At 40.6% G+C, this 571,881-nt stretch overlaps 18 protein-coding genes, 1 long non-coding RNA gene, 1 other non-coding gene and 1 pseudogene across 54 annotated transcripts; 9 read left to right on the plus strand and 12 right to left on the minus strand.

Moving 5' to 3' along the window:
• The first annotated feature begins 16,139 nt into the window (after positions 1-16,139).
• coro2b (coronin, actin binding protein, 2B) lies at positions 16,140-58,882 on the plus strand. 5 transcript variants are annotated; one of them, XM_012959071.3, is made up of 13 exons: positions 16,140-16,239; positions 16,338-16,409; positions 45,855-46,055; positions 46,747-46,863; positions 47,275-47,424; positions 48,950-49,114; positions 49,342-49,458; positions 54,678-54,782; positions 54,934-55,030; positions 55,537-55,649; positions 56,942-57,032; positions 57,625-57,764; positions 57,957-58,882. In XM_012959071.3, the coding sequence occupies exons 3-13, from the start codon at positions 45,855-45,857 to the stop codon at positions 58,086-58,088; spliced, it is 1,428 nt and encodes a 475-aa protein (XP_012814525.1). In that variant the 5' UTR covers positions 16,140-16,239; positions 16,338-16,409; the 3' UTR covers positions 58,089-58,882.
• Positions 58,883-62,220: 3,338 nt separating this feature from the next.
• On the minus strand, positions 62,221-79,113 carry anp32a (acidic nuclear phosphoprotein 32 family member A). Its single transcript, NM_001016746.2, has 7 exons — positions 78,994-79,113; positions 73,005-73,154; positions 71,496-71,618; positions 70,522-70,720; positions 66,207-66,304; positions 65,844-65,895; positions 62,221-64,350 (listed from the first exon to the last, which is right to left on the minus strand). Exons 1-7 carry the CDS (start codon positions 79,045-79,047, stop codon positions 64,292-64,294), a joined length of 735 nt encoding a protein of 244 aa, NP_001016746.1. The 5' UTR covers positions 79,048-79,113; the 3' UTR covers positions 62,221-64,291.
• An 8,508-nt stretch (positions 79,114-87,621) lies between these two features.
• On the plus strand, positions 87,622-123,042 carry nox5 (NADPH oxidase, EF-hand calcium binding domain 5). Its single transcript, XM_018092492.2, has 18 exons — positions 87,622-89,206; positions 89,617-89,703; positions 94,670-94,793; positions 94,957-95,107; positions 96,456-96,666; positions 98,407-98,641; positions 98,719-98,872; positions 102,942-103,117; positions 110,244-110,426; positions 112,594-112,726; positions 114,021-114,160; positions 114,840-114,992; positions 116,496-116,540; positions 117,777-117,901; positions 118,715-118,799; positions 120,606-120,705; positions 121,899-122,065; positions 122,885-123,042. The coding sequence occupies exons 2-18, from the start codon at positions 89,693-89,695 to the stop codon at positions 123,014-123,016; spliced, it is 2,325 nt and encodes a 774-aa protein (XP_017947981.2). The 5' UTR covers positions 87,622-89,206; positions 89,617-89,692; the 3' UTR covers positions 123,017-123,042.
• A 22,539-nt stretch (positions 123,043-145,581) lies between these two features.
• On the plus strand, positions 145,582-180,973 carry glce (glucuronic acid epimerase). Its single transcript, XM_002932947.5, has 4 exons — positions 145,582-145,750; positions 172,509-173,080; positions 176,193-176,432; positions 179,098-180,973. The coding sequence occupies exons 2-4, from the start codon at positions 172,522-172,524 to the stop codon at positions 180,120-180,122; spliced, it is 1,824 nt and encodes a 607-aa protein (XP_002932993.1). The 5' UTR covers positions 145,582-145,750; positions 172,509-172,521; the 3' UTR covers positions 180,123-180,973.
• Positions 180,974-193,098: 12,125 nt separating this feature from the next.
• On the plus strand, positions 193,099-220,101 carry paqr5 (progestin and adipoQ receptor family member V). 7 transcript variants are annotated; one of them, XM_012959271.3, is made up of 11 exons: positions 202,991-203,152; positions 203,538-203,721; positions 209,048-209,159; positions 209,245-209,372; positions 209,779-209,981; positions 211,739-211,865; positions 213,916-213,960; positions 214,467-214,563; positions 215,491-215,635; positions 218,176-218,446; positions 219,547-220,101. In XM_012959271.3, exons 2-10 carry the CDS (start codon positions 203,708-203,710, stop codon positions 218,415-218,417), a joined length of 1,113 nt encoding a protein of 370 aa, XP_012814725.1. In that variant the 5' UTR covers positions 202,991-203,152; positions 203,538-203,707; the 3' UTR covers positions 218,418-218,446; positions 219,547-220,101.
• LOC108646189 lies at positions 210,812-225,421 on the minus strand. Its single transcript, XR_001924265.2, has 4 exons — positions 225,336-225,421; positions 214,317-214,379; positions 211,171-211,246; positions 210,812-210,850 (listed from the first exon to the last, which is right to left on the minus strand). It is a non-coding gene; the product is annotated as an uncharacterized LOC108646189 (long non-coding RNA).
• LOC116409886 lies at positions 223,310-223,476 on the plus strand (annotated as a pseudogene).
• Positions 225,422-225,488: 67 nt separating the features above from the next.
• On the plus strand, positions 225,489-246,842 carry kif23 (kinesin family member 23). Of its 9 annotated transcripts, none has more exons than XM_012958903.3 (24): positions 225,489-225,627; positions 230,346-230,418; positions 232,184-232,312; positions 232,425-232,530; positions 232,615-232,751; positions 232,973-233,088; positions 233,168-233,338; positions 234,307-234,339; positions 234,599-234,711; positions 234,804-234,925; positions 235,444-235,546; positions 235,620-235,699; positions 235,862-235,981; positions 236,076-236,235; positions 237,134-237,301; positions 237,651-237,808; positions 237,919-238,092; positions 238,355-238,537; positions 241,155-241,418; positions 243,378-243,611; positions 244,521-244,609; positions 244,730-244,811; positions 245,808-245,878; positions 246,208-246,802. In XM_012958903.3, the coding sequence occupies exons 1-24, from the start codon at positions 225,617-225,619 to the stop codon at positions 246,221-246,223; spliced, it is 2,913 nt and encodes a 970-aa protein (XP_012814357.1). In that variant the 5' UTR covers positions 225,489-225,616; the 3' UTR covers positions 246,224-246,802.
• Positions 246,843-250,853: 4,011 nt separating this feature from the next.
• On the minus strand, positions 250,854-294,817 carry uaca (uveal autoantigen with coiled-coil domains and ankyrin repeats). Of its 5 annotated transcripts, none has more exons than XM_004912586.3 (19): positions 294,596-294,817; positions 268,854-268,987; positions 267,522-267,610; positions 267,218-267,282; positions 267,070-267,127; positions 265,968-266,038; positions 265,671-265,777; positions 264,020-264,201; positions 263,887-263,924; positions 262,232-262,291; positions 260,869-260,976; positions 260,686-260,718; positions 259,538-259,636; positions 259,286-259,316; positions 259,153-259,205; positions 254,085-256,802; positions 253,247-253,375; positions 252,258-252,323; positions 250,854-252,082 (listed from the first exon to the last, which is right to left on the minus strand). In XM_004912586.3, exons 1-19 carry the CDS (start codon positions 294,641-294,643, stop codon positions 252,011-252,013), a joined length of 4,161 nt encoding a protein of 1,386 aa, XP_004912643.1. In that variant the 5' UTR covers positions 294,644-294,817; the 3' UTR covers positions 250,854-252,010. The 5 variants fall into 5 exon arrangements, with proteins under 5 accessions (XP_004912643.1, XP_004912641.1, XP_004912642.1 ...); XM_004912584.4 differs by having other exon boundaries at positions 259,280-259,316; XM_004912585.4 differs by having other exon boundaries at positions 259,286-259,319.
• Positions 294,818-302,799: 7,982 nt separating this feature from the next.
• morf4l1 (mortality factor 4 like 1) lies at positions 302,800-320,343 on the minus strand. 5 transcript variants are annotated; one of them, XM_012958914.3, is made up of 14 exons: positions 320,227-320,343; positions 315,583-315,675; positions 314,708-314,782; positions 312,392-312,438; positions 310,474-310,541; positions 309,602-309,688; positions 309,045-309,125; positions 306,731-306,756; positions 306,540-306,628; positions 306,160-306,261; positions 305,259-305,347; positions 305,007-305,179; positions 304,631-304,715; positions 302,800-304,286 (listed from the first exon to the last, which is right to left on the minus strand). In XM_012958914.3, the coding sequence occupies exons 7-14, from the start codon at positions 309,101-309,103 to the stop codon at positions 304,202-304,204; spliced, it is 708 nt and encodes a 235-aa protein (XP_012814368.1). In that variant the 5' UTR covers positions 309,104-309,125; positions 309,602-309,688; positions 310,474-310,541; positions 312,392-312,438; positions 314,708-314,782; positions 315,583-315,675; positions 320,227-320,343; the 3' UTR covers positions 302,800-304,201.
• A 382-nt stretch (positions 320,344-320,725) lies between these two features.
• On the minus strand, positions 320,726-320,798 carry trnak-cuu. The gene has a single exon. It is a non-coding gene; the product is annotated as a tRNA-Lys (tRNA).
• Positions 320,799-328,864: 8,066 nt separating this feature from the next.
• Positions 328,865-380,559, plus strand: adamts7 (ADAM metallopeptidase with thrombospondin type 1 motif 7). Of its 3 annotated transcripts, XM_002932960.4 has the most exons (24): positions 328,865-329,240; positions 339,988-340,343; positions 341,764-341,923; positions 344,177-344,379; positions 345,468-345,551; positions 345,843-345,967; positions 346,447-346,596; positions 347,166-347,309; positions 350,522-350,666; positions 351,317-351,409; positions 351,830-351,975; positions 359,385-359,554; positions 360,212-360,345; positions 361,656-361,776; positions 361,917-362,161; positions 362,836-362,977; positions 363,062-363,188; positions 364,203-364,416; positions 364,661-366,394; positions 367,161-367,313; positions 367,594-367,767; positions 368,668-368,814; positions 369,060-369,219; positions 378,890-380,559. In XM_002932960.4, the coding sequence occupies exons 1-24, from the start codon at positions 329,186-329,188 to the stop codon at positions 379,051-379,053; spliced, it is 5,346 nt and encodes a 1,781-aa protein (XP_002933006.3). In that variant the 5' UTR covers positions 328,865-329,185; the 3' UTR covers positions 379,054-380,559. The 3 variants fall into 3 exon arrangements, with proteins under 3 accessions (XP_002933006.3, XP_031755119.1, XP_004912640.2); XM_031899259.1 differs by lacking the exon at positions 369,060-369,219 and having other exon boundaries at positions 378,890-379,162; XM_004912583.4 differs by lacking the exons at positions 328,865-329,240; positions 339,988-340,343; positions 341,764-341,923; positions 344,177-344,379 and having other exon boundaries at positions 345,529-345,620.
• A 7,097-nt stretch (positions 380,560-387,656) lies between these two features.
• ciao2a (cytosolic iron-sulfur assembly component 2A) lies at positions 387,657-399,260 on the minus strand. Its single transcript, XM_002932949.4, has 5 exons — positions 399,077-399,260; positions 396,652-396,816; positions 391,545-391,594; positions 389,589-389,634; positions 387,657-388,149 (listed from the first exon to the last, which is right to left on the minus strand). The coding sequence occupies exons 1-5, from the start codon at positions 399,171-399,173 to the stop codon at positions 388,052-388,054; spliced, it is 456 nt and encodes a 151-aa protein (XP_002932995.1). The 5' UTR covers positions 399,174-399,260; the 3' UTR covers positions 387,657-388,051.
• Positions 399,261-399,277: 17 nt separating this feature from the next.
• On the plus strand, positions 399,278-423,963 carry spg11 (SPG11, spatacsin vesicle trafficking associated). Of its 3 annotated transcripts, none has more exon segments than NM_203738.3 (41): positions 399,278-399,511; positions 400,366-400,569; positions 401,811-401,998; positions 402,122-402,349; positions 402,522-402,696; positions 402,782-402,919; positions 403,023-403,378; positions 403,501-403,646; positions 404,072-404,195; positions 404,401-404,556; positions 405,873-406,027; positions 406,873-407,049; positions 407,806-407,877; positions 407,973-408,106; positions 408,192-408,352; positions 408,430-408,646; positions 408,980-409,183; positions 409,461-409,567; positions 410,302-410,447; positions 410,540-410,704; positions 411,455-411,521; positions 411,618-411,783; positions 411,948-412,159; positions 412,274-412,373; positions 413,195-413,339; positions 413,444-413,692; positions 413,953-414,150; positions 414,602-414,709; positions 414,803-414,968; positions 415,058-415,272; positions 415,372-416,101; positions 417,705-417,838; positions 418,546-418,729; positions 418,954-419,091; positions 419,563-419,696; positions 419,776-419,883; positions 420,088-420,256; positions 420,340-420,428; positions 420,559-420,714; positions 420,803-420,954; positions 423,571-423,963. In NM_203738.3, coding segments are annotated over 41 exon segments (7,074 nt in total). In that variant the 5' UTR covers positions 399,278-399,491; the 3' UTR covers positions 423,752-423,963.
• A 1,976-nt stretch (positions 423,964-425,939) lies between these two features.
• Positions 425,940-438,601, minus strand: eif3j (eukaryotic translation initiation factor 3 subunit J). 3 transcript variants are annotated; one of them, NM_001276507.2, is given in 8 exon segments: positions 425,940-428,065; positions 428,471-428,544; positions 428,678-428,839; positions 430,580-430,691; positions 430,791-430,882; positions 431,539-431,599; positions 435,829-435,938; positions 438,518-438,601. In NM_001276507.2, coding segments are annotated over 8 exon segments (768 nt in total). In that variant the 5' UTR covers positions 438,540-438,601; the 3' UTR covers positions 425,940-427,930.
• Positions 438,602-445,611: 7,010 nt separating this feature from the next.
• On the minus strand, positions 445,612-458,509 carry LOC100491937 (stereocilin). Its single transcript, XM_018092491.2, has 17 exons — positions 458,474-458,509; positions 457,041-457,208; positions 456,173-456,313; positions 454,486-454,541; positions 454,096-454,216; positions 453,699-453,787; positions 451,747-451,882; positions 450,333-450,529; positions 449,243-449,333; positions 448,780-448,960; positions 448,289-448,458; positions 448,036-448,191; positions 447,788-447,930; positions 447,560-447,708; positions 446,483-446,580; positions 446,223-446,373; positions 445,612-446,113 (listed from the first exon to the last, which is right to left on the minus strand). The coding sequence occupies exons 1-17, from the start codon at positions 458,501-458,503 to the stop codon at positions 446,031-446,033; spliced, it is 2,160 nt and encodes a 719-aa protein (XP_017947980.2). The 5' UTR covers positions 458,504-458,509; the 3' UTR covers positions 445,612-446,030.
• Positions 458,510-460,392: 1,883 nt separating this feature from the next.
• Positions 460,393-469,913, minus strand: LOC108646281. 2 transcript variants are annotated; one of them, XM_031899260.1, is made up of 9 exons: positions 469,676-469,913; positions 465,757-469,240; positions 465,502-465,561; positions 465,305-465,415; positions 463,194-463,351; positions 461,319-461,499; positions 461,054-461,163; positions 460,827-460,959; positions 460,393-460,608 (listed from the first exon to the last, which is right to left on the minus strand). In XM_031899260.1, the coding sequence occupies exons 2-9, from the start codon at positions 469,234-469,236 to the stop codon at positions 460,417-460,419; spliced, it is 4,425 nt and encodes a 1,474-aa protein (XP_031755120.1). In that variant the 5' UTR covers positions 469,237-469,240; positions 469,676-469,913; the 3' UTR covers positions 460,393-460,416. The 2 variants fall into 2 exon arrangements, with proteins under 2 accessions (XP_031755120.1, XP_017948239.2); XM_018092750.2 differs by lacking the exon at positions 469,676-469,913 and having other exon boundaries at positions 465,757-469,393.
• A 9,068-nt stretch (positions 469,914-478,981) lies between these two features.
• ctdspl2 (CTD small phosphatase like 2) lies at positions 478,982-498,242 on the minus strand. 2 transcript variants are annotated; one of them, XM_012958878.3, is made up of 13 exons: positions 489,656-489,678; positions 486,457-486,673; positions 486,128-486,266; positions 485,512-485,658; positions 485,179-485,388; positions 484,994-485,072; positions 483,894-484,005; positions 483,629-483,715; positions 483,486-483,548; positions 482,473-482,552; positions 481,573-481,699; positions 480,956-481,051; positions 478,982-480,715 (listed from the first exon to the last, which is right to left on the minus strand). In XM_012958878.3, the coding sequence occupies exons 2-13, from the start codon at positions 486,649-486,651 to the stop codon at positions 480,650-480,652; spliced, it is 1,401 nt and encodes a 466-aa protein (XP_012814332.1). In that variant the 5' UTR covers positions 486,652-486,673; positions 489,656-489,678; the 3' UTR covers positions 478,982-480,649.
• Positions 498,243-499,120: 878 nt separating this feature from the next.
• casc4 (cancer susceptibility 4) lies at positions 499,121-517,603 on the minus strand (the record flags this gene model as incomplete). Its single annotated transcript, NM_001016088.2, is given in 7 exon segments — positions 499,121-500,446; positions 509,267-509,325; positions 510,475-510,607; positions 511,457-511,523; positions 511,623-511,725; positions 513,488-513,542; positions 517,148-517,603. Coding segments are annotated over 7 exon segments (780 nt in total). The 3' UTR covers positions 499,121-500,410.
• Positions 517,604-524,018: 6,415 nt separating this feature from the next.
• frmd5 (FERM domain containing 5) lies at positions 524,019-552,216 on the plus strand. Its single transcript, XM_002932962.5, has 14 exons — positions 524,019-524,240; positions 534,664-534,768; positions 535,579-535,621; positions 535,722-535,800; positions 536,836-536,933; positions 537,186-537,309; positions 540,089-540,176; positions 540,434-540,522; positions 542,272-542,335; positions 542,831-542,922; positions 543,908-543,982; positions 544,296-544,364; positions 546,056-546,162; positions 550,538-552,216. Exons 1-14 carry the CDS (start codon positions 524,139-524,141, stop codon positions 551,083-551,085), a joined length of 1,683 nt encoding a protein of 560 aa, XP_002933008.3. The 5' UTR covers positions 524,019-524,138; the 3' UTR covers positions 551,086-552,216.
• Positions 552,217-557,324: 5,108 nt separating this feature from the next.
• On the minus strand, positions 557,325-568,981 carry wdr76 (WD repeat domain 76). The gene is made up of 13 exons (XM_002932952.5): positions 568,722-568,981; positions 568,044-568,346; positions 567,400-567,486; positions 566,564-566,622; positions 565,263-565,389; positions 564,503-564,604; positions 564,361-564,407; positions 564,074-564,227; positions 563,457-563,615; positions 561,715-561,932; positions 560,196-560,345; positions 559,668-559,721; positions 557,325-559,210 (listed from the first exon to the last, which is right to left on the minus strand). The coding sequence occupies exons 1-13, from the start codon at positions 568,767-568,769 to the stop codon at positions 558,955-558,957; spliced, it is 1,764 nt and encodes a 587-aa protein (XP_002932998.2). The 5' UTR covers positions 568,770-568,981; the 3' UTR covers positions 557,325-558,954.
• Positions 568,982-571,881: the final 2,900 nt, after the last annotated feature.

Below are 571,881 nucleotides of genomic sequence, written 5' to 3' on the forward strand. Positions count from 1 at the left end.
TATTCTTTTATTGAGTGGGATGAGTTCCAAAATGGTCAGTAAGTAATGAAAGCTGTTTATACTGGGAAAAAATGCTCATATATTATTTCAGTGCTTTACAATGTTTTTCCATGCAATGTGACAATTATGCACTATACCCAAGTATTTGTACACAGGATTCTGTTATAATGATGCCATATAAAATCTGATTTATGCTGCATTGAGACACAAGAAAACACCCATTAAGCCCATCAGCTATGACAACCTGTTGCTCACACTGTAAGTAGCAGGAATTACAAACTACTACCTGCCACTACTTATAGCCCAGAACAAAGTGCCCCAAGTGTCATAGCCCTAAGAGGATCACCCAGTATGATTCTTAGGTTTTAAAAACTCAGCTGGCTAAAGGGAGGGAACATCTCCCATCTATTGTTGGTGCAGAATAGAACTTTGTGTTAGGTACTCATAGACAAGGTATTAAACTGTGTAAAATATGTGAAAACATGACTTGGGCAGGGCTAAATACCTGCCTTCCTTTTGCCACAAACTACTGGCCTAGAAATAATCACCACTTACAGCTTGTCCTTCGATTGGAAATTATATTGGCCACAGCTTTATTAAATAACATAAGCAATAAAATACATAATCATAAATATAAATAACAAGTAAATAATAACAGTGTTAACAAGTATATTAACAAATATTAAACATTAATACTTCGAGCTCTGAAGTCTCTGGCAATGGACCAAACTAAGTGCATGACAACCGTACCGGCCACCAGCCTCTCGTGCCTTCCAGCATGGTGGGTTCGCAGGATTGCATGCTTCAACCAAGGTATCAATCTATATATATATATATATTATGTTATATATAACGTAACACCTCCCAGAGACCCATCGCTCTTAGAAAGCAAAGATCCAAAACCATGTCCCATTGAACAAGTGGGACTTACTAAACTAAACTAAACTGACTTACTAAACTCAGCACTGCCAACAAAATCTGTCTCTATTGCCAGGGACCCGCCGCCCGGCTTTGACAACGGGCCATCCTCCCTTAACTTCTTGCTTCACCATATCCCCAAAATACTCACCTTCTTGGGTCAACTTAACCTGTATCCCATTACCCAGGCCACATTTGTGACAACTAACACAAAGGGTAACAATGGGAGAGCGGGTGGGACTCAGTTTTCTCTTTCCAAAATGGATGCCCTCCTTAACTGCGCCTGCTTCAAATACCAAATGCTCCACCTCCCAATGCTAAATACTAAGCACCAACTATTAACCCCTGTCTGGCAGTTTGTCCCGCCCAGTCATGAGCCGTTTTTCAGCAATTGCTGTATCGGGCTTCCCTAACTTCTGATAGCAAATATTTTATAATAATAATTCCAACCAACTGACCATATTTCACGATTCGTGTACATAGGGCACTATGGCCGTAATGATGGAAATATATGAGAGTCTTGGTATACATAGAAAGGTCTAGTAATTTGCCTGTGTCACCAAATGATATATGGCTGATCCAAGCATTTAGCCATCTGGATGTTTAGCCACGGACCTTATATACTAGGGACAGTTTTCAACCAATCAGATTTTCTGCCTGGGTATTTGAGCCCCATAAGATACGATAAGATACATACGAAGTGCTGCTAATCATTCTTTTCAATCTCTTCTATTCCTTATAGTGCTAAATTATTTTCAAGCTCGTAGACCTGTAGCACTGAGCCACTAAGTATAATCTTGGCATGAAAAATGTCAGTCATGTTTGATTTGCACCCAGTAGGCTGAGCTCAGGACCATTATTGACAATTGGTGCTGGCAGCAGTTTCATGGCTTTAGAGCTGACTGTGCCCATACTAAAGTCTTATGAGCAAGGAAACAATAGTCATTTTCTTTTTCTCTTTTTTAAGGTATTTCTATAGATAGATAAATAATATGTGGGATAACTTCCAACAAAGAAGTGCCAATTAGGGACAAATTTATCAAAATGTGAGATTAGAGCTCAGCACTGAAAAATCCCCTGCCATAGACAATACAGAGATGCCTCTGCTAAAACACACGTAGACATAGACAGTTATCAATAAATGATCAGAATTGTCTATTTTAGTAGCTGTGACAAGTAGCTGCTACTAGTAGCTCTGTGTGTCTTCCGAACTAAAGTTAGAACTTTTCAACAAATTGTAACCTCGTGGGAGGAGAAGAGCATGTAGAAGCTACCTTGTTGAAAGCAGTGACGGGATGCAAAAGCTAGAATTCCAAGGAAAGTTCCAGCCTTGAGTGTTGGAATGCAGAGTCCACAGCATGATGTAAGCACCACAGGGTGTCTATAGTGACCACCCGGTGTGTTTCCAGCCCACCTAGTGTGGCACCCAACATTGTGCTAAAGACACAGGGGGTACTATTTTCCAGCTGCCTCCAAACTTAATTATAACTTTCTCAGATACACTTTCACAAAGAATGGGGTGGATTGCTTGGAGCAGTGGTGGAAGAAAGGCCTTAGTTAGGGTAAGAGTTGTACAGAATATCCATTTTCTCTCCTAGATACAGTGATATGTTCCCTATCTGTATTAATTTCATAGAGATAGGCTGGACCTTCAATAGGGGGTCCTGGCTAAAGGCTGGACCTTTAAGTTTGGCTTGAACTGAAAAAGTTTGACATCCACTGCTGTATGATATGCATCCTACCTTACAGTGCTGGTTTCTCCTTACTGAGGGCTCCTACCTCAGGCCTTCCAGCATATCCACACTCTGGCTAAAAGTGGAATCCAAAGAGGCTAACTTTGGGAACCCTCCCATTTCATAGACGGAATCTCCACAAATCCTCTAGTTCAGTGGGAATGCATCCAAATCAGAGGAAGTTTAGTTCCTTCACGCCCTCTACATATACATTAATGCTTACTGTTTCACAAAAGATTTGACTAAATGCTGATTAAATCCATTTGAAATGTTAGAACGCCAAAAATAGGTTCATGTCTAAATAAAATGTTGTCAGTAGTGTTTTGGTGCATGTGTCCTGTCATTAAATCCCTAAACTTTAAACAAAGCAGTGACCGCTGAGCTTGAGACAGGGCACAAAAATATCACACAGAGAAACCAGATTAGCGGAACACGAAAAAGACACGGGGCAAAACAAACCGTTGTTGGTACTATTTACAGAGAGATGTTCCTAAGGGTTTTCCATAGGACTGCAATTAAAAGGTTCTCTCCTTCACTGCTGGTTGTAGGGTCTCGATAATGTGTTCCAAAACATTGTGGTTTCGGTGAACCGTCTGTCTGATTCATAAAATAGCCTTGAAAGTGTCCACTAATCCAGTAGAGACCTCTACAGGACAATAGACCCATCTGCACAAATGGGATGTGTTAGATCTAAAGTCTCATTTATCGCCTTTGATTGAATTTTTAGGGAAGGCTAAATGTAAGTGTAGTGGACATTTTTAATTGCCTTATTCAGGGGCATAACTACAGAGGAAGCAGATGCTGTAGTCATGGGGGGGGCCCAGGAGTGTAGGGGGCCCAGTGAAGCCCTAATTAGTGAGCAATTTCAATATATATTAATAAAATATATCAACCAGCATAATATTTAATAAATCTCCTCTGTATCTTCTACAATTAACATTTTACTTTTATACGAGTATATCCAGTCTTTATTAGCTGCCGGTGTTATCTATATGTTACTACTCTCATTTCCCCCCCACAATTCATAAAAGTGGAACCACTGCTTTTATAAAAAAAAATCACTGTACTGTTGTGGATGTTAAATAAATGTTAAAATGTTAAATACATTTGCATCCTAAGTAATTGCAGTGCATTTCAGTGGGTGAAATTTGTCAGTCACATTATGACTTGAAGAGATGTCAACTAACCTCCTGTCAGGTGAGTCTTGGCCATACCCCATTACAAAGCAATTAGGCCAACACTGCCTGTTTTTTGAGGAAATTTTGTTGTTTTGTGAGGAAATTCTGTTGTTCAAAGGTAGAGTTAAACTTGAACTTGGGTGCAAATACCCTGTTTGGGAGACAGGGTTGTTTATGTGGGTGACTGAGTAAGGGGGCAACACAGTTCTGAATCTGTACATTTAAGAAGTGGGAAAATATCTTTATTGTAATTACTGTTATTTCTGGACCAGTTAGGGACCCAGTGGAAGAGGACCTAGGTAAGATGGAGCCTACTAGTTCCTGCAACAAGTACTACAAGTTTCTGCTGTGACTGTGGTGTGTGCTACACAGCCAAGAATCCCGGAGGGCACAGGACACTGCGTAACTTTTGGCGTAATCAGCAGAATCAAATCATTATGGAGCGGGTATATGAGACTGCTCGGAAAGTAAACCAGCATGGGTACATGAGTCGTGACACTGTGGGTGGAAGTCTGAAAACGGTGAAGAAACCCTGAAAGTGTGGTGCAGCGGCACTAGTCTGGGCCCTAGCTTGGAAAAGCACTGGGCACTGTCTCTTCGCACCATAGAACCGCTGGAGAAGAACCAGCCTGGAACGGTGGGGGACGCAGGAACAGGAGCAATGCGACTTAGTAAATGACCATGGGTGTGGCATTGGTTGAGCCACTTACAACCTTTCCCTGTGACCATGGAAGGGCAGTGGGCTCGCCGTTGAGACTATGGTATGGGATCAGAAGGTCACACCCAAGGTAAAGAAGGACTTCTGGCCTGACATCTCTATATGCAATGTCAAAGGTTCAGAAGGTGGTCAATTGTTACGTATACATGAAGTGGGGGTTTTACATGCCCTATATGCCATATATGCCATATCTCCCAGCCTGGGCATATGAAGCAGCTGACCAAAAGTATGAGGACTAGTTGAATACTATTCCAGTGAAGAGAGAGAGGGCTGTACATTGCCCAGTGGAAGAGGGACCAGGTTAAGTAGGGCCTAATGTACGGTGAATGCAAGGCAGACCCCTATGCTGAAAGTCTGTAAAAGGTACAGCGTCCCTGAAAAACAGCAGGGAAGTAGGCATCAGGCTGAGGCCCAGTGGCCTAGAGAACCCTAACTGTCAAGCATTGTAAGAAGTGTCAGTTCAGAACTGTGCTGGTAGTTGTCAGTAAACTGTTCAATGTTGGTATGTGTGAAGCTCCAGATTATCCATATCTAAATTTTATACTGCAAGTCCCCTAAGCTGTGACTATGGTGTGTGCTACTCAGCCACGTATACCACCATATAGGACACCACGTAACATGTGGCCTGAAAGTGGAAGGGGCAGTTTACTAGCCAGTTTGCCTACACACAATGGCAATCTAGGCCTTTTTGTTCAGCAGTCCCCAACAAACAAGCAGAAAAGCTGATTATCCATTTGGCTACAATTTATGCATACAATGATATAATTACTGCACTTACTAGTATGTTTAGTAGCAATCAGCATGATTTCGAGCAGATTTCTCTCCGAAGGCTGTTTGGATGTGAGCACACACACTCAGATGTCAGCCAAAATTGGCCTTCTTTATCTGCTGGTGTCCTCAGCTTGAAAAGAAAGATAACAAAGATCTGTATACTGCTGTATTGTTACAGTTGTTTATCAGACAGAACAAACTCATTCTAAATTATAAAAAGTGATGGTTATAAATAGTGATGAGCGAATCTGTTCCGTTTCGCTTCGCCGAAAAATTCGCGAATCTTTGAAAAGATCCGCGAAACGGCGAAAAATTCGCGAAACGGCGAAAATGTCGTGCGACAAAAAAAATTGTCGCCCGCGGCTATTATTTCGTGTCGCGCGGCTATTGTTTCGTCTCCCACGGCTATTGTTTTGTCGCCCGCGGCTCTTGTTTCGTCGCGCGGCTCTTGTTTCGTCGCCCGCAGCTCTTGTTTCGTCGCCCGCGGCTCTTGTTTCGTCGCCCGCGGCTCTTGTTTCGCCGCCCGCGGCTATTGTTTTGTCGCGCGTGGCTCTTGTTTCGTCGCCCGTGGCTCTTGTTTCGTCGCACAGCTCTTATTTTGTCGCCCGCGGCTATTGTTTTGTCGCGCGGCTATTATTTCGTCGCCCGCAGCTATTATTTTGTCGCACGGCTATTGTTTCGTCGCGCGCGGCTCTTGTTTCGTCGCCCGCGGCTCTTGTTTCGTCGCACGCCTCTTGTTTCGTCGCGCGGCTTTTGTTTCGTCGCCCGCGGCTATTATTTTGTCGCGCGCTATTGTTTCGTCGCCCGCGACTATTCTTTTTTGACGCCGGCGACAATTTTTGGACGTGCGGCGAATTTTTCCGCTGCGAAATTTTTCATCCGTTTCGCGAAACAATCCGCCAATGGCGAAACACGGAAATTCGCCGCGAATCCATGCCTGGCGAAACTTTTAGCCCATCACTAGTGATGAGCGAATCTGTTCCGTTTCGCTTCGCCGAAAAATTAGTGAATCTTTAAAAAGATCCGCGAAACGGCGAAAAATTTGCGAAACGGCTATTATTTTGTCGCGCGGCTATTGTTTCGTCGCCCGCAGCTATTATTTTGTTGCGCGGCTATTGTTTCGTCGCACGCGGCTATTATTTCGTTGCGCGGCTATTGTTTCGGCGCCCGCGGCTACTACTTTGTTGGCTGCGGCTATTATTTCGTCGCGCGGCTATTATTTCGTCGCGCGGCTATTCTTTTGACGCCCGCGACAATTCTTTCTTGACGCCGGAGACAATTTTTGGACGTGCGGCGAATTTTTCCGCGGCGAATTTTTTCATCCGTTTCGCGAAACAATCCGCCAATGGCGAAATGCGGAAATTCGCCGCGAATCCATGCCTGGCGAAACATTTCGCTCATCACTAGTTATAAACATCATCATTATGTGAATTTGCTCTGAAGTTGAAAAAATATACGTATATGTAAAACTGGAGGATGAGCCTTTGGCTTTCAGTTTCCAATGAATCAGTTTTAGGCAGAGAAGGGAGAAAGGAATAGTTCTATAAAGTGCACAGGTGTTTCACTACATTCCTGCATTATGCATTTACCATGTGTTGCTTCTGATAAGCGCTCGTAAGTTAACCCTTTTGTGACAGAATAGGCAAACCTATTGTTAGGGATTAATGTTCTTTATAGACCCTAAGGGGCTGTTTTTCTTATGGTTTTTTTTCTGTTATGTGGCTGTGTGTGATGCTTTTGTTTAATCCCTTGATTAGAGTTAACACTTTTCAAATGTTGTTGCCTCATTTGTTTGGAACTTAAGGAAGAAAGCCTTCAGTAAAAGGGTTAACTGCTTTAATCACTCTTCTTGACTGGGGCACAGTTTTGCTGTGAGCGCTCAGGAAGCACATTGAGGAAAGTGGCTTACAGTAGCTTCAGCTGGTTGGCAGCTGTACCTTGTGGTTCTGCTGCCAGTGCATCTCGCACTAGACATTACTCAGCTGTTCCACATGGCCAATATGGAGAGCCTTCCAAGACAGCAAGCATTAGGATTTAATAGATTCTGCGGCTGTCCATAGTCTGGCTCAGGGGAGGGATAGCTGTGCACTGGCCTGACTCCTCCACTGGAGGGGGATTTCATTCATGAACAAAGCTCTATGTTACTGTGACTGTCTACGTCTGCCCCAAATTTTATAGGGTATCTGTATTAAGAAGGAATGAATTGTGGTGTATGCACATATACAGGTATGGGATCTGTTATCTGGAAACCTGTTATTCAGGTAGTTCCACACTACAGGAAGGCAGTATCTGATAAACTTCAGTCACACTTTACTGCTGCGCTGCGAGTTGGAGTGATATCACCCCTTCTTAGCAGCCAAAACTATAGGTTACCTGAAAGCAGTTCTAATGTGTAGCGCTGGCTCCTTATGGAAGCTCAGACTCAGGCACAATGCACTGAGATGGCGCCTACACACCAATATTACAGCTACAAAATATACATTTGTTGGTTCAAGAAGAAAATTTTAAATGAGTGAATACTTTGCTATGTAAACAGTGTAATTTAGAAAAAAAAGTACCCCATAAAAATCATGACAGTATCCCATTTATGTTTAGTAGACTTGGAGATTTAAATTATAAAAAGACCCCTTGTCTGGAAAAGCCAAGGTCCTGAGCATTCTGGATAATGGGTACTATACCTGTACCACATGATAAAGCCAATTTTAAGCACCAATGGGTACAAAGTGGGCACTCAGATTAGAAATATCAACTCTGCCTGTGTGCCATATGCTGACTCGATTGCCCTATGCCTGTGTGTGCCACACTCTGCCTGCCCTATGCTGCCTGTGTGTGCCATACTCTGCCTGCCCTATGCTGCCTGTGTATGCCATACTCTGCCTGCCCTATGCTGCCTGTGTGTGCCATACTCTGCCTGCCCTATGCTGCCTGTGTGTGCCATAGTCTGGCTACCCTGTGCTGCCTGTGTGTGCCATACTCTGCCTGCCCTATGCTGCCTGTATGTGCCATAATGTGCCTGCCCTATGCTGCCTGTGTGTGCCATAGACTTGCTGCCCTGTGCTGCCTGTGTGTGCCATACTCTGCCTGTCCTATGCTGCCTGTGTGTGACATACTCTGCCTGCCCTATGCTGCCTGTGTGTGCCATACTCTGCCTGCCCTATGCTGCCTGTGTGTGCCATACTCTGCCTGCCCTATGCTGCCTGTGTGTGCCATACTCTGCCTGCCCTATGCTGCCTGTGTGTGCCATACTCTGCCTGCCCTACCCTGCCTGTGTGTGCCATACTCTACCTGCCCTATGCTGCCTGTGTGTGCCATACTCTGCCTGCCCTATGCTGCCTGTGTGTGCCATACTCTGCCTGCCCTATGCTGCCTGTGTGTGCCATACTCTGCCTGCCCTATGCTGCCTGTGTGTGCCATACTCTTCCTGCCCTATGCTGCCTGTGTGTGCCATACTCTGCCTGTTGGACAGGAGTCTGGTAGGGGTTTGTTTGCTTAAATATAGTTATTATATGGTCCCTAAGGTGTGTAATTATGTTACTGTGCTATCCACGGGGGAGGAGGAGGCATATGGATTTACAGGTGTGTCTAAATATGACTTCAAGGTTATTTTTCACATATGAGTGATGGGTGATATCTCTGCAGTGAGCACCAACCATTTTTTTTTGCTGATATTGATATGGTCTTAAAAGTTATTGTGATAACATGGGTGTGGTTAAAAAAAGGGGAGTGGTCAAAACTGACTTCCATTATCGGCCCTCCACCATATAGGTCAGAAAAATTCCGGCCCTGAGTACCACAGAAGTTAGACAGCACTGATCTAAGGATGCAACATAACTAGAGATTTAAGCATGTAAAGGCTTTGTTTACCTTTAAGGGGGTATAAATTGCTTGTTCCATTTTAAATGAACAATAATTTAGTAATACAGAGCATTTCTTGAATTATCTAATGTATCTGCCAGAACTACTGTTTCAGGGAGAGAATTCCACAACTTCACAGCTCTCGCTGTAAAATTCTAGGCTGTAGTTCTGGCATTCACTTGGCACATCCAGGTTCTGGTGCTGTACTGTCTGACCACTGGAAACATAGCAAATTTCCCACTGAGCCCCATTCAAGTCTTTCGTATGATGGATTTTCCCAAGTTTGTACCAGCACAGTACAAACCTTACTGCTTCCTTGCATAATAGGTTTGCCATATTAGCAGCCCATTCAGAGAGCTCAGTTCATGTTTATATCCATCAGTGGCACAGGGTCAGAGCAGCAAGAAACGAAGACGAAGTCTGTGCAGACATTTGTGCAGAAAACCAAGGATTAGTTGGCAGCTCTAAGATCATCAGGATTATGGGAAGAGTTTAATGCAATCATCCTGCATTACCAGGACACTGTAATGAATTATGCTCCCTCTCCGTGGTGGGATAAAATGGTAGCCTTATCGCTTCTACGACCTGTTCCCCCAGCCCATTGTAGGGAGCTTGGTGGTCTTCTAACTGGTAGTGGGGGGAACTCTCAAGAATCTTACATTTTCACCTTTAATTCCATAGACACTGCTAATTCTTACTAGGAGTAATATTAGGCGCAACCATGCTTTATAGTTATTCCCTTGGATGGTACAGAATGCCATGCACCTAAGTAATGAAAGTATAGCAGCTCAAGTTAAATACTTTGTACCAAAGCACATTGCAAGTTTCTAATGATCATTATAATAAAAAAGGTACACTCATGTGCAGTAAGTATAAAAGAGTATTCAGGCATATGTTACAGTTTGTTACAGTTTTCTCACTTTACGAAACAAAATTTAATTCAATGCATCTTTCTAATGGAATTTTTTTTTAAACATTTTCAATGTCTGTTTGTAAATGTAATTGCTACTGTATACTACAGTACAAAGATCCGGCATGCCTCACAGTATACTCCTCTACACCTGTATGGATTGTGTGTGCCTGTTATCCATATACTGTACCTTGTATGAAATAACCAGATACAAATCTACTTTCTAAACATGTTCCATAAATCAACTTGAATCTTATGTGAGGTAAACTTTATTGGCCAGTAGAGGGCGCTAAGCCCTCTGCTAATAAACTGCCTAAGTGGATGGATAACACTGTGCCAGCTGACAGGGCTCTCATATTAACTACTTCTAAGCTTCTCTCATTCCATTCATGAACCACAGAGCTAGAATACCTAATCATTTAAGGCCAGTGAACATATAGGTAAGTGCAGAAACAGGCAGAACATACCAGTGTAAGGCAAGGCTTTTCAAATAGAGGTACAATCCAATCCAGGGACATGAAAATATGCAATTTAAGACAGTGTTTGCTCAGGTGAAAGGTATATATTGAAACAATTGTTTCTGTTGAATGTCAGGCCTACAAAAAAGTTCCCAGCCAGGGCTGTTTTAATAAATTGTCAAACGGGGATTTGCCCAGGGGCCTCCAGGACATGGGGCCCACCACCAGACTGTTCATCTGCTATAACATTTGACTGAAGCATCCCCCTGAAATAGCAGGCACATCATTAATTCACTGGAAGAGCATTACAAAACAGAATGTAAATGAAATTCTGACTTTTTACTTTTTATTGTGTTTTCCCATTTTGTTATTATGGGTCATCAGCTACCATGGCTGCCAAGGACATACATACTTCAGCTTGGGTAAATACAAACCATTGCTTTATTGCTTACTTTATTATATTCAAGTTTATTTTCCAGAGGGTAGTCTTATTACAAATTTATTGGGGCGGTGACAGGGGGCCTACAAATTAGATCTTTGCCCTGGGCCCACTGGCTCCTTAAATCAGCCCTGTTCCCAGCTCAGGACATTTTAGGTAGCGATATCCCACAGGTCCATTACATGCTGCTAGTTAAACTATGCATGAAGATCACATTATGTGCAACGAGCTGTGACACCTGCAAGTTGGTTATTCACCGGCACTGGACCCAGCAGTCAACATCAAGGTCAGACAGAGACAGGAATGTCAAGCTTGCTCCATTGGCAACTGTGTAGTACTATATTGCGTGATAAACCTTACACCTTTAATACATACCTGTACACAATCAGTGTCAGACTAGGGCACCAAGGACCCACTATCAAGAGCCTACTGACTACTAGAAAGCCCTAAAAGAATTTGTTCTTGTTAAGAAAAATACTGGTATCCTCATGTTAGAGAGATGTATTGTTCAAACCAAGGAGGAACCCATTTTTTTTTAAAACATTGCCTGAGAATCACACAGTTTTGAGTGAGTTTTGACCCGACACCCTGAAGCATTTGATTGTAGAAGTTATTTAACAAGATATAAAGCTCCCAGCTCTGCTCCACATGGCTGAATTAAAACCATAGTGACTGTGACACTATCAGACTTGCTATAGAGGGAGTCCCGTAATGTCAGCAGTGCTGCATAGCAATAAACATAAACAAAACATTTCCTAAGAGGAATGCTGTTAAACACTACAATATGGAATATTTCTGGGTAATTCAAATACAAGGAGAACCTGAAAAAATGTATTAAAAAGTTAATGCTCTGCAAAGGGGGAAGACCCAAAAAGCCCTATTGGTCCAGGGCCCACCGCGGATTTTGTCCACATCCCAACCACTCTCACCCACAAATTAGTTCTATAGCAGTCTGGTTACCTGCATATATGTGGGTAGGCTTCTCTGCCACACTTGCCATACTCCCCTGCCCTCAGATGGCACCACTTCAGGGATATGATGATTTCACTTTTGGTCTTGATGATATTACTTCCAGTTTTATGGTGGCCAACGGGTAGAGGGTAGAGTTGCAGATAAATGTGCAAAAAAGATCCAGTAATAAATTCCTTGCTTATCCCATGGTGTTAGTGCGTTGCTTCCGGAGATGCTTGGCATTAGCATCAAAACTTCCACTAGTAGTAAAAATGAAGAGCTTTATATGCCTTTTGTGTGATGTGCCTCATTTCACTACCATTGGATTACGGATAAAGCAGTTACAGGATTAATTGGCCAGCAGAACACTCTCTGTAGACAGTACACAAATTACAATGGCAACAACAAACAAACAATCTTGTTACAGCACCAATGGATGATCAAGGAGGTCCCTGATAAAAAAAAACCTTATAGGAAAATGGCAGATGACCCAATAAACAGCAATGGGCTATAGTGGAGGGAGTTCAAGTTACTGAACAGATACACTTGCAATTAGACAATAACAATATTGTCTAATATTGTTTATTATAACAACATAATTTCCTTGTAGTTACCATTTTCTTCCTACCTGAACCCTGATCCATGATTACCTTTAACATTATAATAAAACTATATGCTGTTATTTAAGATTAACAGTATAAATAATTGAAATAAGTAGAAATTCAGATTCTGAATAAAAGTTCTTGAAAGCTTTTACATATTCTATCAAACCAAAATTGCTACAAGTGATAAGAATCCCTGTAACACGGCACAGACTATCTCACTGCTGAAGCAAGACAAAATATAGATACGCTTAATAAAATCTGCCAGCCGTGGGTTGAGATAGCCCTTGAAAAAGAATGTATTTACACCCATAATGACAAAGGAGCATATGATTGATTTTTCCTATTCAGTCCGGATGGGCAGTTTTCCTTACCTTGGGATATTTTCTCTTCTATTGCTGATGTTTTTATAACCTGAATCTAGTAGCAGCAGGTCAAGTGATCTAAATTATTCTTGATGCATTGTCAGGCTGGTTCTCCTGTAAAAATGTAATTGGAAGCAATTGTATAGAATGTGCCAAATACAAACTCTCTGAAAGACGTGCATAGAGGGCTATCATGCTCATGTCTGTAAATGCACAACACTGAATTATGATGTTCTTGCAAAGACAGAATGCGTAGATTAAGAAAAGTTTTGAAGGAGACCTAAAATAATTTTCAGGAAGAATTATACTATATATATATATACAGTATATATATGAACCCTTTTAATTTACAGCAATGAATCAATAGTGACCTCCTCTCTTGAGAGGGAATTTTACAGCCTTCTTGACAGCAGCCTGAACCCCTTATTATGAAGTGATGGTGAAACCTCATTTATTCCAATCTAAATGGATTCCCTATTGTCATTTCTAATATCCTTACAAATACTTATGTTACATACATTTATACACACTGATCGTAACTAGTTTGGTTGATTTGTGTCTTTTTGTAAATTGGCTTCTCTTTCTGAATTATTTCCTGAATCAATAAAATAATATTATGCTATCACTCCACTTGACTACAGGATGAGATAATGGGTCTTTGATGGACCAAGCAACTGCCCAGAGACCCCCACCATACAGCGTATCCCTCCATGAAATATTAGAATACCCACCAGCTATTTATATTACCAATACAGAAAGCAGAGTTCCTTGAAGAGGTATGGAATACTAACTGAAAGGGGAAGGGCTTCCAGGAATTCCCACTGTTCTTTCTAAAGAAAAATAACAATCCCTGTGGTAGCCACGTTGGTCTGAATATTGTTTCAATCTGTTTCATTTTATACTCCTCTCCATCCACTTGGGATAAAGATTTCTTTTAAAAATATTATGATTGATAGAAGAGTTGGGTGGCCAAGAATATCACATTAGGGAGGGATGGGGAACAGAGGAGGTGAAGTGAATAGGCTCAACATTTGTAAATTTCTGTAAATGTGCCAGAAAATAAAATTCATTCTTTCTAGAGTATTAAATGATGGGGATGCTGTCTGTATGTACAAAATCTGTGTTTTTGTATTTTTTCATTTAGACCGCATAATGAATATATTCGAACACAAACAACTATAATCAGTATAACCACAGCTGGGCCTTCGGTATATGGCACCCAAGGCAAGAGTCCCTTCCACCATGCGCTGCAATATGCCGGAGCTAAAGGAAACCAGGAAAAAAAGGTATGTACCCTGTTATACATCACAACATACATCTTCTGCCTACCCCTAGTTCCAGTCAGTGACCTCTTTTGTTACCCTTGTATACAATTTTTTGTACTTGCTAATTATGTTGACGAAAAAGCTATCCAAGTGAACATATTGCTCTGAAATTCCCTTCAGGTGAATTTGTGCCAATCTCTGTTTCACCCAGTGATTTCTCTAGGTTATGTAGGTAAATGCTTTGCTGGGCTGTCTCTCAGCCTTTATATAAATGCAGGCCGAGAAACAGCTCTTCCACTCATATTTTCAGTCTCCTGTGTATTTTAATGCCGACATACTCTCAGTGTGTCTGCACCCATATGCAGACTGCAAATACGAGTGGAGGGGCTGTTTCAAGACTGTGAAAATAGTAAGTAGTATCTGTGCCTCTTTCCCCCAAGCATTGACAGCTCTTATAAAAAGTGTTTGGTCTGCAGGTTTAGCTAATGCATTATTATCTATTGTTGTGTTTTATCCTAATGTGTTTTTCTTTTCTATTTTGAAACAAACTCTATTTTCAAATTGCACACTTCTTCCTTTGAAAAAGTGATATTAAATCCATGTTATCATGCATGGCTAAAACTGGGTTTGCTGCACTGACCTCTTGCAGGTTGGGGTTCATATATTATTGAGATAGTTCTCCACCCTAAGCCATTAGCTCTCACCAGCTGCCTGAACTGAGTCTCTTGACAATTTCCGGGATCCTCCCCTTCCATTTCTGTAGAACAGTGAATTTTTGACAGCTCATAAGGCTTGAGATTGGGCAGAGAGTGATTGGAATGACAAACTGGAAGATGAATAAGAGAGGGCTGCAGCAGAAAGAGAACTAATAAATAATATAATTACTATACATAATAACTGACATGTCTTAAGTAAGGGCACATACCCAAAACATTCAAAAACCCAAAAGACAATCTACAGAGATACTTATATTTTCTTTTTACAAGATATGGACAGCTATGGGAAGGAAACATTGTTAGTTATTCTGCTTTAAGAAAGTGAATTAGCAAAACCTTTACAGCCAAATGATTGAATAGCATGGCATTACTTGGAGTGGTCTAGCCCTGTTGGCCACTGACCTACCACATCCATTGAAATGTCTGGAAGTGGAAACAAGTGAGTAGCACAATGTTTGTTTAAAAAAATGGTCACTCAGTGGATGCCACACACTGAATTGGAAGATTTTACAACCTTAAGGCAATACTGGTTGCTTTATTTGACCCTCTGCATCATTTAAACCGATCCTGGGCTTAATACAAATGCACTGAATTGGGGGTACACTATAGGATTTAGCCAAATAGGAATAAATATATTAGAGAGTAAAATCAAAAGGGCCACTTCTACCATGAAGCAAGTTGAGAAACCATCCCTACTAACGTTAAGAGCTAAAATACCCAGCAGCACCAGTCACACAGTTACCCAAAATCAAAGTAAATTCTATTTTAATACATATCATTGGTTTTCACCTATTTATTTCCAAATTTATAATTAATGAATTAACTTCAGCAGTATGTAACACAAAGTACTGCTGGGGTAATTGTATTCAGTTACTGAGCTGCAATTTAGGAGTGTCCTTTAGAACATTATTAGAAGCAAGTGTGATCTGACTCAAATTGTTTAAACTTATCCATTCATATTAATATGAGAAACTACTAGTAGGGGGGTATGAGTAACATACACGTACTCATTTACCAGGTACTTAGTGGCAAAACTGTCATTACCCATAGAAACCAATCAGCAATTAGATTTGATCAGCCTCCTACAAGTTAGAAAATGAAAGCAGAGATCCAATTGGTTGTTATAGGCAACTACACTGGCACAGCTTTATTAGATTTTCATGCACATAACAATGAACCCAATCATTGTGCTGCAAATATACAAATGGATTTATACCTTTTGCAAAAAAATAACCGATTTGTGCAAAGTGAGAGTTACTCTGTGTGACACAGGCCAGCAATGCAGTCTTCCATCTTCCCACTAGCATAAATGGATTCCAAGATTTGTATATTTTTTCACAAACACACTGGATTACAAAAGGTGGGCTGGGCACAGGATTTAGTCAGTTTGTTTCCATCACTGCTGAGTGGCAGCAAATGTAGCTCCCAAAATGTGCTGATTTGTCTGATTGTGTCTAGGAAAAGCATTGACTTACTGCACAGATCATCTCTAAACAGATAGAATATTGTGTATTTGGACCTACACAAAAGGTACGTAGAAGTTTGACAACTGTTACTTATAGTGTTACTCTAATAAATGCATGTTGCAGGGCTGAATTGATGGCATTTAAATTAACTTTACAATCAGATCAGCCCTCCCAGCTGGAGTTTCTAGACATGTCCCTAAATTTTCAAGTGATCTGGTTACCCTATTATGACCCAGTTCTTGCTAATATGAACGTTTGAAGTAGAAGGGCTGCAGAGCTATGACTTATGCAATGCATTTCATTCATATATCAATTAGGTTACTAGATCAGGTGAAAAACAAGGGATGCTTCAAAATCCAGCTGCAGTGATTCTATTAAATGTGGCCCAGCATCCATCTCACCCTACTTCCTGCTATCCCACTGCCACAACCCCTTCCCAGAGGCTATTATCCCCAATGACTAATAGTTAAAGGGGTTGTTAACCTTTTTAAATTAATTTTAAGTATGATGTAGAGAGTGATAGTCTGAGGCTATTTACATTGGTTTTCATTTTTTTTATTATTTGTGGTTTTTGAATTGTTTTTCTTTTTGTTTATCAGCTCTCCAATATGGAATATCAGCTATCTGGTTGTTAGGGTCCAAATTACTATAGCAACCAGGTAGTGGTTTTTAATGAGAGGTAACCATATGAATAGGAGCTAAGTACAGATAAGTAGTAACAATAACAATAGAATTGTAGCTTCAGAGAGCAATGCATTACCCAAATTTGAAAGATGAAATGAATCAGTAAAAGAAGGCAAATTATTAAAAAACAATAACAAATAAAAAAATTAACACCAATAAAAAAGTTGGTTAGTAAAATTTAAGTAATGAATGGGTAAAGCCAATCAAATACTCTCAATCAAGTTTCATTGAGCTAAAGGTGCCTTGTGTACACTTCTGTGAAACAAAATGCGAATATGTTTTGAGAAAAAACTTCAGGCAACTTCAGAAAATGAAGCGCCGCATATGCTTTCCCACTGACAATTTACTTTATTGCTGGTGGGAAAGCATTTTGGGGAGATTTGTCATTCATGGTAGCCAAGATTTAACTGCGGGTGACAAATCTCCCTGTGTGCCATTTACTAAGATAGGTGCTAGTTATTAGCAATTAGCAATTTGTTTTGTTCAGTCAAATGACAGAAAATTAAAGCTTTGATGCAACTTTGCCACTGTCTTAGTAAATCAGCCCCATAGTCTGAAAAAGCAGCTCAGAATAGAAGGAATGATATATACTTTCAATAAGTAGTATTCTCATTGTTGGGTTAGATACCCTTTAAAAGATAATGCAACATGCAGTTAGCAAGTATGATGTATAATTTACTACTTGTTCACACCCGTCCACAATTACAAAACCTTAGTACATACAGTTAACACTGCTTATACTGCGTGCAAACCAAGTCATTGTGGGTAAAGTAACCACACTATCCTGATCAGCAGCTCTGTATCCTGTCAGTGATGAGATCTGGGATTTTTGACTCCTGGCTCTTCTCTGCCCTATCAATATCACTGTGTTGGTGACGGACTAGATATTTCCTGGATTCCTTCAGCCCGTTGTCATTTTGCATTGTCATACAACTGAGATAAAATGTGGAGCTCAGCATTTTTTTGCATGGGGGGCGTGGGGTGGGGGAACTGTGTGAACCATACATTCTAAGCAACTTTCCACTATACATTAATTTTAACTTATTTTAAATTATTTGTAAGTGCAATTGCTGCTGAATGCAGTATCTGTCCCTTTCTGTTCTCTGCCCTGGGGGCCCTGCCTCTTGAAACAATGTAGCAGAATCCAGATGAAAAAGCACACATTTGATTTCTGCTACATTGTTTTAGGAGACAGAACCAGCAGCGCAGAAAGGGAACAATAGATCCTGCTTCCAGTTGCAATTACATTTACACATATCTTAAAAACCACTGATATTTTTTATTGAATGTATTTTGGAAAGATGCTTAGAAATACATGTTGCGGCAATAATTTTAGTGGAGTGAGGTACATGTGAGGTACATGCAAACTCTTGTGTGGTTTTGTCACAATTTGCTCATACAGGGTACAGATTGGACAGCACAGCCTAGGAACCCAAACACATACTCCTGTCACAATCCTTACTGTAGTTTAGCATGCTTCTGTGCCAGTCATTTAGGCCTATAGCAACTTGGGCATCAAATGACCGCATGTACCCTGGCACTTATGGTTGTGCCGGCAGACCTCGGGCAAGTAATGGGCTGCACAAGACAGGGACAGTAATTCCATACTCCAGACAGAACTTGGCAGCTGCAGCAAAAACCAGTATATGTGCCTTTCAGTACTAACAGACCTGCAAGCTGTTGAGGTACTTGTTTTGTAAATACACATAAGCAGATACAGATTCATACTGTAAGTGTTCATTGGCTTTTGCTGCCCTGCGAGTATCTCTCCTAGTACATCTTCCCTCTAATCCAGAGACTGACAGTGAGCGCCTGACACCTGCTTATCTAGAAAAACCCTGACTGCTTCGACTTGCTTGTTATATCTGCTCTTTGCTTAGAAAGTACCAATTAAAGCAAGCTTTATGCAATATACTTGCTTCTCAGATGAGAGCACCATATCCCTGCTGTGCTTCAGGTGAGAGCACCATATCCCTGCTGTGCTTCAGGTGAGAGCACCATATCCCTGCTGTGCTTCAGGTGAGAGCACCATATCCCTGCTGTGCTTCAGGTGAGAGCACCATATCCCTGCTGTGCTTCAGGTAAAAGCACCATATCCCTGCTGTGCCTCAGGTGAGAGCACCATATCCCTGCTGTGCTTCAGGTGAGAGCACCATATCCCTGCTGTGCTTCAGGTAAAAGCACCATATCCCTGCTGTGCTTCAGGTGAGAGCACCATATCCCTGCTGTGCTTCAGGTGAGAGCACCATATCCCTGCTGTGCTTCAGGTGAGAGCACCATATCCTTGCTGTGCCTCAGGTGAGAGCACCATATCCCTGCTGTGCCTCAGGTGAGAGCACCATATCCCTGCTGTGCCTCAGGTGAGAGCACCATATCCCTGCTGTGCCTCAGGTGAGAGCACCATATCCCTGCTGTGCCTCAGGTGAGAGCACCATATCCTTGCTGTGCCTCAGATGAGAGCACCATATCCCTGCTGTGCTTCAGATGAGAGCACCATATCCCTGCTGTGCTTCAGGTAAAAGCACCATATCCCTGCTGTGCCTCAGGTGAGAGCACCATATCCCTGCTGTGCTTCAGGTAAAAGCACCATATCCCTGCTGTGCTTCAGGTAAAAGCACCATATCCCTGCTGTGCTTCAGGTGAGAGCACTATATCCCTGCTGTGCTTCAGGTAAAAGCACCATATCCCTGCTGTGCCTCAGGTGAGAGCACCATATCCCTGCTGTGCCTCAGGTGAGAGCACCATATCCTTGCTGTGCCTCAGATGAGAGCACCATATCCCTGCTGTGCTTCAGGTGAGAGCACCATATCCTTGCTGTGCTTCAGATGAGAGCACCATATCCCTGCTGTGCTTCAGATGAGAGCACCATATCCCTGCTGTGCTTCAGGTAAAAGCACCATATCCCTGCTGTGCCTCAGGTGAGAGCACCATATCCCTGCTGTGCTTCAGGTAAAAGCACCATATCCCTGCTGTGCCTCAGGTGAGAGCACCATATCCCTGCTGTGCTTCAGGTAAAAGCACCATATCCCTGCTGTGCTTCAGGTGAGAGCACTATATCCCTGCTGTGCTTCAGGTAAAAGCACCATATCCCTGCTGTGCTTCAGGTGAGAGCACCATATCCCTGCTGTGCTTCAGGTGAGAGCACCATATCCCTGCTGTGCTTCAGGTGAGAGCACCATATCCTTGCTGTGCTTCAGGTGAGAGCACCATATCCCTGCTGTGCTTCAGGTGAGAGCACCATATCCTTGCTGTGCTTCAGGTGAGAGCACCATATCCCTGCTGTGCTTCAGGTGAGAGCACCATATCCCTGCTGTGCTTCAGGTGAGAGCACCATATCCTTGCTGTGCCTCAGGTGAGAGCACCATATCCCTGCTGTGCTTCAGGTGAGAGCACCATATCCCTGCTGTGCTTCAGGTGAGAGCACCATATCCCTGCTGTGCTTCAGGTGAGAGCACCATATCCCTGCTGTGCTTCAGGTGAGAGCACCATATCCCTACTGTGAGAGCACCATATCCCTACTGTGAGAGCACCATATCCCTGCTGTGAGAGCACCATATCCCTGCTGTGAGAGCACCATATCCCTGCTGTGAGAGCACCATATCCCTGCTGTGAGAGCACCATATCCCTACTGTGAGAGCACCATATCCCTACTGTGAGAGCACCATATCCCTACTGTGAGAGCACCATATCCCTGCTGTGAGAGCACCATATCCCTGCTGTGAGAGCACCATATCCCTACTGTGAGAGCACCATATCCCTACTGTGAGAGCACCATATCCCTGCTGTGAGAGCACATTATCACCACCACTCAAATGAGAGTACATTATTCCTGCTGCTCCTCTGACAGGTGACTACATGAAACAGTGCTACAGTACATAATGTTGTTAAGGGGGTCAAACCATGGTACATTGCATAAACCCTTCAGCAGTCTGTTAGTTTAGTGCCTTCCTTTAAATTACATAAGCCTTTGGCCAGGGAAGAGGTTAACAGAACTGCAGAGCCGCTTCCTGCCTGATCATTATGGATGCAAAGTGACATCACAATTCGCTAGCAAAGGATGGGAATAATGAGGAGGAGGGGAGGCAGCACAGGGAGAGTGTGTGGAGGCAGCCACCACGCACACAACTCTGCAGTCAGAATTCAGCAGCTCAGGCACCTGGTCTCTTTGCACTGACACTGCTCTGTATGACTGTCACCAAGGTAAGATGAGCAAGTGCTGTCTCACCTCCTGCTCAACATGGGAGGTGGGGAGTTTTGTTGGGAGGGGGACGGAGCGTGGCTCATTAGGGAGGAAAAGATTAAATAGGGGTTAGAGAGAGGAAGATAGAAGAATGACAGAAAGAGTAGCTCATAATATGCCTGTGTGTTGCTGTATGGGAACACTTACTGGCAATTGGAAAGGCAATATTTGTCAACATGCTGCATTGCAGTAATACATATGGGCTCAGGAATAGTCACAGTAAGGGGCCCAAGATACTTATTCCTCTCAATACTTATTCCATATTTATTATTGATAAGCTCTGGTATCTGAAATTTAGATTTATTATTTAGCATTACTGTTTTCATAGTGTGTTCATTAGAGCCCTGTGCTCTAAGCTTAACATACTGAGATGGGAGGATATATTCACAGTAATTTTGGTTGGGTGGGAGAGTGGGTGTGAAATAAGGAGGTGGGAATAGATACGTGTGGGTTACTGGCCACTGGATACTAAATGTGATGGCAAGGGTTGTGACTTGGGTAACTATGGTGCTTTTACTTTATAACTGGGTGTGACAGAAGTCGCTTGAGGTCAAATGCAGAAAATGAGGGCTCTGTGGGGTAGAGACAAGTCACTGAACATGGATGAGAAGGAACAGAAGTGACTGAGACAACTGTGACAGGATGGGAAGAGGGAGAATTGGGCTAGATGTTGATAAGTGCAGATAAGCAAGAAACAGAATCAATCAATGAAAGTGATGGGTGGTGACTGGGGGAGAGTGGTTGGAGTTAGTCTGGCTGAGTAGTTGTTGGTATAGACAAAATATGGTGACAAACTTTGGCCTTGGTTGAAATATAGGGTGTGGTTAGCAAATAAGAAACAAATGACTAGACTAGATTGGATGAGGGTTTTTTTTCTTAATGTTGTGGTGACATGTAGGAAATGTGTTTTAATAAGTCATGAATGGGCAAAATGGGCAAAGACTGGCATTGGGTTAGAGTGCAATGATGGTACCTGACTTATTGCTGGCTGATAATATGTTTGGTTCCTTGGGCACCTGAACCAAATGTGGTGCTGTTTAACTGCTTTAATGTTTGAGGGACACCTCTGCAGGAAACATTCATTCCCAAATTAGAAGCTCATCAAACAGGAACATAATTCTGAGATATCAAAAACTGATATTTACTTTTATAAGTATCAGTGTGTCCGGTTGCAAATAGGAGCATGTGTTTAGTGACTGTTTCCCATCATCTGAGCCTTTTATTATTGCTTTTGTAACTATGTCTAAGCTATTGGAGTACACTCATCCTTTTATTCAGGCACTTTTTAACGTAGGGCTGAAATGACTTTTGAACTGGACCCCCAACATCTCGTGGACCCCTTGAGGTGAAAAATAAAGATGCAAATACAGGTGACATAATAATACTGTGTATAGTATATCAGAGAGGTCAACCTTTGGTCTTTCAGCTGCTGTTGTTGTTAAAAGGCAGATTCCCGCACCTTTCTTATGGCTGAGGGTTGCTGGGAATGGAAGTGCAAAAACTGGAGGGCCACATTTTGTTTCATATGTTCATCCAGGATGAAATGCATAGGAGGGGGGATGCCTATAAGAAAACATACAATAGTTGTAACATTATACTGTGCTTAGGAGTTTCCTGGGATGCCCATTTAACCTTGCCCGAAGCACCAAGCTTTATTTCTGTGATTTATATGTTATGGGGGAGGATGCTGCAGTGGCGTGGTGGCGTACTGTGCCAGTGTGCAGCAATCAGGCAGAGTCAATCACACTGGATACAGAGCAGTAATGAAGGTAATTTACTGGCCTGTGACCCAGGCATGTGAGGATGCCCCAATTTCGCAGTTAGTATCAATGAGGCTGTTGTTAACTCCATACGTGCAGTTTTGTGGCACTAATAAATATGACTGAGCTCTTCCAGCAGTTACATAAAATGTAATTTGGTCAGGCCCAAATACAATCTTATTTGGCAATTTTTCCTTTTCCTGTCTGGCTGTAAGAGGTCCATTGTTTGCCCCTTCCACTGATTTCCCTCAAACTTCTTTGGTTACTGGGGGTTGAGCTGAATTCCAGAGGGAGACTGCACTTTCCACTGAACTATCTATTATGGGAAATTGCTTTGAATGGGATATTCATGTGAAGAGACTGGCTAGTAAACATCCATTAGCTCATCATTAAGTATGTATGGAGTTATTCTCTCTGCATTTCCTATCCAGAGGGACCACATCCCTTTTTGATGTGGGCTGAAGGTCACACAGTAACATGTTTTTTTGTCTTAAGTTTAATCCATAAAATATGCATCTTGTAACTGTATGTTGTATAAATATCTTACAAGGGGGTCCTGATTGTGTGTTTAGCTTATCAATACCTTCCATAAAAAAGAGATATGTCTGAAAGATATCATTTATGTTTGAGGATTGCCTGTTTGGATTATAACTTATTTGTTGTAATGTAATGTGATGACTGAGCCAATGTGAAAACAATTCTTTTTGGTTAATTGTACAGATAAAATCAAGTGTAGGTATTAGTGGATAACTAAAATGTTATGAACAGTCACTTAATATGAGCAGATTATGAAGACTGGAAAAGGGTGTGGTTATGGCATTAGCAGTCAACTGTTCCTAGGCTAAATGCTCCGATATTACAAGTGTAATTCTTCTCGGGACTGGCAATCTGTAGAATCTAGCAAATGCCAGAGGGGCTGCTGTAGATGCCATAGACCAGGGATCCCCAACCTTTTATACCCGTGAGCCACATTTAAATGGAAAAAGTGTTGGGGAGCAACACAAGCATGAAAAAGGTTCCTGGTGGTGCCAATAAGAGCTATAATTGGCTATTTAATAGACCCTATATGGACTGGCAGCCTACAGAAGGCTCTGTTTGGCATTATATTGGATTTTTATGCAACCAAAACTTGCCTCCAAGCCAAGAATTCAACAATGAGCACCTTCTTTGGGGCCACTGGGAGCAACATCCAAGGGGTTGGGAAGCAACATTTTGCTCACGAGCCACTGGTTGGGGACCACTGGCATAGACAGTCACTATTTATTGGGCTGGTAGGGCCTTTGTGTACCTGAAATGCCAGGGCATATTTTGAATGCCAGTCTGGGCCTGATTCTTAATAATGAACAGGGCTGATGGCCTAAGAAAGCATGGATCAGACTTGTTGAGTGAGGCTGAAATATATTACCAATGGGTCTAAAGAAAAAGCAGGACAGGATATGGATACTGCTTGAGTGATCATATTTGACAGAGATGAAGGGGAAGAAATCATTGGATCAGTACAGCGACCTGGGTTGTCTCTGTACCCTTTTGTTGTGATAAACTTCTGGTTAAAAGGAGCAGAGATGAATGAAAGAAGACCTTTCTGGCTATGTGGAAATAGACTGGGTTGCTGTGTTTACATTTGTGTGGACAAAAATAAGTACGGATGTTCCATTGAGAACGTACATTATTCTTAGAAACTGACACATAGCCAACAATTTAACAACTAACTTAGTCAGTCTAAATTGAAAAACCTTGGAGCACTACAACCTCCAGGACTTTTACATGGGGTTTAGATGTGTCTGGTTTGGGTTTGCTTGATTTCCATAAGCCACAGGAGATAAGTGAGGTCAAGATGAAACTTAAGAATAAGCTGGGTCACATAGGGAGATCCAAGAACACACTAGCCCTGGGGCAGGTTAAGCCAGCAGATCAAGTCTGGGTCAAGGAAGGCAAAATATATAAACTTTAGCAAAAAGAATATCAAGCAGCCACACAACAAGGCACATCTAGAATCCACACACCTAGACCTACACATTGTCTGTGCTGTTATAGAAGGGGGTTTAAAAATATATTATACCAGTTATTTATGGAAAATGAAAAAAGAGTGTTTGGTTGCGCAACGTTGTTTAAGTAGAAATCTAATTTTCTGGATTATTAACCCACAAGAGACCCTTCTTTTACTTAGCAAATAATAGTTTTCTTCAGCAAGTATGGAAAGGATGGTTTGAAGACAGTTGTACATTTGTGCATATTTTACTGATAGATGTCTTTGTGCTTTGTCAGCATTGTGCTACTGGCTGTATTGATTGTGCTTAGTTCTATTTACATGTCGTATACACAGCTGCCTTGTTCTGATTGCTGCTTTGTATATGACAACATACTGAATCCGATTTCTAAATTAATACATTTTTGCATTTACAGTACAGGTATGGAACCTGATATACAGAATACTTGGGACCTGGGGTTTTGTACATAATTGTATCTATTAGAAAATCATTTACACGTTTATTAAACCCAATATGACTGTATCTTAGGATCAAGTACAAGGTACTGTTTTATTATTATAGATAAAAAGGAAACCATTTTTAAAAATTAGAATTATTTGCTAAAAATGGTGTCAGTGGGAGGTGGCCTTCCCATAATTCAGAACTTTCTGAATAATGAGTATCCAGATAACTGATCCCATACCTATATTACTATTTAAGCTTATAAATTAGCTTTGTATTCAGCTATAATAAAATCAGGGTTTTGAAGAGAAGCAATGGTTCACTGGGGTCTCAACATGTGTTTTCTTTTGGTTAATGCTGTTATAGGCTGCACCGGTTTTCCAAAAACAGCGCTCAGAGGCCACCTCTGTCCCCAGCCATCTCCCTCCTCTGCCCCCCCCTCCCCAGGACCGCACATCCTTTTAACTCACACAAGGAGCACTGGGGACGGGATGTGCAGAAAACTTCAGCGCCTCTAGGCCCCAATGCTCCATATGTGAATAAAGCTCAGGTGCTGCTGGGCAGCATACCAACCCTAAATTTGTGCCGTCCTAGGTCCGGACCTTTGTGGCCTTAACATAAATATGGACCTGGTTATAGGTGCCTTATGTTGATATATAATAAGATACACATTTAGGCTGTAGAATTAGGGGTCTTTCTGGTGCTCACTCTAAAGTTAAGAGTACCAAGCATGAATGGTATCTGCCTGTTGGTAAAGGGATACTGGGCTAGTAAAACATATGAGTCTCCCACTGCAGAGAGAGTGGTCAATTAAATTATTCCTCCTGTAAATCAAAGGAGTTCTTTTACAGATTAATAAGGTAAGATAAGGGTCATATGTGTTCTGTAGCCAAAATTCAGATCCCAGTATGCTCCCTATAGAAGGATAGGGCAAGGCTTTGTTCTAGGCCAGTAGAATTATTGAGTAGCTACCATTAGGCTAACACTGTCAGTGCTCTTGGGCTGGTGCTAATATTAGCAAATGCCCTTAATTCTGCTAAATCTAATGGGAATATTTTGAGCGATAATAGCAAGATGAGATTTTTACCATAGGAATTGGGAAATTAGATCTTTAACATTATTTATCCATTCATATCAGCATGTCTTATTTTGCAAAGAGTGTTGTTCTTTGAATATTTGCATGTTTCGTCACAGGTCTGTTAATCAACTAGCTTGTGCTACATTGTTTCAGTAGTCAGAAGAACAGAGAATAACAAGGGACAGATTGATACTGCTATTAGTAGCAGTTACATTTACAAATAACCATAAAACATTGAGTGTTTGTTTCAAAGATAGTTATCTAGGTGAGGGTGATTTGACAATGGTGTGAAGTGCCACCTAGTGGCAGGCATCTTGGCTCCCTGAAATTCTTATTAACGCTTATGTTTCTGGCCTGGTGAGTATAGGCATAGTATCTTGTACTAATGTGAATTTGTATGTACTTCTAGTAAGAAAGTTCAGCTGAGTGTGTATGTAAGTCTGCTGGGGTGTTAGCTGTATATATCTACTTCTGCCAGTGCTAGTGTATTCAAGAAGGTGGATCTAAAGTAAGTAAAATTGTTTTGGTCTGTGCTTGCATCTATGAAGGCCAGATTTACAGTCAAATGTAATTTTATGGGGGAATATATACATATATATCTATCAAAATATATATATATCTGGCAAATGAATAATGTCTAGGCCAGAGTGGTGATAATGCCGGTTTTTACACCAACATTAAAAATATTTGCCTACTTGTTTATAGGAATTCACCAAGTCTAGTATTCCATTTGGGATTTAGCTGAATTGCATTGCTTAGTTGCTCTATTTTGGATCAGGCAAACTTTAAGAGCTCAGCCTAACTGCATCCTTAAATCAGGAGATTTATAATTGAAGTTGACTTTTTTTTCAGAGGCCATTTTGGTGGATTTTTCTTAAATCTGATTAAGCAAATTAGGGTTCCGATTTGCTTTGATTTTATCCCATGGATTTAGCATTGGGTGGGATTCAAAAATGATGGATTCAGACTATCCCTTGTTTAATATGGGAACATCAATAAGTGCTTATATTATTGCTGAATTGGCTGTAGGTGGGAATGAAGAAATAGGAATTCACTATGATTCAGTGTGTTTATTGGACTGTAAAAATTATATAGCATCCCAGTGGTGCCAGGAAAAAACAAGTCTAATGCATTCATGTGTTGGAAAAGAAAAGGGTTGTATAATGGAAACTTACCTTAGAGCTAGAATAAATATCAAGAGGCTTGGGGACTCTGGCTCAGTAGCAATTCAAATCAATTGAAATCATCAATATGGCATTTGGAGCAACAACTACTGGAAAAATAATAGGATTTATTTACTAAGGTGCAAATAGATCAAAGCATGGCTGTGCCTGCTTAATGTTTTGTAAAGCAGTTCATTAAGAAAGTTACTGACTTTGTACAGTTTAGTAATGTGACAACAGGAAGCCCTAAAGCTATACGTAATTTGAAGCATTTGAATATTATTGTGTTCCTGTCTAGCAACTAGTGCACTGTGGTAGCCAGGGGTGGAAGATAATGCCGACTGGCCCAGAGGTGTACATTTTAACCCTAGCAAACCTAGGGGCAGATTTAGCAAAATGTGAGTTAAGAGCTTAATACATAAAAACTCACTCATATTCAATTTATTCCTATTGAATGTTTAGAAGTGTATTTATCAATGGGTGAATGTTAGAACTCACCTTTTGATAAATACACTTCTAAAAATCCCATAGGAATAAAAAGAATATGGGTGAGTTTTTGTGTATAAAGAGCTAAACTCACATTTTGATAAATGTGCCCCCTAGTATCCCATTCCCAACAAATGTGGCATGTCAAGCAAGTTCATAGTGCAGAGGGAGAATGAAGACCTCTCAACATTCCTGGCTTTAAAAAACAGACTGATACTCTAAGCTGAAACAAAGGAAGGAAGACTAAGAAGACCTTATGTCCATATTGTTTAGAATGGGGCAATGTGGTACAGTACATTAACAAGGTATTTGAAGCTATTTCTACTACTTAATTTGGGTCGCCTGGGTAAAAAAAAAACACTACTATAGATGAATGGGATTGGGGGTGCTATTCCAGCTTGTCTTATTTAGCCAAAGGTTTCAGTAGGATGACATAGTCTTTTCATAATCACAATCTCTAATGGAAATAGACCAAGCAACTTCAGTGCATTAAGAGTCATCAAACAGCCTTGCAACTTTGCCTATGAGACTGATTGCTTCAGACAAATCCTTAAGTTATGGATGTGTAACTGCTGGCAAGGCAGAGAAAGGGCTAAAGACCTTGCAATGTCTTCTGGAAGAAAAATAACTGTCTAATAAGATCATATTATTCCTCCCAAAATAGCACTTATTGAGGTTGGACAGACACTAATAATGCCAATTGAAAAGGTGGGTACCTATTCAGGTTGCTTAGTTTACACTGATGGCTATAGAGGCTGTAAACAGGGGTCTCATTATGTTCAAAGGCTTTGGTTGGGATTATCTAGGGTCTTATGTCAAGATTTGCCTAATTATAAACAAATGCACACATGGCGTTTAAAAAGATGGATTTGCTTGTTTAGAAAGTTGAATTCATAATATAGGCATCTCTAATTTATGCATTCAAACATAACTTTAAGAGCCATGTTCCAACAGCCCTCATTCCATTCCAAAAATGCTGTTAATGGCATCAGTATATAAATTGTTCTGTAATCCATGTCATCTAAGCTGTTATAAGAAGAATAGCGATAGTGATGATGAAGTCTGGATAGTTTTGGTCTTGTGATAGAGCATTCACACTTCCAAAATATGTGCAAATAAGTGACAAGAGTCATATCAGGTCCTGCACATTGGGTTGAATAGGAATTCTGTTTAGTGAAGAAAAAAAAAACGCTGCATTTCTGGTCATGTGTAAGGATGTAATGAGCCTAACGGATGAACCCACACATATTGCTTGAATCCAAACAGAATGGATCTTATCCAAGTGGGTTTTTTAACAATGTTGCCTTTTTTATCATGTACTTGTAGCAACCAGCCAACAGCACCAGTTAGTTTCCTAGGAGCCTGCTGCAAATCACTCTAACTAAAAATACCTTATAGCCTGTTTAGCAGATATAGAAAAGATGCTTCTGAGCCTGTTCCATTTTAATCTGAAAAAGTGAAGGGAAAAATATGCAGTAGATACATGGGAAAAGACATCTTATAATTAGGGCAATGTCAGTCATAGTGGCAAATGGGAAGCTGTCTTGGGGGAAAAATGCAATGATCAAGACTTTGTTCATCATTAGTGTTGGTCCATGGGTCAGAAAGGCTAGCAGTACCCAGAAATAAAAATAGAAAGTATTCAAACCTGCCAACCGAATCTGGACATGTACAGTATGACCAAATTAAGGTTTCACTGAACCCATCTTTCAAACAGACCTAAAAAGTCCCATATATAATATGGGACTGGGGTTTGGATTGAAGTAAATGACCCACAGTCTCTATAAAGTTGTAAAATGTTGACACTACATAAATAACAGGATAATGAATATTTTTCCGAAACAAAGTACGCTCATCTTTAAATATTTCAAATCTTCATGTCAGCTTCAGACAGTGTCAGATTAAGGGAATAATTAAAAGAGCCTGGGAACATTGGTGAACCTGAACAACCTCACATAGTACAAAATATATTGGATTTTTGGAATATCAATAAAGGATTGAGACTTGTCTTCATGGTGGAGATGAAAAGGAAATGTAAGGCACAGGCTTACTGTAGCATTTCCATTTACTCTGTGAGCTCTGTGCATGCAGGGCAGGGGCATAAGTGCGCAGAACACCAGATGCCAGCATGTATATACCAATGCAGGGCTGCAAAAACACAGTCTGCCAGCCCCTGACCTCTAAAGTCACCTCATGGATAATCCCAGACAAAGCTCTTTATGTGTTCTGCACCCTGTCAAGCATATACCTGAGTCAGTCCACTCTGTTTTCCTAGGGCAGCAGACCCACCCACCCACACACCCATTATCAATCTGCCACTTTCTTTCTAAAGATTCTACCTAGGCCATTGGAAAGAATCCGTAAAGAAGCTAATATTTTCTCAAGCAGTTTGTACTTACTCACTCCGAAAAGATTAATGGTTCCGTATATATATCTCTTCCATTAGCTGATTGGAACTAAGAAGCTTGGGCTCAGTAAAGGTATCTAATCATCGTTAGTACTATTTAACGATAATTAGTTTTACTGCTCGAGTTAGAGAAGAATTAAGATGTCAAATGGTTTATAATGGCCCCTTTCCAAGAACAAGAAAATGAAAATGAAAACTGTAGTCTGTTTATTCTATTTAAATCTTACAGCACTGTCAGTGTTTGGCAGAAGGGTGATAATGTGCAAAGCTGCACAATATATGATCATATACAAGCACAATATATGATCATATACAAGCCCTCCAAGGACCATCTATCTGGTCAGGGGTGTAACTACAGAGGAAGCAGACCCTGCAGTTTCAGGGGGACCCAGGAGTAAAAGGGGGCCAGTAAAGCCCAAATTAATGTATGAATTTTGATATGTCTTGGTAGAATAAGTCAACTTACCAATGTTTTGGGGCCCTAAATTGAATTTGCTGTGGGGCCCAGTAACCTCTAATTATGCCACTGAACATAATCAAGACAAGGAGTCCCGGAAACCTCAAACATTTTATTTTGGGGCGTTTAACTGGATAATAAAACTCCTGATGAGAATGTTGCTAGATACCACAGGTTAGTTAGCTAGCAGCATGAATTAATAAACCCCCCTACCAGATGAGCAATAAGATAAGCTTCTTCTCAATGGCACACAGGCAGGAGGATAATGGGAAAATCCAGGTCAGGCCTGCTGTGCAAATCTAGAGGGATGTATGGCATTTAAAACCACTAATGATGCTACTTCATTATGTATTGTTAAATATAATCATTATCCTTTATTTACATCCTTTTTGTAGTGCTGACATGTTTACACAGGGCTTTGCTGAGACCAGTTGTGACGGCCCCTGCCTTAGCAGAGCTTCCACTCTAAATAAAGGGAATGTTAGAATATCTGCCTAATACATTTCAACAAAAAGAAATAATGAAGTTCCTCTCCAGATTTCCCCATATATAATAAATTAGTTTTCAAGATTTAAAACAGGCAAGCTTTTCTCATCAAACTGAATTTGGCCTTGTGTCCTTTATGATATGGATCGCCAACACACATTGATAATACACACTGTAATGTGAGCAACCTTTTGTATATATTTCCTGCCTTTGCAGTATCAAGAAAGCAAGTACAATTCCAGCCTTCTACATGCTCTGTACACTGAGCAGAAAATAACTCTCTCCCTCCTCTTCTCTCCTATTCTGTATGGCAAAAGCATTTCACTCTTGCCCAGTTTCACTGGTCTTCTTCCAGTTAAAGTTCAAGTGTGTTCCATTTTACAGCGAGGAGGAAGAATCAACCAATCAACCAGTTGGCAATCCATATTAAAGAGGAGTTTTGGCCAGCTTTTTATTATGATTGCAGTAGCATGTATGTACATTTCAGTTGTATTCACACACCCAGAGGTTTCATTGCAGAGAGGGGTAACACAATGCAAAGGATTCATGTGCTTCCTGTGTGTATTGTGTGTCAGTTTGTAAGGTACAAGTAAAGGAAGTCCGATGGAAGGAGTCACAGGAGAGTTCCTGCAATGCTATACAATCTTTTATTAGATATTGCGATATAGCAGACATCTATACAGGCTGGGCAAGCTGAGGAGATCCAGATGTTGTTTATAAATGAAGGCCATATGTATGTATATATTTATGATTATTATTATCTGTTATTTATATAGAGCCCCAGTGGAGTGTACAATAGAAGTGCCTATCATGTTCACTAGGGTCAGATTTATCAGGAGCCAGTTAACTTGCCTGTATGTTTTTGGTGGGTGGGTGAAACCTGAGTAGTCAGAAGAAACCCACACAAGCACTGGAAGAACATACAATCTCCTTGCAGACATTGACCCTGACTGAAATGAAACCTAGGGCCCCAACACCACAAGGCTGTAGTACTAACCATTGTAACATCATAGCTCTACTTGTATACACAGCACTGCAAACAGTTGCAATAAGTCAGTGTCAACAATTACAAGATTAAGTGCCACATGTTGACACAAAAGGAAGCAGGCCCCTGCCCCATAGGGCTTACAGACTTAAGTGTCCTATCCATACAGTACTGTGGGTGGGACGCTGATAGGTTTGCCAGGGAAATAGCAAAGAAAATTGCCTGAGTTGTTGTTCAATTATGTGGGAACTGTGTGTGTATTAGATATATTGGCTTTGGGGCCGGCCCCCTCTCACAGGTTTATTGCCTGCCAGGAAAATTTTGCTCTTGTCTTTTTAACAGATGTATCTCCGTGATCTTATGCCTAGAAATAAGTATTTAGTGTCTCCATTATTATAACCATGACCAGTAGGCAAGTCAGGTGTGGCACAATTCTCATGTGTCACAAATAAGGATCACATAGCCAGTGTGTATATTAACCAACGCTCTTTAGTTACATTCACTCCATATACTTAAAGGGGAATGCCACTCAAACATTTTTATTTGTGTAATTAAAAAAACTGCAGTATTCATTATTTGTAAATGTAATTGCCATTGAAAGCAATATCTGCCTGTCCCTTTCTGCACTGCTTCTTCTGACTTTTAAAACAATGTAACATGGCAGAAGCCAGCTCGCCTCCAGCCAAGCCTCCGTTTCCCAGAATTGTTGCATGAGTCAGAACCAGCAGTCTAGAGAACAAGAATGGACAGACAGTTACCAATAGCAGTTACATTTACAAATAACTGTAAAACCATTGATTATTATTAATTCATAATGAATTACATTCTCCATACACACACAGCACGAGATTGTTCTTTACTCATAAAGAAGGTTTGATACTGTGAGCCTGCAGGCTGTGTAATCCTCTGCTAGATAGACTGATTGTATGGGCTTGGCAGGGACCTACAGTGTCCCTCTTACCCAGCTGCAGTCCCCACAGTCACTGTGAAAAGGATGTTTCTCTGTCTGTCTGGGTACAGCGACTTCTCTGCACACTGCAGTCTTTGGAGGCCATTCCTTTCATGTAAGTTCAGAGGGGGAATTAGGAGGGGGACGGTTACTAACAAATTCCAGCTCTGTGCTTAAATCTTGCTGCACTCCTAGATCTCCTGCCATAGGATTTAAATTCAAGGAGCTCAAATACACTGTCTGGGCAGAACTTTCTGGAGTATAAAATCCACATTCAAACACTGGCAGAGATTAAACATAGACAGTCACCAATGAACACTGTAAAGGATTAGCAAACAAGTTATATCCAGGGGAAAAAGATGTGGAGGGCTTATGGAAAATATAATAGCTTAGTACAAAGGGTAATGAATACACTGGAGAGGAACACATAACATTATAGCTCAAAATGTGCTTTTGTACAAAGAGGTAATATTTTGCTTGAGTTTTCTTATATCATTTCATTCGATTTCCAAGTACCAAGTACAAAATAGTTGTAACCTGGTTATCTGCTAGTTGCTACAATTACAGCACAGTGCAGGTATAAGAATATGTGCTGATAAAAGGTATGGGTACATTACAAGCTAGGGTGTACCCTATTAGCTACCTAGAACATAACAGGAAAAGTGGAGTTTCCTAGCTACCAGTTGTATTTACATTAACATTTATTTATAAAGCGCCAACATATTCCGCAGCGCTGTACAATAAGTGGGTTACATACATTGGACATACAGAGTAACATATAAAGCAATCAATAACCGATACAAGAGGTGAAGAGGGCCCTGCCCAAAAGAGCTTACAATCTGTATTAAGTTCATATGCATAACTTTTTTGGTTTGGGGAAGCTAAATATAGAAGCTTTTCTACTGTAAAAGAATATTTCCTTTTGGGGCAGTCAACCCTCTTTAATTCATCATTATTCTCCACCAGTGTTGGGCACTTTTCATGGTTTATCTTCAGCTTAACTTTTAGTATGTTATAGAATTAACTTTTTTAATTATTTTTTATTTGTTATAGTTTTTTTTTTTTGCCTTGTTCTTCTGACTCTTCCCAGCTGTCAAAGGGGGTCACTGACCCCAGCAGCCAAAAACTATTGCTCTGTGATGGTATAATTGTTATTGTTACTTTTTATCGCTTATCTTTGTATTTAGGCTCTCCTCTATTTATATTCCTGTTTCTCTTTTAAACCACTGCCTGGGTGCTAGGTTAAATGAAACCCTAGCAACCAGATAGCTCCTGAAATTCCAAACTGGAGAGCTAATGAACAAAAATCTAAATAAATTAAAAAATACTGCAAATAATAAAACATGAAGACCAATTGCATATTGTCTCAAAATATATAATACTAAGGGGCTGATTTACTAAGACACGATTTCGAATTAGAAAAATTCCGATTGGAAACGAACATTTTGCGACTTTTTCGTATTTTTTGCGATTTTTTCGGCGTCTTTACGATTTTTGCGTAAAAACGCGAGTTTTTCGTAGCCATTACGAAAGTTGCGCAAAGTCGCGATTTTTTCGTAGCGTTCAAACTTGCGCGAAACGTCGCGCCTTTTAAGTTTTAATGCTACGAAAAAGGCGCGACTTTGCGCGCAAGTGTTAGCGCTACGAAAAAATCGCGACTTTGCGCAACTTTCGTAATGGCTACGAAAAACTCGCGTTTTTACGCAAAAATCGCAAAGACGCCGAAAAAATCGCAAAAAATACGAAAAAATCGCAAAATTACCGATCATTACGAAAAAAACGCAATTGGACGCATTCGGCCCGTTCGTGGGTTAGTAAATGTGCCCCTAAAAGTTAATTTAAAGTTGAACAACCAAAGTGAAAACAAAGTGAAAGATTCTTATACTATGGTCAGAGAAAATTAAATTATGTGCATAATTCATTCTAAACCAAATTTGAGTCCCCTAAAAAGGTTAAGAAATCCTGTGTTAAAGACTTGTATGCAGTTGATACCCTTACAGAGATACCTGGAACCCTGCACCACGCCAAAAAACTAGATGAGAGTAGGAACCATGATATTTACATTTCAGTATCATGTTGGCCTAGTTATAAATGTATCTAAAAACCATAAATCCAGGAATTTCCCCATGCAAGTTTGTTTAATAACAGCTAAAAGGCTTACTAAATCATCCCCTACCAAGTCCACATACACACAAATACAAAAACAATCAGGGGGATAAGAATGTATTTAAATGTATTTATAGAAAAAGCTTATCCAGTGGATTATGTTGAATAGTTCAAACGCTTTTTAACCTTTTATTAAAGCAGGAATATGTTCTACAAAAGGAAACCCAACACAACACGTTTAATTTAATGTTTGGTTATATGCCAAAATGACAGTTTTTTTGTTTCATGATAGAATAATTATGACTTAAGCACCCACCATAATGGCTTTTTTTCAAATCATAGTTTTTTTTGGCTTTGGCCATTACGCCTTCAGCCTACAATTAGTTCAGATCACCAATATGATTAATTGGCAGATGCAACAACAATTGCCTTTTTGCCCATTGCTTTAAGCCTAAGCACTGCCAAATTGCCCCCACCTCAGTATCTTGCGTGCATTTGATCACTGTTTGATCTCTTCCGCCTGCTCTTGCCTTGCTGCACTCCTCCCTCTGTCATTATGATTTTCTTACTCGCTCACTCACCTTCTGCTTGAAATCCTAAGCAACCCTTCCGAATTAGAGACACACGAGGCTGGAAGTAGCAGCACTGTCTTCCACAAAGCCACACAGAGGTAAAAAAAAAAGGCTAAAAAAAAAAACTTACTTTGTTAGAATTATTTATGGCAAAGGATGACAAAATAATGTATTTAGGCTCGTTGCTTTTTCATTGAGAATATACCTAGGCCAGTATTTAGTATATGGTACTAGAGTTGGTAATGGTTTTGGGTGTGGGTCGTAAGCAAATGTACATGGAAGTGAGTTGTACTCTACTGAAGTTTTTGCTATAGTAGAGCTTTAGGTTACGTGTATACCAATGCACATAGAGTTCATCACTGCCATGCCATAGAACTATTGTGTGTTACATGTTGAATGGATTTTTTTTTAAAAAAAGAATGAAATGAAAGGCCAAGTGTATTCCGGGGTGCAATGTGTTAAGCACGGCCATCTGTGCTGGAAGAAATGAGCACTGTGTGATATTTTTTTTTCATGTTAATTGCAGCAACATTGTATAAGGCACAGTTTTCAGTGAAATCCAAGATACAAGCTTATTGAGTGGGTTGACAGATGGAAGGATTGTGTTGCCATGGCTGAGAGAAGATAAGGGGGGGCTTTCCTACAGAAACTTGTAATCCCAAATCTGCAGTAAATGTTTTATATAATTATATTCACTATCTTTTGCAGTTGAAAAAAATAAAGCTGTGGTCTATAGAGTTGCTACCTGTTCCCTGAATTCCCAATCTGATACACTAGCATAGGCATAAGTAGAAAGAACAACGCAAAACCTATGAATCTTTGTAACCCATTCCCCCTTCTAGGCTAATAAGGATTTGGTTGATCTTGTGCTTACAGCACTCACAACCACCTGTTCTTGGTAACCCAAAGGAAAGAGCATGGGTTGTAAACAGTTGCAGTGTGCAGAGCAGCATTATTCTTTCTGGCTGCTGTGTAGGACTGGAAATGGTTGCTCTAGTTCACAGCTGCTTTTTCTTTACACCAGTGCTCATTCCAAAATGTATTTGCAGCTTGAATTTGTCGTATTGAATGAAAAGCTTAAAGTGGTGTGAAATATGGCATAAATGACCATGTTAGTTTTATACATAGCCTGATTAACCCTTCCTGATATGTTATGTCTGAATTGTGATGCTGGGCTTTAATTAACAAATTATAATTAAAAACTCCCTTATATTTTACAGTTTTGTTTTTGGACCATACATTATGCTTTTTAGGAAAAGGGTTTAAAAAAAAACATATATTTATACATTTGTCAGAGAGTTGTTCATAATGGGATCATACCTAGACCAAAACTGAATAGTGGTAAGGTGCATTATTATAGCTTTATTGTTGTACTGAAATGTATGCCAAGGTAGGATTTCATGTAAAATCTATACAGGTATAGGATCTTGGAGCTTGGGTCCTGGGGCTTTCTGCAGTGTAGTTGGGATCAAATAAAAGGTTCTGTTTTATTATTACAGAGAAAAGGGAAATCTGAATTATTTACTTGAAATGGAGATATGGGTTTCCTGTAAATCAGAGCTTTGTGAATAATGGGTTTCCGGAAAAGGGATCCCATACCTGTCCCACTAAACGTGACTCTATACAGGTATGGGATCTATTCCCCAGAAACCTGTAATCCAAAAACCTCTGAGATACATCATTTCCATTTCCCATACACAGTACCTTGTACTTGATCATAATTAATTCATACTGATGGGAAAAACCATTCTGTCCATTGATTTTTTTTAAATATCTTTTAATAACTGGCACAGTGCTCCAGATTACAAAGAAATTCCAATCTCAAGTATTCTGGATAGTAGATTCCAAATCTGTATTATTTTTTGCTCTAGTCATGTAATACATGTTTGAAAGGGTATAGAAGAGCTAAAATGAAGGCCCGATATGTTCCAGGTAGCAATGTACAGTCATCTGGATCAGAAGGAAGAAAAACTTTGGAAATATTTTGAAATGTAAATCTGAGATTTATAAAAGTCCCTTTCCCTGTTGTTGCATGCCTCTGAAAATAAAGGGTTTTCATTTAAAAAACTGGAGGGATCCAGGGGAGACAATATGCCTTTCTACCGACCACTTTATCAATGGGAGAGACCACCATACTTTCGTTTGAAGGTGGGTATTCATGTGTGTGTAGATAGATATATGGATGAGTGTACATAGACTAGACAAGATTAGATGGTAGATTTTAGAATTATAAGAACAAATCTGAAATGCTATTGCACTCAGGGAGATTTTTAGTGTATTTTACCCACATAAATTAGGATATCTGGAGGCCAAGACAAAATGTTCAAACATGGGTGCATTTGCATGTCAGGCAATTGTGGAATGGAAATATTAAAGGGGAACTCCAGCTTCTGAACCGCATTTTGTTAAAGAGCCCCACACAACACAGAAACCCCTAATATACTTATCATTGTAATGTGTTCACTTCAAAAAGTATGAATAAATAAATTTTTATATGCTGAAATCCAGCTGCAAAACAGTTCTTCTCTTTCTGCATCATTTGAAATCCTGATAGGGGAGGAGGGACTAAAACATTGATATTGCAAATTGTTACAGACAGCATGCAGTACCTACAAAGCCCACAATGCATTGCACTGTGATGTCCCTTTCCTTATTGACATTGTGTGTAGGGAATTGTGGGATTGGGAGGAAGCAGGCTGAGGACAGTAGTCAGCCAGATCAGCAAGAGAATTAGGGATGCACCGAATACAGGATTCATTTGGGATTTGGTCAAGTTTCACCTTTTTTTAGCAGGGTTCAGATCTGGCCAAATCCATGTGTCTGACCAGACTGAATCCAAACCCTTAAAATCACTTGACTTTTTATCACATAAACACGGTTGAAGTTGAAGATTTTTCACAGTGCGATTATTCTACATGGCTTAATTTACATATGATTCAGATTCAGATTGGTATTCGACCAACCTTTCACAAAAGATTTGGGGTTTGTCTGGATCCCAAAAAAGTGGTTTCAGTGCATCCCTAAAGAGAACAGCGGGCTAGACTTAGGTTACTGGTTCAAACCTTATTACATTCAACATCATGAAAAGTCATATTTTGTAATTCCTGTGTATAGCAAAGTTGCTTTATATATTATCAGGCCCAGATTTGGCCCGGGCCTGGGGCGGCATGCTGCCCTGCCGCAACCAAATTTTTACATTTTGCTCCCATACGGAGCAATGGGGACTTCTCCTCACTGCTCTGTATGGGAGTTTAAATGCCTTGCATCGGGTGGGGGGGAGAGAGGTTTGTTTGCGCATGCGTGGGGGGCGGCCTAGGGGGGCCCGGATTTGAAATCGGTCACTGTATATTAAGCTTTTGAAAAGCAAAGATAAGTTGGGTTTGGATAGACTTGGTCATTTTTGAATTTAAAAAAATAAAAATCAGTGCAACTAAAATAAATGCTAGGTATATTCTGTTAAATTTTGGCAACACTAGCCATTTATCCTTCTTTTCTGCAACCTGAGGGATTCGCTGTCAACATTGTCTGTTGTTGGAATGTACTCTACCAGTAAGCAGTGGTGCCAATGGCTCCCCAGTATGCAGGGGGTACCACACCCACCATCACATATCCTAAACTTGAATATGTATATTGTTTAATATAAACAGACAGCTGGTAATTTTGTGTGTGAGTAAATCTGTATGTGTCTGGGCAGATTTTGCAACCAACCTGAATTGCCGATGGGTTGGAGTAAAACAGATTCCCATCACTTTGCAAACCAATGTTATTTTGCAGATTTTTCTTGCAGTATGTTCTGACAGAAAAAAAGACTGTAGCATCTAAGCCATTGGCTATGCTTAGCGTGGGCTGTGAAAATAAAAGTGACTGCACACTGGAAATAATAGTGCCCCAATCACTCAGGCATTGTAACACATTGCATTTATTCTTCCTCCTCCGCTCTGATTATAGTAATGGCACTGTACCCTGGGAGCTGGCAGCTGAGAGGAAGGCAAAACTGATCACCAGGGCAATGTGTCTCAAGCAAAACAAAGTGACTTTATGTTCAGCTTTTTATGGCCATTTCAAAATAATACTGTGCTGCCCGGCAAGTTAATATATGCAGCATCAGTCAGTGCACTCTGGTCCTGCTGCAGCAATTGTAACTGTAAGAAGATATGTGTCAATACACTTACAATACACTAAAATAACACTGACAGAACCATATGTACATATAGCTAACAACATGACATTCATTTTTGTTCAATTGTCGTGTATTTACCACTGCAAGCTGGGAAGTATTTTTCTCTTTTAGGAAACGATATAACAAGAACATTGTGAATTTCCAACAGATGTCTGATAGAAAACAGTAATAGGACATGTAGGAACATTACTGCTTGCATGAGCCCAACAACAAATTAAATAGAGTTGGTTCAAATAATAGATATGACAAGAAAGGGGAATAATTTCTGGTTATCAGGATCTAATGATAACAGTACATAGGTGGATTTTTGGGAAGAAAATGTGAATTTTTTAGTGCTAAAATAGAATTTTTCAAAATTACTATGTGTCAAAAGGGCTAAAAATCAGAATCTGACAATTCTCCAGCTAAAACTTGCTGAGATCATGTAGAAGTCAATGACAGATGCCTCTTAACTTTCCTGGAAGATCCTTCTTTTGTCTCAAAACTTTAGAATTTTCGGATTTTTGACACTGGTTTTGGAGCGGCAATTTGGGAAAAGTCGCGGTTTTGAAATGACAACTCACGTAATTCGAGTTTTGCACTGACTTTTCTTTTCTGATTTTTTTAGTAAATGTTAGACATTTGAGGAAATGAGTTTAGTCAAGTTTGAAAATTACAAAAAAGTTAGAACTTATAGTTTTAGTAAATGTGCCCTTGTGAATACACTGAGATGAGATTCAGTGTGTATAACTGCTTTTTGGGGGTGAAGCTGAATCCAAGTAATGAATATTCTCCTCCCCTTAGAGTAGGTTTTAGTACTCCCAATGTCTTGCAACCCCCCTTTTTCACATTGTTCTATTGTAAAGTGATGGATTGTGGGACTTGATGTATCTCTGCTTTCAAGAGAATCTGTGTACTATGCACCAGTGTCGGACTGGCCCACCAGCATACCAGGAGTTAGTGGCCTGTTTCATGGTCATTCCCTATTACTGAATGGGAAAAAGAAGAGAAAGCGATGGAAGAATAGATGCTAGCATGTAAATAAAAGAGACTTGGAGAATAAAGGGGTTGGGTGAAGAGAGGAGGAAAAATCATTTGGAAAGCGGGCCTGGGGTCTAAGGTTTTCTGGTGGGCCCCTGCGTTCCCAGTCCGACACTGCTATGCACTATGGAAAGCAGTGGGACTTCAAGTTCCAGAAACCTCCTCTTCACAACGTATCAAAGAGAAGACAGGGTTGTGAACCTAAGTGGGGTTGGAAAATAGCCAGATATGCCTGTGAAAAACCTAGGACCAAATGAATGAACTTGTGTCAAAAAAGGAGTAAATCATAAGATTAGTTTATATGCAGATCCAATTAAGGCATTTTTATGAAATTCTGCAGAACCATAATGTACAGAACTAGTTAATTCTGATCTGTGTTTGTGGGAGATTCCTCAGAGAGAGAGGAGCATTGTTAGAAAGCTTTGGGAGAAAGAGGGAGGGTGATAGGCAGCAGACAGTGAAACCTTTGTCACCCCCCCATACCCTGTGCACCACATGTGCTACAATATGCATGTCTTTAACATTGTGATTATGATCAAAATGAGCAGTTTGGGAGTTCGATCCTGCTACTAACTTACATTTGTTCCCCAAAACATTTTGGGGTTTTGGTTATTGCTTGAATTCCCAGGCACTTTAATTCTATGGTCCTTCAACAATGGCTCTGCCAGTGAGATAGACAGTATATCCCATTACTTAAAGAAATTCTGTGCCTTTAATGTAGAGCATGTTTATTTCAAGGATATTGATTGTGCCACACTGTGCAATTAAATGAGGTAAAGTAATTACTCCTATGTAATAATCTGTAAAATAGTGATGTATTGACTCCCTCACTGCACTACACATGAAATCCAGTATTTCATCATATCATTCCGTCACCTCAAAAACTCTGGGAACAGTATGATACTGTAACGCAGAGATTCCTACAATGTACACTGTAATACTGTAACACAATGTCTCTTCCGTGTAGCACCAAGTCTCTACAACAGAATGCAAAGCACAGTGAAGACCCAAATGTGATATTGTGAACAGATGCCTGTCACATGTATTATTGAGTTGGTCAGGAACAGTAAGGGTCACAAAAAGAACATTCCTCATGTGACTGAAGCTGATCTGAACTTCAACTCTGCTTTTAATATACTTTATGTATCTGTAGCCTTGGTGCCCCTTTATTGCACTTTCCACTTTGTACCCCTTTTAAAAGCGAGCCTGTTTATCTTCTAATCGCATTGTCACACATAAAATCCCCTTTTTATTCATATAGCACCACAAATGTACGCAGTGCTTTATAAGATGTAAACACAAACAGGGGTATAGTTATTATAGACAGTAAGAATAATAGTTCAGTACTAGTTCAATAAACGGCTGGGATGTGGTTACTGGCCCCAAAGAGCTTACAGCCTACAGTATGTGTGACGTGGCTTTTCTCTGGAATTTTCTCCCCTTTCCCAACTCATCTTTTTAGAAAAGGTAAGGGCATTAGTAGGTCATATCAGGCAGAATATGAAGAATAATTAGCACATTATTATGACATAGCAAAATCAAAACAATGCCAAGCAGTTAGTCAGACTTGCAAAGACTACATGCAGATAATGAGTTAGCTGCATTGACTAAGGTAAAGCAGTTCATGCAAATGGACTATTGAAAGTAGCTGGTTTTTGAACAAAACAAACATGCATGAGATGAGGATGGCAGCTGACTGACTTAAACAGTAAAACAGTTTATGCAAAGAGCTGGTTTATTAGACATAGCAAGACATTCAAAAAATAGGCAAAATACTGTATGCAAAGCACTACGACAATGCTTTGAAGAGCATTCAGCTGGTATAAAGAGACAAGACAGTGTTTGATTCTCTAGGGATACCTGATTTTCTTTAACTGCAATTAGGTAGGTTTCCCTACTCGGTTATATCGAATGAGGGATTCTGGGCTTTATTTTTAGTTATGATTCTGATCTCAATAGACCTTTCTGAATCAATCTTATGTGGTAATTATCTAAGGAAAGCAGTAATTCTAGAAATGTAAATCAGGATTGATCACCCAGACATAAAAAGCTGTATAATAAAAGTCCTTTTCGAAATAAAACATGAAACCAAAATTCATTTTTAGATTAACATATTCAAATCCATTATAAATGCATATAAAATTTCCAGCTGTCAATCATATACTGCCTGCCCCACCTCAATGCCTAAGACATAGAGGCAGGGCAGGCAATTACTTAAAAGTTCCATTCAGCACTCACATTCCCTCTACCTTCTCACCATCTAATTGTGTAGCCAGTGCATGGGCATCCGGCCCCCCATTCTGGCACATACACAAGATTTTGGGACGATACAAAGCTTGCCTTAATAACAGTGCCCACAAAATGGCCTGCTAGCTGTGATTGTATATCCCCAAGGCTGAAGGAAACAAGATTTATATCATTTATATAGTTTGTGAAGTTAATTTTGCTTAACAAACACAATAGAAAAGAAATTGGAATTATTAGGTGACAGGTCCCCTTTAAATAATGAATCCTAAAGGCTCAAAATTGATAAATATGAATATAATTTGAATCAATTAGACTTGACTATCTATTTAACTCGGTCCCTTAGTTTTTCAATCTCCCATAGCAACCAATCAGCAATTTAGAATATAATGGTCACCTACAAGTTACAAAACAAAGCAAAGATCTTATTGGTTGCTATGGTACTATTTCTTAATTTGTATTTAAAATGTACTCTCTCCTTTCTGTAACAAATACTTTATTAAATGCTTTCTCTTATGGTTCTCCTAAACCCATGGGAACCTGTTCCTTTACTTCCTGTTTCTACAGCCTGCTCCTTTACTTCCTGTCTCTACAGCCTGCTCCTTTACTTCCTGTCTCTACAGCCTGCTCCTTTACTTCCTGTCTCTACAGCCTGCTCCTTTACTTCCTGTTTCTACTGCTGCTTTAGATTCTTCTTGTTTCTCTGATCTGCCTCTCTGTCTGCCTAATTCCAGTATCTGCACAAGTCTCTGCTCTGATAAAATTCCCTCTTTAGCCTGTTTCTAATAAAGCTGTTTACAGGGAGGGACCAGTATGTGCAGAAATATATTCTGCGTATGCTCAGACTGAATGCACAAGTGCTATTTACACATGCTGTGGGATGGGTGACATCAACACATGCCCTTAGCATTACATAGTTTCCATGGAAATCTGAAAATGCCACATACAGTAATTTCTCTGTAGCTCCTCACAATCACCTATTGTAATTGATGTTGACATGAATGTTTAATATATGCAGGGCCCTGGTGCACCCCACCCCTTACATAACATAATTCATATAGTGTCTAATTGTTGTTCCCAACTCAATATTCTAATGAGGACAAATACTGACATTTTTAAAATGACAGCTAAAATGTGCCCAACATTCTGGATTATATCACTGGGTTCTGTTCACTATAACTGCCGTTTAAAGATAGCGATTAATTTAGGCTTGACGAGAAACATGGCTATGATAGCTACAAAAAATAAGTGTTAAAATTGTAGGCTCTCTATTTGTGAGAGGTGTCTGGAGCACTATGAGAATTATTTACTTACTTTTCACTGTAAGACTATTTATTTGCACCTTGGGCACCTCCTTAGGCCAACATAGATACAGACATTAGCAAGTTCATTAATATACTAAGTTGTGCTTGTAAGACTTGACATAATTCAAGAATTATGTGAACAGGAGGCATTCTCAGTGTGAACTGTGGCATTCTGTTTTATTGAGAGCTGTTTCTCTGTTGTTAATATAGGAAAATCTATTCACCCATAAATGGTTGTTTATATATACAGTCCTATTTAATGAGACTTGCAAATAAATGTTGAATTGGGGTTTTTAGTAGGATGATGTAACTTGCAAATTTGAAACATATGGACTACTACAGGTTGTGCGCACCTGGGTTATGTTATAGTGGTAGAACAAAGCCATGGCCTAGCATCAATACAACTAAGGTATTAAAGAACTACAATGTTTGGGGGCTTCATGACCAACCTCATATCTTGAAGCTGTTATCTATCTACATAGTGGACATGCCTAGCATACCTGGATACTAAAAGCATCTATCAGTTAGTACAAAGTGTAATGATACCTATAGTTTCTCCTTAGAGCCCTGTGTGTGGCTGGGGCCAAGGACAAATTATACAAAATTTCTGGTAAGACTTGTGCTATTAAGATGCCTGTACTTAGAACTCAGAGTAGAGTTTGTCAGATGAGATCTTAAATGCTGTAGCTCATTGCAAGCCACAACTAAAATGCAGCTCAGTGAGACAAAGTAGTATAGATCATCTCTGCAATATGTACATATGTATATTTTTATTTATATAGTGCTGTACAACAGAACAATAAATTAATAGAACAAATGGGTCAGTTCAATAATAAATACAATTAAATCTAAATTGCTGTTACACTGAAGATTAAGAGTTTTGTTTCAAATAAACAAGTGGGTGGAGATCCCTGTCCTGTACAGCTAATGTTTCTAATCTCTGTAACCGTTTCTTGCAGATGTCATGGCGCCCACAGTATCGGTGCTCCAAATTCCGGAATGTGTACGGCAAAGTGGCAAGCCGAGAGAACTGTTATGATTGTATACCGATCACTAAGAATGTACATGACAATCACTTTTGTGCCGTTAACCCCAAGTTCCTGGCAATTGTCACCGAAACTGCAGGAGGGGGTTCATTCCTTGTAATTCCTTTGCAACAGGTGAGTGACATGTAGGGTTTATCTTGGTACGATGATAAAATAGAACAGTAAGAATTATCAGGCACAAGGCTGGCCGTGTCAAGACATTTTTGGATAGATTGCCTGAGGCTATTGCAGTGGGGCAAATATGCACTAGAAGCATATTAAGATAAACAGCCTGTGCAAATTTAAAGAGCAGTTATGCTTCAGTAGGCACTCTAATGGATCAATATACAGGCAGTACTGTGGCTGAGCCAGCCTGCCCCTTCCAACCTAAGTGCCATTTATATACTGTATGGTTTATATGAAATATTCATAACCAGGCCCAATATAAAATGTATGTATAATCTGATTTTAATGGAGAGAACTGTAGACCTTGTGTAATGGTGAATGGAAGAGAATGGTGATAAGGACATATTTCTAATGCACAGATTTGGGTAAAGCCTGTTTTGATGAATGCAGGTGTACAGGAATGTATATTTATGTATACATAATATATATAAGCTATACGTAATCATGTTTTACTGTAATTATGTGGGAGTCACAATAGGTGTACTGTATGCAGAAATAATAGAATTAAAATGTGGTATAGGGATATAGCATGTTCTTGGTTATGCAGTTTGTGGGAGGAGCCACTGACGTGTTTCTGTGCTCCTCCCACAGGACTGCAAGGTGGGGGAGTTCACCGTGCAATGTTCTGTACCTCCCCCAGACTGGCCGCATTGAACCTAATTACCCTAAAGTTTGTGGACACCAAGGCACTGTTTTGGACATTAAGTGGAACCCATTCATTGAGAATATCATCGCGTCCTGCTCTGAAGACACTTCAGTGAGTGAATATGCATTTCTTTACTGACTTATATGTTATTACAAGTAATAATTATGTTATTTTGTACACTTGAGGCTTAAAGTGCTTAACCCAAAACCTGATTGCAAGGCAGTATTCCCAGTTTGACATACTAGTATTTATATTTCCTGTGCATGTGCTGTAAATAACTCCCAGAGTTTCAGGAAAACAAACTTAGACCTTCTGTTTCACGACCCAGCAACAGATCAGAAAGGTTAATTTAAAGAAATGGCCAGTCTCTGGGTAAAGTCTCTCTCAAGAAATATCCCAAAAAAGATGAACTTCCCCATACTCTAAAGTAGTAGAGCGTGCCCTGTCCTGTGTACGCATCCCTCTGAGCTTATACGCTTTGCCCACCTCAGTATTGCACTTGATTTCTTTGCTGCTCCTTAGGTGAGAATATGGGAAATACCAGATGGTGGATTAAAACGGAATATGTCAGAGGCTGTCCTGGAGTTATATGGACACAGCCGGAGAGTGGGGCTGATAGAATGGCACCCAACAGCTATCAACATTCTCTTCAGTGCTGGCTATGACTACAAGGTCAGTGTAATTATGATATTGGTGTTACTGTATGTATTAAAATAAAGTATTTGCCTAAAGATTTTGTTGATTCCCCCTATCCTGTTAGAAGGAAAAGAAATGAAAATACATGGGAAAATAATGTCAAGTATAATAACATCAAGCTAACAAAGTAAAGCGATGTGTACGGTATGGTATATAAAGTAATATGGTCCTTGGTTAGATCTGCACTACAGTTCATAAACTAGTAGTTTGATCTGTAGAAGACAAAGGAAAAGTTTTTGTTTTGTCAAAGTTTTTTGCTATGTTTAAAGGGGAGTGCAGAGGACCTCTTGTCTAATGTATTGATTTTATGGTCACATCCTGATTGCACCATCCACCTAGAGATTTAACATTTACTGGTGAACACAAATTTTACATTTTTTGGTATAGTTTATACAGGAGCACTGGCCAGCACAATGTTGTAGCTCCCATCATCCCCAGCTACAGTCAGGTGATCCCAGTGGTGGCCAATAAAAGAACAACCATTTGGGAATTTTAACCTTTAAAAGCAAGCAAGTTGCAGGTCAAACTTAGTCCCTGTGAAAAATGGAAAATGAAGCAGTAGAATTCTTAAAGGAACAGTAACACCAAAAAATTAAAGTGTATAAAAGTAACTAAAATATAATGTGCTGCTGCCCTGCACTGGTAAAAGTTGTGTGTTTACTTCAGAAAGACTACTATAATTTATATAAATAAGCTGCTATGTAGCCATGGAGGCAGCCATTCAAAGGAGAAAAGGCACAGGCACATAGCAGATAACAGATAAAACACTATTGTATTCTACAGAACTTATCTGTTATCTGCTATGTAACCTGTGCCTTTTCTCCTTTTTTCCAGCTTGAATGGCTGCCCCCGTGGCTACACAGCAGCTTATTATATAAATTATAGTAGTGTTACTGTAGCAAACACACCAGTTTTACCAGTGCAGGGCAACAGTGCATTATATTTTTATTACTTTAAAGCTCTTTCATTTTTTGGTGTTACTGTTCCTTTAATGAAAGAGGTGAAAGTGAGTGTAGGACTGGCCAGACCAGGGATGACTTTGACTTTGTTGGCCAGTTTGAATATATTGCAATATATGGACAAACAATCCTTTTTGTTTAAAGAGGAGGGCATTATTTGGTAGCTAAATGCACAAAAGGCTTAATGACTGTAGCATATTGATACTGGGTGAGTGCAGAGGACTTTTTTCTTATTATTGATTTGCAGAGAGCCCATGGATGCAATAAAAATTATACAGTTAGACTAGATATTCGGATAATTGGTATTTTTATTTTACATTCTTTAACTTTGTATAGTATCTGAAATATTTGCCTTTCATAATCTAGCCTGAAATTGAAAATTGCTATCAGGTTGTCAGGGCCACAGACCCTGTAAGTTGTAACATTGCTAACAGTGTTATTAGTAGTGGGTAAAAACACCCCTCTTCTCTGTATTCTGTAACATTCAAGATCTATTTGTGCCCCTAGTGACATGTGAAATTCTTTCTTTGCTGTTGACACAGATCTTAATCTGGAACCTGGATATCGGGGAAGCAGTGAAAATGATAGACTGTCACAGAGATGTCATCCTCTGTATGTCATTTAATACAGATGGGAGTCTTTTGGCCACCACATGTAAGGACAAAAAGTTACGTGTTCTAGAACCTCGCTCAGGACGTGTCCTGCAGGTAAGGGTGCAGGTACTCGCTGATTAGTCTCTTATTTGGTGCAGACTTACCCTTAATCTATCAGTAAGACAACACCAAATCTCTTCTCTACACACATTGCATCTTGAGTTGTTGTCCCTCATATTTCCTTGCTATCATATTGCAAGTTGCTCCTTTCTGTATCCCTCCTCACTTCTGTTCCTATGGATTCTTTCACACAACTTTATATTCTCTTTTCTCTTCTTTAGGAAACAGCCTGTAAGACTCATAAGGTGACACGTGTTGTTTTCCTTGGGGATATGAAGCGTCTCTTCACAACAGGTGTCTCCAAATGGAACACAAGGCAGATGGCATTGTGGGACCAAGTGAGTAACTGAGGGGCATGCAAAGTGTTTCTTCATATTTTGGCACAATGATTAGTAGTAGTTATCATAAAGAGCCAACTAAATCTGCCGTATTACATATTTATAGATAGGGACAAAAATAGGTACAAACCACTTGACAGAATCTACCTTCTTTTCCATTAAAAGCCAATACAGGTATGGGACCTGCTATCCAGAATGTTTCGGGACCTTGGGTTTTCCGAATACAGGGATCTTTTCATAATTTAGATAACCATACTTTTATAACCATACTCATTTACACATTAAATAACTCCAACAGGAATGTTTTGCCCCAATAAGGATTAACTATATCTTACTTAGGATCAAGTACAAGGTACTTTTTTTATTATTACAGGGAAAAAGAGAATCAATTTTAAAAATGTAAATTATTTGATTAAAATAGAGTCTATGGGAGAAGGCCTTCCTGTAATTTAGAGCTTTCTAGATAACGGATCCTATACCTGTAATATACAATAATATGAACCACATAACTTGCTGTTCCTTTGAAGGCTACATATCACACTTAAAAAGAATATAAATCTAAGATGTACTAGTAGAGATCCAGCTTACCCGATTAAAGGTTTGGTCCGGGTGCTCATGCCCCAGACCCTCAGCATAGGGGAGCCGTATAGAAAACCAATCAGTAGGAAAGGCAGGCACTCTGGAGGTCCGAAAAGTAGAGTAGAAGCTCAAAATTGAAGTAAAATCATAAGTACTTTATTTTAATATACATACATGCTATAAAGAAGCCTTACGCGTTTCGTACCATTTAGGGTACTTAATCATAGGCTGAATGGTATCCTTTAGACACTCAGTATTTAAAGTTATACTGGCCAATCAGAGAGCGGCAGTGCTAACCAATTACAACATAGCATACAATGAAGACAATTAATTTGAACCAATAGTAAGAACAATGTGATTAGCTAGGTAATTACCAAATTTACACTAAAAGAAACACATAGCAATGTATGTAAAATAGTAGTATAAGTTCTGAAATACAAGTTTATGTACAATGTGCTTATCAATAAATAATTGTATATATTTTATAATTGACAAAGGAGGCCAAATAGTGATACTAAATAAGAAAGACTATCTCACAGAAGCCCAAAGGCAACTAACTAACTTTGATTCATATAAAAAATTGGATCATAATCCAACTATAATATATAAATCCGAATTAGATGCCCTTCTACAAAATGCTCTTAAATTTAACATCATTGATGATAGACTTTATTCCTTCTTAAAACCAGAAAACCCAAAAACTGCGATATTTCACTACTTACCCAAAGTACATAAGAAAGAAAGGCCTCCAATAGGTAAACCTATCATTGCAGGCATTGGCTCCCTAGGTGAAAATTTATGTGAATTTGTAGACTATCTCTTGCAACCTCTAGTACTTAGACTTCCAAGCTATCTTAAAGATAGCGGACATCTTATACACGCTTTAAGTAACTTTGTTTGGAAAAACGAGAACTATAAAAGGGCATCAATTGATGTAGTATCCCTTTATTCTTGTATTCCACATCACTTGGGTTTAGAAGCAAGTAAATACCACCTCAACCACTATAGCACTTATGATGCAAATATGATCACTTTCATTTTAAATGCCATCCACTTTTTGCTGACTCACAACTTTTTCATTTTTGATAACAAATACTATTTACAAAGCCGTGGCACCGCCATGGGGGCGAAATTTGCACCCTCCTATGCTAACCTTTTCCTAGGATGGTGGGAAGAGAGACACTTTTTTAATAACAATGCCTTTCAATCACATTTTGAATACTATGGTCGCTATATAGATGATATTATAGTGATATGGTCAGGAACTAAAAATCAAGTTGAAGATATCATTTCAGTAATTAACACTAACACTTACAACCTTAAATTTACTTTTGAAATTAATTCCTCCTCTCTTAATTATTTAGATATTACTCTTTCATCTGAAGAACACAATGTTATAACAACTATTTATAGAAAAGATTGTGCAGCCAACAACGCCACTTCCAGTCACCCTAGACACTTAATTAATAATATATCCTATAGCCAATTTTTGCGCCTCCGGCGTATCTGTTCTATCGAAAGTGATTTTTTTCACAAATCTAAGGATCTCTTTCAGAGATTAAGAGATAGAGGATATGCAACCGATATTCTAAATCGAGCTTTTCGAAAGGCTGCTTTAACTAATAGATAGTGATGTAGCAAACATCGCCGAAAATGTTCGCGAACCCGTTCGCGGACTTTCGCCAAAACTCGCGAATATTCGCGAACTTTGCGAACCCCATAGACTTCAATGGGAAGGCGAACTTTAAAACCTAGAAAAGCCATTTCTGGCCAGAAAACTGATTTTAAAGTTGTTTAAAGGGTGCCACGACCTGGACAGCGGCATGCAGGAGGGGGATCAAGGGCAAAAACTTCTCTGAAAAATACTTTGTAAAAAAAACGCCAAAAAAACGCGATGTTCGCGCGAATTAGTTCGCCGGCGAACAGTTCGCTACATCTTTACTAATAGACTGGATTTATTTGATAGATATAAGACTGACCTTGTAACAAGAACTGAATGTTGCATAAACCCTGTACATAGCAAACAGGAACCTAAACAGAAATCTTATAACAGAAAAAATGACCAAAAGAATTCTCCTCAAACTTTATCTTGCATACTCACTTTTAGTCCTCAATATAAGGAGATCAGAAACATTATAGAGAGAAATTCGGGAATCCTTAAATCAGACCCTATTCTTAAGGTGGCTACACACGTGGCGATTTCCGATCGTACAGTCGGCCACTAACTGTTCAGGGCTGAAACGGCAGATAAGGAGGTAGAAACAATAGGATTTCTACCTCCATCTGCCGATTCAGCCCTGACGGCAGATTTTGGTCAGGCGCCTTCTATGGCTCCCGATCAAAATCTTTTAACCCGCCCGATCGGCGAGTCGACTGATATCAGCAGCCTCCTGCGATATTGGTCGAGTCGCCGACTTGCCATATACGCACCAAATATCGTACGAAACGAGGTTTCGTACGATATTATCGGTGTGTGTATGGCCAGCTTTAGACAGATTTTAGATAATGGTCTGAACTTCGTTACAAGAAGAACAGAAACTATAGGTAATAGACTATCCCTGAGCCTCATTCAATCTAATAAAGCTTCAACCACATGGTTATCAACTAAAGGTACAGATGAGACGCTAAGCGCTGTATTACATGCAATTACATACAGACAACTCAATCCTTTAGCTCTACCGTTACTAACAGGTCTTATAATATTGATTATTACATTAACTGTAACACTAAGAATGTTGTATACCTGCTTATGTGTAAGAAATGTGGAATACAATACGTAGGCCAAACCAGCAGGAGATTAAAAGAGCGGATTAGAGAGCACATTTTAATTATCACTGATGTGAACAGTAATACCCCTGTCGCTAGACACTTCTTAGAGTGCCCTAATAGAACTCTCTCCTACTTATCTGTCATTGGCATTGATAAAGCTAATCCAGACCCCCGAGGAGGTAACACTACCAATATCTTAATCAAAAAAGAAACTAAATGGATCTTCTTCTTACACACCAGACAACCAGAGGGATTGAATTTTGATTATGATGTATCCTGCTATGTATAATTCTACTTCTAAAAAATGCTTTATTTATATTTACTACTATGTAATAACTTAATATTATACTTGTATTTATAATTATATACAATTATTTATTGATAAGCACATTGTACATACAGTAAACTTGTATTTCAGAACTTATACTCAGGCCCGGATTTGTGGAGAGGCCACAAAGGCCCGGGCCTAGGGCGGCAGAAGTTTAGGGCCACCGCAAGAAAATGTTTAAATTTGGCTCCCATACGGAGCAGTCGGGACCTCTCCCCACTGCTCCGTATGGGAGTTTAAAGGAGCGCATGCGCACTCGCGGCTGGGGGGGTGTTGTCGCGCGTTCGCACATGCGCACTGGGGGGGCCCACAGGGGCGGCCTCGGGGCGCCCAGGAGAGAAATCCGGCCCTGCTTATACAACTATTTTACATACATTGCTATGTGCTTCTTTTAGTGTAAATGTAGTAATTACCTAGCTAATCACATTGTTCTTACTATTACTATTAACAAATTAATTGTCTTCATTGTATGCTATGTTGTAATTGGTTAGCACTGCCGCTCTCTGATTGGCCAGTATAACTTTAAATACTGAGTGTCTAAAGGATACCATTCAGCCTATGATTAAGTACCCTAAATGGTAGGAAAAGCGTAAGGCTTCTTTATAGCATGTATGTATATTAAAATAAAGTACTTATGATTTTGCTTCAATTTTGAGCTTCTACTCTACTTTTCGGACTTCCGGAGTGCCTGCCTTTCCTACTGATTGGTTTTCTATACATATCACACTTAACTTAATTTTTCATTTGGAGTACCTTTTGATAGTAGTAAAGACTAAGAACAATAAGGAATACAAAAATAGATGCTTTTCTATATCATGGTCCCTATAGCATATATTTTAAGATTTGCTGCTAAGAGCAGGATCCCATTTCTCCATTTGGAAAGCATGAATTTGCTAAAGGTATCCAAATAACCTGTTGTTGGCTAGACTGACATCCTAAAGCCTGAATTGTCATCAGCTTTGCCCAATCTTAAAGGGGATCTGTTACCCTAAGAAATAAATCCAAATTATGTTCTATTGTGTTTGTCAAGAAAAAAACTTCACTTACGCTATATAAGTAATATACATTATGTTTCCTTCACGCTTGGAAACATAATCACAGAAAGAAGGCAGGTACCATTTTGTGGGCATTGGTATTAAGGCAAGCTTTGCACCATGCCAATATTGTCTTTATGTGCCTGAATAGGGGACCTGATGCCCATGCCTATGCACTGTTACACAATTAGATGTTGAGGAGGGAGGGGGAAAGTGAGTGCTGAATGGAAAGTGAAAGTAATTATCTGCCCCACCTCTATGCATAGAGGCAGTGCAGGCAATATATGATTGACAGCTGAGATTTTTAAATGCCTTTATTATGAATATGGATGTATTAATAAAAATAGGAAATTGGGTTTTATGTTTCATTTTAAAATAAGTTTTATTATACAGCTTTTTATGTCTGGGTGACAACACTTCTTTAAAGCACAAATTGTAGCAAGCTAACAAACGATGTGTGCATGTGTGGTGTTTCTATGACTTCACAACTGTAATTTATGATCTTGCAGGAGGACCTGTCCATGCCTGTGACTGAAGAGGAAATAGATGGCCTTTCTGGGCTGTTATTCCCCTTTTATGATGCAGATACACATATGTTGTACCTGGCTGGAAAGGTGAGCTATACGTGTTCCACATTCTACCCCATCTAATAATGGCTCCTTGTCTTTAGGCTTTTCATAGTATTTCATCACAACTCTTCCACTGATCAATACACATCTTCTAGTGCAGTCAGTTTTCTAACTGCCTACTTCTTTGTCACACCAGGGAGATGGTAACATTCGTTATTATGAGATCACAGCAGAAAAGCCATACCTGACTTACCTAATGGAATTCCGCTCCCCTGCCCCCCAGAAAGGGCTAGGTAAGGACCAACGTTATAGAGGATATGTCCCAGACCGACATGTATATTGCAATGGCTTTTAGGGCAGATTTTGGTGGTGGGAGGCTATTTCTATTGTAAAGGGTACTTTCCATTCTAAAACTTGCACTATTCCCTTACACAAGTTCCAACCAGTGTTATTTATTAAACTTACAATTATCCACCAGTTGATTGATCGTATATAATATATTATCAGATCTGCCACACTAAAGAGGGAGATTTGATCCCATTTTATCTTTTGGAAGTGGCAAAGCATAATAGCACAAAGTACATTAGACACTTATGCCTTGCTCAGAGAAATTTGGTATTGCAGGATTTTACTATAACATGCAATAACAAAAGGAGTTAGCGCAACACAAAAATGCAGAGCAGGAGCAAATTGGGCAATTGTACTCCATTTATTGAGAACATCTGTCACACTGGTATTCTGTATATCGGAGAGAATTATAGGGGGCATGGCACTGTATGATTGGACAATCTATTTTCAGGGGTGATGCCAAAGCATGGGCTGGACGTGTCTGCATGTGAGATTTTTCGATTTTACAAGCTAATCACCTTAAAGAACCAGATAGAGCCAATATCCATGATTGTTCCAAGAAGGGTGAGTAAAGCATTTCCTACAGCTGCTAACAATTCACTCATGCTCTTTAATAGTGGCAATACAACTTTTTTATGAAACAGATTTATAAAATGTCAGACACCGTTTGGATGCATGTTCCCTTTTTAAATGAACACTGAAGCTTGTAAAGTAAAAGGCTTTAAAAATGTCCACAGCAACACACCATCTTGGCTCTTGTTAGGTCATCTTTTGAGTGTCAGCGGCACTGCACAAGCATGGAGAACTCAGGCTGCTATTAAGGGTTCATTAGCAATCATCAAGCAGAAAATAAAGTTACATCTGTCACAGACGCTGATGCTAGAGGCAGAGAATTTTAATTATGATGCAGACTACACTAGTTATTGAGCTAGCATGTAATGTGAACACAAAATAATTACGAGTTAGCCAATAATTGGGACTATTATAGTTTGTGTGTGTGTACAGATATATATATATATATATATTTCTCCAAAAGTTATGTGCACTCCAGCGTAGATCAATTAGCTTTATTAATAACTTACATCATAGCTCAAACATCAACGTTTCGGTCCGGGTCTAGGACCTTGTTCACGATGTGCCCACATCAGTATATATATCTGTACACACACACAAACTATAATAGTCCCAGTTGATCCCAACTAAAATATAACGAATCCTTATTGGATACAAAATAATCCTATTGGGTTTAATTTATGTTTAAATGATTTTTTAGTAGACTTAAGGTATGAAGATCCAGATTACGGAAAGACCCCTTATCCGGAATACCCTTGGTCCCGAACATTCTGGATAATGGGTCCTATACCTGTATGTATGTGTATATATATATATATATATATATATATATATATATATATATATATATATATATAATAAATACACACAGTATTTTGTGAGTCGTCCCTAAGTTTAGGCAACTGGCTTTAACCAAAAGTATGTTCAGGTAATTAGCAAAAAAGACAGTGGGGAGCTACTGGGGGCATCTCCAGAATGTCAAATGTGCACTGCTAAAGGGCTGTTGTCGCTTTGGGCTTTTCCTTGTCTAGCCTAGGTCTCACTAACCCAGCTCTTCTCAAAAAATAGATTTTAATGTAATTCAGTGAAAGAAATCACAAATACAAAAGTAAAACCATGTGACTCAACCCGCCCCCCCCCAAAAAAAACAGAAATGGGTCACTTATCTTATAATGTCAGTAATTTAATTTTAAGCCATAACAGAGCCTCCCAGGAAATATGTGTCCTTTTATCAGGGGCTATAAGGAATTTTAGATAACAGTGATACCTATTTCTCATTTCAGTCAGAAAACTACCAAGAAGACATTTATCCAATGACGTCGGGCACAGAACCAGCACTGAGGCCAGAAGAGTGGCTGCGTGGAGTCAACAAAGGTTCTGAACAGATCAGTTTGCTAGAGACTGCTTTATGTTAAACTTGCCGTTAGCAGTCAATGTGTGAGATGCCAGGATGCCATGGGCACATTCCATTCACATTGCAATTTTAGAGCTGACATTTGCCTCTGCTTATAAAATTCCTACCCTTGTTAATGCAGAGGCAAGTCTATCAAGGGTTACACTTGCCTCTACAATACCCAGGGTAGGAATTTTATCCAGCGCATGAATATATAAGTAGAATTATACAATGCTTTTTTAAATAAAATTCAACTTATTTGTCTGCTGGCAAAAAAATATGTTGAATTGATTAAGTCCTTAAATGCTCCATAAATATAGCTCACCATGCTTTAGTAGAGTCTGGGTGGAGTGGCGCTGGGCATACAGCTTGGGAAGAGACTCTAAATACACTCTAAATGACCTTGATCATTTCTTTATTAACAAAAAAAAATGGTTCCTTATATTGTAATTCTTTTTTTTTTTTTTTTTGCTTGGTCTAGTTATTTAACTAATAATTAAGTAAATCTGTTCTATATTTGTAGTCTCCCTATTCAATTGCTTTTCCAGAACCTAATTAGTCCCATTTCTCTAGGCCCAGTTCTGATGAGCCTGAAGGAGGGTTATAGGAAAGAGAACAAAGCCATATTTATAGCTCCAGTAAAGGAGAAGAAGAGTTTAGTGGTGAATGGAATTGATCTTCTTGAGAATGTTCCACCTCGAACAGAGAATGAGGTAAGTAATTCAGTTTGCACTGAACCTTTGCTGTTTTTGTCCACTCTCTTTATCTTGCACCAATCACAGTGTCTCACCTGAACTCTCACCTGCACATACAAAAATCACAGTATACTCATACGTTAGCACTAACTGCCAATCACAGCTTCCACTGCACTCTCACTGTGCCCCTTGCTTACCTGTACCTTGCAGCTGCTCCGCATGTTCTTCCGGCAGCAAGAAGAAATTCGGCGCTTGAAGGAACAGCTGAGCCAAAGAGATCTTCTTGTTCGACAGTTAGAGCTGGAGCTTAAAAACCTGAGGAACAGCCCCAAGGACAGCTAGCTGCCCCCTACTCGTGGGCATTTTCCATTGCCCCAAGGACAGTCAATGGTCCCTGTTCTTGCCTTCTGGGGGGTCTTTGTTCATAAATGTACTAACTACCCATGTATTGCCTCTCTGTGGTAGTCAAAGAAACTGGGTTTAGATCGGCTCCATGGGTCTTGTATATTTGAAAATGCAATTAGACCTTCAGTATGTCCCCTGAGCTTTAACATCTATATTAACTTTCTGCACTCTTTCTCCTCTGCTTGGGAATCTGTCCAGCAGCAAGATAGCAAGAGAGGCTCCATGTCTGATACATGCACTTCCCCCAGAATGCATGCATTTATTGTGGTACACCTTCATATCTGGAGGAGATAGATCTGCTCAAGAGGGGAAAAGAGAGGAGCATGCTGGGTGAGGGGGTTTTCTGAGACCTATCTGACCTATCTTAAATGTGTGGGGCTAAATACACTTTACTCTAAATCCCAGTATAAAACATCCAGAAGGTATTTGTTCAGAAGTTTCAGGGATGTTGAAAATATAAAGCCATAATTGAATGTGCCGAATATACAGAATGAGCTATAAATAAAGCACTGTGCAGCTCCCCCTTCTTCCTCCATCCTCTCTTTGTTTCCAGCCTACTCGTTTCTTATTCTTTCCTCCTACTCACCCTTTTAACCACATAAAAACATCTCCTCTAGTGATCCACGTCTTTCCTCATCAATAGAGCCTTTTTGTGCAAAATGAGGCATATTTTATTTATTGCTAATCACTTCCTATGCAAAGTGTTATATTAAAGGTATTAACAACCAAAACTGCCAAGGAGCCATCTTTACATTATGGTATTCAATCAGTCAGTATCCCGCTCCGAAGCAGGTGACTCTATGGACCTCCTGCTCTTTATGAACATGATTGGTAAAACTCTATACTACTGGACATTGTGGGGTAAACCCACAGGGAAAAATACATCCAGTTTTATACAGCGCTGTAGGGAATATCTGTATTATTCTTCTCCCATGGCTACACAGCATTGTGAATAAATACAGCCATATTTGGTTTGTGTAAGTATTCTGGGCCACAAGAACAGAATAACTGGAAGATTTGAAACCTATAAACCTATTTGTCTGGTAAGTATTGTTACAAAAGTGGAGAGTTAAAGTACCCCTTTGGATCATATCATATACCTATAGACAGATAATGACCTTCTCCCAGTTCCATTAAAGGAGAACTACACCCCCCCTCCTAGGTATACACGCCCCCTTAACTGGCCTGCATCAACCCCCCCCTCTGTTCTCACATAGTCTATAACTTGAAAAACTGGCCCCATAGAAAAACCCAACCTAAATGAGTGAAGCAGCCCTGCAACGTACCTGGGCACCAACTTTCATTCATCTTGAAGGTATTAACAGAATGTGCCATCACAAAAATCACCCATTAGGGCATTTCCCAACCTCACTGCTCTCGCTGTGAAGAACAACTGCTTCAATTAAAAGGTCTGTTTCCCAAGTCTAAAGGGTGGCCTCTGGTTCTTTGTTCTTTCTTAGTGGGGAGAGGAATCTATTTTCCCCATATCTGTTTACAGTGTCCTCTAAGGTACTTGTAAGAAACATACCTTTTTCCTAAGGGTAAAGGAGAGCAAGTGTTATAGCAGAACAAAGCAGTTAGTCAAATGAGCCTTCTAGATGTATAATAAAAGCCTTTTCAAGGGGTTTGTTTATACATACTGTAGCTTATTATGTCTTATAATACAAACTCTCCTGATTACAGGGGAAGGTAGTAAGTGCAAAAACAAACCAGTGATCCAGAAGTGCTTTAGAAATAATTAGTCTCCTAGTTCTAAATGTATCTATAATAAGGTTAGGAAAGGCAAAGTAAGGTTTTGGAGAACAAGAGAGCATTTATTAAAGGGTGATTTTAGATGTGTAAGAAACTTACAACATTAAAATTTTTTAACAGAGTCTTACTTTGTTCCAAGTGTAACAAAATAATTCCCATAAAAAGAAGATGAACTAGGTTATAAAACCACTGACCCCATTTGTTGGCATGAATATTAGCAGAGAATATGGAAGTTCCCATAATGTAAAAACATACGCTATTATAACAAGCAATTAACTCAAAATTATAATTCACCCTTATTCTAGGGTAGCACCTGAGGGACCATATAAGTGATCATTCCACGAGGGGCCATGGTGTGGGAATGGAAGAATGTATATAGAGGCAATTACATTAAAGTGATCTAGAGTGAATATGCGAAACTATTCCCATTCAACCCAACAATTCTAATGCAATGCAGTGGCCAGGGGTTGCCACTTGGGTGGTATTAATGCCTGATGTCAGGAAAAAATATAGGAAGGTTGGTATTTTTTTCCAGAAAAGGTGGCAACCATACTAGTGGGTAAGCCATAGTTCATCTCTGGGTCTATCTATGCTAGCCTGATCCATGAAGGCAGAACTACTCTCTAGTAACTCACCAGAGACTGTCTTAGGAAACTGCACTTGTTTGTCTGGTCCCCATAGAAGGTAAGGAACTATTTCATGACACCAGGCTCCAAGGCTATGGTAAAATGCATTTATTCATTCTATTCTCTGGGTAAATATTATTTCTCCCTCAAACTTATAAATATGACCTCTTCCATTGATATACAGTATAGAATTCATTGTGCATAAGTACAGTTTTGTCACGGCCCACCAAGACATGAGAAAAACTCCCAGTGAGCCCTCGTGACCACCCAACCATTTTGTCTTGTATGCATATATCTTTGTCATTCCTCTTTTCTGTACTGGAACAAAGAAGAGGTTTGTAGAAAATGCTTGATGACAATAAGTAAGGAGAAGAGACCAGGACAATAAGGAAGCAGTAAAGAGAGGGAAAATATGTGGAGAAAGAAGAGGAACAATAGATTGTAACAAATCCATAAACTGTTTGCCACAGATCAGGCACAGAGACCTATGCCTCCATGCAAACCCTAATGGAAAATCAAGATGTAGACAATATTCCCCAGGCATAAAGACCATGTGTACTGCCAAACAGAGCCTCCTATAGTCTGCCCATTCACATTAGACTACCAAATAACACAGGCTTTATTGGCCATCCCCTAGGAACTTTTTTCACTTATTTATATTTAAATATTGCTCACAGGTTTAAAAAAAAAAAAAAAGGTTGGGGAGCCCTGCTCTATAGCAAACACCGGAGTTCACTCCATGGTATAACTGATTACATAGGAAAGGAAATGCACAGAGAGATGCCCATCTTACTAATCCTAAAACACAACAAAGTTCAGACAATGTAAAGCACCTGAGCAATAAAGGCAAATGGGGGAAATGCACAACAAATAACCTAATGTTGCCCCCTTTAGTTTGGAGGTAATGGAAAGATGGTTATAACCAACCAGGACAAGGACACAAGTGTACATGCTTAAATCTAAGTATGATTATGAAACATATGTAGTCTGTGTATAACAAGGTATGTGCAGTTACATCTGTGAAGTTTCATATGTGCTGTTTCATCTGGTCTGGTAAAATAGCAATAAATCCAATGGCTATATTCCTTTATTTCCTATTCTAACTGCTCCAGACCAGTAAAGCTAGCTGCTGGTTGGTGGTTCTGGATTATAAAGGGGAAAAAAGGACAGACATTTATTCACAGATTACAGACTTTTGCGTGATGGATAAATATTGAAATGAAATCTGTACAGAATCTAGAGCAGCATTTCTCTGCCTGATTTCACCCCATATTCTTCTTCACCTGGACTCACCTGACTTCATATGATCATGAAATGCCTTGTGGGCTTCTGATATCTTTAGATTTTTAAAAGTAATTAAACCTGGAACATTTCAGAGATTTTCAGTAGGAAAACAAAAATGTAAACCAATAGAATTACAAGGTTGAATGTAAGACCTGCCACAGCTCGAGTGCCACATACAGTATGCCAAAATCGAATCAAAAGTGTGTGTGTTTGTGAAACTACATCTCATTTGAGATACAACTGGTTACCCGAGTTACCTCCCTATTTACGAAGTCCTAATTAAATGTGAGGAGCCCAGTGCCGTATGCATTTAGCTAGAGAACCTCACTATTGGTGTAAAATGCTGTGTAACAGTGCTTAAAAGCGTAGTCACTATATATGCAGCCAATATGAAGAAATAAATTGGGAATTGTACAAAAAAACTGTTTTATTGAAATTTACCAATGACAAACAAACTGCAGTGTTTGGCTCTCCTGACAAAATGGAAGCCAATTATAATCTGCTAATTTATATAGAGGGCATAAAGAGTCACTCCTAAATAAGAAACAAGTTCTGAAAAACCACAGAAGCCTTGATGAATTGGAAAGAACCTCACTACAGCGACGAATCCAAATCTCAAATCGAATCCCGTACTCGGATAGAGGAAAGTGAAGTCATATTAAAAACGCAAAATGCATTTCTAAAATAATGAATTCAAATCCTGGCATTTCAAGGTGGAACCACTGTCCGCTTTATTTTAGCCTGACTCCACGCTGCACCACTGTTTGATACAGTTCCAAATGTGATGTTTCCAGGGCATAGTCCTGTCCCTGCCGCTATATTGAATTTCTTCAGCCATAGAAAATAATCATTAAGTCTGTCCTGTTTGTAGAGTTGATTAGGGCTAATGGACTGCTGGCCGCTTCATACATAGACATTGGGTATAAGAGTCATATAAAACTGGTTTACTATGGATATTAACATGATCTGTGGCTAAAGCCTGGTGCTTAACTTAAAATAGTTAACATAAAATCCTCATTTAATTACTTTTAAAATATTTTCAAAATCTATCCTGAAAATGGACTGCAGCCACCTACCCTCACTGAAAGGAAACTCTCTGAAAATGACATGTCAGTATTATGTATGCAGGTGTACACATCATTTCAGATAACCCTTTGTCTACATCATACTGAAGTTCACTGAAATTTACCCCTAAGTTTTCTCAATACACACTGTTGATTCAAGGTAACAGATATGGAGCACTAGCTAACCAAGGAAAGCCTCCAGCTATGTGAGGTCATCAGTGACATCACAACACTGTCGCTTTGTGCGGACAATCCGTGTTTTTGTACAGTAAACTACACATACTGCTGCTTGAGGACAGCTGCTAAACAAAAACTATAATAATCTCTGCTGCAGAAATTACAAAAACACTCACAAACATACATGGTTATGATTAATTACAGATATTTCTGAGGATACCTTTTAAAGGGAAAGTATACCCTTATTTATGAGAATGACTTACTTTCACATTTGATTTCTAGAAATGTTCAGTAAAACATGTACATGGTGATGGAATATTCTGCATATGCTTATTAATATATTCTATTTAATACGTGTAGACGTTTCTGTACTGCTTTCTCTGCTAAAGTCAAATGCATTTTTTAAAGATCCTGATGAAAAAGTGCACTGTGTGGGCAAATTATCATGAATATGGCAGAAAGCTCAATTAGCTTTACTAATGATTACACAAAGTATTGCTTAGATGTGAGGATGCCCAGCTGGAGAAGCCAGTCTTTCAATCTGTAAATGTAACACAATCGTGATCATTTAGGTGATCCTTGCTCAGCACCAATGAGAGCACAAATATTTCCTGTATCTTAAAATCTTACTGTTGGGTGCATGTTGTATGACTTTAGATAGCATTGTTGGGAAATGCTAGGTAAACTGTATGTGCCTGTTCTTTTTCGAGACTTCCCATCAGTAGTTTATTGAATAGGCTGAAATTGGCTCTGCAGTAGTATGTCAAGGAGTAGGTCATGACAGATTCAAATGTTTTTTTGGAAAAACATTTGGTGCTGCCACCAGGCCTGCTGCAAACCCACTGCTAGTGAAGTAAAATGTTAAGACTTCTTTTACTGGCAAAAAAAAACATTAGTGACATGAAACTAATTCAAACACATTAGTAAATAGGGCTTCTAACAAATATATGACTCAGATTGCACAGAATCTGCTAAGGAGAAAAACAGCTGAAGAACAAGTTGAAAGACTTGCAAAAGCAACAGTAGGAATACAAGGTGTGATTCTCCATTCTCAGTGTCTGTCCAGCTTAATTACAATGAAAAAAAAACAAAAAAAGAGATCTGGGAAATTCAAGGTAGAAACAGTCAAATTACAACAGAAAATTTGGAAAAGGTTTTAGGGTTTAGTCCTCTTTTTTTTTCTTTATCAAAATTTGGGTCTCAGTCCTCCATTCTTTCATTTTCAGAGAGTTTTTGATTAGTCGTCATCTTCCCCATCATCGTCCTGTTCTCGCTTTCTCTTTTGCCCATGTTCTGCTGTAAAGGAAGGAAATAGTTGGATATCAGAACGTTATAATAAGGTGTATTCCCTGCACATTCTATTGCTGTTCCTATTGTAGCTGACTACAGGTTGCTTTTATACTCACTATTTTTATACTCACTATGGAAAAGGATTCCAGTTGGAAAAGCTTTAGGCAGTTCTGACCCCGCAGTCCAATCATTAGGGTATGTATAGCACCTTAGGTGGCGATGGCTTTGTCTACAAAACTATAAAATATCTTCTGAAGAGCCTTCTCAGGAGTTCAATGGGTCATTGATAGGTGTGAAGTGAGAGTAGCTGCAGCTTCCTCATACTTAATAGCGATCAGGCCATCATCCTTGATCAATACTAATTAGTCATCCATAAGCCAATTGGTTGTGATAACTGTCAAACCATCATGTTTGGGTGCCCTAACTCAGAAGGCATTTTATTCACAGCACATGATCATCTACTGTACTATGGTTTAATTGAAGCAATTTATATGGCACAATTCCTTCCCAATTAAGAGTTATTAAAGGGTACCTATCACCCGAAAATTTCTTCCCCCCACTATGGTGCAGGCTAACAGAGCCCGCACTCCAGTTGGGAAAACAATAGTGTTTTTTAAAAGTTGTGACATGTGCATAACGAACAAGGGCCACAACTCGCTTATTATGCGCATGCGTGTGACGTAAGCAGTTGAGTCACATCCACCACCCCTACGTCAAACGCATGTGCATAATGAGCAGAAAGTCTCGCTCATTATGTGTGCTAAATAATATGGCCGCCCATACCAGAATCTCCAGAGGGAAGTGCCCGAGGCGATTGGCTTTTTAAAAAAAAAAAAATATATATATATATATATACTGCTGCCCGCACCTCTGGTGAGCAATTTTCGGGTGATAGGTGCACTTTAAGAGACCCCATACCAAGGTATGCAAAGGTACATAATAGTATTATTTTTAAAGATCATTTCAAATATTTTAGGCAATGCAATATTATTGTTATTCTGGAATTCTATTTTTATGGCCTACTAATGTGTTTTTTTCTGTGCATAGGCATGCTTGCTGTATGCTTTCCCATTTAAAGCAAATCCTATAGACTGAAGCTAACCAATACAGTGAAGACCAGATTGCAGTACTAGACAACTGAGGTTAATAAAATGACTAAAGCAGACGGTATCATACCTAAATATATGGTTAGTTACAGTTAGTTAGTTAGTTATAGTTATAGTTAGTTAGTTATAGTTAGTCACTCATTTTATCTGATTTAGTTACTGTGCAGGACGTAACTTATTCTCAGTATTTTGCACTGACAGACAAAAGTAAGCTGACCAATAAATGTAATATTGGCAATATACTGAATGGAAGCAGCACCTGCCGCGAGCTAAAACAATGCATTAAATAATAAAATAATAAAGACATGGCCTTATGTATAAAGAAGTCTGACATTAAAGCAAATAGAGTATTTTCAACAGAGATCCACCTGTGACTTGGAGTCAATCACATACCTTCTTCATCAGCTTCATCTTCCTCCCCTTCTCTGTAAGCATCCTCATCCTCCTTAAAAACAAAAAGCAGAAGATTAGTTAATGTACACAATGTGTGCTGGCAAGAGTTTAACTATGCATCCAACCACAAAAATTCTTGCGTTGTATGAAGTCGGCATTGCATCTTCCTTAATTTATTGAATCCATCTCTTCTAGGCATGACTTGGGCTTAGAATGTCAAGATGTTGATGAGCCCTTACATATAAAAATGTATGTAGGGGGATATACCAACTGTCACTTTAAGAAACGTACTTTAAAATACAAGAAGGCAAGAATAATGAGCAAATATGCTTAAACAATACAGTAAATTGTTAGTATTAGCACCTCTTCCTCTCCGCTCACTTCTTCTTCCTCCCCTTCCTCTTCATCCTCATCATCTTCACCTTCTTCACCTGGCGGTGCATCCTCATCATAATCGTCTTCTATGAAAGAGAAAGATGACTTTACATATTTATCATGAACTCAAATGTCTGCTTCAGCTTATGGTATAGGATATACAGTTGTGTTCAGAATAACAGCAGTGTGTTTAAAAAAGTGAATAAAGCTCAAAACCCTTATAATAGCTTTTATCTCCATACAAGCAAATGCACTGGGAGCATTTTACTTTCGACTTCAAAACCTGAAGAAATATTTATCAAATTTGAGTTATTCATTTACAGAAAGTGAAGAAAAGGGAATATTGGGCAGTGTCTGCATTCTTCTTTACAACCTGAAACATCCATTGTGTAAATTGAAAATTGATTTTCCTTATTTTTGAATCACAGAACTAATATTTAGTTGTATAACCTCCTGTTTCTGAGAAGTGTTGCACATCTGAGTTGCATGGAGTTGACCAACTTCTGGCACCTGTGAGCAGGTATTCCAGCCCAGGATGATTGGACTACATTACACGATTCTTCTACATTTCTTGGTTTTGCCTCAGGAACAGAATTTTTGATGTCACCCCATAAGATTTCAATTGGATTAAGGGGACTGGGCTGGCCACTCCATAACATCAATGATGTTGGCCTGGAACCAAGATGTTGCTCGTTTACTGGTGTGTTTGGTGTCGTTGTCTTGTTGAAACACCTATTTTAAGGGCATTTCCTCGGCATAAGGCAACATGACCTCTTCAAGTATTTTAATGTATTCAAACTAATCCATGATCCCTGGTATGCGATAAATAGGCCCACACCACAGTATGGGGGAGAAAAATCCCCATATCATGATGCTTGCACCATCATGCTTCACTGTCTTCACAGTGTACTGCGGCTTGAATTCAGTTTTTGGGGGTCATCTGCGGTCACGACCCAAAAAGAACAATCTTGCTTTCCATTTCTCTTTACACCAGTCACTGTGTTCTTTGACAAATTGTAGCCTCATCAGTACGTCTTTTTTCAACAATGGGACTTTGCGGAGACTTCTTGCCAATAGCTTGGCTTCATATAGGTGAGTAACAGTACTCACAGGTAACTTTAGATCTTCTTTGATCTTCCTGGAACTGATCATTGGCTGAATCTTCTTCTATCCATTCGAATGGTAGTTTTCAGTTTTCTTCCACATATTTCAGGTTTTGGTTGCCATTTTAAAGCATTTCAGATCATTTTAGCTGAGCAGCCTATTATTTCTGCACTTCTTTATATGTTTTTCCCTCTCATATTAACATTTTAATCAAAGTATGCTGTTCTTCTGAACAATGTCTGAAACAACCCATTTTTACTCACTATAACCAGCATGCACAACATTTTCTGTCTTCCTTCCTTAAATAAGGGCTGTAATTGACACCTGAATGAATGACCTCACTAACTGAACTCCACACTGCTATTATTTTGAACAATAATCTATGTAATTGAATCAATGAAAGATTCAATTACACAGAATCAGCAGCAGGCATGTCATGACTGTTGGGTCTGTTGGTTTTTTATTACTCTACTATACCTACTAGTAAATTATTTGCCATGTAGAAATAAAATTTCTACCAAAAACAGTGATTGATCAAGTTAGTGATGTCAGACACAGCTGTACAGGTTTAAAATGTTATCCAGAAAACAGTTATCAAGAAAGATCCAAAATTATGAAAAGGCCATCTCCCATAGACTCAATTTTAATCAAATAATTAAAATTCTTAAAAATGATTCCTTTTTTCTCTGTAATAATAACAACACATTAGTGTAAGCTTGATCCCAACTAAGATATAATTAATCCTTATTGGCGGCAAATCAATCATGTTGGGTATATTTAAATGATTTTTAGCAGACTTGTATTGTAATCTAAATTGTGGAAAGATCCCTTAGAATTATTCCTAGAATTTATAGCCTTCTCCTCTCTATTGCCACCAAGAATGAATAAATTGATTAACCTGAATGTATTGGTATTGTACTTCCTGAGTGAAATTATAGAAAAATTGGAGAAACTGTAAATATTTAATGGGATTATTATGAACTAAGAAATTAACTGCTGTAAGATTATGTTTATCCTATAAAGCAAAGCTCCTGGAATGTAAGCCCAGAGGGAAGGAAGGATTTCCCATAGTAGTCTGTAAAGGTGCCCGTACAGATATTAATGGGCAAATTTATCATCATTGCATTTTTGCGGTTTTAGGGTCTTTTGAAACCACAAAAAAAAAAAATTCACAAAAACCCTGAGCAGAAAGAGATGCATAAAAACCACTTAACTACATGAGAGATATTATCAGGTACATTTAATTGGCTCTTTTTTGGCATTTCCCGCTATTGACTAGTAGTCACTGGGTTTATAGGGCATCTTTACTAAGATTGAAGATAAATATCATTGGTGATATTGCCTATAGTAACCAATCAACAATTAAATTTGAACAGTCAACTAAAAGTTAGAAAACAAAAGCATAGGTCTGATTGGGTTGCTATAGGCAACATCACCGGTGATATTTATCTCCAATCTTAAAACACGCCCCTAAGTGTTCTGGTTGGCGTGCATTTTAATATTGTAAGTAAACAGGAATCCCATTATTCTGTTTCAAGAAATCACAAGTATGCTGACATATGATATTATGTCACAATCACTATATTCAATGCCGATAGGTAATAATTGCTGCTTTTATATTCAGTTAATAAACATTACGGAGTGTTGTGTTTTCTGGTTGATTGAATTTTAGCGCCATCTTTTATGTATATTTGTTTTGGTTTGTTCCCTTGAAAAAGGTCACAGTTTGTGACCAAAACATCGGGCTCCAGAATTAATCAATCAGCTTGTTGAATTAGAATAATATACAAGATAATTTAGCCGGCACATTTGGGGTGCATAATGTATCAGTGATTCAATGTGTAAAAGAACAAGAATAGGTTACTGTAGAAATGGGAATAGTTTCCAGGGTAACCAGTGAAAGGATTACATTGGGAAAAATTCTATACTGTGGTTGTGTCTAAAGTGCTGAGAATTCACTAGACTGGACTATTCAGCAACAGAACTTAATATGGAATTATAATGCAAGAAATTCAAGGCTAACACCATTGGTTTAAACAAGGCAAATATGTGTAATGGTGATATCTGAATAGTAATTGACATATGCAGTTTTAAAAACCAAAAGTATGGAACTTAAACACAAACTGCGGAGCATTTCTCCCAATTTGTATTTTTTTGAAAAAATACAATTTAGTATAACAAAAAAAAAACAAAGCAATTTTTTTTCACAATTTACTATGTAACAAAACGGCAACAAATCCATAAGCAAAAATACGCCATCTAAAAGCTGTCAAGATCATGTAAAAGTCAGTGGCAGGTGTCTTTATTTGCTTTGTGGTTTTAGAGGTTTTGGGGTTTTTTGGTTGCTGGCATTGGAGTGACAGTACAAAAAAATTGTGGTTTTCGTGTCTTTTTCCCGCTCGTGCTTTTTTAATTCAGATCTTTTAATAAATAACTAGATATTTATGGTTTTAGCGGAAATAAGTCTAGTTGTGGTTTCAAAAACCTCTCAAAAATGAGAATGATGATAAAAATAATGAATAGTGTTAGGTCTGTCACATGTGGTGTGTATTATGCCACCTTTGTAAAAATCCTTGCCATGTAAAAATGCCAGTGGCACTTATTTGCAAGGCATATTTTTACATTATCTGTGATTCATTCTACTCTTCCATATTCCTTTTCATAAATTCATGTCTTCCTCACACCCCACAACACAAAGTCTCCTCCAGCATCATTAGGATCATGTAATAACAAGCAGTGTTGCACATCACATATATTGCTAAAGCACTGAAGGCAGAAGCAGTATACCGATACAAGGAATTGCTGTGGCTGCATCTCATAAACTGGAACCAGGCTGAAACAAATAGTCACAGCATTGCTATCCTAAGCAAACTACAGTTTTGCATAAGGCTTTCTTGTTTTGCAGATAGCACAGCTATAAGAATGCAAGGTTGGTATTTTGTTGAAACCACATATATGAGCACTACTGCAGCAGTAATAAAGTAACATATTAGGTACCAGCAGATTCTGTATGTATAAAGAAAGCATAATATGGGATATGCCAGTTGGCAATGTCTCAGAAAAATCAGAAGACCCAGTAGGTAGTTATTATTAAATACTAAATTCAAAAGTATCATTAAAAATTACAGATTTTACAGGAAGAAGGAGACTTTACAGGAGTTTAAGAGGAGCTCATAGGGATCTTATCTCCAGCACTTACCATCTTCTTCATCGTCGTCATCATCCAAGCCCTCTACATAACCTTCAGCATCAGAATCAGGTGCTTCCTTGTCATCTCTGTCATACCCATCAAGGTATGTGAGTTGGGGAAGGAGCTTGAATACATTTTCTCTGTAGTCATTGAGGTTGGTAACCTCACAGTTAAATAAATCCAAGCTCTTTAGATGCTCTAACTTTTTCTGCAGATTAAAACATAGGATAAAAGGTAACAAAAGATTTTAATTCAAAGACTAAAAACACCAGGAGCTTGTTAAATAACCTACTGCTGTAACAGAATCTTAAATTCCCCAAATACTTATTCATATTTAGGCATATGTAACCAGGCACTATGCAAAATATTAATATATCATGGATCACATTTTAGCAATGACATTCAACAGTAATAAAAAATACAAAACACCCAGATCTTTCACAGCCCACCCCCTCCCCACTGTGTGCCGGGAATTAAGTCCAACACTCTAACCTGCTAAATGAAAAGAGTCTTACCCCATATTGTACTGAGGAAATGATGCAGTGCTCCCTCTTTATAGCACCACCCTTAAGTACTGAAAGGTAAATTCTCTTGACAAATATGAATTAAATCTTGTTAGTTCAGTTAAATGTCACCATGTTAATAATACCACCTCCTTTTTAATTCTGTCTTTGGCCTGTGTGTCAAGCAGGCAGTATACTAAGAGAGCCCTGTGTTATACTGTAGGTAGTTAAGAATTCAGCCATCATGTTTTATACATTGCTTACAATACACTGGCTCATTACCTGCATTAATGGAACAACCCAAATATTTTAGTCTCAGGCACAGTAGACAATCAGTATTATCCGGTCTACAAAATTTAACACTTGAAATATAAACACACTATAAAACATATATTTTTAGTGTAAGTCAGCTGAAGTAATTTGCTGTTTGATTAGTGGAAGCCCCAATGATGTAGTCCCCAAAAGGTTAAGCTGCCTCACCAGAGGTTCTATTGTGCTCAGGTCCTTTATCCTGTTCCCACTTAGGTTGAGGTGTGTGAGGTTTGGACATTTTTCTGCCAATACTTCCAGTCCACCCGAGATGTTGTTATCGCTCAACTCCAGCTGAAAGTCAAAGGAATACCCTAAGGATTGGAACACCAGCTGTACCACACCAAGCACCCACTTGGTGCAGGGTCTGCATCAAAAGACACACAAAGAAAAGGATGTTACATCCTGTATAGGTTAAATGCAATAAATAGGCTGCTGCAGGAGATTCCGATGATTCAACTGTTGAAGGCAGATCTTGGGGGTTGGGGCAGCCTTTATGTTTATTAAAAACCTTCCTAAATCTATATGAATGAATAAAGCAGTCACATTTGATCATTCACCAGTCTCGCTGAAAGTCTGGTGATCAAACAAATTCTACTAAATAATCTACCAAGTATCTTAATATATAATATTAAAGGAGACATATCATATAAAAATTAATAATGTACCAGTGAATTATGCTCCTCTAAATATAGAACGATTGTGCTTAAAAAAGTTGTGTTTCGGACTGATTTATTGAGAAATTCCACCAAAACCCCATTACACTTCCTACTGGCTGAATTCTCTGGATTTGCAGGGGAGCCAGCGACTCTCAGCACACACACTGTAGGATAGGAACCAATCAGCAGCTAGGCTGACCTGATAGGGAACTGAAGCCTGTCTTCGCTTGTGAGAGCAAGGCTGTGATTGGCTCTCCCCCTCCTACTGTGCTTCTGGCAGGGACACGCCCACCCTTCATTTGAAACATGGACAGAGAACTGATAGGATCTATAGGGAGCTCCAATAAAGGGGACATTTTTACAGATAGGATTAATTTTTAGCCCAAAGGGAAACCATCACCATATATTATTCATAATTGCCTACAAAATTATGGGTTTTTTTTCCATTTATTCAATATGTCTCCCTTAATATATTGCTATAATGCTATATTATATATAATATAGTATTATGAAATTTGATCATATTACTCATTAAAGTAGTTTGTTTCCAACTACATTAAAAGGGGTACACTTCCCTGACAACATTCATTGGCAGGGAAAAATGTTTTAAGTCTATATAAGAATAATAAAGTCATGCCACTGTCTTCTCTACAAAGCACCAGAGACTAGTGGAACTTATCTACAAGTCCATGAACAAAACCACCTGAAAGCAGAAAAATAAAACACATTTGCAGGGATGAAACCAAACCACCCATTTATAACATTATACTAATTTACCTGATGTCATGCACAGTTTACAAGTGAAGATGGAAACATGTTTCTTTGTTACAGAATCCTTTTCTTGTACGTCTAGTTCATTCTCCAAAACTCAGAGGCTTTCTTTTGCTAACTGCCAGTTTCAGAATAAATGCAATCTTTAAGATGATAATGATAGATTGATATAAAGTAGTGAGATGACTACTGTACAATAGTAAGAGGGCTCTTCTCCTATTCTCCTTTGTGGGGAATACAGGTGACTTACCTTTTTCAGCTTGTTTAACTTTGGTAAGTTTGCAATTGAGCTAAGGCAGACATTTATTGTGCTCAGAAATTCCAGTCCTTCGAATTCATCCGTCAGACCTTCAATTTTTCCTTCCTTTGACCGGCAGTTATCCAGGACAAGCTCTTTTACCTAGTAGCAAAGAAAATTTATTTCAGCAAGTTAATCACTAATATAAACTCTTGTTATTTGAGAAAATAAATATATATGTTCCAATTCTATTGTAGCGATCAATGAGCTAATATTCTTTTAAACAGCTTTTAAGTTAATATCATACCTAGGAATCTGTAGACATTACTCGTAGCTGGCTACCAATTAGGTTTGCTTGTTTTCTAAACAAATAAATAAATAGGGTTGAGGAGACTCATACAGACATAAGCAAACAAAAGGAATTCTGGGAATGAATGCCAAACTCTTAAAAAAAAATCCCATTTAAATGGGATTTTTTTAAAGAGTTTGGAATTCATTCCCAGAATTCCTTTTGTTTGCTTGTTTTCTAAGGAAGAAAATAAAAGCAGGACACATGGCTTGTTAAACCGGGGGCACTGAAACTACCGGTACTTTTAATTGTAGCCAGTTGCAATCTCGATGTGTGACATCACTTTACTGTATGATGTAGACTAATGCTGCAGGTGCTGGGAAAACATGGGCAAGGTGGGCTCAGGCTGACAATGAAAGACAAATACAAATGGAGTGACAGGTGTTTTTGTTTTTAAACAATGACAATTTTATTAGTCAAAATTCGACTGATCTGGACCCTTTAGACCAATTCATGCAGCTCTCCTGCCTACCCGACCAATATTTGCCCAAATATAGGCACGTCAATAGGTAGTTTTGATTTTCCCATCTGACTGCGGAATGCATCGGTACATTGATACGGCCCTTGCCCCAATGGTCTGTATCCTTTTTGTCACCCAACCTTCAGCCCAATATCACCCACCATGGATCTTCTAATGTATGCCCAGCTTAAGTCTTATATTATATGTCATTATTTAATAAATACATCAGTATACTTTAAAGACAGAGTAAAGCCCTACTAAGACTACACAGATTGCTAGGTAGGTTAATAGTAACAGTAGTTGTGTAGAAATTTTAGTAGGGGTATGTCAAAATATAGAAAGAACTTTTTGCAGTATTGTCATCTTGAATAGGCTGACACGTCTTATAAGGGACAGAGTCAACCTACCCCTCTGTACATAATAGGGGGTTGAGATTAAGGGCCAAACTTGAAACCAGTTATATTGGGGGCATCTCTAATGAAACAGGCCAGAGGCTCCATGGTAATAGTAAATAGTTAGGGTAACAGAGGGCACCCTTGTCTTGTGCCCGAGAAGTGAAGTCAGGAGACAACATATGGTTAATCTTAACACATGCCTTTGGGGTGTGGTAAAGAGCCCTGCTTATACAGTATTTGGGCCAGGGTTTTTAAAGTTCTTTGGTGATGTCACGACTCTTTTGGTGACATCATTAGGCATTATCCAAGTCGCCCTTCTTATGATGTCCCCACCTATCTCTGATGTCATAGGAGTGGGCATGTCATGCGTGGGTATATAAATCTATGAAAAAAAGGTAAGCCAAGCTGCACACAGGTCATGAAAGGGTGGGTTTGGGAAATTTCTGACATGGGCATCACTTTTGTAGACAAGTAAGTATTGTAGAAGTAATCTAATTAACTTTGCCTGTCCAAATGTAATTTCTGTGCCTCAAATGAAACACATATTTGTTCAAAAATTACAAAAAAGCACCCCCAAAAACAGGAGACCTATAATTAGTTGACCTCTATAATTTATTCTTTGCAAAATTTTTTAAGAGATGGTTATATGAAACCCCATTTATCCATCCATCCATGGATTTCACATGCAGTTACAATAAGAATGCTAATCAAAAACTTAAGCCTAGATGAAAGGAGCTGGAATCACCTGTTTCCAGGCATATCACACATACTGCACAGTAAATTCTAAATACCCTGAGATTTGCAGAGTACATATTGCATCAGCCTATAAGAATATGAGCTTGCAAGCAGTCTAAATGTGTGGTACCGCACACTCTGCTTTCTTTCCCTCTGATAAGAAGGAAACTGCTTCCTAAAATATTAAACAGCACCATCTGCACAATGCATGCTCGGCAGATAAAAACCAAGTCCTTTGAGAGCAGCCTCCTGTCTGCTTATCCAAGCTTTACCCATCATTGGTCTTTCAGATGCCTTTCTTTTCATGTGCATCACTGTGCCCTAATAACAGGGGTGGCTGAACTAGGAAGAAGTTACATACACAAACAGAACCGGGGGACATACATTTGTAATATGAGTAAAGGGGTCCCTAAAATTAAGTAAAGGGGTCCCTAAAATTATTACACTGTGGGTTCCAGTAAAGAGTATTTATGCCACTAAGCAAAACTTCTGCTGTTTTGCTAATTGCTAAGAAGAATTGACATTCCACCATCCCAGCTCTAAATACACGTGAAAAAGTGTTAAATTAGGCATTATTGGATAACCATACAGAAGAAAATCTCAATCTTTCCAAATAATAGGCAACTATCTTACCCCCCAAAGAACCATAAAAAACATGACTTCTTCCACAAACTAGGTACAAATTATAATACAGACTGACTCACAGAAGAGAAGGACAGATCCATTACCTAGCTGGCTACATTCCCAGCTAGCTCTGCATTCTAAGTTCCACACACTAAAAGTGGGAAAAGTCAGACTATAACCATTAACTACAGCAACATTATCACTTTCAATAAGGCGATTTAAGGATTATGGCAATATATTCAGCATTAGCCCTTTGGATACTGCATGCATATTTGAAAATAATTTCTGTATCACCAAATGTTATTACCCTTAAAGTTTATTTAATTAATTAGTTGCACATAAAGATATGCTGACAAGGCATCCTCCTCAGCCTTACTACTGGTGCCTGGCAAGCTCAAAAAAATGGTATGGCTACCGGTTAATCATTTGGGTTGAGGGTGTGGCTAAAGAGCCAATGCCACATGCTTCTGGCTGTACTGTGCAAGCAACAAATAGCCCACAGGATCCAGTCAGTTGCATAAATGAGTGAAGGATGAGAGCAACGCTGAATTGTGTAACCACTAAAGGTACAAAGATGCCAAGACAATGCTTTTAAATATTGGGTGGCGGTGCCAATTACACCACTGCCAACTCCTAAGTTTGTGTTCCCTGTTCTACTTGATGCTATTTTTGAGGATTTGTGGTGAGTTTTTAACGGTGGGGGTTGCACTTAAAAGGTCAAATAAGCATAATCAAAACAAATCAGCAGTTGACTGAGAAGCCCTCTGTATAAACACCCTTTCCCTTCTCCTAGCTGCAGCCTTTGTGGTAAGGTGCAGCTCATTATTCAGAAGGCTTTTGATTTGTTTTGATTCTGCTCCTATGGACAGGAAGTAAGTTGAGAGGAAAAGTCCACCCACAGGTATTATGTTTGACACCCAGTTGTGTAAAACTGAAACAATGTAATAGAAAACTGAATGAAAGGAGTTACACAGAGATTTACTACATAAATAAAATTGTCTGTGGCAGAACAGGAAATGAGTTCTATTGCTATACAAACATGTGCCCCAAGGTCAGAAAATCAATAAGATTATCTAATATTGGTTTGGCTGGCAATCTAAGATGTATTGCTTATGTTTGTAAATATATTTGTCTGCCAGTACTGCAGTCTAGGGCACCGAGATGGAAAAGTGATTAGTGCAAAAGCTGTGGGGTTAAAAGTGTGCGGGACTTTGGGGGGGGTCATGAATGAGTTTTGACATAATTGTGGACATTTCAGGGGTGCAGTGTGGGGTCAGGGCGCCAAGTTTCCCAGGTGACCAAGGGGCTAATAATTATGGCTTGCTGAGGAAGTGCCTTGCTTAGTATTATGGGAGCCCGTCTTCCTTATCATTACACAACAGCCTTTTAAGTAAGTTTGATTGCTTAGGGGGGGCTCCATTAAAGGAGACATATCCTATAAAAATTATGAAAGTACCAGGGAATTATACTCCTCTAGATATAGAAGGATTGTGCTTAAAAAAGTTGTGTTTCTGACTGATTTATAGAGAAATTCCCCCAAACCCCTCTAGCCCCGCCCATCTGTTCCACTTCCTGCTGGCTGAATTCTCTGGATGAGTTGGGGAGCCGGCGGCTCTCCGTACCCTGCACTGTAGGATAGGAACCAATCAGCAGCTAGGCTGACCTGATAGGGAACTGAAGCCTGTCTGTTCTTGTGTGACTGCTGGGTTGTGATTGGCTCTCCCCCTCCTACTGTGCTTCTGGCAGGGACCGTTAGGACACGCCCACCCCTTATGTGAAACCCAGACAGGGACCTGAGAGGATCTATAGGGAGCTCCAATAAAGGGGCCATTGTTACAGATAGGGTTAATGTTTAGCCCAAAGGGAAACCAGCACCGTATACTATTCATAATTGCCTACAAAATTAGGGTTTTTCCCAGTTATCCAATGTGTCTCCTTTAACGTTCATGGCAATTCCCTGCAAGCACAGTCATTAATCAGTAGATTATTGTGTGGTATTTTGTTCTGAGCCACTTATCACCATGGCCAACAAATGGCTTAAAAAATCTCCTTGTGTTCCATTGCTTGGGATTGAGTATTTTTCACTGCTGGGATTTGGCCTCTGTATTCTGCTTCTAAATTAAAATTCAAGACCCTGAATAGTATGTATAATTTAGATTGATGGGAGTTCACGCCCCTTAAGGTGCCAGACATATTTAGTCTCTGGCACATTTGGGAGGCTGCTGAGTACATTGGAGCAAGGCACCTGTTAGTGAGGGGCAGTAGGTGTAGCTGGCTGGGATCCTCCGCCCAGGAGAGGAGCTGCAGTGTATATAGCGCTTATAGGGAATAAAAGAAGCAAGTTTATAGGGCTGAGAGCCACACCGAGCAACAAGCATGTCACCCAGCTAAGAGCTCATATAGGGAGGGGTCAGTGAATAGGCAGAATGTCGGGGAGGCGATGTAAGACCGTCTATGTCACTACGTATTGTTCCTCTGCCCTTCCTGGGGACAGCTCACGGAAACAAAATGGCATCGCCGTATTGTCATGTGACTGGAATTCCGCCATTATCCCGTTCGGCTCGGCGCCCAACGCAATGCAGGGAGTTCCCCGGTGCCAGGGCGGCAGGTTAATGTGTCCTTATTGCCCTTTAACAATGCCAGGCATCCGCGCCAACATAAAGCCCGACGCCGCGGCCATGCTCTAAAGATGGCGGCGCTGCCTGATATCCGGACACATCATGGGACCAACATCCCTCCCTGCCCAAACCGCTAGGGACAGTGCAGAGGCGATGGCCACAATAAGACAGGTGGGTGTCCGGCACATGGATCGCTCCTCACACCCAAATACAGTATAGAAGGCGCCACAGGCACTAAATAGCCCCGCACGGAAAATGCCTGTGGGTGTATCACAGCGCGCAGTCCGCCCCCTCTATCGCTTCTATAAAAGTACTAAGGCTCCGGCCGGAGGGAATAACAGCGCACTCGGGGTGTAGGTGAGAGCGGCCAGGTGAGCAGCCACCAAGCTCTATCCGAGGGGCCGGGGCCACACGTACCGGCCAGCAGCGCACCGAGCGGAAGAGCCGCGCAATGTGGGCAGAGAGGAGCGACTAAAGCGCGCCGTGTGGGACTGCCGGGCACCATGGGAGCGCAATTAATGAGCGAGTAGCTGCCCCACAGTATGAGCGCTCAGTAAGGTGTGTGCCCCAGCGCTTGTGCCCATGGCAGCGCTCAATGGTGAGGAGGGTGGCGCGTCCATAAGCTACAAAGTTACCAACATGACCCCGCGATGCCCATCAAATCACCAGCGCCACAGAGCTCAGTGCCAACTGCGTGTGAGATGCCCCCTAAACCAAAAGCGACCCTCTTTCTACTCGCTGCCCCCTTCTTCCAGAGCCCACCTCTCCGCACAGCCCAGCTTTAACCCACACTGACACTAGCAAGCGCAGCGCTTCTTACATCAGCCGGCGTCCTGTTGCGCAGCTCCAGGTGGATCCTCTTCTTCATATCCATTGTGCGGGTTGTACTGTGCCCTCTATGCTCACCCGGGTACGGGCTCTGCGCTTCGCGGGTCCTGCGCTGCACCGCGGTAAACACTAACCTACTATTTCAAGGGGCGGGAGTTTCTTTACTGACAGCTCGCTAGCCCAATCAGAAGCAGGGATCAAGGGTAAGCAGCCAATAGCTCCCAGCGGTAGGGTCCTTCAGTGACTGGCAGTGGTGCCCTGCGCTGAGCTGAGTTGCCTAGAGAGAGGGTAAAGGAGGGAACGCGCACTGCAGGGAAGAGCCTGGCAATGTCGATCCGGACGGTATATTATCTGCCTGAAGCAGCTCCCTGTGCTTCCTTGGGAGAGACATGGCCGGAGCTGATCAAGTTTGAACCAAAGTGGGTGATGTAGATCGGGTGGGAAGCGCTACCTCGCTGCGTGCCAATGACTGGCACTCCGCCCCATGGGCAGCTGTTCCTGGGGAATGAACATTGTTTTCTGTGTGGAAGTGTGCGGATACGAGGTAACTGCTGCTCTCCTCACAACTGGCTGCAACTCTTTCAGCCCCCAGCGTCTCCTGGCACACTAACACCTCCCCCCCCATTCTCTCACAAATGGGGAGACCTCTCACCGGTTCTGCCATAGGAGGGTACCACCTGTAATGTGCAAATAGGGGAGATGCTTTACTCCAAAACAAACTCTGGGGTCTTATAGTCTGAATTTTTATTACATTTTATAAAGTGCTGAACTTTTTTTTTTTTTTTTTTAAGTACTGGAATGGGGTTTGTATAGAGCTTACCTTGTGACACTTAAGGTCCCCAAGTACAAACCCCAAACCTTCAGCAAAGCGAGAGAACAAATGTAATTATAGAAGGGTAGGCACTTGGAGTTCACTCAGGTCACAATTTGAAAGCATAAAAATTCTTTATTCAGTAAAACATCCTATACAAAGTCGTTTTCATTTTGTGCTTGGTGTGTTTACTGTAATCACAACACTATGATTAAGTGCATGAAGCACGAAATGCCTATCGCTATGGTTACATATAATAAAGTGGGCACAACAGGTAACTTGCTACAGCTAAGTCTGTTCTCTACAATTGCTCCTAAAATCCGCCACAAAATGTTTGCAGTTTGCCATTATTTTTACTCACAATGCAACACTCCAGGAGAATTGTGCCCACCACAGTCAGGCTTGAGGAAAGTGGGTGGGCATCCCTTATGTACACTTCAATTGCATGTCATCAAATGATAGCAAGTAGGCACACGTACTTTAGTTATTGCATCTTAATGAGGGCAGCTGCACCCATTTTTGCACTGAGCCTAGCATTAGTTAATGAGTCTTCAATTGTATAAATAACACCCAAAATTTGTAACCTTTCATTTACCCAGATTATGCCAGTTGCTGAGATGGACACAGTTCATCCTGGTCTTAGTGCAACTCTTAAGACTCTTGCTGAACACATTGTTTTCAGTGCCTACATCTAATCTCATCAAATCAAATATCCATAGCAGTCCCTAAAATAGTAGCCTGTAGTAAACCACTTTACATTTATTTCACTGGAAAGAAGCCATCCTTAAAACAGCTGCCTGTTACTTGTGCAAACGTCCCAGTCCAAAGACCAGCATACTTTAGTTTACAAAGTAAGCATGAATATGGCACTGTATCAAAAGCCTTTGCAAAATCTAAATAGACTGCATTTATTGCAACACTGCTCTCCAGATTCTCAGTTCTTCATAAAAAGAAAGAAAATACCTCATAATAGTTTTGTCTCAGCCTTGCTGGCAGCTAGGAGCCACTAACTAAATGAAAGATTTGAATAACTGTATGTAGTACAGGTATAGGACCCGTTATCCAGAATGCTCAGGACCAAGGGTATTTCCGTAATTTGGATCCCCATAAGTCTACTAAAAGATCAATAAAACATTCATTAAACCCAATACAATTGTTTCCGTAATTTGGAGTTTCTGGATAATGGGTTTCCAGATAAGGGATCCCATACCTGCACTGTATATAGAAAAAAATATTCCCTGCACATCCAGTCTAGCATTTGGCATTGAAGTTTGATGGAAAGACGACATCAGTTTTGGGCCACTGTGAATGGAAAAGCATATACCTTGACACATCTTCATTCATATATGATTCTCCAACCTGTTATTATCGTTATTTATTTATTTATATAGTGCCAGCAAATTACACAGCGCTTCACAATAAATTTAAACAAACCTGGATCTTCAAAAGTTTAACAAACAAGGGTATATAGAGTAACAATAGGGTCAGAGGGCCCTGCTTGCAAGAGCTTACAATCTTAATCATTAACGAGCACATGCCAGCTGAATTGTTGTGTGGTTCACTTGGTCATTTAGAGGCATTGATAAATGCCATTAGATACAGTTTTTTTATGAATGATCATGTTCATCATATGGCACTGGAATTATCAGCCATTAACAAGGAACAAATGGTCACTGAAACAAGATTTGCACATGAAAAAATATGAATTGTAAGTCTGCTTTAACCGGGCATTAAGGACAGGGATACATTTTATAGTTGTGCCTGTAGGCACTTAGTTTGCATGCAGTTGCGCCAAATATAAGTTTTTACCTCCTCTGCTTGGTGGGTGCAGTTATACCCGAGTGCTGGGTAGCAATTTTAAATTGTGGGTTGAAAACAAAAACCCTGAAAAAGAACAATCAAGCCAGGTTCTGGATCAAAATTATACTAAGAGTATTACTGATCACTGTTTAGCAGATAAAAAAGATGAACGATCTACGGAAAGTGGTGCAGAAAATGCTGGAGATATAAAGAAGACAAATAATGACACACACTTATGCGTTATCTTCTGGAAATATGGTATCCCTGTAAAATGGTTCCAAACCTTTGTAGTATCTACACCAAGCGACACTGAAAGTGGTCTGGCAGCTCATGATGTCTTCAATTTTTTTTCTCTTGTCTTGGCAGTCACCCATACTTATGATCATAATTGAAAACTTATGAAAACGTTTCGCGATAACTTCCCCACTTTGGCCATAATTGTTTCCAGGCAGTAGCAGTATTCATTTGTTGGAATAGAGGAATGACTTCTGCTTTTCCTCAAATCCATTCGGCAATGCCAGGCAGAAGGGTTTGAGAAGATTTAAAAATAAAGTCCTGGCTGAAAGCTAACTAACTCTCATCCCCCAACTATTTACACTGATAGAGAAATGTCATCATTTATTCTTCGCTTACCTTGCTTCTCCATCCATTAAGCACAAACCAATCTCTTCAGCAGCTTCCACCTCTGCACAGAAACTAAGCACTTCCAAACCCTACTCTGTTAATCTTCCACTTTATGGCAATTTTGGGTGCAAAATATGCAACAGGTAAATGGAGGGTGATTTCAGGCATTTTGGCCTGACAAACTGCAAAAGCAATGTGCAGCTTTCCCTATCTGACATTACCATGATTAAGTTCTTACCCCAAAATTTTATTTTTGGTGTTACTGGCTCTTTAAACCAGAATAATCTATTACATTTGGTAGCGCCCCTTTTCTCCAAGAACCAGAACTCAGGCCATATTGATCACTGAAGGAAACTTCTGGCACAGAAGCAGAACAGTCGTTCTGTTGTCCATTTAGAGCCATTATGTGTGGTCTTCTATTGTCCATTAGGAGCCATATAAATACACAAATTTGCCTTATCCTTCATTTTAAGTGGTGTCAGATGTAATCACATAAAACTGTCCACCTTTAGGCTAATGCACACAGGAGCCTGATCACAATTGCACAGGGGGGCAGTATCAATACAAATGCCTTTCAGTTGAATGGAAAATGTTCTGTCCATGAAAGACACCAGAGGTATAGTTTTGTGTTGCAAAAGTCTATGTTCCCATTATACTGGTGTCACAAAGACATTTTTTGCTTTTCCTCTACACCAATAACACCATTTTAGGAGGTAACCCCAACATTCTTGAATTTGATCTGCAATTATGCAACGACAGTACATTATGCAAAGCCAAATCAACTACATAACTCATCACAATCCTCTTTCACATAAAGTCTCCCGAGTCCTACCCTACAGGTTATTTTTATTGTCCCTAATGCCACTGAGAGTGTTACTATCACCTGGGCTCTCTCCATTTAATTACATATTGTAGTATATACGCTGTTATGAAGATCATTATTTTTTTCGTTTCTTAATTACCAACTCTATTGTGCAATAAATAGTAGCAATTACTATGGCAAGAATTGTAAAAGTATCAGTACCGGAAAGGCAGAAGGAGAGGTATACATCCATATACACCTGATTTCAAAGTGAGCAAAGCCTAGACTGAAAAATTTATTCTTTTAATTAAAAAAATCAACATTTGATTATTTGTAAATCATAGTTATATAGTTGAAAAAAGAGTCCGTCAAGTTCAACCCATCCAAGTAAACCCAGCATGCACAACCTATACTTACCAATCAAATCATTGTTTTGTTTTTACATTTACTACCTCCCCGTAATAAGATGGACATACATATAAAAATCTTGTTTGGCGAGACAAATGAGAGGATTCGCACCCCAGTCACAAACTCCTACAAACGCAGACAACCTCCAACCCTCCCCCCTTGCGTCACGTTCCTTTTACTTGCGGCCACCCCCGCGCATATATCGTGTGGTTACTGCCCCTTCCATTCCTCTCTTTGTTGAAATTGCTTGTAGTAGCTTACAGAGGCAGAAGTCTGTTGAAGTGGATTTTATCTGTGCCCTTAAAAACAATAGGCAAAAAGCATCTTTTATTCATAGAAGTCATGTTGAATAAGGGGTTATACTGACCCTCAAATGTAAGACCAGAGTGGAGATACTCTGTATATATTTAAAGGTTCATTTAATCCTGTAGTTTTTAAAATATTGCATTTTTTAAACTACATTACTAAATTTAATATCTCCAGATCACCAAAACCAAAGGATTCTTCTGTTCTCATACTCCTGAATTTATCATTTGCCTTCGGTGCTGGCTTTCCTTTTGAATGCAAAATCTTCTTTTCTTTGGTGTCTACAGTAAAGCTGTATCCCCGGGTCTCTTCTTACCTTTCTAACTGATTCTTCTCTGTCTCATATGCTAATAAATGTTCTTCCCCAGTTCAGCTCATGGTTGAGGGTACCTTAGGTTTCTGTTGTCAGCCCTTTATTGTTCTCACTGTGTGCTCTCTGGTAGATTTCATTCATTCATTTGGCTTTAAATATCACATGCAGATGATATCCAAATATACAGAGAGATTCTTCCATTCTAGAAATGGCCTCCTGGATTGGCACTATTCATTGTAAATGTGTATATTTAGGATTATTTCTTGATTGTTCCCTCATCTGCTCTATTAATGTACTGTACATTTATATAGCCTTGTGTAGCACTATGTTAGCCTTCCTGTATGCTCATATCGATCTAATTGAGCCATTCACTTTCTCTTTGCAATGCTGATTTGTTTAGGCACAATCATTATGACTAGAATGAATGATGAGCTTTCAGATAGCTTTTAGTGTGTCCCACACATTGGTTTCAGTTCTAATTACCAATTCTGGAACTGGAATCAATATTTTAAGCAAGGACAGTTGCTGTCATCATTTCTGCACTACCTGATTGCCCTATTCACACCAATTAGGTTTTGTACTGACAGTGAATGACTGAAATTTATGGAGCTGTATGTTATACTTCCCAACACTTTAATTGGTTGAATGAAATCTTCACAGGATTAGGTTGGAAATAATGTTCCTTTACTGCACAAGTTCATCTCAGGTTGTCCTTCCCTCTGTCCACCGGCTTTATACATGCTGATTTTATCTGGGCTTCTGTAGATAAACTAACTTTGAGGAGCACCGGGTATTAGTGAGGTTGAACATGACAAATATTTACACCCAAATAAGGAAGAAGTGGTTAATAATTGTTTTTTTACCAATCTGCTTAGCAGGTTAGAGGCAACAGGATACATTCCTTCTTGCAACTCATCTATTTAGCTAGAAAAAAACAGCATGATCTTGGCCACATCTACAGTTTTAGCAGTCATTAGTTCTAGTAAATGGAATGCTGGGTATCCTGGTCAGCATAAGGCTGATGTCCCACGGAGCGTTAGTTACCTGTGATAAATCTCTGCTATCGCGGGCAACTAACCGCTCCAAAATGCCTTTGCTGGTTGAAAGGCCTTCGCATTGCTTTGGTTTTTTGAAGTGGCACAAAGTTTCCTCCTGCAGGCAACTGTGAGCTGAATACACTTGTTAGTACATCAGAGAATATCAGAAATGTCATGTAACCTCATGTGCCATGTAATGCCGCAGTGACACATTCTCGTGAGACATGCAGCTGCCATCTTGAAAATGCAGCGTATTTCAGCCGTGTGTGGTTGCTACCATTGCATTTACATCACAGTCAATACTTATGGAAAGTTAATGGTGTTCTTCAGCCAATGGCAAATAAATCATGCATTCTTTTTATGCCCATTGAAAATACATGTTTTTGCCAATTGGCCAGTTCAGTGCATTTCAATATGAATGTTAAATGGCTAAAATGAGTTATTAAAAACGCTGCATGTGGCATTAACCTTAAAACTTAAATTCTCTTCAGACAAATATGTTCTCAAAAATGCCCATGTTTGCTTTCTCATAGGCCATGAGCCTTTAAAACTGTAACATAGTGGGACTGTAGGATGGTCTTCACATTCAGTCTCTGCAACAGCATTTTCAAAGTATGTATCAGTGGGCTAAGGCCCAGGGCAGCCACAAAGGATCCCTGGGCCAAAGGATGGCAGGACAGTGCTCAATAGAATAGAGCCAAACCAGTGCGTCTAATAAATTGGTGAATTGGATATCCCTTAGCCTCTGCAGGTAAGTACCAGCCATATTCTATTATGGAAGCAGCTGCCAGCAGTTTCTGGTAGTTGGATCAGTGTTTAGATCAGGGTCTCTAGTATACCATTGCCCAGACACTTTTAGTTTTGTCCTTGTTTTCCAGAATTAAAAGGTGTAATATTATTGTAAGGGGTGGCTTAGTGCTTATGTTTTTAGTTCTGCAGTCAATAATTGTGTGATCATCAAGGCTTTTTTTTTGTGCAGGTTAAACCTTGTGTTTTTCACAGGGAAGGTTTAAAAAATTCAAATATATAGCCTTTATAAAAATATATGTATTATTATACTAGTTTGATGGCAAATAAGTTTCAAAGACTACACTTTCTTTAGCTTAGTCTAAGGTGTCACATGGTAACAGTTGGGTCTGCAGTTTTCCACAATAAGTGCCTTTTACCTGTCAGCCGCAGATGCTCGCCAGATAGCTGCACTTGCAACTTTTCCCTTTAGTAATAATCTGTGATAAGATCATGTCACAGCCAGGTGTTTAGTGCAGAATATCAGCTGTTCTGACACTTCAAGGAAAGCATCCTGAATAGGAAGCTGTTGTCTGAAGCAACTGCACCTTTTCAGCAAAGTCTCTTCAGCTAAAAATGCAGTGGGGCAAAACAACCTGACTGCTGTGTACATCCAGCTTTCACATGGGCATGGATATGACACATAAATTGATGTAATTCTTTTTTTAAATTAAAATATGCTTTAAATTTATTTTGTATATGTAAATGTAGCAAATGATTGCACTACCCCAGGCGTTGCAGGAAGGCTGCAGCCTCAAACTTATGGTGACCATACAAAGGCTGATGGTTTGAGTCGCTGCTTATCGACCTATGTAAGTGGCTCTCAGGCTTCAAAATCCTGTTGGGACAAGGGGCATGTCGGCACATTAATACATTTCTCATTCCGACAGTCTGAGAACATTAGAATATGGAAGACAGTATGCACACACTAGTTATTATGTCAGTGGCATAACTAGAGGTTACTGGATTCCAAAAAAGAACCCCCTACCTTGCAATGGACCATGCCTCCCCTTCTTAGCTACATCAATTTCTGCCAACTTGCTTCTTTCTGATCTAAAAAACAAAGGTCAGCAAAGTTGGTGACCTCCATAATTTTATTGGAAACGACATTAATTTATAGTAATACTGATTATCAGTTAGTGCAGCGTTTTTCAACCGCTGTTCCGCGGCAGTGTGCCGCGAGATGTTGCCTGGTGTGCCGTAGGTGCAGACAAGACTCCCCGGTCCCCTCTGGGACACCTTCCACTTCCTGGCTCTCTGATGCCCGGAAATCGTCACTGCCTGTGACGTCATCCGGCATAGGATCCAGGAGGGCGGAGCAACCAGAGAAGAGAGGCAGCACTATCCTGCCCTGGCACAACCCGACCGGGGGGAGCAACTGCCCAGGCCCTGCCCCGACAGACCAGATCCACCAGGGGCCAGGCCCATGCACAGCCGCCCTACTCCCCACCGGAGGACAATCCCGGGACACCCCTGGATGCCGCACCCCAAGACAGCCTGACATGTAAGAAAACAATTAATAATAATATATAATATAAAATTTTTGTGTGTATATATATATATATATAATATAATAAAGTAATTATAAAATACTTTCTTTGTGTTTATTTGATTCCTATTCAAGAGAATTACTTTATATATAGTCAATATAGGCACAGAGTTAAATTTTTTAACATTTTCTAATGGTGGTGTGCCTCGTGATTTTTTTCATGAAACAAGTGTGCCTTTGCCCAAAAAAGGTTGAAAAACACTGAGTTAGTGCATCCCTGAGCAACCAATACCCCCTGGTCAACCCATCAGTTTCAGCAGTTTGCTTTTTCTTTCCCTGGACCCTGCCAATATGAAATGATTTCAAAAACAAGTTCTGTTATTGCATTTCCCATCTCCCCCTATGCTTTGCTAAGTTGTGCTCCCGAATGACCTTGCTGATCTTCACAAGTTTGTTAAATATACTTACTGTTATAAACAACAACTGGACTGAATGCTGGATGAACGTTTACACACTACACGTCCCCTATCGCTCTAAAATTGAGAAATAGAGGAATATGGTCTTTCTGGATTCACTGGAGACCAGACTGCATGGGAATAATGAATGCCTGTGCATAGAAAAGCACAACTCTTGAGTCCATACCAACTTGCTTGTTGGAGTGAAGAAGCATGTTTACTTTTCAAAACTTTCCTCCTCACTACATTCTAGTATGTTATTAAAGCTCTGTAAGCAAAAGCTAATGCCGGGGGACACCTACAACATTGCACTTGAGGCTGTGTTTTTTGTTTTTCTTTTGATACTGCTATGAAATCTGGTGAGATGTGAGTTGGCTTTGTTCTTTTTATTTCAAGTATTACTGATAGAGTCCAACTGATAGAGCTGGGGATTCTGAAGTATTTCAAGACTGGTCTTGATATTGTCACATTTCATCAATTCATGGTGCGGATTAAAGCTAGACATATGGATACAATTGTGCAAAGAAATGTTTTATATGATTTTCAGTGTGAGTTAGTTAGGCAATCCTAACCAATATCTATGTACCATGAATATTTAATTGGTTTGTTGATCGGGCAGGTTTAAAAATATTATCTGTCAATTCAACATTGAAAATGCATTGTAGAAGTGAAGCTCTCTTCAGCTGAAGCTGTTAGCAATCATTTAGGCTGTCAGCTGACTGGATACTAGAATGAACGTAACTAACATTACAGTGGCTCCTACTGATGTGACTGATAACCAACCAGCATCCAAAGCTTAATCTTTGTCATGGAACCCTGAAACTATAAATCTCTGGGATGGACAGAGAATACATGTCATTTTACTGTCATCACAGTCGAGCCAAAAGACTGTTAGGTCTGAGGCCATTTCAACTAAGAAATGTTCTAATGTCTCACCTTGCTTTCCAAGTATGTGAGCACATTTTTGTTTTTCTTTATTCTTCCTAATATCTGTTAGAACGTGGCTTTGCTGGGAAACCATTTGACTTGGTATTGGAGACAGTGTATTCATACTTGGGAAAATCTAGCATACTTATTGTATCCTGGGTGACTATTCCAATCCCCAATAGCCATATTATAAAAATGTGGGGGCATTCATATCATCAAGTTGTGGCACTAATTATATGTACAAAAAGAATAGAGGTTGGTGAGAGGGAAAATGTGCTATCTCCAGCTGTCATTGGGTTATTGAAAGGCTCAATACAGAATGCATCTGGTGTATTCACTGCCCAATTGAGCCTCTCTTATACAGAACATCTCTCACAGCATTGCCTTAAAGCCAAGTGCACTCTAAGAAGACATCACTGTGTGGCAGACTGAATTTCTCTCTCACAGGTAAGTTGTGCTTTATTTTATCCCCAATCCATAATGCTGCTGTATTTGCTCTCCATTATGAAAGATTAAAACAATGATCAACAATATTCTGGGGAAAAGTTTAAATTTCCCTTGTATAGAGAATTTTTAGAACTTATTATTATATAGAAATTATATTAAAACTGACTGAACTGTTACAGTTAGATGATAGAAATGAATGGTCAACACAGACATTATATGATGTTATTAATATGTTTGTTAGGATTAATTTCACAGGCTTAATCGACCAAAATGGCTTAAAATAATATGAGTGTTTGTCTATGGAGCAGGGACCTCCTATTCCTGTGGTTATTAACATGTGCCACTTAATCTTTATTACTGGGTACTCTTTTATTAAATAGGGATCTAATGCACTTTCTATACATGTTCAGGAATATTTATTGGCTCAACGATCCATGCGGGAACTGCCACACGAGATAAATCTTCCTAAAAGACTCCACTAAAAGAATGGCCAAACGGTAATGGAAAATCTTAGAATGCTAGATGTTTAGATTTACCAACTGATTCACTTAGTATTTCCTATCAGCCCCAGCAGGACATTTATTTTGCTCACCAGGAAATGTTATATAGCCCTGTATATTATTTGCAGCATTAGGAATTGATTTGTATAATGTTCCTTTCCTTGGGCAGAACCTGTTGCTAAAATACTGCAGTAAATATGAGTCTTTTGTAATATTAAACATAGAAATTTGTGGGTAATATTTTGTCGAATGGCATTGGTTTATCTTTAATTGCTAAGTTTGGATATTTTTACAACAAAAAGAAACAATAATAGCACAGTTTAACAATATTTATTATAGTCTAGAGATATTTCCAGGTCTCTCTTATCTTCTTCACCATCATGTTTTTGACCTTTTAGCATTGGTAAATGGATATTTTAATTGCATGTGTATTTGGTCTGTAGGGTCCACTGTAGTATCACCTGTACCCTGTAGCAGGGATTTGTCCCTGTTGGCCAACGGTTGTTATGGACATCCCCCAAGAAATCCAAGTCCGGCTTGGGACTCCTCCAGTTACATGGGAGTAGGAGAAACAATAGGTTGCCTGAAAGCAGTTGTAATGTGTAGCTCTGACTCCTTCTGAAAGCTTAGACTCAGGCACAATACACTGAGATGGCACCTACACACTAATATTACAGCTAAAAAATACATTTGTTGGTTCAAGAATACAATTTTAAATGGTGAAGTGAATTATTTGCTATGTAAACAGTGTAATTTAGAAATAAAAAGTACCCCATAAAAATCATGACAGTATCTCTTTAGTGGCATTTGAGAATAGTGACCCACAAGAAAAAGCTTTAGTAAGCAACAGATTAATACTGTCATAGATAGGCACGGGATAGACAGGGTAGCTAGTTCAAGTGGTTTGTGCTTCAACAAGAAGCATGTGGTAGTTTCCCAGGTGACATAGAACAGACTATAGAGACTCCGGTGCTTAGGGCCCAAGGTAGAGTGAAGCCCAGAGAGGCCACAGAGACATGCTGGCAGTTAGACACCTGTTGTGTAAAAATACTCTGCGATATATCTCGGTGCATGACATTAATGAAATATAACATAGAGTATTAGCAGTAATTTTCTGCTCCATTCACATTGGGTTTCTTAAGTTCCATCCTCTATGTTTATGTCAAGCCTTTATTAGCTAAAGGGCCACAATCCCCCCCCATCCTCAGTCTGCCACCGACTGCTTTTAGATGATTACAGCTGTACTCCAACGGCCACTATGGAGGTCTGGATATTCCTACTGTTCCAGAACTTTAGGGAAAAATCAGGATTATCACACACTGAAGAGAAACAGCAAATTATTAAGGCAGGCTAGAAACAGCATTTGCCCGACTGAGCAGAACTCTAGTTACATTTGTAAATTACATGTTCATATTTGACATATTTAGCTTTTAACAGGGGCAAAGGTTTTTAAGAATACTATTACTATGCCCCCCCACTAACTGTAGAGAAAGGATTAGAAATTGTTAAGAAGTGCACCATGGTAACATAATCCTATCTAACCCAGGTTGCTTTTCCTTATGCTGGACCTTAATGGAATAGTCAAATTAAATGGATTCATTTCTCTCCTTTATCCCCTTCCCTATAAGTATATAGGCATGACCTTGACCTGCCTGAAGGAGAACACTCACTGTCACTCTCCTCCACTTCTTATCTCTCATTCTTTATCATCTCAATTCAAGTTTCATCAAAGCGTTTAAATTTAATTATAAAAAAAACAAATAATTAGGAACAATCTGAAATGAGGTACAATTGATGTTGAACGTGTTAGGAACGTGAGGCACGGCAACAGTCTGCACAGCGTTTAACTCCTTCTAAGTGCAGCTGGCATGGAAATAATGAAAACCGATATGGCTGGAATGGGAGCTTTAGAATACACACATAGATAGCCCTTGGCAATGTGCTCAGTAAGTCACGGGGTGACCTCATTCTGGAGAACAGCTGTCAGCATTACATGCTCCCATTCCCGCAGCAGCATTTGTAATCCCGCTTATCCCCCCCTGCTGGACAAAATGGGAACAGAGCAAGCTAGCACAAAGAGCTGCTACTAAATAACACAGCGGCTCATAGAGAGAAAGGCTCTTGACATGACTTACAATTATATCATTCTAGGGAGTGTACTGCTTAATACTCACCTCTCTCACTCTCACAGGCAAAAGAAATTGTTATTGTTATGAGTGACAAATAAAGTTCACCCCATGATTCAGTTGCCTCTGGAACCACTTTTATCATCTCATAGAAGAAATGGTATCCCTCAGGAAACTGTTTGGTTAACTGATGATTCAGGGTTTGTGTTTGTATACAAAGCTCCAATTTGTATATTCCAATGAGGGGGGAATTGCATTATTTATTAATGAATTAAAAAAAAATGGCACATTCAGTTTTCTCAATCTTTGCATCCCTTTAAGAGTTGGGATATGGTTAAGGTTAATGGCACTGGCATTTTCTGGGCCTGAATATAAGCACAGACTGAGAAACTGCCCCTCTGCTCCAATCTGCTTTATAATGTGTCTGTACTCAGAGACATTGCGTCAGCCTGACTGCAGGCACATGGGGGTAGATTTAGCAAAGTGTGAAATTAGAGGTAAGAGCAGAAAAATTCACCCACTTTCTATTCATTCCCATGGGATTTTTAGAAGCTTATACATCAAATGGTGAACTCTAACTTTCACCCATTGATAAATAGGCTTCTGAAAATCCCATAGGAATGAAAAGAAGTGGGTGGATTTTTCTGCTCTAATGTCACACTTTGCTAAATCAGCCAGGTGGAGTGGATTTTGGCACCAAAACACGAGTAAGCATTTTCACACTTTTTGTGTCTGCACCTAGGCCGAGGCAGTGTCTCTGGGTGCAGACACACCATAAAGCAGATTGGAGCAGAGGAAACGCCCCATAAACGCATTAGAACACTTTAGAACCAAATGCAAATCCTGCAGGATTTAGCTAAATCCCAAACGGAATCCTGGAAAGGGTGCATCCCTACTAGTTACTGTGTAGTCAGATCAATGAAAGCAAATATCTGATTTGTTACTATGGGTTAAGGGCAGGGGCGCTGCTGCCATAAGCTGCCAAGTTGTTTTTAAATCAGAATGTCTGCTCTTCTAATTCAGAGAACACTATTGAGCTCTCTGTACTAGCGATGCGGCCAGGAACCTAAGTATGGAGGGGCGAGTGGGGGCGGCATCCCCTAGGCCAGCTCAGGGCGCCACTTGGATCCAAAAAAACCCTGGTTAAAGGACCAGGGCCAAGTTTCTTGTGCCTCTGAGTGAGAATCTTGGCACCGTCATGCTCACTTGCACACACAGATGTTAAGCAATATTCTGCTTTGTATTTTCTATTGAATATGCAGAGTTTGCAGGGGCCATACTTATCTTCTCAGCCGTGGGAGAACCACATGATACAAGTATCTGCATGAAACACACTGTCAAAACAGTGTTACGTTCAAGGGATGGAGGTGTAAAGTAAAAACATGGCCACCATACACCCGGCCCCCATTCTTTGTACCTATATTTTCAGGAACAACCCTTTTGGGGTTATGGCTTGCCCAGGAGCATTAACCCATAGCAACCAATCAGTAGAATTTATTGGTCTCCTGTTTAAAAGCAAACATCATACTGGTTGCTATAGGTTACTGCTACTAGGTAAACGTATTGCCTTTTATTACATATGGGGGTTTGTGTGGTACAGAGCACGGAAGAGCCAGGCCCAGCTAAAGGATTAAATCTAAGCATTCTCTTGGGTGCACCTTCATTGCATGTAATTGACCCAGCACAAGGAAGGTGTGCCAGGAGCAACAAGGCATAGCTGCAGCCATGTACCCATAACAACAGATCTGCATTTGTGGAGCCTGAGTAGTTGAATAGGGGCCCTGTAGGATGGAAGGCCTTGGGTAAGGCCACCCAAACAATAATTCAGTGAAAGGGCCATATACTATGTGTAGCTACAGAACCTATGTTATGCAAAAACGTATGGACTTTTATTGCTATTTGATGGTTATGGAGAAATAAATGAAACATAATGCCAATGTATAGACATGGTATGGTTATCCTTTAACTGATGGCCCTGGTGACTGTAGCAATGACAGTGATATATATGCCACCCATAAGCTAGTCATGATGGCTAGGATAGACACACAAGAAATATATTACTAGAATGAAAACATGCCTATACCTGTAGTAATATAATAGGAATGTGCAAACTTGACAATAGAACAGGGATAAGAAAACATGTATTGGTCAGTTCTTACTAAATGGCCAAAATAACCACTAGATGGCGCAATATGGCCAGACAAAATAAGCAGAATAGAGGTGGAAGTGTATAGACAAGTTCTTAGAAGAAACTATAGGCACCCAGTTAGCACATATACAGTGTATGTACCAGTTGCAGCTCCTTCTTCTTCTCTAAAAGACACTAAGCTGGATTGTACAAATACAATTTTAGAAACATCATATCTTTTTAGAGTGTCGTATACAGAAATATGTGGGTTTTTTAATGCATTATAAACTTTAATTCCCATGACAGGAAACCTTGCAAAGCCTTTATTGGTAACCCAGAGCAGCATGCCAGCGGTTAAGTTACGTTTTTTAAGCCTTCTTGCCTTTTTTGGTGTTACTGTTCCTTTAAATGGTTAGTTCATTATGTGCTCAGCAGGATACCTACATTACCCCCCAGTCCCCTTGTGCTATATCAATGCCTCCATAGTCAGTAGCACTGTTCAAGTCATGCTGTAGTCCCATGTCACAGATCTCAATCTTCAGTCTCTTCTAGAATGCCTATCTGTGCTTGATTCTATATCTTACCATTCCTATACACACTCTCTACAGCTGATTGCATATGTGACACCTTGAGATACTAGTAAGGATGTAAGATCAAAGCTTTAAAATTCTATATCTGAGCAAGGAATGTGCTTTATTGTCCTTTTTAGAACCATGTCCACAGAAGATGACTCCAAGTGGTTGGAATGGGTGACCAAGCAGTTTGAGAACATTGCTGGGGACGACAAAGAGATTGACCTGGAGGAATTCAAGACAGCACTTAAAGTCAAAGAGGCAGGTTTGCAGGTTATCCTACTGTTTTTTTAGTAAAACACTGGCCACTATTATATTCTTCCAGTAGGGCACAAAAAATACTTTCTATAAATGTTACACTTCTATTCCAGATGCTCCTCTGCCACTGAGCAGTTTTCTCACTGATCCTATCTGTGCTTTTTAGTCCTTTTTTGCAGAGCGATTCTTTGCCCTGTTTGATTCTGATGGCAGTGGCTCAATCAGTCTGGATGAACTGCTGAAGGCTCTAAACCTCCTGATACATGGGAATGAAACTGACAAACTCCGGTTCCTCTTTCAAGTTTATGATGTTGACGGTAATTCTAGAACAGATTTGGTGCTTGTGTCCACCAACAGGATCTAGGACAGACTCGGAGTGGAATTCAAATTAGGCCCTGGCATTTTAAGTACCCAGAGGCCCAAACCGCCCCCCACCAGCCCAATAAATAGTGACTGTCTGTGGCATCTTACAGCAGCAGCTCTGGCATTTGACACAAACCAGACCTGCCAGTCCAGACCTACACTAGATGCTTTGGCATGATACACTGGAGTCTAAACTCATCTCTAAAAGATAAAAGTATTTTATCTTGCTTAAATACCTTTTTAGCTGCACTATCTTTGCCAGAAACTCCAAATATTGCATCTAGGACATACAGTACATTGGCAATGCCTTGAGCCATTTAGCAAAGGAATAACTTCATGCAATGGGGCATATATATCTGAAATGGTGAACAGAGCTCACTGCAGCTCTCTGATCACTTGTTTTTTCTACCCTTTAATAAATAGCCCTATACAATGCTACATAAGTAAATAAAGATCTGGGAAGTTCAACTCTGGGGAATTCAGAAATATACCCCACCCCATCTATAGTTTCTCTGTTTAGTTCTAAGTAGAGCAGTGGTTCAACCTTCCTAATGCCGCGACCCTTTAATACAGTTCCTCATGTTGTGGTGACCCCCAACCATAAAATTATTCTTAAGACCATCTGAAATATGTATTTTCCAATGGTCTTAGGCGACCCCTGTGAAAGGGTCATTCGACCCCCAAAGGGGTCCCGACCCACAGGTTGAGAACCAGTGAAGTAGAGTAAAACCACAAGATGTTTCTTTCCTGGGGAAATTAAAAGGCTTACTTTAAACAGTTGTTTACCCACCTACGGGTGGGTGATATCAGGAGAATCCAGGCCCTGGGGCCAAATGATCGAATTATAACGTTGGGTATAGGCAAAGTCGGTTTGATATCTGGCCTGAAATCGGGCAGATCTCGATCGGGCACGTTTAAAAATCTACAAGCCGATGCGGTCCCCGATCTGACAAGATTTTTAAACCTGCTCAATCGAGATCTGCCCGATTTCAGGCCAGATATCGGTCGGGCAATCCCATCAGTAGTGCCCATACATGGGCCGATTAGCTGCCGAATCGGTCTAAGGGACCGATATCGGCAGCTAGAATTGGCCTGTGTATGGGGACCTTAACATTCTTTTGCACAGCTATGTAAATATGTAACAATATGTAATGCCTATTACTGATCTATCACGTTACCTAACCACATACAAAAGAATAGTCTGACGCAATCCTTCAGAAGTACATCCATTGTAACTTAGGTCTGCCATAGCATTGGATTTTTTTATGATGATTATTGATGAATTTTCATCCACCTTTCCAGGGAGCGGTTCTATTGACCCAAGTGAGCTACGCACAGTTCTGAAATCATGCCTACGGGAAAGTGCAATCTCGCTGCCTGAGGAGAAGCTGGATGACCTGACGCTGGTGCTGTTCGAGTCTGCTGACAAAGACCATAGCGGATCCATCACGTTCCAGGAACTGAAGGAGGAGCTAGAGCGCTTCCCAGAAGTTATGGAGAACCTAACCATAAGGTGGAGCAGTTGCCTGGCTCTTGTTATGGTTTCTAAAGTGTTTAACATGAAACAGAGCCACCCATCTATTTTAGGTGGTAGCATTTAACTGTCAAATTAGTGGCTCCGCACTGGGAGTCAAAATAGGCCCAGGCGTTTCAATGCATAGAGGCCAAACAGCCCTGTCTTTAGCATCTTAGAGCGGCCCCTCTGGTATTTGCCAGAACCCACTGATTGCCAGTCTGGCCCTGCAGATTAGTGTCTTCTAAATGCACCCATGTGTTTCAGTTGTAACTTATACTGACAGTATATATCATTCAGAAACTTGTAATGCTCAATAGCCATGAATAAGATTTCCTAATCTTTACTTTATGCTGTCATTTGAGGTCACATGACTCATAAAATTTGTTTATTAGAAGTAATAGTGTACTTTAACCATTACATTCCAGCATGCCAGTACTATAGATTCTACGATTTTGTGTTCCAGGTCATTTAAGTTGAAATAAGGATAGAAGTAGTCATACTGAATATCCATGTCCTGTATAAAAGCTTTCTGTTTTATGTGGTCATAGAACCTCTTCATGAGGGGTTACCCCACAAAAAGTGTACTCTGTGTACCTATATATTTTTATATTGCATTTATATTTCATTATATTGCATACAGCATATTACTAGGTGTGTATGCACACAAGAAACTATGTCATATGTAATATTTGGAGATGGGGTGCTTATATTGGATGTGTTGTAGCATGTAAAGGCCCAGTAAAGCCTATGCAGCCCTGCACTACTATAGACTTTGTGGCTGTAGTGGATTGGATTCAGGTTGGTAACTTACCTGCAGGGAGCACAGATCAGTAAGGTGAGCCCTCTAAGTCTTGGCTGCTTTAAGCATCTTTAGATTCCATATGCTCCTTGTGAAAGTATAGTAGGAAGCATATGTCAGAATCTTTCTGATTAATTCAGAAAAAATTCTGAAAATTGTGACTGTGGCACAACTGTATATTGCTTTACTGGCTTCAAACAGAGAAAGGCAACCATTCCAGGCCCTGTGGCCCTAAGTCAATAAAGCACAAAGCAATCAGATCACTGCAGTTCTCTGTTTGTACATTATATTATTCAGGTCCTTGCCAGACTGTGGCTCTGTATGTTGCTGCCACCTGACTCTTTCTGGCAGGAGTACCCCATCCCACATTTATGATTTATATCAGAATCATGTGACTACCAGTTCATAATTGCATTATAAGGAACAGCAGATATATTGCAGCTTATATTTATCATTTAGAATTTATCACAATGGGCCCAGTTCTATGAATCTACCTGAATGTTCTGGGTTAATTCCTTCTTTCTGCTATCCACAGAGGCCACCTTTATCTCTTCAACAGGGAATTTATCCCAGCACAATATATTTATTTAAGCTGTTAACTGCAGTGCAGTCAATCATTTCTTTCCTAATAAATACCAACTATTTCTATTATTATTTTACATATAAAACTTGGGGCCACAGATGATTCTGCAGAGGGGGCACTTCCATAATGCTCGCTCTACTGATACACAATGAGATTGCAGTGGAACAGTGCCCCCAGTGGATATTACATCATAAAAATGGTAGAATTCTTGCTTAAAAGTGCACACATGTAGAACAGTGCCTTAGGCATGGGTTTAGATGTGTTTTACACTGCAAAAAATATGCACACACACATTTATATATGTTTTTTTAATGCTGCTTAATCTATATAATGTAGCTTTGAATTCCCTTACTAGCGCTGCTAACTGGCTGAAGCCTCCAGCTGTGCAAAACAAGAGCCACACTCCTCGCTATCTAACAAGGACCTACTGGCACAACAACCGCAGTAAGCTGCTCTTCATGTGCTGCTACTGGTGCCTGAACGTCCTGCTCTTTGGCCTAGCTGCAGTCAATCATGCCAGTCTTGGAGGGTGGATCATGGTAGCCAAGGGCTGTGGTCAGTGCTTGAATTTCAACTGCACTTTTATTGTGGTGAGTCTACATACCAGGAGGTATTGCTATGATCAATAAACATCCCTCCCTGTTTATAACCAAAAGTGTTCCCTCAGGTGATGATGCTGCGTCGGTGTCTGACATGGCTGCGCACTACCTGCGTTGTACGTTTCCTGCCACTGGATCAGAATGTTGTTCTGCATGAGCTGATTGGATATGTTATTTTTGTTCTAACAGTCATTCATACTGCAGCGCACATAACTAATTTCAGTAAGTATACATAGCAGTTCCTCTGACTGAGGTCATGTACCTGGTAACGCCATGGCCATTAACTGTCTAACACTCCAGACATGTCCACTTGAATTCCCATCTTCAGAGCTCTCTCTTTAACATTGTCATCACCTTTTTGTCATCTTTAACTGAGCTTTACGGCTTAAGAGTGTAATTCCCATGATGCACTTAGACGAGTCATCTTAGGCTCCCATGGTGTGTGCTCCAAAGCACAGCATTTTGAGTAACTGGAATGGTCATTTATGAATACAGCTAAAAGTGCAGTGTGCTAAAATGGTTGCATATGTTGACCTGTTAATTACAGGTCAAATCATGCTCCTTGCACTTCCGTATAGTTATGCTATTGTGTACGTCCTGCCTCTTCTGATGAATTGCGCACAAGTGTGCCTATTGAATCTAGGGTGCACTGGAGGTACCACCACCCTAAACGTGGTGTGTAATTGCAGTTGTTCCCACAGTGGGTTGTGTCAATAGACACAGCAAATTTGCGACAAAAGAATTGCACTTTAATGTCATTTCAAATGCCCACTCTGAAAATGTTAGGTGCAACTTGTGAACACTCACACACACACACAATTGCCTCATTTTGACACATTGGACACAATTGTGCTCCCTGCACTATAGAAGAAACGAAATTCTGGTTGGATGTCGGAATTTCAGCTCTTAAAGTTAGCAGGAGTGGATTTTTGCCATCCCTGGTAACTTATGGGGGTGGAAGTGGGAGCATCTCCTGTCAGTTATGCTGAAATTTTGGGGACAAACACTACATTGTGGATAAAAAAAAAATCAATTTGCTTTTTAAAAGATGTGCACTTGACATTTCCATGGTGCACAAAGAGCTGTCATATAGCGCTGCCATATCTTTCAGCGAGACTTCTATAAAAGCTACAGGCTGCATGGTGCACTTAAGAGATCTTTGCTGCTATTAGGGCTGCTGCACTGTCCAGACTTTAAAGTAAGCTCTGGTCGCTCCCATATCACATGGCACACAATGAAAAATGTAATTGTTAAAAGAACAGGTTTGTTCTTGCTGGGGTCATGGTGCTACTCAAAATGGAGCTATCCCATATGAATCTTACAGACTGCCCATAACAACCATAAATTCCATAATGAAAGAAGAGCACATGTGTGCAGCAATGGCAGCCAGACAGCTCCGGATTTCTTATTCGGGCACCCCAAGACCGCCCCAATTATTTGCAGAATTTGTGGTGACTAATCGCCCCGTCTGTCTTCAACCTTAAAGAAGGTAGTAGCCAGTGAATTTGTAGCCTTCAGGGTGACATAATGGATACCCCCACTTAATTACTGAAATAAAACAATAGTCTAATGCCGGTTTCTACCAGCAGGTGGCGCATTACACCTAAACCAAAAGTAGGAGAAGCAGCGTTATACTAACAAGTCAGTGGCTTCTTAGTAACATAATGCATACAGGCAATCAATAAAAAACTTGAGAAAGCAAAGGTAGCATATAAAACATAGAGGGTCCTCTGCAGATTTTATACAAATTCTTGTTACTAGGAAATTAAATAAAGTTACATTGTTTACAATAGTTATAACATTATCCTTTATGTTTATAACCCTTTAGTTAATGATCTCAAATACAGATACTATGCTGTGCACACTAGATCTTGTGCAAATAGTACTTAGTACTCATAGTTATTCCCCTTTTCCTTTTAGGTCTATTCTGTGTATTACCTGCTTCATTAGCTATATGTCTGTGCTGATAATAAACAAAATAAATCAAGACACAAAGCCATTTAATGATGTGCCTGTCCAGTTTGAACATATATAGTTTGTTCTGGGGTAATTACACATTGTAGGAACCAACGTGTCACAAAGCAACATGTGTCTAGAGCAGACCCCCCTCTGTGTGGCCCCCACCTGTTTGGCTGCTTTGATGGCTTACCTTTGTGTAAGCTTTAAATAGTATCAGTACTGTGATTAACTGCCCCTCTGCATTGCTCACACCTCAGATTCAGGCTGTAAACCCCCTGTATTGTTTAAATATGTAATCCCCTGTGTTGTTCACACCTTTTAATCTCTGCATTGTTCACCCCCTGCATTATTCACACCTCAGGCTCAGACTGTAATCACCCACATTGTTCACCTCTTCACACCTCAGACAGACTGTAGGAGCAGTAGAAACCCACAAATAAACCCTGCACACTACAAAAGGAACATATACTGAGGTGGTACTGCAATTAAAAGGTTTTTTAATATATAGTTATTGTACAGACTGTAGGAGCAGTGCCAGCATTGTGTCACTGTATGCTGCCTGTGTGTGCCATACTCTGCCTGCCCTATGCTGCCTGTGTGTGCCATAAACACAGGCAGCATAGGTCAGGCAGAGTATGGCACACACAGGCATGGTAGGGCAGACAGAGTATGGCACACACAGGCATGGTAGGGCAGACAGAGTATGGCACACTCAGGCAGGGTAGGGAAGGCAGAGTAAGGCACACACAGGCAGGGTTGGGAAGGCAGAGTATAGCACACACAGGCAGCATAGGGCAGGTAGAGTATGGCACACACAGACAGCATAGGGCAGGCAGAGTATGGCACACACAGGCAGAGTTGGGGAAGGCAGAGTATGGCAGGTTTTTTCTGTACTACCACCAATAATATGGGTATTGTCATGTGATAACACGGGTGTGGTTTAAAAAAGGGGAGTGGTCAACACTGGCTTCCATTATCGGCCCTCCACCATGTAGGCTGGAAAAATTCCGGCCCTCGGTACCACAGAAGTTGGACAGCACTGGTCTAGAGCATTACACATTTTAGTAGGCAATGTCACACAGCTTTTTATAGATTTTGACCAGGGCCAAAACTAGGGTTAAGCAGTAGAGACTCTTATTTTGGGAACGGTGGGGGGCACAAATCCAGTAAGAATGTTTATTGCAGCCCACTGTATAATGTTTATCATTAGACCAGATCATTGTTTTCTTTCACCCTTCCCAAGTTAGCTATTTATGTATGCCACTAACTCTTCCTGGCATAGAGTAATGGTATGGTTGGACCATAGAAAGGACACAGATTGCCTTGGGTGCCACAGCCCCTGTGTTCTAACACCGACCACAGGGAATTCATTCCATTCTAGGGGACTATTTAAATATTCCAGAATTATTTGATTATAAACATCATTTAAACCAGGGGTGGGCAAACTTTTTGGCTCACGGGCCACATTTACTCACCCCCGGGCCAGGGCGGGCCCCCTTCTCTCTTTAATTCCGGCACGCCAATGACACCAAGTCTCGCGTGATGAGACTTGGCGCCGTCGGCGGGCCGGATTAAAAAGGCAAAGGGGCCGGATGTGGCCCGCGGGCCGTAGTTTGCCCACCCCTGATTTAAACGCAACATAAGTTAGTTCATTATATTAGGGGAAATTACAGGGCATTTAGGGTGAAGGGTTTCCAGATAGTAAATGTCATACTTGTATTTATATACCACCCCCATCACTGCTATTTGTTTTCAGAGTTAAAAAACAATTTTAAGGCCTGCCCCTACCCCTGTAGCTCAAAACCTCCTGGTGTCTGAGTGGGTGGTGTTTTCAGTGCACAGTGGGCTATGATACGCCAGAGTACCACTACAGTGTTGCCTTGGTTTGCCTATTTTCTGAGCAGAGCGCCAGTATAATCAATTCACTTTGTTTTTACACCTATCACCACCCCAAGGGGGGTATACAGTGTATTAACATTGGAGAAAAACATCAACTGTGATGTTGCCCATAGCAATCAATCAGCAATTATATTTGAACAGCCACCTACAATTTAGAAAACAAAAGCAAAGATCTGATTGGTTGCTATGGGCAACATCACCGGTGATGCTTGATTCCAATGTAAATAAATACGTCCCCAAGAGTGCATCAGGAACACACGCTACAAACACTAGAGACAGTAAAGAGGAGTTACAGTATAGGGCAGTTACTAGGCCTGCTTTAGGCAATAAGGTATAACACACAGCTTATTTATTTAATGGCCCTCTCCGACTCAGGCAGTATCAGTATTTGCTGTTACCATGGTAACAATATACTAATTCATTCTCTCTCTAGTAAATCTCACTGAGAAGACTGGCGCATATACATTTTGGGAATATCTCCTCACTATAAGGCCAGGCATCGGCTGGATCAGTGGTACCGCATCCATTACTGGCATTCTTCTGCAGCTCCTCATCTGTCTGATGTTGCTGTTTTCCAATACCTTTGTACGCAAAGGAGGCTACTTTGAGGTAAATCCCCATTAATGATACATATAGGATATGTTTTGACAAATTAATTATTGATAGCTCTTTAAAAATATATATAGCCATGGGGAGACACTATCAAATGGAGCAATATAGTGACTTGACAGGATCTGCTGATGAATACATGTGGCAAGAATAGACAAGTTGGGTTATGTAAAAAAAAGGTAAAAAGCTTGCCCAGGAGCAGTAACCCATAGCAACCAATAAGATGTTTGCTTTTAAACAGGTGACCAGTAAATGCTACCTGCTGATTGGTTGCTATGGGTTACTGCTCCTGGGCAAACTTAGTGCCTTTTATTACGTAACCACAAATGTCTGATCCTTTAGTTATCTCTGCAAACAGCCCCCTGGTTTATAGTTAATGCAAAATATAAGACAAACTGTCCATATTTGAGTTTATATGGCAACAATAATTATTTGATTAAGATGGAGTTGAAGGGAGATGGCCTTCCTGTAATTCTGAACTTTCTGGATAACGGGTTTCCAAAAAGGCAGATCAAATATATATATATATATAGATACCAAATCAAACACCAAGGGTCTTGTGGTTGAAACAAATATTAGTGTATTATAATTGCATGTACAACCAATTATAATATACTAATATTTGTTTCAACCACAAGACCCTTGGTGCTGGTTGTGTTTGATTTGGTAAATATATATATTATTTATATATATATATAGAAAATAATCATCTGTGGCCAGCACACCCTTCAATGTTTCATCAAAAAAAATGTTATTGCAGATATATTGTTAAAACCAACGTTTCGGTCCTTGTTAGGACCTTTCTCAAGGATCCTAACAAGGACCGAAACGTTGGTTTTAACAATATATCTGCAATAAAAAATTTTTTGATGAAACATTGAAGGGTGTGCTGGCCACAGATGATTATTTTCTATACATACATAATTTTGGCTAAGCACCCCGCAGAATATTGAGCCTTGGAGTGCGGACACCATTTGGATTGATATATATATATATATATATATATATATATATACACACAGTATATATTATAAATATATTTATATTTCTGCTATTTAGAACTGTTTTTTCAGCTATAAACAATACCAGTTCAAGTAAATCCTTTAGGGTGAAACACCCAAATAACTCAGCGCTTCTTGGTGATGATTCTCAGTGAAAAAAACTCTCCAAAAATAATCAAGTGCAGCTTCCTCTTGAAAACAGCTCCTCTCTAGATGAGCCTCAAATGTGCATGTAGAAATATCGGTAGAAGCGCATGAAAATAAAAAACAAAGACAAAATATAGTGCAGATCGAATGAATAATATGTGCACCAAATCCCAAAAGTGCTTTGGCAAATTGCTTATGACAATGTGAAACACCCGATCAAAGTGTCTAGTATATATGCTCACCAGACACCTTTACATATGCAGCATATAGATCAACCCAGCCGGGCCTTGATTGGAGTGGGATCAAAATCCTCAATATATTGTAGAATGGAGAAAGAGGCAATAATAGTGTAAATAGTTTAATGAAAAGCTAAAACCCTGCTCAATGCAGGCTACTTACAGTATGTACAACAGTAAAAGCGATTAAAAGGTAGAAGCCCCCTTCTATATTATTCATTCGATCTGCACTATATTTTGTCTTTGTTTTTTATTTTCATGCGCTTCTACCGATATTTCTACATGCACAGTTCAAGTAAATGTCACCTTTGTCATCAGTGTTGAACTGGGGTGTCCGGGGCCCCCCACTCCAGTTGTGAGCTGACACCACAACTCATTGCTCCTCCCAAACACTTTACACAACCCTATTGTGGTCTGGGGAGCACCAAAAACGTCAGTCTGTGTCAGCAGGGCCCTATAAGTGAAAGGGCCCACAAGGTTTTTTCCCCATGTTCTAACCATCCCAGTCCGAACCTGTTTTTATAACGCTGCCTTCTTTTATGATTCAAACTTTGGCCTCCCTTTCAGGCAGGCAGTGTAAGAAGTGCTGTATGCGAATCACTGGGCTCTTTAGCGGGGCCCCGGTGTATCTGGTACATGTTGCACCAATGGTAGCCTGGCTGCTGCAGCACACAATATGTTGTGCATAAATGTTAAAGGAGAAGGAGTTTTCAGAGCACACAGAAATCTATGCCTTCATGCTATACTGACTCTTTAATGTAGCGACATAGAAGATAAATCATATATCATAAATCCATACTAGAATTATAAGGCTATAATTATTATTTTCCCTTTAGCAGTCAATTCACAGGGTAAGAGGAAGGAGCAATGATTTGTGGTTTATCTGTATGGCCCTTGGAGATGTACAGGAAGAATTTATAGTTATCTTGTTGTGGCATGTTAAGACCAGACTCCCTTTCTCTATCTCTTGCAAGCCTTCTACAGTTATGTTTCAGATAACCCACAGATAATTATCAGCAGTGTATTATTCTAATGCCACTAAGCCATGAAATAGCTATGTTAAGCCACCATGGGTTCATATGCAAATCAATAATACAGAGGCTAACACGTGTTTAAAAGCTGTCTGTAGCAAACTTGATTAGCAGTGAAATCCATGAATTTAAATTGGTCTTTGTAGGCAAAATATTAGTCAAGGTATATTGCCTGTGTCATCTAGATTCTTTGCTGTTTTGCCACTTATACACAGTATATGTAAGAAATTATAAATCCCTCAAGCAATATGAGCTACATGTGCATTTGGCTGAATGATGATCACTGCAGGCTTTTTAGCATGTTCGCTATCACTGATCTGTAGAATCCTTATCAATATAGATACCCAATCATTTTTCATGAGTCTAGACAAACATGAATTGTATAATGCATCAAAGATTTAGTGATGTCCAGAGCTCCAATGTATGATCCTTGAATGAAGACTCATTGTTAGTGGTCCATCCAAGGATTGGGTAGGGATGTGGAGTAGACCAGTTTACTCCACTCTGACAATAACAGCAAAGATCCAGGCCTTCAAAGTTGTCAGAGGAGCTCCCCATCTTGGATTTTGTTAAGTGTCAGTGGCACTCACGTGCTCAGTGTTCTCTGGGCAGCTGTTAAGAAGCTGAGCTTAGGGATCATCACAAATCATCAAGCAAAAAATTAGGTCTGTTTATTATAGAAGCTGATACTACAGGGTTGAATATTAAATTCTGATGCTAATTGCACTGGTTTCTGAGCTGCCATTTACTATTAGTCTAAATTAATTACTAATTATTTTGTAATAGTTTTGTATTTCTATATATCTATAATATTTTGTAATTCTGTATATACAATATTTTGTGAGTGGGCCCCTAAGCTCAGTAAGTGACAGCAGCACAGAGCATGTGCTTTGAATCAGCAGAAAAGAAGATGGGGAGCTACTGGGGCATCTTTGGGGGCACAGATCTTCCCTGCTAAAGGGCTGTGGTTGCCTTGGGCTGGTACAGAAGCCTAAAACATAACATACAGTATGTCTAGCCAATTTCTTTAGTTCAGCTTTAGTTATCCTTCAATATAGTATTTAGGATAACATGCTAAATATTATACATACATACTTCCCATTTGGAATACTGAACATTCTGACTTCTGTGGATGAACCTTGTGTCATTAAATTTAGATTTAGATATTAATTAATACTTGCAGGACTTTTTGGTTCGGTTGATTTCAACCATGCAGCCCATCTGGGCATTAATGGCCAGTCTGGGATCCAAACTCATAATGATAGAAAGGTGTGCACACTTAAATTGCAAAATGGCTCATAGGCAGTTTATTAGCCATGAATGTGAAAAGTATTCAACATTCTGGCAGGGAAAAGACTCCCTTAATCAACGGTGAAACGCTAAATACTTGTCATCAGTGGTTAATAAACTGGCTACGGGCCATTTTGCAATTTAAGTGTGTGCCCCTTCATATCAGTCTACAGTGACAGCCCACCAGGTGTCTAGAGAATGGTTTAAGCTCCACAAAAATGTATTTTCATATTTGGAGTGCAAAGGTAGCAACGACAGGCTGATTATTTTGGATTGAGGATTATTGCTTCCGACAGCACATTTCTGTTGGTTGGCTGACATTATGAGAAGCCAGAACTCTGCAGCTCCTCTTGCTATTCAAGTAGTTGGTCTAAACAAACAACATGAAGGTGATCATACACATATATGGCCCTTTTTATGATATTTATCCATTCAGCCTGTGGTCCAACTGGACTACCATACAGGTCAGCCTAAGCATGGCCACTTTTGGACAGCATTGCCGTACTGTACTTCGGTGCTGACCAACTGGAAGCCTTCAGTCAGGATGTAGATTTCTTTTTTTTTAACCATTGAGTTTTATTGAGAAACAGATTACAGACATTGTTTTCAGTCAGTACATCCAAGAGGAGATCATATGGTGCAAAACATATATCAAACTTTGTGACATAACATGTGGTTTGACGGATCTCGCTATAACATTACATACCCTGTAATACTGAGTTCCACTGTTTTTGTACTTTATAAATCTACAATGTACTACTACTTTAACACTACTATAAACTGTGCATTGCCAACGCTTTTTCCTGGAGTTTCTAGACCAGAGTGGTGGGATGGATGGGGCATGGTGTGGTAGAGACAGAGGGGAGGGGGGAGGGGGGCAACACTCATTTTGTTTCTGATGTTAGGTTGCTTTGTTTTCGGGATGGTATCAGTTTCCTATGTTGTGTTTATCTAGCCACGAGGACCAAATTTTCTCAAATTTATTTGGGCATCCTCTTCTGACATATAGTAATCTATATGTGGGCATTGCTTGGTTGATTTGGCTTACCCAGAATTGTATGGATGGAGCTGAGTGGGCTTTCCATTTCATTGTGATAGACTTACGAGCATATGCTAGTAGAATAGAAATGAGAGCTCTTTCCGCAGTTGTTGGGGCTAGATCAGTAATTTGGTTTAGCAGCATTCCGGATGGTGTTACCGTAATGGGGGTCAGGATGTAGATTTCTAAGAGAATTTAAAGCCACAAACCTGTCCAAGGATTCCATGAAGTATATTGGAAAACAAAGGTCTTGCAAAACAAGATGCAATGTGATTAACTTCCCTTATAGATGTTAGAACAACCAATATCTTCCTTAGAGGGAAAAAGAATGAGCAAAACATGAAAGAAAAATATAGAACTAGCAAGAAAAAAATAAGAAGAGGAAGAATAGATGGTTGACTATCCAGGGCTCCCTAACAGTGATAAAAATAATATTTCATTTTATATATCACGAGCTACAACTAAGGTCTGTTTTAGCCCTTACCTGAAACTCCCCTGAGAGACGTGCCCAGTCTGGGCTGTTACATATTGCACAGGCTTAGGGAGAGGTGGCAGCACGGTGCCCACAGAGAAAGAAAGGAGAGGTATTATCCGAGAGAGTTCTTGAAAATTGCTGAAAATACAATCTACTTGTAGGAATTTTTTATTACAGCAATTTAGGTTTTTATGTGTGGTATTGAGTCAATAATCATATTCTTTAGTTCCTGGATTATGGTAGGAAAGGCATTTTATTAGGCTCATCAACAGTTACAATTACTTATATGTGTGCTACTTATTCTGAGAGTGTGGCCGTGCTTTATATCTCTGCTTAGCAATTATGTCCCTGTTGCTGCAGGCTGGTTATATACAGTTCTATAGATATAAATAGGCATAAATTATGTGATGGAGCTGCTACATGCTTTTGTTGGCTGGTACTATTTTGTTAAATAAAATGCTTTTTTTTATTCCCACATGCAGCAATCTATAGGAGGTGCAGTGTATGCACCATGAGCCTTTGGATCTATAGCAGAGATTCCCAAACTGCAGGGCTGTCTTCAGCCTGATTTATAAGAATGCTTATTAGCTGTCCTAGAATGTCCTGAAAGCTTAGCTACTCATAACCTTAGTTAGTTGTTAAGGGGCCAATTGTTGGAGGACAAAAGGGCATCTTGAATAAAAAAAAAAAGTCAGAAACCCATTAAGCTATAGAATGCTTGCAGTGTGGCTCTATAGAGAGTGCAGTGTATGGAGATCCATGAATCCACGGTGGGACATGCAGTGTAGATTTATTGAGTATGCAGCACATGCATGGATCTGTGGATACTGACACAAAAAATCTACTTTTTAAAATATGAATCTACATAAAAAGTTCCCTATAGGTCATGTTGATCGTTCTTTTCTGAGGGCTGCATTTGTAAGTAATTGTTACTTGAAGTCCCTAAACCTGACTGTTTTGCCAACCTGACTGTCCCTTCCCAACCTGTCAGTTACAGCTTCTAATGCTAACGGACTCCTGCTGCACCAATATGGCCACCCCCTCATAGAGGAACATGGGGGGTCAGATAATTTAAAAGCAACTGGCAAATACTTTTATAGCAAAATAATAAATTGGACGCAAAAACAATGTTATAACAGATATAAAAAAAGGTTTCATTTCTGGTGTCAGTATCTCTTTCACCAAGTGCAGTGCAAGCAGTGTGTGTATGTATGTATATATATATATATATATATATATATATATATATATATATATATATATATATATATATATATATATATATATATATATATATATAGTGAGCAGAATATACAGAATGAATCACTGGTGTAACTACCAAAGGACAGGGGGTGCAACTATGTCTGGGTCAACCCCCTATGAGGTCAGCCAGGGACAATGCACACAACAATGGAATTTGGCAGGTCCCCCAAATTTGGCACTAAGGCCCATAGTCATTTAGTTATGCCATGGTGTAAATATGTGTATCCACGTGCCTTTTGGCTTTATAGAGTATGTAGCACAATATTGGGGTTATGTAATAAAAGGCACCAAGTTTGCCAAAGGAAGCAGTAACTCAAAGCGACCAGTCAGGTAGAATTTACTGATCACCTGTTTGGCACCTGTTGGTTGCTATGGGTTACTGCTCCCGGGCAAACTTAGTGCCATTTATTATATAAAGAGTTTTGGAACTATAAAGCATGCAGTGTAGATCTGTGGATCTATAGAGTTTGCACCACATGCAGTGTGGATCCATAGAGTATGCAGTTTATGCAACCTGGCTCTGTGGACCTATAGGGTATCCAGCCCATACAGTGCACATCGATCCCCACATGAAACTTCTCCCATAGCTAATTATATAAACACTGTGCAGAGATTTTTCCTATAACAGTCTCTTTGCCTTTTAGGTGTTCTACTGGACTCATCTGTCCTACATTTGGATTTGGATTCTGTTATTTCTACATACACCAAAATTCTGGAAATGGTTTTTGGTCCCTGGGCTTCTGTTCCTTCTAGAGAAGCTGTTTGGGGCAGCCGTGTCACGTACAGGGGATGTGTATATTACAGAGGTTAACTTGCTGGCGTCTAAGGTACTACAGCTGCCTAGTTATGTTTCCTGATGGCTTTACTACACTGTGCTGCAGAATAGGAATTCAACCCCATGGCTATCTGGCTACTGTGACCTTTAAAACTCGGCAACAAGAGAGTAATTATAGGGGGCGCGTGCAGGGTTTCTCACTGGATCATAGGGATAGGGCCGCCATCAGAAACTTTCGGGCCCTGTACAAGTTTTTTATATTGCCCCCCTATGAACACAAGTTAACTGTGCCAAAATGTTGGCCACATCCCTTGTGCGTGCAATATAAACAGCAAGTTATGTCAGTTTCTTAAGTTTTTTTTTCTTAAGTTAAATAAATTGGGGTACATTTTAATGTAACCTCATATGTAACTTACGCAATTTGTGTAACTTTCGCAACACAGCCGGGCTCCCTTCCCTAGCACGTTTTCATGGGGCACCACAGTACCCCCTCCCCCCCCATAAAACTTTTTTTAGTTTTATAAAATTGTATTAGCGTAAGGTCACTTGAGGCGTCTTGTCAGCCTGCGGATATGCATCTGGCATCCCTCCTGCAGATGACTCTATAAAGGTCTGCATCTAGAGATTACCGTATATACTCGAGTATAAGCCAAGTTTTTCAGCACTGAAAACGTGCTGAAAAAGGAACCCTCGGCTTATACTTGAGTCATCCAGCATCCTTCTCGCACCCCCCCATGCATGTACATGGACACGCGTGCACACCTACACATGCAAGGGGGGGGTGGTACGATATGAATGCTGGAGGCGCTGCTGCTATTGCCTGACTCAGGGGCTCCGTCTAACTACCCTGACGTGCCCCCCGCCCTGTTGCTGGGTCATACAAGCTCCAGGACATGCCACGGCCTTAGGCTCTCCCATAAGGCTTATTTTTAATGTAAGAGGCTGCTGCTGACCCCGCAGCTTCCTAGGAAGTCAGACCACAGAAAATGAGCAAAAGTGAATGGGGTGAGTAGTTGATGGCCACCTTAACACAGGGCTTTAGTTATAGCCAAATTTCTTTGTTTAGCATTTAATGGACAATGAAACAAAACCCATCCCATACCTCTCGTAAAAGGATTACATTGCAAGGAAACACAATCCTTCACACAGCCACAACCTCATGTTCATATTGTCACAAGAGAGTGCTGCATATGGCTTATGTCACAAAACCGTATTTGTGAGGGAAAATCATTGCAGTTCTGTGTCATATTAGCTCCACTGGGCTTTCTCATGGTGCTTCACGGTATTACTTATTATTGTTCCCAAAAGTGCAAATGAGTTCCAGGGTTGGACTGGAATTCAAAATAAGTCCTGGCCATGGTTGCCGCCTTTTCTGAAAAAAATACCGGCTTTCCTTTATTTTTGCTTTTTTCCCCATTAACTTTGGAAACAAGTATCATTTTTACCAGTCCAGCCCAAACAGGGTCTCAGCAGCATATGGTACCCTTCAGTCACTAGTCATGCCTTTTAATCTCCAAGTTGGTCTAAACCGCTGTACCCCATAACCATGAGTGCAGTGGGACAAGCATGGGCACTGGAAATCCTGTCCTTTAGATGGAACACATAAAGGGGGCCATTTACTTATTGTCTGGTCAAGGCAGGGCCACCCTTTGCCAGAGCATGTTGCACCCTGCGCCCTTATACACTAGCAACAAACAGCAAACTGGTATTTGGTACAGGTGTATAAGGGTATATATATACGGTACCCTTCAGTTTATTCTTAACATTTCTATTCTCTAGCTTATTGTTTTATCAGTTCTCAAGCAATATCGTGTTACCAGTGACTTTTGAGTATATGGTAACAACTGGGTCATCTCTATTTAAGTGTGGACTTTGTTAAAACTCGGGTATATAGGCAGCAGCAATAGGTTAATGTCAATATGCTTTCTGCTGAGAATGGGGGGATCTATGTCAGTTCTATTATCAGTTCTCAAGCAATATCGTGTAACAAGATTATCCTACTGTACTTCTTGTGCTTCTTGTGCTTTGTGTGCTGGCTCGCTCGCACCAGCCCTACTGGTGACACCCTAGGTTTATACTCGAGTCAATAGGTTTATCCAGTTTTCTTAGGTAAAATTAGGTACCTCAGCTTATATTCGAATCCGCTTATACTCGAGTATATAGGGTATTCGTATCTATTTATCTATCATCTATCTTTCATTTCTGCTGTTTGTCTGAAGGTGACACATCTTGTCATTAAGAGACCGCCATCTTTCCAGTTCAAGCCAGGTGACTACATATACTTGAACATACCAGTAATTGCCAAGTATGAGTGGCACCCGTTCACTATCAGCAGTGCCCCTGAACAGGCAGGTAAGAATATCCATCCATCAGCTGATTTTGTTGCCAGTGCTTCAGGCCAAATAGAGCAAAATCTGTGTAAACAAATACAATCCTACATATTTCACTGTTGCTTTAGGTTAATCAGCAGTAATTATGGGATGCCAATATCATCCCAGTTTTTCCCTATTGTAATGGGATTTCCTACTGTTGTCTGTGAAGACATTGATGACATAGCATGTAGTTTTAAGCTGGCCATACACGCACCGATTGGTCGCACGAAACATCGTCAGACCGCCACGTGTGTGGCCAGCTTTAGCCTTGCCTAGAATGTCATTTTCAGTGTTGGTCTTCTAGGGTCCACTCTCACAGCAATTATATATAGAGAGTGCCAAACAGTATAGGCTTTTATATAGGCCCACAGTGGAAATAAAGATGAATCTATGCTGTGGCATAACACTAAAGAGGTGTGCTAGCATAGCTATTGCCTTGTGCGTGCACAGCGTGGCTCCTGTGGCTACCCAGTGATGTTACTATGCATACGCTCAGTCCCTTGCTGATGCCACTGAAAGCTCAAGGCACATCGGCACAGGTCCTTCTACAACACTAAACACTCATTGTGTATGTGTAGTTTTAGTTTGGACTGAGAAATTTTAAAAACCTTGGAAACAGCAGCTAGTGATAGGAGGCCAGGGGAGGGGGGTCTAAAACAGGGAACTGCCAGGAAACTGGGGGAGCTGAGAACTTTGCATAATTCCATAAAAAATATGATGGTACTATATCCATTTAATTGAATGGGACAGCCATTGAATCCCAAACAATCTATTATTTTTTGCTTGGGTTAAAGGAAATGCAAACCTTATATGAACGTAACATTGCTCAGAGTGCCATTCTAAACACTTTCTGGTACTGTTCTGGTGATGTTTAGGAAGATTTGGGCAAACATTAGGTTTTTTAAATATTTCCTAAACAGAGCAACATCAAAACCATTCTCTTTCTCTTTTCTTAGCTGACTAGTTCGGCTTGTGGCAGTCATTTGCTATACCCAATACCAACACAAATGGCTTGGCACTAATAAGAACAAGTTACCACCATGCTGTGGAGGCAGAGAAGGGGCTGCAGCTCATCATTAGTAGGCATACTGCTTGAGCACAGCTAAAATAAGCATATGTCATAGCCAGTAGAACCAAAGAAGTTAAAATAATGTTCATATTTTTTCTTCCAAAATCAACCTAAAACCCCCTGGTCCATAGATAGGCACCTAGTAGATTTTTTTAGAACTTTTGATTTGTTCCCATCATCTTACTGACATTTCCTTCCTCTACAGACACAATCTGGCTGCACATCCGCTCCTTGGGTCAATGGACAAATAGTTTATATGAATATTTTCACAACCCACAAACTGTAAATAGACATGAGACAAAAAGACAGATCCTCACTCAGAAGAACAGACAACATCACAGTCAGGTTAGTGCAAATGACATGAAATGTTCCTATGACATGTTTAATCGACACCAGTTTATAGACAGATATGGAATCTATTATCCTGAATGCAACATCAGTGAAGTAATAGCCCCAAAATGTATGCAGAAAATATGTGGGATATGATCAGAGTATGAAATTCTTACTTAGTCAAATTGAAGATAGACATTTATGCACCAAATGCTATGCTGTATACTATTCATAATTAGCAGCCCTCCGTGTTCAGCTTAGGTGCCATCTAAATCCCAACTTACTGACACGATTCCACCAATCAGGATGCTCGTTTCCTGCCTCAGAGCATGCCTAGTAACCCATTTTCTTTTTTCGCCTGTAAGGAAGACAAGCAACCCATTTATTATCCCCCATCTCTTTCTCTGTTTTTATGAGAGCATCACAAAAATAAACCTGTGTGCAGGGGGTATCTTCCATGTGTGAAAAAACCTAAATCAGGCTGCATACAGGCAGCAGCCAGCCATCTACAGATATGTTACCTGTTGCTCAATAGAGGCAAACCTCTTACTGTTCATCTGGAAGGGAGGTAGCACTTCTACACCAATAAGCATGACCCCCACCTGCCTCCAGAGCAAGAAACGTAGGGAAGGGGTAGACATAAGCCAGTAATGAAACCATTAGCTATGCAGACTCTAGAGACTTTTTTTTTCAGGAGCATCTTTTCAGCTCAGGCCATATTTGTGAGGCAATTGCAAGCAATGACGATGACCAGATTGAGTTGACTTCTTACCGTCCTCGCAGAAACCCCCTGGGGGAAGAAGTACGAGTAAGTTTGGATGGAACAGGAAGTGCACAAGGCCAAGAGGTATGACAAAAAGAGCATTTTAGTCAACTGAGACTAGGAAGGGCTACTGAAGCATACTGCAAACCATAAGGCAGAAGTCTTCGGACACTTAAAGGGGTGGCTCACCTTTAAATGAACTTTTAGTATGTTATAAAATGGCCAGTTCTTAGCAACATTTCAGCTGGTCTTCATTTTTTATCGTTTTTGAATTGTTTGCTTTCCTCTTCTGACTCCTTCCAGCTTTCAAAAGGGGGTCACTTACCTCAGCAGCCACAAAAACTATTGCTCTTTGAGACTACAATATTATTGTTACTGTTACTTTTTATTTACTTACCTTTCTATTTAAACCTATTCCTATTCATCTTCCAGTTTCTCATTCAGCCACTGCCAGGTTGCTAGGGTCATTTAAAAATCTATATTTGTCTTCTCTAAGAGTAAGGTTGCAGACTGACCACTGCCTTCTATACAGTTCTGACTAAAGGTGGCCATACACGGGCCGATTTCAGCTGCTGCATTGGTCTAAAGGACTGATATCAGCAGCTAAAATTGGCCCGTGTATGGCCACCTTTACACTAGGTTCAACAGGTGCAAGCAAAGAAGAAGTACCCACTTCCTGCTAAACACTATATTACAGTGTGCAGGAAGTGGTCATAAGGCTTATGGCCAATAATGGACAGATATGTAAATATAAGAAAAAGATAAAATATAAGATACAAGGGCTTCTACCTAGTAACTAGAAACAAGGAAGTGTAGTGTTTAAAGCCATAGGGGCATTTTAACCCTATGGATCCTTACACATAGATTAAAAAATATGCAGCCTTTTCATGATTTTTAATGTAATAATATAGTTTGGAACAGTTACATAAGCCAGACTCCCTGTTCCCCTGATGATCTGGCTGACTACTTTGGGATGTAATAGTACTTGACCATCCTCAGCCTGCCTTCAGCCTGCATCCTCCAAATCCCACAATTCCCTGCACACATAATGTCATAATGTCAAGGAACACAGTGCAATGCATTGTGGGTTATGTAGTTCTTGCATGCTGTCTGTAAGCTGTAGAGTTGTTACATCACATCAATTACGTTACATTTGTAACATCAATGTTTTAGTCCCTCCTCCCCTCCCAGGATTTCAAATGATGCAAAAAAGAAATGTTTTGCAACTGAATTTAAGCATATTAAACTGTATTTATTAATACTTTGAAGGAACAGATTACAGTGATAGGAATATTAGGGGTTTCTGTGTGGAGCTAGTTAACAAATTTTGTTTTGGAAGCCAGAGTTCCCCCTTAAATCCAAAAGCTTCATCCATATCCGGTCTTTCTAACTATATTCTAAAATTTAAATGCAATTAGTGACGCAGTTTAGCAGTGTTCCATTATTGCGAGCCAAACAGTTTTGTGATGACATTCTGGACTTATTTTTCTGTCCCTAGCAAAATGGAGTCTGCTTGTAGATAACAAGAACAAATACAGTGAAAATGAGATATGAAATGGTTATTAAATGTGTTGCATTTATTTGCAGATTTGCTGTATGGCTAATGACAACCAAAGCTTGTGCAACATTAAGGTAAAAACCTTGCATTTGGACTGTAATTTTATCCTAATAAGGGAGAAGGGTGGTACATCACAATGACTATTTTTGTAATGTGCATCACCCTAGATGTGCTGTATAATTATATTCCATAATTGATCAGTTTGGGCATGCCAAGTGGATTAATCAGGTTTTTTTTTATATTTAATTTTGAAATTTCACATGGGGCTAGCCATATTCTTCATTTCCCAGGGTGACCTGTGCTCTAATAAACTTCAGTCACACTTTACTGCTGTGTGGGAAGTTGGATTGACATAACCCCCCCTACCTATTTCCAACCCCCCTCCAAGCAGTCTATCAGCAGAACAATGGGAAGATAGCAAGATAGCAGCTCCCTCACACCTGTATTGTTAAAAAAAAACCCGTAAGCACCATCTAGTGGTAAGTGATAAGAAATAACACTTAATGGTAAAACACCAAATCTTGGCCATGACTCAACAAGTTACATTGAATCAATAGTATATGTGAAAGAAGTTGCATTGTCTAGTGCTGGCTCTTTCTGAAAGCAGAGGATCGCACAGAATGATTGGAGATGACTGCCTACACACCAATATTACAGCTAAAAAAAATAAATTTATTAGTTCAATGGTATAATGAATTAGTTGCAATGAACACAGTGTAATAAAACCATGACACAATCCCTTTGAGCTTTAACCCTTTATTCGTGCATTGGGAATGGAAATTAAAAGTCTATAAAATGGCTAAAAAGCTAAAAGCAGTCATATATCATTTTACACTAAGTCACTCCCTCTAACAACTTCAGAATCCCAAATTCCTACCCTAAAAGGCAGGGTTCTTCAGACCATCACACAGATCAATATCAGGAACATTTAAGCAGACATATTGCAGCAGTCAGCCCTTTTGTTTCTTCTAAACACGTTCTCTTACCGCATTGCACAACCCAATATGACCTGCCAGACACTAACAAATGCAATATGCTCATAGCCAGACACCAACAAATGTGCAACTAGGAAATCTGACCACTGAATATGCATGTGTACTCAGCTGTGGGACTTGCAACAGTATCCTGTATTGTTCAGTATTATGACTAAGCTGCCCAACATCATATCTGCAAGCTTGATGAGGGCTCACATATAAGCAGGGAACATCCGTATAGAAAGTCTTTATCATGCTGTGGCACACAGGATTATTTTCTAGAAATTAACTCATGGAAAACTTGAATATTGATGCCCTAGTATGTTCTAATTTTAGTGTTACATTGATGGACCCTATGGAACACCAACTCGTCGGATCTTCACATCAGACCATGCGGTACTGATTGGGGCAGGCATTGGGATCACTCCATTTGCATCAATACTTCAGAGCATCATGTACAGGTTCTCACTACTCACACTGATACCTTGTCTAAGGACCTTATAGCATGGGATTTTAGTGCTCACAGACATTAAAAATTGGCAAATTGCCCATCCAGGACCTGACTGGGAATAGGCCCTGGCATTTCAGGTACACAGTGACCCAAACAGCCCCCAACAACCCACTAAATAGTGACTGTCTATGGCACCTTATGGCAGCCCCTCTGGCATTTGCCAGAACTCACAGATTGCCAGTCTAGGGTTGTCCTAATAACTTATGTTGTCAAGGTGCAAGAATTAACAGTTTATTATAGTATATGTATATATGACAGTTAATTATTTAGCAAGGTGTAGGTTTACAGCATAGTTTAAAGGTAAGATCCAGTAACAGACTTTCTTGCTTAAAAATGTAAATCTATTAACTTCTTTAAAATCCCTAAACTTCTCTCTCAGTGTCATATGTAGGTAATGAATCAGCTGCACAAAATTGAGTTGCACTTTATCTTTGCCAGAGGTTTTATAAGTTAGACAGAAACCCTAACCCTTACCTGCCCAGGTGGAATACAAAAAAAACTGAAATGCAGCTGCACAAACAAAGTTTTATTGATTGATATCACAGCATGCTTATTCATGCAGTAGGTGAGTTAATGCTTAGCCGAGCTCGAGAGAGCTTGGGAAAGGTACTGCCATGTTTTGCTAGTTTACTAGTTCCAGAATTCAATATTCGGCCGAATCTTTCACGAAGGATTCGGGGGTTCAGCCGAAAACTAATATTCGTTGCATCCCTAGTATGCTTCCATGCACTAATCAGTACAATATGGCTCCACTGTTCCCTAGATATCGCATGAGAAAGCAGAACTGTCCCAGTTGCCAATATTCTTGGTGCGAGACGCTGAAAGAAAACGAAATGGACCTGAGGAAGGTGAGCTGGACACCCACGAGAATTTCAGTCACTTATTAGAGAGAAGTTACTGTTTTCTCAGTTCCACTTGTCAGACCTACATTCTTATGTGTCTGATTCAATTCATTATTTTTGACTGATTTCATTATTCTTAGGGAAATGTGGGATTTTTTGGGATGCGGTTATCTTTACATCTCACTACTGCATGTCTTCTGTACTTCTTACTGGCATGCATTGATGAGATCCTGATTAGGTTCTTTCAAAGTAATAGGCAGGGTTGGACTGGGGGGTGCAGGGCCCTCCGGGCTGCAGCCTTAGGTGCTCTGCACCCCCCCCCCGCAGTGGCCCCCACACACCAGCCCCCGCCGACCACCCAACCCCCTCACCTGAGCGGGCATACTAAGGCCCATCAGAAGAGGGGGACCTGTGGGCCCCTAAGCACCCATCAGGGAACAGTTCTGGGCCAGCGGGGTCCACAAGCACTGGGACCAACCAGGGTTTCTCCCAAAGTCCCACCGGCCCAGTCTGACCCTGGTAAAAGGTCATGTTCCTATTGATTTCCAAAGGTTTTTATTTAGCAATATCCCATGTAGCCAGATATAATAGTAAGATAATACTTTTACTTAGGAGCCAGTATTCTCAAATTCAGTAGGAAGTTCCCGTTAGCGTAGTGGCAGCCTTTTGTGTACACCTGCCCTCATACAGCAGATACAAGGGTAGAAGTTTTACTGACAGATGAATAAGGCTATGTGTAACCTCACATCACCATCTTGATAATATAAACACAGCTCAGCGAAACAGACAAAACATTCTTCTGTTTTGATGCTTCAAGAGAAATGAAATGTTAAAAGCAGACTGTATACGATTATCTAAAGGGTAAATATACCCCGTTTATAGATATTTAGTACAGACACAAAATGGGCACATCATTTTATCTATGTAAGTGAAAACTACCACTTAAATTGTAAGCTCTATGGGCAAGGACCGCCTTCCTTTTTGTTTTTACATGCATTTGACACACGTTTAGGACGCAGGTTTGATCGCACAAAAATGCATCAGCTAATTGAGTCCATTCTATTCCACTCTTTACTACGGAAGAAAGACAATAAAAGGTATATCCAAAACATATATCAGCATTATATCTTCCCCTTATACTACACTAACAGGTGACTCTTATTCCTTAAAGGTGACCGATTCGGCAGCTTATCAGCACAAACAACGGGCCTGCCCAACCAACATCTGTCCTGAGTTGGGCAGTTATCGATTGGGCGGGTTAAAAAATTTAGTCGGATCAGGGACCGCATCGGCTCGTTGATGCGGTTCCCGAACTGACTGTGCCTATTACCAACATTCTAATTTCCACGGTCCTGGCCGAACCGAATCCAAATCCTAATTAGCGTAAACTAGCATATGCTAATTAGCATTCGGAAAGGGTTAAAAAAAATTGGGGGGGGGGGGCAAATTTTAACCCTTCCCAATCCTAATTAGCATATGCTTATTAGGATTCGGTTCGGGATTCGGCAGAATCCATCGGGGGGGTTGGCAGAACCCAAAAAAGTGGGTTCGGTGCATCCCTACTTAGAACAACTGAGCATATCTGGCAAGCCAGGAATCAAAGCAAATTCCCAAGGGGGGGGCCGAGTGGGTTACAGGAAGAGAAGGAAATCTAAGTGATTAAGGAGATGTTGCAGCCTTACTATTAACCTCTGGACAGCCAGTGTGGCAGGTTTTGAAAGATTTCAAAGAGGCTGTTCACTGATTACATTTTTGTGTGTGGGGTTTACATGTCCTTTAACGTGTATGGCAACCTTACATGTTTTTGGACAGGTGGACTTCATTTGGATCAACCGAGACCAGAAATTCTTTGAGTGGTTTGTGAGCCTGCTAACTAAGCTTGAGTTGGACCAGGCAGACGAGGAACCAGATGGTAAGAACAAATACAACATTTTTAACAAGAATGTAAATTTCTGCAGGATTATATCAGTAACTGTTGTTCATGTTTCTGTCTTCATCATACTTGCTCACTGCATTCATTAGCCAGTGACATTCTGCAGTTTATAGAGAGAGAAACTTGTGTTACAGCCCAGTGTTTAAGGTTATGCACACAAGGGTGTTCCCTATTACGCAGTGTCTTCACTTTTTTTCTAAAGGGGAACTAAAGATTAACTAAAGAAGTAGGGTGAAAATGTTGTACAGTATGTGTTGGGTTTCTATACCAGCCCAAGGCAACCACAGCCCTTTAACAGGGAAGATCTGTGCCCCCCAAAGATGCCCCAGTAGCCCCCCATCTTCTTTTCTGCTGATTCACTGCCCATGCTCTGTGCTGCTGTCATTTACTGAGCTTAGGGACTGACTCACAATATACTGTATATATAGAATCTAAATGTCACAATATAAGGCTGATTAGTAAATAACAGATAATTACTACATGGCAGCTCAGAAACCAGTGCAAATAGAATCAGAATTTAATAATCAACCCTGTAGCATCAGCTTATATTACAGGCAAAACTCTTTTCTGCTTGATAATTAGCAATGACCCCCTAAGCTTAGCTTCCCAATAGCTGCCCAGAGCACACTGAGCATGAAAGCATTGCAGACACTCCTACCAAAATCAAAAGGAGATAAAATGGGTTCCCCCCAAAAAATGAAAAAGCAAAAAATAAAGAAGATTAAGTTAAAATAATTTATTTAGAACAGATAAGCCTAACACGTTTTGTGCCTATGGGCGCACATTCTCCTTTTGATTTTGGCATCACACACTCACAGACTGGGGTGCCTTATGGGTATTTTCCCTTAGTATATACTTATTTTCATAAATTATCTTAGTGTAAACTTTTTATTACTTTGAGCTGTAATCACCGCTTCTTGTTTCCATTTGCACTCCTAACAAAATCCAATGTGGGGAGCTTCTTTAGCAACTTTGAAGGCCTGGATCATTGCTGATATAGAGATACTGAAACTTTAGGCCTTCTTCTTTAAATTTGCCATCTGCTCCTCAGATTTCTTTCACCTTTGTATAATACATTTTAACCATTGTTGATTTTTATGGCAGGATATTATGCACTATACAGGCATGAAAGCAGAATAATTTAAGAGGGTTTATGTTTTTTGCAAAAACAGGCCGTTTCCTGGAAATGCACATGTATATGACATCAGCACTCAGCAAGAATGACATGAAAGCCATTGGCCTGCAGATGGCATTAGACCTTTTGGCACAGAAAGAGAAAAAAGACTCCATAACTGGACTGAGGACAAGGACACAACCAGGACGGCCAGACTGGAACAAGGTAATACCTATGTATTTTTCTATGTTTCTTAACCTTAGGCCCCCAATGTTACTGGAAATGGTGTAAATACCATTCAGCAGACCCCATGACTGAGGGGTACACAGACAGAGGTGGGTCTACCTTATGGTTCCACCACTGCATTTCCTACTTGTCCAACCATCTCATTAAAGTAAACAAGCAAATACATGCGAAGGTTTGAGCCATCCTCTCCTCCCCATTTGGTGGGGGCCTGGCTATTTGTCATTATGCCACTGGTTACTGGATTACAATTATGTTTGCGAACCAAGGTAAAGAAACTGGAACCTTTAAAAAAAATGGTTAGCTTCTCCAGAGTGAAAGTAACCCAAAGCATGAGCTAACAACAGATACCAGTTATAAGTAATAATTAATGTCAGGGCATTGAGTTGATGTAAATGCTGTGTAAAATATATGGACATGGGTTATTCTGTCTAGGGACCTTTATTTATATATTTGTTTACATGGCTAAAGCAGCTGTACTGGTAGCTCTGAAACCACATAGAGCCCATTCCATTACAGGTGCTTCGTATCAGCCTAAAAGCCTAAAATTTATATCCCTTTGCCGAACTTACCCATCTCTGATGTCACAGGAGGAGGAGCACATGAAAAACTGGGAGACATTGGGCAGGGGTGCATATAGGCCAAGGACCCGCCAAGGGGCCCAAATTACTGGGCCAAACCCACCAAACTCGTGGGCATATTTTAAACCTGCACATCTTTCCTCTGGACACCTTGACTTACTCTTCAATGATACTTTCTACCCATTCCCTCTTAACTCTTTTCCTTGCTTGCTTGTTGTAGGTGTTCCAGAAAATTGAGCAAGAAAATAAAGGCAAAGTGCAGGTGTTCTTCTGTGGGTCTCCAGCACTTGCCAAGATTATCAAGGCTCATTGTGAGAAATTCAACTTCAAGTTCTTCAAGGAAAATTTCTAATAAATTGTCTCTGTTCAATAACAAAATAACTGTTACGCCTGTAAATAAGAGGAAAAAAATAATAGGAAAAATCTGTAAGTCATTATCTCCAGGACTGGTATTATGTACAAGGCATGGAGGGAAACAAAACACTGCAAGGAGGCTCAAAAAATATGATAATATAGCGTAATATTACTTTTTTGCTCTTTTTTGCAGTGCTTTGTTTGTTACTAGTGGGTAACAATAAAATTCTATTGATTACAGTATAAAGCACAACAAATTGCAGTATGTCTTGTATGTTGCTCAACAACACCCAGAGACTCTAAATGCTGCATTTTTGTGACCCGCCAGGTGAAAAAGTCTCATACTTGCACCATGCTACTATCTCATTATAGCATGTAAGGTACAGCACTCCACATTTCATTGGTCCCTCTACCTAACACTTGTTTGACCAGGCCCCCTTTGCACTAGACTGGCAGCCTACCGGGGGCTCTGTTTAGCAGTACACCTGTTTTTATGCAGCCAGAACTTGCCTCCAAGCCAGGAATTTAAAAATAAGCACCTGGTTTTAGGCCACTGGGAGAGACACCCAAGGGGTTGGTGAGCAACGTTGTTCCCAAGCCACTGGTTGGGGATCACTATGCTAGAGGGATCATATGCAAGTGAAAGGTTTGTAAGTGCCTGTCCATGTTTTCCCTGCATGCTGCCCTATCTGCACACAGCATATAAACTGTTTCAAATCATTGCACTCTGGTGCTTGATTACATTTGCATTCAAAGGAGCACTTTGCACTTGTTTTCAGAAATGATCCATACTGAGTTTTGGTGAGCTTCAGCATATAGAGTATTCCACAAAAAATTTGTGTTGAAACTTGACATCCTTCACAGGATTCCTAGTGCTTTGCCAACAAATGAGATGGGGATCTACTGCTTACTCATTTTCTGTTTCTAGGGCAGACATTGCATAGCACTAAATTATACCACTATTTTATAAAGAGGCTGAGTGCAGTGCATGTAGAACTAAAGGTTTGCAAGCAGAGAGTTGGCATCATTACTTTTCAGTGCAGAGAAATGACAGGAAACCTGACCCAGAAAGCTACATTTCCCAAGAAAAGGGAATCTTTGCCGTTTTAATGTTATAAATAAATGTACCTTGCTTCCCATGTATCAAAGCACCCAAATTCCATCTGTTGTGCCATCTGTGGGTGTTTATTACAGAAATGGGCCAGACAGCAAATATGCCTCGTGCCAGAAGCCAGTTTTGAAATTTGCTCATTGCCAACTAATTGCGATGCTATATCTAAGGAAGATCTAACCAGGCTTTTCATGATTCAGGGTCTGTGTTATTCTGTACAACTCAAGCAGCAATGCCATGGGCTTGGGGACCCTTTATTTCTGGGTATTTTCTGAGGGGACCCTGAATAAGTCATCTTTATACTCCAAGAACTGCTTTAATGTGAATTGTCTTGTATAAAGGCAACCTAAATGGCATGGGGGCCCAATTTTGCATCAGCACTGCTAGACATGTGTTGTTACATATGACATATTCCTGTGAAAAATTCCTCAGCTCAGAAATAGAGCTATAATGACTACAAGTACAGACTCCCATATAGAATTATAAACCAGCAAAGATATTAAAGAACAATGGGTAACATGGCTAAATTCACAGAACGATAGAAAAGGATTTATTAAATGAACAGTAGCAGGAGATTGCATTTAATGCTGATGTCTGATAACTACAAACCAGTGATGCAATTTATTTCCGTCTTTATGCGCCACTTATTCTGTCCCTTAATATCAGCCAAGCACTTTTCGCCAGGCTTTTAAATCTTCGCTAAACAGGCACCAATTGCCAGCGACAGCAGCTCATTGTTCCTTAAGTAATATGCACTTAGCTCATTTATAAGCAGTGTTAATACGGAGCTCTGCTAAGGCGGGCGGGACACACTGACACAGTCTGATTTCTGCTTCTCCTGCCTGTCACAGCTTAACACTGGCATTCTTTTAAAGTGTCCACATCATGTTAAGCTTTAAGGGAATAGTAAAAGATTACTATAAAAATGAACCGAAATGGAAATATTTCCCCCCCACTCAACTCATGATTATTGAGAGTATAAAACTGCCATCCTATATCAGCTGGTATAAGGGTTATTGGGTTATTTTAAGCTGCACTGTAAGGGGACATCATTCATTACAATTTCATTTTGTAGGGATGTGTGTTAAAGAGATTATGATGTCTTGGAATCAGGGATAAGCTGGAATGCCAGGATACATTTTTTCATATAGTCCGGTAAGACTGATATACATTTTATGATGATATGAAGGATTTTATACAAATGGTCAACTTCCAGTATTTCATATGTGTTGGCAATTAAAGGGTTTAGCTGGCAACCTTTCCCATTTTAGCACAGCTCTGCAGGATGCATTTTTAATGTGTACTAAAGAGGGGAATGTTGTAAGTTCTTTCTGTGAAATACACATATACAGTTGTTGCTATCCCTTCCAATTAACATTACCCACATATATAACATATACCCTGAAATACATGCATAAAAAGGCTAATTAGTATTCACCAGAGATACAGAGCCTTGAACTTACCCCCATGCCATTAGGGAGATAATGATCCACTACAGAAATATTTGGACCTTTCATATTGCCATTTAGACTGAAGAGAAATTAGGTGTAAAAATAGCATGGAATCATTCTGCTGTTCCTTTGCTTAGGTAACATAAGCTCTATTTTAAAGGGCTAGTTTAACTATTTATCAACACTGGGTAAATTTGCCCGTGGGCAGAAACCCATAGCAACCAGCCAGTGGCTTTTTTCAGCTAGCTGCAGGTAGAACAATGAATGCAACAATTTGATTGGTTGCCATGACTTAAGGTGGCCATACACGAGGCGATTTCGCTCGTTGTGCGATGAACGATTATATCGACAAACGATCGTATGGCGATCGAGTTCCCATACGATATGCCATCCACGGGCAACGATAATTCGGGAAAGATTTTGTCGCATCATTATCGTAAAATACCTACGATCGTACATCTACGTACGATCGATGTCGTTGACTTCCGCTGCTGGCAATCGTGACATGCGCAGAGAACAATCGTTGAAAGACAAATGTCTGACACTCACACCAACTGGCAGATTTTATCGTTAAACGACCAAAATTTTTAAACCTGGCCGATCGATTTTGGGGACGATAATGTCGGCTCGTTTAGTGGGTAACTTAACGATAACTTAACGATAGCATCGGATCGTTCGGGAATCGGTCGTTTGTAAGTAAAAAATCGGTCCGTGTATGGCCACCTTTACTGTGCAAATTTTCCTTTTTCCTGGCCTTTGCCATGATGAGAAGTTGTGTCCTCTCAAAGAAAGATGGTGGCTGCATGTACAGGTATGGGACTTGTTATCCAGAATGATCGGGACCTGGGGTTTTCCGGACAAGGGATCTTTCCATAATTTGGATCTCCATAAAAATCATTTAAATATTGAATAACACCAATGGGCTTGTTTTGCCTCCAATAAGAATTAATTATATCTTAGTTGGGATCAAGTACAAGGTACTGTTTTATTATTACAGAGAAAAAGGAAATCATTTTAAAAATTAGAATTATTTGCTTATAATGGTGTCTATGGGAGATGGCCTTTCCGTAATTCGGAACTTTCTGGATAACGGGTTTCGAGATAAGGGATCCCTACCCTACCCATACCTTTAATGAAAAATGGCAATCCCTACAAACAAACTACCTGTGCCAGATTGATGTGCACGCTCGCCTGTTGTCTACAATCTGTTCTTATGCTGCAACCATGATAAGTAGTGTATCTCCTGTGTCCAACTTATGACCTATTTCTGGAGGTCAGATAACCTCACCAAATTATACTTAACAAAACACGAGAAGGCAGATTTTTAAAAGATTGTGTGTAATTTTTCAACCTTGACTAAACTCACTAACTCAGTCACAAAAATGCATTAAAGAAATGCAAATACCTCAAATTGTGAACTTTATATCACTTTAATAGCTCAATCAAATACCTCGAAGTGAAAGGACTGCAAAAAATGCTGAGGACAGCTCCCATTGACTTCTACATGTTTCGCAAGCTTTCAGATGGCATATTTTCACATTCATGTTTTACACGGTTTGGCACTTAATAGCGAAAAAGTTTTTTTATTTAAAAAAAAATTGTATTATTAGTGCAAAAAAAATCCGACCGTTGATCAATCTGCCCCCTACTGCAGTGAAGGTTGATCAGGGTAGGATAAATTGTGGATTTTGGCCCATGAACGGCTGGTCAGTGCAACTGGTAATAAACAGAATTAAGTTCATTACTGGAGTTTTCTTTTCTCTGTGGTTAATCTCTTATGTGACATTAGCCCAACAGTGGGGTTTAATTGGCTAAACAGTAGACATTCCAGATAAACAGAAGCAGCCTAGAGATAAGGTAAGGTATCTGAAGGAGTATGTAGGTGTTATTGTCCTTAGTTGACAGATTGTGTAGCTGAGAAAAGAATAGCAGCCACAGGGCCTCCAGGGAAGACAGGAATGAATGTTGTTTGATAAGGTCGGGCTGTGCCAACACTGCCAAGGTGGGACTTGGCAAAAGAAAGAATGTTTATGGTTATATGCTGTAACCACAGATAAGACCCAGGATTACAGCACCTCAGTACAATTCTCTCAGTAAATGAGGGCACAGTAACAAATCTACTTATTAGCTACATTTATGTATGCCAAGCATCAAATTGATGTGGAGCACCCAATCCCCATTTTTGCAGGTATATGGTATGCCCATTAAGGTAAACATTTGGGGTGGGTGACAAGGTCCTAATATTCATGGTTTAAAGAGAACTAAACATGTACAAGGTTTAGTACTAAGTTCAGTATATAATTATGGCATTCCTACCCTTATTCATTTTTAGGGTTCATTTCTTCTTTAAATCATAAAGTTCTCTTGGTCTTTAATCATAATCAAATATGATCATGATAAATCTGGAGGCCTCCAGTTATTAATGTGCAAACCAAGATATACAGATTATTATTATAGAGTGTCACCACCGTTATATGGTCACTTCATGCCCTTTATAATTATCCAAAAATAGACACAAAGTGCATAAGCTGATTCTTAAAGTTCAATATCAGCTTTCTCAACATATCAGAATGTTAAAGGGGACCTGTCACCCTGAGAAAAAACTCCAAATTCTTTTTTATCATGTTAGTCGAGCAAAATAAACCTTATTTACACTATACAGATAGTATAAATCTTGTTGCCTTCAGACTTGGAACTATTCAATCACAGCAAGCAGGCAGCTGCCATTTTGTGGACACTGTTAGTAAGGCAAGCTTTGTATCACACCAAAATCTTGTTAAAGGACCAGATGCCCATACCCATGCACTGGCTAAATAATTAGATGATGGGGAGGGAGGGGAAAAGTGCACTGACATCTAGGAAGTGCTGAATGGAAAGCTAAAGGTATTGTCTGCCCTGCCTTGACAGCTGGGATTTTTAAATGTCCTTATAAAGGGTATGGATGTGTTATTTAAAAAAAGGAATTTGGGTTTCATGTTTAACTTGAAAAGGACTTTTATTATTCAGCTTTTATGTCTGGGTGACAGGTCCACTTAAAGCAGCGCAAGCATTTCAATTGCCCCAGATCCTGCATTCAAGAAAACTGGTGGGGTAACTAATAGTAGTTTATAAAGTCTTATTCACATCACCCCCAAAATCAATATGGGGTAGTATCTCTTCTTCAAATGTGGTCCCAGTTGTCCAGGCTCCATGACTTCCATCATGTCACATCCTAAATCATAGTCGCCCACATATTGCCCACCCAGCTGGTGAAATGACATGAAGAATTAACTCTTTCCATGTCTAACATGCATTATTCAGCCTTATAAACCAGTGTAAATCACGTATTAACATTTACAAATACCTAAAACAAATTCAGCAGTTAAGAAGCATAATGGAGCTACAAATATCATTGAACAACATCATTCTAATGTATAAAGTGGGCAAAACTTTGCTCCTCATTCAACACTTTGGGATTCATAGCTCCCAAAGGGTAAACCAATGTGTTTCTGAGCGCAATAAAGCTTTATCCAGATCACCTTTACAGATTTCATGGGAGAGTTAGACTTCACAGTATGCAATTTACAAAGCTACACTACGTTTTCATTTCTATTTTCTATATCTCTCATTTGTTCCAAACTTCTGTTACCTAGATTCCTAAAATTTTAAGCAACATATTGTTTGGGACAACCACTTGGCCATTCTTGGTGCTGGTTATGCCATTAGATGTCCTAATCTGCCTGCAAGCCTTACATCTATCACAGGACTTACATCCAACCCACCTGGATATGTTGACAAGGTGGCCATCATGGCTCTCTTCTAGTGACTTTTACATAGAGAATCCCTTGAATTTGTAGCATGTTGGGAAGTCACAAAGGGTTGTGTCCTAACCACATTACTCAAGATAAGGGTCGGCACACAATAAGTCCCAATGCACTGTTATAATATGCTCAATATCCTGCCACTGCTGCTTGTAATACTGTATGTAATAAACTTTATTACATTTGATGCAGTTTAAACTCTTTTACCATAGACAGATGGTACCCCTATTTCTAAAAAGCACTGTGTTAATTCCTGTGATTGACTTTTCAACACACTTTCTCTCATATGTGAATATGCAGGAACTGCCCAACAGGGATATTTGAGATCCATGCTCAATGGCAAAATTGTACCTGTATGTAAAAATACACTTATTATACTTACTAATTACAATACTTGCAAGCAATGTCGACTGTAAGCAACCCTTGAAACACTCTTACATTTCATGTCAGGACTTGCAAAGCAGGAACAAAAAAAACAGTAAGCCTGTAGGCTGCCTTAATTTACAAAAGGAAAAAAACAAAAAATATATAGAAAAATAATGAATAAAGATTTTCTCATATCTCAAACCGCAGTCCAGGTCGCAGGCGAAAGCCAATCCAATAACAAAGAGGGTGAGAGAAATCAAAATAATCAAAAATCAACAGCAGAAAATTAAAATTAAAAATGCAAGCAGATCCGGACTGAGATTTAAAATAGATCCCAGCAGGCCCAAACAGCACCCCAATAAGCCCACTAAATAGTGACTGTCTATGGCTTCTTACAGCAGTCCCTCTGGTATTTGTCTGAATACACAGATTGCCAGTCTGGGCCTAAATGCAAGGCAGTCCTGTACTCTGTGTATGAGACCTATAATCTGCTCGACTAGGCAGTGAACATAGAGCCAAGCCACTGTCTACACTGAAAAACAATATGCCCTGCTGGTCCTGCCCAAAATAACCACCTATCAGTGAACATGATATATCCAATAATGCAGTTGCAGTTGTACAAATTTCCCCACAGTCAGTTGCATTAAAAATACAATTCATTAAAGGTACTGTCAAAGGGCACTGTTTGCACTTCAGTATAGTATAGTCACACTCAGCCCAACTCTACAATAAATTTTAACTTTTGTCCCTTAAGTAAATACGGCCCTAAATTTACCGGTCAGATTTCCTTTTTTTAAAACTAAGGATCACAATGGTACGTGGTATTTGGCAGAGCACAATCAGCTGGTAATATATGAATACAATAGCCACACAGCAGTGCAAATATAAATAGCAAAAGGGTCAGAGTAACACTTCTATTGGTGTGACGCACAAGCAGCATCAGACTTGTCATAACTGTAAAATATAAAAGCTATCAAGGTCAATTTTCATTGTGAAAAGGCATAAGTGTGTAGCTGTATCTCTGGGAGCATTGAATTGCACTAATGGGGAGAGTTGTTTACACTGTCATCTTTATGTGTTCTCTATTACACAGTCTGTTGTTTTCTTATTCATTTTCCCCATGGGAGAAATTGCTGGTTTAAAAAGAGTCTCTTCCTTTGGCCTCTGGGATCTTAACAGCTCTGATTTATATAAAGGAAGCAACATACTGAACACACCTTTTAACACATATCAGACAAGGGCAGGTGAGGTGTTTTGGGGCTCTTTGGCAACTTGTTTTTAAAAGGACAGTACACACCCCGTTTTAAATAATTGTTTTTGGTATCTATTAGTTCTGGCACTAAACAAGAATATGAAGCTACTTTCAATTTAGCACTTCTTGTATTTTCCTGAACCCACAGAACATCAGAGGAGCTGATAAAAAAATTACTAGTCCACTGAGAAGACCTTAATAACCAATAATCAAATGATCAGTGATCACTATACTGCAAAATAAAACCCAAAGTTAATTCCCTGATTCCTGGTGGTGGGGAGTAGGTGGAAGCAAGGAGAAAAACAAAACAATGAATCATTAGAACATATGGAAAATATTTAATTAAATGAATAATGTAAAAATAAGGACAATGATGCCAACTCAGATCCATAGGGATCTGGGTACATCTCGCCCACACCTGCCCTTCTCTCATTCCACTGTTGTGCTTCCTGCTTCACTGCTTAAAAGTATACATTTCAATAAAGGGGGCAAGATAGGTTTCAGGTGCATATTACTGACTGAAAAAAACCTGTTTAAGCACTGTGCTGGTGAAGTAAGGCTGATGCCACACCAGGTGTAGGGCTGATTTTTTCGGCAAGCGGAAAAACGCTTGCCGAAAATTCAGCCCTACGCCTGCTACTTGTACCTGCACCCGAATGAAAGGGATACGCTCGGGTGCAGGCACATGTAGCTGATATACGCACGAAAACACGAGAGAATGCAAAGTCTCGTGTTTTCGTGCGTATATCGGCTACATGTGCCTGCACCCGAGCGTATCCCATTCATTCGGGTGCAGGCACAAGTAGCAGGCGTAGGGCTGAATTTTCGGCAAGCGTTTTTCCGCTTGCTGAAAAAATCAGCCCTACGCCTGGTGTGGCATCAGCCTAATATAGGATTTATATGTTGTCAGGGGTGTATATAGGCTGCCTACGGCAGCACCAGCTCTAAATATGCCCCCACGTTGTGCAGGTGATGTCAAATACCTGCTATCCCACAGCCCTAGTGCCTTCCCAGAGGCTATTATCCAACTGCTACTATAGGCACCATCTCCCCCTACTATACCTGCTGTCCCACAGCCACAGTCCCTTCCCAGAGGCTATTATCCCCACTGCTACTATAGGCACCATCTCTCCCTACTATACCTGCTATCCCACAGCCACAGACCCTTCCCAGAGACTATTATCCCCCCACTGCTACTATAGGCACCATCTCTCCCTACTATACCTGCTATCCCACAGCCACAGTCCCTTCCCAGAGACTATTATCCCACTGCTACTATAGGCACCATCTCTCCCTACTATACCTGCTATCCCACAGCCACAGTCCCTTCCCAGAGGCTATTATCCCCACTGATACTATAGGCACCATCTCTCCCTACTATACCTGCTGTCCCACAGCCACAGTCCCCTCCCAGAGCTATTATTCCCATTGTAAAAACATGCATAGACTGAGCAATCTGTGCTTTTGACTTGACTCCCCATCTTAAGACTACAGGCAATTGATATCATGTCTGCTCTATAAAATCTTGATTGGCTTCCATTTGTGCAATTGGTAAAAACAAAATATTTTGTCAGTAGCTACTGTTGCTTGTACACAGATGATGGAACTCACACTGACACAAGGCACTCCTGTTTACTGTGAAGGCCAGTGATGCGCCACAGGACAGCTGTAAAGGTAGATGATTCAGTGCACTCTCCAACATATTTCAGAGGGCCAGAAAGTTGCCACGTACAGAAGAGACAGAAGAGATTTCTCTTTATTAACCTGATAGAACAGAAAAAACAGGGTATAGATTTAAAGTGTTGCCATAGAGACATTCCCTATATCTCTATACAGATGATTACACCTTTTCTCAGCTCAAGATCAAAGGCAGAGTGCAATTGAGACAAGCATATACTTTGCATATTCTGTGTATAATGCATCAGGGAACATAGGATGCATTGAAACTTAAATTGGCAGACCAAGTTTCCCCTACTATATGCATACAATGGGGTGTACAGTAAGCTGGCAGCCTGTGCTTACCAACATGTAGTCAGATACAAAAGGCAGCACTGGTAGTGAATGCAAGAGTTGGAACGAGTGGCAGATTAATACTACTTGGGTTTTGGGTAATACTTTTATCCAGCTGCAGTTCCAACACCTGGAAAAAAAACATTTAAAAAACATTATTTTGGCGTATATTCACAATTAAAAAGTGGATGAGCTCACCAGTGTATATGTGGGGTCTGGGTGCCTATAGGCTGAGCCTATAATTAAGTGCCAAGTGCATAAAACACATAAGGCTATTATGAGGTTTAATTGCCTGTGCCTGCCATACACATTGATGCAATTCCAACACCCTCTGGTCTCTCCAATCAATCAGTTCCTTTAACAACAGTTACATCATGATGGAAAATGATCTGCATGTTCATACATTTTACATACATTTTAATTTAGGAAAATGTAATTTATCAAAACCTCAATAGATATTTTAATAGTTGAACTGACTGCTGACATTCCTTTATCTCCACAAATAATTATTTGCCAATATTAGAGATGTCACGAAAACAACACTGTCAGCTGCACATCACTCTGGGACTAGGCTGCAAGGGGTTACACTCAGTCATCTTACACACAGGTTAGATTAACATCAGATGCCCCAAATGTACCAACACCCAGAAAATCTATTCACTGCCACCATCTATCATTAACAGGCGATAGGGACCTAATATGAATATCTCCCTGCTCTCTACAACAACTAGTATTTCACTATACACAAATATATCACACACTCTCTCTCACTGTAGTTAGGGTTATCTTCTACAATTTCAAGTACTCCAGCAGCCAAAGGGTTAAATTACAGTAAAACACTCCCTCCTGCTAGCAGTCAACTAGTTAAGTAGCATATAGACAAATAACTTTTTACTTTACACACACACAAAGAGTTAATACATTTAGGCACAAGCTTTCATACAGGCAATGAGTGCTTTTAGAGCAAAAGGGCAAAACGTATTACATTTTATATTTAGTATTAAAAATAAACAGTGCATTTCTATATACAAAAAGACATTAAAAGAAGAGACACACAGCTAGAAAGGGAAGTTTGAGAACAAACTTCATGTTGGGTTGAAAAACATGAAGTCACTGAATGGGCTCCGCCCACTTTCTCTAACCTTGGACCACAGTTATACAGTAAAAACCACTGTACAAAGTTTGGGGACCCTGGTTTTAATAGTGTCTGAATGGCAGCAACTTAAATTTCCCCACTGAAAGTCAACGACATCTGATTGGCGGTTGGTGGCTCCACCCCCTTTTTTCTAACCTGGAACTGCAGTTACCCAGTGACTAACTCTGCGAAGTTTAGGGGCCCTTGGATTAATAGTTAAAGAATGTCAGCAATTAAAATGTAAACCAATAAAAGTCAATAGGTGAATTGTGATTGGTGGTTGGTGGCTCCGCCCACTTTTTCTAACCTTGAGTCGAAGTCACCCAGTGACAAACAGTGGGCACCCTTGCATAAATAGTTTGAGAATGACAGCATTTTAAATTTAAACCAATAAAATTCAATGGATGAAATCTGATTGGCTGTTAGTGGCCCAACCTACTTTTCCTATTTTTGAACTGCAGTCCCCCAGTGACCAACTGTGCAAATTTTGGGGACTCAGGCATAAAAATTGTGAGGCTGACAGCATTTTACACTTCACGATTGAAAGTAAATAGGTGAAATGTTATTGGCTGTTGGTGGCTCCGCCCACTTTTTCTAACTTTGAATGGCAAATACCCATTGACTAACTCTGGAAACTTTAACAACCCTTGAATTAATATTTAAATAATGGCATCAGTTTAAATATAAACCAATGAAATCTAATGGGTGGAAATGGATTGGCTTGTTGGTGGCTCCTCCCACTTGTTTGGGAACCCTGACATAAATAGTGTGAGCAAAGCAACATTTTGAATATGAACCAAAAAAATTCAATAGGTGAAGTCTGATTGGCTGCTGGTGGCTCCACCCACTTTTTAAACCCTAAAAATGCAGTTCCCTAGTGACCCTGGTGTTAATACTATCAGAATGGCAGCAGGTTGAATTTCCCATTGAAAATCAATAGGTAAAATCTGATTGGCTGTTGTTGGCTCCACCCACTTTTTCCAACTCTGAACTGCAGTTACCAGGTGACTAGCTCTGCAAAGTATTAATAACCTTAGTATTAATATTTAAAGAATGGCTGCAGTTTAAATTTTTTTTTTCAAAGGTGTATTTTATTAACTTTTCATACAAACAAAAGACAAAATATCACATTTAACAATGCAATGAGGAAGACGCATTAGTCTTTCTTTTCCAGGTCTACCTTTAGGATTTGTTACCAATACAGAGTGGGTAGGTATAGCATTACAGAGTGTGTAACTGGTAGTAATTCCCACATCTTGGATCCATCCCCCTACTGAGCTTATGTACTCAGGGTATGGGAGAACAGGTTGGGAGGACGTTGGGGGGCTTATTATGTAACTGGGAACAGGATTGTTCAGTTACCCTCTAGATCACACCAAGGGCCCCAGACTTTGTCAAATTTGTCAGGTGCGCCCCTAATTTCGTACGTGAGTTTATACAGAGGGGCAACCACATTCACTAAATTCTTCCAGGCTGTAATGGTGGGCAGGGTAGGGCCCATCCAATGCATAGCGACTGTTTTTTTTGCATAGAACAGTAATATTCTGTAGCGTATCCGGGAGCTGTTTTGGGGAATTATGTTGTCTAGGACTCCTAGCAAGCAGGTTTCAGGTGCAGTCACATTGGGGAAGGCTAGGTTGTTTGATAGGTATTTAGTGACTGCTGACCAGAACTTAGCGATGTGGGGGCATGACCAGATCATATGAAAGAAGTTAGCAGGGCTAGCTGCACATCTCGGGCACTGATCTGTTGGGGTACGGCCCATCTGGCACAGCCTTAATGGTGTGATATAGAGGTGATGAAAGGTTTTATACTGTATTAATCTGTCTTTAGTTGATATGAGACAGTTATACATAGAGTCTGTTGCCTCTTCCCAGTCGTCTTGGGTGAGTGCTGGTATTTGGGAGGTCCACCATATTTGTGTGGAGTTAAAGGGTTTGGGGCCAACTGAAAGTAAGTTTTGGTATAGATTTGAGGTGAGCTTTGCTGAGTTGTTAGAATGAAGGGTTACCTCCACTGTCAATGAAGTGAGCTGTGGGGTGAGAGTGTCAAATTGGTCCCTGAACGCTGACCGCAGTTGCAGGTATTTGTAAAAGGGGAGAGCAGGTTGTTGAGCTTTCTCTCGGATCTGTGCGTATGTTGGGAAGGTTGAGTGTTCTGTTAGATCTCCCAGATATTTGATATTGTGGCGCGGCCAGTATATGAAGTTGTGTAGTGATCTAAGTTGTGGTAAGTATTGGTTACCCCAGAGAGGCAGCCTAGACGTAAGTAAGGGTGGCGGGTGTTTGAGTAGAGTGAGTGCGATGGTCCAAGCTTTATACGGGATAGTTAAGGTTGTTGGTAGTGGGCCTGTATCTTTAAGGTGTCGATATGGAAAGTTACTCAGTCCTTCCAGTGAGCCTAGTATTGTTGCCTGAAGCTGCATATTCGGATTATAAGGGTCATGAATAAAACACCAGTGTAGGTAGTGTATCTGCGAGGCTAGGTAGTAGTGGTAAAAGTGAGGGAGGGCTAAGCCTCCTTCAGTTAGGGGGGCGCAAAGTTTCGTCCAGGCCATTCTAGGGGGCCGATTGTTCCAGACAAATGGCAGGATAATCTGATTAAGCGTCTTAAAAAAAGTTTTAGGGATAAAGACCGGGGCGTTGTGTAGTATATATAGAAATTTGGGAAGATATATCATTTTTATTATATTTATGCGGCCCCAGAGTGAGAGTGGTAGCTTGGACCATTGTGCCAGTCGGGTTTTAAGATCTGAAAGTAAGGGGTCTAGGTTGAGTGACATGTATTTAGTAAAATCCACCGTTATCCAGACCCCCAAGTATTTAAATTGGTTGGTCCACTTTAGAGGTATATTGGGTACTACGGGTTGTGGTTGAAGTGGATCTATAGGACAAAGGATTGATTTATCCCAGTTGATTCGCAGACCGGAATAGTGGCCAAAGTTGTCCACTAGTTGCAACAGAGAGGTCAGCGAATCCCTGGGATCTGCAAGATATATTAGTAGGTCATCTGCATATAATGATACTTTTTCTTTGATATTGCCGTACGTAAGGCCCTTAATACCCGGGGTGTTTCTGATCAGTATGGCTAGGGGTTCTATTGCTAGGGCAAATAATATTGGTGAGAGGGGACAGCCTTGGCGAGTCCCTCTTTCCATAGAAAATGGGGGAGATGTAATCCCATTTACTCTGACTCTTGCCGTGGGACGTTGGTATAACAGCTTGATCCACTTTAAAAATGATTGGCCAAAGCCGAAGCCGGACAGGACCTCCCATAGGTATCCCCATTCAATTGAGTCAAAAGCTTTGGCGGAGTCAAGGGAGGCGACAGCTCTGGTGCACGTTTCTAAGTGAGGGATTTGTAGGTTGGTAAAGAGTCTCCTTAAATTAATGTCAGTGGATCTCCCGGGCATAAAGCCTGATTGATAAGGATGTACAAGGTCAGGAACCACCCGTTGGAGCCTCACCGCCAGAATTTTGGCCAGAATTTTGGCATCTGTGTTGATGAGAGAAATGGGGCGGTATGAGGAGCAGAGGGAAGGATCTTTACCCGGCTTTGGAATGACCACTATTAGCGCCTCAGCAAAGGAGGCGGGTAGCGCTTGGTTATCATGAGCATATTGCAGAGTTTCTAATAGTTTAGTGGGAATATTTTCAGATAGTGCCTTATACCAGTTGGATGGTAGTCCATCTGGACCTGGGGTCTTATTGGGGGGAAGGGTGGCGATTGCGTCGGCAATTTCTTGCCTTGTAATTGGGGCATCTAGGTATGCCCTATCTGCTGGGGTTAATTTTGGAGTAGGGATGCTTGCTAGGTATTGTACTAGTTGTGCCTTAGTGTAGGTGACTGTAGTTGTGTATAGGTTTTTATAGTAGGAGGCAAATTGTCGTGCAATGGTTTTGGGTTCTGTGGTGAGTGTGCCGTCATCTTGGCGAATGTGGGATATTGCTGTAGAGTTGTTCTGGGGTTTAGACAGGTAGGCTAGAAGTTTACTACTCTTGTCCCCCTGCTCAAAAATGCGTTGATTTTGATATAGCACTGCCTTTCTTGTTAGTGAGACAGTGGCCCGACTAAGGGAACTTCTTGCAGACAGAAGCTGTTCATATGTGTGCTCTGTAGGATTTTGGGTATGTGTAGCTTCTGCTGCAACAAGAGTTTTCTCTGCCTCGTTTAAGTGTTCCTTTTTTTCCTCTCTCACTTGGGATATTACTGCTATTAGTTCCCCCCTCATAACTGCCTTAGAGGCATCCCATAACGTTGGTGGTGAAGCTGATTTATCGTTTAATTCCCAGTATTCTGTGTATGCATTTTGGTTCTGAGCGGCAACTACATCATTTTTGAGCCATAAAGGACTCAACCGCCATAATCTGTCTACCTGAGATGGGTTCCAGCGGAAGGAGAGGCTAAGTGGGGAGTGGTCTGACAGGGCTTGCGGTAGATATTGTATTGTATCAACCATGGGCAAAAGATCTGCAGAGGTAAAAGCCAGGTCAATTCTTGAGAGGGATTTGTGGGTGAGAGAATGGCAGGAGAAGACTCTCGCTGTGGGATTTTTCCACCTCCAAACCTCTGTAAGGTGTAGCGCATCTGCCCATCCCGCAAGTCTGGTAGATGTGTTGGGTTCTATTTTAGATCTATCTAGAGAAGGATTCATGCAGTTATTAAAGTCACCCATGATGAGAAATGGACTTATGGGGAACTCTGCCAGCTTAGAAACAACTTGATCTAGGACGGACATCGCAAACGGCGGTGGTATATGCATATTAACAATTGTTATGGGTTTATGAGCTAGGAGACCATGAAGAATCATGAATCTACCATAGTAGTCTGTATGTAGCTTGATGAATTCAAATGGAACCCCTTTACGTATTAGTATTGAAACTCCTCTGGAGTAAGAGGAATAAGTAGAGTGGTAGTGCCATCCCACCCAGGGTTTTTTAAGTGTTAGTATTTTTTGGCCCGTAAGGTGGGTCTCCTGCAGTAGGAGAATAGAGGGAGGGTACCTCTTTAGGTAGGTAAACATGAGACTCCTTTTGAATTTAGAGTTAAGCCCTCTTACATTCCAAGAGGTCACTGAGATCTTAGCCATATTGCGCTAGATTTGAGATGGCCTTGCCGTGAGCGATGTCCGTCGTTATTTTGCATTTACAAAAGAGCTTCATATTAAATTGTAAGACCTGGAAGTTAGTATTATAGACAAACAAAAAACATAACATCCCCAACAAAAATTCCCTAGCCCTCCCTACCCACCTTCCCAACCTAGGTGGGTCTAGTACCCAAAACTGTAGTATGCTTATAGAAGCTTTTGAGAGCGTGTCCGCACTCATCTAGTGATTGTAATAAAAACTTAGAAAAAGTAGCAATAACTGGAGAAAAAGGAAAAAACAAGAGGGGCAGCACGAAAGCTACCGCGGCATCAGAGTTCTGTAGTATAACCAGACTAAAAGAGTCAACAGGAGTGCCAAAGGGGTGAAGGTCCTAGCGCAAACTGCTAGATAGTATCAAAGTTTCCTTCTGGAAATCCAGGTTCTCTGAAGCGTGCTTGAAAGTTCTTTAGAGGATCTCTAGCGTGGCAAACTCCGCAGCTTGGAGCCTTCAAGAGCTCAGTAGAGTATCTGAGAGACCGTCAAAGTGAAGCAATCCTAGGAGAATGTCTGGAGCCATTAGCATCCCATCAGGAGTGTTTGAGGATACTACAGAGTAACTGGTTGTCAGCTTTTTAGTCGCGTGGTGGTGATCTTCTAGGATTCCTGCGGCTTAGCCAGTCCTCGGCCTCTGCCGGTGAATTGAAGAACTGCACTCGATCGCCATCTTGTATTCGGAGCCTTGCAGGGTACATCATTCCATAGGGAATACGTGCTTCACGAAGGCGCCTTTTAATTGCTGTAAATGTTGCTCTTTGCTTCTGTATTGTTGGCGAGAAGTCTGGGTATAATGAAACTGTTGATCCATTGAAGGTAATGGGACCCTTAAGCCTTGCAGCCTTTAAAGCAGCATCGCGGTCCCTGTAATTCAGCATACGCAACAGGAATGGTCTTGGAGGTGCACCAGGAGGATGAGGCTTGGTGGGAACCCTATGGGCTCTCTCAACTACAAATATCGTAGAGAATATGTCGTTTCCTAAAGTTTGTTTCAGCCAGTTTTCTATGAAAGCCTCTGGGTTTTGGCCTTCCACTTTCTCCGGTAGGCCCACTATGCGCACATTATTTCTACGGAGTCTGTTTTCTAGGTCCTCCGTTTTACTGAGCGCTTGTTGGAGTTGTTGCTTAATGGCCGTAACATCATTTGGAATAGGGGAAACTGTGTCCTCCAGTGTGGAGACCCTGGTTTCTATCTCTGTAGTACGTTCCCTTATATTTTGCAAGTCATGGCGCAGGAGAGAGATGTCCACCTTGATCTCTTCCAGCTGCGACGTTGTGGCGGTACGACTTTCAATTATTGCTGAGAGAAGTTCACTTGTTGTTGGCTCTGGTGTCTCCGACCCTATTCCTGGTGATGGTGGGAGCAAGTCATTAGGTGAGATAGATTGGGAGCTCTGTGGTTCAGTGCGAGCAAAACGCTCCAATCGTGAGGTTGCTTCTGATTTTTGCTTTTGAGTGTGTTTCCCCATGATGGTGCTAGGTGTTGCAGGCACTGTTTCGTTTTATATGTTGATGCTGCTGGTGGGTCAGTCTGGTAGAAGTATTAGAGAGGGTGTGCTCTGTGCGCGGTGCTATTGTGTCTTAGTTATCAGTTCAACATCTTAGGTTTAAGCCCTTGTTTGGCCAATAGTGATTCTCTGCTGCCTCACTAGAGGGTATGTGGCTGGCCTCAGTGTTGTAGTTCAGCTGTGTGCTCTGCAGCCCTTATATTGTGGCATGTAAATAGCCGGTGGAGTGAGGCCTGGTGTGAAGCACGCTGCTGGGGTTGATGTGAAGGCGCCCCCGGGGTCAGGGTTTACTCACCCTCCTCTTTTCTGGGGCACTTGGAGCTTTTTGCGCCTTTCTGGGTGCGAAACCGGCGTTCCGCGCCGATGTCAGGCTATTGCGGGCAGGCTTCCAAAATTTAGGCCGCGGCTTCCATGGCGCGACTAGGCCGCGGGTAGATTTTTGCTGCGGCGGCACCGGAGCGCTCCGCTGGAGCGGCTGGCGTGAGAGGGGAGGTAGCGGGACCCCTCTGCTTCCCGTGGGGTAAGTGCTGTGGGGGGATATCCCCTGTATGTGGTTTTGCTACCACAGACCCCGGGAGCGCCAGAAGGTGCGCCCTACTCCATGCGCGGCTGGACACGCCCCCCGCGCAGTTTAAATTTAAACATATGAAGTCTATAGGTGAAATCTAATTGGTTGTTGTCGGCCCCACCTACTTTTCTAAACTTGGAACATAGTCACCTAGTGACAAACTGTGCAAAGTTTGGGGACCCTGACATTAAACATGTGAGAAAATTTTCCCACTGAAAACAATGAAAGAAATGTGATTGGCTTATGGCGGCCCCGCCCACTTTTTCTAACCTTGAGTACAAAGTCACGCAGTGACTGACTGTGCAAAGTTTGCGAACTCTGGCATCAAACAAATAAAATTCAATAGGTGAAATCTGATTGGCTGTTGGTGGCCCTGCCCACTTTTTCAAAACTAAAACTGTAGTCCTCTAGTGACCAACTGTGAAAAGTTTGGGGACCCTGGGGTTATTACTGTGAGAATGGCAGCAGGCTGAATTTCCCCATTTAGAGTCAATAGGTAAAATCTTATTGGCTGTTGGTGGCTCCACCCACTTACAAAAATACAAAAAACCTTAAATGCGTAGTCACCCAGTGTCTGACTATGCAAAGTTTGGGAACCCTGGCAACAAACCAATAAAAATCAATAGGTGAAATCTGATTGGTTGTTGGTGGCTCCGCCCACTTTTCAAAACTAAAATTGCAGTCCCCTAGTGACCAACTGTGAAAAGTTTGGGGACCCTGGGGTTAATTCTGTGAGAATGGATTTCCGCCAAATTAATAGGTAAAATCTGATTGGCGGTTCACAGCTCCGCCCACTTTTGGGCATCCAATAATCATCCTATTTTCATTCAGGCTGAGCCCATGACTATGTGATTCAAGTTTGGGGAGTGTAGCCTCAAAGCTGTTAGTGCGGCAGCAGTTTCAATTTCCCCATTAAAGTCAATGATTAAAATTTGATTGGCTGTTGTTGGCCCCTCCCACTTTGGGGTCATCCAACAAATGTTGCTGCTTCATTTGGGGTGACCCCATGATTATGTTATTCAAGTTTGGGGGGTGTAGCTTCAAAGCTGTAAGTGTGGCAGCAGTTTGAAAATCTTCCCTGTCAAAGTCAATGGGAAAATTGGGGTGTTCGGAGCGGCGCCACAAAAAGACGGGGGGCGCAATCGCTTAGAAAAGCACAAGCAACCTGCTCCGCTATAGGGCGAAGAAGTGTGGGAAGTTTGGGTGCTGTACCCCTAAAACTGTAGGAGGAGTAGCGTTTAGAAAATGGGGGGCGCTAAGAAGAAGAAGAAGAAGCGGAAGAATAAGCTAAAGTCGAAGAACAGTATGTTGGGGTTTTCAACCCAACATAATTACAAACAGTAAATAAAATAAAAAAAACGGGAATAAACACAAAGAAAACCTGGGTATGTTACCAAGTTAGGATTTCCTTTTTGTGCTGAGGTTGGAAAGAGTTGGAAACCTAGGGACATACCCCCAACAGAATTGGGTTCTCAGGTATGACCTATCATGGTTAGGTGTCACCCTCTTCTTCTGGGACATTCTCCCCTCACCCTTATTATCTTAAGTATGAGGTGTGAGTGCCCATGTCAGTAATGACCCTCTGTGGGTGGTTGTTGGTTTCAGGGTAGTTTTCTGTAATATAATATTGTTACTTGCCAGTACCCAATATTATAATAAAAGTAATGTCATGTGGTGATCCATATTTGGGCAATCAGAATGTTACCAAACACAACCCCCAAAAATGATCCCTCCTGAGAGGTATAGGCTGGCCCTGTTGGGTATCATTAGGAAGCATGCAACCTCCTCATAACCAATACGTTATTTATGAGGATCCAAATTGTCCTATATGCCAGTAAGTGACACCTTTCCACAGCCTCCTGCTGGAATATCTAATTTAGGGTCTCTTTGTCAACCCAAAGCCAAGTGTGTCCAGGGCAATATTGCTCTGGCATGACACCTAAGGCCCGAAGCATTCTGGATAGTAGATCATATACCTGTAGATTTTTCTGAATACCTCAGTATCTTTTTGTATATTGTCACTGTATTCTTCTACACCCATTGATATGGGAAAAATGTGATCTATATATTTATGTTAAGTTCCCTACAACAAAGATGATGGTCGAACATCAGGGAAGGATGGATCTAATTTGTACTGAGGTACAAAATGTCAATTTATTTTCAGTGCTTAACAACCATGTGTACATTACAGTGGATGACTTATTGGCCCTTTTAGAACTCCAATACTATGGGGCTGATTTACTAAGACACGATTTCGAATCCGAATTGGAAAAATTCCGATTGGAAACGAACATTTTGCGACTTTTTCGTATTTTTTGCGTTTTTTTCGGCGTCTTTACGATTTTTGCGTAAAAACGCGAGTTTTTCTGCGTCTTTACGGTTTTGCGTAAAAACGCGAGTTTTTCGTAGCCATTACGAAAGTTGCACAAAGTCGCGATTTTTTCGTAGCGTTAACACTTGCGCGCAAAGTCGCGCCTTTTTCGTAGCGTTAAAACTTAAAAGGCGTGACGTTTCGCGCAAGTTTTAACGCTACGGAAAAATCGCGACTTTGCGCAACTTTCGTAATGGCTACGAAAAACTCGCGTTTTTACGCAAAAATCGTAAAGACGCCGAAAAAAATCGCAAAATTACCGATCATTCCGAAAAAAACGCAATCGGACACATTAGGCCCGTTCGTGGGTTAGTAAATGTGCCCCTATGTATTTTGGTTCTTTCCTAACTTTAAATAAAAGTATCATTGCACCAATTATACCAAATCTACAATTTATATAAAAAAAAGACTACGTAGGCAAGATGAAAAATCAAATACAGGGATATTTTGTGCCACACATGTCCTGTCCATATTGTATGCAGTGCTGCCCATGTTGCTGTTCTTTAATGTTACATAACATATAATGACCTCATTATTATATGTCTATGATTAAGGCTGATGCCACATGCGGCGTAGGGCTGATTTTTTCGGCAAGCAAAAAAACGCTTGCCGAAAATTCAGCCCTACGCCTGCTACTTGTGCCTGCACCCGAATGAAAGGGATACGCTCGGGTGCAGGCACATGTAGCCGATATACGCACAAAAACGCGAGAGAAAGGGCATGACACCCAAAACAAACCGAGGACACTAAGTCCAGTGTCCTCATTTTGCTATCTAATAAAGTATACTCTTCTTTTATCCTGGAGTGCTTGCTCTAATCCGTAATTTGAAGTCAGGGGGAAGCCCATTTCAAACTAACATACAGGGTTTCCTGTGGTTCCTTAAACAGAGAAATTCAGTATATTTGGAAACAAAATAAAAGAAAACTCTGTATATTACTGTTATCGAAAGGGCTTTGACGCCTATTTACTATGAGCATGATTTATTTGACTTTTGTCAGTAAATGGCAGAATTGTTACCTGTGTGACCAGCTTTCCTGTCTGTATATATTTTTTCACTATTAGTTACAGCTAATCGGGAACTATTTTTTAAAGGACAAACTGATTAAATACTGGCCACGTAGGAGTAAGTTTATTATGGATACACAGAATTCATAAAACTTGCTTTAAAGTAATTTGATTTTAAGGGTTCTACCAAACTGAATAAAAACACGTATGTATAGTGCCTGGATTCCAAACCTAAAGCAGGATTCAGCACGTCCCTAATATTTACTCTTTAATTATACTTTCAGAAAAAGGGCAATGAATTCTGCTCTGTCTGGGAGAGTGGCTGGGTGCTGACAGAATTCCTTCTATATTACAGCAGACTGATCTGCTGTTGTCTGCCAGGAAAGAAATGGTTAGATGAGTACCAGAAAATGTATTTGTCTCTGCAAGCACAAAAATGCTAATAACTTTTCTAGGAGAAAATAATTTGTCTTTCAATACAACTTACTTTTAAACAATATTATATATTGTTTTAGGCAAGAAATAAAGACTTAATATTCAGTTACATTACAGTGTAGCTTTAAGTTGCAAAAGACAGGGGTTACCATAGCACCAGGGGCTGGGGAAACGTGCCTGACGTAAGAAGTAAAGGAAGAGATTTATTTGCGTTTCACGTCTCGCTTTGGTTTTAAACTCGCAAAGGAGGGATGAAGGGGCGAGGCTAGAAGTAACTTTCACACCCTATATGGGTTGCGTCGATGGGGACGTCATTGCCTTTTTCTGATTGGCTTATTGCTGTATGCAGCAGCCCACGTGAACCGCGAATCTTTACGTTCATTGGTAGGTTGTATCATGTATTTTGAGAAACTATTGGATGTATTTGCCGCTGTGCCAAGTTGTCTGTTCGTTGATTGGTGAAGCATTTCTCCCCTAAGGAGGCGAGATCTGCTGGTACTGAGATTTCGGGCCCGAGGTAAAAAGAACAGTTCCAGTCAGGTTCTCTCAGCTGCACCGGGGCGGAGGAGTAAACGCAGGTAATTACAAGCAAATCTCTATACAAGGCTTGCCGTTAATTCCCGTGAGTTGTGCCGCGCAAGGTGCACTTGGAGTGAGTTATTATGGTGTTCTTTAGACATATTGGAGGTATCTTAAGTTGAAGTGGCAGGGCTGCCTATGACCGCTTGTGGGCTTAGAAGAACATTGGAATGTGCTGCTGTCGTGCCTGTGTTTTACTATTCTGGTGCTACTAGAGAACTGTTTGAATGGAGTCTGAGCTGAGAGCATACGAGCTGCAACTGTGTATGGGAATGTTATAATGGGTGTCTGTGCTGCCAAGTGGGCGCTGCTGACGGTAATGGCTTTTGCTCTGGGGAAAGTTGCTTTCATTACGTATAGGCTTTTTCATTTATCATTTGCTTTACAGCCTGGGAAATACCCCTAACACTGGCTACTGAGCTGCTAGCATTAGTGTAAGGCTCCTTGCCCTAGGGCAGTGATCCCCAACCAGTGGCTCAGGGCAACATGTTGCTCACCAACCCCTTGGGTGTTGCTCCCAGTGCCCCCAAACCAGGTAGTTATTTGTGAATTCCTGACTTGGGGGCAAGTTTTGGCTGAATAAAAACAAGATTTACTACCAAATAAAGCCCCCTGTAAGCTGATAGTGTGCATAGAGGCCCCTAATAGCCAATCACAGCCCTTATTTGGCTCCTCCATGAACTTTTATGGTGCTTGTGTTGCTCTCCAAGTCTTTTTACATTTGACTGTGGCTCAAGAGTAAGAAAGGTTGGAGACTCCTGCCCTAGTCTTATGGAAGTTATGACTTTGGGTGAAAGATCCTGGCGATGGAGAATGGGATAAGAGCATTGGATAAAGAGTCCCTGCCATTGGTCAATTAGGTGACCGCTCTGGGTGAAGGGTCATGAGCTTGGGTAATTGATTAACAGAACTGGATGAAGGCTGCTGGCAGTTTGTTGATGTGTTAATGCCAAGGGCAATGGGTTATGGATTGATGGTCCTGGCACATAGATGGCACTTAATAGTGGGCCCTGGCACTGCCAGTGCAATGAATAGGGTACTGAGCAACTAATTGTTGTTGCTGGGAGAATGATTTAAGTTAATGAATTGACAACACAAGTGAAAGGACCTACCAATGGCATCCTGGCCAGATACTCCGCTAGCTCTGGGTAATTCATTCTCTGAGAAGTGTTGTGATGTGATTACATGTGACTGCTGGCAGACTTGCCCACTGGAGGCTTGACAAGAGTTTGACTGCCCCCAAACACATGAACAGCTGACAATTGCTATGAGCATGATAGATACTAAGCACATGTCAATGGACTCTGGAGGCTTGGCCGACTTGTGCAGCATGGCACATGTGTTGTGCCATTAGTATGAAAACTACTGCCAAGAGTATGTTAAGACACCTGCTTATGCTCCACGTTTGGCACTAACGCTTTCAGCAGGTGTTAAAGCTTGGCTTTTAATCATTTACCAGGCAGTCAAAGTAGTGTGCTGTCATTAGACTTTGTTTAAAAAATAACCGAAAAACCCCGGAAAATGAGTTACATGCTATGGAAGGAGGCATTAGGCATGCAAACAAAAGATGCTTGGGTTTAAAATTGTAGTTGTGCTTTAAAGCCTTGCACTAAATATGTTCATGCCAACATGCATAGACAATTTGGACACAGTGAATGGCATTTTGTTATGTTTCAGTGTGGATCTTGCAAGCAGCGCATTGATTATTATTATCCAGCACAGTCCCTTGGATGCATAAAATGAACACTTTCAATGTGTGTTCCAGCAGCTTGCATGGCTTAATTGTGTGTGTTACGGTTCCATGTACTCCACAACATGTATGTGTGTACATTTATTAATGGCAACATTGGTCCTAGAACGGAATGGTTCTATAATGGTTAGTGGTTATGTGTGTTAAGCTTGATCTGTTGTGGCAAGTATGTATGTGGGAGCCCTAGTGAGCATGCTGGGGGCGTTAAGAGAGAACGCATTGTATTTGTGTTATCCAGAAGGGTAAGTTTATGATGGATCTGAGAGCTCTTTATGAGTACATGAGTTATGAGTTTCCCCCCTATCTCTTCTGCGTCATTAAGTGTCATTGAGACACTGAAATTGGGTGGTGGCAAAGAAACAGTTATCAGTTTAAGTAAATGTACACTTTTATAAGAAGTGTAAAGCCTTTGCTGCGTCTGGAATCTGCAGAGTATTGTTTTATTTGTAATGTATCTGAGCTACAGCACAGCCCCCTGAGACAACTAGCTGTACTAAGGAGACTGGTGACAACTGACTTGGTGTCTTATTGCATCATAATGTAATAATAATACCATTGCTTGTCTTGTGCTCCCCTGGAAAGTGTTGTTTTTGGGGTAAAGATTTCCAGCACAGTGGCATGAGGTGAGGTGGGGTGGTTTGTTCTATGCTGGATAAGCAACTCATACATTTGTCAGCTTAAACTTAACTGTATTATTATTATCATGTATATATCAATTTCCTGCATAGGCTTCATGTCTCTCTGCTTCTTGCCACTAAATCTTCAATCACTTTTAGCTTATTGGAAAAAGAATTCTCACCTGTGTCTCTTCAGATGCTGACTACAAGTCCCACAACTCCTCAATAACCAGCGGCTGTTGAGGTGTGCTTGGGTGTTTTGGTTTAACACTTTGATGCAAGGGCACATTAGATAGAGTCTTGTATACTCATTTGTAACTAGGTGTACAATTTTTATACAGGTATGGGGCTTGTTAGCCAGAATGCTTAGATGAATGCTGATTGTTTTGGTTCCAATAAGGATCAATTATATCATAGTTTGAATAATGTACAAGGTACTGCTTTATTATTATAGAAAAAGGAAATACATTTTAAAAATAAAAATTCTTTGATTTAAATTGAGTCTGGATACCTAGTTTCTGGATAATGAATCCAATACCTGTACCTTTCAGAACTTCTCGCCTTCAGCTGTTGTACAACTACAGCTCCCAGAATCACATCTGCCAGATGTTATTCCACCTCAGACTCTATTTTTATTCATTTTGCTTAGTGTAAAGCAAACCTTTGCATCTTCAACTGCCATCTTCTGTGGTGCTTAGATCTATAGCCATCTTTCTCTCCTTTCCTGAAAGGGAAGACTCTTACATACAGCACAGTTACTGTGGAGACAAATATATTTTGGCACTGGCATACAGTGAATCTACTTCAAAGAGGGGTTATCAGGGATACTCTTACATAGAGCAGTGTGTATAAATAAAATTAGAATACAGAACTGCCATATCTGTGCTTAAGGTAAGAAAGGAGGAAGGAAAAGACTTGTTATCCGCTTGAGAAGTGCTACTTTCCCATGACTGATGCAGGTACATAGGGTGTATGTTTGCAAAGTATCTTGCCAGAACTTGTACGCAGTTTTCTCTAATACTCCCTATGGACTCCTTTGTGTTTTCACTGAATTATGGTGGATGTTCTCCCTAAAAACCTGAGCATAATGGCGTCGTTTGTAGCTAATAAAAGGGTTAATGATTTGGGAGTACCTTCTTGTTTATTTTTTTTACCGCTGCTCTGAAGCATCACATTTTAGTACTGTACTTGCAAGTTAGCAGTAGGTTGTGGTGCAGGGAGGGGGGGCAGTTATTGGCAAAGATTTAACATAGCAGTGAAAATGTGCTTATTGGGCAGCAAGGGAAATTCCCAGGTGTAGATGCAACTCTGCCCAAATGCAGTCAGACCCCTTCCTCTTTGCTTAACTGCAACATCTAATGTTACAGTGCTCTCTGGCTTAGCTGTAGACCAATAGTTATATAACGTAAATACAGTTTGTGTGGGGGCTCATCCAAATAAAGTAGTTCTGCTAGGACAAAGCTTCAGAAAAAAAGCGCTTAGTGGAATATTCACTGTATGATGTGGAGCAGTGGGTTTTCTTTGTTTAAGCTCTCCTTTCAGGCCAGGCATTTGGCAAGGGTCCCCCTTAGCCCATAACAAAGTTACAGGGTTTCGATATTGATAGAATGTTATATTTCTTTTCATATTGCTCTTTCATTCATTTTGCAGTATTCGATTGAAATCACTCTGGTTACTAAGGCAAGTGATACCCTAGGAACCAGATAAAAGGTTACTTTTCAAACTGGGGAGCTGCAGAACAAAACATTTTATTTATTAAATAATTCAAACACCACAAAGAATAAAAAAAAGACCAAACTGACTTAAAAATACCAATGTCAAGAGTCCATGTGTCCAGCACATAAAGTACCCATACCCATGCTGGTGTCTACATCATGGTTAAGCTAACCCCATACTATTCTTCAGAAATTTACAATTGTAATAAACAATCATCTAGAAAAATCAAAGAAAAGGGGAACTAACTATTGTAGTTTAAATTAATCATTATAACCATTTCTCAGCTTCACACAAGAACCAGTGGTTACTGTAGTAATTGGGCCCAGACTGTTGTGAACAGAATCCTGCCAATTAGCTCATTCTTAGCTGGCAGAAGAGAGCCGTATCATCAGAATGCAGTGGGATTAATGCCAATATCATAAGAGAATAGTATAGCTCCTCTAACACTAAACTTCTAGTAATATTTTATGTAAAAACACCCCCCGTAGATTGGTAGGTACACAGTAGTAGCTAAGCAATAAGGGTTGTAAGTATCTCTGAGTTTCCTTACCAGCTAGCAAAATCCCCCAATATACAAGTAGTCTGAAAACCCCTGCTGGAGACACAGACGATACAGAAAACATGCTTTTGTTAAAGGGCTTGCAGTCAAGGCCCATGCATGTATTGTTAAGTGGCATTCAGAATGCTGGATTTATGTTTAACTTTTCTTCCAAGGAACAAAAAACCTGTAGTGCAGAAGATAAAACAGCAATACATTAGTAACGCAAGCTTGAAAAATAGCTTTAATATTTAAACCTTCGGATCAGAGTGCCTGGAGACTGTTTTAATCTTTAAATATTTAATGTTCCAGAGACGCCTTACAGACGGGGTGTTTTTGTCCTCATTTTGTTTTGGTTATATAATGCAGTGATAACCCTAGAGTCCAAGGCTAGGCTCCTCTAAGATGCTTAAAGTTGTATAAATATTTGGTGATAACCGTAGAGTCGGCTTCTGTACCTGCTGTGGTCACATTAGCAAGCTCAGAATAGGATGTGACAGTTTACAAGCCAACAAATTATCTTCAGGGTTGGGCAACCAGACCATGCGAAGATTTTTGTTCCCTTGAGGCGGCTGGCAAGGAGCAAGGTTGGTATAAAAATTGTTATGGGTAGCTGCATTTTTTTCTGATTTGGGCTGTTTGAAGGTTTTCAATAACTGTTCTGCTCACCTGTTGCAGATCCCTGGTTTTTATATTATTTCTCAAAGTTATTTCCCAAAGTTAGAGCTACTGCTGTGTTGGAGTGTGTCCTCTTTCTGGAGATAACTGTGTCTGTGTGAGCATATTGATAAATAAACAAGCAACACAACTGGTGCCCATGCATGGTGGACATTGGCTGCCAATCTGACTGCACTTGAGCTTTAATGGCATCTCATTCTGCGAATGGGACCAAAAATGTCTTCTTTATTGTAAATTAGAAGTAGTCCATGACTGACACTTGCTTGACCATTCCATGTGAACCATGTTGGCCTTAAGACTAAATATTTGGCGCTTTTATGAACTTGCAGTTATTTTTTTGTGATTTGGCACCTTGCAGAGGGCGCCAGAAGTGAAAAATATGTGTTTATGAGTGACAGAGCAGGACAAGCAATACCAGTACTTCTCTGCAGCTTCTGTAGCATATAACATCCATCTCACAGTCCGTTATCGCCTGGTAATGGCAAACACAGCCTGAGGGCAAATCTTCTCAGGCTTCTGGATAGAGCATGCATTTGGGCTCTTGGGCTCTGCTGAGGTAAATGGAAAACTACATTTCATCTAGCACATACTTGCCAGGCTGGACCTTTTGAGTGTGATTATCTGAGATGCTATTGAGTGTTATATATTTTTTTTAATAATCCCACTGTGTAAAATGCTGTTATTATAGATTGGCAGCTTGCAGTCCTATTGCTGTTTTTGAACTACAGCCCCCAGCATCCTCTGGCAGGATTGGAAGGTATTGAAGATTGTAGTTCAATAACAGTTGGTGCCATCTGATGGTTAATAACAGGGATAACCCCAATTAAAAGTAATTTAAACCTGTAAAAGGTGCATGATATGTCCCAAGATTCAAAGAGAGAGAGACGGAGAGTGACACCCCACAAGGACCTTCAACAGTAGTCTGGGGGACTGAAAAGTTGAGCAAAATAAACCTTGGAAGATTGATTCAGCAAACCCTACGAGAGTCATTGTTTATATATGTACACACACACACACACACACAATGTATATAGATACAATATATATGAAATACATAAACATATAAAACGTTATGTACCGATACCTGTCTAAACTAACTGTAGATCTTAGGATCCCAGTAGCATTAGGTATTGTGCTTGTCCAAGAAGTGATCCAAGCCATTAGTTGGCATTAATAGAATCTGCCATCACATCACCCTGCAGGGCATTTCACAGTCTTACTGCTCTCACTGCGAAGAACCATTTTTGCGGCTTCAAATGAAAGTTCAATTCTAAAAGTGTAAAGGGTTGGCACAGTAATCATGTCCCCTAACCAACGCCTTTTTCTCCAGTGAAAAAAACCCCCAACCCCAACACTCTCTCCAGCTCATTTAGATCCTTCTTAAAGGACATGTAACCCCCCCCCCCCCCCACAAATTTAATTGGTGAACAACCTCTTTGAAATCATTCAATATCTGTCTCTTTTCCTTTTCTAAGTCACTTGGCCCCCTTCCTCAGGAATTGACTTTGGCTGTTGGCTACATGCTCCATTCTTCTCAGCTCAGATTAGTAAACACTCTGCTCTAGGGGGCACATTTACTAACCCACGAATCCGAATTGGAAAACGAACATTTTGCGACTTTTTCATATTTTTTGCGGCGCCTTTACGACTTTTCGGAAATTGTCGCAACTTTTTCGTAGCCATTACGATGCACTCGTATCTTGTCGCGACTTAACATGATTTTGGAAGCCTCCCATAGGACTCAATGGCACCCTGCAGCTCCAACCTGGCCCAAGAAAAGTCACCATACTGAAGCTTGAATGAATCCAAATCTTTTGTACTCGGCGCGAAGGCTACGAAAAAGTCGCGACTTTTCGCGCAAATAGTAACGCTACGAAAAAATCGCCAGATTTTGCGCAACATTCGGAATGGCAATGAAAAAGTTGCGACAATTTCCGAAAAATTGCCAAATACCGATCATTACGAAAAAAACGCAATCGGACACATTCGGCACGTTCGTGAGTAAGTAAATGTGCCCCTAGGTGTCTGCTGCTATTTTTTTCTCCTAATCTCCTCTCCCGAGCTCAGCTTAACCATTACAGGGCTCAATCAAAGCAGAACTTTTTATCAAATGAAGTTCTGCATGTGTAAGCTTGCACTCTTGATTGCATGAACTTTACAGCTCACATGTGCAGTTTGCAGATGTGAATGTCACTGAAGATGTGTGAGAGGGAAAATGGCTGCCAGGTAAAAGCTGTTTGTTTCAAGAAAATGTGATTGTGAGGCCTTATTGGACCTATAAAAAGGTAAACCCATGTTTTCATCTGTTGACTTAATGTCTTTTTTTGTGCAAGACGGCACTTTATTTATTTTAGTAGCCACTGAATGACACTGCATAGTGTTACACAGCTTGTTATCCACCAAAATTCCCAGATTCTTCTTATATAAGAATAACTAGCATTCATGTTATTTCTTGCAAAGTGCATAACCTTGCATTTGTCAGTATTGAACATCATTTGTAGGGGAAAATGATGATGACTTCATATTGGGGTTTTATTTCCATCTGAATCAACTAAAAGTTAGGTTTTGCTTGAATAACTTGCTGGACATATGCCTTTTTTGGAACGTCAACTGTTCTGTGAGTAAGGAAAGAATGGAATACTCCCTTTCAGTAGCAGCAGTAGCTGGGTATCACACAGAGTCCCTGTCAGTAGTTTATGTTGGAACTCCTATTAACTGTACATCTTTTGACAGGTGGAAAAGCCCTTTCTGCTGACACAGGCGTGTGTTTGGTGCTTGTTAAAACATGATCTTGGATGAAAGATCATATCCACGTGTTTGGTGCTTGTTAAAACCTGTTCAGGTTTGACAGAACACTAGATAACGGGAAAGAAAGAAGATGCAGCTAAAATTATTTTTACATAGACTTGGTTGTCACTGCTTGCCCTTTTCTGCTGTAGCATGTTAGCTTTCAGCATTGCAGAACTTCATGTCTTTTTAAGCAACCCCCAAGATGTCTATACTTCCCCCTGTACCTTTCCATGACTGTTAGTGCATTCAGCTTTCACACTGGGCTAGGGATTTGCAAGGTTCTGGGCAGGGCCGGAACTAAAGATAGGCATGTGCCCAGGGCACAATATTGGGGGGTGCTGGGCACATACCTCTTCTGCCTGCCTTTCCCCTTCTTTTGGCCTATCCTATGCAGGTAGCCCTGAAGATCTGAAGCAAAGAGTCGAATGGGGGAAGGAGCAGGGGGCTTGCCATGGGAGCACAAAACCATAGGCCCAGCACTGGTTCTGGTGTTAATTATACTTAAATGTTGTGTAGGCTTAAGGCACCCATATCCCATTAAATAAATTGGAAAAGGCAAGACACCATGACTCTTAAAGGGAGGTCTGGCAAAAGAAATTACGAAGAGGCTAAAATTACCACATGGTTTGGAGACAGGTTTAGAGGAGAACTAAATCCCCACAGGTGGAGTTTCAAGCACAGACTGGTAGGACCCTCTCCCCAGAGATGGTTTCCCCCAACCCTGCGGCCCAACTCTGCATATACTGACAAGGTACGGGTTGAGCCCTGAGGATTTTTAAATAACCTCAGTTGGGAAGAGGACAGAATAGTTGTGACATTTCAATGCTGTAACGTAAGCGGAGAGTTTGTGTGGGGTAGATTATTCTGATGATAAGAAGAGAATGCTGAAAGAATCAAAAGTGTATTTTTAAAAAGTTGAAATATTTCTTCTATGACTTTTTACCCTATGAAATATTTTTATGCTTCAGTCAAACAGTTAGACTTTCCACCTCTGTCTGTTCTTCTACGCAAATAAAGCTCCTGGCAGGGTATAGTGCTATAAGCTGAATGTTGGCTTGATGCGCAGTTGATAAATGACCTCCTGTCCAAGTGTGATTTTTGGATGAGATGAAAACTTTTTTTTTTCTTTATATTACAAGCAGGTACATCCTTTTTGAGCTGTGAAAATTGCCTGCCTGCTTAATGTTCCTGTGATGGTCAGGGCTAATTAAAAGCTGGATCAATACTGGTGCATAATTATAAAGTAGGAATTATAGCCTTGGTCTTCCATCGCGTTGCAGTGCTGAGACGGGAGGGGTCAGGAAGCAGAGTATGGATTCTGCCTCCGGGAATTCTGCGGCTCTGCCTCTGTGTGGTCCTTAACCACCAGAGCAAGTTTCCCTGTCACCATAGGAGGAACAGATATGCACAGGTACAGCGGAGCCCCTGGGGTGCCAGGATCCCACTTCTCTTGTGCAGAGGCTTTAAAGTCCTCTGTCAGTGCTGATTTCTGCTTATTTTGTTTTTTTTTTTTTAACCCCTTGATTTGGTTAAGTTGCAGTTATTAATTCTTTATCCCATCTTGCTTGAGAAATGCCATTATCTATATTTAAGCCATTAGGGGACCGTAGAAATGGCGATCGTTGCTCATATGTTTTGCTTTATATGTTCTTTAAGTATTGTATTTGAATTTATTGGGAAGTCATGTAGAAATAACCCAAGTTCTTAGTCTCATTAATCTGTGTTGTCATTAAGCCTCTGCTTTTCTAATGATATTGAAGATCGATCTGGGACTTGCTGACTGACCGTAGTGCTTTGCTTATTTATTGTTAAAAGTTTTTTTAGAACCAATGGTGATGCTCCAGCTGTTGTTGAGTCACAGTTTTCAGAAGGTTTCTGGGAGTTGTAGTTTAGCCAGTAATATGGGCATTTAGACATTACTGTTTTGGGTTAGATTTACAGCCTTGACGTGGTTTGTTACCTTGTGCAGCTAGGAACCGTTACTGCTATTTGGGGACTCTTTGAGAGGTGTTGCTCGTGTAGGCTGAGGGGTAACATTTTCACTGTGATGCTGGGGTGCTGACACTAATAATACAAGGTTATTCTAAAATGCTTGTCAATGGCTCCAATTACCTTAATTGTCCAGAATAAATGTACATCTTTCATGTTATATACAGCAGCCCCATTTATCAGACCTTTGAGTGATGCTTGGAGTTGTACGTGTAATTATCCTTTCATTCCAATGGCAGGCAGGCTTTTGCTTGGGCTCTGCATTAAGCAGGAATGAGTGCCTGTAATGGCATGCTGGAGCTTTGGTGTGCACTTACTTTATACAGGCTACCAATCCTGCTTCTTAAATCAAATTTTCCTATTTATGACCTGCTCAGTACTGACAAGGTGCATACCAAGGTGCATCAGGAAATGGAAAGTACAGAATAAAATTTTGCCCCTCCCATTACTTCTGCGACATATGGCTAGGTGATTGTAATGGGTGCTGGATACTAGGGTGGTTTATAAAATTGTTGTTTTATTGGAAGCTTTTATTTATGCATTCATTATTTTTTTAATAAGCACAGATTTATCAATATTACAGCTATCATTCTGTATGTGTTGGAATAGAAGTGGATTTTAGGAGTGTTTATAAACATGCATAGTTTACTCCAGCTTAAAATGAGCATAATTAGCACTAATGGGATTCGCACAGTGTTCCTTGCATCAGGCAAGACCCTTAAAAACCCATGGCAAGCCCGTGAGAAGAGAATAAAATTCAGCGTACGCTTAATCGAGTGCTTCTGACAGGCGCGTCGGCTGCTGTGTGTGTGAAAAAGCCTGAATTATTAAAGCTGCCTTTGTTTATTAAATTCTTCTCCAGGCATTTGTAGCATGTGCAATTATACAGAGAGGAATGTGGTGTCTTCATTAGAGACCCTGGCTTATCATTAGTTTTCCTCATCAAGAAAGGCGTAGCGAGCAAATCAAAGCCTAGCTAGTTGCGCTGTGATACAAGCCTCTCTGTTCTGCGCTCCTCTCTATGTACAGCTCTGTGTGAGCACGCTTTGTCTTGCTGCCTGCTTTCATCATAGCCGACAGTTTTTTGAACCTCTGCCCCTTGTAGAGAAATAGGTATTGATTCATATGTTCTTCTCTGTGTCTTTTAATTATATATACATTTGTAACAGGGAGCAGCTCCTCAAGATTTTCTTCAACTCTTTTACTTCATTCCATGTGCATTTGACGTTCCTAGCCACATTGAGACCTTGATCCTTACAGGGATTTTAATGTCGGATGTACAATGAGATGTTAAAAGTATATATTCAACTTTTACACCTCGGACTCGCCAAGAACCTTGGTGTAACTGTATAAATGTATATATTATATATATAATATATTCTTTAGCCTGTGAGTGGAAAAACAGGCTCTTTGCTGTTTGGCACAGAGTAGCGTGAGAACCATTTTGTATGGTCGCATTCTAGGATGGTGTCTGGCGACCAGTCTTTCTCTTAAATGGAAGGAGATGGGGGTTTTTGGAGATTGTCAGAGGAGTAGGACTTGGTTTGAGGAGCCCTTGTGTTGCAAACCTACAACATTTACTTGTTTTCACCAGTCCATGACCATGATAATACAGCTTAGCCTTGTGGACTTTGGTGGATTTGAGCCTGATTGACTATTGCTAGTTTGTCCATTCTAGAGCCCTTGTTTGTTAGATGTTTTTGATATAGTTGGACTTATAGAGGCTCAGTTCTGATGTTTGCTCTGTATCTTGCTGTGTCTTATTAATTAGTCCATTAATGCTGCTTTATTTCAGCCCAAAATCACTGACTGGTTATCCAGCTTAAGCCCAATGAACAACAAGCAATTCAAGGTTGACTTTCTAGAGCCACAACAAGTGTTAAGTTCTGCATTCTTCAATGATTTCCCCCTGTCAAGAATCCAGGGCAGCAATTTGTCAGTGGTTGCGCCTCTACAGCAGTGCCCAGGGAGCCAGTACACAATATTAATGAGGCAGTAGAAGGAATGTATGTATGCTCTGAATGCCTGGTTTGTGCCAGTGTATGTGCCAGAAGGTGAAATCATGTATTCCTGTCTAAGAGTGACAAGCAGAAGATGTTATCTTTGTGAGTTATTTTTCCATGGGCAGTGTCTGTTTTTTTCTTTAATGTTGTTTTTGTTTGGGGGGGGGGGGGGGTAGGTTTTAGCATTAAAACTCTGTTACTAAAAAATGTTAAGCAGCTTTGCAATCTGTTGAAGGCAAAATAAACCCTGCTTATAAATAGTGTTTTCCCAGCATTGCCATCTGCTAAATGGCAACAGAAAAGCATTAGATCTTGGGCAGAGCATAACTGCTTGGGAATAAGTCATCTACCAATACCAGTCAGTCATTTCACATTTAATGTTCACTTTATTATAGTAGTTGAAATGTTATTTGCCACTTAAGGGGCCCACAAACTGGTAGGTGCCTTTACATAGTCTTAACATTCCCAGCAATGACTTCAGGTAGAATGCTTATCTAGAACTCAGCATACACTGGCTAATAAAAGCTGCTGAGTTGGCAGCCTTATTTGCCCTTGTATGGGGAATTCATAATGGGCTTCACGACCAATAAATGGCAGATTTGAGATTTCGAAAGGCCATCTGCCTTAGACTCCATTATAAACAAATAATGCAATTTTTTTAAAATGATTTCCTTTTTCTCTGTAATAATAAAACAGAACCTTACACTTAATACCAACTAAGATATAATTAATCCTTATTGGAGGCAAAACAAGCCTATTAGGTTTGTTTAATATTTATATATATGACTTAAGTTATGGAGATCCAAATTACGGAAAGATCCCTTATCTGGAAAATCCCAGGTCCCAAGCATTCTGGATAACGGGTCCCATACCTGTACAATAGAAATATTAGGCTTGTAAGTCCCTGGGGGCACATCTGTCCTTTTATCAGATTTGTAAATAAAGATCACATAATTGTGGCACTTACAGGATGAAAGCAGCATATAATCATCTAAATCTGATTGTTTAAATGCTGCCTCTCCCCATTACTATCCGAAGGACATGCTTAGATTTCCACTTCAGTTTATGGAAATGGCTAGTCAGATAGAACCTTACATCTGACATTGTATTCACTGACTTTTATTGAAGTCAGATGCGATTTTTAAGTGATATTGTGTGTATTTCCACTTGCTGGCCGCACTACGATTGCATTAATGTTTTAGTGCAAGTGGAAACACTTGCAGACGCCCCAGAGTTGAGTAATGCTGCACATTTAGGGCACTAGTAAGATTAGAATGCGTGCAGTTGCACTCTCTCACATCCATGCCACGTCGGAAGAATCCCTGTTTGCCATTTGTGAGCTGCTGGATCTGATTTACCATGCAACGAGTAGCTCCTACTGAACTCACATAGAAATAGCTATATGAGACCTAAAACACATCAGTAAGTTTTATGTAATATTGTAATACTTTTATGTAAAACGTATATTTTTATGGGCACTAAGGGGTTATAACGCTGAAATTGGCTGTGCGTTAATTTCATACGATGAAAATGTCTGCAAGAGGTCTTTCTCGAACAGTTAGGGCTATCTGTATATCTATTAAGATTTTATTTTGTATTTTACGGCAAAGCTCTGTAATGTTTCTGTTTTAAAGCATATCTTCTCTACATTTCTAGTAAAAAGATTAATTTTAATTCAAGTAGCTGGAGAGATTATATAAATATATCTATAGGCAGGTTTATCATATATCACACTGGGTGCTTAGGAACTAGATCTGCTGGAAATCCTTCTTTAAGGACATGTAAACCCTACATTCTCCTACCATGTATATAAGATGGGCACATCTTCCCCACTGGAACTGCAACATTTATACTGCATATGTCCCCTGTGCTTGCCAACGGGATCACATTTGTCTAAAACAAATAGCACCTTTCACCTGGCGGCCATTTACCTTCTGACACTATAAGTGACATTTACATTTGCAAACAACATGTGCGTTGTAAAGTCTATGCAATGCAGAATGCAGGCTTACACAGGCAGAACTTGGATTGAGCACTGTAATGATTAAGCTGAGCTCAGAGGGTGGTTAGGAGATAAAAAAAATAGGAGCAGACAGTTAGCGCAGCAATGCCATCTCCTAATTGGTTGCTAGACTTGGAGGGCTTGTTCTAAGATGAGTAATCTAAGCTGAGAAGAACTGAGCATGCTCAGTAGCCAACATCCAAAGTAAATTCCAGGGGGAAGGGAACAAGTGGGTTAGAGAAGGAATCCTAAATGATTAAGGGGGTGCTGCCTGAGGGGCAGGTATAAAGATTTCAAAGAGGCAGTTATAACATTTTTGTGGAGGGTTTACATGTCCTTTAAGTGTTGTAAAAAGTTTTCTTCTTGGCAGCCATGCCAGTTTTAGCAATCTGACACATTTATTGATTTGTTAGTCCTTCAGAATGTGTTTGACTAGTTCAAGCAGTTAAACACATTTATTCAAAAGTGGTGTTAGTGTTCAGCACTACTGCGGCACTGCATTGTGTGCTCTACACATTACACTACATTATCTACTACAGGCAAGCAGAAGAACTATCATCCCTTCTTGCTTACTTGCTTTTTTTTTTATTTTTTAATTTTAAAGGATAAGCAAAGGGAAATTCACTGGGGGCGCCAATGTTTTAGGCACCTCCCAGTGAACATCATCACTTACCTTAGGTTGCCAGGAGCAGCACACTGGGCCAGTGCACTTTTCAGCAGGCAGAAGCACAGGAACTAGGGGGGGGTCTAAGGTTAGTGTTGGGGGGTGTCTAACACATTGGCACCCACAGTTCATTTCATTTTACTTGTCCTTTAAACTGATGGGAAATGTTAACACATTTAGATGAAGTTACCGCATGAAACGAACTGTGGTCTGGTTGACAAAAAAAAAACCCATTGTGAGATTGGAAATGGCCCATTGGCACATAGACTTAATTTATGCAGTGTTCTTAATTAGCCCAAGTACAAATTAAGGCTGAATCATTCCTATTGTTTAAAACGGTTTAAATTGTAAATTTACAAGTTGCGTCTGTGTATTTGCTTTGGAAGTTTACATTTTTAGTTAAGTTGAAGTCTAAAAATGAATATGGCTAGAAATCCTGCTTATAATATGAATGTCTACTACTAGTGCATAGATTTGGTAGTTCGATAACAATAATGTTGTCCACAGGAGCTCACCATCTTGGATCTTGTTAGGGCCTATATTGTGTGTCAGTGATGCTTCACATGCTCAGTATCTTCTGGGCAGCTGTTGAGTTGTCAGGTTTAAGGGTTGTCTGAAACCATCAAGCAGGAAATGAGATTTGTCCGTCATAGAAGCTTGTGCTATGGGCCTTTACATTCTGATGCAGAATGCACTGGTTGCTGAGCAGTGGTAATGAGAATATGAATTCATTTCTAATTAGTCTTGTATTGTAACTTTTATATTCTAAATACCCTGCATATGGTAAGTCCAATCCTAAACCCAGGCCATGTGCTGTGAATCTGCTAAAAAGAAAATTGTGGAGATACTAGGGGCACAGATCCTCACTGCTAAAGGGACTGTGGGACCTTGGGCTGGTACAGAACACAGAAACATAACCTATTTCTTTGTTTTTCTTTAATTCTCCTTTTGTGTGTGAGATGATGCAGGTCGAGCTCCATAAACTAAGACTATATCCCTGTTAAAGAAAAAGTCTAAATAGCAGGATGGGTTTAATGAAATCCCAGGTTGTCATTTCCAGCAGCAGAAGCAGAGCTAGTGAAGTGAAGGCAAATAGTCTATTTATCCAGGAACTTACTGTGATTAGTGATGGATGGGACCAATCTCTGCTGTGTGAGGGACTCTTTTCCTGACATACCTTGAGACATAATTGGTCTCCGGCCTTTCGCCTGTTAGAGAGATGATTGGAAAGGGATGCATTTTAGGCAGCCTGTATAAGTTCACTTGTTTGATCTATATCTGTTTATGCTTCTTTGTGCTGAGGCTTCTTATTCTCTTTAGCTATAAATAATTCAGGAATATCACACCGATTTTCAGCTCTGTTCTGCTAAAACATGGGAGAGTAGAAAGTGTTTCTAGCTTTTTCATTTTCTCCTTTTATTGTGCATGGAATGGTCTCTGTGCCATCCTTCTGTCTGTCTTGGCTCATTCACTGTGAAATTCTTTTATCTGGAGACCTTAAATTTAAAACTCTATGCACATCTCCTTTTGTGTACATCCATCTAGTCAGCTCCTTGACAGAGGAAAGCAGTAGTGTCTCCCTTGGAACATTATGCACTGATCGTGATAAATCCCCACAACAAGCTGCTTCCCACTAATGTGGAAAACTGAACTCAACAAAGAATCAGTCCAGACACCTGAGTTTTGGGCTTCAGTGCCCTTAAAGATGCCTTCAGTAGCTCCCCATCTTATTTTCTACTTTCTGTCAACAAACCCAGTGATAACTAGAGGCACATAAAATATGAAATAGATAAATAGTTTACAAAAGCAATGTTCTAAACCAGTAGAACATAGACCTGTGCAGATTTTGTATGTGCTTCAGCACAATTTATGGTGGCCAATATAAGTTGTTGTACATGGGGGGCCTACATTGTATTGCCTAAGAAGGCCACAGATATCTATTGAGCAGTTTAAAAATCCCATAAGACAAGGATAACACTGGCGTAGGACTGCATAGGTCCCCGTTATAATTCAATTGCTGCAGTCACCCCAGGTGTAAAGCTAAATAGGGCTAAGGTCTGTTCGTTTGGTGGCCTCCCCAAATGAGACAGACTGTTGCTGTAAAGCCAGCTAAAGTTTTGGTTTAGATTGTATTCCATCAAGTAAGAGAGTGGTACAATGGTCCAAATTATCATGGCAGCTTCCAGAGAGAAAGAAAGTTAATAATAAGGCTCTTGGGAAAATATTGTTAAGACTGAGTTAGGTCGGCTGCTAAAAGCTGAGCTGTGTGCAGGTTTTTAATCAGTCTTCACCCTTCAGCTCTCTGAGTTGCATTGGCTCCTCTCTCTCAGGAAGTTGCAGTACCACGGGCAATACAGTTTAAATCACTGTTGTAGAATTTCAATGGCTGCTCGAAACTGCTTTGCCAATACGCTCACTTTACAGAAGATCAATAAGCCCTGTTTTGGTTAGTGATTTAAAGAGTCATTCTCTTCCAGTAATGTGTAAATGTTTTTCCATTGGAAATTAATGGCTGTACGCACGACTGCCGCCTTCCTCCACTCTGTGAAAGATTTAATCATTCGATTAATGATAGGGTGTAACATTTGCCTGCACTTATTGTTGGGGCGGCTCATTAGCTAGAAGGATGGCTTATCTCTGTACTAGCAAATGGAAGTGGCCTTGTTTTTTTGAGAAAGCTGATGGAAAGACCAACTAAAGAGAATTAATGGTAAGAAATATGTGATGTTCAGTCTGAATTGTACAACAGAGTGAGAAAATATACTCCATCTTATTCTCAGATTTACACTGGCCTGACCTGATCCACCCCATTCAGTAATCAGGTATAATCTAATGATACTTTTGCAAGCATTACATCTCCTATTCCTGCACTTTTATATGTATCAGTTTAGTCACTGGGCAAAAGATGAACCAAGCTAACTCACACAATTTAGCCAGAAACCTATGGAAACATATCGGTGATTCTGCCACATCGGTTGGATAATAGTAACTGTTGGCTAATCTTGGCCTTTGTATAGCCAGCATAGTGATTCTTTCACAAGCACATAAACATTCTTGTATCACTTACATCAGAAGATAACTTGTAACCAGTACGTATTTGGGTTTTCGTGGGAACTGACAAAGGAACTGGGATCAGTTGGTTGCAGATACTCTGGACAGGTACAGGTCTATGTAAATACAGCTATAAGCACTCACAGAAAAGCTGCACTGAGTCCTTTATCAAAAGAAACACAGGATTTCTGGTCTCCTTTTTTGTAAACATGTTCTTAGGGTATCTGACTTCCTCTCTCGGAAAAATCCCCCTTCCTTTGGGAATGTGTGATCTGAGCTATAATGGCTAGAGCTGCTGCAGGAAGCTATATAAAATGGCAGCTGCGGTGCTCTTTACTCGGGTATGGTAATGCTTTCTGCAGAATAAATATAGTGTTCTAGATGGCACTAACGTGGAAAATCTAGTGGCAGTAAAATGCCAAAATGACTTTCCTTCTCCCTTAAAGTGTGCCATGAGACCCTTGAGACATAATTTTATGTATAAGATGTAGTTCCATCTGTACTTGCATATAAATTGGAGTGACTGAGGACTAACAGTCCTGCTTTGGGTTTGTTTTGACAACATAAAGCCATTTCATATTTGCTCTTAACCAGGTTGTATTTAGCCTGGCCAGGAATAGGTTTTCTGTTTGTATTACTTTTCCTCCTTTACATTTACCACAGGAAAGGGTAAAGGAACTTCTCTGCACAACAAGCCAGACCTGCAAGGCTTAGGTGCTGTTAAAGGGTGGTTCACTAACTTTTAGTATGTTTATAGCATGGCCAGTTCTTAAAAAAATAAAGGATGAAGACCAATTGAAAAGTTATCATTTTTCAATTATTTGCTTTCCTCTTCTTCTAGAGTTCTTTCTAGCTTTCAAACATGATTTACTGACCCCAACAGCCAAAAAAAACGAATGTGTGAGGCAACGATTTCTTTGTTATTGATACTTATGACTTTTCTTTCTGTTTAGACCCTCTCCTATTCATGTTCAAGTTTCTCAGTCAAACCACTAGGGTAATTTGGACCCTAGCAACCATATAGCTGCTAAAATTCCAAACTGGAGAGTTTATAATAATATATTATAATAAAAATTATTTACATATATATTAGAATAAAAAGCTAAATACTTCAAAAACCATAAAAAAATGAAGACCAATTCAAATAGAAATGTGTGTTTTCCGATGGTCTTAGGCGACCCCTGTGAAAGGGTTGTTCGACCCCCAAAGGGGTCCTGACCCACAGGTTGAGAACCGCTGCTCTACACCAGTGTTTTTCAACCTTTTTTGGGCAAAGGCACACTTGTTTCATGAAAAAAATCACGAGGCACACCACCATTAGAAAATGTTAAAAAATTTAACTCTGTGCCCAGCAGCAGTGCCCCCCTAGTACACTGGTGCCCAGCAGCAGTGCCCCCCTAGTACATTGGTGCCAAGAGCAGTGCCCCCCTAGTACATTGGTGCCCAGCAGCAGTGCCCCCCTAGTACATTGGTGCCAAGAGCAGTGCCCCCCTAGTACACTGGTGCCCAGCAGCAGTGCCCCCCTAGTACATTGGTGCCAAGAGCAGTGCCCCCCTAGTACATTGGTGCCCAGCAGCAGTGCCCCCCTAGTACATTGGTGCCAAGAGCAGTGCCCCCCTAGTACATTGGTGCCCAGCAGCAGTGCCCCCCTAGTACATTGGTGCCAAGAGCAGTGCCCCCCTAGTACATTGGTGCCCAGCAGCAGTGCCCCCCAGTACGTTGGTGCCAAAAGCCAGCCCCCCTAGTACATTGGTGCCCAGCAGCAGTGCCCCCATAAGTCAGTGTGCCCCGTGGCCCCCCCTAATACATTGGTGCCCAGCAGCATTTTACTTCTGCTCTTCGGCGGCTTCAGCAGCATCTTCCCCTCACGCGCGCCGCCTCTGCACTTCTGCCTACATGAGACCGCACACAGGCCCTTTTATAACGTTGCGCCCCGTGCGTACTGACGTCACCCGTACACATGGGGCGCAACCAATGACAGGGCCCGGATTTTATTTTATTATTTGAAAGTAAAAATTGCGGCCCTGCCTACAGCACACCAGTCAACATCTCGCGGCACACTAGTGTGCCACGGAACAGCGGTTGAAAAACGCTGCTCTACACCATACTAAAAGATAATTTAAAGGAGTACAACCTCTTTTGTTTTTAAGTAGTACAAAACAAACGATTACAACGTTTCAACTTTTTAAAGTTACTTTGTTCCCCTGTCATGTTTCCAAGTAGCAGCTCTAGTTTCCAACTCTCTAAACTGTTACATAAGAAGGCTGAAAATAACAAAATCATTTTTAAAAAGTATATTTTAGAAAAAATGGTAAAAAAAAACTCATTTTGAAATAAGTCATTATAAGGAGTGTACTATATCAAAATTAGAAGGCGAAGAGACTTGAATGTAAAGTTTCCACAGCAACTCATTTATCTTTGCTTTTAATTCCCAGTATATAACCGGGACAGTTCTTTCATGTGTAGCTGCTTAGTCGAAATGTCAGTAGTGTTGCTCCAGTTCAAAGCATATAATACTGTGCTGTCTGGAAGAAAATGATGTTGTGTAAGTGTATCCTTTCACTCAATTTTTCCCATCTGATATTGATATGATTTTGACACAGTTTGTAAGTGCTTGGGCAGCCCAAGAGCCATAAACCTGCTTGAGGGGACACATCTGGCCCCTGGACTTCTAGATGGATGGCCCTGTCAGATATTGTTACTATAAATCTTGTTGCCTCAGCGGGCAATGTGCCCTTTAATTTATTGTAGGCTGTGTGCACAGTAAGTTATCTTTTGTGCATGCTTTTTCTGGCTGCGTGGTGGCTCTGAACCAATGCTGAATTATGTGTGTGCATACAAATAGTTTTGTACACTGCACATTTATATTTGTATGCACTGGCGCTGTTATCTGGTGTATGTGTGCATAAACACACAGCTAGGATGGAATATTAAATGCAGGCATCAGCAAAAGTAGCTGCACTTGTCATGTAGGTTTTGTTGGGCAGTTCGTTGTTCGCTCACAGCAGATTTGATACTTAATCCTGCAGACTATCCTCTGAGTTGCCCAGTGGACATATGGTCACTTTGTGAGCTGTCTCCCCCTCTTAAAGGCAAGGAAGTTTCCTCCCCCAACACCTTGTATGACTCCATAAAAACTCACTTAAGCTGAACTATCATTTTGTTTAAATCTTTATTTTTTTTTCTCTAGACTTTCTCAGACTTTGGTATCAAAATAACAGTACAGTTTAGAAAATGGTAGCATTCATATTTTAGCATTGGGAAGGGAATGTTAGTTTTGGGGTCACAATAAACAAAAAAGCCTAGAGTTTTACACTGCAACCTGTTCATTGGCGTTTTGGAGTACCAGTTCAATTCTAGTCTCTACAGTGTTCCACTCCCCCCCATACTGTCCCTTTAACGGCATAATGCTGCTTTACAACAGAGTGGTTTGACAAACCTTTTACGGGCAAAGCCCAACAAAATCAGTTGTCCCACTGTATACAGGTGCATAAAAATCACCTGCCTAGATCCTGCTTTACCCACCAGATTTAGTGGGGATTGAGCTGTGCCCTCTGTGTTTAGGAAAGGGAAGATAGACAGACAGCAGCAGCAGAACAGTGATTATCCAGCCGGGGGTGATTGTAACAAGTGTCATGCCTGCTGATTATATGTCTCTCCGCAGTCAGGGAGAAAATTCCCTGAGGATCACAGGATGCCTGCAGCATATCATCTCTGTATTAGTCTGTCCCTGCTGAGAAGGGCATGCCACCTTGGCATCTCTGCTGCATCAGAGCAGGAACATCGTGCTGTTTATATGAATTTAATGGCTAACACGTTACTCTGTGCTTTGTCATAAGTGCTTTAAATTCTTAACTCTGAGATTTTTTTTTTAAAATTAACCCTACTATTGAAATGACTGAAAACATTACATGCGGAATGAATACTTAGCCAGCAGATCAATTATATCATGTTAAGTGGCCTATTGAAGAATCTTACCGAACTGGAATATAATGATCTATTCCCTTGAGCCACCATTTTGTGATGGTCAGTGTGCTCCCTCAGAGATCACATGGCCAGAAATAAAGCAGCCTATTAAAGAGTCTTGCCAAACTGGAATATATAAATCAGTAAATATTGCCCTTTTACATCTTTTCCCTTAAGCCACCATGTTGTGATGGGCTGTGTGTTCCCTCAGAGATCTGACAGGAAAAAATGCAGCTCTAACTGTAACAGGAAGTAGTGTGGGAGCAAAGACAGAACATTATCCATTAACTGGCTGCTGTGACCTAACATATTTTGTGTGTGTACATATGATTAAATAAGTATATTTTTATGGAAATAATATTTGTATTCAATATATTTTTATAGAGACTTATGTTAGGTCTAGTTTTCCTTTTAACAAAAATCTTGGGTATACAGGAGTTCATTTATTATACCTCACTTTGCCCTGCAGATTTAGTAAATAGTGCACCAAATACAGTGGTAGAGAGTGGTAGGTAGGTGTTATGGTTTCCCTGTGCAGTGGTAGTCCCAGGCAGGACGTGCAGAGACAGCCATCCACTGAATGCATATAGCCTCCCTCCAATCCACATTTCCCCCAGCATAGTAACAGTCAGGATTACTGCACTGTTACTTACTTACTTACATTACCACCATGCATGCCTCGTTTTAATGCTTTGCATGCTAAAATTTAACATGGCGCCATGATAGCAGTGCTTTATTTGTTAATAGAGGGGGCATAAACTGTTTCATCTAGTCCTTTCCTATGCATGCTTCCATGGACTGATATATCCTTTTAGTAGTGTGCGTAGTGTACACTGTTTACTGGTATAGTCTGTTAAATGACTTTGGGTGTGTAGTGTTACAGTTACCACATCATCCTTCCCCCACTGAGCTTTTAGTTAATGAAGTGAATATGAAATTCAAATGAGAATGGAGGAGTACATTTAAGTGCACATTTTATGCTGTCAGTACGATCTGCAATATACAGTGAGGTTATTTAGATGAGCCTGGTGAAGAGCCATTTGCGGCAGAGTTTCTTTTAACAGGAAAACCTTTTGCCATAGTAACCGAGAATCGCTTGGTGGGCCCTTTTCTTAGTGGGCACAAGCCAAGGACAATTCCCTTCAGCCATTTTCTATTTCCACCACTGGACTATATAAACACCTGTAAAATGACGTTAGGTTCTGTAGTGGGCACAGTCCACTGGGGATCTGCTGTTTAGAAATCAATAAGCTCTTTATTTATGGACATAACATACTTTTGTTATATGCATTATAGACCTATTATTACCCAGCCCTGGTATTTATATCACCTGGTAATGTATTCCTCTTTGAATTTGAAATGCAGTTAACAGGACATTAGCAGAGCTTTGATGGAGGATCATGTGTAGCCGACAGATTATACTAGTAGGGGGGAGATTTATTAAGACACGAACGATCCGAGCGTATTTTTGCTGATTTTTTCCGCGCTTGCGCGACTTTTTCGTACGCTTGTGAGAAAAATTCAGGAAGGTTCTGCCGCTGTTTACAGTCGTTCGGTACGAAAATTTTGTGACTTTCGGATCGCCAATACGATATTATCTTGACTAATACGATTTTTTCGTAATCATTTTCATGATATTTGCGATCTTCAGAAATTATTGTATCCAATCCAAATTTTTCCTATTTGGGATTCTAACTCGTGTTTTAATGAATCGGCCCCATGGTATTGAAATGGTTTTCTAGCCAATATATTCAATTTTTACTATATCCTTTAGCAAGCCTGGTCCTTCTTTCTCGTATGAAGTGCCATCAGTGAAAAATGTTTGTTTTTGGCACATCCGTATGTGAAAATATGGATTTCTGTGTCAAGTCTACAGCTATGATTCTGACATTTTTTTTTTAGGAGCTGCCCCCTTGCTAGGTGTCTTACTGTAGCTTAGCAACACTGAGGGGTTATTTTGGATTGTGGTTGCCAAAAAGCTCTAAATCCTTAATTTACATTTTAAAGAGATGCTCAGATCATGAGAAGTATTCTGATCTGCGACATTCCTACATATGAGATATCTTTTTGATGCTTATGATGTATTATTCTATCACACAGGTGGGGGTGCCGGTATTAATATTGTGCAGAAAAGAATATTGCTCTGACTTGCTTTACAAGCTTAAATGAATGCTGCACAGCCTGCACATGCCCTTCATCACAAGATGGTATAATCCAGTGTGTATTTGGGCACTGATTCACTGTCATTATTATTTTAATATTGAACATGTACTGCAAAATTCTATGTACATCTAATAATAATAAGTGTGTAATTGATGTATATGCTTTAAAAGTTGCTTAAAATTGGTTTTTGTTTTATTTTTTATTAGGCAAAGTGCTGTGTTTGAATTATGTTCCCTTTTATTCTTTGCATGCCAAATTAGATCGGGAAACACAGGTTCTCTAGTAAGGATAGTACACAGCAGTATTGTATTTATTCTAATATCGTTTTTGAGTCCTGCATAGATTTAATATATCCATTTTAATTCTAGGAATATATCTGTAGATGTGCGCCTAGATTTATAAGTGGGCAGGACCCTATGTTCCTTGCACTGTACTTATAGCTGCCTATATATTAGGATATATGCCGCACAATGAATTAATATTGGTCAGAGTACAATATCTCTGTGCCTTGCTCCCACTCTCAGAATGAACTGGGAATGTGTGTGGGTTTGGGATGCTGGGAAATCTGCTCAATGCTGTTGCTGCGTTGGAGTGTGGAAAAAGCTCTTGGCTGGGAAACCTCCTGTGAATGGCTCAGGTTTTTCATAGATCATTCATGTAAAAGTAGAGCAGTATGGGCAAAATCACCTCTATATCTGTACAACTGTACAGCTGATTTACTGTGACATATACCGGTATATATTTTTTTTTCTTCCCAGGGCTGTTTCAAGTACACTTAAGCAAACAACCCCCCCCCCCCCCCTTTCCCACCAGAAAACTAAATAGTGACTGCCTATGTGGCATCTTACAGAATCCACAGATTGCAAGTCCAGGCCTGAGCAAATCCTTCCACATCTTAAGAAATCCGAAACAGACCAATAGAAGTCCTCATGTTCAGAGCTGTGTAGAAATTGCAAAAGAAATGTACAACTATTTAGCTGCAGTGGGTTATATGCTGGGCACACAACTTTGTGGCCAGTCACTATCCAAAGGCAGTCTTCCCTTAAATTTTCAAAAGACTCCACACTTTCCAAACCCACGGGTATCTACAACATTTCTTGTGCGCTACATAATTGTGCATGCTAGGGCCAAAACTTGTGAATACTCACACCCACATCTCTCAGGGAACATTGGTGAAAAGGAAATGGCAGGTACTTCCACCTCCTAAAAGTCATCCAATTGGACCAGTGTCCTTTTGGTCACTCTTGTCACTCTTTATCTTCTTATGGATAACGTGTGTGGTTGTTGTAACAACTTGTACAATTTGTTGTAAGCTAGTCTGGACTTATAATGAATTCTCATGTTGTGTTCCAATCTTCAGCTGCCAAAATATTGTCATGTTTAGGAAACAACTTTAGGTTTTGATATACTGTTGATTCCCATGTTTCGGTGTCACAGAAAGAGGTCTGTGGAGATCAGGCCTGGACTAGGATTCAAAATAGGCCCTGGTATCTCACGTACACAGAGGCCCAAACAGCCCCCCCACCAGCCAAATAAATAGTGACTGTCTATGGAATCTTAGTGTAGCCCCTCTGGCATTTGCTAGTACCCACAGATCCAGGCATGGTGGAGATCTTGGACATGCTGGATGGTCATAGAAATTCTCTTGTAGAGCCACACCCAGCCCACAGTCCTCCAGTCAAACAGCCCTGTATCAAGGCAAACAGTGATACAGTATCTTTAGTGAGTGCAAGCAGGGGCAAGTGCCCCAAGCCCCATTGTCTGTATAGCACTGCAGAACACCCAATCTGTGCAGAGGGAAGTAGAGAAAAGAAGCACCTTGTTTGAAAGGTACATAAATAACTTGACTATGTATGACTATATGATTTAATGTTATTTTGCCTTGAATCCATCAAGCTAAAGATAACCACAAGCTATTTAAAAAAACTCACAAAATAAGGTTTTTCTTTTGCTCAAAATAAAGTTCACTGCTCATCCCACAAGGCCAGTATGAGCCCTTTTCCTTTACATCTGACTTCAAAGGCAACAAGCAGTTGGCCAATTCTTCAGAGCACAGATTTGCTTGGTGCTTTCTCTGAGTATCTGGGGAAGGCACATTCTGTAGCATTCTCTATCTCCGGATACATTTGGAGCCAATTAGTATGTGGGAAGCACATTTCCCAGTGATATTTTTCCCTTCAAAGAGGGTCTACCATCTACAGCTAACCGTTCTCCTCGGGGAACAGACATAGTGATTTAATGAGCTGCCGCTGTGCGCTAGTTCTGCTTCTCATTGTTTTCAGCTGAAGGAATTTAGCTCATGTCCCATAGGAACATTATGCCCAGCACCATTGTAGGAGAAGCCCTAGATTTCAAACCGTTAACTCACTTGAAGGTCTAGATGGGTTGAAAGTAGAATTTTCTACCCAACACAATAGCTGTTGCTATTAGTTTTTTCCTTATACCTTTTGTCCCTATCACTGTGTTCTGTAGTGTTAAGGCAGCCATGTTAATAAGCACTGTTGGGCTGTGAGCAGAAAACATTGCATGATTCAAGCTGTGTCTATGATGGACGTAAATTCCACAATGAGCTTTCCTTTGCTTGGCATCTTTTTAACATGGAAGAGGGGTGGACAGCCAGTGGACCTCCAGAGGTTGTTAAACTATTAAAAATCCTACCACCAGCCACAGGTCCAGCCAAGGGGTTGCAACTTTACCGATATGTAGAGGATCACAGCTCGTGTTGCTATTGTGTGCGCCTTTCAATATTCATTTGTATAAGCAATAATGTTATACAAAATTTAAATAATATTTAAATAAAAAATGTTTACTCTGCTCTTCTCACCTCTAGGTATGGTTTGAACATGCGTTGCTTGGCAGCCCGAGTCAACTATAAGACTCTCATCTTTATCTGTTCTCTCTTCACCCTCGTGACGGTCTTACTATGGAATAAATGTTCTTCCAATGACCATACTCCAAATCTGCCATGGGATCCTCAAGCAGGTCTTCGAGTTGACAGCTTAGATAAGAGGGCAGCAGCTTCAGAGAGCAATGCAGCCAACGGTCCTCTCCGATCTGAGGAGGCATCTCCCCAGGAACAGCAAAAGGCTCCCCCTTTGGTGGGGAGTAAAGGGACAGGGCAGAAGTATGAGGAGATAGATTGCATGATTAATGAAGAGCAAACTGTACGATGCAGAAAAGAGGGGACGGAAGTGTACATGCCCTTCTCCTGGGTGGAGAAATACTTTGAGGTTTATGGAAAAATTGCTCAATATGATGGCTTTGAACGATTTGAATTTTCCCATAGCTACTCTAAAGTATATGCACAACGTGGACCTTATCATCCAGATGGGGTTTTTATGTCGTTTGAAGGATATAATGTGGAAGTCCGAGACCGGGTAAAGTGCATCAGTGGAGTAGAAGGTAATGCAGCGTTTTAATATATGATCACTGTTTGTTTGTTTTTTTTTCTCCTCACATGACCTTGCCAGTAAGAAATATTGTGTTTGTTAATTCTCAGGTAATGACTGGTGACTCAGAGAAATGACTGGTGTGCCATTGGATAGAATCATTCTTGCCAGCTCTGAGCTTCCAAATTGTTTAGGGGAGAAAATTGCCTTAACCCTTCAGCTAAATAGCTAAAATCATCTCTATTTGCTGGAGAAACATTCTGTATAATTGAGACTGAGCTGAGGGTGAACTTTTCTACATTTCATAAAAAGGCCAGGTGCCTTTTTTTTTTTTTTTTTAATGATTTAAACTCTTGAGTGGAAGTACCTCAAAACACATGCCAGGGCCACCAACGTGAGCTAAATAGGGGAAACTGAAGCTCCTCCATGTTTGGTCCTCCCAAGCTAAATAATTAGATTAGTAGTATACAACACCCTCCCTAAATACCTTTTGTTGTGACTGTTTTCTTTGCAGGAGTCCATTACGCAGGAAGACAGTCTTTACACTGGTAATCTAATTATCTACCTTAGAAGGATCAAACATGGAGTAACATTTCCTTCTTTGCTCTGTTTAGCTGAAGAAAAAGAATTTTTAATGTTTAAAACAATAGCCAAAAAGTTTAACACAAGCTTATTAATTTCACTTGTGTCAAACAAGGGAATATACTGCTCCTTTAAGCCCAAGATCAACTAGGTTCAGCCTATTGATCCATTTTTATAGCCTTATGCTGACTATTTCAGTGACCAAACTTAATATCCTTATGGCTGATGTCTTTCTGAGATGAATTTGGAAGGTCATCATCAAATTTAAAAAATTCTGTGTGTGTGTTCTGAATTTCCCCAGTATCTAGTTTATTGAATCATGCAGTTTGTCCCTCTGCATGTGTGTGTTAGCGCAGGTCATATGTGCTAAGCTTTTGTTTGTGGGCGTGACCCTGGCTGTAGAATACATAGCTGTTTCTGTAGGAGATGTCTGCAGATTTTAGAGCAGACTTTGGCTTCAAAGGGAATAATTCTGGAAAGCTCATGGACACAAATAAACAGTATATTAGTAGAACACACACACACTTCAAGAAAGCAAATACAACTTACCAGGTAAATCTTCCTTCCCCTATATTACTAGTTTTCATGGTATGTTGTAGTTGTCTTTACAGTCATTTAAAGCAGGTCCAATTCCATTTGTGAGAGACATACTTCTTCCTTTTAAAAAGCTGTGGCATCAGTGCATACAAATGGCTTGTTTTCCTATAGTGAAGCAATATAGCAGCACCAAAACCTGTTTTTTTTTTTTTTTTTTTTTGCTGCAGAGATGATGAGGTTGGAAATGAAATCCATTTTGAAGTACATTTTTCTGCCACTGGCCTTAATGGTCTGTTATTAGAGATGCACCAGACATCATCAGCCTTTGAAGGTCATAAGATTCATTCACAGCATTAAGTACACGATTAACAAATGGCTTTGGTATCACAGTGATTTAGAGAGCAAAGTCCCATTCCCATTCCATGTTATAAGAGGGTCACACTTTTATTTCTTTTGGCTAGCATCCACTAAAAACATTTCCTTTTCCTTGTCTCTCTGGGAATCACACTGCTGGAGAAGCAATACAGCACAAAAGGTACAAACACAAGTGCAACAGAATATAATATACCTGTATTATAATTTTTATATACAGACAGTGAGCCGCACACATACTTTTTTGGGATTTGTTGACACCATGAAATTCTGAATCAACATATTTTTCCCTTAAAATGGCACATTTTCTCAGTTTAAACTTTTGTTCCGTGATTTATGTTCTATTCTGAATAAAATATTAGAAGTTGGCACCTCCACATCATTGCATTCAGTTTTTATTCACAATTTGTTTAGTGTCCCAACTTTTTTGGAATCCGGGTTGTATAACTATGGCTGTTTTATGGGGTGGGGGTATTTACTGTGGGTGTTGGGATATGGTCTGTAGGTTTGTTCCTGAGAAAGAGCACTGGTTGTGCTCGAAACGTTGGAATGTTTTCAATAAAAACACTTTTTCTTTTGTATCAAGTCCCTGTTTGTGCGGCACTCTTTCTATTATATTTTTGTTTTTGACCTGCACCAAGGGCATTTGGACTTGTATAGGGTGTGCTCCTCCCTGTGTACACAAACCATTTTTGTTGCTTATTAAAATATACGTAATATCCATACTTGTTTACAGTATGTAATGAATGCTCCCGATCCTATAAATACATTCTAATAAACGGATAAAGACTCAGTATGCACGGTAACTTGCCAGCATGTTTTTATGGACACTTTAAAAGGAATGTTTAAACCTCATATACAAATATATTTTTCCCTTATAGTATGAATGTATTTTATTTAGAGCCGTGCAATGTTATATAATAGATAATATTATGCAAAAATTCATACAAATACAAATGCCAGGCCTTACCAACTCTAGGGAGGGGCTCTCACCAGGAGTCTGCTCTGTACAAAGCGTAGTATAAGGGTGCAGGGAATCCTTATAAAAGGCAGCAAAATAACCTACACAGATTGAACTTGAACTTATTGCTGTTGAAAATAGAAGAGAAATGTTTATAGTGAGGTGAAAATCCAGAACAATGTTAAAATTTGCTCAGAAGGCCTTGCTCAATTGTAGGTGTGTTTTTGCCTTTATGGATATATTTATATTATATATATCTATCTCAGACTTGCATCCAGACAGAATGTGCGAGGGGGTGAAACCTGTTGTCTAGTCTACAAGCAGTCCTTTGCAACTAGCGACTGGTGTTTCGATGTATGTCTAAACTAAGTTATTTCCCATTAAATATTATTATTTATCCAGTTATAAATTGGATATGGGTTTTTTTTTTTTAGAAGTGTTTCTTGGGCTTGAGTGTGTTGTTTTGGTGTGTGTGGTAAATATCAGCTTAATGCACACAGTGTAAATAAGGAATGCTTTGGGCACCCATGCGATATTTATTTTATGTATGTTGATATCTTAGATATTAGAGGTGACCGGCTCACAATATCCTGGCAAAATCCCAATATCATAGTTGTACTGTGTATATGGTATCTGCAACCTGTTTTTATTATAAATCATTTCTTTTTCCTAGGAGTCCCATTATCCACCCAGTGGGGCCCACAGGGATATTTTTACCCAATTCAGATTGCACAGTATGGTTTAAGCCACTACAGCAAAAACCTGACTGAGAAGCCCCCCCATGTGGAAGTATATGAGAAGGCAGATGAAAAGAGCGGAGTGACTGGGGTTTGGAAAATCCCTAAAGGAGCGTCTGTCACCACTGTGTTTGACAGTACCAAGAACAGCCATGTCAAACATTTTGTGGTTCCAGGTTAGTAATCAATGCTTAAACGCATGCCGTGTAACATAAAAAAATTGGTGTAAGCTTGCCCAGAGTGCTTCTGTGAGTGCTTTTGCAATTTACATATTTTCTATTTTTAGTGGTTTGAGATATTTGCGGTTTTAGAGCTTGGAGTCAAAATGTCAGCAACTGTAGGGTTAAATGATCATGCACGTGGCACATCATAGTCTGATGCTGAAATTCTCACTTGAAGAGAACCACTGAGCAGAAATCCAGACCAAAACATTCACATGACACATGCAATATGCTTCAGATGAAAATGAGTGAATTGAGCTGTCACTACTTTGTGTGTGAACATTCTACATTTTTAGTATAAGTAGGATTTTTAAATAGGTAGGCTAGATAGTATGAGGATAAAGAATTATACTAAGGGAGCAAAAGATAAAAGTAAGAAAATGACTCCTGTCTCTGTGTTGCAAGGGCTTTTTATATTATGTTCTAGTCACTGGGGTGTCAGACTCCTCTAAATACTGGTGCATTCCTTCCTTTTACTAGCTATTATGCTTGTCAGATATCTCAGATATTTACCTATATAATAACAGTTCAGTTTTGCTTTTCTTTATATATATATATATATATATATATATATATATACATACATACATACATACATACATACATACATACATACATACATACATACATACATACATACACATAGTAACATAGTAAGTTGGGTTGAAAAAAGACATACGTCCATCAAGTTCAACCATAATGCCTATATATAACCTGCCTAACTACTAGTTGATCCAGAGGAAGGCAAAAAAACCCCATCTGAAGCCTCTCTAATTTGCCACAGAGGGGAAAAAATTCCTTCCTGACTCCAAGATGGCAATCGGACCAGTCCCTGGATCAACTAGTACTAAGAGCTATCTCCCATACCCCTGTATTCCCTCACTTGTACTGAGAGCTATCTCCCCTACCCCTGTATTCCATCACTTGCTAAGAATCCATCCAGCCCCTTCTTAAAGTTATATAATGTATCAGCCAGCACGACTGATTCAGGGAGGGAATTCCACAACTTCACAGCTCTCACTGTAAAAAATCCTTTCCGAATGTTTAAATGGAACCTCCCTTCTTCTAAACGGAGTGGGTGCCCTCGTGTCCGTTGGAAGGACCTACTGGTAAATAAAACATTAGAAAGGTTATTATATGATCCCTTTATATATTTATACATAGTTATCATGTCACCTCTTAAGCGCCTCTTCTCCAGTGTAAACAGACCCAACTTGGCCAGTCTTTCTTCATAACTGAAACTTTCCATACCCTTTACCAGCTTAGTTGCCCTTCTCTGGACCCTCTCTAACTCAGTAATGTCTCGTTTGAGCACTGGAGACCAAAACTGAACAGCATATTCTAGATGGGGCCTTACCAGCGCTCTGTAAAGGGGAAGAATAACCCCCTCCTCCCATGAATCTATACCCCTTTTAATACAGCTCAAAACCTTGTTTGCCCTTGCAGCTGCTGCCTGGCATTGCTTGCTACAGCCAAGTTTATTATCTACAAGGACTCCAAGGTCCTTCTCCATTATGGATTTGCCTAGTGCAGTCCCATTAAGGGTATACGGGGCTTGCATATTTTTACATCCCAGGTGCATGACCTTACATTTATCCACATTAAATCTCATCTGCCACTTAGCTGCCCAGATTGCCAGTTGGTCAAGATCCTGCTGCAGGGATGTCACATCCTGGATAGAATTGACTGGTCTGCAGAGTTTTGTGTCATCTGCAAACACTGATACATTACTCATAATACCCTCCCCTAAGTCATTTATGAACAAATTAAACAAAAGTGGACCCAGTACAGAACCCTGAGGGACCCCACTCCAAGTAGAGAATGTACTATTAACAACCATATACATATACACATATACACATATACACATATATATATATATATATATATATATATATATATATATATATATATATATATATATATATATATATATATATATATATATATATATATATATATATATATATATATATATATATATATATATATATATATATATATACATTCCATTAAAAATTGCTTGAGGGGGCTAAATTTAGCCTGCATCCCTTACATATTAGGGGGACATTCACAATGCCCCGCACAGAGTGCAAAGTGCAAAAAAAGCGGTGTCCTTGTGCTATTCACTGAGCACCAGATTTTTTTATCCAATGCACTGTGAAGAGCGCATTGTTGAGCTGGGGGACGCAAGTGCTCCATAGATGAACACTAAGGGGCATGCTGTTGCTTCCCTTAGTGCTCTTGCACCAGTGGGGTCATAAATGACCCCTATTGCGTGAATAGATTTTAGGTTGGCCATTTATGTTGAAAAAGTATTTAACACATTCCCTTTTATTTAATACATGGTATTTGCTTGCATAATATTTTGCCCATGAATGTGAGGGAGGTTTGAGAGATAAAATGGGGTAATTGATGCAAACTCTAATACAAATTCTATTGATTTCTATAATACCCATTTCCAGGGTCCTGGTGTGTCTCCATGTTACTACTCTGTTTTTATTTCCTTCTCTTTTGCCCTGTTTTTGTCTTTTGTTATCACTCATTAATAATGTTGATAGTACTAATCTCTAAGGGTCTAAGCTTCTCACTTTGTCCACCTCTGTTTTGTCTCTTTTAGAGAATTTAGAAGGGGCTTCACTGACTTTGGGAAACATAAAGGACTTTATCTTATCTCTGGATGTGAAGTTTACAACTAATGGCAGCATCTCAGTGGTAATGGAGACTACTGAGAAGAACCAAATCTTTACTGTACACTACATCACCAATACACAGCTTATTGCATTCCGTGACCATGATGTCTTTTATGGGTTGGGATCGCGGACAGCCTGGAGCACGCTGACACGTGATCTAGTGACAGACCTCAAAAAGGGTGTGGGACTGTCCAACACAAAGGCTGTAAAGCAGACCAAGATCATGCCGAAGAAAGTGGTCCAGATTGTGTTGAAAGGCAGTGGCTATTTAGACAATGTCACCATATCAACCACCGCCCACACGGCTGCCTTTTTTGCTGCCAGTGATTGGCTGGTGAGAAATCAGGACACCAAAGGCGGCTGGCCAATAATGGTGACTCGTAAGCTAGGAGATGGATTTAAGGCGCTGGAACCAGGGTGGTACTCTGCCATGGCTCAAGGGCAGGCAATATCTACATTGGTCCGTGCCTACCTTCTTACCAAGGAACAGTTCTATCTGGACTCTGCACTCAGAGCCACTGCTCCGTTTAAACTGCCTTCAGAAAAGCATGGTGTAAAAGCAGTGTTCATGAACAAATATGACTGGTATGAAGAGTACCCCACCACCCCAAGCTCCTTTGTTCTGAATGGCTTCATTTATGCTTTGCTTGGTCTGTATGACCTAAAGGAAACAGCAGGAGAGAAGCAGGGTAAGGAGGCGAGGCTCCTGTATGAACGAGGGATGGAGTCCCTCCGTGCCATGTTGCCTCTTTATGATACAGGATCTGGGAGCATCTATGATTTACGACACGTTATGCTAGGCACAGCCCCCAACCTTGCCCGCTGGGACTATCACACCACTCACATTAACCAGCTGCAGCTACTTGCAAGTATGGATGGGTCTCCAATATTTAGAGACTTTATCCGACGCTGGAAAAGCTACCTGAAAGGGGGCAGAGCCAAGCACAACTAGAAGGGAGAGACGAGAAATTGCTTTAGAAACCAAAAGCTGCATTGAGTGTGGCCAGATGTTCCTGGCCCAGTATACTTCCCTCTCTGTCTTGCACGCCTGGAGATCTTGTAACACACCTTGAACAAGGAGGGTTAAAGATCTAGTACCTAATATTAGTTTGGCATTGAAAAGCTGGAAGCAGATGAGGCTTTTTATACAAATTCCAAAGAGCAGTTGTTTTGTTTTTTTTATTTTATAAAACATGTCCTCTCTGTGATGTCATTGAATAAATGAATATTGGGAACTGATAGGACTAATGAATGAGATTCCAGGGGAAGGTATATTGTGCTGACAATCATATAAACCAGCTAATAAAACAATCAATGACATCATGGACTGAACAAAACCCAGAACAACTCTACACATGCACACTCTCTTTGGACTTTCCATCCTATAACTAATATAAAAGGGTAAATATACCCCCATGCATTAAGTAGAGTTTTTCTTCCATTTCTATTCTTTTATAGAGACAATAGCTTCTACCAGCACAGATGGACAGATTATTCCTGTATATCTTCTTTTGTACAAGAGCAAACTGTCTTACTGCTTTAGCTGGCCCACCCCCTTACCATAAGGCAGAGCCTATGTATTTGTAGAAAAGAGGAATGTTCTGTATTCACACTAAGTCCGGATGTTGTTCTTTACTGTGTACAGGAGAAAAATGGAAGATAAACCCTATTTATATTGAGTATATTTTGCCTTTAAGAGCAGAATTCTAGGAATCCTGTGTAATGCACTTTAACAGCTGACCTGTTACTATGTGAATACATATCAGTTAGTTTCCTGGCTTCCAAAGATTCTGCCCCAGAGTGTATAGTATTTAGTAGACTAAGGGGCACATTTACAAAGGCATGAACGCTCGAGCGTTCATGTGAACGCTCCGAGCGTATTTTTGCCGATTTTTTCGGGCGTCCGCACGACTTTTTCGTACAGCGCACGACTTTTTCGGACGTTTGCACGAAAAAATCGGAAAGGTTTTACCGCTGTTTGCAATTGTTCGATACGAAAATTTCGTGACTTTCGAATCGCCAATACGATATTATCGTGACTAATACGATTTTTTCGTAAGCATTTTCGTGATATTTGCAATCTTCCGAAACTTTCGTTTCCAATACGATTTTTTCCCATTCGTGATTCGGATTTGTGGATTAGTAATTGTGCCCCTAAGGGTGAAGACACACAGAGCTATTAGTAGCAGCTACTTGTCGTGGCTGCTAAAATAAACAATGCTGATCATTTACTAATAATTGTCTGGGATTTAATAGCCGTGAAAAAGTAGCTGCTACTAGTAGCTCCATGTGTCTTCACCCTAATGCTGCGTGTGGTCCTGGTAAACTACTGTGGATCACATTTTCAAATGCTTAGTTTTCTACATTTTTGGGAAAGTGGGGGGGTGGGGAGACTGAAGAGTAATTTTTAATTAAATCAATTTTTTTATTTATGGCAAAAGTTTACGGAGTGTGCATTATCTATAAACACTGTCCTGAATTTCCTTGATCTCTGCTTCGTTGTTTACTTTTTGTTGGCTTCTCCTGTGATCACTGTGAGAATTAATACACAGGTACATGCTGAGCAATTTTTTTTTCAATTCATTTTGGTTACATCTCTAATTGCATTGTTTTTTCTAGTTACGTTTGTTCTGATTCTGTGCAGAGCCTTAATGCAGCCAAATCCTGTGCTTCACAGCAGTGCTATGAGTGAATGTGTCCTGGCTTGGGCATTTACAACCCTGCTCATCAGATATCTCTGCAGTCTGCAGCCGGCTGGACCAGAGGAATCCTACCTCAGACCAGCTAAGGATGCTGCAATTCTGCTTAGTATCCCACACAAGCCAACAATTGCATTCTTTATTAGGTCACAATCACGGCCTGTGTTTATTGGCACTGTGCAGCTTACTTGAGTTAAGAAGGGGTCCTGACATGTTTATTAACTGCATGCATAATGGTACAGTTCAACCTAATGGTACAGTTTAACCTAATGGCTGAGGGATGAAAGTTTTAAATGCCTGCCTGTAATCATACTCAGTCATGCTTAAAGGGGTTGTTTCCCTCTGAGTTAACATTTAGTATGATATAGAGCAGGGGTCCCCAACCTTTTTTACCCATGAGCCACATTCAAATTTAAAAGAGTTGGGGAGCAACACAAGCATTAAAAATGTTTTTGGGTCGCTGTGATTGTCTATTTAGTAACCCCTGTGTGGACTGGCAGCCTACAGGAGGCTCTGTTTGGCAGTACACCTGGTTTTTATGCAACCAAAATAAGCACCTCCTTTAAGTCCACTGGAAGCAACATCCAAGGGGTTGGTTGCTCACGAGCCACTGGTTGGGGATCACTGATATAGAAAGTAGTATTTTGAGACAATTTGAAATTGAATTGAAATTCACTTTTTGTGAGCAACCCTCCAGTTTGGAATTTCAGCAGCTATCTGGTTGCAAGGGTTCAAATTACTTTAGCAACCAGGAAGTCATCTGAATGAGAAACTGAAATATGAATAGGAGAAGGTCTGAATGGAAAGATAAAAGTAACAACAACTTTGTAGCCTCACAGAGCCGTAGGGGCAGCAAATAACCACCTCTTTTGAACTGTTGCTGAGAGATGCAACTTATTTATCAATTTGTACCAGCTGATTTGTTCGGGGCAAGGCTTCCTGAGCAGTGTCTGGGAAACACAGGGTAGGGGGGCATATAACATTGAAGTTGAAGAGCAGTTGTCACTATTGTTTTTCAAATTGTGGTGTGTTGCATGAAGGTGCTCTACTCCTTTAAGCAACACAGTGCTTGAATTAAATAGAAATCGGAGCCAGAATAGCTCGAAAGAGAGAGAGAGAGAGAGAGAATAAAACTGGGTAGGTGAAGGTAAGGGATATTTTGGTAACTTCTGGAGGGTTGTACAAATGGGCTTGAGTGAGATGGCGGCTTAATGCATAATGTATATTCCAGTGCTGGAAAAATCTCTCCAATCTGACTCATTAGCGAGCACTAATGTATTGTATTACTGTATCATGATTGCAGGAAGAATGGGATGCAGGGATCTTGTTGGACTTGATATTTCCATTAATAGCCTCCCAATGTTCTACCATATTCTTGCCCCATAATCAGAGTAATAGAATTTGCATATTATTGGGCTATTTCACAGCTTTATGACGACAACTGTTCAACATTTAGGGGCCAGAGATGCAACTTGGGGACCCTGCTGTCTTTTACCAACATCATAGTTGTAACAATAGGACAAGTGGACTCTTTAAATATATGTTTGAGAGACAGGTCAACACAGGAGTTGGGGAGGCGCATAAAAAAAGATTTTGTTGTGGGCCCAATAACTTCTAATCAACAGCATTCCCAGTATATCAATCCAGCCAGTACTGCTGGGAAATTTAGCTTCAGTTTAGGGAGAATGATCGGTTTGGCACACCGGCTTTTCCTGGCCTCTCGTGGGCAATGAAAAATCCATTGCTTCGATAATTGATTTAATAAACCCTGGTGTAGCTCATAGATGGGCAGAAAAGCAGACCTCTACATGGTTTAAATGCTGCATCATATTGTATTAGTGTAAAGCAGGTCTGCCCAACTGGAGGACCTTAGACCAATGTGGCCAGCAAATATTCATGGCCCTCAAGATCTTCACAGACCTATATGACATAATTGTTTGATAGTAATCCAGCCCCCAAATGTTAAATATTGGTAATTTTTTCACCACAATGGTGAAAAGCTCGTCAGTGCTTGCCCCCCAAGTGGTTAGGATTTATACTTCCTCTGGCACTGGGAGGGACAGCTTGTCCGTACCAACTGCTAAAGTGATGTTGTATTCCTACCCACCCACCCCCAAAAATTAGATGTAGCTTGACAGCAAGAAATCTGCCAAAGAACAAAATGAAGAATAAAGATGGAGTTGGTAAAAATGTTGTTACTTTCATTAGAGGTTAAGAAATATTTTAGATGGTATAGTTTACTGCAGACAGTTTATAGTGCTGGCTATTTACAGCTTCTCAGATTTAAGCTATGACCTGTCACACAATTCTTTTCATATCATCCCAACTACCACATGTGCAATTGGTTAGATTCTATATAAATTAGAGCGACACACGTGTATGGCATTTTAGCATGGAATTGTGGCTCCATCCTTTAACAGGTAAACTAAGGACCACATAAGCTTGGCAAACTGTTTTTTTGGGGTTTCCATATTGGCCAACCAACCATGCTTGCCTTGGGAGTTGCATATGGATTTTAGTTCTTTCAGTTTAGATGGAAGAGACTGAACTTTCCGGGCTGATACTGTGTTTACAAAAAAAGACTTTCTAGCTGTGTCATACTCTATTCAGTTCTTATCTCATTTTCTCCAAAAAAACGCAGTGACAGTCATGAGCAACGTTATTTTTATTAGCAGGCCCTAGCTGTAACTTGGACATTCATGGGCATTTGCTTATGTGCATGCCATGCAATAAAGCTGGCCATACACGCACAGATAGTATCGTACTAAACCTAGTTTCATACGATATTTGGTACGTGTATGGCAAATTGACGAGACAGCCGATATCGCAAAAGCTTTAGATATCGGTTGTCTCGTCGATTGGGCAGGGCAAAAGATTTTGACCGGGTGCCCTTGAAGGCGCCCGACCAAAATCTTCGTTTAGGGCTGAATTGTCAGGTGGAGGTAGAATTCCTATTGTTTCTACCTCCATTTCTGAGGATTCAGCCCTGAACGTCAATGGAGGGAATGAACGATCTTTCCATTGGTACGTGTATGGCCACCTTAAGTTCTGTGTTTTGCAGTTCTGCCTATATTCAGCATTCATCTCCGTAACCATGGTTAGAGACTCGCAGAAAGATGGGGACCAATTAACATTATTCGATGCTGGCTAGAGGCATGGCACCCATATATGCAAATGCCTTGCGTACATATTCAGATGGCCTAACTGGCCATCTCCCGCACTACTGTTAACTGTTTGCTTGCCTGGTTGTCACATGCCCTTAGGGTTTGCATACCTGCATACATTTATTCACTGCTAACTGGACTCATTGGATACCTAACTGACAATTAAAAATCTAAAATTGCCTGGTTGACTAACTGCTCTGCACTGCTGTGTTGCCTGCCCTGAAATCTTTAGCTCTAATGATAACGTTGAATCTCTCACCCTAGATCAAACCTCAGGATTTCTGACTGGTGACAACCAGACATGGTGGCCCCAAGTGTCTGAACTGCAATATTACTGTTATATCCATACAGGAAAATGGAATGTATAATTTCGTGTGTGGTTGTTCTGAAACCTTTACAGCCCTGAAGCAGCTTTCCTCTCTGTGTGACAGCCTGAAGATAAAATACTGTCAAACATGTTCTAATTGCAGTAGAATGACACCATTTAATTAAATGCCTAAGTGTGTGATCCCCCACTGCTTTTTGACAGTATTCCTGTGTGGCCCAGGCTAGATACATCCATATACTCAGTTAAAGTAATCACCAGTTCCAGTCTATTTAATACAAGCTTTCAGCTGTCCACCTATAATATGCCTAGTTATGAGTCCACAGAGTGGGCAAAGCTTCACCTATTAACCTCCTAGTAAAATAATAGGGTTTTTCTTGTGTTGTGGTGTTTGCTCTATACATGTGGGCTATTATACCCATGTGTGGCTGTGTATAACTAAGGTACTCCGTACTCACATACATATATATATATATATATGCAATACTGTTTACTGGATCCCCCTTGGTGTGGCGGTCCTGCGAAACTCTGTATAGACTTTGCATTTTAAGCACAATGTGCCCATGATAATTTTATATATATATATATATGTTGATTTTTGCAGAAAATAAGTACCCTGTTTGTATAATGGAGACAGATCAGATTCACGCTTCGTGTAAGCTGCTTTGTAAGACTGTAAAATAAAGTTTTTATCTTCTAAAACAAACATTCTCTTCTTCAGTCAGTGCTGCCTTCCCCCCTCCCCATATATTACGTTCTCCCAGAATTTACACCATTTTGACACCTTAGCCTGGGAAACGTAAAATTGGTGTTCTGCTGTGTGTGCATATATTCACATACAAGCACTACATGTATCTGGACACTACAATGACATGTCTTTGGATGGAACATTTACTGCTGAGTTCCATCCAGAACCAATGTCGGCACAAGAACTTTTCGAAGGCAGTAATGGGTTTCTACGGGTGATTAGGTACTATGTGCAAGGCTTGGCTGGATTGGTGTAAAGGTCATCACTGTTTTAGCAGTGGAAATGGGTCATCTGGAGCAATAAATCGCATTTCACCGTCTGATGGGAAAGTCTGGGTTTGGTAGATACCAAGACCAGGTCTGGGGCTGCTTTTCATAGGTTGGTCTACAGTCTCTGGTGCCACTAAAGAAAATCCTAGCGAACTTTGCTCCTAATACATTGGTTTGTGGTCGGTGCCTCCAAAATCTATTAACATAGATAAAACAGGATCCACTGGGGAGCTTTGCCAGTGCATAGCTATGCAAAAAAGACAACACCTGATTGCACTGACTGACCTCAAAGTAGATTCTATTGTTCCTTTATCCCACTGAAATGAATCCTTAAAGCTGGCCATACACGCACCGATACTATCGTACGAAACCTCGTTTCGTACGATATGCGGTGCGTGTGTGGCATGTCGGCGAGTTGACCCATATCGCAGGAAGCTGCTGATATCGGACAACTCGCCGATCGGCCAGGTTAGAAAATTTTGATCAGGCGCCATAGAAGGCGCCTGACCAAAATCTGCCGTCAGGGCTGAATCGGCAGAAGGAGGTAGAAATCCTATTGTTTCTACCTCCTTATCTGCTGATTCAGCCCTGACGGTGTGTGGCGGATCTGACTATGTTTCGTGCGACCGATGGTCGCACAAAACATCGTCAGATCGCCACGTGTATGGCCAGCTTTAGGAGACATTGTACAAGGACATTCTTGACAATTTCATTCTTCCTACTTTGTGGCAGTAGGGAATTAAAGTCACCTAGTAGTTCCTCTTGGTGACATGAAATATCCTTATATTTAACATCATAGCCCTTTGTTCATTTTGACCGTGCCATCAGCCAGGACATCCAGACTCCAGACTTGATTTAAAGCTCTCAGCATCCTACAGACAGGCTTAAGATGGAATACTGGGAGTTGTAGTTCAATATCTTCTGGTGCCACACTTTATCATCCCCTCAACAGAATAGCCTCTACAATTATTCTAAGGCCTGGTGCTGAGAGCTGCTAATATAGAATCTATTTTAAGTCCCTTAAGACACTCACAAATATAGAACTCGCTGAAAGATATTGATTGCTTTCTACAGAGCAATTGGTTAAATCCAAGAGAAGCCAAGTAAAATGTAAAGATGCTGCTATGATTGATGCAGACATTTTCAGCTCAATGAAAAGATCTCTGCTCAGGCATAGTAAGACTAGAGAGCAGATCAACCAGAAACTGAAGAACCAAAGACCATGGTGTGTTCCACTAGCAGGTAGCCTGGAAAAAAGGGCTTTGTCTCCCATTAGTGCATGAAGGCTAAAGTAAAAAAAAAAATGTAAACATTTCAATTTTCAGGCAGAATTGTGCTTAGTACAAGGAAAAAAAGGCTATAGTTTTGTGATGCAGCTCCAAACAGGTAATTTTAGGATGTAAATTTACCAGACCATGGCCCCTGCTGGCTTGTACTGGTATAATTCTCAGTGCCACATACACATACTCTTTTGCTGAAATAGGGGGGAGGCAAGAAGCCCTGAGATGGGAATGGCCCACTGGTTACCTGAGCTCACCACCCAGCCGCTTCCCTGCCCTACTCCTTTTGCTGTTAAAAATGCAAGTTCCACAGTGGAACGCAAAGCAGTGATGGCTGGGGGGGCAGCTGACTTGTGGGCAGGTTGCAGGCCCTACAGTATTGGGGCCCACTGAGATTTTTCCCAGTGGGCCAGTCCTACCATGCCCATGCCGGTGCATTTTTGGAAGAAAGGGAACGCAGGCCAAGGGTCTTAAGTAAGATGTCTTACCTCCCTAATATATAGGAAGTTAAACAAAAGGGGCTCTATCCATCCCTTAATTATCTGTTAGATACAATGGGGAAATAAAATTTGTAAGTAGTATTACTCTTTAAAACTGGGCCCCCATAAAGTTTTTCTCTGGTTTACAGGATTTATTAAGGCTGGGACAAAAATTCACCATAATCTGCTAATTAAACTAAATGGCACTTTATAGGTCTCTCATTAAATGAATTCAGTTTTTGGTCCCTTTTATTTTAACTTCTGACTGACATAAACACAGGCAGGTTTCAAATAAATACAAGCATTCCATGAATTGGAATCATATTCACAATGTGCTGAAATTCTAAACCATGTTACAGGTATAGAACCCGTTATCCAGAATGCCCGGGACCAAGGGTATTCCGGATAAGGGGTCTTTCCGTAATTTGGATCTCCATACCTTAAGTCTACTAAAGAATCAATAAAACATTAATTAAACCCTATGGGATTGTTTTGCATCCAATAAGGATTATTTATATCTTAGTTGGGATCAATTACATGGAACTGTTTTATTACTACAGAGAAAAAGGAAATCAGTTTTAAAATTCTGAATTATTTGATTAAAATGGAGTCTATGGGAGACGGGCATTCTGTAATTCGGAGCTTTCTGGATAACGGGTTTCCGGATAAGGGATCCCATACCTGTATTACTATAAGCTCTGCATTAGCTGCACGTTCACAGAGACATGAACAAACCACCTCTGCCACTTGGAAAACACCCATTAAGATGTCCCCCTGGACATGTCTATGCAGGGAAACCTCGCTCACACCTAAACAATTATATTTTGTTATTGCAATGCTATAACCTGCATACACAGCCACAGTATTATAGAATATACTGCATGACTAGAGGGGTTGCCTTCACAAGTACTAAATCAACACTTGAGGTTCATGGGTATTAAATCTAGGGCATATGTTGTACAAATTTTTAGAGACTCGAGAAAAAAAGGACATGGTATGTTCCTTCAGCTGGTCTCTTTATGCTGTATCTATTTGCTATAGGCAGACCAGACAGCTGGACTGCCTCTCTAAAGCAAAGGTGCCCAAACACACTACCAGTTAACCTTGAGTTGGTGACTGGTACCTCATAGCAGCCCCGCTCTTTATCGCTTTAGCATTTCTAGGTCATTTTATGATTGATTTGGATTTTTTAAACAGTGGCTTGAGAAATGAGTTGCATTCATTTAAAAACAATACTATGGGGACTGTTCAATAGTTGAAAAGATTTTACCTAACAGTAATGATAGCTGTAGCTCAGTAAATAAATAATAAATAGTGATTTGCCTCTGGTATTACAGATGTGGCTAGGTGTTAGCGTTCAGCTCTGCTGAGTACTGACACCCACAGAAATGTGTTCCACTGCTGAAACCATCTTTAAGAAATCTTCCACATCAGTACGATGTAAGTGTATTTTCCATATCAGTGTACTGCTTGATGTAGGAGACCCTACTGCAAGAAGTTCTCTAACTATGCACTCCAAACTTAGCCTGAGCCCTAAATAAAATTATAAATGTGTTGTCAGTAGCTATGCATGACTTTGTAAGGAAGGCTGCTTGGGAGTAGTAGTATATTCCCATATTCAGTATAAAGCAACAGAATCATGTTTATTAATTTATTAGTCTCTATTACTGCTACCAAGGAATCATCAGTCACATTTCTGTTACACTCAAGTGTACAGCAGGCAAATCACAAACACCCCCTGAGTACTAGCCTTGCCTCTCCTCTGTTTCTTGGCACACTCAGGCAATTATTGAATTGCAGTAAATAAAGATACTTTTCAATTGGTCTCCAATTTTATTGTTATTGTTACACTTTATTACTTATCTTTCTATTTAGGCCCTCTCCTATTAATATTCCAATTTCTCATTCAAGCCACTTCCTTGTTGCTAAGGTAATTTAACCAGATAACAGCTTCAATTCCAAACTGGAGACTGACTGAACAAAAAGTGAAATATTGAAAAAAAAACAACACACACAAAATAAAAAAGATGACCAAATGCAAATTGTATGTAATAATTGCTTTATATTTAACAAATGTGTGTAAGTTCTATGGTCAACAGGTACCACTTACCAGGGTGATATTTTAAGTATCTTTAATGTGTGGAAATAACGTTACAGAAAAATACATACAAATTATAAGATGTTTAGCCAGTCAGATAGTATGTGTCTGCGCCCCAGAATCTTCCTTTGTTCTTGAATATGTACACCCTCAATGGGATAAACTTTCCATACCCTTATCCATAGGGCATTCCATATGTTGCTTAGTTACATTACAGATGTAAAGAACAAAGGATATATAAATTGATGTGTCAGTCAATATGTGTATGGCCAAAACAGGAATGACCACAGCTATTAACTCATTCAGTCCATATATCTTACATTGTCTTAGAAAACTACTCTCTACACCACAATAAAAGTTAATTCAATTGCGGGTGACCATACCACTCCGTGGGACATCAGGGTGAAGACACATGGAGCTAAGAGTAGCAGCTACTTGTCACAGCTTCAAAAATAGACAATGCTGATCATTTACTAATAATTGTCTCTGTGTGTTTTGGCAGAGGCAATTCTCAGTCTTGTCTATGGCAGGGTATTTTCTGGCGTTTAGTAGCTGTGACAAGTAGCTCTGTGTGTCTTTGCCCTTAGAAGGAAAACAGAGAACTGTTAAGATGTTGCTCTGCTCAGGAGCTTCTATCTCTTTCCTGAGCAGAAAAAAGCACCCGGGGCAATTTTTCATTTTATGCTTTTTTCATTTTTAAAAAAGGTTTACATACTTCCCGTACTACCCTCATGACCTACCGTCTTTCTGTTTCCTGTAATTTCATCTTAGTTCTAACACAACAAATTTGATAAGTCCAAATGCATAGAATGTGCAAGCTGAGATGTGCTCAGGAAAAAACATATTCAGTTAATGCTCATTTCACTGCTTCCCATAGACATCTGTGGGAAACAGCTGACCAACCTGGTTAAAACACACAGTGAAGGTTAAAACACCATTATGTGCCTAGTGTTAGGAACCTTACTACTAATAAATAGCAGTGTTTTAGGTACAGAGCCTTTCCTGCAGAGATTCATTGTCCCTCTAGATCAATAAGAAAGAAGCATTCCATTGTTTAATGCAATAAACAGTACCTCTGTGCTTGTAGTAATACTTCATGAGTTAGGGATTTACAAGGTTAGCATCAAGTACAATGTGGGATTTGGCACAGAGACTAAGCATAAAGGTCATATTTGCATTAGATCTGGATCTGTGAAATCCTTGGTGTCAGTGGGTCTGTTCAAATGCCTTTTTTCTTTTCAATCTTTTATAATCTACACATTATTAAAAGGACTGCTATAACCTAAATACTCCTTTGGATTTGTCAGAAACACAGAGGGATAAATGTATTGTTGTCCTTGTATTTTGCCCAGTTGCTATGAACATATGATGTTGGTGTGTGATGTTGCTGGCATTTTCAGCCTTGACTAAGCTGCCATAGTCTCAGCATGGCTGGCTACAATCTTCCTTATGTTATCTGTGGGCAGCAAAGTCCAGTTAGGGTAAGAACTGGGGAGAACAACCATCTGCTCTCCTAGATACACTTGAAAACCCAGACTGAAAGTCAGTTAGGGGAGGTCTGGGAATATATACTTGCTGTCCTAGATATTGGAACTATGATCGATACAGCCAAGGTCACAGTCCCATTCTTGTTTCCTCAAGAAATGCCAGATGATTGCAGCTACTGAAGAACTTACTATATACTCCTGATGTTTTGGGCTATTTTGCAGCAAACGCTTTTGGATATTAAACTTCATGTGATATCCTTTTAATATGCATTATTGGTTAAAATCAGAATGTGCCTTTGATAACCCTCTTCTCTGCCAGAAACTCAACCCCTTGCTCTTAATTCTGTCCCTCTGCTAAGCATTCTGTGGCAATAGCTAGGTGGAAATATATGTAGCCCTGTGTTAAGCATTGACCTACCCTAGCCTAGTTGAGTGTTTAAACAGCACAAAGTGCTACAATATCACCCTACTAATATGCATCTCTATCCCAGCCAGTTTAATGATCCTTCTAATTCCTTCTCGGCTATGTGCACAAAAAAATTCTTTTGTGCGTACATATAAAAGATGTGTGCAAATTTTTAAAAATAGTGTGCTCGGCTCAGAATAGATATAAAATTTAGTGTTTTCACACAGAATTCTTTGTGAGAATTTCTTGTGTGCGCTGGCCTCAAAATATGTGTGTGCATGCACGAGCACATACCTTAGAGGGAACATTGACTACATAACAGATGGCCGGCCTACTTCATGAGTCCACATGTTGCAGCTTCAGAAGAAATCATCAGATTTGAAAAATACCAACAAAGTGCCAAAGTCGCCTAACAAGTAGGGCCAGCTGTGAGTCTCTGGCTGTTCAGTAAGTGCATATATATATATATATATATATATATATACAGGAACAAACGGAGCACACCCTATTAAGGTTCAAATGCCCAGGGTGCTAGCAAAAACATATAAAGCAAGAAAGTGAGCTGCACACACCAGGACTTGGCAAAAACATGATAAGTTTATTTAAGCAAAGAAATCCAAAGGGGCAGATTGCTATAAAGGTTGATTTTTCTGCAGTAAATGGTTATAATCCTTTACACGCAGTTTGGTCATTTTTCGCTTGTGGAATATATGCTGAAACCATGCTTTTGATGTGCCCTCTTCACCACTATTGGTGATTGGTTGTGTGTATGTAATTATGTATGTCCATTGTATAAACCCACTTAGGTACAGCGCTGCAGAATATGTTGGCGCTTTATAAATACATGTTAATAATAATAAAGTGCAATAGAGAAAACATTAATGTTTTTTACACAGCTTTAGTTACACAGCTCAGAGTCAGACTCTCTATTTAAGAGAACCAGTGTGGGATACGCCCCCTGAACTGAAGTAAACATATGGCCATTTTCTCTCTCTCCCTGAAGCAACAAGACTATCCAGGAAGCTCTATCAGCTAAGATGGAGAAGGTAACCATGGTGCCTTTCAGTTTCCAGGTAGACATTTACAACCCCAATGGCATTATTTGATAAAATGTACTAACCTTATAGTTTTCTGTCTTTTTTTAAATGAATTCCACACACGCACAGCATGCTGTCAGCTTCTCCCACTCAAATCTCCCTGAAGATCCAGGCCTGTAATTGCTGCTCTCACATACACGCTTGACATCTCCCCACCAACTAGTGGGTTCAGTGGTTTGGGAGCAGAGCTATGTATTAACTTCTCAAAGTGATTTATCACCACCAGTACACGAATGTGAGGAAAAAGCACATTAGCCCTGCCTGTTGCACTGGGCCTGAAAGTGCTTTCACAGTGAATAACAGGTTTATGGGCCTCCTGTTGACATCACTAGAGAAGCATAGAAAAGGGGCAGAGCGTCTTAGCCTGCAAAATGTCATTGGGGTAATTAACACCTCAGCATCACCATGCAGTGCTTTATAATACAAACTATTAATCTTGGCTGTTTTTTTATTGCTGTTCCTTTAATCAAGATTTCTGCTTGAAAAAGTAAAAATAAATGCTTTGAAATCAACATTCTACAGGGTTGAGTAGTGAGCCACACAGACGCAAGCTGAAGCCCTGTAATACATGTCTCTCCTAATTAGCAATCAGTGCCACAGCATGTGGCAGCTCTACAGGAGCACAAAAGATAATTTATATTTAAATGGGTATATTTATGCCAATAGAACCTTTCTGAAAACCAGCCACTCCTGTAGTCACTAAACTGACCCACAAAGAAAACAGATTACTTCCAGTTAAATGACTTAAAGGCATACTGTTGTCATAGAAAAAGGTGTATTTATTCCTGCAGTTTCTGTTATTGTGTAAAGGTGTGCAATACTAAATTTAAAAAAGCTTTACTTCTTGAACTGGCACTTTTTGTGCATACATGGGGAGTGTGTAATTCATTTCCTATTTTTTTTTCCAGCAAACAACAGCAGTGCTGTATTGCTTTATGGCAGGTATAAGAGGTGGCTTATCCAGACTCACTCAGCAATTTATCAGCCTTGCTGGGGACAGATATCTATCAGCAGGTTTTAAAATCCCCTCTTGATGCAGTCCTTCTCCCAACGGGTCTCCTAGGCTTGCGGTATAATCTGATTGTTGGGCTCTGGGGTAGTGATCAAATCAGACCAATTTGACTGAATGTGGGTGGCTAAAATGGGCAGAGATTCGCTCATGGGAGGAATGTATGGCCAGAAGCATTGATTATCCTTTATCTGAAAGGCTCATTTATTTCACTGTTGCCTGTGGTTGATTTAAGGGACCCATAACAGCAGCATATGAATGGGTCTCATGTAGTGTAGTTTTACCCTGCACAAACACAATTTGCTTTAGCAACAGCAATATAGGAACCAGATGCTATGCAATTATCCACGCTGGGCCTGCATTGTCATAGCAGATAAAAGATAAGATCAGCTATTCACAATACAACAGTCTTTAGTACTAAAGTACTGATAAGCAAAGGTCGCTTCAAAGATCTGCTTTAGACTTATTAGGGCATGCATTGGAAGCCCAGTTTATGGAGCAACGCTTCTTATGGCATTTTGTAGGTAAATCGTCTCATGTGAGTTATGCTGTATGTAACATAAAGGTATTTTGCAGTAAATTGCAATTAATTGTAGCTTGTGTTAACCCAGCCTGACACATGTACAATGTTGCTAGTGGCTCTGTGCTACTAGCTGATATCTATTTCAGGGTAGCTCTCCAGCAGGTATTCACGTTGCTATGCACATTGCCCAAGGGGAGCACTACTGCAATTTTTAAACAGCGTGAGATAGAAGTAATTCTAGTGCATAGTAGGCAATGTGGGGACAGAATTAAGGATTACTGAGCTCAATAGTAATGTCAATTAGAGCAATTTGTTAGTGCACTTAATTGTTAAGAGTTTGTTATCCGCTTCTTTATTAATGAAAAAAATGACAGTGCAAATGTGTCTGGAATAGCAGTTCAATTTATTCAGTTACATGCAAACATATTTATTATTTAGATCTCAATAATAAGCAAGACCTTTCTCTGATATAAAGTAAATGCACAATGTAACCCACCAAAAGAAACAGAAAACATTAGTGGGGATTCGGGTGCCATCTGCTGTACAGAGAGAGAAATACAGCTGCTCTCAGTTTGCAAGGCTCGGGTTTCTATTGGCATAGTGCCACTTGGTAAACATGGGCATGGCCTCTTTAAAGGAATGCTGCCAGACCATACCAGAAGCTGTGACTTTGCAGGGATGTTAGATATTATGTAGACAGACATGCATGTACAGCATTCTCCAGCAACATGCCCTGTAGGGGCTGTACAATACCACATGCTCAGGGCCTTGCCAGGCAGGACTTGCCACTTTCACCCCAAGTCTCAGATTAACTTTTATTCTTTCATTAAAAAATATTTGGCAGAATTAGTGTTGCCTGGTGACTGAGGGAATAAACATTAACTCCATCTAAAGGAACATATTCAATTGAGGGCTACTTACACAGAGACTAGAAAGCTTACTATATTATAGGTATATACCTACTGCCCTCCAGTCTACTGATAATAGGGCCTCTACCTCACCATTCTTTTTAAAATTTGATATAGATAAAATCAACATGAAGCTTGGCTAATTAGCAATTAATTTAGAAGCAGGCTGCACAGAAATAGAATATGTTCTTTTAAGGGGTGGTTCATCTTTAAGTACTTTTAGTATGGTATAGCATGTTCTATTACTAGCAATTTCGCAATTGGTCTTATTTATTTATTTTTCAGTTTTTTTTTAGTTGTTTTCCTAGTATTTTGCTACTATTGCTCTGTGGGGCTACAATTTAATTAGTCATGTTAATAGAGATTTGTTTTAATTTGCATTTGTCGGGGCTGAATTTTATGCATTAAGCTGCAAATCAAACATTCAGAATGCTTGGGGCCTGGTGTCTTCCACATAAGGGATCTTTCAGTATTTCTGATCTCCATAACTTAGATCTGCTAACATTAATTGAACATGAAATAAACCCAATTTTCAACCAATATGGATTCATGCAGCTTAGTTAAAATCAAGTATAAGGAACTGTTTTATATTAGAGAATTATTTGCTTAAAATGTCTATGGGAGAAGGCCTTACTGTAATTAAGTGATTTTTTGGATATGGGATCCCATACCTTTTTCTCTATCTGTTCTGTTAAAGTCTTTCCTGCATGTGAATATACAAATAGCTGTATATAATAAAAATATACATACATGGGCACATACCCTACATGTAAGATATGCTTTTCATGCGTCCTGTCTCCTCCTGTAGCACAGCATGTATATTGCAGCAAACACCCCTCACCTACTCCTTATACACCAATATTAGGGCCAGATATATCTTACTATAGTTATCAAGGCCATATATACCTTTCACCTCCTATAAACTGATATCAGTGCCACACACAATGATTTCTTCTTATAAGGCATATTAATATGGACTTGTACAAATTATAGCATTGTCAGAGAGGAAATATTTACATACAACACAATTTTCTAATTACCCAGTTTGTAATATCCCACATACTAATAGATCAGACATTCACTGCTGGCATTACATGGGACTGCTAGATACTGAATACCTTTCCAGCATAGAAAGAAAGAGATTGAGACAAGAATTGAGGTGATGCAATGCCGCAGCTTGGTTTATTTAAGAACATACTATTCCAATTTGCAATTAAGCTTCAGTAAATAATAACTTCTATTCTTTGTAAAGCACTGGCCTCTGCTAACCCAAAGCAGGCCACCCTAAATTAAATTATAAACATAAATGCTGCCATGACCTGGCCAGAATTTTATATATATATTGACTAAATTTAAATTTCCATGCAAGCTGTGACAAAAAACATATATTTTTTTTTAATATTGGGTGGGTGGAAGGCCCAGACACACACCGAAACTCCTCAACGGTGCACAGGTCAGAAAGACCATCCAACTCCAACAGCCTATCTTTGAACCCCATGGGTTCACAGGGGTATTCACTCTCTGCAAACCCACTGCAGGACAGCATAGTTAGGAGACAGCAGCATATTTTTAGCTCCTGGGTAGATTCCCTGTTGTTCCAGCATATCCAGTTGTACACTGATCAGCAATCATCAGCGCCAGGTTTTTAGACTTTTTATTTTTATTCATTTCCTGGAATTTATATAGAGCTGACACATTTCCACAGCACTTTACAGGGATTATACATAATTTATATCAGTTTCCTCCCCAGTGGAGCTTACAGTCTAAGGTCCCTAACACATTCACACACACTAGGGCCACTTTTATCAGGAGCGAATTAACCTGCCTGCATACTTTTGCGTGTGGGAGGAAACTGGAGTACCTGGAGGAAACCCATTCAGACATGGGAGATGGTTTCCTTTCTGGAATCAAACTCGGGACCCCAGTGCTGCAAAGCAGAAATATTGGCCACTGAGCAACATCATCGGGTGGAGGGGACAAAGGGGATCTGTGGCAGAGGGGGGGGGGGGGGGCAAATATATGCAAAAAATGCAATTTACATCATAGGTGAGCTATTGGCAGAATGAGGGTGGGACCATTTGTGTGCAGGTCATTTGTATTTCATTGAGGCTCTGTTATACTTGTTGTCAGGGTCATCCATCCAGGGCAACCAGGAGGAGCAAGTTACTCACCCACCATAGATCTCTTCTATTGTGGGCGAGTATCCACTCTGAAAAAGTGTCGCTGGTGGAAAGCTCTTCACATCACTTCGGTTTCCAAAATTTCCTCCTGCAGGCAACTTTGCCCGAAGCAATGTGAAAGGCTTTCCACAAACGACTTCTATTGTTGCCGGTGGAAACCCTTTTTGGAGTGGTTACGTACCTGCAATAGAAGAGTAACTTGCTCCATGGGTTCTTACCCTTAGAATGGCCCTTTATCAAATAATGAAACCACACTTAAATACAGAGTTAGAATTCCTATCTCCAAACTCTCCTTTCACATTTGCTAAATAAAGGTGGCCATACACGCACCGATATTATCGTACGAAACCTCGTTTCGTACGATAATCGGTGCGTGTATGGCATGTCGGCGAGTCGACCGATATCGCAGGAAGCTGCCGATATCGGACGACTCGCCGATCGGACAAGTTTGAAAATTTTGATCGGGCGCCATAGAAGGCGCCTGACCAAAATTCTCCCTTCAGAGCTGAATCGGCAGAAGGAGGTAGAAATCCTATTGTTTCTACCTCCTTACCTGCCGATTCAGCCCTGAATGGTGTGTGGCGGATCTTACGATGTTTCGTGCGATGGTCGTACGAAACATCGTCGGATCGCCACGTGTATGGCCACCTTTAGTCTGAAAACCTGTGGCTGGCAGTGTACCATTGGGGGGGGTGATAATAAACTCTTTGGTAAAACAAAACAAAACAACAAAAACACATTTAAAAAGCTGGATTTACACTCTACTAAATCTATTCAAGCCTCTGAATTTTCTCCCTTGTTAAAACGGTATCCAAAGAAGGAAGGCAGTAATTTATAAAACGTAAAATAAACTTTTATTATGACATAGAAAAGAAACATGTTTCATGCCCACTGGTGCACTTATTCATAGATTTGTTTCATGTTACCATTTGGAGAAGAGAGGAAATTGTAAAAAAAAAAAAAAATCTATGACTGGATCATCATCACCCTAATGACAAGGGGTTATTTGAGCAAATATGTAGCCATAATTATGGAATATATGACTGCAACAATCAAAATGTCTCATGTAAGCTGTAAGTATCTAAAACAAATATATGCCCATTTAAAATGCTTTCCAGTTCCTCTTTAACTGTGCTCCCACAACAATCCCCCTATGCATAACTGACACCTCAGTTTATATCCACTAGCAATCAGCGGCCCACTATCCTGCCTGCATGCTCACGTGTTTGTGGTAGACAGCAGAGTTAAAAGGAGCTGGGGAGAGTGTCTATCATTCAGCAGACCCTGCTGTCTGGCCCACCCCCCGGCTCCTGCTGTATGGTAGTTACTCCATTTCTAGTAATTAGTGTTATTATATATTGCAGTTTCCTATGTATATTGCATGCATTCATTTTGAGCATAAATGTGGTTGAAGCTTTAGCAAATCCCCAGCTCTGCATAAACCTGCTTTATGATTTCCCTGAAACAGCAGCCCTCTGCAAGCTGTGTTCTAACCCTGCTTGGGACCTGGGGTTTTCTGGATAACGGATCTTTCCGTAATTTGGATCTCCATAACTTAAATCTGCTAAAAATCCCTTAAATATTGAATAAACCCAACAGGATTGTTTTGCCTCCAATAAGGATTAATTATACCTTAGTTGGGATCAAGTACAAGGTACAGTTTTATTATTACAGAGAAAAAGGAAACAATTTTTTAAAATTAGAATGATTTGCTTATAATGGAATCTATGGGAGATGGCCTTTCCTTAATTCGGAACTTTCTGGATAACGGGTTTCCGGATAAGGGATCCCATACCTGTACAGGTATAGGACCCATTATCCAGAATGCTCGGGACCAAGTGGTCCGGATAAGGGGTCTTTCCGTAATTTGGATCTCCATACCACACTCATCTACTAAAAACAATTAATTAAACCCAGTAGGATTTTTTTTCCTTCAATAATGATCCATTAAACCTTAGTTGGTATTGAATACAAGATACTGTTTTATTATTACAGAGAAAAAGGAAATAAATTTTAAAAATCCGAATTATTTAATTAAAATGTAGTCTATGGGAGACAAGCTTTCCGTAATTCTGAGGTTTCTGGATAATGAATCCCATACCTGTACAGCCTTTCTATACCCTCTGGATGCTGCTGGGTCTGTTTCACAAATACACCAAAGGCAGATACCTTGAGCCATTTCAATTTCAACAACTTTTGAATGAAAATTCACTTTAATCAACTGTACAATATTATATGTATTTGCCTTTACTCTCATCAATGTTCCCAAGGAATGTTTCTTGTAAAAACATGTCTCCTTTTAACAAAGGGGCCTGTTTTGAATCCCAGAATGGGCCTGATGGGTACCAGAATTGTAAGCTTTACTAGGACAGGGACTGATATGAATAATGAATAATCAAGGCTTGCCTGGCAATCTGTGGATTCTGGCAAGTGCCAGAGGAGCTGCTGTAAGATGCCATAGGCAGTCACTATTTATTGGGCTGGTGAGGGGCTGTTTGGGCCTCTGAAATGCCTACTTGAAATGCCAGGGCCTATTTTGAATCTCAGTCTGAGCCCACTGGGGACTGTAAGCTTTATTGGAACAGGGACTGATGTGAATGATGTATAATCTCTGTAAAGCACTAAGGAATATGTTGGTGCTTTACAAAGCATAATAATAAAGTCAGATGGTTTCTTGTTTTCTTCATGCAATAATCAATGTATTTCAATGAGAACATATTGAATATAAATGCAGTGTTCCCTTCCCATGCTAGTACTGAGCTGGATGGCACACCCTTCATGTACCAGAGTTTACTTTTTAATATCAATTACATTATTTTTAGACATGTGCACTACATCTGAACAATGCCATTTTACTAAGGCCAGAAAAAGATTACCCCTGGTAACTTTTAGTGCAAAGTGTGCAACTGCCCTAGTACATCTTCCCCCTTACCTAGTTTGGCAAACTAAAGGTAACATCCATGCATTTGATTAGCAAGATGCACATTGCTGATACATGGACATACAACAATGGCTTTTATGTTCATCCTGTACACTGGCACTGCACATTGATCATGACCCCCACATACGTTTGTGCTTCTAGAAGCCACTGGTATTGCTGTCTATGCTGTTACACCACCACAAGTTGTATAGAGAATGCTGATGGTTGTAGTTAACCTACAATTGAAGACCAGTGCAATGCATATCCCTGATCTGCTGTACAAATCTATCTAATGCATGTATAGAATGCCATACAGAATGCTAATGGTTGTAGTTGAACAACAGCTGATAGGCAGCAGGATGCATATGCCTGATCTGCTATACACATCTATCAAATACATAGACCAGAAATAAAGGCACACCTTGTTTTATGTATATATATATATATATATATATAGAGGTAAAAATTGTCAGCACTCACAGGATTTCCACAATGAAGTTCATAAAGAATGAGTCAAACATACGATGCAATTACGTGTGGTTTATTGATCCAACGTTTCAGTTCCCTACTGGAACCTTCGTCAGGGAAACAAGTATGTGCACAGAGCCGAGTTTAAAAACAGTTTTTGGCGCCAGAAAGCGCGTTGCTAGGCAACCATATAGAATACACAACCCAAACCTGAGTGATAAAAAGGAAAATAAAGAAAAGAAAACTATTTACAAACCCTTGTGTGGTGTCATTACTCGAGCCTGAGATTCAATAGGGTGGAATTGGCGTTTGTAAGGATCGTGTGTGCATGAGTATCTGCCAGGAGCCGCGCTGTCCATCAACCGTCAGATCCCACCCACGTAACTCCGTGGGGCGCCCCATAGCAACGGCGCTAGAAACGTTTGCACACCCGATATCGGTGTGTGCGGCCTCACCTATCACTACTGTCTAAGGGCCTCTCCTTTGTACCCAGCACGATCCCCAACACGTTTGATACATTAGTTGACATTTACAGATTTCAGCGTAAACTAAAACTTAAAGAACATTTCAGAAACTCCCAAGAGACTGATCGCCCCCAATTTAGGGCCAAGAGCAAATTTGAACCCCCCAACACCCCTGCCGCAGTACGTACTTTTGGCAAGGTTCTCAGTCTGGAGGCCAAGACTGATGCCAGTCACACTAAATCCCATCCTAACCTCTCACTGGCGGAACGCCAAGCCATTAAAACTATCAAAGCCGATAAGGACTTGGTAATTAGACCCGCCGACAAAGGTGGCTCTATTGTCCTGTTGGACTATTCCTACTATAGGGACGAGGTGTTGGGACAGCTTGCCGACACAGAAACGTATAGGGCCCTCCCTGGTGACCCTACTTTGAGGTACAAAAAAGAACTAGATAGCATTCTACTTTCGGCTTGTAATGCAGGCTGGCTCACAGAGGACTCCACTCAGTATATGATCACAGAATATCCCCGTATCCCCATCATCTATACTCTACCAAAAGTTCATAAATCCTTGTCCTCCCCCCCAGGGAGACCCATTATCTCGGCTGTGGGTTCCCTGTACCAACCCGTCTCAACCTTCATTGATTCCTTTTTACAACCCTTGGTGAAATCCATGCCATCATATACACGCGACTCCACACATGTGATCCAAAGACTAAGGGATCTGGGTGACATCCCCCCTGACATTCTATATGGTTGCCTAGCAACGCGCTTTCTGGCGCCAAAAACTGTTTTTAAACTCGGCTCTGTGCACATACTTGTTTCCCTGACGAAGGTTCCAGTAGGGAACTGAAACGTTGGATCAATAAACCACACGTAATTGCATCGTATGTTTGACTCATTCTTTATGAACTTCATTGTGGAAATCCTGTGAGTGCTGACAATTTTTACCTCTATTCTGTGCCTGCTGCTCTGGCACCCAGGTATTGCATTTAAACTTTGTGTGCTCTTCATCCTGCAATTTGTATGTGTATATATATATATATATATATATATATATATATATAAGAGGGATATTTTCCAAAGAACTACACAAACAGCAGCACAGAGTTTCTTATACAGATACAAGTCCTCCATATTAAGAATTTCTAACATATTTGGAATAACAAAGTCCCGCCAAGACCCACCCTAGTTAGGTACCATTCCATCCCTGCCTTTGTTAATTCCCCTGAGTCACCGTGGGACAGTTCAGTTCGTTCTTTTAGAGGCTTCCCACAAACCTGTCTGACAAGTCCGTAGTGTTTGGGGCAACAGAAAAAAACCCAACACTTAAGAAGGAGGGAAGCTAAAGAAAAAGAAGGAGGGAAGAATAGCGAGTGAAAAACAGACAGAAAGTCTAAAGGCAGGAAAGGAGAAGCAAGCGGAGAAAACTCTCTCTAGGAGTCACTGTGTAACCAAGGTAAACAGCAGAGAATGAATGGGCTGAGAGTGCACGCAAGCACTTCCTAAGGGAGTCATAGAAGAGTAGGTGAGAGAGTGTGTGTATAGGCTGCCACCATACGCATTCCATTGCAGAGCAGGTAAGTGTGCAGGTGTGTTTATGCAAGGTGTGCAACACGCTCCAAGGTGTGTAATAGGGATTTAAAGATAGTATGCATGTAAAGTCAGGTTTTGTGCATGAGCGCAATGTCAGTAAATCAGTCACCTTCTTATCTTATCCCTTTCTCTGATTTTGGACTTTGCAGGTACCTCTGGGTGCTAGTTTGGGTTCTGTTCTCTTATGTTATACTTTAACTAACCCATCCCCTGTTGGTTATATATTAATCCCTGAAATATAACTCCAGATTTAAATCCTCTCTGGACTTGACATTGAATCACACGCAAGCTGTACAGAAGAGGCAGATAAATACCCTGGACTATCGGCATATTAGCCCTGAATTAGGGCAACGGGGGCCCCCAGGTGGGGGGATTTTGGAACCAGCAAAGATCAGTCAGAGGGAGAGAACCAGAATATATGTCTAATCACAGGTATGAAATGGGGAACAGTGGACAAGGCAACATCCAGCACAGGTATTAGTAAAGTGAGGCCCTCTAGATGTTGTTGAACCATAACTCATGACAGCAATCATGAAATCTGATTGAATAAGTGTTTAGCAATGAGACTTGATAGTTATAATGCATAGACTTAAAGGGAAAGGCTTACCTGTTTTTCTAAATGTATATGTTGTAGGAAAGGTTTTTTTTTGGGGGGGGGTGGTTCTGCTATTTGTATTGCATGTTAAACCTCAGTATCTGACCTGTAGCTTATCTGATAGCGGTGGAGCAAGTTGCTGGCTATGGAAAGGGTTTGTTTCCGGCAACAGGTGAAAAATGGTTTTACAGGATACTCAGCAAAAAATCACTTGACCTGAGCCTTTAGCTAGCATAACACACCCGTCAGCTAGAAGAAATCACTACATGCTCATACAACTTGTCATTTATGGTCTTAGAAAAATAGAAGGTCTCTTGAAGGACTATTTAAAAAACCAGGTGTCACTTTTTTTAGCCACCTCTCTCTGTTGTTCAGGTTTGCTAAAAGCACCATAGCATAACACAAGATAACACATATGTGAAAGCAATATCACAATTCCCCCACTATAACCCCATCACTAAATAATAAGAATGTATCCCTATTCCATCTTGCATCTGCAAACCCACAAGCACTTTACTGGCTCCCCTAATGTGCCACACCCACAACTTGGAGACACTTGATACAGAGGTGACACTTCTTAAGATTGTGGAGCAAAGACATACATAGCTGATTAAAACTGAGCACTTGGATTGTAAGCATTGTAGGGCAGGGACCTCCTCCTTCTGTGTATCTTATTTATTTTATTGCCATGTTTGTCCCACTGCTATACTATTAAGAATCAACAGTGTGGCATACAAGGTAGCCCTATATAAATAAAACTATACATACATATATGCTGAAGGATAGACAATACAAGTCACATACTATCAGTGGCAGGCCCGGACTGGCAATCTTTGTGTGCTAGGGTGGCTGCTGTAAGATGCCATAGACACTTAATATTTATTGGGCTTGTGGGGGGGGGGGGGGCTATTTGGGCCTCTGTGTACTTGAAATGCCAGGGCCTATTTTGAATCCCAGTCCAGGCCTTATCAATGGGGGAGCAGTAAGACAAAGGTATTGCATGCATGTTTGAATCATTCTTAGATCAAGCAAAAAAAAACACATGCTACTGGAAATCCAGTCAGATCTGGTCTTTTCTCCTCAGAACCAAGCAGGTACCAGCCTCTTCTTACTGAGCTCTGTGACAAGGGGGAATAACATAGGAAGAATGTTGTTTTTGCCACATATTTGCATTTTTATATAACGGCCAATGCTATGTTTGCCTTTTATTGAATAAATAATCTTGCACCTTTCTAAACACTAGTGGCCAACAGGCTATGGTGAAGACAAACAATATGGCAGAACCATGTGTATAATATACATAAGTGTTGGCTTCTGTCATAATAATCTGAAAATTAACCCAATTCATAAAAGCCTATTGCCCCATTAATATCTACTTACTGCAATTACAACATACCCGGGGGGGGCCAAGCCAACCAGGCACCCTAGGCAACCCGGTCAACCACCTCGCCCCTGCAGCCTTCCCCCCCCCTCCCCCCCCCCGTGCTTCGGCTTGCATGCGCAGGAGGTCAATTTTCCCCACCACGTAATGACAACCGGAGGGGGCAATGACAAGGAAGTGCAGACTAGGGGTAGGCAGGAGAGGTTCCTGCCTGGCGCCCCCCAATCTTTGCGCCCTAGGCAGGTGCCTCTTCTGCCTACCCCTAGTTCCAGCCCTGAATATACCTATATACCCTTCTATCAATACCCTGCCTGGCGCCCCCCAATCTCTGCGCCCTAGGCAGGTGCCTCTTCTGCCTACCCCTAGTTCCAGCCCTGAACATACCTATATACCCTTCTATCAATACCCTTACATACTATATACCCTTCTATCAATACACCTTACATTTTATCACTTTTATTGTACAACCCTGATTTGGTCCTCATTCACTAACTTAGTCCCAATCGCAGATTGATTGGCTGTAATTCACCCCCTAATTAAAAAAAAAAAAATCTTCTTTGCTATTTTCTTCTACTGATGAATAACACATTTTTGAGATAGTATCTAGTGACAAGGCATCCCAGCTACAGTGGCTTGCAAAAGTATTCGGCCCCCTTGAACTTTTCCACATTTTGTCACATTACAGCCACAAACATGAATCCATTTTATTGGAATTCCATGTGAAAGACCAATACAAAGTGGTGTACACGTGAGAAGTGGAACGAAAAATTATACATGATTCCAAATTTTTTTATAAATAAATAACTGCAAAGTGGGGTGTGCGTAATTATTCAGCCCCCTTTGGTCTGAGTGCAGTCAGTTGCCCATAGACATTGCCTGATTAGTGCTAATGACTAAATAGAGTGCACCTGTGTGTAATCGAATGTCAGTACAAACACAGCTGCTCTGTGACGGCCTCAGAGGTTGTCTAAGAGAATATTGGGAGCAACAACACCATGAAGTCTAAAGAACACACCAGACAGGTCAGGGATAAAGTTATTGAGAAATTTAAAGCAGGCTTAGGATACAAAAAGATTTCCAAAGCCTTGAACATCCCACGGAGCACTGTTCAAGCGATCATTCAGAAATGGAAGGAGTATGGCACAACTGTAACCCTACCAAGACAAGGCTGTCCACCTAAACTCACAGGCCGAACAAGGAGAGCGCTGATCAGAAATGCAGCCAAGAGGCCCATGGTGACTCTGGACGAGCTGCAGAGATCTACAGCTCAGGTGGGGGAATCTGTCCATAGGACAACTATTAGTCGTGCACTGCACAAAGTTGGCCTTTATGGAAGAGTGGCAAGAAGAAAGCCATTGTTAACAGAAAACCATAAGAAGTCCCGTTTGCAGTTTGCCACAAGCCATGTGGGGGACACAGCAAACATGTGGAAGAAGGTGCTCTGGTCAGATGAGACCAAAATGGAACTTTTTGGCCAAAATGCAAAACGCTATGTGTGGCGGAAAACTAACACTGCACATCACTCTGAACACACCATCCCCACTGTCAAATATGGTGGTGGCAGCATCATGCTCTGGGGGGGCTTCTCTTCAGCAGGGACAGGGAAGCTGGTCAGAGTTGATGGGAAGATGGATGGAGCAAAATACCTCTTGGAGTCTGCAAAAGACTTGAGACTGGGGCGGAGGTTCCCCTTCCAGCAGGACAACGACCCTAAACATAAAGCCAGGGCAACAATGGAATGGTTTAAAACAAAACATATCCATGTGTTAGAATGGCCCAGTCAAAGTCCAGATCTAAATCCAATGGAGAATCTGTGGCAAGATCTGAAAACTGCTGTTCACAAACGCTGTCCATCTAATCTGACTGAGCTGGAGCTGTTTTGCAAAGAAGAATGGGCAAGGATTTCAGTCTGTAGATGTGCAAAGCTGGTAGAGACATACCCTAAAAGCCTGGCAGCTGTAATTGCAGCAAAAGGTGGTTCTACAAAGTATTGACTCAGGGGGCTGAATAATTACGCACACCCCACTTTGCAGTTATTTATTTGTAAAAAATGTTTGGAATCATGTATGATTTTCGTTCCACTTCTCACGTGTACACCACTTTGTATTGGTCTTTCACGTGGAATTCCAATAAAACTGATTCATGTTTGTGGCTGTAATGTGACAAAATGTGGAAAAGTTCAAGGGGGCCGAATACTTTTGCAAGCCACTGTATGCCTGTTATTATTTAAATGTAAACCCTGAAAACAAATTTTAGTGTAAAATTGCCCAGAGTTCTCTTTTAAGCACTTTTACAATTTACTCTCTTTGTTTCTAGTTTTTAAGATATTCAAATATTTAATCTTCTAATAAAATGAAATAAAAAAAAAAACAGCTCTAGCTAGTAAAAATGAATTTCCTGAGAAAAGGAATATCTTGTAATGTTGTTAGTGAGTAGGAAAGTCATCTGACATTTCTCTAGTTAGTTATAAGCACAGCAACATCACAAGACACAAATCCTGAACCAAATCCTGGTTTGTTCCTAGTAAAAATTACTTTTCTTTTGTTTTCTATACCCCGTGTTTCTGTGTATCCTGCATTTTTACAGACAACACATGCACTTTTCTCATAGTCTGTACAGATATGTATTAAAAGGACCACATGACGGGAAAGTATTTCCATTTATGACATGAGCTCATTCTGTTAGAATTTATGCACCTTTTATACATAAACCCATCTAAATTTCCAAAAATAAGGTTGAAAGGAAATCTGGAGTCTGCCAGTGCTACAGGGAATAGTTCACCACCCCCTTAGGCTCCCAATGTAATTCATTCCCTACCTAACTTTTTCTGTTGTGAAGTGATGCATTCTGAGACTAGAATTCCCTCTGCTTTCCAGAGAATCTGTGCTCCACCAACTATGGCAGTGGTACCCAGTTGACATTGCCATTAAAGTAAAGATATATCACCGTTTTTGATATGAGCTCATTTAGTTTAGCTTCACATCATAAATTAAGTCCCTAGCTGATGAAGCATGCCACACTGAGCAAAGTTTGAGCAGAGCTTGTGTGCCTGGGGTGGGCGCCGTTAGAGCCATGTCACTAATGAAGTAGTAGGAGACTGCAGCAGACTGAACTGCAAACTCTCAGAGGCCTTTCTATTGCTGGAATAGCTAGTGTCTGGTAATGGACCATATCCATTCTGTAGAAACACAGTGCATTATACTTGTGCCAAGTAGTCCTTTCCCCTCTGATTGCCCTTCCATATATCAAAATTAGTGAGCAAAGCTATTATAGTGGTTCTATCCATTTCCAGTTTGTTCATACCATAACATAGATTACCATACCATTATATGGGGTTGGTAACATTATAAATTTGTTCAGTGATTTGCTAATGTCTGAGAAGCATCTCCCTGTGAAACCACTGCCCACCCCACCACCCAAGTGCTAGGATATTGGTGAAGTTATGTGACCCTTATCACTGGAAGTTTATTATCACAGGGCTTCTGTATCTGTCACCTGACCATTCAGCAAATGACACTGAAGGAGAAATAGATAGGGTGTGGAGCAAGCAGCCGGATGCATGGAGGGACACCAGCAGAGGCATACATTCACTTTATACTGTGGTTTCTACTAACCTAGGGTACGCAAGAAAGCTGTGTGTTATACAGCAAGCAAAATGCTATTTACAACGATTATAAAAATAAATAAACCATTACCACTGGGCAAAAAGGGAGGTTCATTCATAACCCACCAACAATACAGAAATTAGTTTTAATACAAATATATGATTCTTGTGTACTCAGAAAGTGCCTATTGGAGCATCAAGCAAAGGCAGAAAACAAGACTGGACTCCAAACTAGCAGCATGTTGAGCTGGAAACTACCTCGATTACTGACCATCCAACAAGTACCCAAAGTAAGTGTCATTAGTTCCTTTGGCCATACGGACCCAAAGAGACTGTCTTCTAATGTCTATCCCTATCTATATCCTTTTTTTCAAGGTGTTTCATGAAGACAGCATCATCTGTGGGTATCGCTCACCATGTAGCTCAGCCACAGCCTGCATTCTAAGCCTTTTCCAAATGACCAATGAAACCGTTAATATCTGGACCCATTTCATACCCACCTGGTAAGGAGACCGATTCTGTCTTCTATGCGTTGCTAGTACACTGCAGAGTCACATGACCCCTAACATTTTAAGGGCAGGGGTACATGGGGAGATTAGTCGCCCTGTGACAAATCTTCGTTGCCGCAGGCAACTAATCTCAACGCAATGCCATCCCACCAGCTAGAGTGTATATCGCCGGTGGGATGACAAACGAGTCGTTGCGATGTCACCCAGTCGCCCGAAGTTTCCTCTCAAGGCAACTTTGGGCGACTGCGGGACATCACAGCGATGCGTATGCCATCCCACCGGCAATTTACATTCTAGCCGGTGGGATGGCATTACAGGGAGATTGGTCACTGAGCGACTAATATCCCTGTGTACCTCTGCCTTAAACCAGTGATTAATATTCCTGCCACTCTGTTTGCAGGTACTTCCTATGGAAGATGTTGTCCTTCTTGTATTCGGGTTTTTGGGATGACCCATTCTTGTGGCCTCTCCTTGTATACCAGCTGTCCTGCTGTATCTATCCTCTGATGTCTACTTGTGCTCACACATTCAGTGTCATGTCCACCAAAGCTCGACATATCTGCTTCTTCTTGGATTATGGAGCTGTCAGTCTGTACAGCCTAGGTACGTAAATACCCAAGACTACTTAAAATCAAGCAAATAAAAACACTTAATTCAGCAAAGCTTATAAGCACTTTCAGACAAAAAGAACTTAAAGGACTCATGATTTACTAATGAACTACAGGACCTGTGGAGCAAATATATAAAAGTAGATTTACCCAGCCCACATAAAACTTTTTATCTGGCCATACATGCAAAGATCTGCATTTTCCGTGAGGTTGACAAATGAGCAATTTTTGCCAGATTTGGCCACCCAGGGCCAGACCAAACCTGGCTGATCTGATCAACTGGCTCCCACAACAACAAGTGGACCATATGTTGGGCCTGAGCATTCCTGACAGCAGAGGGCAACATCAATGAACCAATGCAGTCCTTACCCAATGGGATGCAGGCCGCCTCCCTGATATGTATGTATACATGTAAGTATTTTTGTTTATATAGTGCTGCTCATATTTGTACCACTGTACATCTGCCCAACCCTTCAACAGATAGTGACTGGGGAGGCTGTCAGGCTACAGCCTGGTTTAATGGTCACCAAAGGGTTTTTTCATACATAAAATGGTATTTCCTTCAGGGCAAATTTTAGGTATCTGTGGGCCCAGGGCAAAGATCTCATTGGTGGGTCTTTAAAATGAATTTGGGTTTCATGTTTTAAGTTGAAAAGGACTTTTATTATACAGTTTTTTTATGTCGGGGTGACAGGTCCCCTTTAATGTCACCTTCAAATACACTTTTAATATGGCATAGGCATTAAAATTCTGAGACAATTTGCAATTGGGTTTTCATTGTTTTTTCCAGTTATTTAGATTTCTCTTCAGCAGCTCTTCACTTTGGAATTTCAGCAGCTATCTGGTTGCTATGGTCTTGTTTACCTTAGCAAACAGTCAAACAGTCAAACAGTCAGTGGTTTGAACAAGAGACATAAATATGAATAGAACAGAATATGAATTTAAAGATATAGGAATAAAAAGTAAAAATAATAAAAAAAAAATAAAAATTTAAGAGCAATAGTTTTTTGACTGCTGGGGTCAGTGACCCCCCCCCCCCCCCCCCCCCATTTGAAAGCTGGAAACATGTACAACAGGAAGACAAATAATTAAAAAATAAAAAAACAAATAATGAAGACCAATTGAATGGACATTCTATAACATACTAAAAGTTAACTTTAACTTAATAAATAATCTGTACTTACTGGTGTAGACAAAAGGATCCTGGTGTCCCATCCTGAACCAATAAGAACTGATTAACCGTTTTCACAAAAACATAAGCTATGAAGTGAAAAAAAACAGCTGATGTAAAAATTAAGCCTTTTATTAAGACATTTAGATGGGAATGGCCTGTCACATTTTGTGTGTGACAGCTGCTTTACAGCAGCTTTATTTTTTTTTTTATGTCCAATATATTACATGTAGTAGGTTGGTTATTTCTCATATAACATGTTCAAGGGCCAGATTAAATTAAAATGATGATGATGTTATACAGTAAAGTGTATGGAGCCTTTAAGCAGACTAGGGGCCATAAAAAGCATTTGGAGGTTTTCTAAGTGTAAGAATATGAAACACTCAATAAGGACATGTTAATTGCATGACACTTGACAGAGCTAAGAAATCAGTACAGTACTTGGATTTAACAACCTTGTTTGCAACCACTTGCATGTGTATGGATAAGTAGAACTTTTCTTGCTGTCTGAATATTGCTGTTCTTCCCTCTTCTAAATGTTTATTTTGATTGTCAGGGTAGCATTCTTTCTTGTTTTGCAGGGGCAGCCATTGCTTACTCTGCATATGTATTCCCAGATCGATGGGTGGGTGGCACTTTCCATCGCTGGTATGTTTTCTGTGCCGTGATGAACACCGGTATCTGCACTGCGCTGGCTTGCTATTCCAGGTATGGCATAACTATAAGGGAGATGCTATTGGTCTCCAGCCTTAAAAGATAAGGATAATCTGTGCATTACTGGCAGGGGCATGATGCAGTTTTTATTTAGGCACCTGAGGGTTTGTCCCTTGGGGAGCAGCTTGGGGCGGGGGGGGGGGTATAAAAAAAAAAAAAAAAAAACACAAAAAAATCCCTCCTAGGCTATTGCCTGACACTTGCGGCTAAATCCAGCAGCGGAGTTGGTACCCCTCCCTTCTGCAATCAGAACATGCACAGACATGCACCAATTGGAGACGGTAGGGGGCAGGCAGAAGTGTGGTGCCCAGGGCAGCACAGGACCTTAATACGTGAGATAATGCATTTTCTCCCTAAAACCCAGTCCTATTGTGCATGAAGATGCAGTAACATCACATAGCAAAGGTGAGCAGTTGTGGGACACTAATACTGGCTTCCCAGTACTACTGGCCTTTAGGTTATTATATATTTCCACAAAGCTGGATTTCTCTCTCTTTCAGTCATACAAATAGTGCTTACCATATAGGATTCAGTACAACAGCTTGCAGTACAGCCTGTCGGCTGAATTGCCTGGAGGTGCACCACAGGGTCCACTTGCATCCTGACATAGACACCCTCTCTACTCCTCTGATGCGTGCAAGCCAGCTGGAACCAACCAGTCCCTATCCCACTGGCAATTTAAAAGTATCCCAAGACTACCTTAGGCTAACCAGCTGTTTTCCTCCTGGGTATATGGCAGGGTCACTGTGCTAATTACCTCCTTTTGGGATGACAGCTGCCCTTGCTTGCTAACCTAGCTGCCTCTCATGTCTAAGACTAGCTTAAACAGGCCTACCCTGTTGCTAACCTGGACTTACTAACCTGCACCAACCAGACCGTGACAGGGGAAGCAAGCACTTTGATTCTAGGCAACCATCCAAGCTGTTCTGCCAGCCATCACCCCAGCTGCCTTATACATGCTCCAGGCCTTTGGACCTCCACCTATTCCAGAACCTTCCAGTGGGGGGGGCATTCATAACCAGGCGCAAGCATAAAGGTTGCTGCCCTCTAGTAACAAACGTGAACATTATAATGAATCTAAAATAGTCCTTTTACAGGAGAAGTGGGGCAGATTATCTAAATCAGTGCTGTCCAATTGTTTCAATAATATGGGCCAGAATTTTACTATGCTACATGATCAGAGGCCAGATTATAATAAAATTATGTCATCCTTTATTTTTTAACTACTTATCCCTGCTTATGCTACACATTGTTCAAATGCAGGGGGACGATTCCTAAACAGAACTGCCTTATGCGTATAACAAAGAGCTGGCTATGACTGATGCTTTCTCTGTTGGGCATCACTATGAATGTTTACATCTTTGTCCCCAAGTGATGCCAGCCTGACAGCACAGCCATCTGTCACAGGCAGGACATTTCCCATTCAAATGAAAAGGAAGCAGCTGCCAACAAGCAAGGGATGTTTGACTCTGCCAAACGAGAGAACTGTGACAATCACAAGTTCCTGTGTGCTGCCATCATCCTAAAGAGAGCAAATAGAGATTTAAATATGGAAATCACTAGCATTAGCTTTATAGTACATATGAGCCACTAATCACCAGAAATCATAGATTCTAAATTAAATTGTCGTATTAGAAAGGTAAAATCAGGGCTTTCTGAAGTGGCGTGGAACAGAGCAAAACCGTTTTTGCAGACCAGTTGAGTTGTTCTTCTTATCAGGATAGGTTTCTTGGAAACATGGTGATGATAAAGTGCTCAGCAGGCCGAACTGGCAATCTGTGGATTCTGACAAACTTCAGAAGGGCTGCTGTAAGATGCCAGAGACAGTCACTGCTAAGTGGGGGGCTGTTTGGACCCCTGTATACCTATAATACCAGGGCCTATTTTGAATCCAAGGACGGGCCTGATTTCCTGATAACAACACTGAATACAGTAACGTGTCAATGCTCTACAGGGTATTTATTGCTACTTTTGGGTTTCATAAGTTTTGGTTTGTCCTAATATTACCCATTTCTGACTTTGCTTCTGTAACTGTCACCGACAGGCTAGGTGTTCCAGTCCTGCATTATAACCAGCTCGTGATAGAAAGGTAAATCCAGGACAGGCAACTGACACTGTCTGATCCTGACCCTCTCCTGTGGCTCCCTTTGCGTGTTGCTACTTAAAAATCTGCTTTTTACCAGTGCTGCAGTGCCCGCTATTTTGCCATTGTTCACATGGTAAAAAAAAAAAGTCAGACTGTACATTTGTGCACTTGTTTCATAAATGAGCACTATCTGAAAATGGTCATGGGGCTCCTTTGTAATTTCTAATAATCTTATGTTTATACACTGGTACATTTATGGATATGCAAATGCACAATTCTGATTTTATCACCTTACCAGGTGCATATAAAATAATTCTTTAAGTATAATTCTGCACTTTATATAAATAAGAAGAGATCACCTGGATGTTTGTTAGGGAGAAATCGCGTCAGCAGCTTTAATTTGGGCCCAATCACACATGATCCTGTAAAAATAATTGTGAGTGGCCATTAATACACAGAATGAAATTCTGTTCTAGTCCCCAGGAATAACAGAGATTGTTTTCCTGCAGGATTCCAGAGGTGGCACGCCCTCGGCTCAGCAAAGTGTTACGCACAACAGCCTTTGCGTACCCCTACCTGTTCGACAGCATTCCCTTGTTTTACCGAGTAAGTACAAGGGAGATGGACCCATAACTGACACTCACTTTATAACATATCTACTAAAAAGGGAAGTTAAAATGTTAAATAACTTTTCATTGAAATTATCTTACATATGGATTTTTAATACATTTTAAGCAGTTTTAAGAGGTAAAAAGGTCCCATTTTGTTACAGCCCCCCACCCCTTACCTCATACAAACATACAGACATTGCTCTATAATTCAGTCACAATTACAAAAATATCCAGGGCAGCAAATAAGCCTTCACCCCAAATCTGACTTTCAAGCTCACCCCCTGTCACTACATTATGGCTCCTTGGAAAACTATACATTTAGAGAAGACTGTGAGAAATGTCTGGTTAGTATTAAAAACTAGGGGCATTCCAAAAACGCAGGCGCCCGTAGCTACCCACTAGGCCATCTCGACCCACGCTGCGTTCATTTGGTCACTCGCGTTTGTTCGTGCACAAGAGTGAACAAACACAAACATGCACAGTTGCAAGGGCCCAGACTAGGCGTATGCAACAAAAGAGGTACATGCCTACACCTTTCCACCATTTTTCACCGTCTACCCTTAGTTCTGGGCGCCTCTCCAAAAGTAAAGGTTTAGACAAATCCAGACACAGTCCATGGCAGAGAAAGTTGACAAATGTACTGTTCTAAGGGAAGCAGACTCCACAGTTACTGGGGAGCCAAGAAGGTATAGTGGCCCCAGTGGGGCACTGACTGGTATTGGTCTCAAAATATGTTTGTTAAAAATGTCTTATAGTGGTTTACAGGAACCTAAAATTATTTTGCTGTGGTTACTCCACTGACTCTTCATTTAAAATCCATAGGCAATGCATAATGCAATATGACAGCTTGAGTTTTTCATGACATTATTATAGGTTTCAAATATTACTGTGAACTGAATGTAATGCATTCTATTATATTCAGCTTTTCCTGTGCTCCGGTAGTGGCTGTGCGCAGAATGCTGCCCTCCCCATGCACATCTGGCATTCTATCTTGGCATTCCTTACTGCTTTCCTTTTTGCCACACACCTCCCAGAACGGTTGGCCCCTGGATGCTTTGATTATGTGGGTGAGTGGCTGTGACTAAACACTGATCTTTACTATTTTACTAAATGTTCATAGCTGAATTGTTAAATTCTGGGAAAAGCAACATTTTTTTTCTTCTTGTCTCATACCCCTATATAACAGTCACTGACAGCCCCCCCACACTCCATTAGCATATATTTTTACAAAACCTTGGGCGTCACACACATTCGCTCCAGTTGCACAGTGAGTCAGTTTCAGTGTAATATAGAACACAATACAATTAATATTCTGCAAAACAGGTGTGCTTTGGCACAGTTCAGCCCATCACAGACATCTATTATTTATGTGATTTTAAATATACTGTATTGGGCGTGTCAGAGTTCCGCATCTATATGAGCTGCAATGAGATGTAGTATATATGTTGCAGATTAGAAAGAAGTCCAGACTAACTGTGGTAGCGTGGACTTTCAGATGTAGTTCACATGAACAGGGGAGTCTACATCCCAGTTACATTTCTGTAGGCAGCTGAATGTATATACTGTATAAACAGTTACTAAGAAACAAGAGATTCTTAGCTAGCACCATACACACATTACCTATTATGTAATTTTCATACCCATGATGGCATTTCTACTCCACTGCAGTGGCACATCCCTCTGCCACACTGAGTTGCAGAATGGCACAATGCTTTATTGATCTGCAGTACAAACATGAACTCCAGCCCATAGGCACATTTTCTTACTCCCAGAGTTAGGGAAGTGCAGTTGTAACAAATAAACACTAAGGTTCATGGCACACTGGGCATATTCTTTCTCTTTCTCCAATAAACAAAACTTGCTAAGGAAACCCTGGAAATATTCATCTAGGCTGGTTGTAGTCTGAGGCTTCTCTGCATCAATGAGCAAATAAAGGTGCCCATACACCTTCAGATCCGCTTGCTTGGCGACCCACACCTACTGGTGGGCGATATCGGGAGAATCCAGGCTAATTGGATTGTTTGGCCCTGGGGGCCAAACGATCGAATTATAACGACGGGTATAGGCAAAGTGGATCCGGGAACCTCTTCAATGTGCCGATCTGGTTCACGATCTGACTAAATTTTTTAACCTGCCCGATCGAGATCTGGCCGTTATCAGGCCATATATTGGTCAGGCAGGCCCATCGGTAGTGCCCATACATGGGCCGATTAGCTGCCGAATCGGTCTAAGGGACCAATTTTGGCAGCTAGAATCTCCCTGTGTATGGGCGACCTTTATTCATCAGAACAGACTGAACAGGTGCATTTGTGCGGCCACAGGATGTTAAGAGCACGTATGGGTGGAAGAACCTTTATGTGACTGTGTGCCCTGAATTTTGCATCCATTTTAGCTCTTCACACTTAAGTTGGAGATTGCAAAGTCTTTAAATATCTCGTACACTGAGTGACTTATTGTGAATAAACACTGCAATCAGCTACACAGGCAGACAATTCTGGACTTGCTAGGGCTGTTGTTTTCAAAAACACCATATTTTACTATATTCCATACCTCCCAAAATTTGAAAAATGAAAAGAGGGAAAAAAAGATTTGGCGCGCAGCAACTTTTTTTTGACCATGCCCACTTTTGTGGCCACGCCCAATTACCACACCCCATCGAAATTTTTTTTTTCAAAAAATACTCCTTTTATATAGTTGAAATGGTGGGATCAGACGCAAATTGTGCTATACCTTCATACTGTACTACCTAAGGAAAACAATATAGTCAGTTATAAGTGAGTTATAACTATGTACCAGTTTTGCCCCCCATACACAGTGTCCCCAATGGCCCAATAGACAGTACCCCCCTATACACAGTGGCCCCATAGACAGTACCCCCCATAGAAAGTGCCCCCATAGACAGTACCCCCCACAGAAAGTGCCCCCATAGACAGTAACCCTCACAGAAAGTGCCCCCATAGACAGTAACCCTCACAGAAAGTGCCACCATTGACAGTAACCCTCACAGAAAGTGCCACCATAGACAGTACCCCCCACAGAAATTGCCCCAAATCGCCCCCATAGACAGAACCCTCCATACACAGTGCCCCCACAGAAAGTACCCCCATACACAACACCCCCATAGTAAGTGCCCCCAGTTGAGACAGTACCCCCCCATACACGCTCCTTCTTCTGCGGCTCCTCTCCGTATGCGGCTTCAGGCCCTTTTATAAGGTTGCGCCGTGTGACGTCAATACGCACAGGGCGCAACCTTATAAAAGGGCCTGTCACTGCCACGCAAGCAGCCGCATAAGGAAAGGAACCACTGAAAAAGAAGGATCGCCTGGTTCCAGCCAGTGCCTCCCGCTGTCCCGGATACTTCAATGAATGCGGGACATTCATGGAATTATCCGACACAGCGGGATGCACTATAAAAACCGGGACTGTCCCGCGGAAAGCAGGACAGTTGGGGGGTATGATATTCTACATGTTACTGTGCTCAGGTCTTTGTGGCTGTTTGGGATGCTGCGCTGTTTTAATGACAATTTTCTGTAATTATGCCAGAAGTGGCCCTTTAGGTGTGTGCATTTGTTCATTTATAGATCATCTGAATACCTCCTCCTTTCAGGTCATAGTCACCAGCTGTTCCATGTGTGTGGCATCCTGGGCACTTACATCCAGATGGAAGTTCTGATAAAGGACATGAATCTACGAAAGAAGTGGCTTATGGACAAGGATAACATTCCATCTTTCTCAAATACTCTGGGAGCTTGGGGCCTAGGAATGATCATGAGCTTTATTGTTATTGCCTGCTTCTCTTTGGCTCTATACTGGAAGCCCCAGACTCAAAAGAACAAAAGGAAAATGTGATATGATCAGTACAAAACGGCAGATTAACGGTATATTAATGTGGGAATACAAGTTTAAGTTCGTTTGAACATTTTGATTTTGTATACAAGTTGTATTGCAATAAAGGGACATCTCTATGTCACTTTAGATGTATGAGAGATGTTACTCCTAGCTGTATTTAGTGTGTTGCAGAGATAGGTGAGGGTGAAACTTAATGTCTGGAAGAATAGGTCCCTATATGCCGAATACTTGATGAACATCTTTTATCCCCAGTGACTTTTATCCTGTCAGTTCCCCATGGAACAGGATGAGGTTACTGCCTATATTATGTCTACTTAAGATTTAGCTATGCTATTAACATGCATTAAAGAAGGGTGACATTGGACTGCGCCTTCAATAGAGGCTCAGTGGGGTGCCTATTCTTTAAATGAGGGATGCATGTTGGGCCTGTTTGGAACAATCTTGCAAACTTATGCACACAAGATTTCTACTACATTCATTATGCACCTAGTTTTTGCACGCCATAAAAGACCACCTTTTGTGTGCAATTAAATGCAGTACACCTTCAAAGCCCAACAGGGAAGCAAAAAACATGATCAGGAGAATCTCTTCTCTGACCCTCTCCACTGCTGACTACCCCTTATAAACAGAGGCCTGTCTCTGTCCTTGTCCCATGACAGAGTGGCAGTGGCAGGCTCGGACCCCAGGGGCCCACCAGAAACCTTAGACCTTAGGCCCACTCTCCAAACTATTTTTCCTACTTTCCTCACCCAACCTCTATATTCTCCTAGTCTCTTTTATTTACATGCTAACGTCTATTCTTCCATCTATTTCTCCTCTTTGTTTCCATTCAGAAATTGGGAATGGCAGGCCAAATGGTAAGGAGCAGGGGGGCCCACTGACACCTGGGCCCACCGGGAGTTTTCCTGGTATCCTGGTGCTCCAGTCTGACACTGCAGAGTGGTCCCAAACTTAAGAAAAAGTAAAAGCAGTCAAAACAACTGTATGAAAGAAATGCTTTCCTTATGTGAGTGAGCAGTGGTTCATAATTCTTTTGCAGCAAATGGAAGGGTTAATGTGTCAGAATGGCAGGTACAGTATACAGCTCAGCAAATACAATAACCATTTTTGTTTCTCTGCTTTCTCACAGAAAATCCCAGGAGGCATTGCACTGATCCCCAAGGATGGCTTTTCTTACCTGATGTAACTGGACACTGATTTCCAAAGTATTTGTGACTCCAATAGAAGCTTAGATCACACGCCACCTACTTGTACAAACTCCTCACAACTGAAACTAACGATAGCACCAAGATCATCATTATAATGGCAGATCTCTGGAAACTTCTTTTCTCCACAAATTTTACTTTTAGGACTACACTCCAGCCTTAACATATACATATAAATACCTCACATGAAAAGCTGTAGCTGTAAAGATTGAAGGAGCCACAAAGATTAACACCAAACTGTGTTACCTGTGCTACTGTATGCCTATATCGGGTCATAGGCTACATGGAAGTCTCTATCAAGTAACTGAAATTGTTCCAGGGACCTTCTGTCTCAATGTAACCCTGACGTGCCCCAAACTAAAGAACTTTTAGACCAGTGGCTGTGATTGATGGCAAAGAATACTGACTACTAATGAAGAAATAGGGCTGTTTTATATTGAAACCTAAGGCCATAATATATTAAATATATTTATTATACAGATATGTGTAAATAGTACTTCACTGATATTAATTTAGCTATGCTGTAAATAACTGATGGTGTGTACTTGTGCATGGGATTTATTACATAGAATCCTTGGGGGTTTGGGATTTTCCAGATAATGGTTCTTTCTGTAATACTAAACACCATGCCTTAAGGCAACTAAAATATTTAAACAGTAAGAAACCCTATTTGCTAGCTCAAATCACATCAATTGCAAGGTGTGCTGACTGTGAGAGTTGTATGCCTTCTACCCACACATTAAAACATTAGGTTCTATCTGCAAACTGACATGGACACAATCTCCAATCCTATGTCTCAAAGCAGTTGCCACCTTCATATTCAAATAATATTTCAGCTGTCTGAAACAGCTATACGGCGTCAAACCTCAATTTAGCGGTATAAACTGCATCTCTGAAAATAAAAATGGTAAATTAAAGAAAATATGAGGAGCAAACTGAGCAAATTTTATATTTTACTTCAGTTCCTCACCCCTAAGTTAACTTTTAGTATTTTATAGCATGGCCAATTCTAAGCAACTTTTCAAAAGATCTACATTATTTATTTGTTATAGTTTTTTTTTTTTAAATTATTTGCCTTCTTCTTCCAACTCTTTACAGTTTTTAAACAAGGGTCACTGACCCCAGCAGCCAAAAAACTATTCTCTGCGAGGCTACAGTTTTATTGTTGACAATGTGGTTAGGAAACACAGAATTCTTTCCTAAAAATGTAAGAGAAAGTATACATTTGAGGTGTGTGATGTGAAATGCAGGGGGATTCCTTGTGCAGACAGGGTTAATAATCCCTCTCAGTTGGCTAATTAAGAGGCATCTGAGAGAGAAGCTGCCTGGAGAGGTAAAAAGGTGTGTGTTCCCACACCTGGGGGCCACTCAGTGTGAAGGAGTCACTCAGAGTGAGGGGTCTCTCAGAAAGGTGTCCACTCTCAGAGCAGGGCACTGGGCAGGAAGGCTGCCTGCCTGTGTGAGGAACTCCCAGAGGAGCTGGCGGTGCTGCCTGCCACTGCAAGGAGAAGAGGGAGTCATGACCAAGTGTATGAGAGCTGAGAAGAGTCAGCAAGGCTAAGTGAGAAACCAGAGTGTGCCAGAGGCTAGCAAGCTGGTATCCCAGAAGGGGGCAGACAGCAGGGCTGAGTGAGTAGCCCGAGTGTGAGAGTCACCGTGGATGTGTGAAGGTCATTGGGGTTGTTGAGAAGCCCTGTGACAAGGTTCAAGAGTGTGGAATTTACCCTGGAAGGTGAGAGCCCAAAGAAGGGACAAGTCTTGAATAAGTTTGATTAACTGTTTGCTGATGAACTGTGAACTTTATGTTGGGAAGGGTTTTCCCAAAATAAACCTATGTTTTTGCCTGAAAAAATGGTGTCCCTGTCTCTATGTTCCTGATCCCCTGCTTACCTGCTTACCATAGCTTATTTCCCCCAAAAATTACGTGTAACGTGTACAGGCAGTCAGCGTGCCCCAATTTGTCCAGATCCTGCTGCAAGGACGCCAAATACTGGATGGCATTAACCAGCCTACATAGTAACATCAGTAAATTACTTACAATGCCTTCCCCCAAATCATTAATGAACAAATTAACAAAGCAGCAGGCACCATATACTAGTAACCTAAGATGAAGAAAACAGCAGCACTCCGGTTGTTTTGAAAAATGTGAATCTTTACTCAAGTGCCAAAGGCAACGTTTCGGGCTTCACTCCAGCCCTTTATCAAGCCTATTAGTACAAATACAAACAAGTGTTTAAATACCCACAGGAAGAGGAGGATCAGTCCATATTCACCTCCATTTAACCCATAATATTCTGTGAATATATTTAGTGCACACTATTTAAAAGCAAACATCTTATTGGTGGCTATGAGTTACTGCACCTGGAGAAACTTACTGACACTTATTACATATGTTGGTTCAAGTTTGCATCACTAGAAGAAGCTGAATTGCTTTGCTGCAAATGCAGACCCATTCTATTTGCTTACCCAGCCTCCTGCCAATGACTATATTATTTCTACTGGAAGAATGCATTAAAGGAGACATATTATTAAAAAAATAATAATGTACCAGTAAATTATACTATTTTAAATATAGAAGAATTGTGCTTAAAAAGTTTCGGACTTATTTATTGAGAAATTCCACCAAAACCCAACTAGCCCCGCCCATTCGTTCCACTTCCTGCTGGCTGAATTCTCTGGACGTGCAGGGGAGCCGGCGGCTCTCAGTACACTGCACTGTAGGATAGGAACCAGAGGAATCAGAGGCCAGGTTGACCTGATAGGAAACTGAAGCCTGTCTTTGCTTGTGTGAGTGCAGGGCTGTGATTGGCTCTCCCCCTCCTGCTCTGCTTCTGGCAGGGACCGTTAGGACACGCCAACCCTTCATTTGAAACACTGACAGATAACTGATCTATAGAGCTCTAATAAAGGGGCCATTTTTACAGACAGGAATTATTTTTAGTCCAAAGTGAAACCAGCACCGTATATTATTCATAATTGCCTACAAAATTACGTTTTTTTCCATTTATCCAATTTGTCTACTTTAAATGCATGTGCGGGGACATGATTACTCTGTACAAGTACATTAGGGGGAATTATAGGCATATAGGGGGTGTTCTTTTTTCCCATAAAAACGATCAGGTAGGTGGTTTTTCACGGTGAGGGCAGTGAGGTTGGGGAATGCCCTTCCAAGTGATATGATGCCTTTAGGAGGGACTTGTATGAGTATGAGTTCTTGAACAAGCATTGTATCCAAGGCTATTGTGATACTAAAATCTACAGTTAGTATTGATGTTGGTATATATAGTTTATGTATGTGAGTGTATAGGTAGGTCAGTATAGGTTTGTGTGTGCTGGGGTTCACTTGGAAGGGTTGAACTTTTTTCAACCCAACTTAACTATGTAAAGCAAGTACTGGAATGGCATTATGGGATGTGGGAGTTTTAGCATTCTTACCACGGGCAGAATACAGACTGAACTGCATAGGTAAAAACAGAATAATAAAAAATATAGTCCAGTATTAACTTAGTCTCAGTTAGTTAATTATACAGCACAGAGTTGCTATGCAACTTCCCACATCTTGTAGCCCTCTGCAACCTAGAACAGAGTGCACTTACTTCCTGGGTGGCACAGCAGTGCAGCTCCCAAGTGCACATATGCACCATGAACCCTTTACACCAAATCAGGTGCACTGTCTTATGTGGCATAAGGTTTGCGCAGTGGCAGTATCATAGCCAATGAGGACAAACCGAGGCGTGATTATTGCTAATTGTGATGAAGCTGAAGCATGATGAAAGCGGAGGGGCTGTGTTCCCATTAGGGAAGAGCTGCTGACTTATTATTTGTCGGAGGCTTCGTACATGCTCATTATGCCTAATCATGCTTCACTCCCTTGCCACAGCCATTAGGCGGGCAGGAGATAATTTTCTTTTATTCCTTCCAGCTGCCAGCTGGAGCCTTACCAAGGCGATTAATGGTATTGCACCCGTACACTTCTGCACCCTTTTTGTGTTTGATTTTTGCACCCTGGATAGGTGTCATAGTCCTCTGGGCTTGACCCTAGGCCAAGACTTGGTGGTTTTCACCCTAGCTTCGGTGAAGGTGGATCTGCCCGCACATGCTGTTCATTGGCGAAAGCCTTGGACACATGAGCATCGGAGCCCATACCTTCGGGTAGGACTCACAGGCGATGACTCAACATCGTCTTATGTGGCATAAGGTTGCTGGCAAGGAAAATGGACACAACAAGCATATACAAAATTCTAAAATTTTGTGCTTGAGCTAGATTGCCAATTGGTCTTGGCTTCTAGTATGCATACTCCTTGTCATCAACTACCACCAAAGAACAAAAGTATGGCAACTAAACATAGCAGCCACCAATCCCACTCCCTACCTCTGCCCTGGGGAGACTGGTACAACAGCATACCTCCCAACATTTGAAAAATGAAAAGAAGGACAAAAAGATTTGAAGCGTGCAGTGCGGCAAAATTTTCTGACCACGCCCACTTTTGTGGCCACGCCCCAATTACCACACCCAATTAAAAAAAATACTCCTTTTATATAGTTGAAATGGCGGGATCAGACGCAAATTTGCTATTCCCTTATACTATACTACCTAAGGAAAACAATATAGCAACTCCTACATATAAAATACAAATATAGAGAGAAGGCAGTGAGTTACAACTATGTACCAGTTTTGCCCCCCCATACACAGTAGCCCCCATAGGAGCTCCGCCTTCCTCAGCTTCTACTTCTTATGCGGCTCCTTGTCTGCGGTGATAGGCCCTTTTATAAGGTTGCGCCCGGTGCATAATGACGTCACACGTACCCACAGGCGCAACCTTATAAAAGGGCCTGTCGCGCTGCACAGGGAGCCGCAGAGCAGCAGCAGAAGAAGCCATGACGTCCGGCTCCAGCCAGCGCATCCCGCTGTGCTGGATAGGTCTATGAATGTCCCGCGTTTCTGTAATCTATTACGGAAATGCGGGACATTCATGGAACTATCCAGGACAGCGGGATGCGCTCTAAAAACCGGGACTGTCCCGCGGAAAGTGGGGGGTATGCAACAGGTGCAGGAGCATTTTTCAGGGGCCCAGGGTTGCCACATTTTCTGAAAAAAACATCCTTCCTATATCTTTATCTTTCTTTCCTAATGATACCATTGGCATCAAATATCATTAATAGTGGCCAATCAGGTAAAATACCAGCTAAGTGGCAAAGATAGGGGGCCTGGATGAGTTTTTGAACAAGCATAGTATCCAAGGCTATTGTGATACTAATATCTACAGTTAGTATTAGTGGTTGTATATATAGTTTATGTATGTGAGTGTATAGATTGGTAAGTATAGGTTGTGTGTGCTGGGTTTACTTGGAAGTGTTGAACTGCTTTCAGCAGTTCAGGAGGAGGGGGCTGTGCAGGGGCCCTATGTTGGCTAAGTGTGTTAAGTTATTCATTAAAACAAATGAAGTTTAAAGCTCAGTTGCCACTGATAGAATGAAGCAATGTAGCAGAAGCCTGCTGATCAGCACAAATGCAGAATTAACTTCTGTAACGCTGTTTCAAGAGCCAGAACCAGGAGCGCAGAAAAAAGAAAGAAACAGATGGAGAACTTACATTTGCAAATAACTTTCAAAACGTAGGGAATGTGTAAAGAACGTTTATTAGAAAAAATACATTTTCTTTAACTGTGCAAAGATATTGATCCACTTTAATACGCAGAATAACAAATCTTACCTGCAGTAAATTGATTCGCCTGGAAATCCCGACACCAGATGGCGCTCTTCCGGGAAAACAAGGCGCTCTCTAGTCCATTATTTGCTTGGCGTCCACGAATGACGTATCGCGCTTTCGTGATTGGCTGAATTTAAAAAATACAATGCGCGGGAAGCGGAAGTTTGGAGGTTGTGCGCAAGTGGCTGATACTAGGATACCAGCTGAGCGAAACCCGAGGGAAAAATAAAAGTCGCTTCTAGTCGTGAGATTAAAGCGGCGCTTGCAGGAGAAAGGGTTCGGAAATGAAGAGCGCGTAAGTACAGGTTGTTTCGGGGGAGGGAAGTGCGTTTGGCTAGATATGGTGCCTTAGCAAGGGGAGAGGGGAATGGCAAGAGGCCATTGTACGCATGTGTTGGTCAGCAAACCGTACCGAAATAACCTACCCGTGATTACAATTTAAAACTGCCAACTACGGACACTTAAATGTATACGAGCCAATGAGATAGGGACTAACGGGCGGGATCCGCTGCATTTGTACTGACAGGTGGGCTTTCCCTGAGGGGCAGCAGCCATAGACTTATATATGAGAGAACACAAGGCAGGCTGCTTAGATTATTATTAACATTTATTTATAAAGCGCCAACATATTCCGCAGCGCTGTACAATAAGTGGGTTACATACATTGGACATACAGAGTAACATATAAAGCAATCAATAACCAATACAAGAGGTGAAGAGGGCCCTGCCCAAAAGAGCTTACAATCTATATGAATCTATTATTATTATTATTATTAACATTTATTTATAAAGCGGCAACATATTCCGCAGCGCTGTACAATAAGTGGGTTTCATACACTGGACATACAGAGTAACATATAAAGCAATCAGTAACCAATACAAGGGGTGAAGAGCGCCCTGCCCAAAAGAGCTTACTAGATACCAGCTGTGCCCATACATGAGGCTGGCTAACTAGTGATCCTTAAGGCCCCCATACACGTGCCGATATTGGTCCCTTGGACCGACTCGGCAGCTAATCGGCCCGTGTATGGGCAGAAACGAGCGGCCTGGCCGACCGATATCTGGCCTGAAATTGGCCAGATATCGATCGGCCAGGTTAGAAAATCCAGTCGGATCGGGGACCATATTGGCTCGTTGATGCGGTCCCCGAACCGACTGCCCATGGCCGCAAATGTAATCCAAACCCGTAGGTGGGGATATCGGGTAAAGATCCGCTCGCTTGGCGACATCGCCAAGCGAGCGGATCTTATAGTGTATGGGCACCTTTACTGGGCCCATAGGCACACATGCAGCTCTGGCCGACTGGCATATGTCAGGATCTCTGGCCAATAAAGGCTTTTAAATTGCTGCCATTTGTATGGATCCCTGTCAGACTAATGGATGGCTGTATGAGACTGCTGTGCCAGGTTGCTAAATGAGCCCCATCCCACTGAGCACTAGTGAGCAGCTTTGCCTTGCTTTCTATACTTGTTCCCCTGCTGCACAGGCTCCTGGACTGGAACATGCAGAAAGAATACTGGCTATCATAAGCATTATCATCTTCATTTATTTATATAGCGCCACCAAATTATGCAGGGCTTTGCAATAAATTTAATCAAACAGGTATCTTACAAAGTTTTACAAACAAGGGTATACAGAGTAACACATAGGATCAGAGGGCCCTGCTCGCAAGAGCTTACAATCTATATAATGAAGCCATGCAGGTGCAGAGGAATATGGCAACCAGGAACCTTGTGTATCATGGGTTCCTATCAATGAGTTGTGTCTCCTGTTCAGTCTTGCTCTTCAGTGCAATTTATCCTTTTGTTTGTTTGTTTTATTTAGTATTCTGATTTTATCTCCTCCGTAACCTTTTGGAACATGACTCAAAAGCTAATTCCTTAGGAAGAAATTCATATGCATATCACCTGGTTGTATGGCAGGACCTGCAGTCTGTGGCATGCATCTGAATCCATTGCAAATTAGCCGCACAGGATGTGATTGTAATGTCTGTGCTGTTTTACAGAGATAAGGTGTCAACTTCTTTCACCTGTTTTAATCACTGGGCCCATTCATACACATTAATATCCAGTTAACTTTCTATTCAGATAGCTGCCTATTCATCTTTGTCATTCAGGCAGATTTAATTTCTGGGGATTGTCACCTAGCAACTGGATACAATTTAAAAAAATAATAAGGCCTATGGAACGAAGAGTACCTCCGTAATTAAGTGCAATTGAGTCTTGTGTGGCAAGGGCCTTAAAAAAGAATTGACACTTTACAGCCATGGCACAGCAGGTATTTGCCGCTGATGGAACGTTGAGCAGCTTTCCTGACTCTGGCTGAACAGAGCTCCAGTGTGCTTCGGTTAGGCGCATGTCTGGCATTTCTCTTTGTAACAGGATGCCTCTCCTTGCTCAGGAATGCATTTACTTGCGTCTGGATTTAACTAATGTACTCAAAATTCACATAGTGCTGAAGGAGCTGTCTTAAATAAAATTATAACTTTGTTAAATGTGGACTTTTACATTGTTTAAAGGACAAGCTAAATTAGGTTTTAACAAATGAATTTATTTTTAGTTAGTTTTAGACTTCTAGTACCTGGGTAGTCAGATCTTAACTGCATTTAGAAGATGTGGGAGTGCAGTAGATAGTAAAATATGACTAAATGCTGTATCACAATAAAAGAGCAGCACCAAAGCCAATTATCTTGTAATTACCAACCAAGAACTGCTTTTTGAGAATTATTTCCAAAACCAGTCAATGACTGAACCGGACCAGAACATATGCAAGAAGAGCACCTGCATCTTGGTTACATCTCCTTTAGAATTTGCTTTGCTTTCCACCTGTTGTGGCTCCCCTGGTTGTTAGCTTATCATTTTGTGCTAGTATTCTGCTCTGTTTGCTACTGGGAGAACCAAAGATATACAGGTATGGGATCCTTATCCGGAAACCCATTATCCAGGAAGTTCTGAATTATGGGAAGCCCATCACCCATACAGTCCATTTTAAGCTAATAATTCTTATAATAGTAATTAAACAATATATAATTCTTGCAGTGTAGTGCTGTCTACAATTATTCCCTATCAAGTTCCAGTGGCAAGTGACCAGTGGGGAATGTTCACTGTGGTGAAGATATTTAGTGGGTTGTGCTGACTGTTTTGTTCCGGCTCTTCTTTTAATCCTCATTGCATTCTAAAGTGAGACTTGGCGTTTGTTGGCGGATTACGGCTACGTGTGCCTGCACCCAGGGGGATTCAATGCTTTCGGCTGCTGGCACCAGAAGTATATTTGTTACCTTACCCCTACTGATAAATTTAGATTTTCCCCACAATGCGGGTATGAGAGCTAAATCCAAGTACATTATCTGTTTTACAAATATAGCAGTGTGTATTTTCCTTTCTCTGTTCTGCCCTGGTGCTTCTGAGCTTAAAACAGTGTAGTAGAAAGCAGCTAAAATGGACCTGTGAAGAAGCATGCAGGGCTAACGTGGCTGCAGTAGTTCCAGAAATAGTGCAGTAGTTTTCATTTTGACTTTAAAATCATATATTTAATGCATATTGTAGGAAGTTGCTTAGAATTATTTTTTTTCATTAGGAAGCATTTACACTTTAGGTTTACATCCCCTTTTAGCCATTTAAACTCACAAATGTTTGAGAACCAAGCCATAAAGGAGGAAGTTAAAAACTTGGTAACTGATGTTACGACAGAAAAATAACTTAACATTTGATACACTTATTGATGCATTTGCAGTACCATCAGAAACATGGCTGCACCTAATGTATCAGTTTGTAACAGCTGTTTGATAGACTTTAGTAAAGCTTGGACAGCTCTTGGATCACATATATGTTTCAAAAGTTGGCTATCTTGCTTATTCAGCATTTTTGGAGAGGGGACTAATCTAAAAGTAAAGACAGTATGCGTGTACATTGCCTCAATGATAAAAAATGGAATAACAAAGTATATAAAAAAAAATAATGAATAAAGACTATATCGCATTTGAAACCTCCGTCCAGGTCACAGGCTAAAAACCTTTTAAGTAGCAATTGGACTGGGAAAAGTCCAAAAAAATACAAAAAAATCGCAGTAGTGAAGTAAGGATGAAAATATATAAATTTTGTTAAGATATGTAAAACCTAATGCATTTCGTGCCTAAAGGGCACTTACTCATAGGCTAAAGGTCACACCTCATTTACAAAGTTTTTTTTATAGGGCGTGAGACCAATCGCAAAATAAAATATAACAACCGGTACAATTGGTTAAAAAATATTAAAGGAACAGTAACATCAAAAAATTAAAGTGTTTTAAAGTAATTAAAATGTGCTGTTGCTCTGCAAAAAACTGGTGTTTTTGCTACAGAAAAGCTACTATATAAATAAGCTGCTGTGTAGCCATGGGGGCAGCCATTCAAGCTGGAAAAAAGGAGAAAAGGCCCATGTTACATATCAGATAACTAGTAGATAAGCCCCATATAATGGGGGTTTATCTGTTATCTGCTAAGTAACCTGTGCCTTTTCTCCTTTGAATGGCTGCCCCCATGGCTACACAGCAGCTTACTTATATAAACTATAGTAGTCTTTCTGAGGCAAACACACCAATTGTAGCAATGCAGGGAAACAGTACATTATATTGTAATTACTTTTATACACTTTCATTTTTTGGTGTTACTGTTCCTTTAACCGTTGTCCTGACCATATTTAGGCCACAGAAGGGAGGATTAGCTAAGAGACAGATAAACATGCATCTTTTAGACCTAGCTAACTATTCTTTAGCAACAGTCCCAGTTGATTAGTTGCCCAAAATAGCGAAGATTTATTATATGGGGGGCTTTCAGGGGTTCTTTGCAGTCTTTGGGCACAGTCATGGGTGCTTTTCACTTGTCTCATTATGTATCATTAGCCTTAAAAAAAAATAGAGATCTGCCTCTTAGTAGAAATAAAAATGACCTCGTTGACTTACTTCCAAACTACAGGCCATGTAGGTTTGCTTCAATGTTGATATACCTGTTTAATTTTAATCGTTGTTCTTCTCCAGCATGCGACCAGCTAAACCCCCTCGAAGACTCCCACCAAAAAAGCCTAGCACGAACCAGAAAGACCCAGTTGGAGTAAGTATACACCTCACAATGGCAATATATTCAGTACTGGCGAGTATAATGAACCATCTATCAGAGCAGACAGCAAGTTCCTAGGAGGTAACTGTCAAATTCCCTGGAAGGTGGATTGATAGCGGTAGTGTCTGTTGGGAACATGACATGCCTTTCCTCTGGTCTGTCTGGAATTCAACTTTATGGTCAGAAATATAGCTTGGGAGTTTTACACTCCCTCAGGGAAAAATTCATGTTGAATCTGTAATCTCACTGCAGAATGGAGCATTGTTTTCTGGATCAGGGCAGACTGGTGTCTTCTCCACCAGTATAGGTCCTTCTCCAAAAATTAGCAAATTGTGTTAAAGTTCATTATTTTCTGTAATGTACTGATAAACATTAGACCTTCATATATTTTAGATTCATTACACACAACTGAAGTAGTTCAAGCCTTTTAGTGTTTTAATATTGATGACTTTGGCATACAGCTCATGAAAACCCAAAACTCCTATCTCAAAAAATTAGCATGTATCAAGGCAACTCAGTGGGAAGTCTGTGGGAAGGAAAAGTGTGGCAGAAAACGCTGCACAACGAGAAGAGGTGACCGGACCCTGAGGAAGATTGTGGAGAAGGACCGATTCCAGACCTTGGGGGACCTGCGGAAGCAGTGGACTGAGTCTGGAGTAGAAACATCCAGAGCCACCGTGTACAGGCGCGTGCAGGAAATGGGCTACAGGTGCCGCATTCCCCAGGTCAAGCCACTTTTGAACCAGAAACAGCGGCAGAAGCGCCTGACCTGGGCTACAGAGAAGCAGCACTGGACTGTTGCTCAGTGGTCCAAAGTACTTTTTTCGGATTAAAGCAACTTTTGCATGTCATTCGGAAATCAAGGTGCCAGAGTCTGGAGGAAGACTGGGGAGAGGGAAATGCCAAAATGCCTGAAGTCCAGTGTCAAGTACCCACAGTCAGTGATGGTCTGGGGTGCCATGTCAGCTACTGGTGTTGGTCCACTGTGTTTTATCAAGGGCAATCTGTGTGATGAATCTAAAATACATGAAGGTCTAATGTTTATCAGTACATTACAGAAAATAATGAACTTTAACACAATATGCTAATTTTTTGAGAAGGACCTGTATATTTACAGAGGCGGCACTAGCCTTGGGATGCAAGCTTAGCTGGCAATAGTCTGACAGTGATAATCAATAAAATGTTTGCTATAATATCAATAATTACAGACAAGAAATACTATAAGACAGGCAGCAGTAGATAGAAGAAAGAAAGAATGCTTAGATTCACATCTGGTATTGAAAGGTACTTATTGGTATCATAATAATACGCCTTCTGAATAAGTTATAGTAACTAAAGGATATGTTAGGTGCTGGCCTCGTGGGCAATAATAATGAACCTGATGTCACTTGGTGCTTGAAATTGTCCATTTATAGCACAGACACAGTTTTCACAATTGCTTATATGCTGTAGAGAAGTGGTTAGGAGCAAAGAAAATGTTTAGTTAGTGTGCCTTTAACTGTTCACTGATTCTTCATAAATTGCAGAATCATCCATACTAGACTACGAGCACTGTGTTTCCATGTTCTTTATTTACACTACACTACACTTGTCTGGCAAGATCAAAGCTGGCCAACAGCTAAAGATTTAATGACTGGTTCCCAAGTAAAGTGTAAATACAGAGCTCAAAATTTGTGGCCTGTTTCCATTTGCTGGATATGACCATAGGTCACCCAGCAGAATGTGAGTTTTTCTAACTTGTATAAATCTTTCTCTAAAGGTTTACTGCAGAGTGCGCCCTTTAAGCCCCTCTGATCAGGAGTGCTGTATTGAGGTTATCAATGAGACCACAGTGCAGCTGCATCCACCAGATGGCTGCAAGGCCAATCGGAACGGGGAATACAAAGAGGTGAGATTCTTTTAGTTTGCTTGTACTTCTTATTGTGGACATACTGTTAATTTCATATTGTTTTGTGCTGTTGTAAGTTACCTTGGGATGTGAATACTCCTTATCTTTTCAGACCCAGTATTCTTATAAACAAGTGTTTGGGACTCAGGTGACCCAAAAGGAGTTGTTTGATGTTGTCTCCAGGCCGCTAGTGGAAGATGTTATCCGGGGTAAAAATGGTAAGCGTTGTCAGTTCTTGGTGATAACAATTTGTATTGAATTTCTGCTGTAGCTGACCTTTTTATGTGTAAATTCTGTTCCAGGGCTTCTCTTCACATACGGCGTGACTGGAAGTGGAAAAACGCATACAATGACTGGTTCTCCAGGGGATGGTGGACTCCTGCCACGCTGTCTCAGCATGATTTTCAACAGCATTGGCAACTTTCAAGCAAAGAGATATGTATGTGTTTTCACCACTAGAAAATTTTTTGTATTTGGTGCAGGATTTAGTCTGTATTGCTAATCTCTTATAAAAGCTTTTATGTAGATTTTTTGTTAAGATTCCTCATTGTTTAGGGATAATAAAAATCAGCATCTTGAATATATGTTAGTTGTATGAATTGTTTTGTTTTTAAAACTCCCTATTTCTTTACATTAATTAATCACTTGCATGATGTGCAGGTTTTTAAGCCTGATGATAAGAATGGCATGGATGTGCAGAATGAAGTTGATGCTCTGTTAGAGAGGCAGAAGAGAGAGGTCCAGCCACAGTTGATTACCAGAACGCCTTTGAGCAGGTAATAATAACTACAGTATAACGATTACTGGATGAAAATAATCCAGTCTATTTTTCTGACTAAACTTTGTAACAAACAGGCAGCGAATGGATCCAGAGTTTGCAGATATGATAAATATTCAGGAACAGTGCAAAGTAGAAGATGTCGATGAGGACAGTGTTTACAGTGTATTTGTGTCCTATATTGAAATCTACAACAACTATATCTATGACCTGTTGGAGGAGGTGCCTTTGGATCCCATTAAACCAAAGTAAGCACAAAATATGAATTAAATGTCCTATTATTTATTATATGCACCTTAAACCTTTTCTGTTGCTGGATACTGATGGAAGTGCTTAGGTCATACAAACCACTTTGTTTCAAGTCGATCTATAATGTGCTGATTGCAGTAAAAAAAAAAAACAATAAAAATCAATATTTATCAACTTAATTGACACCTAATGCTACCAGAACAGTTCCAAAGCCATCTAGGCTTTCAGTCAATTTTAGCTATTAGCAAGGCCCTGTTCGCAGAGCAAATTACTTTAGTACTGTAAGTATGTTAATACAGTTGTCTCCAGATGGGTCTCCCTAGGCCCAAAGTATAATCTAAATATTGAGCCTTTGAGACAAACAACTGGATTATCATCATTTGGCTCACAGTGGTGGTAGAAATATCTGGTAAGTATGTGTTTGTTTTGTGGCAAAATGAACAGACCTGACCATGTATGGGCAGCTTTTTCTATAATGCTGAGACTTACTGGCACATGTCATTTAACTCCAAGAGGAAATATGTACTCAGCGTTTAAGTAGTGTTTATTTTCAACTTATTTTCTAATAACTGACTTATTCATGAGATCTTATTGTGCTAATAATGTGCAATAAACTTTCTGGGATCTATGTATTGATCTGTAATCTTGATCACCCTTAATTTTTATTATAAATTAGTCCGGGTTCTAAGGCTAAAGATTTTATAGACCTTTTAGATGGGCTGATTTGTATCCAATGTTTATTTTGGCACATCTTGCCATAAAGTAAATACTTTGGAGAAAGTGACCATACAAGTTTTGTATGCAGTTTTGTCTTAGACCCAAGTGTGGTTTATATTTGCAGCAACCCCACCCCCACACACAAAATTGGAAGGGACAATTGAGCCCAAGTAATTATTGTCCTGTTTCAGTGGAGTGAGGCAAAATATTTTAGTGTAGAAGTTGTAACTTATTCCTATTCCTTTATCAGGTGGAACACGCCCGGAAGGAATGCAGAGTTTATGTATGTGGATTATGTAACATTTCCCTCCCCACACTTTTTTTTTTTTTTTAGCTAGATTCCCCTATTTGTAGTAGGCTTCCTATTTGTTCTTTTCCTCTATCCCCTCCTCCTTTTTTCATGTAAAGCTTTGTAGATGTATGCATTTTGCATGGCTGATCCCTCTGCTCACCAATCTAACATTTTGCAAGAGATTTCCTTAATGTGTCACTTTGTATTTTGCCTGCCTTTGTTGTTAAATTTTAAATTCTGTATGCTGCAGACCACCACAGTCCAGAATACTGCGTGAAGACTTGAACCACAACATGTATATTGCAGGATGTACAGAGGTTGAAGTCAAATCTACTGAAGAGGCATTTGATATCTTCTGGAAAGGTTAGATTTTTAGCATACTAAACAAGAATCTGCAATGATTAATGATGACAAATCTTCAATAGTTTTTTTTTTTTAATTGTAACAATATTTAGGTCAAAAGAGGAGACGGATTGCAAACACTCAACTAAATCGTGAATCAAGCCGCTCCCACAGTGTCTTCATGATAAAGTTAGCACAGGCTCCCCTTGATGCTGATGGAGATAATGTTTTGCAGGTGACTGGAATTGCTTATTCTTTTCACATTTATGGCCCCCAGCTCATTGTCTCTGCTTTAAGACATTTGAATATTATTTGCCCATTGAATACATAATGCAGGTATAGGATCCATTATCAGAAAAACCCATTATCCTGCAAGCTCAGAACTATGGGAGGGCTTTCTCCCAGATGCCATTTTAAACAAATACTTATAATTTTTACAAGTGACATCCCTTTTCTCTTAAAAAAAAAAAAAATAAAACTCTGCCTTGTACTTGATTCAAACAAAGCTGCCTGTGTAAATCCACATTGGTGACCAAACACTCCTAATTGCTAAAATCATTTAAACATTAAATAATCTAGGCTTAAGTTATGTAGAGCCAACTTACTTAAAGATTCCTTATCTGAAAACCCCCATGTCCCAAACATTCTGAATAATAGATCTTATACCTGTCACACTACAGGAAAAAGTTGAAAAGTGCTGTTTTGCTCATGTTTTATTTTCCCTTTAATGACAATTTTGGCTGTTGTGTACAGGAGCGGGAACAGATCACTCTGAGCCAGCTTTCTCTTGTGGATTTGGCAGGAAGCGAAAGGACAAACCGCACCAAGGCAGAGGGAAGCAGATTACGTGAAGCAGGTAAGGTCAGACATAGTAGGTGTAATGCCTTGTGCACTTTTTAATTGATTACTAACTGTTCTAACCAATGCAGGGAATATCAACCAATCACTGATGACTTTAAGAACCTGCATAGAAGTCCTCCGAGAAAACCAACTCTGTGGAACAAACAAGGTAGGGGTATTTAAAGGGGCTCTTGACTTTGCTTGGAGCAGTGTTTGTCAGTGCAAATACAAGGAAATAGTTACCATAACTAACTTCCTGTTATGTCTGCATATAGATGTGTATGTTGCTTACATTTAAATATTTTAATTTATTTTGTACTACTTTGGACAGATGGTACCCTATAGAGACTCCAAGTTAACTCATCTGTTCAAGAATTACTTTGATGGGGAAGGGAAAGTACGTATGATTGTATGTGTCAACCCTAAAGCTGATGATTTTGAGGAAAGCTTGGTGAGTAGAACTCAAACCTTGGTAAACCTAAACCCTTGATAAAGGAATATTGACTAGATGTACAGGTATAACAACCTAATATGTATTACAACAGCAAGTAATGCGGTTTGCTGAGATGACCCAGGAAGTTGAAGTGGCAAGACCTGTAGACAAGCCCATTTGTGGTCTGACCCCAGGACGACGCTACAGAAACCAGGCGTTTAAGGAGGAGCTTACGCGCAGGTTGGAAGACCGTGGTGGGCCAATTAATGGGGGTAAGTAAGATTCTTTAAAAATGGTTACTACTTTCATTCAGTGTTCCCAAACTATGGGGCAGACCAGAAATTAGGAAAGAAGATTCCTTTAGAACTGGAAACTCAGCTTGAAGGCCATTCAGAGTGAAATTTCAGGGTAAACTATGACTGTCTGATACAGTTCAGTGTAGATATGTGCTAGGTAAGCACACACTAATTAGGTTGATATTTAGGGTCAGTTTTCTGTTTAAATATGACAGTCAATCATATTGCCCAGTGAAATAATAAACATTCTTTTTTTTTTTTTTTTTTTCATTTTAACTTTTACAACACCATTAAGGGAACAGTCCCTTTCAGACAGACGATGAGAGAGAAATTCAAGGGGGGTAGGGGAAAGAGAAAAGGGAGGGGAAGGAAGCGAGGGGGAGTGAGCTGGGGGGGAATGCATAGTCGGAGGGTTATATGTGCTCTATTCCTTTGTCAGCACTATCCTTTCACTGACTGTTCAGATTCCTTTGAGGTGGTGTGTTTGCCATAAGCCACGATCCCCATATGGCCTTGAATTTGTCTGGACATCCGTGAGCTTGGTATACTAGTTTCTGCTTTGGTAGGGAGTCATTTCTAAGTTGTTTCCAAAAGTTCAGTGAGGGTGGTCCTGTAGCTTTCCAGTGCAGTAGTAGTGCCTTTTTGGCATAATATAGCAGTTGCAGATATCATAACTTAGCTGGGGGTCCCAGCTGTAGTGTTTCCAGTATACCCAGCAGACACAAACTGGGTGACAGGATATTGGGGATAATAAACATTCTTAATAATGTAATTTGGCTTTATTTAAATATGAGCTAAGGGGGATATATAGGGTCTTAGTTTCTTATTCTGAAACTCTGGAAGCCACTACTCCTAACTTTCATAATTTGAACAGATGCAGAAGACCAGGCGGTAGTGGAGATTCTGATACAAAGCTTTCCTCCTCTCCCATCCTGTGAGCTTTTGGATGCTAATGATGATCACACTCTCCCAAAACTCATTGAGGTCCTGGAGAAACGGCGCAGGATCAGGCAGATGATGGCTGAAGAATTCAACAAAAATGGTGAGTTGCAATCTCGTACTGCGCTAATCATTAATACCAACTAATTGTGTCAACCCTTGCCTATTGTAAAACCTGAGATTAAAGCTTGTAATATCTCCTTTTTAAAGGCACAATAGTGCCCAAAGAGGGAAATACCTTATTTGAATAAACATTTTTGTTCTAATTTTCCTTCAAGTCAAAATTTTCAAACTATGCCCTGAGTTTCCAGTTTGGCATTTAGACAGATTTAAAATTCTATAACTATATATTACTTGTCCTTTTAATTTTCCTAATATAAGGATAGAACATTTGTGAATTGTGTGTGAATTCTGTTTGGAATGTAGTGTGCTATGTAATTCTGTCTCTTTAGTTTCTACCTTTAGAGCTATGCTGCAAGACCTAAATGGTGTAGTTACAGCCAAAGAAAACATTGCACAGGGGAGAATGACAGAAAAAGACAAGATGATAGCCTCACAGAAATCCGAAATGGAACGTCTAGACAAGAAAATAAAGACACTGGAATATAAGGCAAGTTGACATATATCTTACTTAGTAAGAATGCAGGTATTGAAGCAACTACTGGTATGTAATAATCATTTGTAGAATAAGCTTTAGAAAACCATTTTTGATTTTCCTAGATTGATATTTTGGAGAAGACAACAACAATCTATGAGGATGAAAAACGCACAATGCAACAAGACTTGGATAGCCATCAGCAGAAGCTGCAGCGGCAGCTATCTGATAAGAGAAGGCTGGAGGCTCGTCTGCAGGGAATGATGAATGAGAATGCTATGAAATGGGAGAAGGAATGTGTAAGTATTTAGTGCAGGGCTATTAATGATTGGGTGACATTGTCTTTATCTGTCAAGTAACTTGTTTGGTGTCTGGTATGCATTTGTTATAATGAAGAATATACCTCCTTTAAAAAGGACATATGATTGCCACCTTCACCACAATGTGAAGAACCACATTAAAGTCACTGTTTAGTTATACTGTTCTGCTCTATTGAGAACAACATAAAATTGTTATTAAACTAATAACAATCTATAAACTTGTGCTTTCCATTTCCCATAGGAGCGGCGTGTTGCAGCCAAACAGCTAGAGATGCAAAACAAGCTTTGGGTAAAAGATGAGAAGCTCAAACAACTTAAAGCAATTGTGACAGAGACAAAGGGAGATAAACCAGAGCGGCCACCCAGGGAGAAGGACAGAGAGCCAAGGGTACCTGTCAGATCCATTTCACCTTCACCTGCACCTGTATGTATTACATTGATACATATTTACTCACTAATGAGAGGGTAGGCAATTGCATGTTTGAGTAGTCGCACTGTCTGTAGGTGGTGGGTTTATATTTCACTCTGGTGGTTAAGTGGGGATGTTCTGATGGTTAAATATTCAAAGCTTTGCATTTTATCATGTAACATCTGCATTGGAATGTTGGAAAAATAGGTGTAACTCCCCACACGAGGGGGAAGTACATTTGCAGAAACTGTCTTTTCCCCCAGTTATACCATTTCTATGCCTAGAGCTCAGTTTTTTTTAGAACTTGTCTATTTAACATGTTTTTTTCCAGCTAATGAAATTGTGCTTTGTATTGTTTAACGCTAGTAAATCCCAGAGACAGTGTTGCAGCTCTTGATGGCTGGTTACAAAGCACTGCCTGGTTTACTGTATCTGTGCTGCAAGATGCTAATTTAGTTTGCTCTGAGCTTGGGTTCTTTGTTTTGGATGTGTTGCTAGTCCTGGATTTATCAGCAATCATTTTCATCATTTCATAAGTGTTGCTCAGCCAAATGGTGGCCTGCTGCTTGCCCTTTTATAGACTGCTACCCTGTGACCTGCTTTCTCCTCCCATTTCACCATTTTTTCCCTTCCCTTTTATTTGTTACATATTTGTTAAATCCGCAAGATAGCACTCATTCTGCCCTGCTCTCTCGTTTGTGATAGGCAAGCTCTCATTTTACCAAAGCATAATAATTTAAATAAAGGGAAAGTAAATGATTTTGGCTGGAACATTAAAAGAAAACAGGAAAGAAGTGAATAATGGAGTGCCAATGTAATAAGGATTGTGGATAGCAGTTAAAAGGAGTGTGTATAAGAATGAATATTAGAGACTAAGGAGGGAAAGTTGTGGGTCACAAGTAAAAGGAACCGGGTGAAAGGGAAGAGCAGAAAAAAAAATGGTCCTTGGGGAGAAATCAGAATATGGGTACAGAAAATTGGAAGGCGAGAAAACTGGTCTGGGGAACGAAACACAGAAGCTAAAAGGAGAGAGGGCAGTGGTACATGGTGAGGGAAGGGAGAGGATGGAAAATAACTTTAACAAATAACTTTTAGAGCACTCACAATTAAGTTTTATCAACAATGAAATAATGAAAACCTCTAGTTGTTATGGGTTACTACATTGTGATAAATGTGTTCAGTATTGGTAAATAAGCCCCACTGTGTGACTATTTGTCCTACTGACACTAACCTAATGCTAGGTACAGTCTCTGTAGCTCATCTACTTACACCCATGTATATTATTGTGGTCCCTTGGCCTAGTGCTGTGTTCCTTCCCTTGTGTAACCTTGTGTAACCTTGTGTCTTGGCATGGGGGGGAAGGGGGGTGCCAGGGGGCACTGGGGAGACAGGGCCTCATGCTGTTTCACTGAAACTCCTCCGTTTGTAAAGAGGAGAATGCTGGGATTGCACAGTATACCAGGAGTCCTTCTCTAATAGTTTCCATTTTTTTTCCCCCATGGGGCTTTGCTTGTGCAGTTTTAAAACTACTGCTTCTATTTATTTATTTTTTTAAATTCTAAAGACATGCCTATTGTTAACTGAAAACTGTCAGGTTCTCTTTAAAGGAACAGTAACACCAAAGTAATAAAAATAGAATGCACTGTTGCCCTGCACTGGTAAAACTGGTGTGTTTGCTACAGTAACACTACTATAATTTATATAATAAGCTGCTGTGTAGCCACGGGGGCAGCCATTCAAGCTGGAAAAAAGGAGAAAAGGCACAGGTTACATAGCAGATAACAGATAAGTTATGTAGAATACAATAGTGTTTTATCTGTTATCTGCTATGTGCCTGTGCCTTTTCTCCTTTGAATGGCTGCCCCCATGGTTACATAGCAGCTTATTTATATAAATTATAGTAGACTTTCTGAAGTAAACACACAACTTTTACCAGTGCAGGGCAGCAGCACATTATATTTTAGTTACTTTTATACACTTTAATTTTTTGGTGTTACTGTTCCTTTAAAGGGCAATTAAGGGGCTAGAGATGCTAAGGTTATGTCAAGTCCTCTTATGGCGTAGGCCTGCTGTGCGGCTTCCCATGGCTAGAGATACTGTTCCATATAAGAGTGCCATATGTGCTGCCCCCACTTTTTGGAGTCCCTCCAATGTGTACAATAGAGTTTGAACAAGCTTTAAATACCAATACATATTGGCATATAGTGTGTGTGTATATACATACGAACATATCTTCCTGGAGGATCACATAGATGTGGTCGAAACATTGGACTTTTTTTGGTCCTTTAATATTGCACAGGGATGCTGGCTGTGGGAGTTGGGAGGCGCTATTGTAACCTTAGCTTCTCTTGGGCATTAGTTGCGCTATAAAACTTCATACAATTCTTTATGAGAATCTGCTGAACAAGGCTGGAGGGGTTCCTTACACTGTTAGCTTATTCTAGTCAGGCTATAGTGTTCAGTGTATTTTTTGCCTGCTGTAATAAGCTATTATATGTTTCAAGATATATTTGCTGTTGACCGTATGATACTACTAATTGTATATGAGCAGGACTTAATTTAAAACTTAGTGCATTCCAGGTGCCCCATATATTGCTTTTTTGTGTTGACTAATTGTCTCTGGTCTCTTTAGCTCCTGGGTGACCCAGTTCCCCAGCCCACCCCTGCACGGTTGCAGCTGCACAGGCGCTCAAATTCCTGCGGCAGCCTATCCGTGGCCTCATGTGTCACGCAGTGGGAACAGAGGACACCCCAGCACACCCCTCAGAGCAATGGGTGCTCCAGCCGCAGGCGGAAGGAGCCAGAGGAAGCTAGAAAGAGTAATTCAGCACAGAGCAGGCCAGCAGTTAATGCAGCCAGTCTACAAACAGATCTAGAAGAGGATCAGTGTTTCAGGGTCAGTGAGTAATTAGTCAGTGATTACTGCTGCTTACTGTAGCCTAGTGCATTGCCACTGACAAGTTATGCCTGCTCTATTGCTCTCTTGCCCCATATGCCATGGCATAACTTGATGCAACAGCATCTGCTTTCAATTGACTAAACTGCAGGTCCTTAGTAAATATACAGCTGTGCTTATTTCAGCCGTTGCATTTCTGCCTCCTTGAGGAAAGATCAAGGCAATGCAGTATGTCTTGCTAGAGTTAGAGGGAAGTTACTAGCTTGTTGCTTTGTCCTTTGCTGAAATCAGTTTTCTGGAGAAAAAAAATTGAAAATGATATTCCAGTTCTTTTAAGAAATAATCTGTTCCTCAAAAGCATCTAATTAGTAAAAGTTATGTCCCATGTTAGCCAAGATACTAGTGACCTATTACATCTGCCCGGCCGGCCCTACAAAGACATTTTTATGGCCTTTGGCTGGCTCGGAAGCTTTATGGACTGCTTTATATTCTATCCTTTATGTATAAGCTGGCACACTGCTTCTGACTGTGTAAAACATACTTTACATAGCATCAGTTTATCTTGAAAAAGGAGCTTAAAACATTCGTACACACTGTTCCCTCTCTGTAAGAGCTACAACAAAGATGTAGGATACAAATACTGCACGTTATGTTTGGGTTTCAGTACCAGCCCAAGGCAAGCCCTGCCCTTTAGCAGTGATGCCACGCTTCATCTCTTCTGCAAATTCTTAACACATGCACTGTGAATCTGTCCTTTACCTGAGCTTAGGGGCAGACACAATGTATTGTGTATACATGTATGTAAGTATAGCTATTATAAAAGTCATAATGCAGGACTGATTACTAATTCAGATTCTCAGAAACCAGTGCAATTACCACCAGAAATGAATAATCAGCCCTGTAGCATCCGCTTATATAACAGGCCAACCTCATTTTCTGCTTAGCTGCCCAGAGCACATTGAACATGTGCAGTGTCACTGACACTCTTAACTGGATCATTACTACTAAAGCGATGCTGAACCTTTAGGCTGGTGCAGTAAATTCAGTATATAAAATAATCTTATTCATTTGTAGGGTTTACTCCTTTTTATTTCAAAGCCCCACTTTGAGGCCTGGCATTTTGCCCCTCTGGCTTATAACAAGTTTTCAGATCTATGAGAAGAGACATCCAAGTAGAAGAATATCTAGGCCATCATATACATGTTCACCCTAAATCACCTTCATTTTGCCTTCCAGAGCTATGTGGGGGTGCATATAGTCATTCTACTTAAAATCACACCCTAACTGACCATCAGACTGTACCCCAGTGACTAATGCTCCGTTTCCCACATCCATTGCACTCTGAACAACGTCCTTGTGTCTTTCCTTACCAATGCTTTGCTGTCCTTTGCATGTTGGGCGGGTTGCTTACTGTGTCACTATATGATTTATGGGCTCAGCTGCGCTACAGTCATTGGCGAGAAATTGATGGTTTGGGTCACATTATGGAAACAGAACTACATTCTCCTAAGTACCAGCAACTGCCCCAGCCTTTCTGCTTTGCTGTTGAATGTGATAGCATGCCATTAATATGATGATTAAATAAAGACAAATCATTGTATGATGTAAGCAATCAGCAGGTCTGGTAACCACAGAATTATCTTGGCACTGTGTTCTTATATGCAATTATATGGTTTGTCATCCAAAAACGTCTCCTTTCCTCCTATTCTGTCATTCCCCCGGCTTACACTTGTGTACATAGAGGTTTCTCTGCAAAGTACATCTGTGAATCTTGCTGGAGGGGATGCAGGATACACTCATTAGGGCTATCTCCTGGTGCTCCAATTAGAGTAATCCACAAGATACGCATGGTTATTCAGTTCTGTTACCAGATCTCTGATCTGCTTCTGTTAATCCACTCAATGTAATTGATTACTGATTCTTCCCGTTTGTCTTGATTTGCTCACTGGACTTGCTCAGACTGCACCCCCGGTTCACCCCAGGCACCGTCGCTCGCGCTCAGCGGGGACAGAGAGATGGGTAGATCATAAGCCAACCAGTAGCGTGGAGACTGACACAGTCATGCAACCCCATATCCCCAAGTCCATCAAAGTCTCTGTAGCCAGTGAAAAGGCACTGGCAAAATGCGAAAAGTATATGTTGACACACCAGCAACTGGCTTCGGATGGGGAGATTGAGACTAAACTTATTAAGGTAATACACAGTTCAGAGGTTTAGGAAGAAGGGATTGTGGGAATTTCAGCTATACAAGGTATGACTTCTGTGTGATGTTGGGAAATTATAGCAGTTTCAACCTATTTTTAACTTTGCAAAGCTGCTACAATGAAACCGAAATTGCTACATATGATCATGTCCCTTTTTCCACTCACTGGCACGAAGGGCATTATTTGTTAGGCAGCTCTCATGGAGAACTTGCCCCTTTTCAGTTCTCTCCCCGAACAGTGACTGAGCCTGGATTTGTTTTAACAAGCGGATTTACCAAAGACTTCTTTGTAGTTTGATTTTCACTTATAAAGCATTTCTCCTATAAACAAAGTTTTCTGATATCCATTTTTCTTGCCTAAGCATTTCAGCAGCTCCATTAGAGCCATTCTATCCAATGGGGCACACTAGTATTTGTTTTATGAAATAATCACTCAACTTGGTAGAATTTTCCAGACTCAGGTGACTCTGAATTTGAGAAAATTAGTGGTAGAAATAGTAAATACCTGGTGAGATGAGAAAAATAGAGAATGTAGCTCAGATTTGATAACTATGCACCATTGAATAAATTCCCAGTATCTGTTGTGCAAAAATGTTGATAAATCCAGGTTTGTATATATATATATACACACACACACACACACACACTCACATTTTATATTATTTATTTTATATAATTTCTTTTTAATGATTGTTCGTAGAAATTCCTACAGAAGTGTCCTTTGTCCTAATTTTAGAACAATGGGTAATTTCCCTTTAAGTAACTGGATTCTGTAGCCCTTGTGCTTCCTGCGCAGGGGTTGAATTGTCACGTTTTGGTGAGCACTTGTGGTGTAAGAGAAAGATGGGCTCCTCCTTAGGTTTATTCTAAGCACACCCCTCCATTTCTTTCTTTTCAAGGGTGATGTATTTAAAACACGTGGAGGTGGCCAATCTGTCCAGTTCACAGACATTGAAACACTCAGGCAGCAGTCTCCACCTTCAGGCGGGTAAGTTCTCTCTAAGTTCTGTGGCTTGGAGGTGTTTAGCGCTCTCATCCGAATACACAGTTCTTTGAGCACTGGAATGTTTTAACCAATTTTTTTTTTTTTTTTTTTTTTTTTTTGTAGCCGTAAGCGCAGATCCTCCCCATCTAATCAGCCCCCGCAAGGAGAAACTACAGATTCAGAGTGGACTGATGTAGAAACCAGGGTGAGTGTAAGCTAAAGTTCTTGGCAATAAATATAAATGGGAAATAAATGTTGGCGGAATATCTAATAAGCACCTAGAATCAGGGGCATGTTTAGCAACGGGTGAGGTCAGAGATTTGCGTTTAATGAAGCAAGTGGGAGCTAAATGACCCCCTTTATATATGAATGCTTTGGCGATTGAAACAAATTTTCACAAGATTTATGATGAACCTAAACTATGAACAGTTTCATCTTTCCGACTCATTAATGTACTGAGATACCATAGAAATCCATGAAAGTGTGTATTTTTTTCTCACACTCCTCAAATAGGCGGAGCCTCCATGAAATGCAGGGATTTGAGAAAATAACCATTTGCATTCAAATATAATTTCTTTAATCTAGATTAAGATGAGCTCATCTGTAAATGCAATCAGATTTGGGTAAATTCAAGATTAGTTTATTGATGTGCATGAGGGAGATCACCCTGACACTGCAACACAATCTGATATATGTTCCCCATAAGGGCCCCAGGGTTTTTCGCAACAACTGTAATTTTGTAATTGATCAATATGTGATTTTTTCCTAAATGTACAAAATTGAGGGAAAAGTTGTAGGTGTAATTTTGTTTTTTGTGATCATGAAATGACATCTATATTTCAATCAACTGATACATGACATTTTATTTAAAGCATATCTTCTTATAGTGAAGCTCCTAGTCCGGTCACACCTTATAATTCCAAAGACATCGCCCATGGTGACCATGTCTTTACATATAAATCTTGTGTCCCTTGGATGCTGCTAATGAACTCTTCCATACGCATAACATTCCCCATCTCTTCAATCCATTCAGTTATAGTTAGAAGAAAAGTGGATCTCTAGTGACTTGGTATCACTGTTCTGGCAAATGTACTGCTATTTTGATAAATGTGCTCCTTAGAGTGTTGCGTCTCCCAGCCAATAGTTAAAGTTCTGCCGTGTCGTGTGGTGCTGAGAGCTGTTTCTTTATCTTTCTATCCAGTGTTCAGTTGCTGTAGAGATGAGAGCTGGATCAAATCTGGGGCCTGGCTATGAGCACCATGGTGTGACCAAGTAAGTAGCTAATGGTAACTGCCTACATCCCTATTCTGATTACTGCTCTGTTCTCTGCAGAAAAAGCTTTTTTGCTCCTTAGATTAGAGATTATTAGAGCAGAATAAAGCACAAACCTCTATAATAAAAAATACCACAAGGAACACACTGAACTGGACATGAGACAGTCATACAGTGAAATGTCAATTCCCAATACAGTATTGCCTTTGCTAAAATGTATTATGGCTGCCCAGCTGATGTACAAAACGGCAGGATAAAACTACGTTCATTGTTGGGGGAAACTTCATTGGAATAAACAAAACCTTTACTTTTTTCTTTTAATTCCCCAGGCGAAGAAGACCTTGAACGCCCCAGCCCCTGGACACGTGTATATATAATATATCCCAAGCAGACTCTGACTGTCAGACTTGTGAATAGTTATAAGGGAGCTTCTGTTGCAGTCAGTGTGTGCAGCAACAATGGACTTCGCGGATCTCTATAGAACATATTTAATTCACGACAGATTTTCTGCACGGTTCTGCTGCTGTATTTTTTATGCAACCTTTCATGTAGTCAGATTCTTCCTCCTCCCCTGTAGGTGGCGGAATATGAAATTTGACTTCTTACTCTTGGTCAACCGTGAAAGGGTTTTTTATCGATATTAAGATATATATTATTTCTGATCATACTGTGTAGAAGAGGAAATTGCTGCTGTATGGCTAGTGGCAAGGATGCACTTTACTCAAGCTTTCATTTGGATATACACTGCAGTTAGTAGGTTAACATGATCCCGTATCTGTCCTGGAACGTATTATACCCGAGAGCTACAGACTGGTTTGTTTAGGAATATACAGACTAGTTTTAGGGATTAATAAACTTTTCATGGGAAAGCTGTAACACAATGTGCATTCCTGGGTTTTATGCTGCTGTGTTTATATTTTTATTTAGCTGCCAATGCCACTTGGTGATAAAAGGGTAAGTCTGTTTGTATTGAAATAGCAGCGCCACTATAATGTAAAAATAGAGTAGTTAATTTATATAAACCTGTGGTTCCCAAACTGGTGCTAGCCCCCTCAGGGGAACCCAGCCTGAAGGACATTTAGTTTGGCATTCAACTAACTAACCCTGTTAGCTGCTGGTACGGTAACTTAAAGGCCAGTTTTGGGAAGGTCTGGAGTACAGACTTATTGGTGCCCTAGATATTAATGGAAATAAAACAGAAATGTTTTGTTATCTGTAAATTTATGATGGGGGGCAGCTTTGATGTTCAACATTCAAAAAATACAACTACTCTTACAAACTATAGTAGCTTAGATCAGCTCTGAGTCAAAACTGCTGCCTGGGCACATTCCTATCTTTCAGCTCAACTTGGGGTCTTGTTCTGCTTGCAGCTTTGCTCAGCGGCATTCTGAGTAGGGGATAGAGCCCATCACTGCCCACAGGGAATGAGCACAAGAAGCCCTAGCAGACACTGGCCATTGCTGTGTTCTACTCCCCCAGCTGAGCACCTCCTTGTGGCAGTTTATAAAAAGAGAAGACCAGTGCCTTACCCAAAAACTCTAAAGAACAGATGAGAAATCTGCCAAAAAACACAATCCCTTTGCTGAGCTAAAATAAAACGAAAGAGCGTTAATTGGGCCTTTTTACGTAAACAGATAACATGATTTGAACTCCCTCTGTATAAACAAACCCCCTTCCTCTAGTCTCAATCTCTTATCTTTTTAGATACATTATACAAAGGCCTCTCAGTGGCTGCTGGTTTGTTTGACTCATTGGGACCAGGAAATAGAATTTGGTTTTACTTTAATCTTAAAATGTTAACTGGTTTAGTGCAAAAAATAACAAAAACCATGGATCTTTCCCAATACATTTTGCCTATGGTTTTTATCTTCAGTACCAGCCCCATGTTTTGCACTAATGTTGGTGGAAAAAGGGGCTATACTGTGTCTTTATAACTACACATGTACTTCAACAGACTTATTTACTATTGTTAGAGATCGGGGAATGGAGGCAAAGGCCCCTTTGGAAGTAGTAGTCATCAAGGATCCTGCCTGGAAAGACAGAATGTTACACAGAAGATTTAAAGAACAAAAGATTAACATTATGATTGAGTTCATTATGCCCTGGTTTGAGATACTGACATGTAGCATTTACGGCTTATCATTTATATATACATGCTTAGAACCTCCCCCCCATAAATTCATAACCGTTTGCTACATGGGAATCACAATAAGCTTTCTGATCTGCCTATTTGTGCAAATACATTTCTGGAACAGGATAAAACTAAATGCCTTTAGAAAAAAAAAAAAAAAATTAATGGAGAAAACCCATTGCTTGTGCTACAGAACTTCCACTTCAGAAAAGTAACAACCTGTGAAAAAAAACTAAAATGAAATGGTGCAGGGATTTTCATGGTCGCTGAGTGAGGGTGCTGCGCTCAGGCAGAGATTGTGATGTAAATCAAAGTAATTCCCATTCCTGGCTGTAAGTTATACGTGACACACTGCCCACAGCACATTCCTTTACTGGGGTTTGAGATTAGAGGAAAGAAGGCTGAGCAGAGTCCATTAAAACACACCCACAATGCACCTCTTTATGCAAAGGAATATGGAGGGAATATTCTTACTGCTTGTCATGTGTCCCACAATTCCAGCTCCCAGCATAAGGTTTCCATGTGTAAAATATGGCAACTAATAGCCTGCATACTGAATGAAATATGGATGGGCAACATAGCCCAGAGGATTTCTGAGGATTCCAATATGTGCCTTTATCTACTGTATAGCAATAATGCACCCTCTTGTTGCTTTATATAAACCATTTCTACGGAGGAATCAATGCCCTTGGGGGGGAGGTGCCAGAAATCCTGGAATGCTGATGAGCCACACACATTTCATATTGGATCAGTTTCTGTGGGCCTAGCGGCATCCATATAAAAACTTTTGATTGGAAAGTTGGTGCTGGGTGAAGCTTTTATATGGCAAAAAGCCATGAGGTAGAATAGACATGAAGAGCAATAGCGAGGGGGGGGGGGTCAGCGCCCTCCCAGTTCCTTCTTGAGAAAGCATGAGGCTCATGATATTCAGAATTTGGGGGAAGGCACTTTCTAAGAAATTGTTTCCACTTTGTACCTCTTCAGAAAGGTTGTATGAAAGATCATCACATGAGACAGAATGCTGGGCATAATATTTAGGCCCTACCCTCAATGTTAATAAATGGGGGGGGGGGGGGGGTAAACATATTTAAAGAGAAGTGCCATGAACTGAAAATAGGGATCCCCCAAAGCACAGCCAGCTTCTGGTGGATCCCTAAGGTGCCATTACTTACAACCATGGAGTCAAGAGAACAATCTAAGTGACTCCATGGAAAGGAGATTGAAAAGCTCAAGGCTGGGGATGGACACAAGAAAATGTTCAAGTCCCTGACTGCAGTGTAGTTAAATCTGTCATTAAAGAAAAGCTTCAAAGTAAGTCCAAACCAGGATTCGAAATAGGCCCTTCAGGTACACAGAGGCCCAAACAGCCCCCCAGCACCCCAATATATAGTGACTATCAATGGAATCTTACAGCAGCCCCTCGGGCATTTGCCAGAAGCCACGGATTGCCAGTCTGGGCCTGTGTCAAAGCTATTAAAGCCGTCTCTAACTGCCAATATAAAAAAAATACTGAAAAAGCGCCACCTGTTGGTCAGTTTACCATCCATACAATCAGGGAACATGCTCTGAGTAATTAGGCATTCTTTTTATAGGTTTATATGTCATTTAAAAGTGGGAGTCGTGTTCTTTCTCTAAGAAGAGCAAAATCTCAACAGGTTTCTCAGCCACTGTAGATAAAATGGCCAGAAGGTGGCGCTGTTTACAAATTATATTAGCAGTTTCCTTTCAATGGAAATAATTTGGCACATCTGTAAATCTGCAAAGTACAGGCCACTCACCAAAGTCACCAATGATGGAGGCCACTAAGAGACTTATGACATTTTTGAAGGGGTTATGAGCCTAAAGGTGGCCATACACAATTGGGCAAGTTTGATTTTCCTGGGACCGCATCAGCTTGTTCATGTGGTCATGTGTTTCTTCTAACCAGAAGAACATCAGCCCAGCCCTCTTTTTTACTCCTGACAATATCCTTGACTGTCCAGGTGGCGCTATTCTAACAAGATGGTATTTCCCTGGTGGTACTCCATATAAGTAGTAACCGGATATCTCTGTGCCCCATCAGAAGGATCCTCCCCAAAGCTCACTAAGGTCTCTTCTTAGCTGATTTCTGGGAATTGATTCCCATGATATGTCAGGCATAGTCCGCCTCTCACCATAGGTGTGTGGGATGGTCAGTTTGGGATCACTCGGTGTGACATTATTTGTTGTTCTTTTTCTCTCTAGCTTGGACTTGAGATCTGCAAATCCTATGAGAAGTCTTTACATTGCTAGGTTCTACAGCTGGAGTTGCTAGTATGAAAATGAATAGTTCAGTATTGTGAAGTTCAGCAAAGTCATTGCAGTATTATCCAGCAGTCTGAGTTACCCTCCCAGCTGGCCATTAAACATACTATATCTTGCAGAGTGTTGAAATGGGATTTGTCCAGAAAAAAAGGGAAAATTACGATATACTTACTGTGATTTTCTTTCCCTAAACGTACACTGTATCAGCACTCTCTATGCCTTCTGCAATGTTTGTATTAAAGAAATACTGTCATGGGAAAACATGTTATTTTTCAAAACACATCAGTTAATAGAGCTTCCCCAGCAGAATCCTGCATTGAAACAGATTTTTTATATATTTTAAAATTTTACATGGGACTAGTCATATACTTCATTTCCCAGGGTGCCACAGCTCTGATGAACTTCAGTCACACTTTACTGCTGAGCTGCAAGTTGGTGTAATTTCACCCCCTCCCTTTCCCTCCCCAGCAGCCGATTAGCAGATTAATGGGAAGGGAACAGCTCCCTGCCACCTGTACTGCTAAAAGTGGTAGATAAGGGAATATATAAAAAGCAAAGAAACAGGTTTAACATGGTTTATTTATTGAATTGTACACAAATGCAGCCAAGAAATAGGACTGAGCACACATCTTCCTGCCTCTATAAATGAAAAGATAAAATAAGCCAGGCTAGCCTTTGTCTGGCATGAGCAAAAATACTGGCAATGAGAGCAAAAAGCCATAGCACTGTATAGAGATGCAGCAAAAACACTGCTAGAAACAGTTGTAAAGACATAATAAAGAGAAAGGCACATGAGCATATACTGGATAATGGTATGGTCCTGCCACCTCTACAGCTATGCAGTATTTAGTTAGCATGGAATTTCTGTCAGACCAGCTGATCATTCCATGAAGTAAGTGATCAAAATACCCATACAAAAAATATATATATAAAATAAATATAGAATTCTATGTCTATTTACTGTCTATTTACTCGGAGTGTAAACTGGTAGGAGTGTAAACTGGTATTCTGGAGCCTGGTATGGTTTTTCCCACTAAGTCTCAGTTCTATTTTTGGCCGTAATATTGAAGTTAATTTGGTGCTCAGTATGACAACTAAGATCTGTTTTGCGGACAAGGGTGAAAATAAAGATGTCAGCTGAGCAAAAAGATGCATTAATATACAAAAACAAGTATTGTATGTGGTTCTCCTAAAACATCCCCCAAAAATCCTTTCCCTTTTTATCACATGCGGCTTCAAATCTCACCTCAAATTCTGTGCTGCCGTCTCTATTCTCTGGTACCTTCCCTGTGCGCTGTACTCACTTACATACCCTCTCTGCCTCACCCAGCGTTTATGCCCTCAATCCAATATCAATTTTCTACCTTACTCTCGCTCATCTCCTGCTGCTCTTCCTCTCGCTATACACAGCCCAACAGGCAACTTTTAGGCCTCCAACCCATCACATTACTATACCCTTCAATTAAGTCACTTACATATCCTTCTCCCCTACACAAACCCTCCCTTCTATTCACCTTCCCATGCACATCCATTTATTTACCCCATCTTCTTTGTGCTCCAATGTTTGACCTCTGTTACTAATCCACTTCCTATACCTAATTTTTTGTTTATTTTGTATTTTGGTCTCCCATAATTATATGTATATTTAATCATTACTGGTTTAATGTACATTGAGTAAGTCCCTGGCCTCTATTCACATAACAAAAGAAGTGAAGGTTTTAGAAGACGAGCTCTTGCCGCATGTGGATAATCTGTAACAAGGCATCTTGGACATCAGCATCCATGTGACCCTGACAGAAAAGAAAGAAAAGAAAGGTCACTTCTAGTTATCCTACCATGCCACTTGGTGTTCATTTGGTGTTCATTTGGTGCCACTAGTCAATGCCTCAGAGAATCCTTGGCAGAGCTAGTGTACTATACCGTCAGGTATACTGGGCAAGTAGACCCCAAATCCTACCTACTTACCTGGGCAGCACTAAGCAGGTGTGAGCGGTAGATGGCAATGATGTCTTGGTGCTTCTGCTGAGTTTCCTGTAATAGAGAAATAACAGTGAGGGGATGGGGCACAAACACTGAGGAAGGCGGGTAAGAGGGCTTAGCATGTAAAGTTGCCTATTTTTCACAGAATTGTCTCCACCCAGTTTGTGTGATGCTGTAACACCGCTGCTGCTTGACTAGACCTGGGTGAAGCCAATACCTCTTCTTTGACTTAGTAATAAGATTGTTCAGTTTTGTATGCACTGAATGAATAAAGCTCTAGATAGTAGCTAAAGAGGGAATATACCTGTAGGCATGAAGTGTGAGGATGTGTGAGGGGATTAACGGCTGATACACCTCTCCAACCGCTCCTCCTCTGCCATGCCACTCTGCCAATCCCTGCACTGGCTTCCCCTACCATCCAGGATAAAATTCAAACTCCTGACTCTTACATTTAAAGCAGTCCATAACTCTGCCCCACCCTACATCTCTGAACTCATCTCTAGGTACCATCCAACCCGCTTGTTATGCTCCTCTACTGACCTGCTCCTCAACTCCTCTCTCATTCCCTCCTCACACGCTCGCATTCAAGACTTTGCAAGGGCTGCCCCCCCCTTCTCTGGAATTCGCTCCCACAAACTGTCAGACTTTCTCCCAGTCTCTCTGCCTTCAAGAGATCTCTAAAAACACATTTATTTAGAGAAGCTTACCCTAATCTAGATTAGCAACACCCTGTGCCCCACCTCTCACAACTCTGGTCATGCCCATTCCCACACCTTGTGTCGCAACCCCTTTCTCCTTGTAGATTGTAATCGGTTATTGATTGCTTTATATGTTACTCTGTATGTCCAATGTATGAAACCCACTTATTGTACAGCGCTGCGGAATATGTTGGCACTTTATAAATAAATGTTAATAATAATAATATTAATTAACTGGACACATTTAGAAGTCAAATAGATATGTCAGATTCTTACCTCTAGTTGGCGCTGCAGAGACACCACCTGAGACTGCAGGATCTCATACGACAGTTTCTTCCCAACAACTTCTGTCATCTGGGCCTTAGCTATTTTCAGCCTCTCCACATCATTTACGAGAGCAGAGATCTGACAAAGAGAATGTAAGTTTAATAACACTGCACATTAAAAGGTGGAATTTTTCAAAAACTATTTTTTTGTACTTATTTAAATCTAACAACAACGTAATACTAAGCAATTTAGCACTTTCAGTAGAAAGAGATTTAAGAGATATCACAAAAAAGTCTGACAATTCTATAAAATATTAAAAGTTAACCTATTATTAGCCATTTTTTAATTGGACTTTCTTATAGTTTTTGATTTGGTTATTTGCCTTCTTCGTCTGACTTTCTCCAGCTTTCAAATGGGGGTCACTGACCAACAGCCAAAAATCTATTGCTCTGCGAGACAAAAATGTCATTGTTACTTCTTATTACTTATCTATTTAGGCCCTCCTCTATTCATATGCCTGCCTCTCTGTAGAGCTGCTAAACAAAAAGCAAATTCATTCAGAACCTGCAAATAATCAAAAAATTAAGACCACCTGCAAATTGTCTCAGAATAGCACTCTCTACATCATACTAAATGTTAATTTAAAGGTGAACTGCCCCTGAACTGTAATTCAGAGCTGACCCAATGCAAGCAAGTGTGACTGCATACAAGGAAGAGCAGCATTTCTGTAAGGAGAAGTAGCAGTGACATAGGCCTGATGGTCCAGAGTCTAGGGGGACATTTTACAATTTAGGGGTTCCCAAAACAGATGCTGAGATTCTGATTACCCTACCTCGGATTACCCTACCTCTTTGTCCTTGTCTTTAAGGTCTTTGGCTGACGACAGGATTCGACTCTTTAGCTCTTCTATTGTGGCCAGAGATTCGTCGTACCTTCCTTTGAGCTGGGAAATTTCATGTTCAATGACACTGCTTTTCTCTCTTAATTTCACACTCTCCTCTTGTGATTTCTGCAGCTCTTGGCTCATTTGCGTGGCCTGTTCATTGCCCTTGCTGCTGCTCTGCTCCATCTGAGCTACTTTCTGCTCCAGTTCTATCCTTGCAGCAGTGCAATCTTCTTTCTCTTGCTCAGCCTCCTGCAAGTTGAGGCGGAGTGTGTGTAGTTCATCCTTGAGCTGTTTAAGCTGCTGCTCTGCTGCCTGCGCTGCTTCCTCCTTCTCCTGCAGCCTTTTCTGTGTTTCCGCTTGTCTCTTCTGCCAGGCCTGCACCTCCTGGGCATGGAGCACAAGGGGAAGAGAACCATCTTTCTGTTTCTCAAGCTCTTTTTCAAGACTCTTTACTTTCTCCAGTTCCTTTTCATACAGACCCATATGTTCTTTCAGCTGTACCTCCAGAGATGCTTTTGTGCTTAGAATAGCCTTTAGGTCCTCATGCTCTTGAATGGGAATGTACTGGTTCCTTAGCTGATCTTTCATCTCACCGATTTTATTTTGAGCCTTTAAGTTCTGCTCCCGGAGTTCTTGCTGTTTCTGCTTCATCTCAGCCTCAGACTTCTGTAATTGAAGAAGCAAAGCGTGCGTTTCTGCCAACTGGCTCTGCAGTGCAAGCTTCTCCTGCTCCTGAGCAGCTTTCTCCTGTTGTAACACTAATTTTGCAGACTCCAATTTTTTCTGGAAGTCTTGGGCATCCTGTTTATGCTGCTCCAGCTTGTGCTGAATCTCTCTGCTTCTGCAGCGCTCCTTCTCCAGTTCTTTCTCTAGCGCACCAAGTGATTTCTGAAAGCTCTGCTCTCTTTCTTCTATACTGGCCAGTGGAGCGTACTTCTCTGAAATACAGTGCTGCAGTGTATCCAGCTCCTCTTTCTGCCCGCGGATCGCAGTCTGAAGTCTCAGCACTTCCTCTTGTGACTGCTGGTTCTTGGCATGGGCTTGAGACAACTCTTGCAGTATTTGTTCTTTTTGCTTTTGCAGTTCCAATATTTTTTCTTCGTGTACTTTAAGCTTCACATATTCATTATCTACCTGAATTTTCAGCTTGCGCATCTGGGCCTGCAAATCTGATAGCTCTTCTGTTCTGGTTTTCAGCTGCCCTTGCAGTTCTTCACGCTCTCTAACAATGCTTTTCATCTCTGCTTGCAAATCTGCCCGCTTGAGAGATTCTCTGTCTGCCTGTGCTTGTAGTGCTGCGCGTTTTGAACACTCAGCCTGAAGCTCTGACTCTAGTACAGCCTTCTCTCCACATTCTTTTTCAACTTGTTTTTTAAGTGTTGCCAGATCTTCTTTAGTCTTGTCAAGCTCACTGGTCAGCATGGAAGTGGCCTTGTGGTGGGTGGTCAGTGGCAGATAATCCTCCCTAAAACTGGTGTTCTCCAACTGAAGACTACATGCTCTAGCAGTCTCCTCCTCACGTTTTCTCTGTGCCTCAGCCAGTTGCCTTTCTAGCTCTTTGGCCTTTGCTTTCATGGACGTAAGCTCTCTTTCATGTATCTCTTTAGGGGTACTTGAAGCCTGAAGCAGAGATATATTTTCAGTTAATACTTTCTTCTCTTTCTGCAGTTTCTCCATATCCATTTCAGACTTTCTGTGAGTCTTTTCAGATTCTGCTAGTCTCTGGTTAAGCTGAGAAATGGTTACTTCTAAGGCTCTTTTGGTCTCGGCATGAAGCTCAGCTGGCACGTGTTGGCTCTTTATTTGTGCAGTAAGATCCTCAATTTGCCGCAGCAGCAGAACCTTTTCTGCTTGCAGTTTTTCACCCTCTCGTCCAAAGCTGTGATTCTTAACATTCATTTCTTCAACTTCCTTCCTCAACATATCTAATTTGGCTTCTGTTCTTTTCTTTTCTCTGTGTGCAGTTTCAAGCTCTTGTTGTACTTGTGTCAATTCCGCTTCAGCCATCTCTAATGCCCGGGACTTCTCATTCACTTCATTGGTAAGCAGACATCGCATGTTCTCAAACTTGTCCGTGGTGACAGAAAGGGCAAGCTGCTCTCTGGCCTCCTGTGTCACGCGTTCTGCGCGATCCCTTTCTTCTTCACAGACAGCCACCTCATCTTGCAGCCTGCGATTCTCCTTACGCAAGCGGGCATCCTCTCTGCGTAGCTCTTGTACCAGTAGTTCATTGTGGCGCAGCTGATTTCTTAGTTTACCAACCTCAGCCGATGCTCCCTCGTATTTCCCTTTGACTTCTCTCAACTGCTCCTCCATGTCCTCAGCACGAGAACTACCACTCAGGGCTTCCTGAGTCAGGTGATCCTTTAGGGCTAGAAAATGCGTTTGCATTTGTTTGACCTTCCCCTCAGAGTCTAACATTCTTTTCTGTACATCTCGCAACGCATCCTCTAGTTGGTGAATTTGCTGGTCAGACTCCACCTTGCATCGATCCCTCTCTGAGACAAGCGCCACACATTCAGAAGATCTCCTTGATAGCTCCTGTTGCAACTTTATTGTCTCATCTCTTGCAGCTTCATAGTATCTACGTATAGTTTCCAGTTCATGGCGCTGATCTGTATTTTCTCCTGGGAGCTCCAGTGGCCGCAGCTGAGACCTGGCCGGCAGGTGAGCTGCAAGCTAAACAGAAATAACAAGGGTAAAAGATATAATATTATAGATTGTGTGTGTGTGTGTGTGTGTGTAAGTGGATTTATTATAACATCTAGATCTATGAGTGTTTCTTCTGTGATGAAGAAAGGGAGGCCTTTAAAACTATGTGTGAAAGAGTGTCTTGTGATATTTATAGGTAAAAAGTTTCAGACATGAAAAAGAATAGAATTTCCTGGAAAACTTCATGTAACCAAGGAGCAATTTCCAAGACACAGACCCCCATATGCAATAAAAGACAATAATAAATAAAATAATAGTTTGCCCAGGTGCAGTAACCCATATAAATGAGGTTGACCAGTAAATGCTTCTTGCCGATTGGCTGCTATTGGTGATGGCACCTGTTGCAAACTTTGCACCTTTTCTTACATTTGCTCAAGAACTTTGTTTAACTTTAATATTCTTAAAGGATAAGATGTTGATTCTGGGTGCAGGCAGGTCCAAAAGCTGTTTGGGGCATAGGGGCTGATTCTCGGCCTGCGTTTATTCATGCTAGATAATGAAATTACAGGCATTGGACCTGTTATCCAGAATGCTCGGTACCTGGGGTTTTCCGGATAAGGGATCTTTCAGTAAATTGAATCTCCATACCTTAAGTCTCCTTAAATATATTTCAAACACTAAACCCAGTAGGATTGTTTTGTTTTAAAGGATTAATTATATCTTAGTTGGGATCAAGTACAGGCTGTTTTGTTAAAAATTATACTTTACCGTATATACTCGAGTATAAGCAGAGAAAAAAAATGTGCTGAAAAACTCAGACTCGGCTTTTACTCGAGTCGATATATGCTGCACTGACAGTCGTCTCCCCCGTGCCTGCCCACGTCCGAGCGTGCACATGCGAACGTGGGCGGATGTGGGGAGAGAAAGGTTGTAAGGGCTGCAACCTTTCATATTCATTCCTCCCTGACTCTCTCTGTGGAAAGCACTCCCCTTTTAAGTAGATGTTTATCTCTGCCCCGCCCATTATCCTGCCCAAATTGATGTCACTACTCAACCCCCCATCCCGAAGGCCCGGTATTTAACGCTAGAAAGGTGGCAACTGTAAGTACTCAGTGCAAAGAGCAGTTTTTGGGTGCACAAAAAAAACGCTCCATCCTTACAGAGCCCCAATACGTTCTATGCCTTCAGATGCTCCCTAGCTTACATATGTGAATGACGCACAAGTTAGGGGGCCCGTAGTGGGCAGGTGGGGGATAGCCCATCTGTCTCCCCCTGCCTGCTCCTCTTACATAGAGTGCAACCTAATGCAGGCATAAATCTATACAGACAAGCTGCAGGTTTCTGCTTAAAAAAAAAATTAAGATATAAAGAATACAGCAGAAATCATCAGAAAAACACTGAAAACAAATTTATTTTACATTTTGAAGTGAATGTTGGAGAAGGGCCTAATTCTTCACTTTGTGCTAAAACTTAGGGGGGATTTGGACACATTTAAACATAAAACTAGCATTTATTGTATATATGTTTTTCCTTAAAAAACTAAAATTCAGCGCAGGATAGATTGGAAGTGTAAGGACCAAGGGGATATATAATGGTTAGAAGTGTTTTTAGCTATAGTGCCCCTTACTCCAGTGTTTGTGTATATGTACCTTGCTACTCTGTATATATATGCCCTGCTGCATTACATACATACATACACACATATATATATATATGCCCAGCTGCTCAGTCTCCATGGTATATATATATGCCCTGCTGCCCTGTTACTGGGGTATATTTGCCTTGCTTTGATGGCTACAGGAAGTTTATATTAATAAAGGGTCTAAGATTCTGATACTTAGTATGGCAGCTTCAAGGCAGGAGGGTCAAGGGGTCCTCCATCCACCTTTCCCTAATCTGCAGCTGCCAACATTATATTTTTATGAAGAGTTCACAGGGGGTCACACTGAGTGTCCTATATTAATTATTTGATTATTGAAACTTTCCCACCCTAGGCTTAAACTCGAGTCAATAAGTTTGTCCAGTTTTCTTAGGTACAATTAGGTACCTCGGCTTATATTCGAGTATATACGGTAAATCATTTTTAAAAATGAGAATTATTTGCTTATTATGGAGTCTATGGGGGCTGGCCTTCCCGCAATTCAGAACTTTCTGGATAATGGGTTTCCAGATCTCCAATCTCAGAAAGGATATTAGTCTCAATGTAGGGAGTGGTATGTCATTACAGGGGCTGTATAGAGTCTTTATAGGAATTTTAAAATAAAAGGTTTGCTTATTCTTGCATTTTACAAGTAATGACAAATTAAGTACGCTAAAGGTATATAACTTAGAAGATATCATTTCAAGACTATAAAAAATGTTAAAACCCTCTACATACCTGTGGGTCCACACCCAATATAGAATTCTGTTTCATCACAACCTCTTCTTTACCTAGAAGCAAAGAGAGAGTGTTAAAAGAATGACATTGCTACTTATGGGGGCCGAGAGAGAATATTCTAACTCACCATTACCGAATGGGCTGCTCTGTGCCAAATAATTCTTCTGCTGCAAAACACAATGATCAGTATTTAGCCTTCTAATGTTCCTCATTTTGGTAACAATATGCCTATTTCTTACAGCATTTCTTGCAGAGTAAAAACATCTTAACATCCAGACCTGGGAGAAAATCCCTAACTAAGAACAATAAACACAAACCCCGCCCATCACACAAAAATAAAATGTTTATTTAAATAAAAGATTCCATTGTCTTCATAATATCTCACCTCATAATATCTCACTTTCCCCCTCAAACCTTCCATGGTTCTCAGACATTCTTCTAGTTCTTTTTCTTTTCCTTCTAGAATAGATTTCAAATGCTCCTTCTTTAAGTAGATTTAGAGAAAAAAAAACAGTTAGACAAACAAAAAAGTAACTTATTCCAATATTCCTACACTAGGGGGGAATTCACAAAAAGGAAGAGCCCTTTTTTGGAGTAAAAGTGGTGGAAAAACTGGTGGAAAACACTTTCTCCAGATTCACAAACAGAAATCCGCCTAAATTTTGCCACTTTTCCGTTTTTGGTGAAAGAAAGTTTACAGACACCCTTGTGAATTTGTTGTTTAAGCGACATTTATACAAACTTTTTAATGACATTTTTTCCGACATTTTCAAAATGGGAGTAAAGCTCAGTGTAACGGTCAGATCAGTTCTAAGCTCTTCTGTTTGGTTTGGTTTCACACAGTCTCCAGTTCACACCTCCTGTAGGGGCCCCATTGGGGGATCATTAACATATTAATGGGGATTAGCAGCCTATTGTTAGGGGACAAGTTTCTGTCTAACCCTAGAACAATAGGTGCAAAAAGCCTCATTAATATTTTCTAAACAAGTTTAATTTATATTTTTTACTGTATATAAAAAGTTTTGACCTCACATTTGCATGATTATGATAGTTTTAGCTTAATGAATGAGGCACTAACATTTTGAGTGAATATATTGTGTACATTTTTATTTAAAGGAAAAATAAAGCCTCCCAGGCAAATTTTTAGTTTTAGTTTTAGTTTCCCTGGGCAAACTAAAATCACCAAAATTAAAATTATTAAGGAAATACCCCCAAAGTGAAATGACAATTGGCATATGAAATGCAAGATCCTGCTGGTAAAATCCTTATTCCAAGGCTCATATAGCTGTGGGACTGGGTTTGATGGCACCGACAGATTTACTAAGAGCTAAAGGCAAATTCATAAAAAAATGTCAAATGTCAAAAAATGACAAAATCTGAAAACGGTCTGTTTAAAAGAAAAATTCACTAGAGTGGAGATTGAGGTTTGTGAATAAAGTGAAAAATCCAACAAATCTATCTCCCCTTTTATTTTGTCTCAATATCAGAACTTTTGTGAATTCCCCCCTAGGAATTAGGCCTTTCTGCTTTTACCTCATTCTCTAGGTCATCAGACATCATTTGCTCCTGCCAAAGACAGAACAATATTAGTCCTTATCATAGGAAAACACATCTATGGTATTTTCAGGCTTTTGATGCAGATACTTTCCAGAGCAGAAAGGATTTCCTTGCAGAAGCCATATATACTGTAACTGCATCCAGCAGATGCATCCTTACCTGGTTGAGCTGAAGTTGTAATCCCTCCACTTTCTCAAAGAGACTTCTCTGCTCATGCTGTATTTTCCGAAGCCTCTCCCGTAAGTTCTCATTCTCAGCTTCCAGATCCTGTAAAAATAAATAAAAATCAGGAACAGCTGCTTTGTATGTATCACCCACTAAGCATGTAAGAAGTCAAAACGGGTGAGATGTACTTGTTAGGCTAATGCCACATGGGCTGATTCTTGAATCAGCCAATACACTGGCATCAGCCTTTTCATGTGCCTGTATTCAGAGCCATTGCAATGCCTGGGTGCCGGCACAGAGCAGATTTTGCTGCTGAAATGCATACTCGCTTGTTTCAGTACTGAAATGAAAGCCTGACGTCAGAGTAGGGACTGAGCCTTGGGCTCTGTTTTCCACGGATCTCACTGTATACAGCCAGCTTAACTCAGCGATTTACAGAAGATTTTGTAAGTGTTAAACCAAAACAATATAGATTCTTTTTTTTTTTTTTTACATCAAAAGCTTAGGCAGAATTTACTTTCAGCATATGTTCTATTTATAGGTCTGACATTGAAAAAACATATAGGATCTCTTAACATATCCTCCAAAGGTGTGCTCTGTATAAAAAAATCACTCCTCGTCCCAGGCCACCAAAGATAGATTCAAAAGCCACAACAGAATAGTACTGTTAGCAAAAGATTACATGCATTCAGATCCTACTTACACAGAGGAGGATACACTGTGTAAGTAGGATCTGAATGCGTGTGATCTCTTGCTAACAGTACTATACTATTGTGGCTTTTGAATCTATCTGCAGTGTCCTGGGACAAGGAGTGATTTTTTTTTTTATACAGAGCGCACCTTTGGAGGATACATACTAAATTAAGGTGGACTAGTGGATCCACGTTTTGTTGGTTCTGCTGGACTTTCACCCATGTAGCACGGTGTTATACCATATTGTAAATGGTGATCCAAATTACAGAAAACACCCTTATCTGCAAAACCCCTGGTCCCAAGTATTCTAGATAATGGAGTCTATACTTGTATTAGGGGTAATGGCATATGGTCCATTTTCTTCACTGGTGTAAATATGGCAGCAGAGAAAACCCAATCCGCTGCCTTCTGTACCTTGTATGTGACTGGTCCCTATGCATGCCAGTGCACACACACATATAGAAGAGACAGATAAAACATTAAGCAGGCTTTCTTCTACTTTATCGTCACTGCCCAACCTCAATTATGTGCCTGTAAGGCTGCTGTAGTAGTAATCATAACACCTTTGGTTTCAAAATGAGACAGTGGGCAGGCAGATCTTCCACATATTTTTGGCCAATGAGTGCACTAACAAACCACTTTGCAGTCAAATGGACGCACTTACCAGCGATTTCTCCTTAGATACGACACTACCCTCTTCCACTGAGTTTTGCTTTGTCTTTCTCTAAAAATATGTACAAAACAACAGGAATGTGTACTTCAGATTTGAACACAGTGAGTTCAGAGAAAAGTTAAGAACATTACTGAATTATCTGTGCAGGAATATATAACTAGATTTACTTTAAAAGCATTGGCACAGGAGGACATTCAGTTTGTCTTGCCGCCCACACAATTTCTCCTTCATTCAGTGGAATAGTAATTGCCTTGTCCAATGCAATGTGCCTAAGGGTCAGGCGATCATCATCTGGAAAAGCTCACTGCCGTGTTATTACACAATAATCGTCTGACTCATGGGTGCACCCTACAGTTCCAAATTATTGCCTTTCAAGTGAACGGAGAGGCAAAATTACATTTTGCCACCCGCTCATTTAACAGGGTATTACCATTGGCAGCAAAATGCTGAATAACCTTTGTGCCTGTGGGGAAGAGGAAAGCCCAGGAATCCCCTACAGAAAACATAAGCTATATGGAAACATGCATAAAAATGCAGAAGTAATGAAGGCACTAAATGGTGCTGAACAGCCATTCAGCTTGCAAAAGAGACAAGACAAAAACCACCAAATTGAGCCACAAGCCTAATAGTAACTATAGATTACTATGTTTGCAAAGAAGGCATACCTAAATGGCGAAAAGTGATTCCACATATCACAATTGCCCAACTTACCACGACATATGCAAAACCCACAAAAGCCCTGTCAGCATTTACTTCCAGGACGTGGCTTTGAAACTCCTCCATAGAACATACATCACACCCAAACTTGCACACACAATAGGTTTATCGGCCTCTCCAAAAATTTGTGAAATGCCTTCACCTTGAAAGTTTAGTTCAGTTTAGAACATGCACTGGATGCCTTTTGGAAAGAGGCTCTATCACAAATCAGCACGCTATGCAACAAACCCACAAATACTCCTAGGGCTAGATCACAAAGCCACCAACAAAACTAAGAAAGGTAACATCAAGCTGGCAAAAATACTTGTACTAAAAGTAGTAAAATCAACCCTGGAATGCTGGACAGAAACACAACCCCCATTAAATAATAAATAAACAAATAATCAAGAGGCTCACGGTTTTATAACATTTGGAAAAACCTAGACACACTTGACAGTTGAAAACAACACAACTATTAGCCCCATTCTGGTATATCAATTGGTGGACAGAAGTCTCTCTTTTGGCAGAACTAAATAATCTGCCAATGAATTAAACAAATCGTACCTCCTCCTCCTCCTCACTTGCCTAAGGCTCAAAAAGGAATTGCCACAATTTTATACCCATAGTACCCAATCAATGAAAATTACCCCTCCGCAAACCCCCACCCCCCTTTTCAATTCCTTTTTTTTTTTTTTTCTCTTCCTTTCCAAATCTGTTTATTGTATTCAATGTACTCTATATTTGAATGGATGTCACATTTAACCCCTGGGAAACAAACCAGAAACACACTTCGACACGCACGCCAGGGAGAACAAGACATGAGAACATCCTAAATGGTTTGTAATCTTATCTCTGTCCTGCTACTTGAATATAAATTAAAAAAAGATTAATAAATCTAAAATAATAGACATGCTAAACTGCCATCACAACAACAAGCAATACTAACTCACCGTACGCAGAGAGACAATCCTTCGGACAGGATCTAGCCCTGCAGTCAAAATAAAATCGGTTCAATACAAATTCATTATCCTACGTACAAAACACTGCAGACATGTATAACATAAATCACATGGACAAACTTGCCTTGAGGTGAATTCTCCATGGCTGTTTTGATCATCGCTAGGATCTCCAGGTTATCTCCAATTCTGCTATAATATGCACAGTCATGACCAAAGGAGTCAACCAAGTTAACATCAGCTCCAGCTCTCAATAAGACATCCACTGCCTCCTTGCAGCCATACTCACAGCCCAGCATGAGGGGCGTCCTGATACAAAAATGACTCAGGTTATACTGGGAACTGCCAAAACTGATATAAAACCATTGGCTGGCAGAAGCAGCTATGTACATTTATTTGTAATGCCTACAAAGCACAAGTAAGTGAATTTAAGGCTCATGTCCTACAAGGCAGATCTGGATGAATCTTTACAATGCCAATGAGAATTTTTTGCGAACTAGCTTCACATGATAGAAAACTGGCTGAGGGATAGATGAGCAATGGTGCTAAATGGAACATTTTCTAATTGAACCAGTGTTGTTAGATAAGTATTGCAGGGCTCTGTCGTCAGTCCTTTGCTATTTAACATGTTTATTAATGACCCGGAGGTGGGTATAGAAAGTTTCTATTTTTGCGGATGATACTAAATCGTGCAAAACTATAAGTTCCATGCAGGATGCTGCTACTTTGCAAGGCGATTTGACTAAACTGTAAAACTGGGCAACAAACTGAAAAATGAGGTTCAATGTTAAAAAGTGCAAAGTTATGCATTTTAGTAGGTTGGGGTTGTTGTCTCTGGAGGAGAGTCGTTTGTGGGGGGACATGAATACATTACAGGATATTATAGTTAGACAGATAGATGGCGATCTTTTTTTCCCCATAGAAAAGACCAATGGCACATTCTACTAATGCCTTTAAAATGGCTCGGATGACTTCTTCAACAAGCATAATATCCAAGGCTACCAAGATCTTAAAGGAACAGTTCAGCATAAAAATGAAACTAGATAAAATAGATAAGACTACACAAAATAAAAAAAAATATATATATTTAGTTAGGCAAAAATATAATCTATAAAGGCTGGAGTGAGCAGATGTCTAACATAACGGCCAGAGCTCTACTTTTCTACCTTTACAGCTTCTAAGCCGTTAGCAATCAGTAACCAATCAGTAACTAGAAGGGCATATGGGACATAACTGTTCAGTTAGTTTGCTTTTGAATCTGACCAGGGTGCAAACTAACTGTTATGTCCCATGTTCCCCCCCCCTCCCCCCTCCTAAAGTTAGAGAGCTGAAAGGAGGAAGTGGTGTTCTGGCTATAATGTTAGACACCCACTCACTCCAGACTTTATAGGTTACATTTTTGCCTATAACTATATTAGAAATAATTTTTTTGTGCAGTCTATTTTAGCCAGTTTAATTTTTACACTGAACTGTTTCTTTAAGATCTACAGTTAGTTGGTATAGGTATATATAGTTTATATATTTTAATTTATAGATAGGTCTGTATGCATATAAATGTGTACTGGGATGCATTTAGAGGGTTTTAATTTCATGGCTTTTTTTTTAACCCAACTCAATTATCTAACTATAACTGTATGAATGTCCATGAAGACACCCAGAATGCAACAGGAGCCACCAGTTGCATTATTATGTCCACGCTGTCTGTGTGTCCCAACATCTGCAAACCAGAATAACATACGGCTCATATTTCTAAACCCAATAAACTGCCTGCCACATACTTATTCTGCTTGTCTCTGGAATTAATGTCTGCTCCTTTTTCTATTAAAAGTTGACAAATGGCAGGGCGACACATCTGGGTTGCAAGAGCCACAGGAGCCCTTCCATCCTGCAGAAAAGAACATAAAAATGGATAATTAGGGCCAATAAATAAAGGAGTTGGTGGCATCAGAATATTGGAGTGTAATTGTGATTAGCATTCATTTGAGAAATCACCCACACAAAAAGTGCAACAGGTATAATTGACAGGAAGCATCATATGGGAAAAAAGGGTGGGAATTGAAAAACAGTATTCTTACCCCATCTTTTGCATTAACAGAAGCCCCATGATCACAAAGAAGCTGCACGCTGGAACAGCAATCAGACATGGCTGCACAAGAGGGAAAACAATCTGTTACTAAGCAAGAGCCAGTGAACAGGTTATGCACAAATGTGCTCACTGGTTATAAAATAATAAAGCCCTTTGAAGGAGAAGGAAATATAAAATAAATATATGTTACCCTAGTGCTGCTCTTCTAAACTGCCAGGCTTTTTGTTTTGGCAAAAGTTAACATTACCCCGAAATCAGCTCCATTTCTACTAGCTCACTAGCCGCTATCTTCACTCCTGCCAACGTCACTTCTGTCTAGCACAGGAATACAATGTGAAAGCTCACCATGTAAAACCTGAACATCACAGTTTAGTCATGAATAATTAAGGAGAATGAGGATGGTGCATGGCTTAATAATATTACTGGGACACAAGTTCAGTAACTTAAGCCTAGGTAAAATAATTATTTGAGCAGCTATAAGGAAAGATTGTGGGCTATGACAGAACCACAGAGCAGCACAGTGAGTAATAAATAAACTGATAATGCTCCTTTTCATTTCCTGTAATTAGATATTTAAAAAAAAAAAAAGCCCTCAGACGGCAAGCCTGAATACTTTAAGTGATACGGACACATTCCAATAAAATCCATAGGAATGTGTCAACATTATTGGGGGTAATTTAGGCATCATTCTCTTTTTAAAATTGTACTCTCTCTATTGACACTCCGACATAGCTTAGGGTCCTATTCAATTCGGTCACATTGGGCTGGAGGTGACATAAGCCTCCCACAGGTTGCAGTAGTGTTTTCATTTGTAATTGGCCTATAGAGGAATAGCACCACCCAAGCTCTCTTTGCAATTCCCAAACTGCAGATACCACTGGGCTAGGGGCAGCATGGGGGCATTTATGAGCAAAAAATGTAGATGCCTAAACTCCCCAATAAAACTGACATACAGTATTCCTAGGGATTTTTAAGGGAAAATTACATTATCACTTAAATACAAGTATTGTCTTATTGAAACAAAATGTTTTTACCAAACTTACAAGAACCTCTTTGGACTAAATGTGCAACAATGTTCTGCAACCTCTTACCTGCATCATGTAAGGCAGTCCGGCCTTGCAGATCCACATTCTCTGTTGGGCAATTGAACTGGAATTAAACAACAAGAGAGACATCTAATTACCTCAGTACCAAAGATATGGAGAATTTAAGAAATCTCACAACTAAAGGATCACCCACCTGCAGCAGTTTCTGCAGACACAAGGAGTGGCCATACTTTGCTGATAAATGCAGAGCGTTTCTACCTGAAGAAATGGTACATGTTACAAATTAGTGCTTGAGGGCTGAATCAGGTGTAATGAAATATATTTTTCTATGAAATTGCAGAAAATAATCAGTGGGACACCAAGGCTGTAGAAGTCTCAAGTTATAATAAGCAGCTCCATCATTTATACATTTGCAGTAATGAAAAATCAATATATGACACTAAGCACACCTTTAAATTCAAGTACCTAATACTTAGGGTTTTCCTTTATTTACATACCTGCAGCATCTGGGGCTGTGAGATCTACCCCATGCACCAGGATAAGATTCAGGCATTCCAGGTGACCCTTTGAAGCTACAACATGAAATCTGAGGATAGACAATGAGGCAGATATTAGTATGAGACAAAACAAAGGGCAACACTGTAATCATCTATGTACCCACCGCATCAAGCTGCTATACATTCCCAATCTTACAGGAGTGCAAAGCAAATACATCATTAGTGTTTTTCCAATTGCACATGAACATGGTTATTTAATACAAATCCACCATTTCCAGGAGAAGCCTTATGTTTTCTTTTCAAAATTATCCTCTAATCCAGGCTTCTTAACAATTTTCTCGTAGGTTCCAATGTAAGTCTTGAAGTCAGCATGGGGTAAAAATATATGTCTTATATTAACCCAAAGGTTAAGAATCACTGCTCTGATCATTGGCTGATCAAACATGCATTAAACATATATGTTACAAACATTCATCAGAAGAACTGCATAATTAAATAATTGCAGCCCTTTGCCCATTGTAATATTATTGACCGCATCCACGTTTGTATCAAATTGAATGCATTTTAATAAAAATACATTTGCAGCCTATATTTTAATATGTGTTATTATTAGATATAACTTCATTTACTACACACAAGAAGTACCCGAACAGTTAAAAAGCAAGGTAGACCATATGGATTCAAAACTATTGTAATACCTAGGGCATATGTTGTTCCTTCACTGCACCATTCCAAACAAATTATTTTCCTAGCAAGTTAAAGTCACTGCCATTTTCAGACCACAGTAAGGTGCTAAGATCTTCACATTCTTTAAGGCCTATTAATAAAGGTGAAGTTGGCAAAAGGCCAGCCCTTAAACTCCTATCAAATGTACAGTAGACATTGGAGAGAAGGCAGCAGCATTCCACTCTGCTGTTGTGCAATCTTCAACTGTTTTTGATTTGGGATTTCCTCACCCTCTGCCTGCTACTGTGAGCTGATAACTTTTCCAAATATGGGTAAGATATTTAGTAGCAGCAAATAACATGTAAAAGAGCAGAATAGAATATATATTCTGTTAAAATACAAAAATGCCAGCAGGAGAAGGTTTAAGTGTCCTATCTATACACTGACCCCCCACATGTAACAAAGGTAGACAGTTGCAGTAACCTACAGTAACCATTAAGATGAAAGCTTTTAAACAAGGGACCAGTAAATGCTCCCTGCTTATTGGTTGCTATAGATGGCTAGAGCTGTAATAAATGTGCACATTTCATTAGATAACATCTTTAGTGTTTGGAGATTCCGTATACTCTACTGTTCCCTAGTGTGTGCCATTTGACTGCAACTTACGCTGTGCGTCCCTCCAAGTCAAGTTTGCTGGGATTAACACCCTTCTTGGCAAGTGTGGATGAGACCTTCTCTGCATCTCCCCTCTCTGCTGCTCTCATCAAACGCTCATCATATTTATTCCAGTCAGCCGTTTGCTGTACAGAGAGAGGAAAAAAGAATATGGTTTAAAACTACAGTATTGCAAATCAGCCATAGTTCCAAGAATATCTAGAACATCAAATAAGTGTTCACCCTAAATGTCATCCTAAGTAACCTTAAAGAGGGGCTTCTAGATGTATCTAGGGAGAGTTAAAAAGCATACTTTCCCTAAGGGGGCCAGCTCCTTAGTCTGGGGATAAAGACATGCACTTATCACACACATCTTACCTAAACACCTTAACGGTAAAAAGCATTAAAATCATCCTGTTTCCTATACAGCTGGCCGCAGGTACTGACACAACTGTACAAAAATAAGCTGCAGATGATTTTTAGTGCTGGCTTGAGGATTGTCAAACCCACATAACACTTACCAATTGCCAATCCTGTTGATTGGACAGGTTTAAATTGTGGATACCCCGTATCTGCTGGTGTATGGTGCCATGGCACATAAAGAGAGTAAAAGGGTGCTAAGGCTCCTCTGCTTCCTGCTGTTCAATGGACAGCCCATACAAACAGAACGATAAAAAGACAACCATACTATGCAAGGCCATTAATACAGTATTAGCGTGAGGGCAGGTTGGGAATACATCCCACGTAGTTGGGCTGCTTTTACGAAGTACACATTTCTAACACATTTATACAGTTTCTGTTAAGTGAAAGGGACAGACAGTGGTTTCTGTTGATAAAGAGATAATAAGAGTCTGCCATTTCATTATAATCCAGAATTTAGAACAAAAAATTAAAGCGTAAAATACACCACAATATATGAAAACACTATGCAAAGAAAGTAGGTGGAAAAGATAAGGACAGGCAGCAAATAAACTGTGAGGGAAACTGCCAACGCAAACATCTCCCACTTCCCCACAATCTTTTTCTATGGAGTGCACTGACCCACTGTTAAGAAAACATCATTAACTTGCACTCCCACACATCATTCCTGCAGTTCTGCAAAGCCTCACAGAAAAGTTCTATGTGTAGTGCAGGGTAACAATACATTGGACTCAATGGATTCAATAACCTAATTACGTTATGTTTACGTTACTGTTCATTTAATACACTGTTCCTGCACAGAAAGTAGAAATAGTCATTTCAAACATAAATGTCACCCATCAAAGATAAGAAAGAAAGTTCTGCAGGGAAACTTACTTTCCGTTTGGAGGAACAGGCAAACCAGCGAGTCATTCTGGCCACTACTAGTCTTGCAGTAAATCAAAGCAGCCCCACACTCTGGTCCAGCAACGCTGGTCCCCATTCACAAATTTGTGCCATGATGACAAGTGTCACTTGGTTTGTGAGCAGGGCACAGAGGCACCTGACCTTCAGACAGGGCCACCCTGCTGGTCATTGTGTGTCCATGATGCTGCAGCAGATGCCTCCACTACAGGCAATGGCTTGGTTAAATGTTTTTCTGTAACCCTGTGCCCTCCTATTCCCTCACTCACAGGCTTCTCTCTCCACTTCCAAAACTCTGCCTCTTTTGCTTCTCACACCAATAGCCACGGCAGCCAAATCACTCCCCTCGTAAACAACAAGTCTGGCCCCTCTCCTGGGGGCAGGGCTGCTCTATTTTTTGCCTTGGAAGAGCCTGACAGCTGATAGAGTAAAGAGGATCTGTTCACACATGCCGACATTCCCTTACACCAAGCAGCCAGCTTCAGGGAGGCGAATATTAGAATAACAATTAGTATTATTTACACTGGGCTCGCCATTCCTCTTCCCCTGCAAGAACGTACATCACAGTAACCTCTAGAAAGGAGATCTCTCAACGCCAGCTTATATATCATGAATGAAGGTGTCTCTCTGTGGTATATAAAACTCTCCCAGAGGTGCGTGCCCAAGCACAAAGTTACCACAATAATAGGATGCTCGGGAACGCTGACCTAAAACCCTGTTATTTAAATCCTTGCCTGGGAAAAGTGCTGAGCTTTGCTAGGCTAAGCCATTATTTTGGTGGCTGGGAGAGGGGGCCTTTTGTATGAGCACTGAGAGACTCATTCCAGTAGCAATGCCAGTGAATGGATAAATAAATTAGTTAGTTAAAAGAACTATATATGCATTGTACACAAGGGTTTTTCTTGCAATGCTTTCACAGCAGTTGTGCACCCATGTTAAGGTGGCTGGCCATACACAGGCAGATTTAAGCTGACCATTTGGGCCCTTCAGACGGATTCAGCAACGTATCTGCCCGTGTATGGGGCCCTCCCGTGAGCCTACCCCACCGATATTTGGACAAAACTAAGGCAGATGCTTACTGATGCAGTCCTCGCTCCGACAGCTTGTATTCCTGTTGTTGTAATCCAATCGTTTAGCCCTTGGGCCAAACGATCATATTAGCCTGATATTGCCCACCTTAGGTAGGCATATCAGGGGAAAATCCACTTGTTTGGCAACCTCACCAAGCAGGTGGATGGCATAGCACATGGCCAGCGTTAGAATGTTCTGGTCACACTAAAAACTGTCTCCCAGTTAAACCAGCATAAGGAAAGTCTCCAGATCACACGTTGGTACCACAAAGCAAGAACTTGGACCAGCCTGGCAGCCTGTGTGGGTTCAGATGCACCCATTAACATTAAACCTTCCTTGGCAGACATTTACTGACCCACATCAGCCAACAAACCTACTGTCAGGTCCCTGAAGCACTAAGGTGAAGACACACAAAGCTACTAGTAGCAGCTACTTTTCCATGGCTACTAAACGCCAGAAAATACCTTGCTATAGACAATACAGAGAATTGCCTCTGCTAAAACACACATAGAGACAATTATCAGTAAATGATCAGCATTGTCTATTTTAGTAGCCACGACAAGTAGCTGCTACTAGTAGCTCCATGTGTCTTCACCCTAAGGGCTCTGGCACACGGGGGAGATTAGTCGCCGGCGACAAAACTCCCTGTTCGCGGGTGACTAATCTCCCCGAGTTGCCTACCCCTGCCATCCCGCCGGCGAACATGTAAGTCGCCGGCGGGATGGCAGACGCGGCGGCGCGATTTAGCTCAAATCGCCGAAAAAGACTCGCGAGTCTTTTTCGCCGATTTCCTGAAATCGCCCCGCCGCGTCTGCCATCCCACCGGCGACTTACATGTTCGCCGGCGGGATGGCAGGGGTAGGCAACTCGGGGAGATTAGTCGCCCGCGAACAGGGCTAATCTCCCCCGTGTGCCAGAGCCCTAAAGGAAACCTATAACAAAGCATGGTTTACATTTGTCTAGCCTATGTCATTCATTTACTAGGCAGGCGCAGGCAAATCCAATCTTTGATTTTAAGCAAGCATTAAAAGGGACAATAGGATATATGGATTCTTGCAGCTAAGTTACCATCAGTACAAGCTACTGTTTTCTTATTACAGTGAAAAAGGAAATTTTTAAAAATAGAATTGCTTGCTTTAAATGGACTCTATTTAGTGTGGAGCATTCTGGATATAGGGTTTCAGACTTCTTCCCCTGACAATATTTGTTAGCCAGTCTGTAACCACACATATAACTGCACGTAACATACACACACATTTACATGTTTCTGCCAGTAAATAATGTAACATTTTTTAACAAAATGAAATGTGTGGCAACTAAAGGAGATAACCAAGAGGAAGAAGGAATAATGGAGTGAATGGAATCGGCGCCTGGGCGTGAACCGTACAGAGCAGGAAACAAAGGCTGGAAATGACAGCACAGTGTAGAGTTAATGTTGGTACAGGAGCTATTTTTTTCCATATGGCGACAATGGAATATTCAGTAGTAAAACAATAATCCCAGTGCCGAACGCAACAAACATTACAAGCAAGGAAGCAGAGAGCAGGTATTTTCTGCCCTTACAAACTTAGCTACTGAGCTGGACATTCACAGACAGGCATGGCTCTAAATATACAGCCGCGTGCATATATATATTCCCCAACTGGAGACACGCAGTATAAAACCCAAGGGAGATGCAGAATAAGGACACAAATAGAGAAGGAGACATGCCATTTCTTAGATACATTTTTACCAGGTGGCTTTATTGGGAGAAAAATATTTCCCCGTAAAGATAGAATTTAAAATGTAAAACAGGAATAAACATTTGCATGAAACACAAACCCCAAATATTTACAACAGTAACCAAGTATAATATATGGAATATATAGCTCTTTAGTATTTGGCACACCTGGCCAGCTGGTTCTATACTACATTTTGAGAATTATTAATTATCTGCAAAAACTCCATTTCTATGGGTCAGTATATTACATATATATATATAAGCTTTTTTTTTAAAAAAAACATGCCCTGGGGGTGAAAAGGAAGACCTGGCCATAAAAACACTCTGATTGATAGGGTCAGTGAATTCAATGCCTGGATGTCAGGTTTCTAAAGGAAAAAACAGTAAAAAGATTTCATTTTTAAACTTTGTTTAATTTAGCCTTTAATATCTAAGTACCGTTGTCACTAGAGAAGCCATAACCTGGCAATCATTTGGCCTACAAGCAGGCACCCAAATTACTCTGCGATGGCCCGTGACCTCATGTGTGCCGGTAAGGATCACTGGCTAACTAGATTTTCTGATTAGAGTTAAAAGAATCACAGTTTTATCATTTAAGGTGGCCATACACGCACCGATATTATCGTACGAAACCTCGTTTCGTACGATTATCGGTGCGTGTATGGTATGTCAGCGAGCCGACCGATGTCGCAGGAAGCTGCTGAAATCGGTCGGCTCGTCGATCGGCCAGGTTAGAAAATTTTGATCGGGCGCCATAGAAGGCGCCTGACCAAAATTCTCCCTTCAGAGCTGAATCGGCAGAAGGAGGTAGAAATCCTATTGTTTCTACCTCCTTACCTGCCGATTCAGCCCTGAATGGTGTGTGGCGGATCTGACGATGTTCATGCGACCGATGGTCGTACGAAACATCGTCGGATCGCCACGTGTATGGCCAGCTTTAGTGTGTGGGGCCTTCAATTTAGATTGGAGCAGGCACTGTTTTGTTGGTGTAACTACCATGGGTGCATGAGGTGTGAACGCACCTGGTCCTGCATCATCATCCTGCGACATCGCCAAGCGAGCGGATCTGCTCGTGTATGGCCACCTTTAGGGTGAAGACACACTGATCTACTAGAAGCACCTACTTGTCAAGGCTACTAAAATAGACAATGCTGTTCATTTACTGATAACTGTCTCTACGTGTGTTCAGCAGAGGCAATTCTCAGTATTGTCTATGGCAGGATAGCCTTGACAAGAGCTCTATGTGTGTGGTCACCCTTAGGGCTGCCGGAGCCACAATAAGGCATATCATATCATACCTAGACAGCAGGACCAATGACATCCTGCACCCAAACCCGGCTACAGATAGTTACGCTACTTCTCTTAAAATAGGACTGGCTGTCCCGTGTTGCCCCAGAAACTACTCTCTGTACCTACCCTCAAAAACACAGTTGCCCCGTTTCACACAAAAATTTAAAAGAGTGGATGATTCCCTGAATATCTGCATAGCTGCTTTGATTAATGCAGACAAAGACATTAGCTCAAGGCTAGTCTATGAAGTCACTGTGCTTTGCAAAGACTGGCTAGCTTTATCCAATACAAAATGAGAGCCTGCAATGTTCACCTTGCACAAAAATGCACAAATCAAATTAGTCTTTGGAGTTATATATCTGGGACAAGGCAGCTCTCACAGTGAGCAGAGGCTCAAAGATTGAGTCTGCCAGTGAGCTTTAGAGATGGCATTTAATGTAGCTACCTAATAACCAAGTGGTTATTTCAATAAAGTTCAAGGTGTTACCAGGGCTGTGGAGTCGGAAGCAATTTTGGGTATCTGTTGGAGTCAACGTTAAAGAATTTATGTACTGACTCCACAGCCCTGGGTATTACTTGAAAATATTTCATCAAATGTACGCAATAGACTACAAAACATACACTCAGGCAGTGCTGGGGCAGGTAGGCAGGCACACTGGCAGTAACTCTCCCTGTAATGGTTAGTAGGCTATGCACAATAATTCTTTTGTACAGCTGAATAATTTGCATGCTGTAAATACCTAATACAGGCACAGCTACAGTCCCCTCTGAAACATGCACAAAATGTATAATGTACAATTCATGCTATTTTAAGTCCTTGTCTGGCATTTACTTCTGATTTGCATTCTGTTAGTAAGTGCTCAAACATCCAGCGTCCTAGGCTGGACTCCCAACGCACACCTTTAACCCCTAAAAATAGTCTGCGTCTGGAAAGAGCCACCCCTGTCACAATTCTGACAACATCAATAGAACTGAAGATGAAATAAGAAACATTATATTTAAAAGTGTCAAACCGAGACAAATGACACAGTAGCACTAGGAACACACAGCAAGAATGTACCAGGAATCTGACCTAGGGGTTCCTTAGTCTCCTGGCAGCTCCTAAACACGTGTCTCATCTTTCTCAGTACCAAAGGCCACAAATCCTCACTTCAAATTGTGGCAAAAACTGTAAGTGATGTGAACAAGGGGGATTTTTATGGCAGGGAAGATGGAACAAAGTGACAAAGCAGAGGCACAATCCTATGTGTCAGTACACTGCCCCCCCCCCCCCCCCCCGCCGCCTGCATGTCCCCTAGACTCAGTGACACTCTCTAATGATTACTACCTTACTACACTATTCCCCTTTGAAGATGTCACAGGGAAGAAATGTCACAAAACAACTTTGTAACATGAGCTTATACTTTGTACACTGTGCCTATGTCTAATTCTATAAAAAGGATGCATGGTGCACACACTATGATTCTATGTATTGGTATGTATTTATATTCCGACACATATTACGCAGTGCTGTACAACACACATTACATACAAAAATTGAACTGCTTAACAGAGCTTACAATCTAAATCTGTATGTTTAGTGTCAGGCATTTATCTGAATACCCTAGGAATCTGTGTCCATGATTTATAACAATTAATATTAAAGGGGATGTGAACTTGCAAAATGAATGTAAAATTGTTTAGAGGGCTCTTCTTACCACTTTCTCATTTTCTAACTTCAGTTTATGCCTACTGTGCTCAAAAGAGATATATATATTATACATACACACACACACACACCACCATAATAGGAGCACATAATTGGGCACACCCCAAAAAACAAAAAATGCCTGGGTGCTGGGTAAGGAATTAAATGGTATAGAAAACAAAAGAACTTGATAAAGAAAATTAAAATAATTCTTTAATGTGTAAAATCAACTTTTCGTAAAAAGGTCCTAATATGTGACCGAAATGTGGATTTTGCACCTTAAAGAATTATTTTGATTTTCTGTATCAAAGTTCTGTCCAGTGCCGAGTTCTTTTGTTATATTATATATATCTATATATTATTATTATTATTTTTTATTTTTTTTTGTAACGTTGCCTAAATTCTCCTTTGGACTAAGTACCTCTGTTCCTCTCACTAATGCCACATCTGGCAAAATGCCTATTTACCCCAAAAGTCCATCTTGGAGGTCAATTAGAACAAAAGTAAACTTTTTTGCATCCCTAGATATTCTTGGAACTATGGCTGAATGACTGATACACCAATGTTGTTCTATGAATGTAACTTTGTTATGTGCTAAGGGGCCCAGACTAGATGTTGGCCCTCCAACCACTGCATTACAGGATACATTCACCATATTAATAATTATTGGCCAATTGGACCACCCAAGCTTTGGAGCAAATTATAATCATGTTGATGAAATTGTCTGGAACATGGGCCAATACTTGGACCATATGTAGGCCCTATGCAGATTCTCCTGAGGAGGAGCAATCCAAGGCCCACTGCAGTCCTTGCCGGACAAATTTCCCATAAGACATGACCTATTTCTTGCCAAGTTTTTATAAACCTGCACCCTTGTGAGAAGTTAAGGAGGCAAGTTGGTCTGCAAGGTGCCACACAAATGGTTAAAAAATATGCTCAATATCGCAATCCTATGGCAATAATGATGCTACTGAGTCTGAGCTCCCACAAGGAATCAAAACATCCCTAAACATTATTCTCTCCCACACTACCATCTACTGGCCATTTATATAATTTCGATATATTTCTGTGCCACAGCTGCAACTAAAGGCAATGACACTTGATAAGCAATTATGTGCAGCTTGCTTAGTGCATCACGTGCCACCAGCTGAGCGGCACAAGGGAAATGCCATAGTACTCCCTGAGCAGATCTGCACACACAGGAGGAAATAAAGAATTGACATAAAACGGAGTAAAGTTGGTCAGACACGGGCAGATTTAAGATGGTGATTTGGCCCTTTCAGATTGAGTCGGCAGCATATTTGCCTGCGTATGGGCCCTGCGCAATAGATATCTAGCCGAATATCAGCCAGATATTTCACAGGTTTATAAATCCTCTCAGGGCAAAGACCACATTGGTGCAGTGATACAGTTGGTTCTCTCCTGATAAGTACGCACTGTCCTACTGTAAGATCCAGTCATTGGTCTGGAACCAAATAAGCAAATCAGCCAATTTTGGCCAGCACATAGGTCATGTCATGTGATTATTTATCACACAGGTACTAGTATATTGTTATGTTAATTTTGGTTGGCATCACAGGAGCCATACTTCTAAACAAGGGAGCTATAAAATAACTAAGCCAGAAGTAAAAACAAATGTTCATTATATGCACTTCTCTATTTCTGCTGCTCAAGCACAAGTAATAAATGTGTGGCTCTGAGACTGAAAGGACATGTACGGCACATGTAATTGCTGCCCATATATCATACTCAGGACGAGACACCTATAATGGGAATTCATACTACATAACATTATATTACAGCAATCCGTTTGCTATTAGTTTTAGGGCTCTGGTAGATGAGGAGCTTTGTTGTCCACTGACACTCACCTGCACAGAAAACACTTTACATACAGAGACCCAGCATTATTGATTGAAAAAATTAAAAGCCAGATTGCTGCAAGTTAAGTGTTTTACATGCAGCAATTCAAATGTGAGCCCCTGCCCTTATGGTGTAGAGCAGTGATCCCCAAGCAGTAACTCATGAGCAACATGTTGGTCACCAAACCTGATCTTCCGATATGCCCACCTAAGCTAATTTGATCGAATTACGATGATGGGTATAGGAGCTGTCGGAATGAGGACTGTATCAATGAGCTGATGCAGCCCCTGATTCCATGGGAAAATCAAGCCTGCCCAATTTTCAGTCAGATATAGGGGCCCATCGGGGGGCCCTTATACGCAGGCAGATAAGCTGCCCATGTAGGGCCACCTTAAGGCTAATTCCACACAGGGTTGACTTCACAGGTTGAGAAGCAGCCCCTACACTGACATCAGCCTTTCCCAGTCTGGAGTATTGGGTCAGCACAGGTGCAGGGACACAGAGCAGATTTTGGCACTGCAAGGCATAAGTATGCATCTAGGCCAACTGTCTTGCAATGGTTCTGTTTGTGTTTAAGAATTAGGTGGAGATTTTTAAGGTTGGGATCAGCTTCTTTATTTTTTCAACCTGCCTTGGAAGATTAGATGCAGAGCAACATAGGTGCCATTGTATCTGGACCTTCCATCCACCTAAAACCACATTACTACTTGCAACCCAAACCAGGCCAACATGCAGCTCCTACAGGTTAAAGGACAACCCTCTTGCAGACTAGTGCAGGTCTGATTAGTCACACAATCTGTACACACAGACCAATCGCATGGATACAAGATACATGGGTATCTAAAAACAGCAGGACTCTTTAGCGATGCATCACATAAAACCATTAGTGCTGCCATTCCCCATTCACAGAATGTACCATGGTAAAATGTAATAAACAAAAATACAGCCTAACAACGCCTTATTTATATAATAAGACCTTTCCTTTACTTTAATTGAGGATCAGGGACAATCTGGAAACCAGTTACCCAAAAAGTTCCGAATTACGGGAAGGTCGTCTTCCACAGACTCCATTATAAGCAAAGAATTGATATTTTTTTTAAATTATTCCATTTTTCCCTGTAATATTAAAACAGTACCTTGTACTTGATCCCACCTAATATAGAATTAACCCTTATTGGAGCCAAAACAATCCTATTGGGTTTATTTAATGTTTAAATTATTTTTTTTAATAGACTTAAGGTAGGAGATCCGAATTCCGGAAAGACCCCTTATCCGAAAAACCCCAAGTCCCGAGCATTCTGGATAATGGGTCCCATACCTGTATATAGAACTGTTTATAAATTATTTTTAATTGTGTGGTCTTCTCAGACCTTTCAATCTGATTCCTAGAGAACAGAATAATTGTAAAAAAAATTAAAACAAAAACAAACAAAAAAACGATTGTTTAGTAAAAAAAAAAAAAACATTTTCAGCATCCGCACCTATATATTTGTCTCATGTTCACTACAGGAAATCTAACACCTATTTAACTGATTAAACAATAAACCAAAGCTGTCAGCACTCCTAATGGCCTTTCCCTTTCTTTCAACCTGTCACTCACTGTGCTATCCTAGAAGTATTTAGATGTTGCTGCTTTTCATTATCCACTGCAGAACCAAATCGGGCACTAGGCAAAACCTCTAAGCATGAAACCTCGTGTAGGACTGTAAAAGAAAAACAGACAGATAATATGTATGAATTTAAAGGGACTGACGTTCATATTTAGAGTTGCAAGTCTCAGCTGATCCTAAGAATAGAGCTGGACTAGACAGAAGGACGCCTCGTCTAGGTCAGTATTACTTATACATCTCCCTCATTCCTTGAGAGCTGTGACCTTAACAAATCACAAAATTAACACCAACTCAAAGTATTTACAATCCCTCTAAATCTGACAGCCTGCTCTGATGAGCATGTAATGCCTGTGGATATCAGAAAGACACAATCATTCAGTGCATAAAAATGTATGTTTGTAGTTATTTATTGATACACATTCCTTTATAGTATAGGCCTTAAAAGATATGCAGTACTTTTGCAATTTACATTTTTACCATTTGGGTGCTATTAAGCTGAAAGTTAACTGCTAATATATTAAATGTGTAACAATGCCACGTGTTGGTCAGTTTCTCTAGCTATATTGTCTGATCTCTTTCCTGGACAATCCAACATCAGAAAAGGTCTCTGTTTTCCATCTGAACATATCTCTCTCTGACCATACAGTCAGAGGAACTGACCATCTGGCCATGTACGGCAAGTAAGGGGGCCCTTTAGTTCCTGCTGTTAATTAATTTGGGCCAGTCACCCAAATGATCAGAACTATAAAAAAAAAAAATGTAGCCATACATATGTATGGCCAGTCTTACTGTATACGTCTGCTTAGGCAGTGGGGCAATCGGTCAAAGAACTATAGGGGTGGGCCGGTTTATGGCTGCGTTTAGTGCAACTGAATACGACTAAAGAACATTCATTATTTTTACCTTTAACTGTTGCCTCTGGCATCTCTGTCGGGCTATGCCTTTGCATTGTAAGGATTAAGTCTGTCAAGTAGAAAGCAGCAACTGAAACAGTCTGCCTCCTACTGAATGACAGATTTATGTGGGATGGAAATAAAAATGCAATTACAATAAACCTAGGGAAGATGATATACACAAATCATTTAAAATGCAAACAGCACTTTTCCTTTAGAATATGCCGTCTCCTGATATTAGGGGTAATGGCACCCAGGGCAATTTCAGGCGTATTGTTGCTCAAGCACTTTGTAGATCCATGACTAAAGGATACAATGCTTAAAATAACGCCCCCATTTACTGTGAATGGGAATTGGCTCTAACAGCCCACTGCAGTCACGTGTTTATTGATCCAAAATGCAGCAGGAGTTTCACACGATAAACACCTGTCACTTGACTGCACGGGAACTTGCACGCTATTCCCAATTCAATGTAATTACAGTGGGGGTTTGGCCATTTTGTCTTTTGGGCGCCGTCACCCATGAAGTGCATAATTTCTTATCGGCAACTCTTGTTGCTTATATGTAACATAAGAAAAAATATTCTAGCATTTTCATGACTGCTGAAGTCAGTGCCTACTTTGCTATGAACAATATACAAGTGTCCAACCATTAATAAACAAATTAGTTGCAAAACTATTATAGTTTTACTGTAACTCCAGTTTTGAATTTCTGCAGCAAACTGGTTGCTAGGGTCCAATTTAACCTAGCAACCAGGCAGTGGTTTGAAAGAGACAGGAATACCAATAGAGGAGGGCCTAAATAGAAAGTACAATAGATTAGAGTCCTGTAGAACTATTTTTTGACACCCAGACCTGACCCCACCTGTGGCCTGCAACCAGTGACCCGGACCTGCCTTATCCGCAACCCACTGACCACTATTAAACAGGAAGTGCTGTTGCTGCAAACGGACGTGACATCATCAGTAGTGCGTGGCGGTAGAAATAAAACATTAGATAAATGTTAAAAGGAGTAAAATATACATAATATAAGATAAGAAACATGTATAAGACCCACAACACAACCTGCGCCCGCATATATACCCACCAGGGCTGTGAAGTTGGTACATAAATCATTCAACTCCCCTGTTTATGGTAACACCCACTCAGACTCTGACTACATGTACCTAAAATTGCTTTAGACTCCGACTTCACAAATCTTACTCCACAGCCATGGCAGGGCTGTGAAGTCCATACGTAAATCCTTCAACTCCTCAGTTTATGGTACCTTCAATTCTGACTCCAGGTACCAAAAATTGCTTCTGACTCCATGACTAAACAGCGCTGATACCCACATCTGAAAACCCTACCCACAACCTGCAGAGTACCCACTATTCTTGCAGGTAACCAATGGGTACCCAACCCTCTGAAGTGCTCTACATTAGATATCCCCAACTAAAACTTGCCAATCAAAATTACAATTTCACAATGCGTATTAAACAGTAAAATAAAAATCACTATAAACCATTAAAACTAAAGTACATTTTCCCCCTTAAGGCTCTTCCAAATAACCCAATGCCAATCAAGGGGTAGCACACACACAGTACATCACGTTTGGATGCATAAAGCTTTCTTCAGTGTCAGTCTGCCCTTGTGTGCATCATAGTGGTTGCCACTTTCTATAATTGCAATGTAAATTAACAAAGGCAGCCAAAACCTTAATATTGTTTGGTTTCTATTCTTCTGCCCATTGGCCAACCAGACATAAACATCATGGCCACCTTTCTTTATACACAGAAGTAGCAAATGTATGCAGTTGTCCACCAGATTTATCAAGGGCTGCAATTCAGATAAATTACAGTGATAAAGGACACTGAATAACAGAGTTACTAATGACATCACTGTCCATGACTTTGGGAGAACTTTGTTCACCCCACACTCTGCTTTATTTAAACCCTACAAGCGACACTAAATACAGGTTACATTTTCATGTGCTTGTAAATGTCTCTTGCCTACAGATTACATGTCAGCTCCTAATCCTACAGATCAGGTTCTGGCCACTGGATGCATACTGTCCAGTTACCAATGTCAGGCAGATCAAGGAATGGCAACAATCCCACATGGAACAATGCAATGCTCACTGAGTGTTATTCTTCTGGAATTTACATGTTCCGAAGGAATCACACGCAGGAACAGCACTTAGCCCATTAAACAGAAGATGAACTTAATCAGACCTGCTCTGTCCTAACTTTTTTCTAGTTTACTTTTCTTCAACCCCTAAAGCAAAAGTTTTTTTATGCTAAAATAGACACTTGATACCTTAGTGGTATTTATTTATAAATTAATTTACCTTGTATAAATACAGTGTAGAATATACACACAGCTTATGTACTCTACCTAGAATACACACAACGTATATGTTTTCAATATAATATCTAATAATATCTGGTAATATCTAATAATACTGAACTTATCTCTAACATTTGTGTGGGTGAGCATTTGGGGAACAGTGATCACAACATGGTCTCCTTTGAGATAATGCTACAGAGACAGCTCTATAAGGGAGTAACTAAAACGCTCAATTTTAGACGTGCAGAATTTGCCAGTTTAAGGGCATCTCTGCAATGTGTCAACTGGGAAAGGCTTTTCATGGGGTTAGACACAGAAGGAAAATGGAACATCTTTAAAACATTGCTTTGCAGGTATACACAACAGTATATTCCCCTTGTAAGCAAGGAGAGGCATCGCAAAGCAAAACCCTTATGGCTGAATAAAAGAGTTAAGGTCGAGGTCGGTAATAAAAAACGTGCTTTTAAAGCATTCAAGTTAGCTGGGACAGCGGAAACTTTCATCAGGTACAAGGAAGCAAATAAAGCATGCAAAAAAGCTATCAGGCAAGCTAAAATAGAGATGGAAAGGGATATTGCAGCTAGGAGTAAAAAGAATCCAAAATTATTTTTTAATTATGTGAATAGTAAAAAAATGAAGCAAGAAGGGGTGGGAACTTTATTATCACGGGGAGGTACGTTGGTTGATGAGAACGGGGAAAAAGCTGAAATTTTGAACTCTTATTTTTCATCTGTCTATACATCTGAGGAGCCAGATAATGAAGGCTTCCCTTTTAATATACCCAGTGCTAGTAATTTAGCTACTGGCGCATGGGTCACTCAGGAGGAAATTCAAAAGAGACTTGAACATGTAAAGGTAAACAAAGGTCCAGGACCGGATGGGATTCATCCCAGGGTATTAAATGAGCTGAGCGCTGTGATTGCCAAGCCTCTTCACATAATTTTTCAGGATTCGTTGAGGTTTGGCATGGTGCCGAGAGACTGGCGAATTGCTAATGTGGTGCCGTTATTTAAAAAGGGATCTCGTTCTCAGCCTGAAAACTATAGGCCTGTTAGTCTGACATCAGTAGTAGGAAAGCTTCTGGAAGGGGTAATAAGGGATAGGATAGTTGAATACATTGCAGTTCACAATACTATTAGTTTGTGCCAGCATGGTTTTATGCGTAACAGATCTTGCCAGACTAATTTAGTTGCCTTTTATGAGGAGGTGAGCAGGAACCTTGATGCTGGAATGGCAGTTGATGTCATCTACTTAGATTTTGCTAAAGCGTTTGATACAGTACCGCACAGAAGGTTAATGATCAAATTGAGGAATATTGGCCTAGAACATAATATTTGTAATTGGATAGAAAACTGGCTGAAGGATAGAGTACAAAGAGTGGTGGTAAATGGAACATTTTCTAATTGGGCCAGTGTGGTTAGTGGAGTACCGCAGGGGTCAGTCCTTGGTCCTTTGCTTTTTAACTTGTTTATTAATGACCTGGAGGTGGGCATAGAGAGTACTGTTTCTATTTTTGCTGATGACACTAAATTGTGCAAAACTATAAGTTCCATGCAGGATGCTGCCGCTTTGCAGAGCGATTTGACAAAATTGGAAAACTGGGCAGCAAACTGGAAAATGAGGTTCAATGTTGACAAGTGCAAAGTTATGCACTTTGGTAGGAATAATATAAACGCAAACTATCTACTGAATGGTAGTGTGTTGGGGGCATCCTTAATGGAGAAGGATCTAGGGGTTTTTGTAGATCACAAGTTGTCTAATTCCAGGCAGTGTCATTCTGTGGCTACTACAGCAAATAAAGTGCTGTCTTGTATAAAAAAGGGCATTGACTCAAGGGATGAGAACATATTTTTGCCGCTTTATAGGTCCCTGGTAAGGCCTCACCTTGAGTATGCAGTGCAGTTTTGGGCTCCAGTCCTTAAGAAGGATATTAATGAGCTGGAGAGAGTGCAGAGACGTGCAACTAAACTGGTAAAGGGGATGGAAGATTTAAGCTATGAGGTTAGACTGTCGAGGTTGGGGTTGTTTTCTCTGGAAAAGAGGCGCTTGCGAGGGGACATGATTACTCTGTACAAGTACATTAGAGGGGATTATAGGCAGTTGGGGGATGTTCTTTTTTCCCATAAAAACAATCAGCGCACCAGAGGTCACCCCTATAGATTAGAGGAACAGAGCTTCCATTTGAAGCAGCGTAGGTGGTTTTTCACGGTGAGGGCAGTGAGGCTGTGGAATGCCCTTCCTAGTGATGTGGTAATGGCAGACTCTGTTAATGCCTTTAAGAGGGGCCTGGATGAGTTTTTGAACAAGCAGAATATCCAAGGCTATTGTGATACTAATATCTACAGTTAGTATTACTGGTTGTATATATATAGTTTATGTATGTGAGTGTATAGATTGGTTAGTATAGGTTGTGTGCTGGGTTTACTCGGATGGGTTGAACTTGATGGACAATGGTCTTTTTTCAACCCTATGTAACTATGTAACTATGTAACTATGAGAGTGGTATCAGATGAACTGCTTTTGTTTCCTTTGTGTGTGTGAAAACACTTGTGTATGAGGTTTTAGTTTGAAAAGTAATATTCCAGGTAAATTGTAAAGTACCAAATTATCACAAAAAAAAGGAAGAACACTAGGCACCCCCTGTTTTTCAGATGCAGTAAAACGAAAATGGGGGGGAAGGAGTTAATTAAGGAGTTAAGAAAGCACTACACACAGTGCTTTCTGCTTACAGAGAAAACTAATGCTGCCCCAACAGCAATCATTGGGAAAGAGTGGTAGTTAAATCTTAAAATGTCTCGCAATTTTTAATTGTTTAAATATTTAATAATTTAAAATATGTAAAAAATGTGTTTGACGACTGCCCCCCTTTAAAGTGAAAACCATACTTTTCTATCCCTCGGAGTGGGAGGGTGGATACTGAGTGAATTAGAGAGAAAGCTCTCCCTGGGTTATGGGGGCAGTCCATAGATACCAATCAGATCTTTACTCTCATCTTCTTGCAGCAGACTGATTAAAACCAGTTGCCGAGAGGTCACTGCTGACAACTGCACTTGTGCAATTTAGCAAAAATTTACCTATATAGTAAAATCTTGGATTGTAACAATGCAAAACACTTTAGCCAATGATGTGTTAAGGTCACACCGCTTGATATTAAAGCCTCCGCTCCAGAAGACTGCAGAAATAAACTTCACAAAGAAGCTAATTTCACTGAAAGAATAATAGCTGTAACACACCCAGTAGTTGGAATTCAAGTTATGCAAGTAGCCTCAACCTACATGCCTTTGGGAGGGAAAAAAAAAGGTTGAGGGGGTTGTGGAGTCAGCAGTCACCAAGAGTTAAATGTGATCCAGACACAAAAATCACTTAAAGTTGTTTTATTATGCTATAACCCATGTGAATGTCTCTAATGCATCTTCTAAGATCCTGAGCACAATAAGAATGTAAAGATTTTGGCAACGCGTGTATTTTACTGAACTCAAAAATTAGGATTTAAGTCTGTGCTGTACAGAAAAAAAGCTCACTTCTCCAGTAGTATTTACTCTGTGAATTATATTCATGCTTGTGTTTGCATTTTCTGTTTAAAATCTGCCAATACGCACATGGGGTGCATGCATACCATATGTGCAACAGGCTTAGAGTAGTGAAACAAAATGCAATAACAAAATTTTAAAGGGCTTGCCAGACTCAGTATAGGCTTTTTTTTTTATTCAGTGCATAGGGCTGTTAAGCAGTTTCTCACAGCCAGCAGCCATATTTCACAATAATATACACCAATATTTAACATGAACTTGCACATTGACCATGCTAAGCACTGCCTTATGGTTTTGAAATCCTGTACTAGGTTCAGTTCTGACCAAGAAAGTACCTGCAATGAGTCTATGTTTTTTTCCCCACTACTAAATATATAGGCAGATTAAATGACTCCTGATGAAATTCACCCTAGTATGTTACGTAAATGTGATAGGAAACTTAGATTCCAAGCTCCACTGGGGCAGGGATAAATAACAATCAATGTAAAGAACTAAAATATGTTGAGGCAAAATAAAGTATACTAATAATAAGCTCCATGGGTGACCAACAGTTCTGGTCAAAATAGAGTAGTTCACTTTGCCAACCACTACCAAGAAACAATGTAGATTTAGGTGGCAGAACAAACAGAGGATCTGCCCTCAATACCTCTTCAACATTGAAAAAGGTAATACCCAAGGGGTCCAATTTTACTGAAGTTTGGAATCAATCAAACGACTCTAGGGCATATAAAACAATGTATGGAATCTAGACAAATGGTGTGATCATCCCACTTTTAAGATGTCCCCAGTTTTATTCCTCAAGGACCACCAGAAGCGTATGACTTCATGATATACTCAAAAAAAGAGCAAGTGGAAATGAACTCTCTCAATGCCTCATAAACATTGGGCTAAAGAGAGAATACATCTCTGTTGGTGGTCTTTGAGAGCTGGACAAGTGAGCCACAGTTCAAAACTAAATATGTTACTGCCGGAGCAGATTTAGCTGGGGTTACACTGCTTTACGCGGGCCCTGTGGTCCAGCTAAAAACTTAGCCTAAAGAAACCTGATCTCTTCAGCTGTATTAGCCCAGCTTTTGGGCAGCAGCTGCCCCCTAACCACTAAGTGTGCTGTCAATATAAAGGGCATTACAACACTACTACACTAAACTGAGGATGTCCCCCAAAGAAAGAGCCCAAAGAAGTTGATGGGGAACCCAGTAAAGTCCGTAAGGGAGAGAACAGATATATACTTATATCCTGTCCTGGATATTCTATACACAGCAGCCTGACTCTTGCAACTATATTTTTATAAAAATGACACTTAAATATAGGGCATGCATTAAAACCACACTGGCCTGCATACTTTCACGCAGAGTGTGCCCTGCCATGTTCTTCAGGTACATGTGCGCATGTGCGTCAGCCAATCTGAAGCCAGAGCAGGAGATACCACAGGGCATTAAAGACGATGGTGACAATGCATTTTGCACAACGTACCCCTCAGGGTATGAGGTTAACCATTAGCATCACTGTGGATGCACAACAAATCAGCCCCTGTCCCCAGACATTTTTTTTCCTTCCCCTTTAAAAACACATAAGGGATCTATTATCTGAAAGCCCATCATCCAAAAGGTTAGAAATACAGCAATACCACTTCCCCGACAGACTTATTTGACCAACCTTTAAATTATTTGCTGTTTTTGCTTAGAAACCCTGTTGTACATAATAGTAACTAAAGGTGGCCATACAGGGGCCGATTAAAGCTGCCAACTGTCTGAGCTGGCAGCTTATCAACCCTCAGACAGTCCTGCCCAACCGATATCTGGCAGGACAGGGAGCACATTGGCTTGTTGATGCGGTCCTCATTCCGACGGCCTGCATCCCATCAATGCGACTGGTTGCTCAGCCCAAATGGTTAAATCAATCAATATGACCCTCCTCAAGATGAGCATATTGTGAAAAGATCCGCTCAGTTGGCGACCTTGCCAAATGAGTTGCTCTTAATGCGTATGGTCACCTTAAGCAGCAAAAATACGTCTTGGTGGCAAAAAAAAGTATTTTGAGGCACAGTGCTCAAAATTACATCCCATATCTGAAAACAGTCTCAAGCATCCCAAATAAAAGTTTCTATCCCTGTAGCTAAAAACAGGAAAAAAAACAACAAAGCATTAACTTTGTGCAGCAAACAAAAAAAATGGTTCCATTGCCTCAAAACATAAGGCGTGTAGTTTCTCTCAAAATGTATATATGTCATCTCTCTTTTGCCTGATTGTGTTACATCTATGGTAGTTGTTCTTTCAAAGGTTACTGCATATGAAATGTACTGAAAAACAGGTTTATAGATAATTATAGTGTCCTGTCTTACAAATTTAAACCAACGGCCAGCTGTTCCGCAGAGGTGACAAAGAACACAGCCAAGGTCTACGCTGCACTGCATATTTACCAATCATAAGGCAGTAGCAAACAGTGATAAAACATTATAACAACGCATTACAGTACAAAAAAAAACAAAACATATTATATATATATATATATATATATATATATACAGTGGAGGAAATAATTATTTGACCCCTCACTGATTTTGTAAGTTTGTCCAATGACAAAGAAATGAAAAGTCTCAGAACAGTATCATTTCAATGGTAGGTTTATTTTAACAGTGGCAGATAGCACATCAAAAGGAAAATCGAAAAAATAACTTTAAATAAAAGATAGCAACTGATTTGCATTTCATTGAGTGAAATAAGTTTTTGAACCCCTACCAACCATTAAGAGTTCTGGCTCCCACAGAGTGGTTAGACACTTCTACTCAATTAGTCAACCTCATTAAGGACACCTGTCTTAACTAGTCACCTGTATAAAAGACACCTGTCCATAGAATCAATCAATCAAGCAGACTCCAAACTCTCCAACATGGGAAAGACCAAAGAGCTGTCCAAGGATGTCAGAGACAAAATTGTAGAGCTGCACAAGGCTGTGGAATCAGCTGAAACGTTAGTTTGACATAATAAAATTTTCTTTATTTTTCCCTAAGACCTGTGAGTGCGGCATCCTTTATCATATATATATATATATATATATATATATATATATATATATATATATATATATATACATATACACACACACGGAAATCAGAATGAAGTGCATAAACCAAAGCAAAATATCTGTGAAGGTTAAATATTGTTGAACTTGCTTCTGAAAATTGCGAAGCACTCTAAAACATCTGTGATGCTGTATTTGCATTCAAAGGTTTGAACAATCCAGCAGTAACTAGCATGGGCGTCCGCAGAAAATTTTCCAAGGGGGGGCAAGTAAGCTAGCATCATCCTGCAACAGATAAATATATATATATTTTTTTTTTTTTTGCAGGATGATACTAGGGGAGGCTAAATATGGCCCATACACAGACTGACCTACAGCTAATGTGACACTTAGTGGATTCACTGCTGACGTAAAAAGTTAACCTCCCAACTACCTCTTGCCGTTCCCACTGACTCCCAGGGATACTGTACAAAAGTGCGGGTGGGGGTGCTTTTTTTTTTTACCCTAAAATGTTTAGTATTAGTAGTAAAAGTATTCATACGCGCACTTCTGTTAGGGGATCTGCAAACATTTGTGTTTGGGATCAGTTAGCTTAAAGGGGTAGTTCGCATTCTAATTCACTTTTATTTTTAATGGTTTTTCAGTTATTTAGCTTTTTGTTCAGCAGCTCTCCATTTGGTATTTCAGCAGCTATCTGGTTGCTAGGGTCTTATTTACCCTAGCAACCAGGTAGTGATTTAAACAAGAGATGGGAATATGAATAGTTAAGGGGCCTACTTGGAAAAATAAGTAATACAAAATTATAATAATAATAAAATTGTAGCCTCGCAGAGCAATATTTTTTGGCCCCCATTTGAAATCTGTATAGAGGCAGAAGAGAAAGGCAAATTATTCAAAAAAATTAATTAGGAAGACCAATTGCAAAGTTGCTAGGAATAGGCCATTTTATAACATACTAAAGGTTAACTTAAAAGTGAACCACCCCTTTAGATGTGTTTATGTTAGTTTTATAGCAAGAAAGGCAGTGGGTACTGACTCCCCATTATATACAGTGAGACGCAGTCTGTATTTACAAACCCAGCACATTATATGCCATGAGGAGCAGTGGGTACAGATGGCAGATATTCAGGCCCTGGCACTATAACACTGGCACTGATACACAACATTGGCCCCACTGTAACTTACTATAAATGAACAAAACAATGACAAAAAAAAAAAAAAAATAGTAAGTGCAAAAAACAACAACACATATATAAACACACAATGAGCTTTTTCAGAGGGAAAGAGTTAACTTACCCTCCATGTGTTAGGGTAGGGGATAGATTATAAATTAAACAATTTAATGTCAGCTAGTGATTCTTTAGAACTGTATAGTACCTGTGGGATGAAAACTGCAGCAAAAGTTGAGAGTTGGTTCTCAGGTAAAGTTACAGGGGCAGATTGTTCTTTTCAGTCTTTATTTCTGTTTCCAGTTTGCAAAATCTCCCGATCCCTGTGTGCATCTGTGCTCTGATTGGTCAATTTTACTGTCTGTCAAGGAAGCTGTGCTCTGATTGGTGAATCCACAAGAAGAAAGATCCAATCGGAGCACAGCAAAAACGGGCTTGAGGGGAAAGTGCAGAAACGGAGTAAGGTTTTTGTTTTTTTTGCTACTTTTCCAGGGGGGGGCAAGTGCCCCCTCTTGCCCCCTTCTGTGGACGCCCATGGTAACTAGTGTAACAAACATATATGTATAGTTCAATTACCTTTTGCATTAACTAAATAAAGTATAGGCAGTCATGAGAAAATATCAGATGTTTTACAAGTATAGTAGCACAGTATGGTTGAAAAAGGGTGTAACTAACCTCCCACAGTGTTACATACATTTTAGCAATTTCCAATGGAACTTGAATAAAAAATGATCAGTTTTCAGTCCGTTTTCTGGCCACTTAATAATCTGTTTGGCTCATCTGTTCGGACTTTTGCAACTGGCACTTTAAGAGGTCATTGGCCAACTCCAAAGTGCCCATGGATTTTATAGTATAAATTCATCCCAACAGTTGGGCAAGCCATCAGCCCATAAGCTTTAGGTTAACGGCACAGAGTGGATTCCCCACCAAAATATTTTAACTGGGCAGTGAAATGACACAAGTCCCTTGTATCATTACCCATAAATATTAAATTCAGATGAAAGCAAACAAACCTTGGGCAGTAGATAGGTCATGTATCCCCTCCCCCTACAACATGAGTTTTCTTAGCTGGAATTATGTAAAAGAGGCACACAAACACCATCTGAACTTCCAAACATAAATAACCGAAAGTAAGTCATGATACTTGCAGGAACCATTTCCCATCACCCTTAGGCTCATAGTGTAATGCAGCCTCTACTTTACCTTCCATTGCAAAGGGATGAATTCTGGGACTTGGGGAGTACACAAACTCTTTGAAAAGCAGAGGGACTTCAAGGCCCAGAATCCATCACTTGACAATGAAACAAGGTTAGGTAAAGGTTGCATTACACCATGAGGCTAAGGGAGGTTGAGAAAAGGTTTGTGCATGTATCATGGTTTCCTTTTTTCAGTTCTTAAAAACACTTTTTAAAAACAGGAGGCCCTTTAGACTCTGTGCCACAAACACACATTTACATCAGAAGACTACTCGAATCATAATCCCCGATACAGTTTATACTATAAAATATATTCAACTACCCAACAATTCCTCTTGTTCTTTTTGACACTCACTCTTTCCCATGCAAGAGTACCTCAAGAATGTTTACAGGCATTTCTTAAATATGTTCAGTAAAACATGGGTTATTCTGTACATATCTGCAAATTTGGGTTCATTTGTTAACTTAAAAAATATAAAAGAGACTTCTTGGCATATGATGCTACAAATAGTGAAAAACAACCTTCACAAACATGTTTTGCTTCAGAGCTTTAATTGTGCATCAGAATAAAAGCCTATAGTGAAGGGTGTGAGCTCTTCATCTTGCAAAGGGAAAAGTCTGGTTGCATGACGCAGCATGTGATACACTGCAATGTCTAGCCGTTATACATAGGTTTCATTCTTTCTTATGGTGGTATAAATAGATTAATTTCTATTGCTCGCCAGATACTAAGGCAAATATGGCATCTATTATCTAGAAACTCTTTAATTAAAAAGCTCAAAAATATAAGGATATATATATATATAGATAGATAGATAGATAGATAGATAGATAGATAGATAGATAGATAGATAGATATAGAGAGAGAGAGAGAGAGGTGGAGAGAGACCAATTCTCTTCTGGTTAGCTTTTTCGCTGCACCACAGTAGCTTGAACGTATTATTAACTAAACATATGGCAAACCTATTTTTTTTAAGGTAAATCTTTTAATATAAAAAACTAATCCACATTCTGTAAAGGACCCTTATTCCAAAAACCACATCCAAAGTAACCCAGACAATAGATTTCATACCTATAGCAGCCATCAGTCTACTTGTATCATATATAGTCAAACCCCAATTTTATGCAGCCCCCTTCTAGTCTTATACATTTCAGTGGGTGCATTTCCCAGATTTTATACCATAATTTTCACCCACTTGTCTTCCCTAAAAAAACCTAAAGGGTTATTTACTACATGAGATCAAAGTTTTCAGTTCTAATATTATTCAAAGCAGTTTAATGATTCAGTAATCTTAAAGGACATGTCAACCCCAAAAATAGTTTTTTTGCCTAATAAAAAAAAACTTAATTCTAAGCAACTTTGCAATATACATGTCTTACATATTTATAATGTTTTTTCAGTTATTTGTATATATAACTGCTATTACAAATGGTGTTTGTCTGTCCTTTCTATTCTCTGCCCTGGTGGCTCTGTCATTTGAAACAATGTAACGCAAGGCAGCAGACTGACAGACCTGCCTCGCTGGAGGAGCCTGGCACTTGCAACATTGTTAAAAAAGTAAAAACCAGGAGTTCAGCAAATGCTGCTTTTTATAGCAATTACATTTGCAAAAAATAACTTTTAAAGCACTAATAATTTTTAACAAACTGATATTGGAAAGTTACTTAGAATTATGTTTTCTTTTATTGGGCAAAAAGTTATTTTTGAGGTTGACATGTCCTTTAAGGTATTATTTCCCCTTGTACATCTTCTCTAATTTCCTTTCACAAGCAAGTGTATCCCTTTTAATGTGTATTCTCTGGTTCTACCCCAGAGAGCTGTACCTGCAGCTTATCTTTCTATAGCTGTAATTTACCCAATCTAACCCTCATAATAATGCAGTCTCCCCAGTTTATTTAATCTAAGGCATATTGTACTATTCCTTCTGGCACTCATACCGTTTCCATAACTCATTTTCAATTCCCTCTCCAAAGAATGCTGTCTGCCCACCTCATGCCCAGACTTGCCACCTCCCTAGCTTCTTCCTCATTTGTTTTCCCTAATTTCCTCTTACCAGTATTCTCCTTTCCCACTGTATTCTTTGAAAGGGTATTGGAAGGCAAGCATTTTGAGTCTCATTGGAAGGTGGACAAACATTCAAAATTGTCCCTTACTCAAAGTAGATAGGAATTACTGACAATCAAGTCAAGTAGTGACAGGCTTGTATTACTCCATTATAAACAGTGCAGATTTTCTGTGCTACACTACTGTTACCTGATGGAACTGTGGGGTTGCTTTTAATTCCCATTAACTTTGAATATGGGCTGATAATAAGCATCTTGTCCCCTCCCACAGGGCTAAATAAAGTTTGATGTCTGTCATTACTCTCCAACAATCCTGCTGTCTCCCCACTGCATTCACTCTAATAAACATCATGGCTATCAGGTTCATTGCCCTACACCAGTTGTTGCCAACCTGAGGAGCTCACCAACCTGCAGAAGGGCCCAGCCTGAAGGCTAACAGGAAGATTTAGCAATAAAGCCCTTTCACTCGTCTAGATAGTTTTTACAAATAATTATATAAAAAGGCCAGGCTGAAGGTCAATTAGAGTAAGGTTTGGGATAAACATTTATTGTTTTTTCTGGATATTCTTTAATAAATCGCTGACAGACCAATGCCTATACCTGTAACCTTATTATTAGTTAGGGTGGGGGAGCTGACCCGAGGTTAGACCCCCTCCCCCCCCCCCCCCCCAGAGTAATCACCTCACGGTACAACTACACAGCTCAGCGGCGACAGAACTGGGCATAATTCACTTGTCGCGCCCCCTGACTGCTTCCAAGTGCTGTCCCCCCAATCCCCATGGATCTGCTCATTCCCTAACTCCCTCCGTCCCTATTATTAACCCTCCTCCCGCCAACTAGCCCTACTGGGTTCCTACTATCTCCCATCTGCGCCAATCTGCTGTGCGCTCCGCTAGCTGTTCCCCTAGCCCTCGCCTTCTCCCAGTCTATTCCAGCCCCAGCTTAGTTCCATGTCCTCTTCCCTTTATCGAGTTCGCCCCAGTCCCCACTCACTGTGATAGTCACTTCGTGTTTCTTCAGCCTGGATTTCAAACTCTTCATGATTCCCTTTTGTCGCAAACTTCACACATTACGCTTTTCCGCTGAGATTCTATGGAAATACCGTTTGTTCCTCACTTTCTCTCTATTTTCCCCGTGGCTGTGCACCGAGACACTTTGCCCAACCAATCGGAGCATTCGCCTACTCTTGAGTGACGAGCCATAAACCAATCTTACCCTTGGAAAAGTTTTGAGGCGGGACTTCCTTCGGGAACTTTTTCCCCTGATTTGGGACACACCTTTCGGCGGGAGCGCGGGCTGTAAAGGCAGGTGGCGCAGTGGGAGGGGGAGTGGGGCAGGCAGTCACAGAGCCTAACGGCTACTAGAAGAACTCTTGTATATGGCGCAATATTATTTACATATATAGAATGATGTTTGCAACTTTCATATCTAGCCTTTCACTTTACTTTAGGCAGTACCTACAAAAATATCAGGGTTTACGGGGTAGGTTAGCAAGGCGTTGAATGCCAGAAAGGGGACTAGAAAGCTATGAAAGTCCAATTTGAAGGCCAGACTGTGTGGTGCTTACAGGAAAGTGGGAAACACATTCCCAAAAGGCTGATGGGTAGTTAGTGTAATACTAGGGAATGTTGCTATGCAGTTTTAGATGGGTTGGTGGACTTGTACCCGCATCACATGGCTGCATAACCATGCTCAGCACCCTTGAAATCCTAGGTACTCTAATGTTCTGCCTGGGGCCTCCTTTGGTCTAAAAACATGGTAATCTAAGGAGTCCTGGGAATTCTGTGCAGCCTTCATGGTATCCAGCTACTAACTATAAATTCCTGTATAACCCTGTGTGTGGGTTTGCAGCCTGCCAGGGCACAATCTGTCACCATCCCTTTGTGCAAGGTTGTTGCTAATGTTTTCACTGATTCCTGTTGCTTGTAGGGTTGATAAACTATAGGGCACGGCTATAGTGTGAATATTAACAGCTGGGTGAAATTGTGTTGCTTGCTGCCATGCCTCAGCCAAAGGCAATTTCTCTAGTGCCAGATTCCACTCTGCAAATTTGTTCACCTCTGTGATTCAGCATAAGGGCAATGTCATTTAAAGGGTATGTATAGAGTCATAGACACATGTTTTTGCTATTGTATTAGAAACCTCTTAAAGCAGAATGAATGCTCCTGTAAAGGTCACTTTTCATGCTGCTTTACTGGAATTGTCCCCCAGTCTTTTTACTTCCAGATTGTGGATTCCAAGGCTGTGCAGGACTGAAGGTGGCATTTAGCACTTTATGCTGTAGGATGCCAGTCAATTTCCACCTGATAGACAGACAGCTAGGTGGACCTAATAGGAAACTGCAGTTCATCTTCCCCTGTGTGAAGGCAAATATGTGATTGGTGGTAGAGAACAACATTCTGTGCAGCCCCCCTGACTGATTCTGTTCTCAAGCTAGCCTTGGTCACTTTGGTCTGTATAACACACACATATGTGTATGGAATCACCGGGCAGCTGCTTTTGAAAGACTGGCATATAACAAACCAATTGCTAGGAATGCACTGAATCCACGATTCAGTTCGGGATTCGGCCTTTTTTCGGCACCCAAGCAAAGGCTGCATTTAGGGCTGAATTGTCAGTGTTAGAATGTATGTATGTATATTTTTATTTATAAAGCGCTACTTACGTACGCAGCGCTGTACAGTAGAAATTCTATTGTTTATACCTCTATATCCGACGATTCAGCCCTGAGCATTAGTGGAGGGTACAAATGATCTGGGCAGCTGCTTTTGAAAGACTGGCATATAACAAACCAATTGCTAGGAATGCACTGAATCCACGATTCAGTTTGGGATTCGGCCTTTTTTCGGCACCCAAGCAAAGGCTGCATTTAGGGCTGAATTGTCAGTGTTAGAATTTCTATTGTTTATACCTCTATATCTGACGATTCAGCCCTGAGCATTAATGGAGGGTACAAATGATCTTTAAATATGGTAATTGTTACGTGTATGGCCACCTTAAAGGAGAAGGAAAGGTAAAAACTAAGTAAGCTTTATCAGAAAGGTCTATGTAAGTACAACCATGAGCACTCACAGAAAAGCTACATTGAGTCCTCTATCAAAAAAACCACAGGATTTCTTGTCCCCTTTTTTTGTAAACATGTTCTTCGGTATCAGACTTCCTCTCTCAGAAAATTCCTTCATTTCCGGGGGCAGAGTCTGCAAAGCTCTCTCCTCCTCCCTTAGGAATGTGTGATCTGAGCTACCAAGCTAGAGCTGCAGCAGGAAACTACAAAGACCAAGCTAAAATGGCAGCTGCTATCTTTAAGGTGATCTATACCCCTGGGCACAAAAAGAACCCTTAACTATCATTGCCTAGACCCTCCTCTTACCTCTCCCTTATCGCATAGTTTTTACGTTTGTCCCCATCGCTAACCGCTAGCTAAAAATACAGAGTAAGTGCATCATTGTACCTGGCCGACATCTTCTTACCGACGGAAGACTCTTCAGGTCTCTTCGCTGCTTGTGCATGCGCAGTTGGAGGTGGCAGGAAATCCGCTTAAACTGTGAATGCACAAGCAGGTTAGGTGTCAGCGAAGAGACCTGAAGAGTCTTCAGTGCTTTTTGTGCCCGGGGGTATAGTTCTCCTTTAAACAAACGGAGGTAGTTTCAAGGGTATGGTATGGTAAAGATTTCTATAAATATAGTGTTCTAGGTGGCACTAAAGTGGCAAATCTATTGGCAGTAAAATGCCAAAATGACTTTCCTTCACCTTTAAGGCTTTTGGCACATGGTAAAGCATGCGTGAATTGAATTCATGTGTATGTGTAAACGCCATGGTTACATACCTAAGAGGGCACATTTATAAAAACAGACAAGTTGTATCCCCACACATTTTTCTGACTTGGAGCCAAAGTGATGGCAACTAGTGGGCATGGTTGTAGCAACTCTACCATTGGATTTTTTTTTTTATAGATCCTTAAATTCTCTACTGGAAGCATTTTGGAACAATGTTCTTGGGCAATTTTGTGCCAAGAAAATTGAGAAAAGGTACTCTAGTGTACTCTGCTTGAAAGTTATGGCACAGTACGTCCACAATTAGTTTAGCTGAAAGTGGAGAAGTAGCAACTTGATAACATTTTAATTTGAATAACATTTTAATCATTGAAAATAATATTTTTTCCTACTGGGTAGCCTTGAAGTTGTATACAGTTTTAATTGGATAGAGGATTCATGTGGCTGATAACCTATTTGTTGGATCATTGGCTAAACTGACCAGAGATCTGCCCAGCCCTATACCAGTATCTATCAGATTATGAGTTACACAGGTAAGTCCTGTAAACTGGTATATCATATATTTACATGGACTTGGTCCTCCTTTGCCTTTAACTTGTACTTTTGTAGGTAGGCTTTTCACTATATCTTGGAACAGTGCTGTCCAACTGGCGGCCCGCGACCCCCCTCTGTGTGGCCCCCCACCTGTCTGGCTGCTTTGATGGCTTACTCTTGTGTAAGCTTTAAATGGTATCAGTACTGTGATTAATTGCCCCCCCTGCATGGTTCTCACCTCAGATTCAGGCTGTAATCAGGCTGTATTGTTTAAATATGTAATCCCCTGTGTTGTTCACACCTTTTAATCTCTGCGTTGTTCACCCCCTGCAGTGTTCACACCTCAGGCTCAGGCTGTAATCACTCCCATTGTTCCCCTGTTCACACCTCAGGAGCAGTAGAAACCCACAAATAATCCTTGCATACTACAAAAAGAACATATACTGAGGTGGTACTGCAATTAAAAAGTTTTTTAATATATAGTTATTGTGCAGACTGTAGGAGCAGTGCCAGCATTGTGTCACTGTAGGCATACACACAGGCAGCATAAGGCAAGCAAAGTATGGCACACACAGGCAGGGTAGGGAAGGCAGAGTTTGGCACAAACCAGCCAAGAATGGCACACACAGTTAAAGTATGGCACACGCAGGCAGGGTAGGAAAGGCAGAGTATGGCACACACAGGCCAAGTATGGCACAAACCAGCCAAGAATGGCACACACAGTGAAAGTATGGCAGGCAGGGTAGGGCAGGCAGGGTAGGGCACACACAGGCAGGGTAGGGAAGGCAGAGTATGGCACACACACAGGCAGGGTAGGGCAGGCAGAGTATGGCGCACACACACAGGCAGGGTAGGGCAGGCAGAGTATGGCACACACACAGGCAGGGTAGGGAAGGCAGAGTATGGCACACACACAGGCAGGGTATGGCAGGTTTTTGCTGTACTACAACCATTAATATGGGTATGTTCATGTGATAACATGGGTGTGCTTTCAAGTGGGTGCGGTTTCAAAAAGGGGAGTGGTCAAAACTGGCTTCCATTATCGGCCCTCCACCACGTAGGTCGGAAAAATTCCGGCCCTCGGTACAACAGAAGTTGGACAGCAGTGTCTTGGAACATTGTTGGTGGGATTTGCTTCAATGCAGCCACAAGATTAGTGAACATTTACAAATATAAACCCAGAAACACTGTAATTTATGAATATCAGGTGCTTAGAATTATATCTTATTTCCTTAGGCAAAATTGTATTTTTGAGAACAGCTACACTGTAGCTGTACCAACTATGCAGTGGAAAGCAAGGGACAGATACTACTGCTTTAAATGCAATGGCCCGTCTATGGCCAGCTTATCTTTGCCAAATTAAAATAATACATTATAGACTCTAATAAAACTTTTCCCTTTTTACTGACACATTATCATCTTATCAATCTTTCCAGCACCAACTTACCAGTTTACTAAATATAACATATTAAGAATATTGTTTTACAAAAATGATCAGTATGTATATATACTAAATGTATGTGTAACAGTTGGAAAGATTGTGAGCAATGTATGTATTTATTGAATGAACTTGGGCCACCATATCTATCATTTTTATGTGAGGAAAGTACTAAACAGGATTCCACTGGTGTAAAAAAAAAAAAGAAACTGTAGAGAATATGTGATAAAGCATTCGCTTGGCAGCTCAACACTGCAACACTGTCACATGCCCAGGAAATGCCAGAAACAGGTGACAACTGCAATTTGTGCCTTTAAACAGCTCAGGAATCAGTTCATACCTTCAGATCCCTAATCCACATCCTGAAATATGATGCCATTTTCCTGGCACAGGAGGACGTAGTTGGTATCAAATCACTACATTTGCCTTAGGAAAGTTTTCCATTAACAAAAAATAAATGTGTGGCAGTATTACATGGGCAAAAGTATTTTTCTTTCTTCCTTGAAATAAAATGTTGTTGACCTACACTGGAGGACATGGGCACCCACAGAAGAATGTTTTCTGCCTCAGAATATAGGGTGAAAGGTTAAAAATAATTCCTCCTCCTGCAATGGGTTTCATCCCCCACATTCCTTCTCAATCTACACAATTCTGAAGAGAGCAAGTTAGAGTAAACTGAAGTGAAGGCTCCCCTCCCAGCAAAAGTCAAGTAGCAGAGGCCAGAAATGCCCACACTGGGTAACTAAATGGAAATTATAAACTATGTAGGTCAAGAGAAATTGATTTAACATCAGAATATAAGAATCCTGTTTTCTCTTGGCCTATATTGAAAACAAAGAAACAAAGGTACTTTGGGATGGTATTATCTGCCATAGGAGGGCTCCCTAATTAGAAACCTGTAACATTTTTTTCCCCAAAGCTGGATGAAGCCTCCATGGCACAAAGGCTCTGCCGATGCCTTGCTGCCTAAGGTATGGTTCCCAGGGTCACTTACTCCACAATTTGAAAGCTAGTTAATTTAATCAAAATACCCAAGAGAGGGCACACGAAAAATCAAACTGCACCACTCATTCGTGGTTACGGCGGCCAAACAGTTGCTGGGACAGTTCTAATATGCCATTGGGCAAATAAAAGCAGATTACATGAGAGGCTAACTGATGAAATAATCTCCTTCTAAAATGAAGGTTTTATTATTGTATTGACATATACATATAGAGCGTCAACATATTCTGCAGTGCTGTACAATAAGTGGGTTTCATACACTGGACATACAGAGTTATATATGAAGCAAACAATAACTGATACAAGAGGTACTCAAGTGTGTTGTTGTTGAGGAAGATCTAAGAAAGAAACACATCAGACATGACATCACTTCTGGTCCCAAGCAGGTGTAACACATCTGAATAGGGACGCCGGCAACCCCATTACTATGAAGTAAAATACAATTTTTCACTACACCCTGAACTGCACTGCAGTAACTTTAAATGCACCCAAGACACTTTAAAGGAAAACTATACCCCCTAAACAATGTAGGTCTCTATAAAAATATATTGCATAAACAAGCTCATATGTAAAGCCCTTCTTCATCTAAATAAGCCATTTTCATGAATTTTTTATTTTTTTTTAATAGTACAGGTATCGGACCCCTTATCCAGAAACCCATACAGAAAGGCCATCTTTCATAGACTCCATTGTAATCAAATAATTCACATTTTTAAAAATGGTTTCCTTTTTCTCTGTAATAATAAAACTACCATGTACTTTATCCCAACTAAGATATAATTAATCCTTATTGGATGCAAAACAATCCTATTTGGTTTAATTACTGTTTAAGTATTTCTTTTAGTAGGCTTACGATAGGAGATCCAAATTACAGAAAGACCCCTTATCCAGAAAACCCCAGGTCCTGAGCATTCTGGATAATGGGTCCCATACCTGTATGTGCTATTGGGTAATCCTAAAAAGAAAATGGCCATTTTAAGAATTAAGGTCCGCCTCCTGGGATCATTGGATTCACAGTGCACACAAACAAGCCAAGGCACACATACTGCTAGGTCACATCAGCCAATGAATGAACTTGCCTTTTGCTTCCACACTACTTTCTTACTTTCTGTTACAGTTAGAGCTGCATTATTTCTTGTCAGCTGATCTCTGAGGGAGCACACAGCCCATCACTAAATGGTGGATCAAGAGAAAGGATGTAAAAGGGAAATATTTACTGATATGTATATATATTCCAGTTTAGAGAAATTCTTTAATAGGTCACTTAGCATAATATAAAGTATCCGTTGGTTAAATATACTTTATTTTAGTTTTTATGCTAATAAAACTGATTACACTAGGGGCACTGCTGTTTAATTGCTTTTATAAAAGAGGAGTTTTGACAGGTGGTGGTCGGGATTGATCTGATTTGCTTCTCCTTTGCTAGGAGTCTGTAAGAAGGCATTCGGCTTTGTCAGAGACAGGCGTCGGATGATACGGGAAGCAGCAAATCCGCAATATGAATTGTTAGATGCACTACAACCGCAACACATCATTTGTGGTGGGTTCAGGTTGAGCTCTTATGCCTGCGCTACCCGAAACTGCCAGTGAACTGCAAATGATGTGCTGAGGTTGGAGTGCATCCAGGTAAGTTTCTAACATATTACAGATTCGCGGCTTCCCCTCTCACCTGCGACCAAAAATTATTATGTGCCAAGTTTGGGCGAACCCGTGGGTATAGGGCCGGCCTGTACATCTCTAATAGCCAAGTCATATTTTGCTGGATTTGGCTGCCTCAAATTCAAACCCTTAATGACATAACAATTGATGGTGCTTATTTTTCTTATAGCATATGCAACTAAGGTTCAGATATGGTTCAGGATGCAGCCAAATCCTTCATTAAGGATTTGATATTCAGCTGAACCTGAAAAAGTGGATTCGGTGCATTGCTAAAACAATACAAAGATGGGCATACACTTGTATGGCCCCTCATACGGTAGTCTCCAGTTCAGTCTGTGTTAAAGTGGGCCAACCACATACGGTATATCATTTTTACTATTGAAAGAAAGAGCAATTGCAACAGTTCTAACAGATCTCTGCCAAAACATCACATCCATAAGCACACTAAATTACGCATTAACAGAATTATTATATTATAAACAAGGGATGCACCGAATCCAGGATTCTGTTTGGGATTTGGCCTTTTTCAGCAGGATTCTGAAATCTGGCCAAACCGAATCCACAAACTCACAAGTTGAAAATGTTTCTCTTTAACCCTTCCTTATCCTAATTTGAGCATGCAAAGGATTCAGGGTTCAGCCGGATACTAAAATTGTGGATTCAGTGCATCCCTAATTATAACCCTGCCTCAAACTATGGTGCAGTACATAAGCACCCTATTATGTGAAAGAAAAAAGGGAAACTAATTTAACAACTGAGGAAAAGCATGGCAAATATCAAAGTCCAAAGAATTAATAAAATGCACCATGGTGAAACACAGCACCTTTATTTTAAAGAACCACTTTTATACACATGGGATTTAAAGTAATAGATAAACACCATGCATAAAAAAATTGCCATCTGCTTACAGATATACACAACACTGCTATAAAAGTGCTCTGACCAGATGAGGAAGTCACAGAAGAACCATTCTTTTAGATTTGAATGAAACATGTACATACTGGTACCCAAACACTGACATTCAAAAGACTTGCCATCAAGACCCTGTCAAACATTGTAACTAAAACAAAAAAACGCATGTCTGCAAAGATACAAAACTTAATTTTCAAACCTTGTGTATGAACATAACAGTGCATCCTTATTTTTTTCAATATGGGGCTCAATATACAGCACAGCAAAGAAAATGGCAGTGGAACTATTACAGCAAAAATATTAAAGACTGACTATCATTTAATCAATCTCCAGAATGTGTTAACAGAAGAAATGGAATGACAACACCCTATATGTAAGTGTGCAATGCTGCAGAGAAGGCATGTTATGACACAAGCAATACACATATTGAATAATCATACACGTTGAGAACAAGCTGGGACATGGTTGCATTGTACAGAAACTCCACCCGGGAATCATTACAGCAACTCAAATAGTTCCATGCAATTTACTCTGTCCATTATTTTGTTTTAAAGGTGCTACTTGGCAAGGATTAAACTGAAGCAGACATTTCTGGTCTCTGTTGCTTCACAGAATGTCCAAAATGGTCCCTTTCTGAAGAATAACAAAAGGCCAGAGCTCAGGGACGACACTTTGTTGTTTTTGCACCATGCCAGTCATAAAGGAGATACAGTATCAGACTTTATTTTCAGGAATCCATAAGAAAGTACTGCTGCTTCCATATTCCAGTAAGATGCAGGACAGTTACTCCTAGAGATCCAGATCCTACACTAAGATATGGTTGTACCCCAACTTCCATTTACTAAATAAATTGTGATAACTAAAAAACAGAAGTCAGATAGGTCTTGGATTTGAGTATCTTCGTGCCATTAAATATGATGAACAGACCAAATATATTTTAGATGCTCAGGAGGTCCACACGTTGAGGCTTCTAAGTGAAACATCTTTGGTCACGAACAGTTGATATATTAGCTGCCAAAGTTCCGATACTTTCTAAAGTTACCACCCAATGACATTGAAATCCAGTAACCAAAGGCAGCTGTGTCTGTCTTTTTGTTCACAACAGTCTTCTCTCTCAGCTTTTTTTCCCCATAACCAGCATGGTGGAGGAAAGCTGCAATGTGTACAATGAAACCTGTCCCAAGTTTTTTTTTTTTTTTTTAATTTGGGGGTTTTAAAAGTCATAAGAGCAGTCACAACAATGCTCAAAAGCCGTTCTGTCTGTGGTGTTCTTAAATCAAACTATACTGCTTTCCTGTGGTATTCTGGGGGCGCCACTTCATAGTCACTGGCACTAAAGAGCAAGGAGGAATTTTTGGCTAAATACCTAAGAGGAAATAAAAATATCCATAATAAATAAAGCAAAGTTAACATTTACAAGCACTGCAAACAGACTGAAATCACTACTTTCTCAGAACTGAGTACAAGGCAGAATTAGTAAAGGGTAGCTTTTCCAACATTGCGATTCTCTAAAAGGGACTACACCCCCATGTGAATATCAAGTGGCAGGATCGATGCTTGTCAACTATTATGTTACCATGTCACATGACAGGAAGCTGATAGAAGTCAGGAGATGTGGCGTGCCAAATCAAACTTCCTAAGGCTAAAAGTGAAATTAATACTGAGATAATGTGATTTCATGGTGCAACTTGTCAGAAAAAGGTTACTCACTTTAAGAAATCATGTAGATAGTTGAGAAGCAGTGCCAGACTCTTTTCATCGAGGGGAGTATAAGACAACATGGCTCCAATTCGGACTAAAGAAACAAAATCAGAACATTTAATTTTACAAAACTTTTTTTTGGTGATAGTTTTACACAGGGCTTCACACAATGCATAAGGCACCATGTATTCTTGTCAAACTATATCAAATAATGTAAGTTAAAGCGTTAAAGCACATGGAAAATCACAGACATCCATTCAGCCAACTATTCCGGCAGAGCAAATACTGGGCAAGGGCAAAGTACTGGAATTTAGAATATTCTGAATACACTGGGCTTGTTAAAAGCACCAGTTTCACTGTCAAAGATCCAGAATAATGATCTTACCAAATAGACGCAGAAGGTGTGGTGCTCCATACACTTGAGACATGGGGGCATCTGGATGGTCTGCCAGAATGTCTGCATACTGGGGACGTTCAAATTTGTATAGCAGCTGTGTGCCAAGCATTACATTAAAGTATTCTTTGATCCCTGCCACAACTTCATTTACAGCATATTCCCTAAGAGGGAAACAGGATATTAAATCAGGTAGTTCCTCTATACTGATCAAGGAATGTAAGCTACATAAATATGGCTTACTTGTTATCGGTATTTCCCCGAGATTTTTTATACGTAGCATACTCCTCCAAAACAGTTTCCACATTTTTCTTTGCTGGAAGATTAAACAGCTGTGTGGAGAGAAAAGGGAGTAGCATAAGAAGCTTTACATTCACATACAACAGTGGTAAGCAAAGTAATTTAATTCCTCAATATCTTTCCTTAAAATGGCCTACACCCACCCCTAAATCATGTAACACTTCTGGCCCCCCTTCTAATCTGTTAGAACTTGGCAACTATGTAGATGCAAGCTGCTTGTGCACTTGAAAGGAGTCAGAGGAAGGCCAGTAGTATTTTGTATCCAAGGCAGTACTATTTGTTCCAGTGCTTCCCACCAATTATCTACTCTGGTCGCCACTTACACAAACCCCTCAACAAGATGCTCACTTGCCCGCACTCATCCTGCCCCCGCATGCAGTTCATTCACTCCCTGGTGAGAAACCCTAGTTCTAGCCCGAAAAGAAATAAGCATAGCTAAAAAATTAAGTGTTACTGACTAAAATTTTCGCTTTTTAGTTATTCATAATTGTCCTTTTCTTTTACCAACCCTGTACTCTTCTGTATTACCTTGTCCCTCCCTTATTCTCTTGGGGCATCTATAGGTTGGCTATAAACCTACTGGATGATGTAATGAGCTAATACAGAAAAACATATTTGTGATGTTAACCATACAACACTGTTAGAAAGTAGGAACACAATAAGTTTTTAAAAGGTATACTTAATCTGTCAAAGAAATGACACTTCCAAAACAATATTTTCAAAGTCATACAAACCCCTCTAACACATACACAAGCTTTACAACTAGTTAGTAATATCATACTTTGCATATCATGAGCAGCATACACATGTAGCAAATGAACAGATTTTATCCCAGGATTTATACCTGTTTCTGTCGTGTGATTAAATCCCAGTCATCCACAAGCCAAGGTTTTAGCTCCTCTGGAATCTTTACCTTCACTTCAACTCTGTTCATAAAAGTCTCCTCCTGGGGGTATAACATATTCTCAGAAATGAATAGTTGACACTTTCTACTTCTATACCGAGAACACCTAATTTGTTCCTAACATAGGTCATTTCATGACTAAGGAAAAGTAGTTATATAAAGCAGGGAAAAGTAGTAATATAAAATCAGTGACACAGAACCATTACTAAACCCCTGGTAAAGACCCACATCCACTCTTTCACTGACCCAACTAACTGCCTTTAGCACATCCTGTCAGGGGGACAGCTTTTAAATTAATAGTTGGCTCCATGTATACTTACACTTTCCACAGTGGGATCTATCCGTGCCCGTTTTTTCCGTGGTGGCTGCGGAATGTCACTTGTGCTGCTGCCCTCTCCACTTCCAGGGCCTGCAAAAATACAAATACACTTGTGGTGAGGTCACATACAAAAAAAATTCACATACACAGAGTAATTCAAATATTCTTTAGGAGAAAAAAAGAGACACTCACCTTTCTGTTTATTCTTCTTTGTTTTGCTGGAGGATAAGAAACAAATTATTAGGATAAGTGAAAATCTCTATCTACAATAGAACATTTACAACAACAAAAAAAGGTCAAGCTGACAAATTCACTTGTCCTTAAAGCAGGGATCCCCAACCTTTTATACCAATGAGCCACATTCAAATGGAAAAAAGTGCAGGGGTGCCAATAAGAGCTATAATTGGCTATTTATTAGCCCCTATGCAGATTGGCAGCCTACAGGAGGCTCTGTTTGGCATTATACTGGGTTTTTATGCAACCACACTTGCCCCAAGCCAGGAATTAAAAAATGAACACTTACTTAGAGGCCACTGGGAGCAACATGTTGCTGACAAGCCACTGGTTGGGGATCATTGCCTTAAAGGAATATGGTCATGGAAAAACATGTTTTTTTCCATACAATTTCAGTTAATACAGCTTCTCTTTTTTTAAAAGCTCAAACAGGGCTTCATTTCCCAGGGTGCCACAGTCATGTGAAAATTCAGTCACTCTTTACAGCTGCGCGGCAAGTTGGAGTGATATCACCCCACCCTCCCTTTCCCCCCAGCAACCTATCAGCAGAACAATGGGAAAAGAGTAAAGGTCCCCATACACTATAAGATCCGCTCGCTTGGCGATGTCGCCAGGCGAGCGGATCTTTACCTGATATCCCCACCTACGGGTGGGCGATATCGGGTAGCAAGTTGTTTTAAAAAAAAATAATCCGATCGTTTGGCCCTGGGGCCAAACAATCGGATTACATTTGCGGCCATGGGCAGTCGGTTCGGGGACTGCATCAACGAGCCGATGCGGTCCCCGATCCGACTTGATTTTCTAACCTGGCCGATTGATATCTGGCCAATTTAAGGCCAGATATCGGTCGGCCAGGCCGCTCGTTTCTGCCCATACACGGGCCTATTAGCTGCCGAATCGGTCCAGGGGACCGATATCGGCAGCTTCTATCGGCCCGTGTATGGGGGCCTTAAGGACAGCAACTCTCTGACACCTGTGGTAGACATAGAATAGCACTCCTCCAGTTACATAAGAGTAGGGGAAACAATAGGTTATCTCAAAGCAGTTCTAATGTGTAGCGCTGACTCCTTCTGAAAGCTCAGACTCAGGCACAATGCACTGAGATGGCACCTACACACCAATATTACAGCTAAAAATACATTTGTTGGTTCACGAATAAAATAAATGGTAGAGTGAATTATTTGCTATGTAAAGTAATTTAAAAATAAAAAGTACAGCATACAAATCATGACAGAATCCCTTTAAAAAGAAAGCAAGTGGCAACTTATAAAAACATTGTGTTTTATTGAAAATTGAATGTTGCTGAATTGTACTTACACTGCTCCAACTTATTTCAGCCCAAATTATGTCAAGGTAAGACATAAATGGAGCTAGTGAGACACTACTAAAGAGCTTACATCAAGATACTAGACTTCCATTGCATTTCAGTAAGTAAGCTGCTATGAGAACAATGATAAGCCAATGGTTTACTAAATGCCTTTAGTGACCTAAAACCCTAAACAAATATTAAAATGTTTCTATTAAAAACATTAATTTTAAAAACTCATTCAACTTTATCCTTTTCCTACTGATTCAAAGTAAAAAAAAAAAAAAAATATCACATATAAAGTCTATTTGCTGCTAAAGGAAAAAGGATTTTTTTTTTTTTTGAGAGTTTAAGATGGTATTTAGGTGTGTGATGTACATTTTGGTTAAAAAAGTCACCCCGATAAAAGTAAAAAATAAGTGAAGGTGAAATTGAAATGCTAGTAAGGGACGATAAGTACCAGCTTAGAGACCTAGAGCGCAAAATGTTAAAATGTTCTTTTTTTTACCCTTATACCCTCCCCTTTCCCCCCTCTCTCCATCTCCCCTAACCTTTTCATTCTTCTCTATAATAAACAAAATGATATACATGTAACATGTGAAATAAATGTACCAACGAAACATGTAAAAAAACAATAAAAACAAAAAGTTTACAAAAAAAAAGTCACCCCTATTTAAGCTTCCCACAGCCACCCAACATGTCACAATTGCTGCCACCCTACAGTCACAATTGCAAATTGCAAAATAAAATGCCTCCATGTTATATAGGATTATTCACATAGGTTTTTTACAAATTATTTAAGGAAGGGTGTTATCAGAAAGCACTGTAACTTAAACAAGTGTCTCAGTGTTTTCTAGAAATGTATATAAGGCAAATGTATGGGATACAAAATTTAAGTGGTGAAAAATACCTAAAAAGTGAAAGAGAAGCTTAAAAAAAGAAAAAAAAAAAAACAGCACTGCTTACACTTCTACATTCTTCTGTTGAAGGGCAGCAGTCTTCTTTCCTGGTGCTGCTGCTCTCATCTTCCCCTCTACATACTGATCCCTAGATGGGAAAAAAGTCAAAATAAGGAAAGCAAGTTTTTACAACAATATCCTATTAACCTTTGAACAACCGGACTGACAGGTATTTAAAAGATTTCAAAGAGGCCGTTCACTGATTAAATGTCCCTTAATGTATTAGGCAAGTATGAGGGGACTGACAAAAAATTAAAAAAAAAAAAAGTTATGTTTTATATAGTCCACTATGGCATATAAAATTAACAGTAATAATATATCCCACAGTTGTGATCTTGTGCCTTTACAACATCTTGTGGAGCTGAAGGTTCACTGTAATGGCAAAGCAGGGTAAACCCGTTAACCAGAAAGCTCCATATTACAGGAAGGTAGTCCCCCACTGAGTCCATTTTAACAAGATAATTTTAGTTTAAATGATTTTTAGCAAACATGTTATGGTGATCCATGTTACAGAAATATTCCTTTCCTGGAAAACCCCAGGTCCCAAATTTTGGCCCCACTTACTGATTGGCCTTCTGAAGTTCTTTTTGTTTCTGTAAGTTGGTGTCCACGTATTTGAGTACTCTGCTTTCTGGTACCCACTCATCCCAGCTGCAACAAAATTAAGTAAAATTACTGATCATTTATAGAAGTTTAAACAGGTACATACATAACTTTCTACTCATTTAGCACCCGAAAACTACGTAGAGAAATATATGAGAAAAATTTGTATTTTTTCTAATTGTTAGAACTTTTCATATGGACTCCGATAATGTTGTTAAAATAGTACGACTTTTTCGTGGTTTTTGTTAAATTCCACGAAAAAGTTGTATTTTTTTTTGCAAAGGATACAACAATTTCAGAATTCATGCAAGCTTTGGTATTGTGACTTTCTTTTGGCCAGGTTGGAGCTGTAGTGCCATTGAGTCCTATGGAAGGCTTCCAAAATCATGCATTGAAGTTTCAAAGTCAGAAAGGTTTTTGCGCCGTTTGCGATCGTTCGGATACGAAAATTTCAGAACTTAACCACAATTTTTTTGTACGTCCGAGAAAAGAATTTGTGACATTTTCGAACATCAGAAACTATTGTGGTTACTCAGAATTTTTTCCAATTGTGCTTTTAACAATCCGAAATTCGTGGTTTAATGAATGGGCCCCTGTGTGTACCTAAGTTTTAGGGGCACTATATGTCTAATTCTGTTACCCAAACCTAATTATTATGTAATTTTATTACAATCTTTTGTAACAGAGACTTTTTCATCTCTATGAGGGTTTATTCTAGCTATATGAAAGCCAGAACTATACAACGTTATCAGAATAATACTACCTTCAACTGAAGAATAGATATCTAATTAAGTCAATTAAAAATGAGAAATGTCAATCTACATATAACTTACTTCTTATTCCATCCGCTGTAGTGAATGAAGTACTTCACTTGTTTGTCCTTAATGGCAACTTTCACACACTAATATAAAAAGAAAGATCAAACTTTATCTAGTACTCAGAAATGCAAGCATATGACATGAGCTATGAGCAAAATAGTATGCCCATCCTGAAAAAAGGAGTATAGTATTTTCCCTATCTCAGCGGTTGTCAGACTGTTTGCATCTAGCCTTTGTTCTTTCAGGTGCATCCTAAAGAGCAAATGGGTATGCCCCAAAAATAGGCCTTCAGACACAGTCCCATCTGATGCTGTTCCATGCCCTCTCAGGAATAGACCTTACATTTTAGGAACCGCTGTTTGGGTAACATACACGGGACGATTCTAGCTGCCAGTATCGGTCCCTTAGACAGATTCGGCAGCTTATCAGCACGTGTTTGGACACTAACGACAGACCCGCCCGACCAACATCTGGCCTGAAATTGGGCAGATCTCGATCGGGCAGGTTTGAATATTAGTTGGATCGGGGCCCGCGACAGCTCGTTGATGCGGTCCCTGAACCGACGGACGTCTATACACATTGTTCTAAATTGATTACTTGCGACCTTGCCAAGCAAGTGGGTCTTGGCCTGTATGGCAACCATAACTTTTTTATAAATGAGATAAACTGCATACACACTTTACAAACATTTTCTGCAAACAGTCTCCTCAAGACAGCATTTTGCTTTGTTTGCCTTTGTTTGACTGAAAACCGCATCCAATTCTGTTAATTTAACAGCTACAGTCATGCCATTCAACAGTCTAACTTTTTCTATAACCTGCTTCCCATGTTTTAAAATAGGGCACCCAATGCATACCTGCTGTGAAACCCCTCTGGATACATATACATGTGCACAGGCTCAAGAATGCAGCCAATGCAATGCAGATGCCAAGACTTTGAGCTCAGCAGGAGACTTGAGCAGCCATTCCTAAACCTGCTGTGACTTCTCTACTGAGCCTGCTTGCCCCAGACCACCCAGAATATATACTTCTTGTCAGAGGAGGCAAGTACAGCAGGATTATACATCACAACAATTGATCTGTGGTAGACTAATCAAGTACAAACTTTATATATTCCAGCAATAAGGGCAACGGTGAAAATCGCTGTAATCTCTATTTCTTGTATCATAAGCCTGCAGTACAAAATCACATGAACAGCAGCCCTATAATTGAATTATCTTTCTGTTAAGAAACCAATTTAACCCTTCGAAGGACTGGGTTAGAAATGCATCTATAAAGTATTTTAGGCAGAGGGGGGTGAAAGCTCTACTCATAACATAACTTACTGTATTACTGTACTTTCTGTAATTTGGATCTCCATAACTTAAGTCTGTTAAAATGGAGTCTATGGGAGATGTCCTTTCTGTAATTCAGAACTTTCTGAATAACGGGTTTCTGGATAAGGGATCCCATACCTGTACTATGTAAGTAAATGATCCATGTTATCTCTACCCAGCTACATCATAAATGGGGGATGTAATTTACAGAGAATTGCTTTTCTGCATCCACAAATAAGAGCTCTACACCCTTATGGGTCATTATTGTACTCAGTAGATCAATGATGTTCTTATGTGAAGTTTAATTCATAGTAAAAAAAAACAAAAACCTCATATAGGGCAAAGGCACATAGGTTTTTAATTGTCCAGAGATCTGGTAGAAATTCATCTGAACCATAGACATGACAGGCTTTTCATAGACATAGGCTTGTCAGGCAATGGTAGCCTTAAAAATCTGTGCTGTCGGGCAATTTAGTATAGTGTTTCTAAGCTAAAGTACCCAAAATAGTCCCAGGTGTCATTGGCAAGAGGCCAACTTAAATTTTTAATCACCTTCCTTAACATTCATAAAGTTTAACAAAGAAATAATAGTGTGTTCATATTTAGTACAAAGCCTACCTTAGCTTCATAAAGCAGAGGACCATGAAAACACAAGACACGCTCACCTATGAGAAAAGACAAAATTTAATGCCAAGAGAAGTATATGTGCTAGATCACAAGAAACAAGCACACTCAAACCTGTTCCCTACGGATTTTGAGGCTGACTAATGTTATTAAATCTGCCTCATACAGCATATAAATCCCTGCATTGGCTGTTTGCCTCCCTCCATTTAGACAGAAAGTAATGAAATGCATTAATAAACGTTATTGTTATTTGTAGTGGATCAGGTGGACACTACGCAGTGCATAAAAATAAGCAGATAAGCTGTTTAGAGAGTCATGGTTTTGGTATTTTTCTATTTAGTCATCTTACCAGGGAACCCTTTTGCATAGCAACAAACATGCTCAGGAAAATTCTATACTGCACATCTAGCTAGGTGCAAGTGATCCCCTGGTAAATACAGATGCAATGGCAGCTTATAAATATAAAGATCCACCTCATTCTACATTGTGTAAGACGCCAGCCTGGGTGGAAAAATTCAGTGGGGGTTCCTAATATAATGGAATAATACCCTGCCATTAATTAGACTTTAGTTGTCTTTTAAAGCACAATACACTAAGCACTAACAATTGAAAAAAAAGACCTTGTTTATATGTGGTGAGTACATAAGCTAATTTCCTATTACTGCTCATTAAGGCTACAGTTACACAGAGCCCTTCTGTGTCTGCACTAACAGGGGCCACACGCAGCGGATATCGGTGCTGAAATAGGAGTATGCATTTTCATTTCTGAAATAAGCTCCGCGTGTCTGCACACAGGCAGACTCATCTCTTACAATGTAGCTTCCACCCACATACAGTGATGACGCAGTGACCTCTAGTGGCAAATTGCCTACTATGTTTCCTTATATAACTGCTTCTGAATAAAGGGGCTCTCAAACAAGGTGTAACTTTGTATTGCTTAAATAAGGGGGAAATGTATATTGCTTTCTAAATCCATAACAGTATTATTATTAAGAACTATATCGGTTACATAGGTTAGACGTGTGAACAGGACCTGGGCTTAGAAACAGAGCGTACATTTTTTTCCTGTATAATTGCTATTCTAAAACACAAGGATGTTAGAATTAAGGAGTTCCATATCCATATAAATGGCATGAGGCCGAAGTAAAAGTGCTTTTATATAGCTCATGACACTCTACAAAGATGGGGAGACATAATTTTTTTTTTCTAATAATACATAAGTTACAGTAAGTCACTGACAAGTTATTAAAGGGCACCTTAATAGGCGCTTAAGGGGTGACATGATAACTATGTATAAATATATAAGGGGATCATATAATAATCTCTCTAATGTTTTATTTACCAGTAGGTCCTTCCAACGGACACGAGGGCACCCACTCCGTTTAGAAGAAGGGAGGTTCCATTTAAACATTCGGAAAGGATTTTTTACTGCGAGAGCTGTGAAGTTCTGGAATTCCCTCCCTGAATCAGTCGTGCTGGCTGATACATTATATAGCTTTAAGAAGGGGCTGGATGGATTCTTAGCAAGTGAAGGGATACAGGGTTATAGGAGATGGCTCTTAGTACAAGTGAGGGAATACAGGGTTATGGGAGATAGCTCTCAGTACAAGTGAGGGAATACAGGGTTATAAGAGATAGCTCTTAGTACAAGTTGATCCAGGGACTGGTCCGATTGCCATCTTGCAGTCAGGAATTTTTTCCCCTCTGCGGCAAATTAGAAAGGCTTCAGATGGGGTTTTTTGCCTTCCTCTGGATCAACTAGAAGTTAGACAGGTTATATATAGTTATTATGGTTGAACGTGATGGACGTATGTCTTTTTTCAACCCAACTTACTATTTTACTATCACCCTAAAATTGCTTTCCCTATCAGAGGTGCAGCCAAATACAGCCTGCACTCCGGTTGGGGAAAACAAAAAAAAGCCCACTACAGTGTTAGGCATACCGCACTGGGAGTGAGCTCCCGGTTGGGGCAGCCATGACGTGGCACTTGCATGCGCATAACAAGTGAGTGCCATAACTGGCTCATTATGCGCGTGCGTGTGCCATAGAAGCGCGAGTCACATTCTCGCAAGTGCATAATGAGAACTCAGGCAGTCCTACTCATCATGTGCATCATACATGTGCTAAATATCATGACCGCCTGCACGAGGAAGCACTGGCTTTTTTGAAGAAAAAAACCCAAAACCATTGTTTCCCCCAACCAGAGTGCAGGCTTTATTAGCCCTTTAGGCACAGTAATATGTTTAGAATGATGTAGTCAACTGGCAACATAATAATTTTGTTCTGCATTTATTCAATTTTGAATTTACCCTAGTAATCAGGAAGTCCTCTGTATGACAGTCTGGAATATCAGTTTCTGGACATCAACAAACATGTTAACATTTCTATAATATAAAAGAAAACCTAGTCTCACAATCTGCTTGCTTTCTTGTTGCTGGGGTCACTGACCCAGCAAAATATACAGTAAAGTTCAGGTCCAATGGATTCAGAATTAGAAGCCAAATATGATAACCCTTGCAAAGTAAAGGTCAATTGGAATGCTTAAGATACAGATGTAACCTTACCCTTTAAAGAACATTTTACGGCAATCACAGCTATGCACCCAGTGGTGCAAAGACCACTCAACAAAATCCACTTTTCCTAAGCACCATGTGTGAAAACCATGGAATGTGAGCAACACAGTGCAATGTATCAAAGTATAAATCTCAACTGGCAGTCTGCTTATTGACAGAGCTCCCCTTCAGCCAGAAGCTTTGAGTCTTTTAAAAAAAGTGTGATGTGGTAGCGATTTAAATTGCACAAGATAACTGTGATGAACATGATGAATGAGTGATAGCAATTATACAAACAGAAGAAAGACCAATGGGGAAAAGTATATTTTAAAAAGTAAAAATATACGCAAAGAGAAATTTGTTGAATCGTGTGGGCCAAAAATAGATCTAAAATGTAAAAGAGCAAATACAAATGAAACTTAAGGGAAGAAGACAATACAAGCCGGGGTCAGTAAAGGGTAATGTGTTTAAAATAATGGTTGTATATGTACAATTACAGGCACTTTGCTAGTCTGCTACATAGCTGAAAATATAAAATTATGACTGACTGCCCTTATTCTAACCCACACCACCTCCCTTATTGCCCCATCTTACATCCACTAAAAATGAGCTTAATAAATAAATCCACATACTTCTCAACCCAAGCAGTGCAAACTCTGGAGTCTCCTTACTAAAAAACCTTGCAATGACGTAAATGTCCATCAAAAGCAGGGGAAGAGCCTAACCTGCGAGAAAACAAAAGAAATCAGCAACATTGAGTCTCACAGAGAAACTGCACGAGTTGAGAAGTAGGAATGAATTCATACAGTGTAATTCATAGCGCTGGCTCTTAGGGTTAAGACACATGGAGCTACTTAGTAGCAGCTACTTGTCATGGCTACTTAAAGCAAGAAAATACCCTGCGCCATAGACAATAGTAAGAATTGCCTCTGCTAAAACAAAGGTAGAATAATCAGTAAATGATCAGCATTGTCTATTTTAGTAGTAGTCATGACAAGTAGCTGCTACTAGTAGCTCTGTGTGTCTTTACCCTTAAACTGGTACCTGCTTGTCCTTGCTCAGTTCCTCCCTGCTACTCCCTCCTCCCAGTCATCCCGGAACAAAAATGAACTGTTTTGCTTCAGACAGAAGCAGACCAAGCAATTTGCCCGGGAACCCAAAACAACTGCAAATTGGGTAGTAGGTTGGCTCCTGCAGATGTTCATCTTCTCTATGTAGCGATCTTCCTTTAATAGAGCCATGATTAGCCATCAGGAAGTGCAACCTCATGCCATATGCTTGATCTGCTTTTAGTTGAGGCAAGTCAGAATATTTGCTAGGGAATGACAGAATGCCTTAAAATGTGTCAGTAAGTGTACTACTGATGTTTTAGAGCAGGAAAAATATGCAACAGGAGTGCTCACCAATTACACAATAAATGGGTGTCTCCATACATAAACAAGGTGATTGTAAAATACACAAGGTTAAACATATGCCATACAGTCCAGTTCAATGTACAATAATGCAATTCATTAAAGAGCTCAAGACAGCAGAAGAGTGGGAAGAGAACATATATGCCTGCACAAGCATGCTGGGTTATTGGGAACTACAGTGAGATTGTGTAATACTACTGAGACAACAATCTGATGTCACTCATACAATAACCCAATGTGTTTTACCGTCAGGTATGTATCAAAAGGAGAACGTAATTCACAGCTCATAATTGTTGCTTCTTTGTGTAAATTAACTAATCAGTGCATTTTGAGCAGGAGTTTTTCAGTCTGTTAGTTCAAGTCCCCTCTGAGGTCAAAGTTTAGTCTGGTTACAGATGTAACAAAATACTCATTCTCAGCCTGTGAACACACAACCATGCAAAAATACACATTCCCTACAAATCTTGTTTTAATGCTCGTAGGCATTCAACAGATATGCCCATGGGTTGAACTGCCTATTTTTCTGGCAGTCAGTTTAGTCAAGGGTGCACACAATACATGGCCAAGCTTTAGACTGACACAATCAAAAAGTCCAATAGAAATCACTTGACGGAAGCAAGGGACATGCCTGCTACAGAGATAACAACCACATTTGGAATATTTCTTAAAGGGGTAATCTGCATGTTTGCTGATCCTAACCAATATCTATGTAGCATGGATATGTTGGTTTGCAAATCGGCAGGTTTGAAAACTGTATGTTAAAGCACCATGTCTGACAGTTCATGGTGTATTGGCAGATGACAAAGTGAAAAGAAGTTAAGGATCCTCTTCACTTCCTGCTGTTAAGATCATTTGGGGGGATATGCCCACATGACAGGAACAATAGAAAGGAGGCCATAATATGTGGCCCCTTGTATCTGTTCTGTCCTTTCAGCCTTGAGTCAACAGGTCAGAAAGCATACCAGCCTGGTCCATGCATGGCCACCTTTAAGGGTTTAGTAATCCCTACACCAGATAAAAATATCTTACTGCTGCAACACTGAATGAGTGTAGCAGCACAATTAATTTTCCAAATGTCATTCTCCAATGCAGCAAATTCCTCAACGTTCTATTTTAATACAAACAATTCAAACTCTAACTCAAACAGATGACTAGCCAAAACACAAAGCCAGATTGGGCAAAGATATACACTGACGGGTCCTGGGGTGTGGTTCTTTACCACCTTAGATTAGACAAATACTAAATTCCCCATTCACATACGGTCATACTGCACAATCTGGAACCTGCCCAAACACAAGCCATTTAGGATGCCCATGAGTAGGCAAGCTTTAGAGCATATGCAAGACTAAAAGTTTAAGCAGCACTGGTATAGCCAATATACAAACTTGCTACACAGAGATCCGTATGTTAGTAAGTCTAAGCACAGGATCTTTTAATTTACTCACAGTAAAATTCTTCCGGTGACAACTGGGAAAACAGCAATTGCAACAGAAGGTAAAGTGGATACTAGAATATACAGAATATATACAGAAGCTGCCATGAATCCTTTCTGCCTTCCTCTGGCTAAAAGTACAAAGAGCAACTTCTTTCCCCCTATGGCTTTTCCAAATCTTGCACAAGCAGCCACTGTCTCACTGGCAGGGTAAGCACAAGCCTCCTATAACAAATGGTATCAATCATATTTACACACACACTAAGTAGTAAAAATGGTGTGTGGTGTTACAGTTCAACAACTGTGGCTGGTAAACCATGGCCACAAGGTTAGTGGTAAATCAGGGGGCATATTTATTACAGTGTGTAAGCCAACATCACTAGTGATGGTGCCCATAGCAACCAATCAGTATTTAGAATTTGACAGTTACTTACAAGTTAGAAAACAAAAGATCACCAGAGATGTTGGCTTACACACTAAAAAAAAAAAAAAATATGCTGAGGTGTGTTGACAGCAAAGTCCTCTGGTGCAGAACAGCAGTAGTTAAAACACCAGTGTCACCACTGGTATTTAATAGCAAGGGCCCCTGTTCACACACAAAGAGGACCTCTGAGCGTGTGAACCTCCATGCAAAAAGTGACAGACCATTAGGAGTTGTGACAGATGGAGAGGAGCATTTTGACTTAACTGCATAAGCCTTTCCTCTAAAAAAGCATATCATAGTAAGGGCAACTCCATTAGGTTTCTGATATGTTAAAAAGGCAGCTATACATACACCAACAGTGTCAATTAATTTAAGCTGTTGATTGGCAGCAGAAAGAGCTCATTCTCTAGATGAGACATTCTCTATACCAGTGGTTGTCTGGCTTTATTAGTTCTAGACTCCACCACCCATGGCCACCAAACCTAACCTCATAACATGACTAAAGATATCTGAAAGAGACTGTTCCACATACTACTAGGTCAGGAAATAAGTTTTTATCCCAAATCTCACAAAGACTGGACTTCAGGCTAGACTGTCAAGTGTAACTAGAAGAGCAAATTGACAACTCCAAATTTCACTAATAGGGATATGATTCAGTGACAGTACAGTCCCAATGTTTCTTCATTAATGTCTTTGGCCAACAGTGCTGAGATCCACAGATGCAGAGAGATCCAACTACAGCAGCAACAGAAAATGAAGAAAGGGCTAAAGAGGACAAAGATGCTGTAAGGCAGGACTATGGTGGACTATTCTGGAATGACAGAACAAGAAATCAGATTCCTCACATTTTGATGCAGTACTAGAACACATGCTGGTGAGAGATTTAGAAGCAAGCCTGCTCTTCACTCTACCAAGATAGGACCTTTGTGACAGCAAAGTGATATAGGAATGGTGTAAAGTTAGTGGACCTAACCTTGCCCATTAAGGGCTCTGCCACACAGGGAGATTAGTCGCCCGCGACAAAACTCCCTGTTCGCGGGCGACTAATCTCCCCGAGTTGCCTTCCCCTGCCATCCCACCGGTGACTTACATGTTTGCCGGTGGGATGGCGGGTCATGGCAACTCGGGGAGATTAGTCGCCCGAGACAAGGGAGATTTGTCGCGGGCGACTAATCTCCCCGTGTGCCAGAGCCCTAAGAGTAAGGAAGGTGCCAAAGCAACAAGACTTTTGTTTGGGTGCAGGTTTGTAGAGAGAGCAGCTGGAAGGCCACATTTTCCATCCCTGCACTAAACACAGATCAGGTCAATATAAACCAACACCCCCATTACAACTGGTCAAGCTAAACACTGTATTTCTGCATGTGTCAGGCACAAGAAGCCGTAGGCAAGCCTATCCCCGTCCAGCTGCTCCCTATACAAGCAAGGCATTCTTATGAAGTCATGGTCCCGTCACTCCCACAATGGCGAAGAGGTAACCAAGCGTCTGAGCTACTGTCGCGCTATAAAAACGGGGTAACCAACCTGCGACTGCCCATCTGAGCTACTGCCGCACTGAGGCACGGCGCACAACAAAGATTTCCCGCTTGCTGCGCCTGCAGACAATGCCACGCCCCCTCCCCCATAAGGAAAATGCGAGATTTTACACGGAACACACTCTGCTGCGACTTCCCCACTCGAACTACATTTCCCAGCTTCCCCCATACAGCTAACCACGGCGGTCCTCAGGCTAGAGAACTGAACGATGTATGTCACCCCTTTAACGCAGTAAAGGCGAGGGGCGGATTTGTTTGACTGCAACTCTCAGACATTCGTAAGAGCTTGTATTGCCAGTTGCAGCCGAACAAATCCAAGAGCCGCAGATGCGATATCTTTCAGCCCATTAACTGCGCGCATTATTGGGGCACAGCGCTCTGCCGTCTGGTCTACCGCTCGGCGTTCACTTAGAGCAAAGGGGTGAGTGAAGACTACGGTGTAATGGTGGAAGCCACGTACAATGGCTTATGCTTACCCTCTTGGAACTTAGGCCTTGGGTCCTGCTTCGGCGCCATTTATAAACTCCGCGGCTCCCGGGAACGGATCCGCCGCATCTACTCACCGCGCGGACCCGCACGTCACCGCACGCCGCCTGCGCATGCGCGCAGGGATATGCCCAATGTGGCGAGCATGCGCAATAGCCACTAGCCCTCCCGGGGCACTATGGGAAATGTAGTTCGGCTTTAGTGGCGCAACCTCCCCCACCCTCACAAACAAAACAAGCATCTTCGCATTTCTGCTACAGTGGAAATAAGATGGAATGTTAATAAATAACATTTACTGTTCAAGACTAAATGCTAGGTAGGTACCTCAGGTATCTATTTCTATATCGATTTTAATGTTACTCGAGGCTGAATGCTTAGTTTACATATTCCAGAAAGTATTTTTTCATACAACGGCGCAAAATCTCACGCATTAACGTTTACTTAGTGTCTGGAAATACATAAGGCAAAATTTACCGAATGAAAACGTTACGCCCAACGTGGGGCTCGAACCCACGACCCTGAGATTAAGAGTCTCATGCTCTACCGACTGAGCTAGCCGGGCGCTGTTAATTCCGTTAATTTGCGCTCTAGTTACTAATAAGTATAAAGCAAAGTGAAATTTTCTCTGTTCTATCTATGGATTCTGGTCTTTTTTCCTCATAAAGTGTCAATTTACACTAATAACTCTTGCACACTCCTGCAGGGCAGGTATAAGCACAGAGGTCACCCACAGAGGCCAGCAAACAGTGGCATAACTAAAAGCTAATGGGTCTGACATTAAATTTATTTTAGCCCCCCCCCCTTAAAATTTACAAATAAGACAATTTTTATAAATCTATATTGCAGCTGTTTATTAGTCAATATCTTACAGGACCTCCTATTCCTCCTGGCAGTCCGGGACTGCAGCAGTGGCGTAACTATAGAGGAAAACCAGAACATATAGGGGCACAATTACTAATCCACGAACGTCCGAAAAGGGTCCGAATGCGTTTTTTCCGTAATGATCGGTATTTTGCGATTTTTTTAGTAAATTGTCGCAACTTTTTTGTAGCCGACGAAAGTTTCGGATTCATTCAAGCTTCAGTATCGTGACTTTCCTTGGGCCAGGTTGGAGCTGCAGAGTGTCATTGAGCCCTATGGGAGACTTTCCTTGGGCCGGGTTGGAGCTGCAGAGTGCCATTGAGCCCTATGGGAGACTTTCCTTGGGCTGGGTTGGAGCCGCAGAGTGCCATTGAGCCCTATGGGAGACTTTCCTTGGGCCAGGTTGGAACTGCAGAGTGCCATTGAGCCCTACGGGAGACTTTCCTTGGGCCAGGTTGGAGCTGCAGAGTGCCATTGAGCCCTACGGGAGACTTTCCTTGGGCCAGGTTGGAGCTGCAGAGTGCCATTGAGCCCTACGGGAGACATTCCTTGGGCCAGGTTGGAGCTGCAGAGTGCCATTGAGCCCTATGGGAGACTTTCCTTGGGCCGGGTTGGAGCAGCAGAGTGCCATTGAGCCCTATGGGAGACTTTCCTTGGGCCGGGTTGGAGCTGCAGAGTGCCATTGAGCCCTATGGGAGACTTTCCTTGGGCCAGGTTGGAGCTGCAGGGTGCCATTGAGCCCTATGGGAGACTTTCCTTTGGCCGGGTTGGAGCTGCAGAGTGCCATTGAGCCCTATGGGAGACTTTCCTTGGGCCAGGTTGGAGCTGCAGAGTGCCATTGAGCCCTATGGGAGACTTTTCTTGGGCCGGTTGGAGCTGCAGAGTGCCATTGAGCCCTATGGGAGACTTTCCTTGGGCCGGGTTGGAGCTGCAGAGTGCCATTGAGTCCTATGGGAGGCTTTCCTTGGGCCGGGTTGGAGCTGCAGAGTGCCATTGAGCCCTATGGGAGACTTTCCTTGGGCCAGGTTGGAGCTGCAGAGTGCCATTGAGCCCTATGGGAGGCTTTCCTTGGGCCAGGTTGGAGCTGCAGAGTGCCATTGAGTCCTATGGGAGGCTTCCAAAATCATGCAAAGTCGCAAAAGTTTGCATGCCGTTTATGAGCGCTGAATACGAAAAAGTTGCGACAATATACGAGCAAGTCATAATGGCTACGAAAAAGTCGCGACAATTTACGAAAAAATCGCAAAATGTTCGTTTCCAATCCGATTTTTTCCCATTCGGGATTCGGATTCGTGGATTAGTAAATCAGACCCATACAGTAGGTGATATCTTTCATGGGCTAAGTAGATAAAACAAATGTGAGCTTTAGGAACTACTTAGGTCCCTGCTTCGGGGGGGGGGGCTCGGGGTTCAGGGGTTGCCTGAACCGTGGAGTCTACTTTCTCTATAGCAGGGACTGATGCTTGAACATTATTCTAAAGAATTTGTTGATATTGGTTTGAATTTATCAGACCCTCGACTTTAACAAGGGCCCCAGTCCCTGAACGAGCCACACAGCCCCACAGCATGATGGAACCTCCACCAAATTTGACAGTAGGTAGCAGGTGTTTTTCTTGGAATGTAGTGTTCTTCTTCCGCCATGCAAATCGCTTTTTGTTATTACCAAATAACTTAATTTTTGTGTCATCAGTCCAAAGCAATTTGTTCCAAAATGACTGTGGCTTGTCTAAATGAGCTTTTGCATACAATAAGCGACTGTTTATGGCGTGAGTGCAGAAAGGGCTTCTTTCTCATCACCCTGCTACACAGATGTTCTTTGTGCAAATTGCGCTGAATTGTAGAACCATGAACAGATACACCATCTGCAGCAAGATGTTCTTTAAATCTTTGGGGGTGATCTTTGGCTTGTCTGTAACCATTCTCACAATCCCCCACATATGCCACACATTTTTGCATAGCCAGTTTTTCAGATTTGATTTAATACCATACAACTAAATACTGCTTCACTAAAAATCTTTGTTCAGAAACACCCCAGTACTCAGATGTTCCTGGGAAATAAAAGACATACCACTGTTATCTTTTTTGTTGAAAGTAGAGTAAATTATTATGCAGGCTGAGAGGGGTTCCCAAACTTTTTCATTTGAATGTATATATAAATGAAAAGTCAGAGAGCAACGCAGGCATGAAAATAGTCCCTCGGGGGTGACTAATAAAGGCTGTTATTTAGTAGCCCAATGTGAACAGGAGATTCTGTTTGGCAGTACCCATGGTCTTTATGTCTCCAAAACTTGCCTCCAAGTCAAGATTTCAAAATTGAAGACCTGCTTTGAGGCCAGTGGGAGCAACATCCAAGGGGTTGGTGAGCAACATGTTGCTCACAAGCCACTGGTTGGGGACCACTGGTCTATAGTATATAAATCCCCCCTTGGGAGCCAGGGACCTGAGCGAGCAGGAGGGCAGAGGGTGGGGGACTGGGTCAGGTTGGGTTGGCTGTGTGGGTCTGGCCCAATTAATTATGCTGCGGGGCTGCTGTAAGATGCCATAGACAGTCACTATTAAAGGAAAAAGAAAGGTAAAGTCACTTGGGGGTGCCAAAATGTTAGGCACCCCCAAGTGACTTTAACCGCCTACCTTTTACCCCGGGCTGGTGCCGCTGTCAGGAGAAAACAGCACCAGCCCGGGGTAGCTGCCGGCGCTTCCTCCTTCCGGCTTCGCTGCGCACGCATGCGCAGTAGAGTGAAAAGCCGAACTTAAACATTTAAGCCGGCTTTTTCGCTCTACTGTGCATGCCCGGCCACCGGCAGTTTAGGAAGTGGAAGGCGGAAGGAGGAAGTGCTGCGCTCCAGGTGCCCCGGGCTGGTGCTATTTTCTCCTAACAGGGGCACCAGCCCGGGGTACAAGGTAAGCGGTTAAAGTCACTTGGGGGTGCTTAACATTTTGGCACCCCCAAGTGACTTTGCCTTTCCTTCCCCTTTAAATGGGCTGCTGGGGGGCTGTTTGGGCCTTTGTGTATTTAAAATGCCAGTGGCTCTTTTGAGCCTCAGCAGTGACAGGGTCTCGGGGTAATCACAGGGTGAGAATGCAGAGATTGGTGGCTTCTTTATGGCCACTATCTTGGCAGCTTTACTTCTCCACTCATAGGGTTACCACCCAGCCGGTATTTGCCCCCACGCACTCCACCCATTTCCCTGCCCCATGTGACACCTCACTGCCTGCTCCCCTGACCCTAATGCCAGTATAATAGTAAAAAAAAAAAGGTGGCAGCTCTATTCACACTACACAACCAAGATGGCAGCTGCAAGGAACACTGCCAAGCTTTCTCTGCCTGGTATAAAGGGTCAGAGTAGCTATTTTCATGGCAAAAACTATGCAGTTTGGAAGGGTACCGTGGTAGCAATATAATAAGGTGTACTTCTCACTGGATTTAGTAATGTCAATTTGTCACCATGCTTTTGTCTCACTGTACCACTGTTAGCCAATCTATGCTATAGTAGAGTTGGCTATGCACCAGGGACTTTGCTGATCAGGTGACGGGGACAAATCAGGCTGTACCAATTCCTTGGCTCCTGTGCGAACAATCAGATCACATGGGACTTGTACAGACTTGTGGATTGAAAACCCATCTAAAACCAGACGTGGTGTTGCCCAACAGGATTTTCCAGCCAGCCTAAATGATGTCTGTCCAAGCCCAGGGGAGGCTGTCATTCTGGCTCTATGGGCCAATAGGCTGCTGATTTGATCAGGAGTAACTGAGTCAGCAGACAATATTAGCCGATGTACAGGGTCATGGAGGACACTGGAGGATTTCCTCATGTGCCATGGTCCTTGTGGGCCCCAGTCTGGACAATTCTCATTAACCCTTTCCTGTTTCCACCCTAAGCCTATATATCCTCTATTCTATTGCCGTGAAAGTGGGCATTGGATGTCAGGCTCTCTGGTGGGCCCAGTCCGATACTGCCTCTGTAGGGCCAGCTTCTAAAGATCTGTTCCTTTGCCTGCAAACAGCAAACATATGGATATGTAGCCATAATAGTCCACTGCACTGTATTTTTAATAATATGTTATATTTCAATAATCATTCATCTATAAAAGCTTGACCCTTTTAGTGCCAAAGAATGTGGCATATACAGTGCCTGCATCATAGTATTGGACCCATAGATTCTACATTTATGGAGAGATTGTTGATATATGTCATGTGGTTTTTTTACATAGTAAAGCATGGAATAGAGTTATATTGAAGAGCCCACCACTAGAATGGAAGGGATTAAAACTCTATAGTTTAGCTTTGATGCCATATATTACTTTTATTTTTTCTACAAATATACACTGGACCTATTTAAGTTTTTACCACTAGATGTCACTGCTATTACATAGATATTATGTTGATGACACCCAGAGATTAAGTAGCTGCTACTTGCAGCTGGCTAGACACACAGGATGGACACATTAAATGAAAAACCACAATGAAAAGGCATTGCTTGAAATATTATCTCCAGATATGTATTTACCATATAGGCACTCAAGGGCCTGTGCCTAGGGAAGCAGATTTAGAGCAGTGACATATAAGGAGATTAGTCGCCCCACAATTAATCTTCTATAGTGGTGGCGATTTATCTCCTCTAAATGCTTTCCTACTGGCAATTATTCATTAATTATATATCAGAAACCAGTATAAAAATTGTGTTGTTTTATAATGCAAGTCATTAGAGATAAGGTATACCTTATGTCTAGGATTCTGCAGCATCATACAGCATCAGGGATAGGATGTATTATCCAGAATGTTCAGGATCTGGGTTTTTTTGATAAAGGATCTTTTTGTAATTTGGATTACCATACATTAAGTCTGCTAAAAATCGGTTAAACATTAAATAAACCCAATAGGATGGTTTTGCCTCCAACAAGGATAAATTATATCTTAGTTGGGTTAAAGTACAAGGTACAAGGTTATTACAGATAAAAATTTAATTACTTTTAAAATTTAGAATTATTTTCTTAAAATGGGCTCTATCGGAGATGACCTTCTCATAATTCAGAGCTTTCCGGATAAAAGGCTTCTGGATAATGGATCATATACTTACGTTACAAACATTATTATAAAACATACACATATAACAGATGCAATAGCATCCTTAAAACAATTTATTTATAGAGCACCATATTTACACTGTACAGGGATTATACACAATTCACATTAGTCACTGTGTATACACTACAAGACTTGCCCCTAGGACAGGAATTCTAAAATTAAAATTAGCTGCGTTAAAGCATTATTAAAAAAATAACATGTTGTTCGTGAGGCACTGGTTGGGGTTCAGTGCTCCAGTGTGATAATCCCCATGCAAAATCCCATGCTTCTGAAATGAGGCAAAGTGGCAGGGGGATGGCAATGGGTGTTCTCCCTCTGGAGGAATTGGGGCCAGAAACACCCCTGGTGATTGGGGTGGCCAGTAACAGGTAAACTAAGAGCAAGATATAAAAGAGTGCTCCCCTAGGCTGCTCACACCCCACTCACACCCCAACCCGCTGGGCAGGTGAGAGATTCAAACAACTGGCAAACTCTGCTTCCCAATCCCTAGTTCAGAAGTGAACAGTCGGTGCCATGACACCTCCGGATCTTTGCCACCTTAGGCCTGGGCCTTTGTGGCCTGCCTACAAATCTGAGCCTGGGTAAACTCAGGCATTATATTAGCTGCCACAGGGCCAGGAGCACCCTATCATTGAGGGGCTGTCAGTGTAAAGGTGATAAATAATAGGTACGTTTTTGTCCATTTTATTAGCTAAAGCAACCCAATTAAAATGCTTATAGCCTGTACAGAATGGTACCATAAACATTGCAAGCATAGCTATTCACCAGTACTAAACGCAGTCCAGCAGGACATTAAGCTAAAATTACCCTTTCCTAAAGAAATACTTTATTTAGTAGCAGAAAGTGTAAACTGTTTCTAAATGGAGCAGAGTGAGTTAGCGGATAGCAATTTTCCTTACCCAGGCACAAATACCAAATGCCAGCTCTGACTGTCTCTGCCCCTCCTTCATTCCTTACATTCACAAATTATCAGAGTCCCAACACATTCCCTACAGAACGTCTCCAGATTCTGATTTTGTCACCAGTGAGATGTCAGCAAAGGCATTTATGCAATTCTTTATAGTTCAACACCTAGTGCTTCCCTCTTCCAATTGGGTTTTCTCAAAGGAATGGCCCAGTCTTAGCTTTTATGTTACATCACCCTCTTGTCGCTTGCAGCCTCATAATGCCAGTGCCAGATTACAGCCCAATGCCTTGTCTCATGAATTATTATTACTCCCTCCTGGTAGAAACCAGTTGGGTTATGTAGCACTGATCCAAACATACTAATGTCTGTTAGTTTCTTTCCTTGAACTCCAGTGAATAGTGGCAAAGCACTACAACTCTGGCAGTGCAACTATAACACCGCAGTGTTGCATATTGGAACTTGTTCCCATAGTAATGTGCATTTTAGGATGATGTTTCATTAGATTTTCCTGTGGTGTAAGTGTCCCCAGGGTCCTGTTCTTTACTTCTATCATAGACAAGGCTTTAAGGGCTTAAAGGAAAACTATACCACCAAACAATATAGGTCTCTATAAAAATATATTACATAAAACAGCTCATATGTAAAGCCTTGCTTCATCTAAATTAACTGTTTTCATAAAAATATACTTTTTTAGTAGTATGTGCCATTGGGTACTCCTAAATAGTATAATTTCAGTAAATATTGCCCTTATACAGCCTTTCCCTTTATCCCCCATTTAGCGATGGGCTGTGTGCTCCCTCGGAGATCACATGACCAGAAATAATGCAGCACATACTACTAACATGTACATTTTTATAAAAATGGTTAATTTAGATGAAGATGGGTTTTAAATATGGTTTATGCAGTATTTATTATAGAAACTTAAATTGTTTAGGATGTAGTTTTCCTTTAATGGACCATCACAAAATGGTGGCTCAAAGGGCAATATATATATATATATATTTATTATATATCTGGTGGTGTTCTTTTTTGGTGTATAGTTTTCCTTTAAGGGACACCATGGTGTACCTGTGACTTTGTACCAGTCCATAAAACACCCACATAGACACTCATTAATTAGTAAGCTGCAACATAATTTTTTCTTATTCATTATTTCTTATTCATACTTTTATTATTTTGCACAATTTAGTTTTAAAGCATTACTCTAATAAAAGAAATAATATAACCAACTTAAGCTCGTTGCAGAGACAATGATCAGAGTTGTAAAACCACATGTTTTTGGCAGCATGTTTACATGGAAAGATTGGTAATAATTATTCCCCCTTTGTACTGCAAAGAATAACAGCATTTCATTAAATGTGGCCAGGCATCTGTTTGCAGTATTCTCCTCGCAAGAGTCTCCAGGTTCACATAAGGCGCAGTTATCTATTTGGCCGCTATGTGGCAGCAGAGCTCACGGCCTTGATTCTAAAAGTCAGAGACTTCTGATTTTCCCAGCGCTAAAAAGCGATAGTGATATAGTTGCACCGGCTGTGGGATCTTCTCTCTCTGTAAATAATTGACGCTAAGGGGCAGTACAGAATAGGACGAATCCGTAAAACTTTAAGTAAAAGCAAAGTGATTCCTTAAAGAACTGTGCTAGATCTGTGCAAGACAAGGGAGATGCCAGATGAAAGGGTTGAAAGACAGCAGAGGTTGGAAGGGTGGAAAGCAGGAAAAAGGGGCAGAGCAAGGGGAGGAGAGATGGGGGATCCAACGGGAGGGGGGCACTGTGAAGTTTAGCGCTGTACAAGAAACAGATGACAATAGACAAAGAGTTGGTTAGTCCCTTAGATACTGGACCACAGTACTGGGCTAATCTGTCAGCAGAAGCCATGGCAGTGGCATTGGCTTTGTGATTAAAGAAGGGGCTCACTAGGAAAACAATTGCTCCATGCAGATCCTCAGACTTTGCATTCAAGACATAGCAGCAATACAGTCTGTATCACTAACAAAGCACAAGGGATCTGCACACTAACCCCTGCAGCACTTAGTGACACTCACAGAGAACTGACCCACAGTCCTTCAATGACACTCTGTCTGACCAGTCTTCAAGATGTGGCTTCTGATTTGCATTCTTTCCTGCCTTGGGTTCCAGGACGTGGTTTCAGGTTAGTGATCTCCCTACTCCACTAGTGCCTGAATTTGCCCTTGCACATGGGGATGATCTTTGAATCATCCTTATACCTGTGACCAAACACTTTGCCAACAGAAGGCCATGGTACATTTCATCAATCAGTTGTAATCTACTGTTTGCATTCATCATCTGTATTTTTTCATTTATTTATTATAACAAATCTATTTAATCATCTGAAATTAACCAAATTGTCTCTTCAACCTGTAATATCTGCGCCCAGGACAAGCATATCCATAATAATAGTAAATTATGCACACATGGTATCAGTGACATAAAAATGTTAATAAATTGCAAATAATTTGTAAAAGATTTATATGTTCAATACAATAGTACCTAAGCAAAAGTACAAAGCAATAGTAATACAAAGTATATACAAAAATACAAAGTAATACAAAGCACTAGTAATACAAAATGTTGCAATTACATTGCAGGCTCATATAGGAACCCCCAAAAATATAGTACCCTTTGTTCTTTTATCATAAAGCACAGGTTTCCAGACTGTGTGACTGTCCTCTCTTCCCCTCCAGGAACACAAAGCATTGGATAAAGCGACAGCCTGAAAGTCATTTAGACAGTTTAGAGTTACTGCTTATTACCTGCCCTGGATACTCCCTGATCATAGCAGGGTGACTGTTATTATAGTTATTTGTTAAAGAACTGTAACATTAAGAGGGGGGTATAGAATAAAAACATAGTATTGCACCTAAGAAGACTAAAGGTTTATTCTCACTAAGCTGGGAAGCACTATGATATAATTTTACTAACAGGATTGTTTTAAGTTAGACAGTAAAAAGAAGTAACATGTAGACAAAGCTTAGTTCATACAAAGAGTTAAGCAAGTGGTCCCTGCTGTATTTAGGCGCTGCCCACACTCTGCTTTGGCACTGTACCTAATCTGCTCTTTCAGCGCTTACTGGCCTCTAAGAACTCACACACTTGTTTCATTATCCAGGCACCGCACAGCAAAGCCCCACAGACGTGTAGCAGCAGAAAGGATCCATGCATTGCTATATTCCTTTCCCTCTGCACATTTAGATGTTCAGATCACAGTGTATTACTAATGTCTTTCTTCTATGGTAAAGTGATTAGCCCCAGGGCATACAGCAGATTTACAGGGCTGCCTGTGTGGGATAATGTAATACTTTGTTCCAAGGAAAGTGTATTTTATCGGTATAAGTTGACTGCAGTAAGAACAATGCAGTTCCTATTTTCCAGATTCTAGCTCTCTAATGCTGTCTCTATGCTGCTATGTTCTTCATAAGTGAATATGGTGCTGCAGGTTCCTCTGTACATTGTAGTTATGCATGCTTTGCAGAAATATTATTCTGTATGCTGCTTTGTGTACAGGTTTCTTTGCTGCCTTTATAGAGATTCACTGGTTATAACAATACCCCATTTTGACTTCTGCACTCTGAATATCTGGCATAGTAAATACAGTAAATGTTTATACTCCCTATACACACACCAAAGAATAAGAGTTGAATGAGGAAATACAGGAGGGTGTCTGAATTCTTTTGCGTTGTTGTGGTACTGACCACCTTTGTTTCATACATTCTTTGGATTGCTGCACCCCATGCAGTTGATAGCATCACAAAACCTTTTTCTCTTAGTTCTCTTAGCTCACTGCCTGGATACAATGCACATCATATCTGGCATGGACTGGCAATTTGTTGATTGTGGCAAGCCAGAGGGGCTGCTGTAAGTTCCCAAAGTCATTTATTGGGCTGGTGGGGGGCTGTCTGGGCCTATTTTGACTCTCAGTCCAGACCTGCATCATATACATTGGTAGCTCAGACTCTCTCAACATATACTGTTAGAATCCCGATTCATTCTAAACCAGTAATATCTGAGCAGGGTGCCTCTAACCTGAAAAACCCTACACATGTAAAATCTGAGCAGGGATCCACTGACCTGTCAGTTAGTAACTGTAATTCATATACAGGGAACCTCAAATGTCACTCTCTGTATCTATAATATCTGAGCAGGGACCCACTTGCCTCTTACTATTTGTACCTGTATTTTGACCTGTCAGTATCTGTGCCTGTAATATCTGAGAAGGGGCTCACTCACTTGCCCTTTTATGTACCTATATTATCTAAGTAGGAACCTACTCACCTCTCAGTGTCTGTACCTTTAATATCTAAGCAGGGACCCACTCACCTGTACCTGTCTGCATTTGCAATATCTTAGCAAAGACCTATTTATCTGCTACTCTCTGTATCTTTCATTTTGCCTTGCACCATGTTAATGTGTGGTTGAGAGGTTGTAGCTGCAAGGAGGGTGCAGGTCCTTACTAGGTCCCCATAGTACTTCAGGATCACCTGCATTCGCAGAGTCTGCTGATACATAGTTACAAAGCTGCCTGTCAATATCTGTACATGTAATATCTAAATAGGGACACACATAACTGTCACTGTCTGCACCTGTAATATCTGTGCAGGGATACACTTACTTGTCACTCTTTGAATCTCTAATATTGAAACAGCCACTCACCTGTTACTATCTATACCTTTAATATACTATATATACTTGCAGTATCTAAGCAGAAACCCACTTACCTGCCTCTATCAGTACAAATAAAATGCAGGCCCTGACTGGCAATCTATACATTCTGACAAATGCTAGAGGAGCTACTGTAAGATGCCATAGACCAGGGTCCCCAACCTTTCTTACTCGTGAGCTACAGTCAAATGTAAAAAGAGAGCAACACAAGCATCATAAAAGTTCATGGAGGTGCCAAATAAGGGCTAAGATTGGCTATTAGGTAGCCTCTATGCACTCTATCAGCTTACAGAAGGCTTTATTTGGTAGAAAATCTTGTTTTTATTCAACCAAAATTTGCTCCCGAGTCACGAATTTAAAAATAACTACCTGGTTTGGGGGCACTGAAAGCAACATCCAAGGGGTTGGTGAGCAACATGTTGCTCACGAGCCACTGGTTGGGGATCACTGCCATAGACAGTCACTATTTGCTGGATCTGAGGGGTCTGTGTGGGCCTGATGTGCCAGTTCCAGGTACTATTTTGATTCTCAGACCAGACCTGGTGAAATTGTATTGTTCTATTTTAAAAGGGGAAAAGATTAATTTGTCATATATAGAATGCATCTGATATTTACAGTGCAACTTTGTGGTCAAAGGGTAATTTCCAAACAGAGAGAGAAAGAGTCCAGAGAGAATTGGGAGAATCGGTTTAGCTGGTAAAGCTCAGTTATGAAGAAGGGTTGGTCACATTGAGATTATAAACTTTGTAGAAGACGCACTAAAAAAAGGATATGATAACCATGTATAAATATATAAGGGCCATACAATAAACTCTCTGATGCTTTATTCACATTTCCCTATTTCCAGAGGACACAATGGCATCCCTTGATTTTAGAAGTCCTCTAAAGAACAATGGCACATAGTACTTTTGTCACCTGTGCTTGATCTCCTCCAGCTTCGGCGAAAGTTTCGAAAAAATACCTTTGCATTGGTGTTAATGTGGGTCTCCACTGGCAAAACAGTTAACTTAAATAAGATGCAACAAACAGCATTTTCTGGTGCTTATGTGATTCAAATGTTTTACCAGCGGAGATTTGCAATGACATCAATGCAGAGGTATTTTCCAAAGTTTTGTCTCGGGGGTATTACGTATGAGTGACAAAATGTGCCATTGATCTAAGGGCTTGTACTGACAGATACATTAGATACATTTGATAGTTTTAAGAAAGGGTTTTATGGATCCAGCCAGGAAGCAATGCGGATCGTGAAAAAAACTGGGTGTTTTTAAAAGCCATGTGTTTGGGATCTGCAAAATCTCATCATGCTGCTGAGAGCTGGCACTGTTAAAGGCCAGATAAAGAATTCATTCAAAAAAACGCTGTGTCATGAAGTTTGCTCCCATATTTAATTTGGATCCTGTTTAAAAGTGATAAAGAAATACTTATCTGTATATTCACTTTCCAAAACATAGGCATCTAGTTGGACCCCTGCCCTTATATTCCAAAGTGCAGTAAAGATTAAAGGAAAGTTGTCATCCTATATTTGCCCCATGTTAAACAATACCATTATTGTATAGAAAGATAATTTGTTTTTCTGTCATATTATAGATATATGTGGGAATGTAATATATGAAGAAAATGGTGCTTTGTGACAAATTTTGCATTTGGGCATCAAAAATCCATGGAGAAACTTCAAAGCCTCATTAGCCTCAGCTAATCTACCTTCTCTTTTTCATTCACATAGCTAAGGGATACATCACATGTGGCACATCCAAATAGCATTCATTGAACACTGGGTATGGTTGCTTTATGCCCTTTATCAGCCCTGGAAACAGCCAGTTATAATTAGAAGTGATCTGATCTGCTTTTGACTCTACACACTTTTGTGTAAGCCACAAGCCAGTTTCATGTTGATAGATTGAGAGAATATAAACAGGGCTAATATGATGTAAACTCTGCTTAGGATTTCTATGAAAAAATCCTAACTAGTGATGTGCAGGTTGACCCGCAGCCCACGAGACCCGTGGGTTTACACTTATGTCAGGCAGGTTAGGGTTGAAATTTGGCTGATCGTTGCTCTGACCACACTCTTGCTCTGCTTCTGAAGTTTACCTGTCTTGGAATCTTAGGCGCACACAGAAGTAGCGTACAGAGTGGAAAGATGCAGATACAATGGCAACATTTTGCAGTTTAGGGTCAGGTGTGGCTTGAGTTTTTCCTGACCTGACATCACTGACAGCAGTTTTTGCCCAGAAATGTGCCAGTGTATTCTTTGCTTGTGTTTGACTACTTGTGGAATTTCTCATTGCCCTCAATAAAAAGCATTCGAAGGTCAATTTTTGATTGACAATACACTAGCACCTTTTTGCTACTGGAAGGAGTGTAATTATAGAAGAAGCTGACCTTTCTACTGCTAGGGGTGGCCCAAGTGGTACAGGGCTACTGATTTATAAATATGTTCAAGAAAATTGTATTTTTCCTAAAATTTATGGCATCACAATTTCTTCTTGTTATGCAAGTTACAACAGAAGGTTACAGCAGGGTGACCAGATCAATTGGACATGTCAAGAAAACCCAGCTAGAAAGGCTGCACTAATTGCAGTTAATTAAAAAGCAAAAAGGGCAGCCCTGTAACGTGTCTATTAGAGGTGTCACTCAATTTTCAAGTGATCTGGTAACCATGATCTCTAGACATTGGTGCGCTAATGCAAATAGGGATTTCAAATAGAGGCAAGGACTGCATTAACGCATTCATCTCCAACAAGATTTTCAAACCCGCCCGACTGATATACATCGGTCAGGCAGGCCTATCAGAAGGCCCCATACACAGGCATTTAAGCTGCCAACTTGGTCTGGAGGGGCCAAATCAGCAGCTTTAATCTGCCTGTGTGTGGCCACCTTAAAACACCTGCACTAGCTACAATTTATTTGGGGGTTAATTAATATTTTTTCACATATGTCGACTAGATATGTAATAAAATGTTTTCTGGCAGGCGTAAATTCTTTAAAAACTGTTACATGATCTATTAGTGCATGTACTAATTCCACAGGGTTGTACAGATCATGGATTTGGTGCATCCCTACTATTTTTAGGGCAATGTAAAGTGCCTGTAGAATATGAATTCCCTGTGTGGGCTGCTTTATTTACTGTGTTAGTGCTCTGCTGCCATAGCCTCTTCCAGCTAACTGCTAACTTCTGTCTATGCATGTAGCTATAGCCTCTGAGCACCGCAGGTAGGAGACAATCATGGGTCAGAACAGATCTGACACACACAGATAGGTATTCGCTGCATTCTAAAATGTCTTATTACTTATTTTGTTATATCTAAGCAGTTACTAATTTGTAACTGTGACCTCATTTACACAATATTCATACAGCTCAAGACTGATGGAAAGCAAAAGATTTAGCTTGCCTTGAGAGCTTTGCTCACTGGAGTTTATAATATGAAATATTTGTGGTAGCCAAATGCAGATATGTATACTCTGTTTAACGATATGTTTATAGCCCAGTACACATGGGATTATAGAGAAACGTGTGAATTATAGATGTGACAGAATTCAGCTGGCAGCTGGCCCTTCTCAGGCAGATGAGCCTGGTACAGATGTGAGAGGCAGCTGTAGATGTGACAGGGATTCCTGCTAATTACAGGCCTTGTGGGGGAGGGCGATGTAGCATAACTGCAGGGTAAGCTTTCGTATCCAAGGGACATGTCCCTTACAGCAAACAGGAACACCCAGTCCATAGATTGTGCCTTTTTTTAGACACTGGACTTATGAAAAGCATATGGGAATAAAGTGATAGCCTAAACCACCTCGCCAAACAACTGAAGGAGATAATATGGGTTCAAATGCAGTACATTAAGCAGGCCGGGCAGAAGTAATGGGGCCCAATGCTGCCCCATTCTTCTTTGTGTTCTTTTGGATGAAGAAGAAACTAGAGGGACAACCATGAAGAGCACAGGATCTTCCATCATTACCGAGTCTGTTTTGTAATGTACTTACAGTGGAAACAAGGGATTTGGGCTGTATTGATGTTGTCTAGTGAGTCAGAATATTTACACAAACACACATATTTAATTTTATCTACTCAAGTTCTCTATGTCCGTGTAATTAACTTAAAAAGGGCAGAATACCCCCCTTTTCAACATTAGTTCAGTTAATGGACCTTGTGCTGAACATACCTTTTGCCTGTTGTTTGAATTAGGAGATATATATGGGTTATGTTATTTATTGCACTAAAATGGCGAAAACTGCAAATAAAAGAAACTTTACATTTTACTTTCTTGTTCATTGAGGCACAATCAAAACAAATCAGCAGTGCACTGAGAAGCCTTTTGTATAATGGGTTTCTCTTTATCACAAAGCCCAACAAAGGCTGCACCTAGGGAAGTAAGGATTATTCATAAAGTAGAGCTTTTTTTTTTTTAATTATGATTGTAAGAACTGGAAGTAGAATGTGAACTTAGTTTCGTTAAAAACCCCTGGGTGAAGCGACTTTTGAGTAAGCCCTGAAATGATGTTCATAGGTTTAGTGGCGTAATAAGTTTGGTGGGCACATGTGCAAGCAGGTGGGGAGAAGGCTGATCTTTTACATTTTCCCTTTAGGGATTGACTAGGGATGGTGGATTTCTGTGAAGCATACCCTGTGGTCCAGGCCCCCTTGTCCGCCGGGCCCCACCACGACTGCGGGGTCGGATTCCTCTATAGTTACACACCTGCATAGGTTCTACCAACTGACATGTAATTAGTATTAACTCTGGGTAAGCACTGTTATATTTTAGAAGCTTTGGTTTGAGTGCAGTGGTGTTCAAACTATGTGGCTGCAGAGGGTACAATACAGAAATGGGCAACATAGTGACTATTGTACTACTGCTAAGATATATAGATATGAAATATATAAATAAAAACCTATATTATACACTAGGTCTGATTGGGGGTGTGAGGGCCCAACAGGGCTGGCACTCCAGGGGCCTCACACTCCCCCCACATGGGCCCCCACCACCCACACATGATCCCTTGCAGAGGCCCTCGCCACTCGTACACGGCCCCCGCGATCAGGAAAGGGAGAGTAGCTGCGATCGGGTCTGAGCTGGCGGGGACTATGGGGGGCCGGGGCACACCAGATTTAATCCCGGTGTCCCGCAGGCCTAGTCTGTCCCTGAATATACATGATATTAACATCAGTCATTGTTTGAACCAAAAGGTGTTTTGTTTCATAAATGGATGTTGATTTTCTATTGTACAAATGGCATCTGTTATAATCTTTCACCTAGGGGGTCATTCACACTAAGGCTTCATTTAGCTAAAAAATCAGTTGGACTTGAAGTATGAAGTAAGTGAAAGGGGCATATTTATCAAAGAGCTCACCACTGGCTCCCAGTGTGAAATTCAGACACTTTCTATTTCTATGCAATATTTAGGAACATATTTATTGAAGGTTAAAAGTAAAAACTTGGTTAAAGTCTATGGGGATAAAACTTGAACTAAATTAGGAGAAATGTTTTTTCTCCTCAAACTGAATCTTGTCCATAAGTTTTCATTTGATAAACCATGAGATAACATTTCTCACTGAATTGAATCTGGCCTATTATCAGGGCCGGAACTAAGGGTAAGCAGAAGAAGCATGTGCCTAGGGTGCAACAGTTGGGAGGGCGCCAGGCACGTACCTTTTTGTCTACCCCTCGTTCGGAACTTTGTCCTCCCACTGCTCCCAATCCTCCCTAAAACCCCACATTAATTCCCCCCCCCTCATGGTCTTGCCTATTATGTATTGAGTCATTAGAAATATGGTGGGTGGGTTGTGAGAATTATAGAATTTGGTGTGTTATGGTCTATTAGTAGGAATTGTGTAATGGTATGCAGAGAGATAGGCATTTTGAGTTATGAATTGTAATTCTGAAACTGGCCTTAATTAGAGGTCACTGGAATTTTCTTGCAGAAAGGATGGGAAATTTGAATGTTACACTCGTAGCGTGAATCAGAGAAAATATGATAGCTGTGTTTTAAGCAAAGGAAATTAACAACATGAAATATGAGGCCAAAGGTTTGTTAATAGGGATATAATTAATATGGCAGATTTTATGGTAATGCAAATGGGCCAAAAGTAGGGACCTGTTATAACTAACCTATTATGTGTGTTGAGGGCACAGTGGTAAATAGAAAGTGGAATGGGATTTTTGAAGAATATATGTCCCTATGTTTTCCCCAATCATATTCTCCTGTAGAATTTTTATTTGTGTAGCTGCAGAAAGGCACACAATCAATCAATTCTATTTATAAAAAGTAAATAAAAAATAGAATAAAGCAGCCAAATAAAAAATGGGAAAATCATGCCCTGTGCTACATTATACATACATAGTCAATTTGTCAAAGTCTATGAAAACCAGCATACAACTGCCCATAATGGCCCAGTTTTCATTATAGAGTATATAAGAGTGGGTAGATGAGGGGTACCTTTACTGTATGCTGTCTTTATGGTGGTGCTTGGTGGAAATTGGTTTATAGAGAATAATGGGAAAAATCCTAAGAGCATGATGGCACTACAGTGAACCACCGAATGCAGGTGAGACATTGCATGTTGTGTCTTACCTGCATTTAGGAAAGCAAGAGTAAATACCTGTGTGTAAGTGGCTCTGTACTCACAGAGACAAATGCTCGTTGCAGTTTGTAATGCATTGAATGAATGAACCACAAAACACTGCAAACACCTGGGTACTATTTTAACTACTGTATAATCCACATACATTCTAGTACACAGCTTCCATCGTGAAAACTCATAGTTGAGATTTAATATGAAATGCGATTCAGTTCAAAAAAACCTCACTGTTTATCACATGAAAACTCTATTAAAACTCTATAAATGTCAAAAAACTGGAACTGAATTAGCAGTAAAGTTTTTTTCTCCTCAAATTGAATCTCATCCGTGAGTTTTCATGTGATAAACCATGAGATAACTTTTTGTCACTGAATTGAATCTGGCCCTAAGTACCTAAATAAACACTGCTGTGTTTCATATAAGCATTATTGCAAACCCTGGCTATATAAGGTTTCCATGTGCAACCACTTGTAACATTTCCAACAGGAAACTTCTATTTATTAGATCTGCTGCTTCAGGAGGTCTCACTCACATTCTTGTTTATGATTTAAATCCAATTAAATGTGCCTATTTTCTTTCCCCACCATCATCATCATCTGCCATGACATACTAACAGTCAATTTTCTATATAAATAATGTAAATAAAAAATAGAGTTTTCTAGTAGTATATGCAATGCCCATATTCCCATTAAGAAAAAACAGTGGAATGGGCAGCATTCAATCAAATAGAATAGTGCAAGGCAGGCACTGTACACATGAATAGATGCAACAATATATTTGCTTGAGGGCTCAGGAACACCCCTGGCAAAAAATAAAATTGAAGGGATACTAGCCCTTTAAGATGGATTGGTTGTGTTAAAATCCACAATTTTTGTATAATTTTTTTTTTAGTTTTTTTTGTAAGACAGAACGTACTAAAATATGTATACCTCAACTTTAGATTCTAATTACTACAGCAGCACTGTAACTATAACACTCTTTGTTGTGACTCCTGTTGCCCTATAGTTGGATAAATGCACCATTGTTTTACCTCTATTAGCTCATACACATCTGCACTCCACTAACACACTTTCTGCTAAAATTAGCCTGAAATTGGGCACACACTTTGCATACAGTTCCCTGTCCAAATGGTTTTTTTTTTTTACAGTACCTATTTTATAGCTGTCCCATGCTATAAAGAGCAAAGAGTATGCTGTGCCAATCAGAGCAGTACATTATAGGCCTCTGCCACAGATTATTTTCAGCCTACAGTATGTTTTGAAATGACAGTAAAATGAAAAGAATATGGGAAATATAATTAATATAAGAAATATTTTGGCTGTCTCTGCATCTTAATTTATTTCCCCTTGCTCTGAAAATAAATTCAAGGGCAGTTGGCATTCACTGGTTTTAAGTCCCAATGGGCACAATAAACACTGTGTAAAGATAAAGTATATATGTACGTAGTATGAAGAGGGGAAGCTGTTAAACAAACATGTCTGTGTCAAAGCAAGGAATGTCTATATACATGAAATCACTTGTATTATAGTTATTTATTATTTCAATTAATTATATTAGAGAAGAAAACCTGAGCTTTAACAGAAAACCTAGTATATTAACTGATGTTATCCATTCACAGGCCTGCTTTTATTTTTTTTCCACACAGATGTCCTTCCCAGCTTCCCTGTTGAATCGGATATTGTTCACCCTATTCGTGTGGATGAACATGGCTCCTTTTTGACTTTTGACCTGTCACCTCGATATATTAAAAAGAGAGGCTTATCTCTCCCAACTCCTTATGATGTTTACTATGAAATCAGGTACCAAGGAGCAGACCTTGTTTTCAACCTCAGCCAAAATGTGGAACTATTGGCCCCTGGCTTTGTGAGTGAGTGGCGCAGTGGGGGGATAAAGGAGGCAAGAATTCAGAGGAAAACTTCAAGCTCCTGCCATATGAGGGGGGATGTACAGACACAGCAGCAGTTTATGGGGATTGCAGCCATCAGTGTTTGTAATGGACTGGTAAGTTACACAGTTAATTCAGGTTGAAAAAGTTTAACCCCCCCCCCCATCTGATCCCCATATATAAACATTCTGACTACATTTCCAGGTGGATCGAAATGTGTCTATGTCTGTGGTATCTTACATGGGAAAATAAATATTTTGTGTGTCCTGCCAATGGCATCAGTGCTTTGCAATATATATATATTAATTGCCTATATCAGTTAATTAGGCCCCAATTAGTTACCCAAGCCACTGCCCTCACCTTGAAGACCCATTTTCACTGCTTCATGTGGAAATTTAGTTTAGTTCCTCAAGCTCCTAATTGTTCATTTCTATGTGAAAAAGAACCCCTCTGCCATCTTAAATATCCTCTAATGTACGTGTAAAGATTAATCATGTCCCCTTGCATACATCTTTTCTACAAAGAAAACAACCCCAAGTCCACCTCAAATATCTCCATGTTACCACCTGCTATTGTCCTTAGATAATTAATAAAGCATACTGACTTTATATTACCTTTAGTAGAACATTTTGGGGCTGATTTACTTACCCACGAACGGGTCGAATGGAGTCCGATTGCGTTTTTTTCGTAATGATCGGTACTTTGCGATTTTTTCGTATGTTTTGCGATTTTTTCGGATTCTTTACGAATTTTTCGGATCCAATACGATTTTTGCGTAAAAACGCGAGTTTTCCTATCCATTACGAAAGTTGCGTAAAAAGTTGCGCATTTTGCGTAGCGTTAAAACTTACGCGAAAAGTTGCGCATTTTTCGTAGCGTTAAGTTTTAACGCTACGAAAAATGCGCAACTTTTCGCGTAAGTTTTAATGCTACGCAAAATGCGCAACTTTTTACGCAACTTTCGTAATGGATACGAAAAACTCGCGTTTTTACGCAAAAATCGTATTGGATCCGAAAAATTCATACAGAATCCGAAAAAATCGCAAAAAATACGAAAAAGTCGCAAAATATTCGTTTTCAAGTCGGAACTTTTCCAATTCGGGTCGGATTCGTGGGTTAGTAAATCAGCCCCTTTGTGTTCAGTTAAATCCCAGGTGTTCTTTAAATGACATGAGTCTGAGGGCTGTGGGAATTTTATGTTAACAAGGACTGATTTGTGTCTGAAGAACATACAGTGACCAGATGTGCAAGGTCATATGTGTGCGGCTAGCTTTTAGGAACCAGGTGTGTAAGGCCATATGTGTGTGGCTAGCTTTTAGGAACCAGGTGTGCAAGGTCTGATGTGTGTGTGACAGGCTTAAAAGAACCAGGTGTGCAGGGTCTAACATGCTCACACAAATGGCTCAGAATATGGAAATTCCTACTCTTGTATTCCCCTCTAAATGACCCACTTTTACTTTTACACTGATTTTTACCTTCTTTTTCCCTTTCTTTTTTTACTGCCACTTCTCCTTTCATCCCCTTTCTTTAATCTAGAATGGAATATTCCAGCTGGAGCAGGAGGATTTATTAATAGAGCCTTTAGCAGTGACAAAGCCATTACCTGGAGAGGCTATGCCCCATCGTATTTATAGGCGTGATGCTGGAGAATCCAGAACACAAACACAGACTGGGCACATGAGTTGTGGCATGAGAGGTAACATAATAATATCTAATATGTTCACATTTTGCAATTTGGCATTACAGGGTGTTTTTTTGTTTTTTTTTGCTTTCATGATTTCTTGCAGCTGTATTTACAGTGGTGTGAAAAACTATTTGCCCCCTTCCTGATTTCTTATTCTTTTGCATGTTTGTCACACAAAATGTTTCTGATCATCAAACACATTTAACTATTAGTCAAAGATAACAAAAGTAAACACAAAATGCAGTTTTTAAATGAGGGTTTTTATTATTTAGGGAGAAAAAAAATCCAAACCTACATGGCCCTGTGTGAAAAAGTAATTGCCCCCTGAACCTAATAACTGGTTGGGCCACCCTTAGCAGCAATAACTGCAATCAAGCGTTTGCGATAACTTGCAACGAGTCTTTTACAGCGCTCTGGAGGAATTTTGGCCCACTCATCTTTGCAGAATTGTTGTAATTCAGCTTTATTTGAGGGTTTTCTAGCTTGAACCGCCTTTTTAAGGTCATGCCACAACATCTCAATAGGATTCAGGTCAGGACTTTGACTAGGCCACTCCAAAGTCTTCATTTTGTTTTTCTTCAGCCATTCAGAGGTGGATTTGCTGGTGTGTTTTGGGTCATTGTCCTGCTGCAGCACCCAAGATCGCTTCAGCTTGAGTTGACGAACAGATGGCCGGACATTCTCCTTCAGGATTTTTTGGTAGACAGTAGAATTCATGGTTCCATCTATCACAGCAAGCCTTCCAGGTCCTGAAGCAACAAAACAACCCCAGACCATCACACTACCACCACCATATTTTACTGTTGGTATGATGTTCTTTTTCTGAAATGCTGTGTTACTTTTACGCCAGATGTAACGGGACACGCACCTTCCAAAAAGTTCAACTTTTGTCTCGTCGGTCCACAAGGTATTTTCCCAAAAGTTTTGGCAATCATTGAGATGTTTTTTAGCAAAATTGAGACGAGCCATAATGTTCTTTTTGCTTAAAAGTGGTTTGCGCCTTGCAGGCCGTTTTTGCCCAGTCTCTTTCTTATGGTGGAGCCATGAACACTGACCTTAATTGAGGCAAGTGAGGCCTGCAGTTCTTTAGATGTTGTTCTGGGGTCTTTTGTGGCCTCTCGGATGAGTTGTCTCTGCGCTCTTGGGGTAATTTTGGTCGGCCGGCCACTCCTGGGAAGGTTCACCACTGTTCCATGTTTTTGCCATTTGTGGATAATGGCTCTCACTGTGGTTCGCTGGAGTCCCAAAGCTTTAGAAATGGCTTTATAACCTTTACCAGACTGATAGATCTCAATTACTTTTGTTCTCATTTGTTCCTGAATTTCTTTGGATCTTGGCATGATGTCTAGCTTTTGAGGTGCTTTTGGTCTACTTCTCTGTGTCAGGTAGCTCCTATTTAAGTGATTTCTTGATTGAAACAGGTGTGGCAGTAATCAGGCCTGGGGGTGACTACAGAAATTGATATTGAAATTGAAAATTGAAATTGATAAACCACAGTTGTTATTTTTTAACAAGGGGGGCAATCACTTTTTCACACAGGGCCATGTAGATTTGGAGTTTTTTTTCTCCCTTAATAACGTAAACCTTCATTTAAAAACTGCATTTTGTGTTCAATTATGTTATCTTTGACTAATAGTTAAAGGTTTTTGATGAGCAGAAACATTTAAGTGTGACAAACATGCAAAAGAATAAGAAATCAGGAAGGGGGCAAATAGTTTTTCACACCACTGTATATAAATTTGCACCCCCAGCACTCAGCATGAAATGTTGTTGACATTATAGATATTGTTGTGCCTTCAAACATAGCAGTGACCAAGGGGGATGAACAGTCTCTTGTGAAAATACTCCATTGTATAAAAAACAGATAATTTGTTGAGCTTCCAGCTAAAACTAAGGATATGACATTTCTGGGAAATACATTCCAAAATGCATACCAGAACCTGTGGTCCTGCTGCTGCCCATGTTACCAATGGCCATTCACATTTTCTTGAACAAAGCTTCTCCCAAAATGGCATTAGGTCTGTCACAACTAAACTGCTCATACATATAAGGCTTTGGTTGGGCTGTTACAATGCATCTAGGGAATTCCAGAAATCAGTTTCTGGGCAGCAACATGAACTAAAGGTCTACAGAAATACAGAGTTTATGAGACATTACAGCAAGAAAAATAAAGATCTGGGGAAATTGTTTAATTTAATATAGACAAATGCATGCATACATCAATGTATATGTTTTTTTTAATCTTCTGGCTTGTCCTGGCAACAGACCAACACTCTCAGGAAAAATGGGACAGGCGGAGAGCAAGGTGGGAGCAGTTACAGTTGAGAGAGCACAAGGAAAGACGCATACGAACCCGTTCTATAAGCAAAGAGAAGTGGGTGGAGACTCTGGTGGTTGCTGATCACAAGATGGTGGAATATCATGGTAGTGACAATGTGGAAAACTATGTCTTGACAGTTATGAACATGGTGGGTATCATATCACTTTCAGCGCATGTCCATGCTGGTTAAGCTGATCCTAATGATATATTTGTGTTTTTTTTTACCATAAAATTCAGTGGCCCATTTTTAAAAGGACATCAAATTTTATTTGCTGTTACTACTTGGTAAACCATGACCAACAGAATAATTTATCTTTCACACTGCAAAAATTCAGGAGAGTTGATGTGATTGACAATTAGTGATGAGCGAATCTGTCCCGTTTCACTTCACTGAAAAATTTGCGAAACGGCAAAATGATGCATATAAAAAACACACGCGCAAAAAATCATTCCTGGCAAAAAATTTCACTTTTAAAATTTAAATAAATCTCCCTATAACTTTTAGTGTTAATAAAATCATTTTTTTTGTACTTTATTTTCTTTTGTTTTTGGATTAACTCTTTTTTCAAATCTCCTCATTTTAAAATTAAAACTGCTTTGCTATTTGCAGGCTATATTTATTTTTTCTGTTGGGCCCTCCCATTCATATTCAGTGACCCCTGACAGCCAGCCTCCCATTCATATTCAGATGGCTGTCAGGGGTCGCTATTATGAATGGGAGGGCCCAACAAAAACAATTAAATATAGCCTGACAATCAGATTTTTAAATTTCAGATGAAAAGGGGTATAAAATGTCTGTATCATAATCAAAGTTAATTTAAGTTAATGTTAAAGTTAATGATATACCCTCCCTCATAAATCCAAGTTCTTTCCAGCTTTGTGTTAAGGTCAGGCTGACCTGGCGAATTGTGGCAAATGCCAGAGGGGCAGCCAAGATGGCATAGACAGTCATGTCACTATTTATTGGGCCTGTGGAGGCTGTTGAGCCTCTGTGTACATGAAATGCCTATTTTAAGTCCCAGTCCAGACTTGGTTGAGGTGGCCATACACAATTTAAGATAGCTATTCACCCCCTTCAGACTGAGTCAGCAGCCTAGTATCAGCCCCATATTTGGGAAAGATCTGCTCATTTGGCAACCTCACTAAACAAGTGGAGCTGTACTCTATTTGTTCCTGTTGCACACTAGTCTTCCTGTGTTTTTCAGATTACTCATTTTGCTGATTCTCGTTTTACAGGTGGCAGGGCTCTTCCATGATGCCAGTATTGGGAACAGAATAAACATTGTTATTGTACGGCTGATCCTGCTGGAAAGTGAGGAGGTAACATGGAGAGGCACCTTACTGACATGCAGCCATCAGTGGGGCAGTGGAGCCAGAGAATAAGGGGAGGTAAACAACAGAGAGCTCAGAGTAGTCACACAGTAGAAAGCAGACTATCAAATAACTAAACAATATAATTGTTTAGTGAAACAAATGTACTAGAAGATAGTCATGGAAGGAGGATGTATGAGGAATGAATGGGAGGAGGAAGAGGAGTAGCCGTAAGAATGGAGGTGGGTGAGGGAGACGTAATTCTGGGAATCACAGTGACATGATCTGGTGGTTTTTAAGGAGGATCTGAAGATCACTCATCATGCTGACAACACTCTACGTAGCTTCTGTAAATGGCAGAAGAACCTAAATATGAAAGGAGAGGAACATCCTCAGCACCACGATGTGGCTGTACTTCTGACCAGGTAACTGAACACAAGGCTGCATGATGTCACCCTGCACAGTGAAACAGTGACACTGCATCAAAAGCACACATAGTACCCTATAACAAGCAGGTTGACAATAGAAAAGCAAAATACCAAAGTGTGATTTTCATCCAGCTAACACAGATGTGAATTCTTAATATGACCTCAGTACGTCCCTTATATTACCTCTGCATATACCATTCTACAGCTATAGAAGTGGCATTCATAACCCCAGTTTTGTTCCATCAGCATACTGCTTAGCTCAGTACATATTTAGGGTCTTGAATATGTTCCTTTATTCCTTATCAAAATGTAGCACTACTGTATTTCTATATGATAAACAACGGCACTCCATTATATAGCCCAGACTCATTCACCTATTTTTTAAACACATTTAACTAATTTACTTGCATGTATAATATGTACATACTATAAACCACTGTGGCCATTAAACCTACAAGTACTTTGTGTTACTACAGGAAAGACATATGTGCAGCAATGAACCGCCCTTGTGAGACTCTTGGCTTATCTCATGTGTCTGGCATGTGCCAACCACATCGCAGCTGTAACATCAATGAGGATACTGGGCTACCTACTGCATTCACTGTCACACATGAACTGGGGCACAGGTAACATGCTGCAAGAATTGGGCATTATAAATATCCATATTCAGATATTTTAGGGTCCATTTACCTCACCACAGTTGAGTGAAAAATTCTATTTTCAACAGTGCAACTCCTTGTACTCCCCTATACTTGCCCTTGGTGCTGCAGCCTTCCTCCTGCCTCCTGTTCCGTATTAGGTGCAGTTGCACCTACTGACACAGGCTTCTGTGGGAATCCTGGAGCTACCACTCCCTCAAAACCAGGGGTAGCTCAATGATTCCCACAGCAGCCTGTGAATTGCCACACTACACTTGCCAAAATACTCAGGCACTTCTGCATAATTGTGTCCTATTTGCATTAAAGTATATCTTTATGCATCTACACATCTCCTTGTGGCAACCACAATTACAATGGAATCATAGGGAGAACAATGCATTGTGATTGCACTTAGCCCTCTGTGGTGCAGTTTGTAAATGACCCCTTTTATTGTTTGAGGGGATATATGCCTTGAAGGGCATCCATTGGCTGCATTTTAAGGTTTTTGCCTCGTTTTTCTTGGGTTCTTCTCACCAGCCTTCATTTTTTTATGCTAGTTTTGGAGTGCAGCATGATGGCAGTGGGAATGATTGTGAGCCCAGAGGAAAGAGACCTCACATCATGTCTCCTCAACTTCTTTATGATACTTCTCCCCTTACCTGGTCCCATTGCAGCCGAGATTACATCACCCGCTTCCTGGAGTAAGAAACTTATGATGATTACTTTGCCTCTTGCTGATTGGCCTACTCTTTCATTGCATGCCACACACATTTTGTAGCTATCTGTGAAAAAAACCTTCTACTGAAATCTGAACCCTAATATGCATAGTGAAATTTGAGAAAAATTGCTTACAATGTGAACAAAAAATGTCATGTTTAGTTGTCTAGAGTTTTAAAATCACGCAGCTTTATGTATTCTAATTCAGTCTGGCTGAGCATGTACACTGAATCCTACAAAAAGTAGTAAGACTTGGCTGAATCATGGATTCGCTGCAACTCAAGTGTACACATGTTTATAGTTCAGTAGTTAGCCCACCAACTGTGACATGCACCTTGCAACTTTACTGTTGTTCCTGAAAAAGACCCTATTCATGTTGTATTCTCATTGACTGCTGTCACCGAACCCTAAGAAAGATAAAGGGGAAAACTAATCTAATCAAGGGGAACATTATTAACTAAAATATCTAATCTGATTAGTTTTGCAGTATCATTTTACAAAAGCAATTTCCTTTAGGAATGACTAAACATAAATTCCTTATTTCTTTATGTCTCTGACAGAGAACTGTCTCTCTGTGCCACTGACTGGGTATTCTGTTCTGTTTTGTTTCTTAGTGGTTTCTTTTCATAGGGGTCATTTTCTAACCCAAGTGCTAAATTGCACAAGTTGCTACCATAGCAACTAATCAGCAATTACGTTAGTTAAGGCTACCACAAGTTAAATGTTAACAACACAATTCCGTTTTATTGTTATGCGCACCAGCACCAGTGGGATTCAGCATCTTTGTTACTACATAAGCCCATGTGTCTGGCATTGTGTCCAGATTTCCATAGTAGATGTGGGCACAAGTGTGATCTTACCAATCTGATTTCACCTACAGTGTACATAAAGCTTATGTGTGCTTAAAGAGATACTGTCCCCAGAAATTAAACCTTTTTTTTTTACATCTATTAAACCATTATGTGCATGCTATTTCTAATTTTACTTTAAAAGTATTTCCCCAATGCTTTTACATTACTTATCTGATCGCCATGTTCCTCTATGAGGGACCTGCCGTATTTGTGCAGCATTACAAGCTATAACTGAGAAGCTTAGAAGAGACAGTCAGGTTGGCAAAACAGTCAGGTTTAGGGACTACAATTACTTACAAAAACAGCCCAATCAGCAAAAAACAGTCAACATGACCTATAGTAACTTTTAATATACAATAATATTTTGAAGAGTCATTTTTTAGTGGCAGTATCACTTTAAGGCCTTATGCTGCTACTGTTATGCTATGTATGTTTTGTGTGTTTGTGAGCATCAAGTATGCAGATCAAGCAAAGCATAAGTGGAACCATTTATTTAAAGGGATTCTGTCATGATTTTTATGGTGTACTTTTTATTTCTGAATTACATTGTTTACATAGGAAATAAATTCTATCTACCATTTAAAATTTTGTTCTTAAAGGAATACTGTAATGGGGAAACGTTGAAATGTTTTTTTCAAAATGCGTCAGTTAATAGAGCTTCTCCAGCAGAATCCTGCATTGGAATCTGTTTTTCAAAAACACAAGCAGTTTTTTTTAATTTATGTAAATAAATTCATTGGGGCTAGCCATATTCTTCATTTCCCAGGGTGCCACAGACTGTGCTCTGATAAACTTCAGTCCCACTTTATTGCTGCACTACAAGTTGGAGTGATATCACCCCCCCCAGCAGCTGATCAGCAGAACGATGGGAAGGGAGCAAGATAGCAGCTCCCAGTAGGTATCAGAATAGCACTCAATAGTAAGTAATCCAAGTCCGGCTTGGGACTCCTCCAGTTACATGGGAGTAGGAGAAACAATAGGTTACCTGAAAGCAGTTCTAATGTGTAGTGCTGGTTCCTTCTGAAAGCTCAGACTCAGGCACAATGCACTGAGATGGCACCTATACACCAACACAAAAATACATTTGTTGTTTCAAGAATTAAATTTAAATGGCAGAGTGAATTATTTGCTATACAAACAGTGTAGTTTATGGATCCCTTAACAATAATATATATGATACCTAAATAGGCTTCCTAGGATTAAAATGTTGAGAGTTTTTTTGGATATAAGTATCTCTGCTAGGTCTACATTACTTTTATTCTTCTACCTTTATGTCTTTCTTTGCTGTGCCATAGATAAGGTTTGCAGAGAATGATTTCTTTACAATATCCATGTGCTCTTCTGTATTGTGCTTTTGTCATTATACAGTACATGGTGTCACAAAGCATGCACTTTCCGCACTTTCCACACTATGAAGTTTTTGCAGAGAAAATGCTTTTTCTCTTTTCTCTCATCAGACCTCTTTCTTTGTATGTTTCTCCCTCTTTTTGTCACTGCAGACATGTTTATGTCTAACTTATCAGTTTTTCTAAGGGGGTCTCTTTATCACTGAAACTTTTTTCTTCTACTGAAAAGACACAGTACTGTCAGTGCACTCATTTAGATTAGTTCTCACTGTGCTGTAGAAATGGACAGTTCGGAATCTGCCTTCCTTTTGAGTATTTTGTGCCAAATTTCTGCTCATTTTATCTGCTGTTATTTACACAAATATAAATCTTTGGAAACATCCTACGCACTCTTGCACAGGCCACACAGTTTAATGCTCTTTCCATTCTCTGCACGCGGCCTCCCCCACTCTTACTTCCTCGAACATTTCCAAACAAAAACAAGAGAATCGGTCACTTCCTGCCACATCACAGCAACTAATAGCTAGGGAAACAGTCTTGGGCTACATAGCCATCTGCATGATACTTCCAATTTAGCATTATTCATTGTTCTGAATGCTGCAACTCACGTTGGTGTGTTTTCCTGTGTCTCCACTCTTGGCCAGTCTCCATTGTCATGTGCCATTTATGGATTCATAGAGAGCCCACCAAAAGGGGTACCATCCTGACCACCTATCTGCACACCTACAGTATGTGTTCTTTGCATCTTTGGTTAACCATTACACAACACAAACCTTGGCATTGATATTCTACCCACCTTCCCTGTCTTTTGAAATGTGTGCAAATAAATGCCTCAGTAAACAAGATGTGTTGAACATTATTCAAATTTCTCTAGAATTTGATGACACTAGTTTCAATTTTGCAAATGGTTCCACCTACTGCTAAGCTAACTCTTTTTTCTGTTTTTCTCTTTTTTGCCTGAGTTCTTCCCTCTAATGTACTATATTTTGGCTTCTACAGCAGAGGATGGGGGCTTTGTTTGGATGATCCCCCAAGTAAAGAGCTGCTGGATTTCCCTTCTGTGCCTCCTGGGGTGCTTTACGATGTTGCACATCAGTGTCGCCTACAGTATGGGTCCTCTTCCAGCTTCTGCCGGGATATTGATGTAAGAATCTCATCAAGATTTATTATTAATATCTATGCTACTGCCCTTAAAAGGTGCACTCTGCAGTAATAGTTGTGTGTAGTTTTGCGTGGTAAGTACAACAGAAAGACTTATCTTTCAAAGAAACTGATGAACAGCCAGTGCCACTTAAGTGCAAGAAACTGGTAGAAAGACTGGCCACCAAATAGCCTGTGTATTATACTTTGTTTTACAGTAGCAAAGAAAATAGTATCCCAGAGATATCACAGTTATCAGACATATCAATATAATATATCATATACTGTATATAACAAAGTATATATCAATAGATAGCTATATCTAACTACGGCTTGTTTCATAATAATAGTAATACATTTCCAACACAGCTTCAATAAAAGCATAAAATATCTAAGAACTGTCAAGCATGGCCCCCTTATCTTTTATTCTCTATAACAGAGGTATACCCAGACATACTAAAACAAACATGCTCCACATGAATCCCATTTTGGATGCCACTTAGAAAATTGTTTTTCCTAATCCTCCTGTAATTACATTATTTACATGTAAAGCCCAGCTTTGTTTAGTTATTACTCCTCAAATATCTTCTCTACTTTGAAACTATGTGCCTGATTAATCTTAATTTGTTTGTATGACATGTTAATCCTCCCTAGAATGTGTGTAACACACTGTGGTGCTCAGTGGGATCAACGTGCCACTCCAAACTGGATGCAGCTGTGGATGGAACAAACTGTGGTCACAACAAGGTAAGTGGGCACAGACAAGCAAAGCAAAAGGCAAAAGAGTTAGTGATTATATATACAGACCAGTCATTTTAGGGACTGTATTAATGTGTTTACAGTTATTAGTGGTAAATGGGATTTTTGAAATTAACCACATTGGTAATATCAGATAAGTATGTATGCTACAAATGAAAGCAGGAACTAGACTGCTTGTATATTGACATTGACATTGACAAAGAGGTGAGGATACCACATATGTTTAGATAAACTGTCACAAGAGTCACAAGACACAAATATTTTGAAAAGTAACATACAGTACATATGGCCCAGTCTTTCAAGTGTTTTTATAAACTAAGCCTGCTTAGTCAATGTAAGTGTTCGAATGCAAAATGTGTAAAGGTTGGACACAACCAAACATGTATTTAATCAATTTATTTTTTCCAGTGGTGCTTTAATGGGAACTGTGTTCCAGTTGGGCAGCGTCCTGCTCCTGTGGATGGATCATGGGGATCCTGGAGTTCATGGTCATCGTGCACCCGGAGTTGTGGAGCTGGAGTACAAAATGCAGAGAGGCATTGTACTAACCCTATGTAAGTTATATTTTAGTTTAGCTTAATCGCTTTTTGATACACAGGAACACAGGAATTTTTGAAAATCCATCATGGGTACCACACAGAATGTATAGTTAATGGAATAAAAATGTTGTTACTGTTATTAATGTATTCCCAGTATGCATAATTTACAAACAAATTAGCATCAAATTAAGATCAAATTACAGTTTCCAGATGGATGTTTAATGGATTTATCTTAACTAAAGTTGGCCATACATGGGCCGATTTTAGCTGAAGATATTGGACTTTGCTAAAACATTTGATATAGTACCTCACAGAAGGTTAATGATCAAATTAAGGAATATTGGCCTAGAACATAATATTTGTAATTGGATAGAGAACTGGCTGAAGGATAGATTACAAAGAGTGGTGGTAAATGGAACATTTTCTAATTGCACCAGTGTGGTTAGTGGAGTACCGCAGGGGTCAGTCCTTGGTCCTTTGCTTTTTAACTTGTTTATTAATGACCTGGAGGAGGGCATAGACAGTACTGTTTCTATTTTTGCTGACGACACTAAATTGTGCAAAACTATAAGTTCCATGCAGGATGCTGCCGCTTTGCAGAGCGATTTGACAAAATTGGAAAACTGGGCAGCAAACTGGAAAATGAGGTTCAATGTTGATAAGTGCAAAGTTATGCACTTTGGTAGAAATAATATAAACGCGAACTATCTACTGAATGGTAGTGTGTTGGGGGTATCCTTAATGGAGAAGGATCTAGGCGTTTTTGTAGATAACAAGTTGTCTAATTCATAGGCGGATTTTCAATAAGGCTTGGGGAGGCTAAGCAAAAGAATAAAGCAAAGTCTCTGTCCTGATCCTTAAGGATCATCACTATTGTTCCTGCACGGATACCAAACATCAGTGAGTTTTACAGAAAGGCTGCCAATTTTTTGCTGGGTGATTTTCCATTTTAGCATCTGTCTGTATAATTTCCAATCACAACAGGATAAGAGACCCTGGCTGAGAGCCAAGAGGATAGAGGATGAGACTTGAAATAAGAAAAAAATAAAATGATATATATATACTGTATATATATATATATATATATATATATATAAATATATATTAGGCCTAAGTATATTTACCCAGATTATCCAGGAAAGGTATTGGTCTTATGTTATAGCGTGTGCACGAGTGTCGAGTGGGTTCACTGATATAAGGGATTCCTAAAATTAAAACTTTACTTTCAGAGTTCCCTGAAACACATGAAACAGAATTCCATTTAGCCAGTCACATGCTAATGCAGTTATTGATGCTGCACACATTTACTGCAAAATAACTTGCACTGCAACTAGCATACAGTTTACCAACATGGGTGCTAATTTGCTTCTTCATCTGTTGCTAATGAGCAAGTTGTGGGGCACACCTTTTATACTGTTATACTGAGATTCTTGGGTGATCATGGATTTGCCAGTGAGACTTTTTTCACAGCAGGATAATTGCTACATTGATGATCAGTGCAAGGTATAAGACATGTGTACAGGTGCAAGTACTTTTGTTAATAGCATTATAATGTGCAAGATCCTGCATGCATTTTAACTCTTTTCACTAGTGTTAGTAAATGAGCCATACAGTAATAAATAAAAAGCAAAGTACATAGTAAACAATATATGACTGCTGGTTATTAGTGTAATAGATTGAAGGGGAAAAGGGTCTCAATAATCTTTTCAGTAAAAGACTGCAATATAATATGTCTGTTTATTCATAAATTATCCAAGCAATTAAAGGAACAGTAACATCAAAAAATTAAAGTGTTTTAAAGTTATTAAAATATAATGTGCTGTATAGTAACACCAAAAAATTAAAGTGTATAAAAGTAATTACAATATAATGTACTGTTGCCCTGCATTGCTACAACTGGTGTTTTTGCTACAGAAAAGCTACTATATAAATAAGCTGCTGTGTAGCCATGGGGGCAGCCATTCAAGCTGGAAAAAAGGAGAAAAGGCACAGGTTACATAGCAGATAACTAGTAGATAAGCCCCATATAATGGGGGTTTATCTGTTATCTGCTAAGTAACCTGTACCTTTTCTCCTTTGAATGGCTGCCCCCATGGCTACACAGCAGCTTATTTATATAAACTATAGTAGTCATTCTGTGGCAAACACACCAGTTGTAGCAATGCAGGGCAACAGTACATTATATTGTAATTACTTTTATACACTTTCATTTTTTGGTGTTACTATTCCTTTAAGTTAACCTCTCATTTAAATGAACATGGTTTTAGTTTAGTCCCACGGTCAGACAGTCCAGTTGGTTTACCCAGGACATCTCCGGTTTGTGTTGCATATGTAATCGATTTAGTCCTCTTCACTTAGGATCAGCCCATTCTGTAGCTTGTAATTTAGTAAAATAGCGGTGTGTTCAGACGTGCGAAAGAATGTGTACATTAGAAAGTGTAGTACTTTATTCAAACTGGCAGATTTATACCATGCCATTGTGTTTTTAATGGATTCTTGCTGCGCATTGCAGACTGCATAGTCAGTTCAGGAGGTACACAGAAAGGTTCTTCAGAGTTAAAAATGATTTTCTTTTATTACTGATCCTTATGATAACTATTGGCTCATGTTTTTTTAATCATCAGTCATTCAACCATAGTTCCAAGAATATTTAGGACAGTAAATATATATTCAAATCTAATTCACATTAACTGACCTTAGCTTAAGCTGGGGTTTCAGATGCATTTAGGCAGAAATCTCTTCAGGCTGAGCCCCCCCCCCCCCACCATTGCTATAAGCACCCTCAGAAGGGCCGAGACCCACAGCTTGGGAACAATTGCCATAAATTGTAAGGACTTCTACAGGGTGTTAGGGAGTGGACCGCTGGTTGACCACTAAATAAGTATCTGAATGCTTAGATGAATTGACAGTTCACTGTCTCTGTCTTGCCTTGTCTTGTGTCTGTGTTTCCAAAGTGTTTTGCTATATAATCCTCCTTAGTGGCCTTCTGAGAAGAAATGTATATTTTACAATTGTAAATACTGGATTTTGGAAACACGATTGTTACCTTTCCTTATTTCTGTGTTTTTAATTTTTCCATGCAGTCATACATTAGGGGAAACAAAAATAAGCATGCTATGTATACCATAAATAAAACAATGTAACATAACTCCCTAATGGAGAAAGGTTTAGGGAAATTTCTGATGAGAAAGCAAAGTTCAAGTCTAAACAGGAAAGCAGCAGTACATTAAAATGATGAATAATTGTTATTTGTACTTAGTCTGTAAAGCTTATCAACACATCAGTATTTAACTGGGTATAAATATCTTATAGAATATATATGCATTGTTCACTCTTCCATATTTACTGGAGAAAATAAGGAATTGTATCTGAACATTGCTTCTTTTTACAGATATAATTAGATCATGAGAAGATTTAGATTGGTGTAAAGGTAGCACTAGGGAGGATTATAGTGCACAAACCTTGTTTATATTGAGCAGGGTCCTCTTTACCTCTAGTATTGTTTGTTGTTTTTTGTATGTAACTTGCAAGTTCTGTGTAATGATAATAATATTTATCATTATCATAAACAGCCTTAATTGCCTTAATTGATTCAGCTGTCTCTGGTTCATAATTGTCATTTTGTGGAGTAGAGACCAAAACTGTAGATTTACAATGAGGCCTTAGTAGTGTTTTAAAAGAGGAAAGAAATTACTACTTTTCTACTTTGAGTCTATAACCTTTGGATTACAGGACAGTGATATGCTTTGTCTGGCCTCTGTTGATAGATATTGCTTGTTATGACTACTTGTATAATCTAAATTAATTCCAATATCTTTCTCAACTCTCTTTTAACTTAATATATTCACAATAGTGAAAATTAGTAGCATATTATGTATCTTTATATACTTAGGTGCCTGATCTGCCTCTTTGTTCAGGTCCTTGTATCAGAATAATACATATTGGGGCATATTTATCAAAGACTGAACAAAGAACGTTGTATGGACTCTTTCTAAACATAACTTTTAATGTCCATGTATGACATGACCAATTGTTAACCACATGGTTTTAGTACAGAAGAACATCAGAGTTACTTATTTAGAGGTATCATATGTTTAACCTTTTGTTCTACACCTGATCTTCTAAGGATCCAAATTATTGTATATTTAGCATATTAACAGCATTAAAACCCCAAGTAGACTACATTGTACTGCAACCCCATTCTCCAACTTGGTACATAAGCTTGACATGAATCTTATATGATCAATCAGGAGAACTCACTTCCACATCCATCGGAAACAGTTTTAGTTTGGTAGTAGTGGTTTTACTATTAAGAATCTCCCTTAATTAAATTATTGTGAGCCTCAGCCAAAGTAATATACAAGGAATTAAATCTGGCCCTTTATCTTTTTAGTTGGGAGCAGTATAGCAAAGGGATGAATTTGAGAGAGTTTTTGCAATATTTCTGGAATGTATTTAGCTTAATCAGGATTTCATTATGCAAACATAAAATAAGAATAATGTCCTTCTGTTTGTATGACTGAGAAATAAATATAGTGCAAACTATATCAAGGAATGGACATTGTATTTGCAAATTGCTCTTTAGTATAACAGCAGAAATGATAAATATGTTACTGTCCTGGGGTACATGCATTTACAGGTTTTTATAAAATATCCTAAGGGAAATGATCTCAGTCCAAAAAGGGAGTGCCACACTGAGACAGAATTGTTCATCCTTGTGGTTTTCAGGGCAGAATTAGAAAATATAGAGGTACATAAGTAATTTATTATCTTGCCACAGTTTGCCAAAAATAATTTTCATAGCTTTCTTTTTGTATAAGGTTTTAAGAGGGCTATTTGTCTAGGTGAAAATAGAGTAAACTTTCTTTTAACTTTATGATAAATATTCCCCTACAAACCCTATAAAAGTGAATAGAAATATGTCCCTTTGTGCCACCTTGTATTCATTATTTTTTGTTTGTTTTAGTCAGACCATGGAGGGAATGTTGCACATTCACCTTTAGGGGCAGATTTATCAAAATTTGAGTTTGGAGCTAAATACATAAAAACTCATTCATGTTGTATTCATTTCTATGGGATTTTTAGGAGCATATTTATCAATGGGTGAAAGTTAGGACTCACTATATGATTAATACTCTTCTAAAAATCCCATATGAATAAATAGAACGTGGATGACCATGAAGATTTTCATTAATACAGGCCATGGTATATCTAGTATAGGTAAATCTAAGGCAACTGGACTTGTTAAGTAATTACTGAAAACTTGCTAACTGTCTCCTAGCTAGTTAGGAGGCAGTTAGCGATCTTTCATTGATTATTTAGCAAATCCGGTTGCATTAGATTTACCTATACTAGAGAATGTGGGTGAGTTTTTATGTTATAATCTTTAAACTCACATTTTGATAAATCTGCCCCTTAATGTCATACCTACCACTGGAAACAAGACAATATTTTAGGTAAGGGATAGTAAAGGTATCCTGAATTTGATTTGGACTCCCTGCACGGAGTTTGTAGTTTCTTCGGGATCTCCAAAAACCAGACAGGTTAATGGCCCCTGCTAAAATTGACTATAATGCGTGTGAATTTTATAGGGACCTTAAACTGTAAGCTCCACTGAGGCAGGGACTAATGTGATGTGTGATGTACAATCTCTGTAAAGTGTATAGTGTGTTGGTGCTATATAAAAATAACAAAGAAAAAATAGTAATTGGTAGGTCTTTTTAAAGTATCTTCACTAGGCCTGGACTGGGATTCAAAATAGGCCCTGGCATTTCAAGTAGGTAGTGACTATGGCATCTTACAGCAGCCTCTCTGGCATTTGCCAGAATCCACAGATTGACAGTCAGGGCCTATTCTTGACCTAGCCTTCTGGTTAGGCATTATGTGTAGGCTACTTCTTTCCTTTAAAAAGTATGTATGGGAATAATTTATTACAGTGGTTCAGACTGTTTAGCTTACAGCGTGAATCTAAACTACTTGCTATTCTGCACTGCAGCACAGACAGAGGAGATAAAGTAATGTATTGTGTGAACAGCAGTTAAATAACAACAAAGAATTAAGGGCTCAAGATTTTTGCAGATCCCTTTGGGCATTGTCCCTGCCATTTAAAAAAGGAATTACATCACAGATACAACATGCATTTCTCCCACATTCAAGGCACGCGCTGCTATAACATTGCTGGGATCTGCTGTACAATGAAATCATTGCACATTCGATTTTTCAAATTGTGCCTGTGAAAGACTGCCATTGTTTTGGGAATGTGGATTCCAGACGAGCTTAGCGTAGAGTAATTAGGGTCAGAGAATTTGTGAGTCCTTGTGGTGAGACTACTGTCTAGAAAAGGGAGTTGAAGTAAAAGAAAAATGCAGAAGTTTACTAAGGGGCTGAGTGATAAATGAACAAGAGGTAAATGCCACCCAGCAACTATTACATTAATTACAAATTTTCAATGGTTTTAAAGTTATTTGTAAATATTATTGCAAATGAAACCAGTATATGTCTTCTTACTTACTGTTTACATTCTCTGCACTTCTGGTTCCGAAAACAATGTAGAAGAAGCCAGCTGATTAACAGGAAAATGGGCCTTTTGCTACATTGTTTCAAGAGTCAGAACAAGAGAACAAGGAATAGCCAAGCACTGATTTCATTTACAAATCATTTTGAAACCACTAATATTTTGAATTGAAAGTGTATATGAGAGTTATTTACAATTACATTTTCTTTTGTAATGCCAAAAGAGTCTGGTTAATACACAAAGCAGGGAAAAGATTTGCATCTTTATTATAAACAGTGGAGAAAGGTGCTCTGTATTATGCAGGAGAAAGGTTATTTGTATTAAAGGGTATTTATATTATAAACAGAGTAGGGAGTATTCACAGAGGGGCAATGTATCTGTATTGTACACAGAACACACAGTGAAACTGTGTTATACGCAGAGCAGGAGTGATAATGATACTGATTGGAGGGAAATGAGTATTATACAAAAAGCAGGAATGATAATAGTATTGATAAGGTAGAAAATGAATATTATTCACAGTCACATATATATGTAGATATATACATGTTTATCCGTGTTATACACATAAAATTTGTATTATACACAGACCAGTGATTGCCTATATTTTATACTCTGAGTTAGAAGCAGATCCCTTGAACATAGCAGGCAGCACATTATTATGAGGATATAATAAGTCATTTCTGAGTTTTATGACCGTATAAAAGCACTCAGCACTCGGCCTTCAGCCTTATGCCTTTATACGGTTATGCAACTCCTTGATGACTTTTAATATTCTTATATTTTATAATAGGGTTATTTAATTCACAATATAAAGTGCCGGCATATTCCACAGTGCTGTACAATAGCGCTTCACTATTTGCTTTGACTTCAACCTGTCCTGAAGAATCTTTCTGTCTTGCTCTGTCAGGCCCAAATATGGAGGCCGTTACTGTCTGGGAGAGAGAAAGAGGTTCCGTGTATGTAATATTTTGCCCTGCCCTTCGGATACTCCATCTTTTCGACATCTACAGTGCTCACGTTTTGACTCCGTTCCATACAAGGGGAAGCTCCTTCAGTGGACACCTGTTCTAAGCAGCAGTAAGTGACAAATTGACTAAAGGTGATAACCTGACTTTAAAAAGTAGCAAACACTAAAACACTAAACTCTTATAAACTCTACTAAACTTTTAATATGGTGTGATATAGAAATTGACATTTTATGACAATTTGCAATTGGTCTTTTTTACATTTTTTGTGGTTTTTCAGTTTTTTAGCATTTTGTTCAGCAGATCTCCAGTTTGGAATTTCAGCAACTGGTTGCTAGGGTCTTATTTTACCAGGCAGTTATTTCCAGTGACTGGAATCTGAGTAGGAATGGGTCTAAATAGGAAGATTAGTTATAAAAATTAACAGTAAAAATACAATTGTAGTCTCATAAAGCACTATTTGTTATGACTTCTGGGGACAGTGACCCTCATTTGAAATCTGGAAAGAAGCAGAAGAGGAATTAAAAAAAATAAAAATCTATAAAAAATAAATAATAACAACCCATTGAAAAGTTGCTAGGAATAGGACATTCTATAACCTACTAAAAGTTAATGTAAAGGTGAACCACCCATTTAACATAGATACAATAGTGCAATTTAGCACCTATGTCATTAAATCAGCCCTTGATTATAAAAAATGTTAATTTTTCACACCATTTAAAGCAATGACCTGTCACTTGTCAATGATTTTATTCTTGGTTATGGCCAGTAAATCCTTGTGAGCTGCACTGCCAGTCAGAAACAAAGCTCATTGCAGAGAAGCTCCTTGATGCAGTGATCGATGGAACCCCATGTTTTGAGGGCAACACAAGCCGGGATATGTGCATCAATGGCATTTGTAAGGTAAGCAGGGTAATACAGAGTGTTGTATTGTAAGATAAAGCAAATACAGACATAGACATACTGTACAAAACTAACATTATGAGGGGATCCAAGCTGCGACTAATTCCATAAGCACAGTCCAAATGAACAGCAATTTTTAGCTCAGTATATACTGTAACACAAATTCAACTCTTGGCTGTGCAGGCTGTGAAGCAGGACCTACAGTAGTGTGAATAAATTCACTGCAGTTTGTACAGTAGGGGGGATAACACAGCACAACAGTGCCCCTAATACCAGTGAAAATAAAGGTATCAGTATCCATAAATACCCCCTACACCAGTCCCCCTGGTAGCATTTGGAATAATAGCATAGTAATACATATGTACTATATAAAACAAAACTGTAACTCTAGAAGTGGTTGGAATAATAGCACAGCATTACATTAGAGGTATAGTAGCAGGGGGATTAATAGTTCCTGGAAACAAATTGTAGCTGTAGGTATAGTAATTAAAGATGGGGCTGCAACGCTTTAGGGCTTTATGAATAAAACTGCAAGTTGTGTATGCTAAAAAGTACACAAAATTGCATGCTCATTGGCACCATTCAACAAGACTATCTAGGAATTAATCCCCATTCTTACTAAGACTAATCTTTCAACATTATCCAAGTTTTTAAATAAAGTATTACTGTAAATGCAATGTGTTTTATGGGGTGTATTAATTAACATTGGAGACAAACATCAAGTGATAATGCCAATAGCAACCAATAAGATCTTTGCTTTTGTTTTCTAAGTTGTGGGTGACTGTTCAAATCTAATTGCTGATGGGTTGCAATGAGCAACATCACCTTTGATGCTTGTCTCCTACGTAAAAAAAAACGGGACGTTGTGCTCACCACTAAACTATAAACCATTAGGCTAGGGTGCAATAAGGCTGTGTCTACAAAATTCATATAGGCAGCAAGAAGAGGTCCTTGCTTGCCCAATCCTATTAGAAATGAAGTACTGATGGTGCAGAGTTTAATGCTGCTGGGCCTAGGTTAGAAGGCCTTTATCCTGTGAGGAAGGACCAAAGCCAAGACCCACATGCAAGGACTAAGGGATATAAGTGGGTGGAGAGTAGTCATGGGGACATGGCTATTGTGGAAGCAACGGGGTGGCCCATTAGCAAAATTTGCACAGCAGTTTATGGCCCTTTAATTACATCACTGCAACACCTTATTGCCATTTTGAAGGAGTGTAGTATTCATTCATTGGTCTCTTTGATGCTAATTTTATATTCCCTCTATATATATATATATATATATATTCTGAAATTCTTTACTTACTACAGAATGTGGGCTGTGACTATGAGATAGATTCCAATGCAGTAGAGGATCGCTGTGGCGTGTGTCATGGAGACGACTCAACTTGCCACACTGTGCAGAAAACCTTTGATGACAGCGATGGGCTTGGTAAAAATCTAAAATTATGAAAAATCCATATGAGTAGTGGGTTGTCTGGTTAGAAAGGCTGTATATATTTGAGCATAAGTAGTAATGGTGTGTTTGCCTTATATTCTGTTTCCTAATGGCAGCACTTTGTGTCATTATAGGGTACGTGGACATTGGCCTGATTCCTCCTGGTGCTCGTGAAATTCGCATAGAGGAGGTGGCGGAAGCTGGAAATTTCCTAGCTCTGCGTAGTGAAGACCCAGAGAAATATTTCCTGAATGGAATGTGGACTATCCAGTGGAATGGGGATTACCCAGTTGCAGGAACGACATTCACATATACTCGCACTGGGAATCTAGAAAACCTTACAGCTCCTGGGCCCACATATGAACCAGTGTGGATACAGGTACCATGATTATGAAATAAACAATCCTAGTGCATATTTATTAACTTACAGAGAGCCAGTTCCCTAAGAAATTCTCCAAATACCAATATATATATTTTGCTAGAATTGCTTTTTAGACCCCATAAGTCAATTAGTGACTCCCAGTATGACTAAGTTGTCTTTAGCAGGAAAACAAATTGGGTTAAGTAAATAATCAAACATTTAGAAATGGTTAGAAAAACACAATTGAAACTATTAGAGAAATATTTATCACGTTTAACATAATGTAGAGTGAGTACATTTTTACTGGAACAACAGCTCCCCTATGTCAACCAGCTGGGAATTAGTAATGTGCGGGTTGATCCGCAACCTGCAGGACACATGGGTTTACCCTTAGGTCAGGTGAGTTAGGGTTGAACTGAGGGGTCAGACTGGGGAAGTACACTCTTGCTCTGCTCTTGAAACTTCCCTGTGTTGGAACCTAATGCAGGCAGACATAGCGTATGGAATGGAAAGCCACAGGTACATGTTTGGTGCAGGTCCTACAATGACAACATTTTTGCGGGTTAGGGTCGGGTTCCGGTTGATTTTTCCTGACTTGCGCATCACTACTGGGAACGGGAGCACTCACTGACCACATCTTTGTTCCTATCACTTTCTGGACATGTTATACTTACTTGTCTGTTTCTATGAAGCTGCTGTTTCAGGAGTCAAACCCTGGGGTACGATACCAGTATACGGTTAGGCGAGACCAAGACAACAGCAATGAGATACCACTACCAGAGTTCTCCTGGCGGTACGGCACATGGACAGAATGCTCTGCCACCTGTGGCATTGGTTAGTGAGGACTTCACTCGCTACAATTATGTTGCCATTTTCCAAACTTCTCCTGCTTTAACTGGTTTTGCCCATACATTGCAGGCGTGCAGAGGCAAATGGTACACTGTGTAGAAAAAATGGCTGGTCTAGTGGAAGAGCGGTACTGTGACACCCTTACAAGACCAGATGACAGACAGAGAAGCTGCAATGAGGATCCCTGTCCACCCAGGTGAGTTGCTTTCTGTGCTGTGAAGAAGGATTCTCAGACACAATAACATTGATTTTCTGAATGACTTAGGGCCTTCCCAATCTGTTTTACGATGCTGCAATGTGGATAGGGCCTAGTAAAAGCCAAGTAAAATTATAGTAGGGGTCAGGTCAGGCTGCAAAGTTCAAGAAACATGCTGTGTTTTTGAACTTTGTACCCTGCACCTTAAAAATTGCTGCAGGTCTCTGCATAATTTGACAATCAAGTGCAAGGAGCTCAAGTGTTTTTAGAATGAGCACTGAGGGGTTTCTCTTGTGCTCCTTAGTGCTCCTGCATTTTGGTCTGGAGCCTCTGGGATCCTAAAAAGAAAATGATTCAGCTCATTAAAATCACAGGAGTATTTCATGCAAAATGAGATATTCTACTCTAATTAAAAAACAGTAAATCTAATTAAAAACATTGAAAAGCAGGGAAGTTGTTAAAGGGGTTGTTCACCTTTCAGTTCATTTTTATTATGTTATGGAATGCCCTATTCCTAGCAGCTTTGGCACTGGCTACCATTATTTATTTTTTAGCATTTTTTAATAATTTGCTTTCCTCTTCAGACTCTTTCCAGCATTCAAATGGGGGTCACTGACCCCAGACGTCCAATACTATTGCTCTGTGATACTGCAGTTTTACTATTAATGTTACTTTTTATGACATGTCTTTCAATGCAGGCTCTCTACCATTCATAATCCTATCTCTCGTTCAACCCACTGCCTGTTTAGCAACCAGATAGCTGCTTGAAATTCCAAACTGCAGAGCTGCTGAACAAAAAGTTAAACAACTGAAAAACAGTAAAAAAATGAAAAATAAAGACCAGTTGAAACATGTTTTAGAATATCAATGTCTACATCATACCAAAAATTAATTAAAGATGTACTTCCCCTTTTAAAGAAAGGGCAAGCATTATATATTTCATGTAAAATAACTGTACAAAATGAATGGGTAAATTAATTAAAAGTTTCATTTTACATTTTGGTTTCTTGCCAGATGGTGGGTAGGAGATTGGCAACAATGTTCAGTTACCTGTGGATTAGGTGGCCTGCAAAAGAGAACAGTCTTGTGCATCCAGCGTGTGGGGCTTGATGAACAGCGTGCACTGCAACCAGCAGACTGCCAACACCTCCTCAGACCTGAAACAAGTATTCCCTGTAACCATCATCATCCCTGCCCTGAGGTCTGGCAACAGGGCAACTGGAGTCAAGTAAGTTTAAAAGTGGAAACAGCAAAACGTCTAGCTGGCAAAAAAGAATCAGTTTACAAAAACATGACCTACTGAGTGAATAACTCACTAGATAGATAGACAGATAGATAGGTAGATAGACAGATAGATAGCCTCCTTAGATACATAGTTGTTTCCCCTTCTTATTCATTATTAGAAGTTTCTTTACATTATTTATTCTGATCTATATACATTTGTAATTCATCTTACTCTTTGTTCTTTCTAGTGTTCTGTTTCATGTGGGGAAGGAGTGCAGTTTCGAGATGTGTACTGCAACAATAGCACTGAGGGGAGTATCTGCGATCCATCGAACCGTCCCCTGGATAGACGTGCATGTATTCTGGCAGCATGCCCTGTGGATCCTTTCTACAAACATTTTGACTGGACAGGAAGTGGAGCAACCAACAGAAACATTTTCAATGATATATTTCCAGGCCGCCCTCGATCTCCATCTAATCCCCAGCATCATGGAGATGAAAACTCAATTTCTGAAAGAGACTTTACCAACCCAGGAGATGGTGGACAAGGGAAAGGAGGGAATGCATTTGTAGATGACTTCTACTATGATTACAACTTCATCAATTTTCATGAGGATCTGACATATGATCCTTTAGAGAACAATTACATTCATTTGGATGGACAAGGAGAAAATCCTGTTAAAGAGCTACCTACTAAACCTTCGCATTATGATTATGACAGAAAAGATGAAAGACAGAATGAAGAAAGTACCCAGTCAGAGGCACCCAGTAGTGTTATAACTACTAAGTCATTGGACTTATTCACCAGTAGTATTGATCACAACTTAAGTTCTAGCACTATTTTTAGTTCTACAACTCAGCAAGAAACTAAAGATATCTTTTCTGAATTGGTGACTATATCCACATATTTATCGACAGAACCTATAACTGGAGAAGAGTTGTCTCCTAAGGATAAGAAACATATAGAGGACGATGAAACAATATATCAGAAAAATGTAGAATCCTTAACAAAGTTGGCAACAGATAAATCTTTGTTAGTGACATCCTATAAACCCATTCTGAGAGGTCTGCCAGATATTTTTGTGCAAGATACAGCAACACATCCCTTAGATGTACTACCAAAAGACCAGTTACCTAGTAGCTCTCCATATACACCACAGAATCTTTTGAATTATATTACACAACAGCCCACTTCAGATATGTCTGTAAGTTCAGCACAAACTTATTCACTATATCATTCCTCAGATGAGCTTTCCCCAGGTTCTACAATATACCCAGTATATGATTTCTCTGAAAGCATAGTAACAAATCTCCCATTGTATCCAATATCTGACACCTCACCAGCTCTGGAAAAGGATGATTCTAAACTGACAGTTTCAGACCTCTTACCTAAGACAGAACAAAATAATTCCCTGGCAACACCAGATACAACAAGGGACCCTTTGGGGGAACAGACTGTGTCACGTTTACCAGTACAAAATCAGAACATCACACATGACACAACAGATGATATTTCATTAACTCCTAAAGGGACCGTATCATTGGGTGAAGTAGAGACTCCATTACTCTTGGACATTTCAGCAGAAAATATTGCAGTAGATACCTCTCAAGATCTGACGACTAATTCTAAATGGCGCTTTTCTTCCAGCACTGAATCAGAGATAAGTTCAGATTCCAAAGTTTCATACCCACAGCCTTCTTCAGCCACTCCAGTACACTCCTTGTTCACTGCGTCTACCACACTAAAGTCTACTGTGGTTACAGATCATTTTGATGTTAATCTATATACTTCAAAAACAACATCTTCTATAACAAGAGTGAGTGTCTCTTCTCACTTGGATCCTAAAGCTAAAGACCGTGGTACACCTGTTAATCCAAACAAACGATATAAAACTGCAATTCCTGGCCCCCCCATTACTAATAATTCTTGGCATTTGCCAGGTTCACAGAATAATCAGTGGGATGTCGGAAACTGGAGTGAGGTGAGTTCAGTTCCTGGGTATAGTTATCTCATTATGCATAACCAAAGGGTGTGGGGAAAATATGATGGGAATCATTATCTCCATAACTATAAATGAGTAAAAACTGAACCTGAAATTTGACACTGTCATAACCAGAAACTGTTACAGCTGTTATAGCTAACCAGGACTATTAACACCATAAGTACAAAATATTTTATTGGCAAAATAATAATCTTTTTTATATGAGAAAGCTTTTAAACTCAGAGGTGTGTAGGGAGTTATAAATGACATCTGACCACTGTTTATCAGCACTTAAGTACTTAAAACCTTATATTTTTAAACAGCTTATATCTTATCTGCTATACCAATGTAGCAGTTCTACTGCGACTTCAGTTGCATCCCCATATCTACCAGGTAGCTAACTTATATAAACTGTATTACAGTTTCTGAAGCAAAATAAGGTTGGACAACAGTACCTCTTATTTACGTGCATATGCAGCCATTTCCTTATTGTGGTGTTATAGCAGTTGTGTAGGTGTATAGCAGTATAATACAGTGCACTAGTTGTGCATCTAAGTTGCTGGGCAGCACTCAGGAGTATGATGCAGGATTTCCCTGTACATGTATGTATGTATGTATGTATGTATATCTTTATTTATAAAGCGCTACTTATGTTTGCAGAGCTGTACAGTAGAATATTCATAACAACTTTAGATCATGTTAAAAATTACATGTCTGACATGTAACACCTTTGTTTTTTTACATTTGATTTGTGTCTGGATTTTAGTGTTCCACTTCATGTGGTTTGGGTGCGATGTGGCGTTCAATTCGGTGCAGAGTAAATGAAACTGAGACTTGTAACCTTAATACCATGCCAGCCCCTGCACGTCGTTGCTACCTACGGCCCTGTGCTTCTTGGACAGTGGGCAACTGGAGCAAGGTAAGTAGTCTTTTTTACATGATACATACACAAGACAGTGGCATAGTTCAGACCAGTTACAATGCATTCTATACATGGTGCACTATTTATTATATAAGCTGTTATGCTTAACATTCTGAGTAACTGTACATTATATATACCCATTTATTTGTTTTGCAAGGTTTTGAGGTATCAAACTAACTACTATGACTTTTCTTACTATAGCTGATTCATGCTAGAATTTAGATACCAGTGTTGTTGATCTTACAGAGATATCATACTTCATTGTTTCTTTCTGCAGTGCTCACAAAGCTGTGGGAATGGAGTCAAGGTCAGAGATGTTCATTGTTTGGATATGCGAGACAAGAGAGTCCTGCGACCCTTCCACTGCCAAAATACTGTTTACAAACCACGTGAACAGATCCCCTGCCGTGAGCAACAGTGCATGGAGTGGTATGTCTCATCATGGCGAGAGGTGAGATCCTGAGGACTCAGTAGTTGAAGGGATTAAAAAGAACCTAAAAAGGGTGAGCTCAGCAAAACAGAATAAATGGGAAACATAGAATGAAATACAAGGTAGGATTCATTTGCTGGGGATTGGGCAGAATGTAGTGGAAAGACCAAACAGAGAAAGAAGAATTCACCACAGCTATAATGACTAGTATAGAAGTTTGAGTTGTTCTGTGGGAAAGTGCTGAATTGTCCTAATTAACTTGCACCTAGAACATTATGTTAAAATATAAGGATGACTCCCGGAAAAGGGATGTTTCTGGGTCATTTGCTGCATCTGTGTTTTTATGGGAGAGCATTTTATTACAGGTCAGTTCTTTTTCAACACATTTAAGAAAATTCATAACCTGTGTCTTTGTGGTGTAATCTTGTGACAAACTCTAGGGGAACAGTACAGCTTAATGTTCCAGTTCTATACAACTTTCTTTTTGCAGTTAAAAGAGGTAAATAAACTCAAATTTGTGAGCGTTGCTGACTGCTATGTTTATATGATCAGCTCCTTGCTGGTGAGAGGAGAAATATTCAGCAGAAGATGAAGAATTTGCACTGAAAGCTATGGGACTGGGTGTGCCCTGCACAGTGCTGTGCCAGTCTCCAAAGTTTGTCAGTCAGTGATGTCTTTTCATGTCTAACAACTACTTTTTGTCACTGTAATGCATTTCTTACTTACTGTGTGACAACCTGGTATTTGTGTCACATTAGCAGTGATAAATACATTTGCAAAGAACCATGTTTGTATTGTATGCATTAGATACAAGTACTGGCTGTTTCATTGGTACAGACATGTGCCAAACACAGATTTGTTTTTCTCTATACAGTACTGAATCCCTGAAATATCTTTATAGCCATTGTTTTGCCTTTGCAGTGCAGTGAGGAATGTGGTGGGGGGATGCAAGAAAGACTTGTGACATGTCCACAGATGGGGCTCTGCAATGAAAATCTGAAGCCCAACGGTACACGCTCATGCAATGACCACCCTTGCACCAAGTGGGCAGTGGGACCCTGGGGCCAAGTGAGTAGTTCAAGATGGAGTACTTTAAGTAACATGTATAAAAACCCACTCATTGCAGGGTTGCGAACTGTCACCCATTCTTAGCCATTCCCTGCCTTTACAGAGGTATCCAGAATGCGCAAATGGCTGCTCTGTTACCTATTTCCCAATTTCAGAAAGCAATCTTGGGGGAACCTCACCCCTCTCTCACTACTGTCTTTCTGTCTCTTGCTTCTTTGGCTGCCTTCACGCTTGGCTGTATACAGTGCACTGCATCCTGTGGCGGGGGGATTCAGCGGCGTCAGGTAAAATGTATCAACATACACACTGGAGCAGCTGAGGAGGATAACAGTCTCTGTGACCATGAACCATGGCCTGAAAATCTTCAGAAATGTAACCCACAGGACTGCCAGCAAAGCCAGAACAGTAAGTTCTCCAACCTTTATCTCAGAGACATGAGGGATAAAATCATATTTTACAGTAATATACAGTCATATTTTTTATTAATGTCTATAACATGCTGGCCAGGCTCTCTTTCTGTGAGTCTGTGACATCACAGGAGGTTTTCTTAATTGTAATAGACTGTTCAATGCTAATTACTGATTGGTTGTTATTGGCAACAGCACTGGTGCAATTTGCCACCCATATATACAAACTGACTTATATGACTTATAAGTGAGATTTATTAGAATTATTAGAAAACCAAATCAGCAAATTTACAGAATGATATGGCCAAGTCATGGCTGAAACCATTGTTCTAAGAGGTAAAAAAGGCACAGCTGTAGGGGGTCCAGTCTCTGCTACAGCCATAAAAAGCAAGTGCTGGTCAGTATGATACAAATTTGACAGTTGTAATAGGCCCCAATGGATAAGGGGGTCTCTTATGGCAACCCCGGGTAACGGCATTATTTGTGTTAAATTAGGTACCTGAGAAGTATATTTATATATTAGAAGAAGAATGTATACCCCTTTAATTTTTTTTCCTACTATACAAACATAGTAACCTCTAGATACTTGTTGGATATCAGGCATAGATAAATACTTCCCCCTTATATTTTGGATGTATATTAACTGAACAGGTATGTGTATGTTACCTCATATGGGAAATATGTTCAGGCTCTTTAGTTAGGCATTTTGTTGCTTGACTGATCAAGGCCGAAAATATACGTTAAAACAGGAAACTCACAGGGCTACAGTATCCCTGACAAAGATGCTATTGTGCTGATTACATGAAAAGAATGTAGAGAGGTGCAAGGCTAGCGAGGGAACCAGGCTTTTATTGCTGAAATTTCTGTACACTCACAGGAAGACAGGGGTTGGTTTCAAGGCCAAATCATTGTATAGTGCTAATAAACATATTTTCAGTATTTTTCCAATATGATTCCAAAATAATATGTAAAATTATTCAATGTTATTAAATATCTTAGAGAGCACTCTCTCTATCAAGTCTGTTTGAGCTTCCAGCTAGGGTTGCCACCTCACCAACATATTAAATTCACATCCTGCAGGGCTAATTAGCAATTCATTTAGATGCATGTTCTCTGGCTGCAAATAAATTGATCAGTTTGCAGAATACATTTGAATTTCTTGCTAATTAGCTATGCAGCCTGTGGAGTCGATATGTAGCTGGTATTAAATGTGCGAGGTGGGAATCCTGCTTCTGGCATGGAAATATGGTAGCTCTATATTCCAGTTAACATTTCAGGAGCATATTGATTAGAACATTGAACCATGCTGATTATGTTATAGATAGAGACTGCTATCAATTCTTAGGCCACACAGCCTTTTTCTGCTTGCTGAGAATCCGCTGCTAGAAGATTTTCAGCAGTAGCTGGCTTTCATAACTGTTTGTGGGAAGGGATGGTACAAGGGAGACAAAAAGGTGGCTGGACAACATGATACAGGGCATGTTATCTGCTTTAAGACAAAGACACATGGGGCAATTAGTCACCGCGACTCTTTAAAAAGTCTGTTGCGGTAACTAATCTGCCATAGGTTATAATAGAAATCGCTGCGACTAAACACTTGCGAATTTTCGCTGCACAGATTAGAAAAGTCCCGACAATTAATTACCCCGTGTGTCTTAGGACAATGGAAGGCATAGCAGCGTAGTATGATTCACTCTTGAGATGTGCATTGAACATACTGCAGAACCAACATGGGGGATGTTCTGTGATTTTATTATCTCCACATGACTTATTAGAGGGCTTTACAACTGGAAACTTTCCAGCTGCTGCTGAATTACCACTGCTAAAATATCAGGCAGACATTTTTCCCTTGCTTTCCAGTTTGCCCTATCTGACACATCCTCTTTCACTGCCTGGGAGACTATCCATTAAGTTCTCTGCAGTAAAATGCCATTACATCAAATGTGCATGGATTTTGTGGTAGAGATTATTAATACAGTGAATGTAGTGTTTGGCCTGTGCCTCCTTTTCTAGGAATGTATCACTGACTTTCCTCTGAACTTGATCATTAGAAGAAAGGGTTAATGCTCCTTAAGGAATAAAATATGAACTGCTGTAATTGCACACCAAGCATGAGGAAAGTTGAGTACCTTGCCTCAAGTGGAACAATATCTGTAGGCCACAAATTAGAGCCTGGAAAAAAATAAAATGAACTTTACATGCATTCCTGCAGACCACTTTTTTTTAAGAGCTGAATTTCCAGTTTTAAATTGGTTGAAATAGAATCCTAAAGTGCACAAGTTTTGAACAATGCTTAGACTGCAAGCTGCAATAACCAGGGCCTTCTTTTGGGTCCATCAGGATTTCTATGTAACCTGTACATTCCATGTACACACCCTTCTATTATACAGAGCTGCAGAATATGTTGCATGTTGATAAATACTAGGTAATAATAATTATAAGGGAGTCAGAATTAGTAGTTATCTATGAGGGAAAGTTAATTGGCAAGAAGAGTCAGTAAAGACACTCTCATAAATGTCATTTTGGTAACCTTGACAGACACAAAGACAGCCTTTCATCAGGTAGGTACAGACTTAATTTAGACAGAAACAGTCAGTTTGGTACTAACTGCCACCATGGCCAACAAGCACCTGTAACTCCCTAAGTTGTTTTTGGTGGAAAGGTGAGCCATAACTTTAACCATAAGTTTTTCAATTTCAAACAGGTTGCAAATTAAGAACTGCAGATGCTACTGCTGATATTGCATGTTGTTAGTAAATAAGCCATATAAAGTTTTTGTTTGTAAATATATATACCCATCCATAAGTTTAGTAGTTGCTTGGTATACTACTTGTAATGCAGTTGGCAAGTCTTAGCTCGTCACCACTGCCAGGGTCACACAAGGCTACAATTGACCTGGTAACCCTAGGCCACTGCTTTTGAAGCTCACATCAAAAAGCTCTTTGAATGAAGGCCTGGTACATTTTAGCATTATCTTTAAAGGAAAACTGAAGTTGTATAAAGAATTAGGCTAAAAATGCTACCAATTATCATTTGACCTTCTTTACTAGATCTGAGTCTCTGAAGATGTCCCCAGTAACTTCCCATCTTTTTTTTTTTTGCTGCTTTACAGTGCATGTTCTGTTGCCTTAGAGACTCACAATCAGGGCCGGAACTATGGGTAGACAGAATAACCACATGCCTAGGCCGCTAGGCACATACATCTGTTGCCTACCCCTAGTTTGGGCCCTTATCCCCCCACTGCCTGCAGGTCCCAAGCACCACCTGAATGCCCACGTTACGTCCTTTCCCCTGTCTTCACCATGGCCCCGCGCACTACTTCGCACATGCATGCACAAGCAGGGTTACCTAAGGTGCCCAGCCAGCTTGGTCCGGAGCAGCTCACAATATACAGTATATTGTTAACAAAGTCATATTGCAATGGGAATTAGAAATTTATTTTGCTTTACATTGCACGGCAGCTCAGAAACCAGTGCATTCTGCTTGATAATGTTATAATGAACCATGTAAAATCAGCTTCTATGACAGATAAATCTAATTTGTCTGCTTGGTGAGTGGCACTGAGCATGTGCAGTGTCACTGACATTCAAACCATGGCCTAACAAGATCCAAGATGAAAAGCATCTATTGACAATTTTGAAGGTATGGATCATTACTGATACTGGCCTGCTGAATCTCTTAGCTGGTGCAGTGAGATTAGTATAAAAAATACAGCATTTCAAGCCATGTTCATCTTTAGGTTTTAGCTCTCCTTTAATTGACTTCTCAGATTCTGGCTAAGAAGGCATAGGAAATAATAATATGGAACGGACAGGATATAAAATTCTGTGTACTTTTATGAGAACAATAAGTAATCAGGAGCAAAGCTGGAAGTGAAGTAATAAAAATAAAGGCCATTGTGTCTTGGGATATTCTCCTAGTCAGCAACCAGATGCTTCTTTGTTGGCGCTTGTAATGTGCCAGTGCTCCCTGACCCACACTCATTGCCCAACACCAGCTCAAACAACAAGAAAGTAACAGACAGCAAATTGCATTGTGCTGATATTTCTGCAGGTTACTGTTTGTCTTCAAATTCTTACATATTATCTGCCTCTAGTGACAGGATTAATACAATAAAAAGATCACAGAACAAAATAATAAGCATGCAGCCTTCTGCTGAAACACAGCATCCAGCTCTCAAGCTGGGCCGCAACAAAGTATTTCTCCTCCAACTATCTGTAGGTAAGATAAACCCCTGGAGGCATGTTTGGCAAAGAGGAAAAGTAACGCTCACTATGGCTTACCAGAGAGAAAGTCACAGCTCTCTATTTCTTTTTATTGTATTATTAAAGGGGAACACCACCCAAACACAACTTAAGCTTTTTAAAAAGTAAACATAACTTCAAGCAACTTTGCAATAAAAAATATGCAGCCTTTTTATTTTTAATATAATAATATGGTTTGGGTCCCTAAGCCTAGCCCTCTGCTCCCCTGCTGACCTGGCTGACTACTTTGAGACTCAAAAAAAACCCCATTACAGTAGTCGACTGTCCTCAGCCTGCCTTCAGCCTGCCTTCAGCCTGCATCCTTCCAATCCCACAATCCAATCCATGGCACATGTGGTGTCAATAAATAAAGGGAAATTGCAGTGCAATGCATTATGGCTTATATAGTCCCTGCATGCTATCTGTAAGCTGTAGAGAAGTTGTTAAAATTTTTAGAATCAATGTTTTAGTCCCTCCTCCCCTGCCAAATGATGCAGAAAGAGAAAAACTGTTTTGCAGCTGGATTTCAGCATATACAAATGGTATTTATTCATACTAATTCCAGTAATATGTATATTAGGGGTTTCTGTGTTGTGTGGGGCTTTTTAACAAATTTTGGTTTGGAAGCCAGAGTTCCCCTTTAAGAGCATATTTATGACAGGATGAAAATAAAGTGGCCTGTTTTCACCCCTTGATAAATATGCCCTTAAATCTTTTGATTTTCTTAAGTGAACACAGAGCTTGAGGGTTCCCTTCTGCTGAGCTGCGGTGAACTCTATTTTCATTCTGTGATAAATATTTCCCTTGAGATCTGATGAAAAGAAACGGAGATCATACAGAAAGCCCTTAGGTAGTTGGTACTGGCCACACAATGTACAATCTACTTTAGTGTGCAGCAGCTGTAATTCTGCAAATGTGACATCCCTGCTTTAAAATGTGCAGGGCACAGAGCACAGAGACCGGGATGTAAAGTGCCTCACTGTATAATGAGCGTCAAGTATCTGGTCCTCTCTCCTCTTCCACATATGATAAGAATGGCGCTGTCTGTAATTGATAGAATAAAACAGGCCCCAGTTGGCTTGAAGGCTAATAACTTCAGCATGGACAAGTCACTGCTCCCTCGAGACACGTGCCAAATCACCCTCACAGCTGTCTTGTTCTGCTGCATTCAAAAATATACTTGTTTGTGTATCCAGAAATATATATTAAATGTAATGATATACTTTTCCCAAGGAAAACAGATGCACATAAGAAAGCATCCGGGGGGTGGAGGGTCAATTACTTGTGTTTTTCCCTTCTTGCTTCATTAGAACACATATTCTTGTAGAGAGGGAGCCAGCTGGTAGCACTATAAATATTGTGGAATTTCAACTCTACTTCAGTGGCTGGAAAGTATAGTTTCATCGTAGTTGAAGAAAATCTCTAACTTAAAGTCTGACCAGGCAGCTACTTATTGCCCTTAGTGTGGTAATTCAATAACAGACAGGCCACCAGTCAGTTTGCCGACAACGGGTGATAAGGCTGTTATTGCAGCTGGGGGTAAATAAGGATGACTTTGGATAAGCAGATATGTCTGCATTAAGGCAGACACTGTTCAGCACTGGTGTTAAAGGTGGCCATACACGGACCGATTTTTACTTACAAACGACCGATTCCCGAACGATCCGATGCTATCGTTAAGTTATCGTATAGTTGGTGGTGTACGAACGATCGTCGGCCCACTAAACGAGCCGACATTATCGTCCCCAAAATCGATCGGCCAGGTTTAAAAATTTTGGTCGTTTAACGATAAAATCTGCCAGTTGGTGTGAGTGTCAGACATTTGTCTTTCAACGATTGTTCTCTGCGCATGTCACGATTGCCAGCAGCGGAAGTCAACGACATCGATCGTACGTAGATGTACGATCGTAGGTATTTTACGATAATGATGCGACAAAATCTTTCCCGAATTATCGTTGCCCGTGGATGGCATATCGTATGGGAACTCGATCGCCATACGATCGTTTGTCGATATAATCGTTCATCGCACAACGAGCGAAATCGCCTCGTGTATGGCCACCTTTATTCAACAGATACTTGCCCTACAATTACATCAAACTTTCAGTGCCAGAAAGAATGATTGTGTTTCAATGGGACTAGAGAGGTCCTGGACAAAATGCCTCCTAAGCTGGCATAGATCTATCGATCGATCGATCTATCTATATATCTATTATTAGGTACATCTATCTATCATTAGATACACTGAGAAAAATCAGAAAACATGCTCAGTAATGACTGTAACTTAAAGGAGAAGGAAAGGTTAAAACTAAGTAAGGTTTATCAGAAAGGTCTATGCAAATACAACAATAAACACTTACAGTAATATTGCTCTGAATCCTCTGTCTAAAGAAACATGGCATTCCTTTGCTTCTATTATGTATCATGGGCTTCTGTATCAGATTTCCTTTTCTCAGCTCAAACCTCCAGAGCAGGGCTGTGAGCCTGTGCAGCTTGCGCCTCTCTCCCTCTCCTCTTCCCTTCCCTCCTCCCCCTCCCCTTCCTGCTGTAATCTGATCCCAGAACTTCCAGGCAGCAGGCAGGGAAGTGACCTCGGACCAGGGTTGGAACTAGGGGTAGGCAGAAGAGGCAGCTGCCTAGGGCGCAATGATTGGGGGGTGCAAGGCAGGAACCTCTCCTGTCTACCCCTAGTCTGCGATCCATTTTGCGGCACTTTGCATTGCAAACACACACACACGGGGGGGTGCGCGATTCAAGTCCAGGGGCAAGGTGGCCGACCAGGTTGCCTAGGGCGCCCAGTCGGCTCGGCCCACCCCTGACTCAGACCGAGCTAATATGGCAGCTGCTATCTTAAACAAACACAGAGAGCTTCTAGTACAGTAAAGCATTCTACAGAATAAATATAGTGTTCTCGCTTGCTCTATTGTGACTATTCTGTTGGGAAGTAACTGCTTTCCTTTTCCTTTAACATACTGATCACATGAGAACTCAGGGGATGTAACAGTACAGTAAGCCTAAACCCCCTTAAAAGGTTTGAACCACTAGGCCTTGGTCTATAGCACCTTTACCTTCCCTGCTGCTTTATAACATTAACCATTTGTTTCCTTAGTTACCATGGTAGCTATTTCAGATCTAACTTAAACTATTTTGTTATGGATAGATACTCAAATCTGTACCCACCCATAATGATTTGGCCAAACCAACAGCCATAATAAATACGTTTCTGCCTAATAAAAGAAAACATAATTCTAAGCAACTTTCCAATGTGAATTTATTGAAAATGTTCAGAGCTTTAAAAGTTATTTATAAATGTAATTGCTATTGAGAGCAGCATTTGCTGGACTCCTGGTTGTTACTTTTTAAACAATGTTGCAAAGGTCAGTCTCCTCCAGCAAGGCAAAGACTGAAAAGGACAAACACTGCTTTTAATAGCAGTTATATATATATACAAATAACTCCATTACAAATTTGTAACAAATGTATATTGCAAAGTTGTTTTAACTCCCATGAATTTCTCTTTTCAATGTACTAAGTTGTTATTTTGGCTGATTGGCAGCTGTTTGGCATCTAGGGCTCTTACTATTACTCCTAAAAATGCTTTCCTTTTAATTTTCTGCTTGATTCCTTTCAACCGTGCTGAGAGTTAGATGTGCCAATATTTCTGCTGCAATTTCATTCCAAACCAATGTCAAGGTCATAGATTAAATGATGTCCAAGAACCGAGCCCAGTACTGATCCTGCTAGAACTTTAGTCCAATTATGTTACATTTCTAACACTGCCCTATGTAATCAGGTCTAATCCCTTTAGGTAGTTCTATAGAATCATTTGTTATGATGGAATATCCAGTGACCCCCACACATCCACTGAAGTAGCCCCTGCTGCCATTCATGCACTCCGTATCCTACATTTCCTTATTTAATTAAACTACTGATGGGGATAGGTTGGTAAGCAATGAGAAGCAGTGTTACAAATACAGGATGAGAGACAGTCATATCCATATTGTGCATAAATATAAGGAAACTGCAGGCTAGAGAGTTATATGACATTTCTATTTCAGTTGTTGCTTAGAAGCTGGATGTAGGGTGAGTCTAGCCAAACCCTGGAAAATATGATGTGCCAAATTATTTTGGAGTTTATACTTAGAGCTAATGAGTTAAAATGACGGAATCCCTTTAATATAAGTTAAGGTTAAGAAACCAATGCTACAGGCTGGAAGTGAGAAACAACATGATTTTTTTCAGCCATTATAGAAAATCTGCCCCTCTGACCTGATGCATATAGAAATCTACTGGGAGGAAAACGCCTGAAGCAAAATGAAGCCTTTGAAGTCGCTTTCCTTATAAAATTCCATCCCAGACTCCAGGCACAGGAAAGCTATCCGGTTTCTGTAACAGATTTCAGACACCAAACCTCCAGTTTCCTGCCTGTTCTTTATATTAAAGACAAAGTTCTCTCCAGAACCTGCTACTTATCAGGGGCTGTATGGCTTTTCCATCTGAAATCCACATCAAATCGAGTGGGTACAGACTAGAAATGCAATAAATACACAAGCACATTATTATCCAAGGATATTGAAATCTTAAGATCTACAGTTAGTTTAGTACAGGTATCAGTGTATATATACATATTTATATGTGAGTGACTAGATAGGTCTGTATATATATGTGTATACAGTATATGTGCCTTGGGGTTCATTTGGAGGGGCTGATGGAATTTTGTGTTTTTTCAAATTGATTATGTATCTATGGAGAAGCTGAACATTTACTATGTATTGGACCTGAATAATATTTACAACAATTTTAATAATACAACAGTTATACCAACAATATCTCGTCTTTAGAATCATCAGCATCATTTATTTTTTATGGTATAATCAATTTATACACATAATGCAACAAACAGTTTAGAAGTGAGCCCAAATGTTTATTTGGAATGACTAAATCACTGAAATATGGTATTTGCAGGTAGCACAGCACACTGGGCATTGTAATTAACTATTCCTGGATGTCTAAAGCTGATAAGTGGCATATGCCAACTCAAAGAAGAACACAGTTTGTAGAACAGAGATCCAGGGGTCAGACTCGGCCCGGTGGGTCCTGGCCCTAGTGGGCCCTAGCGGCCCAGACCCGACCCTTGCCAGCGTTCCCCCGGCCTACAGTGTTCCTCCCCTGATGTGTTAATCTTAGGTGCACTCAGGGGAGGATGTCGGGCGGGGGCCCCTGCGGAGGGTTAGGGAGGCTAAATGGGGGGGACCCTTGTGGGGGGTCAGGGGGTGCAGCGGAGGCCCCTAGGGGGTGCGGGGGATGCGGCCGGTGGGAGCACCTGCAGGCCCCCTGGGACAGCATCTCCGGTGGGCCCTGCACCCCCCAGTCTGACCTTGGGGATCCCCAACTTTTGTTTTTTAACTATTTTTGTCTTTCTTGTAGATGTCTCCTGCATTCGGGATCGACTCACATTCAGCTTCTGTAGGACCCTAAAGATACTGGGTCGGTGCTCCCTGCTGACTGTCCAGGCTCAATGCTGCCACACATGCCAGTCTAACATCCTAGGCTCTCGTGAGCTAAATAACCAACGTCTATCACGAAGGTGAGAATAACAACTGTGTCCAGTGTCTCAGGGACAAAGTCACGTGGAAGAAATCCTCTGGACATGTGCCAATACTATTAGGGTATCCTCACCACTACTGGAAAAAAGTCCAAACATCTTGTCCTGTGTCTCCTTGCTGTGGCTGCTCCTGCTCCTATTTCTTGAACCATACACAAGACTGTACTATAGGTTCATCATTTAGCCAGGACTTCTCAAAGAGGGCAGACAAGATGAATGTACTAGTGGAGGAAAGGGTAATCTATGCATCTTGCACGGAGGACCATCTCCAGGAGACCTGTCCAAAATTGCATTGTTTAGCCTTAACACGTGGTGCTATGTCAGCATGTGACCTCAGTTAATTTCCCACTGGCTGGCCAGTGAGGCCATTTCTTGCCCACTATTTCACTGGGCTACCTGGTGCTTTAGATATCAACTTCATAATTCTGGTATTATATTCTAGCTGCATTATCATACTGCTGCCATTCCCAAAGCTCACTACTCAAGCTGTGAGCAAGGCATTGTCTTTGTTTCTGGCTATATTATGATATTAATCATTTTTTCAGATTTATGCACTGATCATTATCAGGGACATGCGTATGGTGGAAAAAAAATAGTTTATAAAGCATAGCCACCTCATTTGTATTCCATTGACCAGTATGGCTGAGTCCAGAAGAAATGAAAAGTGCAGATAAATGTAATCCAGGATGAGGACTGGGACCTCGTATGGAGTATGGTGTAATGTATGAGCCCATAAATATCCTATTTTCTATAACAATGATATATTCATGTTGGTGCTGAGCAGCTCATGGCTGCAATTACAAAATTAGATGTATATAAACCCCACATATGAACATATGGATCACCTGCCTGGAAACAGTAGCATTTCTCTTGCTATTTTTTGCCCTGAAAAATATTATAACTGGTTGCAGATAACTGTAACCATTTAATGGAACAGCGGGCCAGTAACATATACCAGAAGCACAAGTTCTCCCAAAGTTAAATAGGTCATCAGCAACCTGAGTAGAGACAGCACCCTACTGGCTATATACTTGCTGTAATAAACTGGGCCATTTATTTCTGGACCATTAAGTTCTCTGTATATTAGGGTACAGGAAAACATGAAGCAGAACAAGTACTCTGAGTATCATATACATTGATACGTAGGTAGGACTATCCTAGTGTTCCCTCTTCACCCCAGCTGCAAGTGATTCATATGGACAAAGCAATTTAAAAAAAAAAAAAAAAAAAAAGTATATTTTAAAACTACAGGTACAAGACACCTGATGGCTCAGGTACAAGCCTTGTTGCAGTACAGTTTCAACTCTGGGCAGTCTTTGTTTATGGGTATCTGGAAAATGTCACTAAAGTAATAGATAAAGCTCTGTCTGAAGATCCATGAGGACTATCCTTCTACCTAAATGTTAGAAAGGGACCAGTATTAGGGTTGAGGCCCAAGGTGTTTTAAAGGGAACCTTTTATCACAATAAATGGTTTTTATGAGTTTTTGAAAGAATGTTTGTGTTGAGTTCATTAGAGGTTTTAATTCTGGCAATTCTGCAATGTTCTCTTTTAAATTTTTGTGGTTGTGTTTAGTGCCATTTCCTCAAACGTGCAAGTCTCCCACCACTGATATATTCAAAATTCATGGTATTTCAAACATGTTGCAGCACAATTCATAGCCAGTGGAAGCATTCTAATACAGCCTTTTGGAGCTATGGAGACAAGAGACTAACCGTGATATTGTATAGCCACAGCTTACCCAGTAACAGAATTCATATTATTTTTTCTTCCTGCTTCAGGGCTGTTTTTTTACATGCTCAGGCAGGGGTTGTTCTTGGACCCGCTAGATACCTGTAGTGTTTTACACTGCATTGATTTCTATATGCAATAAAGTAGGGTGAAGGAGCTTGGGAGCTCCTACTCTATGGATATACCTTTACATGCAGAGATCAGTGCAGAGGGAACGCCACCAATAGCTCCTTCAGTGGTCCAAGCCTTGCACCTTTTCTCCTTGGCAAATCCGGACCGTGACATCACAGGGGAGGGTGGGGTAATGCAGTCAGTAGGTGGGGCAATAAAGCAACAGACCAAGATTTGCCAAATTTCACAACTATTATGGCCATTTTATACAGGGTTTCAGAATGCTGAAACTGCACAGGCACTACATGTATTCTAGTCTGCTAATAAGACTCAGGTGAGGTGCACACTACAGGCTTTGTGCAGATCCTCGGTATGTAAGTGAGCACACTTTGTTCGGCCTTCCTCCCTGATGACACACAGGGCAGACTCTCAAACACATCTAATGTTTGTTCAGTGATTCCCAGGAAAGAGAAACTCAACACTAAACACAATAGGCGTATTAATAACTCCGCAAAGCTCTGGATTAAGCGGATATGCAAAAAAATAAAAGAACAAAGACACAAGCTCCTGGGCCTTCTCTGCTTCCTCTACAGCCACATCAACAGTTGCACACTTATACTTGGCTATCATCGCTAACCATCTCTCTGGCTTCTCTTTATCTGGATCTCATCACTAACCATCTCTCTGGCTTCTCTTTATCTCACCCAGAGACTCAGAGTGGGATCTCTCCACTAGGCAAGAATTAATGGACGGAGGTCAGAAGTTATTTCTGTCCCCTTTGGATGTGTCAGAGCCTAAGCACGGTGAATAAAATACAGCTTTGGGTTGTTTGAGGGAAAGCCATTGCTGGTTATAAATTAGTAAATCAGTTCAAATATGAAAGGTTTCTGTTGATTGATGAAGGGAACAAAGAACTGACCAAAAGGACAATGTTCTTATATGCTTCAGTCTCTACTCCACCACATGTTTGTATAACTTTATTTATAAAGCGCCACAAGGGTACGCAGCGCTGTACAGTCTTACAGAATACAAAATTACACACAGGGAGGACAAGTGATATAATAAATAAATACAGTAAAATATATATAAGTGCCATGTGGTATGAGACACAGTAGGAAGGAGGTCCCTGCCCCATAGAGCTTACAGTCTAAGTCTCTATTACACCTCAGCCATAGTTTACTGAAGCTTTTTCCATTTGCTAATGACTTTATTATCAGACCTGCATTCTTGCTTAAGTCTCTTGTCCTAGACTTTACGGTCATCTTACATTTGGGTGAATCTGCTAATATATTTGAAGGTTTCCTGTGTGGGAAGAAGTCTGAACTCCTTGGCAAGTAGCTTCTTACACACAGCAAACAGATCACAGAACTATAAGTGGCTGCCCAGACTCATCTTCATAGTTATTAGACTAATGCAGCTTAGTACATATTGCTACTCTGTGTGACAGTATATTGTACTACTCATAATTAATTTAATTGTAATTTAAGTATATTGCTGTTATTAATCTGCATTGTTTGCTGTAGGAGTGGCTGATCCTGAAACATGAAGAATTCAATCCCCATACTAGCAATACAAATCAGCTCCTGAAATGCACTTGGTATTTCAATGTAAATAGTGTTCACAGTAAGTGGCTGCAGATACTCTTATTAGGGAAATATGCCTTATTCACCAGAACTGTGTTAATCATAACATTTCACCTCTTTAAATGCAGCAAGTCCAGCCGTGACTATACGTATGTTCCAGACACATTTAGGGAACATTTTTCAATGACTTGCACTTTCAATTTAGAGTATAGGGCATGCACTGAACCCACACTCATAAGCACTGGAGTCGCAAAAATATCAAAAAGGTTTTTTTTTACATCCCTCTATTAGCTAAGTTTTAATGGCAATAGCCCTGAGAGAAAAGGTTTATACTCAGGTGTTCTCTACACAGCAAAGCAGCCAATGTTTTCAACCTTATCACCTTTAAATATGATCTTTATGCAGTTAGTAAATAAGCATGCTATTTGGTTTTTTAGATTCCAATACATTCAGCCAGTAAACATGGCTGATATTTAATCAGCATGCATTTTGTGGGATAGCAGGATTTACTTGCAAGGATTTTAAATAGTAGGTATGGATTTACCATTAAACATTAGTAATGATCTATAGTAACATAGTAAGTTAGGTTGAAAAAAAGACACCATCACGTTCAACCATATATATAACCTGCCTAACTTCTAGAGGGGAAAAAATTCCTTCCGAACTCCAAGAGGGCAATTGGACCAGTCCCTGGATCAACTTGTGCCAAGAGCTATCTCCTATAACCCTGTATTCCCTCACTTATACTGAGAGCTATCTCCCATACCCCTGTATTCCCTCACTTGTACTGAGAGCTATCTCCCATACCCCTGTATTCCCTCACTTGTACTGAGAGCTATCTCCCATACCCCTGTATTCCCTCACTTGTACTGAGAGCTATCTCCCATACCCCTGTATTCCCTCACTTGTACTGAGAGCTATCTCCCATACCCCTGTATTCCCTCACTTGTACTGAGAGCTATCTCCCATACCCCTGTATTCCCTCACTTGTACTGAGAGCTATCTCCCCTACCCCTGTATTCCCTCACTTGTACTGAGAGCTATCTCCCATACCCCTGTATTCCCTCACTTGTACTGAGAGCTATCTCCCATACCCCTGTATTCCCTCACTTGTACTGAGAGCTATCTCCCATACCCCTGTATTCCCTCACTTGTACTGAGAGCTATCCCCCATAACCCTGTATTCCCTCACTTGTACTGAGAGCTATCCCCCATAACCCTGTATTCCCTCACTTGTACTGAGAGCTATCCCCCCCTACCCCTGTATTCCCTCACTTGTACTGAGAGCTATCTCCCCTACCCCTGTATTCCCTCACTTGTACTGAGAGCTATCCCCCCTACCCCTGTATTCCCTCACTTGTACTGAGAGCTATCTCCCCTACCCCTGTATTCCCTCACTTGTACTGAGAGCTATCTCCCATACCCCTGTATTCCCTCACTTGTACTGAGAGCTATCTCCCATACCCCTGTATTCCCTCACTTGTACTGAGAGCTATCTCCCCTACCCCTGTATTCCCTCACTTGTACTGAGAGCTATCTCCCCTACCCCTGTATTCCCTCACTTGTACTGAGAGCTATCTCCCATAACCCTGTATTCCCTCACTTGTACTGAGAGCTATCTCCCATACCCCTGTATTCCCTCACTTGTACTGAGAGCTATCCCCCTACCCCTGTATTCCCTCACTTGTACTGAGAGCTATCTCCCATACCCCTGTATTCCCTCACTTGTACTGAGAGCTATCCCCCTACCCCTGTATTCCCTCACTTGTACTAAGAGCTATCTCCCCTACCCCTGTATTCCCTCACTTGTACTGAGAGCTATCTCCCATAACCCTGTATTCCCTCACTTGTACTGAGAGCTATCTCCCCTACCCCTGTATTCCCTCACTTGTACTGAGAGCTATCTCCCCTACCCCTGTATTCCCTCACTTGTACTGAGAGCTATCCCCCCTACCCCTGTATTCCCTCACTTGTACTGAGAGCTATCCCCCCTACCCCTGTATCCCCTCACTTGTACTGAGAGCTATCTCCCCTACCCCTGTATTCCCTCACTTGTACTGAGAGCTATCTCCCCTACCCCTGTATTCCCTCACTTGTACTGAGAGCTATCTCCCCTACCCCTGTATCCCCTCACTTGTACTGAGAGCTATCTCCCCTACCCCTGTATTCCCTCACTTGTACTGAGAGCTATCTCCCATACCCCTGTATTCCCTCACTTGTACTGAGAGCTATCTCCCCTACCCCTGTATTCCCTCACTTGTACTGAGAGCTATCTCCCTACCCCTGTATTCCCTCACTTGTTAAGAATCCATCCAGCCCCTTCTTAAAGCTATATAATGTATCAGCCAGCACGACTGATTCGGGGAGGGAATTCCAGAACTTCACAGCTCTCACAGTAAAAAATCCTTTCCAAATATTTAAATGGAACCTCCCTTCTTCTAAACGGAGTGGGTGCTCTTGCGTCCTTTGGAAGGACCTACTGGTAAATAAAACATTAGAGAGATTATTATATGATCCCCTTATATATTTATACATAGTTATCATGTCACCTCTTAAGCGCCTCTTCTCCAGTGTAAACAGACCCAACTTGGCCAGTCTTTCTTAACTGAGACTTTCCATACCCTTTACCAACTTAGTTGCCCTTCTCTGGACCCTCTCTAATTCAATAATGTCCTGTTTGAGAGCTGGAGACCAAAACTGAACAGCATATTCTAGATGGGGCCTTACCAGCGCTCTGTAAAGGGGAAGAAAAACCCCCTCCTCCCATGAATCTATACCCCTTTTAATACAGCTCAAAACCTTGTTTGCCCTTGCAGCTGCTGCCTGGCATTGCTTGCTACAGCCAAGTTTATTATCTACAAGGACTCCAAGGTCCTTCTCCATTATGGATTTGCCTAGTGCAGTCCCATTAAGGGTATAAGTGGCTGCATGGGCATGACCTTACATTTATCCACATTAAATCTCATCTGCCACTTAGCCGCCCAGATTGCCAGTTGGTCAAGATCCTGCTGCAAGGATGCCACATCCTGGATAGAATTGACTGGTCTGCAGAGTTTTGTGTCATCTGCAAACACTGATACATTACTCATAATACCCTCCCCTAAGTCATTTATGAACAAATTAAACAAAAGTGGACCCAGTACAGAACCCTGAGGGACCCCACTAAGAACCTTATTCCAAGTAGAGAATGTACCATTAACAACCACCCTCTGTACCCGATCCTGTAGCCAGTTTTCTATCCAAGTGCAAACGACTTCACTAAGAACATCAGACCTTAGTTTAGAAAGCAGTCGTTTTGTCTGCTTTGCTTTGGCAAAATCCAAATAGATTATATGTAGTATAAATAAATCTAAAGCATCTGGACTTGTTAAGTAATCATTGAAGACGTTTCAATACTCATCAGAGCAGCTTCTTCAGTTGGACTGACTGGTATGGGAAGTCCTCAGCATATGAACTCACAGAGGTGTGAATGCTGTGGAGTTACTTTGAAAGGATTACCAAAGTATCATGCAACTCATTGAAACAGGTGTTACTTGTTAGAGTTGCATGAATGGATGTGTGAAGAGTTCTGCCGGGGTACAGATGTTAGAACAGCATTGAATGTAGCAGACAGATGGTGTCGAAGGCCCCCGCCTCTGTTTAGGGATGGTTTCTCCACTTTAACATGAATAGCCTCTTTTACACCTCTTTTAAACCAGTTGACGTTGGACATTAAGGGGCACATTTACTAATCCACGAACGTCCGAAATGCGTCCGAAATGCGTCTGAATGCGTTTTTTCTGTAATGATCGGTATTTTTGCGTTTTTTTTCGTCGCTATCACGACTTTTTCGTGAATTGTCGCAACTTTTTCATCGCCGTCACGACTTTTTCGCGAATTGCCGCAATTTTTTCGTATTGAGCAATTGTAAACGGCGGAAAACCAATCCGTTTTTTTTTCGACGGCGACGAAAAAGTCACGACAATTCGCGAAAAAGTTGTGACGGCGCCGAAAAAGTCGCAACTGCGACAAAAAAAAAATCGCAAAAATACCGATCATTACGGAAAAAACACATTCGGACGCTTTTCGGATGTTCGTGGATTAGTAAATGTGCCCCTAAGTGTCCCTTATCTTTTAGGTGTAGAAATACAGCCATGACCTGGATGAATGCAAATCTTTATAGTCACTAGTAATGATCATGACAACACCTATACTGCATAGTTTTAATAAGGAACTGTGCATTACTGTAGGTAAAAGTATAAAGAATATGCACTTATAATATTAGGGCACCAGATAATGAAACGTTGGCCCCGCCCCCCTTGTTGCATATACTTTTTTTCCCCCCCAATATTTACTAAAAGGTGCTAAGTTTGCCCAGGAGCAGTTACCTATTGCAACCAATAAGATGATTGCTTTAAAGCAGGTACCTGCTGATTTGTTTCTCTGAGATACTAACAGCACCTTTTACTACATAACCCCATTTGATAGACAGAACCATGAGGATCTACTATTGCTGCATCTGAATTAGATTACAGCCTAAAAAAAAAAAAAAAAAGATACCACAAAAAGTACTTTTTGGCTCCAAAACCCAGCACAGTATATTGAAAGCAGTGGGGGGGGGGGGGGGGGGGGGGGGGGGGGAGCTGAACGGAACTGCTCACCTTGCAGAAATCAGGAGATGTCAGCCTAAAAGACTTTAAAAGCCTATTTTCTCAAACAGTTATTTTAACAAATGACAATTCATTAAAAATATAACAAATCTGTAAGATGTTTGGTGTGAGCTGGGATTAGGGACAGCCATATTTTGCAACGTTAACTCACCTCCCAGAATAACACGGCTCTGGTGTAGTGCAGACTGGTGCTTACAGTGCAAACTGGGAGTTTCATTACTATGCAATAAATATGCTACACACACACACAGCCTCTTGGCAACTCTATCAGCAACTGAAAGCAGCTCCCTTGAGTAAGTTTGGTTTCCAAAGGTCAGCATTCTGGTAGAATGGTGTCAGGGATCAGTGTGGGTCACATCACAAATCTAGGCTCTTAATACACTGGTTGTGTAGTAACGCAACTGCAAATCCTGTTGTTACAACAAGCTGCAGACTATGCACTCTACCCCTGGAAAAAACAAATCCCTTTGTCTGCATGAAAGTGTTAGTACTTAAAAGTACAACAACAAAACAGGTAAAAAATATGTATTTTATTTATCTGTAGAGCACAGAGAAGGTTATTATAATGCCCATAGGCTCTTTCACATTCAAAACCAATTACCCATTGGCAGTCACAAGTAACCTTCAGTGCCTTTTGTGTTCCATCCTGAGTGGAGCAATACAAAAATCTCCGTCTGGAGCACTGAGAAACCCAGAGGCAGTGCAAACAAAGTGGACTGTATTTATTTCAGGAACACTTTCGAGCCCAGGGTCCGTTACCACCTTTGCATCTTTTAACAAAAAAAGTCCAGACTGCAATGAATCCAACTGCATATCTGATATAATGGCCTCCGCTGAGCAGGGATACCATCTACCACACCTCCTAGATCAGCATTCAGCAACAGCTGGTTACTGGGCCTCTAGAACCACTCTAGTCCGGTTCTGTGACACACTGCTCCACAATTTCCCGCAGATTTGGATTCTCCATGGCTGCAGATACCCGCTCCTTATCGTTTATCTGTTTATTAACTTAAAGACAAAAAGCAGTCACACGTTAATTTTAAGAACACTACAGGGCATATTTATTCTCTTAAATGATACTTCCTAAATAACCGCCAACTAGAGGTTGCCATACACCTGACGACTTCACCACACCAATGGATCCTTTAACAATAATGCCACCTATGTGCTGGGCCATATTGGGCTGATATGATCATTCGACCCTTGCTCCAATGATCTGGTCATAACAAAGTGAAAAGCAAGCTGCTGGAAAAGGACCACATCAACGAGTTGATATTGTCCTGGCCTGACAGCATTATAAAATCTGTCCGACAGATGTCTGGCCGATTTCCAGTCAAATATCTGTCAGAGAGGAAGTTCAGCATGGCCCATACACAGGCTGAATAGCTGGTAAAGGGGCTGAGTCAGCAGCTTAAATCTGCCCATGTATGTCCAGATTAACATTTATAGGCCTTTGCTGTATTTTTGAGAATTGCCTTTTTAGGCTTTTTATAAGTATGGACCAAAACCTTAGTTAAAATAAATGTATAAAATATTAATGATAATACAACACTCATATGTCACTCTGCACTAGTCAAGGGACACAGTTGTGAGCCTCAAGCCAAGGGCAAGTGGGCAACCAGGATGGGTCTATCGTACATGGCTGGCTATGGTGAGGCCAGTCGCTGCGTCATTGACATGAACAAGTGTCCCAGAGAGCTTACTGTGTACAGCACAATGTGCTGCAAGGTGTATATCTATACTTGCTTGGTTTTATGGACCATGCAGGCAACAAACAGACTTATTTTTTGCTACACATGTGCCTATGGAAGTCAATTAGTGGCTATTATATTCATGAGACCGTGCCTTATGCTGACTTCTTGTGAATCTGGCTATACATGCACAAATGTAATCGTATGAAACATAGTTTTGTGTGATTTTCAGACCGTGTGTGGGCTCCAAATTATTGTCCTTATAATATTCGTACCGTGGTGTTTGGTTGTTTAGTCGGACAGGTTACAAAATTTTGATCGGATAATGATAAAATCCGTGCAAGTATCCTTGGGAGACAATGTATTTCCAATAAGTCACTTTCGTACGACTGGTCTCTGCCAACTATTTCATGTTCAGAACATCCTTTGATTTAGATTTATCCTACAATTTCAGTCTGAATGTTAGTCTTAGATCAATGCATTTAAACATACGATAGATAACAAAGGAGGTCTAGGAGATGAAATTAAGCCGGACTGCTTGTTATCAATGGGAATTTTCAAGTTAAACTGCCAACAAAATCAAGAACAGGTAAAACATTTTTTCCATTAGAACAAGGTAAAAATAATATGTAGTGAATGAGTGGTAGCTCTTTCGCTCAATGTACAAGAAGCTACTTCATGAAGTGTATAGTATGTAGGTGGCCTGCCTTATACCCTGCACTAGCAGCCATAGTCGGAAAGTAGGTAGTAACTTACTGTCTTCCTCTGTAGAGTGAGTCCCCTCAGAAATATAGATTTCCAGCTGAAAAATGAAAGTTAAATAAACTTTAAGCTCTGATGGATAGGAGTATCTCTGCCAGATACAGGTTTGCTTTAATGTGTTAACGTTTTTTGTTCTCCAAATAAAGAATGACCAAAAAACACTGTTTTTTCCCTGAAACAAAGTACAAACCCTGATTACAACTATACCAGAGAGGCTGGAAGAGGTTGGAATGCAGAGGGATCTGCCAAACCTCCCTACAACCCCAGCTTCTGAGCCAAAGCAGTGGGTGTGTGAGAAATTATTTGTCATTAATTCCTCTTCTCTGCAATGTGCATAATCTATCAGCAGATCAGGGGTTAAAGGTTCTGTGTGTGGTATAAAATGATGGCATTTAGAAAGGAATTACAAAAAAAAAAAAAAATGTGAACATATTGCTATGCAACAACAGCACCACCTGGTGAACATACTTGAACATGCAGTCTATAAAGGAATTCCTTGTGATTCTGTTACACGTTAATGCCAGGTAGGAATGGTCTGTTAGCTTAAGTAGACATACCGGGGCACATTCATTAAAGTACGACAGGTCCGAATACAAAAAAAAATTCTTATTTTTTCTAAAGTTTACAACTTTTGCGTATTTTCTGCGATATTTTCGTTAATTTTTTGCAACTTTTTCGTACTTTGCGACAATTTGTACAACGAAATCACGTGCCTCCTATGGGAGGCTTCCAAAATCATGCACTGAAGCGCCAAACTCAGAAAGGTTTTCGCGCCGTTTACAATCATTCGGATACGAACATTGTGTAATTTTCGGATTGTACCATGATATTTTGGAAACAAGCACGACGCGACTTTTCGCAAAATTAACACAATTTTCATATTTAATCCAAATTTTTCCTAAACATACTAAGTCCGAAATTCGTAATTTAAAAAATTTGCCCCACCATGTCATTTTCACCTGTTATATCCCAGTTTCATATCATCTAGACTGTGAGCTTTTGCAAGCTGCTTACCTTAATTTTTTGTGAAATAAAAAGGTTTTGTGATCCCTACTGTATTCTGTGGTACAAGTCAGCACTTTATAAACAGAAAATAATAATTACCATTATGGCTGGATCAAGTACAGAAGAGTTGTATATACACTCCCATTATATTTGCTTGGCCTATAAAATTACATTCTGTGATAAATAGGAAAAAAATGCCTTAAATCATTTTCTTTAACCCACTGATTATATATTAAAACATTTAGCTTTGAACAGTAGCAGTGATGCTATTTCACCAACAAATTGAGACCTTCAGCAGAGCTTATTCAACAAAGCAAGAATATGATGCTCAATATCAATGATCAGGTGAGATCTCCTTTTCTGATTTGCTGTTGTGTTTGTTCAGGAGTTAAAAATAAAGATATATGTATTAAGTCAAATCAACTGAATTCTGAATTGAGAAAGCCAGTCAGACGACTTACTGTATTTTTATTGAAGGTGTTTCGCAAGTCGTCTGACTGGCATTCTCAATTCAGAATTCTGTATTGAGAAAGCCAGTCGGATGACTAGCAAAATTTCTTCAAGGAAAATACAGCAAGTCTAGTTGATTTGACTTATTACTAAAGATATACAGATATACTAGATATATACCATTACCTGGAATAAATGAGAACCTTCAGAGACATAAAAATTAAGATTTCTGGAAAATGCTAAGGTTTAGGAGCAATGGCACACAAGTGCACCCAGAAAGTTGTGTTGCCCACTCACAGGGCTATTCATTGCATTAATGGTACAGAACTAGTCCAGGTGGGAAACTTGACTTGGTTTTCTAGTGGGTACTGGGTAACCCAGTCCAACCATGTATTCCATGTCTTTTCACCTCACAAGAAGTTATATAATATGAAATAAACCTGCCTTTACTGGGAAAAGGCTGAATATTAAGACAGTGCAAGTTCCTGTGCTCACCTTGTGTTTGAAAGACAGACATCTCTGCAGCTTGACTCGCAGACACAGACCTGTATGCAGACACAGGATTAGTGATGCTCTTGACACACAAAAGCAGTATTTAATAGAAAAACCCCATAGATAGTGCTTTTCCCTAGTGTGTATGAATGTGATAGGTACTTAAACTGTAAGTGCTACTGGGGCAGGGACTGATGTGAATTATGTGCAATACGATTGCTGAATCTTTTATATGGCACAGTGTAGTTAGTGTGCATCATCAAGCAGAATACAAAATTGGCATAAGAGCTTACAATCTTACTAAGCAATCAAAGTTAAAAAGCATGGGGTAAGGATAGAATGCAAGAATTGAAGAACACCAAACTCGCAGTTATATTGCCTTAAAGTGACAGTATATGGCTCTTTTCAAGAGAAATTGAATGTATCGGTCTTGCTCTGAAATATCTATGGTTTCTGTTATTTCTGGCACTAAACAAGAATATGAAGCTAGTTTCACTTTAGTACATCCTGCCACTTTCTCCTACAAAATCTCAGAGCAGCTGATAAAACTATCTACCAATCCACTGGGAAGCCCCTTTGTTTTTTCAAAGGTAAATAGGGAGCTCTGAACAAAATTGCTCTGTTTATAAAAGAAGGGAGGGGGTTAAAGTGTGTGAAAATAGCATACTTTCACATTAGCAATTTTTTAATGGCAAAAAATTGAAAAATATGGACCATTGGTTATTATTACATTTTGGTGCTCCAGATTTAATAATAACCTCCCATCCTACCCCAGCCCCCTTCCCAGCTCTCCATAGCAATTAACTGCAACTCCCAGCACAAAATCAAAGGATTAGCCATTTGGAGCACAAAAGATGTAGTTTTCCTTGCAAAAAAAGCTTTATTGTTATGCCTTTCATGACATGTTTCGGGCCTCTTCCGTGCTCTTTGATCCATATTTTGCTATTTTTTTGCCATTAGAAATTGCTAATTCGAAAGTTAAGCTATTTTCACAAATATATTCTCCTGTAGTCTCAGACCATAGACAGAACAAGACACAGACTGCTGAACGCAAGGCAGGGATTGGCTAAAAGCGAAGGCATAGCAGTGGACCAGAGATAAATGAGAGTGCTTGATCGCCTGGTAAAAGAGCTTGAGGCTTTGAAGTAAAGTTGCTGTTCAACACTATTCATTTGACCACCTGTTATGGAGAGAAGTGGCATCAATATAAACAAAGCTCTTGGTAAACTCTGCATGGAGGGTACAAAACCAGAAGGAAACACTCAAGCAGAACCATCATAAAAACTACTCAGTCAGAGCATGGATCAAGATACTGAGTCTACAGTGTTCTATCCAGTGTACAGAGATACAGGCTCCACTTCAAAGTACAGGTATAGGACCCATTATCCAGAATGCTCGGGACCAAGGGTATTCCGGATAAGGGGTCTTTCCATAATTTGGATCTCCATACCTTAAGTCTACTAAAAAATTAATAAAACATTAATTAAACCCAATAGGATTGTTTTGCATCCAATAAGGATTATTTATATCTTGTAGATTGTAAGCTCTTTTGGGCAAGGCCCTCTTCACCTCTTGTATCGGTTATTGATTGCTTTATATGTTACTCTGTATGTCCAATGTATGTAACCCACTTATTGTACAGCGCTGCGGAATATGTTGGCGCTTTATAAATAAATGTTAATGTAATGTAATATATCTTAGTTGGGATCAATTACAAGGTTCTGTTTTATTTCTACATAAAAAAAGGAAATCAATTTTAAAATTCTGAATTATTTTCTTATAATGGAGTCTATGGGAGACGGGCTTTCCGTAATTCGGAGCTTTCTGGATAACGGGTTTCCGGATAAGGGGTCCGATACCTGTACATGGAGAATAAAAGCACTTCAGCTTAGAGAAATAGCACTCACAGACAAATCCACCTATCTGCCAACCACACTTATTCTCCCCCTCCATCCCCCATACACAAGAATAGGTTTTCCATATCTGGCTATTATACATGTCTGCAGGCTAGGTTCAAATTATGTCATAAAAAGATGTAAAAAAATAACCGCAGGGATCAGAACAGATGTAGCTGCAACTGCTTCCTCATCCCCCCAGCTCCATCGCTGGATTTCCATAGGACTCTCCGGCAGCTGGGAGATTTTTTTTTTTTTTTTTTTAAGAAAATCTATTATATAGACACCCGAGATCCACCCCCAAAAGCTACAGCCCTAGGCACAGGCCCTTGGGTCCCTATAAATGAATACAGACCTTCTAAGACTCTACCAAAGACCTACAGTTGACTAGATAAGTGAAAAATGACAGGCAAATCAGGTAAAGTAAGATGGGTAAGATCACCTGTCCCCTGTCAGCAAGTCTACTCATGAGAGAAACACCATTAGCAACTAAACACCTTAGCCAAAGAGCTGATCTGATCTCAAAAGAATCTAAAAAATCCATTTTAAGAGGAAGCCAAACAAAGGGGCCTGTTATTTCTGTACAATAACCAAGTACCTTAAAGGTAATTTATACAGCAGGAATGTCAATCTGCAATTTCACCTGGAAGCAAAAAAGTGAAGTCAATGAATGCAGTCAGGGGAGTCAGTCAGGGGAGTCACTCTGCCTTGAGCAGCAATTTCTGGGGGCCCATACATTCATGACCCCCAATTATTTCATCCATAACAGTCATGGCATTTCTTTTTTTCAACTGTCTAACACCCAGCAGAGTAAGCTGTTCCTAACCCCCTTACTCATAGTCAGGAGAGAGGAGCACCACTCTTCAGCATGTATCAGATCTCCAGCCCTTATTTATACAAAAAATGTACAGCGACTGGTCGTTGGAATCATCCTTTGACTCTCCTTTCCCACACATTACAGGCTATGGGTTAGCTTTAAAGGAAAGTGATAGGTTGTAGAGAAAACAGTCAGCTGTATAATCAAAATGTGGTGTGACCTAAAATTCATAGGTATTAATATGCACTTTCCCCTAAAGTGCATTTGGGTGTCCTTTTTCAGCAATGTGATTTTGGCAAAATGCTGATGTCCCGTGATGATATTCTGGGTTCTTAAAGATAGTTCTCACCATGACTGGTGCCATAGTGCATGAATCTATCATTAGAAACAGGATGCACAAACACAGGAGCTGTGGGCAAGTGGACCTCATAATGTGACAATGACCCTGAACATGAAATCTACTGTAAGGAATGGTTGGGGGAAAAAAAGAAATGAAGCAATGGCCAAGTTAAAGCTTGCATCTAAATGCCATGGAGATGCTGCAGAGGAACATTTTAAACAGGTTCTGCATGTAAGGCTGAGCACAGCTAAAAAAATTCTGCATGGAGGGGAGGAAAATAAATCTCCCAGTAGATGTCAGAGAGTGACAGACAGTTATCAGAAATGCCTACTTGAGGTTGTTTCTGCCAAAGGGAGCAATACCAGGTAATAGAACCAAGGGTGTACTTTCTTTTTCCACAGATGGAAATTGCATCTGTGAATCTTTGGTTAAATTACTGAAAAGTCAATTTTTCATTATTTTATAGTCCAGTTACAACATCTTTATCTTTATATACTGTTTGAGTAGAGATCAAATATTGATTTGTCTATAGGGGTCTAAGCAAATAATTCTAATTTTTAAAAAAGATTTTCCCTTTTCTCTGTAATAACAGAACATTGTACTTGATCCCAACTAAGATATAATTAATCCTTATTGGAGGCAAACCAACTGGGTATATTCAGTATTTAAATGATTTTTAGCAGAGTTAAGTTATGGAGATCCAAATTACGGAAAGATCCCTTATCCGGAAAACCCCAGGTCCCGAGCATCCTGGATAACAGGTCCCATACCTGTATTACATTTAGAAAATGTAGCATGATCCCAACTAAAATATAATTAATCCTTACTGGAGGCAAAACAAGCCAATTGGGCATATTCAGTATTTAAACGATTTTTAGCAGACTCAAGTTATGGAGATCCAGATAACGGAAAGATCCCTTATCCGGAAAACCCCAAGTCCCGGGCATTCTGGATAACAGGTCCCATACCTTTATTACATTTAGAAAATGTAGCATGGGAGGTAACTGGAGTACTGGGAGGAAACCCTCCCAGACACAGATAGAGAGTAGACAATCTCCTTGTGGATAGTGCCCAAGCCAGAATGAAACTCAGAAGTCCAGCACTACAAAGCATTTGTGAGCCACTGTGCTGCCAACATTTCATCTATCCAGAGTATGGCGGTGCAGGCTCCACTTCAAGGTACATGGAGAATAATTACAAGAACCAGAGCACAGAGACATGATCCATCCATATTACCCTACCCTTGTGTGTCCTGTTCTGTAGATACATGATATGCCTGTCCAGCCTACATAGATAAAGAATACTGAACCAAGCTGAGCACAAATAACGGACAAGGGTGTGGTTGAGGCACACAAAACATTAAAAATGTGCACTGACACATACAGTATTTCATCATCCCTTTCTGTGCTACTGTATTTCCCATAGCTTAACCTTTAACCAAAAAACATAGACCTCTGGTACTAGCATGTGAATGTAGATTTTATTATCTGTGGCACAGAAGGAGTTAAAGATTCATTTACAGCAGATATCCAACTCAAGCAAAAAGTGGAGCGTGAATTTTTAGAAGGAGAATTTTCAGCCAAGATGGTAGGATCATTTATGGATTGTAAAGCTGGAAAACATCTTGCTTTGCTAAAGCCCAGAAGGCTTGCAGAGAAATACGATATGTGGCAGAACCCGAACTACTGGATTTTACATTGTCCTTCACTTTACATTATTATTTTAAGAGGGCTGAAATATCAATAGTCACTTAGATTTTCCCTGAATTAATATTTTCCTGCAATTTACAGCATGTTCACCAAGTTTCCTTAAGAAATGTAAAATCAAGGTTCTATTGTACTCATGCTTTGTTCACACAGCATTCAGGTACATAATCCCCTTTATGTTCCCTACACAAAACAAGAATCCTCTGGAGCGGAAAGCAGCCAGGAGACATAGCAACGGAATATTAAAGCAGCTGCATGGTTCCAGAATAAATATCCATACTATAAAACAAATATGCTACATAAATCCCTAATTCAGATGTGTGGTACTGATAACGGTGAATCTTAGCCTTACCTATAAGTGTGGCCAGGGAACAGTGTGGTACAGTAGGTGTGAATCTGATAACAACCAGATAACATTCCTCATCCAACTCCTGAACAGAGACACAGCTTTCCGAAACAACATCCAAATCTTCTAGTGTATTTGGTTTTTCAGGATCCCGGATATTTCGAATTATATCTGTGAGAAGAGAATGTTACAAGGATGTAATGCAAATGACAGGGTAAACCATTCACAGTGGTGCTTTGGTCTATACAGGTTCAGATCTGTTATCCAGAATGCACGGCACCTGAAGTTTTCTAGATAAGAGATCTTTCCTTAAGTCTGCTAAAACTCCTTAAAACATTCAGTAGACCCAAGTTACTGGTTTATTATTATACAGGAAACAATTTTTAAAAACAAGATTTGCCTAATATGGACATTCCCCTAATTTTGAGCATTCTGGGTAATGTGGATAATGGGTTTGCAGGTAAGGGATCCCAGATCTGTAATGTGTTTGAATCAAGGGTATAAAAAAACAGAGAAAGTAAGCGCAGAATTATAGGTCAACTAAACAATGTTTCTTCTAAACCATGTTGTTGTACATGACTTATAAAACCAGCACAGGGGCTCAGTAATGTTTCCTCATGCCCTAGGTATGAACTAAATCTAATCTACTAGTAAATATTCTTGTACAGGTATGGGACCCGTTATCCAGAATGCCCGGGAACTGAGGTTTTCAGGATAAGGGGTCTGCTGTAATTCGGATCTCCTACCTTAAGACTGCTAAAAAAACTATTTAAACAGTAATTAAACCCAATAGGATTATTTTGGCTCCAATAAGGATTAATTATATCTTAGTTGTAATCAAGTACTAGGTATTGTTTTATTACTATAAAGTAAAAGGAAATAATCTTTAAAAATTTGAATTATTTGATTAAAATGGAGTCTATGGGAAATGGCCTTTCCGTAATTCTGAACTTTCTGGATAATGGGTTTCCAGGTAAGGTGTCCAATACCTGTGCTCATGTGATGTAAGGAACCATAAAAAATCAGCAGTTATCCTGATAGCTGGAGGGCTGCTTTAAGTCCCACAGCCAGACCAGTATGTCACTGAGGATAAGCTGGCCAAGCACTAATAGATCTTTGTGCAATTTAGCCACAGACACAGTGGGCTAATCTGATCATTCAGCCCTGACCAATGAGTGAACCATAAGTGAGGCCTATGGCAATCTGTTGGGAGATAACCCCGTCAACACTCTGAGATGGACCTCAACTGATTGGACTTTCAAACCTGACTAACTTTAGGCCAAATATTAGCCAGACAGACTGATCGGAAGGCACCATATACAGGCAGACCATCTGCTGACTAAGGATCAGAGGATCTCAGTCAGCAGCTTTTAAGGCCCATATACACTATATTCCATTCTTTATAGAAGCACTTTATTAAATACCACTTGCAATGCAGATGCACTTTATCAATGTATGTCTTTATTCAATCTCACTATCTCTAATACAATGCAGCTTTGTAATAGGCACCACAAGCTCCTACGAAATGAAATTACGAACATTCGGACATCCAATCTAGTAGTGGAATGTAGAACATAGCACCAATAGGAGAATATATCCTAAAAAGCCTTTATTAAATATCACATGGCTTTAGACAATATACATATATTCTCCTATTGGTGCTGTTTTCTACATGTCGTTAGTAATTCGGGGGGCCAGTGGACACATTCACTGCCAGGGCAGGATAGCTATAGCACCAAGATGTCAGGGTCACAAACAAATAAGATTAGGGAAGAGCGAGTTAGAGCAAGTTAAGGTTAAGGTTATATTTTAGGCGCACTTAAACATCCCCCATGTAATGTCACTCACACATCAAACCACCATACATACTAACATAAAGAAATAATTTAACTGAATAGGATATTTAACCAGTCTCTTTCACAAATAGTTATTTTTCTTATAGTAATTTATATATAACTAATTACTTGCAAGCTGCTCAGCCCAACTTTGTTCTGCAGGCGCAACCAATGCTGTGCATCACTGACAGATCTCCCCTGCCCTGATTGGCTGAATGACATACTGTAGCACAGCAGGGACACACAGCATGCTTGGGCTGAGTACAGAAAGAACAAAGTTTGAGGAAGCATATTAGCCACTCATAAACCATTTATATCATATATAAAACAGAAAGTGTCATTAAAAATATAATAAAACATATCTGTTTAACCGATTTACCGAGCCTCCCCTGCAGATGAGTGCATTTCCTAGAAGAGGGACTCTAATCTAAGTAGCCACACAGCAGACACATTGCACAACTCTCTCTCCTAAGGAAATACTAAATACCATGGCAGGACCAACACACAAGCCACCTGTCAAGGGTCACTAAATGTCTCCCAGCAGTCTGTGCGTGATACTGGAAGGCCCCCCCCCTCTCTCCTCTCCCCCACATTACCATACACCTCCAGGGCTCGTTCGTCCATGACCCGGGTCTGCGCTTTCTCCCTGGAAGACCCACGAAGAGAACTTAAGAAGCCAGAGAGCAACTCCATGCTCTCCCCGCCCACATGGGTTCGTCACACGCTGCCCTTGACAATCGCTTATCTTTCAACCAATAGCCGCTCGCTTCGAGCTGACGTCAGCCGTATTCCAATGTCATGTGACTGGAGAAAACTTCCGGCAGCGCCTGTCACCTGTGGTGACAAACATGGCTGCGCTCTTTATTGGGGATTGTCAGAAATGTAAATAGAGTCCGAGTACGGGCGCAGGGAAGGGGGAGCTAACGTAGTGCGGCACCTCCCAAACATTGTGTCTGTAGGAAGCGTAGCAGTGAGGAAACGTATGGCTGCAACTGGAGGAAAGGACTCTCTATGGGAAGGAGAATATTACAGTGAGTTAAATAGGCGACTGTGAGCTGTGTGACGGAGACAAGTGCGACAAGTTCATAACATCCCTTAAATTAAATGTATATTGGTACTTTCCCTGAGAATTCGGGAAGTGAGAGGGGGCAGGGGTTGGCATTAAACTTTGCTCCTGTCTCGGAGGGGAGGGGGTTAAACATTTAAAGGGGAAGTAGAGGCAAAGCTGCAAAATGGCGAGTGATGGTTCATGAGTTATTAAATGGAGGGTGAAGAGCTGAAGTAAAGAATGTAAGGAGGGAATATAAAGCTTTGCTCTTTACTTACATGGGAATTGACAATGATTTCCATAGAAACCATTCTTATAGAACAAACCCACAGAGAAGGAGATGGGATTGCTAGCCGGCAGTGTAGATGGCATATTCAATTTGCAGATAGTTTTGTAAAACTGTAGATGCAGCAACCTTTGTGTGATGCCAGTCATCTGTGTTACTGAACAAGACCAGGCCTTGTAAACTATGAGAAAGCTTCCCCCTTTGTATCTTATTGGAAAACGTTACATGTATAGCTTGCGTAATATGTTGGCAGACAAGTCTTTCCTGGGGCTCAGCAGATGCCTTTCTAACTTTACAATTATCCGTTTAGTACCTAAGTGGCCCTACAATCTAAGTCTCCTAAATAATTAAACACATTTACGTATACTGTAATGGAAAATAATTGCAAGGACATTTCAGTAAGTGGAAGTAGATGTAAATCATGGAAGCTTCCTTGTCTAATATCTGAAGTTAGTAAGTGCTATAAAACTTTTGTTCAGTGTGAGGCTGAATAGATATTTATTCAGTCTGTTGCAGTTCATTGTGTTTGACTTGTTTTCTTCTATCTGCAGAAGCTGTAAGATGAATCTGAACATCCTTCTGGTGCCAGGACTCACACTGCCTGAAGGGACCAATCCACCAGTGAGAGTATCCCTGACAAGGCAGAAGCACCCTACTCTCTGCAGTCTTTGCCCTCAAGGGGAACTTCACCTGACAGCGCTCCCATATGAAGGCTTCCACACAACCCATACTCAGCTGGAAGGACTTTTCTCTCAGTAAGAGTTCTAACTTTGTTACTGCAAATAATTTAGACACAATAAGTAATTTACTTGTATGTATGTATGTATTTATAACTTTATTTATAAAGCGCCACAAGGGTACGCAGCGCTGTACAATCTTACAAAATACAAAATTACACACAGGGAGGACAAGTGTTATGATAAATAAATAAATACAATAAATATATATATATATATAAATGCACAAGGAATAAGTGCCATGTGGTATGAGACACAATAGGAAGGAGGTCCCTGCCCCGTAGAGCTTACAGTCTAAGTGGTACTTCAAGGCAGACTGGCAAGTGCCAGAGGGGCTACTCTAAGATGCCGTAGACAGTCAGTATTTAGTGGGCTGGTGGGGGGGCTGTTTGGGCCTCTATGTACTTTAAATGCCAAGGCCTATTTTGAATCCCAGTCTGGGCCTGGTTACTTCTTATTAATATCCCCAAATGCATGTCCTAATCTTCGCGGACCTAAACGTTTTGGTGTCTCGCCAACTGTGCAGTGTCATTTAACAAAAGCATTGCTGATATGTTCCAGCTCAGACATTTAATGTAGGGAAACACTGACGCCTGGAACTACTATTATGTTTCTCATATAATGCGCTTCCATCTGTATTGTTTTATTAATTGTCATCCACGCTCAACAGGAGGAGTGTGTGTACCGTATAAGTTCCATGATAAACCACCACTGTGCATTCCAAAACTCTGCCCATTCAGATGTGACTGCTGCTTTTGCTGTGTCCAACAAGAATATAACCTAATACTGTATGTGCTAACATTTCTAGCTGATACACTGAAAAGGTGTCTCTTACAGACAAAATGAATCATAATAAATAATAACTAGGTTTGGTGTCCTTCAAGATCTTTTATGTTAAGTGTTCATCTAATACAAATATGTGTAAATATACATTTTCTTCATAAAAAAAGAGTGCAAGGAAAAGATAAAAAAAAAATCTGGATAAAAATACTGAACTTTGGTTAGGCATACTCATGCTTGAATGATGTAACGATATGTAAAATAATGAAGGGCCATATGTAATGGCTATAATGGGCAGTATGCACACTTAGTGATACACCAGATCACCCCTGAATATATATATATATATGCATTTAACTGGCGCTGACAAAAAGGAATGTTCTGTTGGCAAGTTCTTTTATGGTGACAATTTCAGACTTATGTGGAAGTCATATTTTTTTTCTTATCAGCTGATTAAACAACTTGTCTTCATGCACTAGTTTCCTGTGGGAAAATGCTGATGGGAATGAAGAACCATCTGACAACATCCCCCGTCTTCTTACTCTGAGTGGGAGCAATGAAGTTGCTGTTCATGGCCTGCATGTTGCAGACGGGCACTTGAATGTGACCACCATCTTTCTTTGCGATGAGGACACTTTGAGGAAACTTTGTGCAGATAACCATGTTTGTTAGTATGCATACATTTTTTTGCCTTTTTTTTCCCAAAAGCTGACTTCTGCTACCTGCCTTGTGTGATTTGGTTGTGGCTACTTACCTGGTAGGAGTTAAGTAAAAAAATCATATTTTTCAGGTGTGTCCTCAGTCATCTGTGTTCGGCTATTGTCCCTACAAGGAGATGATGTTCTGCTGTTGCTGAGTAGCAGTGTCTTGTTGCATCTTCACTTTTCTTCAGAAGATAACAGTCTAAAACTTTTATCCTGCTTATGCTTGGATTTGGGTTTCGAAGCAACAGAGCGCATTTCAGATGTATGTTTAAAAAGTGGGCTGTTGTTTATGCTGGATACTTATGGTTTTGTATGTATCCTTTGTGGCCATGTAGTAAATTTTCAGTACTGTGGTTCCATCTTTATTTTCCTTGATGGGCTGTGATATTTGGTTTCTGTTTTTAATGTTTTGTTAATAACCATTATTTTTCAGTTACTGTAGTTTATCTTACTCCCTTCCCCATATTCCTTAACAAACTCTTGTAGATGTTTATGATACTGTAGATGGCTCACCCATCTTCACCATGGAACTTCCACTAAGACCAGAGAATGCTGCTTTAGATCCACTCAACAGTATTTGTGTGTCTGATGACCTAGGCTTATTTGTAGTCACCACTGCTGCTTCCTGGGCTCTCTCTGTGCAACTCTGTGAAGATGCCAGGTAAAGCCTGCAATAGCTGAGATAACTGCAGACCTTTGCAGTTTAGCATATGGTCCTTTATCTTGTGGTATGTTTTTCCCAACAGAGAGATCTCAGATCACGCAGTATCTGCCTGGCACAGTGATCATGTCCCAGATCTACATATATCAGGTGCAGATGAAGAGAGACTGAGTAGTTGTCATGAAAGTGTTTGTACCCCTAGATGTACCTTACGCTCAGACAGGTAATATACGTTTTGCCCATGTTTACTAATGTCATATTAGTCTTATCTGCTGCTGACTCCTTTTCATATGAACTTCACTCTTACTTTCCTCTCTTTTTAAAAGATCTTGGGATGCCACACTGTCTTCACTATGCAATGAGATCATGAACTCTTCAGACACGTTTGTGTGCTCCAAGAACCCTTATCTATGGCCTTGTAACCTTCCTTTAAAAGTACCTCTCAGTGGGATCCCTGTGGGGGAAGGCTGGGTGAGGATTGTTTCTGAAGGGTTGGATGATCCTTTGAGTCTCCACATCGGGTCTGTCACTTCCTTCAGTGCTGTACTGTGTCTTTTTGGGATGGATGGCTTACTTAACATGATACAATGGGACATGCAATCAAAGGAAATCTCTTCCTATCCCTTGGGAAAGGCTCACTTTGTTCACTGTTCTCAGGAAGATGCTTGCCTGGTGATGTCAGGTGAGAAGACTGGATTTCAGTTATAGAGGGCATTCTGGGGTTTCGAAAGATTTACCAGTGCCTTGTTGTTAGATTTTTTTTTAATGTATTAATTTTTTTTGTATTGCTGCTGTTTTCACCAGATCGAGGGCTATCTCTAGTGGTGTTTTCTGCTTCACAAGAGGAATTCCTGACCAGATTAATGATTCATGGCAGTGCAAGTACAGCAGATACCTTATGTCTTCTAAATAAGTGGGGCCGTTGCTCCGTTCCCATTCACACACTAGAGGTAAGGGAATTCAGAATCATTTTGTACTATAAATTCTGATATGAGACAGCTTTTTTATGTTGGGTCCCAGATGTTGATGGACTACAACTTAATGCAGGCTTAACCTCTTAGAAGTTGAAGAGTTCTGGAAGCTTTATCTGTGGACCAAAGGTTAGGTAACTGGGCATTAGAGCATAGATTCAGTAACTGTAGGGCTTATGCCCTAAAGAGGTTTATGCAGAGGTTTGCCCAGTCAGAAGAGAAATAAGCACAAGATTTGGGATATTTGCTCATTTTCTCTAATGGATATTTCTGGGACTGTAGTTAGTAGCTGCTACAAATAGTTTTGGTTATCCCCTCTATTATGTACTCTTCCTGTGAAGCTGCTGCCTTAAATTGAAATTTACTTCTGCTATTTGTTACTATATAAAGTTATCCTGTTTTAGGCTGGTCTAGACAACAGACAGTTAGACACTGTTGACTTTTTCCTGAAGAGCAAAGTAAGCATCCTAAACCCTTTGATCTCTGAGGAGCCTCCCGATGGCATCCAGGCGGAACGCTATCTGCAAAGTGAGTGACCAGTTGTGCCACTTAGCTTAGGGTAGAGTATAACTCGCTGTGACTAATCACACATGTTTTTTCATGTGTGGATTAGTCGCCGCAACTTTTTAAAAAGTTGTGGCAACTGGACCTTGCGTGTGTCTTCGTCTTATTAATTACTTCTTTTCCACTACCAGATCTCACAATCATCTCTAGTTATTTTGCTTTTGTTCAGATGTGCAGGATCTTCTGCCAGCTCTTGATCTTCTTGTCTCCTACATCAGAGAAACAGACCAGGAGACACAAAGCAAGCACTTCTCTGAGCAGTTGTTGCAGCTCACTCTTGGCTTCCTGAATGGACAACTTCATCTGCTCTGTGCGCTGCTATCTGGTATTATACAAGTTTCACAAGTTTGCTCTTTTCTCTGTGCCATGTAAACAATTTGTAGATAAGCAGTATAGTATTGTCCTACTGATAGTTTAATTGAACAGTTGTCTAACTGTCACAAGGTTACTGTGAATAGAAAAGACTTAAACAAACTCTCAGATCTTTTTTATTGCCCTTAAACTTAAATCATATAGTACAATATACGTCAATTGCAAAAGAAGGGATAGGTAATACTTCAGAAGGATCCTCACATATTTACTAATAAAATCTGCTGTCATTAACACTGGGACACTTTATAGTGTATATGTATATTTAATCCATTTTACCAGATATTAGAGAATTGTTTAGAATGACTGTATAAAGATACTGTAACTGGCTGTTTTGGGGTGATATCTTGTAATTGACTGTGGAAAACCTTTTTTTTTTTTTTTTTATACTTATTTTTGTCATGGTGGGACCAATTGGTATAGTGTAGTGCTCTCAAGGTTTGCTGAAAAACACATTGAGATCCAGCAATGAAGATTTTCATTCATCCAGGTCATGGTATATCTAGCATAAATAAATCTAAAGCAACTGGACTTGTTAAGTAATCATTGAAGACGTTTTACTACTCATCCGAGCAGCTTCTTCAGTTCAACTGACTGGTATGGGAAGTCTTCAGCATATGAACTCTTCCACTAATCCAATCACAATGGCACTTTGTAACTCTTCAGAAAGGTGACATCTGAAGCTCACAGAGGTGTGAATGCTGTGTAGTTACTTTGAAAGGATTACCAAATTATCATGCAACTCATCGAAACAGGTGTTACTTGTTAGAGTTGCATGAATGGATGTGTGAAGCATTCTGAAAGTGCCGGGGTACCGATGTTAGAACAGCATTGTATTTAGCAGACAGATTGTGTCGAAGGCCCCGGCCTCTGTTTAGGGACGGTTTCTCCACTTTAACATGAATAGCCTCTTTTACACCTCTTTCAAACCAGTGGTCTTCTTAGTCCAAACTTTGGAAGTTGCTATTTTCAAAGGAGTGTCCCTTGTCTTTTAGGTGTAGAAATACAGCAGAGCCCTGGCCTGTACAGTTCGCTGTCCTATGTTGAAAGTGCCATTGTGATTGGATTAGTGGAAGAGTACATATGCTGAGGACTTCCCATACCAGTCAGTTGAACTGAAGAAGCTGCTCGTCTTCAATGATTACTTAACAAGTCCAGTTGCTTTAGATTTATTTATACTAGATATTGAGATCCAGCCTTGCGCCCATCCCTTTTTTGGCAATGGTTTAATGCTTATTCTCATAGCAGTTCTGATGTTTGTTGTGCAATCAGAGTCAAGTCCTGCATTGCAGCAAGCTGTTGAGATTCTTATGGGTTATATAACCAAGCTACGCCGCTTCATGAAGAAATTTATGGAACAGCCACAACCTGTGGACGTCCCAGGTATTGAGGGACAGTTACACTCTTGGAAGAATCTGTCATTGGAGGTAAGCACAGCAAGGTGACCAAACATTATGGTAATATCGTGCAAAACTGCCAATATTGTTAATTGATCAAGCTCTGAATTAAACTAAATTAGAGCTTAATTTAATGGATCAAATAGTGAGTAAAAAATGAGTGGGTAATGTATTAATGCCAAAATGGCTGAGTATAACTGGGACTTGTAAAAAGTACATATACTTGCACGAGAAGTTAAGGGATTAACTTGCTTTATGCAGTGTTTGGATGCAGTAAATAGTTTTTAGCAGAAGAGTGATATCCTGGGGCTGGTTGTCACTGAGGCTTAATTATATGTAGCTTGATAATAATAAATTACCCAAAGCATATTTTGTATATATACAAGTTTAATCAGTAACCCCCATTTTTGGTATAGCTATTTCAGTGGTTCACTTCAGGTATCTGTCAAATCTGTTGGAATGCCAGACAAGTTCATTAATCAAACTGATGCTAAATAAGCCCAACTGTGTACATCATACAAAAAGTGGATTGACCCTTTAAGAGTAAGGAAAGTTAACCGGCTCTTCCAGTCCATAAAGGGTCCAGAGCATAAGAGCAGCCAAAAATACTCAAGTATTCTTTTTATTGTGCTGTAACCTATATATTATAAAAAATTATATAACATTATATGTTCAGGTATACTGCAATCAGATTCCTTCACAGATTTCCTTGACTGCTTTGGACAAACTGCTATTTTACTAGTTTAGCATGCTCTTTTGTTTTACTTTCCTTTGGTGGCAATGTAAGCCTTTATTGTAAATAACAGAAGCCCTTTTTTATTTTGCCGTTACTTTCTGTTTTTCTGATTGTTGCCTTCCATCACATTCTGTTTTAGCAAATAATCTCTGATGCCATTTTGACAAACCGCATTCCTGAGGCCCAGGTATTCCTGCGTGCTGAGGGTCATCAAGCTTGCAGCCTGACATGGTTGAAACAAGAAGGCCTTAATCTGGTGTACAAATGCCTGCTGGAGACACGCCTGCAAGAGGCTCGTCAGCTTCTCCGAAATATGGTGAGGTTGCTAGTAGTGTCTGGGTAGGATACAGTTATATTGGGTTTAGAAATACTGTTTAATTTATGAACAGAGACCCAGGCTCATTAAAACCTGCCTTTCATGGGATGATGTTTACCTGTATGCCTAAAATTTACCTCCTAGTCCATCCAGTGGGGCATGCCACGCACTGCTATGTTTAGAGTGCTAGGCATAAAGCAGCCCTGGGGGAAAGCCAGAGGTACTTTGCTAACAGACCTGTCACATAGGTAAGACAAAAACATTACATCTCTTTTGTACTCTTTGGCTCCAGTAATAAATACTTCCCTCTGTCATCCAGCATCACTGCACAAAGTCTCTACGATTGATTGATAAAACCCCTGTTAATATTCATTGGCTATGGATATTGTTTGTCTTGTTCCATTGTGTATGTGTTCATGACCTGCCCTCCAAATTTACCAGCAGATCTGATGTTTACGTTTTCTATATAAAGGGTCGGGCAGTTTTGTAAAATTGATGTGTTCTGTTTAGATGTCTTGATTCAGCACTTTTATAGATCTAGCATTAAATGTACCGTACTGCTTGCAAACTCTCTGTGTTTGTGTCTTAAATGAGTAGTGTAGCTCTCTTGGTCTTTTGATCAAGTCATTGGCTTATTTCTTTCATCTGAATAGTCTGAGTGTTTAGTCCTCAGACTTCATTTTCTATTCAGATATCTTTTACCCTCATTATATAACAATATCTGCACCTTAATACCGCAACATATTTTTTTCTTAGGGCTTTTCTGTCATGAATGAGCTTAAGCGCATTTGTTTGCACACATCAGATCGGGGCGTCAGGACATTGCTGGTGGGTTGTTTTCTTTAATTTTGATTTGATTTCGATTTAACCACTATCTTTCCTCAAGCCTTCTGTGCTGCTAATTGACACATGCTGTTTTTCAGGTAGATCTCCTGCAGAGAGAGGGGTGTTTTTCAGACCAAGAGCAGGAAGATATTCAAACTGTGATCCATTTGGAAGAAGTTTACTGTTGTCCACAAAAAAGGACTAAAGAGAGTCATAAACTTCTGCCTCACAGGTAATGTAGTGTACTGTGTTCCAGTTGTGTCCCCCTGACATTATTCATTAAATGATATCTCAAGGAGTGTATTTATTACTTGCAGGCTTGTACAGAGGCTTTTCACTGGATCTCAGGAACCAGAAGTCCTACAAGCAGCTTTGACACCTTCTAAGAACAAGTCACACATGGTCCTCCTCTACTGGGCTCAGGGCTGGGATTTGGAAACAAAGGAAGCTATTTTACTGCCCCTGAGGAACAGTCAAGGTGAGAGTCTAGGTGAAACAAGCAAACCCATCTCAAGTACTAGACTAAAAAACTAAATAGTACCCCTCTCTTGCCAGTAGATATGGGTTTCTCACACCCAAGAAATCTGTGGTGTCATCTTACTTTATGGCATGCATGGCAGAGGATTTCTTCATGGATAGAATCTTTAGAAAAACATGGAAAGACAAGTAACAATGATCTCTCAACATGGCCTCTTCTGACTCCAGAAATAGTGGAGTCATGCACCCTCTGTTGTGACTATACAAAGCAGAAGATCCTGGACAAGTTAGCAAGGTCTGTATAGGCCTGGACAGGCAATCTGTGGATTCAGGCAAAATGCCAGAGGGGCTGCTGTAAGATGCCATAGACTATTTAGTGGGTTGGGGGGGGGCTGTTTTAAATCTTCTGGCTCTGTAGGAATAAAAGTTAGTTATGGTAATGATTACTATAATGTGATAGCAAAAATTTGAGTTTTTTTTTTTTTTAAGTTTTCTTGCTTACAGTTGAGCATGTATAAATATTTGTTTAAGAGAAGTAAGTTATGTTATAAAATGTGCAAAGAAGTTTACGTGCTACATGATATAAAGTATGTATGCCCATTTGGATGACCTGCTCTTTTTGCCGCAGAATGGAAATATTTGTCCCTTCTGAGCAGCAGAATTTTGAGGCCCTTGTGGAACGTATGGCAGTTAGTAGGAGCATGATGCCGTTTCCTGTCTCCAACCCTCAGTGCAGCACCTCTGAGAATCAAGATCGTCACACCCACTTCGTTTTGCTGTGTGCTGAGCAGAGTCTTCACTACCTATTGTACACATATCTGGATTATCACAGGTATCACTCAGATGTAATTTGTAAATAGAATACAAATATACCAACTCACAGCATCCAGACATTTGCTTTTCAATTTGTAAAACTAATTGCTGAGTGGTTACACCACTGGAGCAGTTTCATAAATGTGTTAGTATATGGAACCCTCTTGAGTTTAAATAGATCAACTCAATGCATATGGCGTATGGTAAAAGTCTTTTCTGCTCTGCGAAGGGTATTGCCAAAAGTCCTCTCTGAAAGTATGGCAGTGCAGAGGCTAATTTCACTCTCTTTTCTGTAGGTTGAATTCTCAGCTTTGCTCTGCTTTGGGCAATACAACCTTGCATGAAACCTTGCCTTGGTTTGCATTTTTGGTACAGATACGAGGTGTCAAAGACAACTCTGAAGGTAAGGACGACTGAGGCATTAATGCTGTCGGTGAGACCATGTATACCAGTAATTCTGATTATAATAGAGTCTGCTGTCTTGTCAAGATATCTTTAAAAAATAAGTAAACCTTTAAAATAAGTGAATGTAAAGCTATTCTAAGCACTTTTGCAATTTATGTTCATTATTTTTTTCAATATTCTAAGACATTAAGGTTATATATGTACTTTTAATATGAAAGTATAATGTTGGGAAAAACCTTAGATAAGTTTTCTTTCCTAATCTTTCCTAATGAATATCAACAGTACAAATATCTAGTATTAAGCAAATTTTTTCGGCAGGCATGGATTTCTGCATTTCCCCATTGGTGAATTGTTTTGCGAAAATTCTGCAAAATGTTGCTGCGTATATTCGTGGTCGTGTCAAAAAGCTGCGCACCACCCTCGTTTCACACATTTTTTTCTATTTTGCGAATTTGTCCATAGTTTTGCAAATTTTTCTCCAAAGCGGAACAGGACACATTTGCTCATCACTACATATATTCCTTGATATCTGAATCTTGAAAAAAAATAGTGTAATATAGATTGCAAAAGTGCTTAGATTAGCGTGTCCTATGTGCAGAGATTCTTCCTACTTTTTTACCCTGAGCTGAACAATCCATGGAGCATAAATAAATAAGGTAAAAAAAAAGCCTTATTGAACCTAAGGTTTATTAATGGAATGCTTCATAAAAGTGAATGTTTCATGACTTTCAGATCCAAGCCGCATGTTTAATGCTAGCCTCTCCAATGCCCATATGGTGATGCCAGGGTACCAGCCTAGTATGAGCAGCATGCTGCTGGAGGGACACACATTGCTCGCCCTTGCAACCAATATGTATGCACCTGGTGGCATTGACAGGGTAATATAATTTTGGCATCTTGGTATTTTCAACTCCCTTTAATTCTAATATGTTTCAGGCTGATGATTATTTTATATTTTTCCAAATATTAGGTGTTGGAGCAGCATGGAGAGTCAGATTCTGGTCATAGAAATGTAGACCCTCAGCTTCTTAAAATGGCTTTAGCTCCATATCCGAAGCTCAAGGCAGCTCTCTTCAGTACACACCCAGCTACTGTCAGTTCTCCCTCTGACATTTCACTTTACCATCTCCTACAGGTATTAAAGTATTTAGATCATTTTTGTGCACACTTTTGTGGGCTCAGGTTCTCAGATTGTACCTACCATATATTATATTATCAGACTTTTGTTAAACAAAAAAAAAAAACATTTATTTGTAAAGGTTTTTAATTCATTTTCACGTTTCATTTTCTGGCACTTGGGCTGCAGTAATGGAATAGTATGCATTCTGGAGACGCACATTAGTGGACACACTGTCTAATTTAGTCATTCAGTCCTTGATCACAATGTGCAGAAATTGTTTCAAATTTATGGCATCTACTACATTGTGGTCAGAATCTGAGCATTCATTTTATCCCTTGCCATATATGTAATTAAAGGTGTGTTACAAATTAGAGGTGGGTGTGTCCTTACTGTCAATCCCCAAAAGCACAGTAGAATGTGTATATCCAATCACAGCACTGTCTTCACGCTAATTAAGATGAACAGCAGTTTCCTGTCTGCTTAGCTGGCTCGGATTAGCTGGCATCCTACAGTGCAAAGTGCTTAGAGGCGCTGGCTTTCCTGCACAGCCTGGGAAAGCAGCCAGGAGGAAATAGAACAACTTACTGCTGCTAACAAAAGTTTTGGGGAAAATTTAAGTAGAATACTAGAAAAGGCATTTTTTAAAGGCCCAATCCATCTGTATTTTGTAGAGATGTTTGCAATGTTAAACATGACTGATTAATCTGTCCATCCAAAGAATTCATCATGTTTCTAGTGTTCTGACTGATTTTTCTTTGTTCACAGGCTCTCTCCCCATTTCAGCCTACACACTTCTTCACATGGCAGTCGGTAAATACCCTTGCTGCAAGTGGTGAGTATTCCACTGTTCTCTGTTTTAGAAGAGGAATATTGAAAACAAACTGGTATTCGTAATTTGTTATAATGTGAATATTTCTTTGATTCTAAGACAACAGTGCAGTGCTCCCACATTGCTCAAGTCCAGCCTTGGTCAGCAAGTTCTCTGTGGGTGAGCAACTAGATGTCTTCTTCTTCCTGCGGAGCGGGCGACCATCAGTCGCATTCGCTACCTTTCTGGTGTTTCAGCTACTAAGAAGCAAAACCCCCCAACAGCTGTAAGTCAGATTAGGCAAAATGCTTACTTATACGTCTGTCTATTTTTGCCCGTTAGCCTTCACATTTGATTCTGTCCCTACTACGTTACCTCCCCACCCACCTCTACACTCACTTTCTGTTTTGTTTGTATCTTCACATCTTATATCTCCATATTTCATTCCAGAATCAAGCAAGTTGCTGAGGATGTTTATTCCCTGGCACTGTCTTCATTTCATCTCTCCTCTGTGCTTGCTTCATGCTGCTGCTTCTTTGAGTTACTGGGTCTCAACAGCCACAAGCTTCGAGTGGATGTGAACGTTGCACACATGATACTAAGTCACTCAGCTTCTCTGCATGAGGATCCAGGGGTACACAAATCCCAGGCACAAGCTTTAGGTATCTTGTACTTGTATGTCTTTATATCTGGATTGTTTGTTCCCCTAATTATATGTTTGACATTTCTAATCTTTTATTCTGTATTTGCTGATGTTCTTTGTATCATTTCTTTAGCTCACAGACTTTGCAGACTGGTGGAGAATGAGAGAGAAGCAGCCATGGATATTTTACATAGCCTGGAGGAAGCTGTATTTTCTGAAGAGTGTCAAAACAGGTAACAGTATTTGTGGATCACAAGTATAACAAAGTTATTCCCAATATACATATACATATTTCTATTCAATAAATTAGAAGTGCACAAAACCGCTATAAACAAAAATCTGAACTGGCATAATAGAGTTTATGTTCAAATACTCCGTTTCACCTAGTGAAAGTTTGTCTTCATCATTTGCCCAGTGCTACAAGACTCCTTCTTTCAGATTCCTTCAACCTATTATTGCTGCTTTTAAACATGAAAGCAATTTGCACAGCTAAAGGAGTGCAGCCTCATGCTAATCACTGCTTCAAGATGTTTAGTTTCACCTGCAGGTTCCCCTTCTCCTTTCTGTTACACCAGTTAGAACATCTGTTCTGTTTGTGCTACCTTAAGGGTAGCCAGAAGACTGTGCATCCCTATGATCACATGTTATTTCTGCTGATATTCAAACCATGGTCTCTGTCACCCCAACTTAACTCCTCTGTATACAGTCTGGATTTCTTCCTTGCAGAGTAATTTACAAATGGCTTTGAGACACAAGCACCTCTTTAAGAGGAAATGCATTGTGTGTCTATAATTATGTAGAGTTGGAGGCATACCAATAGCCACTTAGTTGGCATAAACAATGAACTAGGGGGCATATTACCTTAAGAGCTAATTTATAGAGGCCTGCAGGACTTTTTAGTCAAAAACCGTTTTATACCAATAATACTCTTCTGAAGCTTAGTTCTGTTCCTATTGATTTATGTTTCTGAACATTTTTTTGTTTTACTTATTTTGTTCTTCACATGACCCAATTTGTACCAGCGCAGACTGATATATATGTTTGTCTATTGTAGCTCATCTCTACCCACTGGCTCCTGTTTAACTATTCAGCAGTTCTGCCTCCTCCATTCTATTCCCATGAGCACTAGGTATTTGAGGAGCTGCGCACAGCAACAAGACTGGCTGCAGTTACTTGTGAACACACACACTCAGGAACAGGTGGGTGCACACATAAGGTATCTAACCACAACACAAGTGTGTTAATATGTGTTACCATGTATGGTTAGCTGTTACTTTCTCACAGTTTCATCCCTTTTTTGCAGGTCCTATGTGTAGCTGAAAAGTTGAGCCCGGCACTTAATAATCACATAATGCTATCATTGCAAGATGCAAATTCAGATGCACAAATCTCTGAATATGACTTGGAAAGATCTGAAAATGATACAGTGACTGCCAGTTTGTACAATATATTGCTTGGGTGCCAGAAGACTGGGCAGCCAGGCCGCACACTTCTAAAGGAATGTATTAAGCACAGAGCTCCATTGCTGAGTGTGCTTGCTGCATATATGCAGGTAACATGAAAATTGTTATTTCTCTAAGAACAGATTTGCCACTTTCAATATTTGCTGTCAAATATTTTTTCATATAATAATCAAAAACATGCTAATATAAAAAATAAATAAGCAGTACATAGAACTTAGTACCTAGAAGTATAGACTTGTGCCGACAACATACAATGGTTTTTTGGGGGTGAACTTCCCATTTAATAGAATTTTAACTTTAAGCAAAATTTTTAAAAATCCAGACTTTTCATTTTCTCTTTTCCTAACAGGACACCAACCAAATTGCTTGCCTGTGTGTGTGGCTTGTAACCTCTGTAGATCCGGCCAATTGTGCAGAACTCACAAATATGCTTTCGGTTGCTTCAGATCATGAGTGGGACTTGCAAGATCTGACACGGATTTGGGAAATCTTGCTGGAGAGAAAAGATAGCCAGACTTTGTACAAAGCATTCAGCATCTTTTTAGAGGTATAGGCAAATGTGTGTGTGGAGGCAGGGTAAAGACATAAGGGGTAGAAAGGCACAGACCAGGCCGGACTAGCAATCTTTGGATTCTGGAAAATACCAGAGTGGCTTCTGTAAGATTTCATAGAATCTATGGAACTATTTATTAGGCTGGTGGGGTCTGTTTGTGCCTATTTTGAATCCCAGGGGTGGCACATATATACATTAAATGCCACACTGGGTATGTTGAGCAAATGGTTAGGAAGAACTTAAAGGTCAGACAGAAGTTACAGGTTTTGAGGAAAATGATCAGTCTTGTGTATTAGAGGGCAAAGTGGAAGTAAAAGAAATAAAAACAAGTTTTGTGTGGATGTAGAAACTCAATGCATGAAGTAGTGAAGGAATTGTTTGGGGTACTGTTTTGGCATTGTTTGAACACTGTTGAATTCACAACTTATTTTGCTGATATTTGCAGGACTGTCCCCTTCTTCTCTTACTTGAACTGTATGAGCTTTGCCTGCAACATAAATACTATCTGGAGGCTGGACAGAAAATAGATGATTTCCAAAGATGGATGATGAACGTAAGATTGTAACCTTGGTAAAATAACATTATTATATCACCAGTATCACTGAGGGGATTGTATAGCTCAGTTATAATCTCTCTGTTCTTCTAGGATGACACTGAAGATACAGAGTTATCGCTTCTCATTCCACTGCCCTGGTTGCTACAAAGAGCTTCTCAACTTCTGCAGCTCCTTCTCTTGCAGACCCAGACTCCATATGAATTGCGGAAGGTTTTGCAGCTTCTGAGTGACAAAGCTAAACCACAGTTATTTGGCGGTAAAGAGAATCAAACAATTCTAATATATTAATAAAGTCATAATTCAGATATTTCTCCTGTAGCTCATGCTTTCCTTTTCATTTCTCAGGAATAGATGTTCATAAGCTGAGTGATCTAACCTCTATTCTTCAAGACCACCCTATTGCCATTAGCAAAGAATTAATATGCCACTATAGTCCTGAAGCCCTGCAGGTTGAGTGTCAAAGGCTTATACAGATGCTGTTGGACAAAAGGATTTTTTCTCTTGCACAAAGAGTAGCAGAACTAGCAGAATTGCCCACTGACAGTATTGTCATAGAAGAGGTAAATTAGTTTCTTTCTTCATCTGTCACTTTATTATATGAATTCTCTGCCTCAAATGTATGTGGTTTGAACTGATATCTGGGTTGTTACCTACCTCAGGTGTTGCAGGACCAATGTCTCTTAAAAGAGGTTGGGCAGTGGGAGAATTCTCAAAGCCGTGTACAGTACTGGAGAAAATGCCACCAGGTGTTTAGCGCCACGGAGCTCTCCCCAGCTGCAGCGTCTGACTTCTTCTGCTCTCAGACTCTTTCTCTTGTAGCGCCTGAATGCTTGCTTAGGGATCAGACAGAGTTTTTGGCAGAGCAGGAGATGCTGTTTACCCTTGCTGGGCACTGGAGGTCCCTAAGTAACACTGCTTCTATAGAAGTCCTGGAGGAAATTGAGCAGAAGATTTGGAAATGTCGCCTGGCAAGAGAAGTATTGAGTAAACATGGAGCTGCTAGTCAACTCTGTACTCTGCCTTCATTTGCTAGCTTGACCCTGGAGTTTTCATTCTCATCTTTGCCTGCACTAAACTCTCCTTCGCTTCTTCATATCTCTAATTTGCCACCGCTTGGTACTCCTAGCAGTTTGTTGGACAGAGAACAGACCAAAGCATTGAGCTCTTTGGTTGACTGCCTGTTGGATGAGAGCCGTGTGCACGAGGCCAGTCGGGTATGCAGGTACTTTCTGCTACCTCATTATGATCTTTGGCTACTGCTGAACTGCAGGGCACTAGCAACAGGAGAGACCGTAAGGGACCAACTGCATCCGGAAATTCAAGCTATCCTCGGTGAAGGCAGCGAACGCCGGGAAAGCATATGGCACCAGAGGAAAAGACTGCACAGCTGTAAGTTTTGAAAGTGACCTTGTTGCAGCAATTGCCTGGCATTTACTGACTTTTAACTACTGGTAAAACAGGGATAGGGTAAGTGCCCAGCACATTTTTTTTATAGTGTATTTGCAGCCTTTCTACTTTAATTAGCTTGGAGTTCTCCTACAGCGTCCCATATGGGTGTCAAACTTCTGGTTTTCAGAGGTTTTATGTTTTTAATGTGATCCTGATACCTGGAAATACTATTTGCCATTATGCACCATTTTAAGGGGTAGTTTACCTTTAAATTAACAGCATCACTGATTGATTTATTTATTTAATAACATGTATTTATAAAGCGCCAACATATTCCACAGTGCTGTATGTGTTGAGAATGATATTTAGAGACAATTTGAAATTGGTTTTCATTTTTTATTGTTTGAGATTTTTATTCAGCAGTAGTGATGAGCGAATCTGTCCCGCTTTGCTTCGCCAAAAAATCTTGAAATGATTCGTGAAACGACAAAAAATTTGCAAAATGGCATAAAAAAATGTTGTGCACCATTCTTTTGTTTAATTTTTTATAGCGCATAACAAATTTTTTTGTTGCACAGCGAATTTTTCTGCAGTGAATTTTTTCACCCGTTTCGCAAAACAATACACTAATGCTGAAATGCAGCAAATCGCTGTGAATCCATGCCTGGTGAAAAATTTCACTCATCACTATTCAGCAGCTTTTCAGTTTGGATATCAGCTGTTATCTGGTTGCTAGAGTCCAAATTACCCTAACAACCAGTCATTGATTTGAATAAGAGACTGGAATATAAATAGAGAAGGGCGGAAGAAAAAGGCAAATCATTCAAAGTCTATAAAAAGTAAAAATGAAGGGCAGTTGAAAGGTTACTTATAATTAGCCGATCTATAACTTAACTTAAAGGTGAACCACCCATATGTTGCATTAATGATTTAATGTTAGGGTAAAAGGAAAATAAAAAATGAACAAACGGGAGCAGCCAGGTCCAGACTGGGACTGAAAATGAACCTGGGATTCAAAGGACACAGAGCCTCCTACTCTCAACCACCTTGTGTGTGAGTGTAAAGGGGCTCATACACGCTACAATTACCATCTTTCCACGGTAATAACGGCGTATATATGGCCATGTTTAGAGTCTGTGGAAGCTGTTTCTTTGTTTGCAGAGAGAAGGCAGTGTTTGTTCTTAGAAAGGAATTATTGACTTGGTTAACTCACTTGTTTTTAATATACAACCTACACAAATGCAATTTTTATAGCACTGACCTTCCAGACCAACCCCCTGAAGCTGGGCGAGAGTGGGAGGCTCCAGCTACTGACCCAGCCAAGCTGCTCCTGTGCTGTGTTGCTTTATTTTCTGTTTGCTCTTAGAAGCAACTACTGGGGAAAAGGTGGCCTCTTCTGCACTTTTATGGTGCATACCTGTTTCAGGTGTCAGGGTGACTATAGTTTTATTATTAACACGTATACTTTAACCACTAAAACTTTGCCAGAGAGGCTGTTTCACAGGTGCTGTAAAGGCTTATGGATGCCGGTGCATATTACAATTGCCGTCATATAAAAAAAAAAAAACCTTCAAACTTGTGACTTGATTTATTTTGTCCTTAGCCTCCTCTCTGGACACCGCCATGCCCCCTGTACCCAGTGATCCTGTGCTCTTAGATCTGGAAATTCTGAAGGACAGGTGCTCCCATGGCAAAACCTACTGCCAACAGCTGCTGTGTCTTTACGAGTTAAGCCAGGTAGGAATGAGCAAACACACACACACATTGGCAATTATTCAACCTCATTTGCAGTCATACCAAACACTTCAGCAGAATACTGCACTCACTACCTGTAAGTGTCCTGGAATCAGACCCAGACTGGAATCTACTGTTTCTAGGAAAGGAGGGGCTTCTGTAAAATCCCATAGACAGCCACTATTTAGTGGGCTGATAGGGGGCTGTTTTGTATCCCAGTCAAGGACTGTGTGGAATATGTTTGCTCTGGGATCTGCTGTAATCTGCCTCTGGCCAGCATTGCTCTTAGCACCATGGTGTTTGTGCAATAAAAATATTGTTCCCCACTTGTGCCTGAATGGAGAAAGCCACAAGATTATAGGGACTGACACTGGAAAGCAAATATACAATGTATTATGCAGAGAGCTTGGAACCTGGGTTTTTTTGGATGAGTGGTCATTCTGTAATTTGGATCTCCATACCTTAGGTCTTCTAAAAAAAAAAAAAATATTTTAGTTAGTTAAACCCAACAGGATTAAGGATTAATTCTATATTAGTTGGGGTGAAGTACAAGGGTACTGTTTAATTTTTACAGAGAAAAAGGAAATGATTTTTAACAATTCAAATTGATTAAAATGAAGTCTATGGGAGATGTCCTTCCCGTAATTCAAAGCTTTCTTAAAGGGACATTTAAGTGAATGACTTTAGTGTTGGTTTCCTTCCCCCTTTAGGACCTGGGATGTTCCTTCTCAGATATCTCCTCTCGAGATCCCGGCGAGATTCTACGCTCTCTGCTTTCTTCTCAGCGTCCCGAGCTCACAGACAGAGCACAAGCAGTCATCAACTTCCACGGACTGTCGCCGCAAACAGTGGCACAGATTGTGGCAGAAGAGGGTGTGAGAGTCTGGCGGGCAGGTATTTATGTTTCCAGTGTATTGTGCAAGAGTGTAGCAATATGTGTGTGTTACAGTTACGTGTTATATATTACAAACGTTGTACTGTCTGATGGGAGCAGGGATTCTAGTTTTGATGAAATGATATTGGCTATTTGCCTTTCCAGTTTTATTTAAGTCTTTTTTTGATATCTGTGCGTTACTGTAACCGCATCTCACTGTTGGTTTTTCTATTGCTTGGTGTAGGGCCCGTGGAAGTTTATAATGCCTCTGAAATAAGGCAGCGCTTTTTGCAGCTTGTAAAACTTTGCCAGGACCCAACTCTGGTTGGATTAACGCTACTTGACTATCTAGAAAATGTGCCACTGACTGAGCAACACTGCAGTGAGTATCTTCTCTGCCTTTTCTTCTTATGAAGCTGTTTTTTGCCTCTGATGTAACACAGTTCAGTATGTGCCCATGTGAGAATATACTTATTATTGCAGATACCCGCACCTTACCTGCAAGAATAGCGGGTACCCTGCGAGTTGTGTGTAGTATTTCCAGATGCAGGTTTGTGGGGTCGTGGGTCTATCTATAATCTAAGGTAGAGTGCAGATCCAGGCTTCAAAAATTGATTCTGTGCAGGTCCCTAGCCCAGCCATATTAGGATCAGGGTCAAAGAGCCAGACAGCAACATATTTTTTTTGATGCAGCAATATCTGGGCCCTATCGATCCCAGGCAGGCCCATGTGGTGCCTATATATAAAGTGCTTGGGGCACTAATTGTGGTGGTGGTGGTTTCCCCACTAAGGACACACACCGTCACAAAGAGCACATTTATTCCTACATGTATGCACTGCTCGTGTCTTTCAGTTATTGAACTCCTGATTTCTGCCCACGATTGCTTCAGTTTAACGTGCCATCTTGAAGGAATTCGACGGGTGCTTCAGGCATGTCGACACCTAACCGAGAGTCACTTGGCGGCTAACCAAGAATACAGCCTTATGGTATTCCAGTCCCTGTCACTCACTCAGCCATACTGACTATATTTCACTCGCATTCACTGCTCTTCTCTTTGTTCTTTAGGTTCGCCTACTCTCTGGGATTGGTCGTTATAATGAGATGGTTTATGTGTTTGACATTCTGCACAAGGAACAGCACTTTGAGGTTCTGCTGAGGAAACAGCTAGATACAGTAAGGCAGAGAAATGTAGAGACTTCTATTTCTGTAATTTTATGGAATTATTAATAGTTATTCTGATACAAATGTATTCTAATCTCCACTCATCCGCTTTACTTGTTACTTGCCAAGGAAAATGCCAATTATTGCTATTACAGTCAGCTTGCAATATCTTATAAGGGTTGGGTTTACAATAAACCTTCCTCTGTTGCATTTCAGAAGGGGGGACTGCAGACTGCTCTTTTGGAATACATTAAGCGCTGCCATCCAGGAGACAGCGAGAAGCACAACATGACTGCGCTCTGCTTCAGTTTGCACCGTGACATTGGCCACAACCATGAGCAGGCAGCTTTGATCCAGCTCAAACTCATCCAGTCTAGGGCATGGGGTAAGGGTGATATGAATGCATTCAGAGAATATGGTAGAAGTGAGAAATGCCTTTAATCTCACCCATTGGCCTTTCCTTTGCAGAATACTGGATGTCTGAATTGGTGGAGTTGAGATCTGCACTAATGAAAGCACTTACCCTCCTAATAGATGCAGCTGAGAGCTACTCAAAGGTGCCCCTCTCTGTGTTCTCTAACTAAACACCCACTGCTATTGATACATATTGATACTGTCATTGGTTACTGTCAATTAAGAAGTATCCCTTTGCATATGAGTAATCTCTGTGATTCTGTTGGTGGACAGGATTCCTGCGTCCGTCAGTCTCTGCGCTGTGCTCGCCTTACCCGTCTGTTGACTCTGCAGCTTCATCTGCTAAACAACAGTCATCAAACTAAATTAATCAACCTGGATAGAGAGAACTTGATGGAGCCAATACTGGAACTGCCACGTTTCTACCAGGTATAAGACAAGATGCTGCAAGCTCAGCGACACACCAGCGAATGCTATGCTGAATTCTTTCCTTTTTCTCTTCTGCTTTGCTCCACAGGCAGTCATTGTTACAGAGGCCTATGATATACAGCCAGACTGGGCAGAGGTTTTATATCACAAGGTGATTCTTGCTGGAGACTTTCAGTATTTAAATGAATTCAAGCAGCGAGAACTGCTACGGAGTGGAGTGTTCCAGCAACTGTCTGACAAGTAAGCGCCTGATTTTTGGAAGCCGTGGTTTTGGGAGGCAGAATGGGCTACAATACCTTAGAGATACCAAGAAGGGGGCACAGTGGGGGATAGAATTCTGTCAGGGGAGAATATATGTTTAATATTGGAACTCTTTCTCCGAACCTCTTTGGGGAAAATGCAGAGCAGCACAGCAACAGGTTTTTAGCCTCCATATTTGGGTGCATCGCATCCAATGATCAAGCTCCCTGGTGGCAACTGACGAGCAGGAATATTAACAATGGAACCTGGTTGGGATCAGTAAACTGTACTGGGCTGCAGTTGTCCAAAGGGTATTAAGGGAAGGAGGCGGTTCTGGGGGAGCAGCAGGACCTTCACAGGTTAGAATGGGTGGGGGCTGTTCCTCTTTAAAGGACAAGTCAACCCAAAAAATAACTGTTAGCCTGTTTGCTCCTTAGCAAGTGAGGGAATACAGGGTTATGGGAGACAGCTCTTAGTACAAGTGAAGGGATACAGGGTTATGGGAGATAGCTCTCAGTACAAGTGAGGGAATACAGGGGTAGGGGAGATAGCTCTCAGTACAAGTGAGGGAATACAGGGGTAGGGGGGATAGCTCTCAGTACAAGTGAGGGAATACAGGGGTAGGGGAGATAGCTCTCAGTACAAGTGAGGGAATACAGGGGTAGGGGAGATAGCTCTCAGTACAAGTGAGGGAATACAGGGGTATGGGAGATAGCTCTCAGTACAAGTGAGGGAATACAGGGGTATGGGAGATAGCTCTCAGTACAAGTGAGGGAATACAGGGGTAGGGGGGATAGCTCTCAGTACAAGTGAGGGAATACAGGGGTAGGGGGGATAGCTCTCAGTACAAGTGAGGGAATACAGGGGTAGGGGAGATAGCTCTCAGTACAAGTGAGGGAATACAGGGGTATGGGAGATAGCTCTCAGTACAAGTGAGGGAATACAGGGGTATGGGAGATAGCTCTCAGTACAAGTGAGGGAATACAGGGTTATGGGAGATAGCTCTCAGTACAAGTGAGGGAATACAGGGGTAGGGGAGATAGCTCTCAGTACAAGTGAGGGAATACAGGGGTAGGGGGATAGCTCTCAGTACAAGTGAGGGAATACAGGGGTATGGGAGATAGCTCTCAGTACAAGTGAGGGAATACAGGGGTAGGGGAGATAGCTCTCAGTACAAGTGAGGGAATACAGGGGTAGGGGAGATAGCTCTCAGTACAAGTGAGGGAATACAGGGGTAGGGGAGATAGCTCTCAGTACAAGTGAGGGAATACAGGGGTAGGGGGATAGCTCTCAGTACAAGTGAGGGAATACAGGGGTATGGGAGATAGCTCTCAGTACAAGTGAGGGAATACAGGGGTAGGGGAGATAGCTCTCAGTACAAGTGAGGGAATACAGGGTTATGGGAGATAGCTCTCAGTACTAGTTGATCCAGGGACTGGTCCGATTGCCATCTTGGAGTCAGGAAGGAATTTTTTCCCCTCTGTGGCAAATTAGAGAGGCTTCAGATGGGGTTTTTTTGCCTTCCTCTGGATCAACTAGCAGTTAGGCAGGTTATATATAGGCATTATGGTTGAATGTGATGGACGTATGTCTTTTTTCAACCCAACTTACTATGTTACAATAGAAAACTTAATTCTAAGCAACTTTGCAATATACATTCATTACAAATTTGTAATGGTTTTTAGGTTATTTGTATATATAACTGCTATTAAAAGCAGTGTTTGTCTGGCCTTTTCTATTCTCTGCCCTAGTGGCTCTGACTTTTGAAACAATGTAACAGACCTGCCTCGCTGGAGGAGACTGACCTTTGCAACATTGTTTAAAAAATCATAACTGAGAGTTAAGCAAATGCTGCCTTCAGTAGCAATTACATTTACATACAACTTTTAAAGAACTGATATATTTTTTAATAACTTCATATTTGGAAGTTGCTTAGAATTATGTTCTTTTATTGGGCACAACATGATGTTTTGGGTTGACATATACTTTAAGCAGGAATACTTTTCAGCCATAATGGATCCATTGGGAAGGCTCTGAATGTGAGGGATATCTCCATGGGATTTATAATTGTTAAGTGGTGAAAGGATTTTTACACTCATGTGTACTGGCAATGTATATATGTACCTATAGGAATATCCAGTTTTCTTGTCAATTCAATTCAATCAATTTCAATCAAAAAGCCTCCCATAACACTCATTTAGTCACAGGTCCAAGATATCTAGACCAGCAATTTCAAATGCACCCCAAATCTTACCGTAACTAACCTTAGGGGCTTTCTGGTGTATCTAGAAGAGCAAATGCCCATTCTGCCCAGTTCTCACCCAAATAGGCTTCAGCCTGAGCCTTCCTCCCCAGGGGCTTGGGGGTCACTGACAGATAAGGAAGACCTATATGCTGTGTTTAGAGAGAGAGCTAGGCTTGTTCAATGAATGCCCTTGTTCTTTCAAGCAATAAAATTACAGCTTTTTTTTACCCAAACTGTTTTATATTAAATATTTTTTTATTTTTGAGCATCTTTGTCTTGAGACAGATATGAGGCACGGCTGGTGCATATTTTTTTAACTGACCATAAATACACATTTCGCTGCTGCGTCTGAATGTTATTTGTTTTCTCAGGTGTAAATTACAGCCTCCAGGAGCTACCGGACTTCAAAATCTGAAGAGAGTGCTCGGTTACTGCGAAGATACCTATACCCGCTACAAACTGGCCTTGGAAAACCAGTTCTATGATGTGACCGATGTTTTAATGAGAGACTCACAAACCCGCTGCTGCCTGACTGACATGCTGTCTCGGTAGAAGACAGGGCAAAATGGAAGGATAACACTGAGGCACAAATGTGAATATGCCATGACATTGTTTGTTACATGAACAGTTTGAAATGGCTTAGCTGGCTAAGTGTCCAAACTGCTGTCTTATATCTCTTTCTTTGCCACAAGGGGCTTTTATTTGCCCTCATCTCTGGTATTTGGAGCTTATTAAATGTTAATATCTTCTTAAGAACAACCATACCTTTTCTGTCTGAGCTTTGCTTGTGAAAAAGCCTATGGAAATACACAACTCATAAATTACTCAAGGAAAATTGTCTCCCCTAAGTTGCAGGGGGTCCTAAAATGAATCTGCTGAGTATCTGCCAACCTTTGGGAAATGGAACCAGTGAAAGGCAGTGTATGAGCTTTGGATGCAACCTCTGATTTGTTTGTAAAAGCTTAGGGACTTTGTGAGATGCTACAAAATCTGTTCCTCCAAGATGACACATTAGTGGGACGGAGGAAACCATTGTTGGAAATGCTGCCCCCACCCGCACATGCCTGCTTTTTCTTTTAAGCTAATGCCAGACGAAGTGTAGGGCAGATATTTTCATCAAGCGTAAAAACTGCTAATGTGCCTGCACCCGAATGAATGGGATACGCTTGGGTGCAGGCACGTGTAGCTGAAATACGCATAAATACGCAAGACTTTCAAGCTCGCTTGCCAAAAATATCCGCCCTATGCCTCATCTGACATCAGCCTTAGAGCTAAACCTGACTTGGGACAGAGCATAGGTCAAGCAGGCAATGCAGCAGTACTTCTATGCTTTATGGCTGAGATTACAGCTATCTTTATAACACATCATGCATATCAGAATGGTCAGATCCTATTGTGCCAAAGAATTCAACATGCACAGTATGCCTTGATAATAACAATTTCAATAATTTTAAGGAAGATATTTTAAATTACTCGCAGCATAATGTGATATCTACAAGTCTGTTGTTAATACAAACGAGCTTGTTACCAGAGTTTACAGAAATGTTGCTTTCCCCTCAGGGCTACTTTGTGCTGAACGCTGTTCTTTCAGAGTATCAAGCCCTGGTCACTGCTTTAACCATGTGATATTATGCTCTGGCAGTAAAGGCACCATTGAACACTAAATTGAGTTCTCTCTCCTGGAAAAAGTAATGGCCAACTGGTAAATGGCTTTTCTTTTAGAGCTTAACATGGGGAGTAACATTTGGTGAAAGACGGCTGGGGCCCCTGGTCCCATTGAAAGCAAGGCTACAGCATAGTGTGATATTCTTGCCTAAAGGTGGCCATACCAATTCAGCAGCCTTTCTGCCCATATTTGGTCACTGCGGGCAGGCCTTCCCAAAAGAAATCTGGAATCAAATTGGCCAGATCTCTATGAGGCAAGATATGATTTTCCCATCAGATCAGGGAACATTGGATAGTTGATGCAGTCCTCGGTCTGACAGTGCCCATAGCTGCTATTTTAAGTCGTGCTTAAGTATTATTGCTAATGAAAGCAAAGCCTGGCTGTACCTTGCTCTTCCCTGCATTGCTGGTGCTGGCCATATGCACAACGTTACAATAGTTTGCTCTCCTCCAGCCAATGATCAGTTTCCCACAATACACTGGATTGTTACTTAGAATTAAAATGATACTGGTATATTCCTAAAATAGTCAGCATAACTAGGCAAGAATGGCCACAACCTTCTTTTTTAAACAGTAGCGCCTCAAGCCTGTGGTACCGGCCCATCTCTAGCAGGCCATGTAACAATGTTGCCAGTATGAGTCAAGCCAGTGTATGGTTCACATTATAGGGTTGCACCACCTCCATCCAACGAAGCAGCTCTCTCTCTGCTTATTGTGTCTGCAGGTTAACACTGGGCTGTGGGCAGAGAAACTTTGGTTCTAAACAAAGGACTTTGACTTATTTGTATAATAAACCCTTCCTTCTAAACAGGAGTCACAAACAGTACCTAGGGGAAGGAATGGGTTGTTTACATAGTGCTCAATGTCTCTATTTAAAAAATCTCCTGATAAGTAGAACAATAATCCAGGAGTGCTATTAAATAAAAGGAAAAAAATGGATTTCTTTTTTTAAACACAAGCTTCATGATTTGGTTATGTTGAACATAGGTTCATATTTTCCCTTAAAAAAATGTGAGTTATAAGAGCAAAGGGAAACAAGCAAGAAAACAAAAAAAAAAGGGAGACAACATTGAAACAAGTTGGATGTATATATTTTACTTCATTTCACACACTTTGTTGCTGTTATTTGAAGCTGCTGGTGCCAATAAGGAATACAGTGAAGATGGAACTTATGGTGCCTGTCCCAGTTATTTCTAGTAAGAATGCGTAGTGTGGATAAAGGCTTAGTTTGCTCATATCATGCATCACCCCCCCAAAGAAAAATAAAATCCTTAAGTAATGTGATTCTCTGTCAGCAGTGACTGTATATTGTGCGCTCAGCCATGGAGTTACCAGCTTTTTAAAGGTAACCAAAGGTCTCCCATTTGAAAGTGAAGAACACGTAACTTCGACTTATGGTAAAAAAGATCTAATCCAGCCATGAGACTATAATATACCCGTTAGATTTCCCTTAATACACAGAATTAAATATGCTGGTGTGGGTTTTAGCTGTACAGACAAGTGGTTTCTGGCATAATGTCCCTTGAACAGGCCTTTTACATAATTGCAGCCCCACTGGCTGTAGGCGGCTACAGGGAAGACCGAACAGACAGTAATTGTGCCTTTACCTTTAAACCGCAAGCAGACTAACCCCCATGATAGAGAAGCTACGGAAACCAAAGCAAGGAAAAAAAATATTCAGTATTTCCATTAGGCAAATGCATAAGGGAAATGAGAGATGGGAAATATTGTGACCCTCAGTCCTTTGCCTAGAACAGTTCATAGTCGGGGGGGGGGGGGGGGAAGGAAACTAAAAATAAAAGTTGTCAACAAGGAAGATGAAAAAAAAAAGATCAATACAAGGTATCAAGGCAAAAGCAAAGGAGAGCTGCAAAGAAATAACATATGCATAATTTTTTTTTTTTTTTTTTTTCAAACATTGTTAATATGTACATAAATACAGCTTGTCTTCCCAACGCTATTAATTCCATCTGCGCTTTAACAGCATTATACATGGTAGAATAAACCCACTAATAATGACTTACTGGAGGTGGTCTCTCTAGCTCCCTGCTCCCTGGTGCACTACACTTTGCCAAAGACTCAGAAGCCAACCTTGCCTATGCAGGAGAGAGCACACTGGCCAATCTTGTCACAAGGATGAGTTTATTAAATTAGTTGTCTTATAAAACAAACATTGCAGTCTCATTGTTAATATAACAATTCTCCCAAAGTAGGACCTGTTTGCAAAGCGCCATCCAGTGGGTGAGCAGAAGATTAAGAGAAAGGGCCAGACCTTGAACCTTGGTGCAAGAGTCAAAAAGCAATAAACCAATCGTGAAACCACACTGACACGCAATCACTAAATAAATATCAAGACCCTATGGCCCTCCCCTCCGGCAGAGCCATCAAGAACTGCCAGTTGGCCACAAAGTCATGATGACCCACATGTTTTGGTACTGGCAGCTCCAACAGAAGGCAGCACATATAGTCTGATGCACCAGCGGTATCTCCTTACCATTCTGCATCTTCACAGTTCCACATACTGTAGAGGTGATTTCAGATTGTTTAAAGTTTTAATATGGAAAAGCACCAAGCTGAGTCCATCAGGAATCACAGTTCAAAGCAGGAGATTCCTCTAGCACAAAGCTAAGAAACCAATATATATTAAAAAAAAAAAAAAAAAACTAAGATGGCTGGGAGGGCAGTGTCAATGAGGCAGGAAGTAAAGAGCCAGAAGAAAAAGAAAGATTTAATAACCTGCCCTGCCCAGAGAGAGAGAGACCATATTCCTAGGCAGAAAGCAGAGGCATGACTCTGTTTGTAACATGGCAGAGCTGAGCGTGCATGCCACAAGCAGAGTGGAGAAGGTTGCGAGCCTTGAGTTAAGGGGATGCTGAATAGAGCTGCATAGGTTAATTGTTTAATGTGCGATGTGGGCATCAACCAGTAGAATCCAGATACACACACCATGGCCATTTTCTTTTATATGGCCCGTTGAGGGGGGATGATTTCTTTGACTGTAGCATTTGGCAGAGTCCTGAGGGAGGAGAGCGCACTCCTTAATGAGGGCCACAAAGAACCAGCGTGTCACATGAAATCGTCATACTCTCGTCCATAGCCCTCATCCATGCCCCCATAATCTTCTAGATCATTCTTCATGTTGGCTTTTAGTCCTCCTCCCGGAACAACTCCCTTCTTTTTCTTTTTGGCTTTACTTTGTTGCTGTAATTCAGAGACACAATTGTAGTTTATCCAGGCAAAAAAATATGCTAAATCTCTACCTGCACAGAAGCAGGTTACAGGGGGCATATAACCTACCTATAACAATGACCAATGATTCATGATTTTAGCAGCTTTTACACTGCATGGCAAGAGCGGGGTAGAACATATAAAGCTTAACACTACCCTGCTAATGTCACATTGAGCAAAACAATAGAGCGGTGATGCATGAAGAGATGCTTCTTATCTATATAAAATAAACATTTGCTATTCTTCTTAGCGCTCAGCAGGGGGCACTCATGTTACACCTTCATGCTAACATCATGAAACAAGTCCTCTAATAGGTTGTCATTTTTCTATTACCTTGAAATAATTTCTTTAATACTCCTCCCACCCAAATAAACTCACCTTCTCTTGCTTCTGTTTCTCAAAGCACAACACTGTTAGAGAATTGTTGATTTTCTTCAGGTCATCCACTTCCACTAAAACAGGAAAATACAAAAATACTTCAGGCCACCGCAATATATGGCAAAATTAATGACTAACAAAGTTCATGTGATAAGTCATGAATGAAAAAGCTTTATGGAAATTGGAAAGGAGGAGAGGCTGGCTTACATGAGACGCACACTTCCCGCACAAGGACCTCCAGGAAGCCTGGGTAAAATAACGATCTCTCATACTGGGTGATCTTTTCTTTGAGGAGCTTCCCAAATTCTGTAAAGTCTTCTCTTGAGGACGGATTCATGGCATCTATTCCAGTAACGGTAACATTGTCTCCTGCAGATAATAAACAAACTTTTTTTTAAGGTTTCCTTCCCTCTTCACTGTGACCATATCTGTGCTAAAGGCCACCCTAACATAGCTGCATGTTGGGGAGCAGGTAGAGCCAGGCCTGTGTGCCAGAGCAAGAAGCCAGGCAAAAAGGCAGGTAGTTAATGTCCCAGGCTGGCGAGTTGGGGTGTGATGTTGGACACGGCTACAATATAAGTCAAGCAGAGCGGGGTGGCCGAGTGCTATACTCACTTCGGCACCGCACTGTCCAAGCCTCCTGCTCATCCTAAGCTGCTGAAATCTGCCTGAGTGGTCTAAATAGCGCAATAGGGCTAGGATGCAGAAAGGGGCTACCATGTGAGGCAGACAGGTAGCCCTGCTTCTGGTATCACCCAGGAGTCAACATTAACCACTGACCAAATAATTTCTCTCTAAGGGGTATATTTATCATGCTGTGCAAAAAGTAGAGTGAAGCATTACCAGTGATAACCAATTAGCAATTAGATATCAACAATTAGCAGCCAATCAGATGCTTTGCTTTTCTATGAGCAACATCACCGGCAATGTTTTACTCCACTTTTTACACAGCATGATATATATACCCCCAAGTATCCCTAGAGACATGACTGTCCAACCTCCTAGAAGCAGGACACTTGAATTACCCCATAGATCACCTGTGTCCCCGAGACGACAGAAAATAAATAGTAGTAGTATGCAACTTTTCAATATACATTAAACTTTTCATTAGTGAATTTAACAAAACTGCAGAAAAAATTTGGTTGTGTCAAAGTCGCATAGTAGCTGCATTCTGAAAACTTTCTGCAGTTTTGCAACGTTTTCAGCAAAGCAAATGGGACAGATTCGCTCATCACTACAGCTGGTTTCTGTCAGAGTCAGAACTAGCAATGAAAACACACAAATATAGCAATTACAACGCACTTAAATAAAAAAAAAAAAAACCTAACAATCTAAAAGCTTTCTTAACCTGACTGCCAAGGTACGTATGAAGCCAAACCCACAGAGGGCAGAACACAATCATATGAAGGTGGTCTGCAGTCATGGCATGCATCGATAACTGCATTACGGTCACTAGCAGAAACCAACCAACAGATGTCAGAGTTTCCTCCCAATCCTTGTAAGATAATATGCTGTGCCACCAAACAAATACTTGGGCATTCAAATGGCTGTATGAAAGTATTTTTATGGAGGGGCGGAGGACTTATGGGATTGGCATTTATTAAGTTCTAGGTAGGAGAGAAATGATAAGTCTCTCAGGTTCTTTATAGCCTGTTGGGGCTAGAATATGAATTGTTGGGTTTGTCTATAGAAGGGAAGAAAGGCATTGGCCAAAATGCGTTTCTAAGGATCTGGGAGAACACAGTGATGTACGTAATACAGTTGTGAAGCTATGGAATAGAGGTGGATATCTGGAAGTTCCAGGTAACATGTAGTGCTGTCAGTTTCACAATAAGCAAGTCAAGCACACGTGTGACAGCAACTCTATTACAGAGATAACATACACCTATGTTTAACCCCAATGCACCACCCCTAAGCGAGGGGATACCTGGGGGGACAAACCAAGAGATAGCAGTGCAGCACTAAGTTCCCAGGGTCACTGTTTTCTAAAGCAGAGGCAGTGACACAGGCTAAAATGTTTTTAATTACTATGTGGAAGACTAAAATTAGCAGCCCCTCAGTGATTTTAACTTGCGCTAGCAAGGATTGCTTATTGTGTGGCAGACTCACCAAAAGCCTCCTTTGCTAATTCTAAGTCGGAGTCCTCCTGTAACTTCTTTAGGCGAAGCTTTTCTGCCAGCTGTTCCTCTGGACTTAACTCTGGTGCGGTTCCTTCCTTCTCCTGCAGAGAGGAAGTGTAAGCTTTGTGCCATTTCCCATGGTACTTAATATAAGCCTGTAAACTATATCACAATGCAATAGGATCATTTCAAGCACTTACCTGCTGGTTTACTTCCTCCTGCCTTTTTTTATGCAACTTCTCTTTTTCTCTTATTTTTTCTAGTAATTTTTTCTTTTCAGAAACCTTTGGTTCTACTAGGGATAAAACAAAGCAATTACACAGTGAGTTAAAGTGGCCATATATGATCAGATTTGTTTAAAGAAACACCTAAAATGAAAGTGCTTTAAATTAAAGCAGAAGGAAAGACTAAGTCACTTGGGGGTGCCAAAATGTTAGGCACCCCCAAGTGACTTTAATCGCTTACCTCGTACCCCGGGCTGGTGCCCCTGTTAGAAGAAAATCGCACCAGCCTGGGGTACCTGTAGTGAGCGCTTCCTCTTCCTTCTTCGCTTGCTTGCACAGTAGAGTGAGAAGCCGAACTTTAATAAAAAAGTCTGCTTTTCGCTCTAATGTGCATGTGCCGGCTCAGGGAACAGAAGGAAGCGCTACAGGTACCCCGGGCTGGTGCGGTTTTCTCCTAACAGGGTCACCAGCCCAGGGTAAAAGGTAAGCAATTAAAGTCACTTGGGGGTAAATTGGCCGAACACTGTTGGCAAGAATGAGTATAGCCACCATTAGATATTCACTACAGCAGCACACACTTGCCAAAGCAGTCAGCCATATTTTATAGATGGTCTTCCCCTCACTGAACAACAAGGCCCTACATTACCCCCCACCCAGAGCCATGTCTTGCTCTCAAGCATGCTTTGTACACTTTAGGCTAAAGGCACATTTTCTACATCCTCACCCGTTTTCTGTGCTTCTTGTTTAGTTGCCGCCTCAGCCTCCTCTTCATCATCCCAGTTATCCTACACAAGCAGATAATGAATCCAATTTATAACTTATTTGATGGATCCCCAAGACAAATTAGATCTTAAGACCTTAAAGTATCATGTTTATTTATGATATCCTTATGATTATATCCAATCTCTAGAAGCTCAGGAAAAACATCTGCTAAAAGGGTTTCTATATTAAAACTCTCACAACATAAATGAAAGCACAATGCCCAATATAAAGCAAAAAGTTATAAACACATCTTCTGTATAAAATACCCAGTATAACAATCATATCCCAGTCACACAAATCTCTCCCACTGGCTTACACTGCAGAGCATAGTCTTGTTACTCCTTGATAAATATTCCCCTCAGAGCTTAACTACACAGAAAATTGTCGAATAGTGTCGGATCGACAGATCACATCATACAAGTCACATTTAATTGCATGGGTTAAAAAATAATGGGACTGACTCAAAAATCTGTAAATGTAATATAGAAGCTTTGCCATCCGACACGCCAGAAGGGAAAACTGCAAGCTGCGTCTTCATCCACTACATTTTAAACCATTAGGACAGCGTTTTTCAACCGCTCCTCTGGGACACCTTCCACTTCCTGGCTCCCTGATGCCCGGAAATCGTCACTGCCTGTGACGTCATCCGGCATCGGATCCTGCCCTGGCACAACCCGACCGGGGGGAGCAACTGCCCAGGCCCTGCCCCGACAGACCAGATCCACCAGGGGCCAGGCCCATGCACAGCCGTCCTACTCCCCACCGGAAGACAATCCCGGGACACCCCTGGATGCCGCACCCCAAGACAGCCTGACATGTAAGAAAACAATAATAATATATATATATATATAATATAAAATTTTTGTGTGTATAAAAAAAAAAAAAAAAAAAAAAAACAGTGGGGGGGTGGGTTTGTGGAGAAAATTTTTCACTATTTTGTTTACTTAATATTTCATAATAAAGTAATTATAAAATACTTTCTTTGTGTTTATTTGATTCCTATTCAAGAGAATTACTTTATATATAGTCAATATAGGCACAGAGTTACATTTTTTAACATTTTCTAATGGTGGTGTGCCTCGTGATTTTTTTCATGAAACAAGTGTGCCTTTGCCCAAGAAAGGTTGAAAAACACTGCATTAGGACATATATTTATGTGTGTGTCTTGAGAAAGGTCCAAGATGGGGACCGAAACATAGGCCTGTTTTCTTTTTAAAGGAACAGTAACACCAAAAAATAAAAGAACTTGTAATGTAATAAAAATATAATGCACTGTTGCCCTGCACTGGTAAAATGTGTGTGTTTGCTACAGTAACACTACTATAATTTATATAATAAGCTGCTGTGTAGCCACGGGGGCAGCCATTCAAGCTGGAAAAAAGGAGAAAAGGCACAGGTTACATAGCAGATAACAGATAAGTTCTGTAGAATACAATAGTGTTTTAGCTATTATCTGCTATGTGCCTGTGCCTTTTCTCCTTTGAATGGCTGCCCCCATGGCTACACAGCAGCTTATTTATATAAATGATAGTAGACTTTCTGAAGTAAACACACAACTTTTACCAGTGCAGGGCAGCAGCACATTATATTTTAGTTACTTTTATACACTTTCATTTTTTGGTGTTACTGTTCCTTTAATGATGCTAATTAAAAGTTAAGTTTTTTCTTACTAAAAATACCTGGTGTGCATCTATATTTTTGATTTTGTGTATTGCTGAGCTTGGATAGTGTGCTTGAACTTTCAGACATTATTATATATAGTTTGACACATAAATAAAACCGACAAGTTTGTCCATGTGTATGTGTATAATGTGCTTAATGCTTCTGTGGCACTTCCCTGTCTGTGCCCTCCTAAAATTATAATTTGACAAAAATAAACACCATACACAGTCTCTAGAGCCAAAGAAACTTGAGCATCATCAGCATATCAGTCTCCTTATCAGAAAGCACTGTCTGCACAGACAATAGTGTGGCCTGTAGAGGCCAACTGCATAAGATAAGCCACTGCCAAATCTCAATGCACATCTGGGCAAGGCAGAACGGGGCAAAGGCTGCAGTGGGACTAAACAAGTTTAACTAAAGAATTAAAAATAAGGAGAGGCGGGAAAAAAATACAACATTTTAGGGATGTTGTACAAGGGTGAAAATTTGACCCAGATGACTTGCTTGTAAAACCCTCTTATAAGCAACACCTACATCTGTCCACAGAATCCATACTGGGGCACAATTACTAGCAGTACCATAGTAATTAGTATCCCAAGGCAATTTGACACCAATTAACTTTCAGCAGCCTACTAAAGATAGGTCTGCTTTAATTATGCTGATTGGTTGCTATGGGTTACTGCACTGGGGCAAATGTGTTAAGTGTAAGTAAATGAGCCCCACTTTATGCTATTAGCCAGCTAGGATGGAATTAATGGTGTCCCTGTGGGTTTTTTTTAATCCACACTAGAAAAAAAAACATTTTTGCAAAGTGACCAAAAAAATAGTCCTTACTTTATAATCCTCTTTATCTCTTTTCAAAGCTCTTCAGAAACTTAGATAACCCCCCCCTCCCATGACAGGGCGTGGACTGAAATAACTGGAGCACTGACAGGCAACTATTGCCACACACAGGCAGAACAGAAACACTAACAAACACCATAAGGTGGCTTCTAAACCTTGCAAAAATGTAATCACAGAAGTTATTGCCCGTACAAGGCAAATTCATTCATTCCTTCATTGTTTTCATGTTGCTCAGAACATGGGCTAAATCAGAGGTTGGCAAACTCTCAGTTAAAGGAACAGTCTGAAAATAAAGCTTGGTAAATACATAGGCTGTGCAAGATAAATGTTTCTATAACATAGTTAGCCAAAATGTAATCTATAAAGGCTAGAGTGGGTGGATGTCTTAATAGCCAGAACACTACTTTCCCCTTACACGGGCAATACTTTAGACCGATTCGGCAGCTTATCCGCCCATGTATGGGGCCTACCAGATCAATATCTGGCCGACAATTGGACTTAGGGGGCCAAATGATCAAATTAGCCCAATATCACCAACCTTAGGTATATTGGGCATATTGGGAGAAGATTCGCTTGTTTGGCATATGGCCAGCTTTGGTTTGTCAGTAACTTGAGGTGGGGGCCCACATGGGACAATACTGTTCAGTTAAGGTGGCCACACACGTGGCGACCATCGGTCGCATGAAACATCGTCAGATCCGCCACACACCGTCAGGGCTGAAACAGGAGATAAGGAGGTAGAAACAATAGGATTTCTACCTCCTTCTGCCAATTCAGCCCTGACTGCAGATTTTGGTCAGGTGCCTTCTATGGCGCCAGATCAAAACCTTTTAACCGGTCCGATCGGCGAGTCGACCGTTATCAGCAGCTTCCTGCGATATTGGTCGACTCGCCGACATGCCATACACGCACCGAATATCGCACGAAACGAGGTTTCGTACGATAGTATCGGTGCGTGTATGGCCAGCTTTAGTTTGCTTTTGATCCTGAGCACACAGGTCAGATACAAAAGCAAACAGTAATGTCTCATATTCACCACAAATCTTATTCTAACGGTGCAGCAACCTGTGATTTTAGTGTATCTAAGAGCAAATGGCCATTCTCCCCTCAACATAACTGCCCTTCAGGCTGATCTCCCCCCTTGCCACTACTTACAGTCCACCCTCAGAGAAGACAACCCGACAGTTTGGAAAACACAGGTTTAACCAAACAAACTTCTGATGCAGAGTTCTACAGTGATTTTAACCTAATTGCCTAAAAGCAGTTCCGGGAGCTTAGTTGCCAACTCTCTAAACTATTAAAATTTGATTTATTAGTTTGCTGCTATTTTTCAGGAGTAGCTTCAGCACTGAGTACGCTCTCCAACTTGACATTTTCTTATTCAGTCAATGATACAAAGTGATATACAGTCATACACCATGGTCTGTAAGTCAAAAGCTGCTGCTAGAGCAGAGTTGTAACCTATGGGTAGAGAACATGATATCTCCATGATAACGCTTAATAAGGCGGCTGCCATATTTAATAAGCTTGCTTAGAACAAACATTAACATATGTCAAATACAGACTTTATTCTTATTCAATACAATTTAATACAAATAAACACTGATGTGGCAAAATTCTGTCATACAATATGCACATAATAAGCCTCCTTTTTAGAAAGTGGTAAAATCTACTAAGCATACATGTACATCACCAACACAACCAAGCAAATGCAACCTAATGACATAATGAATGTTAATTACAGTACCTTAACATCCTCCTCCTCGTCCTCTCCCTCCCAACGATCTCTTCCTGCCGGTGGTGGGCCTGACACAGCACCCTTCTGATTTGAAACTTCTGGCTCAAAATCATCAGCATCTGTACATGGAGAGAAAAAAAATCAGGGACCAAAAATAAGAGACTAAGTCAAAACATTGCTGTGCCAGTATTAATCAAAGGCTCAGCTTTTAGCATTAAAATGGAAATTAACCACTTTTCCAAAATGGGTGTAATGGGCTGAACATTCTTTTTGCCTACTGTTTTAATCACAAAAAACTTTCCAAGCTAAACTCCATGTTTGGCCCCAGTGAAGTATATACAGTACTCAGATTCCCAGCACACAGATAATCCATGTGCACAATGAACAACTTTTTATCTGTGCACTGATAATTGCACTCGCAAGGACTAAAAATGGAGATGCATCAAATTCCCTGTTTGGCTCAAGAAAAAACAAAAACCTTAGACTTGTGCTTAATAGGCAAAAAGTATGTTAAGCACAAGCCCTATTCATTGCGCTCATGTTGTACAAAGGGGTATATACTGCACCTTTATGCAGAGGACAAAGGAAGAGGGTGTTTATAAAAGATAGACAAGAACAGACTAACTGCTGGCAACTTACCTCAGTGGCAAATTACTTAACTTCCATATGTAATATAAAGAATAAAGCTCACCCAGGTAAATTAACCCACAGAAACTAATACAATGTTTGCTTTTAAACAATAGGCCAGTAAATGCTACCTCTACTGGTTGGCTGGTTTTTGGTGATTAGACCTAAAAAACTTTGCTCCTTTTCATAACACACCCCATACAATCACATGGTATCTGGCAACAAAAACTTAAAAAGAGGGTCATAAAAAAAACATTGTCAGTTCAGAAGAAGCAGTATCCATGAACTAAACCCAAGGTCAGAATGTGAACCTGTAGCTGCTGCAAATGAATCTTGGCACCCCATCATGAGTGCTTTATGCGGCCCGAAACTAAGTACATAGTATTAATAATATTTGGATGGCATTGAGGCCACATCCTATCAGTAGGAGTGCGAAATATAATTACATCACAAGTACAGTTTAGCTTACTAGCACAAAATATGGTCAGAGTTATGAAGAATATCAGTATTTAACAGAAAGGTAATGGCTAGGCAAGGAGGTAAAATATAAAGAGGCCTCTATATTAAAAAAATATGCTAAATCAGGGTTAAAAGATACCTAAGCATGAATGCAACCCAACAAGCCCCAAAGATGAAAGGCGTCAAGTGAGGACAGGAATTTGGAAAACTACTATGTAGTAAAAAAAAAGAGAAAGAATAAGTCAAAGTGTGTAATATAATATCCATATTGTACTGGGCACCCTTACAGGGCAAAATGTGTTTCTTCTTGTAAGCAAGATAATGAGCAATATTGCGGCACAGAGAGCCCGGGGAGCCAGCTGCACTCAGTCACATTACTCACTGGCGGAGGGGACGGGGACACGACTGGGAGGGGACGGGGACACGACTGGGAGGGGACGGGGACACGACTGGGAGGGGACGGGGACACGACTGGGAGGGGACGGGGACACGACTGGGAGGGGACGGGGACACGACTGGGAGGGGACGGGGACACGACTGGGAGGGGACGGGGACACGACTGGGAGGGGGTGGCTATTAGGGAGAGGAGATAGAGGTAATGGAAGGAAAGTGAGTTGGATAAAACAGATGTAATGGAATGAAACAACTGGAGGCCAACTAGAGGCAAGGCACACAGGCCCAGCATAAGCAATGGGAATACAAAAGCCCCTGACTGAAAGGTTATTGCTTCAAAGAAAGTCTAATTGCCACTGAAGAGGCACAAATGACATGGCAATGTAAGATATATGGGGGGGGGGGGGGGTTATTTCTCTTCTCAACACACATCCAGCAGCCAATGGTGAAGCCCCTACACAGGGCCCAGTTAGGGGAGAGCCAATGCCTTACCCATTTGGGGCCTACCCTTAGTGAAGGTAGTGAGTGAGGGCCTAGCAGCCCAGCTGGCACACTGCCACTGAATAGGTGAGACAGAGCTGCACTTATATGAGCAACACCCATAGGGAACACGGGATAATGGAGCGCTTTGTGGCCTGTTCTGGTAGCGCTGCCTGTAGCAGCTGGAGACTCACCGAGCAGCCCAAGCTCCAGCCTGCGGGCAGCCCTGCCTCACCCCATATCATTGGCCTTCTGGCTGCCCACTACCGAGCCTATATGAGGCATAGGAGCAAAGGGCACATGTGCTGCCTTGTCCCTGGGTAACTCGGCTGTACTAAGCCTGCTGGGGAGCCAGTGGAGAAGGCCGGCGGGACAGAGGCAGCTGGGAGCCATGCTGAGAATAAGCAGCAGTACGGTTCGGCAGCCGAGATCCGGCAAATAGGGGAAAGGTTAGGCAGGGGCCGCGGAGGGACACACACTGACACAGGGGCCGCGGAGGGACACACACTGACACAGGGCCCGCGGAGGGACACACACTGACACAGGGCCCGCTCACACGAGGGCTGGCTGAGTGCGCTCCCCCACAGAATAGAGAAAGTACAGAAGAAGAGAGATACATATAAACACATAAAGCCAGGGCACCGCCACTAAAACTGGGCACTCAAGGAGAAAAAGAAGCGGCCTTGTGCCAGACAGAGCTTGAGCCCGTAACGCCGCTCCACATGCAGTTCAGTCTCACCCCAGCTGTCGTTCTCCGCCATTTTTCCCGCTGCCGCTCCGGCTCTGACTGACTCACCGCGTCTGAATGCGCACGCAGTGCAGCGAGTTCGGCTTAGACTTTCACCGGAAATGCGTCACAACTCCCTGCCTCCCTGCGCCATCTTGGTCCTCCCAGCGGGACCGACCTGATTCTAAAAACGAGGAATAAAAGAATTCCAGACTTTTCTCTTTCTCCTGGTTCTTTGCGCCGCAGAGCAGGAGACACGTGAGCAGGCGCCATTTTGGCTGTGGAACTCATTTCTGCAGAACACGTGACACCCATGCGTCTCTCTATTGGCTGCTGTACTAACTGCACTTACACGGTTGGATCGCTCCTTCGGTTTTGCTCAAGGCCGCTACGAGCTGGATCGGTCCAATGTCGTGCCTCTCCCATGTTGGGACATGAACGCATGGCAAGGCATTGGAACAGCATGTTTAGGGGTTTTGCACTCGGACTGCTGAGAAGGACCGGGATTTTTTTTTATTTTTGGACTATAAGTGCTACTGGGTTTCTTAGATTTTCTGCAGTCTAAAGGTTATAGTATAGAAGAGCCATGAATATTCTGTAAAATATATTCTTTTAAACAGGGATTATTGATGTTGGCAGCTACATTCTGTGTCTTGTGATGTAACCTCAAGTGATTCTACTAAAGCTGTGTATTGTAATAAATTGGGTAGCATCTGATGAAACTATGATATTAGATGTAATTTTGGAGTTCCATGACCATACACACAGGCAGCCTAGGGCAGGCAGAGTATGGCACACACAGGCAGCATAGGGCAGGCAGAGTATGGCCCACACAGGCAGCATAGGGCAGGCAGAGTATGGCACACACAGGCAGCATAGGGCAGGCAGAGTATGGCACACACAGGCAGCCTAGGGCAGGCAGAGTATGGCACACACAGGCAGCCTAGGGCAGGCAGAGTATGGCACACACAGGCAGCCTAGGGCAGGCAGAGTATGGCACACACAGGCAGCCTAGGGCAGGCAGAGTATGGCACACACAGGCAGCATAGGGCAGGCAGAGTATGGCACACACAGGCAGCATAGGGCAGGCAGAGTATGGCACACACAGGCAGCCTAGGGCAGGCAGAGTATGGCACACACAGGCAGCCTAGGGCAGGCAGAGTATGGCACACACAGGCAGCCTAGGGCAGGCAGAGTATGGCACACACAGGCAGCATAGGGCAGGCAGAGTATGGCACACACAGGCAGCCTAGGGCAGGCAGAGTATGGCACACACAGGCAGCCTAGGGCAGGCAGAGTATGGCACACACAGGCAGCCTAGGGCAGGCAGAGTATGGCACACACAGGCAGCCTAGGGCAGGCAGAGTATGGCACACACAGGCAGCATAGGGCAGGGAGGGTATGGCACACACAGGCAGCATAGGGCAGGCAGAGTATGGCACACACAGGCAGCATAGGGCAGGCAGAGTATGGCACACACAGGCAGCATAGGGCAGGCAGAGTATGGCACACACAGGCAGCCTAGGGCAGGCAGAGTATGGCACACACAGGCAGCATAGGGCAGGCAGAGTATGGCACACACAGGCAGCATAGGGCAGGCAGAGTATGGCACACACAGGCAGCCTAGGGCAGGCAGAGTATGGCACACACAGGCAGCCTAGGGCAGGCAGAGTATGGCACACACAGGCAGCATAGGGCAGGCAGAGTATGGCACACACAGGCAGCCTAGGGCAGGCAGAGTATGGCACACACAGGCAGCCTAGGGCAGGCAGAGTATGGCACACACAGGCAGCATAGGGCAGGCAGAGTATGGCACACACAGGCAGCATAGGGCAGGCAGAGTATGGCACACACAGGCAGCCTAGGGCAGGCAGAGTATGGCACACACAGGCAGCCTAGGGCAGGCAGAGTATGGCACACACAGGCAGCCTAGGGCAGGCAGAGTATGGCACACACAGGCAGCCTAGGGCAGGCAGAGTATGGCACACACAGGCAGCATAGGGCAGGGAGGGTATGGCACACACAGGCAGCATAGGGCAGGCAGAGTATGGCACACACAGGCAGCATAGGGCAGGCAGAGTATGGCACACACAGGCAGCATAGGGCAGGCAGAGTATGGCACACACAGGCAGCCTAGGGCAGGCAGAGTATGGCACACACAAGCAGCTTAGGGCAGGCAGAGTATGGCACACACAGGCAGCCTAGGGCAGGCAGAGTATGGCACACACAGGCAGCCTAGGGCAGGCAGAGTATGGCACACACAGGCAGCCTAGGGCAGGCAGAGTATGGCACACACAGGCAGCGTAGGGCAGGCAGAGTATGGCACACACAGGCAGGGTAGGGCAGGCAGAGTATGGCACACACAGGCAGCATAGGGCAGACAGAGTATGGCACACACAGGCAGCATAGGGCAGGCAGAGTATGGCACACACAGGCAGCATAGGGCAGGCAGAGTATGGCACACACAGGCAGCATAGGGCAGACAGAGTATGGCACACACAGGCAGCATAGGGCAGGCAGAGTATGGCACACACAGGCAGCATAGGGCAGGCAGAGTATGGCACACACAGGCAGCATAGGGCAGGCAGAGTATGGCACACACAGGCAGCCTAGGGCAGGCAGAGTATGGCACACACAGGCAGCCTAGGGCAGGCAGAGTATGGCACACACAGGCAGCCTAGGGCAGGCAGAGTATGGCACACACAGGCAGCGTAGGGCAGGCAGAGTATGGCACACACAGGCAGGGTAGGGCAGGCAGAGTATGGCACACACAGGCAGCATAGGGCAGACAGAGTATGGCACACACAGGCAGCATAGGGCAGGCAGAGTATGGCACACACAGGCAGCATAGGGCAGGCAGAGTATGGCACACACAGGCAGCATAGGGCAGACAGAGTATGGCACACACAGGCAGCATAGGGCAGGCAGAGTATGGCACACACAGGCAGCATAGGGCAGGCAGAGTATGGCACACACAGGCAGCATAGGACAGGCAGCATAGGGCAGACAGAGTATGGCACACACAGGCAGCCTAGGGCAGGCAGAGTATGGCACACACAGGCAGCCTAGGGCAGGCAGAGTATGGCACACACAGGCAGCCTAGGGCAGGCAGAGTATGGCACACACAGGCAGCCTAGGGCAGGCAGAGTATGGCACACACAGGCAGCCTAGGGCAGGCAGAGTATGGCACACACAGGCAGCATAGGGCAGGCAGAGTATAGCACACAGGCATTATAAGGTAGGCAGAATATTACACACACAGGCAGTATACAGGTGCAAACAATACAGGGGTTTACAGCCTGAATTTGAAGTGTGAATAATGCACGGGGGGCAGTTTATCTCAGTACTGATACCATAAATCTTACAGAAAGGTAAGCAGTCACAGCAGCCAGACATGTGGGGGGCACACAAGGCTGAACGTAGACAGCCCTGAGCTAAAATATAATGGTGGTGAACCCTCCCCGTGTGTCATAGCCCTAAAGCATAAGCTTAACACTGTGTCTCACCCATTATGGTGAGTTTTATGGAGGAACCAGCTAGTCATATATTTGTATGTTTTTGACAAACCCCTTGCATATAGTGTTGTAAGGTCAATGTAGAAATCATCTTCACTTCCAATCTATAACATCACAAGGGATCTAAAAGCCAAATCAGTTGTCACACCCACATTAAGTGCAGCAGGTATGTAAGGTAACACCAGCGGTATAGTGCACAAGTTTCAGAACTGAATGTTATTATGAACTCAGAGCTTAGCAAATCAAAACTAAGGGGCAGATTTATCAACATACTGATTTTAGTGGTTTTAGAGTTTTTTTTTTTGAAACTACGAATAAACTTATTTCCACAAAAACCACAAATGTCTAGTCATTTGTTAAAAGATCCAAATAAAAAAAGCACAGACAAATGAACATGAAAACAACAAATCTTTCATGGTTTTCACATTTTTCCTGGAATCTTCCTAAACTTATGAGTGGAAAAAAAACGAAATAAATCACAAAAAACTGAATAAATCACAAAAGATTTGTGTTTTTTATACAAAAAAAATGAGTTTTAGAGCAAAAAAACACAAATTGTGAAGAAACAGGAAAGTTAGTAAATGCCCCTTGAGTCTCTTATATAAATGGTAATACAATACCATACGCTTATTCTTACAGATGCTTGCAACTGCATGCCAATTGTACTATGAACTATATTATTATTACTACTACAACTAATATTAGTAATAATATTTTTCTTCCATGTTCACACTGGCTAACCCAGCGCACTATGGGCAAGCGGATCCACTTTTTTTTTTAAGAGATGGAGGAAAGGTGATCTCTTATGTGCACACCCCCATAGCTCCATTGACAGGCCCATTAGGGTTGCCACAGGATTGGATATACAACATCAGTGGGAGGGATTATGACATGGAAATCAGCGATCAATTCAAAGATCTGTACTGATTTAATAATTTGGAAATCCAGACAGACAGTTTCCATTTGGGCAGGTGCTAATCCTTCCTGGCAGCAGCCTGTGTATAGCTACATAGAGCAGATATCGGCACAAAAATGCATACAAGCAGATACACTTTCATGACAATTCCAGTGGTTTTTCAGTGGCACACATTTTAACCCATAACTTTTAGAAGTGCACAAAGATTCTTGTTTCTTTTCTAATAGGGATATGAGTTAAAGTACAGAGAAATAGATCCTGATCTCCTCACTTTCAGGGCTAAACTCCATGGGAGATTCTGCAGGCTGTTGTTGGATCGACAGAATGCACCCTGCAAGTTGGATATAGTTGTATGGGTTAAAATACAATGGGACTGATACAAAAATCTGATGCGTTAACTACATAAAAAGGATTGCCATCTGAGACAACATGCCTGAAGAAGGGAACGCTTCATGCTGCGCCTTCATCCGACAAGATAAAATCTGAAATATACAGTGGTGTGAAAAACTATTTGCCCCCTTCCTGATTTCTTATTCTTTTGCATGTTTGTCACACAAAATGTTTCTGATCATCAAACACATTTAACTATTAGTCAAAGATAACACAAGTAAACACAAAATGCAGTTTTTAAATGAGGGTTTTTATTATTTAGGGAGAAAAAAAATCCAAACCTACATGGCCCTGTGTGAAAAAGTAATTGCCCCCTGAACCTAATAACTGGTTGGGCCACCCTTAGCAGCACTAACTGCAATCAAGCGTTTGCGATAACTTGCAACGAGTCTTTTACAGCGCTCTGGAGGAATTTTGGCCCACTCATCTTTGCAGAATTGTTGTAATTCAGCTTTATTTGAGGGTTTTCTAGCATGAACCGCCTTTTTAAGGTCATGCCACAACATCTCAATAGGATTCAGGTCAGGACTTTGACTAGGCCACTCCAAAGTCTTCATTTTGTTTTTCTTCAGCCATTCAGAGGTGGATTTGCTGGTTTGTTTTGGGTCATTGTCCTGCTGCAGCACCCAAGATCGCTTCAGCTTGAGTTGACGAACAGATGGCCGGACATTCTCCTTCAGGATTTTTTGGTAGACAGTAGAATTCATGGTTCCATCTATTACAGCAAGCCTTCCAGGTCCTGAAGCAGCAAAACAACCCCAGACCATCACACTACCGCCACCATATTTTACTGTTGGTATGATGTTCTTTTTCTGAAATGCTGTGTTACTTTTACGCCAGATGTAACGGGACACGCACCTTCCAAAAAGTTCAACTTTTGTCTCGTCGGTCCACAAGATATTTTCCCAAAAGTCTTGGCAATCATTGAGATGTTTTTTAGCAAAATTGAGACGAGCCATAATGTTCTTTTTGCTTAAAAGTGGTTTGCGCCTTGGAAATCTGCCATGCAGGCCGTTTTTGCCCAGTCTCTTTCTTATGGTGGAGTCGTGAACACTGACCTTAATTGAGGCAAGTGAGGCCTGCAGTTCTTTAGATGTTGTCCTGGGGTCTTTTGTGGCCTCTCAGATGAGTTGTCTCTGCGCTCTTGGGGTAATTTTGGTCGGCCGGCCACTCCTGGGAAGGTTCACCACTGTTCCATGTTTTTGCCATTTGTGGATAATGGCTCTCACTGTGGTTCGCTGGAGTCCCAAAGCTTTAGAAATGGCTTTATAACCTTTACCAGACTGATAGATCTTAATTACTTTTGTTCTCATTTGTTCCTCAATTTCTTTGGATCTTGGCATGATGTCTAGCTTTTGAGGTGCTTTTGGTCTACTTCTCTGTGTCAGGTAGCTCCTATTTAAGTGATTTCTTTATTGAAACAGGTGTGGCAGTAATCAGGCCTGGGGGTGACTACAGAAATTGATATTGAAATTGAAAATTGAAATTGATAAACCACAGTTAAGTTATTTTTTAACAAGGGGGGCAATCACTTTTTCACACAGGGCCATGTAGATTTGGACTTTTTTTTCTCCCTTAATAACGTAAACCTTCATTTAAAAACTGCATTTTGTGTTCAATTATGTTATCTTTGACTAATAGTTAATGGTTTTTGATGAGCAGAAACATTTAAGTGTGACAAACATGCAAAAGAATAAGAAATCAGGAAGGGGGCAAATAGTTTTTCACACCACTGTATATACTGTAGACACAGGAACAAAACACAATATTCGAGTTTATCTGATCCAACTTTACAGCGTATGGAGATCAGATTTTGTAGGTTCCTACAAAATCTCATGTTGTCGTGTGCTGTTGCATGGAGGATCCGATTAAATCTATCCAACAAAATCTGATAAAAATCTCCCATGGAGCCCTTAAAGAGAGGGGGAAATGTGAATTAACAAAGCAGCAACAGGAGAAGGACAGGGGTATTTTAGCAAGCCAAATGTCATTGGTAAATATGTCAGAAACCATGGTTCTCCATCCCCGGATTGTTAACTCTCAGACCAATGCTTTATCCCACTGAGCTGCTCCTATTACATTTAGTTTTGTAACATCAGTGACAATTCCAGGGATATTTCCTTTTATCCTGTAGGATGATTTGGTCTATGAGGTTTCGGAAGGATTACTGAAGAAATGATAAGTGGATAAGTGCCTTTTCCATGTGACAGCAGGTAAATCCTTTTTCCCTTTGGTGAGTGAATACTATAGGAGCATAATTAATAATCCTCAGCTATATGACAATGTGGGGAACAGTTTTCTTTAATACATAATAAATTCAATTATAAACTTCATTTAGTACAAGAGAAGGTAAGAAATCATGAACAGAGTACATGTATTGTATGTTCGGGGGTGCTTCTGGCCTTCCTGCTGCTTGAGGCTTCAAACCCCATTCCATTTCCTCCTCTCATGTATTTAACTCTTCAAGACTTGGATGTGGATAGAGGGGTAAGAACATTGCATTCAATTTCTGGTTTGAAAAAAAAGTAAATTCATCTGTTAACGTTTCCAGGGGTGGCATTTTGCCTCATTACAAAAGCAGCCCTGAGTCGTCATGGCCATCTTCCTTAGGTAGTAGAATTCTGCAAAGAGCGTGTATGTAGCACATATGAAGGATTATATTTTACAAAGAGACCATCACCTCTTCAGGGTTGCCATGCTGGAATTACTGTCCTTGCAATAATGAAAGCACCACGCAACACAGAATTAGAGTGTAGAAGGGAAGAGGAGCTTCAGATGACAATCCCGCTACAAAGAGATAAGAGAGAGCATACTGATTAACAATAACATTAAAATATTTGTTGTTACTTATAAGCTGAAAAATGTTCACCATGGCTCTTATGACTCCCAAGGTTACCTCTGTAGGTAAGGGTTCCATCCTCTTGGCCTGTTAGTACTATTGACAATGCTTTCAGTTGGCCTTTGTCTAGTAGTTTAGCCTGTTGCTCTGTTACTGCAGAGGCCTGGGACCAGGAAAAAAATCGGAGCTGCGCAGGTGAGAAGCAGACCTAAGAAACAGAAAAGAGACAGGACTTGGGTTGAATATTTTATCCACCTCATCACAAAGGTAACACAAGTAAAGGCTGGGCTTGACCTGCGCAAAACCACTGCACTTACTGCAAACTTTTTGGGTTCCAGACGGGACACTGCAAGTGAAGAGAGACCCCAAATCTGTTCCTGGACTAAAGAAGAGAGTTCAATGTCCTGCAAGCCAGCTGTCATGTAAAATGGGAGGAACTGTGTTAAAATGTTTTATGAGCCAGAGTAAAGCTAGTACAATTTGGGACTCCAGGCTGCCCTGTGAATAAGATTTAATGCAAAACTGAGATTGTCCTGCAAGACTTCTTGTTAGACCTGCACCAGATATTAGTTCTGAAATATGCATGGTTTGGTAATGGGGCGTGCACAGTATAATTTGATTATTGCACATGCATAATCACCGGAGAATTAAACTGCGAGCCAGGGTGGGGGTATATACTATATATATATACTGTATATAAGGCCCTAATTGTGAGCATGGGACCCATGAGACGAGGACTACAGTCACCTGATGGGATTTTCAAACCTGCCCCATAGATATCTGTGCATTTTTTATCCAGATATTGGTTGGGTAGTCAGTGCTAAAGTGCCCCACCCATCTTTAGTTTTGCTGCCTCTGAAGCAGGAAGCCCCAAGAAAGCCAAACAAAGAAAATATTTGAAATCTTTTATTTCTGGACTATAGCACATAGGCATATTCTGTGCTGGCATATTTCAGCCATCGGAGAAGTGACACCTCAATTAACTTGAACGGTGAATGTGTGGCAGTGGTGGTATTGGTACTTTTCAGCCTAAAAATACCTACTAATCCTATTTAAATGAATGGGAGGCAACAGTGGCAGTTTCAGGAGCTTCTCTGTTAGTTACTGTGCCTCTGGTACCCAAACAGACATTACAATCTTTAGCAACCCATGGCAGCAAATCAGGAACTTTTTTCATTGGTTTAGGTCTATTATAATAGTGCAAGCAATTGTCTGAATATAGAAAAACATTATTTATGAGAATGAAAATAAATATGGCAACTGAAAAATTACCAGACAGGGTTAAAAGGAGCTGCAGGCACCAGCATTGTGTGATAGTTATGTAAGTGGAAGAAGAAAAGAGTTAGGTTAGTACCTGAAACTATGCTCTATTTTATAAAAAAAATATATCTCACCTGCTACAGTTCCCATCTCCCTAAAAATATCTTCTGTCCATCCACTTACAGGTCCAAACATATCGGGCTTTGCACAGAGCTGCGTAAGAATGTAAAGCTGCTCCTCTGTGCAACTCAGAGACAGAGATCCCAAATGCAGCACCGCAGAACTAATAACAAGAGACCAACATATCCAAAATATGCAGTATTATGGCATACATAATGTCCATTCAAAAAACAGTTTTTTACCAGAACTCAAAAGGCTGAAGCTTCTGCAAATCAGTGCTCTGAAGCCCACACACAGCATATCCAAGTGCCATCAACTGCAAAGTGTCCAGTCCGTTCACTGAGAGATTGCTGGATTGTAGAAAGCCACGGGTCAATGCCTGTAACTATAGGAGACACAAGTTTGTTGATTTGCTTTGCTAACATAATCTCTATTATATTAAATTGTTTCTGTAATAAACACCATGGCACCACCACTAAATCCCTCTTACCTGTTTTGAACTCCACTCTTTTTCCTTCCCAAGAGCCTCCATCACCTGCATGTTACCAAGAGGTAATTTCTGGAGCTGCTGATAACTGATCTGAGTTGCCAGTCTCCCGAGACGAGCAATCAGAAGAGGAGTAAAGTTAGACACAGGCCCCACAATCTGCCAGAGAGAATGCCAATAAAAAGAGAGGATTTTATTTAATATATATGAGACTTATAAATAGTGTCCTTCCCCAGCAATACTTTAGCTGCTATACCTTTAGGAGTTTTGCAAACAGAATTTTAAGATCCTTGAGGGGTATATCAGGGTCCCCACCAATCACCTCCAGACAGTCCATAAACTCCACAATTGGCATTCCTAGAAGAACTTTAGCTCCCAATGCAGATGGCGCGAGACCCTGAAGAGTTTGGCACTCAGGACCAAGTACTTTTGAGATTAAAGAAAGAGAGAAGTAGTTATATAACTAGATGGCTCTTATGTATACTGGGGACAGGTTTGTTGGATTAGTGGAGAAAAAAACACAGGAGATTTGACTGAAACACATGTGAAGGGGGAGAAAATAGATCAGCTACAGAGGAAGAGGTTCCAAGAAAAGACATATATTCAACATTCCTTCCTTCATGCACGAGCCTCCTTTTATCTTACTTACTTACTTTACTTAATCCTTTAGGTAAAACATTGCACAATAGGAAACAACATAAGACAAAAACTTAAGGGGACTTTGGGTTGTTCTGTGATGTGTCTCACCTGCCCCCCTGGCTGGTGATGGTGCCAGCAAAGACTGCTGGAATAGGCTGCACTGTCTGCTTGTACTCTCTGCTCGCTGTTGCGGACTTTCATTATTTGTGCATACCACACCTAAAGGTGACTTTCTCCACCTATAGTCTTCAGAGAAAATCGTCAGAACCCACGCCGTGGACAGAGCAGACTGCCAGAGTATTCAAAAAGGCATTAACAGAGAGAGAAAACAGAAGAAAAAAACATTTGGGATCATATGTGTGGATGACAATAATCCCTGTCTGTAGTTCAGCATTCGGCCAGCTCTCTACCCGCTCATAACATTGTATAAATATATGAAAACTGGCAATATTCAGCTTTCTTCAGTAAAATTCAACCCAAACTTCTGTCACTCTAACTTGCTGCCCCTCATTCACTGCTGTTAGCCTTAATCTTCATTCATTTTTTCACAAGTGCACTCTCCAGAACTCACTGTGTTGAGAATTTGCAGGGATTGTGCTGGAAAGAGGGGAACCAGCCTATCCAAACGCTCTAGAACCGTTGGCATCCAAAGGTTAGGAGGCCTGGAAAACAGAGGTTATTGTTTGAGTTCAATAAATGTTGTTTCCCAACACCTTAGAGACTCTCAAGTTCAGACACCAAAGCTTCCGCCACATAACATACAACTCATTGCAACCACCAACACATATTAATGATACAACAGAACACATTGCAGGTTGCTACTGTTCTGGCTTGGCTAGGTTTAAATAGCTTAGAATTCTACTGTATTCTGCTGTAGTTTAATGGTCTAAAACATTGTTTGTGGTTTTTAACACACATACTGTATTAAAAAGAAACTTTTCTCACACTGGTGCTGTCAAGAAATAATTTCTTTCCAACTGGTGAGCACACAGATAAAACCTCTAAATATAAAACACTTTACTGGCCTGATGGTAAGTGACATATGGATGCAGGCCGAAAAGTGCACTAGACAAATGCCCCTGTTGTAATATTATTATGTAACAGTGCCCTGTTCCAATTAGACAAGTGGACCACAATACAAAAAAGGAAAAAAAAAGCCTGTCGTTGCTTATGCTGCCTTAAATAAATTAATTATTTAAAGGGTTTTAAATGGATAATAATGAAGAGCTACATAGAAATGAGTAAAGTCTGCCATACGGCAGGGATGATCCGGAAACCCTGTCTACCATTCTCCTTTACAGAACATGCATTGTGCAGGGGTATGGTGATATATATCTACATGAGGCACTTTTTAAAAGTTTTCCATTGATCCGGTGTAACGTTGCTGGCATGAACAGTATCATTTATAATGCAATTTGTTAGAACTGGCCCACAGGTTGAAGTGGTTGAGAGGGGTGTGAAGCCTAGATAACTTCTTATTCGTATCTTAAAAAGTGTCAGCAGAAAACCTAGAACATAAGTAAACCTATTGTTGAGGTTTAAGGCAAGGTCGTGCTTTATAGAAGCCACAAATAGGCAACATGAAGACAATTTTATGACCAGGCCTTTTTTTTGTGTGTCATTGTGTGTTTTTTCATGGCATTTCTCTCTCTGTTTCATACCCAAACTCCTGTGGCTCCTGTAGTACGCTTGTGAGCAGCATCTGTGTCTTTGGAAGGAAGCAGTAATTGGTGACACTCTCTACAGCCTGTGCTAGGATTCCATGGAACACAGATAGGAAGGTCGAGTTTTTGAGAAATGGAGTGAGAACACCAAGAGCCACAAATATTTCTTGTAGGGATGAAGTCCCAGCTAGTCCCTGCATAAAGGTGAAAAGAAATGCTCCCATTACAGATCACATTACAGTTTTTTTTTCCTCTGTACTGAGAGCCCTGCAATCATCATTGGGGTTTCAACTCCCATATCAATGATCCCTCACTACCTTGGCCCTCTTGCCTAACCTCCTCCTTTGAACTTCAGCAGTTGACAAACACCCCAACCCATAAGGATGACCACTATCTGGATCTAGTTTTTACCAAAAATCTCTCCTTCTTTGATTAACACTGATCCCTTTCACCTTTCTGATCATCGTTTGATTACATTTTTTGTCTCACATTCTGTTTCCCTAACTGCTTCTTCCCCCACTGTCCTAATTCTGAATACACCTCACATAAGTTTCCCGGCCTTAGCAAACTCTTTAAGGTCCAGTCTCTCCTACTTTTATGGAGATGTCTGGATCCTGATACCCTGGTTACGACCACATACTAGTCTCTGCCATTGACTCATTTGCACCCCTACAGGCTAAGCGCACTCAGGCTCAAAACCTATGCCCCTGGCTGAATTCACAAACCAGATTCTTATGCTCCTGTACGTATGGAGGGAATCCCATAGACAAGCAAACTTTATCTATTATAAATTCTTGTTTTCATGCCTCAACTCCGCCTGACAGGAGTACTACAGTACCCTTATAAACAACAATAAATCCAATCCAGGATGGCTGTTTTCTACCATTTAACATCCCTCATCATCAGAAACACTCAACCTCCTACACTCTCCTCAGGATTTTGCTGATTTCTGCAAGATCAAAGTAGAGTCCATCCGCCATCAGATTGCCATCTTAGCTAGCACAAACCAATTCCTCCTTACTAAGCTTTAATACTTTCTATCCTGTTACAGTGTCACCCACTGTAACCAGCAGCACTTAATACCCTCCTGTTTGTGTATCCTTCCATTTAGATTGTAAGCTCTATGGGGCAGTGACCTCCATCCTCTTGTCTCTTTGTCACTTAGCTTTGTGGAATCTTTAATGCAACTGTACTTTTTATTTATTTATATTCAATATTGTACTTTGTATTTATTTATCCATTATTGTAATGACCCTCTATTTGTTTAATAATTATTGTTCTGCTGTACAGAGCTGCATACATAAGTAGAGCTATATTAATAAAAATATACATACAGGTACATCACAAGTGGAGACAGTATTTGAGGAAGGTGTGAATAGGAATATAAGGTATTACACGGTTTATTTCTCACCAAGCAGCTAGACAGAGCATCCAATAGAAGAAGCTGGCGCTGCTGAGGTAAGGCAGTTACAAACTGAGGCTGTGACTTTAGGCTCTCCAGCAAAGACCTGCAGCTTGAGGGGCCAAGGATAGAGACCTTACTGGGCCTGAAAGACATTGTCAGTACCATCTCTCAGGTTATTCTGAATGCACAAATATACATTAGCTTTACAGGTAAATATACAACAGTGAAACACTGCACTGCCCAATAGTGTTTTAAAATATATAAATATATATTCAGTTATCAGCTATTACTATTGTAAATTAACTAAAAGCCCTGGGAACCCCAACAAAAATGACATTTGACCCCACAAATTAAGAATATTGGGGGGGGGCTTGCAGTTCTCTGGACTAATTTACTATATTTCATTTTTCCTAGCCCATATCATATGTTAACAATGTTGCATGTTAAATGCATTTGAGGGTAGGAAGTGATTATTGTAAGAGGAAGGATATGTGTATACAGAATTAAATGACCAGATGTTAAAGAATAGCATAAGTAGTAGAAAACTATTGTGCCTGTCCAACCCCCAACTCCAGTGCCCAGTCCCCACCTGATTCTTCATTTCAGGGGCTTAGATGAATATATAACCACAGAGAATTCTGCAATTTTCCTAAACATCTAATGAGAAGGATCGAACTCTTTGTGCCTATTGAGCCCCCGAGGCGTGTCGCGCCCTGTGTAATTACATCCCTGGATATACATGTCATGCAGAAGAACTGTGTGCTCTGGTTATTTGATTCTGGATATGGATTTCCAGCAGTGAAGAGAAAGAAGATGCAATGTATATCAGGAAGGCCAGCATATAAAACATGTTAACAGGCATGTTTGTTATTAAAAATATAATAAATCAATCAATCAACTTTTTCATAACATATTACAATTGGTTTGATTAACCCTGACAAGGGGAAAACTCTTCTGTAACCACAAAATTAGATTGCTGTCTGCAGTAGTTTTCCTGATTATATAATTAGTATATGATTGTACCATTGTCTGACACTATACATTAAAGAGATACTGACACCAGAAATGAAATTATTTTTACATCTGTCATAACATGTCATGTCATGTCTCTGCATGCTATTTATAATTTTGCCATAAAAGTATTTGTCCAAGCTTTTTTACACTATGAGGCCGTTAGCATTAGAAGCTGTAACTGACAGGCAAAACAGTCAGGTTTAGGAACTTCAAGTAACAATTACTTACAAAAGCAGCCCTATCAGTAAAAAATGATCAACACGACCTATAGGGAACTTTTTATGTAGATTTCTATTTTAAAAAGTTGTTTTTTTCGTATCAGTATCACTTTAAGGGCTGTGGCAGACGGGGAGATTAGTCGCCCGCGACAAGGGAGATATGTCGCGGGCGACTAATCTCCCCATCTGCCATGGACCTAAAGGGGTGGTTCACCTTTAAGTTAACTTTCAATATGTTATACAATGTTCCTGTTTCTAACAACTTTGCAATTGGTCTTCATTCTTTATCTTTTTTTGAAAGTTTTTGAATTATTTTCCTTCCTTTTTTACATCTTTTCAGCTTCAAAGGGTGGGGGACTGACCCTGGCAACTAAATAACTACTGCTTTGTGAGTTTATTTATTATTGTTACTAACAAATAAAAAACAACAGCAAATTGTTTCAGGTTATGATTGTCTACATCACACTTAAAGCTAATATAAAGGTGAATAACCCCTTTAAAGAGCCAATATGGTGCCACAAAATATAAATTATAAGAGAAACTAAAACCATGCCCCTATGGGCTGCACTATGGCCCCATATTCCTGCCTGCACCTTTCCTGCATTGGAGTTGAGATAAAAGGTTACACAGACAAACTGAATATATCTGCATTGAACTAATTTAAATTAAATGAAGGCAGTGAATACTGTATGATATTCTACATAGAGTTGTATATCCAAAACTCACGGTATCTCAGCGCCAATCTGTGGATCCAAATTATTCAGCAGTTCTACAGTCAGTGTAAGAGAGGTCAGCTGGTCCACAACACACTGAATCTAAAACAACTCATAGAGGAAAACAGGACATTAATATAAACCTGACTCCTACCAATGGGCAGCTCCCCATACCCCATTTCACACTTGTATAAGCATTTCTCACAATCAGTGCTTAGAACAACCCCTTGTAAATACTGATTTGCTCATATTAACCAACTTCTATTCTTCGCAATGACACCCTTGCTTTTACCCACTGCATAGATCACAATGCTAACCAATATCTTTTATTTTGCCTATAGTGCTTTTTGAATACTTCTTTGCTAATCTTACACACAATGCAACATTATTGATTTTCTTTGGTCGCTCACCAGACAAGGGGCTAATGGCACTTTGATGCCATAAAGTTGCTTCAGAGTCTGTGTTACGTTATCACTTAGAAAGCCGCTTAGGGAATTACAGTCAGCACCAGCCACCAGGTTCCCTAGAGAACTGAGAAGTAACCAAAGGCAGTGAGTTAGGAGCAAATGAATATAGAGAAAATAAGCTGAGGTAGTAAAACTGGGGGTCCTAACAGTGCTATCAATGGGACTAAAGACAGGGAGCAGTTCTGACTGTAAGAAACAGCTGGAAGAGAGATTATGGCAGACAGAATGGATATCTGCAGCTATTCTTGTATTGGTAAACTGGAGGAATTTAAAATTTGGTCTAAAATATGAGCAGCATTGCATGCAGTAGCAAGAATCAAGCATGTAACTCACTTGGCATCCTCTTGTATCGCACGTCTCCTTGAACCTTCACGAAACAGCAACTGTGCCTGGAAAATGATAAACAGCAAGAGGGCTACAGTAGATTTTTATTTGTATCTATTTATTATCCAAAGATTTATTAAACCATCACTTTTGCTAATGAAACAAAATACATTATTTAATCTTTATCATGGTTCAGCTATCCATAATGATTTTGCCTTTGCAGTTGGGACTGCTTATGGCAGATGTGTTACTTTTTCATAGATTGCAATGCATACCTACTGGCAATAAGCAGTGTGTCTTTGCTATTGTTGTCTATGATGTATGCCCACAATCAACATAAACAACGTATCCGTACATATGCAAATAAAGAAGTGTAAGTTAGCTCTCATAGCCTCTGGGCAATGTGATTCAACAAAATTTGTTTCTGCAAGACTTTCCCTGAAAAGTTGCAGATAAAAATCAGACAAGCCAACATGTGTTATTTTCTATGGGTTGCCTGAAGGAGAAGGGTTCACCTTGTGCTGCTCTAGCTCTTTACCTAACACAGCTGGCTAGGGCTGATGGGAGATGAAGGATAAAAAGCTGGATGTCAGCATTTGGGACAGTCCTTTGGCTGCAGTTAGAACACAGTTAGAGCACACAGCTAAGCAAATGGATTTCCTTTGTATAAGCTGCCTCTCATGTAGAATGAAAGCTCTAGCAGGCCTTTTGTCTGGCTGTGCATACATTCGTTCTGTCACACAACGTGTCTTTACGTTACAGCACTTCACTACCAGAACTGTCCCAAAAACAGTGATGATAACAAAAGGTCTTGGGAGATAAAAGTGGGAGAAGTATGTTCCATGGAAATGGGAAATCTAATATTATAGTAAAAAAGGTGTGCTCACCACTAAATTTTAAACCATTTTAAACCACAGAATTTATATAGAGACAAGAGGTCCTCTGCATTCACCAATTATTATTATATATAGGACATTAAGGGCCATGGCGAGATTAGCACCCCCAAGTGACTTAGCCTTTCCTTCTCCTTTAAAAGGAAAGGGCCTTTCCCTAATCTCCCGCCCACAAATTACCCAGTGCAATCAAATGGTAAGGGGGTGTGACGAGCGCTGGAAGGGGTTTGGGCACCTAGAGGGGAAGGGGGAGCGTGCACGGGGGTCCAAGTGTGCGGGAGAGCAGAGAGGGCCTAACGGCGCACATATTTAAAATCCGGCCCTATGTTGACACAAAGTAGAAAGCGTAGGATTGTTAAGAATGTCATTGTATGGTGTAGCCTTTAGGTTTGCTTTCAATGGAACAGGGGGCCTAATTATAAAAAATAGGTTGGGGATTATTTAGCAAAACTGGACACCTTTGGAACTAGGCAGTAACCTGTGGCAACCAATCAAATGTGTCCGTTCATTGTTCTATCTGCAGCTAGCTAAAAAAAAGTGAATCACAAATCTTGGTTGCACCTAGGTGCTTTTCATTCTTATATATTTTACATAATTGTTGTGTTTCAATTGTTTGGGTGTATTTGGTGTCAAAATGCTTATTAAATGCTTATTAAATGTGACTGTGCTGATTCTGTTAGTATTTATTAAAACAAGATACTTTGTAATACAGTTCAATTGTTTTTTCTTTGCCATTTGAAAAATACCAGCTTTGGCTGCATGTAGTTCCTGGCTGTGATAATTACATGTTAAATTCTCCTTACCTGCTGCATGTTCCAGCTTGCAATAGCCGCTCTTGGTAAGTCAGACAGTACATCAGAGATTTGTCTGCGCAACTGAATCAGTGGCAATGATTGCAACAGAGAGCCCAAGTCTTGTAGTCTGGCCGTCATATTACCTCCAGCCTTCATGTACAGAGGGTACAAGGAGGTAAAAAATCTTACTTAGTAAATATATTCTTACAGTACAGGTATGGGATTCATTATCCAGGAACCCGTTATCCAGAAAGATCCAAGTTACAGGACGGCCATCTACCATGGACTTTTTTTTGTAATAATGAAACAGTACCTTGTACTTGATCCCAACTAAGATATAATAATCCTTATTGGAGGCAAAACAATCCTACTGGATTTATTTAATATTGATTTTTTTTTAGTAGACTTAAGGTATGGTGATCCAAATTATAGAAAGACCCCTTATCCAGAAAACCCCAGTTCCCGAGCATTCTGGATAATAGATCCCATACCTGTATATTAACATCTCTTAGTGCTGATATGTGGACTATTATGATATTACACTCTTGCACAATAACTGTCCTTTGTAAACATATTTACACCCCAAAAGTGAGGGGACGAGATGGGTATGAGGCCATATAAAAAGGTGGGGGTGTAATCTGGACTGATAAAAACATGTAACAGAAGGACTGAAAGAAAAAGGAGTAAGAACAGGGAACAGACACAGAAGAGGAGTAGAAAGGTTTCCCTTTGGCTACAAATATTTGTAATACATTGTTTAAAATGTTTTGAACATAAGCAGAATAGACATTCCAAAGAGGACATGCAGTGCTATAGATTCCTTTCTTCTATAGTGGGGATTTGCTTCAAAAACTTCAAAAAAAACACACGCACATACCCACAGCCTCTGAAGCACAGCGAGTCGTTGCGCGGGGCTCATTGAGTCCACATTCATAGTCAAGGTTGGTAACAGCTGCAAAATTTGGTTGGCCGACAACTGCTGGAGGTAGGTAGGGCTGAGCCCCAGCAACATGGAACCCATGTGAGATAGGACGTTATCTGATATCTGTTGAGGACAAATGTGTGAAAACAGAAGATGTTTCCTATAATGTGCGCAAAAAACACTGCTTTTCAAAGCAAACTGCAGGGCAGTGTGAAAAAGTGCAGTAAACATGGCAGTTTGTCCTTAATTTTTGCAGTTTCAACCTGCCCTGCACTTTATAAATTATCCCTAACATGTTTTGACAACAAAAATATATGTGCACACTACATATTGGCCTAGCAATTTGGGTGTGATCAGGGTTGGACTGAGGGATGAAGGGCCCACCGGGGCTCCCGCCCCAGGGGCCCTGCAGGTGCCCGTGCCCCCCCTCCCGAAGGGCCCCCTACCCGACATTCTCCCCCGAGCACGTAAATTTAACGCGTTGGGACAGGAGCCGTCGGGCAGGGGGATCGCGGGTAAGGGTCAAGTCTGGGCCACCGGGGCCCAATGGATTTTTTCCGGAGTCCCGGCAGCCCAGTCCAACCCTGGGTGCGATAGCTAGACAATTACTGTTGATCTTCCACGATCCACAATAATTCACTGCAGGGCTCATGCTAGGCGGGTCAAAGAGTTGGATCCTATTCCAAACCCAGTCCAGCCCACCCTTCATGAATACAGTGCTGCTGTATGTAAGCAGCTCTGTGTTCATGGGAAAGGCCCACAATAGACAGGGCACTGTAAAAAGTACAAAAACATTGTGCTGTCCTTCTTCTTTTACTCTTTATATTGTGCTCCACCATCAGTAAATGAGCCTTCTTGCGAAAAAAGAAACCTAAAATAAATTCTAATGCCATTGCAGATCCTATCATTGGCATCCGATCAGACTGCATATTATATATTCACAAATAACCATAAGGGTCTGGGTAAGAAAAACGAAAAGCAAAAAAACTAAATCTTGCACATCAAACACTATAGGAAGAGACCTTTAAAGGACAAGGAAAGGCTATTGCAATGGGGATTTTTATCTTCTGGGCTGGTTCTCCTTTTTGGAGAAAAATACACTGGGCCAGGCTTTTTTTCCCCTAGCGTAAGCAAAAGTCCCAGGGAAAAAGCCAGATTCACTGCTGGGTGCCTAACATATAGTCATCCCCCACAGTGAATCCTTGTCCTTTAAAGCAAGAAAGAATTTTCACATTGACAGGCAGGACACAACTAACTATAACACAGACTTTAGAATTAACCTGCACAAAGGAATTGTGGGTAGCAGCAGGCAAATGGTGCCTATATATTATACATGCACGTGCATTAGAGAGGGCCAGTGTTGAACATGCACACATAAATAAACATACTGTTCCCTTATTCTGTATTTTCTGAACCATCTCCCGAGCCTGAAAGTGAACAAAAAAAATGGGAGTTGGGATCACTCCCAGGTACACAGAGGGTGACAGCCAGATGTACTAAACCACTTGTGTCACTTATGACACCTTTTAGTCACCTTTTTTTTTTTTTTTTAAACAAATGTAATACAGGTATGGGATCCGTTATCCAGAAAACCATTATCCAGGAAGTTCCGAATTACAGAAAGGCCATCTCCCATAGGATTCCATTATAAGCAAATAATTCTAATTTTTGAAAATGATTTCCTTTTTCTCTGTATAATAAATAATAATAATAAAACAGTACCTTGTACTTGATCCCAACTAAGATATAATTAATCCTCACTGGAGGCAAAACTATTGGGTTTAGCAGGCTTAAGGTATGGAGATCCAAATTAAGGAAAGATCCCTTATCTGGAAAACCCCAGGTCCCGAGCATTCTGGATAACAGGTCCCGTACCTGTATATTTAACAAATCTACAAGCAAAATGCTATAGGACTCAATACATGGTGATGGGTGCAAGTTGCCTTGGGTGGAAGTACCTCCTGGCCCAGATCTGATTCTGGGTTCAAGAAAGGGTTGGATAAATATTTCACTCAACTTAGTTGCAAACAAACCTATACGTAGTACCTGTGAGTTATGGAATATATTTTATAAAGAGGACTAACAGCTGAATTTAAGTTTAACACAGCAAAAACAAAGAAGTAGGAGTATAGAGTGTTAACTTTTTGTCTTCCTGCCAAGTAACAGGAATCAGCTGGTTGTTTCAAGGGAAAAGTGCAATTTCTGACACTTTGGTCACTTTCTGACAATTTACCCGAAATTCAGCATTTCACCCCATAATTTCAGCATAACTGTGGCAGCCACGTTTGCTCCCAGTGTGTCAAAATGTACTCAATTGACTTGAATGGAGGTTGCATTACTTCTGGAGGATGTAACAAAATGGCATTTGCATCTGATTCACTGGGCGCAAGTCAGGTGCACTGACTGACAGCACCCGATGTGGGAAGCCTGGAGCACCTGGCAGGGACAGGGTTGGGGGTAGCTCCAGGGTTCCCCAACATAAATATGCACAGGCGAGAGGCAGAATGGAGACACTGGCAACCAAGTGAAAAGGTAGAAGCATGTTTAGATGCAAGTACTTTAATTGCATCAGTTCTAATATTGCTATCAATAGTAAGTACATTTACATAAAATGGAAATACTTAAGAAAATTGTAATGAACAAATGATGGAAAGTTGCTTAGAATGACATTTTCTTTCATCATGCAAATAATAATTTTTGGGTGGAGGACCCCTTTAAAGAAGAATTTGATGTGCCTAATATGTATTTGTCAGCCCCTTGCTATTCTCTGCCCTGGAGGTTCTGACTATTGATATAATGTAGCAGAAGCCAGGTATTGTGAGAAATTGATTTTTTCTAGCCCCTAGACCCCTAGACCCTTTGTTTTAAAGCAGTGATCCCCAACCAGTGGCTCAGGGGCAACATGTTGCTCCCCAACCCCTTGGATGTTGCTCTCAGTGCCCCCAAACCAGGGAGTTATGTTTGAATCCTGACTTGGGGGCAAGTTTTATTTGATTAAAAACAAGATTTACTACCAAATAAAGCCCCTGTAAGCTGATAGTGTGCATAGAGGCCCCTAATAGCCAATCTTAACCCTTATTTGGCTCCTCCATGAACTTTTATGATGCTTGTGTTGCTCTCCAAATCTTTTTACATTTGACTTTGGCTCATGAGTTAAAAAGGTTGGGGACCCCTGTTTTAAAAGGGTCAAGTGTACTTTATTGGCAATATTGGAGAGTATGAATGTATGGTCTATGAAAGCAGCAATTACAGTCCTAGACATAAAGCCTTATGCATATAGACTTATGCTAGTGACTACACACACAACTTCAGTCTTAGCTGGTGGATTTATTTAGCATGCCTGTGCTGGTGTGAAGTTTGCTGATCCCACTTGGGCCAATGCTGGTAGCACTTGATCAAGGCGCAGCCTTTGAAGGAATGTGACCCCAAGAGATGGCAGTACTGGAGCTAGAGTGGAGAGTGACTGCCAGCTGAGATTCTGAGGTTGTCTCCAGGGCACATCCCCAAAAAGGAAGTCCAGCATCTGCAATGAGATAAAAAAAAAAAAACTACATTGAAAATCTATTCTTTTTTCTATGTCTAGACACCTGTATAATGCTGTCTTGCACATTCATTCCCATTATACTTTTCCTAATGCACTACCTCTGCTCATTACCCATTCACCACTACACATTTAAAACTCTCTTTCCTCTTCTTCTTTACTTAGCATTGGCTTTTCAGCTCCCCGACGTTACACCTTACCTTACTGTCTGGGTAAAGTTCTCCTTGCTTCACGCACTCCAGGAGACTTCTGTTTAGCACCATGAATATATCCTGATTCTGTTGGAACTGCCAGAGATCTTGAACATCTGCCTGACATATGTAAGGTCCCAACCTAAATAGAACATAGGCTAATTCAATCATGGCTCTTAGCGCCAGTAACATTATTTGGTGTCTTCCAGTGTATGTGCATCAGAAATAATACTCACAGCTCCATGTCCTTTGCAGTCACATTAGGGGCCTGTAACACCTTAGATAGGATAACCCTCTGATAGGGGGGAGATAAATCCACGGTGAGGTTAGGGAGAATCTGCATAACCTGAGTAGAAATGAGCAAATAAATCTGTTCAGGTCAACAGCATGAGTTACTGGACCCAACATTTCCAAAATTTTTGGGAGGATATGTTTTACGTATATACATATATAAATCCATAGAAACAATCTCAAAGGCGCCTGTCCACTTCACAAACTAACCTGATCTGGATTCAGCTCTTGGAATGTGTTCAACGGGAGCAATGGGAGGAGATTGCTGACCTCCTGTACGTCTGTTAAACATGAGATATTCTTAAATATAGTAGAATTGCGCAGCCAAAGCCCAAGAGCAAGCTTATGGTCAGAGGAAAAGGATCCAGCGGAGCGACTGAGAGCCAGCAGCCTGTACAAAATGAAACAGGCACTAGTGTACATGATGTACAGTAAATCCTCAAGACAGACCAATGAACTTAATGGTTTTAAAGGGAATATAAGCCAGAAAGGCCAAATCAAGGCATGCTAATTGCAGTGGACAAAAACATTAATAAAGCAAAGAACTGCAAAGAACTCTGAGGAGAGTTTGAACTTGCAGCACAAAAGGACTGATGTGAGGATATGGAACTTTTCATTTTTGGAACTGATCCATTGGATTGGCCTGCTGCATATTTCTTGCAAAAGTAATGGGATACAGATGTAAAAGAACAATAAGAAAGGTTCCACGTTCTACAACTGTAGGAGGAAATAGATCCGTTGTTACCGTCAAACAAATTCTCCTTTTATTTGATTAGTATTAAAATTGCTTTACAGCTGATTATACTTATCTTGTGTCCAATTAGACAAATTAGTATTAACAAACTGACTACCAATTAGAAAATGTAAAAAAATAGCCACCTAAGTACAGGTATGGGACCTGTTATCCAGAATGTTCGGGACCTGGGGTTTTCCGGATAAGGGATCTTTCCGTAATTTGGATCTCCACAATTTAAGTCTGCAAAAAATCATTTAAATACTGAATAAACCCAATAGGCTTGTTTTGCTTCCAATAAGGAATAATTATATCTTAGTTGGGATCAAGTACATGGTGCTGTTTTATTATTACAGAGAAAAGGGAAATCATTTTTAAAAATTAGAATTATTTACTTATAATTGAGTCTATGGGAGATGGCCTTTCCGTAGTTTGGAACTTTCTGGATAATGGGTTTCTGGATAAGGGATCCCATACCTGTACCAACCAATGGTTTAAATGACATCCCTGTACTTCTGTTTTTTACACTGGCCCATTGCTCACATGCACAACTTTGTCATTGAATAGAATGGATAAATATGAGTGATTTCCAGTTGGAATGGCTTGCCAAAATACCAAATAAACCTTCAGTAGTTCCAGGTTCTAGTGGGTTCCCGTCTAGGAAAATTCCCATTAGCTTTTTTCATCATAATCCAGTATAACCTCTATACCAATGCCACCAGGGGGGAGAGCGGGTCCTGAATGTCAGGTTTTCTGGTGGGCCCTAGGAGGCCCAGTCTGATGAATAAAACAGTTTTTTGAGTGCACCCCTATCCTGTAAGAAAATTAGATTAAACTAGTTCTAAGGCTAATTGAAGACATAGATTTCTATGAGCAAGATATGCAACAACACAGCCACAAAACTTGTACCTGCCAAATGGTGTGCAATATGTCCTCACATTAATATGTCTGACAATTTTTTATCCCCTGAATCGCACAATATTTTCCCAAATTTATGGATGGTAAAATAGCTATGTTGGTTGTCATTAACAACCACATTCTCCCCTATTACAAAGCTGTGTTAAATCTCTGTAAGCCACTTTCATTCACCTGCCATTAAAGTGTATTTATTGCAGTCACTCTCATGGTGGAGTCCCTGGGATTCCTGCTTGGGAATGTGCACTTAAAAATGTATATATCTGTATCCAAACCTTGGTCTGCTTAAAAGGATTACATAAGGTGGGGCAATATCTGACTGAAAGTAAGTTTGTAAATGGGACAATCTATGAACAATATAATAATTGTTACAGTATAAGCCATTGAGTGTATAGAGGGTGTTAGCAGAACCTGAGAGCCTTGGAAAGACAACTTACGCCTCTCTGTTGTCATACACAGGGGGAAGGAGACTGAACATCTTATCAGGATCCAGGTAGTGCAAAAACGGAACAAGCTCAATGAACAGGGCCAAGTCAAAGGGCACTTGATACTTTAGTAGCGATGATACTAAAAGGGAGTAATATTCAGCAGGTACCTATATAAAGAAAACAGATAAACATGGATGTAAAAAACAAACAACAAAAGGACAAGTCTCTAGAAGAAAAAGAATGGTTTGACCAGGTGCTGTTTTCTTGTTAATTTTGTTGCATGTACTGTCATATTTTTAACTATAATCACTTACTAGCTTAGTGCACTGGGAAGTGATTTCCCCAGTTCAAAAAATATGGGTGTATCAGAATCCAGCAGTGTATTTAGTGCTCTTGCTGTACTTGGCACATATTACAATAGGAGCCAGCCCTGCCCCAGTTACATCCCACAGTCTGCCTCTGGATTTTACATTGATACAATCACACTGCCAAACACCGCCAAAAGCAGGGTTGGACTGGCCCAAACAGGGCTACTATAAGCTATCAGTGGGCCCTTGCAGCTGCCCCAAGAGATCTGTGGAAGTACAACATTCAAGGAGTAAACTTTAAAGGAACAGTAACACCAAAAAATGAAAGTGTATAAAAGTAACTAAAATATAATGTGCTGCTGCCCTGCACTGGTAAAAGTTGTGTGTTTACTTCAGAAAGTCTACTATAATTTATATAAATAAGCTGCTATGTAGCCATGGAGGCAGCCATTCAAAGGAGAAAAGCCACAGGCACATAGCAGATAACAGATAAAACACTATTGTATTCTACAGAACTTATCTGTTATCTGCTATGTGCCTGTGCCTTTTCTCCTTTGAATGGCTGCCCCCATGGCTACACAGCAGCTTATTATATAAATTATAGAAGTGTTACTGTAGCAAACACACCAGTTTTACCAGTGCAGGGCAACAGTGCATTATATTTTTATTACTTTAAAGCTCTTTCATTTTTTAGTGTTACTGTTCCTTTAACACAGTAATGCGGACAATAAAGAAATAATCTTTGCTTTTGGAAGCAAACAAAGGGTAAAAGTGCCCTGAAATGGAAAAAAAACACATGGAAGCAGATGAACCATATTTATAAAATAGGGGCATCACAAGATATAAAATGAAAATGCAGCCAATGTAAAAATATTTTCTTGTATTTAGATATGACAAGGATTGGCCTAAGGAACTTGCCCTTTAGGGCTCTGGCACATGGGGAGATTAGTCGCACGCGACAAATCTCCCTTGTCACGGGCAACTAATCTCCCAGAACTACCATCCCACCAGTGGACATGTAAGTCGCCGGTGGGATGGTACACGCTGCGCAGACGATTTCAGCAAATCGCCGAAGTTGCCTCGCAAGGGATTTTCGGCGATTTGCCGAAATCGCGCCGCCCCGTGTGCCATCCCACCCGCGACTTACATTTTCGCCGGTGGGATGGCAACTGATGGCAACTCGGGGAGATTAGTTGCCCGTGAACAGGGAGATTTGTCGTGGGCGACTAATCTCCCCGTGTGCCAGAGCCCTTACACATTTTTTGTAATTGTTTATTAAGCCACAGGGAGCATCCAAAATTCCTTTAAAAATGAATACTGTTTTTAGTACCTCCTTTTTTATCATTACTATTACAGGCATGGGATCCATTATCCGGAAACCTATTATAATTTAAAAAATGAATTTTCTTTTCCTCTGTAATAATAAAACAGTGCCTCATACTTAATCATAACAAGATAATTAATCATGGATACTGGAGGCAAAACAATCCTATTGTGTTTAATCAATGTTTACATTATTTTTTGGTAGACTTAAGGTTATGGAGATCTAAATTACAGAAAGACCCCTTATTTGAGAAATCCCTGGTCCCAAGCATTCTGGTCCCAACCTCATGTTTTTTTTAGGTCCGTTGATGAGCCAAAAGGAAGATCTGTTCTTGCTACATACATGTATATATTTGGAATGTATTTCTGCTACTGAATGCACTTAATTTGTATGATGACATGATAAATGGCTATTGTGCATTGCCTTTTCAGAGTTGATACAATTGGATAGATCCTGGCATGGTAAATACCTCTTGCTCTGGACATTACCTGCAGGGAGGTCTCGTTCTGTGATAAGTTGGTGAGGAAGACCTTGACAGACTCAGAGGTGAGATGGGAGGTACAAACAATCATGTCTGACAGTGGAAGCCTGAAGAATTCCTGAGGGAGAAGATGGATATCATCACTTGCCACAAAAGATCATATATATGTATTGTCATGAATTTCATAAAAAAGCTGATATTTACCTCAATTAGGATCCAAGACTCGGGTGAAACTACATCCCCTGCCAGCTGAATTAGGACATTCTGTAATAAAACAGAACTGGGAATTACTGAGATTCTACCACAAACTACTAGGTCCTGCAGTAAAGTCATTCTATGGACCCCTATTCTTTGCTAATAAGACAGTCTGATAAATATTACAACTGTTTTTTGTGTAGATGTTTTTTTCTACTGACCTGCAACACAGTCATTCACATGAGATGAACCATATTAACATACCCCGAAATTGCACAGAAGATCTTTCTTCTGGTTGCTGTTAAAAAGGTCGTTGGTGAGGTAGTGCAGCACAGCGCGTAGAATCTCAGTTTGTATCATGTCAAAGCCAGAGAGAGACAGCACTTGCATTTCTTCTAGAAGCAACAGAAGAATAACAGTTGTATCTACAGCCTTCATATACACTGCACTGACACTGGCATTGTCCATGGTGAGTCCAGCATTCTGCATGGAACACAAAGCGAGGGGCATTACACTCCCCACTGTGAGTCCATTCCCAGGACAGACTGAGCTCAGATCAGCACTGCAATTCCATTGAAGTTGTGTCTTGTCCTCCTCTGAGAGGCACACAGCTGGCTCAAATGAGGAGGATATTTTGCATAAGTGTTTTATCCATCTTGTCCTAGGATCGCTAGAGAGAAGGTCAATATATGTACAAACTTTGGCCAAGAAAATATCTCTTTCCAGCAACCAGCAAATAAAGATGTTTTCATAATCAATTGTAGCATTGGTTAAGTTGTTAAGACCACAGACCTGGCCTGTCATTGGCCACCATACCATGCTATCATTATAAAAGGCCTTCTCTTGGCTTTCAGAGACATTATATATGTAATTGTCTGTATCATACACTTTGCAGAATGATATAAGCAAGCCGGGCTGAGTCTCTAGAGACCCCCATTTTTCATACCTACACAGGGGTGCCACCAGCTCCTCCACACTGTTATTATAATGTGTATTACAGGCAGGCCTCAGCCAAAGGTTTGCAGGGTTTTGTAATAACTCAGTCAGGAGAGAGGAATTGGAGCATACGCCTGCAGTGAAGTTCAACTTGTTAAAATCCCAACAAACCTTCACTATGAATGAATGAACGTTCTTATTTTTCCATCCCTGGTAAAAGCACAGGCCAACTTCCCATGCATGGGACAAACTTTCATTCGCTTTTGGAGCTCCTGTGTTGTTACTGAAGGTGATCAGAAAGTTCTTTGTATCATAATTTGCGCAGAATCTTAACAAAGAAATATCCACCAGAGTAAGATGCCACTGCTCATAGCGACACTGGGTAACAGAGTAGTTGAAGAACGGCACAGCAGGGGCTGGTGGTACACAATCTACCTGTATAAAGAAATTTTCCGGCTGGGATTTGATCAACTGAAGGAAAGAATAATTAGCACAAAGATTCTGGGAGAAGTTCTCTTTGTCATACAACCAGCAGAACTCCACCAGGAATGGAGAAGGTGCATTAGAATAAGAGTAATTACACATGTTCCATGTAAGCATGGTCTGTAGAGTGTTAGCATCTGATACATTATAGCAGACACTCAGCGCCAGTGTCAAGGCTGGTCCCTCACTGATCCCCTGCATAATCCATGGGTTGTTACATGCAGATTGCAGAAAATTCCCTGTATCATTTATTATGCAGAAGGAGACTATGGGGAATTCAGCAGAAGCCCATTCATTGTATGAACACAATTTTGGTATTTCTGTAGGGACACTGGAATTGGTACAAACCACAGTAACCCATGACAGATTTTGGTTCTGGGTGAGCACTTGTAAGAAGCTGCTGTTGGTGCAAATAGTATGAAAGAAACTGTAGAAATCACTTTGAGCCCAGTAGTACAGGGAGTTATTATTGACAGTTACTGGATCCGGATCTGCATGCTGACATCCCTCAGGTGAGGGACAGTCTGACAGTGCCACACAGTTGTCTGGATTTTGTAACATCTTCTGACAAAACTGGGGGTTTTTGCACATAAAAGAAGTAAAATTCACTGGGTCAAATGTCCAACAAAAAGACATTAAGAAGACAGGGGCAGACATGTTCAGCCAAGAACCATAGGTGCATAGTTTCCATATATAAAACGGAGTATTTGGATTTAAAGAACTGGCAGAGGGTTCCAGGGTGTGCAGAGGATCATGGTTAGCACAGACTGAGAGAACAATTGCATCTGTCTCGGTGTTGCTACAGTTGGAACACATGGAAGACAGGCTGCTCAAGGTCATAGCTGAACATGCATAAAAGTTGTTGCTTGACCCCTCATTGCAGAAGGTGGGGATCCAATTGTTTTTGGTGTTGCTAATAAGTTGTGTCACCAGAGTGGAATTGTTACAGATATGTTGTTTAAAACTGCTGGAGTCATGAGCTGCCCAGGAAATGAGCAAGGAGGAGTTAGCAGGTGACCCCTCCCATTGCGTAAAGAATGAGATTCCTGTGCTATTCCCTGCACAGTAAAGCTCAGAGGGTCCATTTAGCTTCAGCTGCTGGAGAAGAACTGAATCTCTCAACAGATAGGACTCCATCTGCTCCTGATCAAACAGCCAGCATAATGCCATATCAGTAAAGTTAAGGTCAATTGAGTTCCAAATAGTATAGTTACATTTATCCTGGAGGTCAAGCATATGATCAGTACAGAAATTTAGCAACCAACTGTTGTTGGCGTTCTGGGCAAGAAAAAGCAGAAAAGTGACGTTGCTGCAGACAGTGGGTACAAAATGCTTCTCATCTACCTGGCTGCAGAGTAGGATGAGAGGAGAAGCAATGCCATGCACCAGGACCTCCTGCCACTCGGAATACTTGCAAAGTGTTGTAGAAATATAAAGTTCGCAAAAGTTGCCAAGCCAGGGGTTATTGCTCTGCAGCTGCTGAAGGATTTCTAAGGACTGACAGGCATAGGCAGAAAAACCATTCCGATCATTTTCTGCACATAAAGTCACAATGAATGGAATGGCTGTATCAGGCTGCCACTCTCCATAGTTGCAAATCTCTTGCAGTAGAGTAGGGGAAATAGCTTCAGTGGGTGCAACAGTTGAACATGATGGATCCAACCATGCATTATCTGGATTTAATTTCAGCTCCTGTAAAACATCTAGATTAGCGCAGAGATACTGTACAAACTGGTCTGAGTCAGATACCCAGCAAAAATGAACAGACATAGCAGGGACTAAACTGGGCTCCCAGGACGCGTAATTGCATATGTTTCCAGGGTTTGTGTAGTAGGCACAGAATCCTAGTAACCAGTCATTATAGATGGACAGCTGCTTTAAGAGATCCATGTTCATACACACTGAGTTGATAAACCCTTCTCGGTTACTCTCACTGCAGGTAGACACAGAAGAAGAGGACACTTTACTACCATCCTGCCATTGTGAGTAGTCACAATTTGCTTCTAGTGACCGCACAGTCCTGCTTGAGGGTGTTTTGCATGGGTCAGAGAGAAGCTCCGTCAGGAATGAGAAGAGGAACCCACAGACCTGGCTATCAGTTTTGTTTGTCTGATTGGTAGAGCTGAGAAAGAGACACATTAGTGTATTGTTGGTGCCATAAATATCTGCGCACACATCTCTGACCGCAGGAAGTAAACGCCCAGAGCAAATAAGTAGAAAGGTGGCCAGGTCAGACTTGAGGGATATACTTAGAGCTGGTGATTCTGTAGGTGGATGTGTGACCAGCGGCATTCCTAGAAATTCCCAGCTCATATTCTGTGCCATCGACCTAAAAAAAAATGCAGTTGTTGGAAAAAAATCTGAATTGACAAAAATAAGAGATACACACAGAGGAATGTAAGGTTTGAGATAAGGGGAATGTACAGTCTGGACCTGAAGTGCCCATTGTTTGGTTCCCAGCTATTACTGAAACACAGATCAGTAGGTGGGTCACACGCTGGACTTCTTGGCAGCAAATGCAGCATAACACAGGTAAGTGATACAAGAAGGAGATGTACAAAAGGTTTAATTGGGTTCTACTATAATTAAACAATATATTTATGTTTACTGGTTAAAGTGACATACAGTATACCAAAAACGGTGGTACTATCACAGTAGTTCCAAAGAGAAGTATAAGTAATAATATAATAATAAAATAATATAAGTTTTAAAAGGTGCAGAAGACAGAGGGACTGAGAGCACAGACAGAACAGCTCATAATTACCACAAGAGTAGATCTTTTAGGTCCCCTGTAGAAAAAAAATACACAGTTTGATGGGACAGTTGAATCAAAGCAATACTGACATATTATCTTAAAACTTGGGTCATTCTTGAATTCATGGAGCCTTTTAAAGGAAAACTATACCCCAAACAATGTAGATCTTTATAAACATATAGCACATAAAAACAGCTCATATTTGAAAACCTGCTACATCTAAATAATCCATTGTCATAACGGAATACTTTTTTAGTAGTAGTAGTGCCATTGGGTACTACTAAATAGAAAATTGCCATTTTAAGTACCAAGGGCCACTTCCTGGGGTTATATGATTCACAGTGCACACAAACAAACCAAGGCACACATACATGTTAGGTCATAAAAGCCAATGAATGGATAAACCTCTGTCTTTTACTCCCACGCTGCATTATTTCCTGCCAGATGATACTGATATATACAGTATATTCCAGTTTGCTTAGAGTCTTTAATAGACCACTTACCATGATATAACCCATCAGTTTGTTAAGTAGTCATTCTGGGGGTATAGTTTTCTTTTGGAAACCCATGTGTTACTTCATTCAGTCCCTTTGTTCTAAGCTAATTCCATCCCACCTCGAAGGGTATTGGTACACAGGGAGTTTAGTCCCCCAACAAAAACAGAGCGCCGTGTATGCGCTGGTGGGAGAGCAATTCAGGGAGATTAGTCGCCCACAGTAGTGAAGATTTATCACAGGCAGCTAATCTCTACATGTATCAGTACCCTGACTTATTACCTTTGCACCCCATACCTTGAGAGCGGCCATCTTGGCTTGATTGTATGAAAATTGTGAGGGCTTTGTAAAGCAGGTCTCCTGACTGGCTTCCCAGGAGCACCTTTGACTGGGACAGAAGAAGCCGTATCGACCTTCCCTTGGCTACTGTGTTATTTCTTGTAGGAAAGGTTCCAGAGCACTGGAAAGCAGCTCCCTGAAGCAGTAACACCAAGTCCTGGGCATTGCCAGGGGGCCATACCGGTGGTGCATTTGGTGAGGGCATTTCAGAACAACTTAGGGGACCTGAAGAAGAAAAGAAATCACACTCATGATGTAGACAATACTTAAAATATACCTAAAGCTGATGTAAAGGCAAGGTCTCTTACCTATTAAAAGTGCCATAAGAATTACAAATGGGCATGTCAGCTGCTCCACGTGACTGTGGTGGTGTTTCTGACGTTCCTTCTATAAAGAGATGGGACAGTAACTGGCACGAGCCACAACTGATAACTTGCCTAGGAATACTGATGCCACTGAGACTTGAAGCCTCTTCCTTCTGTGCCACCACTTAGTCACCACTGATTTAGATATCAATGTATAATTAGGACTGGCAACTTGCTTGTGGTTTAGCCTCCAGCTTCTAAGCTTATGCCCACACATTACCAGTGTGGACAATATTTTACTAAAGAGCTGTACCCTCAACTGTGTAAGCCATCTGCCATGGAATGTATAAAATAATTATATTACAGTGCGAGTATTTTTTTTTTAATAACATTTTAATTAGTTATCCATTAGCCCTGTTTAGAGAACTTACAGGCACACCAGACCTCTCCATATAGTGAGATTTGCACCTACCTGGAATAGAATACACAGAACTGGCACATGGAATTGTTCTTCCATGGGGCGATCCCTTTTGTTTTCCACTTTGTTTATTGTGCCAAACAGGCTGACACAATAAACACAGGGGATCACCCTGCGGAAGAGCATTTGTAAGTTAGAAACCCTCTTTAAAGAAATGACTGTAAAGGGAGTTGATGGATTGCTGGCACAATACAGCTGTTGCATGGAGTTACAACCAAGTATCATAGAGGGGTGTGCAATAATCTCATCCCATTTTCACTCTGTAATCATTGTCTGCGTGAGCTTCATGACTCTGCTTTTCCGACACTTTCTATTCACCTTATGCCCACATAGGTGCCTTCATGACAGGTATATTTCTATTCAACTTATGCCCACATAGGTGCCTCCATGACAGGTATATTTCTATTCAACTTATGCCCACATAGGTGCCTTCATGACAGGTATATTTCTATTCAACTTATGCCCACATAGGTGCCTTCATGACAGGTATATTTCTATTCAACTTATGCCCACATAGGTGCCTTCATGACAGGTATATTTCTATTCAACTTATGCCCACATAGGTGCCTTCATGACAGGTATATTTCTATTCAACTTATGCCCGCATAGGTGCCTTCATGACAGGTATATTTCTATTCACCTTATGCCCGCATAGGTGCCTTCATGACAGGTATATTTCTATTCACCTTATGCCCGCATAGGTGCCTTCATGACAGGTATATTTCTATTCACCTTATGCCCGCATAGGTGCCTTCATGACAGGTATATTTCTACTCAACTTATGCCCACATAGGTGCCTTCATGACAGGTATATTTCTATTCAACTTATGCCCACATAGGTGCCTTCATGACAGGTATATTTCTATTCAACTTATGCCCACATAGGTGCCTCCATGACAGGTATATTTCTATTCACCTTATGCCCACATAGGTGCCTCTTTACAGTAAAGACAGGCCCAGACTGGCAATCTGTGGATTCTGGCAGATACCAAAGGGGCTGCTGTAAGATGCCATAGTTTATTGGGCTGGTGGGGGGTTGTTTGGGCCTCTGTGAACTTGCAATGCCAGGGCCTATTTTGACTCCCAGTCCAGAGTAGATGTAGGTTTACTACACAGAATTTTGCAAGTGCCCGGAGGCACCTGAGCAGTTCCAAGGCAGGGCAGACTGTATGAGTCAGCTGTGACAAACCGCATCTCGTCACTTAACCCTGTGAGTGCCAGAAAGCTTGCAGGAAAGACAAATAGTGGAATCACTGCAGGCAATAACCACCCACTTACAGGGTTAAAGTCAGCTGTTTCCAGAGCAAGCCGTTATCAGTAAGAGGGGAGTCATACAGCCTGCTTAGGTTTAAACATTTACATAGCTGTAAACATTTTTTTTGCCCACTATCTGCACTTGATATATCCATTTAGTATCAATTTAAATAAGGGACTACATGACCTGGCCATCTTCCCCTGGCAAACTAGCACATTTGCATGTTCTTTCATATTAATTGCAACCACAGGCAGGGTTAAATATTCTGCACAGAATACTGGATTCCTATTGGATATGAATGGGTGGTGATCCAGTTAGGACCCTTAACACCTTTAGGTTTAACACCTAAGACACACACTATATTATTCATTAGAATTTCATCAACCTTTCATATTGGGCCAAGTTTTGTGGAAACTAGTAAGCCTTGCGCTTACTAAGAAATAATCACCAACTCCCCTTGCAACATCCATACATGGCGCCAGTCCAATCCCTGTGCCTCTAACATTGACTTCCAGGCTTCCGACAGCCATTGGTTGCTGAATGATCGTAGAGCTAGGGTGTCAGTAACAGTGTGAGAGCAAAGTTGCACACCAGTCCTTTGCTTGCCACTGATTACTATGGAAAAGAAGGTAGATATGTACCTTTAGGGAAACCCACAAAATCAACCCTAACATTACCCACACTGCACTGTTTTTTTGTTTTACCTAAATCCTCCAAATACAGGTATGGAGTCTTTGGGAAAGGGGCTTCCTGTAATTTGGAGCTTTCCACATAACAGTTTTTTTTTGGATAAGGGATGCCATACCTGTATTGTTCACTTTTAAACCAATATAAATGCTGCAAAGCTTAGTCTGGTTGCTGTGGGCTGGCTAAACATGCAGGTGTGGGAAGCTTGTTTATTAGAATAATATACAGGTATGGCATCTGTTATCCAGAATGCTCAGGACCTGGGGTCTTCCTGATAAGGGATCTTTCTGTAGTTTGGATCTCCAAAGTTTAAGTCTACTAAAAAATAATTTAAACATTAAATTAACCCATTATGATTGTTTTGCCTCCAATAAGGTTTAATTATATCTTAGTTGGGATCAAGTACAAGGGACTGTTTTATTATTATTGAGAAAAGGGATATCATTTTTAAAAATGAGAAAAATTTGATTTAAATGGAGTCTATGAGTGACGGCCTTCCCATATTTCGGAACTTTCTGGGTAATGGGTTTCCAGATAACAACCCTTATACCTGTATATATTGGTTATGGAATGGTTAAATTTGATGGAATTTTGTACTGTAAACAATTTCTATTGATTCTATACAAAATTTCAGCTGAGTATCATTGCTGGTGTGCTTGCTTTCCTTATTCGTGACATTTGTGCACCTTTTAAGACTGCAGGAGCCTAATGTTAAACTTTGTAGCCCTTGGTACACAGTCATAAAAGCTTGCAAATGAAATCTTAGTTAACTCTACCCATACACTGTTGGTACCACACAGCACTATACCTGCTTCCTAGTTAGCATTCCTATCCATGTCTTTGGAGACCACAGCAATATCTAAAGTTTTAACATGCCAATATACGACATTTATATAGCACCATGTGACTCTACATCAGGGCTTTAATCTAATGTCTTTATCTATAAGTCCCCTGAGGCTCCAAAATCAGCCTTCTGATCACCCATCTCTGTATTTTCTAACAGTAATTGGTTTGACTCTACATAATTCCTGTTCTTCCACCAAAATTTCCAATACTAAATTTTCACATGGGCAGTATTCCACTAGCAGTCGCCCATCGCTTCTTTCCCCATCACCCTCTCCATCTACTTTTACATCCTTTCTCTCCCCCCCACACCCCCATCATCAGTAATTAAGTAGCCAAGCTATTATATAGGCAGTTGTAAGGCCAGCCATACTATATGTACTCTGCTCCAGTCTTTGCTGGAACCCTTCTATAAGGTAATTATCTCCCACAAAACCTCCTTTAGAATGTTTTGTTTTAATTGACAATTGCTGAAAGAAAGGCATTTACCTTTTTCATCCTGTCCACATCTAGCCTTCACACTCCAAGTCAGAAACTAGAAATGCTCTTTGTCACCCCCATAGAAACGACTTATATACTGCGTCCACCTCAGCCCCATGAATAATACATGCCCACAAATGCTTGGGAGAGATGATACCTTTTTCTTACACAGGCCACAATGACTGACTCGGATTACCTTGTAAAGCCTTCTCCAACAAGGTGTTCACATTATGTCTTTTCATCTGTAAAGGTCAGCTTATGTGCCTGCCGATGGGACTTTATATTTTCAACGTAATTAGAGATCTTAATGCCACATTAAGTACAAAATAGCTCCAGATGTTCTACATGACAGAACAATCTACATGCTTCTACACTAAGGGTGGGATGGCAATCCGGGGAGATTAGTCGCCCGCGAACAGGGAGATTTGTCGTGGGCGACTAATCTCCCCGTGTGCCAGAACCCTAAAGCTGGCCATACACGCACCAATAATATTGTACTAAACGTCGTTTCGTGCGATATTCGGTGCGTGTATGGCAAGTCGACCAATATCGCAGGAGGCTGCTGACATCAGTCGACTCGCCGATCGGCCAGGTTTAAAGATTTTGATCGGGAGCCATAGAAGGCGCCTGAGCAAAATCTGCCGTCAGGGCTGAATCAGCAGAAGGAGGTAGAAATCCTATCGTTTCTACCTCCTTATCTGCCACTTCAGCCCTGAACAGTTAGGGCTCTGGCACACGGGGGAGATTAGTCGCCCGCGATAAAACTCCCTGTTCGCGGGCGACTAATCTCCCCGAGTTGCCTACCCCTGCCATCCCACCGGCGAACATGTAAGTCGCCGGCGGGATGGCAGACGCGGCGGGGCGATTTCCGGAAATCGCCGAAAAAGACTCGCGAGTGGGATGGCAGGGGTAGGCAACTCGGGGAGATTAGTCGCCCGCGAACAGGGAGTTAATCGCGGGCGACTAATCTCCCCCGTGTGCCAGAGCCCTTAGTGGCTGATTGAACGATCTTTCATTCAAAGATCCCAAATCGCCACGTGTGAGGCCACCGTTAAGGAGTCCACTATAAGATCTGTTAATTTGTTGAGGTTGCCAGACAAGCAGATCTTTATCAGATTACCTTTATTGGGTCAAATAATAGATCATAAAGGAAGCCCAGGGAGACCGGCCAGGAGAGAAATGCATCAATGCAATGATGAAGTCCTGGTCCAGTGTGATTTTTCGAACCAATCTGATTGATATCTGGCCAATTTTTGTCCAGATTCTGGTCAGGCCGGCTGTTGAGATGGCCCCATACACAGGCCAATAAGCTACCAATTTGGTTGAATGGGCCACCTAAAGAAATAGCATATCTGTAAAAGTTTCTTGTACAAAGAGAACAACTAGAAAAAGAAGATCATCCCAAGAAGTACACGCTAACATGGCACATATATAGAATGCTGGGAAGAGATTGTCCTATAGAGCCAAACATTCTTAGTGTCCTCTTAGTTTGCCATGAGTACACATAGGGCCAATATATCAAATACTGAAATGTTAACACTTCTTGCAACATTTCCTATTTACAAAGTGTCAGCTTGACTGGAAATGTTTCATTCTGATACTAATCTGATGCATTTCAACTTCACCATCCCCTACAAACACAAGTTATTGACCTGGCATAATCCCAAACATTTGCTATGGGAAGGTTACAAATGTTTTCAGCAAAATAAATAGAAATCATTGATATTTTACCTCCCATGGGCACCCCTGTATTGGAATTTCTGACTGTAAACAAACCGTGCCAATGAAGTCACAGCTCCTGTGTTGTAATAAGGAGCCTTTATCATATACCCGGAGAGAGCACTGTTGTAGCAACAAGCAGGATCACTTGTGGCAGCGTCTCTTATTACTGCCTGCTTAATTAGCACTGAAAAGGCATAAAGGATTGTAATACAATAACTAGGTTAGGGATCACAGGCAAGTCAACTTGCCCTACATGCGTGGCACAATTACATAACAATATCTATTAATTTAGCAGATTCTAAACATGAAATAAATGTGTATATTTATGCTCCTTAGCACAGGCAGACCCTTATATAAGAACTGTCCTTCTAACAGGATCCAGTAATGAAAGAAGTGTGATAAGGACACATAGAACCTAACATAAGAAATGTCCATTGCTTTCCATCAACCCATAAAGGATGCCAGGTGCAAGAGTAGATAGAAGGCCTAATGTGCTAAGGCCTGTGCCACACAGGGAGATGTGGGTACTACTGTACTTCTCTCATGGAGATCCACAGTGGTAAAAAAAAAACAAAAAACAAACAAAACTACAGTCTATTATTCTGCCTGGCACTGTTTCCAAATAAATGAAAAATGCACTGTTAATGAAAGACTGCCTGAAAAGACACAGGGAATGTTCCCTGTCAGATACACACACAGGAAATTTCCCATTTATCCCAATGGGAAGCAGCATCAGGCTAGGAAAGCACAACAGGGATCAGATTGCTAGGTGTGACACAGGCCTGAAATCAGTGCAGTGGTTGTGTATGTCACACTCAGCCAGGGTCGGACTGGACCTGTGGGACTCTGGGAAAGAACCCAGTGGGCCCCACCCCAATACCAGCTGTCCTCTCTCTCCCGATTGTGTCTACTTATACACGCTCAGGGGAAGGACGGGGCCCCTGCGGGGGTGTGTACGAGTGGCACCTTCCCCTGCAAAGGGGTGGCCCTTGTGTGGATGTTGGAAGCCCCTGTGGGGGGTGTGTGGGGATCAGTCTGCCCCTGCACTCAGCTACTGAAAGGATGTGGTTGTAATGTCACACAGCCACACCCCAGCTGCTGACTGGCAGGAGTATTCCAACGTGTGTGGGGTGTCACCAGGGGGTTGCAATTTAGCAGTATGCTTTTCACTGCTTCTGTGGACTGGAAGTTATTCATCTTGGGGTATTAAACAAGCTTAGATCTACAATTGCCAAACTGCTTCACTTTATTTTTTAGGATTGCTTGTGGTCTGGCATGCTGCCAAGTGACTGGCAAATTGTGATGCTGTTATTTAAAAAGGGATCCCATTCTCAGTCTGAAAACTATAGGCCTGTTAGTCTGACACCAGTGGTAGGAAAGCTTTCAGAAGGGGTCCTACAGGATAAAATACTTGACTAGATTACAAATCACAATATTGTGAGTTTGTGCCAGCATGGTTTTATACGCAATAGATCTTGCCAAACTAATTTGTCTTCTGTGAGAATGTGAAACGGAACCCTGACTCTGGAATGGCAATGGATGTTTTCTACTAAACTTTGCTAAAGCATTTGATACTGTACCACACAATGTTACTGGATAAATTATGGGACACTGGCCTGGAACATAATATTTGTAATTGGATAGAGAACTGGCTGAAGTATAGATTAGAAAGAGTGGTAGTAAATGGGACATTTTTAAAATTGGACCAATGCTGTTAATGCAGTACCTAGGGGCATTTTTTATAACTTGTTTATTAATGACCTTGGAGGTGGGCATTTGAAGTACTGTTTCTATTTTTGCTTTTAATACTAAAGTTCCATTTGGGATGCTGCCATTTGACTGAATTACAAAACTGGACGGCAAACTGGAAAATGAGGTTCAACATTAAGAGCAAGGTTATGCTTTTTGGTAGAAATGACAAATGTGAGCTATACACTAAATGGCAGTTTGCTGGTGTATTCTTAATGGAAAGGGACCTGGGGATTTCTGTGGATAACAAGCTGTGTAACTCTAGGCAGTGTCCTAAAGCAAATAAAGTACTGCATTAACTCAAGGGATGGAAACCACATGAAACTTAATTTTCACTATCTGTATGGTGACCTGACAATGCTAACAGAAACCTGAACGATAGATATGTCTGTTTGGCCATTCCATTAAAGCTGCACACACAAGGGACTGAAACCCTAAAATGCTGGCCATACCACATATAGTCTTGTCCCTCCCTGCCTCTTTGGCCCTTGGGTCAATCTGTCAAATGCCATATGGCAACAGCAGCTGCATGGCTGTCTACAGTAATGCAATGCTTCTACTGTATCAAAGGCCCCAATATCAACAAGCAATTTCCTATTTGTACATGTAAAGCTGAATTCTAGAGCTGTGAAGTGTTTGTGGTTTACACCCCTCACCTTTGGGACCCCACAAACCACATATTAGCTTACAGACTTGCACAGCAGTGAGAAACAATTAATTTAAACAGTTAAAAGCCAGCAATACTGCTGTAAAATACAGGAGCAGGGGACCATTAATAACATATAAAGTTCTAGGCATTACAACCACTCCTCCCCACAGCGAGTCGCAATTCTTACAAAAGTATTTTGAATAGGGTATATTTACTATTTCACTAAGAAGTGTGTACATGGCGACAGTTACGAAAGAGCCAGACACTTATCCAGATTTGCTGGCAGATAGTGGAGAGATGAGAGTGCAAAAATATTTTATAAAAAGGTAAACGTTATGTATTTTATTTTTAGATCGCACACAATTTTGAAGAAGGCCAAGCACAACCCTGCAGGTTAAATACCTGGTGTTCATATACAAACACAAAAGAAAAAAAAAATCTGCATTAAGAATAAAATAATTTTTAAAAATCCTGTTTCAATCAGTTTCCCTTTTCTCCAAAGAGAACATCTGTCCGCAGATAAGAAATAGTTCATGTTAAACGACTGCATGACATTGCACCAATAACGCAGACAGATCCAATGGAATAAAACAGCCACCCAGAGGGAAAAGGTTAAATTCTTCATTAATACACTGAAAATATGACATAACTCATGCTTTTTTTTTCCTTTAAAATCAAAAATACAAAAATTAAATGTTTTCCTAAAAACTTACTAAAAAAAACTCCTTACTTTAAGGAGTGACTGGAAAATGAATCTGTGTGTAATTTATACAATAAATGGCATACAGTTAAACAGGTAATATACATAGAAACAAAAAGGACGAACAGCCTCCTCTGTAGAGCTCTTTAATTTCCAATACTGTACTCTCTGAACAAGCTTACAAAATACAAACCTCTTTTTTAGATAAAAAAAAAAGAAAAGAAAAAAAAAGGAGGGAAAAAAAATGAATAAAAGTGCCATCTCTTTCGTGTGAACGCAGCGAGTGCACAGCCAAATATTTACAAGTACACCCACCAGAGAAAGCATTGCCATACACCCCTCTAAAACCCTTCCCTGCAGGGAGAGAAGACCACATCATACAAAAATATCCACCATTCAAACAAACTGCATCAGTACCGAGGTGTGGATGAATGGGGAAGGGAGAACGCTGTTTGTATATATATATATATTATATATACCACACATGGGTACATACCTGTATATACCAACAGGCAGGGAGAAAACATGTAATTAGAGGTCAGGCTCCACTCATTATAGGCAACACCCCCCTACCACATTCTGGACTGAGCTGCAAGCAGGTACTCCCTTCTCTGTACACACCTTTACATTCCCAGGCTATTCACTTTTCTTTTTAAATTTTTTTTTTCTTTTTTGTCTTAAAAATGTGTACTAAGATTATTACGGATAGGTATAAAAGATACATTGTGTATTTCTAAATGAAGCTTACATGGATTGTACTTTAAGATTTCCTTTTGTTTTAAAAAAACAAATATACATTATGCAAGCATAAAATAAAATCAGCCAAAAAGATAGGATGCAAATAAAAGTAACATTTTGGCTACTTAAGAACAGACTCAAGCGACTGAAATACAAGGAATGGATAATGTAAATCTAGACTAATAAGGATCATTGTGGACTTTAAATTGGAGAGGTAAAATCTCTCACTGGCCGTTCCTGATGACAAGCTGGCTAGTAGACAGGTGATAGGATGTGCCCCGTGGCTCGTGAACATTGAAGTGTCTGTCTGAGAAGTGACAAATCCTGGGAATAGGACGAGCTGCCTGGTGTAGTGACTTTACAAAACGCCACGGTAAAACCGTTCTTTTCAGACAGCAAATAACACGCCTTCAGAGGTTATGGCAAATATATTTGTGTACAGTTTTGCTTTAGTCCTGGGGTCCTGCATCTCCATTCCCTGCAGGCGTTCGACTCTTGCCATCTCTAGTCCAGGGGCCCTGCAGGTGTCTGACTGCTGTCCTCTTTAGTCCGGGGGTAAGCAGTCATGCAAGCGAAATCTGTCTCTGATATGAGGCCGCACATCCTCATTCTGTAAAGATCACAGCACAAAGACAAGACCTTGTGAGTAAGTGCTCAGAAGAATTAGGCACAAAAGATAACCAGTTCTGTGTCCCCCGATCTAACAAAAATACCAGACCCCACGCTCTGCCCATAATTTATGCCAAATGCTTTAGTGCGAACAGCAGAAAAAAAAATGAATACGAGCCACTGAAAGAAAACCACATTTTAATTCTCTCTACTATCAACGTATCAAGCTGGCCAAACTCACCAGTTCTACCAGGTTCTCCAGGAAAGGGACAAGCTTCAGCAGCTCCTTATCGTTCTTATCCATAAACCAACTCTCAATGGGAATCCCGTTTGAAAGCTGTGAACGGAACAGTTGTGTTAACAAACAGTTTACAGGTAACCACAAATTTACATACATTTTTGTGTGTAAAGTATCTGTTGTGCACATCCAGTGACTGAAGGAACCCATTAATTTTGTTATAAACCAGTATGGGAGCAAAAACTATTCCACCAAGCTTATGGGTGGAAGGGGGTTCCTGCACAGCCCCATATAAAGCTGAAGACTTAATCAAGTTTTTAGTATTTACTGAACATTTATAACATGGGGCAAATACGCTGATCTGAAAGCAGAAAGACTGGGCATAATTGGAATCCTTTTCTCTGCTTGTGTCTAAGTACATTTCAGACCAATTCTTTTGTACAACTAGGTTACTTGTTCTGATCTTACTAAGCAGTGGAACAAATACACTACAAAACATAATGGACAAAGTGGAATACTAGACAATCCAATCACCCTTACAGGCATGTATCACCAGATAACACTAATACAGCTGCAGGCAGACTTCATACAGCTGCAATACCAACCCTGTTTCATCTTACCTGGTATGCAAAGGCTTGTGGTGAATTATCAATGATGATTGTTTTAGAGAGATCCCTTCCAAGGATGTTCAGATCCTTAATGTAGTTTCCTTGGACACACACACAGTGCTCCCGGAATAGCCTGTGTCTGGTAATAAAAAGAGTATGTAAAGACTGGCATCATGAGAATCTATACTGGAACCTGGTATTGATAAAGGTCTGCTCTCTCTCTAATAGGCAGCGTAGGGCAGGCAAGAGTATGGCACATGTCACTGTTCCTTTAAGGACCCCTACTCTACACTGTGTGTGCCTTACTCTGCCTGCCCTATGCTGCCTGTAGGAGGTGAACCTGGCAGGGGTTTGTTCTGGAAATTTGCTAGCATTTGGAAATGGTCCCTAAGGTGTATAAATATATGCTGGGGTTGCTGTGCTATCCACAGGGGAGGAGGAGGCATAAGGATTTAAGGGTGTCTTATAATGACTCTTAATATCATTCTTTCACATATGAATGAAGGGTGATATCCCTACACCAACCATTTGGATTTTTAATGTGCTACCACCATTAATGTGGGCATGGTCTTAAAAGCTCTTGTGATAACATGGGTGTGGTTTAAAGTGAGTGAGGTTTAAATAAAGGGGAGTGGCCAAAACTGGCTTCCATTATTGGCCCTCCACCATGTAGCCCAGAAAAATTCCAGCCCTCGGTACCACAGAAGTTGGACAGCACTGTCCTAGATAACTGTATTAAGTCATTCTTTACCAGAAAAGAAAACTTTACATTAAATAAGATTAATTGCAAAGCAATTCTGGGGACAAATGCAGAAAGTACAACTGAAAAAGGAATCCTCTGTGGCACTTAGAGCCAGATAGATGAAAAACAAAAAAACAAGCACAAAATGATTTCATATAAACCTGCATTACCTGACCAGCCGTTTTTTGGGATCCAATATATTCAATAATTTGTCTGCATAGACTTTCTTTGATGCTGTAAAAAGGATTATCTGTGCATATATGAGCAGGGGAAAAAAAACCAAAAACAAAACGATTAGACTTAATTTCACAAATAATTGCAAACAAATATGCAAGAATGCTTCCACACATATTCGTGCAGAGGATTTTCACCTTAAAACATAATAAAATAAATGTTGTGTCCGGGAAAGCTCAGCCCTAGGACAAAACTTGGACCTGTGGTGGTTTTTGAAACTTTTGTCCCACTTAGGTTTGAATAACATTCAGAATTAATCTACATTCTTGTTTTTAGCAACACTGGTCCCAGCAATACGATAACTTTTGTACAATAAAGTTCAGGCAAAGGAAAGGCAAATAAATAGTATATAGAAAGGTTTGTATAGATGTGTGCCGATTTTTCCTCTAAGCTGTGCTCTTGCACACAAAGTTTAAGGCCAGCGCACGCAACATATTGTGGTGCGCACAAAGAATTTTGTGCAAAAACACTAAATTTTGTGTTTATTCTGACCTGAGCTCATAAGTTTTTAAAAATCTGCACACAAAAGAGTATTTTTTGCACACATAGCCAAAAAGAAATTAAGAGGGAACACGGATGTGTGTATATATCTGTACTGAGGATTGTTTGATGGGGATGAGCTTTATGGACTTTTTCGAACCAAAATAACTTTGTAACATCAGTGAAAAGAAAAGTTAACTGAATACTAGCAGTTAGGCAGGTTTCAAAAAAAGGTTAGACTCATTGGTCATAAATGCTCTGCTTTTATTTTCACCATAATTTACACCACAAACTACAAATTTCAAAGTGGTGATTACAGCAACACTCACCACACACATTATATTATATATATTTCTTAAACATAATATTTGCTTTACTTTTATACATTTGGTCAACAATAAGGGTAATGATACTGTCAGACAGACACAAATGTATACAAATACACTACAACGCCAGTTTACCAACCTACCTCATAAATTTGAGACATACGCTCCAAGAACTCACGGAAAAAAGGCCTTAACCGGACATACACCTGAAACAGAAAACATGTTCTGAAAGCAGCAGACACAAAGCTATCAGTTCAACAGGAGGTATATTCTCAAGACTTCTTACCTGGTAAATGACATCCTGAAAAAGCACAGGGAACGTTAGTGCAGCATCTTCCAGTTCATTGAGACTGCAATGCACCAATGTCTCATCCTGCAAGTCAAATACAAGATTACAATACATTTTCACTGATGGCACTGAAATGTAACAAAGGTTTGCTGGCAAAGAACAAACCACTTTTGTAAAGACCCTGCCCCATGTTCAGCAAATGATTTGCAGCAGCTGCTGAATGTGTGTGTTTTCACCAGTGGTGAAATGCTAATGCACTTACCAGGTCAAGGACAAGAGAGAACTCAGGTGTGCTCCTGGTTTTCAGAGGAAGAGCCGGCTTCCTGTTAAGCTGCTCCTCAGTCAAGGGTGGGACATGTTTGATGAAGTAGTATCTATTAAAGGGAAACAATCAGATGGTGAAGCAGTTGCAGCTACTGACTAATGTGTGGCAACAAAAAGCCTTACCAGCAAAGCTCTCCGTTTTATGCCCAGAGCATCTGCTTCCCCCACAGTACCAAACACATATTGCTTTAGTTATTGGCTTGTGAGGATGTACCCCAGCGGTCCAAAAGTGTGAGGTTGGACATTAGAATTATTTAATATAATGAATGTTTTTTTTTTTTAATATGTGATGCATCTTTCTCTTGGTACTTGCTTTATACCTTCTGATGCTTGCTGCTGCAGAGGGAACAACTGCAGTCTCAAATCACTGACAGCAAAACTAAAGATTATTCCTAAACCCCCTGATCAGATGGCTCATTGCTGCTGCTGGTGTAATAAGTAAAAGCACATAGTTATTTTATTACCCGTTATTCTCAGTGGGCGGGCACGCAGTTTGGTGTGAAGAGACACAGAGCTACTAGCAGCAGCTACTAAAATAGACAATGCTGATCATTTACTGATAAATGTCTCTACATGTGTTTTAGCAGAGTCAATTCTCAGTATTGTCTATGGCAGGGAATTTTCTGGATTTTATTAGCCATGAAAAAGTAGCTGCTACTAGTAGCTCCATGTCTCTTCACCCTTAGAGAAAGCATAGCAGCTTAATTTTTTCCTCTGATCATATTTGTGCTTTCCTGCCGGCAAATATGCACATGCACAACACAATGCTGTCTGTGATCAACAGGATACTTGTTATCTCAACAGATACCTAGCCAAACCTAGGTCAGGGAGGCCATAGTTTAACTCACTATACAGGTCAGTAAGATAAAGACTTGGTCAAGAGTAGTTGGTTGGCTAAGTAGGCAGCAAACGTTAGAGTGATGAATGCCTTTATTATAAATAGACAATAACTTGAGCACCATAGCCAAATATCTTTTTTTATAACCCAAAATTTTAGTTTAGGATAATATATTCAAATATAATACCAGAGACACTTACGGATCAAATACTTCCCAGTCTTCTTCATATGCAGCTTCGGCATGTGCTGAGGAGTATCCACTTTCAGGAGACACAGGGGCTGGAAAAACAAAAACACTTAAATTCTTTTATCATACTTTTGACAAGTGGCCAAATTATTCACTAGAAAATAAATTATGAAGAGTCCGGTTGCTTAGAATGCTCACCTGTGAGAGGAGGGATCTCTCTTTCTGGACTATCTTCAGTCCCCTCTAACCAGCTACTAGCAGTACTCCGGACAGGTGCAGCCAGACTTGGGTAAGAAGCTCCATTTGTAGCAGTGCTGGTGCTGAATTCATCTACCTTCTCCATGTCCAGCTGTTTCACAATCTCCTCGGCTTCCACCGCTTGCCCCGGTGAGTCCGATCCCGATGTGCCTAGAAAATTATTACAACATAATAGCTTTCATTTTGATTTTTTGATCTCTGTGTTGCAATCTAATTTGCCATGAGACATAACAATGAAACATATCATTATGTATGTATGTGGGTAACACATACCATTTTTATTTGCTGGTGAGAAGAAGTTGAAGACTGGAGAAAAAATAGTCCCCAGTAGTGTGGTCCTAGGGGGACTGGTGGTGCTGGGCAAATCCTCCAGCTTCCCATTTTGCTTCATGTGCTGACTTACTTCATAACCTGTAGCTTCTACAATAAACAAAAAGACTATATCATTAAAGCAAGCAAGACTTTATACCAGGAAGACCTATAGGTGGAAAAGAAATAAGCTATAAGCCAGTGCAATAGCACAAGGAATTTATTAGGACTTCGGTCACACAAGGAAAAGAAAATTCTTCCGGGGCAGCATAATCAGAGTAAAAGAATAAAAATGTTCAGTAAGCAAACTATTAATTAAGGATTTAAAGATCTGAGTTCTTTTGCAACAGGCAAACAACACTCTCTCAGAACATACTGGCAGTAATTTATTTTTCAACCATCTGGCAACAGCCAAAACCATCTCCAGGAACTAAAGTTTGCCATAATTTTATCTTTATATGAGCACACATCAGTCAATCACAAATCCAGACATCTTAACGGACACAAATACTAAAAAGCCTGTGTTCTGCCAGTGCCTGCCAGATAGGAAGACAGTGGATGAGCTTATATTTTGCCTTACCTCCATTCACTTGACTTTTCCTCCGGACACGTGCAATGGGCTTGCTGGGCTTGTCACCTGTTCGTGGAGTTGAGGTGATGAGGTTGTTATCAAGGTCTCGTTCGACTCTGCTCCTTTTTGCAGGGTTCTCGCGATCCTCCTGAGAAAAACATGGAAAGATGCCACACATTTTAACTGCTGGGTAGATTTTCTGTGAATTTAGTAAAAAAATTGCTATTTGTGTTGTCACTCCACTTGACCTAAATAAGCCCTCTCCTTCTCAGTTCACAGAAAAGTATATGTAGCCCCAAACAAAAGAAAAGCAGCCCAGATTCGGCCAAGATACTTACCTTGTTTGTGCTGCCCTTGATAAAATTTTTGATGGTAGATAGTAAGCCAGTTTCTTGTTTGGGCAGTTTGTCTTCTTCAATGAGTTGGCTTTCTTCCTCCTCGTCTTCCTCAGAATGCTTCCTCTTGCAACGAGCAGTCCGTCCTGCTGCCCCGTGACTGCTGCGCGGAGACCCCTTCCGCGTCCTCAACCTCATTTTTACAAGCGCCACATAAACGCTGTGGAAAGAAAAAAAAAAAACAAAGTAATATTAATCAGCCAAGGTCCATAAACATGTTATAACAAAGGAGTGAGTTGTGCTCCAAGTGGGGCTGCCAATAAGTTTCACCAGAGTACAGCTCACACCTGTAAAAGTGAAGCATGCCTTGCTTTAAGCAAAACAATGGCAAATGAAGTTGAGAAGCTGAGTTTAAGACCATCTTATTTGTTGTTGTTGTCCCTTTTTGCACAAGACATCTTAGTTTTTTTTTTTAATGTTAAAAGGGCGGTTCACCTCTGTAATAAAATGTATATAAAGCTTTTCTGTGCCAAAAGAAGCAATTTTGCAATAAATATGCATTAGCAAAAATTAAGCAGGACACATTTCTTTTTGGTTCCTGTTTATAAAGGGGCAAGTCAGCTCCATTTAACACTTTGGGTGGGTTAAAGGGGATATATCTCCTTCCATAAAACAATGTAAAATCACTTGGAGAGCTTTTAAGCACTTTGGCAATTTATATTTCATGATATTAGCAGTGCTTACAGCACTATTATGAAGGTGTCATCCGACTTCCTTGCTCATTTCTGTTGCCTCCGTCACATTAAGCAGTGGAAGGCAAGGGTTAAAGAAAATACCAATTTACACTGGCTGCAATCTGGATACAAAACAGGCAATTTTCTAAATAATTTATACATGCATCCATCAGCACTAGAAATAGAAGAAAAATGCCATGGTCTCCCATCCTTTTGATTTCCAGTCTCGTAAAAGCCTCACTGTGTCAGAGTACTTGTCATAAGTAGGACAAGTGTGCCCACAATTCATGAGTGTGACTGCCACACAAGCTGTACGTATTTCTCCACCCAGGCTTGTAAATTTTCATCCTGTACAATCTTTACTTTAGGGTAAGAACCCACACAGCAAGTTAGTTGCCCATGATCACTGGCAATTAAAAAACAGCCGAAAAAGGCTTTCCACTGGGAAAGGCCTTTTCGATACTTCGGTAATCCTAAAACGCACAAAGTTTCCTCCTGCAGGCAACTTTGCACAACCGAAGCAACGCAAAGGGTTTTCCACCTGCAACTTCTATTGTTTCCAGTGGAAAGCCTTTTCGGAGAGGTTAGTCGTTCGCGAAAGAGACCTATTGAGGGCGACTAACTCGCTCCGTGGGTTCTTACCCTAAAACTCCCTCTACATAAGTTTGCAATCAGTTTTCCTTCCCCTATCCCTGGAAGTTACAGTGGGGAGTGCAGACCCTGTAAGTGCAGAGACCAGGGACCTGTGGCCTCAGTGGGTCACAGAAAGGGCTGCATAAGGTGTCTCCAATCATATCAAACACGGACACCGAGGAGAAAGGCGCTAAATACAACTCTGATTTTAACGACTCAAAGAAGAAGGAAAGGCTCCCCATTTTGATACCCCAGGCTGGAGCTCCTGTTAGAGAACTGTACTAGCCTGGGGCACCTTTGAGGAGCACCCCCTTCCTGCTAATTTATTTGCAGAGGTGCGCAGTAGAATAGGAACTTTAACAAAAAAGGTTAAAGGTTTTTCACTTTACTGGGCATGCATTGCACCCGGGATTTTTAAGAAAGAAGAATATCGCTCACTCACAGGTTACCCAGGCCAGGCACAAGTGCAGACTATCAGGTACAATCACTGGGGGGGGGGGGGGGGGGTGCTTGACATTTTGCACCCCCCTTTGATTAAACTTTTCCTATTCCTAAAAAAAAAAGACGAAGTGGTTGATTGGATAGCTCCAAATGGTGGATTTGCTAATGGAGAAAAAAAAGAGCTAGATACAAGGCTAGAAGAGCCAGATTTCCCTGCACCCTAATGGTTATCACAACACTCACTTATATAAAGAAGCCCTCAGCCTGCAGAATAAGTATTGTTCTGTGCAAAATGAAGTCAGAGGAACTGCAAGGAATGCTGCCAGAACAGATGAAAATCATTAACTACATATGTAGCTATTTCAGCGGTTTTTTTTTTTTTGAGTTCCAAAATGGGCCCCTTTTACAAATAGAGGTTTGAACCCAAACAGCTGCAGAAACGTGATTTATCAGCCAAAGTGATGAGTGTGAAAGCGGCAAATACTTTATTGGGATTATTTTTTTTCTATAGATATTACAAAGCAATAGTAATGTAGACTTAATTAATAACTCCTGTGTTCAATCATAATGAAATTTCCCACATTCAGCAGCATAACTAGAAGTCCATAGACCTCAGTATAAAATTTTGTTTAGGAGAAACCCTTCTTTGAAACAGCCCTCCCCATTCCCCACCTGCCTTTAGGGCAGTGACACACATGGAGATTCCTCTCCAGGAAACTTCAGGCGACTTTGGGAACCACAGCGACATGTATGCCATCCCACCTGCGATTTAAATTCTTGCCGATGGGATGGCATTGTGGCAATTAGGATCTATCGCGGGCGACTAATCTCACTGTGTGCCACTGCCCTTAAATTAACTTTTATTATGTTACAGAATGGCCAATTCTAAGCAATTTTTTTTATTTGGTCTTCATTTTTTATAGTTTTTGAATTATTTGCCGCCTTCTACTGGGTCTTTTCAGCTTTCAAATGGGGGTCACTAACCCTAGTAGCCACAACACTATTACTCAATAAGGCTACAGTTTTGTTATTATTACTTATCTTTCTATATCAGTGTCATACAAATCACTCACCCTTGATGCTATGGAAATGTGGACCCTAGCAACCACATAGCTGCTGAACTGGAGAGCTACAAACTAAAAGTGGAAATTAAAAAAAATAAAAATAATTGAACACCAATTTCAAATTGTCTGAGAACAGCGCTCTCTACATCATATGTAACGTCAACTCTTTGTAACTAAATATGTTGTTTCCCTAAAATGAAGGTTCCATAAGAGTTGTTTACTTTGCCTTAAAGGAGAAGGAAAGGCATTTTAGCATTTTACTGCCAACAGATTTGCTACATTAGTGCAACCTAGAACACTATATTTATTCTGCAGAAAGCTTTATCATACCTGAGTAGAGAGCCCTAGAAGCTCCATCTGTTTAAGATAGTAGCTGCCATTTTAGCTTGGTCTTCGTAGTTCCCTGCTGCAGTTCTAGCTGTTGGTAGCTCACATCACACATTCTGATGGGAGGGGGAGTGAATTCTTATGGGAGGGGGGAGCAGGAGAAGGTAGAGAGCTGCGAAGACTCTGGCCCCGGGAATGACGGATTTTTCTGAGAGAGGAAGTCCGACACCTGAAGAATATATTTATACAAAGGAAGACCAGAAATCCTGTGTTTCTTTGATAGAGAACTCAGTGCAGCGTTTCTGTGATTTGTGATGTGTTTATGGCTGTATTTACATAGACCTTTCTGATAAAAGAGAAGGAAAGGTAAAAACTTAAAGCCTAAGTTTTTTTTTAATTTTAATTTTTGACTACTCAGCTGATTCATTTTGCTATGGCACATGGAACATTTTAAATTCTGCCACTTGTCGTCAAGCAGCAGTGGTCAAAGATGATTCTCATTAAAGGACAAGAAAAGCCTAAAACACTAGGGGGATTGCCAGATATGCCCAGTCTGGGTGTTGCAAATACCTGATTCAGATCAAATTCAGATCAGTGAGCCTGTTATGCCATCAAGCAAGCCCAACCATTCTGGCTACGCTATGAGTTCTGCACGCACCTAGCCTGTTTGGCCAACTCAGATGCATGAAAATCTGTTATGTGAATGAGTGCTGCATCAGTATCCCACCATACTAATTTGGTCACTGGCAATGGGGATCCAATAGCCTGAAACTGACACTGCCCAGCAAATGCTCAGTGGTGGTAGAAGCAGACACATTCCATGTGAATAGCTCAAGTCCATGCAGCTGAGGTAAGAAACAACGTGAATCTGTGGGATGCTTTAGTGGGACAGGCACATCCAGTAGTCAAGGAGAGAGAAAGGAGAAATCCTGCTTGTTTGGTTTATAATAATATTTTATATTTAGGTAAGTTTATTTAAACATTTAAAAAACAGCTACAATAGAGTCAGCATAGAGATGTCACACATTCCACGATTAAATAAGTACGGTATGGGATCCATTATGTGGAAACCAGTTATCCAGGAAGTTCTGAATTATGGGGAGGCCATCTCTTGCAGACTCCATTATAAGCAAATAATTCTAATTTTTAAAAAATGTCTTTTTCTCTGTAATAAAACAATAACTTGTACTCAAAACAATACTATTTGGTCTAATTATTGTTTAAATGATTTTTCAGTAGACGTAAGGTATGGAGATCCAAATTATGGAAAGACCCAAGGCCCTGAGCGTTCTGGATAACAGGTCCCATGCCTGTAGTAACATTTACAGTAGTGAGTTATTTTTACCAATATATGTAGCCACCTACTTGGCAGACTTGTTACTCTAGCCATACAAAATGCATGAGTATGTAAAATGGGCAAACAAAGCTCAATCTGGCCACCACTGTGATGGGCCAAATTAGGACAATCCAATGGCATGAAACCCAGGGCTATAACTGGATAATAACAAAGCCTTACATGCAGGCCCACAGGCAGAAAAGAACAACAAGTGATGAGGTCCTCGCACAACAGGATTTTAAAATCTTCTTGATAGATCGCTGACCCCAGGCAGATGCATGCTATTACTTAGGCCCCAAACTGACTGACTGGAGGAACAAAGTCAGAAGCTAAAAACTAGTCTGCATTTGGCCAGCTTTATGTGTTTGCCTATTGTTCACCCTCTTAGTTAACGCAAAAGCTAAAGTCTCACTAACATGTCTTATACTAAGTGCAATGGCACAGAGAACATTTAGCCACATGTTATTTCTCACTTATGGGTGGGCAATGAAAATGCTTGGAAATACTTCTCCATAGGCTAACCTTTCAGATAAAGGAACTGTGCAGATGACAGAACACCCCATGTGCCGCTGCCCTAAAGAATGGAAATCACACTGCCAGTACATTTAGGGGAATTGTGACGAACGCTGACAATAGGGTTCTCAAGTGATGTTCTAGACCAGTGATCACCAACAAGTGGCTCCTAAGCAACATGTTGCTCACCAACCCCTTTGATGTTGCTCCCTGCAGTCTCACAGTAGGTGCCCATTTTTTAATCTCTGGCTTGGAGGCAAGTTTTGGAAGCACAGAGACACAGTTTTACTCCAAGCAGAGCCGCCTGCAGGCCAGCAGTCCAGTTGGGACTACCAAATAGCCAATCGCAGCCCTTATTTGGCTTTGCCAAAAAACGTTTTCATGCTTGTGTGGCTCACTAAAACTTTTTACATCTCAGCGTTGCTCACAAGTTAAAGAAAAAAGTTGGGGATCCCTGCTGTAGACAGTGTGCCACTGGCACAATGGGCACAGCTATTAAGGCAGTAGATGGTCCTCCCTAAAAACACTGCAGCAATCAAAACATCCCATGGCCCTTAAGCCAGAAACAAAATTGGTTTATTCTATATCCTATATTCATTAATGAAAATATCAAAATGTGTAACTAAAATCATTATCAAAGCATGTAAGAGTACCCAATAGAATGAATTGCATACTTGATTTTATTATTGTAGCTCCTTTTGACCAGGAAAGATTAACTGCGGCCTGGTTGCTATGAGTTACAGGACCAGTGCAAATGCCTCAAATCTTAAAGGCTCTTTCAGCTCTTTCTTTTGGTTCTCAGTGGGGTCCCTCAGGGTTCTGTACTGGGTCCACTTTTGTTTAATTTGTTCATAAATGACTTAGGGGAGGGTATTATGAGTAATGTATCAGTGTTTGCAGATGACACAAAACTCTGCAGACCAGTCAATTCTATCCAGGATGTGACATCCCTGCAGCAGGATCTTGACCAACTGGCAATCTGGGCAGCTAAGTGGCAGATGAGATTTAATGTGGATAAATGTAAGGTCATGCACCTGGGATGTAAAAATATGCAAGCCCCGTATAACCTTAATGGGACTGCACTAGGCAAATCCATAATGGAGAAGGATCTTGGAGTCCTTGTAGATAATAAACTTGGCTGTAGCAAGCAATGCCAGGCAGCAGCTGCAAGGGCAAACAAGGTTCTGAGCTGTATTAAAAGGGGTATAGATTCACGGGAGGAGGGGGTTATTCTTCCCCTTTACAGAGCACTGGTAAGGCCCCATCTAGAATATGCTGTTCAGTTTTGGTCTCCAGTGCTCAAACGGGACATTATTGAGCTAGAGAGGGTCCAGAGAAGGGCAACTAAGCTGGTAAAGGGTATGGAAAGTCTCAGTTATGAAGAAAGACTGGCCAAGTTGGGTCTGTTTACACTGGAGAAGAGGCGCTTAAGAGGTGACATGATAACTATGTATAAATATATAAGGGGATCATATAATAACCTCTCTAATGTTTTATTTACCAGTAGGTCCTTCCAACGGACACGAGGGCACCCACTCCGGTTAGAAGAAGGGAGGTTCCATTTAAATATTCGGAAAGGATTTTTTACAGTGAGAGCTGTGAAGTTGTGGAATTCCCTCCCCGAATCAGTCGTACTGGCTGATACATTATATAGCTTTAAGAAGGGGCTGGATGGATTCTTAGCAAGTGAGGGAATACACGGTTATGGGAGATAGCTCTTAGTACAAGTTGATACAGGGACTGGTCCGATTGCCATCTTGGAGTCAGGAAGGAATTTTTTCCCCTCTGAGGCAAATTAGAGAGGCTTCAGATGGGGTTTTTTGCCTTCCTCTGGATCAACTTGTAGTTAGGCAGGTTAGGTATAGGCATTATGGTTGAACTTGATGGACGTATGTCTTTTTTCAACCCAACTTACTATGTTACTATGTTACTATGTATAGCAATGTGACACTGAATGTGCCGTTTGAGGGAGAACATGTATATTTCCAGGATGGAAGAGGCTGCCAGAGTAAAGGTACTGCAGAAATGCAGCAGAAGGAGCATAACCTAATATAATTAGATCAAGATATTTAATATTACATATTGCATACTCCTACATGCACGTGCATTAGGCTTCCTTTAATTAATCCCCTCACAGTAATACAAACAATTATATGGCTGCGCAACTTGACTGATGCTGGCCTCGCTGCAATGCTATCATTAAACAGCCCCCTGGGGGTAAGATCATACCTTATTATGGTGGTAGGATTATGCTTTATCATCATATTTTATTATCACAGGGGTTATATTGTCCTTTATCGTCACTATTATCACGGAGGGTAAGAACATACGTTATCACCCTAATCTTTGTCAACAAAAAGGGCCACCTAAAGGTGGCCATACACAGGCCAATAAAAGCTGCCAACTGACTGAGTTGCCGGCTTATCTTCCCATGGGGTCCTCAGACAGGCCTACTTGGGCAGGTTTAAAAATCCCATACAAACCAGGAGAGCCAAAGCTGGTTGATGTGGTCCTCTTCCCAGGGCCTCTAGCTCGTCAATGTGATCCAATATCATCCACCTCGATGTGGGCATATTGGGAAAGATCTGCTTAGCAACCTCGCCAAATGAGCAGATCTTTCAATGTATGGCCAGCTTTCAAACATTGCTATTCAGCTATCTATTTAAACAGATACTCCTGGTGTTTTGCTACCAAGTGGCATAACTAGAAGGTAATGGCCACATAGCAAAATTCATTTTTGACCCATTTTCTAAAAATATTTAATAACGCTGCTTTTCAGCCAGCGTGGAACTGGACACGGTTAACCTTAAGGACCCCTGAGCAGGGGCAGAGATGGGCAGCTGAGCAGGGTCAGAGTCTGTTTCCTCTATAGATACTCTCCTGGTCTGTTTCTATTAAAGAGAAACAAAGAAGTGTGTCTCACATATGCTGCATCTACTTGTGTACTAACTTTACCCAGCACACATCTCACTGCCCATCCTACCCAAACACTTTCCCTGTAAGCAAAATGGGCAAAAGCAATGTACCTCTATGTTCAACAAAAGCCCAATATATAGGACCTTTATTATATTATAATGAAATTAAGAAGACCCAATGGGCAACATGATGAGCTTAAATATAGGAGCGTGTAAAATATATTTATATACATACACTTCTCAAAGCCACCTATAACCTTTATAACGAAGGTTATAGGTATTGCACTGTATTACAACAGTAATTCACAATAGTAATTAATTACAATGACTAAAATGTTTAATGAATGTATATTGGCAACAGTTTTAGTGCAGGTGTATATTGTCCCTTTAAAATCAGTGTCATCAACTAAATCCTATAGGAAATAATGTACCACATGCATATTATCACATCATAAAATTCCCACTGGATCATAATATGCATAAAGTCACCCTACAGGCTTCAGCCTTTATCAGGTCACCCAACTCCAAGGTGACTTCTAACGACTTTTCATTTTATAAAAGGGTATATTATTCCGTATACCAGTGTATATGTAGCATATAAATGCTGCATTTAATAATCTTATTAAGACTGTAATGAGAGACAGAATGTTTTGCTCCCACATTCATATAAATGGAGAAATCATAAAAAGCACTTCCCATTCTCACTTTTGCTGATCACAAATAAGACAATGCTATTGCTAGATTATCTACACAGAATGCATCTGCACCATCAACCATTAGAGCAGTCCCCTCTTGTTTCTTTAACTGAGAAAAGTCTGCTGCCATTACAGAAATACTGTGTGAAGGTTGGTCTATACACTTGAACTTGAGTATTTAAAAAAATATATAGTAAGCCTGCTTATAAGCAGGGTCCCTTAAAGGAATAGTAACACCAAAATGTGCTGCGTTGTAGCCACGGGGCCGCCGGGGCACCAGGTAAGTTATTACAATAACTGGGGGGGGGGGGGGGTGTCTAACATTTTGCCACCCCCAGAGATTGTACCTTTCCTTCTCTTTTAACCCCTGCTAAATAATTGACATTTACAGGTTTTTGACCTACAGTTTAGTCAATGAATTTTGCTGGTAGAAACCAGAGTCAGGCTGATGGCGCACACACTGTCTCCTGTACCCATACACATGTGACAGGCCAATGTTATTTTAATCACAGGCATTAGAAATAATCCCTATTTTTTCATTTTCACCACCAGCAGAGAATACACAAAGGGGAGCTCTATTTTTACCCTTTGGTAAATATACCCCAAAAACAGTAAGCTTCTACTTGCATGGAGGTATGCAGTTTCTTTAAGCTCTGTAACTTTCTACTTCCTCTCTGTCAAAGCACAGCAGTCTTGTAATGTGACAAGACCGACTTAATGTGGATTCAAGTCTTAGCAAAGCCAGGAAGCATCAATTTTGGAATCACTTTCAAGCATTTAGGTGTATGCCAATGAAGCAAAGGGAGACAGACTATGATCATAAGGATTTTTTTTTTAATTAGGTTTTAAATCACAGAAAAACTTACTTCAATAGCAGCACAATGGAGCACGGCCAATGACACACAATGGCATATGGGCTACCCCAATATAAGTTTGAGCACCCACAAGCACCCCTGATGTGCTATACAAAGCAAAAGACCATCATTTCCTATCCCATCATTTATTTACATTGCAAATGTTGCTAACAGCAAGTTAGAAATGTGACAATGCACAAGGCGCTCTGGTGGGCATTTTTGGGCTAAAAAGTAAAACCACTGGAATTTTTAGGCATTCCCTAGGGGATTTCTACATTTTTCAGCCAGCTAAAAAGAGTGCCACTCATGACTTTCCATGTGGGAGTTTGAATGAGAATGCAAGCTGAACACATCAATATGTATTTATTACATTTGGACACAAGTTGGTTTGTTTTTGTTATGTAAACAAGTTTGTATTTTGAACACATCTGAAACATGCAGCAAGTTGTGTTTGAAAAAACAAGAGAACATGACCGGGCTAAATGTAGGTCTGAATGCCCACGGGTACAGCCATGCACTTGTCCCACTGACCTGTCTCACAATGTTACGCTCAGTGCAAGATGACCGTTTTTCATACCCAATACGCCAGCAAGCTCAACTCCCAACACAGACTTCCACCTGTTCCACTGCTACCTGAGACAGGCATATACTGCTCGCAGTTCACTAAACTTTAAGATCGCACACTAACTGGAATTTTTCCTGGCACACAAGTCGCAATAGGCCCTTATCCCAAATTGGAAAATAATTCCACAAGCACTTCCCAAGACTCTGTAGTTATTCCCTTGTCATATGCAGGGACATAGAATTCATCCCTTTGCCCTACTTTCCCTGGTAACAGTAAAGGCTCAGCTTGTTGCACCTCCTTAGTTAAAAATATCTGCCTCTTTTTACAACCATATGTACCTCGCTGACAAGGCCTGCTGGAATCTATCCAGCGAACTAAGGCACATTCTAAAAAAATGCACTTTCACACAGCACTGTGTCCTTTTAATGAAAATGTAATACTGACAGCTGGCAATAAATCTGTACCTCATTTGCGCACTTATTCCGTGTACTACTAAACCACATTACCTGGTACACAAGAGCCAAATAACTTAGTGTTAAGTACTTATTTTTATGACCTATGGTTAACACAGGTTCTACTACATTTTTCCAAAAACGTGCTTAAACCGTGAACCACCTGCACTGTACTAGCAGTGCCAGATAGCTCTCTGAAGCCAAGCAGGGTTTCCCAGCAGTTTTGTCCTACTTTGTGTACCATAAGCCTAATGCACAATTCCAATTCAGTGCAGGCTCATAAATATAATACGAGCTAGCATATCCCAATGAAATGTTTTTAAGGGAGAGGTGCACTGGCCGGTGCATTAGGCTGCATGGATTTGGGGAATCCTAGGATCAACTCATTCTTTAGACCATTGGGAAAGTCAACCTAATTGGGCATCAGGAAGGGTTCTATAGGGCAGGAACTCAGGGCACCTCATCTCTTATACAACCTGCTTAAAGAGCACTTGTACCAATGAAAGAAGTTTAACAAGAAACTCTAAACATCTGCATGTCGTTGAAGCTCACCCAGTGGGCTTAAATGCACAGCCATGCACATCGCCCCCACAGCCCACACTCGCCCCCACAGCCCACACTCACCCCCATAACATACACTGAGTGGATTTTAAATATAAACACAACAAACACGTGGCAATGAGAGATTTAATGTGAATAGGCTGAGGCATGCCATAGTGAGTGTGAGTGAGTGCCTGTGAGTGAGTGTATATAGAAACACACCTACCCAGCCAGCTAAACTGCGCACACACAGGCAGTAATAACCCAGGCACAAATCAATCCCCGCACTGTAGCTGTTATTCCCCTACTATTAACTCCCCCCCCCAACTCCGCCGCTAAGGGAGGCTGGGAGCTGTAGTCCTGTCATACCCAGAGCGCCAAAGCGTCGCTCCCCCCCTTACAAGCCCCCTTTACATACAGCAACATGCCCCCGCGTTAGATTTTCAAAACATACAAACAAAAGCATAATTATACGGCGTACGCTTAGCGCTACACAATTCATTTAATAGAAACGAACAGGCTGACCCTCAGACCCCTTCTCCGGAGATCCCCTCTCCGGAGGCCCCTTCTAAATCCCCGGCCTCGATTTCTAGCTGCTACCGAAATTTACCTGATTAGTCCCGGCGGACTCCGGGATGTATGTCAGTAATCACTTAGCCAGGATGAGGCGCCACAACGTCTCCACGGCCCCGGCCTCCTTGGTGTATCCGTGCTGCGGCCGCTAAATCCCGGGCGCCATTTCCCGCCGACCGAAGGAGCGTAAGGACCCGGATACAGCGCTCTGCGCATGCGCAACCAGACTAGGAGGGGAGGGAGCGGAGAAGAGGAGGTGGGAAACTGGAATGACGGTATTGGGAAAAGGAGGAGGGGGAGCAGGTGAGCGCGGTTACAATGGGAGAGGGAAGCACCCCAGCCTGTGTCGGACTGGCCCACAGGGAGACCAGGAAAACTCCCAGGGGGCCCTTATGCTTCTAACCATTTGCCCAATTCATGGTTATTTCCTATTTCTCCATGGGAACCAATCGACTAAATATAAAGAAGAATAAATGAGAGTACATAAAGAAACAAAAACTAGGAAAATATAGAGGTTGAGTGAGGAGTGGATAAAAATAGTTTGAAGAGCGGGCCCAGGGCATCTCAGTCTGACACTGACCCCAGCCCTCAATAGGTGCCCCTATTATCCACCTTCTAAGAGACAATATGTATTAGCATGTATTATGTATTAGCATTCTGCCGAAATACTTCTCTCCAAAGGGTCATTCTGTGGTTCAGCTCATGGGGCCACCTAAACTCTGGGAGGCAGACTGATGGAGTCTGTGATGGGAATCGAGAAGTAATGGTATGCACGCCAAACGCATTTCGTAGATGAAAGTTGTGTTTGTTCCCATGGGTACGTTATCTGCGTTCAGTTTAGCAGTGCACTCCTATAGGCACACAAGCAGGCGAGGGGGTCAGTTCAACTCTTGTGGTTTTTGTGCAGTTGAATCCCTTCCACTCTCCCATCACACCAAATGATCATGTCAAGCCGAGAGCCCCAAAGTGTTGTTCGGGGGCACCCCAAACAGTAGTTCCGCATAATAAATTCACAAACAAACATGCCCTTTCTATCACCTTTATTTGTAGTGCCTCATATAAATGGGCCACAGCACTGGCTGGGTGCAAGAAAGGAATACAACATTGGCGAGAGAGATCCGGTCAGTAGAAAAAGGAGGCAACACCATTATTTATACACCAGAACAGTTCAAGAATCTACGGGGGGTGTAAAGTACTTAAGTGTTACATTCTTATTAAAATGAAAGGCTCTGACTTCATAGGAAACTGTATGGAATATCCAGGTAATGAACCAGAGAACCCTGCTAACTGCATAGAAGCTGGTGGTAACACTTCATAAAGGGCTCTGTGACTAGAACACGTAGCAAACAGAAGAAACAATTTTACTTTGGGCCTGCCAAACGGCGATCTCAATCAGGTTTCCAATTTTAAATTCCGACATATCTTCGGCATTTTCTCACATGGAAAATAGAAATTGCGGGTAGGTGGATGTGCTATGACTAGCATACAGAAACCGCACTCTCGGATGGAGCATTAGGTCCTATTCAAAAAAAAAAATTCCTGGCACGTTCACACATCAGAGGGTGTGCAACTACTAGTGCCAATCTTGGCCTAGCCCAAAGCTTCTTCATAGAGATTTCTATATATACATACGCTAACACAAACCTTCTGTCATTTCAAATAGACTAAACTGGCCCTTTAAGACAAAGGGAGTGCAAATCACATACTAATCACACCTTGTCATTCTATTTACACAATTACATACAAAATACAAGTAATATACAAATAGATTAAGTGACACTGGTAACTTGGCTGTGCTGCTTGCGGAGGAAGATATGGTCTTATAACACCTACCCTTGTTTCCCCACCCAATTAGTTAAGTCCTAAATATGATCTTAAATACTGTAGATTCTATATCTGAAAACTTTTATAAATAACATGGCAATAACCGTAAATGGGTAAAGCATCACTGTCAGAATGAAGGTAAGCACAGCTAGAGATTTCAGTGTAACGGACGCAGGAGACCATTTCTCCTTCGTTAAGCCTGGTTTTCTGTACAGTTTAGGCACCAGTGTGCAGAATTCATTATCTGGTCAGCCGAGCCTGGAACCCAAAAAGAATCTTAATGGAAGCGGAGTCATGAGCATATTCCTTAAAATTGTCCCCTCTTTACAACCCAATGAAAAAGGGCCCAGTTAAAACTTCTATTTATTCACCCAAAAGAATTCTTTGATGGCATTTGTGCAGGTCCTTATCCATCGGCATCAGTCCATTCAACACAGAAAGGGCTTGCATCAGTACCTCAGCGACTTCACTGATCTTTACTTGATGCTCTTTCAGACAGATATATCCTTGATTGTTAAACCTTCTTTCCATAAGATAGGAAACAGACCAGAGAAACCCCTTACATCAGCACTCTATGATCTGTTTGTTAGCGTCCCAAGTTACAGTGTTTCATTTAAGTGATCTTTATGGTATTCGCCAACATCTGCTTGTCCGTCATGATCATCATCTTCTACAAAAGAAAATAATCAAAGATTAGCTTCAATCAAAACTTGACAATAAAAGCATGTTTGTTAGTTGAGTAAAGCTAGGCCGGAGGTTGCTGTTCCATTTCCCATATCCAGTTATACCCCCTGCTGACATTTTCTGCTCAGGATGATTTGGCCTCCCTGCCCTGCACATGAATTGGCGATAATCTAGGCATGAGCAAGTATTACCAAGGGGGAAGGTACCAAAAACACTAGGATTGACATCTGAACAAATGAACTGGAACAGAATTTCTGTGCACCGATATAAATAACTATAAGTTGGACAGTAATTAATTTATCTTTAGTGACCTGCACAAATGCCAATGCTGATTAAAGACCATAACATTTTTCACCAGGTTGTGCTGTGAATATAGACTCCAATGGACTGTGTGCTGAAAAAATACCCATTATCTTCAATGTGTTTTGTGAATTCTTACAGTTTAATTCATTTTTCTGCTAAGCAAAACAGGACAGGTTGCCCATTACTTGCATTTAGCATTACTCTCATTTAATAATATGTGGATACAATACATAATGCAGGCTAATAAAGTTTGTTCATGGTCATACAACCACATTTTATTACAGCAGCAAAAGGATTTTCACACTTTATAACAAGGTTTCCCCCACCACCCATACTTGACTTGCAGGTCCCTTGGGAGGGCCGGTCCTACAATGTGAGAACTTATGCTGTAAGATCTAGAAAAAGTCTTTTTTTCTCTCTTTAAACATATACAGGTATGGGATTTGTCATCAGTAAACCCATTATCCAGAAAGCCTATCTCCCATAGACTATTTTAGATTTTTTTTTTTTTAACGGATTTCCTAGGACCAGTTATCCAGAATGCTCAAGTCTTTCCGTAATTTGGATCTTCATACCTTAAGTCTACTAAAAAAAAAAAAATCAGTAAAACATTAATTAAACCCAACAGCATTATTTTGCATCCAGTAAGGATTAATTATATCTTAGTTGGGATCAAGTACAAGGTAATGTTTTATTTTTACAGAGAAAAAGGAAATCAATTTTAAAAATCTAAATAATTTGATTAAAATGGAGTCTATGGGAGACAGGTTTTCTGTAATTCGGAGCTTTCTGGATATCGGGTTTCCAGGTAACAGATCCCATACCTGTACTTTATATTTGATCCCAACTAAGATACAACTGATCCTTATTGTAGATTGTAAGCTCTTTTGGGCAGGGCTCTCTTCACCTCTTGTATCGATTATTGATTGCTTTGTCCAATGTATGAAACCCACTTATTGTACAGCGCTGCAGAATATGTTGGCGCTTTATAAATAAATGTTAATAATAATAATAATATTTGGTTTATGTAATGTTTTATTGAATTTTTAGTAGATTTAACGTATGAAGATCCAAATAACAGAAAGACCCCTTATCCAGAATACCCTTGGCATTCTTGATAAGGGGTTCTATACCTGTATAACCAGTCAGGCAATATGGTTGTTTCAACCAGCTGGGCATGTACGGCAAGACAGCTCCATATCAACAGATGATAAAGGATCATTTGTGCTGACTGAAACCTTTTAGTTGATATATTGGGTGGTTTGCCTGAACAGAACAATAGAAAACTGGTTATAAACATGTATGGGCACTCATGATATTTGGCCTGTGGACTGATAGGTATCGTACAGGTCAGTACGTGTATGCCCACATTTACTAACCATTGCCATGTTTGCCAGAACTGTGAAAAAATGACTTTTACAATTTCTGTGTAATACGGACTAATAAATGCTCAAACAAAATGATTATCTACTTCACACAGTGCCAACAGGAATTAAGGCGGAAGCTAAAGCACCCAAGCATGTACCTTTGGCTTATGTCACACATGACCCACCTGTCACCATGCACAATAGGCAGATTTTGGCCCAAAAATGTATACCTGAGGAAAATCTACCCTATGAGCACAATGACAAGCAGTTTGTAAGCAGCCTGCATGAGAGTTGACCGTTTTCCCGTGGAGGTACAAACCACGTGACTGTAGCCTTATAGTTGATCTGTAGGCAAGTTTTGTAGAAGGTAATAGATTAGGATAAGGGTATATTGTACTGTCTGCATGTCTGTTCACATTTGTTCATGGGTTGGGTTCATGAGTTACCTACCCTCCCCAGAGACTGTTGGACACAAAACAAGCAGTGGTATAGATTTACAGCATAATGCTCAAGCCAACAGAATGCTTTTGCTGAAGCAATACGGCAGCTCCCACAAAAAGTTAGTTTAATTTGTTTAAAATGTACCTGTTAAACTTAATGGGGTAGTTCACCTTTATATTAACTTTCAGTGTGAGGTAGACAGTGATATTTCAAAGCTATTTGCAATTAATCTACAATTTTTATTTGTGTTTTTTTTTTGATTAAACAAATGATACAATTGTAGGTTTACAGAGCAATAGAAAGCTGGAAAGATCCAGAAGAGGGAAGAAAATAATTAGAAAGTTATAAAATAGAAGACCAATTAATATATTGCTGTGAATGGACCATTCTGTAACTCACCCCTTTAAGCAAATTGGACCTTGTGGTCACAGCTACATTTATTTTCATTAAAAATAAGTTACATAAGTGAATCTACATTCCTTAATACTGAATAAAACACAAACACATTTTGTTTGCTTAAAGGAAATATACCAGCACATTTTGATGCGTTATTCTTATTTTAACAAAGCAAGCAAGCTGGCAGTGTTCTTTTATACTCTGTGCCAATGGGGGTTTCAGCAAGTAGGTCACAGAGTGTCTTAAAAATGTGATTTATGTGCCTGCCATATGGTGGTGCATTCTTACAAATCTGGCAGCCAGACATAGTTGAGCATTACTAATGCCTGCCACTGTGCTACAATAGTAGCCCCAGCCAGAGGAAACACAGCATGCCTTGCACGTGGTCCAAACACAAACCATATAAAAGCAAGACAAACTTGGGGAAAAGAAAAAAAAAAATGACTGTGGATTTTCCAAATCAATATTCATTTATAAGGACAACACTATTTTTACACTGATGCTTAACAGCAAAATTATTTCTGAAATACGTGGCACTGATAACATGGAAGACAAAGCCCTCCATTTCTGCTCCACTGGAAGTCACTAGTAGAGTTTGAACAATGGCAAATTTGCAAAAAGCAACCACAGCCCTTTAGCAGAGAAGATCTGCACCCCCAAATATGCCCCCCAGTAGCGTCCCACCTTCTTTTCTGGTGATCTACCGCACATGCTCGGTGCTGCCATCAGTTACCTCAGATTACAGACCCACTCACAAGTTACTGTGTGTGTGCGCATGTGTATATATATATTTATATTAAGACCGATTATAAGTACCTGCCCTGTGGCATCAGTTGTCACCCACCTCCCAGCGGCCAATCAGCAGAACAATGGGAAGATAGCAGCCCCGAGGCAACTTCTGCGCAGTGTGTGCCATCTCACCGGCGACTTACATTTTCGCCGGTGGGATGGTAGTTCGGGGAGATTGTCGCGGGCGACTAATCTCCCCGTGTGCCAGAGCCCTTAGGTTACCTGAAAGCATTTTTTAATGTGTAGCACTGGCTCCTTCTGAAAGCTCACTGAGATGGCGCCTACACACCAATATTACAACTAAAAACATATTTGCTGGTTCAAGAATAAAATTTTTAATGGTAGTGTGGATTATTTGCTATGTAAACAGTGTCATTTAGAAAAACAGATATGCCGTAGGACTCATCCTAATGGGATTCCTATTCCTGAGTTCCAACTCTAAAGGCCCCCATACACGGGCCGATAGAAGCTGCCGATATCGGTCCCTTGGACCGATTGGGCAGCTAATCGGCCCGTGTATGGGCAGAAACGAGCGGCCTGGCCGACCGATTTCTGGCCTGAAATTGGCCAGATATCGATCGGGCAGGTTAGAAAATCCGGCCGGATCGGGGACCGCATCAATGAGCCGATGCGGTCCCCGATCCGACCGGATTTTCTAACCGACTGCCCATGGCCGCAAATGTAATCCGATCGTTTGGCCCCTGTAGGTGGGGATATCGGGTAAAGATCCGCTCGCTTGGCGACATCGCCAAGCGAGCGGATCTTATAGTGTATGGGGACCTTAAGAGCAATAGCACATAAGGAGATCCTGAGCCTTTTGTCACCTGAACATTTACAATCTCTTTAGGCGGGAGAGATGTTGACAAATGCATTTTTGACCAATAATCACCTGACCAGCAAGCGCCCCCCTCAGGAATAGGCGATTCCCATAGGAATAAGTGGAGGGTCCATCATCACCCTGTTTGGCACTGTCCTAAATGTCGTGTGCAGCTTATTCACAGGTGGAGGTGTGCTTTTAATGCTATTTACAGAAGGGGTTTGTTTGAGGTAAAATTGTATTGCAATTGATAGTGAACTCTGACCCATGTTAACTTTAAAATAAGCATTTCACAGAGATAACGCTTCAAAGTGATACTTCCCCTTTACATGTACAATTTAGGCTATAGAAAACATTGCTTACATACCTCCCATTGTTAAGCAGCAATGTACTGTATATACAGGCCAAGGGTATAAGGACACACAAGGACATACAACAGGCCAGGAATTAGGTTTAGCAGGGATCATGCGATGTAGATATGCAACCCAAGCTCACCTTGCACATCTTCTTCTCCCCCATCACCATCCTCTTCCTCATTGTAAGCCAGTTCTGCCTGCTTGTCTGCCTCATACTCACCCACGTTCCCATCATCCCCGTTATAGTCTGCCACTTTTGATCCATGCTGAGGATCTACAGGGGACTCATTCTCATCAAAGAACCGACCTATGAAGTCGGAATGATCGGGGCAGAGGACGACAAGAGGATATACAGATTGAAAAGAGAGGGAATGAAAAGAGAAAAAGGAAAACAAGAATCATCAGCAAAGAGTAGAAAAAAGGGAGAGACAAAAAGGTGGAACTAATTTAAAGACCGCTGCCTATGAAAACAGCAATCAAAAAGTGAGGCAATGATTTATAAAGGCAAAGGAAAAAAAGAGCAGAGGACAAATACAGTTCTGTTTTATCTCCTGTATCTGTGGATCAGATTCAGTCAACTGGATTTTCAACCAGCCGATATTGTACATGCAGTTATCAGGCCCATGGCCACAGGTCTATTTAAAAGCTAAAAAAAAAAAACCCAAGATTTTTATTATCAATGCGCCAATCTCATACCGAGGTCTCAGTTTGGGACCAAAATGGTAATAAAAAAATTCAGGTAATATAGGCATAAAGCAGGTGACATATCACCCTCATTCATCAGAAACACTAGTAAAAAAAAAAGAAACTACTAAAAAAAAAAAAAAAAAATTCTGCACCACATTTGTTTGGTTTACTTTCTAGCTATTTTTTAAATAAACATAAATATATGTAAATAGAAAAAGTGCTTAGAAGGCCATTGCATTAATGTTTACATTTCCTTTAAACCCCCAAAATGTCGCCACCTTGGAAATGAACATTTTCTACAGATTTCTCTAAGTTCTGTGAGTGTGGCATCTACAAAAGTTCAGTGGCTTTTTATATTAAATGATGGTTTCTCTTTAAGACAGGGGCCAGCCTAATAGGTCAAAATTAGGTTTTACTAAAGACTTTTTTTTTTTTTTTTAGACTTTTTTCAGTCTAACTTTATTTTGACCCTAAGAATAAAAACATAAGAATTTGGAAGAAAATTCAGTCCTTCTTCCTGTCTTCAGGAAGTACTGGACAGTTAGTAAAGCAATAATGTCCACTGTCAGTAGGGTATAAAACCCTAGCATAACATGTTTGCTTACATATAGAAAGCCTTCCAGATCTATGCTTGGCAGATCTGGTTGTGAAGGGTCCATCTTTTTAATACAACAAGACAAGGAATGGAAACCTGTTGGAAAGTAGTGGAAAAAGGCTGTGACCAAATGCATCTTTTCAAACAAATTGCTGCTGTTAATTGGCTCAGAGTGCCAACATCTGGAAGGAGTAGCTATTCCAGAAGGACAGCAAGAATAAAATTCACCAGAATTAAATCTAAAGCTTTCCAATGCATTCCTCAGACAAACCCTGTTCAGCAGAGTGGCTATTTCCACCAATAGATCCCCCTACCACAAAGCATAGCAACAAAAGTTAAACTTGGGGGTACTTATTAGGTTCAGGACACAGGCCCCTCCAGAAGTAGTAACAGTTTTCTCAGAACCAATTAAGAGCCCATGCTTGTCATAAATTTAACAAAGGCAATATGTTATTAGGAATAAAAAATTCAAACGTATTTTCAGGCTCACAATTATACCCGGTAGCTCTGTGCCTGCATGAGTAAGCCAAATGGTAATTAGTGAATTGGTAGGAGGTAGAGAGTTAAACCTCCTGCCTTAGCCAATCACTATGTGGTTTACTTGTGCAGGAAGATGTGCTTGTCTTAATTCTGGCCCAGCATCACCACTCTGTTTGTTCAAACTCACAAGACTTTATGAGCCACTTCAAACACTTGGTGGGGGTACTTAAATCTCAAGCATCAAAGAGGACTTGAGCCAGAAACGTCTAAAACCCCCTGCCATAGTACAATGGTAAGAAATAATAGAACAAGAGCCATATGGAGCATTGCAATGCCGAGACTGGACAAGAGTGCGTACAAAAAAAATACAAAGTACCGACATAAAAACAACTGCATCCTACTTTTTTTTTTTTTTTTTTAAATTAACAATTTTTTTTTTAGACAACTGATTGATTAAGTTGCCACCAGACCTTCCATTTGGCTTCTGTATTGTGATGATCATCTGAGGATATCAATTTAGATATGCAGTCGGCTCTCTTGTGTAATTTACTACAAAGGAGCCACCTTCTGCCATTGTCAAAGATAGGAAGGGGATCTTCTATGTTGGTGGCTAAAACAATTTTAGAACCCAATTGTTAACTAAATATATTTTAATAATGATGTGCTTTTGTTCCTTAAGCATATTTTGGCATACCTTTCTTATATATCAAGAATGCAGTTTTCTTCTTATATTTTTCTATTTATAACTTAAATTTACATTCCATCTATGCTGTATGTTTTATGGCAACAAGTGATTTTAAAGATCAAAACACCCCAGCAGGCAAGCGGTTAAAGGAATTAAATAGCAAACCTATACATAAAAACAAATGAAATGGGGTTATAACATACCTTAGGGCTACTTAAAACATGCCATTTCACCACCAGTGACATAGTTCTAAAGTGTCCCTTTTCTGCAGGACATATTGGTGGGGCTCACCAGAAAGAGACAGGAGCTAACCATAACAGGGCAAATCTTTAACGAGTCTGGATTATAGTAACCCCCTAACCAAAGAAAAACTGAACGTATATAATGAAGCTAATTTCATACTCACTTTGTTTTAAATTAAAGCCCATTGTCTTTGAATCATGAATCTTTTGCTTTTGAGGTTGTGGCTCTAATTGTAGGGCATTCTCTTCTACGTCTGGGGGTTGCACAGAGTCCTTTTTATCAGCAGGCAAGGGGTTCTTCACTAGAAACATTTAATACAATATGTATTGTGAGTGTTTGTGCACAAAGTAATTGCCTTTGCAAACATTTATTCAACCCCATTGAAACACAGATTGATTACTATAAATGCATTTAGGGAGGGGGGGAGAGAGAGAGAAAATATATAATATATATATATATATATATATATATATATATATATATATATAATATATATAATATATATATATCTATCCAAAAAAGACCCGCAACACCGAGTTATGTTCCAAAAACAATCAATTGTGTATTAAAAACGCATGAACAGCCAAGTTTCGGTCCCCATCGGGACCTTTCTCATGTATATATATGTATATATATATATATATATATATATATATATATATATACTATACACATTACCCCAGCACTCTATTATAAAGCTTCAAGAGAAAATTAAAAACCAATTTTGCACACACTGAAGGAAAAATGTCTACATTTTAGTAAAAAGAGACACGTTTAGTTACACGGTTTGTACAAAGTATGCATAAGCTGACGCGCCCCGTCAAGGCAGTGTCCTTGCGCCAGTCCTAACCTAGCGAAAAAAGAGAATATATTTTCTTTGGGGGGAGAAAGACCATACCTGCTTTTCTCTCTATATGGCATGACCTATTCCAAAGAAACCATTCAGTGATTAAGCGAATAAATACCTTCTTAGCTGCAAGGCTATCCTTAAAGGGGCGGGGTTGGGAGAGCAAGTATTCAATTAGGGAAAAGCCACTTCCCCTTACCATACAAATATATACAAAAATACAGCTATGAGCTGTATTTTTGTATATATATATATTATATATATATATATATATATATATGATGTCAGCACTCAGGGCTTTTTTAACTAATTGTTGAAACCCTGTGAGTGCCGACATCCTTTATTTCTATTTACTTACCCCTAGCTCACTGAATTTACATGGTGTGCACTACTATCTACACAATAATTGTGCTGGCAAGACAAACAAAGAATTTGGAAGCTTACCTTCAATTTCAGTAAATGCTACTGGCTGAAGCGAGGGATGCTGTTCATGTAAACTTTTACTTTGACTAGGAAAAGCACCAGTATCCTGTCCCTTCACATCTGTTTTAATAACATATTAATTGTAGAATTACAATCCGACCACTACAATGTCTCAGTAAACTATAGTATTTAATTTGTTGTTATTGACTCACCTTTGGGAAGATTCTCTTCTTTAGCTGGCCGATTGTCCTCTATTTCTGGCATTCCAGCATCACTGTCAGGTTTGACACCATCTAAGAGCAAGTTACTTGCATTAGGGATGCAAGATATACAGCATCACAGCAGGTGTGAAAGTTCTCTGGACTGGGTGTTAGTGCTACAGGGAATAAACTTAAAGGAGAAGGAAAGGTTAAGTCACTTGGGGGTGCCAAAATGTTAGGCACCCCCAAGTGACTTAAATCACATACTTTTTACCCCGGGCTGGTGCCCCTGTTCAGAGAGAACAGCACCAGCCTGGGGTAGCTGTGAGCGCTTCCTCTTCCGTATTCGCTGCGCGCGCATGCGCAGTAGAGTGAAAAAGCCGAACTTAAACATAGAAGTCGGCTTTTCACTCTACTGCACATGTGCCAGCCCACGGATTTCGCCGGCAGCGCGAAGACGGAAGGAGGAAGGCTCGCTGCAGGTACCCCGGGCTGGTGCTGTTTTCTCCTAACAGGGGCACCAGCCCGGGGTAAAAGGTAAGCGATCTAAGTGACTTGGGGCTGCCTAACATTTTGGCACCCCCAAGTGACTTAGCCTTTCCTTCTCCTTTAAGAGACTGAATTCACTGGGGGTTTCCTCACACATTGGCAAGCATTAGTGGCCTGCTTAAATACCAAGGCAACCAAGCAAGAAAAGGTGCCAGTTAGTATTCTAGTGGATACTCTGAATATTTCCAAAAAGATTAGGACAAAGTTTAGCTTTCGGTATTTGTATGAATTTTAGGTTCTTGGGGGAGCTGAAGAGTGTCTCAGAAACTATATGCCATAAAAAAATGAAAGTGGTCTACACACAGTATGTTGTGGACGAGACTAAATGCAGTATAAACCCAAACAGTAATCTATAGATGAGGTCTAGCAGAACACTAATGCCCAGCTGATATGGCTTCATTAAGCGAAAAGGAAAACAAGCAGACCCTGACATTTACAAAAAGGCTATTTTAGACTTTAGTTAATTATTCTACAAGATGCCAAAAAACAATTCAAATGCCCTTTCTCAGGTAAGGAAACTTGCAGGATAACTTTCCGACTTTATATCACGGAGTAAAAACTAAGGTATAAAGTTGATGTTTTTTGAAGCAATAGAGCCCCTCCTTGATTTTACTTGCTACTGAGCTTGACAAAGTTATACTATAGTAATGGGTTTTAGTTACCAAGCCAGAAATTAATGAAAGTAAACTGTACCTTGTGCATAAGGCAGGCGGTTACTTGAAGGATCCTCTACCTTTAATTTCACCTCACTGGCTAATGGGGGAATCTTTTTCTCAACAGCACCTCCTTCTTCCTCCTCTTTTTTGGGCTCCTTCCCCAGTTCCTCCTAAAAGCAACAACAAAACCCATTATTCTTAACACAGTGAGCAAAATCAAATGCAGTAGTATTTTTACCAATTTTCATTTTGGGATATTTTTCTTAACAGCCCAAAAACATGGGATTAAAGTCTCTCACATCTGGCCCAATGACAATCACCCAGAAACATGTCTTTAGGATGGGATAATCTGACACGTACTGCTATTTGCCCTTGGGATAAAGGTCAGCAACTGGGCAATTTCAACCCAATGTGTTTGTGTGTCATTACCCCTCACATCCACCAAGTCCTTCAGTATATGCAGCAAATTTTCCTGAACATGCATGTATGTATATCTTTATTTATAAAGTGTTACTTATGTACGCAGCGCTGTACAGTAGAATACATTAATACAAACAGGGGGTATTAAGATAATAGATAAATACAAAGTATTACAATAAACACAAATACATAAAAGTCAAAGACACAAGAGGATGGAGGTCCCTGCCCCGTAGAGCTTACAATCTATATGGGAGGGTAACTTACAGACTCAAATAGGCAAATATAAGTACTGTAGGTCACAGTGGGTGACATTACAATATAAGTGCTAGTTCCCAGGTAAGGTACTGGGTAAAAGCGGCATTTCCCATACAGGGAGTCGAACCCGGGCCGCCTGGGTGAAAACCAGGAATCCTAACCGCTAGACCACATGTGCTTATTTTCCCTTTCGTAATAAAATGAGCAGTTTTATAACCAAACAAAGCACATTTATTGTATACTGTACAAAAGAGGCAATGTAACTAATACAGGAAGGTAATGTTAGTACGCACAATGACCAGTGCTGAAAAAGGACAACCCAGATACATAACAAAATCACTCACCTTTAGTTTGGTAAGGTTTTCCTCATATTCACGCTTACGTTCTGCTAGTTGTTGTGCGCACTGCTGACTGATTAAAAAAAAAAAAAAAAAAAAAAATACGAGGCAAGTTAGACATGGGAATAACATGCCTCAGATAAATACAAACGGTTGCAAAATGTGCCGTTACCTTTCTTCCTGCAAGGACTTCTGAAGCAAAGTGTTGTTATTCTTGTACTCATGCAACTGATCTTCCTGTCTCAGAAACTCATGGCGCAGTTCAGCAAGCTGCTCTGTAAAGACATGGGAAGCATTTCAGTTTTGTAAGAACACACACAGCATGTTTGGGTCTGGCCATGCCCAAAGCAACATGGCACATGTTCTGGTAGTTGTCGTGGTTACCAAAATAAAGCTTATACAAAGCACACAGATTCACGTTTGTAATCTTGAACTTAAAAAGAATGTGTTGAAAATGCATTGTATGATTTTTCATAAATAAATATGAATAATCTTTTTGCACTAAACGGTGAAACGGATAACACTTACAGTATGTGTGGCGTTCGTCTCCCACGGTCTGTTGTGGGGACAAAGTGCCAGGTAAATGGTTCAAATTAAACAAAATTACAGGTTTGTGACCCCTTAAGTAAGGCCATCTCCCATTAGAGTCCATTTAAACAAATAATTAAAAAAAAAATATATATATATATTTTTTAAATCATTTCCTTTTATAACAACAGTAGGTTTCATTTGATGGTAACTAAGTTGTATGAATCCATATTGGTGGCAAAAAAAAAAAAAAAAAATCCACATGTAGAGACAATTATCAGTAAACGATCAGCATTGTCTATTTAACTAGCCACGGCAAGTAGCTGCTACTAGTAGCTCCATGTGTCTTTACCCTTAAAGGAACAGTAACACCAAAAAATGTATATAATTTAAAGAAATTAAACTATAATGTACTGCTGCCCTGCACTGGTAAAAATTGTGTGTTTGCTTCAGAAACATTACTAGAGTTTATACAAACCCTGGTGTGTAGCCATGGGGGCAGCCATTCAAAAGAAGAAAAGGCACAGGTTATATAGCAGCTAACAGATAAACCCTGTAGAATACAATGGTCTCTTATCTGTTATTTGCTTTGTAACCTGTGCCTTTTCTCCTTTTTTCCAGCTTGAATGGCTGCCCTCATGGCTACACAGCAGCGTATTTATATAAACTATAGTAGGGTTCCTGAAGCAAACACCCGAGTTTTACCAGTGCAGGGCAACAGTACGTTATATTTCAATTACTTTAAAACACTTTAATTTTTTGGTGTTACTGTTCCTTTAAGGTATGGAGATCCAAATTACAAAATGATCCCTTATCCTTAGGCTGACCAATGGAGTGGTTCAGTCAACCACAAAAGCAGAGATCTGTGGTGGGCTATGAAACAGCTTTCCACAGGCAACAAAAGGTGTTGCCATTGGAAAGCCCTTCGCATTGCTTTGGTATTCCGATGTCTCACAAAGTTTCCTTCTGCAGGCAACGTCGCACAATGCAAAGCGCTTTCCACCAGCAACTCCTATTGTTGCCGGTGAAAAGGCATTTCGGAACGGTTATTCACCCGTAATAACAGATCTATCGTGGGCGACTGGATCGCTCTGTGGGACACTACTCTTAAAACCCCAGGTCCCAAGCATTCCTAAAAATAGATAACATGCCTGCAGTCATTATCAGCACCCAGAATGGCAAGGAATTGTCATAAATTCTACTTTTGTTTGTCCAAGTTACTGTGAGAGATGGGGGTCATTTTTCGCTTCTGTAAATGTAACTGTGCCTTCTTTATAAGCATAAGATCCATGCAGTAACTGGAGGAAGGGAGCACCTTCTTTATATAAAGAATCACTATGGGTAACAGACAATAGCATACAATTGCAGGAAAAGTTGCAATGGTGAAATATGTCTCTATGCCTCTTTAAACTAACTCCACTGATTCCATGGGGTGGACATGGAGGTAATAAAAATAAAAAAATCAATTAGTATTTTATAATGGAAAAAAAAAATGCATTTGTTCCTTACCCTTTAAGCGACTGATGTCTGCCATCTGAAGGGACACATTATTCTGCAGTTTAGTCTGAAAACAGGAAACACAAAAAGATTAATATTATCTTACAAACTCTTTTGCTAAATATTTTTTTCCCATTTTGTGAAAATGATCACCTCACAGCAACTATAATCATTGTTTCAGAATTATATATTGAGCTTTTAATCTGTTGACCAGATTCAGGTGCCAGCAAAACAGATTACCTTCAGGTGCCCACAAAACAGAACATTACCTTCTGAAATAGAGATCTGAAACTTAGGGCATTGGCATACTTAGTAATTAGCAGTCCTTTGCCATCCCAAATGTTAACCTCTTCGGGCTACTGAATGCTCATAATTCCCCCTCCGCTAAACTTAATGGTAATTAATTGCCTGTACTCAGTTGCTGTAACAGTGGGTCAGTGTCTGAGGTTTTCAAAATTTTTGGGTAGGTGGTAAATAACACTGAGGGAAATAAAGCAAAGGCACTACAGTTTTACAATGTTCATTTACGAAGGTGGTCAGCTCTGCTGAGGAACAGTTTCGCTGAAACTGAAGGGAGGACATCCTGATAAAGAGTTGAGGGAGGTAACAATGCTAAACCAAATCAATGATCCTTGCTAAGTTGTAGAACAGACTTTATACACGCTGAAAGTGATTTCATCTGAGGGCAAGCAAAGGAAGTGAAGATGCCTATTCAGAGAATTAGAACAGACTATCTGACCTGATTTATGACCCACATTCACATTTAACTTCCCTTTAACCTTCCCAATCCCTACATTTTATGTGGTGGATCAGCTGACCACCTGTTTCCATTTTATAACTTCAACCTGCATGAATAATCTATATTTATAATCAACTTATTTCCTGGGGTGTCCCACAGACCTGAAAAAAGAATACCCGACAGATAATGTTATTTACAATACTTGCAGTACTGGAATTGGGCGGGGGCACGGAGGGACGCCATCTCTCCACTTCTTTATTTCTGTGAAATAGCATCCCCTCAAGGGAGTTTTAAATCCCTGAATTTTTTTTATTGCAATACTATAGGTTTCTTTTGCTCCTTTTGCTTACAGTGTATGGTCCCTCACATCGCATTCTCTCATTTGAAATGCAGGAGGGAAAGCGGGTTACCTGGAGGATATCCATGCAAGTACTATTAAATGGACACAAACATCAATAGAAATGTTTTTGCTTGAAAACATTGTAAATGTTTTACTAAATGACATTTGAAATAGTAATGATTTTATTTCTGTTGATATGATATGAGCTAATTTCTCCTTCCATATTTCCTGATACACTGGTTGACAAATCTACTTTCCTTTAATGATGTGATTCTACCTCCTCTCTCACCTAAACTCTATGGCAGCGGTTTGATTTGAGTGCTTTGGTACTGTCAGAGAGACCTATGGAGGCCATATATTTCATTAATTACCTGTCATAGCATGAGACTACAGCAGGCACTGTGTACATATTTGTGGTGGTAATTCCAAGAGGCACCTGCCTGACACCTCCAGTGTATGCCACGTGTGCACTAATCCCTTTGTTTGCTTCAATCACAAGACAGCAGTCTGATTATTAATTTACACAAGAAACGTGGAGGATATAAGAACAATGATAAAAGCAGGTACGTGTATTAAAGTATGTGGCAAGGGCCAATGGGAAGTGATAGGGACTGAACACTACTACAGTGTCTTCACAACATCGCCCACATGCCCTAGTGGGACCCAGTGCTGTTTAGTCTTTAACATACAGTGAGCAGATTAGTTCTTATTAAAGGGTGAATTATTTTAAAATAATTATGTCATACAAAGCAACATGTTGCTTACTGACCCCTTGGATGTTGCTCTCAGTGCCCCCAAACCAGGTAATTATTTTTAAATTCCTGACTTGGTGGCAAGTTTTGGTTGAATAAAAACAAGATTTACTACCAAATAAAGCCCCCCTGTAAGCTCATAGGCAGCCTCTCTATGCACCCTAATAGCCAATCTTAGCCCTTATTTGGCACCTCCATGAACTTTTATGATGCTTGTGTTGCTCTCCAACTCTTTTTATATTTGACTGTGGCTCACAAGTCAGAAAGGTTGGGGACCCCTGCTTTATATGAAAAGAAGCATGCAAACAATAGGCAACTCGAATAATTGTGCAAATGATATTGCCTTATGTTTGGAAGCAGGCACTAAGTGAGTCAGCAGGGTTAGAGAACCTTATCTCTAGGACCATTAGATGATGTCACCAGTATAGGACCAGTGCCAGAGAGTATCCTGAGCTGTATCCTGAGCTCCTATAGTTATTAGGGATCAGGAATCTATCTTCCAACAAATGATGCCCCCTAAGATGGAACCAGCTCCCAGGACCAAAGAGAAAAAAAAGTGTCACCTGTGATTTTCTATAAGAGTTGAAAGCATGGACTGGAAGTCAGACTGTAATGGGTTTGGTTTGTGAGCTGCAAATTGAGGAAAGGAGAAAAGTCCCCCCAAAACCTTTTTATTGCTCCAAATAAACATACTTGGAAGTGCAAGCTTTTCTGCTGTAGAGCGGACAGAACAGCCAGCTCAGCCAGTGTTTATCTGAATTACTACAGTAAATGTATCATCATTCTTTTGCTTTTCATGTAATAGGGGGCAAAGGTATAGATCTGCAACAGCTGGCAGAGCACAGATTGCTTAACCAACCTTTTCTTCTGTGGCTGAATCTGGTCAGCAGGTAAAAAGCTTAATAGGAAATCCAGAAACACTTATCTTAGTTTCTATTCTTTTATAATACTGACTCATACAAGCCACAAATAAACTGGATGATATATCCTTAATGGTGCTTGGGGATCTCATCAGTTCCAGTCAGTGCATATAGTTATGCTAGCATCCCACATGCAATCACCTGTATTAGAAGCACCCTCTCCTGAGGCTAAGCACCCCCTCCTGAGGCTAAGCACCCCCTCCTGAGGCTAAGCACCCCCTCCTGAGGCTAAGCACCCCCTCCTGAGGCTAAGCACCCCTTCCTGAGGCTAAGCACCCCTTCCTGAGGCTAAGCACCCCCTCCTGAGGCTAAGCACCCCTTCCTGAGGCTAAGCACCCCTTCCTGAGGCTAAGCACCCCTTCCTGAGGCTAAGCACCCCCTCCTGAGGCTAAGCACCCCCTCCTGAGGCTAAGCACCCCCTCCTGAGGCTAAGCACCCCCTCCTGAGGCTAAGCACCCCTTCCTGAGGCTAAGCACCCCCTCCTGAGGCTAAGCACCCCCTCCTGAGGCTAAGCACCCCCTCCTGAGGCTAAGCACCCCTTCCTGAGGCTAAGCACCCCCTCCTGAGGCTAAGCACCCCCTCCTGAGGCTAAGCACCCCCTCCTGAGGCCAAGCACCCCCGCAGGGAGCCCATGCCCATGTTAGTGCAGTAAGACTATGTAATGGAGGAAGTGCTATTTTAACCAGGGGTGTCCCGCTTGAATCCCCCCAGGCTGTTTAGTGCAGCAGCAGAACAGATGAAAGGCTGGACACCCCCTATGGACACGTACACGTAAGAGAGGTGGGAGGTTAGGTAAGACAAAATGCCTTTTGGACGCTCATCTCCTTCCCTGTAACTGGCCCCTGTGAGGGCAGGAATCATGCCCAGGCTCCAGTCTCCTACCCTGGCACTGCCCAATCACTCAGTGATCTGTACTCTCACCTTCTCCAGCTCACAGCGCTGAGCCTGGATATCCCGGGCCTGTAGCCGCTCCCCAAGGCCTTGGTACTCCCCTTGCTTCTGTTCCATCTGCCTCCGGTGAGTGTCCGCCTGCAATATTAACTCGGAGTTGCGCTTCTCCAGCCGGCTCCGTGCCACCTCAGTGCGCTGGACTTGAGCCTGCAGCCCCAGCAGCTCGTCATGGAGGGCGGCCTGGCGAGCAGATACACTCCAGTAATTAAAGGCCAAAAGACCGATAACAGCTAAGAGCGCAACCAGCACAAAGGGCGGTAAGCGACCGGTGCGCCGCGGGGCTCCGAAGCCCACCATGCTTGCTGTCAATGCTCCAACCCCGCCACAAAGCCTTGTCCACCTCCACTACAATTCCGATCCCCCCGACAATCTTCCCCTCGACTCCAAGCTTTGGAGCATAGAAACCTGATAGTACAAGAAACACGCCTCGCCAACCAATAGAATCTAAACACTATGATTCTATCTAGTCAGTGATTGGGGGCCATGACGTTTGTAGCTCCGCCCTAAGGGAAGTGACTCACATCAAGCCTGGTTGCAAGACAAAGAAGAAGGTCCAGCCTGCGGATGCGTAATCAAGTTCCGCATTCGTTGTTACGGCCGCGTTGCTGGTTCTTTGTATAGAGGCGTGGCTTAACGCGTTACTATGGAAATAGCAACAGGTGGCTGTACGAGACTTTAGAGCGCGTAAACTCGTCCGCTTGTGCTCGCCTAAAAACGGCATATTAGCGCCCGGATACTGAGTGATGCCCAGTACTGAGCCACATACATATATGTCCGGCTTTAGGGTTGTCCCAGTGATTGTCAGCTTGCTTGTGCTTCATACAATAAATGGCCCCGTTAGTGAGATCCCAGTTGCCCTGTTCTGATCTGCCCAATAGTGTGTCTGCCAGTCGCTGTTAAATGACAACTTTGTGATTGCTCAGTGGGAGTTCCAATTCCCAAAATATCTCAAGAGTTATTAATTAGATATCCCTGATCTATATACTGGGTGTCAGATAAACAATTACAATCATGGGGGTCAGTGTCGGACTGGGAACCCAGGGGCCCACCAGAAAACCTTAGACCCTAGGCCCGCTTTCCAAACGATTTTTCCTCCTTTCCTCACCCAACCTCTATAGCAGGGGTGGGCAAACTTTTTGGCTCAAGGGCCACATTTACTCACCCCCGGGCCGGACCGGGCCAGGGCGGGCAGGGCCAGGCCAGCTTTACGCCCCCTTCGTCTCTTTAATTCCGGCCCGCCAATGACACCAAGGGGCACATTTACTAATCCACGAATCCGAATCACGAATGGGAAAAAATCATATTGGAAATGAAAATTTCGTAAGATCGCAAATATCACGAAAATGCTTTTACGAAAAAATCGTATTAGTCACGATAATATCGTATTGGCGATCCGAAAGTCCCGAAATTTTCGTACCGAACAATTGTAAACAGCGGTAAAACATTTCCGATTTTTTCGTGCAAACGTCCGAAAAAGTCATGCGGCGTACGAAAAAGTCGTGCGGCGTACAAAAAAGTTGTGCGGACGCCCGAAAAAAACGGCGAAAATACGTTCGGATCGTTCGCATGAATGCTCGTGCGTTCGTGCGTTTGTAAATGTGCCCCCAAGTCTCGCGTGATGAGACTTGGCGTCGTCGGCGGGCCGGATTAAAAAGGCCAAGGGGCCGGATGTGGCCCGCGGGCCGTAGTTTGCCCACCCCTGCTCTATAGTCTCCTAGTTTCTTTTATTGATATGCTAGCAGCTATTCTTCCATGTATTTCTCCTTTGTCTTGCCATTCAGAATGAGCATGAAACAGGCCAAATGGGCAGGAGCAGGAGGGCCCACAAACACCTGGGCCCACCTGGAGTTTTCCTGGTATCCTGGTGGGCCAGTCCAACACTGATGGGGGTAACAGTATTTTTTCCCCCACCCAGTGATTACACCTTTTTTTCTTTGGAAACAATGTAAGAGAAGCCAGCAGATTAACAGGCAGGCGTTGTGAGAAACTGAATCTTAGCTGGAGGTACAGTGTTTCAAGAGTCGGAACCACGCGTGCAGAAAGTAACTGCCAAATACTGCTCTACAGTTACTGTAAATGTAGAAATCATTTTTAAAACAATTTCAATTATTTAATAAACATACATTGAAATGTTGCTTAGAATTACAGTCTTTTTCACTAGGTAAAATTGTGATTTTGGTTACATCCACTTTAAAGCCAGGGTGGTAAGAAAAAGGCACCAGAGCTGCCTGTTGGTGAAATGAGTCCATGAGTGAGGGGGGAAAAGCCCGTTGGAGAGTGTGCTGCTCCTCTAAATGGAAATGAAAAAAAGGTGTAAAACTTAGGTATCAAATCAAGAGAGCAATAATACAGTTAGAAACATGCACATTTATTGCAGGGCATTTGGCTATATAGATGCAGTGGTCCTGTGCCTTTTCTTCCTTTGAATGGCTGCCCCCATGGCTACACACCAGGGTTTATATAAACTCTAGTAATGTTTCTGAAGCAAACACAAAACTTTTACCAGTGCAGGGCAGCAGTACATTATAGTTTAATTTCTTTAAAATATATACATTTTTTGGTGTTACTGTTCCTTTAAAATTGCTGGTATCATATGCAGTGTTAGACTGGCCCACCAGGATATCAGGAAAACATCTGGCTTTTTTCATGGCCATTCTCTATTTCTGTATGAAAACAAAATAAATAGATGGAATTGCAAGATAGAAAGAAAAGCGACTAAGAGAATAAAGAGGTTGAATAAGGACAGAAGTACAAGTAATTTGGAGAGTGGGGCTATAGTCTAAGGCAGTGATCGCCAACCAGTGGTTCAGGAGCAACATATTGCTCCCCAACCCCTTGGATGTTGCTCTCAGAGGCCTTAAAGCAGGTGCTCATTTTTAAATTTATGGTTAGGAGGCAAGTTTTAGTTGCATAAATACCCAGTATAATGCCAAACAGAGCCTTCTCTATGCTGCCAGTACACATAGGGGCTATTAAGTGCCTATAGTTCTTATTGGCACCCCAGGAACTTTTTTCATGCTTGTGTTGCTCTCCAACACTTTCCATTTAAATGTGGCTCACGGGTATAAAAGGTTGGGGATCCCTGGTATAAGGTTTTCTGGTGAGCCCTTGCCATCCCAGTCCAACACTGATCATATGTATTCTACAGCTAAGCCAATATTCTGTTGCAACAAGATCTTTGTATGAACAAATGGTTCATGTAAGCACAATAGAGTGTGGAGTGTGATAATGCAACATTTATTACACACACACACACACACACACACATATATATATACAGGTCCTTTTCAAAAAATTAGCATATTGTGATAAAGTTCATTATTTTCTGTAATGTACTGATAAACATTAGACTTTCATATATTTTAGATTCATTACACACAACTGAAGTAGTTCAAGCCTTTTCTTGTTTTAATATTGATGATTGTGGCATACAGCTCATGAAAACCCAAAATTCCTATCTCAAAAAATTAGCATATCATGAAAAGGTTCTCTAAACGAGCTATTAACCTAATCATCTGAATCAACAAATTAACTCTAAAAACCTGCAAAAGATTCCTCAGGCTTTTAAAAACTCCCAGCCTGGTTCATTACTCAAAACCGCAATCATGGGTAAGACTGCCGACCTGACTGCTGTCCAGAAGGCCATCATTGACACCCTCAAGCAAGAGGGTAAGACACAAAAAGAAATTTCTGAACAAATAGGCTGTTCCCAGAGTGCTGTATCAAGGCACCTCAGTGGGAAGTCTGTGGGAAGGAAAAAGTGTGGCAGAAAACGCTGCACAACGAGAAGAGGTGACTGGGCCCTGAGGAAGATTGTGGAGAAGGACCGATTCCAGACCTTGGGGGACCTGCGGAAGCAGTGGACTGAGTCTGGAGTAGAAACATCCAGAGCCACCGTGTACAGACGCGTGCAGGAAATGGGCTACAGGTGCTGCATTCCCCAGGTCAAGCCACTTTTGAACCAGAAACAGCGGCAGAAGCGCCTGACCTGGGCTACAGAGAAGCAGCACTGGACTGTTGCTCAGTGGTCCAAAGTATGTCATTCGGAAATCAAGGTGCCAGAGTCTGGAGGAAGACTGGGGAGAGGGAAATGCCAAAATGCCTGAAGTCCAGTGTCAAGTACCCACAGTCAGTGATGGTCTGGGGTGCCATGTCAGCTGCTGGTGTTGGTCCACTGTGTTTTATCAAGGGCAGGGTCAATGCAGCTAGCTATCAGGAGATTTTGGAGCACTTCATGCTTCCATCTGCTGAAAAGCTTTATGGAGATGAAGATTTCATTTTTCAGCACGACCTGGCACCTGCTCACAGTGCCAAAACCACTGGTAAATGGTTTACTGACCATGGTATTACTGTGCTCAATTGGCCTGCCAACTCTCCTGACCTGAACCCCATAGAGAATCTGTGGGATATTGTGAAGAGAAAGTTGAGAGACACAAGACCCAACACTCTGGATGAGCTTAAGGCCGCTATTGAAGCATCCTGGGCCTCCATAACACCTGAGCAGTGCCACAGGCTGATTGCCTCCATGCCACGCCGCATTGAAGCAGTCATTTCTGCAAAAGGATTCCCGACCAAGTATTGAGTGCATAACTGAACATAATTATTTGAAGGTTGACTTTTTTTGTATTAAAAACACTTTTCTTTTATTGGGCGGATGAAATATGCTAATTTTTTGAGATAAGAATTTTGGGTTTTCATGAGCTGTATGCCACAATCATCAATATTAAAACAAGAAAAGGCTTGAACTACTTCAGTTGTGTGTAATGAATCTAAAATATATGAAAGTCTAATGTTTATCAGTACATTACAGAAAATAATGAACTTTATCACAATATGCTAATTTTTTGAAAAGGACCTGTATATATATATATCATCTTTTCCTATATATACTTATAGTGGTGGGCCAAGCCAGATGGGTGACCTAGGCATCCCAGCCTCCCCCCATGTGAGATGCATGCATGCATGGTGCTGACTGGGGTGGGGCAGAGTGCCAAAGGGGAGCAGGCAGTGTGTGCTGGATCTGAGGGCCCAGGCTTGGGCAATGCAGATAGATAACAGATAAGAGCAAAACTCAATGCACAGAGATTGCATTGTAATTCCACACAGTTACCTTTAGGGGTCAGTATACATATCCACATTTACACATAAAACTTTGCAACAAATGTAACTGTTATATCATGTAACCAAATAAAGTAACATTTACCAGTCAGCAGCAATGCAACTTTGTCTCACAGATAAACCTGTAAAGGATTACTTTATTAAAAAAATTGCATCTAGTCAATAGATTGCTGGTTGCAATACACAGAGCATCAGATGGCATTGTGAAAGAATGAAAATTAGGTTTGTATCAGAGCCATTTCAAATAAAGAAGTCTACATGCTAGTTCTAATATCCACCCAAAGGGGAAGGCTTAATGTTTTGGACCTCATCTATATACATAAAAACACTGACACATTCGTGCCACATTTAAACATGTCATGGTGCCCAGAAAAAAGGAATAAAAAGTGGCGTTAACAGTTCATATGAAACTTGTAAGACAAAGTTTTGAGGTATAATAGTATATAAAGAGTAGATATTTATGGTAACAATGTAAAGCTCACTTTTGGGGGGGGGGGGGGATTCACAAAACTCAAGTTGTACTCCAGTAATCTTTCTTACTCTAGTTTTATTTCTCTTCAGCTTTATAAATAACACCTACCTTAAATAATACTGATAAATAATTTGCTGTGCAGAATAATCTATGACAATATGAACATTTACAGAAATGTTATTGCAGTTAAATAGTGTACAGGGGGGTTTTGTGTGTTAGACAAGCTGGTAACCATGATTATGACCCCTTTGTAAGGAAATGGTAGAAGGATAAGAATACATTTTTTCTCCAGAATAGTTTTGTGTTACCCTTTAACCCAAATGGCAGTTCAATGTCACAGCATCTAGTTGGACTGGATGATTTCCTTGGTAATATTTAATACTATGTGCTAGCTATTGTCTACAGGTATATAGTTGGGCAATATTAAAAACTAAATGGGGGGGGGGGGGGGGGGGGGGAGAGGGTGGAAGCATTACAGCAATTATTGAGGATTTCCCCAGATATTTCCATTTTCCCCATTGTGACAAATAGATGCATGTCTTTTTCTGTCTCACCATTGTGTGGTTATACCCTTGTATTTCACCCAGTATACTGTATATAGGCTGTAAACTGAAGACTATGTATTTGCACCTGTGAGCCAAGAGCAGGGATCACATTTTTGGGCTCCTTGTAAGTTATATTCATCCCCAACTGGCCAATGATAAAGCACAATAGCCCTGAATAAAAAGAGGGGTCTCCTCTAACCGGCCAGCTACATCAAAGTGATCTGTCCAGTCAAGATTTATATATATCAATATATAAAATACACACGCACCCCAGTAACAGGTGCCACTCCCATCACCCCATGGCTGGCCGGACACCCCCTGAATCACCTACATGTCCCCCAGGCCCCAGGCTCCCTTTCCTCCTGATTTATCGCCGGCTCGGCACCTGGTGTGATGTTGGTGTGACGTTTCCAGGGATAAGAATGTCCTGATAGAGATAGATATGTACCTATATGCACACTAATATAAATCTGTATATAGCCGTGGCTCTCTGCACAGTACGGGTGTGAAGCTCGGAGCGTTAAGCCGGGACTCAGTGGTGCCGAGCTCAGTTTCACTACCTTCCCTGGGTACCAATTATTCAGTACTGATGATGGGGATGCCGTGGCCCGCCCACTAATCCGCCACTCCGTTTTTGATTGGCAGAGAGTCTTTCTTTCTCTCCAATCCCGGGCATCCGGTTGGTTGAGAAGATGTCGCTCCTCAGATATCCCACGCTGGTTAGTCGGGGCTGCTGAAGTGAGGCGGGATTGTCTGAAGCGCAGCCCGGCGGGCACAGGGTGACCCGGAGCGGGTGTGTGCCCAAATTGTACCCGCTACCGGGAGGATGCTGAGCCGCTTGATGAGCGGAAGCAGCCGCAGTTTGGAGCAGCAGTGTGTGTGCACCGTCAGGCTGCTGGACGACTCGGAGTATACGTGCAACGTGCAGGTGACTAGGGGGACATGGGGGGGGGGGGGGGGGGGGGCAGAATGGGGACGTGGGGCGCACGAAGGACAGTCAGGGCACGGGTGGGCCTGGGGCGGTTAATACACAGAGTGCCCCCAGCAGCGGCTTTCCGCTAATTATAATCACCCCTGTCACATTCCATTCATATTCCTCTGCTATGGACCCTACCATGTTACTGTACAGCATTTCCCTGGTACCGACTCCTGCCCTCCCTATTACTATATACCGTATAGCCGGTACCGACCCCTGTGCCACCTTACTATACTTTATTCTGCTGGTACCAACCCCTGCCCTGTAACTATACATACATTTACTGGTACCACTACCAACCCCTGTGCCACCTTACTATACTTTATTCTGCTGGTACCAACCCCTTCCCTGTAACTATACATACATTTACTGGTACCACTACCAACCCCTGTGCCACCTTACTATACTTTATTCTGCTGGTACCAACCCCTGCCCTGTAACTATACATACATTTACTGGTACCACTACCAACCCCTGTGCCACCTTACTATACTTTATTCTGCTGGTACCGACCCCTGCCCTACTGGTACCACTACCAACCCCTGTGCCACCTTACTATACTTTATTCTGCTGGTACCGACCCCTTCCCTGTAACTATACATACATTTACTGGTACCACTATCAACCCGTGCCACCTTACTATACTTTATTCTGCTGGTACCGACCCCTGCCCTGTAACTATACATACATTTACTGGTACCACTATCAACCCGTGCCACCTTACTATACTTTATTCTGCTGGTACCGACCCCTGCCCTGTAACTATACATACATTTACTGGTACCACTACCAACCCCTGTGCCACCTTACTATACTTTATTCTGCTGGTACCGACCCCTGCCCTACTGGTACCACTACCAACCCCTGTGCCACCTTACTATACTTTATTCTGCTGGTACCGACCCCTTCCCTGTAACTATACATACATTTACTGGTACCACTACCAGCCCCTGTGCCACCTTACTATACTTTATTCTGCTGGTACCGACCCCTTCCCTGTAACTATACATACATTTACTGGTACCACTACCAACCCGTGCCACCTTACTATAATTTATTCTGCTGGTACTGACCCCTGCCCTGTAACTATACATACATTTACTGGTACCACTACCAACCCCTGTGCCACCTTACTATACTTTATTCTGCTGGTACCGACCCCTGCCCTACTGGTACCACTACCAACCCCTGTGCCACTTTACTATACTTTATTCTGCTGGTACCAACCCCTGCCCTGTAACTATACATACATTTACTGGTACCACTACCAACCCCTGTGCCACCTTACTATACTTTATTCTGCTGGTACCAACCCCTGCCCTGTAATTATACATAGATTTACTGGTACCACTACCAACCCCTGTGCCACCTTACTATACTTTATTCTGCTGGTACTGACCCCTGCCCTGTAACTATACATACATTTACTGGTACCACTACCAACCCCTGTGCCACCTTACTATACTTTATTCTGCTGGTACCGACCCCTGCCCTGTAACTATACATACACCTACTGGTACCACTTCCAACCCCTGTGCCACCTTACTATACTTTATTCTGCTGGTACCTACCCCTGCCCTGTAACTATACATACATTTACTGGTACCACTACCAACCCCTGTGCCATCTAACTATACTTTATTCTGCTGGTACCGACCCCTGCCCTGTAACTATACATACATTTACTGGTACCACTACCAACCCCTGTGCCACCTTACTATACTTTATTCTGCTGGTACCTACCCCTGCCCTGTAACTATACATACATTTACTGGTACCACTACCAACCCCTGTGCCACCTTACTATACTTTATTCTGCTGGTACCGACCCCTGCCCTGTAACTATACATACATTTACTGGTACCACTACCATCCCCTGTGCCACCTTACTATACTTTATTCTGCTGGTACCGACCCCTGCCCTGTAATTATACATAGATTTACTGGTACCACTACCAACGCCTGTGCCACCTTACTATACTTTATTCTGCTGGTACCGACCCCTGCACTGTAACTATACATACATTTACTGGTACCACTACCAACCCCTGTGCCACCTTACTATACTTTATTCTGCTGGTACCTACCCCTGCCCTGTAACTATACATACATTTACTAGTACCACTACCAGCCCCTGTGCCACCTTACTATACTTTATTCTGCTGGTACTGACCCCTGCCCTGTAACTATACATACATTTACTAGTACCACTACCAACCTGTGCCACCTTACTATACTTTATTCTGCTGGTACCGACCCCTTCCCTGTAGCTATACATCGATGTACTGGCACCCCTTCCAACCACTATGTCACCTTATCATGCCCAGACTGGCAATCTATGGATTCTGGCAAATGCCAGAGGTGCTGCTCTAAGAAGCCATAGACAGTCACTATTCAGTGGACTAGTGGGGGTTGTTTGGGCCTCTGTGTATTTGTACTTTTGAATCCCAGTCTGAACCTGCAGCTTACCATACTTTGTTCTGCTGGTACCAACCACTGCCCTGTAGCTGTAAATAATTTCACTGGTACCAACCCCTGTGTCACCTTACTATACTTTATTCTACTTGTACCGATTCCTGTCGTGTAGCTTTATGTCAGTTTACTTTGTTCTGCTGGTACCTTCTTCTGGTAGTGACCTCTGCCCTGTAGTTATACATTTTTTATATACTTTCATTTACTTTATTCTACTTATACTGACCCCTGTCCTGTAGCTATACATTATTTTACTGGTACCACCCCCTGGAAGTGTCTACTTACTGTGCTTTATTCTACTGGTTCTGACCATTGCCCTGGTATTGTACTTCATGTCACTGGCCCCCCTTCACATGAATATACATGATTCAAATACAGAATCCTCTACAAAATAATTGAATATTAACTGAATCCGAAAGCCTAGTTTGTATATTCAGATTTAAACAATAGCTAATCATGCTGAAACTATTTATTATAATACAACATACTTCTATCTCTAGTTAACTGATTCTGTTGTTTTTCATGTCATATCTCTCCCTTCTGTGATATATCCATCCCATTCTCTCCAGCTTTCCCCTTTGTTTCATATTTTGCTTTTTCATTTTATAACTGTTTTACATTTCTCTTTCTGCTGTATTCTGTATTGCCCACCCATTCACCCCACCCCCGTCTATTTTATTTTCACAATCTTAAATTAACACCTTGTGTTCTCCTGCTTCTTCCTCTTCCTTTGTGCCAGATATGTTTGCCATTGTTGTGCCCTTTCTCAAAAATCTTTCATTTTCTCATGTCTTTATTTTTTCCTTTCTCTCTTGTGCTCTGCCTTGTTGAGATTTTCCTTTGGGCTATTTTCAGTTCTGCTCTATAATTTGGCCTTTCCCTTTTGTGACACCTTGTGACCTCTTTTCCACCATTGTTCCATTTTATTACTTTGTACAGGGTGTCTATAGCCAAAGTGCATCCTAAGGCTTCTAATTATTTTATTATTTCATAATTATTCCATAAGCAATTTATTAAAAATAACTTTACTTGTACTGATTTCTGGCACTGTATATTATACAATCATTTGTTATATGTTAACCTCTGTCTCTGTGTGCAACATTCTTATACATTATTATTAATACACTATCATTATTATACATTATTATTATTACATTATGATTATTATGTTACATTGTCATTATTATACATTAATACTATTGCTATTACATTATCATTATTATACATTGTTTCTGGAGTACTCTGTCTCAACCTGTTATCTTACTGTACATAACTTCCCATCACAGTGACCTGTTTTATTTTCCATTCCTTTACTTTGACAGATCCTTGTAAAAGCTTGACCGGTTATCTTTCATTATCTCTCTTGTTCCAGTCCCTGCCACTGGCACGTTTCACTAGCCCCAGTCTTGGCACTGTGTGCTCTATTATTATAATAGATTTTCCTGGTGCCATCTTCTATATTATACATAATTTCACAGGTGGCATCTTGTGATACAGAGTGGAACACAGTTAAACATAAATGCAGTAGATACGTGTGCTGCATTTTAATGCATTATTACACTAGTGTCGACCTGTTACTGCACATTGCTTTGTTAAATCTGATTTTTGTACTAACCCTATTACTGTTTGTCACTATTTGATATTATGTCACTAGCGCCGCTCCTGTCACTGCTTGTCACATTTATTCTAGTAGGTTAGTTCACTGGTTCACCCTACTGTATGTATGTATATATATATATATATATATATATATATATATATATATATATATATGTATATATGGCTTTTGATGCAGTCTCAGTCTCTGCTCCCCTGAAGCTATAATAGTGAATGACCATAAAATCATATAGGATTGTCTAGGTTAATAGATGAAGCAGCTTCCATGCAGAAAGTGCCACTGCTGCAATTCTGCACCTGCACGCTGGCCTGTGGAAATCAATTGCCTTTGTCTGCTTAGAGCTGACAAATCCAAACTGCAGGGATTTATTGCGTATTTAAAGGCAGGTGTGCATGCACCTTCGACCACTAGTGACTTTGTGCCATTCTGCTGCTTGGTGAATAGGGAGAGCATCACCGGATAAGCATTTGTTAACATCACACCGTGCTGTCTTTGAATTGCTGTATGTTTAATACTTCATTTAACAGAAACTAAAAAATAATATTAATATATAAAACCACTAATTTGTTTTGGTACCCTGGTATTTTTCTTGTGTGTGAGGGGGGTGGACTTGCCTAGATACAGCTTAGACCTGTGTAAGTAGGCCTTTATTATCTGCACTCCCCACTGTCCCCAGTGCTGCTTCTGCCTTGAGGCAAGGTGACAACCACTTTTGCAGGATAAAAAAAAGCCCCCCTGATAATTTTAAGAACCAAAGTTTTTTAAATTCACAATTCATACATACTAATTTGAAGTGTGCAGCTGTGCTCTCTGTTTTAGCAACCCTGCTCCTTTCCCAGCCTAAGTATAGCAGGTCGTGAGGTGGGAGGGACGTGGCGTTAGGACTGCCGCCTCAGCAGCAGGATCATGATTCTTAATGAGGAAAGACATAATCTATGCAGAAATCCTCATTTCCCAATTACTGTCACTTTGTGTCACATGAAATTATACCTACATCTATGCCACTAAACCTGCTAGTTTTGGTTAAATTTACATCATTTCACTTGTGTCAGCCCCCGTCGCTGTGTATTGTGATAAATGAACTTGAATGTCTGTTGTAATGGAAGTAAATGGGCAAAGGTTGTAGAGCATTAATAGCCCCTCTTAGGATCATAGATGGATGAGAACAGAAAGCTTTCACATTCACAAGTAACCAGGACGGACTAGAAATCTGTGAATTCTGGCAAATGCCAGAGGTGCTGCTGTAAGATGCCATAGAAGAATTCTCCCTACTGTTGTCTGTTATGGTATTTACCCAAAAGTACAAGAGCTTATGAAATTCGAAGCAGCAAATGTTTTCTCTCACTGAGAAAACTGTGGTACTCTCCAAATATGTGAGAGCTGTTTGGTAAAGCTAACATTCCTTTCCTTTTCTATGCACATAAGGACAAAAGAGGTCACTGTTTCACCCTGGAATTAGGTTACAGAACCATATAACCCATGGCTGCTCCCAGTATGTTCATGTTCACAGAAATATAAAGTACAAAAAACTTCCTGTCCCATATAAACAAGGTATAGTTGCACTTAAAATTATCATTCTTTTATATATATTTTTTTTATTATTAATATAAAAGAAACTGTATCCAACATAATAGAAGTTAGCTAAAGTTCTGTGTGCATAAGGCTGCTTTGATATTCACCATGTACAGGTGCCCAACCAAATGTTATGGACTCCTGAGCTCCCCCTTTCTGATTTCAGCTTGTTTGGTTCTCATACAGTTAACCCCACTGATTCTTTTCACATGAAATGGAGACCGGAGAGATCAGTTGCCCATGAGCCGAAATACTGTGCAGGTAGATTTTTGGCCTTTTTAGTTCTTGGCCAATTGATGACCCAATTAATGTAGCCAGTGGTGGTGATTGGAAATCAGGGTGTGCTGTCACCCTTAGAAGAAATGATAAAAAGCAAACCCAATTGAGCCTGCAATACGTGGAGTACAGGGCTGGTTTGTAAGACTTTCTCCAGTGTCCGTCCCGGAGCTCAGTAATGCAGGTTGCCTAGGGGTTCATGAGACCTACTGAAGTTATTCCACAATGCATGCTGCCCCCTGCATTTGCTTTATTGTGCCATTGCTGGATGATCAAAATGCTTCTGTTAAGCCTGTCAGGGCCAATGGGGCCACAATGAAGCCTCAAGGGCCACTGGTCATAGCACTGGGAATAGGAAACAAGGAGGAAGCTCACTAGAAAACAGGTAGATAGATGCTTAGCAAAGAGATGGCAAAGCAGAGAGTAGGCACAGGGTGTGCCAGAGAGTTAACAAGCTAAAATCCAGGCAGTGGGTCAGGGCAAGCAGAAATCAAGTAGGTTCAGAAAAAGTCTTTTAAGGAGATCAAATACATTATAAGAGAAGCACCTACCAGACAGCAGGAAGGTAGACAAAAGAACTGGCAGTGGACCTGAAATGAAACTTGGGAGCATCTGTGCTATATACACCAAACCAAACTGCCAAAGCCCTGTCATCTATTGGGTGTGTCCCAGTCCTCTGGGGATGACATCACTGTGACATCATCACTGTGCACTAAATTAGCGCAGCCATGACAAAGCCCCACAGACATAACCAAACATAAGAAAGATCTCCTGCCTCTGGTGATCAGCTCATAGCTGCAAGGTGGCAATGACCTGATTCTCTCCATATGTTAAATCACCATCCATTACAATTTGGACCTTAAAGTATAATTCAGCTTTTATCTAAATCCCCCTGTTTGGGGCTGAACTGCCCAGTTTAACTAATCCCTATAGTTACCTTTTGGAATGACTTTTCTGCTCATACGTTGGATGAGTAAATATGTGCACAGTGTAATAGTAAATAGAATGAGTAGCCTATGTTTGTGTTATTTAACTTCAGATTTCAGAGTGGCATTGTTGCCAGTATTTAGTGGGCCCAATAAACTAACCCAAATGAAAGCTGTCACTGTATTGCTGTAATACTCAGTGACTTACACTTTTATCTTTCCACACTGCTGTCACTGTATGTTACACTAATGCTCTTGCCTGGGCCGCTCTCCTTCCGTCAATGAAGGTCATTGTGATGATATTCTGCTCTTAAGGGACGCTCTGTCTGGGGATTAATTATTAAAATGCTGCCGGATCAGAGAAAATTGCTCTGTAATTTTCTGGAAAGAGACGGTTCTCACATGAGTGGTCTCGCTATTTAGTATAAAAGAGGATGTTAAAGTAGGGCACGCGGTGACACTGATAGGAATTCTGAAAGTGAGGCGGTTCTGATTGGCTTGTCAGTATGGCTTTTTTTTCTTTGTACTCTGACCTGATATACCGGAGAGGATGTATATATAGCGATATCAGTGGCCTCATTATAAGGTATAGTCTGTTTATCTATAGACCTTGGCATACAGGAGCAGTCAGTCATTTGGTACTGGGAGAGAAGGTAGGTCGGCCAGTTAGAAAGTGGTACCAGGAAATGTGACCATCGCCATGACCCTTTTATTAAATTGATATAGTGGAAATAAGAAATGGCTCATGATTATTGTCCTTGGCTAGGGCCTGGGCCTTCCCAGAGATCATCTGGTGCTCCAACAGGTGAGTCTATCATTGGATGGGCTGTAAACTCTTCCCACCAAATAGGGGAGACAGCCCTGGCACCCCTGTACATGCGCAGCAACAGATATTGTAGCCGTTGTACATTTCTGCCAAAAACACTAGTAGAATACGGATTTGTCTCTCACCCTTTGAACAAATATGTCCCATAATGCTAATATCAATGCACAGCTGTTCCCTCCTGATTCCCTGCCTCATGGACTGGTACAGAATTCCCCTACTTTTATTCTGTCTCTATAAGCTCATATTAAGCTCGGGTTTATCTGCCCTTTAGAAAGAAAAGCTAATACTGTGAGATTATGTTATTTCTGTAGTAAGCAATAATGCATTATCTTGTCACTGGCAGTATCCTGATGAGTTCCGTAATGTGGGCTGGCTGTGGGTTCCTAAACCCAAATTGAAAGAAAATACTATTCCTCTAGGAGCCGGGCTGGATTGGCCAATATAATGTACTCTGCCCAGGTAGATAAAATAAACAGTTGCTAATTGGTTCAGCCAGGAAGAGATGCCATGGGGATTTTGTTAAGTTGTGTTCTATTTATAAAGTCACATACTTTATTATTTTTGGATCTCATTAACGAGATTTTTTTTGTAAAATAGATTATGATTTGGTATTACTTTGGCTCTGTTAGAATGGCGTAAACATTCCTTTTTGAAGTATTTGCTGTTATTTTGCCACACCTTTAATATAACCCACATTACACAATGTTTATAGGTCATTTTATTGATTGTTTACGTCTAAACCCTATTTGTGTTTTACGTTTACATATGTCAGCGTGTCAGCCCCTGGGTTATTGATAAAATCTTCTTTCCTTGACATCCATTACTAGGGGCAGATTGATCTAAGCAAGGCACAGGAGCTGCCAAATTAACAATCTTCATGGTGTTCCAGAAATATGGATTCAGAAAAGGATGAACTTAATTTTTTTTGTCCGATATAGTTATATGATTGTCAAGGTAGAAAAACTGCCCCTCAAGCAAACCTACATATGCCTAGTTAATTAGCAAAATCAGAGAAAAGCAAACATTTTACTGAAACCTTTCTCATTTGTCTCAAAAGGATTATAAGAAATCTCTTTCCTAACTGTAGAATGTCAGCTGGACTAATCCCTGGCTCAGCGTACTGTAATACTCCATGTACTGATTCAACAGAAACACATCCAGTATTCCTTTATATTGTCATCTGTATGAAACATTTTTGAACATTAAAATAGACAACTCTTTAATTCTTATGTATTATCTGTAAAGATCTACTAAGAATATTTCCTAGGGGCATAATTGCATGATCCTGTAGATATTAGTATAAAATGATCATATTCCTCTTTAGTTGGCACCAGTGGTTCCTCATCTCTGCCTCTAGGCTAAACTCTTGGGTTTGTAGACTGATAGTTAATTCTGTAATGAAGGGGCCTTAGGCACAACATTAAGAGGCACATTTCCATTACTTTTAACCAGAAATTCAGATCTTTTAGTGTAGATGACAAAATGGCAGTCTCTGTGCAAGTGATTCTGGCTTGTCCCATTACAGTTGAGGTAAGCCCAGGACAGGCTGCCATAGTCTTATAGTATCAGGAAGCAGGGGGGACCAGGAGCTCCCTGAAGGTTACTAACCTGATAAGCTGCTCAACTTCTTAGGTCGGACAGACTTGTGCTTTTAATACAAGCCCTAACATTGACTTATGCTCTGTCATGGGGTCCATTGCTCTGAATCTGTTTTGTAATAGAAAAAGTTTGCTTTTCCCCAGCCGTTTGAATTGATTGGGGAGGTAGAAAATAATTACTGCTTAGAGAGAGTATGGACGGATAATGTGATGTCTGGACAGCAGAGTATTACATAGTGGCTTGTTCATCTGAAATGTGAGTCCCCCGAGCGCTGCCCTGCTACTGTGCATTTGATATATAAGAAAACATTTGTGGTTAGCTATGACTTATGCATACACTTCGATTGCTTTTTGGCTCTAAGTGTGCTGTTTCATTAGGCATAATGAAATATCTGCTGAATGCCAGATACCAATGCTGCCATGTGTGTGTAAAAATCACATTAGGCTTCAACAACTTTACTAAAATGCCAAATTACCACCTTTATTCTTTGTTGCCATCTAGTGGTCACTGCAGAGAAACACTCAAACAAGTGTATGAGATGTTTAGATACCAAAGGGTGTTTTTCCAGTGCATCATTTTGGAAAAAAAGGCTATGATTACAGAAATTTTTGTGATATTTACACCTCTGATGCTCTTGTTTTTGCTATGTTTCCCTATATTTTCCCCTACACATGGGCATTAATCAGAAGCAAACTGTGAGTGGTCCTGGCTAGGCAAGATTGTCACATGTTACTGGTTTAAAGGCCTACCTACTCTAAGGTATATGCGTAAGAACATTCCCACCCAATAACTTTGTTGTATTTACATGAGTGACAGTTGCCTCAATGAGACAGAAAAGACGGCTGAGGCAGTCCAACCCAAAGCTCTGAACAATGCCTTTTGACTTGCCTAATTTAGATAGGATGCTGTAAGCACATTTCATGTGCTATGATAATTGTTCTGACACCTCTGTCACTACATGATATCCAGTGGCTCTAGAAGCCTCGGCAGTAAGGCATGTCAGGAACATAATACTGTACGACAGCTTAAGGAGGGCCATGACTGGTGGAAAATGCAGGCTGTTCACACTGAACTATTGTCTTCTAGAAAGATGCTAAAGGTCAGCAACTGTTTGATTTCCTGTGCCACCATCTGAATTTGCTGGAGAAAGACTACTTCGGAATTCGCTACGTGGACCCGGAGAAGCAGCGAGTGAGTTTGTGGAAGCCATGTGCAGAGCATTATGTGACAGTGCTGGCGCTCTACACGTGTTTTGTTTTGACTGAACTGCTAGTGTGTTTTTGGCAATGATTGGCAAAATATTTGTTTATAGCATGCTTTGCTTTATTTCCTTTCCTCCCTGATTTTTATCCCCAGTCCTCCTCTTTCCTTTCCTCCCTTTTTTGTCTTCCTTCCATATTTGTCTTTTTTAGCTTATGTTTGTATTTTCTGCCACCCCTTTCTCTTGATTTGCTTGACCTAGACAGATTTTATAGTCTGTCAAAATGAAGAGCCTGATGAGCCTGAAGAGTATGATGAGTACATGGCTCACAGTCACATGGTATGTCGTAAAGCTGGAGACGCTGGCTCATTTCTCAACTATGGCCTTGCCAAGCTAATTAATGGACTATATGGACCTTAAGGGGATACTGACATCATCAACATCACTGCCATCACTGACATCATCCCTAGGAACCTATTAACCTATTTATTATTATGGGTACTAGTGTGGGGAAAACATTGGGTAGTAAGGCACAATACTCCCAGAAGTGTCAGTAAAGGGATGGCACGGGCACATAATTCCCAAAGTGCCAGTATACTTTCATGGCTGTTAAAGTATAGATAATAAAATCACTAGATTCACTAGATTCTTTATATGACTGATACATTTACTATACAAATGAAGGATAAGGTTATATCAGGAATGCATTGCTCTTTAAGCACAAGATGAATTACATGACAGCAGTGACTTGTAATCATGTGACTATAATATATATTAAATATATACACTCTTCTTTGCAGCACTGGCTGGAATTTACAAAAGGAATTGCTAAGCAAATGAGAGGTACTTCTGTCACTGTTACCTTTTGTGTATTGTTTGTGGGTAGATTTGTTAATTTGCTCTGAAAGTGATCTCTCTGTGATCATCTACTCTCCACTTCTAGCTCGGCCCCCATATGTAATGTGCTTCAGGGTAAAGTTTTATCCCCCGGATCCAGCAGCTCTGAAAGAAGAAATCACTCGGTGAGTCCTATGGATTTAACCAATGCAGCTGTCACCTAATGCCATATTGCAAACCCTGTACAAAGAACAGCTGGCACTTTCTGTATAATGATGATGATTATGAACCAGTATTACCCCTATGTCATATTCTTACAGAAAAAGAAATGTTACATTGAACTAGTACATCTCACAATAATTATCACATTTCTGTTTTTTATTATAACCACTCAAATAAAACCTTCAATACAAATACTTCTTGGGCCTCATTTATGATCAGGGGCCTCTAAATTGTGGGTTTGTCTTTTAACATGATGCTTGCTTGTTCCTAACTGATAGGGATGAGTCTGTATTACTACTAAAATGACCAATATTCTGTTTCCCCCCCCCCCCCCAAAAACCCACCCATGCAAACCCTTGCCCACTAGTACTCACAGCTTCTTTCTCTCAGACACTGCTGAGTGGAGTCAGAGCGAGCCACAATCAGAAAGCAGATTCTGTGGCTTCATTGCTGAACATATTAATTGCTTATCAGTATAATTAGGCTGACTAGATGCTGGAATATTTAAAAAGGGAGTCAAGGTGTACAATTTAAATAACAGGTGCAGATGTTTTCTGCCCACAAAACACATTGCCCCCCCTGTATTTGCAGACATAAAGATTTGTGTCTGACTATAAATGGTGCCCAATCCAGCCATGTAAGAGGGCCATGTGGGCACCCCTGGACATCCACATGCATACCCCTTGTGTGCCATTCCTGAGGAATCTGTTGGTTGTATCAGGACCCCTGAATGTACAATTAATTCAAGACAGGAAATATACAGTTAAATACATGGACTCCATGGCAATTCTGGTACAAAGGGGCAGAGCTTGCTGTATTCTGCTCCATAGAAATAGGTGCAAATCCCAAAATGGCAGCATTGCATCTCCATAAGTTTCTAGGAACTGACCTGATATACTAGTCATTCTCTGTCTATTATTTTCATAATGAAGGTGTTAGCACATGTTTCAGCAGGCATACTTAATAAAGAATGATGGCTTTTCTGTATACTTGTCAAGGTACTTGGTTTTCCTACAAGTAAAGAGGGATCTGTACCATGGGCGGTTACTGTGTAAAACCTCTGATGCTGCCTTGCTTGCTGCCTATATACTGCAGGGTATGTATACATTGTTCACTCCATTCTTCCAGTACACCTCACAGCTCTAACTTTCTATTGGCCCCCAAACTATTATGTGTTTCCTGATTTTCACTGTCTCTTTCCTACCCCTCATGGTCCTGCTCTTCCCCTCATGGCCCTTTTGTTTCCCTCACTACCCATCTCCATTCATTCACGGCGCCCCACCTGTCCCACACCACCACCTACCCATACCGTTCCTGTATTGCCCCTCAACATCCGTCTTTCCCACAGCTGAAATTGGGGATTATGACCCTGGGAAACACCCAGAAGGGTACAGCTCCAAGTTCCAATTCCTCCCTAAACACTCAGAGAAGCTGGAGCGCCGGATCGCCGAGATTCACCGGAATGAACTGAGGTGGATAGTGGGTAGGGACTGGGGGTAGTGGAAGAAGGGTAACTGTACTAGGGAAGGACTTAACTTTAGTGGGTACAACTGATTGGAGGGAGTCTAGGAGTGGTGGGTAACTCAAGGTAGGCTGCCTTGTACACCTTGCAGCAGAACTTAACAACTGATTCTCTTCATAAAGTACTACACACACCATACCAATGCCGTAACACACATAGATAATGCTTAGTATGCCTCTCCTACTGAATAGGTCAATTGGATATTTTATTGTAATTGAGAAGGCTGTGGTGATTGTTTACTTGGGTGTTTAAAAAACAGTTACAACAAAAAATGAAAGTGATTTAACGTAGTTAAAATAGAATGTACTGTTGGCCTACACTGGTAAAAGTTGTGTTTCAGAAAAACTGCTATAGTTTATATAAATAAGCCGCAATGTAGCCATAAGGCAGCTATTTAGCCTGAAAAAAGAAAATACGGGACAGCTACATTTCAGAGATTTAAAAAGCTGTGAAGAATACAATGGTATTTTAAAGAGCTTATCCTTTATCTGCTATGTAACCTGTGCCATTAGCCCTATTTAAATTTAAATGGCTGCCCCCGTGGCTACACAGCAGCTTATTTATATAAACTATAGTCATTTTTCTAAAGCAAATACACAGCTTTTACTAGTGCAGGGCAACAGTACATTCTGTTTTAATTACTTTAAGACACTTTCATTTTTTGTGTTACCTTTAAGGAAAGTTCTGTATCACTGCCTGTATCTCTCTTGTTCTATCCCTGTCAGTGGAGCTTCCTCTAGAGCAGTGGTTCCCAAACTAGGAGCTCAGCTTGAGGACCATGTGGGTTGATAGCTTATTTACTATCCTAAATATGCCTAAACTGATGAATTGCATACATTTTCTATTAAATTGGGGCCCCAGGATAACGCTAATAACGTAATGCTCACCTAAATTAAAATGCAGTAAACCCAATGCAGAAAGCATATCCTCAAAATAATTTTGCTAACATTCATAAAACATTCTTAAAGGAGAAGGAAAGGTAAAGACTAAGTAAGGCCCATGTAAATACAGCCATAAGCACTCACAGAAACGCAAACAAAACACAGGATTTCTGCTCTCCTTTTTTGTAAATATGTTCTTAGGGTATCTTTTTTCCTCTCTCAGAAAAATTCTTCATTCCTGGGGCCAGAGTCTGAGCAGCTCTCTCCCCTCTCCCATAAGAATTCATAAAACTCACTCCCCCCACCCATAGGAATGTGTGATCTGAGCTATAATGGCTAGACTGCAACAAGGAACTAGTAGGATAGGACCAAGCTAAAATGGAAGCTGCAATCTTAAACAAACAGAGACTCTTTTACTCAGGTATGGTAATGCTTTCTGCAGAATAAATAGCGTTCTAGGTGGCACTTATGTGGTGAATCTATTGGCAGTAAAATGCCAAAATAACTTTCCTTCTCCTTTAAAGAATATTTTAACCCAAAACACCCTGACCTTCTTTAGACACCACAAATGAGATAGATATGGACCAAGCAAATCTACCCTACATATAGTATAAGTAAATCTAAAGGAACTGGACTTGAAAAGTAATCATTGAAGACGTTTCACTACTCATCCGAGCAGCTTCTTCAGTTCAACTGACTGGTATGGGAAGTCCTCAGCATATATACTCTTCCACTAATCCAATCACAATGGCACATTGTAACTCTTCAGAGAGGTGACATCTGAAACTCACAGAGATGTGAATGCTGTGGAGTTACTTTGATTAGGATTACCAAGGTATAATGCAACTCATAGAAACAGGTGTAACTCTACTGTGATTGGATAAGTGAAATAGTTAATTTGCTGAGGACTTCCCATACCAGTCAGTTAAACTGAAGAGGCTGCTCGGAGGAGTAGTGAAACGTCTTCAATGCTTACTCAGCAAGTCCAGTTGCTTTAAATTTACTTATACTAGATACACCATGACCTGGATGAATGAAAATCATCATAGTCAAATCTACCTTACCCATCACTTAGATCTTTAGTGCTGTAGTCTGTAACCGAAGGGGACCAGTGTACTACAGTGAGCCGTAGGAAATGTACATAGAGATATGTGATTTCAATTCATTTGATGATTCTGTCTTGTTTGCTTTAAATGTTAATCTTCCTGTGCCAGTCTGTATTACACACACACTTTCTTTCATGTCTCTATGGGGCTCATTTACTAAGTTGGTGCAACATCAGGAAGGCTACTGGAGTTATATTTGCCCGCTATTAACTCTACCATGCCAATGTTGCACTTGGGTGCAGATAAAATAATAGCTGCTACTTGTTTGCAAAATGCATAAAGATCTGGTGTGCCAGACAATAAAAAAAAACAATATATGGGCAAAATATAAGGGCTTATCTATCAGAGAAATGCTATAGCTTGTGTGCAGTTCAATAGGTGCACTACCACCAGTCACAATCTGCAAGGAGTGTGTATGAACACAAGTACCTAGTGAATGGCACTAAAGTGTACCATACTTGTTCTTGCGTTTGTAAATAAGCCCTATGGCATGTAGCAAAATCAAGGGCTGCATCTCCTTAATAAATGACTGCCTTTGTTTTTCACTAGTTACAAGCTATTAGTATTGCCTGCTCTCTATCTTTTCCCAGAATGCCTGTCTGTTCTGACCACCTCTGAGTGTAGATTCCATGTCTTTCTGTGCGTTTCCCTTTCAGTGTTTGTGTAACTCAACTTGTCTCCCTTTTTCCGTGTGCCTGCCCTGCTCTCTCTAACTGTACTTATCGCACATTTCTTTTATTAGTGGCCTGAACCCTGCAGCATCTGAGCTGTGTTTTCTGAGGAAAGCTCAGACCCTGGAGACATACGGAGTTGATCCCCACCCATGTAAGGTATCTCATTCAAGAACCAATGTGAAAATCATGTCTTGTTATGTCATGTTTAACCCCTTCATTCCTATTGCTTTCAATTTTGTCTCCCCTTAACCATAGGCTTCCTCTACCTTCGATTGTCCTTCATTGCTGTTTATCATGCTACATGGGGGATTCTTCCCATTTCAACCTTTTTCTTCTTTCTCCATAAAACCCCTTTCAGTCTTTTGTTTCCTAGTCTCCATAGTGATATTGTAATCCCCTTTCTAACTTTTTAGGATGCCTCTGGGAATTCTGCATTTCTTGCCTTTACCCCTTTTGGATTTATCGTGTTGCAGGGGAATAAGAGAGTCCATTTTATAAAATGGTAAGTACTCTTCCAATATGGCTTCTATGGTCACTCATTCCCTCCCTTTGACTTATGTTTCTCCATCGGTTGTTTCCTATTATTTCCTTAAAGACTGAGCTGGCAGGCTTGTTACCATGTTCATTCCTACAGGTAGGTCACAGTATGGGACAATTAAAAGACGAGACAAATTTAAAGTTATTGCTATCCCCAATAAAAGGCCATTAGTAGTAATGCTAATGTACGCTTGTTTTCCTGCAATTGGGCTCAGAACTTTCCAGTCTGTATCACTTCATGCTGTTATTTCAATACATGGGCTGACTTTACTGAATCCCTTTTTCAGGTCCCCCTTGTGCAGGTTGATGCCCCCTACTAAACTGCATAGATTTTCTAGAACCATACTAGGTCTATTACACTTCTACATTCCCCTTGCCTCTATCCTATCTGCCTTGTGTTTCATTAGATAAACTAATTCTGCCCCAGAATAAGGGCTGTGACACACTGGGAAATTATTTGCATAACGTCGCCTTGAGAGGAAACTTTGGTGATTTCGGCAAATCGCACCACCGCGTATGGCATCCTCCCGGCAAGTTACATTCTAGCCGGTGGGATGGCATTTCGGGGATTAGTCGCCCGCGGCAAGGAAGATTTGTTGCGCGGCGACTAATCTCCCCATGTGTTACAGCCCTAACAGGCAGAGATTCAGAGGTCAGCGGCTTTCATCTCAACTGCCATCATGGCAGAATTACATCCAGAAATGACGTTTGCCAGGCTAAGGTGCTGATTTATTAACCCTCAGTAGTCACCTTTTATTAAAACATGACATTTAGATTCAGCTAATTATTTTCCATGCTTGACTGCATCAGTTTCCTTGCATGAAGTTACACGCGCTAGAGCTGAGCACAAGCACCCAATTCATATATACCTTTCCCAGTTGCCAGGAAAGCTTTAATAAATGGGCAAGACATCAAACTACTAGGTATCCTGTAAAGGAGGACTAAAGCCTAACTAAAGAAGTAGAGCAGAAATGTTGTACATAAGTTTTAGGTTTTATGGCATTTTTAGCCATACTCATTTTTAGGATTTAGTTCTCCTTCAGTGTATATAAAATATATATAGGGATGCACCAAATCCAGGATTTTGCCTTTTTCACCTGTTTCTGATTCGGCCGAATCCATAGTCCTGGATGAACCCTGGATTTGAAAGGGTTAAATGTACGCGTGAACGCGGAAAATTTTTTCGCCGTGTGTGCAACCCTTCCAGATCCTGATCAGCATGTGCTAATCCGGATTCGGTTCGGTATTCAGCCGAATACCTTGGGATGGATTCGGGGGTACGGCAGAACCCGAAAAACTGGGTTTGGTGCATCCCTAATATATATATATAACAAGCAGGAACATTTATAGGAGTTAAGCTGACCATACACACACTGATATTATCATATGAAACAAGGTTGCGTACGATATTTGGTGCGTGTATGGTGGATTGATGAGACAACTGATATCGCAAAAGCCTTGGATACCAGTCGCCTCGTCAATCGCTGACAAGATGACCAATCAGCGGTGTTGAACAACCATTGGCTGCAGGAAAGATCGTAATTGTAACGTGTATGGCCATCTGTAGAGGGTAGATTACTGGCATTAAAGTACAGGTACATAGAGGAGCAGAAGCATTATCATGTACTTTACTGCAAATGAAATATCTTATATCTTTTTTTTTTATTAGTGTTTGTCACTTAAAAACCACTTTGATTTTCTTTTTCTGTTTCAGGGGTGATGCCACAAAAATGAAATTTGAAGGGAAAACATTTAATTTGTATGTGAGAGAGAAGGAGGTAAAATAATGAGTAAACGTATATGTGCATGCAAGCAATTATGTGGGAACAGTGAGGTACAGAGATGATGATGATTATCAGACTCAACAAACAATATATGCAGAAATAAAGCAAGCTAGGGCAGAATATTGTTAATTATGTTTTGGGTTTCTGTATCAGAGCTAATGGACCGACTTACAATGTACTGTATATACAGAACATACATTTATAATATTAGGCTGATTAGTAAATAATTCAGATTCTCATTACATGGCAGCTCAAAAACCAGTGCAGTTTGTATCAGAATGTAATAAACAGCCCTGTAGCATCAGCTTATATAACATCACAGACACTTTAAACAAAATCCAAGATGGAGAGCTCCTGTGAGATCAATGAAGGGCTACTAACTTTTACATTGGTTCAGTAAGTTCAGCATATAAAACATGGCATTTCTAGCCATATTCGTAAAGGGGTAAAGGGTGCATACCTTTCATGTACTTTTGTTTATGACTACAGGAGAAGCGCCTGGTGCTCACATATGTGGCTCCAAATCCAGAGGCATGCAAACACCTGTGGAAATGTGGGGTGGAAAATCAGTCATTCTACAAGTCAGTGCGCTTATTTTCCTAATGCTTATACCTCTTAGCTTGGCTACGCATTCACCTGCCCACCTGTCTTATTCATTACAACTTTGTAATTCATTATGTATTTTGTTATAGTTTAAGAATTATTTGTCTTCTTCTGACTCTTTTCATCTTTCAAGTCGGGGTCACTGACCCAAGCAGCCAAAAAGCTACTGCTCTTCAAAGCTACAATTTTATTGTTATTTTTTATTGCTTAATTCCCTATTCAGCCCCTCTCCTTTTCACGTTCCATTCTTTCATTCAAACTACTGTCTGGTTGCTAGGGTAAAGATCCTAGCAACCAGATAACTGCTGAAATACCAAACTGGAGAGCTGCTTAACAGAAAGCTAAATATCTGAAAAACCACAAAATATAAGAAATTGTCTCAGAATAGCACTCTCTACATCATACTTAATTGAAAAGGTAACAGTCCCTTTAATTCCAATAGAAACATAACTGCATGTCTCAAATCATTATACTAAGTACATATCCTGTTTATATCCCTCTAGAGACATTGCATAATACTCTAATTATTCACTTGTATTATCAAATACACTTGCATCTGTAGCTGAGCTGTTCTTTGTATTTACCTGAGGTATCCTTTACCCTTCCATGGGTCATGTACCATTCCATTGGCCGTCTTCCTTTCTCTTGAGATGCTGACCTCCATTTTCCTTGGGTTGTTCTCTAAATTTCCTAGGATGTCCTCCACCTTCTTGTGATTTCTCCTCCAGCTTTCACTTGGCCCTCCTTTACCTTTTTTGTCCTGCCTTCCCTTCTCTTCACTGTTCCTCTTTGATTAGGCTCTACCTAGCCCCTTTAACATGATATATTTTATATCCCAGGACATTTGACATTTTTCCATTTTTGCTTTAGTTAATTTATTATATTGTTGCCACCCTCCATTTTTCCATGAGCTGCTCTCCTTTCTATATGCTGTCTACTACATTTCCTTTATCAATTTTTTAGATTAGAAAACTCCAACCAAGTTCGCACAGTTTCCAGCAGTAACTTATTCTTTAAAGGCAGCCGTTTTCGATACAGGTAAGTATAGAATGAGGAAGAGAACTTACCTCCACTAGGTTTTTACCAGTATATTCTGTGCTTAAAGAATAAGTTAGCCTATAAAAAAAAGAATGCAAAAATGTAAAATTGATGAGAGCCATTCTATGAACATTTGCAATTTACATTTATTATTTATTTATTTTTTAATTCCATTAAATCAAGGGTCCTTGTACTGTTAATATAATGAATTTTGTTACAACGGCGCCACTTGCTGGTCAGTTTCTGACCATGGTGTAGTGGTCAGAAAGAAAGAAAGAGGGCTGGTCTGATATGTGTCTTCTTATCTAAACAGTGGTAGAGTCGCTAAGGAAGTTATGGAATCAAGTGCCATGATCAAGAGAGACCCACCTGAAATCCACAGGTAGTCCCATCAAATAGAATCATGCTTGTACATGAATGCATCTGTAACCTTCAGTAACCAAGTATTACTTCAATCACTCATTCACTCTCATTTCATAACAGATTGTTTTTTTATATGATCACTAAGTATAATAACTTTCAGTGTATATTTAAAATGCAATGTAGGTTAAATTAAATGCACAGACTGATAACTATATAGAGACTATTCCCATTAGAGAGAGTGGGAGGTCAATAAGCAAGCCTTTATGGCATAAAGGCTGCAGAGATGGTATGACAAATAGAAAGATTCTTTTTTCACTAATTTTATGTGGCCATTATGGATTTCTCGAGTGCCCGACACTGTATCTGTATATGTATTTCCACTTCCCTAGCAGAGAGACTGGGGCTGGGTCATCTGGACCATATACCGTATTTTTCGCCCTATAAGACGCTCCGGAATATAAGACGCACCTAATTTTAAACGAGAAAAATCTAGAAAAAAAAAGATTCTGAACCAAATACTGTAGTAAAATATTTTATATCAACTGTATAAAGTTAATTGTCTCTGGGCTCGCACATAATGAGGCTTCCCCCAGGCCCCCCCCCAAGCATCCTTCAGCTTCCCCCAGGGCCCCCCCAAGTATCCTTCAGCTTCCACCAGGGCCCCCCCAAGTATCCTTCAGCTTCCCCCAGGGCCCCCCCAAGTATCCTTCAGCTTCCCCCAGGCCCCCCCTAAGTATCCTTCAGCTTCCCCCAGGGCCCCCCCAAGTATCCTTCAGCTTCCCCCAGGGCCCCCCCAAGTATCCTTCAGCTTCCCCCAGGCCCCCCCCAAGTATCCTTCAGCTTCCCCTAGGACCCCCCCCCAAGTATCCTTCAGCGTCCCCCAGGGCCTCCAAGCATCCTCCAGCTCCCCCACGGCACCCCCAGCATTTTTCAGCTTCCCCCAGGGCCCCCAAGCACCTTGCATTTCCCCCCTAACCTACCCCCACTGGCCTCCGGCTCCCGTGATGTCTTCCTCTCTGTGCCGCGGCTCCCAGCAGCTTCTGTGCTTTTATAACGTTGCGCCCTGTGCGTGTGACGTCAAGGGCGCAACCTTATAAAAGCGAGGATGCGGCAGAGAGCCGCGGCACAGAGAGGAAGACAGTTCGCCGTATAAGACGCACCAACTTTCCCCCCCAGTTTTGGGGAAGAAAAAGTGCGTCTTATACAGCGAAAAATACGGTATTGGATTCTCCATAAGTTCACACTCTTTACCACACTCTTTAGTTGACATTTTTATTTACTAAAAACAGTTCTCTTTAACCCTGCTGTGGCATAATTTTCATATGTAAATTTAGGATTTGGATTCAGTTCAGTATTTGGCTGAATCTTTCATAAATGATTCAGGGTTCAGCTGAATCCTAAAATAGCGGATTTGTGCATCCCTAAAAAAACACAAAAATCAAACATTCATAGGCAGCAATTTTGGCTACAGGGATAGCATAGGGACAAGTTAACTGCAACTTTAAATGTTGTTACAATTGTATGAGCTGGACCATGGACAAATGCCCCTTTGGCTTGTGTATCAAAGAGGCCCTGTCTCACCCTTAATATAGGGGTAACCTTATTATTCCATGCCTCTTTTGTATGCTTTTAGAACATTTTTTTTAAATACTTTTAATTTATTTATTTTAATTTATTTATTTTTTTGTAACCATGTTTTCTTAATGACAGGGCGGGGATGGTGCCAAGCCGCAGTTGTCCTTCAATCAGTCACGGGCTAAGATTGAGCAGTGTGCCCCGCACACGAAGAAGGGCTGTACATATATCCATCATGGAAGGTTTGTGCTGACATGAAAAGGTTTGGAATTTAGGCTGTGACACACACTGCTATCTATGACTAGCTTTTCATAAAATATATATTGCTTTCATACAAAAATGCCATTTAAAATTTTTCCAGTGATCCTAATATGTTAAAACAGTTTTGTCAGAAGGGAGTGCTAGTCCAGAGCTGGGCCAAATCGTATTGCTGCCCAAGGCAATCATTCACTGCCCGACACCCCAGCAACCCATCAGCATTGCAACACTCCCTGTACTGTGCCATTGGAACGTGCTTACCCTGCCTCGCCCCAGTTCTGGCCCTGTGCTAGACATCCGGTTAATGACTCTTGCATGGAGATTTTTCTGAAAAAGAAATAAATTAGGGATTGGGGGGTTACCTAACATATCGGCACCCACAGTGAATTCAGTTTGCCTTGTCCCTTAAGGTATACTAAAACATTGTGCATAGAACATATGAATAGCATTTTCCCTTTTCAGCCTAATGCTGTACTATGACAGTGACAGTGGGGTAGATTGTATTGTTCTTGCTGAGCTGCATGTTTAATAGGGGTGCGCTGAATAAACACAAAAGTGCAGAAAGGTGAAAGAGAAGATGACATGGAAAATATTAAAAAGGTTTAATAGAGATTTTTTTATGCAATTTTTTTGGTATCACTAAGGGCACCAACATGACTGTATTGCTCTTGTGGAGTACAGAGACTCTAATATTATATCTGGCTTTGCATGTAGTAATTAATGAACATGCTGCACTGTATTTAGTAGTTATAGACACGGAAATAAAAGTGAGGATTAAGATATATCTGTAAGTAATGAGCAGCTGGTACATATTAGTGTATGATAACAGATAATATAAGATTCACAGGTAAAAGAAAAGGGCATGTAAAGTGGTGAGAGAGTGACTGCTGTCTCTGTGTCAGTGGGTGTAAGGGGCAGAGGCAGTTTCATTGCATGGGGGAGTTGGTGTATGTGAGTGGGAGTGGTTGGCAACAGCTGGACTCTGGGTTTCCTGAGCTCAGTAATAAATATATTCATTCCCAAAATAGCTGCTGAGAGTCAGAAGCTTCACCTTGTATGTCAGAGAGGAGTGCTAGAGGAGGGGGGAGGCTCAAAGAGGGTGTAGAGAGACATGGATGTGCAAAGAGACAGAGCAGGTGAAGGAAGGCTGAGGCGGCAAAAGGAACCGTGAAAAGTGTGATCAGAAGAGCATACATTAGACAGAGAAGGAAAGCAGAGGCAGAAAAAGAGAGAACAATACGAAGGACAGACTGAAGCTGGAAAAGAGCTGGTTAAGGGCACCAAAACTGCATTATATAAATACTGGATATTTTAGGCCAATCTGAAACTGTGAGGAACTTTCTTCATCATGGTTAAGTGCCTTATCCGAATCAGGACCAAGGTGAATGTTCACCTACGCATGATCAATCACTGTTACCGTGATGTAAAGGTCCGTGTGTTGAATTTGGGGCCACGGCTTCTGGGAAGGGCTCTCGGGGCGCTCCCCCTTTTCCCAGCTCTTACTGGGGGTGTCCCAGCAGCAGCAACAGCTACCACAGCAGCAGCAGCGAGCCCCAGGGAGACTGGAATTTCAAGAGAATGCCCCATTTTGCAGCCTGACTCAGTCCGGTACCTAAAGGGTGTGTAGACGACTCTGTTTAATGTTCTATATATATTTTATATGTATTATTAATGATTGTCTGCTTCTATAAGTATATGGAAGTCTTATCTTCTTAGGCCTATTCATGTTAAAGTTGTCTATCAAGATTTGTGATATTATTGTGTGTAGAAATGTGGAACACTTTCACACCTAGCATGGAAAGTGTACCTGGGCTCAATACACAAGCCATTGAAATAGCCCTATGACAGACCCCCATGCTTTTTCCACTTACTTTTTTGGTTCCTCTAGCACAGTGCTGTCCAACTGGCGGCCCGCGGGCCGCATGCGGCCCGCGACCCCCCTCTGTGTGGCCCCCCACCTGTCTGGCTGCTTTGATGGCTTACTCTTGTGTAAGCTTTAAATGGTATCAGTACTGTGATTAACTGCCCCCCCTGCATGGTTCTCACCTCAGATTCAGGCTGTAATCAGGCTGTATTGTTTAAATATATAATCCCCTGTACTGTTCACACCTTTTAATCTCTGCATTGTTCACCCCCTGCAGTGTTCACACCTCAGGCTCAGGCTGTAATCACCCCCATTGTTCCCCTGTTCACACCTCAGGAGCAGTAGAAACCCACAAATAATCCCTGCATACTACAAAAAGAACATATACTGAGGTGGTACTGCAATTAAAAAGTTTAATATATAGTTATTGTGCAGACTGTAGGAGCAGTGCCAGCATTGTGTCACTGTAGGCTGCCTGTGTGTGCCATACACACAGGCATCATAGGGCAAGCAGAGTATGGCACACACAGGCAGGGTAGGGAAGGGCAGAGTATGGCACACACAGGCAGGGTAGGGCAGGCAGAGTATGGTACACACAGGCCAAGTTTGGCACAAACCAGCCAAGAATGGCACACACAGTGAAAGTATGGCACACACAGGCAGGGTAGGGAAGGCAAAGTATGGCACACACAGGCAGGGTAGGGAAGGCAGAGTATGGCACACACAGGCAGAGTAGGGCAAGCAGAGTATGGCACACACAGGCCAAGTTTGGCACAAACCAGCCAAGAATGGCACACACAGTGAAAGTATATCACACGCAGGCAGGGTAGGGAAGGCAGAGTATGGCACACACAGGCAGGGTAGGGCAGGCATAGTATGGCACATACAGGCCAAGTATGGCACAAACCAGCCAAGAATGGCACACACAGTGAAAGTATGGCACGCAGGCAGGGTAGGGCAGGCAGAGTATGGCACACACAGGCAGTGTAGGGAAGGCAGAGTATGGCACACACAAAGGCAGGGTAGGGCACACAGGCAGGGTAGGGCAGGCAGAGTATGGCACACAGGCAGGGTAGGGCAGGCAGAGTGAGTATGGCAGGTTTTTGCTGTACTAAAACCATTAATATGGGTATGGTCATGTGATAACATGGATGTGGTTTCAAGTGGGTGCAGTTTCAAAAAGGGGAGTGGTCAAAACTGGCTTCCATTATCGGCCCTCCACCACGTAGGTCGGAAAAATTCTGGCCCTCGGTACAACAGAAGTTGGACAGCACTGCTCTAGCACATCATCCTTCAAGCCTTAGGCGTATTAGCCTGGTGTGTGGGTTATTTGATATACATGCACACCAATGAAATTAAAGCTGCTTTATCGATGCATAGAGTACACCCTGAGAGAACAGGATGAGGCAGGGATCCCCAACCCTTTTCACTTGTGAGCCACACAGGCATGAAGAAATTTTTTTGGGGATAACAAATATCGACAAATATTGGCTAATTGCATAATATCTCCATGTGGACTGCTTGTCTACAGCAGGTAAAACTATGGGGCACATTTACTAAGACACGAATCTGAACCGAATTGGAAAAATTCCAATTTGAAAACGAACATTTTGCGACTTTTTCGTATTTTTTGCGATTTTTTCGGCGTCTTTACGACTTTTCGGAAATTGTCGTGACTTTTTCGTTACCAATACGATTTGCGCGAAAAAACGCGAGTTTTTCGTAGCCATTCCGAAAGTTGTGCAAAATCTGGCGATTTTTTCATAGCGTTAAAACTTGCGCGAAAAGTTGCGCCTTTTTCGTAGCATTAAAACTCAAAAGGTGCGATGTTTCGCGCAAGTTTTAACGCTACGAAAAAACGCCAGATTTTGCGCAACTTTCGGAATGGCTACGAAAAACTCGCGTTTTTTCGCACAAATCGTATTAGTAACGAAAAAGTCGCGACAATTTTCTGAAAAAATCGCAAAATACCGATCATTACGAAAAAAACACAATCAGACGCATTCGGCCGTTCGTGGGTTAGTAAATGTGCCCCTATGTCTTTGTGCTTCCAAAACTTGTCTCCAGAAATTTAAAAATGGGCACCTACTTTGAGGCCCCTGGAAGCAACATCCAAGGGGGTGGTGAGCAACATGTTGCTTAAGAGCCACAGGTTGGGGATCACTGTTATGAGGAAAACAGGAAGGTAAGTGCTGTGGGGATGCACAGCAGGCTCTAACTTACAATGGGGGTGGTAACAAAACAAAAACAGTTCTTTTTGTCACTTTCTCTTAACAAAAAAAAAGCTTAAAACCCAACAACCAAAACCCTTTATCAGTGCCTCTCTACAGTAGTACAACTGCAGCAGGCCAAGTGGTAGTTGTGCAACAGCTGCCATGCTAATGGTTGCCTGTGCTTAATCAAGTGCCTAAGCTTGGCTGCTAGAATGTCTGGTCTATTTCTGGTTTCCTTTTCTTACCTTGCTGTTGCTGAGCCTAGCTGTTCTCTTTCTGCAGGTCTGGAGGCTCTCCGTGACAGCGCTCATTCAACTCCTATTCGCTCCTCTGATCATATGGATGCTTTCTCACCTCATGCTTCTCAAGAGACAGTGATCAGCGATGAAGCCTACACCCCAAGCTGCAGCATCCTTCCCACTCCTGTCAGTGAGCCTAGCTTGGAGCTGACTATTGGGCAGCAGATGAATGGTGCTTCGTGCAGCCCACAGAATGAAGATAGTGAAGTGGCATCAACCCCTGTCTCTGATGCAGAGATTCCTCCTCCAGCACTACCTGGCCTTGAGGGAGCCAGCCCTGTCGATTCTGAGCCAGAGCAGGCAAATAAGTTTCTGCAAAGTGTTTTTCGACTGCTGGCAGTTACATTCTTTCTACTGTTGGCGCTGCTACTACTGCTCGTTATATTGGCAGAGTCCGAGCTGGAGTTGGCGTTTTTACGGGACATTCGGCTTACGCCCGAATTTCAGCAGTTTCACTATCAATACTTCTGTCCCTTACGGCGATGGGTATCTTGCAAACTGCACCCTTTTCTGCGCCTCATTGACTCCTGAGGGCGTAACAAGAATGCTGTGAGCCCTCTGTGATCTAGAGGCGTGCTGTCTTCCAGTGTCCTCCCTTTCTCACCCTCTCTTGGCTCACAAGTCCTTGGCTGGATGCAAGAAAAATAATGCTGTGCTGGGGGTTGGGTGGGCTTATATGTATAGTGGCTACTTAGGAATTCAAACTGTGATGGGGGCAAATTATGCTCCAAATACAGTGGTTTCCAAACCTCTCCCTCTCCCAACAGTGCATGATATCAAGTTATTCATACAGCATTACAGTGTGGTGATCAAAAATGCTCATTCATTGGTTGAACCAGCACCTTGGATACTATGTTAGGGTAAAGCACTGCAGAAGGCACCTGAGGATAAGGTTGTTTCCTTTTTTTATTGGAACACAAACAAAAGGTGCTGCAGGCAGGTTATTGGTTTGTCAGATGCATGTGGCAGTGTTACACAAAATCCACTGTAGCCTGCGGCATCCATCTGAACTGACTAGCAATCAGCCTGGCAGGAAAGGAGTTACAAGAGTGATGGGATGACAGCCCTAACCGAGGAGGAGTTTGGAAACCACAGTCCTGAAACAGTACAATATGTGCATGAGGAATTCCATCTGCTCTGGGTTCATTACAAGCTTCGCCGTTTCATACATATTCATTTGTTTGCTGCCAGCTCAGCTCCAGGAAATATCTAGGCTTGGGCTATTCCAGCTCAGGTTCATGTCAGAGAAGGAAATTGCTACACAATGCATCCAGTCAGAAATATGGACACACATTGTAATGCCTGAAATGGGATGTAAATACCTTTGCTCAGCCATTGCTCACCCAGGACTACAGCTCCCTGCATACTTTATGTGATTATATAGGGTTACAGAAACCTGGGAGCTGTAGTCCTGCAACACCAAGGATGACAGTTTAAGGCAATAGAAGTTAATAAATTATTTCCCAAACTCTCCAGGATAGTGGTCAAGGTTATAACACAAGAGGGTACTCCAGTGAGAATTGCCCACTGTGCATGCCCCCAGCTTCTTGTTTGTTATTCCTGCAATCAGAGCTGTAAAGTGGTGCTTCACCTTTAAGTCAACTTTTAGTATGTTATATAACATATATGTCAAACACAAGGCCCGGGGGCCAAATCCGGCCCACCTGGCTGTTTTATGTGGCCCTTGGTGAGTATGTGTGACCACCCAGCCTGATCAATTTCCATTTTCCTCACATAGTAACTAAGACTAAGGGGTTTATTTATCATGCTGTGTAAAAAGTGGAGTGAAGCATTACCAGTAATGTTGCCCAAGGCATCCAATCAGTAATCAGATTTAAACAGTAGCAAAGCATCTATTGGCTGCTATGAGCAACAACACTGGTAATGTCTTACTCCACTTTTTACACATTGTGATAAATATACCCCTTAGTATCTTACTAAGTATATTAATAAAAAATTTGGCCCGCGACTTAGCCTGTGTTTTAGATTTTGTATGTGATTGAGTTTGACACCGATGTTATATAATGTCCAGTTTTAAGCAACTTTTCAGTTGGTCTTCATTATTTTTTTTTTTTTTTATAGTTTCTATAGACTCTTTCCAGCTTTCAAATGGGGGTCACTGGCCCCGGCAGCCAAAAACTATTGATCTGTGAGGCTACAATTTTATTGTTACTTTGTACTTAATTTTCTATTCATGTACCCTCCTATTCATATACCAATCTCTCATTTAAACCACTCCCTGTTTGCTTAGGTAATTTGGACCCTAGCAACTAGATAGCTGCTGAAACTGCAAACTGGAGAGCTGCAGAACAAAAATTGAAATAATAAAAAATGAAGACCAATTGCAAATTGCCTCAGAATCTCACTCTCTGTGTCAAGCTAAACGTCACCAGAAAGGTGAACAACTCCTTTAAAGAGCCGTTTCACCTTCCAAACACTTTTTTCAGTTTTTTTTTTTTAAACTATTTTCAAAAATAATTTGCTGCAAAGGGAATCACTGCTTTTACAAAAAAAAAATCTAATAAACGGCAGTGGTCGATTAACGATTATTTTTTTCTAGTTTTGAGATGCTAACATGACTTTGGTTTTGCTGTTCCAGTAGTGAAGTGCGAATGGTTATATCAGTCACTGACAGAATCAGTGTGTAATGGCAACAAGCCAGCATTGCACAGTATTCTCCCTACATGAGATAACAGCAAATGCTGACACTGGGCTGGTGAGCAGCATTCTCACAGGAGGATCCTCTTGTATTAGTAACTCAGTATGGACTAAGTAAATTTGAGATCAAGGGGGAGCAATGAAAATTATAGGAAGGGTTTACATCCCATTTAGGGACTGCACAATCTAACTGATATGAAGTTGATAGTTATAGGCCAAGAATATGTCCCTGTTTTTTATTAGTGTTTCCAGAGGAAAGAATAGGATTGATTGCAGCCTACTGATAGCAGCTCATGTACCATGGCCTGGTGAGCCACAGATTTGTGGGTTGTTTCATATTATATCTTTAAAGATTTCAGTGTTTATATTCTCTGTTTTTAATAAGAGTGAGGTGGAGAATTTCATGGAGCTGAAGCGGCAGGAACAGGTGAATATGGAAGGGAGAAAGGGGGGATAGCTGAGGATATGCTTTCCACTCACTGATCCAAAGTTGGATTGTCGCAGCGCCTATGTGCAGATCTGCCAAACAGAAGCATGGAGCAGAGCATTCAGAGCATTTCTGCTGTGCTCAGTCATTACGGTTAAGCTACAAAACTGCTCTGTGGGTCACCCTAAATAGAACACCGGCTGTAAGAGCGATACGGTCAGCTCCATTGCTCTTGCCAGTCTCTGGTTTTCCCTCTTAATGTTGCCCTAAGTCTCAAATGTAGCCTTGGCCTTAGTTGGCCTTTAGAATGGTCCTGTGTAGGTTCAACATTGGTTTTAAGCAGGTGAGAGATGCCTTGTGTATCAGGAGTAGGACTCTATATTCTGGTAAATCCATGAATTGAGTAGAACATTAGGAGGTGATAGCGCACGTTAATAGAAGAGAGTTGTGTCTTTGTTGGCTGCATTATATACTAGGACATAAAAGCTGGGTTTCAGAAATAATTATATTTAGAGAGATTAAAATGCTCTGCAGTAGCAGGAGAGAAATGTGAGCCTAATGTCTGTATTTAGTGCTACATATCTCCCAACTCATTATTAGGAGAGGAGTGATCTGTGTTGAGGTGACACTGCTCCCCCAGCTGTTCCCTGTTCTCGTGCTTAGTAGCTGCAGGTCTCTCCTTGGCCTCTTTCATCTATAATGGACCCTGTCCCATCTCCTACCTATGTGGGAATATTTTTGCCTCCAAACATATTACCTTAATTTTCTATTTCAGAGACTGTTTTCAAGGTTATATTTTAAGAAAATAGCATTATTTTGTTATTAATAATACATTTAGTTTTTTTTATTGCTTTTTAGATTTTTTCTGTTGGCGTGTTATGTAAATACATGGACAGAATGTTAATAGAGATGCATTACCTGGAGACACAGAAAAGTTTTGTGGCAATAATAAGGAAGGGACCGCATCTAAGGTCACAGAAGTATATGCCATGGTGCATAATCCCTTTTACCAGCTGTTACGGATTGTTAGTAAGGCTGCTATGCGGCAGATGCATTTACTTGAATCTCAACATGAATCAATGCAGAGTAGTGGCCAAAAATATAGGGGAGATAAATGTTTTCCCTTTTGTGCCTTTGGGCAAAGTATTTCTTTCACATCAGTGCCAAGTTGTGCCCAAGATATGTGCCAGCATTATCAGCCATTTCTCCAATCTTACAACAGTATGTTGGCATTTTGGCTCTGCCCCTTATCACAATGGCGAGAGTACTGCAGATGGCCTACATTTTAGTTTTAAGTAAGGCAGAGCACATATCTGCTTTGTGCATACTGTGGGCGACCCTAGACTATGCAAAACTAAAACCACAACTGGAAATGTAACATTCTGTAGATGCTCATTTTAGAACACTAACAATCCTGTAACTGATAAAGTGATTATAGAAAGACTGTGACAAATGGTGTAGTATAAAACCCATAAGGTGCCGAGTGACCAGCAACTTGTCTGTGTCTCAGCTTAGCAAAGCTTGTCCCACTGGGCTGAAAGGAGTAAACTTACAGCCCATTTGCTTGTAGATAATTTAGAGGCCTTGTAAATGATCAGGAAATATAAGCCACATGCATCAAAAGAGCCATTTACTTCACCCTCCCTGTATATATGTGCTTGGAGTCCTGTTTTATCACCAGAAGCATGTTGTCCTCTTCCATCTAAGTATCTGTATAGCCATAAGGCATTAAATACATATATACTGAGCAGTTTAGATGCCTGAGAAGTCCCAAACAGCTTCTCAGATGTAAAAATGAATGAATCTGGTAAGTTCAACGTAAGGACCAGAAATCATAGAATAAATGTAGATACTGCCTTTTGCATGGAAAAGAGCATTATGCTGCGATGGTGTCTGCAACTGGTTGGGTTATTATAATTATAGCCTGAATTTTGCTGTTGTTTTTGAAAGGCAGTGCAGTAGGTCCTTAGCAATGGCCACATTTAGGTTTTCTAAGAAGTCTGGTTTCTTCTTGGTTGCCACCTTTCCTGTAATATACCAATCTTGCTTTCTCTCTTTCTTATGAATAACCTTGGCATCAGGTATAATTTTTACTGGTCAGGCTGGTACAGCCCTGGCCTGGTGGCAACCCTAGTTTTTTTTCCACAACCATTAGCCATGTTTCATGTTGCTCCCTAGGGAAGGAACTGGATAACCACAGTTAGCTATACCCAACAAAGGGGCACTTTGCTTTTGTTTTCATCCTTTGTCTAAATCCTTCTATGCAGATGTATTTCTAGAACTTGTTCTACAAATACTGGACTCATTCTGGTGCTGTGCTGAGTTGCTTTGTGACTGTATAAAGCATTAGAAGCTGTCTTAGACACATCTCATTGCTGTCTTGGCATAGACGGGTCACATATTGCCCCAGACTTGTCCATTTTTCTATTCCATGCACATGGTGCGGTCACGCATGAGCCAGTGGGCCGCATGGTGTATTTGCTGAAGAAACTTAATGCAACTGTGAATCTCATACAGAAGACAAATTACATGTCCTTGTGCCAATTCAAAGTCATGATTTTCTGCAGTACCACATGAGGTTTGTGGAATGAAATCATATAAAGTAGTCCTTGCATTGGACGGTATTTTTCAATAAAAAATAAAGACATATCATGATACATCTTGGACTCTGTATATTATTTTTGCTTGCGTTGAACTCCCAAAATAGTAAAAAAAAAAAAAAAAAAAAACACAGAACCAAAGGGCCATTAAAGGCATACCATATTGCAACCTTGTGGCCATTAGGATTTCTAGCTCTTTTTAGGTCCATCTGAACTTTGAAACCTTTTCCGGATTTGTACAAAATTTTATATTTTACAGAACAGTATTGAGAATGCCATATATCCTGATTACACTGACAGAATATTTTGCTATGGTAATATTTTGCTGTAGTAAGTTTTAATTAGCCCTTAGCGAACAGTGGCCATGCAGCACCTACATTTAAGAACACTACAAGAAGCTGCAGAGAAGCTGTCTGTATTTATCAGCTGCCATACAAACAGAGCATTCGCTAGAAAAGCAAACCCATTATTCCACTCATCTGCACCTTGCAAGAAGTAATCTTGGGAAAACATGTGCAGGGAATGTGCCACTCCGCACACACCTCATGTACATACATGCACAACAGATTGCTCCACATGTATGGGCTATTAGACAATGTACAAGATGCTCATCATTAATTAGATTTCCAGGAGTTAAAGGGCTTTTATCACCTCAAATAAAAACTCATTTAGAACAGAGACCCTATAGTGCTTGTTGAACTGATAATATGGGGGTCTGCAATTTGTAGTAAATTCTGCCATTTAGGATATGGCAATGCCAGAGGGTTTTATAGTGGTACTTAAAATATCCAATAACTATAGGCAAATAGATCCTGTAGGTGTTTACAGAAAAAGCAATATATTTTTCAGCTGTAATCAACGGCTTGGGTCACTATACACCATGGCTGTAAGGAATATTTGTAAAACAAAACCTATATTCAGAAGCCTGTCACTTTTGCCCAAAAAGAACAGCATGAAAGCAGATAAATCCCTGATACTGGAAATGATCTCTGATAACCCTGACCATAGTACATAAAAGTGTAAAATACTTTACTACCCTTTCCTTTATTTGCTTTGACACCACTGAAGGGCACTGGTCATGCCAAAACAAATTATGACTAGCGCTGTCTTTGTAGTCATGTTAGGGGATAGCAAGAGGGAGAAACACACAGGGACAAAGGTACAACAAAAAAAAAAATAGCTATGATATTTCCAGATAAAAATATACCAGACTAGGGAGAGGAAATTTAGCATGAAGCAAAGATATATTTTAAACATAAATATATTTATTAATATCAAGGTTTTTTTTTACTTTCAGCTTTCCCTCAAGGTTTTACACCTAAACGTGATAAGCAGCTATGAGGTGATGAATACCATTATAACCTATGGCTAAACATACTGCAAATTTACCTGAAGTTCTCAGCTGATTAACTTGAAAAGTCAACAAATTCTGGGGCCACATAAAAATCATTGTGAGAATCTATGGGAATGCCAATCTATATCCACGTTTTCCTGTGACAATAAATTGTTATCGATAAGAGCACATACCTAAAAATATTTCTGCTTTCTCACCAAGGCTTAAAAATCCAGTATTTTATAAATGTCTAATAAATGTCTAATCATCCTTGCTTGGCACAGCATTTGTTGACCACTATATGCGATGAGTGTATGCCTTGATTTGCACTACTATACATACCTGATATTATTAGATCATGACACCAGTATTGTGATACATGGCGTGTAGTGCATCTTTATTTTCAGCTCTTTGTATTGGGTGGTCTCCAATGAGAGGTACAGAATTCCATCTACTATTTGTGCTTGCTCTGTGTAGATGACACATTTTTTCTTCTTCTACCAATAGTAATGAGAAAACACGAGCTGATGCTATGTCCGAGTCTGTTTCCAGCCCCAATGTTAGTTACCATACAGATAACACTATCATTCAGACACTGGGTGTGGAGACAGAGTAACCTTTTCAGACCAACAACAAGAAGAGATAGAATTACACTGCCATACAGAATACTAGGCAGAGAAAATGACCTTTCCATACAGACACTGGGTGTTATTATATTACACTGCCATATACACACTGGTGGGAAGAATAACACTACCATAAACACACTGGGAATGGGGGGGGGGGGGGTAACAGACTGACAGACACACTGAGGAAGCAGAACCCATTCAAGTAGATTTGAATATTGCCAAGTAGCAAGTAGACCACCTACAATAATAACTTGACTCCTTAACATGCACCTTCCTTTTGCATCATGTGCAATTTGCATGTCATATTATGCTTTCTTAAGCTAAAAGTGCACATTTTGTAAAAGTCACTTAATACAGAAACACAAATGCATATACAATTATCCACATACACAGTTTGATTTAGAGGATATTTAGAAATTGAAGCTGTCTCCATTGTTATTTATATTATTGAAGCAACATACCCATTGCTCCAGATACATTCCTGGCACTATGGGGGTTTCCATACATATTTAAACAACAAACCCAAAAACAAGTTTTTGTATTTAATACTATTATGTTTCTTCAGCAGATAAAATTATAATACAGTCATTAACAAACAATGCTTTTAGGAGGAATTTGTCCTTATAGCTTGACCTTTACAGAGGTTTGAATATTTTAATGGCAGTCCCTTTAACTATATTCACAGGCACTTCCCTTTAATGTTTGAAGTCGATGGAATGAAGATAAAGTTTTAAGTCACTGTGGTGACTGTAATCAGTCATGGAACACATGCAGCCTCCCACTGGAGTTTCCTCCTACCACCAGATTTCTAGTAGGATGCATGGCATTAATGGAGCACACAGAGCCAAGGTGTTCAGAGTCCCAGAAAGAATGTACCAACTTTCCACTCTCATTGTAAACCTCAATCTGTCTGGGTCTTGCCATGCTCCCCACTACAAAGCAACTCTCTTGTTTGGGGTCCCACACAGCTCGGAAACGTGTTAGCCAGCGGCCAGTGTTATTATTGTGCCTGAAAAGAATATAAGCCAAGTACATGCTCAGTTTCTTAAAACATGGCAACATTAACACCTGTTAACTACTGATCTAACCATACACATTCTAGTTACTTTGTAGCAAGTGTTAGAAGAAAGGGGCATTAAAGGAGAACACATAAAGTAGCTTTGTACAGGTTTTTCTATTTTTAAATAACCTTAAAATCTACCTCTTAACCCACAAACGAAAATGCTATGTAATTGTAAGTATCAGTGTCCATAGCAACCATAAATCTAAATGGACTGAAAGCATGGATTATTAATAATATTTGTATTACTTGTTACTTTATATAGATCCTTCCCTTTCCAGCTTCTAGTCAGTCATTTAAACCGCTGCTTGGCTGGGTAAGAACATACTATTTACGAGCCAAAACTTAGTGTGGTTTCCCCCCTAGCTCATAAAACAATTATGGATATAAGAAAGTAAGACATTACCTTAGTGCAGTGAGAAGAGGAGCTGCAGAGCTCAAGCTGCTGCTATCATACACTCTGGAAGAAAAACAGAAGTCATTGCATTAATGTGGTGCTCTGAAAATTTCCTACCACAATTGATTTTGGGACAACAAAAAATAGATTAGATGAGCTAGTACAGTATTTTGTTCAGGTAATCACAACACAGGTTAAGTAATCTGTAAAGCTTGGTTTTAAACTGGATGGATCAAAATGAAGTTTTCCTGTTGGAGCACACCCCAGAGTTTGTTTTCCATGTAAGAATTTTACTTAACTGCTCTTGACTCATTGAAGTGAAAGACTAAGGGGCAGATATATAAATATTTGCATGATCATAGAAGGGTCAGTAATGATTAGTATTAAGTTGCATCCGGAATTTTCCACATTCATTTTCAAGAAAAAGATCAACTTGCTTTCAGTTTAGAAGCATCAGTGACACAAATTAAAGCTAAAAAAAAAAAAAGAAACCATTTAGGTCTTTACTGTCAATATGGAATATGGAGCTGCATTTACCTGATATAGTCATCAGCACAAGTAGTCAGTATGCGGTTTCCAGTAACAGGAGAAAAGTACGCAGATGCCACGCTTTTACTATGTCCAGCTAATGACAAAACAGGCTGGGCTTTTTGCTTCAACTTCCTCACATCAAAGATACAAACATCTCTGGAAAAGAAAGGTGTGCAGTGATTACAAAAACAGACATTAATGATATCAATACTGTACAATTATGGACAGGTTGTTTATTTCATGTTGCTTACATTTCCTTTGCTTAGTAAAAAAATCCTCACCTTTAGCTTAGAAAGTACATGTACTGCAGCCTATGGAAATATTAAGGTACTGGTAGTATTTTTCTTAATTATAACCTACATGAGCTAGGGCTGGCAGTGTACCTAACACATAATGTACACATATATTGGACACATATTGGTACAGTTTTCTTGCAGTAAGAGGACCTGTTCTGAACCATATTTAATTAAAAAAAGCAGAAATGTGTTTTAAATCAAATATGTCATATGAGCAACTTCACAGCCCTTTTCATGAAAAATAAAAAGTGCAATAAACTGTTTTAAACAAAATATGCTCCATAACAATGTGGCCTTTATAATGCCATGCTAACACCATCCAGTCTTGCCTAATACCACTATATAACCATATAACCACTTTAAAGGGAAAATACACCTCTGAACTTAGCAGGTCTCTATAAAAATGTGTCACATTAATCCAGGAAGACAATAGAATAAGCAAGACATTAATTACATTCATTTTAAATACAAACAGTTCAGCAAGTGGCTACCTCCTTTTACCCTACTGTATGTACAAGCGGTACCCTTGTTTCACTTATATGAACAGTATCTGCTGCTACTTCTACACAGAGTTTATAAACTGTGCACAGATATTTAATTACACTTTTTGTTGCTATACATCTTTCTATAAATGCAATGTAAAAAATGATATAATGGTAAAGGTATTACTTAAAGATATAAGCATACATCTTTAACCATAGTTGTAATTTAATTATAATTTCAGTAACGATCTATGAAGATGGTGAGAGATAGATAAACATGTAAGTTCTTGTTAAAAAACAAACAAACACCAAGCTGGATTATTAGTAGAACATTTATGATGACTTTTTAAAATCATTTGCAAAATCCTGGCAGTACAAAAGCCACTGTATGATAAATGTGGGTTTAAAGCACGGATTGCTGACAGGGTGTTTCTACCCCTAGCTACACCCACCTGACAGATGAAAATATGGCAAGTAGGCTTCTAGTTCCAAAAATAACAATCAGGTTAATTAAATCACAACTAATGCTTAAATTACAATTTGTGACCTAGTTTCAGCATTCCATAAATTCATATATTAATTTGTACTTCATACAGCACTGTCACACCACTGCAAACAAAACAAGTGAAGAAAAAGATTAATGAAACAGAAGCCTCCTAGAAGTTTATCCTATATTAAAAGTATCAATTTGTTAGCCAAAGCAATTTAGCTGGAGACAACTAATCTTAACTAGACTAATTTACTTACCCAGCTCCTGCTACAACACACAGGTCTCTGTTCACAGGATGTACACTTATAGTGCGGGCACTCCTCATGTTTAGAAATACTTTTTGTTCGCAGGATTTTCCTGGTGTTCTGCAGTCCACTACAGAGAGGCAGGAATCCCACTGACTAACAAGCAAGACGGAGCAGTCAGCTGAGAGAAAGTCAAATGCGGAGAAACTGTCCTGTTCATCGCGATAAACCTGTGAAGTCAAACATTTTGATAAAATCACAAAAAGCCATTGTAATATTATTAGATACAAAGTCTACAATTCCTTTCTTCCACATAAAAATGGACTTGAAGATAATTATAAGTGGTTTATAGAAATAGATTAGTAGAGATGTGTGCAAGGCAACAGTGCTAAACATAGTAGACAGGACAACACAGGTAACACGGTAAGTACTTTATTACTAAAGGTGGCTATACACATTCAGATTTTATTCTTCTTCTGACAGGCGCTTGGATATCGCTCGTACGTATAAATGCAATGATCTGAAACTAACATTCAGACTGAAATTGTAGGATAAAGCCCTTAAAATACAAATCAAAGGATGTTCTGAACACAAAATAGTTGGAAGACACCAGTCGTACTAGAGTGACTTCCATTGTAGGTCCCCCAAGGATATCGGCCAATACTGTGCTGATTTTTTCGTTAGCCAACCTAAATTTTCTAAGCTGGCCGATTGACTAATCGACTGATTGCCACGGTAAAAAAAATTACCATGATGATAATTCAGAGCTCGCACACAGTCCGACAACCTTACGAAACTAGGTTTCATGTGATTTTATTGGTATGTGTATAGCCAGATTAACTATAATGTTTCATGTCTGATGTGTATTGCCTGCCCAAATGTGAAGACTAATATCCAATGAAGCATAAAATATCTAAACGAAGGGGGTCACGGGTCTTGTCCATTCCTCTTAAGTAACGATGCAACAAAAATGAAAAAAAAAAAAAAAGTGCCAGCAGTGACTGGAAAAAAAAATAAAAAAAAATGAAAATGAGTGACTCCCTCTGGTGACATAACACCTGTCCAGTTAACCTTTGGCCTGTATATTCCAGTGTTACATGACAATTAAAGGGGTTGTTCATCTTTGTACAACATACACAAATCATTACTCTGCTGATCCTTCATGTCTGCACAGACCCTGTGCTGGGGGTGGGGGGTCAATAACCCCCTATAAACACTACAGTTGCTTTTTTACTTCCTTATATGTCACACATAGTACTGGCAACAGACCTAACTAATATTGGCTGTCTCTCCTGTGTCTGACATTGCTTCATGTGCTGCAACATAACAGTATGTTAGATTTGTGATATGCCGATTCTGTTTGCCGATGCCATTGCAAGGGAGAAATTAATCAATGGCCTTTCAATTTATGCAACTGGTTAGTTTGTACTAGCAACCAATGAATCGGCCCAACAGAGTAGAGGCAAAGCCTGGGCTTGATGATGTAAGCATATAGGATATTCTCAGTGTAGCAGGTTCAAAATAGATCACCCCCATTCCTTCAGAAAACTGATCAGAGAGGCAGAAGGACTGCTTTAACAGGTAGCTTTTACAGTGGCCTTTGTACTTTTTTTATGGAAAATGGATCCCGGAAGGTGAAGTTAACCCTCCAGTGCCTGTGTCCCCTGAGTGCATTGTTGGTGGTTTTGACATCGAAAGTAACAACCTCTTTAAGTAAATCCAAAATGAGTGCTAAAGCAGAAAAGGTGCAATACCTCATCAAAGACTGTGTGACAGACATCACCACGGCGCACTGTGCCATCATAACTAAGTGAAAAGAGCTGCGCACTGTTAACTGGTGAGAAGGACATACAGCTTACTGGTCGAGAATGAGGTTCAAACACATAGACTCCATTATCACCAGACTGGTCTGCCTAAAAAGAAAATACAACAGAAATACAGTTGAAAAGTAATCTTAAACTGCTAAAGTTTCCACAGCAAATGTGCCATAAAATTTAGCACTTTCTGTTTATGCCAAAAAGGTGAAGGTACACTATGCAAATATTTTTCTCCGCTTATTTGTAGTTTTATAGGAGTGGAGGCTACCATATTTGCTTTATATATTGCTCTTACAAAGAATGCATCAGCTAAGTTAAAAGCAATTGGGAAGAGCTCACTCTTCAATGGGGCTGTTAACTTTAAAATTAACTTTCAGTATAATGTAGAGATTGATATTTTAATACAATCTGAAAATGGTCTTCGAATTTAATTTTTAAACAACATAAAATGAGTATAGGTAAAACTTGTTTTACTGGAAAGATTCCAATTACTTGGGTATACAATATTTAAATATTGTAAATTTGAATAGTGCACAGACTGAAGGAATACACACCAAATCCCACAGGCCAACTTGTCCCCACTTGTCTCCAGCTGCCACAATGGTTCTGCTTTCTGACGGATGTATGGCCACTGAGAATATACGGTTCTGAACAACCTTTGCTACACCTTCTTCCCTTAGGGTCATGGTCTTTAAATTGTCCATATACCTATGGAATAATATTTTTTTAATTATAAAAAGCAGCACAGTAAATACACACAAAATACTCCTTTTTGACAAACAAAATTTCTAAAGGGAGGAACAATTAAAAAATCCTACTGAACACAAAAAGTCTCCCCTACCTTTTCAGGTCCTCGCTTGGTTGTTTTTTCAAGCTTCTAACATTTTCCTATTAAATAAAAAAATTAATAAATAACATCTGTTATTTTGTATTTCAGCAGGGGGCATGACAATCTTACAGTAAAGACAGCTTGATTGAAGTACCTTGCTGATGGATGCCCAGGTCTTTAGAAACTCCTCAAAAGATCTACAGTCTTTTTTAAGGTTAGTTGGAACCATCTCCAATGGTCCTGGAGGCTTGACTGGCTGCAGCCCACGGGAAATAAAAGCTATTTAGCTGAACAGCACAGGAAATGCACAGAAATAAGCACACCAGAAGCATATTTAAAAAAAAAGATTGGTTGTTCCAGGAAGTCCCTTTATATTCTTTTTATATGTGTCTTATGGAAATATTAATAATTATGTTGTTTTCTTTACTGCTTTCCACCCTGGCTTGCAGTTTTAGCCCTGGCTAGGCTGCCATTGTATCTAGCCACAAACATCACCTTTTATAATTCCTTTGCAAGAAATCAAAATGTGTATGGCTGAGTGCAATTGGGAAAGTGACCTGCTTGCTACATGCAGGTACAATTCCCTTGGTCTTTTCATAGCATGTACAGAAAGGGTTCTATCATGAGGCAAGGTAAAATTCCCGCCTCAAGCATTACTCTTACAGGGTAAGTAGATAGTGGTGTTCTAGCAGAACTTTATGAGTCAAACTTTGCTTTATTTAAAAGAACATATCTTTATTGGTGTACAAATCTTGAAAAGCTAACTGAACCCCACCTTTTCTCCCAGGACAGAGGTAAGTTGGTGGGTGCACCTGGAAGCCAAAGACAAATATGCAGTGACAACATGCCTTGTTGTAACAAGTGACCTAAACTTCCAGCCAGAGAACTATAAAACTATGGCAACACAGACTTACATGCTCTTCCAATATTGGCTCTGGCTGCTGTATGACACTGGGAAGTGGTGCTCCTGAGGGGTCAATTCGCTGCAGTCTCATTGACCGACGTTTTATTGGTTCCTGTTGCACCTTAGTCTGCTTCTCCCTAAATACAAAATAAGTTGTACATGTACTTTGAACCAAAGGACACAAACAAGATATGAGTGTATGGGCAGCTTTAGACTAAGCTCTAGAGAGCAGGGACCTCATTCCTCTTGTGTTTTTTTTTCATTTACATTTAAAATGTAATTTTTTATATGGCATTATACATTATATAAATATTTATATCATATTTTTGTATTGTTCACCCCTCTATTGTAATGCAGGGTAATATGGGACCAGTTATCCACAAAGATCTAAATTACAGGAATGCCAAAGCAACTGTTTAAACCACTCATCCAAGCAGCTTCTTCAGTTCAACTAGGGATTAATGGTGAAACATTTTCAAGAACATTCAAAAACTGCATTTGCTTTTGACTTATTTCTACTAGATACAATCCTAATTTTTTAAAATGATTGTTTTTCTCTGTAATAATAAAACAGTACACTGTACTTAATCCTAATTAAGCATCACAAATCCATATTAGTGGCAAAACAATCCTATTGGGTTCATTTAAGGATTAAATGGTTTTGTGGAAAATTATGGTCCCATATGATCCCATATGAAACCCAGGTCTCAAATAGCAAAGAAAAATTACCACATACATATAGAAAACATATGATATGCTTAGCTATTATCATGTATTATTTTACCCTATTTAGAAGTTTAAATTTCTTTTTATTCATCAGTAAAACTCCTGAACTTGCTTATTTACAAAAATGGGTGCAGACAATTTCTTGCTCTGACAGCATAACATTGTTAAAAATAAATTCTTGTGCCCTCTAGTGGCCATATGCTGACAGAATACTTGCTTGGATTTATGAGTCATAACTTACAGAAAAGGCATGAGAGTATTTTTCGTCACTTTGCAAGCAAAGCCTGCCAATACATTAACTTTTCAAGTACATTGGTGGACATTATAGACAAATAGTGGGAGAACAGGAGCACACCCCTATATCAAGTTTGTGGAATATCCTGCCGGGTGATGTTATATTCTATTAATGCCTTTAAGAGTGGCTTGGATTATTTTTTTGAACAAACACATTACATAGGGCTATTGTAATATTAAAATCTACAGTTCATTTAGTTATCAGTATATGATGAATATGAAATCCAGTCCCTCAACTGCATTATTATTTAAAACTGCAGCAAATATGTTAAAAATCGCTGAACAGATTACCTTTTAATACCACGGGTCTGATTTGATTTCTTTGGGGGTGAACTAAGACTTGAGGCAGTCTGTAATAAAACAAATACAGTGTTCAAATTAAAAAAGAAATTTATATATATATATATATATATATATATATATATATACATACATACATACATACATACATACATACACACACACACACACACACAAGTACAACGTAAAGTAAAAGACAAAATTTCAACGGGTGTGAAAACTAACAGTTTTTTAGTGAGTAGTGAGCCTGGAAATTTTTTGGCAAACCGCCAAAAAATAAAGACTTCAAAATAACTAATAAAAATAAATATAAAGAAATAAGGAGTGCAAGGCGGCCAGAGATTTAGTGCAAGCACAACTAGGTTATACAGGTATAAGCCTGTCTCCCATAGACTCCATTTTAATCAAATAATTCAGAATTTTAAAACTGATTTCCTTTTTCTCTGTAATTATAAAACAGTACCTTGTAATTGATCCCAACTAAGATATAAATAATCCTTAGTGGATGCAAAACAATCCTATTGGGTTTAATTAATGTTTTATTGATTTTTTAGCAGACTTAATGTATGGAGATCCAAATTACGGAAAGACCCCTTATCCAGAATACCCTTGGTCCTGAGCATTCTGGATAACAGGTCCTATACCTGTACTGCATTATTTGGGTATTTGCCAGGTAACTATTAGTACTAATAATTTGACCATTTCCTTCAAAGTTAGTTACATCTGGCTGCCAATGTTGGCTAGGGGTTCAGACTAAATACTAAGTAATTAAGAGTGGTCTGGCTCTAACACATGGAATGCTTGGAGAGAGGAAATAAAAAACACACCTCAAGTAATTTTAGTGATGCCAGAAACTTTGCATTTTCTTTAATGTTGTTCAACCTTTCAAGTTCATATTCTGACAGTTCTGTAACCTGCAAAAAACAAAGTATAAAGGTCTGGTAACAATTTTTTGTACAATAAAAATCTATAATAATGCTACTCCTCATCAAAACGTGACCAGCAGACAGGAAGACTTAAAAATAGGGAGTCCGTCATCTGTAGCTGTTAACCTTTTTGTTAACTTTTAGTATGATGTAGAGAGTAAAACTTTATGACAATTTGCAATTGTTTTTTATTACTTGTGTTTTTTTAATTATTGTACTTTTGTTCAGCAACTCTCCAGTTTGGAATTTCAACAGCTATCTGGTTACTAGGGTCCGAATTACCCTAGCAACCAGGGAGTATTTTGATTCAGTGGCTGGAATATGAAGAGTAAAGGGCCTGAATAGATAGATAAGTAAAAAAAAACTATAGTAACTATAACAATAAAATTGTAGCCTCACAGAGCAATAGTTTCTTGGCTGCTGGGGTCAGTGATGCCCATTTGAAATCTGGAAATGGGCATCACTTAACATGAAATTGAAAGCAAGTGACAACCAAAAAAAGGTTAAATGTTTTTAAGGCTATAACGAAGGTAACAGACATTTACCTGTTCGGGGTTTTGTTTATAATTTTTCTTTGGCGCAGGAAGAGTGTCTGTTTCTGTCTTCTGATTTTCAGGTCTCACTTGAGACAGCAAAACAATGGGGTGTTTTCTTGTTGAGGACTGTTCTTTTGGGAGACGTGATCTCTTAGTAGGTGTACCATCTTCAAGCTTGTCCGTCTCTAGAGTGCGTTTCTGTGGACGATTGGGCGCAACACATGCTTTATTAGGAGAATGCATAACAGCATGGGTACGGCGGGTACTACGACGTAAACCCTCAGGAACCCGACTGTCTTTAGGTGTAGTTTCCTATTGGATAAGAAAAAATAAATATTCTTAATATTTCAATTGTTTACGGACTTTCTACTTAAGACCTTTGAGTAATTGGCTGTTAATCTTTTTTCTGGTTCCCTAAGACACATAAAATAGGATTTGACTGTATGAATTGATAGCTCTGGGTACAAGCTTTGCACCAATGAATGTCCACTTGTTTCACAGAATATGCCAGTTGTTGGTGTGTTCACAAAATTGTTGTATTTACAGCAACATTGTGTGAAAAAGTGATAATATAAAAATTAACCAATCACTGCAGTTTATGGGGAGGGGGTGGGGGGTCGCTGTTTTTGTCTTCATAAAAGTATTGCTGTTATTCATGGCGCACATTTTGTCTATCCTGCTTCTCACCTGCTCTATCTGCGCTGTCGCTTTCTTGCTCTCCATGTCTGAACTCATTGCGGCGCGGTCCTGCGTTCTCCTCTCAGGCAAAGCCTCTCCTTATGCAACACTCTCCCACTTATATAACTGAATGCCAGAATGAGCATCTACTAAGCCTCAAAAAGATTCCCGCCGCTTCAAGTTGCATAACCAGGAATAGCAGTGCGGAAGTGACGTTGTCTAAGCGCAAAGTTTCATTGGAGGAAAAGTTGCAAGAAGTGACAAGGCTTCCATAGTCAGCTGGCTAAATGATTGTGTCAGGGTGCAAGCTCCTTCTGTCCAATTCAGTTCATAAACACACATAGTGATAGTTCGAGTCCTTCATAGTGTCCCAAACAACAACCCCACCAGTTTCTTAATCCCTTGCTTCCATCCGCAAAAAAGTCACACATTTCCTGAAAAATATATCTTAATAAATTATGTAATTTGCCTCACAAAAATATATGTACCAGCTGTGGTAAAATATGCGGCAATTAGAAGTCAGTAAGGAGAGTAATTTGGCGGGACTGGGCCTGCAAAAAAAAAAATAAAAAAATCCACCCTGCATATAATCACAGGTACTTTCCACACACGCAAAATTGTGCAGCACCAGTGGGGTTTGCTTCTTTTGTAGTCAGGGCCGCCATCTGAAACTTTGGGGCCCCCCATGAACACAAGTGCCAGTACCAAAATATTGGCCACGCCCCTTGTGTGCACTATAAACAGCTGGTTACTCTATAATAAGCAGTTCATATTGAGTTCCATTGATTAATGTGCTAATAATTCAGTTAGTTTATTGGGGGTCAGTGGGGTTTGCCCTATGTTTAACTTCTTCCCATCTACCTGACCCTGCTCTGTGCTGTCATTGCTTGTTATGGAAGTTAGGTACGTTTTTGCATAAGTTACGTAAACTGATACAATTGATCAGGCACTGATATAATTTAGTAAATGGATCCCAATATAAACAGAAGATGTTACTCTATAACAGTGCTGTCCAGCTTCTGTTGTACAGGGCAGGAATTTTTCTGGCCTAAATGGTTGGGGGCTGATAATGGAAGCCTGTTTTGACCACTCCCATTTTTAAACCACACCCACTTCAAACCACACCCATGTTATCCCAAGAACTTTTAAGACCATACCCACATTAATGGTGATAGGGCAGCAAAAACCCAAATGGTGCTAACTGTAGGGTCGCCAGTTAGAAAGCCCTCCTCTATAATAAGCAGTACATATAAATAGGCACAATTGTACCCCCCTGATGGTGGCCCTGTCGGTAGTTGTGCCACTTGTCGCATTCCTTTATATGGGCATGAAACTTACTGGTGACTTGCATAAAAATCACTCTGTGGGAGATGGGCTTTCCATGTGTCAAAGCTTTTTGGATAATAGGAATCTGCATAAAAGATATCATAAGGGGCAATGCTGCCAAAAGGCCAATTGAGAAACTCGCCCCAGGGTTGGCAAATAGCTGCTCCCTGATTTTTAAATTAGAATTTTGTTAGTCGCCAAACAAGCAGATCTTAACGTGTATAACGTGTAAAATACGTGGGAGTGAACTTTCTTCCATATACAGAGCTCTAGCATTTCCAAAAAAATGCTAAATATGGTAACATCATGGAACAACCTCAAAATATCTAGGCTGGGCAGATATGATGCCTTGAAATTGTCAGCTTTACTCCATTTACTGTATTAATTTAGGTCTTAATAAATTGGTGTGTGATAGCAGGAAAGCTTACCTGAATTTCGCCAGAGCTTCAAGCAACAGATGGGTGGGTTAGGCATCCCTAATTAATTTCTTGTTGCCCAATTGACTTGGTGGACTGGCATAAGGAGAACGAGGCCCCACTATAAGTTAGAATTGAACAAAATACCCCGATAAGCAGTTTAGTATGAAATTACTGTGGTCCTTACACTTCCTTGCAGGAACTAACCCTTTCTTCTCAAGATATGGAACATGGCTAATGCATCCTGGAAACTATCTTCCCGCCTAAACCGGTGGCATGTTTTATAGCCAACCTAGATTTTCCCCCAGGGATATCAAGACCTTTAAATCATGGGAACAACATATCTTGACTTCCTTACAACAGTTAGTGCCTTGAGGTAGTCCCCACAAAAATAGTAATTTCTGTTATATATGACCACCTAACCCATTTAACTCCTGTAAGGGAAAAAGGGAACAAGGTTTATCCAGCTCTGGGAGAGGGATTTGCATTAAAATTTTGGCAATGATACAATGCCCCATCAATGTGTCAATTCACAGTTTTTCCCCAGTGGTATTTTGTTCCCGATAAACTGGCAAAGTGGTACCCAGCCTCCACACCTTGCTTGAGGAATTGTGGTCAACAGGATCTTTTTTTGCACATAAGGCAGTCAGGTTTTGGAAATGGAGCTTTAATAATGAATGTTACAGGTCTATCACATCTATAAGGTCTATTAAGAATGGACCCTGCGGAGGTACCTTTAAATAAGAATCACCAGGGGAAATAAATATCACTGCGAACTTATAACTCACATAGCCTTAGGGCTATTCAAAGCACCACTTTTATTGTATTTGTTTGAGCCTGATTGAATAAATCCAAAACTAGTACATTGCATAGTGGGTTTCACCCCCCCCCCCCCCATTCTCGCCATTATGTAATGTAAATGTCAGAGGGAAAAGCCATAACCTTGGCTGTATACTGGCTAATGCACAGAGCTTGTCAGATAAACTGGAGTTTATTGCATGTGCTGAAAATTATGATATAATTATTATCACTGAGACCTAGTGGGATGAAACATATGACTGGGATGTACATTTTAATGGCTATACCCTTTTTAGGAGGGACAGAAGGGCTAAAAGTGTAGAAGAGTTTGTATTTATGTAAAGCCTAAAGAGATAGCACTGGGGAGGGTGTGGAATCCCTTTGGGCAGAGATTCTACTGAAATGAATGCTCATGAACTGCAATATCTATTTTCTCATGGCCTCTTTATAGAGATTCCCCTCTAGTGCTGTTACACATCAGTTTCTCTCTTCTCATTCCTCCTACCCCTGATGTACTCAGAGGGGCTTATCTATAAATCAGGCCAAGCAAATGTAGAATTGAACAAATGGATGTTTACGAGTAAACATGTTACACTGTTGGTGCATCAGTTATGCAGCACCATATTGAC

Source organism: Xenopus tropicalis, chromosome 3 (assembly GCF_000004195.4).
Source record: "Xenopus tropicalis strain Nigerian chromosome 3, UCB_Xtro_10.0, whole genome shotgun sequence".
In the NCBI taxonomy this organism is placed as follows: domain Eukaryota; kingdom Metazoa; phylum Chordata; class Amphibia; order Anura; family Pipidae; genus Xenopus; species Xenopus tropicalis.

Coding starts and splice junctions, on each gene's coding strand:
- uaca (XM_002932948.4), bottom strand. CDS start 294,643: ATGAAGAGTTTGAAATCCAGGCTGAAGAAACACGAAGTGACTATCACA. Junction 259,637..260,685: donor CTGATGACCTAGAGAATGAG/GTAAAAGCAGAA, acceptor ATCTACTTAAAG/AAGGAGCATTTGAAATCTAT. Junction 252,083..252,257: donor ACCTGCTTAGTGCTGCCCAG/GTAAGTAGGTAG, acceptor CTTTTCTGTCAG/GGTCACATGGATGCTGATGT.
- LOC108646281 (XM_031899260.1), bottom strand. CDS start 469,236: ATGGCACAGAATATGAGCTGGGAATTTCTAGGAATGCCGCTGGTCACA. Junction 461,500..463,193: donor GTGTATGACAACAGAGAGGC/GTAAGTTGTCTT, acceptor CATTTTGTACAG/GCTGCTGGCTCTCAGTCGCT. Junction 460,609..460,826: donor AACTTTACCCAGACAGTAAG/GTAAGGTGTAAC, acceptor ATCTCATTGCAG/ATGCTGGACTTCCTTTTTGG.
- ctdspl2 (XM_012958878.3), bottom strand. CDS start 486,651: ATGAGGTTGAGGACGCGGAAGGGGTCTCCGCGCAGCAGTCACGGGGCA. Junction 482,553..483,485: donor GTATGTCTCAAATTTATGAG/GTAGGTTGGTAA, acceptor ATATATGCACAG/ATAATCCTTTTTACAGCATC. Junction 480,716..480,955: donor TGGAGAACCTGGTAGAACTG/GTGAGTTTGGCC, acceptor TGATCTTTACAG/AATGAGGATGTGCGGCCTCA.
- ciao2a (XM_002932949.4), bottom strand. CDS start 399,173: ATGGAGTTGCTCTCTGGCTTCTTAAGTTCTCTTCGTGGGTCTTCCAGG. Junction 396,817..399,076: donor ACGAGCCCTGGAGGTGTATG/GTAATGTGGGGG, acceptor CTCTTCTCACAG/ATATAATTCGAAATATCCGG. Junction 389,635..391,544: donor GTCTGTCTTTCAAACACAAG/GTGAGCACAGGA, acceptor TTCATTTTTCAG/CTGGAAATCTATATTTCTGA.
- spg11 (XM_012958758.2), top strand. CDS start 399,492: ATGGGAAGGAGAATATTACA. Junction 412,160..412,273: donor ATCCCAGGCACAAGCTTTAG/GTATCTTGTACT, acceptor TCATTTCTTTAG/CTCACAGACTTTGCAGACTG. Junction 420,715..420,802: donor AACTGCCACGTTTCTACCAG/GTATAAGACAAG, acceptor TTTGCTCCACAG/GCAGTCATTGTTACAGAGGC.
- paqr5 (XM_012959271.3), top strand. Junction 213,961..214,466: donor AACCAGCTCGTGATAGAAAG/GTAAATCCAGGA, acceptor GTTTTCCTGCAG/GATTCCAGAGGTGGCACGCC. Junction 214,564..215,490: donor GCATTCCCTTGTTTTACCGA/GTAAGTACAAGG, acceptor TATTATATTCAG/CTTTTCCTGTGCTCCGGTAG.
- anp32a (NM_001016746.2), bottom strand. CDS start 79,047: ATGGATATGAAGAAGAGGATCCACCTGGAGCTGCGCAACAGGACGCCG. Junction 73,155..78,993: donor GCAACAGGACGCCGGCTGAT/GTAAGAAGCGCT, acceptor CTTTGCTACTAG/GTAAAAGAGCTTGTCCTGGA. Junction 66,305..70,521: donor TGACGACGATGAAGAAGATG/GTAAGTGCTGGA, acceptor TCTCTTTCATAG/AAGACGATTATGATGAGGAT.
- kif23 (XM_012958903.3), top strand. Junction 235,547..235,619: donor AAGCAGATTACGTGAAGCAG/GTAAGGTCAGAC, acceptor TAACCAATGCAG/GGAATATCAACCAATCACTG. Junction 238,093..238,354: donor TGAAATGGGAGAAGGAATGT/GTAAGTATTTAG, acceptor CATTTCCCATAG/GAGCGGCGTGTTGCAGCCAA.
- morf4l1 (XM_012958913.3), bottom strand. CDS start 315,652: ATGGACATTTACGTCATTGCAAGGTTTTTTAGTAAGGAGACTCCAGAG. Junction 306,757..309,044: donor CAACAGAAGAATGTAGAAGT/GTAAGCAGTGCT, acceptor CTTATCCTCCAG/CAAAACAAAGAAGAATAAAC. Junction 306,629..306,730: donor AAAGAAGAATAAACAGAAAG/GTGAGTGTCTCT, acceptor GTATTTTTGCAG/GCCCTGGAAGTGGAGAGGGC.
- LOC100491937 (XM_018092491.2), bottom strand. CDS start 458,503: ATGGTTCAGAAAATACAGAATAAGGGAACA. Junction 456,314..457,040: donor CTGTGCTTCAGAGGCTGTGG/GTATGTGCGTGT, acceptor CTGTACATGAAG/GCTGGAGGTAATATGACGGC. Junction 454,542..456,172: donor CAAGCTGGAACATGCAGCAG/GTAAGGAGAATT, acceptor ATCATTTTCCAG/GCACAGTTGCTGTTTCGTGA.
- glce (XM_002932947.5), top strand. CDS start 172,522: ATGCGTTGCTTGGCAGCCCGAGTCAACTATAAGACTCTCATCTTTATC. Junction 173,081..176,192: donor GTGCATCAGTGGAGTAGAAG/GTAATGCAGCGT, acceptor TCTTTTTCCTAG/GAGTCCCATTATCCACCCAG. Junction 176,433..179,097: donor CAAACATTTTGTGGTTCCAG/GTTAGTAATCAA, acceptor TGTCTCTTTTAG/AGAATTTAGAAGGGGCTTCA.
- wdr76 (XM_002932952.5), bottom strand. CDS start 568,769: ATGAGTTCAGACATGGAGAGCAAGAAAGCGACAGCGCAGATAGAGCAG. Junction 561,933..563,456: donor GTCACACAGTCTTTGATGAG/GTATTGCACCTT, acceptor TTGACTTCACAG/GTTTATCGCGATGAACAGGA. Junction 560,346..561,714: donor TGTGTTGTAGCAGGAGCTGG/GTAAGTAAATTA, acceptor TTTCTTTTCCAG/AGATGTTTGTATCTTTGATG.
- coro2b (XM_012959069.2), top strand. CDS start 38,239: ATGCCTTTCTACCGACCACTTTATCAATGGGAGAGACCACCATACTTT. Junction 49,115..49,341: donor GCTCAGGACGTGTCCTGCAG/GTAAGGGTGCAG, acceptor TCTCTTCTTTAG/GAAACAGCCTGTAAGACTCA. Junction 55,031..55,536: donor TGCCCCCCAGAAAGGGCTAG/GTAAGGACCAAC, acceptor ATCTATTTTCAG/GGGTGATGCCAAAGCATGGG.
- nox5 (XM_018092492.2), top strand. Junction 103,118..110,243: donor GCAAAGGAGGCTACTTTGAG/GTAAATCCCCAT, acceptor TTTGCCTTTTAG/GTGTTCTACTGGACTCATCT. Junction 120,706..121,898: donor GGCAGACGAGGAACCAGATG/GTAAGAACAAAT, acceptor TTGCAAAAACAG/GCCGTTTCCTGGAAATGCAC.
- adamts7 (XM_002932960.4), top strand. CDS start 329,186: ATGTGGCTTCTGATTTGCATTCTTTCCTGCCTTGGGTTCCAGGACGTG. Junction 351,976..359,384: donor AGGCATTGTACTAACCCTAT/GTAAGTTATATT, acceptor TTGCTCTGTCAG/GCCCAAATATGGAGGCCGTT. Junction 369,220..378,889: donor CTGCCAGCAAAGCCAGAACA/GTAAGTTCTCCA, acceptor TCTTTCTTGTAG/ATGTCTCCTGCATTCGGGAT.
- frmd5 (XM_002932962.5), top strand. CDS start 524,139: ATGCTGAGCCGCTTGATGAGCGGAAGCAGCCGCAGTTTGGAGCAGCAG. Junction 535,622..535,721: donor AATTGCTAAGCAAATGAGAG/GTACTTCTGTCA, acceptor CTCCACTTCTAG/CTCGGCCCCCATATGTAATG. Junction 546,163..550,537: donor ACATATATCCATCATGGAAG/GTTTGTGCTGAC, acceptor CTCTTTCTGCAG/GTCTGGAGGCTCTCCGTGAC.